The sequence below is a fragment of the Colletotrichum spaethianum genome, assembly GCF_022836535.1.
Source record: "Colletotrichum spaethianum MAFF 239500 DNA, contig06, whole genome shotgun sequence".
In the NCBI taxonomy this organism is placed as follows: Eukaryota; Fungi; Ascomycota; class Sordariomycetes; order Glomerellales; family Glomerellaceae; genus Colletotrichum; species Colletotrichum spaethianum.
Window position 1 is genome coordinate 1,064,084 of NW_026054776.1, and position 533,245 is coordinate 1,597,328.

The 533,245-nt window shown below is 55.2% G+C and overlaps 142 protein-coding genes and 3 non-coding genes across 145 annotated transcripts; 81 read left to right on the plus strand and 64 right to left on the minus strand.

Moving 5' to 3' along the window:
* Positions 1 to 621: 621 nt before the first annotated feature.
* Positions 622 to 1,771, minus strand: ColSpa_03303 (secondary metabolism regulator LAE1; the record flags this gene model as incomplete). Its single annotated transcript, XM_049269515.1, has 4 exons — positions 622 to 1,183; positions 1,239 to 1,310; positions 1,384 to 1,680; positions 1,758 to 1,771. 4 exons carry the CDS (start codon positions 1,769 to 1,771, stop codon positions 622 to 624), a joined length of 945 nt encoding a protein of 314 aa, XP_049125472.1.
* A 15,433-nt stretch (positions 1,772 to 17,204) lies between these two features.
* Positions 17,205 to 18,326, minus strand: ColSpa_03304 (transcription initiation factor IIA subunit 2; the record flags this gene model as incomplete). The annotated part of the gene is given in 3 exon segments (XM_049269516.1): positions 17,205 to 17,228; positions 17,245 to 17,273; positions 17,537 to 18,326. 3 exon segments carry the CDS (start codon positions 18,324 to 18,326, stop codon positions 17,205 to 17,207), a joined length of 843 nt encoding a protein of 280 aa, XP_049125473.1.
* A 1,034-nt stretch (positions 18,327 to 19,360) lies between these two features.
* On the minus strand, positions 19,361 to 21,234 carry ColSpa_03305 (werner syndrome ATP-dependent helicase; the record flags this gene model as incomplete). Its single annotated transcript, XM_049269517.1, has 2 exons — positions 19,361 to 19,482; positions 19,548 to 21,234. The coding sequence occupies 2 exons, from the start codon at positions 21,232 to 21,234 to the stop codon at positions 19,361 to 19,363; spliced, it is 1,809 nt and encodes a 602-aa protein (XP_049125474.1).
* A 961-nt stretch (positions 21,235 to 22,195) lies between these two features.
* Positions 22,196 to 24,598, plus strand: ColSpa_03306 (RING finger protein ETP1; the record flags this gene model as incomplete). Its single annotated transcript, XM_049269518.1, has 4 exons — positions 22,196 to 22,631; positions 22,690 to 23,208; positions 23,247 to 23,622; positions 23,680 to 24,598. The coding sequence occupies 4 exons, from the start codon at positions 22,196 to 22,198 to the stop codon at positions 24,596 to 24,598; spliced, it is 2,250 nt and encodes a 749-aa protein (XP_049125475.1).
* Positions 24,599 to 25,878: 1,280 nt separating this feature from the next.
* ColSpa_03307 (transcription factor SKN7) lies at positions 25,879 to 28,230 on the minus strand (the record flags this gene model as incomplete). The annotated part of the gene is made up of 5 exons (XM_049269519.1): positions 25,879 to 26,016; positions 26,075 to 26,255; positions 26,314 to 27,399; positions 27,537 to 27,906; positions 28,083 to 28,230. The coding sequence occupies 5 exons, from the start codon at positions 28,228 to 28,230 to the stop codon at positions 25,879 to 25,881; spliced, it is 1,923 nt and encodes a 640-aa protein (XP_049125476.1).
* A 9,551-nt stretch (positions 28,231 to 37,781) lies between these two features.
* Positions 37,782 to 38,559, plus strand: ColSpa_03308 (response regulator mcs4; the record flags this gene model as incomplete). Its single annotated transcript, XM_049269520.1, has 2 exons — positions 37,782 to 38,418; positions 38,501 to 38,559. 2 exons carry the CDS (start codon positions 37,782 to 37,784, stop codon positions 38,557 to 38,559), a joined length of 696 nt encoding a protein of 231 aa, XP_049125477.1.
* A 1,291-nt stretch (positions 38,560 to 39,850) lies between these two features.
* On the minus strand, positions 39,851 to 41,521 carry ColSpa_03309 (host cell factor 1; the record flags this gene model as incomplete). The annotated part of the gene is made up of 1 exon (XM_049269521.1): positions 39,851 to 41,521. One exon carries the CDS (start codon positions 41,519 to 41,521, stop codon positions 39,851 to 39,853), a length of 1,671 nt encoding a protein of 556 aa, XP_049125478.1.
* A 3,829-nt stretch (positions 41,522 to 45,350) lies between these two features.
* ColSpa_tRNA_089 lies at positions 45,351 to 45,436 on the plus strand. Its single transcript is given in 2 exon segments — positions 45,351 to 45,387; positions 45,402 to 45,436. It is a non-coding gene; the product is annotated as a tRNA-Glu (tRNA).
* Positions 45,437 to 47,818: 2,382 nt separating this feature from the next.
* Positions 47,819 to 48,985, minus strand: ColSpa_03310 (vegetative incompatibility protein HET-E-1; the record flags this gene model as incomplete). The annotated part of the gene is made up of 1 exon (XM_049269522.1): positions 47,819 to 48,985. One exon carries the CDS (start codon positions 48,983 to 48,985, stop codon positions 47,819 to 47,821), a length of 1,167 nt encoding a protein of 388 aa, XP_049125479.1.
* Positions 48,986 to 49,598: 613 nt separating this feature from the next.
* Positions 49,599 to 50,321, plus strand: ColSpa_03311 (heterokaryon incompatibility protein s; the record flags this gene model as incomplete). The annotated part of the gene is made up of 2 exons (XM_049269523.1): positions 49,599 to 49,715; positions 49,764 to 50,321. The coding sequence occupies 2 exons, from the start codon at positions 49,599 to 49,601 to the stop codon at positions 50,319 to 50,321; spliced, it is 675 nt and encodes a 224-aa protein (XP_049125480.1).
* Positions 50,322 to 50,966: 645 nt separating this feature from the next.
* ColSpa_03312 (uncharacterized protein) lies at positions 50,967 to 52,559 on the minus strand (the record flags this gene model as incomplete). The annotated part of the gene is made up of 1 exon (XM_049269524.1): positions 50,967 to 52,559. One exon carries the CDS (start codon positions 52,557 to 52,559, stop codon positions 50,967 to 50,969), a length of 1,593 nt encoding a protein of 530 aa, XP_049125481.1.
* Positions 52,560 to 53,118: 559 nt separating this feature from the next.
* On the minus strand, positions 53,119 to 54,152 carry ColSpa_03313 (uncharacterized protein; the record flags this gene model as incomplete). Its single annotated transcript, XM_049269525.1, has 3 exons — positions 53,119 to 53,665; positions 53,834 to 53,966; positions 54,044 to 54,152. The coding sequence occupies 3 exons, from the start codon at positions 54,150 to 54,152 to the stop codon at positions 53,119 to 53,121; spliced, it is 789 nt and encodes a 262-aa protein (XP_049125482.1).
* An 836-nt stretch (positions 54,153 to 54,988) lies between these two features.
* On the plus strand, positions 54,989 to 55,447 carry ColSpa_03314 (uncharacterized protein; the record flags this gene model as incomplete). Its single annotated transcript, XM_049269526.1, has 4 exons — positions 54,989 to 54,997; positions 55,099 to 55,170; positions 55,241 to 55,311; positions 55,375 to 55,447. The coding sequence occupies 4 exons, from the start codon at positions 54,989 to 54,991 to the stop codon at positions 55,445 to 55,447; spliced, it is 225 nt and encodes a 74-aa protein (XP_049125483.1).
* Positions 55,448 to 56,071: 624 nt separating this feature from the next.
* Positions 56,072 to 57,040, minus strand: ColSpa_03315 (putative isoaspartyl peptidase/L-asparaginase; the record flags this gene model as incomplete). The annotated part of the gene is made up of 1 exon (XM_049269527.1): positions 56,072 to 57,040. One exon carries the CDS (start codon positions 57,038 to 57,040, stop codon positions 56,072 to 56,074), a length of 969 nt encoding a protein of 322 aa, XP_049125484.1.
* Positions 57,041 to 57,103: 63 nt separating this feature from the next.
* Positions 57,104 to 57,325, minus strand: ColSpa_03316 (leucoanthocyanidin dioxygenase; the record flags this gene model as incomplete). The annotated part of the gene is made up of 1 exon (XM_049269528.1): positions 57,104 to 57,325. The coding sequence occupies one exon, from the start codon at positions 57,323 to 57,325 to the stop codon at positions 57,104 to 57,106; it is 222 nt and encodes a 73-aa protein (XP_049125485.1).
* Positions 57,326 to 57,778: 453 nt separating this feature from the next.
* Positions 57,779 to 60,766, minus strand: ColSpa_03317 (U3 small nucleolar RNA-associated protein 20; the record flags this gene model as incomplete). Its single annotated transcript, XM_049269529.1, has 3 exons — positions 57,779 to 59,541; positions 59,597 to 60,384; positions 60,435 to 60,766. The coding sequence occupies 3 exons, from the start codon at positions 60,764 to 60,766 to the stop codon at positions 57,779 to 57,781; spliced, it is 2,883 nt and encodes a 960-aa protein (XP_049125486.1).
* Positions 60,767 to 61,257: 491 nt separating this feature from the next.
* Positions 61,258 to 61,663, plus strand: ColSpa_03318 (DNA-directed RNA polymerases I, II, and III subunit RPABC5; the record flags this gene model as incomplete). Its single annotated transcript, XM_049269530.1, has 4 exons — positions 61,258 to 61,293; positions 61,348 to 61,406; positions 61,469 to 61,555; positions 61,615 to 61,663. The coding sequence occupies 4 exons, from the start codon at positions 61,258 to 61,260 to the stop codon at positions 61,661 to 61,663; spliced, it is 231 nt and encodes a 76-aa protein (XP_049125487.1).
* Positions 61,664 to 67,928: 6,265 nt separating this feature from the next.
* Positions 67,929 to 70,325, plus strand: ColSpa_03319 (uncharacterized protein; the record flags this gene model as incomplete). The annotated part of the gene is made up of 7 exons (XM_049269531.1): positions 67,929 to 67,981; positions 68,037 to 68,256; positions 68,310 to 68,408; positions 68,460 to 68,561; positions 68,717 to 68,771; positions 68,820 to 69,222; positions 69,278 to 70,325. 7 exons carry the CDS (start codon positions 67,929 to 67,931, stop codon positions 70,323 to 70,325), a joined length of 1,980 nt encoding a protein of 659 aa, XP_049125488.1.
* A 712-nt stretch (positions 70,326 to 71,037) lies between these two features.
* ColSpa_03320 (uncharacterized protein) lies at positions 71,038 to 72,714 on the minus strand (the record flags this gene model as incomplete). Its single annotated transcript, XM_049269532.1, has 3 exons — positions 71,038 to 72,145; positions 72,358 to 72,429; positions 72,539 to 72,714. The coding sequence occupies 3 exons, from the start codon at positions 72,712 to 72,714 to the stop codon at positions 71,038 to 71,040; spliced, it is 1,356 nt and encodes a 451-aa protein (XP_049125489.1).
* A 584-nt stretch (positions 72,715 to 73,298) lies between these two features.
* Positions 73,299 to 74,443, minus strand: ColSpa_03321 (protein-lysine N-methyltransferase EFM2; the record flags this gene model as incomplete). The annotated part of the gene is made up of 3 exons (XM_049269533.1): positions 73,299 to 73,586; positions 73,639 to 74,123; positions 74,155 to 74,443. 3 exons carry the CDS (start codon positions 74,441 to 74,443, stop codon positions 73,299 to 73,301), a joined length of 1,062 nt encoding a protein of 353 aa, XP_049125490.1.
* Positions 74,444 to 75,607: 1,164 nt separating this feature from the next.
* ColSpa_03322 (uncharacterized protein) lies at positions 75,608 to 76,531 on the minus strand (the record flags this gene model as incomplete). The annotated part of the gene is made up of 1 exon (XM_049269534.1): positions 75,608 to 76,531. One exon carries the CDS (start codon positions 76,529 to 76,531, stop codon positions 75,608 to 75,610), a length of 924 nt encoding a protein of 307 aa, XP_049125491.1.
* Positions 76,532 to 79,268: 2,737 nt separating this feature from the next.
* Positions 79,269 to 81,653, minus strand: ColSpa_03323 (uncharacterized protein; the record flags this gene model as incomplete). The annotated part of the gene is made up of 3 exons (XM_049269535.1): positions 79,269 to 80,916; positions 80,973 to 81,247; positions 81,480 to 81,653. 3 exons carry the CDS (start codon positions 81,651 to 81,653, stop codon positions 79,269 to 79,271), a joined length of 2,097 nt encoding a protein of 698 aa, XP_049125492.1.
* An 11,915-nt stretch (positions 81,654 to 93,568) lies between these two features.
* ColSpa_03324 (dynein light chain, cytoplasmic) lies at positions 93,569 to 94,081 on the minus strand (the record flags this gene model as incomplete). The annotated part of the gene is made up of 5 exons (XM_049269536.1): positions 93,569 to 93,633; positions 93,725 to 93,794; positions 93,862 to 93,888; positions 93,954 to 93,988; positions 94,057 to 94,081. The coding sequence occupies 5 exons, from the start codon at positions 94,079 to 94,081 to the stop codon at positions 93,569 to 93,571; spliced, it is 222 nt and encodes a 73-aa protein (XP_049125493.1).
* Positions 94,082 to 94,986: 905 nt separating this feature from the next.
* ColSpa_03325 (multiple RNA-binding domain-containing protein 1) lies at positions 94,987 to 97,835 on the plus strand (the record flags this gene model as incomplete). Its single annotated transcript, XM_049269537.1, has 2 exons — positions 94,987 to 96,120; positions 96,333 to 97,835. 2 exons carry the CDS (start codon positions 94,987 to 94,989, stop codon positions 97,833 to 97,835), a joined length of 2,637 nt encoding a protein of 878 aa, XP_049125494.1.
* Positions 97,836 to 100,524: 2,689 nt separating this feature from the next.
* On the plus strand, positions 100,525 to 103,410 carry ColSpa_03326 (conidiophore development regulator abaA; the record flags this gene model as incomplete). The annotated part of the gene is made up of 3 exons (XM_049269538.1): positions 100,525 to 100,954; positions 101,008 to 101,211; positions 101,264 to 103,410. The coding sequence occupies 3 exons, from the start codon at positions 100,525 to 100,527 to the stop codon at positions 103,408 to 103,410; spliced, it is 2,781 nt and encodes a 926-aa protein (XP_049125495.1).
* A 4,187-nt stretch (positions 103,411 to 107,597) lies between these two features.
* On the plus strand, positions 107,598 to 108,869 carry ColSpa_03327 (uncharacterized protein; the record flags this gene model as incomplete). Its single annotated transcript, XM_049269539.1, has 1 exon — positions 107,598 to 108,869. The coding sequence occupies one exon, from the start codon at positions 107,598 to 107,600 to the stop codon at positions 108,867 to 108,869; it is 1,272 nt and encodes a 423-aa protein (XP_049125496.1).
* A 2,022-nt stretch (positions 108,870 to 110,891) lies between these two features.
* Positions 110,892 to 111,627, minus strand: ColSpa_03328 (peptidyl-prolyl cis-trans isomerase H; the record flags this gene model as incomplete). Its single annotated transcript, XM_049269540.1, has 3 exons — positions 110,892 to 111,092; positions 111,197 to 111,388; positions 111,451 to 111,627. 3 exons carry the CDS (start codon positions 111,625 to 111,627, stop codon positions 110,892 to 110,894), a joined length of 570 nt encoding a protein of 189 aa, XP_049125497.1.
* Positions 111,628 to 122,269: 10,642 nt separating this feature from the next.
* ColSpa_03329 (E3 ubiquitin-protein ligase RNF13) lies at positions 122,270 to 123,728 on the plus strand (the record flags this gene model as incomplete). The annotated part of the gene is made up of 2 exons (XM_049269541.1): positions 122,270 to 122,553; positions 122,594 to 123,728. 2 exons carry the CDS (start codon positions 122,270 to 122,272, stop codon positions 123,726 to 123,728), a joined length of 1,419 nt encoding a protein of 472 aa, XP_049125498.1.
* A 422-nt stretch (positions 123,729 to 124,150) lies between these two features.
* Positions 124,151 to 125,215, minus strand: ColSpa_03330 (GPALPP motifs-containing protein 1; the record flags this gene model as incomplete). The annotated part of the gene is made up of 1 exon (XM_049269542.1): positions 124,151 to 125,215. One exon carries the CDS (start codon positions 125,213 to 125,215, stop codon positions 124,151 to 124,153), a length of 1,065 nt encoding a protein of 354 aa, XP_049125499.1.
* A 642-nt stretch (positions 125,216 to 125,857) lies between these two features.
* Positions 125,858 to 130,727, plus strand: ColSpa_03331 (vacuolar protein sorting-associated protein 9a; the record flags this gene model as incomplete). Its single annotated transcript, XM_049269543.1, has 2 exons — positions 125,858 to 126,158; positions 126,262 to 130,727. 2 exons carry the CDS (start codon positions 125,858 to 125,860, stop codon positions 130,725 to 130,727), a joined length of 4,767 nt encoding a protein of 1,588 aa, XP_049125500.1.
* Positions 130,728 to 133,359: 2,632 nt separating this feature from the next.
* ColSpa_03332 (rhamnolipids biosynthesis 3-oxoacyl-[acyl-carrier-protein] reductase) lies at positions 133,360 to 135,505 on the plus strand (the record flags this gene model as incomplete). Its single annotated transcript, XM_049269544.1, has 8 exons — positions 133,360 to 133,573; positions 133,618 to 133,694; positions 133,750 to 133,890; positions 133,946 to 134,049; positions 134,302 to 134,491; positions 134,554 to 134,866; positions 134,926 to 135,077; positions 135,152 to 135,505. 8 exons carry the CDS (start codon positions 133,360 to 133,362, stop codon positions 135,503 to 135,505), a joined length of 1,545 nt encoding a protein of 514 aa, XP_049125501.1.
* A 1,054-nt stretch (positions 135,506 to 136,559) lies between these two features.
* On the plus strand, positions 136,560 to 137,018 carry ColSpa_03333 (reducing polyketide synthase PKS1; the record flags this gene model as incomplete). Its single annotated transcript, XM_049269545.1, has 1 exon — positions 136,560 to 137,018. One exon carries the CDS (start codon positions 136,560 to 136,562, stop codon positions 137,016 to 137,018), a length of 459 nt encoding a protein of 152 aa, XP_049125502.1.
* Positions 137,019 to 138,158: 1,140 nt separating this feature from the next.
* On the plus strand, positions 138,159 to 140,314 carry ColSpa_03334 (glycerol uptake protein 1; the record flags this gene model as incomplete). The annotated part of the gene is given in 5 exon segments (XM_049269546.1): positions 138,159 to 138,554; positions 138,628 to 139,134; positions 139,152 to 139,205; positions 139,275 to 140,136; positions 140,208 to 140,314. 5 exon segments carry the CDS (start codon positions 138,159 to 138,161, stop codon positions 140,312 to 140,314), a joined length of 1,926 nt encoding a protein of 641 aa, XP_049125503.1.
* A 329-nt stretch (positions 140,315 to 140,643) lies between these two features.
* On the minus strand, positions 140,644 to 141,644 carry ColSpa_03335 (uncharacterized protein; the record flags this gene model as incomplete). The annotated part of the gene is made up of 2 exons (XM_049269547.1): positions 140,644 to 141,363; positions 141,537 to 141,644. The coding sequence occupies 2 exons, from the start codon at positions 141,642 to 141,644 to the stop codon at positions 140,644 to 140,646; spliced, it is 828 nt and encodes a 275-aa protein (XP_049125504.1).
* A 7,002-nt stretch (positions 141,645 to 148,646) lies between these two features.
* ColSpa_03336 (uncharacterized protein) lies at positions 148,647 to 149,894 on the plus strand (the record flags this gene model as incomplete). The annotated part of the gene is made up of 2 exons (XM_049269548.1): positions 148,647 to 149,642; positions 149,805 to 149,894. 2 exons carry the CDS (start codon positions 148,647 to 148,649, stop codon positions 149,892 to 149,894), a joined length of 1,086 nt encoding a protein of 361 aa, XP_049125505.1.
* Positions 149,895 to 150,729: 835 nt separating this feature from the next.
* Positions 150,730 to 150,936, plus strand: ColSpa_03337 (uncharacterized protein; the record flags this gene model as incomplete). The annotated part of the gene is made up of 1 exon (XM_049269549.1): positions 150,730 to 150,936. One exon carries the CDS (start codon positions 150,730 to 150,732, stop codon positions 150,934 to 150,936), a length of 207 nt encoding a protein of 68 aa, XP_049125506.1.
* Positions 150,937 to 152,800: 1,864 nt separating this feature from the next.
* Positions 152,801 to 154,392, minus strand: ColSpa_03338 (F-box protein HRT3; the record flags this gene model as incomplete). The annotated part of the gene is made up of 2 exons (XM_049269550.1): positions 152,801 to 153,946; positions 154,003 to 154,392. 2 exons carry the CDS (start codon positions 154,390 to 154,392, stop codon positions 152,801 to 152,803), a joined length of 1,536 nt encoding a protein of 511 aa, XP_049125507.1.
* Positions 154,393 to 155,070: 678 nt separating this feature from the next.
* ColSpa_03339 (solute carrier family 28 member 3) lies at positions 155,071 to 156,454 on the plus strand (the record flags this gene model as incomplete). Its single annotated transcript, XM_049269551.1, has 2 exons — positions 155,071 to 155,254; positions 155,310 to 156,454. The coding sequence occupies 2 exons, from the start codon at positions 155,071 to 155,073 to the stop codon at positions 156,452 to 156,454; spliced, it is 1,329 nt and encodes a 442-aa protein (XP_049125508.1).
* Positions 156,455 to 157,334: 880 nt separating this feature from the next.
* On the plus strand, positions 157,335 to 158,469 carry ColSpa_03340 (uracil-regulated protein 1; the record flags this gene model as incomplete). The annotated part of the gene is made up of 2 exons (XM_049269552.1): positions 157,335 to 157,693; positions 157,782 to 158,469. The coding sequence occupies 2 exons, from the start codon at positions 157,335 to 157,337 to the stop codon at positions 158,467 to 158,469; spliced, it is 1,047 nt and encodes a 348-aa protein (XP_049125509.1).
* Positions 158,470 to 164,577: 6,108 nt separating this feature from the next.
* Positions 164,578 to 167,996, plus strand: ColSpa_03341 (morphogenesis-related protein MSB1; the record flags this gene model as incomplete). Its single annotated transcript, XM_049269553.1, has 6 exons — positions 164,578 to 164,767; positions 164,864 to 165,009; positions 165,059 to 165,152; positions 165,217 to 165,445; positions 165,492 to 167,824; positions 167,881 to 167,996. The coding sequence occupies 6 exons, from the start codon at positions 164,578 to 164,580 to the stop codon at positions 167,994 to 167,996; spliced, it is 3,108 nt and encodes a 1,035-aa protein (XP_049125510.1).
* Positions 167,997 to 168,784: 788 nt separating this feature from the next.
* On the minus strand, positions 168,785 to 171,494 carry ColSpa_03342 (protein sel-1 2; the record flags this gene model as incomplete). The annotated part of the gene is made up of 4 exons (XM_049269554.1): positions 168,785 to 169,161; positions 169,220 to 171,187; positions 171,256 to 171,405; positions 171,467 to 171,494. 4 exons carry the CDS (start codon positions 171,492 to 171,494, stop codon positions 168,785 to 168,787), a joined length of 2,523 nt encoding a protein of 840 aa, XP_049125511.1.
* A 562-nt stretch (positions 171,495 to 172,056) lies between these two features.
* ColSpa_03343 (putative white-brown complex 30) lies at positions 172,057 to 173,231 on the plus strand (the record flags this gene model as incomplete). The annotated part of the gene is made up of 4 exons (XM_049269555.1): positions 172,057 to 172,360; positions 172,480 to 172,522; positions 172,569 to 172,973; positions 173,039 to 173,231. The coding sequence occupies 4 exons, from the start codon at positions 172,057 to 172,059 to the stop codon at positions 173,229 to 173,231; spliced, it is 945 nt and encodes a 314-aa protein (XP_049125512.1).
* Positions 173,232 to 173,373: 142 nt separating this feature from the next.
* On the minus strand, positions 173,374 to 174,248 carry ColSpa_03344 (protein frg1; the record flags this gene model as incomplete). Its single annotated transcript, XM_049269556.1, has 2 exons — positions 173,374 to 173,806; positions 173,863 to 174,248. The coding sequence occupies 2 exons, from the start codon at positions 174,246 to 174,248 to the stop codon at positions 173,374 to 173,376; spliced, it is 819 nt and encodes a 272-aa protein (XP_049125513.1).
* Positions 174,249 to 174,589: 341 nt separating this feature from the next.
* On the plus strand, positions 174,590 to 175,357 carry ColSpa_03345 (uncharacterized protein; the record flags this gene model as incomplete). The annotated part of the gene is made up of 3 exons (XM_049269557.1): positions 174,590 to 174,641; positions 174,701 to 174,853; positions 174,906 to 175,357. The coding sequence occupies 3 exons, from the start codon at positions 174,590 to 174,592 to the stop codon at positions 175,355 to 175,357; spliced, it is 657 nt and encodes a 218-aa protein (XP_049125514.1).
* Positions 175,358 to 175,461: 104 nt separating this feature from the next.
* On the plus strand, positions 175,462 to 175,860 carry ColSpa_03346 (uncharacterized protein; the record flags this gene model as incomplete). The annotated part of the gene is made up of 1 exon (XM_049269558.1): positions 175,462 to 175,860. The coding sequence occupies one exon, from the start codon at positions 175,462 to 175,464 to the stop codon at positions 175,858 to 175,860; it is 399 nt and encodes a 132-aa protein (XP_049125515.1).
* A 730-nt stretch (positions 175,861 to 176,590) lies between these two features.
* ColSpa_03347 (uncharacterized protein) lies at positions 176,591 to 177,259 on the plus strand (the record flags this gene model as incomplete). Its single annotated transcript, XM_049269559.1, has 1 exon — positions 176,591 to 177,259. One exon carries the CDS (start codon positions 176,591 to 176,593, stop codon positions 177,257 to 177,259), a length of 669 nt encoding a protein of 222 aa, XP_049125516.1.
* A 464-nt stretch (positions 177,260 to 177,723) lies between these two features.
* On the plus strand, positions 177,724 to 178,844 carry ColSpa_03348 (uncharacterized protein; the record flags this gene model as incomplete). The annotated part of the gene is made up of 3 exons (XM_049269560.1): positions 177,724 to 177,946; positions 178,059 to 178,220; positions 178,375 to 178,844. The coding sequence occupies 3 exons, from the start codon at positions 177,724 to 177,726 to the stop codon at positions 178,842 to 178,844; spliced, it is 855 nt and encodes a 284-aa protein (XP_049125517.1).
* A 459-nt stretch (positions 178,845 to 179,303) lies between these two features.
* On the minus strand, positions 179,304 to 179,844 carry ColSpa_03349 (uncharacterized protein; the record flags this gene model as incomplete). Its single annotated transcript, XM_049269561.1, is given in 3 exon segments — positions 179,304 to 179,384; positions 179,401 to 179,549; positions 179,562 to 179,844. 3 exon segments carry the CDS (start codon positions 179,842 to 179,844, stop codon positions 179,304 to 179,306), a joined length of 513 nt encoding a protein of 170 aa, XP_049125518.1.
* Positions 179,845 to 182,436: 2,592 nt separating this feature from the next.
* Positions 182,437 to 185,518, minus strand: ColSpa_03350 (cutinase transcription factor 1 alpha; the record flags this gene model as incomplete). The annotated part of the gene is made up of 7 exons (XM_049269562.1): positions 182,437 to 182,746; positions 182,798 to 183,285; positions 183,344 to 183,903; positions 183,956 to 184,237; positions 184,286 to 184,633; positions 184,691 to 185,233; positions 185,416 to 185,518. 7 exons carry the CDS (start codon positions 185,516 to 185,518, stop codon positions 182,437 to 182,439), a joined length of 2,634 nt encoding a protein of 877 aa, XP_049125519.1.
* A 3,345-nt stretch (positions 185,519 to 188,863) lies between these two features.
* ColSpa_03351 (uncharacterized protein) lies at positions 188,864 to 189,166 on the plus strand (the record flags this gene model as incomplete). The annotated part of the gene is made up of 2 exons (XM_049269563.1): positions 188,864 to 188,924; positions 188,988 to 189,166. 2 exons carry the CDS (start codon positions 188,864 to 188,866, stop codon positions 189,164 to 189,166), a joined length of 240 nt encoding a protein of 79 aa, XP_049125520.1.
* Positions 189,167 to 196,558: 7,392 nt separating this feature from the next.
* On the plus strand, positions 196,559 to 197,538 carry ColSpa_03352 (MIP18 family protein YHR122W; the record flags this gene model as incomplete). Its single annotated transcript, XM_049269564.1, has 2 exons — positions 196,559 to 196,796; positions 197,159 to 197,538. The coding sequence occupies 2 exons, from the start codon at positions 196,559 to 196,561 to the stop codon at positions 197,536 to 197,538; spliced, it is 618 nt and encodes a 205-aa protein (XP_049125521.1).
* Positions 197,539 to 204,359: 6,821 nt separating this feature from the next.
* ColSpa_tRNA_090 lies at positions 204,360 to 204,449 on the plus strand. Its single transcript is given in 2 exon segments — positions 204,360 to 204,397; positions 204,415 to 204,449. It is a non-coding gene; the product is annotated as a tRNA-His (tRNA).
* An 829-nt stretch (positions 204,450 to 205,278) lies between these two features.
* Positions 205,279 to 208,571, minus strand: ColSpa_03353 (pre-mRNA-splicing factor CWF10; the record flags this gene model as incomplete). The annotated part of the gene is made up of 3 exons (XM_049269565.1): positions 205,279 to 205,841; positions 206,236 to 206,323; positions 206,397 to 208,571. 3 exons carry the CDS (start codon positions 208,569 to 208,571, stop codon positions 205,279 to 205,281), a joined length of 2,826 nt encoding a protein of 941 aa, XP_049125522.1.
* Positions 208,572 to 209,311: 740 nt separating this feature from the next.
* On the plus strand, positions 209,312 to 210,721 carry ColSpa_03354 (acetyl-CoA acetyltransferase; the record flags this gene model as incomplete). The annotated part of the gene is made up of 3 exons (XM_049269566.1): positions 209,312 to 209,375; positions 209,571 to 209,646; positions 209,710 to 210,721. 3 exons carry the CDS (start codon positions 209,312 to 209,314, stop codon positions 210,719 to 210,721), a joined length of 1,152 nt encoding a protein of 383 aa, XP_049125523.1.
* A 1,133-nt stretch (positions 210,722 to 211,854) lies between these two features.
* On the minus strand, positions 211,855 to 216,894 carry ColSpa_03355 (paired amphipathic helix protein pst1; the record flags this gene model as incomplete). Its single annotated transcript, XM_049269567.1, has 6 exons — positions 211,855 to 212,400; positions 212,455 to 214,155; positions 214,210 to 215,058; positions 215,129 to 215,732; positions 215,779 to 215,879; positions 216,262 to 216,894. 6 exons carry the CDS (start codon positions 216,892 to 216,894, stop codon positions 211,855 to 211,857), a joined length of 4,434 nt encoding a protein of 1,477 aa, XP_049125524.1.
* An 844-nt stretch (positions 216,895 to 217,738) lies between these two features.
* Positions 217,739 to 218,521, minus strand: ColSpa_03356 (FAS1 domain-containing protein NCU02579; the record flags this gene model as incomplete). Its single annotated transcript, XM_049269568.1, has 3 exons — positions 217,739 to 217,771; positions 217,842 to 217,901; positions 217,958 to 218,521. The coding sequence occupies 3 exons, from the start codon at positions 218,519 to 218,521 to the stop codon at positions 217,739 to 217,741; spliced, it is 657 nt and encodes a 218-aa protein (XP_049125525.1).
* A 2,827-nt stretch (positions 218,522 to 221,348) lies between these two features.
* On the plus strand, positions 221,349 to 223,444 carry ColSpa_03357 (fumarate reductase; the record flags this gene model as incomplete). Its single annotated transcript, XM_049269569.1, is given in 4 exon segments — positions 221,349 to 221,382; positions 221,481 to 221,549; positions 221,561 to 221,849; positions 221,908 to 223,444. 4 exon segments carry the CDS (start codon positions 221,349 to 221,351, stop codon positions 223,442 to 223,444), a joined length of 1,929 nt encoding a protein of 642 aa, XP_049125526.1.
* A 9,191-nt stretch (positions 223,445 to 232,635) lies between these two features.
* ColSpa_03358 (putative glutamate 5-kinase) lies at positions 232,636 to 234,560 on the plus strand (the record flags this gene model as incomplete). Its single annotated transcript, XM_049269570.1, has 3 exons — positions 232,636 to 232,751; positions 232,893 to 233,162; positions 233,228 to 234,560. 3 exons carry the CDS (start codon positions 232,636 to 232,638, stop codon positions 234,558 to 234,560), a joined length of 1,719 nt encoding a protein of 572 aa, XP_049125527.1.
* Positions 234,561 to 235,649: 1,089 nt separating this feature from the next.
* Positions 235,650 to 236,477, plus strand: ColSpa_03359 (ATP-dependent RNA helicase DEAH11, chloroplastic; the record flags this gene model as incomplete). Its single annotated transcript, XM_049269571.1, has 1 exon — positions 235,650 to 236,477. One exon carries the CDS (start codon positions 235,650 to 235,652, stop codon positions 236,475 to 236,477), a length of 828 nt encoding a protein of 275 aa, XP_049125528.1.
* Positions 236,478 to 238,410: 1,933 nt separating this feature from the next.
* ColSpa_03360 (meiotically up-regulated gene 84 protein) lies at positions 238,411 to 239,148 on the plus strand (the record flags this gene model as incomplete). Its single annotated transcript, XM_049269572.1, has 1 exon — positions 238,411 to 239,148. One exon carries the CDS (start codon positions 238,411 to 238,413, stop codon positions 239,146 to 239,148), a length of 738 nt encoding a protein of 245 aa, XP_049125529.1.
* A 426-nt stretch (positions 239,149 to 239,574) lies between these two features.
* On the plus strand, positions 239,575 to 241,054 carry ColSpa_03361 (actin-related protein 4; the record flags this gene model as incomplete). Its single annotated transcript, XM_049269573.1, has 2 exons — positions 239,575 to 239,629; positions 239,688 to 241,054. The coding sequence occupies 2 exons, from the start codon at positions 239,575 to 239,577 to the stop codon at positions 241,052 to 241,054; spliced, it is 1,422 nt and encodes a 473-aa protein (XP_049125530.1).
* Positions 241,055 to 242,628: 1,574 nt separating this feature from the next.
* On the plus strand, positions 242,629 to 246,375 carry ColSpa_03362 (putative transcriptional regulatory protein; the record flags this gene model as incomplete). Its single annotated transcript, XM_049269574.1, has 1 exon — positions 242,629 to 246,375. The coding sequence occupies one exon, from the start codon at positions 242,629 to 242,631 to the stop codon at positions 246,373 to 246,375; it is 3,747 nt and encodes a 1,248-aa protein (XP_049125531.1).
* Positions 246,376 to 253,886: 7,511 nt separating this feature from the next.
* Positions 253,887 to 254,441, plus strand: ColSpa_03363 (uncharacterized protein; the record flags this gene model as incomplete). Its single annotated transcript, XM_049269575.1, has 1 exon — positions 253,887 to 254,441. One exon carries the CDS (start codon positions 253,887 to 253,889, stop codon positions 254,439 to 254,441), a length of 555 nt encoding a protein of 184 aa, XP_049125532.1.
* Positions 254,442 to 255,304: 863 nt separating this feature from the next.
* On the plus strand, positions 255,305 to 256,219 carry ColSpa_03364 (uncharacterized protein; the record flags this gene model as incomplete). The annotated part of the gene is made up of 1 exon (XM_049269576.1): positions 255,305 to 256,219. The coding sequence occupies one exon, from the start codon at positions 255,305 to 255,307 to the stop codon at positions 256,217 to 256,219; it is 915 nt and encodes a 304-aa protein (XP_049125533.1).
* A 2,182-nt stretch (positions 256,220 to 258,401) lies between these two features.
* Positions 258,402 to 259,027, plus strand: ColSpa_03365 (uncharacterized protein; the record flags this gene model as incomplete). Its single annotated transcript, XM_049269577.1, has 2 exons — positions 258,402 to 258,506; positions 258,578 to 259,027. The coding sequence occupies 2 exons, from the start codon at positions 258,402 to 258,404 to the stop codon at positions 259,025 to 259,027; spliced, it is 555 nt and encodes a 184-aa protein (XP_049125534.1).
* A 446-nt stretch (positions 259,028 to 259,473) lies between these two features.
* ColSpa_03366 (uncharacterized protein) lies at positions 259,474 to 259,947 on the minus strand (the record flags this gene model as incomplete). The annotated part of the gene is made up of 1 exon (XM_049269578.1): positions 259,474 to 259,947. One exon carries the CDS (start codon positions 259,945 to 259,947, stop codon positions 259,474 to 259,476), a length of 474 nt encoding a protein of 157 aa, XP_049125535.1.
* Positions 259,948 to 261,421: 1,474 nt separating this feature from the next.
* ColSpa_03367 (alanine--tRNA ligase) lies at positions 261,422 to 264,483 on the plus strand (the record flags this gene model as incomplete). The annotated part of the gene is made up of 3 exons (XM_049269579.1): positions 261,422 to 261,500; positions 261,643 to 264,254; positions 264,307 to 264,483. The coding sequence occupies 3 exons, from the start codon at positions 261,422 to 261,424 to the stop codon at positions 264,481 to 264,483; spliced, it is 2,868 nt and encodes a 955-aa protein (XP_049125536.1).
* A 1,817-nt stretch (positions 264,484 to 266,300) lies between these two features.
* Positions 266,301 to 266,561, plus strand: ColSpa_03368 (uncharacterized protein; the record flags this gene model as incomplete). The annotated part of the gene is made up of 1 exon (XM_049269580.1): positions 266,301 to 266,561. The coding sequence occupies one exon, from the start codon at positions 266,301 to 266,303 to the stop codon at positions 266,559 to 266,561; it is 261 nt and encodes an 86-aa protein (XP_049125537.1).
* A 2,131-nt stretch (positions 266,562 to 268,692) lies between these two features.
* Positions 268,693 to 269,740, minus strand: ColSpa_03369 (transcription elongation factor spt4; the record flags this gene model as incomplete). Its single annotated transcript, XM_049269581.1, has 2 exons — positions 268,693 to 269,484; positions 269,594 to 269,740. The coding sequence occupies 2 exons, from the start codon at positions 269,738 to 269,740 to the stop codon at positions 268,693 to 268,695; spliced, it is 939 nt and encodes a 312-aa protein (XP_049125538.1).
* An 892-nt stretch (positions 269,741 to 270,632) lies between these two features.
* Positions 270,633 to 272,402, plus strand: ColSpa_03370 (uncharacterized protein; the record flags this gene model as incomplete). Its single annotated transcript, XM_049269582.1, has 1 exon — positions 270,633 to 272,402. One exon carries the CDS (start codon positions 270,633 to 270,635, stop codon positions 272,400 to 272,402), a length of 1,770 nt encoding a protein of 589 aa, XP_049125539.1.
* Positions 272,403 to 274,302: 1,900 nt separating this feature from the next.
* On the minus strand, positions 274,303 to 275,221 carry ColSpa_03371 (uncharacterized protein; the record flags this gene model as incomplete). Its single annotated transcript, XM_049269583.1, has 3 exons — positions 274,303 to 274,344; positions 274,448 to 274,980; positions 275,155 to 275,221. 3 exons carry the CDS (start codon positions 275,219 to 275,221, stop codon positions 274,303 to 274,305), a joined length of 642 nt encoding a protein of 213 aa, XP_049125540.1.
* Positions 275,222 to 280,322: 5,101 nt separating this feature from the next.
* Positions 280,323 to 281,250, minus strand: ColSpa_03372 (putative endoglucanase type K; the record flags this gene model as incomplete). The annotated part of the gene is made up of 2 exons (XM_049269584.1): positions 280,323 to 280,574; positions 280,801 to 281,250. 2 exons carry the CDS (start codon positions 281,248 to 281,250, stop codon positions 280,323 to 280,325), a joined length of 702 nt encoding a protein of 233 aa, XP_049125541.1.
* A 1,244-nt stretch (positions 281,251 to 282,494) lies between these two features.
* Positions 282,495 to 284,669, minus strand: ColSpa_03373 (uncharacterized protein; the record flags this gene model as incomplete). Its single annotated transcript, XM_049269585.1, has 3 exons — positions 282,495 to 283,817; positions 283,870 to 284,414; positions 284,465 to 284,669. The coding sequence occupies 3 exons, from the start codon at positions 284,667 to 284,669 to the stop codon at positions 282,495 to 282,497; spliced, it is 2,073 nt and encodes a 690-aa protein (XP_049125542.1).
* A 42-nt stretch (positions 284,670 to 284,711) lies between these two features.
* Positions 284,712 to 285,474, minus strand: ColSpa_03374 (uncharacterized protein; the record flags this gene model as incomplete). The annotated part of the gene is made up of 2 exons (XM_049269586.1): positions 284,712 to 285,286; positions 285,351 to 285,474. The coding sequence occupies 2 exons, from the start codon at positions 285,472 to 285,474 to the stop codon at positions 284,712 to 284,714; spliced, it is 699 nt and encodes a 232-aa protein (XP_049125543.1).
* A 6,152-nt stretch (positions 285,475 to 291,626) lies between these two features.
* On the plus strand, positions 291,627 to 291,990 carry ColSpa_03375 (uncharacterized protein; the record flags this gene model as incomplete). The annotated part of the gene is made up of 2 exons (XM_049269587.1): positions 291,627 to 291,773; positions 291,919 to 291,990. The coding sequence occupies 2 exons, from the start codon at positions 291,627 to 291,629 to the stop codon at positions 291,988 to 291,990; spliced, it is 219 nt and encodes a 72-aa protein (XP_049125544.1).
* A 291-nt stretch (positions 291,991 to 292,281) lies between these two features.
* ColSpa_03376 (high mobility group protein 1) lies at positions 292,282 to 293,168 on the plus strand (the record flags this gene model as incomplete). The annotated part of the gene is made up of 2 exons (XM_049269588.1): positions 292,282 to 292,293; positions 292,314 to 293,168. The coding sequence occupies 2 exons, from the start codon at positions 292,282 to 292,284 to the stop codon at positions 293,166 to 293,168; spliced, it is 867 nt and encodes a 288-aa protein (XP_049125545.1).
* A 979-nt stretch (positions 293,169 to 294,147) lies between these two features.
* On the minus strand, positions 294,148 to 296,978 carry ColSpa_03377 (ureidoglycolate lyase; the record flags this gene model as incomplete). Its single annotated transcript, XM_049269589.1, has 5 exons — positions 294,148 to 294,468; positions 294,543 to 295,434; positions 295,502 to 296,688; positions 296,761 to 296,847; positions 296,958 to 296,978. 5 exons carry the CDS (start codon positions 296,976 to 296,978, stop codon positions 294,148 to 294,150), a joined length of 2,508 nt encoding a protein of 835 aa, XP_049125546.1.
* A 2,670-nt stretch (positions 296,979 to 299,648) lies between these two features.
* Positions 299,649 to 301,788, minus strand: ColSpa_03378 (chromatin-remodeling complexes subunit NGG1; the record flags this gene model as incomplete). Its single annotated transcript, XM_049269590.1, has 2 exons — positions 299,649 to 301,141; positions 301,317 to 301,788. The coding sequence occupies 2 exons, from the start codon at positions 301,786 to 301,788 to the stop codon at positions 299,649 to 299,651; spliced, it is 1,965 nt and encodes a 654-aa protein (XP_049125547.1).
* Positions 301,789 to 305,227: 3,439 nt separating this feature from the next.
* ColSpa_03379 (protein-L-isoaspartate O-methyltransferase) lies at positions 305,228 to 307,865 on the plus strand (the record flags this gene model as incomplete). Its single annotated transcript, XM_049269591.1, has 3 exons — positions 305,228 to 305,614; positions 305,668 to 305,985; positions 306,039 to 307,865. 3 exons carry the CDS (start codon positions 305,228 to 305,230, stop codon positions 307,863 to 307,865), a joined length of 2,532 nt encoding a protein of 843 aa, XP_049125548.1.
* A 721-nt stretch (positions 307,866 to 308,586) lies between these two features.
* ColSpa_03380 (succinate dehydrogenase [ubiquinone] iron-sulfur subunit, mitochondrial) lies at positions 308,587 to 309,235 on the minus strand (the record flags this gene model as incomplete). Its single annotated transcript, XM_049269592.1, has 2 exons — positions 308,587 to 308,939; positions 309,079 to 309,235. 2 exons carry the CDS (start codon positions 309,233 to 309,235, stop codon positions 308,587 to 308,589), a joined length of 510 nt encoding a protein of 169 aa, XP_049125549.1.
* A 494-nt stretch (positions 309,236 to 309,729) lies between these two features.
* On the plus strand, positions 309,730 to 311,764 carry ColSpa_03381 (tyrosine-protein phosphatase; the record flags this gene model as incomplete). Its single annotated transcript, XM_049269593.1, has 3 exons — positions 309,730 to 309,971; positions 310,036 to 310,476; positions 310,537 to 311,764. 3 exons carry the CDS (start codon positions 309,730 to 309,732, stop codon positions 311,762 to 311,764), a joined length of 1,911 nt encoding a protein of 636 aa, XP_049125550.1.
* Positions 311,765 to 311,941: 177 nt separating this feature from the next.
* ColSpa_03382 (nitrogen permease regulator 2) lies at positions 311,942 to 313,354 on the minus strand (the record flags this gene model as incomplete). Its single annotated transcript, XM_049269594.1, has 2 exons — positions 311,942 to 313,209; positions 313,312 to 313,354. The coding sequence occupies 2 exons, from the start codon at positions 313,352 to 313,354 to the stop codon at positions 311,942 to 311,944; spliced, it is 1,311 nt and encodes a 436-aa protein (XP_049125551.1).
* Positions 313,355 to 313,892: 538 nt separating this feature from the next.
* ColSpa_03383 (ubiquitin fusion degradation protein 1) lies at positions 313,893 to 315,331 on the minus strand (the record flags this gene model as incomplete). The annotated part of the gene is made up of 3 exons (XM_049269595.1): positions 313,893 to 314,056; positions 314,321 to 314,828; positions 314,897 to 315,331. The coding sequence occupies 3 exons, from the start codon at positions 315,329 to 315,331 to the stop codon at positions 313,893 to 313,895; spliced, it is 1,107 nt and encodes a 368-aa protein (XP_049125552.1).
* Positions 315,332 to 316,957: 1,626 nt separating this feature from the next.
* ColSpa_03384 (rab GDP-dissociation inhibitor) lies at positions 316,958 to 318,110 on the plus strand (the record flags this gene model as incomplete). The annotated part of the gene is made up of 3 exons (XM_049269596.1): positions 316,958 to 316,990; positions 317,026 to 317,188; positions 317,254 to 318,110. 3 exons carry the CDS (start codon positions 316,958 to 316,960, stop codon positions 318,108 to 318,110), a joined length of 1,053 nt encoding a protein of 350 aa, XP_049125553.1.
* Positions 318,111 to 318,345: 235 nt separating this feature from the next.
* Positions 318,346 to 321,532, minus strand: ColSpa_03385 (importin-11; the record flags this gene model as incomplete). Its single annotated transcript, XM_049269597.1, has 2 exons — positions 318,346 to 321,303; positions 321,365 to 321,532. 2 exons carry the CDS (start codon positions 321,530 to 321,532, stop codon positions 318,346 to 318,348), a joined length of 3,126 nt encoding a protein of 1,041 aa, XP_049125554.1.
* An 807-nt stretch (positions 321,533 to 322,339) lies between these two features.
* ColSpa_03386 (uncharacterized protein) lies at positions 322,340 to 323,868 on the minus strand (the record flags this gene model as incomplete). The annotated part of the gene is made up of 3 exons (XM_049269598.1): positions 322,340 to 322,925; positions 322,984 to 323,267; positions 323,332 to 323,868. 3 exons carry the CDS (start codon positions 323,866 to 323,868, stop codon positions 322,340 to 322,342), a joined length of 1,407 nt encoding a protein of 468 aa, XP_049125555.1.
* A 2,378-nt stretch (positions 323,869 to 326,246) lies between these two features.
* ColSpa_03387 (peroxisomal biogenesis factor 2) lies at positions 326,247 to 327,662 on the plus strand (the record flags this gene model as incomplete). The annotated part of the gene is made up of 1 exon (XM_049269599.1): positions 326,247 to 327,662. The coding sequence occupies one exon, from the start codon at positions 326,247 to 326,249 to the stop codon at positions 327,660 to 327,662; it is 1,416 nt and encodes a 471-aa protein (XP_049125556.1).
* Positions 327,663 to 328,406: 744 nt separating this feature from the next.
* Positions 328,407 to 329,134, plus strand: ColSpa_03388 (uncharacterized protein; the record flags this gene model as incomplete). The annotated part of the gene is made up of 3 exons (XM_049269600.1): positions 328,407 to 328,793; positions 328,865 to 329,088; positions 329,128 to 329,134. The coding sequence occupies 3 exons, from the start codon at positions 328,407 to 328,409 to the stop codon at positions 329,132 to 329,134; spliced, it is 618 nt and encodes a 205-aa protein (XP_049125557.1).
* A 50-nt stretch (positions 329,135 to 329,184) lies between these two features.
* Positions 329,185 to 330,440, plus strand: ColSpa_03389 (uncharacterized protein; the record flags this gene model as incomplete). The annotated part of the gene is made up of 2 exons (XM_049269601.1): positions 329,185 to 329,807; positions 329,870 to 330,440. 2 exons carry the CDS (start codon positions 329,185 to 329,187, stop codon positions 330,438 to 330,440), a joined length of 1,194 nt encoding a protein of 397 aa, XP_049125558.1.
* A 5,863-nt stretch (positions 330,441 to 336,303) lies between these two features.
* On the plus strand, positions 336,304 to 337,050 carry ColSpa_03390 (adenine phosphoribosyltransferase; the record flags this gene model as incomplete). Its single annotated transcript, XM_049269602.1, has 2 exons — positions 336,304 to 336,829; positions 336,905 to 337,050. The coding sequence occupies 2 exons, from the start codon at positions 336,304 to 336,306 to the stop codon at positions 337,048 to 337,050; spliced, it is 672 nt and encodes a 223-aa protein (XP_049125559.1).
* A 1,484-nt stretch (positions 337,051 to 338,534) lies between these two features.
* ColSpa_03391 (uncharacterized protein) lies at positions 338,535 to 339,903 on the plus strand (the record flags this gene model as incomplete). The annotated part of the gene is made up of 5 exons (XM_049269603.1): positions 338,535 to 338,554; positions 338,605 to 338,618; positions 338,692 to 338,883; positions 338,983 to 339,128; positions 339,199 to 339,903. The coding sequence occupies 5 exons, from the start codon at positions 338,535 to 338,537 to the stop codon at positions 339,901 to 339,903; spliced, it is 1,077 nt and encodes a 358-aa protein (XP_049125560.1).
* A 151-nt stretch (positions 339,904 to 340,054) lies between these two features.
* Positions 340,055 to 343,096, minus strand: ColSpa_03392 (putative galactose dehydrogenase galD; the record flags this gene model as incomplete). Its single annotated transcript, XM_049269604.1, has 6 exons — positions 340,055 to 340,287; positions 340,343 to 341,479; positions 341,524 to 341,763; positions 341,867 to 342,080; positions 342,134 to 342,332; positions 342,438 to 343,096. 6 exons carry the CDS (start codon positions 343,094 to 343,096, stop codon positions 340,055 to 340,057), a joined length of 2,682 nt encoding a protein of 893 aa, XP_049125561.1.
* A 761-nt stretch (positions 343,097 to 343,857) lies between these two features.
* On the plus strand, positions 343,858 to 345,537 carry ColSpa_03393 (mitochondrial-processing peptidase subunit beta; the record flags this gene model as incomplete). The annotated part of the gene is made up of 5 exons (XM_049269605.1): positions 343,858 to 344,010; positions 344,100 to 344,225; positions 344,283 to 344,360; positions 344,416 to 345,101; positions 345,150 to 345,537. The coding sequence occupies 5 exons, from the start codon at positions 343,858 to 343,860 to the stop codon at positions 345,535 to 345,537; spliced, it is 1,431 nt and encodes a 476-aa protein (XP_049125562.1).
* Positions 345,538 to 346,052: 515 nt separating this feature from the next.
* On the minus strand, positions 346,053 to 348,719 carry ColSpa_03394 (histidine biosynthesis trifunctional protein; the record flags this gene model as incomplete). The annotated part of the gene is made up of 1 exon (XM_049269606.1): positions 346,053 to 348,719. One exon carries the CDS (start codon positions 348,717 to 348,719, stop codon positions 346,053 to 346,055), a length of 2,667 nt encoding a protein of 888 aa, XP_049125563.1.
* Positions 348,720 to 349,552: 833 nt separating this feature from the next.
* On the plus strand, positions 349,553 to 350,458 carry ColSpa_03395 (transcription termination factor 2; the record flags this gene model as incomplete). The annotated part of the gene is made up of 1 exon (XM_049269607.1): positions 349,553 to 350,458. The coding sequence occupies one exon, from the start codon at positions 349,553 to 349,555 to the stop codon at positions 350,456 to 350,458; it is 906 nt and encodes a 301-aa protein (XP_049125564.1).
* Positions 350,459 to 351,070: 612 nt separating this feature from the next.
* ColSpa_03396 (nuclear elongation and deformation protein 1) lies at positions 351,071 to 353,442 on the minus strand (the record flags this gene model as incomplete). Its single annotated transcript, XM_049269608.1, has 2 exons — positions 351,071 to 352,926; positions 352,989 to 353,442. The coding sequence occupies 2 exons, from the start codon at positions 353,440 to 353,442 to the stop codon at positions 351,071 to 351,073; spliced, it is 2,310 nt and encodes a 769-aa protein (XP_049125565.1).
* Positions 353,443 to 356,449: 3,007 nt separating this feature from the next.
* On the minus strand, positions 356,450 to 358,019 carry ColSpa_03397 (UDP-N-acetylglucosamine transferase subunit alg14; the record flags this gene model as incomplete). Its single annotated transcript, XM_049269609.1, has 2 exons — positions 356,450 to 356,518; positions 356,574 to 358,019. The coding sequence occupies 2 exons, from the start codon at positions 358,017 to 358,019 to the stop codon at positions 356,450 to 356,452; spliced, it is 1,515 nt and encodes a 504-aa protein (XP_049125566.1).
* Positions 358,020 to 359,922: 1,903 nt separating this feature from the next.
* ColSpa_03398 (uncharacterized protein) lies at positions 359,923 to 363,550 on the plus strand (the record flags this gene model as incomplete). The annotated part of the gene is made up of 3 exons (XM_049269610.1): positions 359,923 to 360,182; positions 360,305 to 360,498; positions 360,558 to 363,550. The coding sequence occupies 3 exons, from the start codon at positions 359,923 to 359,925 to the stop codon at positions 363,548 to 363,550; spliced, it is 3,447 nt and encodes a 1,148-aa protein (XP_049125567.1).
* A 614-nt stretch (positions 363,551 to 364,164) lies between these two features.
* Positions 364,165 to 364,862, plus strand: ColSpa_03399 (uncharacterized protein; the record flags this gene model as incomplete). The annotated part of the gene is made up of 2 exons (XM_049269611.1): positions 364,165 to 364,312; positions 364,513 to 364,862. The coding sequence occupies 2 exons, from the start codon at positions 364,165 to 364,167 to the stop codon at positions 364,860 to 364,862; spliced, it is 498 nt and encodes a 165-aa protein (XP_049125568.1).
* A 509-nt stretch (positions 364,863 to 365,371) lies between these two features.
* ColSpa_03400 (saccharopine dehydrogenase [NADP(+), L-glutamate-forming]) lies at positions 365,372 to 366,892 on the minus strand (the record flags this gene model as incomplete). Its single annotated transcript, XM_049269612.1, has 5 exons — positions 365,372 to 365,640; positions 365,699 to 365,781; positions 366,032 to 366,114; positions 366,174 to 366,548; positions 366,599 to 366,892. The coding sequence occupies 5 exons, from the start codon at positions 366,890 to 366,892 to the stop codon at positions 365,372 to 365,374; spliced, it is 1,104 nt and encodes a 367-aa protein (XP_049125569.1).
* Positions 366,893 to 367,452: 560 nt separating this feature from the next.
* Positions 367,453 to 368,342, minus strand: ColSpa_03401 (D-amino-acid oxidase; the record flags this gene model as incomplete). Its single annotated transcript, XM_049269613.1, has 2 exons — positions 367,453 to 367,874; positions 367,931 to 368,342. 2 exons carry the CDS (start codon positions 368,340 to 368,342, stop codon positions 367,453 to 367,455), a joined length of 834 nt encoding a protein of 277 aa, XP_049125570.1.
* A 1,626-nt stretch (positions 368,343 to 369,968) lies between these two features.
* Positions 369,969 to 371,792, plus strand: ColSpa_03402 (uncharacterized protein; the record flags this gene model as incomplete). Its single annotated transcript, XM_049269614.1, has 1 exon — positions 369,969 to 371,792. The coding sequence occupies one exon, from the start codon at positions 369,969 to 369,971 to the stop codon at positions 371,790 to 371,792; it is 1,824 nt and encodes a 607-aa protein (XP_049125571.1).
* Positions 371,793 to 372,156: 364 nt separating this feature from the next.
* ColSpa_03403 (U3 small nucleolar RNA-associated protein 14) lies at positions 372,157 to 373,030 on the minus strand (the record flags this gene model as incomplete). Its single annotated transcript, XM_049269615.1, has 2 exons — positions 372,157 to 372,876; positions 372,935 to 373,030. 2 exons carry the CDS (start codon positions 373,028 to 373,030, stop codon positions 372,157 to 372,159), a joined length of 816 nt encoding a protein of 271 aa, XP_049125572.1.
* A 1,234-nt stretch (positions 373,031 to 374,264) lies between these two features.
* ColSpa_03404 (putative mannosyl-oligosaccharide glucosidase) lies at positions 374,265 to 375,809 on the plus strand (the record flags this gene model as incomplete). The annotated part of the gene is made up of 1 exon (XM_049269616.1): positions 374,265 to 375,809. The coding sequence occupies one exon, from the start codon at positions 374,265 to 374,267 to the stop codon at positions 375,807 to 375,809; it is 1,545 nt and encodes a 514-aa protein (XP_049125573.1).
* Positions 375,810 to 376,584: 775 nt separating this feature from the next.
* Positions 376,585 to 377,687, minus strand: ColSpa_03405 (maf-like protein; the record flags this gene model as incomplete). The annotated part of the gene is made up of 2 exons (XM_049269617.1): positions 376,585 to 377,454; positions 377,637 to 377,687. The coding sequence occupies 2 exons, from the start codon at positions 377,685 to 377,687 to the stop codon at positions 376,585 to 376,587; spliced, it is 921 nt and encodes a 306-aa protein (XP_049125574.1).
* Positions 377,688 to 378,010: 323 nt separating this feature from the next.
* Positions 378,011 to 378,445, plus strand: ColSpa_03406 (protein max; the record flags this gene model as incomplete). Its single annotated transcript, XM_049269618.1, has 2 exons — positions 378,011 to 378,122; positions 378,243 to 378,445. The coding sequence occupies 2 exons, from the start codon at positions 378,011 to 378,013 to the stop codon at positions 378,443 to 378,445; spliced, it is 315 nt and encodes a 104-aa protein (XP_049125575.1).
* Positions 378,446 to 378,805: 360 nt separating this feature from the next.
* ColSpa_03407 (putative threonine-rich GPI-anchored glycoprotein) lies at positions 378,806 to 380,392 on the minus strand (the record flags this gene model as incomplete). The annotated part of the gene is made up of 1 exon (XM_049269619.1): positions 378,806 to 380,392. The coding sequence occupies one exon, from the start codon at positions 380,390 to 380,392 to the stop codon at positions 378,806 to 378,808; it is 1,587 nt and encodes a 528-aa protein (XP_049125576.1).
* A 988-nt stretch (positions 380,393 to 381,380) lies between these two features.
* On the minus strand, positions 381,381 to 382,886 carry ColSpa_03408 (salicylate hydroxylase; the record flags this gene model as incomplete). The annotated part of the gene is made up of 2 exons (XM_049269620.1): positions 381,381 to 382,309; positions 382,382 to 382,886. The coding sequence occupies 2 exons, from the start codon at positions 382,884 to 382,886 to the stop codon at positions 381,381 to 381,383; spliced, it is 1,434 nt and encodes a 477-aa protein (XP_049125577.1).
* A 2,560-nt stretch (positions 382,887 to 385,446) lies between these two features.
* Positions 385,447 to 387,822, plus strand: ColSpa_03409 (regulatory protein LEU3; the record flags this gene model as incomplete). The annotated part of the gene is made up of 3 exons (XM_049269621.1): positions 385,447 to 385,677; positions 385,778 to 387,416; positions 387,548 to 387,822. 3 exons carry the CDS (start codon positions 385,447 to 385,449, stop codon positions 387,820 to 387,822), a joined length of 2,145 nt encoding a protein of 714 aa, XP_049125578.1.
* A 10,765-nt stretch (positions 387,823 to 398,587) lies between these two features.
* Positions 398,588 to 400,405, plus strand: ColSpa_03410 (uncharacterized protein; the record flags this gene model as incomplete). Its single annotated transcript, XM_049269622.1, has 3 exons — positions 398,588 to 398,722; positions 398,780 to 399,784; positions 399,839 to 400,405. The coding sequence occupies 3 exons, from the start codon at positions 398,588 to 398,590 to the stop codon at positions 400,403 to 400,405; spliced, it is 1,707 nt and encodes a 568-aa protein (XP_049125579.1).
* A 6,533-nt stretch (positions 400,406 to 406,938) lies between these two features.
* Positions 406,939 to 410,199, plus strand: ColSpa_03411 (ER degradation-enhancing alpha-mannosidase-like protein 1; the record flags this gene model as incomplete). The annotated part of the gene is made up of 2 exons (XM_049269623.1): positions 406,939 to 407,100; positions 407,158 to 410,199. The coding sequence occupies 2 exons, from the start codon at positions 406,939 to 406,941 to the stop codon at positions 410,197 to 410,199; spliced, it is 3,204 nt and encodes a 1,067-aa protein (XP_049125580.1).
* An 888-nt stretch (positions 410,200 to 411,087) lies between these two features.
* On the plus strand, positions 411,088 to 412,191 carry ColSpa_03412 (G/U mismatch-specific uracil DNA glycosylase; the record flags this gene model as incomplete). The annotated part of the gene is made up of 1 exon (XM_049269624.1): positions 411,088 to 412,191. One exon carries the CDS (start codon positions 411,088 to 411,090, stop codon positions 412,189 to 412,191), a length of 1,104 nt encoding a protein of 367 aa, XP_049125581.1.
* A 338-nt stretch (positions 412,192 to 412,529) lies between these two features.
* Positions 412,530 to 413,525, minus strand: ColSpa_03413 (uncharacterized protein; the record flags this gene model as incomplete). The annotated part of the gene is made up of 1 exon (XM_049269625.1): positions 412,530 to 413,525. The coding sequence occupies one exon, from the start codon at positions 413,523 to 413,525 to the stop codon at positions 412,530 to 412,532; it is 996 nt and encodes a 331-aa protein (XP_049125582.1).
* A 2,035-nt stretch (positions 413,526 to 415,560) lies between these two features.
* Positions 415,561 to 416,971, plus strand: ColSpa_03414 (uncharacterized protein; the record flags this gene model as incomplete). Its single annotated transcript, XM_049269626.1, has 3 exons — positions 415,561 to 415,649; positions 415,729 to 416,791; positions 416,819 to 416,971. 3 exons carry the CDS (start codon positions 415,561 to 415,563, stop codon positions 416,969 to 416,971), a joined length of 1,305 nt encoding a protein of 434 aa, XP_049125583.1.
* Positions 416,972 to 417,174: 203 nt separating this feature from the next.
* On the minus strand, positions 417,175 to 418,959 carry ColSpa_03415 (putative magnesium transporter NIPA4; the record flags this gene model as incomplete). Its single annotated transcript, XM_049269627.1, has 1 exon — positions 417,175 to 418,959. One exon carries the CDS (start codon positions 418,957 to 418,959, stop codon positions 417,175 to 417,177), a length of 1,785 nt encoding a protein of 594 aa, XP_049125584.1.
* A 568-nt stretch (positions 418,960 to 419,527) lies between these two features.
* On the plus strand, positions 419,528 to 424,067 carry ColSpa_03416 (protein cft1; the record flags this gene model as incomplete). The annotated part of the gene is made up of 6 exons (XM_049269628.1): positions 419,528 to 420,895; positions 421,133 to 421,622; positions 421,680 to 421,996; positions 422,044 to 422,217; positions 422,274 to 423,519; positions 423,580 to 424,067. 6 exons carry the CDS (start codon positions 419,528 to 419,530, stop codon positions 424,065 to 424,067), a joined length of 4,083 nt encoding a protein of 1,360 aa, XP_049125585.1.
* A 668-nt stretch (positions 424,068 to 424,735) lies between these two features.
* Positions 424,736 to 425,546, minus strand: ColSpa_03417 (uncharacterized protein; the record flags this gene model as incomplete). Its single annotated transcript, XM_049269629.1, has 2 exons — positions 424,736 to 425,080; positions 425,133 to 425,546. 2 exons carry the CDS (start codon positions 425,544 to 425,546, stop codon positions 424,736 to 424,738), a joined length of 759 nt encoding a protein of 252 aa, XP_049125586.1.
* Positions 425,547 to 429,462: 3,916 nt separating this feature from the next.
* Positions 429,463 to 430,454, plus strand: ColSpa_03418 (U6 snRNA-associated Sm-like protein LSm1; the record flags this gene model as incomplete). Its single annotated transcript, XM_049269630.1, has 2 exons — positions 429,463 to 429,810; positions 429,885 to 430,454. 2 exons carry the CDS (start codon positions 429,463 to 429,465, stop codon positions 430,452 to 430,454), a joined length of 918 nt encoding a protein of 305 aa, XP_049125587.1.
* Positions 430,455 to 430,820: 366 nt separating this feature from the next.
* On the minus strand, positions 430,821 to 432,715 carry ColSpa_03419 (endoplasmic reticulum oxidoreductin-1; the record flags this gene model as incomplete). The annotated part of the gene is made up of 2 exons (XM_049269631.1): positions 430,821 to 430,929; positions 430,992 to 432,715. 2 exons carry the CDS (start codon positions 432,713 to 432,715, stop codon positions 430,821 to 430,823), a joined length of 1,833 nt encoding a protein of 610 aa, XP_049125588.1.
* A 2,196-nt stretch (positions 432,716 to 434,911) lies between these two features.
* ColSpa_03420 (cyclin-dependent kinases regulatory subunit) lies at positions 434,912 to 435,396 on the minus strand (the record flags this gene model as incomplete). Its single annotated transcript, XM_049269632.1, has 3 exons — positions 434,912 to 435,013; positions 435,072 to 435,216; positions 435,293 to 435,396. 3 exons carry the CDS (start codon positions 435,394 to 435,396, stop codon positions 434,912 to 434,914), a joined length of 351 nt encoding a protein of 116 aa, XP_049125589.1.
* Positions 435,397 to 436,960: 1,564 nt separating this feature from the next.
* On the plus strand, positions 436,961 to 439,609 carry ColSpa_03421 (protein polybromo-1; the record flags this gene model as incomplete). The annotated part of the gene is made up of 7 exons (XM_049269633.1): positions 436,961 to 437,017; positions 437,288 to 437,406; positions 437,477 to 437,847; positions 438,157 to 438,220; positions 438,271 to 438,532; positions 438,590 to 439,127; positions 439,182 to 439,609. 7 exons carry the CDS (start codon positions 436,961 to 436,963, stop codon positions 439,607 to 439,609), a joined length of 1,839 nt encoding a protein of 612 aa, XP_049125590.1.
* A 3,296-nt stretch (positions 439,610 to 442,905) lies between these two features.
* Positions 442,906 to 444,771, plus strand: ColSpa_03422 (homocitrate synthase, mitochondrial; the record flags this gene model as incomplete). The annotated part of the gene is made up of 7 exons (XM_049269634.1): positions 442,906 to 443,025; positions 443,165 to 443,237; positions 443,296 to 443,504; positions 443,556 to 443,906; positions 443,960 to 444,026; positions 444,084 to 444,341; positions 444,398 to 444,771. 7 exons carry the CDS (start codon positions 442,906 to 442,908, stop codon positions 444,769 to 444,771), a joined length of 1,452 nt encoding a protein of 483 aa, XP_049125591.1.
* Positions 444,772 to 445,454: 683 nt separating this feature from the next.
* On the plus strand, positions 445,455 to 446,135 carry ColSpa_03423 (uncharacterized protein; the record flags this gene model as incomplete). The annotated part of the gene is made up of 1 exon (XM_049269635.1): positions 445,455 to 446,135. One exon carries the CDS (start codon positions 445,455 to 445,457, stop codon positions 446,133 to 446,135), a length of 681 nt encoding a protein of 226 aa, XP_049125592.1.
* Positions 446,136 to 446,665: 530 nt separating this feature from the next.
* Positions 446,666 to 447,945, minus strand: ColSpa_03424 (tRNA(Ile)-lysidine synthase; the record flags this gene model as incomplete). The annotated part of the gene is made up of 7 exons (XM_049269636.1): positions 446,666 to 446,884; positions 447,005 to 447,109; positions 447,162 to 447,250; positions 447,325 to 447,497; positions 447,557 to 447,733; positions 447,788 to 447,877; positions 447,932 to 447,945. 7 exons carry the CDS (start codon positions 447,943 to 447,945, stop codon positions 446,666 to 446,668), a joined length of 867 nt encoding a protein of 288 aa, XP_049125593.1.
* A 695-nt stretch (positions 447,946 to 448,640) lies between these two features.
* Positions 448,641 to 450,122, plus strand: ColSpa_03425 (sex-determining protein fem-1; the record flags this gene model as incomplete). The annotated part of the gene is made up of 2 exons (XM_049269637.1): positions 448,641 to 449,017; positions 449,072 to 450,122. The coding sequence occupies 2 exons, from the start codon at positions 448,641 to 448,643 to the stop codon at positions 450,120 to 450,122; spliced, it is 1,428 nt and encodes a 475-aa protein (XP_049125594.1).
* A 1,121-nt stretch (positions 450,123 to 451,243) lies between these two features.
* ColSpa_03426 (DNA-directed RNA polymerase II subunit RPB1) lies at positions 451,244 to 456,541 on the plus strand (the record flags this gene model as incomplete). Its single annotated transcript, XM_049269638.1, has 2 exons — positions 451,244 to 451,600; positions 451,664 to 456,541. 2 exons carry the CDS (start codon positions 451,244 to 451,246, stop codon positions 456,539 to 456,541), a joined length of 5,235 nt encoding a protein of 1,744 aa, XP_049125595.1.
* An 18,373-nt stretch (positions 456,542 to 474,914) lies between these two features.
* Positions 474,915 to 475,172, plus strand: ColSpa_03427 (uncharacterized protein; the record flags this gene model as incomplete). Its single annotated transcript, XM_049269639.1, has 1 exon — positions 474,915 to 475,172. The coding sequence occupies one exon, from the start codon at positions 474,915 to 474,917 to the stop codon at positions 475,170 to 475,172; it is 258 nt and encodes an 85-aa protein (XP_049125596.1).
* A 3,956-nt stretch (positions 475,173 to 479,128) lies between these two features.
* On the minus strand, positions 479,129 to 479,392 carry ColSpa_03428 (uncharacterized protein; the record flags this gene model as incomplete). The annotated part of the gene is made up of 1 exon (XM_049269640.1): positions 479,129 to 479,392. The coding sequence occupies one exon, from the start codon at positions 479,390 to 479,392 to the stop codon at positions 479,129 to 479,131; it is 264 nt and encodes an 87-aa protein (XP_049125597.1).
* Positions 479,393 to 480,436: 1,044 nt separating this feature from the next.
* Positions 480,437 to 481,186, minus strand: ColSpa_03429 (uncharacterized protein; the record flags this gene model as incomplete). The annotated part of the gene is made up of 1 exon (XM_049269641.1): positions 480,437 to 481,186. The coding sequence occupies one exon, from the start codon at positions 481,184 to 481,186 to the stop codon at positions 480,437 to 480,439; it is 750 nt and encodes a 249-aa protein (XP_049125598.1).
* A 1,795-nt stretch (positions 481,187 to 482,981) lies between these two features.
* Positions 482,982 to 485,405, minus strand: ColSpa_03430 (ribosome-binding protein 1; the record flags this gene model as incomplete). The annotated part of the gene is made up of 6 exons (XM_049269642.1): positions 482,982 to 483,250; positions 483,304 to 483,589; positions 483,655 to 484,557; positions 484,650 to 484,815; positions 484,976 to 485,153; positions 485,363 to 485,405. 6 exons carry the CDS (start codon positions 485,403 to 485,405, stop codon positions 482,982 to 482,984), a joined length of 1,845 nt encoding a protein of 614 aa, XP_049125599.1.
* Positions 485,406 to 486,906: 1,501 nt separating this feature from the next.
* On the plus strand, positions 486,907 to 486,987 carry ColSpa_tRNA_091. The gene is given in 2 exon segments: positions 486,907 to 486,942; positions 486,953 to 486,987. It is a non-coding gene; the product is annotated as a tRNA-Gly (tRNA).
* Positions 486,988 to 491,037: 4,050 nt separating this feature from the next.
* On the plus strand, positions 491,038 to 491,917 carry ColSpa_03431 (eukaryotic translation initiation factor 4E-1; the record flags this gene model as incomplete). Its single annotated transcript, XM_049269643.1, has 2 exons — positions 491,038 to 491,373; positions 491,429 to 491,917. 2 exons carry the CDS (start codon positions 491,038 to 491,040, stop codon positions 491,915 to 491,917), a joined length of 825 nt encoding a protein of 274 aa, XP_049125600.1.
* Positions 491,918 to 492,455: 538 nt separating this feature from the next.
* Positions 492,456 to 494,379, minus strand: ColSpa_03432 (acyl-CoA synthetase family member 3, mitochondrial; the record flags this gene model as incomplete). Its single annotated transcript, XM_049269644.1, has 3 exons — positions 492,456 to 493,691; positions 493,753 to 494,048; positions 494,151 to 494,379. 3 exons carry the CDS (start codon positions 494,377 to 494,379, stop codon positions 492,456 to 492,458), a joined length of 1,761 nt encoding a protein of 586 aa, XP_049125601.1.
* Positions 494,380 to 496,931: 2,552 nt separating this feature from the next.
* Positions 496,932 to 497,418, plus strand: ColSpa_03433 (BolA-like protein 1; the record flags this gene model as incomplete). Its single annotated transcript, XM_049269645.1, has 3 exons — positions 496,932 to 496,973; positions 497,038 to 497,144; positions 497,220 to 497,418. The coding sequence occupies 3 exons, from the start codon at positions 496,932 to 496,934 to the stop codon at positions 497,416 to 497,418; spliced, it is 348 nt and encodes a 115-aa protein (XP_049125602.1).
* A 746-nt stretch (positions 497,419 to 498,164) lies between these two features.
* On the minus strand, positions 498,165 to 499,772 carry ColSpa_03434 (uncharacterized protein; the record flags this gene model as incomplete). The annotated part of the gene is made up of 1 exon (XM_049269646.1): positions 498,165 to 499,772. The coding sequence occupies one exon, from the start codon at positions 499,770 to 499,772 to the stop codon at positions 498,165 to 498,167; it is 1,608 nt and encodes a 535-aa protein (XP_049125603.1).
* Positions 499,773 to 499,831: 59 nt separating this feature from the next.
* On the minus strand, positions 499,832 to 501,133 carry ColSpa_03435 (uncharacterized protein; the record flags this gene model as incomplete). The annotated part of the gene is made up of 1 exon (XM_049269647.1): positions 499,832 to 501,133. The coding sequence occupies one exon, from the start codon at positions 501,131 to 501,133 to the stop codon at positions 499,832 to 499,834; it is 1,302 nt and encodes a 433-aa protein (XP_049125604.1).
* Positions 501,134 to 502,570: 1,437 nt separating this feature from the next.
* Positions 502,571 to 510,263, plus strand: ColSpa_03436 (1-phosphatidylinositol 3-phosphate 5-kinase fab1; the record flags this gene model as incomplete). The annotated part of the gene is made up of 4 exons (XM_049269648.1): positions 502,571 to 509,359; positions 509,448 to 509,810; positions 509,862 to 510,103; positions 510,161 to 510,263. 4 exons carry the CDS (start codon positions 502,571 to 502,573, stop codon positions 510,261 to 510,263), a joined length of 7,497 nt encoding a protein of 2,498 aa, XP_049125605.1.
* A 603-nt stretch (positions 510,264 to 510,866) lies between these two features.
* Positions 510,867 to 512,108, plus strand: ColSpa_03437 (mitochondrial distribution and morphology protein 12; the record flags this gene model as incomplete). The annotated part of the gene is made up of 1 exon (XM_049269649.1): positions 510,867 to 512,108. One exon carries the CDS (start codon positions 510,867 to 510,869, stop codon positions 512,106 to 512,108), a length of 1,242 nt encoding a protein of 413 aa, XP_049125606.1.
* Positions 512,109 to 512,267: 159 nt separating this feature from the next.
* Positions 512,268 to 513,166, minus strand: ColSpa_03438 (vacuolar protein sorting-associated protein 29; the record flags this gene model as incomplete). The annotated part of the gene is made up of 3 exons (XM_049269650.1): positions 512,268 to 512,657; positions 512,727 to 512,963; positions 513,083 to 513,166. The coding sequence occupies 3 exons, from the start codon at positions 513,164 to 513,166 to the stop codon at positions 512,268 to 512,270; spliced, it is 711 nt and encodes a 236-aa protein (XP_049125607.1).
* Positions 513,167 to 513,557: 391 nt separating this feature from the next.
* On the plus strand, positions 513,558 to 515,918 carry ColSpa_03439 (nucleolar complex protein 2; the record flags this gene model as incomplete). Its single annotated transcript, XM_049269651.1, has 1 exon — positions 513,558 to 515,918. The coding sequence occupies one exon, from the start codon at positions 513,558 to 513,560 to the stop codon at positions 515,916 to 515,918; it is 2,361 nt and encodes a 786-aa protein (XP_049125608.1).
* A 636-nt stretch (positions 515,919 to 516,554) lies between these two features.
* On the plus strand, positions 516,555 to 519,158 carry ColSpa_03440 (uncharacterized protein; the record flags this gene model as incomplete). The annotated part of the gene is made up of 1 exon (XM_049269652.1): positions 516,555 to 519,158. One exon carries the CDS (start codon positions 516,555 to 516,557, stop codon positions 519,156 to 519,158), a length of 2,604 nt encoding a protein of 867 aa, XP_049125609.1.
* A 2,424-nt stretch (positions 519,159 to 521,582) lies between these two features.
* ColSpa_03441 (uncharacterized protein) lies at positions 521,583 to 524,528 on the plus strand (the record flags this gene model as incomplete). Its single annotated transcript, XM_049269653.1, has 1 exon — positions 521,583 to 524,528. The coding sequence occupies one exon, from the start codon at positions 521,583 to 521,585 to the stop codon at positions 524,526 to 524,528; it is 2,946 nt and encodes a 981-aa protein (XP_049125610.1).
* Positions 524,529 to 527,904: 3,376 nt separating this feature from the next.
* On the plus strand, positions 527,905 to 528,441 carry ColSpa_03442 (uncharacterized protein; the record flags this gene model as incomplete). Its single annotated transcript, XM_049269654.1, has 1 exon — positions 527,905 to 528,441. One exon carries the CDS (start codon positions 527,905 to 527,907, stop codon positions 528,439 to 528,441), a length of 537 nt encoding a protein of 178 aa, XP_049125611.1.
* Positions 528,442 to 528,688: 247 nt separating this feature from the next.
* On the minus strand, positions 528,689 to 529,596 carry ColSpa_03443 (uncharacterized protein; the record flags this gene model as incomplete). The annotated part of the gene is made up of 2 exons (XM_049269655.1): positions 528,689 to 529,441; positions 529,492 to 529,596. 2 exons carry the CDS (start codon positions 529,594 to 529,596, stop codon positions 528,689 to 528,691), a joined length of 858 nt encoding a protein of 285 aa, XP_049125612.1.
* Positions 529,597 to 530,159: 563 nt separating this feature from the next.
* On the plus strand, positions 530,160 to 531,980 carry ColSpa_03444 (uncharacterized protein; the record flags this gene model as incomplete). The annotated part of the gene is made up of 1 exon (XM_049269656.1): positions 530,160 to 531,980. One exon carries the CDS (start codon positions 530,160 to 530,162, stop codon positions 531,978 to 531,980), a length of 1,821 nt encoding a protein of 606 aa, XP_049125613.1.
* Positions 531,981 to 533,245: the final 1,265 nt, after the last annotated feature.

Genomic DNA, 533,245 nt, shown 5'->3' on the forward strand with positions numbered 1-533,245 from the left:
CTCGACGACATCTCAGGCAGGAAACCGCGAGGCGTAGTTCGGCATGAACGACCCAAGCTGACAGCTTGATGACGCTTGGTTGGTATACGATTGACCAAGGGTTTACCAGCCTCGGTAAGAATGAGGCTGGAGGGGGCAAACTGCATTTCTCCGGGGATGCAGGATGGAACTGATGACGTTGGGCGAAGAGGCGTCGCATGGAGGGGGGGAGGGGGGTATCGTGGGTTGGCTCGCTAGCAGCGCGGTAACCGAAGTAATTAGGCAGTTGGCAGTAAAACCCGACGTGATGGAAAGGTGGATGGTGTAAACACAGGAAACAAAATCGCTATAGTGGTCCAATTGATAGGCGTCTCTTCGCGAGATATCCGACTTCGCAGACTCGCCTCGTCCCATTCCGGGTCCGTACCGGCTTGCAACAGGAGGGTAACGGCATGAGAATCACCAGCGCCGTCAAAATCCCATCTTTGTGTAATGGGGACCCCTCGGCAGTTTGGGCTGCCCTGTTTCGAATCATTGGCCAGGTTTCTTAGCCGTCCAGATAAACCTAGGCTCGACGGTCAGCACATTGGGCCCAGAAAAGAGAGCTTGCAGCCACCTCGGCGGCAAGCCGCATGAGGAAACTCACATTCTGCAGTAAGCATGGACGTGGAGCCGACAAATGTCCCTCTTGAGGTCTTCCACCAGCCTGTCCACCTGGTGCTTCGGCCAGCCTTCTATTTGGACGAAGGGTGCGAGTGTCAGGGCCTCGAAGCCATGCGTGAGGCCAAGATTGAACCACCGGCCAATCTCCTGCTCAAAGGGGTCGGCGCTCCACGGGTTGATGGGTAGCTTGACTACGTTCTCGGTGATGTTGGTAAAACCCGCAGCGTGAAGCTCGGCTCTGGTGTCGAAAATGTCTATGGGTTGCCTGTACGTCTGCATCGCACGTCGCAACGTGTTACCCCATAGAACGAGAGGCGAGTCCGGTGGCAAGGTGTTGTCGTCGCTGCGGAACATCCATTCGATCTCCACCTGCTCAATATAGCCGCCAGGCCTTATGTGCCTGAAGGATTTCCGGTAGACGTCTGACCAGTCTCGTATGGAGCCGAGCAGCATCTGGATGTGGATCATGTCAAAGGTCTGCTCTGGTGCCGGCCACGGCGCCTCGACATCGGCGCGCACGAACGAAACACACGTGGGGATCCTATAGAAAAGTGAGCCGATGTTGCCAAGCCCGCGGGAAACGCACGATAACGTACACCTTGGGCTGGATGTAGGCGAGGTCGAGCCCTAATACGCGGCCCTGGTTGTCCTCGCCCTTATAAAGTGAGCTGTGACGAGCGTGTTAGCAAGTCAAAAGGTGCTGTAAACCTCGCGCAGGAGGAGCGGGACAGGCTTTCTTACTCGCCGACGTCGATCGCCCATATGCCAGTGCCCGTCCCGAGGTCGAGGACCTGAGCCCTGTCGGGCAGCGGCGCGTCATGTAATCTGCTTTTTCTTGCCAGAAAGATGAGCTTGTGGAAAATGTCCAGTCTGTCTTGCTCGGCCTGAAGAACTGTTAGTCGGAGGACCTTTGTCTTGTCCATGGCATGGACTCGAGAGCGACTTGCCTCATCGATCGGAAGCAAGTATCTTCCTCGTCGAAACCCTCCATAGACGCGGCCGTGGTCAGAGTAATCCGATGGGGTATCGGGAGTCCCACTAGAGATGGCACGTTAGCGATTTGCCTCTGCAAATACAACTGTAGCTTCGTCGTAGTAACGATGATAACGGCATACCCGTTTTGAGACATTGCTACCATATATAAGTAGATGTGTAGATGGTGAGATCTGTAGGCTATGGTTGAGTTCGCCGATCAAGACAAGAGAGGGACAATGTCGAAGAGAGGGTTCCACAGTCAATGTTGAAGCGGTGACATCAATGGGCAGGCCGCGGATGGGGACCGTCAGGACGAGCAGTCAGGAGCCAAGGGGCTGAAGTCGTGAGCTCGTAAAACCGCCTCGCCTCCGTGGTAGCCTTTCAGCACGGCGTGGCTGTGTTCGGTAAAACTTTGGCGAGTCAGCAATGACGGAACATTTGCTACGAGGGATCGCTAGCTCAGTGTATGATGTGATGCTGGTGGTGGCTGTGAAAACGTGAAAGGGAATTGACCTGAAGAAGTGGGATTGAAAAGGGGCAATTTAACGTGTGTGTACAGCACTAAGTCTGGGCCGGGAAACGAAACGAGATGGTCGCAGTGCAGGCGGCTGCAAGTCGATAGAAGCACTCGCTGATGGCATCCAGGGAAATGTGACCGCCGGTACGACTGTCTTTTATGGAGAAAGCGACCCGCGTGAGGGCCCTTCTTCGCGAGAGTGCCGGAAACGAGGGAATAAGCCACGGCGAGATGTAACGGATATCAGTGGGAAAGGGGGGGCGGAGGAGGCTGTGACGAAACCAAAGTCCTGTTCCTGCGTCGAGGGATCTGGGTAACTTGACAGCTTCTTGTATTCCGAGGACTGGTACACTGACACCGCCCTCTCACTCACACAGAGACACCACCAGCTCACGCAGCAACGGCAACCAACAAGAGCGCCACATCGACACACACAAGACACCCTCTGCACTTGCACTTGCACCGGCCGACACGCGCGCATACACAAACTTGAACGCATCCTTCTGCTTTCGTCCGTCCAGGGCACCGCTTCATCGCAGGACAAGGTTGCCGGCACGACACGACAACTCACGGCCCAGCCAACAAGCCGGCGAACGACGATGTGACCAGAGTGGGAGAGAGCTGCAGGACGCATTCTGCCTTCCAGGGCGGCATGAGGGTGAGAATGACATGGGTCGAGGTGCATTAACTTAGGGCAGAGAAGAGGGCCAGGTGATGGGCCTTGACAGCGTACCAGTACATGTACCTGCATGCAGGCGGTCGCAATCGAGCTTGGAGCTGGAACAACAGAAGAATTGCGCAGAACGCATGCGTGCGCATATGGGTGCGTGTGAGTGTGTGTCTGCTGAGGGGCAGGCTCATCTTTCCCACATCACCTCTGCTTGGGCCTTGCATGTCTCGGCCGTTCGTAACGCTGCACCAGATGCCAGGTAGAGCAAGAACAGGAAGGAGACGGATCGTGCATCGAGTACGGCAGAACAAGACATGAGGAAACAGGACAAGACGAGCAAGAACAGGGTAGATGCGGTAGAGACGGAACCCAGGGAGAGACAGAGAGAAACATGTAGAGAAGTGTGGGCGAGACAAGGTGAAGTGAGAGCCAACGATGCCAGGCGACAAAAGAAAAGGAGGTGCAATTGACGTACATGATCAGAGTGGGCGGACTGCTTCGTCGTTGCTCGGTTAGGTGGCCCCGGGAGAGAGGGAGAGAGAGAGAGTCGACTTGGCGTCACACAACGAGTTGGAGAGGTCGTACAGAGGAGGACCGGTGCTGCGGTAATCGGCGTCTTTTCTCGTCGTGTGCAGGTTGGCCAGAAGTGATAGGTTGCAAAACGGCGGGCGGCGTCACAAGAGGCGAGAAGCCGTTGGTCGGGTCGGGCTGGATGGGTTGGGGTTGAAGTTTCAGAGGAATGGGTTTGTTTCGATATCTTGGCGTTGGTGTAGATGGGGCTCAGGACCGACAACGAAGACAGGACTCGGGAATAAAAAGCCAGAGTGAGGGAGGCTATGCGACAAGGTGAGAGTTTGGGTTGGCTAGCCGGATTGAGGCGGGAAAACAAAAGACAAAAAGGCGGCAGGACGAGAGCCGGCCGGGATGATGGTCAAGGTTCGGGTCGAGGCCGCGTCCAAGGTCGAGGTTCCAAGTGGCCGCTGGCGCTGGGTGCTGCAAGGTGATGTGATTGACGAGGTTGAAGTCTCCGTTGGGCAGGTTGGGTCGGGTTCGTTTCGGCGACGGGCGGGAGCGGGAGGAGCAGCGATCTGATGGGATGGGACGTATGGAGTAAATGTAAGGGGAAAATATCATCCAACAGGGCACCAAGGCGGCGCAAAGGGCAGGGCCGCTGCAATGACAAGGACAGGACCTCCTGACCTTGGTACCTGGCTCGAGGGGCAGAGGCCAAGGTAAATGATTGTGTGGGATATCTCTGTGCGAGTGTGTGTGTGTGTGTACGAGTGTGGTGTGTGAGTGGGAGAGAGCAGAAAGAGAGAAGTCTTTTGCGACGTCGAAAGGGGGAGGGAACCCTGGAGACAAAGCCAGTAAAAGCCCCAGGCAAGACCCAAAACCAACCGATGCAGATGCAGGCGAACGGGCCCAGTGAGTATCCGTCCGTCTACTGCATACGGCTGCCCACGGCGGTAGTGGTAGTGCTGGTGGTGGGGGGAGCGGCTAGCGGTGGTGGTGGTGGTGGTAGTGGTTGTGGCCGTGGTGCTGTGGGTGCTACGGTGCTTTGGCTTCGAGATGTGTTGAAAGAGAGAGTATCCGTCGGGCCGGCGTAGTGTACACGCGACAGACAGAGAGGGTGGTGTGAGGAGTAATCGTAGTATCCGTATGCAAGGTCACCCAAGTATCTGCAGGCCTTGGGGAACAGCCGAGCATAGGTCGTGGGTGTAAGAGTCGAGTCGAGTCGAGTCGGGTCGAATCGAGTCGAGTTGGGCCTAGTCCCCGTCGGGTGGAGAAACGGCGTCGGCGTCAAAGACAAAGATCAAACGTACAAACAAAAGGTTATGTCGTTGGTCTAACAGGCGCAACGAAATGCAGCGAGATGGCCGAGGCGCCGAGTACAGCACGGCAGAAGGTTGACTCTCGTCCAAAGTCGACGGATCTTGTTCAAGTGGCGCTCGTCGTCTGAAGTGAATACGCTCTGGCAGCTGGCCTCGGCGTCCCGTGGTTCGAGGGGACTCTCCGCTGTTAAGTAGAGTTAGTGGGTTTCTTCCTCCTCGCTCCATGCTTCATCCTCCAGTCTGCTTCCGCCTGTCCCCCTGTCCCTTGCGCTACGGTTGCCATTTCCATCGGTGCTGTGAGATTCGGGGCAAAGATGGGCCCCTCCCCCCCTGGAGACTCGAGGGCGTGCCGATGCTGGATGGGGCTTGGAGATGACGGCCTGTAACGTGAGCGTGGGAAACGGCGCCATGTAATCAAATCTCCAAGATTCATCCATTCCTGGTGGGCTTCCAGAGCCTTGCCGTATTTGATGGTCGGCTAAATCACAAATGCATGTGTGCGCGTGTATTGTGAGTCCCCCGTTGAGTCGTCCTGTCCCCGTTCTCCCCCACCATTCACTCTACGTAGTGTAGTCTCCATTTCGTCGTGTCACTTTTCGCCTTGGTGACCCTAGGCTTCTCCGACCCCAGCCATCCCGGATCATGACACTTGGATCAAGGCGACGGGAAATGCGGATAAGGACCTGGTCTCTTACCTTGACTGCAATCTTAAAACCTGAACTGAGTCCCCGAGCATGACAGCATGGATGGCTGGTGAGAGTTATCGAGCAAAGGCAAGACGGAGACGCGAGGGACGGCCAACGAGGCAACGTCGGGCGCGCATATGCTGCGCTGTGCACCAGACATCAATATCGGCACGGGGTGGTGGACGATTGCCTCGTGATATTGACCGGGAGACCGTCGAGGTGGGAAAAGTCGATTGGCATCATTCATGGGATTGAACTGAGGTGTGATGTGAGGTGAGGTGAGGTGAGGTGAGATGCAGGACGGACAGGAGCGCGCATCCATCGCACCCGCAGCGTCAGAAATAGCGTGGGTGTTCGTATGCGCCTAAAGCACCTAGACCAAGTACGTGGACTAAGCTAAGGTGAGGTGAGGACGGAAAGGGATGGCGTGTAGGTATGGAAGGCAGGGCAAGGCACCCCAAAGACGGGAAGCTCCAATGAAAGGAGGCGGGAAGAAGGGGGGGGGTGGGCGGGCAGGATATGACGAACATGCAAAAGAGAACTGGAACCCGTCTCCCGGGGCTCAGTGGTTTTATTTTAGCAACCAAAGATTGACTCGACTGCGCTGGATGACGGGCGACGCTTCGCGTACGGGGTACTCTGTATCTGTACAGAGTACCTGCTGTCGAATTCGGGTTTCGTCAGCTTAGTTAGGTATGTAGATCCGGGTTCGTTCGAGTCCGTTGCTTTCTCTCTCTTTCTCACTCTCTGTGCCACGTCCTCGTCCCCTTTTTCTTTCCTCTCATTTCCCTCCGGCCCCCTCTCGGTCCTACGCCTTTCATGCCTCCTCCTCCTCCTCCTCCGCACCCATCCCACCTTGACGTTCCTTCGCATTCTTTCCCTTCCTGGTACATCGCGTCTAATTGCTGCCCTACCCTTAGCTCGATGACAGGCAACCCTAGTCCAACGCTAAGACTACGGATGGGATACGTACCTTCCAGCTGGCTACGGTACGTACAAGAACCATCTTGGCGTGAGCAAACAGCTTGGACTTGGGGTTTGGGATGATTTGCCTTGCCTGAATTGCTCTAGCGTACGGCATCCAGCGCCACTGAAGGAGCCGTTGTGTCGTCTTCAACCGCACCGCTACACGGAAACTGCGGTGTTGAGGACTCTGCATCATCCCAAAGACAACTATAGCCATGTACTACTTATCGAACCCAATAAGGCTCGCCGTCTACACTGCCATTGCTTGTCGGACGACATGTCCAACAATGCATAGAGCGGGAAAGGAGGTGGGAGAGAGAGAGAGAGAGAGAGAGAGAGAGAGAGAGAGAGAGAGAGACAGAGAGAGAGAGAGAGAGAATAAAATGTGCGCGCGCGTGTGTGTGCCGGTGTCTGTGTATTCATGTTGGCCTCTGCAAAGGGAGTACAGTAATTAACCCACCACCAGCTCCATGTTCCTCACTTTGGTTCAGTCATCTCTTTGCGTGTCCAGGGTCCGTCCTCTCCCACTATGTGGCCACGGCGCTACTGTAAGCACGACTACCAGTAGGGTAGATTTGGTGGAGAGTCAGGGGAGAGTACCCGCCCGCCCATTTCAGATTCCCACCTTCATGTTCGTTCCTTTACCTCGACCCTATGGATGCGCGCTGTGTGCAGCACACTACGTACATGCACTTGGAGCCAAGGTATGAACAGGGCAGTCATGGCTAGCGCGGGTTATGACCGGCACGCATGATATGAGCCGCCTACATAGTAGATGCCATATGCCAAACACCTCTGAGCCTGGCCATTTAGCAGCTTCACGTATGGATACCAAAACTCGAGCCGTCTCGCTGTGTACGATGTACGCTGCAACCCCGGTTCTCTGTGCGTAGTGTACATGCACAGGTAGTGCAGGCACTGCCTGGCCGCCCCAGCCCTTGTTCAAAGATTCCGCCGCGGCGGTTGGAGCGCAGTCACAATTGTCGACAAGAAGTGATACATGGTACCAACAAGAACTGCCTGCAGATAATGTCCCACGGTGCCGCCCTTCCAGTGGCGTCCGACAGAGTTTCTGGGCTCAATCAAGTGAACCAAACTCTGGCGCATCTGGATGCTTCCGTAGTGTCCGCCCCGGTCGGTCTTGGGTCTCCCTTGCCAGGGCCCAGGTATCGTGGCTGGGGGGGTTCAAGGTGTAGAAACAACCAGGAGACCTGGATCTGGCGAGCAGAAAGGCCCTGGTCCCGCCTCACCCCGGGCATATCCTGAGCGTCCCCTGCAAGCCATCTTTGACCAAGAGGGGGATGCTCTTTTTCGACCACACCAGTCCCTTGTATCCCTTCCCGCGGCCCCATTCCAATCGTGCGCTCCTCCGCTCTACCCTGATTCGGTGAGACAAGCTGGACTGACACTTTGAGAAGTTGAGCGTCGCGGCATGGGTCAAGTGGAGGTCAAGGAAGCACAACCTAGGACAACCCAGGACAGCCCAAGCGGGCCAGCAACGAGCATGGCATTTTGGGCTTGTAGTCTATGTATTGTAAGCGGACGCTGGGAAACCCGTAAGCCTTCGGCCCTGTTCGGTCGGCTTGCAATTTGTCATCTCACTCGAGATATTCCATCCTCGGGTAGGGCGCGGCTTCTCAGGGACCGGCCCACACGCCGCTGCTTCTCCTGCTCCTGTGCCGGCTGATGTCATTCTTGCCTGCCCGGTACTGTCGAAAGAAAAAGAAAACAAGAAGAAAAAGCAGCGACAACCTACCTGTCTCTGACTGGGGGATAGAGGCAGTTCGTTGCTCCTCGGGATTCATATGTGGGCCTTCCAGTGACGGTGGCGGCTTGTTGCTCTCCGTGGCATCTCTTGAAATTGCAACGGTCGAAGAAGAAAAAGAAGCGGCAAAATCACGCGGCGCTGGTCCTCGTCCAGTTCCCAGTCATCCTTGCCCATGTCCCATGCCTTCTCAGAAACCGAATCAGAGACATTCACAGTTCCTTCCCAATGTTGTACTATGTATTGTGTGTGTTCGGCTCCAGGCGGCGTATGCGCCAGAGTTTGGTAGGTTCGTTGGGTACGTAGCGCTCTTTAGGTAAGCCGGGACCCAACGAGGGGCAGGCCCAGTCGACAACCGTAACCCACGGTTGGGAAAGCCCTCTTGCCATCATCCAGATGCTTCAGTCCAAGACCCGCCCCGTCGACGGATGCACCTCTCAAGCACACACACAACATGACAAGCCCCAAGTTCACCTATTCCTGCTCCTAGGTCTCTTCATCGCATCAGCAAATGGCTACGCCGCCCAGCTAGCACATATGGCGCGGTTCGCCTCGCTCCCTGTCCTTGGTGCTCAATGCCCTGCCAGCTTTTGGACAACCCTGAGACATGGAGGCACGAGAAGCAGTCCATACAGACCGTTCAGACCGCCAGCCCGGGGTCGCCTCTAGTGTTTTCGAACCGTCAACGCCAACGCTGCATGCATGCCACACCACATTCACGACACTACATACCACCCGCTCTACGATGCACTGCACCTGGCATGCCTCGGCCGTCATCCCCGCGCACATCACAAACTTCATCTTTACATGAGATGGATGGTGCAATGTTGGCCGCGTGGTGGTCCTGCCCAATCGAATGCAACGTTGACAGCGAAACAAACAGACCACATCCCGTCAACTCCAACGAGCGGTACCGACTGAGCTCACCGACTCAGCATTCCACTCGATCCCACCTCAGCTCCGTCAGTCCAGCACACGCACATCACTGGCCAATCTTCATGGGTCCTTGTGCTCTGTCTCTTCTCACGGAAGCCTCCGCGAGTTCTCCGCTAGCAAAAGCAAGCTTACGGGCGAGACGACGACGATCAAGAGACGGTCCATATTGCCGTATGTCCTTAGCGCAGTAGACCGTAAGGTAACAGGTACCTACAGATACCATCACGCGTCGACCTGAACAAGACTTGACGCTCACCGCCCCCGCGCAACCTCCCCGACCTAGACACTCCAGCTCCCTCACCACACTGCAGGCGAGGAATCATCACAATCGTCTTTCAAGAGCCTTCATCGTCCCTTGACAATTACCAATTAGACAGATTCAATCCGCAGTCACTAGGGACGCTGGCTAGTGCCCGTCTGCCGCAATACCAAATCACAGCCGGCCTGGTTGGGCTAGCGTTTGCAACGCGGCGATGGCGGCTTGTCGGATGGGGTACTCTTACGCATTACGGATACCAATCCGGTCCAGTCCACCACACTAGCTCGTACTACCCTACTTTGTACCCTGTCGTAGGAGTATTTCCTTTTCTGCAGGGATGACGTCGGAACACCCAGCTTCTCGGATTCCCCACCCCTCCCTCCCCACGACTTGCAAGTCGAGTTTCCTGGAATTCTCACGGATCCTGCGAGGAGTCTGACTGCTTTGGCCGTGCATCATGATAGGCAATGGCCTCGAGGTTTGTTCAAGTCGAGAATCGAACCGGTCCCGAGTAGGGCGGCCAGCTCGCAATACTGTTTTTCTCGAGACGCACGGCCGCCAAAATTCGGAATAACACAAATCAGCTGGGTTCCAGAGGCTATATCTCAAGTATGCATGTATTGTGATTCGAACCCGGAGTCCCGGTCCCGTAACTACTGACTACGTAGTACATCACCACTGGACCCACGAGGTCCTCGAGGCGCTGCGCCCAGCATGGTGCTCCTTCGCGGGCATTTGACACTCACGTGGCACACACCGTGCTACCGCAGCTCGTCGCAAGCCCTCGGATCTCCGAGAGTGGCTGCCCGGGGGAGGGATATCCTAAGCCCAATGATTACAAGGCCTGTTCCCAAGAATCTGGTCGCACCGCGTCATGCAGCCAGCTCACTTCTGCAGCATGGGGCCTCGTCAACAGGCTCGGACGGCATTTGAGTCTCGATCCATCCTTAGCACATGTACCTCCCCCCCCCCCCCCCCCCCCCTTGAAACACAGATCTCAGAAATCATTGGCAAGGACTCAGATTGACTCTGGGTCATGCTTATCTGACCGTATGGAGTCGAACGCGATGAGCCCTAGAGACAACCTCTGCGGCCCACGTCGAATATCAGGAGCCGACATCTAGTTACGAGGGGTAATAATCATCCGAAGTCATGGTCCCAGCAAGCTGGCACCGATCGGCGCGGCGGTATTAATTCCACGGAACGGAGTCGACTGAGCGGCTATGCCTAGCGTGGCCATCGTTGTCTTTTCGCCCTTGTCTCTAGTTCCACCGTATTCTTTGTTATACATACCGCCAGCCTCGGAAGAACGTCGAGGGGAGACTTCATGCCATCTTGTACGTAACCAAGCCAAAAAGTCCTCGTTGTCACGAGGACTCGATGATGGAGATTGGATTCGAGATTCTTTCCAGCATGGCATCGAAGGCCCGAGACGGTGGATGGGTTGTGTCTGGGTCCCAGCCGGATGATTGGCCGTTGCAGGCCATAGTTTCACGGCTTTTCCGCTTCTGTTCGGCGCTGCATACAAAAACGACCCAGGGTCCGTAGTGTTGTCTGAGGCTGACGTCGGGGTTAGATGAGCTGGCAGCGGTGGTGACGGTGCTCAACCCTTGACCCCTGACACTAGAGACCCGACACTCTGGTTCTGCATTTGGCCGCTACTCACCCCGGCCTCAGCCACTGGCCAGTCGCCTGAGTCGCAACCTGGGCGGAAAGATGAGCAGAACGATGTGGGCCTCCTAGTGCAGCCTTTGAACGAACCCGAAGCTCCGCGGACGACACATCGGGGATTCCAGTCGTCTCCTATCTTGCCTTGTCCCAATTTGCCGGGACAACGAATCCTTACACTGAACCAGAACACGAAGCGGTCTCCTACACCATCTTGCAACAATCGGGACGCGACAAGGCAGAAATCGACACCTGAGCAATGGAACGAAGGAGGCATCCTTCGCCTGCTGGTCGGCAGGTCGCGACTACGGACTAGTGTCGAGACATTGGACGGCACCGACGGCGCCAAACCTTAATCGAACATGATCGGTGCAAAGAGGGACTTTTGCACTGGCTAACACCGGATCATCTGGAGAGCGATGTGCGCCCGGACGCTGGCGGTCGATGCTGATTCAAGTCGTCTTGGTTTCCCCCGCACTCTGATTCAACGTCGAGGAACCTACGAAGCACTTGTGACGAGAGGAGACGTGACGGAGCCTAGGTGTACAGATGCCTGCAATCTCGGAGCTTTGCACCGTGACATACAAACAGAAATGGTCTATTACGGTGCCAATGGGTCGAAGCTGCCATCGCGTGAGTCCACGTCGCAAAAGGGGCTTCGCTCAGTCAAGGATGCTCATTCGAAGCAACCACATACCCACGCTACTGCTTAGTGACTGGAATCGGTTACATTGTCTGACAGACCAGGCAGGCATCGATGTTGACGCGCAGCATTTCAGTGTTGAAGGGTGTGCAATACCCCTGTCACCGGCAAGGGCTTGCTCATTGGCAAATTTCCAATCTATCCGTACCTGTGGGTGGTCACTCGTTCATCACTCTGATGACTACAAACCAGACGCCTTCCAACCTTTTACGGCAGGCATTAGCAGCTTGGTGGCCCCACTGAGCAGATCAACTAGCCTGGATGCACCACAGCCTTTGGATGGGGCAGTCCGATTCACAGAACCCGTTAAACGCGCCAGCATGGTGCAGCCTTGATGCGCAACTCTAGCAAAATGTCAGCACTTACCAAACCAGTTATTAGGCGTCATTTTGAGATTCTGAACGGCTTTTGAATCTACACTACCGTGTCGGATACTAGCTCATCTCGAGGCTCCGACAGCGCTTTGTTCCGGGTTTTGCGTTGTCCCCGGTCGAGGAGGTCTCATCCGTGACCCGTGCGAAGCGTTCTGGAAGCAAAAGTGGATTTTCTCATCAATCCGGTTTGTTTTTGGAAACGAAGGCGCTACTTTATCCACCAGGTTGGTGCCTACCGGAGCATCCTGGACAGCTTCAGCGACGTTACATCAGGGCCAACATGCTCTCGTTCGGCCCCTGCTGTCACAGCAGCGGTCAAGGCTTCCGCAGCGGCTATGGCGGGCTAATACAGTCGAGCAATGCCACTTATATGCCGCCGTTGGATCTAGCTCGCCGATCACAATGGCTACAGCACGGAATGTACTGGGCTGCAGGCGCTGGCGCAATCATGGGACTACCATTGAATTCCTCTTGGAGAACTACCCCGAGCTCATTGCCTCACCCTGACACCCCGGATCCTTGCCTAGCTGGCACTATATACGGTGCATAGCCTACCACATGTCAGCGACACAATAGCCCCGGATATGGTTCTAATATGCGGCTTGATGATCAATGGTCACGTCGACGAAAAATTAGCAGCCTGCAATCATGGTATTGCGGCACAGTCAGGCAATATACTACACGACCACGGGGTGAAATAAAATGCCAGTCTCCAAGCCCACAGTTCATTACGCCAATTAGACTCTTCCATTTCAAGTAACCTACGACCGACATGAGGAGCACACAACAGCAAAATCTCCGAATGAAGCTGACCAACAGGGAGAAGAATCCTGGACGCAATCCTGCAATAACAGTTCCGAGTTCTCGGGTCAGCATCGCCTGCTCCTTGCGGATGACAAGTGAGCACGACAGCATCTCATGTCCAATAGGCCGGCTCAGTCAGACTGCTGCCACCCCTCAGCATGAACGACATGCAGGCCATCTCCGACAGTCTTGACAATCCCAGTGTCTTTATCTGTACCACCAATATTGCCGCCGGTCAGCAGGTCCAGCTGTCATCTTAAAGGCTAGGACCAAATGACCGATCAAGTTATGCCCCGAGAGTTCTATCACTTTTTCATGTTTTAGACGGATGTTCCTGGCTCTCATGTCGATATTCTGACGGTCATGGTTCATCACAGCTGGTAAGCAACGCTGCCTAGGAGCAGACTCGATATATCTCCGACTAGCTACACAATACCGGGAATAGCGCGGTGCTGATAATGAGGTGCAATCAACATTCCACGACAGTGCGAATCAAAAGCTGTATTTTGCAACATCTAGTCTGCTTCCGTCAGGCATCTTGGCGCGGCCGGAATCATCGAAAGGATTGGCAAGTTACAAAAGGACGAGTATTACATGAAGCTCCAGGGTTCGCAAAACACGCAGACCGTGTCTCTCTACCTTCGCGATCATATTTTCGGCCATAGCTCGAAAACTGGCCAATAGTGGGTCTTGGTGGTGCCACTTGATGGGCGTCTCGCTGTCATCTTGCCGCTCCGAAGTTGCATGTCCAGGCAACAAGTTCTGAGTGATGCTAAGCGCCGTCAAAATACCGGATTTCCACATCAACAAGGTGACAAACAAGCGACGGGACGGACTTGTCACAAGAATCCCAGGCGTCTCGCCCACGCCATGGCCAGTGGAAACATTGTCTGATTGTACGGGCATATACCCTGTCTTGTTATTCTGGGCTGCACGCATCGAGGCCCCGTTAGCGGGCCGTACCAGTGCAAATGTACGAGACTCGTGCGCAAGGCGCGCTCAACGAAACGGCCACCGTCATTGTCCACTGGGGTCGGTTCCAGGGTGCCAATCGATCGATGCATGCCGCACGTTTTTGTTATTGAGCAGGGTGGTTGGGGTCTTGGAGGCCAGAAGGGAAAGGAAGTAAAAAAAAAAAAAAAGGCCATTGGACCGCCACGAGAGAGACGACAATCAGATCCCCAGGAACCAAGCCCACTATAGGCATCTTCGATGAGCGTTCGATGATGAGGTGCTCCCCAAACGGACATGCAATTTAAATGAAACCCTGCTGGCGGAAAGGCGGCCCTGGAGAAGGCTACATTGTTGGCGTTTCTGCGCGAATACCCGCTGTGGGTTGTCATGAAAGACGGACAACCAGCATTGCGAGTACGCGAATGCCTAACGCACGCGGCAGGGCTGGGGTTAAAGTGGACGCCCTCGAGTGGTTCTTGTCGATGGTTCCCATCAATGTGCTGGAACCCCCTCGGCCCCGTGGACCAGTCTGGAGAGGAGCTCGCCGTCGTATGTATGGCCCTCCGGTGATTCCTCGGTGCTCATAACCGAGGAGCTCAGCCATTCATTGGGTCCCCCCGTTATACAGTCTTTGCTTCTTGCACATCAACACTACAAAGTCGCAGCTCTAGCATTCTGCTCTCTTGTGTAACCAGTAATGTAGGATGCAACGTCGGTACTTGGTCGGTACCCACCATCTCGGAATGAGGCCGAGATAGATGCGGCGGCTGTCTTATCCCTTTCTGGCGCAACGTACATGATGAGGTCGTACGCTGAAGACGTTGGCGCGTCTCTCGGGCTTTGCCAATCGGAATCCCGCAGGAACGGGGGCATTCGAATGGCAAATTGTCTGCCCACCACAATTTGGCTGCCCGTGGGGAGCAGCATTGGTTTCCTTGGTCCAGCCGGGTGAGCGAGGTTCGAAGGAACGACGAACCAAAGTCGTGAAGTCTCCGACGGGGCGCCAAGTTGAGGAAAACGGCAAACTCCAAGCAGAACAGCTCAAGGGTTTGACAACTTTGCAAGAGGGCGAGATGGGATCTGTCTCCGCCGTCAGACAAAGCGAGACGCAATCCATTCTGGTAGGGCCGGACCGAGAGGCGAACTACCGGTCTGCGAGACCAGCCCGTGTCGAGATGGACGTGTCTTCGCCGGCACTTGGTCGGAGATTGACGCTTGACAGGATGTCTTCATTCTTGAAAACTTAGACGTCCAGCACGTCATCCCCAACGGATCTATATGGCGAGCATGTAGGCAATGATCCCAGACACTGGAGAAACATAGCGACAAGGGCGACACAAAGCATCATCGCAAATACGATGGCAGTAGTGAGAAGTAGGTGGTAAACCAAGTATCCCTGTCTGTCTCGAAAAGATAACAGTGCCGTCCTCCGCTAGGTTCTTTGATGAATGGCTATCCGCCACTGAGGGAACACAGTTCACTTGCAAAGCCCTACAACGGAGACATGTTTATGTCTCCGCGTCTAGCACAGTCAGACGTGCTTGATGCAGTCTTTCCCATCCTTACTGGCAGCATGTATCGTTGAGTCTACCTGTCTGCGGGATACCCCACGCGAGTCTCCCAGAACGAGCAAACACACACGAACGGTCAGTTGCAATTGTCCCACAAACTACCAAAGGAGACGGCATGGAGTCGGATTCGGAACGAAAGGTGTATTCTGTGAATCCCAGAGTCCGGGCCAGCTTAGGGGATTGGATGTCGTCTATGACTGTCCTGATGATATGCTGATCCCCTGATCAACCAAGATTTGATCCTTAGAGACGGCATCCGGTGGACGAAGGCTCTGGCCGTCTCGTATAAGCCGGACAAGAGATGCACCGTCAACGCGAGTTGTTTGACTAACTTCCTGATGGAGCCATGGGCAGAGGAATGCATTCCTGATCCAATCTCACAAGCCTTCGGGAAGACGGCGCCGGACGCCACAGGCGGATACTTGAGAGAACCCTGAGGACGAAAGGCGGAGAGCAAAAGGACAGGATAGTCGACGGAATTCACAGCTACAATGTCAGGTTTGACGAGCGGCCGTCTCGATCCCATGTCTTATTTTCTTCTGCACCAGTCTGCTCCTGGCTGCCCGTCTCGCCTCGGCATAAGCAAGAGCCGGCGCAGGGGTTCAAACAGCAAAGACGAAGGCGGCCAGCCAGACTAGGTCTCTTGGAGACGGGGGTGTACATTTCTGGGTTGCTTTGAAATGTCGGTCGACGGGATGAAGGGGGAGGGGGGGCGAGGAGGAAATCGAGAGGGGAGGAAACAGGAAAAGCGGTGATAGGCGAGGTTTCGGGAGGAAGTGTTCCCCATGGTCCATTTCTCCCTCTCTCTGAGACTCTGGCTGAATCGAGCATCTCCGCAAGCTCCGCAGAAACCGGGAATCGACCATCGGCCCGGTGGGCGGCAGTTCACGGATCGTAGGGATAGAAGGAAGGGGGCCCAAGGGGCATGTTAGAGTTTGAAACAGAGACATCGAAATAGGCGAGCCATGGGCAGCTTTGTCTCGTCGACTCCAGAGTTGACGTGAACAAAGTCTCACACCAGGGGGCGGTTCCCATAAACTGAGAAGGGCCCGGGGCAGATTGAGCAATCAAAGGCTAGCCAGTCTCTCTGGAAGGAAGCCAGTCCCACAAAGGGAACATGGTCTCACGGAAATGTCACAGTCTCACGGACAGGTCACGTCGTCGCAAGGATGAGGAGGCAGGCAGGGGAATGTTGTGGCAGCAGGTTCTATTCTAAGAGCAAAATACCCCCCATATCCTGCTGTTGTACACTTTTGGGGTTTGATGTGTCGTGAAATGAAAATGGAGGTCAGCATTCCATCCACAGCCTCCCTGATACGCACGAAGAAAACTTTGTTCTGATCCATCCGTTCCTTTCCTCTCTGCAAAATCGTATCCCCTTCACCTGAGTTGACCTGAAGGGCTTCAATGAACCATCCTTTTACCCCCTTCCTGGCAAAAGAAAAAAAAAACCCCCTCCGACTACTTTTTGACGTATTACCTCTTCCTGATCCTTGCTTCTGATTTCTGTAGGCCTAAGTAGCCTTTTGAATCTTGCATGAAGGTAAGTCTCCTTTGGGCGTCGAGGCAGAAAGCAAAGTGCTGCGAGTGATATAGATATGAAGTCACGTCCTGGCCAAGAGATAGAAAGACCTGGTCGCGTGATCCAACTTCGTTTCTTGCGGCCAAACAAAGAAATTGCGTCAATGGAAGGGAAAGCAGCCGTTCCAAAACCATAGTGATGAGGCTCCAAGTGAGCAACTTCTCAACTTTTGCCAGTCTATAAGGTGGTAGTCTCCCAAAACACCGAGCTCGGCGTCGGTGTGCCCATTGAGTGGAAGATGCAGTATTATCCCATGTCATTTGAGGACTTGAGTTCGGCAAATGGGCAGTGCAGAGTGCTTTACCACTCGTACTCGCCAGTGGCCTTGTGGAAGACATACTCCTTGCCGTTGACGGTAAGGACGCCATCCTTCAAAATGCACTTCCACTTGTTCTTGACGCGCTGGACCTTGTCGTACATGCAGAGCATGATGTGGCCCAAACCTTCGTCGTCAACTTCATCCTCGTCCTTGTCTTCGTCAGGGTCGTCAAGATCAGAGTTGATTGCATCTTCATCAACTTCATCGTCGTCATAGCCGTCATAGGAAGCAATGCCGTGCTCCTTGCCCTTGGAGCGCGCGGTGGCGGCGGACCTGTGTCTCGTAGCCTCCTTGAGTGGCAGCATCAATCCACCACCCTCCATGCTCTTGGCGTTCGCAGCAATCTGCGCATGGATCATGCGATCAATGTCAATGCGTCCGAGCTCGCGTTCGTTGCCCTTGGCATCGCGCTGGAGTAATACACCTTCAAAGTCGAAGTCGTCACCAGCTCCGTCGGTTTGCGAAGGGTTCATGCCTGGCTGACCATTGCTAGGGGGTCGTTGCTGTTGACCTTGTTGAGGTGCGCCAGGTCGGTACTGCTGCTGTTGTTGCGCAGGCTGGCCAGGCATCTGGGGAAGGGCTGGTTGGCCGGCAGGTCTGTTGGTTGCCGAGGCTTGAATGGCGTTGATGGAGCCGGCGCCTTTCTCGCCGAATTGACCCCGAACATGTTGAGCTGCACGGTAGGCCGCAATTCCAGCGCCCTCCTGTTGCGCCGGAGGCATAGGCACGTTCTGCATGCCAGGCTCTGGCTTGATGTAGGGCTCTTCCTTGACTGGCGCATTTCTAGCCTGATCGGCAGGAGGGGCACCAGGCAGAGGTAGCCCGGGTCCTGGAATCTGAGGGCTCAATTGAGCCTGAGAGTATGAAGCGGCGGGCGGTGGGGCAGTAGTAGTCGGAGGCGGCGCAGCCGGAGCGGGCGCATCCTTCGGGGGATCCCAAGGGAAGCTGGCTACCTCGAGCTGGGAGAGCTTTTCCTGCCATCCCTTCTTAAGTTCATCGAGGACACTCTCATCAACTCCACCCTCCTCGAAATCGACGCGCGAGGAGTTGATGACCTCGGCGATGATCTGCTCGTAGACCGCACCGACGGCGTTGTTCGACATGGTGAAAATCGTTGATAGTTCTCACGTGGTACCCGTCGAGAATTTGAGCGGAAGCTGGGCCTGGGGTGGAAAAGACCAATGTATGACGCCCGTGGCCGCACCTGCTGCTCCAACGCAATGTTCCTTCAGGAAGTAAACCGATGCTTTGACCGAGTGTCGCGAGTGTTTAGTCGTCACGCGGCTGGTTGCGGTTGCCGAGTCAGAGAGGATCGCTGTTGAATTGTCGTTGAACGTTCGCCTGCCTAATCCACCACTTCTCGCTGCCCGGAATGGCACGCGCACTCAATAATCAACGACTGCTAGACTGGATTCGGTTTCTCGTGAGGGTTACTCCGTTGTTCTCGTTAATTCCGGATGGTGACAGGGTGTTTCGCTGGAGCCCTGTTTTTCGTTTGGTGGTGTGTATGGACGAGGTTGTCTTTGTTGGGTGGGTTTCGTTTTGAGGCTCGAAGCAGGCGCTGGCCTATTAGTAAGCTTAAGCGGCAGCTGCGCGGTGGGAAGGCTGAAGTCAGGCGCACCTACCTGCAACCTTTGGTGATCACCAAGGCTCCACTTAGACGATAAGACGATAAGAAAGTGGGCTTTGGTTCTGCGGAATGCGGGGTGAGGGAGGACCGCAAATTGCACGGGCGAGATGCTGAATCTCATCTCAATGACTTTGCATCTTACAAATTCTTGAAACCAGTTTTTATTTGTTTGAAGGCGGCATTCTGTCACTTAACTTCTGCCGCCTTCTCTGACCCAGAAGCACGTATCTCACGGTGCATTCCTTCAAAAGCAGTACAAAATCAATCTGTCCCGTGCTGACCAGCAATGAATGGTATCGTCTGCCGTTATCCATGACCAAGCAATTTCATATCCCGTCGTGGAGAAGCCCTTTCGTGCCACGCAGAGTCGGATGCAACAAAACCCAAACTCCTCGCTGAAGATGACCCCAACCGCCAGGAACCCATGACCGACAAATGCCAGAGGAGATATACCTACATTTGTTACGTCGTTGGACCGACATTCGCCAGGCTTGGTCGTTAAGACGTTTATCGAATCGTCATCTGCTTGACCATGTCTGCCTTGGCAGACGAAGTGCTGCTGCCGACACCGGCGCTAGCTCCTGCCTTCTTCTCAAAGACCTTCCAGAACTTCAAACTCTCATCGGCGGCTGAGGGGCAAAAGTTAGCAAATGCCGTGGTCGGAATGGAGAGGGGCTAAGTTTTCATGACTTACCTGCGGTAGCAAGCATCTGTCCATCGGGGCTGAGGCAGCTGTGCAAGACTCTGCTCTCGTGCGCAGGGATCTCGACATTGCGGACCAAGGTCGGGTAGCTCCAAATGCTGAGCGAGTTGTCGGGGAAACCGCTCGAACTGACAATCTCGCGGTAGTGAGGACTCCAGCGGAGGCTGGTGACCTGCGAGCCGGTGTCAATGCTGTTGACGCGAGCACCCGAAGTGGAGTTCCAGAAGTGGATGTGGCGGTCATACGAGCCACCACCCGTGGCCAGAAGGTTCATGTTCCAAGGGCACCAAGCGAGGGCCTTAACGGCGGCCTTGTGGTTGGTCTTGGTGAACTTGGGAACAGACAGGGAGCGGGCGTCCCAAATGGAGACGAGGTTGTCGTTGCCTCCGGTAGCAAGCTGAGCGCCATCGGATCGCCATTCAAGGCCACAGACCTCAGAAGTGTGCGAGACCAGCTCCGCCACCTTGTGCTCCGCAACGCGGACATCATGATTGAAGACAAGTCCGCTGCGGGCACCAGTGGACAGGAGGTGCTTGTTCCAGCCCATGACACCGACGCGGGTGTCGTGGCCAAACATGCTGCGAACCTTCTGGGCCTCGGCAACGTCCCAGATCTGAACCTCACCGGTGCCAAGACCGACACCGACGTACGCGCCGTCGCCAGACCACTTAACACTGCTGACGTACGTGTCAGGGCTAGTCTCGAGGAGGCAGCTGACGCTTCCCTCATCAGCGGACCAGACGTAAACATTGCGCTCAAGACCGATAGCAACCTGGTTGCCAGAGCTCCAGTCAAGGAGGTTGAGGTAGTAGTCGTCAATCAAGCCAGGAGCATCGAGGACACGCTCCGGCGCCGTAGCGACGCGACGGCGGAACTGGGCTGAGGTGGAACTGGCAGGCTTCAAGGGGCGGTTGTACTGCTGCCGAAGGTCGATGGGCTTGGAAGATTCGGGGGGTGCAGGCTTGAACTCAAGGATTCGAGTGTTGAGGCTGACGCCGCAAGCGCTCGCAAGAGAGTCTTGATAGGCAACCGTGTTCGGAGAAGGGCGGGAGTAGGTAGCAGGCTCCTCATCTTCGATGTTAAGGCCCTCAAGGGCAGCAATAGCGTCTTCGGTGGCAGACGAGAGAACGTTGGAGGCTTCGCTAGGGCTGGCCTTGGATCGCTTGTCGGGACGATCGAGCTTGCTGCTGCCGGCGTTGGAGATGGCGGAGCTGGCGCTGCGGTTAGGGATAAATCGATCACCGCCATAATTGACAGTGGTCTTGGCTGTCTTTTGCCTGAGGGAGCTCTTCTTGGACTTGGCGCTGGAGGGAGTTCTAGAGGTTCCAGAGCTGGTCAGGGTGAAATCGGAGACGCCAAGCTCCAGAGCTCGGCGAGGAGTCGAGACACCTCTGGCAATGTTGGACTTGGGCGAGTCGCGGTGAGATGACTTGGTTGTGGTAGATCTCGCCAAGTGTGCGGTGAGGTTGCCGCTGTAGGTAGACTTGCCAGAAGCGCGGTAGGTATCGTTGCCCGACTGCTTTTCAGGGGTGAACGGAGAGGAGTTCAGGTTCACTGAAGCAGAGGCGGTCGAATGCTGACGGGGGGAAGGGGTCAGAGGCATCCGTCCGCCAGCAGTCCGGGAAGAGAAGAGACCCTTGTGGGACTTGACGGGTGTTGATACTGATGCAGTGGCCATTTTGTCTAGCGGATATGTGGGGTATCGTGATAAAGCGAGTTGTGGATCTCCGACGGATGCAACTGATGCGCCGAAGGAGGAGGTATTGAGAGCTCCGAAAATCGAACGAGCTCCAAGAGACTCTAGCTAAAGGTTCCTGGATGTTGTGGTTGTTTGTTAGTATTCTGTCGTTGTTGTATTGCTCGAAAGTCGAAGTGGTGCCTTAACAAGAAGGGCTGTAAGTTGGAGGACGACCAAATGGCTGAGGACAGCGATAAGATCTAGCAGACTTGATTGTTCTTGAAGAGAGACTTTGTGTGAGATGTTTGACCCAGCTCGAAGGCGTAGGGAAAAGCGGTCCAAGAGGAGCTGAGGATGGAGAGTGGAAGTGATGAGGTTGAATATGGAGAGAAGAGAGCTTGAAGCTGGATAGGAGCTCTCACATCTTTTATTTACTTTGTGCCCCACAATCGTTGCGGCCGGGCAACGACGCTTGGGCCGGCTCTGCGAATCTGACGTGGAGCCTCTGACGCTACGGTCCGACAAGGAGACGCTGGAATTGCCGTCGGTCACGTGACTGTCTGCTTGGGCTCTGCCGCTAATCACTCAGGCCAATGAGCAGTGGAGCCCCTCTTCTCGGACACACCGTCTGCAGTTGCCACGACAGAACGCAGGCAAGATGGAGACACCCTGGAGACAGGAGGGTGGCCCGTGATTTCCTAACCAAGTCGCCTCGGGTTGTCAATGCAGGAACATTAGGACCTCCATCATCCCAGTGTGCGACATCCCGACTCGTTATCGCCATCGGTTATCAAAATTGCTTCCCGTGGAACAAAGCCGCCCTCGCCCTGATTTTCTCGCCCTTTCTGCTGCCCAAACCTCACACTCCACGCTCGAGCAGCCTGCAAGTCGGAGACATACTCTTATCAGCGACTTCGGCGATTGCGATGACTTGTTAGCACCGCTAATATTGCTGCCCATCATGGCCCAGCCCCAACCGTCACCAGCAACACCCGGAGCGCTGTCCCAGTCTCTTTTTGGCGGACCTGCCTCCCAAGCTTTGACGACAACACCGAACCAAGCCTCGACTCCGCTGTCGCAGCCAACGCCGTCACCGATGGACCAAGCACCAGGGTCGGCTACGTCGAGCAACAATACGTACATCATGCCCAACTCGCCCATCAAGAACAGAGGCACCTTGGATGGGTATCGGCCCAGAGTGACAAGGACCTTGGGGCAGCGACCGGCATGTCTGGTCAACGCCTCGGTCACGTATTGCGGCAACAATCACATTTATGCCTTTGGAGGCTTCGATCAGTACACTGATGAAGTGTACAACCACGTCCTCAAACTGGACTTGGTCAGCCATCAGTGGAGTCTAGTGGACAATTACGGCGATATTCCCGGCGTACGGATGGGTGAGTTCTCTTTGGAATGGCTTGCAGTGTCTTTCGTCGAATCTAATATGGAGTCTAGGTCACACGGCTACCCTTTATCAAGGCGATAAACTGCTCGTTTTCGGCGGCGAAAATGAGCATCGGACCTACCTATCCGACTTGATCATATTCAATCTGAAGACAGCGCACTGGACACAGCCCCAAGTCACAGGTCCTGTGCCGAAAGGCAGGGCACGACACGCGGCAGTCCTACACGAAGACAAGCTTTTCATTGTTGGCGGTATCACAGGTCACGATAACTATGTTCTGGATGACATTTGCTACCTCGACCTGAAGACCTTCACCTGGTCACGATCTTGGCGTTTTGTAGGTCGATTCGACCACTCGGCCTATATATGGGGTGATAGAGTATGGGTTTTCGGCGGGCTTTCCGAGGACATGGACAAAATCGGTGACCTTTGGTGGCTCGATCTCAAAGGCAGTCCTGCTTTTGACTCCGCGCCTCAAGTTGGGATCTATGACCGTCAAGCAGGCACTAGCCGAGCCGTTGGCTCGCCGCGACAACCCTATTCACTGGCACATCCGCCGCCAGCTGTTGGTGCGTCTGGGTATGCTGCCAACTCACGAACACAGCAGGTGAACCCGCCATCATTTCAACTCAAGACTTTTGCTCCTATGGCCCCGGAACCATCTCATCCCTGAAGTTCGTGTCCGGGCCCAATATACCTTCGCAAGGGTCTGGTATCCATTTCCATGTCTACTCTTCGGGCACGCTCCTTGATTTCGTCACTCCAGCAGCGACTATCACTTCTAAGGAGTGCTCTCTGTCAGCTTTGGACCTGGCCACTCTCCGATGGCAGAAGCTTGCAGAGGGCCGCGAGATATTCAAGTCGGGCTATCGCTGGCACTATTGCACGATGAATGAGGATGGGACCAAAGCTTGGTTGCTGGGCTGCCCAACTGATCCAGCCGCATCAGATCTGGGTCCTAATGGGTTCGAAGAGTACCTCAGGTGAGTTATTCTAACAGTCCCCGTTTGCACATGCCTTCCTAACGAAATTCTATACAGCGATATTATGGAGATTGATCTGCGCCGATATGGCTTCCTCGGCAACAACCTCTCCTCCGAGCCACGAATAGAGTCGAGGCCAACGACGCGAGTGATTGACCAGCCATCCAAGGGTCTAGGGGCCGATTTGGCCAAACTGTTTGATCAGCCGCCAGAAACTGGCAGTGGTACCGACTTTGTCGTCACAGCCTTGGAGGGCGATTATGAAGACGACGACATGATGAGTCGAGTAGCTGACGCTTCTGCTGACCAGAACTGGTTGGCACCTGACGCCCCTACGTCTCAACCAATCCACGTACACAAACTTATTCTTCAAGCACGCTGGCCGCATTTTGCCCGACTTTACAACTCTCAGATGGCAGAGTTCCATACCAAGAAGATGCATATCCCTGAACCGTACACAGTGGTTAAAGCGTTCCTCTACTATCTGTACACAGACAGTATTCATGGAACATCCGTCAACGAGAGCGGCGCTACCACAGACTTGTCGGACGTGGCCGGTCTGTTGGTCATGTCAAACATTTATGGCATTCCTCACCTCCGACTACTATGCGTAAATCGACTTTCCAAGGAGCTGGATGTCGATCATGCTTGTATCATATGGCACTGTGCTGGACTTGCAAATGAAGAATGGCTCCGCAAACGTGCAGCGCAGTTCTGCCTGACGCACTGGGGGCGCATCGTCCGGACGCAAGGGTTCCTTCGACTGCCGCGATCAGCGCTGGTCGAGTTGTCCCAGGAAATCGACATGGAAGGCCGCGTGGTGGGTGGCGACGAACTGGAGTATGTCGGCGGGCTAGCAGGGTCACGTTTTGGTGACGGTTGTTCCATCGTAAGTCGGAAGGAGAGTGTTGGTAGCAACCACACACAACTGCTCGACAGCGAGGCCGACGATGAAGATGGCATGGAGATGAGCTGAGCTCCTACTCGACACGTCCATGCCAAGTGGCAAACGATGCAAACTGCCCCTGCCCCTGCAAAGCATTCTACTTGCTTCGAAGGGGAACAAGACTGAGGCAGCAAGGAATGATGAGTGGTGTGTTCAGAACGAACCTAGCTGCCAGGCGTTCTGGCACTGGTTATCCCCTCAACTTATGACGGCGTACAAGTAACGACGATATGGCTTACGTGGAAATTCCGGTGGTGAGATGGCTTATTGCATGGTCCGGTGTTGTTTGCTTCATTCCAGGTGCGGTTCTTCTGCTTTCCGCTTTGACTTGGGTTCTGTTGGAGTTGTGGCCTTGTAGTCCTGTAGAAAGCGATATCCCAAAGAACAATAACAAAACAGAGGCTTGCTTTCTTGATCACTTTGCACAATGGTTTTCGATTCGATTCATTCGTTCAGTCTATGTTTTGGGAGATTTGTAAAACAAAGAAATTCAAAGACTTGAAACTTTTCCCATCCCGTGTCCGACTTCAACGCCTGCAGACTAATCATGCGTCTCATCAACAAACTGTCCTGCGCGCAACCCTCAAGACTAGAGGGGAGAGGATCATTCCGCAAACAATAGAAGCAAAGGGCCACTCGATGGCCACAATGCAAAACAAGCCAACCCCATATGGTTTTTGTTTCGTTCGTTGTCCAAACTCATACAAGAAGACCCTTCCTAACCAGACCCATCAATCATGTCCCCATGGTCCTTCTTATTTACTCTTTTCTTTTCATGTAATTCCATGGACAACATCCTGTGCATCCACGGGCTCTCAGGGCGTCTTTCCAACCTGTCCGTTGCCTGCTGTTCCGATAGCAGAAGAAGACACCGCGACGCGAGGCCATCAACTTATCGACAAAGGAAACTAAACCGGCGAGAAACCCAACAACGATGGCCTCATATCATGGCCTCGTAGCCGTCTATACTTTTTCGTTGTCGCAGAGGCTCGTATTAATCTAGAAAGGGATTGTATCGTGGTCGAAGAGTCGCAAAGCGTTACTGGTAAGTCTATATGAGGGTATAAAAACGGAGAAGAGCAGACTCGGTCGACCTGATAATCGACCAGAGAACCGTCCACGAAAGCAATGAAACGCCACGCCGTATGCCGCAGGCCAACTATGTGACCGAGATATCTAGTCGCGAGTCCACGACCGAGCATGACCGAGGTCACGTTGCTGGAGAGTTTCGAGTGACCGCGGCAATCTTCGCAAGTAACCACAATGAGTTGGCCAATGAGTGCGACAGGATCGCAAGACGAAATGCTCCGTTACATCATCTGATCTTCACCAATACCGGGCAGGTTAGACATCGAATTCTCCATGAGACCTGGAAGGCTAGCGAGATTATTGAGCCCCGCAGCCAGAAACTTGAAGTCGGGATTGCAAGGCGCCGAGTGTCCTTTGTGCTGTTTTACAGGTTAGCTTTGAAAACTCAATGACCCAAGTCAGAGGGATCGAACTCACGTATTTGAGGCCGTTGAGGTTCTTGTAGCGCTTGCCGCACACGTCGCATGAGAACGGTTTCTCCTTTTCCATCCCCAACGTACCGGGATACGGTGTGCTGGTTTCGGGGTTGACGATTGAGAAAGTTCCGTCCCCATTCTCGTGCAGCTGTTGTGTTTGGTGACCATGCGTCTTGTGGTACCTGTTTTGAGCCATGGTCAGCCACAGTTTACTAATACATCGAGCCGGTAGAAACTTACTTGAGGCCGTTCTGGTTCTTGTATGCCTTTTCACAGCCAATGACAGGGCACTTGAAAGGCTTGTGCTCCTCTGGAATCATCATTGCGCCAAACTTCTGGATCAGGGCCTTGTTGGCCGCGCTGTTGGGCTGGCTAGGATCGAAGCCCATTCCGATGAGGTGTGCTTGGATTGCTCGTTGCTGGTTGGTTAGGGCACCACCAGGACTGAAAAGATGCTTGCCAGGATCGTTGATGCAGAATTCGGAGTTGTTGCCGTTGGAGTTGCCAAAGCTCACGTCTCCAAAGTTGGAACCGTTGAGCTCCATATTACCGCCCATGGGCATCCCCGGCAGATCCTCGTCCATGTCGTCCATAGATGGCATCTGCGAGTTTTGGAGGAACCCGTTGTTCGGCCGCTGCTGCTGCGGCGTTGTTTGTTGGGTAGTAAGCGTGGGCGTGTTGACAGAGGATACTGTAGGGTTGTGCTGCAGACCAAAGCTTGCGGCTGCAGGAGTTGGTGGCTGAGATGTCCGCAAACCTTGAGTGAGACCCGAGGCGTTAACGTGCAACTGGGGTCTTTGCTGTTGGCCAAACATTTGTCGAGTCTGAGACATTGTTCTCTGGCTGTCATCCATCTCCATCGTGCCCAAAGCGTCATCCATTTCCATGTCACCAACTGCATCCATTTCGTCAAGATGCGACATTTGTCCATGCTGTTGACCCGTCATATTCTGCTGACCAAGCTGCATCCCAAGACCTCCCATGCCTCCGCCAAGGTTGGAGCCTGGGCGACTCTGCTGGCCGAGCTGCGACATGGAAGTGGTATTTTGTTGCTGCGTTTGGGGCCTTGCACTGCTGGCTCTAGAAGACGGCTGGGTGGGGATCGCGGCGAATTGAGAGGAGAAAGGTGCATTGCGCGCCGTGTTCGGGCTGGGCTGGGTATGCGATTCTTCGTAGTGCTGCAGAAGATCGTGCAGGTTGGGCAGATTCAGACCGCAGCAAGTGAAATCCTTCATGAAACTTGCCTCGAGTTTAGGCAAGTAAGAACCGGAATGGAAGGACGGCGAGGCTTGGTGGGCGAATGGTGAGGTTCCAGCCATGGCGATGCTAGCGAAGTCAGTCAGTACAACTTGTTGCGCGCAAAGGCAGCGATTCTGGTGAGTCGTGCAAGATGCGGCAGGTCGCCACCACATAGTGCGAGAGACGCATACGATGAATGGGGGCTAGAAACCGGGGAAACATACTCATCGCGAATGAAGCTGCCGAATGACATTCCTCCCCAGCTTGCGCCGCCCATCAGGCTGCCTGCCAGAGACTCTCGTCGTTGGCGGTTAACATGGTCGCGGTTAGGGTTGGCCATGGAGATTGGCTTGGGGCCAGCGCTGACAAAGGAGTCTTGACGACTCCGACCCATGGCGGAATCCATGGCTGGGCCAGTGGTCATATCGATACTCTTGGTCGGGAGGGGAGGAGGAAAGTCGAAGACGTCGTCGGGCAAGGCGAACGGATTTCTGTCGAAGCTGGACTTGGCGGGGGGCACTGAGGGGGAGGTGGATGAAGGGTCCCTCGTGCTTGTGGGTGTGGCGATGGTGATTGGCTTGGAGGTCCAGAGGCCTGCGCGAGAATCACGAACGTCAAAAGAATCGGTGGGCGTGAGGGGCTGAGGGGAGGGGAGTTGGGGGTGAGAGAGGTAGAGTTGGAGGAGCCGGGCGAAGGAGTCGCGAAGGCAGCGTTGTCAGAAGCAGAAGATGCAGAAGTGGTGGTGGTTGTGAAGGAGGAGGCCGACGCACGATAACTAATATTATCGGCGCTGGCGCTGTCAGGTCTGCTGGGCGTGCGCCTGTCCTCGCTGTTGTGGGCGGCGGCGGTGGACCGGGTCGACGGGTCCCTTGGGTCCTCGGTACTTGTTGGGTTGAACCAGCGGAAGGCGCTCCTCATGTCAGCTGGAAGTAGCCGTTGTATTGGGTTAGGTAGGGGACCGTGGCTCCCAGAACGTTTCTCGACCCTTTTTGTGGGTACTTATTAAATCGGGCCACTTGCTGCAGCCGGCGGATGCGCCCCGAAAAGGAGATCGAGTCCGCGTCTCAACTAGCAGTGCTGCCGCCGCAAGATGTCAAGAGGGAAAGGAAGGAAGAAAAAAAAGAGGGGTGGGAGAATGGGCGTGGGAATTATTCGTGTGGTTGCCCTTGTTTTCTTCCCTTCTTGTCTTGTGCTGATCTCCTTTTCTTCAGGAGCTGTAGTGCGTAGTATGTTTTCCCTTCCAGAGGAAAGCTCGGAGAAGGATGGGAGGGGAAGAGTTCCGTTAAAAAACGGTTCGCTGCGGAAATATATGGATGGGGGCTGCTGGAAGTGGAAGTGAACAATGGGCGGTGCCAGGTACCTATGGGCCAAGGCGCTCTGTACCTGACTGAGTGGATGGTTCACCGTGGCCGTGGTCGACCAGGGAGGCAAATAAAGGTGGGCTGGGGGCCGACCGAGGATGGGGGTTTCCGACGACGGCGCGTGGTATTGGTAATGACTTGTAGAGTCGCGTCGAAAGTCGGCGGCGACTCGAATCAGAGGGGCAAACGAAAATGACTTGAGTGTTTTTGCTAGAACACGCAAGCTCCCGTGTCTCTAGGGAATCGAGGATCGAGCCCGACCTAACTCCGGCCGACAGTGGGTGTAGTAGGTAGTGATGTGATGACGGCTGGATGATGCCTATCCCTGGACGTTGCGACCGAAACTCCGTCTGGGGTCGCCTAAGGTTCTTGGGGTGAAGTCGGAAAGGGTTGTGGCGATCTGGATTTGGACCATCGAAGGGCCGGCGTTTGGTCAGTCGGGACGACCCAAGAGAAGATATATATCGTTGAGTGGTTGCTTGGGCGGTGTCGACGTTGTTTATTATTATGTATAAGTCGTCGTCTTATAGTCTAGACAAGGTTGTTCCGGTGGATGCTGTATACCTAGCGGTGATTCCGGTACCAGCACAGCTGTGAATGCACGAGGTCTGACAAGCTGATAAGAAGTCGACTGGTCAAAGCAGCGAAGGGTTCAACGTGGTGTATGCGGTGTGATCTGTAACAACGGTTTCTGGCAAAGGTCGAGGTCTGGAGCAGACGTCGAAGAGCAAGCTGGGAGGGGGAAAGGGGTTTTGAATAAGAAGTCGGACGGTAGGTACGGATGGAGATGTGCATGCGTTGACTCGACTCAAGAACAAATCCGGGTTGTCCTGGTGTCAGAGTACAGGTACTTGACCGGTCCAGTGCGGGCTCCAGGTCGGCCGGTATAAGCGACCGTCAGAGGAGGAGAGAGAGGTGAGGAAAGAAGTGGGAGGGTACCCATAGGATAAGGCGGAACGAGTGCCAGAGCCAGAGCCAGAGCCAGAGCACGGGAGACGGTCCCTCGAAGAAAGCTCGGCCGATGTTTGGGGGTTTGGGGGCGTCGACGTCGACGGGGGTGTGGGATGAATCGAGGTCACTGGTTACTTTGGCCGCGCCTGTTCGACTGCCATTGCTATGTATCGATGGCCATTGCCTAACCATTACCAGAACCATGCACAGCAGGAGGACAACGACGGGGATGGCGATGGGGACCAACCCAACAGCCGTATCGTTCCCCCCTCCCCTTTCAACCTTGGGGCGTCAGGCACGTCGATGCAGCACATTTGACTTTTGGCGTTCCCAGATCGAGGCACAAGTTTGCTGCAACAACGGCGGCCCAGTCACAATGGGCGGCGCCTCTCCCTTTTTCTCTCCTCCAATTGGAACTGTAGATGGAAGCTTGGCCCCGACCTCAGGCAATGGCGAGGCAGGAAAGAACCAGAAGAGAGCAGGGGCTAGAGGGACACGGGCGAATGGCACCACACAGACACACACCTCGACGGCCGGCAACTGCAAGTATGACTCCTCGACGACAAACGGCGGACGACGGCTGAAGTGAGGACGCTCCGAAGTGTCTGGTCTTGTCTGATGTACACCATCCAACCCGGCCCAGCCTGAGGTAAAAGGAAGGGCTGGCAAGACCGGAAGACAATCAGAGGAGGAGTGCACCGTTTGCCATGGGATTGGATGCTTGGTCGGTGTCTCTCCCCTCCCACTTAAACAACATGGAAGTGGCCAGGAAAGAAAGGTACGTAGTACGGAACGGGCTCCAGCTCCGCATGAACGATGGAGGCGGCGACGAAGGGAAGGAAGGAAGGAAGGAAGGAAGGAGGGAGGGAGACGCTGGGCAGACAAGTCAAGTGCGTCGCGGGGCGAAGCCAACTTCGACGAATAGCATGGCAGGAGTAACCATGTCAAGCATGGCAAGGCAAGGCAAGACAAGACAAGGCGACGGCAATACCTGAAAAGGGGACCTTCGGTAAGAGCGCTCCTCCAGGCAAGCAGTACCTCAGGGGGCGTGGCACGATCCACCAAAGAAGGAACACCAGGCGAGGAAAAAGCAATGACTTCAGCGTCAATCGGTTCGCTGGCGCCCGGGGGGTCGAAGTCGGGGCCACAGACAGCACACAGGCACTCGGAGGGAAACGAGGCAGACCCAAAAGAAGCTATAATCAAAACGAGACGAGGGTCTGCCTGCACGCGAACACCTCGACGTCCTATGTCCATCATTCCAGGGCGGATGCCGTACGTTACGTATTAGCAGCGGATGGATCTCCGTTCTTACATCCACAGCCGGCAATAATAGTAACAACCACATTCATGCTCGCTCGCTCTCCTTCTCTCTGCTTGCCTTGCTTCATCCCGATCTCACTTGCTGGCTGGGCTTCCTTCTCTCCTCGACTACTGGCCTACCTCGATCATGTCCGACGCATAAGGCACTTCTTTGTGCCTCGCATTGTTGGAATGCTCCTCCGTAATATCAACGACGAACACCGGACCGCAAAAGGAGAACCATCCTCATCCTGTCTGCTTTGTTGAACCGTTTCTGGATCTGCTTTTTGCCACACGGCCACACGGCCACCGGCTTCTTCCAAAAGTACCGGTACCATCCCGGACGGCCCCCCAAAGAATGTCCCTGGGCTCCCCTTTTCGACATGACGGCCCAGGCGAGGGTCTGTCAACGTCCGCAGTCTGTCGGAGCAGCCCGTCTCAACCCAAAAGACTTATACGCTCCATGGTCGAAACACCATTTCATCCACTTATTTGCTTTGAGGCGCTCCTGACGCCCACGATAACACGTCTTAATTCTCCAGAAAAGGCACAGGAGACAGCAAAGAAGGAGTCTCGACTTTCCGTGTTAGAGAAAGCCGTCTCAAGCTCAGGGGACGGAGTGGGATCCAAACCGTTACGTGATCGACCCAGTATCTTGGAGACCTTTTTGGATTTCCGACATGGTTATGGCTGCTGTATTTTAAATGGGCCCGTCCAACTCCGTCGGCCCTACCATGCCCAACCACACCCACGCCAGGCCGTATCCCGTCACCTACCTACATACGACGGATACGTACTTGACTTGGAACCGTCGAGTTATCTCATCATTTCTCATCTCTAACATGGCCAATTCGTGGACAGGCACGATCCAGATTGCCAATCAGGGAAAAGCGAGCCTGCCTGCTTCGAGTAACCCGGGGCGCTGGGCCCTCCGAGGCAACGAGAGGCTGGCTGGCGGGTTATTCGCATGTATGGGACTAGCGTTAGCTGTGAGGTTCGTTGGTGGGTTAGCTTGACTGTCTCGAGACTGATCGTCGACATGCCTTGCCAAATAAGACGTCACCACGCGCAACCGGTCACCCATCCGATCATCGACGATGCCCCATGCGATATGTAGGTGCCTCTTGGAGAACGTTTCTCCAATTCGACTCCGACTTGCTCGCGCATCGCATTGGTGAGGGATGAGCGAAGAGGCCTAATGCCATCTTCCATGGCAGGCCTCATCCAACCCACCGGCTGGCAATAACATCACAGAGACAATCAACATCAGCGAACTACGAATAGCCCAGTATTTTCTGCAGCGGTGGACCCTACGGTACCGACGGATGGATATACCACGAGATGACTGGGCAAGGCTGCCGCACAACCGCTTGTAAACTACCATGCTTGACTCATAACCACACGTCTGGTGTCGGGAGCAGGCCTGTTTGGCCACCCCATGCTCCATGTGAAAAGTCTCTGGCACACAATGGACGCTATCCGTCGGTGATTAACCGCCATCGACAAAGACAAAATCCGAAAGAGTGTCCTGTGTCATTGGGGAACTTACCAAACGGACAAATACGTATACGATTGCATGAACAAACAGGATGCTTCAAAGCGGCCGGGGCCACAACATGACCCTAGGCAAACACTATTCGAAGGATTCTAGATTCGGAGTGGCACCAGCCACCACTTGCTCGACGCACTCGGCAGAACATGTTTGGTCTCTCGCCGTCGCCCATGCCGGACAAACGCTCCGAGCCAGACCGACCGGCTCCCTGCTCGAAGGTGCTGAGAATTGAGAGATACAAAGCGAGTTCAACATGTCAGATGGATTACATATCCCTAAGAGTCCTGTGGAAACGTCGGAAGCCAATGTGGCAGAAACCCGGTCTCTCGAGCGTCTATGCCTGCACCAAAGAAGGCGGTCTGGCTCAGACGTTTAGCTTTGGGGTCCTGGACTCGCATTTGCCTCAACTTTACACTCGACCTTACCTCAAGGGTGGAGGCAACGGAACACTGGGAACATGGTGCGTGAATACCTGCAGAAGCGGAACAGAATCAACCATCCCCCCCCCCACCGCCGATGCCGGTCCACTAGGGGCCCGACGAATGATGGTTTCGACATTGGCACCCCTAAAGACGCAGCCAAGCCAAGCGCCGGGACGCCAGGTCTATGCTTGGCTACGACATCCTTGCTAGCAGCGACAACTAAAACCAGCCTAACGCTCGCCGTGCACACCCTGCTGCCTTTCCCAGCGTTCGCTCCCGCTCCAGATGAAATCACCGTCGCATGGGTGGGCTGCGCGAGGCACTTGACACTTTGCTGCTCAGGGACATGCTCCTAGCGTTTTGGCTTGGACTGCCAGAAGCTGTGGCAACATGGGCAAGCCGCCTACGAACACCGCTTCATTAGCGCCGAAAGGCCGAATCCCAATTTTGCCAATAATTCTGACTTGTCTCAGGGAGCAGGACCGTTTGGAGCGAACCAGTGACGGCCTCTCGTCGCCCAGTCGCGCTTCAAAGGAAAGGCGGTGTGGAACACGTCCCACGGACACCTTACCTTCCACGGCAGACAACGACCTGCGATCTACACTACACAACAGCGTTTTCCGTATGGATACGCATACTCCCTGCTCCATTGCATAGAGCCTGGTCTCGTTGTTTGGAGAAGACCGGTGCATTCTCATTTCACCTGCAGACTTGACGAGTCCCAGGACGAAGAAGCTATAGACAAAGTTGGAAGAGATTTACTTTGTTCTGCAGCCGCGAGAAGCGAGAAATGTCGAACCAGCATCCCCAACCACGGTGTTGAATCACAGTCGTGCTGTTGGCAAACAACCGTGACACAGTCTCCTCGTACGGCAAGCTCCAAATTACTTTTCCGTGTCGGCATGCGTGAGCTGATGGAGAGAAGACTAGCCTCCGCCGGAACCTACCATTGACTATATTCTCAGACAAACGAAACTTGGGGCAACAGGGAGACTGAGCCATGTTCCTGTCATTATGTTCCTGTCATGATTTCATTCCGAGTCTAAGTCAACTAAAAACTCGGTGCAGGGCAATGGACCCAAAAGTGCTGTAGATCCCAGGGGATTGACTCGTTTGCCGTCGTCTCCTGCCAGATGAAGCACGTTATGAGCCTACAACGCCGTGCCCGCAAGATATCGGATCTCTGTGCGAAGTTGAGTTTGGCACCTCGATCTCGAATCCATCCAGTGCGCTTCTGTAATTCTTGCGTCCGCAGAGTCGTGCTCCACTGTTCATCACACTCTGCATGTGATAGCCATGTCCAGATAGTAGGTAGTTGGGCGAAGCTTCCTTGTTGACTTGTCCATCAAGCCCGGCTTCCCTCAATCGTCTCCCCGGCCGCTACGACAAGAACACATCGAGGGATCAAGTAGGTACCTACGTACGCGTGGCTACCGGGCCACTAACATCACCACCACCCACACATCACCCCGCAGGTACGGAGTCCCAAACCCTCCTCATGTTGCACCAGCCGGCCGAGATCGCGGAGACGGCAACGGTAACGTCAGCGTTTGTGCACCGTTCGGCCGTTCGTCAATACAAAAGTGTGCCTACGGCACGGCCAGGAATTGCAGCGGGGTTCCGCCCGAAATGCCGCAATATTGATGCTGCATGGTAGATTATCCCATCACTTCCAAAGCCCACCCACCTGTGGATACCCGTACGCGAGATGACATTTCTTCCATCAGGTAGGAGATTGTTACATTGAAGGCAGATTCCGCACGTTATTGCTGGTGAGCCTTGTGGACCAACCTTTAACTCTCTGGCTGCATTGTCCTCGGTCATCGAATCGTCGTCCACCAACGTTGTTTGGAAGCCCTAGCCAAAACACGAATGGATGATGGCATGTCACCACCGGAAACACTACGTTTTCTTATACACACAACACTCCCCTATTCACTTGGTGCCAAGACTGCATGGTCACGACTCCACGGAAGCAATGGGTCGATTCTGCTTACACATACTTTGGGATTGCCTTTGGTTTCAACATCCCTTCATCGACCATGCTCAGCTGTTGTCGGCGAATGAGCATGGCAGAACGGGTCCTTTAACCACCTCGGGATTCGTCCAGACTACCAATTGCCACCAAACCCAGAGCGAACAGGTCGGTACGTAATATTTTCAACACCGGGTTCACTCCGTACAAATGACTCGGCGCCAGCCGATCTAAGAGCTTCAGACAGGGTTGACCCAGGAACGAGCCTCAGAGTACATTGGGCAAAGGGTTTTGCACCAGTTGGCCCAATAAACGTAAGGCATTGCCCCCGAGCCGCCTGCGCACAACTACTCAATGGTGCATGAGGCATGAATCAGACACGGCGAGGTCTAGAACCGAGGGCCAGCGGTTCGGATGAATGTGCAATTGAGGAAAGGGTTGTTGTTGAGGGGAAAGTTTTTGGGGTCTGACGGGCTTGTAAGAGGTGCGCGAAACGAGTAGGCCTACAAAGGCGAATGCCAGGAGAGAACGGCCTCGGAGGACTTGCGAATTGAGAATCGTCGTATGCAAGCGCAAACGCTAGCAGTCAGTGAGGGGGGACTTGGTCTTTGATGGGCGGAGGCCAAACGTGGCAGGACGGGAGCACATAGAGGACCCTGGTCCTAGCAAGGATTGCAGAAGTCTTCTAGAAGACGGTTCGGGCTGAAGAACGAGGCACCACAGAAAGTCACCGCCCCCTCCCTTCGTCACCACCGCGTGAGGTTAGGCCTTCACTACCTAATCTCCTTCGTAAAGGACCTGGACCTAGTCCATGATATCGATTGCCATTCATATGCGCAGCCTCTGTACCACGGAACGAGCCATCACCCAACCAGCGGTGAGGATTACGGGGCATAGCTATATCGCCGTATGCAACGCATAGGTATTAGCGAGGACCCTGGATATTGGGGGGGGCGGTGGAAGCTCTGTGGATTGTGATGGCCGGTGGACTGCATGACTTGGACCCTGAGCATCTAGAAGCTCTGAAACGCAAGAGCACTCGAAACTCGACGAGAACTGACCTATGGCAGATTGCCCTCCTATTTCTGCACCAACGCACGTACAGCACACTGTCGTGGGCACGTTGAAGAGTTGGGGGTTGGATGGTTTGTGTCCTTCGGGAGGCGGTCATGAGATGGGTTTCGTTCACCGCCTTCGGACGCTGATCTAACCATCGCCAAGATGGAATGTTTGACGGCTCTGCGTTCACTTCAGGTCGGTCTTACGGAGCACAATCCAATCACAGGCATCCCCGGGCGTTTTTCTCAGTCTCTTGCCGGAGGTGACACCGAAAACGGCGGGGTAGATTTGGTCTACTTGTTGCAATCCGCCGCATGCAGCTGGTGCACGCAATGATGGTCCATGCCGACATGTCGCCAGAAATTCTCTGCATTTGCTGCAGTCTCCATCAGGCATGGCCGGACCCAAAATCGAGGATGGTCTTCAGTGCGGCTGTCCGCGGGGAAAAGAGGTTTGCAGACACTCTCCTCCCAGCACCAAGGGGCGCGTACTTCGCGGGAATCCACTGGCGCACTAACCAAGCGCAAAGGACGCAGAACGAGGGAGCCGTACCAGAAGACTAGAGACGGCCCAGACTGGAACATCAGGCCATTGCCATCCTTCCTGGTTGCACCCGACGAACAGGCTTCTAGAATGGTTATGAGGATGCGCGGATGACACGGGGCGCCGCGGAACGCAGCTTCGGGCGCGGCCGATGAAGAGGGCCGTTCGCTCTTCAACGGAGAAGCTTCTCCTCGGCCGCTCAGACCTGTTTGTCTACTTGGGCAGACAGTACGACTGTTCGTTCGTTGCCCGGGACATCAGAGCCGAAAGCGAAGCTGGGGTCTCGGTCATCAAGAACTGTGGACATAAGTCGGCGATCGAGAGGTGCGTCGCCGCGTGTCAAGGATCACCGATACGCGAGGGTTCTCTACGTTGCTTGAAGCTTCGGGGAGCACAGGTTTTCGGCGTTTGAAGCTCTCGGGACTTACATAACCCACTGGGGCTGTGAGCAAACGGCGAAAATAGGAATTGGGTGCTAAAGTGGTCAGACCGGGACGGGACACCTTGGTGGAAGCACGACGCCGCCCGTGGCCTCTCCATTTCCTGTGGCTGGAAGCGAGAGGCCGGCCAATCAGAGCCGACTGGATTTGGTCTCCTGCGCGGCTTACTCAGACACGGCGGAAATTTCTCGGTGTTTGCTTGGGGAGTCTCGCAGTTCGCTGGGTCCGCTGAAGGCCGCTGAGAGGCCGCTAGAACACCGCTACGCTGTGCCGTAAGGCGCTGAGCAAGAGGACGGCCGGACGGCAAAGACCGGGCAGCAAGGGTCCATTACATCATGCCGTAGCGACGACCTCATGGCACGATTCTGGGTCCCAATGCGACTTTTTTTCGCCCACGCCGCGTCCCGTCCACCAGGTTTTCAATCGCCGTTCAGATCTCTGTCATCAGCTCTGTCGACCCCATTTCCAATCGTTCCGTTTGAATATAAGCCTCGTTGGCACTCCGCTTCAGCACTAGAATTCCCATCAGCAATCCAGATCTCCAAAGATACCCAACATCAGATCCGCAGTTCTTCTGAGTTCTGCACACGAGCACCAACGGCAAGCTAGCAGCTATATCTAGCTTCGAACCCCGATCCGTCATCGATCCGTCACCGGGTACATCGTACGACATCATCAACCCCACGGCCACCAGCCCAAACCCCGACAACACCAAAACCACAAGGCTGCGCACCTGAGCCGACTCTTCTGCAGCTTCACACTTCCACCTTATCATCCTTCTTCCAAAAGGCAGAACCACAGCCTTGCATACTCACTGGTATCACCACCCACTTCAGCTCTACACTCACAAAACAAACCGCAATCATGAAGGTCCTCAGCAAAGAAGAGGAGGCCGATCACTACAAGGTCGTCGTCAAGGCCGGCCTCGTTGGCGGCACGGTCGGCCTCGGTGTCGGCCTCGGAGGCGTCCTCTTGGCGACCAAGCGCTACCCGGCCTTCCGCCAGCTCACCCTGCCCTTCCGCTCCTTCCTCGTCACCTCGTCCGCGACCTTTGGCGCCATCGTCCACGCCGACCGCGAGTCGATCCGCTACGGCAAGGAGAAGGACCCCATGTACGGCTACAAGGACGCGACCGCGCGCGCCGTCGCCGAGGCCAAGGCCAACGAGACATCGCTGCAGAGGTTCAAGGAGTGGGGCCGCGAGAACCGTTACTCCATCGTCTTCGCCTCATGGCTCGCCTCCATGGGCGTCGCCCTCTCCATCGTCGGCCGTAACAAGTACCTCACCGGCCCCCAGAAGCTCGTTCAGGCGCGTGTCTATGCCCAGGGACTCGCCGTCGCCATGCTTGTCGTCACCGCCGCTTTCGAGATGAACGACGCCAAGCAGGGTGCCGGCCGCTGGGAGACCGTCATGATCATCGACCCTGAGGACCCGGAGCACAAGCACCTCATTGAGAAGAAGATCCACAAGGAGGACTACGAGGGCCAGGACCTCTGGAAGGGTAAGTCGTTATCTCCCTGCGCAACACGCATCCGGCCCGCCCCCCCATCTAGGAGCTTGTAACTGATTCGGATATCAAACAGACATGGTCGCCGCCGAGGAGCGCCGTATCGCCGCCCGCAAGGCCACCGAGCAGAAGTAAACGCGTTCAAACTACGCTACCATTTTAAAACCTATTAACAAACCTCCGTCGCCCGACCACCTCAAGACCCCGCCCCCACCCACCTCACATGCGGGGGGGGCCTATTGTATGATTTCGCAAGCTATATTCCTTTCCGCATCATTTTCCTTATGTCCTTGGTAACTAGAGGCTCTCGAGAAAAAAAGCACTTGTCTTCTCCCGGGAGTTGGAGGAGAGCAGCTGGCGGTTGTTCGGTTGGGTGCATTACCGGCGTTTTTTTGTATGAGAGAGAAGCGGGCGGGCTCACAAAACCCGCCCAAAGCCATGATTGTTCAACGTTATGAGTGCAGAGGCAAGCGAAAACTGTTTTGCTTAGACAGATTGTGTTGCCCTGCCGGGCCAATTGGCCGGCGGTGGGAAGAAAGTCTGGACGAAACGTCGAATACAATTCCCATCTAATTTCAAATTCCTAGCCCTTTTTAAACATCACATCTACTATGCCTGGCAAGTGACTTATTTCCAGCGTGGAAACCAAAGTTTTCGCCGGGGATTACCCGGCCTGAGCAACTCGGCTCGGCCGGCTTACACGCAACAAGATCGCTCAGTTGGCTTCCACGCCGCCGACGGGCATCGACTTGCTTCGATCTCCGGCCATTATCTGCCGTCGTTTTCGATCACAGAGACACACACATCATGCTTGGCTCACAGGAATCGGGGGGCATGTCACCCTCCGTGGTTCTCAGCGCACGTCCCCCCTTCTACCTCGCAGCCTCCGTCTCTCTCTTTCTCACCCCACGGCCTTTCAAGCCAAACCTCGCGGGCCGTTTTTACTCCAAACTCCAACAGACCAGCAGCTGCACGTAATCGACCCCAAATGATCACCGAGATGCTGCCCCTTGCCTAGTGACGTACGTACCATCTCCATCCGTACAAGCAACGCGGGGGAATGTGTAGACGCACGAGTCAGTCGGAGTCGTCGATCCGGCTCAGTAGAGATAACGATCCTACCCTGGTTCCGCGAGATCTCAACATTACGGGGCCCGTCACGTCACACAAGACAAAGCAGTAACAGATGGCGGGTTTCAAATAGGACTTTATTCAAGAGGGAAAAATGCATGCCTGCCTGCCTGCCGCCCACCGGGGTTTTATGAAGCCGTTCCGTCATCAAGCATAAGTACTGTAGCTGAGAAGATGGGGTGTTGTTTTAACGATACAAGTTGAACAGAGGTCGAGGGAAACCCCCTCCCCCCCAAAAGGTCACGATATGGTAGACAAGATAACAAAGAAAGCAATAACAACGGAAGGATAGACCTCAAACCTCGATGGTGAAGTGGCTGATTTGGGAATAATATGCATGCACGGCCAATTCCAACATCCAAACATCGCTAAACACCTCGCTGCCGTCAAAGCCGCCAATCATAAACAGACGACTGTCGTACAGCACGGTGCCGTGATAACCGCGACCGCTGGGAGGCAGGCCGTAGACACGCCGGCGATCCCAAGTCATGGTGACAAGGTTCAGCAGAAGTACATCATTCGAGTATTCATTGCCGTCATGGCCGCCAATGACGAAAAGATAGGAGCCCACGAGGGTGGCCGTGTGGGACAGGCGGCGGAAGGTTTGCGGGATGGAGACGGCCTTCCATATGTGGGCATCGACGTCGTAGACCCACACATCGTTAAAGCACTCGCCACCATCGGAGCCGCCAAAGATGATGAGCTTGCTGCCTACCATGTTGGCGGTGTGGTACCCACGGGGTTTCGGGCGGGTTTCCCGGACCCCGGGAGGCGGGGCCCGCTCTGGTCCGGAGACGAGCTTCCACGACATCTTGTTCATGTCGCTAACGTCGAGCCTCCAGACGTCGTTGAGGGCACGCACACCATCGCCGCCTCCGAATATGTAGATGCCGTTCTTGTAGAGGCAGGCCGTGTGGGCCCGACGTTTCGAGGGGACACGTTCGCTTGTAATCTTGGGCCGATGCCACCGGAAATTCGTCGTGTCGAGAACGTATATGTCGTTGTAGTAGGCGGGCCCATCCCCACCGCCAAATATCACTAGTTTCTTGCCCACAGCGGTGCAGGTCATTGCGCGTAGTGGTACAGGGATCTCGCCCGTGACGTGTGGTACAGACCAGTAGAAGGCATCGGCGTCGAAGACATAGAGCTCGTTGAAACAGGCCCGCGAGTCGCAGCCCCCAAACACGAATATGTTGGACCCAACCAACGTCGTGGTATGGGCACGGAGTGATGTGTGAGGCGCCCCTGAGACCGGTGCGCGGGACCAGTACATGCCTGACGAAGGAGCTGGAGGGACATCTGGCGCCGTCTTGGGATCCTGGAGAGGGGGGAAGGGGATATGCTGGCCCTTTGGAGCAGACCGGGAAGAGGAGGTCATGGTGGAGAGCTGGCGTGTCGAGGTGGATGAGAGAGGGAGTGAAGGCTTGCCGGCTATCGCAGACGTGGAGCGCATAGCAATTGGGCGGCGGCCATCGCGGTCAGAGCCGGGACCACCGGTGGACTCGGAGCCATCGTTGCTGTTCAGAGTCGTGGCATCGCTGGCAGTGTTGCTGGGTCGGGAGGAAGGCGGCGGTGGCTTGGGAGGGTTCGAGGTCGTGGGAGTGGTACGGGGAGGTGGATGTGCAGCTTGTGCAGCTTGTGCAGCTTGTGCTTGCGAGGCCGATTGCGAACGCTGGCGGATGGACAGCTCGGAGGGTTTGCGGCGGCGGTCCTGACTCTTGGACGAGAGGTGACCGGGCGTATGAGAACGGGAGACGGGGCCGCCGGGGGCGGAGGGGACGCGGCGGTGGTCGAGGTCACGGTCGCTAAAGTCCTCGAGATCGTCGGGCAGGCCGGCGACGGGTGGTGGTGGTGAGGGGCGCGGCGGCTCGCCGGGCGAGGGAGCCGATATCTTTTGAGAGCGGATGACCTTGGACTTGAGGGGGGACCGGGGGTTCTTGTCCGTGGACCTGGCCGAATCAGCCATGGTTCGGCGGGGTGATGGTCATTGCCCCCCTCTCGCGAGGATATGGATGGAAGCCCGGGGGTTGGTTTTGGGACGCGGTCGCGGATGCGGTGCGGTTGCGAGGGAGAGGGATGGTGGGAAGATGGAGAGAGATGGCACGGAGGGGTTGGCGGCCAATTGCTCAGGCAAGGTCGTTTCGAGAGCCGTGATTCGGGAGGGGCGGGCGTCGGGCGTGAGTCGTGAGAGGATTTGTTTACACGACGAGGTTGCAATTAGGATGACTCGGCGTTTGGTGTTTGTGGTGGTCGTAGGTGGTTGCAGAATGCAATGCGGGAGAATTGGAGCCCAGTCCAGCCGCAAAATGGGAGCCCGCTTGCGAGGTTGCCGCTGGGTCGGTTAGGGTCCCAGCTTTCCCACGTTTGGAGGCACAAGTCACAGGTCAGGTCTGGCGGTGTTGTCGGGGTTTAGGAGGCGCTGGTACACTACTGGCTCAGGCTTGGGGCTCCAGGCTCAAGCAAGGCAAGCGGACGGGAGGGCCAGCGAAGCCCAGACCCCCGGGCAGGGTAAGGTGCGTCCGGGTAAGGCAAGTTGGCAAGGCACGACTTCGGTGACGGGGCCTTGTTAGTGCGGTCAGGCGTGGTGCCCCATGTCGGCTTTCCTTAAGATGCGGGAGGTTGGAAGGTGTTTACTGGAGCGCCTTGACGGATCCTTGCACGAGATTGGCTGGACCGTCGCCGTGACCCGGGCTGGCCTTCAATGCCTCTGGTCCCTAATTCCAGCCCGCGTATCACAAGTCTTGTTGCGGAATCCCCCTCGCCAACTCCCGAGCACGGACCACGCCGGCCCCTGCATTGGCACCGTGGGCTGCTGTCCCTCTTGAGCTTGTCACGCCTGTCTGCTGTCATTGGTGAGCCAGCAAGCGCGTGATTGGTCGCGTGCACAAACTGACATTGGCTCGTCACCGACAACCGGTTTCATCTTCTCAAGCACAACTTCACATGTCTGGTCCCGGATTGTTGATATTCGATATCACGTCGTTTGCTGTGAGGCTCACAGCTTGGTGCGACTTCATGTAATGCTCGATGCTTATACCTCCCTACTACACAAGTCGAACAATCTGTGTATGCGTATGAACTCAATGTCGTATTTGAGAAGAACAGTAAACCTCATATCATCAACAGACAAGGATTTCTGAGATAGGCCCAGGTACCTGAGGATCGTTTTGCGTCTATTGACGCTTTTTGATCATGGACCCGAGGGCAGGCGCAGTTCCATCCATCCGCCCGCACCTCCAGGACCTCGCCTGACATGGCTATCACCAGCTCTAACTTTGGCCTCACAACCTTACCACAACGCGGGAATCCAAATAACCAAGTACGTGCTTGATCGCCAAGACATCATTTGGCATGGCTGATGTGGCCGAGATCCCTCTAAAAGCGTCGTCACATCCCAAGACACACTCAGCGACTCGACTGAGAGCATCCTCTCAAACATGGCGCTTCTTGAGCCCAATCTACGACCTCTTCTGTCGAGACGTTGACAAGACACTACTGGGTGTAGGATTTTGTCGAGCAAGAAAGAGGCACGAATGCCTGACTGTGGAAAGCGATGGCTTCTGGGTGCTTTGACGAAAGGGCAAATAGAAGGCGAGAGCCTAGCGCCACACAACTTGGTTCTCTTGGATATCTGACCACATCCCACTGGTAACTTACTGGTGGGACCAATTCCTTCGTGCCTACTGTTTTTCTGGGTTTTATCTCTCTTACTTCTCATCAACGCAGAGGTTTGCGGGCATTTAAGAATACAAGCTATGAAAGCCGGGAATTGGTTTCCGAGACAATCGCTACACTACTGCGTTACTCTCGGTATCACCAAGCGCAAAACGCTAATTAGATTAGCTCTCAGCATGTTTAGGGATCCTTAGCTTTCAGTATACGACACTCTGAACTCTCCTCGCTGCACTTGAGATGAATCGCAACCTTCACGCTTGTCGGGACTAACCTACTCCTCTCGGAGAGAAGATATGCCTCGACCATGCCTAGATGTCATCACGCCGGCTCACCCCCCGCGTTTCTATTGCTCGGGCCCTGGCTAGCACCGGGAAGAATTCTTTGCCGGAACAGCACACCTCGCGCGCAACAACTGCTGCGGCAACGTTGGAAACTCACTTTGGCCGCTGAACCCGAAGTGCTTAGACAGATCTGTTCAAAAGCGGGGCACCGCAACCAACTCCTTTGCATCGGCTGGGGTCGTTGCTCTACTTTCTTGAACAACGTCATCTCAGCTCGGCGGGTTACACGAAAGCCCCCAGTTAGCCTTCCCGGCCTTTCCTTATCTGAGCAGCGGGCAACTCCTGCCGCAGTTTGGGTTTCACTGACTAGACGAAATACCACAAAAGTAAGATAAGAAGGGGAACTCTGCCCTATTGAGATTGGACGACGCAAAGGCTCGCGAGGCTACTTGGGGGATGGCCAAGGAAGTTGGCAGTGTGCGATTCAAACACAGCCTGGGGGAAAGGGATGTTGTATTTTGGCTACTTCAGCTTTCGACCACCGTTATGTGATCGTCGTCGACTCGCTTCGGAAACGGTGGCTTTTTAAGGGTACTGGTTCCGAGATGCGCCAAGAAATCTACAGGACCCCTTGCCACCGATACAACCCATATTCCCAGGGCATTGGGGAATTTAGTTCCCCAGGCGTTAAGATTCAAGTATTTGGGGAGTCGGTGGGGTCTGCGTCCGTGAAAGATGGAGAATGGAGTTCTGCCAGACTTGTAGAGGCGTAGGTAATCCGCCTGCACGGGACATGATTCAGTTCCAACCTTTTTCTGTCAAGACGGGGGGGGGCTTTTGTTGATGGACTGGGCCTGGCCATACACGTGGATGGAGCACCGTCGCGTTGCAGTGGGATAGAACCACGATATACCCATCTGTTTGATTGACATTGAGCCCCAATATGATATCTATTTTGCGTCATACTCCTACCAGTCCTGACGAGTCTGACGAACGACGACGGGGAACCAGGGTTATGCGAAAGGGCTATCAGAGGCTTCGAGAGCGATCTCGCCATCTTTCAACTGTCTACGTTGCATCGACGAGCGCATCCGCAACGCCCCGCTGAATATCGGTATCGCAAAGATTGGAGAAGGATAGTATTCCCAAGTCAGATCATGATCAGACAAGGAGCTGGACAGACAAGGGACCGAAACAGGAAATGGCCAAGACAAAGGTATTGTGTACAAAACCACATCCAGCGCCGGATGTACCATCTACATCTGGGTCTCTATACCACTCAACAAGCCGGGGGCCGCTGCCACCCATGAGAACATCCCCATCCATTCGACAAGTCCCCCTCTCCGTTTCTCGATGAACTGTATTAAAGTCGATTCTACGTCATTCTTACCCACACATCCAATGGCACCACACTTGCATCTCCGGGGGGGGTCAATTCCGGAGCGCTGGAGTGGTGGTGAGGGTCCTTCTTCGAGATCCTAGGTTTGGACTATTATCCATCCAGCGACTTAGGTGCCTTGCTCATTTGCGAGACTGGCCGGTGCATGGCCGATCCATACCGGCAGGCAAGAACACGACAGCGGCCAGTCAACGGCGGCAGGGCCAAAAGACTGGAGAATTGGGGGCTGACACGAACACGTTCGGTTTTTGGACATGGGAATGCGAAGCCGGTGCCATGACTCGCTCGGGGTGGGTCAGCTCGGAAAAGGTTCAGTCGGATGTTGCTCCGATATTCGGGGGTGCTCCGGTGCGGTGGGCTGCATCTGCGCTAACACTAGTTGGGCCACACCGACGAGGTAAGGTTCTTATTCTACTTATTTTTATCTTTAGTCATTAACATCCGATATGGTGTAGTGGCCAACATGATGCCCTCTCACTATTCGAGAGGTTAGGCATAGCCCCGAGTTCGATTCTCGGTTTCGGAACTTTTGCTTTTGGTGTTCATCTTCTTTCTCTCTTACCAATTACCGTTGCAGGTAAGTAAGTATTCTGAATGAAGTCAAGCAAGTCGTCCTAGTTGTCGGAGTCATGATTGGACGAGACCTCTAGTCTGCTTCTTTCGCAGTCATGAAAATGAATACAGATGCAGTGGACAGATAGGTAACTAAAACTAGCATCAGTCGAGTCGTAAGCGACAACCAACACATATTCACACACACACACACACCATCTATGTATCCTTCTGTTTTTACGAATAATAAGCATTTCGTCAAGCTGCCGATCCAAGCAAACAACTTCCTTGTAATACGCTACTATCAAGTCCCTATTAACAGCCTGCAATATCCGTCACTTCTACCAGTCTTTGTAGGCAGGCAAAATCTAGCACTATAATTGCCATTCAGACGAAATCTTGATTCATAAAATCTTTGGCATAAGCGTCCTTGAGCAACCCTTTTACGCTGTTGCTGCCTCGCCGTCTCTCAACTATCATACTTGGGACTTCTTCCCTATTATTCCGTACCCGCGCATCCGCACCTCTATCAAGTAGCAGCTGAAACATATCAGTAAAATCTATGGCATCGGCGAGAAGATGGAGCGGCGTGTTGCCAAGTTCGTCTTTCGCATTGGGATCTGCGGAATTGTCGAGTAGCAGTTTCATGTTCCCTCGCAGTCCCTCGCGGCAGGCATAATGAAGCGGCGTAAGTTTTTTATGGCAATCCGCATTGACGTTGGCGCCGTTGTCGAGCAGCAGTCTAGCGGTATGTGTTCCGGCTTTTCGGCTGCAGACTATGTGAAGCGGCGTGCGGCCAAATTGATCTTTCGCATTGGGGTTTGCGCCATTATCAAGGAGCATCTTAACAACACTCTCCATCCTTCTTTTGGCGACCATATGAAGTATCGGTGACCCGTTAATGCATCTCATATTGGGATCGATACCCCACTCGAGCAATATCGTCATGGCGGCTGTATTCTCAAACTCAATGGCCATGTACGTAAGACGGAGTTCCATATCTGCCATCTCACGTTGTGGAAGTGAGTCAGCGGTTTGTTTGAGCGACTCGAGCGTAACTTCCATGTTCATTACCACAGCCTTCATGAACGCCTTTTCTTTAGCGTCTAGGTGACCTGGTAGTTCGGCGCCTCGGCTGACCAACAGTCTGAATACCTCTAGGCTCCCACTCATCCAGAGAAGAGCCTTTGCTCCATCATCTGCCCGGTGATGTAGCTCGGCGCCTCGATCTATTAGCAGCTTGACTACTGCTTCACTGCCTCCTGTGACGGCCCAGTGTAGGGGTGTGAGTCCATGTTCTATTTCAGATTGACGGGTGTCGATACCTCGACCGGCTAGGACGTCGAATATGAGCAGACCCCACCACTTTTCAAAGAGCTCCTTTGCTCCCTCATAACTCGGATGATGTAGATCAGCGCCTTCATTGATTATCAGCTTGACTACAGCCTCATTGCCTGCTATGGAAGCCCAATGTAGAAGTGTAAGCCTATGTTCTGCTTCCGATTTACTTAGGGCACCTCGGTCGAGCAAAAACTTGACAATATTCTCGTTCCCCTTGTAGACGGCTAGCTGGAGAAGCGTCTTTGGATATACGTCCATCGAACTGTCGAACAGCACACGGCGGAAGGGCCCTGGGGGAGCTTGGCCGTTGTTTCTACCCGACCAGTTTCGAATACTAGCTTTACGATTCGCTCCTGGTGATTTTCGATTGCAGAACGGCACAGTTTCCTGAGCTGCTCATCAATAACTTTCTCTCGCACAGGATCTCGTTGGCCCTTTGTAAACAAGTCGATGACCTCATGATTTCCACTGCAAATAGCATAAGATATTGGGGTGCCGTGAAGCCTGTCTTGCGTATCAGGACTAGCACCTGCCTCAAGCAACAGCTTGACGACTTTAGAGTGGCCGTTCAAGGCAGCATATGCCAGAGGCGTTCGGCCATCGAGGCTTTCCATCTCGAAGTAAGGCTTCTTCCACTGAATCAGGCGACGAAAGCGGCTTCGAAAGTCTTTGAGAAAGAGGGCGACGACTTCATGGAAACCGTGCTCCGCAGCCCATGACAAGGCAGACCGTTCATACCTGCCATCAACATGCCCTACTTGATCACGGTTTTTCCTCAATAGGCTTTTCACCACAGGCAGCACTCCGCAGTAGGAGGCAATCATGAGAGGGGTGAAGTCCTTTGGGACGCCGTCATGGGAGTTCGACCAATGCGCTTCGAACCAGGGTGGGATAGCATTCGAATCGCCTGGCGGCCTGTTGCATAACTTGAACATGGACTCGACATCTGGGAATCCTGATTCCTGGGAGTGTACATGCCAATTCCGGGCTGAGTACTCGAGGAAAGTATGATTCTTCATGTACTGAGTAGAAAGTATGCCCCCTGTCCGAGACACAGGGCCTCGAAAATCGCAAAAAAGTAAGTGCCGAATGCAGATTCGTTCCATTTGAGCGATGTGTTAGGACCTTTGAGGGGCGGCTGGTGTCCCTGTATTAGGAACTCCCTCGCTGTTTGATGGAGAAGAAAGACTTTAGAGTCAATGACTGTGACGAAAAGCCCACAGAGGTTCCTCACATATCGACTGGAGGCAACATCATCCCGCTCCAAGTCTAGATCTTTGTAAGACTGGTGGTGGTCTTGGATGCTCAAAGCCACACCCATCTCTTTCAATGACAACGGTCGCGTTGCTACCACGATTATTTGTAGCAGCCGCCTAGCACGTTCTTCGTTGCTACTCTTGCTCAGTATTCTGTCATATGCCTCGTTAATGGTCTGAGGAAGCTCCGAGGTGGCTGCAAGGATTCTGTTCTTATCGATATAAAGATCTCTCCAGAGCAGGTCAAGAGTAAGATAAACCCACAGATACGTGCGGTTTGGGACGTGAAGGAGCTGTTGCCGGATGAGATCTTCCTCATTCGGCCGGAGATTCATGGCTTTCCCGAGCCTAATTGTCTCAGTCTCTACGACGAAGCGGATCTCTTGGGCAATCTTTTCCACCTCTTCCTCGCTGTCCCCACTGAGATGGACGATGGAAAAATTGGCAACGTCGATCCTTTCGAAACCCCGTCTAATTTGATCGTACGGCCGGCAGGTTAGGCATAATTTCAGCTTGCAGTCCTTGCTCTGCCTCCTGTAGAACTCGCACAGCATTCTTGTAAGCTCGGCCCGTTCTCGTTCATCACACTCGTCGAACGCGTCGAGAATGCAGACGATTTCGCCGGCCATGGAGTCTTGGGAAATATTTACGAGAAGGTCCCAAAGCTCACTGATGGAGCCAAGTAGGTGGTCTCCATTTGCCTCGAAGACTTTGAGTACGTGCTCAGAAAAGAGTTTCTCCTTCCTTAAAAGGAGCTGGTGGAGGATGCATCGAAGCGCACCCTTTGCACTGCGCTGGTCTTCGAAGTCGTCTTTGAAAAAGAAGTAGCATGTCGTCCTGTCTGCGGTGGTCGGGAGCTCGTTGTCTACGAAGTGCTTTGCCAAGACGGACTTCCCACAGCCAGGGTCTGCAGAGACCCAGAGCATGCTGGATACAGAACTGTCCCGCCACTCGGTGTATAGCTTGTGATCCAGGAACCATTGGCAAGTTCCAGAGACACGGTCCGGATTCCTGTTTTTTCGATCCTGGTACGGCGAGGTATGTAGAGCCTTTAAGGCGGCTATTCTGCGATGTTCTAGATCATCCTTTGTCCGGTAGTTGTAGACATTACCGACGTGGAGAGAACCATTGTCTTTTGCGACCGCGGATGCAACTTTATTCGATGTTTCGTGATACTGGCTACGAGTATATGCTTAGCTTTAAGGCGGGCTACGGATACCCCTTAGAATTTGGACACCTACCTAGGTCGCTTCCCGTCGTCGTCCGCCATTTCAGATAAAGTCTGACCGACTATTCTGTCTGTTTTAATAGTGTATTTAAGATTATATCTCGATGATGGCATCGCCGTTGCCACGGCAGGAAAAGACCAAGGGTGGGAAAGGCTGGCACACGCAGGCGTCGCTCGGCGCGGAAACATAGGTCAGTCTGACCAGAGCCAATGAAACCCCTGCTCACTCGATGCCAAGATTATCCAGCAGCCTCAATCACTCTTCACGTCAAAATCGTCGTCTCGATGCCAATATTCATGCAATTGTGGGAATGGCCGAGGTTTCCGGCACTTTCGCGGGCGCTCTAAGCGTCGCCGCACTCTTCAACAACTGCGTCACTTGCTTCGAGTACATTCAACTAGGCCGAAACTTCGGTCGCGATTATCAGGTCTATCAACTGAGGCTCGACGTCACACAGACGAGGTTAGGGAGATAGGGTGAGTCGGTCAACGTCAACGGGGACGCGCGGTTCGCAGCCGACACTTCTGGTGGCGACACATCGGTCGAGCTGGCACGGTCTATCATCGAGGAGATCATCCTTCTTATACAAGGTGCACAAAAGACTTCGAGACGGTATGAATTGAGTCCCGAGCCGAAGAACCTCAGCCTACTTCAAATGACGGATATGACCCCCATGGGCCAGCGTCTACATCATCGAGCCGGTGCGCTCGCTCGTCGTAGACAGAAGGGCGCCAGTGTGCTCAAAAAGACCACATGGGCACTCTACGACGGGAAGCAGTTAGGAAAGTTGATGACCCAGATCACTGCTCCTGTCGACGACCTGGAAAAGCTGTTCCCCCTCGATGCTACCCGCCGCAGGCTGGCCGAGATGGAGATTGAAGATATCGACGACGAATCGAGCCGCGCGGCGCTGCAGGAATCAGCGAAGGACACGGATGAAGTTCTGCTGGAAGCCGTTGATCGCAAGATTAACATGATTGCCGGCAGTAACTCGGTAGGGGCCATACGGACAAAAGACAGGGTGGATGTCTAGGTGGGCCACTCAATTACAGACACCGTCCTTGCCCGGGGCATCGGTTTCATTGATCGAACAACGAACTCGGCAGAAGCGGTTGATGCTACAGGAGACTCGGCGGTGTAAATTGGAAATCTATTTGGGACATACAAAGGGACTTGATCGAGTCTAAGTATCGAATAGATAGACGCCTGTGCAGTAGGAATTTACGTTCTTATCTGCACATATTACTTTAGACGATGGACTCTGAAGGGTTTGACCTACGATTGTCTGATAGTGCTAGCCCAGCCCCAGTTGATGATCTAGTTATCCAGGTCGTCGGGATTGTCTTGTCTTGACCAACTTGTCCCCCCATCCCAGATATGTCAAAGTAGCGTGCAGCTCACCCACGCTCACATACGCCATAACAGAGTCTTGTTGACAGATCAAGACTACATGATGGACTCTATTCTTCGGTTGAGGTGACCATTACGATTCAAGGCAAACGCCCAGAACGGTGTCAGTATTTGCGAGTGACCCAGCGGTCTAGCCAAGACCTTTTGTCAATTTTGCCATATCCCGCTAGTTTTTCCTTCCTTTTCCCCGTCCAAAACAGTATGCGTGCCCGGAAGTGTACAAAGGTATCAACCCAAACGCCTTGCAGCCTTCCCATTTTTGCATTTACTAAACCATATCGTAGCTCTCAGGGAACAAGATCGCATTCGCCATCCTTACCAGCGCCTTCTCTGTTGGACTCTTCCCTTCCTTATCCTCCCACGGCAACAAACCCATAGCCCTCAGTCCGTCCTCCCCGCCCGCATCGCTGACCTCTTGCACGCCTGGTCGACCCATGTGCGTCGTCTCCCCTTTACCGCCCCCAAAGTCTGGGCTCGGCTGACCGAGGAGGAACGCCTTGCGCTGGCGGGCGAGGTATAGCGCGTTGGTCTGCGTCAGGGGGCAGGCCGGGATGTACATAATTGTCGCAGGCGCCGACGACACCGGCACCCTGTCAACACCGTACACCATGTCCGGGTGCCAGACAACGTAGTCACCAGGTCGAACAGGTGGGATGCGCACGAGAGACTTGTCAAGCTGTAGGTGCGGGTGAAGTACTGAGTTGAGTTCTTGTGTGTACGACGGCACGGCGCCCTGGATGAAGCTCGTTTGGGCGAAGTCCAACGCCCAATTCTCACGTGCGAGGAAGTCTGGAGAAGTCGGCGTGGAATTGCGTGGCGAGAAGAAAGGGCGTAAGAGGAAATAGGCCGTGGCGAGCTGGAGCATTGGGCAAAGCAGAAGGGTGCCATCGGCCGGGTTGATATCGGACATGGAGAGCCAGCCTTGGAACATGCGGAACATGCTGCATGAGCCCGCGCCGTTGTAGAGGTCTGAGGTAACCTTGAGTCGGGTGCTGCTGTCCCAGGGGTCATAGTCCTCCCACCGTCCGTCCCAGATCCGCTGATATGTTCCAGCGTTCCCGTAGCCATCGCTCTCCCAACGCTCAACGCTGCCACCATCGACGTGAGCATTCAAATGCCAGGCCTCATCTCCGGGGGTACGTATCCTTAGACGGTCGGCGTATGCCACGGGGTGATCAACCGCCACGGGAGCGTTCGGATCCCGGGGCCGCCAGAGGCCCATCAAGAAGCGCTGGGCGGCGAGGACATTGGGATGAGCACGGCCCTTGATCTGTGCCGGGGACCAGTAAATTCCAAAGAGGTGAGGGTCGCGCGTTGGCCAGCCCTTGGTATGTGGGTTGTCTGAGAGGTAAGTCTCCGTCTCCTCCCGCCAAGCATGGGCTTCCGAGGCCGGTACGACGTTGCGAATGACGGCACCACCTCGGCGTCGGAGCTTGGCGGCGAACTCGGACACGCGGGAGTGATCTTGGAGCTCCGAGAAGTCAATGGTTGGAATGATATCGGACTTGGTGACGCCAATCACCGCGATCTCGGCGCGGAGGGCGACTAACAGACGTTCCCACGATTGCACTATTGCGTACTCCTTCCCCGCGACAAGACTTCGCTTGATCTGAGCGAACCTCGGTGGCAGCGGGATCGGCCCACCGTTCTCTGTGAAGATTTCGTCGGCGCGCATAAATCCTCTTGGATGGTTGTCTAGAGCAATTGGGAAGGACTGAGACCAAAGCAAACTGGGGGTGTCAAAAGGTGAGAGAAGTTGAGAGAACAGGTCGTCGGGCATAGATGAGAAATCTGGGGGTGGCGGGGGCAAGGTATCATCATCGCCCTGCCCATATTGATCTTCAAACATTTCGTCGTCCATGATGCGGAACAAACGGCTGCAGAGCACAATGTCGTACTCGCAGAACCTTGGTGTCGCGTGTTCGTGTTGCAAACCACCAGTTGGACCATGCTCCCAAAGCGACAGTACTACGTAGGTAGTATCGATGTCCGCTGCCGACTGGGTTCCGGGGTCTAGATCACGCGGGGCCGGGAAAAGGTCGGGTCGCCACGGCCCAGTAGTGGAAGGCACTCCTTCTCGCTGACGACGCTGCAGACGGGCCGCTGTGCCGCAACGATCTCCGTGCGATCCTTTCCTTCCATCCAAGACCAATGGGAAAATTTTCGGAAAGTAAAGTAATTGAATAAGAGGATGCGAGCCATCACTTTGAGAATCGTTGTCCTCGTAGCCCTGGATTCGGGACATGATGAAGCACCATCACCAGCTCTTCCGGCTGTAGATGCATGCAACACGGATACAGTCCGGTAGATCCGTCGATCCGGATTGGATCATATCGTCCCAACTGGTCTGTGACTGTTATCTACCACATTTCGGGCGGGCACATTTTCCACCATCCGAACGCCTGACCTGAATAAGCTTATTATGCCGCCTTCCCGCGTTTCGATCGTCTGACTGGAACCTTGTCCTCAACTGCTCCTTCGGGACTCTTCTTCCTCTTTGCCGAAGCTGGCTTTTTGGGCCTCGTGGGCTCAGTCTTGGTAGGCTTCGGTGTGGAGTCGTCCGGGGCAGGCTTCGGGACAGAACCATCTTGTTTGAGTAGGACATAAGCCACTTTCTCGACCTCAATTGCCGAAACGTCGAGATCTTTCATGAGCTTTCTTGCCTCAGCATTGAGAGACTCATACTCCTTCATGTTATACTTGAGTGAAGCTTTCTGGCCCTTGTTGCACAGCCAGTAGTATGCCTCATCAGAGAAGAAAAGGACTTTTTGAGGATAGTGAACTGCCAGAAGAAGCGAAGCTGTGGCGGGACCGATCCCCTTCAGCTTGGTCAGTATATTTAGCGCAGCGGAAAGGTCAGCTGTGTCTCGGTAGCTGTCGATAGCTTCTTTGACGGTCTTCTGGACAGCTGCGGAGTCATTAGACGACACGAACTTCATCAGCGTCGGACGAAATTTCCCATGACGGCTGCAAATGGAAAAGTGAGCAATTAAAGTTATACCAATCACGAGAGAAATGGATGTGTGTGACCTCAAAATCAATCGTTCAATGCAACGTTGCAACGGTAGTCTGAACCGAAGCTCCGAGTGTAATGTCGACGGTGGCAACGGGACATGAGGGGAAATAGGTACTCACAGTTTCCAGTCAACGAGAAGTTTGACATCGTCATGCTCCATAGCTCGCTTCGGATCATCCTGCGAAAAGAGGGCCGGCGCATCGACGAAACGGAACTGATCAAGTTCTTGCAGGGTCTTCTGGCCAGCCTTGGCTACATGGCAGAGTCAGATACTCTGCCGGCGGGCCTCGTGTAAATGTGGGAGAGACCGCGATCAAGGGCCGACATACCGCCTTTAGAGACTGAGATGGAGTCGATGAGAGGTTCATAATTGGCGAGCAGTCGTTGAAACTCTTTGCTGGACATCATATCCGACGACGCGGACTTAGGGCTCGCCATGCTGTTGCGTGTTGTTGACGGATGATATTCTTCGTATGGTGTCTGATTGATTGTTCCACGTAGTCTTTTTATTCAAAGCGAGAAAGGACGATATCTCAATAGAACAAGATAGTGATCGCAAAAGTTGTTGAAGAGCACTTAAAAGACAGACCAGTTCCTCAGTTGAGCTTGACGCGCCTCGGTGACGATGCTGCGACACGGTTCAGCTCATACGCGTCTCTGGGATCAAAAATCAACAGGGGCTAAAAAGGTGACTAGAGCGATGTAGCGTCGAATGATACGAAGCGAAGGCACAGTCCCCAGCCGACAACAGCTCAGGGTCGATGGAGGGGCGGAAAGCTACATGCAGAGACGAGCCCAGCATCCAATCTTCAAACAACGTGGGAAAGCTGCAACCTCTATCGGGAAATATGGGCCTGTATAATGAAACAGGCCAGAACGGACGCCAGGCATGTGAAAGGAAGAGGCGGGATGAAACGGCTTCTCAAGCGAACTTGCCCGGAACTCAACAAAATCCGGCACCCGGACTTTGGTAGCAGGGCCTGTCGGTGTCGGTGAAGAGAAACCCCAGCCCCTCAGTGGAGCAGCCATTAGAAGCCCCGGGGGCCCGTGCCCAAAACAGTCTGGAATGCAGATCCATGCAGAAGCGCTACGGGGTCGTCCGAGGGGAGGGGAGGAAAAAAAGTTGTCAGTCTGCGCCCGCTTTAAGCCGTTTCTCTTTTCTCTCTTCCTAAATCTCACGAACGCCTCCGATTCTTACGCAAGCCGACAACTCCTCAACACTTGCAACACCCGCTTTCACAAACTCTTCGATCCTCCTCAACCAGACATTCAAGATGGGCAACGTATGTCAAACACACACTGCACCTCCCTCACCCCACCGCTGATCAGGGTCCGGTGGAAACCAAATTGAGGGGCAGGCCAATGCTGACAACTCGGATTACAGGGCGCAAAGGCTCAGCAGAAGCGTGATCGCAACGCCAAGGATGCGAAGCCCAAGGGCTCCCAGCTCAAGGTGGTAAGTCATTGATCTCACGTCCAGACTGTATCGTACTCTGAATGGGCGTCTCTAACCTTTGCGCACACAGAACGCCGCAGCCAAGGATATCCAGTGCCAGATCTGCAAGGCCACCTTCCTCAAGACCACCAAGGCGCCCGCGTAAGCTACATCGCCACTTTCCGTATAGCAGAGCGCAATACTGACGGTTCAACTCTCATCTAGTTTGACCGAGCACGCCGAGAACAAGCACAGCAAGGGACTTCCTGATTGCTTCCCCTCCTTTGTCGCCGCATAATGGAGAGGAACTCCACCTTATGGGATTGTGAAATTTTCGCGAAAGGCTTGGCGAGGAGTTGTGGCAGAGTCGCGTGGTGTGCGATCGAGGGGCGAGAGAGGCGTAGTTGGTCGAGTCGAGTCGGGGCATTCAGCGAATGGCGTAATATTGGAATCTTGCTCTCTTTAATACCGGAAAACAAAATACGAGCCTACGAGTACACATCTACCATGCTTGCAACCGTGGTTAACAAGACCTGTATCTTTTGACTGAAACCGCTTGCGGCGGTTGCTAATGATACTCCAGGCGAAGGGGGGCCCTTGTGAGAGGGATTCGTTGCGGGGAGGAATGAGAGTCATGTCCTGATACTCGGTAGCTCTTATCTCCTGCCACTCTCCAGGGGAAAGACGCAGTCTACGAATCCTATTCATGATATTTGTCTTTGATCTGCAGAGCCGACGCCTCATGCTATTTCACTTTGATGGTTCGTGCCTCGGCTTCCACACTTCAAGGTCGCCTTATGCGACATAGTCACTATTCTCACGAGTGCAAGAATCTCAGATCCTGAATGCCGATCTCCTTTGACCGTATATAAAGTCTTGAAGCGACGTTGCGCTGTCTAGCTGCACTAAAGACATAGCCCTCTCAATGAGCCGGTACCGCAACCGAAGACGCCACAGGAACCCCCTTTCCATTCCCCTCCTCCTTCGCCGCAGCCGCCTTCGCCTGCTCCTCCCGGATCGCAGCCAAGATATCCGGATACCATCTCTCCCCAACGTCCGGATGACTCTTGACCCGGTTCCTCAACGTCGCCTCCCCAAGGGTCTTCGCGACCCCGCCCTTCCGGAACGTAAACTCGACATCATCCAGCCTCGTCCCGCCATTCCTCTCCAGCACTGCCCTCCTCTGCTCCTTGATATCCTCTGGCACCTGTCCGACGCCCACAGTTTCCAGGTCCTCAAAATCCGCATCCCCCCTTACTCCCTGGAAGAAGGGAATCGAGAACCGCGCGCCCTGCCCGGCAGCCGGGCTCAGCACGCGATGCGTCGTCGACACGCACACCCCCTGCGTGAGTGCCTCCAACCCCTGCCCAATGGCTACCACCAGCGTCCCCTCAATCGGCGGCGCGTCAATCCACTCGCCCCGGACGTTCTGCACCTGCAGCCCGCGGTGATGGCTCGCCTGAAGGAGGTAGCTGCTCAGCATGCTGTCCTTGTGCGGGCCGACACCCTGGCCCTGGACGGCCTGGTCGGTGATGCCGAGCTCCTGCAGGTCCGGGTACTTTACGATCTTGAGCTTGTGCTGCTGTTTGGCGTCGAAGTATTTGGAGAAGGCGGAGGGCGGAAGCTTAATGGCCTCGGCGATCAGAGAGGTGAAGGCAATGGAGATCTCGCCCATGCGGTCCATGTACTCGGTGAAGGTGGCGCGGAAGCCCGGGAGGGCGGATTCCGAGGGCCACTGGTTTGGGGCGAGGAGGTTGTAGTATAACGGGTCGTTGGGCCCCGGGATTGGATGCTCCGTAGAAAGATCAATCTGTTCACGGTGGTCTGTCTTGCCTGCCGTGATTTCGGCCGAGAGTTGAGAGTATCCCAAGAAAGACTTGGCATTCTTCATCTCGATTTTAAGCCTGAGTAGATCGTCAGCTCCATCCATCCATTATGATTTCGAGCTCATCACTCAAACAAGAAGCTCGCCGTACTTTTCCTCGGTCGGAATGTCAAAGAATGCCTTGCCCTCCCTAATCACTCTCTGGAACAATTCGTCGGGGATGCCGACGTTTTTGAGATACAGGAAGCCGACTTCCATTAGTGCATGGCGGAGGTCGTCGAGGAACTGGGGCTTCGTCTCGGGGTCCTGCGCCAAGGCGAGGTCGAGTATCGGAATCGACGTGAAAGACATGGTGTCTCACTACGATTGTCCCACTAGGATGTGTGAAGAAACCCAACGGCTGTACTAAGAATAAGACAACTTGAGTAGTCTAGAAACTCCTCCTACCCTTCACCAATATCTCGCGTAGAACGCCATATGGTATGATTTAGATGAGGACAGCAAGTGTATGGTATAAACACACTGCTGTCGAAGTAAGCCCGATGATTGAGCCCCCAATGAAGTGACAGGCGTCGGGAATGACGTGCTTCGGGGCGGCGGGGCTCTCGGCGATCAGTCTGCCCCGCATTTCGGTGCCGCGGGGAACGCGCTTTCTGAAAGCCCACCGGACCATCACGACCCGACTTGCCAGTCACTAGATCGTGGTCAGTCTTGCAAATGATATGAAATTCGAAATGCTTTTACATTCTTCTATTATCGGGTATAATGCACATAGATTGACAACTTTTGTGTGTTGTAGCCGGTTCATGACCCCAAAGGCTTCGTCGCCAACAACCCCGTAACCTTGTAGAACATGTCCTCGACAGAGGGCATGGCAAACGCCGGCGCCGCATCAAACAGCTCCGCCAGCTTCTGCCTATTGATGACAGCAGGCTGGGCGTCGTCATCGTCCAAATCCATCTCATCCCCGTTGGCAGCAATCTCTTCTTGCTCATTGTCGCTGGCCATCTCCTCGTCCTCGATGGCGTCGTCCAGAATTGCGTCCGCCGTAACGGGTTCGCCATCCAGTTGCATATCCTCCAACGGTCTCGAGAGGACCACGGAGGCGGGGTCCGTGGCCTCGGCGATGGTCCAGAGCTGCGCGGCGTCGTCGACTGCCACGAAGCCAGACGAGCTTCCGGTGGAGACGAGACTGGTGATACGGTGGGGGATGCGCCTCACGCACAGCAGCTCAGGTTCCTCCGGCTTGAACACGGCAAGCTGGGATGCTTGACCGCCGGGCACGACGACGGCAAAGGTCCGCGACTTGCGGTCGATTGCCAAGTGGCTGAACTCCTTCACTGCGGCGGCGTTTCGACCGCTTGGCAGCTGGATGCCGTATTGCAGCTCATCAGCCACTACATCGTACACTCTTAGGTCGTCTGAGAGGGTGATAATGTAAGGAGAGAGAACCTGCAAGCGGCGAATGTGGCCCTTCCATAGGTTCTCCAAAGTTAACCTAATCTCGCCAGACTTGGTGTCAATTACGTAGACAGCACCGTCGTTCGAGCTGCCAAAGGCGACAAAAAGGGTCGAACCGTCCTCAGAGAAGCACAGGCTACCGCTGCGCTCGCTCGTCGTCTCTCCAGCAATGGCAAGCGCATCAGCACCCACATTGCTACCGAGACCTACAGCCAAAGAGCATGACCATGAATGCAAAGCCTCACCAGCATTGTCCTTGGAGGTGAGTCCATCCTGCTGTCTTGTCCTCGACTGCCATATCCGCGCCATACCGTCGTCTCCGAGAGTGGCAAATCTATTCGTTGTGTGGTCTGCTGCAAGTGCAAGAACAGTCTCTGGCCGGCTGGTGACGTGGGGGCTGTTGATTCTAGATGACAGAGCAAAGTTCTCCTCGCCAGCCGTGGCAGACCAGAACTTGAGATAAATTTCGCGTCTTTCTCTCACAAACTGTTCACGCGCTTCTGGTGCGACCTTTTCGAGGTCACGCTTAGGCGGTTGCCAGTCGTCGACCGTGGCCAGCCACTGGCCGTCTTGAGAAAATGCAACGTGGGTGATGCGGGGTTCCGAAATGGGGTTTCCCTTTGATGTGATATTGACATCCGTCGGCTGGGTTCTTGCTAGAGCCTGCTTTGAGATGCTGCGGAATGACTCCATATCGAACGACTGCAACAGGGGGGCCGACTGGAGCTCACCAGCCAGCATCGCTTGCTGACCTGTACCAGTGCAAACGTAAAGTCTCGATGGCTCTGCAGGATTCAGGGCAGCAGGGACCGGGTGCCGCACTTCATCAGACACCGACCAAACACGCTTGACAAGCAAGTCCTTGGGCGTTGATGTGAATCGGGCAGCCGACTGGATGCCGGAGATGTATGTCGATGGCTTCATCTCGGAGGTGGAGAGAACCATGGCGGAGTTGTCATCCAAGTGAAGGGCGTACGATGCTCCCGTGGGTGACACGACGATGTTCTCGATACTTCCCGACAGATGAGGAAGATGGTCCATCTTTCCGGTGTCCATCTGCCAGAGCACAAGGACATTTTCTGAACCACCAGAAATCATGTAGTGACCTAAGAGGTAGATTAGCTTCTGATCGTCATGCTATCCAGAGTTGTCTCCGCTCACCATCCTTCGACCACTTCAAGCTGTGCACAGCCCTCCTGTGCCAGTGGTATTTGCGACCCTGCAGACTGTCCTTTTTCGACTTCGGCGCGTTGATGTTCTGCAGTTTTCTGAGGATGTCGTTGTAGAAGTAAATGGCACCTCGAGCACCACCTGCAATCAGGTCAAGGACTGAACCGTCCTTGTTGTTTGTGACTCGGATGTCGAGGGAGCAGACAATATCGGCCGTATCGAAGGTGAAGAACTCGCACTCGAGGCCCACGTCGGTCTTGGAGACCTCGGGGACTACGGTTCCGACAACCAGACCCTCTCTTGTGGCTCCGACAATAGTCTTGCCATCGGCGCTCGAGCGCAGCAGATGAATGCCCTGATCAACCTGCTTCGACGTGAAGAGGACCTCGGAGGTGGGCTGCGTGAAGTCGGGTCCAAAGTACGCAACGATCTCGCCTCTCGACTGCTTCCTCGCTTCGGAAACATAGATGACTTCGGTCTTGGTTTTGGCACCTTCGATTGACACCACAGACATGTCCAGCGCCGTTTGCGACTGCGTACGGAACTCATCGTAGACTGTGGTTCCCTTCTTCCAATTGACGCGCCAGACCCGGCCGTCGGAGCAGGCTACCCAGAGGAAATCGGGCTTGAGTTGTGATTGGCGCGTGGCCACGATCGTGGGAGCGGAAGCCTTTTCGGCGTATGTGTTTTGCACCACTGGCAGGGCGATTCTTCGGATCAGGAGGGACTCGGCCACAGAGTAGATTTGCAAGGAGGTGTTGTAAGTGAGGATCAGGTACCTAGTTTGATGTTAGACGCAGACGATGATACCGCCATCGGGTGAACCTACTTCTCGTTCTCCGCGAAGATGGGGTCGATGTCAGCCATACGGCCTCCCATTGGCAGTGAAACCTGCCATCCTGCTTCCTGGGCCTCGGTGTTCCCAAGCTTGACAAGCTCGCTTTCGATTTGGTCGTCCGTAAGGTTCTTCTGGAGCTGCGACAACACGTTCAAAGCATTGTCGCGAAGGTCGCCTGCGTCTGCCTGCCCATTCTTCAGTTGGTTGCCGGGGCTCTGCTTCCCCCTCTGGCGAAGGCGCTTCGCTTGCCCATCCCTCTCGTTCTGCTCTCTCTTCCTCTTCTTCGCATCCTCCCGACTTCTCGGGGTCGACGGGCCGGCCATTGTGTATTTGTGTTGAAATTGGTGAATACACGGGTTCGACCTCTTCGTAGGTTTCCGGGGCGGGTGGACAGGGAAGGGAAAGTTTGCGGCCTTCAGACGTTCGTTCGGCAGTCTGGCTTGGAATTCCTGCTCTGTTCGCACACACACGACCCTTCGTCTTTTCCTGGAAAAAAAGTTCGAGAGCCCAGAGAAATTTTGGTCCCGCTCTGTCGCTAGGCCGTGCAATTGGTGGAGCTCCCCCACAATCAACACTGATAAGATAAGGAGCGGAACATTCGCGGGCCGACGAATTTTCTTTTCGCAGGCTCGCACCTTCCCGCCTTCGAACCGCATATGGGACCAAAGTTTCTTTGGCGGCGGCGACGATTTGCAAGCGACGACGAAAGCTGGAACTGCGCAACACGCGACAATCAAGACACGGTCAACACCACCAACCTACGCCGAGATTTCTCGATTTGCAACACGTCTCTACATCGAGTAACCCCGCCAAAATGATTATTCCTGTTCGCTGTTTCTCGTGCGGAAAGGTCAGTTTGCCGAGTACTTGTCTTGGCTCAATCTGGTCTCTAACTTTTCTCTAGGTCACCGGCGATCTCTGGGAGCGCTACCTGAAGCTCATCGACGACGGTATTACTGATGGGTGAGTCACGTACAATTATTCAACTATGTGTGGTCCAAGCATACTGACATGCACTTCGACAGCGACGCGATGGATCAGTTGGGCCTCAAGCGTTATTGCTGTCGTCGCATGGTCATGACCCACGTCGACCTTATCGAGAAGCTCCTAAAGTACGCATTCTGCCGAACCCTCGCTCTTAGGCGCATCTTGAGACTTACAACCACTACAGATACACTCCTGATGGTCGCAACGAGAAGAAGATGTCCTTGAACCCGTAAACTCGTCTAGGAAAGGATAATACGAATGGAGTTTTGGAATTAAGAGCATTGCAAGGCGTTAGGGAACCACACAAGGGCATATTACCCAGTGTCCAGAACAGCCGGTTGGTCACTTGAGCCATGGAAGAGCATCGACGTTATCCCGCGCCGATGAGACGGCTATGGTCGATTTCTCGCGTTCTTTGATCCTATGCAAGATTGCGATGTCTGCAGTAGAGGCACCACAAAGTATCGCACGGAAACGGCGGCCATCCAAGTCAACGTCATGGCCGATCCCAGTGTGACGATACTCCCTAGGAAGTCGACTGAGGGCAGGGAAGGTTGCTGAGAACCTGGTTGTGAAGGTACAAAATCCAAAAGGGTTGTTCTGCTGGGCGCTGCGCATCTCATCATGTGACTAGAACGCATGTCGGGTCCCGGTCAATGACAAAAAAGCTCCAAGCCGTCTGACCAGTCTTGTTTGCTGGACCGCCAGGGCTTTACCAACCACTTGCTTTACTAGATTCCTAAAGTGAACGTGGATATATCAGGCAATCTAAGAGACAGGCATTGGAACATCCAACAATGATAAGTCCCAAACGTGGTTACCGCGAGCTAATAGGACCGTGTTCCGAGTCGACGGGGAGAGCGTCTTTGGATATGGCGGTCAAGGCAAGGAGATAACCATGATACACAACGTAGCTTCATGCTAGTCGGCCTAGCGTCCATCGCTGACCACCAATACGCCATGCTGAGCCAGCCATGCGTTAGATGGCAGGGCAGGGGAACACCGAGTGTCACATACAATGCACCTCTTAGACCAAAGAGCCTCAACCACTCAGCGTTCATCGCACCAGTTTACTTTGGGGGCCAAACATGATGACTTTCCGCGATTGGGCTGGGCTTCGGCGACAGAGCGGGAGAGCGAAAGAAGACGGCTTGGTTTTCCCTAAAAGCCTAAGATAACCCCAGCCATCGCTGCCCAACACTATTGTCGATTGAGATGTACAGTATACTCACTTCATTCCGATGACCCGCCTACTTGACAACCTATGATTCTCACGACTCATAGAGGATATGAGTCGTCGAGGGAGCGGCGCAAAACGATGTACAAAGTCTTGGTACAGTGGCTAGCTTCGGGACCCGAGCGTCTGGGAACGGTGCGGTGCTGCTTTTGCCGCAAGGTGCACCAACAAGATTTCCGAATTAGGTCGATATCCGCCGAGCTCCATTTCGTGGGCGTTGATGATTTGTCGAAGGAACGCAGGGTTCCTCCAACACGTCTTGGTTTGCTGCACGGCGTTCAGAGTCTGGAGATAAGTCCGTCGGACTGACTCAAAGACGCGAAGAAACAGCTCGATGGCAGGCAAACTTTGGTGAATCGAGGTCAACATTCCTATGCATGAGTCCATCGTGTTGCTTCAAACGCAGTAGTTTGAATCGGCGTAACCGCGAAAGGATTCAACTTGCCGCGCAAACGCTCCGGTGAATGGACCCGTGTTCCCAGTATGCAAGAAACCCTAGCTTCATATTGGTTGCAGGAGGGAAAGCGATGCCTGATCCGGAACTTTGAGCCGTAGGTTCTGCGGAACTGCTTGTTGGCGCCTATGCGCGTTGGCTTGCATGCGTGATGCGGCCGTGGCTTCTGGGATGCCTTACGGCAAGCGGAGGCGCCACTTGAGAATCGCAATCCTGTATGTCGGCGGCCAGACCGCAAAAATCGGCAGATGACAGACGAAGGTCTGTTGCTGCTTGTTTATGGCCACTTTCCTTCGTCATCGTGAGGAATTTGCAAGAATGACAAAATCTGACATCGTATTTGATCCTTCTCGGTGTAGAGTGGTGGTGGATGAACAACCCGGTCCCCGGTCGGCGATCGGCAACTGGTGCCTGGGTACGGATTTCTGAGTCTGGGTTGGCTTGGGTTTCCAGGAGTTGTGCTAGCGCTGTGATTAATGGAAGACACCGGCATGAGATCCAGGGTTATCACCGCACTAAACTGATGGCTGGGACACGATTCTTCATGAAAGGAACAGCAATGAGGACCGAGGGCAGGGTGCCGCTAAACCCAGACCAACAACATGGGGCGGTACCTTGAGCAAAGAGCTCGCTAAGCACAAGATGGTTCGCAAAACGAATTGTTATCAGGTGAGAGAAATGGCTGCGAGACATTGATGGACTTGGCATGGGGTCTGCCAGGGGACCCTCGACCGACAACAAGGCAGCCAGCTGCTGTTGGGAGGTTGGACTGGTCTTCTTTCCAACTCGTCGACACCTTCGTGACCTGCAGTCCAAGACAGTGAGCATGAGATGTAACTTTATGGCCCTATAGTATCGATGATATAATAGCCGGGATAAGTCCGGAGTGAGGGTCGCAAGGTGACGCCAAATATCGTCCCTTTTCGAAGACTGAACCCCTTGCTGCCACAAACAATGATATTAAAGGAGGAGGGACGACATGGAAGTTTCATATTGTCTTCGTAGCCATACGGCGTGGTCATCCTGGCGATATACAATGTAGAAGGCTACGAAAGAACGAGAGACTCCAGTACAGGGACATGATGGAGGTAGTGGGTAGTGCAAAAAATGAGGGGTGAAGTCGTCCGGTCCTAGTCCGAGAACTTGAGTTGAACCAACGGCCTGAGCACAACCAACGGTGAAAGGTACGTATCCGCCGTGCCAGTAGGATTCGAATCCGTTATTTAATGGGTCCAGGCTCCCCTCCATGGCAAACGGTAGGCTTGAGCGGCCTGTCAGACCTAGCGTGTCAGTAGAAGTCGATCAGAGGAAGAAGGGGGCCCACTTTCCGGTTAACAGCAGCACCAGTTGCGCCGCGTCGCACTTTCCACGTCCTTTACATTGACAACCCGCAGGCATCCTCCAGATGGAAGTTTTTGCTATTCCTGAGGAACTGCCGGCCCAGAACTTGGGAAGCCTTATCTTCATGAATATGAGGAGAAGCGGGAGACGGGGAACTTGGATGGAGTTTTAAGCCGCGTGTTGTAAGTCACCATTCTCTTCTAGTGTACAGTTGATCTCCAGTTCCTCCTTTCTCCTTGTTGGTACCCAATTTACACCCTGGTCTCTCACTTTACCAGGGCATAGGACCACAAACATCGGCTTCCATATGACTGCACGCGCGGCAATAACCTGGGGAATGGTAGACGAGCACGTTACCAGCCTCCTCGTCCTGCCTACCTTACCCAGAGGACGGGTAACACTTGGCCTGACGCCTCCCGACCCGACTAGGCATAATTCCACGGAGCTTGCAACATCAACCACACGTTGGCTCAAGAACAATGGGGAAGAATGCATGGGCTTTGTTTACTCGTCAACCGACTAGCTCGGGCCACCATCTCCGAACCCTTGTCGAGTGTCGCGGTCGAGGCCACACTCGGTTCCGTCACGCTGGAGTCGGCAAATGAGGTTACAAATCACCTACACCTTACCGCAGCCGGCGCGGGTGGGAGTGAACAAGCGTTGTGCCGTGCGTCTGTCTCTGTTTTTTACTTCTGCTCCCAACAGCTCATCCCCGCTTGGCGATGGGCGCGGCCAAGCTATTCGTCCACGGTCTCACCAAGGCGGCAAACCTGCCCCGGGACTGGCGGGAGACGTGACCACGACGACGGACGGGCAGCGCCGTTCACGAGCACACATGCGTGTTACGGTCCCCAGATCCGCATACATGTACACAACAAGACACCAAACACAAGCTCCTTTGGGCAGCGTGACTGTGTTTCTTTTGTCTTCAATGACACGGCATCATCGGATTGGCCCTGGACATGTTCTGGTCATTCTGGACATACTCTTCCTACAGAACAGACGGACAGGGACGGGGTTGGGGAAGGGCTGCGCGCGATATCCGTCCATCCATCCTTGGTACGCAAGCAGGCGCACTGCGCGCAGTCCAAAGGGGGACCAAAGTCCCATTTCAGATCATCATGGATGCAGACCGCGGTTGATAACGTTGGGCCCAGCACACCGGCTCAGCCTAGACATCTTGTCGCTGCAGGCCGCAATTTCTTCGAAATACAGGCGAGGTAGAGAGCTATCTCGGTGCAACATGAGAACTCGGCTGGAATGGGAGCCCGGCCTTGTATATTATCAGCAACAGCGTCGAGTGACGGATTGCTTATCAGAACTATATTCATGATCGTCCCATTCACCTTGCCCCTCATTTTCCTCTCATTCGACAGTTATCACAACCAAGCAAGTTATACATCATCCGAATTCAGTGCCGCAGATTTTCACTGGAACGGGGTTTCATTCAGGGCACCTCAACTCACGTTGGTTCGCTTGCTTCTCAGTGCTTTCGAGGTCCAAGGCACGCCCTGCCCTACCTAGTTCCTTCGCTCGGTGGAGAGTACGGGACAGAAGCCCTGTCACCCGCTCTCTGCCTACCCTGAGTCTTTTTCTTACCGGGCTTCCCTTGCGTCTCGCTCCCCTCCTCCAAACTTAAGGTCAACCCTTCCATGGCAAGTGGGTCCCTGGCTAGTGCAGGGGTGCTTGTGGTTCGCTGGATGAAGTGGGACCCCATCTCTGCTAAGCGCCGACGCCTGTCTGCTTTATGCAGCCCACAGCTTGACGACGCTCCTCTCGACCACCGACACCACCTTGTGCTCACCTCTGACTGGTCCAACCCGTCAGGAGGTGCGCTGCGATGACCATGGGAGAAGACGCGCAGCTGCAGCTCTGACTGGCCCACCAGTGCCCTCGACATGCTTGCCGGTGCCTGCCTTACCCGGGCCAAGTTCGCAGAGTGAGGGCAAAGGGCAAAATGGTGGTTGCGTGCCACTGAGGGAGAGCGCGCAGTCAAAGTCGAACCAGCTCGCGGATTGGATCCCACTTCGTGGAGCTCTCTCCCTCTCTCGTCTTCTTTTTCTAGCGTACGCCTCGGCCTTGGCCTCATCGACCTCGACGACTTGTGATGCTAGTGTTCTTCCGGTCGTCCTGTCGGATCGCTCGCTTTCGCAGCAGAACGGCCAGCGAACTCTTCGACGATCCTCTCAGGTGCCCCCCTTCTGATACCCTGCCATGGGAGGTGCCTGTCCATAAGGCGGAGTGGAATTCGATCAGCCATTCAGACAACACCTAAACTTTTTGGCAGCTTTGTCTTGACTCTCCTCCACAACTCGTTTCCCGATTTTGTCTTGCTCGTTGTTAACCCGAAGAGCATACAACGACGGCTGCTGCCTCCTTCTCTGCAGAAACGGCGCAGTCTCCAGGTCAATCGAACATTTGGTATTCTCCTGTTTGCCTGTACCATCAACCTGCCCGCGTTGGGCCGCCTGTGGCTGTACGGTAGAGGTTTAACACCCACACACCATCCACTGCGTTGTTTCAATCAACCGCCATCTGCCTGTCTATCCATCCTTCCTGTCAGTTGTTCTTTCTCCTACCCGGCTGCACGAGACCGAGTAGACGACGAAGCATTCGGTGGAGCCGTGCTAGTCACCCGTTTCGTCGAATCTTAGCCGCAGCTCTTCTCAACCGCCCCTCCACAGCTACATTGCAGCATAATCGCAGGACCGCGCAGCTCAGCCTGATTCCGTTCTCCGGCGTCTTCGTGCGCTCTCTCTCCCATTTCCCTCCACCTCTCCCATCGAGGCGGTACTAGTCGCGTTGTCCGCAGGTCAATCCAACGCATCTTCCCCATAAATCGACCCTTCACTCATCAGAACCGCTGTTGTTGCACCCCTGCTGCTCGACCAGCAAGCGCAGACCCGCCCCGGCGCAGCAAATCCAAGCCTGGCCCTGTCGATATTTCGCGTGAGCGAGGCACAGACACGAGAGGCCAGGATCGGCCTGGAGCCCCCAGTTACCCTACCATTCGTCGCTCTACCCAGCATTGAGGTAACAGTGACTAGGCACAGCTCCTCTTAAACTGCCCTCCCCACCCTCTCGCTCTCGAGCTCCCTCACCTTTAAGCCTGTTGCTGCTCGTCTGGAAGCTTTGGTGATCTCTAGGCCGCTATCGACGAGACCTTCTCAGCACAGCTTCGTCCCTCCGCCTCGACGGCCGCCACGATCAAGGCACCTAATTCGACCAGTGCGGCTCAGAAGTCGGCTGAGTCGACCTACAAGCGCGCTGCGTGCGGTGCTCGAGGCATTCTTCGGATTGACAAGCGCCGACTACGAGTCTGCTGGACAGCTTTGAGCACTTCTTGTGTCGTAGTCAAGACGTTGTTGCCGATATCGACAAGCCCCTTCGGCTGATCATGGCACTCGAGGCCCCCCTCCGCTCGTCTATTGGAAGTCAAATATCTAGCTACTCCCACCACAACGACATGTCAGTCTCGTCCCCTGACAACGGGTCGTTCCAGTCTCCTTTCGCCAACATGTAAGCCATCATGTAGACATCGTACAGTCGTCCACGAACTTACACATCACTCCAGGTCGTCGAACGCTTCAGACCACTCCAACCGCAACTCTCTCCGACCGTCATCCATTCAGAGAGTTCCGTCAACGAATTTGAACCTCATGAGTCCAAGCGATATCGTCGGTCCTTCGCCTGTGACATCGACTGGTACGGAAACAACCGAGATCGAGGACGAGGAAGCGGATGAAGTTCAACAAGCTCGTACTACACAGACCAACCCGGCGCCGCATCCTCAGGTACACCCACTTTCCAACTTGTAAAGGTATGCAGCGTGACTAACACAGTACAGCTCATGATGCTCTCTACCAACATTCCCGACCATGTGCGGCAGAGTAGCAGCGAGGAGGCCGTCTCAGTCATACATGCGCCAGAAAGCTTTCACAGTTGGGTAAGTGCCAATCGACCTAAGTGACAGGAACAGTGACTGATTATCGGGCAGGCTTCGACGGAACCGACTGTAAAGCCAGATCAAGCCAGCGAAAGGTCATCGCCCAAAACCGACACAATGAGCCTTCCGTCCGTAACCGAACATGCAATCAAGGTACGCCTATTGATGTCATCGCTTAGCGCGAATTGCTTACTGAAATGGAACAGTCTAGGTCACCTGGACTACCTACTCCCCCTCCGCTCTCGACCGACATCAGACCTGTTAGATACAGCTTAGACAGTGCGACGCCCCGCGCTCAAGACTTGCAGGATATGCTCAATGAGTCTTCCCGACTCAGATCCAGCAGCACAAGTAGCCTTGAGAGTACGTTTCGCGACCCTAAATCTTATTGGACTGCCTAACACAACCCAGAAATCGACGAAGGGAGAGAGGTAGACACTGATGCCGAAAACTACGATGAGGAACCTTTCGCCACCCCCGCCCTGCCCCAAGAAGATTCGGAGATCAGAGCATTGCGGACAGCCCTTCAGGAATGCTGGACTCTTTGCAACACCCTGGCCAATCTGAGCTCAATTCATCGTACACGGATGTTCAACAGTTCGGGGACCCCTGACGCACATGAGAAAGCATGGATGGCATGCTGGAAGCTGTGCCAACGTTTGTATGACAACAGGGACGAGGATGTATACGACCACCACGTGCGAGAGAACCTTGACCTCTGCCGCGATTTCTGCCAGTCACTCTTCGATGTACGGCAAAAGAAGGACGAAGTCGCCGACTCCGTTTTGCGAGTTAGTTTCGAACTCAACAACCAGTATGTTTGGCCTTGAAAAGACGATCTTTGGGGCTAGAAGCTGACCCTGTACCAGTCTATATAGCGCTCAGGATATCCAGAATCTTCCAGAGCCCTTCCGAGAGCGAACATTGGATTTCTACATCACCCTTTGTCATCGACTGATGAAGCAGCGAAGCGAGCTGGCCGATGAGACCGACTCTCTATTGAAGGCGTGCTGGTCCCTCGCGGAAATGCTGTTCAGTCTGAGGCAAAACAAGCGCGACGGTAGAGCACCCGACGAGGAGCTCCTGTGTTCAGCTGTTCAGGCCTGCTGGGAGCTTTGTGATTTGTTCCGAGACGGTTGGACCCAGGTTCGACCAGACCGAAATACCCCACGACCGAGCCAGACCAGCTTCTTCGGTCATCAGCAGCAGTACGATCAGCCTTCTCGTGGCGAGAGTAGAGCCTCGAACCGCTCTTCCTTTTCAAAGAGGGAGAGCCACAAGGGTTTGCCCGAGGAACGACCCCGAAAGCCTCCTCCAGTTCCCGAAACTCCTGTGACGGAGTTCGAAGACACACCCATCTCACCCGAGAGCTCCTCGCCTCGGGTCCCAAACATTCTCGTTCTAGGCACGACGTCAGACAGCGGGCGCGGAGGACGGTGGTCGAGCAGCGCGTCCCAGCTGTCCAGCTACTCGCAGAGCAGCAATAAAACATCGAGCACGGCGACGACCACCACGGCGGGCGATGACAGCAATAGCAGCCGAATCAAGGCCCTCATTATCAAGGCGGCCATGAACGTCGGCTTCGCCCGAGACCCGGCCCTCGACAGCAAGGGCGAGAAAGCAGCCCTGCAAGCCTTCGTCAAGCACATGCCCACGGGGTCCTTCGGGTCTTTGCCGGCGCATTCGACGCTCCTGCAGCACTACAAGAACCTGGTCCAGGCCGACTCGTCTTTCCGGGGATCATCACTGCTCCCAGCCCGCGGGAAGCGCATCTCAGCGCACGACATGGCCAAGAGTGTCCACTACATGAGCCAGAGGGCCAACCAGTACAGCTTCTTGCGTGACCTCTACAAGCTAGTGTTTGGCTTCCCGCCGGAGGAAGGCGAGTCAAGAAAGTCGACCACTATCGCCATCTGAGCATTGTTCTCCCGCACCTCTGGCCTCTGCATATTTTCTTCCCCTGTTTCTCACGACTCTGAATCGGTTATTTAACGAGTATGGTATTGCCGTCCTTATTCAACATGATTAAAGAAGGGATAAAGGGCGGGGTTTGTTTTTCAACGAAATTTGGTTTAGGAAGGATTTCTACACGACCCAAACATACGCAACGCGCATCACACGAACACATGACAACACTGGAGGCGAGTGCCCATTTCTTCGTTTCTATTGCACTAGATACCCATCGTGGACGGATTTTGGCGCCGGGAACTTGGACTTTGGGAGGCTAGAAAATCGCACATCATCATTTTATTTATCCAACTCTAGGTGAAGGGGAGGGGAGCTTGAAAGCGTCGTTCGTTCTTACCACATGTCACAATGGATATTGTGGCCATATCTGGAAAGAGAAATCATATATTATAGCCTGTGTCGCAATGACCACCAACTACCTATCAATATGCAGGCTCCTACATCCGTTTACCTTTCCTTGGCCCAAGTATCGTGATCTCGTGCATTCATGCCTGAACTTGGGTATCCTAGCTACTCTTAGTGAACGTTCTGGTACGTTTCTCCCTCCCAATCTAGCCTACCCAAGACAATGGAAGCCCACCAATGTATGAAGTTGAAGTGGAAAAGCGAAGTTGTTGCCTTGCTCAGATGGACCCGACTGACTCTGGTGGGCATCAGCTCCCTACGCCTGGTTACCAGGAGAGAAACAAGCACGCCAGTCAAAGTCTTCGAGGCTGCTGGAAAAACTGTCGTCATTGCTGAAATCGAACTGCTGCGGTACCGTCATTGCAGCAGAGGCAGACTGACCTTGATTCTCGCCGGCCCATCCATAGCCACTGATTCCCGTCTCGGCAATGGATTCTCCGGCTGGTGTCTGTGAAGTATCTTCGATGACTTGGTCGAACGCCGGGTCCAGCGTCTGGTCGTAGGCCTCGTAGAGCTGAGGAGAGTGAGAAAAACTGACTTCGTGATTGTTCTGGAGACTGAATTCTGTCTCGTCGAAGAATTGACTCCAAATTGTATCCGAGAACGTGAGACTCGCGTCTGCAGATGTTGGCGGGGAGAGAACTGCCGTAGACATTGGAGTTGTCATTGATGCTGGTTCCTGAGCTAAGGTGTCGTTCGGGCAGGCGTTGTCGTTCCAATCCCGGGGCATTTGGAGAGACGGGGGCGTCGGCATGGGATCTCCAGGTCGGTTTTCGGGGTCTGTCTCTTTAATCAATTGGCTGCACGGCGAAAGTTCGCTCTCGTCACCGTCAGTGTAGAGGGCGTTGCCCGTCACGGTTGGGTTTGTAGGAGTGATGGGTCTTTCAGGATGGGCGACGTCGAAGGAGTGTGTACTACTCTGTTCCATGGCTTGGTACATAAGGTCGTTCATGGGCATCTGGGATGGTGTAGCCGTTGGTATCGGGGTGAAAGTGTTTCCTTGCGGCTCCAGTCTTGTTCGCTTCGCCTCGCTCTCACTGGCGGTTTCATGGACAGTAGCAGGCAAGTACGAGGGATCATGCCATGCTCTTGTGAGCTTCGGGTTTGGTGTCAAAGCCGGAAGCAGCTTAACAGACTCTTCGTGCTGTCTCTTCTGCGCCGTGGAGGGATATAAGAGTTGGTTGTAGTAGTGTAGAACAGGCTGGTAACCGTAAGGGGTCTTGTATGCCGTCGGGGCATACTGGTCGAACCAGTATGTCCCAGAGAGCTCTGGGGCACTGGCTTGCGACTGGTATTGTGGGAAGGCCTCGTCTTGTGGCTGCGACTGCGCTTGTTCCTCCAATGATGGCAAGTTTTGGGACGTGCTGGGTTTGTCGGGAAGGCTGCTCGTACAGTCTGCTACACATCGCAGATTTTGATACTCTGCTGGCACAGACTCTGAGTCACCTGAGCTTGACTGGGGCAGGTGTTTGAAAATCGAGAATGGGATTCTATTCACAGGTTGAAGAGACTGAGCTGCTTCCCTTTGTAATGTCAGCTGATGTGATAAAGCAAAAAGCTGTTCGGGCCGGCTCACTCTTGCAAGGGCGGTTTTGCTGTCTTCCGGTTGCCACCGTTCTTTGGGAGCTTGCGATTGACCATCGCCGTACTGCCGAATGATTATCAGAAATTCACATATTTTCTTTATTTTTAACGATAACATAAGGAAACAACAATCGGCAAAAGAACAGACAAGAACAAGAGAGAATTATGCTTACCCAAACTCAGGGTCATGGCCGTATTTGGACTTAACGTATCGGAGCTGCGATACGGAAAGAGACTTGTGAAACTTCTTCTGGTACTCGTGGAGGATGACGTCGCGCTTCTCGTTGGCGAGAGTCTGTTCCAGGATGAAGAGGATCTGCTCCTCAGTGTAAGAGATCTGCCCAACCATTGTTTTTGGTGTTTCGTTTTGGTTTCTTGGGATTGGCTAGGTTGGTGAAGTCGTCGGATTTGAAAAGGTTATGAGTGCCGAGGCAAGCTGTGCGGCAGCAGGATGTGTGTGTGTGTGTGTGTGTGTGTGTGTGTGTGTGTGTGAGAATGAGAACAGAGAAAGTGATTAGCTTGCTGGCAAATGTTGACAGTGAATGAAGACGAGAAACGATGAGATGGGAGCAAGAGCGAGTGATTCACAACGTATCTCACGACAGGCGCTAAGATAGGTTGTCACGGTGGATATGATATAGTAAAGTAGAGCCAATACACGAGGGAAGGCAAGAGCGGCTGCTTCTTGCTATGCGCATAAGGCTTTTGAGTTCAGATGGAAGGTGAGAAGGTCGTTTGTCCATTCGGTCACCCGCCCTTTTAGTACGGTGCCGAGTCATCTTCTACTTGCATCTTTATCTCATTGAGCACGTCTAGATCTATAGCTAGGTGTGTATGCCAGCAATCTTGTCTTGTATTTTCCTTTCTTTCGTTTACCGTCTAAGGCATTCCAGATTTTCTCATCCTATAACAGTCGTTCGCGGGTTATGCTTATTAGTTGCGCGCAAAGATGCCCCACCAACATGTCACTTGGGTGCCCTCCTCGGCCTCGCCCCAATCGTCTTGGCCGTCGAGAGTTCCCTCTTCGATGCAGGCCAGAGGCAGCTCTTGGCTTCCCATGGCATCTCTGAATGCCTTCAACAGCCCTTTCGTCGTTTCGTCTCGCAAGGGGACCATCACAACAGCGCGTGCGTCGTCTTCATTCGAAAGCTGTTCCGAAAAAGCGCCGGCCAGAAGGCCTGGATGACAGTCATCATAGAGAGGATCAGCGGCAAGGACGACCTGTAAAACATATGAGTGAGTTAGACCGGTCATGCGGCGCAACCATGCAAACCTTGAACTGGTTCTTCTTGTCAAACAAGTCTTGGTCAACCTCGTCTTCCCCTGAACCACCCCAGGTAAGGGCTCCTGCGTTCAGTGAACCGCCGAGCTTCTCCACGGCCGCCCGGTTGGCCTCGACGTTGTGCCGCAGATTTGACATAATATCGGGTAAGTCACTCAAGATAACGTGGGCCTTCCACAATGCCGCCGCCGCGAGTCCGAGCAGGCCTGTGCCGGAACCCAACTCCAACACGGACGGCCGGGGCTGGCCGAGAGACTCGTCAAAGAGGCGGAAAAGTGCAGTCGATCCGATAGACGGCAGGTGCTGAGCCAAGACGTACGAAGAGCCCCATGTCTTGAGGCCGAGCGAGTCGCCTGTCAGGGGCGGCTCTCGGATGATGAGCTCGAACGTCGGCGTGAGAGCGTCTTCTCTAAAGGGCCACCGCCGTGTGATTTCGCCCATGGCTACACTTTGCGTAAGAGGCTGGGCGCCCGAGTCTGAGAAGTGGCAACTCCGTCCTTCACATACCTGTTCTTCCACAGCGCTCCGTCATCCTACGGCTGGCCTCTGACCAGATTTCCTCCTTCTCATCGTCGTCCTCGATCCAGGAGAGACCGCTCTTGATGATGGATGACAGGTACATTGATACTTCGCGCCGGAAATAGGCTGTGGCCTCTTGCTCATGAACGATGTCGGATCGCCTCTGTTTGTGACTCCATATCGGGGGGCTGAGTTCCAGTTGCTTCAGTGTGCTGAGTAAGTCATCACTTGACGGTTTCTGCCACATCTGCGGGAAGTCCTTTGGTTCGAGTAACATGGTTGCTGATTAAAAGTCTATGTGCGGTTGTCTATTTAGAAGTGGTGAATCTCTTTGAAAAATCGCAAAACGAAGGAGAAAGAAGATATCGCCGAACAAAGAAGAGGCGCGTGCTGTCCACAAGTCAGAAAAAGGAGACGTGCATTAAAGAGTCTGGGAAATTTTCTGTGGCGGTCTAGACTTACCCAAGGACCCCATCACCAAAACACGCAGCAGCGACAGCCACATCGATAAGGGATCCTTATCGCTAAGCTCCGAGTTCCACAAAACATGGGATCTAGATCGGGCAGGTGGGGTGTCGACCTTGAAGGGTCTTTTCCTCTCGAGGTACCGCGAAGCTAGCTCACTGATTGGTTAGCCTCATTTGCAAGGCTGCCACCGGCCCCTGTGACCCCACGTCACAGAAAAATCATATATAATGCTTGATTTCCAACGCAGGTTCTGACTCTTCTCCTCTTTTCCCCTTCTTCAAGCACCGTCCTCTTCAACGCTGCGTTTCTATGCTACAAACGGAGAGACTAGCGCGCAAGCGAGAGTCTCTCACCACTGGCATATGAGAAATTCGGAGTAACTTCTTCACACCACTCACCCAATGTCGCCTGCCTAGTGCGGGATTGACGGGTCTGCCCGCGAGGGCCTGGCGTGACTTCACGTCTGCAATTGGCATCAGAAAAGCAGGGCCCGGGCCGCTCCCATGCATACCCGGACTCCCCCTCGGGGATGCCGGGGAAGATGGGGGATCTTGGACTCGGTGTCCCTATGGGAGAGCCGTTGCGAAAAGATTGTGCAGAGCACTTGAGTGCGATACGCAGCGTCTGGACCCTGGCCGGCTTTGGCTGGCCAGGGACTTGACAATTCAATTCCGATCATTCTGTTGAGGACGGTGCTTCACCTTTTTTTCTCTCCATGTAAGCAACGTCTCTTGCGTGATTGCTCTTGTGGGCCAAGGATGCTGCTAACGAATAACCAAACCTCTCATTTAGAGAACCTCCCACTCAGTGATTCGCCCACAGACGCCATTTCCGCATTCGCACTCACCGACCTGTTCTAATGCTCGACCAACACACCCTCTGACGATCAAATCATCGACTGCTCTCTATTGACCAACATTTGTGTGACTGCTCTGTACGCCGCTATACTCCGCCTGGCCACTTGCGCAACCTGCTAGTCGCTGTCGTCAGGTGCTACATAAGCCTTCTCCGCTGCGGGTAGCCTGCCCAAGAGGCTTTTCCACACCACAGATTCAGTATCCGCCGAAGCCCAGGCCCTGTTCAAGTGCCAGATTAAATCCCCACAAGCAAGATGATCCACATGAGCTCTTCCAGCAAGCTCCACGATTGCTTCGACAGCCTTGATGACGTTTTTGAATTGGCGCTCGATGACGGCGTTCCTCTCGTGAAGGCCATGAACCGAGGGCAGCCTATCCTTCTCGGCGGCTTGGAGGTGTCGCAAGCAGAGGCCGATCTGTGTCATGACAGAGTCAAAGTCGGCCGGTCTATCGGCCTGGGCTTCCTCTTGCTTCAACTCCAATCGTAGCATGTCGGTCCAAATTCTGTCCAACGTGTCTGCGTTGGCAAAGCTTTTGACTGTATCACAATGGCTCTTGAACTTGTCATCGAGCGCCTTGTAGACATTATATGCCGTCTCGAGCTGCGCGTGGAGCTGGCTTAGTAAGAGTCTGATCTCGATAAGTCGCCGCTCGCGGAGGCGGATCGCAACCTGAGGGTTGGCGTTGGGGGAAGCCTGGCGCGTGACTATGAGGGTCTTGCCGGCCTGCTTGCTATGATCGGTCACGCCATGGCTTCCCTCGCCGCCTCCTCCCTTGGGTTGTGCTTGGCCACCGCACTTCTTCTCGCGACGCTTGCGATGCTCGGCCGGCAGCGGGGCTTCGAGGTCGCTCGAACTGGGATCCACGAAGGGCGGAATGTCGCGATCGATGTGAGCCGGGTACACCGTGGACCAGACGAGGTCGCCAGGCAACGCCGCGTAGAGATCGCCGAAGTGGTAGGGCGAATGCGACGAGCGCCGTGGGTTGTACGGCTTAGGTGATCGATCGTAGTATGCGTGATCATATTCGTAGTAGGGCATGTCTCTCGGTGTTGTCTGGTGGTTGCTTTTGAATAATCGTGATGTATGCTCGTCGTCAAGGTCGTCGATGAACAGCAGCACGCACAGCAGGCGGAAGGTCCCAAATGTTTATGTAAATGCTATTTGGCCTCTGCGTTTACGAACCACCGGGTCTTTATGGTGTGGTGGATGATGACGACCCGGTTTCCTTTTGTATGGTCTTCACTTCATCCTCACCTAGACGAGTATATGAATGGAGATGGCCTCGCCCTAAACCATTTGTTCATCTTGCTCATTCTCTCCCGCCTGTGAGGCCGAAGACGGGTAGGCGATGTTGCGTCGACAAAGCTGGATCATGCAGAAATACCCTGCAAATGCCGTCGTCCTATGCCAAAGCAAGCAAGCAACCCGGTGGGAGATGTCGACAATCAGTCATTGCAGAAGCTTTTACAGTCAGGCCGCCTTTGCCCCGCTCTTTGTCATGGGCGACCTACGTCGCAACGAAGTACCATCAGGGGTACTCTACAGCTATAGCAGACAACACTCCAAAGGGAAAGATTTCCCCAATAGCACAAAGCCAGATGGTGACCCCAAAAAGACAGTTTGAGTAACGCCTTCAATCCGACGTCTTTGATTTTCGAGATATTCCATCCGTGTTGTCGGTTGGCCAGTGCAAGGTCGCACCTGGCCTGGCCCCAACCCGGCCATCCGACACCGCCGCCACCACCACCACCACCTCCACATCACGACGACCCGACCCCCCGGGAAAGGCTAATAAACGGCGGCGGGCCGGGACCCGAGCGGGGCTTGGCATGACCATCCCCTCCCACCGCTCTGTCCCGCTTAGTCGCTTCCAACAAAGGAGAGAAGCAGGTGTGCTTGGTGCGGAGGGAACCACCCCCTGCTGCTTTTGCCTTGAGTTTGTGATGTTCCCAGTAACGGCAAACATCGGATTGCATCGACACCTGCGTCTGCAAATCCTTCAACAACAACAACAAACTTGGGAGAGGGAGTGGCTTCGTCACGGAGCAAACAAGTCACCCCTCCTTTCTCGCGACCGTTGGCGGAAAGATACTTGAAGCGAACGCTTCAAGTTTGGAGAGTTTGTGGCTGGCGGCGCAAACGCAACTGCAGACGCGCAACTCCTGCGCCCATCTTTGCGCAAGATGCAACCTCACATGGTATTCTCCCACCATCTCAACGAGGCCACCCCTTCATCCCTTAGCAGCGCAAGAGAGGAAAGAGGGAAGAGACCCCCTCTTTCCAAAGGAAAAGGGGGAAAGCAATCCCTGCCCACCGTCCTCCGGCTGACTGGGACCCCCGTTTATTGCTGCTGGGTACATTGGAGCGACCTTGAGAAACTCCCATGGCCGTGAGAGCCTCAGCACCACGCCGACACACACTTTCGCCCCAAACCAGACTTGCGCGCTTCCAAAGTCAAATCCTACAGGAGCACGAAAGGAGGAAACAGGCGAATGGGGGCAAGCCAAGAACACACTTGGTTATCAAGGTAAAAAAAAAACCCCCCCAAAAAAGCCCAGAACAGCCCGCCCACCTTTCGTATCCGCTATACATCGTACTGTTATTTAGATGCTTATTTTGGCCCTCCCTCGATTGAGTTCCGGAAACTGCTCCCATCGCTGACAAAGCCGTGCTGCCCAGCACCAGCTCACAAGCTCTCGGCCCGCCGATATTACGAGGCATTATTAATGACAATTATGGGGCGGGGAAGAGCTCTGGTGGGAACCGCTCCAGGAAAAAAAAAGGGCGTTGACAGTGGAAGGTCCAGTTACCTGTGGAGCGCCCGAACGACAAAACGGAACAGAATGGGCAGAGAGGGAAACATCACGACGTCAGAGTGGGCACCTTGGTCCCCTCCCCCCCAGTCGTCTGAAAGTGCAGTATGTAAACAAAAAAAGAAGAGAAAGAAGAGGAGAGTGCCCTGAGGGAAGGAAAGAAATTACGGAATGGCATCGGATTTTCCTCCCCTTCCCCTTCCATCTCTTTCGCCTGTCCTATATCAAGCCTGCATGATTGCGATGCTTATGCAATGAGCCCCCCGGCGCACGGCCATTTTTCTTATTTCCCAAGCCAACCAAGGCCTCTCTTGCAGCTTGCAAAACGTGGAACAAGGGGGAAATGACGTTGTCACTTTGCATAAACAAACGGCTTATTCACTTTACGACAGGATCCCGCAGATGTTCATTGCACAAGGCGAAGCAGGCACCTTGAGCCTCAAGCCCGGACAAGGGAGAGTTTCAATTGAGACAAATCATGTAGGCAAGTCAGTGTTTGATATGATTTTTATTTTTCTGTTTCTGTATGCGTCTGTAGTTGACTACTGCCTGGTATCAAAAAAATCAGTGAAGAGGCGGGGGAAAAAGATGACTATCTCCAGAGGCACATAATCCTGGCCCGTATCTACGGCGTCCCAGTTGTGGTTTCCCCCCTCTCCAGAGCCCATACAATCCTATATGCTGGTCGCCGATGCCCATTCCGTCCTCTTGATGCAAATGCCATCCCCGTGCAAGCATAATAAAATAAAGAGAGAGAAAATCATTTCGCTGTTGCTGATGCTTTCATATGGCCGTCCTGTCCAGGATTCCGGCGAGATGTCCCCAGAATTAATCGCTTGTGAAAGAAAACCATCCCTTCCAAATCATCAAATCTTTCTTTTCGCCGTGCCCTTCTTAGCTATCTTCATCGTCAATCCGTTGGCCTCGTCGACCAGTCTGGGGTGTCCATCCTTGGTCCCCTTCTAAGCGACCGCGATTGCAGGTGGGCACTCCCTGTAGATTTCCGTCTTCATGCTCTTGAGCCGCTCGCGCATCTCGAGGAGATCGTCCATTTTCTCCTGGGGCGGGTTGCGCATGTCGGCAATCTCCCAGTGTAGAGTCTCATACTTTTCATAGAACGCCTTGAAACGCGCGGCCTTGCTCACCAGCTCGGGGCTGAGTCCGCGTTGACGCTTGGGGGCTGGCTTGGTCCGGGCGCTTTCGTTGGAGTCGGAAGATTCCACCACCTTGCGCTTCTTGGGCGGTGCCGAGTGCTCGAGGTCTGATGCATTCGTTGGTGGGGACGAAGCCAATGGCGAGGACTTGGTTGGCGAGGTGTTCTTGCTCTTGTACGAAACGCCAGACGAGTTGCGGGACGAAGCATGCGAGGCGTCTGCCGGGCGCTGCTTCAGGCTGACGGGTGCCTTCTTGATCAGCGGCGCCTTGGGCTTCGCGCGCTTGGCCAGGGGGGCGCCAGAGCTGGAGCTGCTGTCGTCTGCCTCCTCTTCTCGCCGTCGCTTAGGCGGCTGTGCCCTGGTCGCCTTGATGGTCTCCCGAGGAGGCTGAGGTGACTTTTCCTTGGGCCGCTCAATTGATCTCTCCGCTGGTCGCTCTGCCAGCTTCTCAGCCGGTCTGGGTTTCGGCTTGGGCACAGCAATCTTCGGCTTCGGTGCAGGTGCCTCGGGCTTCTTCTTGGGGGCAGGCGCAGCAGCAGGTGCTGGTCTAGGCTTGGAGGCCACAATGCTTGCCATTGGCTTGTCCTCTGAAGACTCGGAATCCGAGTCAGAGTTGGTGACGAATTCTGCGGAAAGAACACGGCCGTTCTTGCTGGCCGCAGGTGCCTTCTCCTTGCTCTTGCTCGGCGCAGCCTTGGGCGTCGCGGCTTTCTTGTTCGTCGACAAGAGGCGCTTGACCTGGGAGTCGGCGGGCTTCTTCGGTTTCGCCGGTAGCGGGTTCGATGATGACCGTGACATTGTTTCGCCGCCCTTGGTCTTAAGGACGTCTTCGTCACCGTTGTCGCTTGTTGCGTCGCTGACCTTGATCTTCGGTGGGGGTGCGGCGGAAGAAGCCTTAGCGATATTCGCCTGCAACTTGCTGAGGATCTTGCCCTTTCCTCGTTCCTCCCTCGGTAGGAGCTTCTGCCACTCGGTCTCTGTCGTTGCCAACCGCATCTTGTCAAACTGTCGGATGGCGTTGTCGATCGCCTTCTGACGGGTATCTTGGGTATCATAGTCGTACTTCCACACATCCAACTCTCTCCAGTAATGCTTTCTCAACGCCCACATTTGCGTGTCCGGCTCGAACTGGGCTACCTTCTCCAGGGCGGGCTTGAAGTCTTCCTCTTTGCCCTCCCAGAGACTTTCCAAGTAGTCGTACGGCCGGTCCTGCACCGCCAGCTCGTGGACAATCATTGACCTTTGCTCCTTGAATTTCTCAACAACCTGTTGCGAAGATGAAAAGACTGGATTCGTCGACGGTGAGCTGACGGCTACCAGAGCCGGTGACCCCGAAGGGGAAGACTTGCCGCCGCCGTTGCCGTAGGACGCCATGCTCGACAGCAGCTTAGACTTGGCCGTCTTTCCCGTGGCCTTCTTGTTGTTCGCCGGCGCTAACCTATCCATGACCCGTGACCTGTTGCCCATGTTAGTTGTGCCATGACCAGCCTGACCCAGTCACCATCCACATACTGCTTCTTCGATGCCGTCGCCGCGGCGATGGAGTTCTGCAGATTCTCTATATCCGAGTCCATGCCGGACGACGAGGTCGAAGGGGCACCCTTCGCCTTGGCTTGCTCGGCCTTCTTGGGGGCCTCGGGGCCGGGCAGCTTTTTCCATAACGACGAGGTTTGTGGTAATCGTGTAGCTCGTTTGGTCGACTCGAAGGGTTTCGTGAGGAAGAGGTCGTGTGAGTATGGTTCGGGGATCGGGGAAAGGATGTGGGAGCTAGAGCCGTAGAGCAATGTCTTGGGGACGCAGACTCGTTAGCACAATTGCAAAGACAGCACTACCGCCGGTTGACAGGGTTCGTTTGGAAACGCCTCGAGGTTGCGGCATGTGTCCGACCGGTAGCGGTGCACCGTTTGTTATGCACGCAAGATAATCCCAAGTGCCAGCTCTTCCCGCCGGCAAGACAATAGGATTGTATCGAGCGGTTCAGGGAGTCGGCAGGGAACGGGTGTTGGGAACTCTACTTACCGGGCTAGTCCCCAGGGACAATTGGAGGTCTTCACCACTTTGCACACACTTGATCATGTCCTCGAGGACATTGTCGGATAGGTTGATGGTGAAGGCCTGGGGCGGTACAGGGTTGCCCGAGGCGGCCGAGCTCTCAAGAATGAGGCCGGAATCCGGGACCTTGAGCGAAGGCATCGTGTATCTCTCTTTCTCTCTCGGGTCACGCGAATCGGTTGTGTCGAATGCTGGTCGCAACTTGCATGCTCCAGCTCGGCTTGGAGGATGTAGCAAGACGGCGAACAGCTGGTATGAGGTCGAATTGGGTAGTTGGGAAAGGAGAGGAGACGTTGTCGGGTTGGGTGGTTGTGTTGCTGCACACTTCCAAGTTGCGTATGTTATTCTCGCAGGCGGATTATGGGGCGCAGGTAGGCAGGACGTCACATTGTCATGGCGAGTCGAATGGGGGGGGGGGCTTTTTCCGGCTTCGCGAGCAGTGAATGGGGAGGGGACGATGGCGGTGTGCTCGAGGCAGCGGGCTCCCCTTTGATTCGTCTGAAGGGGTGTACAAAATAACGAGTTCACCACGATAGCAACAACAAGTGGGAAAGTTGCCTTGAAGGCAGAGAAGGCGAGGAGGAGTGAGGGTGAGGGAAAGAAGTCGAGATCAGGAACAGGAGGAAGAGTAGCGGAAATGGAAGCACAGCCAGTCAGCCCAACCCATGTCCCCCAGCCAAAAAGAGGGTGGGCCATGGAACTTGCACAGAGCGAGCGAGAGACAGCCCAGAGGACTTGAGTGAGTGTGAGAGTGTGTGTGTGTGTGAGTGAGCCCAGAGCAGGCCGGACCGCAGCAGGGCCGCCCACCACGGCCGCCTCCAGACGCAGCAGGCAGGGCACCCACCCCTACTACTTTGTGCTGGTACCTCGTTGAATACTTCGAGACCATTGTAGGCCGGGCTGGTTGCCTGCTGGGGTGATCCCCTAAAGGCCGCTGGAGCACGCTGTAACTACTGGAGCAGTGGTCAAGGCCCCTGGGGTGCTGCAGGTAGAGAGCGTGTACCCATCCCCATGCGAGACAGGATGCCACGCCTGGCCAATAACGGGTACTTGGCGTGTACATTGCTGAGTTCATCGGCTGAGTTCTCAGAGCGAAGGAGGGAGGGGAGGGAAGACACTCTGGGTGACGGGGCAGAAGAGGAAGCAGGGGACCCACCCTAGGTGCGATCTCATGGGCAACCGGCGGCCATGACTGGCTGGAGAACCGGTCGCGGCCGGGGGGTCTGGTCACTGTGGGCCGACGCCTGGCTGTGGTGCTGGTACCTCTGGTGCCCCTAACCTTTTTGGCGGGTACGACAGGGGTGGTCGGGGTGGTGCCGGGATCCACGAGAAAGGAACGTCTAAGTAAGGCACCCAGTCCCAGTCGACCACAAGAGGAAGACAAGGGTGGCCGAGGGAGTTGAACGAGAGCAGGGACTGTGAGTGAGAAAGGCGCCCAACTCTAGACGGCTCTGCTGCCGGCTGCCTGCGTGCCGCCCGAGGAACGACAGCGCTCGATACTGGCCGGCACAGAGAGAAAGTCAAGGCGAGGAAGGCTGCCCTCTCCCACAGAGTGACTGACTGGACGAGACGTTCCTGGGTCCTTCTGGGTGGGTGAAGAGGGGCCTATCTGCGAGTTCAGTCCCGTCGCGCAGTCGTGGCGCCACATGGGTAATGGGAAAGACAACAAGGGCGAAGACATTGAACAGTGGCCGCGAGACAACACAACACCGCCAAAGAAGCACCACACGCTTGTCAATAGTGTGGGCAATAGATGGACCAGAACCACCGACCCAGGGGAATGGGGATCTTGCCATGGGCAAAAGGTACGACACCGACAATCAACCCGGCATTGCATCCGGTAGCAGGCGGTCCCTCACCTCGTGCCAAACAATCAATCCCTAAGTCCATTTTAACCTTCACCGTATCCCTCTGAGCCTCTCTCTGCTCTCCCTCCATCCTCGTTTCCCAGTCACGAGGTCCAGTTCCACTTGACAGCATGACGTTGATAGGAAAAGGCCCATGAAGAAACCGTAATAAATGAAGAAGAAACTGTAAAACACACCCTCAAGCAGCAGATTGTGAGACGAACACGCCGAAAGAGCCAGAGACAACCGGGCCATTTCCCGCCCGCATTGCATCGGAAAACCAAGTGACTGCAGCACCTCGCCGTCCCGAGGAGGGTAGGTGGTATTTGCATTTGTGTTTTTGGCCTCTCTTTTCCCCTTCAGTCGCACAAGGTTCCCTGTCATTCGTTGATTGGATCTACCATGTAGCCACCCTCTGCCTGACCTCCTCGCGCTGTTCCCACTCGTTGGGAAGTATCCTTGCCCCTTGCAATTCGTCTCCCTCGGCCTCTCCATCACTGTCATATTGTTACGAGTATTGTTATTAAAGAAAAGGGAGGAAAAGGGCACTTGCTGGCGGCTGCTCAACGGGTAACGGAAACGGTAGCGGGCAGCATGTGGCAGACTTCAATTTCCTTTTGTCTTTGTCTCGCCGTTCCCATGAGCTGCCATCCTTCTAGATCAACATCTTTGATTCATGTTTCTGTTCTGTGGGGGATAGAAACACGATGCAACCATCCGCCTTTTGTGGACAAAGGCGGAATATCTCGACAAGTAGGTAGCACGACGCCCTGCGCTCGCCATCGAAAGAGAACGCCTGGCTGCTTCACTGCCTCAAAATGTTTTGAACGACGGGCTATCCGTCCAAACTTGACACACGGCCGCGAACCTTAATGGGAACTGGATGGCGGACACTCTCGAGGGCAAAACCGCTTTGTCCGGCCCAGCCTAGTCCCAGGTCGACCTTAGTTAGCGGATCTGCCACCCGAACGTGGTCCTCGCCCGTCCGTCTCAACTGTAACATTGTTACATGTTCCCCCCTCCACTCGTCGGTCCGTCGCCGACCATGGCCTTTCCGCTGCTGCTGTCTGCAAGGCATTTCAATCCGTTTGGTTGTGACACGGATATACTTGCATCCGCGAACAGGCAATAATGAGAAGAAGAATGCGACGGACGAGGCCACTCAATCTTATCCTTTCGGCACTTCGTTGGTACCATGATAGAGATTGGGATAGCGCACATGCTTGATGCAGCCCGTTGGTTGAATTCCTCCCCCGGTCGACAATCCCGCATTTGTAATCGAAGGGACAAGACTGATCCACTTCCGTGCTACAGTACAGCGCAATGCTCAGGTGAGAGATGGTCTCCTGTCTCGTGCTGCTCTTGTATTGCGCTGGAGTTACTCCCGAGCGGGCTGAGTACCGGGCATGTACCTTGACTGCAGAATGTGCCCTCTCCATGACCTGACAGACACACAAGTTCCAAGTCAGGACGGTTTGGGGGTGGACGCACTGAGCCTGTAGCGGCTAGTGCCCAACCTCCCGGGCCTCGAACGGAGGCAAATGTCGCTCGTTTTATGATTGACAACGATTGCTGACTTTGATACCCGGGGAAGAACCTGACAGACGGGTCGAAACCAGAGGGTGGCCATCTTGTCACTGTGCGGTATGTTGCTGAGGCTTCCCATGGCTGTCGAGCTAAGCAGAAGCGAATAAAGGGAATTGACGAGTCAGTACAGGGAACGCAGCCGTGGGTATTCGGAAGGCTTCTCTGCATCTTTCTTTGCTTCGCTGGCATGGCATGGCAAGGTGAGGCGGGCTGACGACCGTAACGCCGGTGGCTGTTGGGACTCGTGCTGGCGCTGGCTGATCTCACCGGGCCTTGTGCTTCCTGGCCTGCCCTTTTGCGGCCGGAACGTGGCCGGTGATCGATTGGATTCGTTGCGCGTAACGTTGACTATGCAGCAACTAATGTGTGCCCGAGGAGGAACCCCACCTCCAGCATTCCAATACTGCCATGCCACCGCCCACGCTGTGCCCGCATTCATTCGAATTGGTGCGCCGGCAACCTATGTGTTGCAATTGTGGTGTCTCCCTGTCGTCGCAGTCGCCGACAACTGAATGGTTTTATTAGGGCCTCAAGGAGCGGGAAGATGAAGTCGAGTAAATTGGCCGGTCAGACTTTTGCTGCGCGCTTCGAGTTGGTCCCGGCCGGGCCTCGGCGCAAGGACGGAATGCGAGGACTTATGCCTGTTGTCAAAGTGCAGCGGCTGGGTGAGGGGATGGGGACAACCACGCGGAAGCAATTTATGTCGTCAAGGTCGCCTCGTCCTTCAAACGGAGTCACGGACGGACGGTGTTATCTGACCTTTCCATGCTGCAGCTGGTGCGGACCTCACACGGGTCCACATGGGGGACTGTTGCTGTCACTTGATTCCTTGGCCTGGTGCTCCATTGTCGAGCCGGTGGATGCGTTGCTTCCCGTCACGGGTGGCGGTTGCATGTTTGTTGTACCTGAGTCCCTGACATCACTCGAACGACGTCGAAGGTGAGCGAGAGGCATGTAGACGAAATGGTTGAATGATAGACGGCGTCCATGTTTCGGGGAGTCGAGGACCGGGCTGGTTGAAGGGAGGCAAGAAGCACGTCCTAGGCCAAATACCTAAACCAATGAGGGAGAGAAAAGACGGCAAAGCCAAAAGGTGCGTGGGAAAACACCCGAGGTTTGAAACGAGACAAACATGAAGCGAATGATAGATTGAAGGGTCGTTGATTCAGTGTTTCTGTCTTCATTGTCTGTGATACACTTCCGCCTGCCTGCCGGCCTGCCACCTACCTTTCACCAGCCGACTACTAACCGCCAACCGCTCTGTAACAATTGTTGCTCTTGCATCGCTGCTTGTTTCGTTCTTGCCCGCCTTCTTCATAGTCCAGCAGCGACCAAGTGGCCGGGTGACGATGTGCCGGGGGCGCGGGAGACTCGCATTTTTTTGGTTGCCGCCACGAGGTCAGGTACCGCTGCAGTATCTGTACGTATACCTGTTGGTGGAGTGGGAGAAGCGGGTCCCGTCTGGGCGTGGGTGCAAGTACGTACCCAGATACCCTATGCGCCAGCTAGCAGGTACCTGATGAACTGCAGTCGATGCTCCTGCCGCAGCCGTACCTCGAGCACCCCTACACACTTGCGTAAGTACAAGTACCTAGAGCAGCCACGCTCATCGTCTGGCAAGCGCGTGGTCCAGTCACCTCTTTCCTTGACGACGCCTCCAAAGTCTTGAGGGGCTGGTCTGTTTCCCCGGAATGACGAAAAAGAAAGTCCCCCAAATCGACGACGACATTACTACAGACAAGTCCTCGCAGAGATCGAACAAGAAAAAGAAAGAAACAGTCTCTCCGTGACGAGTCCCTCCCTGTTACGCAGGTACCTGGGCTACTCGCGATCGTCTCTTGACGTTTTCCACGGCGAGCCTCCCCCTCCCGCTGCCTCGGAGCGACTTGCAGGAAAGGATTGCGCACCGGAAATCGGATGCAGCTGCGAATCCCTCTGTGAGCCGTTCGGGTTCTCGTAGGATTCAGCAGGAAAAACTGGGCCCATTTTCGGGCCCAGTCTCTCTCCGAAATAGCGTCCCCCGAGGCCAGAAAGAGCCTTTGATACTAGCATAGTTTGTGGGATGGATGGTGCGGGATGGCGGATCATGCTTTGAACTCTCACGGACCTTCCGCTCCCTTTCAAGCCGTTCGTTGCTGAGGGCTGGCAAGGCATACTTTGCATGCTAAGTATCGCAAGCTATGCCCACTGAACGTCACGCAGGACATTTCTTGCGATCGTGAGCCAAGTCGAGGGCCCAAGGCGCCTTGGCTGGATTGCGAACCTTTCCATTAGTGTGCAATTACCTCCAACGTCGCCCTCCCTTCACAATCATTGGCCATGTCGTCGTCAGTTTCGCTATAAAGCAGGCCTAAGGTGACCCATATTTGCAATCGGTCGTGACTGTCGCTGCTTGCTGGCAGCGTCCTTGGCGACAGGTTGGCCACACTGCAGTACACATGCAGACTTACTCTGGTTCGATTGTAATTCTGGATCCAATGTCAGGGGAGACGGCAGATGGCAGCTGGAGATTCGGCTTGGATCTGGCAGCTCAGCTGCAAGCCTCGCTCGCTTGCCTGCCAGCCTGCCAAACAGAGCCGTTTCTGTTATGTTTGTCTTGGTCGGTGCATCTCAATGCCTCAACCTCGCCTGAAACACGTATTTTCTTTGCCGTTTTCCCTAGCGACTAGCGATGAAGTACTTGGCTTTGTACCTTGCCTCCTACTTTAGTGTGCCGTGCAGAGTAGGCATCTGAGTGGACTTGGAATCTGTCTGCATCCGTTCTTTTTGGACTCGACCAAGGCCGACTAGACAGGAGTGCAAGATGCAGGTTCCCGTTGGTGCAGCTTGACTGGCTCTCTGGAAGTGTTGTTGCACAGGGAAAAGCGAGGAAGCGTCTCAAGTTGTTCAGTGTAGCAAATGCCCCTGTGCAGCGGTCGATCACGCTAAGAACTTCTTCTTCTGGTCCTGGCCTAAAGGAAGAACACACGGCCAGAGCACCTGCCACGCTCATTGCGTGACGAACTCGGCGGATGGATATCTTGACTTGCCTCATGCCAGGTACCTCACGCAGTGTCTCGGCGCCATCAACAAGAAGTAACGTATGCGTACAGTGCCTAGCACCACCAGGCACTTCCCGACTTGCACAGGTACCTGGCACCTCTCGTACACCAAACCAGAATCATCCACCACCCCAGGAGCGCTCGTCCTGGTGCCGTCATCTACCGGATTCCACCAACTCTGCTCCCCTACCCACCGTCGCCCGCGGCCTGCCGTCGCTTTTGGCTTTTCTACCGGCCGCTTGCGCCTGTGAGAGGAACCCCCGAGCAAGCAGGATTCCCATCCAAGCGGCCGACGTCTGAGACGATGCAATCAATGAGGCTATTGCGAGCCGCGAGCACCCAGCGCCCTGGGCAATCATCAGCACGGACGGCATGGCTTCAACCGGACTATGCGTTAGTACCAGTCGCTTGTCTGCGCTGCAAGATCCAAGACAGAACGGCGGACAAATCGACGATCCCTGGCACCAGATGAAGAAGCGACCATCTCGACCACACAGGCCGTGCTGCAGTAGGTACGCATGCTGTGGACCACAGCTCACCTAAGCCCACCTCATCAATCAGCCTTCCCGGCTCTCCCGCCCCCTGGCTTCCCAGTTCGCCAATCAATCACTAAGCCCTCCGTTCCTGGCTGTGCGGCATGGCTTCGGTTTGATCTCTCTTTCGTTCGCCACAACGGACGCAACACAAGTCGAGAATATGAATCAGCGCTCGAAGGCATCTGGAGGCTCAAGGCGTCCATAGCTGAGAGCGTTTTTGTGGTGGGAGCCATGTCATCGTTTGCTTTGCGTTGGCTCACCAAGGAACCTTAATACGAACCGCCATCACACGAGACGTCAGCAACAACCACGGATAACCTTAATAACCCAACGAGCGTACCGGTATGGATACAACACCCATCTCGCAGTATCCGACGCCTACCATGTACCTGGTACTTCCAAGGACCACCACGGACAAGGCAGTCCCATTCCGTACCCTACTTCAATAAGCGTTGGACACTGCCAAAGTTCAGACGCCAGGTGGAACAAGCCAAAGGGAACCTCCATGAACGCAGCATGAACGTCCAATTTCAGGTCTCGACAAACGCCCTGCCGTAGGGCTCTTGACTCCGTCAGACGTCTTAATCTATCCGGCGCCCATTGTCGTTTGAAGCTGTCGGCTTGGGACCGTTCGAACCAATGTGACTGCCACGACTACCCATGTCCTGTGATGGGAACCCAGAAACACGCCTGGCCGGTTGCCCGGTGCTGGGCTCTTCTGGGCTGGGCATGGGTCAGCGACGTCCTCGCCCAAACAGGTCCGGCAGACCCACGCTGGTGCAAAAGTGCAGGAATAGAAACCCGCTACCTGCGGCACCATAACAATTCCTTGGGCGAGCGCCTGTCAATCTGATCCGACTACGCGCAGGATAACGTCGACATGGCCTGCGGAGGGCCAATGTGTTTCCTCCGCGACGAGCTCGGGATCAGACACTGCTCAGACTGGGCTTCCTGGCAACGGCCGTTTGTATGATGAATTGCATGGAATCAAACGACCTTGGTCGCCTCAGTTACTACAAGCCAGATGCAATGGCAGCAGTATGGAGGTCGTCAGCTTACTGAGTGGCTCGAGATAGGATTGGACCCCTGCAAAGAAACAGACGCCGCCAGCTTTCAATTCTAACTTTCGGCTGTGTGTTGAAAAAATATGACAAGAATCTTGCTTCCTTTTCTATCTGGTTCAAGCGAGCGACCGGTAACCGTCGAGGCTTCTAATATGTGCGTAATAATAACGACATGAGTAGTCCAGCGAACTCGAATCACCAAATGTTGCCCACCAGGATGCCATTATCCGTAACTTCAAGTCGAACCCGGTAGTACATACCGCACATTGGCATTGTATCACGCCGACCTACCTCTCTCACGTTCGAACTATTTCGTGGCCTCTACTTCCACCCAAAGCACTCGTCATGCCGGGGTGAATGCCCCCTCCCTCGACGACTGAGGACTCCAGCGGTATTTTCCCTTCAGAGGCCAGATTGACCCGGGATGTTGAAAAGAATCATGCCGGATGGGTATACGTAGGTACTCGGGAAATACGTGCCTCACTCCCCGCCTCATTGCCAACTTCGGCTCCAGATGTCGTAGTACACTCAATAGACTTGTACACTGCAGGACAATCCTAGCCCCCGACTCCTGCTGCCCCCCTAACAGCAAGATTCGGGACCTTCTTCGCAATCGGCCAGGTCGGGAGGGTTGGTCCTGCTCTAGGCCATGGAAATCTTACTGTCTACTTGGCTCGGTTATTTGACCAGATAGGCTGAGGACTACTCCAGCGCCGTGTGAGTTTGGGGTCAAGCCAACCGGAGCCCGAACTGTGAGACATATGGGTGGCACAATTTCCGCCAAATAGGTTCACTCCATCCGATGATGGCAGATCTACTGAAGGCTACATACAGGAACTAACGTTGGTAGATACGGTCTAGGAGGGAGACCAATGCAGAGGAGAACCCTTCGAGCTGGCCCAGATACACGGGGTCTAGAGTTCGTGCAAGACCGGCCACTGTCCTGTGCGTCTCGGGCCTTTTCATGGGCAGACAAGCGGATCAGCCGACTCTCAGAACGAGCCGTGCTGCTTCCGCACCGTGAAGCAAGACCACATTGAACCCCTAACCGAACCAGACCTATTGAAAAGGATCTGGTTAATGATCCGAGGATGTCCTCCCAACCTACAAGAAGGGATTCTCGATTATCGCCTCCCGAGCAATACGCATCGCGAACATGAAGGTTGCCCGAGGTAAAGAATGGAATCTCATGCTAGCTGGATCCTTTCGTTGTCGCTAGCACATCCTCCGCTCCGGCGCTCGATTCGGGCCCTGATCGTCCAGATCATCTATCCCCTGCACTGGGACCCTGAAATGGTGTCTCCTCACTATCGATGCTCCATTCCCGCCAACCAGGTGTCTCGAAGCAGCCGTAACGGTTCATGATCCGGATCAATCTGCTCAGCAGAATTCCTTTGGAAGTATATTCCAGTTGGTGGGTTGAGTCGAAACCCCGGCGGCATATCGGTTTACCCCGCCTCCTAGCATATGGGATTCGCTCTCTCGTGCTTGGTCCATGCAAGTTATTACCTCATTCTACTACAGTGCACGATTGGGCTTGTTGCGCTTTGTGGAGAGGGGGACGCATCAACGACGACGACGACCGAACCAAACCATCCACCATGGCCAGCACCTCACATCGTCTTTGCACACTCGCGTCCTCACACTTGTGGCGGGTCTGCATGTCGGGATGGTACAGTGTGGCCACCAAAAAAGAATTTGCGGAAGGTCGTCGAGAAACCCCCGACCTCGTCAATTTGGTGTGGGCGCTCCAGCCCATCCTGCACACCAGAGTCTTCCGCTGGGAACTTTTGCCAAATGGGAGCTGAGTCGGGCGTCCCGTCGACCTCATTTTACCGCGTAACAAACTTTCCATATTTGCTGAAGGAGGTTGATGTTCGTGATGCGCATGGCGGAGGAGCTCTTCAACGCATCTCCCAGATCACCTCGAAACATACCCGCCGCTCCCCACTGCCCTTCAACGACCCCGTTGCATCTGCTGCCCATCCCGTTCGTGTCGATCCGGGAGCAGCCAGCCACCGGCCACCGAGTAAAGCGGGTTGGCGGGCTGCCCCTCCTCGCCTTTAGCAAGAAGCGTGCGTGGTGCGTGGAATGCCACTTTGGGCTTTAGCGCACGTCTTCCTCTTTTTCGCCTTCCTTGGCTCGCGCGAGCCCAGCAGACGACGAGGAACCGCCAGCCGCTTCTGGCGTCAGATGGGAAGGTTCACATTGTCGGAGTACGTACCCTCATGGCAAGGTACCTGACAGGAACCTGAACGACTGGACTGCTTATACTGGGTGCCTGACAGCCTTCAAAGCCACTTCCAGTGTTACCCCAACTCCCAACTCGGACGATGTGGAGATCACGGAACCAGACGGAGATGCGGCAGGTGTTTTTTTACGGACACTGCCTCGTTCACGACAGCTCGGCTTGCAGGCGGGCTTTTTGACTCAATGGCCGATGGTGCCGGATGATTGCTGGTTCATTAGATTCTGCGTCCTTCCCCGAGAGCCACGAATGCCGGTCGCTCTTCAATTTGCCCAGAGACCGGTTCATGGTTGAAACCAAGTGGATGGGGGATGGAAGTGGGCACGGGAACGGTCGATCCCCTTTCTGCAACTTTGTGTAGTACTGCGAAAGAGAGCAGCAGCAGCAACAGCAACAGCAGCAGCAACCGCAGGTAGTCCCTCGGCTGGTTGGAGGGGGATCCCTTTTTGCTGTTACCCAAATGTCGGATCACTTAAAGTGATATGGAGACTGCCAATCCGTATATTTGCTATAAAATAAAGGGGGACGAAAACTTGAGACGAAGAAGCATGGGCCCTGTTTCGTCTGAGTTGTACGACAGGTCGGACAACTGACAATGGCAAGCTGCTCTCTCTCTCTCTCTCTCTCTCTCTCTTTCGTCTCTGCAAAGGCCGAGTCGAGTTCTGTATGCGACCTTTTTCCCAAACACCCTAGAACCCGGGCAGACGTAGAGACATGTCACAACCGCCAAACACGATGTGGAATCTCTTTCCCGTCGTCCCTATCCAGCCCAGCCTCGGCCATGGGCCAGACCGGCAGCTGATTTGGGACGAATTGTATGAGCTTGGCTGGTGCCGTTAGAGGAATTCGTCTGAAACGGCACGTTGACTGCGATTCCCTTACCAGAGAAGGGGCCGTTTGCCGCCCGCGCGCCCGCGGGCTTCAGGAGCCGAGGATGATTGAGGGACGAAGTTTCTCCTGATGATTGGTACGAGATATTGGGGATACGATGGATCTTTTGAAAGACAGGCGGTTGTTGTCATTTCTCGTAAGCCTACGAGACTCCGTGACTGGGCTTTTCTGTGAACAACCCTGTTTGCCTTTGACGGATGATACAACATGAGGACGTAAAGTCACGGCGGAAGCTGTCGTGTCATGAAAGAATGGCGCTTTGCCGTGCGCATCGCATACCAGCCACTCTGTTATGCCCTGGCGTTCGAGGTCATTGATAGATATCCTCCGAGACGGCCGTCGTTCTGCCGATGTTCCAACTGCGATACGCGTCCTCCTGCCCGGGGCTGTAGATTTACGGTTGATGGTGATGGAAAGGCTACCCAGATGCAACATAAATAATATTTTCGCAGGAGCCAAGCAGTCTAATAAGAATTGAATCGTATTGGCGAGCAACGGGGCTAAAACGCCGCCCAGTAAAAGCTCAAAGTAGGTCTAAGTGCCAAACGCAGCGCTCGTTTCGACCTCTCTTCCAGACTCGCCATTTCCCCTCCCATCTCCGTCACCCGACAGTAAGGAAATCCCACACACGCCTTTTTGCACAAGTTCGTATCTCCCATTATCCCATATCAGGCCAGCCGGTAGTTGGCCCTCCCCCCTCCGTATGTTTTATGTCCTGTACGTCATATCTGCGACTTGCGACGCGTCGTTTCGGAAATAGGGATCGCAAGTCTTTAGACAGTGGTGGTCGGTTGGTCGTTGTTCTTCCAGCTTGTTGTTTCGCTGCTTTGCTAATTGGCTGCCTATTGGGTCTTGAAAAGGAGAATCGCGCAGTGGCCGAGGTAGAAGTAGATAAAGTGCTTAGTTTCTGTGTCGATGATGTTAGTTTCTACCTAAGACCACGGATAAAGCTATGAGCCCAGAGGATGGACCAAAATGTAGACTCTAGACAAACATACCATGGGTCACAAAGCTGCCAAAGTTGCGACCGACAATGCAGTGCCATGTAGGGCCCTTGCGCTCGTCGAACTACATCCACGATGTGTCAGCAGCTGATTGCCATCAAGAAGACGGAAAAGTGGCAGGTTAGACTAACGGTTCGCTTGATGTGCTGGGCGATATCCTGTGAGTCGCCAGTGTCAGTATACAGCGTCCGGATTCAATATGAAGCATGTCGAAAAAGCGCACCTTCTCGATGGTGAACTTGGCCATGGCCTCCTGGGCTGTGGAGGGGTCGTCAGTACACGGTGGGGTCAAGCGGAGGGGCTTCCCAAGTAGCGACATTACGTACCGACTTCAATGGACTCCTGCTGCATGTCGTCGGTCTGAAACTGCCTGTCAGCATGCTGGGCTTAAAGCGCTCAGTGCCTCGGGGATCCTCACCATGTCAGCGCTCTTGACCTGAGCTAGAACCCGAATCAGGTCAGCACTTGTCGTTGTACAATCAGGACAGCAGACTGCTTTGGTGTCGCAACAGACCTTCCAACTTCTCCCGGGGGGCAGGCGAGGTGCTCTTTGCGTCGGCCATTACGATACTTGTTGATATTGGAGGTTTAGCTGTTGTTTGCGCCTTCTTGTCAGCGTCGATACGGGGTGACGAATTCGTTTGCGCAGCAGGCCTTGGGCAAGCAGCCCCTTTTTCCTCCGTCTCGTCCGCCGCTGAGCCTTCGATCGCTAAAGTAAACTCACTTTTCGTGGAATGGGGATCTAATGGAACGGTCAGCTAATTATCGCAGGGCTAGAATGCGCTCACTTACATCAAAAGGTTTCAACCAAGGAATTGGCTTGCTTCGAGAGGTTCTTCGATGTGCGTTTGTCGCGTGTTTTGAGGAAGCCTGACAAAGTGCCCGCGCCAGGAAAGGGTTCCATTCGGTCGAGTCTGGTTAGGTTGCCATAGCCGCACGGGCCATAGCTCCTTCCGGGGTGGCATGCTACGTGCGGCACTCACGCGCTAACGTTGACATAGAAGGCGGGGCTGGTCACATGGTGATAACGATAACGATGGGGCGGAAGAAAAAAAAAAACCTTCAAGGCAAAGTGCAGTTTCCTTCTTGAATGTCAACAAATCCTTCAACATCCTTCTTCTCTGTCTCTTCCACACGACAGCATGGCCCTGCGTTTATAGCCGCCACAACCCTCTCGGAGCATTTGAGCTCACAATCTTTCCTTCTTACTATTGCAAACGTCTTTTGTTTTTTTGTTCTGAGATACCCCTTTCGCAATGGCTGCTCCTACTACCGCCCCTACTACAACAATGGAGACCTCCCGTATCTTCGTCAGGGGGCTTCCACCCAAGATTACTGAGGCCGACTTCCGACATCACTTTTCGGCTGGAGGTCGTGAGGTGACGGATGTGAAGGTTATTCCCCAAAGAAGGATTGGTTATGTCGGGTACAAGACACCAGAGGTTGCTGCCAAGGCAGTCAAGTACTTCAACAGATCCTTTATCCGCATGTCGAGGATCAATGTCGAGCTCGCAAGGCCGGTATGTCGCGACTCTGCTAAGAAAAGAAACGAGTTTCATATGCTTATGCTTATACCCCTATTCCAGATCACTGATCCCACCCTCCAACACGCAAAGGGTGTTGCTGGGCAGGTGTTTGTGGCAACACCATCAGGCTCAGCCACTCAAGCGCTACCAAGTATCGAGGAGAAGGATGCAAAGAAGAAGCGCAAGCGGGAGGACTTGGATGAGTCAGATCCCAAACTGCGCGAATTTTTGCAAGTCATGGGCCCTAGCAAGAATGCTGCAAATGAGATGTCAGATGTCATGGACCCTGTTGCTGTCAAAGAGCAGAAGAAGTTGCTCCAAGACGGCGAGAGTGACGATGAGTATGAGGCTATCCCGTCTCGGCCTGAGAAACGGCAGATGAGGGAGACACCAAAGGGAGAGCAGCGTTCGGCGCCCACGCCAGAAAAGGATGAGGCGATGTCTGACGCTGCTCCTGTTCCTGGGTCCACGGAAAATGTGTTCCAGGAGCAGGCTCCCGCTGCTCCCACCGACGCGGCCACGACGGACGATGATTGGCTTCGTTCGAGGACGAACCGTTTGTTGGATCTAGTGGATGACGACGAGGTGCTCCAACCTCCAGTTCAACAGAACAGTGGAGAGACAGCCGGAAGTGTATCCATGGAACAACAAAAGCAGCCCGCAAAGGCTCCGGAGCTACCCAAGGGCGAGACCAAGGGTGGGGCTGCCGTAGAGGACGCCCCAGGTCCTTCTGAGAAGGTCGAGGAGAACGACACTTTTGCCACCATCAAGCGGAACGCTAGACTGTTTGTGCGAAACCTGCCCTTCGGTGCCAACGAAGAGGACCTGCGGACGCACTTTGGACAGTACGGAGAACTCCAAGAGGTAAGCAGAGCTTTTATTTTGTTTCACGCCACTCGATGCCACACAATCATGTGATGAATCCAGATAGGGACAGCTTACATCAAATGATGGTTGATGCGAACCTTGGATCGGTATTTTAGTAGATGCTTCGACTTTCTGAAAGATGATTACCTTCTCAGCTACACATATGGACCTTATGGCTGGACTCAGATTGCTAATCTCTCCCCCGTTAGGTACATTTGCCAGTTACTGCTGGAGGCGCAAGCAAGGGCTTCGCCATGGTACAGTTCACGAGTGGAGAGTCAGCTGTTGTTGCATTCCAGTCGACGGATGGTCAGACCTTCCAAGGGCGACTTTTGCACGTCTTGCCTGCTGAGGGAAAGCGTGATGCCGGGCTGGACGAGTTCGCAATCTCAAAGCTGCCCTTGAAAAAGCAGAACCTGATCCGCAAGAAGGCGGAGGCTGCCTCTAGCACGTTCAACTGGAATTCTCTCTACATGAACCAAGACGCAGTCAACGCCTCCGTGGCGAGCCGCTTGGGTGTGTCTAAATCGGAACTTTTGGACCCCACGTCGGCGGATGCTGGCGTCAAACAGGCCATCGCCGAGACGTCGATCATCCAGGAGACTAAGGCATACTTTGTGTCGAACGGTGTGGATCTCGATGCCTTCAAGTCACAAAAGCGGGGCGACACGACCATTCTAGTCAAGAATTTCCCGTTCGGGACCACGATGGAGGAGCTGAGAACCATGTTTGAGGAGCACGGCACCGTCCTGAGAGTATTGATGCCACCCAGTGGTACCATTGCCATTGTCGAGTTCGCTCAGCCAGCACATGCAAAGGCGGCGTTCGCCAAGCTCGCATACAGACGTATCAAGGACACTGTACTGTTTCTCGAAAAGGGCCCTAAGGATCTTTTCAAGAATGATGCCTCCGTAGACATGACGCAGGGCAAGGAGGATCGGCCCACCGGTGTCCAGAAGCTCAGTGTCACGGAGCTTTTGGGACGGGATGAGCAGGGTGAGACTGACATTGAGACTACGTCCTTGTTTGTCAGAAACCTCAACTTCTCCACGACCACGGAAAAGTTGGCAGAGACATTTACACCGTTGGACGGCTTCGTCTCCGCCAGAGTGAAGACTAAGATGGACCCCAAGAAGCCCGGACAAGTACTGAGTATGGGCTTCGGCTTCGTCATCTTCAAGACCAAGGAACAGGCACAGGCGGCTCTCAAGGCCATGGATGGGTTCGTGCTCGAAGGTCACACCCTTGCCGTTAAAGCTTCGCACAAGGGCCAGGATGCCGCAGAAGAACGTCGGCGGGAGGACAAGGCCCGCAAGACAGCGGGGCAACGGACGAAAATTGTTATCAAAAACTTGCCCTTCGAAGCGACTAAGAAGGACATCCGCACCCTTTTCGGCACTTACGGCCAGCTTAGGGCGGTGCGCCTGCCCAAGAAATTTGGCAATTCGACAAGAGGTTTCGCTTTCGCCGAGTTTGTCACCCCTCGGGAGGCGGAGAACGCGCTCAACGCGTTGCGAGACACCCATTTGCTGGGCCGCAGGCTGGTTCTCGACTACGCAGAGGCCGAGGCCGTCGACGCGGAGGAGGAGATTGCCAAGATGCAGCGCAAGATTGGTGGACAAGTTAACAAGGTCGCCATCTCGCAACTCATGGGCCAGAACAGGAAGAGAGTCAACATTGGAGGCGACAACGCCGACGAGATGGATATGTGAAAGGAGGGATCGAGGCACATCAACAAGCCGGAGAGGAGAACATAGAACCAAATCCAATACGTGCCTCTGTAATGGCACCATTGTGCGGTACCAATTCCCTATACAGCTACACTATCGTCGCGTCATTCTCGAGTACTTCCTGCAAATGACATGACAGTAATAAGGTACCAGTTGAAAAGTTTGCTCTGCCCATCCCATCTTTGCCCTCCGTTGGATGTCACTTTCTCTAGCTCTAACCAACTCTAGTGGCTATGCGTCCCATCCGTAATTCTGTATGCAAATCTGTCTCGCTCATCCCTTGCCCCGCGATTCGGGTCCCTACCCACCCCTTGTCACCCTTCCGATCAATTTTCACCCCTACCAGCGCACCTCCTGCAAAAAATAAACCGTCCTACTATTGGAGGCGCCTTTCCCCCATGGCATAGCACGCGACGGCGAGGACGGGAGCCAAGGAGGTTTTGTTAAACGGTCGGTGGGGTTGCAGAGGGCGAGTGCAACTCACTACGGTACGTGCTACTCGGCTTTGCCACGCGCACCAGACCACCTTATGGCAATAGCCTCACCTACCCGGGGATCTTCTTTATCATGGCTGGGTCATGAAAGAGATCGAGGGCGAAGACACGGGGGAAGTACAGGGACACGAGAGAGTGTCTTTCTGTCCGTCGTCCGCCCTTTTTTCACCGTCTGACTGGTCCAGCTGGCTTTCATTTACACATCCGTCGCTCATCGCCTCCTTGACCCGCAAAGCAGGAATGCGCATATTCCCTTCCTCGGTGCTTGTCTCTTTCTAATCTGAGAAACATGCCAGCGTCGCTATGGACTATTCCGTGGTGTGTCTAACCTTATCTTTTATTTATGTCTTTCTCACTCGTTGCTATTGTGGTAAAGCCTTGTTGACAAGGGAGGTCTAAAGATTACTAAGCGAGTATCCTTGAAGACGATCGAAAACTACCCATCTTCATTCTCCTCCCAGCCTCATCTCTCTCCAGAAAAATAGGATAGAAAGAGAAAGCCGTTAATTGGACATGTTTGAATGAGCGGTGGTGGTGGTGCTGATGGGTTAGAGTGGTACGTGCAGATCCAAGAAAACGCATCTTGCCCAAATTGGCACCCATGAAGGCAAACGTTCCTTGGACCAACCCCCTTGCATGCCAGCGCCCTCAAATCGTCCACCCGTCCAGCTTGTATAGTTTCCACGATTCTAGCCATGTGGAGATGGCCCTTGTCAGACTGACAGACGTTCATGCACACGCTTAGCAGTTGCAGGGCGAAAGGGAAAGCCCAACCAGCCCATCTTGGCCCATTAGTATTGGCTAACACCTGCCTCGAGGGTTCATTCCTTCGGGCTGCCAAGTCATGTCAGTCAGACTTGAGTCTCGCGACATCGTTGGATCTGCCAATACAATCACCCTCCTCCCTATCAACCCATGAACCACGCCCACCCGTCCTCCGAAGCTTCTCACCACTTCTTGCTCTCTGTCTCTCCTTCGCTGGCTCGCTGGTGCTTCCCTTGGCCCCCAAGCCAGCTCCTCTCGGATCCTCGATCCGACTTAGCTCGCCGGAGCTTCTTGTTTCTACACTTCTCTACGTGCCTTTATCGTCCTGGGGTTACTTCTCTCTCTGTCTCTGCGGGCCCCGCCATCCCTTTGCTCACCCGGGACCCCATTTCCATTTCAGCAGCTCTGGCGAAAAGTGAGGTCTACCCTCAACCCCGCTCAGAGGGTCTAGTCCGCAGGCGTCTCTAAATCTAGAGCCTCGAACGGGGCCCTACGGAAGCACATGCTCTGGTTCTAACTGTCCCAAAGAGGACAGGGCTGGGAGATGTTGACAAACGTACCCGGGGAATGAACGAGGAGGACGATGAAGCAGAGGGCTACGAAGGGGGCGTGTGTTGCTGTCGATCTGGAACCCGGGGTGCCGAACCAAACGGATAGCCTCTCCTAAGCTCACCAACAGGTCGTCTCATTGCTCTCTTCCTCTCTCGGCAAGCGACGGACGATGTGCGTGTGCCTGTCAACCGACCTCGTTCGTTCCCTCGCCCCCTCTCTTTCAGACCTTGAAGCGGGTGTACCTGACTTCAGGAACTTATATTGACGTACGTCCCATGCCAGTTCCATTCCTTTCAGCCTCTCCAAGCCTTTCTCTTCATCATCCAACATCTTTACTTTCCTTTTGCTTGATAGCACAAGTAAAGCAGAACAGAGGCACTTCCGAAGCAATTACCGGAGCTGCGGAATTCAAACCCACGCTCCTTTTCACTTTTCTCGTTCATCCCAATCAGAGAACACCATCCTGACACTCGCTTTACCATCATTACTCCCCATTCCAGTCCTTCTCGAGAGGAGATTTGCCACGAGGAATATCTAACCCCGGAGCATATCACGCGGGAGATCAAGCACTTTTGCAGTCCCTTCACTTAGCAACAAAACCCTTGCCCGCCCCGTCACGGAATTCCTGAAGAGTCATTCCTTTCACCTATCTTTTTGCCTCCCAACTTTCCTTTCATTCTTTCACTCAGGGGTTCCGTGCTTGTCAAGGAATCCGTTTACAATCCAGTCGAATCCTCTCCCGTGGGGAAAAGGAAGAAGACGAAGAACGGAACAAGTTTTACGCATCAACCAAACCCCATACCATCACATTCTGAAAGGAATCCCCAGAAACACAAGATATCAACGCTATAAACGCACAAATGGAGCACCCGCGCCCAATGCTCCCGTCTCAGCGCTACTCGCCCTCCCCCGTTTACAGCTACGATAGTAGACGATGTACGCCGACGGGGAGGCAACCCTTGAAGGAGTCGACCGGCAATGTCCAGTCTGCCGGCTCCCACCTGGGCAGCCTCGCATCATCCTGCCGCAATAGCCCCTTGGGTCTTTTCTCTCCCAGCTTGACCAGCATACCAACACCACCCATTGTGCCGTCCCAAGCTGGGACTGGCTATAGAAGCAGCAGCAGCCTGCGAAGACCAGATGCCCTCCACATGGCAAGACGGGCACGACCTGATATCAACCCTATCTACTATGCTCCCGAGTTTCGACCCTACCGGGACAAGCAGGATCAGAAAGACCCCAATGAGAAACAGATCTGGCCTCGCGTTTTGGAAGATGCCTTTCTCGACTGTAAGATCCCCCGCCCTGAGCAGCGCGACATCCCTTGCTGATGTGATCCCTAGCTCTGCTCATCATCCCTCACATGGGAAGGAAGAAGTATAGCATGCAGGGAAAGCAGTTTGGGCGTAACATGCTCATCAGCGAGTACCTCTGGATTGCATACTGTTGCAGCTTGCAACCTGGACAGAAAGCAGAGGAGAGGAAGAGGAAGCAGGTATCGAGTCACATCCAAGTAGTCAAGAAGATGTTTGAGAAGCATCGATGCTGTAAGCTGGACGTTGATTCCTACACTTACATCAGCGACTAACGTTACTCCAGACCACTTCTTCTTCGTCAAGGACCCCGACAAAAGTGAGGCCCGGCTCAAGGACAACATGGAGATCGCCTCCTTCAAGGACAACCCGGTCCTGATCGCCCTTGCTGAGGGTCGTCTTCCGGATGTTCGTCCCAATTATGAGTACTTTGCCCAGATCTTAGCCATGGACTCACTCGTCGTCATGAGACCCAAGACAGCCTGGATCTTCGTAGCCTCCAACAACGTAAGAATGGACGAGGACGGGGAGGCTTACGACCACCATGGCAAGCCCCTTGACAAGAATTACTACCCTCACTTGGAGAAGAACATGCACAAGGAAGATAGCACCTCCAGAGGCCTCAATGGCAGCGTCCTCTTGCATGAGTATAACAAGGAGATCTCTCAGAAGGAATCTGCTGCCGTCACCGAACTGGCCCAAGAATGGCAGGCCAAGTTCCCACCTCTCCATAAGTCGCTTGAACACGCCATCCACGACAACAAGTGGCTCGACATCTTGGAGATGACTGTTACACTGGAAATTCACCCTCGTAGCAACTTCCCCGCCGGTTCGGAGCTCAACGGCTTCGTCGAGCTGAGCATTTCTCTGCCCGCACTCCAGAACCACCGCTGGAAGTGCGTCACGAAGCTGGCGCGTCCGGAGGAGCTCCGCCGTGCTGAAAGTGACGCCTTCGTTGTCGAGCAGACGAGCGAGGTGGGCGTTCAGTACATCCACCGACCCGGATGCCAGGAGAGCAAGTTCGAGTGTGACTGTCGCAGCCGTCCCAGGCAGGACGTTCGAGTACCCTTCCCCGCGGCCGAGTGGGCCAGCATCCTCAGCATATGTGCTGGCTACCTCGATCCTGTTGAGAACAAGTCTAAGATAGAGGACGACGACGAGAGGGCCAAGGTCGCGGAAGACGCCGCGCTCGAAGCCGAGCGAACCACGGCCGAATTGATCCAGCAGGTCGGCATGTTCCAGGAGCTATGGTCTGCCCCGCCCGACAACTCGGACCGCCGGGTGTGGACGCGCCGCGGTATCATCCTTTGGAAGTTCCGCACGATCCACGCGTTTGACGACAAGTGGAATCCTATCTTCGAGAAGCCGGTGCCGCAAAAGGGCAGAAAGCCTACCGATGAGGATGGCGAAGAGCAGGGCACTTCGTCCCGACGCGGAGGTCGGTCGAAGCGGGTTTTCAACCCCGCCGGCACGACCTGGCGATTCCTGACGGCCCTGGATCCCGTTTCTTCAGCTCATCAGCAGGAGGTGTGCATCAACCCTGCGGCTGCTCCGGGCCGTGATATGCTCATGGCCCCAACACCTCCCTACTCTCATCACCTCGCTGCCGTTATGAACGATAATCTGAGCTCGGCCTGGGAGTCCGTCTCCATGCCTGGCCAGCTGCCTAGCCTCGCATCTACCGGAACACTTGGGATGATGGACAACTTCTCACATGGGCTGGCAACGCCTCCCCCAACGGCATCAATTCACTCATCGTATGCGAGCAGCTACGATGGTAGCCACGAGCTGGCGAGCGGGCCGCACCACCATCACCCTCAACTCGACTTCCTTGCCGGAGCCTGCACTAGCTCCATGGACAACCAGAGCACTCTGGTTACCGACATGGGCTCAGCCCCGGCCGATCCTTTTCTGTCGGCAACAGCGGGCATTCAAGTGTCAAACGGTGTCGGCGTCGGCGTGTATGATGAAGGGGAGGTCGAGGGGATCTCCGATTGGGATACTGCGACGTCGTCCTTCCATAGCCTCAACCACTGGAACGGCTGGAACGAGTCGTCGGACGCAAAGACACAGCAATGGCAAAATGAGAACCAGCGCAGCGCCGCCGCCAACGCCAACATCTGGACCGAGGGCAAGGACCATCAGACGTGGAACCAGCAGCCGTGGGCCCAAGCCGTCTCGGTAGTGGCTGCCGCCGCCGGCACGGACGGCAGATCCGGCTGGTCACCTGTCGACCAACAGCGCGGGTTACCCTCGCTGGACCAGATCAGCCCACTCAAGTCCATGGCCGGAAGGAAGCGGGCCCGATCCAACAGCCTCGACATGGAGAACCGGGAGAACTATCCCGCCACAGCAATCCAGAAGCTGGTGCACCATCGCGTGCCGGCGGCTGTGATGGACGAGGGCGGCCACGGACATCGGAATTGGGAATGAAACATTCACAAGGCGGTTGATGGACGGAAGAATATGTAACCTGCCTTGGGAGGTGTATTTATTACTCGTCTAGAACTCTGGGTGCGCACACCTGCATTCAACGGGCATGCGAGTAAGGAAAGAAGGGTGGTGCGTTGCGGAGTTTGTCTGGACTTGGTGGGATGACTGACGGCCGACTCATGTGTGAAACGCTTCAAAAAAGGGTCTCTTGGAGGAGGACTTGGGAAAGGAAAAATATTGTGATTTGATATACTACTGGAAGGAAACAGCACCCTTTGATACCATAATCCTGTCATGTTAAGTTTGTGTGGGGTGAAGTTGCGAAGCTCAAGGGAAAAAATAGAAAACAAATTTTGCTTCGGTTTCCACACCACGGTTACATTGGTCCGACAAGACGTGGTGTTTCTCCTGTCACCAATCACGCCCACAGCGTGGGTTTGGACGAGCTAGTGGTCCAGAGGGGCCTCGCTGCAGGATGAGATGAAACACTCAGAAAGGAGACTACGGAGGGTGGGAGTGCCTTTTCATGTGTTCGCACTCGGGATTTCCCCGGGTGGGAATGATATCTCATCAGCGTTTGAGGTGATGGAAGCTTAAACATGAGATGATCCTCTACATGCCAAGACTTGTGTTTTGTGATTCACACCACCACGGCTGCCAAAAGTGGTTCTCTGTTTCTTCGCTCCGCATGGTCGCGGCGGCTGTCCGACCGATGAATTCGAATGTGGACTCGTCGTCGTCGTCGTCGTCGTCGTGGCGCCCGGACGTATAACGGTGTTGGTCCATCTATTATTACTGGAACCGCTAGCGAATGGGACGTGGAGTTGCGCGTTTCATTGGAAGCAAGAGAATGAGATGCGGAGCAGCAAGTGGCTAAAGAGCAGTGGAGAGCACGTGGATACATCTTGCTCTGTGCGATGTGAGCGCTCCAAGGAAAAGAAAAACAGGACGATCCAGTGGGCAAGCGGAGGATGTTCACAGGGTTTCTTTTCTCAAATTGGGACGGACGAGGGTTGCGGGTGGTGGTCTGAACAACGTGGACGGCAGCCGCAGGTGAAACGCTGCATGTCTGAACGTTGCTGACCGAGGAGTGTGTTATCGCGAACGGTGGCGAATGTAAAGTAAGGGACTGGGCAGTTGGGCATCCGCCCAACAGCCCGATGAACCAAGCAACCATCGGTGGATGGGAGAGGGGAAGCTGCTATAACCTGTCGATTGCGTGTTGTGAAGCTCGCGGCGATGAAGCAAGCGCCGTCGATTTGGGTCTCAGCCATGGTAGGGTATGAAGCCTTTCCCAAATCGCTGGTGCCGAGGCGGACATTAGCGAGCAGGGGAGGAGGGGCAAAAACGGAACTCCAGGATACGCACAGACGATGAGACAAGGACGATTTGCGAATTCCCACGAGCGAAGGGAATCCAATTGTAGATTTGCCAGGGTATTGCTTGATAACCGATGTATTTAGGGCATTAGGCTCGGAGGCGTAGGCGACACTGAAGAGCATGCATGGTCCAAGTTAGGTGCCGTGGCCCGTGTTTCGCGTCGGGTTGCATTTCGCTCTTCTAGACGCCGTTCAGACGTCCAAGCTTACATTTCCCTGGTGGCCTGGTGGGTTACGGACATTTCACGTGCCCAGACTTCGGTCCGTCTGGGTTGACCGGTATTGACCAGGATTCTCATGTCGGTGGCCGTCGCCGTAGCTCGTTTAGATCTCTGGTGTAGTGTAGGATTCGGGGATTTGAGTAGGTCGGTGCTCCGGCAGGGGGATAGAATCTTGTATATCCGTGACTCTGTCCGCGGCAAAGGAGACTGGGATTCTTGGCTCAAGGAGTGCGTCAGCGAAGCATTTGCGGTTCCGATTTGGCATGAAGGAGGTCTGCCATGGAACACTGGTCGGTATGGGTATTTAGTCGCCTGGACGGAGGTAGCAATTTGGCATTCTCTTCCCTGTTCAGTCCACTCCGTCGACAATCTGGCGGTTGTCGTCTGCGCCAGCGGCAGCCAATCGAGTAGATTACCAGACCCTTGTTTCTAGGCGGCGCGGCAAAGCAGAACAGGACATCAATGAGGCTGAGTCGGTCAGACAGCGACGTTCGTGGACGCGCGAAACAAGCCGCGAAGAGAAGAAAGTGGACGACGGGAATGGCGTCGGCGCGTCGATGGTGGAACGAGCAGAAATGCAAGGCGTGGACGCGGTGCCAATTTTGGCAGGCGCCGCCAACGTGCAGAGCGCTCGCTGCCAGTCAAAGTGGTGGAAGACCCTTGCGTCTGGAGCTCGCCTAACCCGGGCAGGGGCCGCATAGACATGGTCGACTGGATGAGGTGCATCGACTGCCTCGCGACTCTTGGAGGGAGCGCGAGCCCCTTGTTCCAGATTTTGCTGTGAAGCATGGGGGCCAAAGTCTCTCGACCATACGTTTTAGCCTAGAGGTGTACATGTTTCGGCGCTCGCTGCCCATCCCTGGATACACAGGCCAGGACAGGACAGGAGAGGACAGGACAGGCACAGCAGGGACCATGGCGCCTACCGCACCTGCCCCAAGATCGGTGCAACGCCACGAGGGTCGGAACCTCGCAGCGGCGTGACAGCGCCGACTAGTACATACATTCGGCCCCGTTGAGCGCCCCACCCGCGCGCAGTATGCAGCGTTAGGACGGTCAGATGTCCCGTAGCGCGGACCATCTCCCGTCAAGTGCCCACTGCCCCGACGTCTGCCCGACCTTCGAGCTGCCAGTACGGCAACCCTGCCAAGGCGTCCACTTCGACATCCACCATTCCTTGTCAAACATCAACCATGGGGCATTTCGTGCATCGTGCTTGACTGGCGCCCAACACCTCGCTTCAGAAACATGTCCTCTTCTCGTCCCATACTATGCCCCGTCCGACCTTCTGGCCGGCCCCCGGCACTCGGGCGGTATCGCGCGCTCTTTGGCCAGGCTCCCAACGTACCCCTGTCCGAGTGCGCATCTCCACCACTGTCGTTTTGGATCGCAACACCCAAGATGCGTCGCATGGGTCTTTACTTGTCAGTCCGGGGACCCATCTGCGTCGATCTTGACTGGCCCCAAATGGTTGAGTTGTGAGCAAAGGAAACCCATGAGTCTAGTTGTGTAAGGATATCCAGGGCAAGGCGGCAGATGTGAGCCATACAGCCCTGGGTGACAGTCATGATATTAAACCCAACCCGGCCTCGCTTCCCAAAACGGTCTTCTGGTCCCGACCTCACCTTACTTCTCTCATCGACCAGACGCCTCTTTCTCTGGCCTCACTAATTCCACGGGATTCGACAAAAGGAAGAAACAATTGCATTGTTTCCCTTTTGCCCTGGAGGCCTGTTATCCCGACCGCCTAATTTCCGTGGTACCCATTGTACGCGCTTGAGGCAGGCAGGCACCTTCCTTTATCCTTTCATTGTTCCTTCCTCCAAACGACATCGACTTGTTCGCTCTTGCCTCGCCTTTCAATATCACAGTCACCGCCGCTCTACTCAACCCGAGATATCACCTTTGGACGTTGACGAATCCGCCCCATGTAGCAGCACAACAAGGCCTCGCTCTATTTTTCTTCTTTCTCCTTCTATTCTTGAATCAGCTGGTACCTGACTGCGCCGGTCGTATTAATCATTAAATCAACTTATTACGTGTCCGCAAACAAATAACTTGGTCCTGTCCAGCGCGCCTGCTCGATCAACCAATATTCACACATCTCAATCGAGCGCCACGTACTTAAGGTAGTCTTAGAGTGTTTTTCAGACCAGCTTCTTGTCTTCACCATCAAAACACACACAAAAGAAGAACACAACAGCAACTACGTCATTCTATTCCCTCTTCGACTCTTCTGGAAGACTCGAACGAAGAAACTACTGAGAAAATCAGCGCGCTCCTTCCTGCTCAGCAGTTAGCGATCCCCACCTGGTTTGTCCACCTCCTTCCTTCCTTCCTTCCAGCTCACAAACGTAAGCCTAACTTCTTTCCCTCTAGAAAGCTCTTACTCTTTTTGAGATATTCTCTTTTCTCTTTTCCCTTCAAACCCATCACCGCAATCTCCTAATTGTTTGGAATCACTTCGCGAACCCACCAAGTTCTTCACCTCTTTTTTGCTCTGCGAGTATCACAAGCTTCATTTCTTCAAAGAATTCCCCTTCACACAAGTCCTCACACCCTTCTCATAACTCTCACAACAATCAACATGGTTCGCCGCAACCTCCTCGCCGTTGCTGTCGCCACCATCTTGGGTGCTTCTCACCTCGCCGAGTCTCACACCTGGGTCGAGCAGCTCAACCGAGTTGCCGCCAACGGAACCCTCGTTGGTTCTGCTGGCTTCCCTGCCGGATGGCCTGGCCGCGCCAGCTCTGCCTTTAACGACGCTACGTTTACTAACCGTATGCCGGGTGATGGCTTTGCCATGTGCAAGCAGGCTGTTGGCAAGCAGGTCGATGGCTTCCCTGCCCTCACCGCTGCTCCTGGCGACTTTGTTTCCCTTCGTTACCAGGAGAACGGCCATGTCACTCTCCCGAACGTCCCGGAGAACAAGCCTCTGAACCGTGGCACTGTCTTCATCTACGGTACCACTCAGCCCAAGGCTGACGACACTCTCTTCGACGTTCATCGCCAGTGGACCACTGACGGCAAGGGAGGTGACGGCCGTGGCCGCCTCTTGGCTACTCGCAACTTCGATGATGGTCAGTGCTACCAGATCAACGGCCAGTCCATCTCTCAGGAGCGCCAGAGCAAGTTCCCTCACGAGGCCGCTCAGCCCATGGGTCGTGATGTCTGGTGCCAGTCGGCTGTTCAGCTGCCCGAGGACTTGGCCCAGAACTCCGACTACACCCTCTACTGGGTCTGGTCTTGGCCTACCCTCGCCCAGTCTGCCGTCGCTGCCTCCAAGAATGGTCAGTTCGCAGACTTCCCCGCCGGCTTCACTGGAGACAAGCGCGCTGTCACCTCGAAGGATGTCACCACCGCCGAGCTCTATACTAGCTGCTCCTCCATCAAGGTCAAGGGTGAGAAGCTAGTCAGTGGCGCCAAGGCTGCCTCGGGCTCCAACAAGGCCGCCAACGCCCTTGCGGGTTTCTCCTTCCTTGAGAAGCCTGACTACAACAACAACGCGATCAAGGACCAGATCGCCAACCAGTTCCAGGTCAGCGTCAAAGGCCAGGGCACCCCCAACAATTCGAACCCCAGCAACGGTACTCAGAGCAGCGCTCCGGTTACCACGACGACTCCCACTGCCCCAGCTAGAGTTGCTGATGGCACCGGCAAGGTTCGTGTCGTCACTGTCACCGCTCCTGCCGTCACTCTCTACGAGATTGTCACTGTCACCGTGGATCCTCAGTCGTCACCCACTCCCTCCAACAACCCCGCTGGTGATGAGGGTGCTACTCAAGCCAGTGTCACTCCCTTCCGCAAGGTCCGTCACGTTCGTGGTAGAGACTCTTGGAGCTTCGGTCAGCGCGACTAAGCTGTTGGGGTTGAGTCACGTAAGCATTGTTAGGGACACACATTCTCAGTGATGTCAATCCCTTGACTCTTCTTGAAAGAGTCAACACACCAAACAACAGCGCAGCTTACCACGACAACCTTGACACTCAACCGTTCTCGCCATGGCACAAAAAATCATTTTCCTTTCATTCATTCATTCACTTCAACAATACCCAGTATTCCCAACCGCTTTGGAGTTTGGACTTTTCGGTCCTTCAGCCATTTGGTACACATGGTTACAGGCATGACATCCTCTTCAGCTTTCCGGCATTCCGGCTACGGAATTGGACAATGGGTCATGAACAGGAGTATAACGGCTTGATTTCGGATTGCGAACATCGCCCCTAAGGGATATGTGGGCAGGGGTTTTCCCTCTTTTCTTGACGACTCGGTATATAAACGGAATGGCATCTTGGGCGGCGTTGGAGGATAAAGGATGATACCAACTTCTTTTTCTGTCACTGCCTCACTCGAGGTTTTTCTTATTTTTCTTTCGGTTTCGGACAGGTTCATCTTCGAGTTTTCAGGTCTCCCACGATGGAATGTGTATGGGAGAGGCCTTCATTTGGCATGGTTCGGGAAGCATATCCCCCATGTCCCTCACACCGCTCTGCTTGTTTCGGTATTTGGCCTTTATGTTTCCCTCCGGGCTGTGCTGCTCGATGCCGCACTTAAGAAACATGAAATGAATTGACGGAAAGGCAACGATGGATGATGAGGCAATGCATTAAATGGTTATGGAACACAGAGGCTATAACACTCGCCTAGAGGGTGGTAGTGCTATGGAAGCCAGTTCACTCACTCCGTTCGCAATCTTATCGTGAAAACGTGATACAACTTATGCAATGTGACCCATCATAACTTCAAATGGACCTTAATATGACTCTGCTTACTTGGTTCTTTGGCAGGCTTGCTTTTGACCGATTTTTCAGCTCCCGTCCAGTCTACGTATCGAGAGTCCTATAAATAGTGTAGACGGTATACCAACTGACCTAGATATGATTTTTGTAGCTCAGAGTATATTATTGTGCGAGAGACATCTCCGCTGAGGCGTCCTCATGTCACAAGACAGGACGATCTCGTCGAAGCTGAAGGTTAACAACTGCTGGGGCAAACCAATAGGGCAGGCAACAGCCCACTCGTGACAACCTGCCGTCAAAAACGAATTCGTCAAAAGGCGACATGTGCCGGAGTTCACCATGAATCCTGCAAGATGAAGGATGTGTTTTATCTTGGGGGTTAGAATACGTACGGCACTGGCCGGAAGCCCTGCCCACCGCGAGCATTCGCGATCGGTGGCCACAACGAACTCGAAAACGCCTTTATGGAATGAGAGATGCTTTTCTTCCTTTTTTTTAACCTTTTGTTCAGATCGGCCTTGACATGTCAAGTTGCGGGAATTTGTCGTGGCGACCCTCTTTCTCTCTCCCTCTCATCGACCGGGGGGCTGCAGATTTGCCTCAGGACTGTTATGCTTCAGGCATGATGAGAGTTTTCGTAAGGCCCTGCTTGAGGAGTCTTTTATGATCCGGATGCGGGATTCAAGAAACAAGGCGATGGGGTCACAGCTTGGGGATTGGTCACGGATGCTCAGCGGAAGCAGCTAGAATACTCGCAAAGTAGGATTGGTCGTAGACTCATGGTTTCTATATGATCGGAAACGAATCCATGTGATTTTGCTGGAAGAAAAATAGAACTCCAGCTTCCAGCTTTCTGCCGTCTCTGACGCAGCTAGACTACCTCGAAACTCCGCGTGAGTGAGCCGCCAAGCGAACAGGAGGTCCTCGGCGGGACGAAGGAGCGGCGCACTCTCCTGGAAGGTTTGTCTCTGCCGCGTGACTTGGACTACGGGGCGAGGTTCGAGTTCAAGGCTCAAAGGAGACATCAGGGGAGCCGGGCGCCTTCAGACTACCGCGTTGTGGCCACGATCTCCAGGCGTCGGAGTATCATCCATGCCGGTACCTCACACATCAACCATCCGTGGGTAAGCAGACGAGCAACCTCACATCTCACCGCACTGCGCAATGACGACGTCCTGGTTCGGCTGGTCCTTGCCGCGGTACCCCGTCTTGGTGGCCTCCATCATCTTGACAACGTCCATGCCGTCGACGACCTTGCCGAAGACGACGTGCTTGTTGTCCAGAAAGGGCGTCGGGACGGTGGTGATGAAGAACTGGGAGCCGTTGGTGTTCGGTCCGGCGTTCTGCAACCGCCAGAGACATATCAGTAGAGCATCTTTACCAAGCCAGCGACACGCCTGACGGGTCAAGTGGAGAGATGGAGGTGAGGGGTTCAGGGGGGACATACGGCCATGGACAGCAGGCCAGGCTGGTCGTGCTTCAAGTTGAAGTTCTCGTCCTCGAACTTGGAGGATCCGTAGATGCAGACGGAGCCGGTACCGTCGCCGTTGAGGAAGTCACCGCCCTGGCACATGAAGCCTTGGATCTGCGAAGCGTCGTGGTCAGCCTTGTCATGTCCTTGTCGGTTCCCCGTCGCAGCCTGTCACGAGATGGAGGCGCAGCTCATGGATAGAGTCACGGGGGTTAGGTAGTGAGACTCACGATACGGTGAAACTTGGAGCCCTTGTAGCCCTGCGGGCGGCCGCGAGCGTCCTTGGACTCGCCGGTGCAGAACTGGCGAAAGTTCTCGGCCGTCTTGGGCACGACATCCTTGAAGAGCTCAAAGGTAACGCGGCCCAAAGGTTCACCTGTGTTTCGGTAAGACGTTAGAAACGGCATCCCGGACGGACGGGCGAGAGCCCCAGTTGCCGGGATGCTCGGAGGGTGGGAAAGTTGGGGGCGGAGGGCGGAGGCGGAGGGCGAGCCAAGAGGTTGAGGGGCGTGCAAGGTCACAAAGTCGGATTGCAGAGCCCTGGTTTCCCCGTCGCCGATGGCAGTGTCTGTGAGGCACCATCTTCGACGATGCCCCCGTCTCGCGTGCTCCGTGACGAGCCAGCCCAGTCTGTAGGCCGGAACCTTGATGCAGAGCCGGCGCTCTCGGCGTGTGCACACGTGCACAACGCCTGCGAATGGCTTCAAAGATCCCAAGACTTGCTTTTCAGACCCATCCGTGGCCAAGACGAGGAACGCTTCCACCCTTGATTCCTTTCTCATTCATTCCCCCGCAGCACCCGGGCAAGAGAGGTGGACGGATAGAGGCGATGCCCCAATAAGGAAAGGCGTGTACATACCGCCAAGGGTGATATCAAAAAAGACCCTATTGACGCGATAGCGTTAGCCCTAGCTCATGGAGAGGTCACGGCTCGGGGTGATGGAGATCCCGTTTCCCATTTACCCCCCCGCGCAAAGAGGGTGTGGACGCGTGAGCTCAGCCACCGCCGGCGGTTCGTCAAACCCATGCCCTTGGGCGTCGATGAGAGGACAGGACGGTTCGGTGAGATAAGAGAGACCCAGGGCGGCGGAGCTCGATGCAGGCCAAGGATTGCGACCGGAGTTCAAATCCGTGCCACCGGAGTCAAAAGGGACATTTGCAGGATGGCTGTCATCAGACTTACAGCGGGTTGCCGGATTCCGGGAGCTTCGTGGGAGGCATGGCTGCGTTTGCGGTGGTATCCGTGTCGCTCGTGTGGGAACGGGAGGGGAGTTGGGAAAGTGCTTCGTTCCGTAGGCGCCGGGGGCTGCGCTGTTTTCGGGAAGCCGATGGGAAGAAAAAGGTGGTTCAGAACTCTAGAAACTTGCGGTAGGGGAAGACACTGGACGCATGCTGGGGATTCGCTGTAGAAGGAAGAAAAAAACACAAACGGACGCACGCTGGTGGGGCTGCGAATGAGGGGACGTGGACTGTGGTCGGGACCTGAGCCGAGTTGTCGGAACCGGGCAGAATGTGTGGGGACGCCGACGTCCTTCAGCTAGCCCGGGTGAGCTGAACTGTCAGCGCGATGCAGCCGTCGTGCGGAGGGACCTACCTCTTTGGGCCCCTTTGCCATTAGACGTCTTTTCAAATGCCTCAATGCAGGGCACTGCAGGCCACACCAAGCCGAGAGGGGCTTGTGTTGTTTTTTCTGCATTTACGCGTATCGGGCAGGCCGCCCGTTTACTTCCAAATACCTGTAAGACGGCCAATAGCTCTGTGGGCCGCAGCCTGAATTCCATTGAATCAACCACAGAGCCTGATCCAGGCCTCATGGTTAAACCGTTGTGGAATGTGTTTATGTACACATGCAGAGAAAACAGTACTCTCACAAACCAGGTAACGGGACCCAGCCATGTCGTTGTTCATTGCATTCCTAAGGTCACTCACGCTAGGACAGCAAACAGCAATTTTCAACCTGGTTGGTATAGATGCTCATCTCATCCAAACACTGTTATGTCATGTCTAAGTGACTGCATCAGAGCCCTGGGATCACAGTGACACTTTCTGGATGACTGTAGATCTTGCCGTCCTTCTCCATAGAGAAAGCCGGTTTAGGTGAGTCGGTGCCATTGTGACCAGTCAAGGTTCTCGACATCTCTTTCGAAGTTTCCACCGCAATCTCGATGCTTCTGCCGCAAAGGCAGAGGGCTCGTGACACCTCTCAGCTTCGTCATGTAAACGCCCCAATGCTTCATGATATAAGTTCCCAGCATCCGCCACAGACCAATCCAGCCCAACGAATTCGGATTCCCTTCCTGGTTAACCCGTCAGTATACCCAGGCATACTGGTTATTAAACCTCTTGATGGTGATGATGATGATGGAGTTGGTCGGTCCGGGCTCAGGCGCCTGAGGAAGTCCCAGCGCGTTCTGTCTGCTCAGGACTATTTTGGTATCGTGCAGAATGTATCCCCTCCTCACACTTCTGCTCGGCGACAAGAGTCTGCATCGCATCGTAGAAGACGGCGCGCTGCTAGGCCTGGGTTGCCGGAGGCGAGGAACAATATTATACCATTCTATCTAACTAGTTTGGTATCTTTGACGAAGACAAATAGTACCAGGAACAAGACGACACCGGTGAACCTCCTCGAAATGATTGTTGAGTACAGGTTTCAGGAGATCAAGTTCCATGCCATGTTTGGTTTCTATTATTATTGCAGTAAAAAAAAAGGGAATGGTGAACCTCTCTGTATGGGTTAATGCCGGAACCAAATCTCTTATGCATTTCGAAACTTGCAGAGACTGATCACCCTATGGCCGCAGCTCGAGCTAGGAGAGCCCTATTCGTTTGGACTCGTCACTTGCCTGTGTCTAAATTAGCGAGAACAAAATCTGTTCACGCAAGTACGGCATTTTGCCATCTGCTCGAGGATGATATCCTTTCAGTCCATACTCATAGGGGTCTGGACGACAAATAGAGTTATCGTGAAGGTATCCCCAGCACAACGCAGGAGGACCATCTCGTCGACAAGAGCATGAGGACCCACCAACCTCGGTACTCCCGTCCTTGCCACCTGCTGGCCCGAGGCCATGTTCCACGGTCTCCTCGGAGTCCGGTCCGTGGAAAAGTGGAGTTCGATGGTCGACTGCCGGGGATCCTAGTGTCCGGCGGGAGATGAGTGACAAGTTGTAGAACCCAGGCAGCAATCAAACGGAACTCTGGAAGTGCCGCCGAATGCATTTCATGAACTGCGAAGAGAGGCACTAACTTTAGGAACAATCAAGCTTGTCGAGCGGGCACGTGTGTTTATTTCGCTGAAGTATCGTGGAAATTCGTGGCCGACGGACTAACGAACCTTCGCACCCGAAGAGTTCGATCTCGGATCGATTTCGAAGGATGCATCAAGTCAAGCCCATGGAACGTCATTTTGTATAGACAGTCATTTTGGTCCAGTTGCGAAAGCCCGGATGGTATACGACCTGGACACCGAGCAAAAAATACTAGCTCTACAATACCGGCCTGTCCACTCGCGCGTGTAGCCATTGTTCGTTGTCGGAAGCTAACGCTTGACGTCGTCTTCATGTGTGTGGTCCATCTTTGCAACGTATCAGAATGATTCAATCACAGCCAAAAGCTAAGATGAACTTCTCGGCCCTCACCCCAGCACCTGGCATCATCCTCGCCATCGTCATTCCATCAAATTTCCTTTACTCCAACTAACACCCTTCAGTCCCCTTGCTGCCCGCCTCGCCAGGAGCACCACTCCAACTCGCCCGAGTCTTTTCCAAAGTCACTCAAAAACTCTACGTGGGCTGCATCTGCACGCAATACGCCCTCAAACACGCCGCTCTGGCCTTCGTGCCCCCCAGTAATAACTTTGTCGATCCTCCACACGGCCTTGGAAGGGGGGAGGGTCATTGGGTTCATTCACTCGAAGATTGGACCATGCAAAAGTAGAAAAAGCCAACCCGCTATCGAAGGGTCCTGCAGCCTTGACCGCTGGAGATGTGGTCGAGTCGGTCGTTCCCCAGGAAACGCGGGGTATATTATAGGCTGTGTTGCGGAAAAGGTTAGCTGTATTGCCAACACCCTAAAGCACACACTGGAATGGTCAGGATTTCGGAAGGGCCGTCTCCCGTTCGGCGGTTGTCCGTGCCGGGGCCGGGGGGTCGCCGAAGGTAGAGAGTGTGCTGTCCACCTGGGAAGGCGGCGTCCTGACCACGCCCCGACAACGCCCCCCGTCGCCGGAGGTTCCAGCCCAGGCCACTCGCACCGCTTGACTCGGGCGAGATGCCACGAGTAAGGTCATCGCAGCAAGGGGCAGTCCCGCGGACAGATAGGTACAGATGCAAAACATAAAAAATGTCGTGTTAAGCTTCTTCAGTTTAACAGCAAGAAAGCTTGGTGGCCGCAGTTGAAACGATGGATCAGCCACACACACACTAGCGTAAGCCTCTGAAGAGCGCGGCGAGCCCAAAAGAAAAGGCTAACCAAATTAACGTCGAGTTCGTCTTTCAATTCCAGGGAACCCCCTTTCCAGATATCATCTAGGCATGAGAGCGGAATATCGCGCAAGTGCCCCCCGGTGCCCCCTTCTCGCTGTCAGTTGAAGCGAGGGAGACCGAGGCGGACAATGCTCCGCACGCGGTCTCGCGTTGCTGCTGCATGTGAGCCCCCATAGCGCGGTTTCCTTACCTTACCACATTGCCCTCCTGCTTCTCCCCAGAGACCGTCCCAGGCGGAAAAGACGCAGAGGGCCCCGCGGATTCTGCTGCAAGCTGGGTACCAGGTCCGGTGTGGAAGTGAGGAGATGCCCAGGGTCCAAATGCAGAGGCCGCGTCACGATATTCGGGGTTACTTCCTTGTCGCATGCCCAGCCTCTCTTGGCCCGAGGCTGGGGGGCTTGGGGGCTTTCGTGTTTGCTCACGATCTACCCCTCCCCACTGCCAACAGTAGTATCCATCGCACACATTCCACACGGAATCCTGCCTGGTGACCTTCAAAGGCTTGGAACCCCTTCAGAGTTTGTTGCAATATTGAGAATCTAGAGGAAAGAAAAAAGGGGGTCCTATGACAGCATCGATTATGTTGACGGGCGACGCGGGGCAAAACGTCTGGCTGACCGGGTTTAGCACTTGGACCTCCGCCGGCGTTTCTCATGCTGCCGTGGCATCGTGTCGCCGTTATCGCAGTGGGCTAGGATGTTTGTACATAGTACTACCTACCTATAGTAGCCGAACAAAGTCCAGGCCGTCCCCCGGATGGCGCGGCGTTGAGGATCGACAGCACCAGGCAAGGTTGGTGAATGGTAGAGCCAAGCGCGATTGACAGAGAGCCATGTTGGTTCCATACAATGATCTCATCCACTTCTGTGAACGGACCAATGGACGCTGGCCCAGTGGAACGCGTCCACATCGCTTCGTGCTACGATTCGCGAAAAGGGCCTCGTGAACTCCAGATTCTCATACAACGGGGGGCGTCTTCGGGCCTGTATTTTGTTTCGGACGCGGTTGGATCCCCCACCTAACCCACGCACGGCTGGTGCTGACAGGTCGCTTACCTTCCGAGTCGATCTTCATGGCGTCAAAGAAGAGTGTAGGTAGCAGTGGTGGGAGGCAACTGAACACCGTATCAATTGGATGCCGGCGGTCGGCAGTTGGTAGCAGCCAAGATGTGCGATTGACGAGTGGGAGTCGTGGTTTGCAATTTGGAATTGGGGTCCTTCTCTCAACATTCGATAGTTCGTCTGCACAGCCCTGCGCCAGTTGTAAGCCGGGCAAAGACAAGCAAGAATACACATGATGCCTGTATTGCCATTCTCGTGCGATGAAATCAAGCAATTGGCCTCGACAAGACTCGTGCGCCTGACATCACGACGCCGGGTTGCAAGGCAGCTCGTGTCATTCGCTGTTAGTAATGCTAGTAGGGACCCGGGGGCAAACAATGTTTCCAAATCCCTCTGGAATACGGGATGGTGAAATGGTCAGGTGTTCGAAGGCGCAAATGTGCGGCTCCGGAGAGAAGTCGACGATGAGGTCCGCGAGTCCCGGATGGATGGTTGTGGTGTGGTTGCTGCCAGCCACATCAATCCAATCAACCTGCTCCGACGACGGCGAGGGAAATCAAATGGCCCGTCGGGGGCTTCAAGGGTCCACCGGACGCTGATCGAGAACGTTTGTCGCAGGGCAGACGATGATGGCATGATCCCAGTTGTACCCAGGGACCTTCTGAGTTATCCCAGCCATCCGAGGGTTCTCGAAGCTGGTGTGTCGGATTTTCCCCAGTGGGCCGTTCCATCCTGCTGGCTTACGGTGACAGGGCGCACACATACACTCGATGAGTGAGCGCGTATCGGATTGGCGTGTAGCTACCATGTGAATGGACGGCGAAAAGAACAAACATTGAAGACTTCCGTGGAGGCGAAGAGCTGGGTCCGCTGTTGTGAATCATGGCTTAGAGATACATAGCGAGGAACGTTATGGCCAAGCCAACGGGAGCCAAACCGTTCTCGTTGCCGTCATCAACGGCGGGGATAAGTGGTGGTGTGTCCGGAGTTGACGGCACTCACCTTAGGTCAGCGTCATCAGTCGAAGCAGCCTCCCTGGGCATTCGGCTATGGAATCCCCAGACGCACCGTAGAAAGACTATTTTCTCACACTGTCGTTCTGTTAGCCATGGATCAAGCGGCTCCTTCACACACCAAAGGTCATCGTGCCATTCGGACAGCAGCTCTGCTGCATCTTTACTATTCCTTCCATCCGTCGAGAAACAAGTATGTGGCCTACCACGGCCAGCTCATCACTCCAGCCGTTGCATATGGTGAGAGGAGAATACGCTTGTGGTTCGCAAAAGCGTTGAATGGGTACCCCCAGGCACAGCTGTGGTCCCCAAGAAGGCCAAGCTTTGCGAAGAAAGCGTCTGAGCGTTTCCAGGGGGCTTGAAAGGCTTATGAGACGGAACTCGACAAAGCGGTGTCACAAGAAGGGGGACATTTTAAAGTATTCGTGGCCTGGCATCTGATTAGACATTCGAGACATGCATGTGCAGTGTCGCCAACGCAGCGCTATTGCGCTTTTCGTGTCTGACATGTCGACCTGGGGGGCACACCGACAGCGACGCACCGCTTGGGCTGAGTGGAATGGCACTGACAACGAACCGGACAGACGCCGCTCCAAAGGGCCGCAAATTGCGCGTTTTTGGAATGTTGACGTTTGGGCCCGACAAGTCAATTCGGGTAGACAAATAATCAGTAGCACTGACGGACGCTTGGTTCAAGTCCACCCTCTGCTGAAGAAGTCACTGTGGCAAAAAAGCGTCGTCTTTGTCTGTGAGCTGAAACATCGCAAAAGATAAGGTGAAATCGATTAGTCGTCGGCCCCAGCGTTCCGAAAGTACATCTGAACTATGAGTGGCCGCAACGGCTGCCCACACGCTGGTTTTTTCGTCATCAGAGGTGTGTGGTTCATAGCTACTGATTGCTGCTGCCCAGCTTCAGACTGACCGCTTTGTCGAAGCGCAGCGCAGCAAAGCGCTGAGATGCGGGATCTATTATTGATCATGTCTGAGACGTTGAGACGCAGTCCAGACGAGGCGTGACTTGCACGTCGTATTCCGTCCAAGTCGGCCGAATACTTGCTTCTACTTCGTATTGAGCGGATATGTGCGTGCTATGCTTCGTTTTTGTTACAGCGGGAAGACGGCCGCCGTATGCTAATGGGTTGGGTGAGGAGGGTGAAAACTTAGGACAAGCCAAGATGTTCCTTTCTTCTTCTTTTTTTGTTTTTTTGTTTTGTTGTTGGCCGGGCCGGGGCAGCCTAGTGTCAAGTCGTTGGCGCGATACCGACCAGAGATAGAACCGACATGTTGATGGCTTGCTCGGGTTCCTTGGCCTGCAAGGCACAACCTGGTGCGCCTCCCAAGGTTGCACAAACTCAAGGCTTGTTTAACGTTGGCTTGACTCGGGAGTGCATCCGTCAGTTTACCAGGAGGCTATCTTACACAGAGGAAACCCACAAGGTAAAGTTGGAAATCAGCTCGTGGTGACCGGGATGCAAGAATTAAACCAAAGTGCCACCGCTGGGAAAAGCAAGAAACGCGTAATTGCACAGGGTGTAGGTTTTGCAACCCTTGCAGAACCGTGGCTGAATGGATTTCGTGGGTCGCGCTGGCTGCAGCGCACGATTTGCAAATGGCACCTGCCGTTGTTCACGGGCCCGAGTCCATTGTCATCCAAGCCCAAGGGCCGCCGTACTGTCGTATTCTAGAATGTGTGGGTTTGACAAGGTAACAAAATTCCCACACTCCGCGGTCGAGTTGGACCCGGGCCAGGAGTTGACGAAAAAGACAAGACAACGAAGCCGTCGTGCGCCACCCATGTCGGAGTACCTAGCTTCAGGCGTCAGGCCGCTCGGTGCTTGCTTCTTCGTTTCTTTCTTTGCGGGACTGCTGCTGCTGCAAGTGCATGGTGTCGCGGCCTTGCCATCTTCCCACCCGGGCGGGCGCCGCAAACCCACTTCCCCCCTGCTTTCTTTGGGGGATCACCAACGGATCGGACTGGGGCACCGGGGTTGCGGCTGGCAGTGACGATGCACCTCGAAAGTTGAGCTGACGGCGGCGGCTTTGCGTCTCGTCCCAGTGGTGCAGCCTGTGGCTGGAAGGGGAAGGATACACGGACAAACGGACAAACAAAGGAGGTTCGATCCTGATATCTTAGACCGGCATTTGTTCGGTTGCCCGTGCTGTAGTCTTTTAACACTGGGGACTTGGCCCTGGCCCCGAGGAAGCGGAAAAGTTGTCCGAATTCAAACCGTGAGCGGGAAAGCTGGCGGATCCAGAGCACTGATACCTTAAGCGTTCGTGTTATTAGCTGGGAAAAGACCCCTGAGAAGCACATGGCAGGCTCGGCCGGTGCTGGCCTCGATGTTGCTAATGCAGACTGTGTAGACATCTATTCGGAATTTCAGGCCCCTTGAGGCGAGGGCACGCGGTGTCTTCTTCCCGGCGGCCCTTGCCGGCTTGTTGCCAGTAGTATATTCTACCTGCGTATCAGATCAGCATCATCTGTGCCCCTTGATCCCATACGAGAGATTTCCTCCAAGGAAAAGGGTAACAGCAGCCAACAGGGTTGCGGTTGGTCGTATCAGTCTCCCGGGGGTGGAATGACGACGGCAAACAACAAACAGGCCAGTCGAGGGATATCAGAGAGCCGGATTGTCCAATACGGGACAGTCACGGCAGAGCTTGGATGCTATCGAGAGAAAGCTGAGATGGACTAGCACTACAACATCAAACACCACAGCGTGGGCAGATCACAGACCACACTCCAGCCCTCTGGCTCAGCCAAGCACTTGGGTGCATGTGGTCCTCGTATGGGACTGACTGTTGGACGAGCTCGAGGACACTTGCAAACTCTCGATCCAAGCCATGTAGGTATGGACCCCGTATAGAAATGCACATGTGTACTCAGTTCCGAATACTTTCTCATTACGCACCTTGAAGACAAGGGGGCTCATCTTTAGTTATCTGAACCGTTGGGTGCTCTTTCATTCTCCCCGCCTCTCTATTTTGCTGGTTCCCCAGCCAAGACTCCGTAGCACCTTTTGCGCCTCAGTGATAGGTAGCAACCAAGCAACCCACTTGCTATGTGAACACTTAAACCAGTAATGGAGTTAGTCCAAAGATGGGATGGTGGCTTGTCTGAGTGTTCGGTCCCACCACTCACACTGTCCCTAGTGTGCTGCCATTTTACCCAAAGGGGATTAGACCGTCCACCCTGGCGACTGGAAAACGAAGTGAGGTGACAGAGAGGGCTTGAGTCCATGCCCCTTGATTGCTCGCTCAGACTCCCAAGAGATGTCGATGTCAGTCAGCGACGGGATGCCTTGGACACTCAGTTGCCTAGGCCCTGTACAGATAGTTGGCATGGAACGGAAGGTGTGTTATGGCAAGGCATCTGGCCTCACATTGTCCAGCCCACTGGAACAGGCGAGAGTGCACACACACACACACACACACACCTGTGTCGCGTCTCCATGCCACACTCCCCCTTTCTTGGTGCACTCAGAGCTTGAATGAGGTGTGTGCACCGACATACCTATGTAAGGTAAAGTAGATTGGAAATCCCACACAATGTGAACTGTCTGAGGTATCGCAGCGGCACAGTGTGAGTGCAGCCAACACCTTTGGCACCCGCCCCTTCACCCCGGGGGGTGAGTCTCCACTCTTCCCTCCCTCCACCTCCTTGCATCCGGTCTCGAGTATTCGACCCTGTCCAATCCCACTGCATCTTGCAGCCCGTCGCTCCGTTCCATCGTCCTTCCCCGTCTTTCCCACATTGTAGTGCCGTCTGTCTGGTGGTGGTTGCACCCGTAGGTACTTGCGTCGTCGCTGACTCTGCGGGTTGCTGGCCGCTCCTTCCATTCTGTACTTGCTGGTTTGGGTGTCTGGGCTGGGGTCGGTGACTGGGTTCCTCCTGCTCAGTGCCCTCCTCCTTCGCACTTACCCGCCCGCTGTCTCGGTACCCACTTTTGCGTTGACCGGGCTGTGTCGCTGTCCTGTCCGTCAGAGTTCCACGTACTGTTCCATACTTATCCCACTCCACCTGCACTTTCCCTCACTCCGCACTCTCTTGCCTGCTTTTGTCAACCTTCCACCAACCCCCCATCCGACGTCTTGTCGTGATTTTCCTTCCATTTCAATCCCCCTCTACCCACGACGCCTTTCAGGCTTAGAGTAGGATTGGAACCACGACGCATACTGCACCATCGCAACCTCTTGGAGAGGGATTCTTCAGTTATCAGCGACTCTGTGTCCATCCTAGGCCGCATGCGACCGGGGGTTCAGGTCGACCATTTCCGTCCAGAAACGCTGTTTTCGGCTTCCCGGTTTCAAGTCAAGGCGAACCTTCGTCCCTTACGATACCCAACTCGTTCCTCCATGATCTCGACTTTCCACCGACCGTGAGCTAATTCTTCGGCATCACCCACCGTTGGTGTTCGACTTTTTTTTTGCTCCCTTTTGACTACTTGGATTTGGACCCGGGTTTGGACCATATAGCCAGTCGTCAAAATGGCCGTCATTGATCAGGTCCTGGTCGAGGTTTCCCGCTTCGTGGTGCGTCAGGTCTCGGAGCCCCCTTCATCAACGGCCGCACCATCGTCGACTCTCGGCGACACCCCATCTCCGACTGCGACGACTACCGACAACCCATCGCCGACCGGCAGCTCAGGTGGAGGTGGAGGAGGAGGCGGTGGTGGTAATTCGAGTTCGCCGTTGCTGTTCTTCGTTGCCTTGGGTTTCGGAGTCGTCTTTACCAACCTATGGTCAGCCTACTTCTCCAATTCTGTACTCGTGTGCGTGTGTCATGTCACGAAACATCTAACTCTCCATCAGGATCATCGTTGGTGTCAAGTACTGCTTCCGGTACAATGCCCGCAATCGCGCCATGCGTCTTAACGAAGATGGAGAGCCCATCAACCTCGAGAACATGCCGCGCCCGCATCGCCGTCGCCGCGAGAAGAAGCTGATGACGATGGACGAGGTCAACGACAAGTTCCCCATGACCAAGTACAAGACATGGGTCGGTGAACGTGCGAGAGAAGGCCTGCCCACTGCTGGAGGCGTCTCCGCTCCGCCGAGTCGTGCAAACAGCGTTCGGTCTGCCGACGGTATCGTCCCCGAGCTGCCTTCAAAGGAACGTGAGTCTACAGAAGATCGTCCTGCTACTGGTACCGGCAACAAGCCCCTTGTCTCGGAAAAGAGCATCGAAGATGCCTCCAAGAAGGATGGCAACACTTCCACTACAACTGGCAATGCCGACCCCTCGCAAACCACCCCTACTTCTGCGACTCATCTTCAACGCGTCAACAGCGATGATGACGATGAGGAAGACGACGAGCATATCAACGCCGCTGTTCCCCCTGAGTTGATGGCAACCAGCGGCGATACCTGTGCTATCTGCATCGACACCCTGGAGGACGATGACGATATCCGCGGACTGACTTGTGGTCACGCCTTCCATGCTGTCTGCGTCGACCCGTGGCTCACCAGCCGCAGAGCTTGCTGCCCTCTCTGCAAGGCAGATTACTACACCCCGAAGCCTCGCCCAACCCCTGGTGATGGTGACCCGAACGCCACCGGCGACATGGGCCGCACGGCATCCCGTGCCAACATGCCCAACGCCCCTCCGGCCGCTTGGTACAACCTGGGTGGCAATAACTTGGTTTTTGGACGCAATAGAGGCAACCGGGCGGCTAACCGTGTCGACCGCCGCCGCCGCGCCCGTCAGCAGGCCACGCCTGCTTCTTCTACCCAGAATGCCTCACAGGCCTCTCCGCCTGTTGCGGAGAACCACGAGTCTCGCGGTCTACTGGCCAACATCAGACTGCCCGCCTTCCGTAACCCTCTCCGACGTGGTGACAACCAGCAGCCTGCCAGCCCGACTGCATCTGGTACCAATGTCACGCCCTCTCAGCTTGAGGCTGGTACGCACACTGCACAGGCCACCCCCACTACAGCGGCACGGTAACTGCATTCTTGACTGCCATAATTTCGATCTTGTTTTTTACTGTTGTGCTACTCGTGTACATCATACCCCAGAGACCAATTTGCAGATTTCAACATAGATCTGCGATCTTGGCTGCATTATATATGCAACACGACGCCACTTTTCATACCCACACTTACATACACCCGTCTGGAGGATGATTAGGCCACATGGAACAAAAGGGGACGGGGGACGATTCTACTGCGATGCGGCAGAGAAGGAATTGTGTTATCGCATAAGGTAGGTGGCCTGGCTTGGTTTGGTTTGGTTTGGTTTCTCTCGAATTATAAGATGAGCGGCGGAGTTGCGGCGACATAGGCATCAATCGTCACGGAATAATGACAATTTACAGTATTCACAAAGCTTTCTATGTATTTGGACGGTGATATGACTCGTAGACTCTATCAAAGGTACGAACCTTTCTGAAAACGACCACCAAAGTCTTTTGCCCGGTTAAGCAGCTCCCTTCTCTGCGCCGTCCCAATCTTGCCTCCCAACGACATATCCTTCTCCCTATCAAAGGCCCTCTTGCTGGGGTCGTCTTCCTCCTCTTCGTCCTTGCCAGGCTTTGTGCCTCCTTTCTTATTTTGCTGATGCTCTTCGTACATGCTCCGACCACGTGCGGTCGCAATGTTCTCGCTGATGCGCCTGTCGCGCTCCTCCTCCTCCTTTGTACGGCGCGGCTGCTGCGGGCCCGCCGCCGCGGTCGAATCTCCGCGACCGAGGACGGCGTCCTCAAGACGCTTGCGCTTCTGCTCTGGGGTCTCGGTCCATATGCTGCTGATGCCCCCGCCCCCGGCCGCAGCGGCAGAAGACTTGCCGCTCGCGAACTTGCGGTTCTTGAGCTTTGTCGGGTCACGTTCGTGATAGCCTGATTGTGTCGGGGGTGCAAGCATCCAGTCGTCTCGCTGAGGCGCCACGGGACCTACGGAGGCTTGGGCTGCTGCCGCGGCCGCCGCAGCTTGGGCTCGTTGAGCGGATATTGTTGAAGACGGAAGGGCGGGGCCGTAGTCGTCATCGGAATCTGAGGAGGAGTCGTTGCCGTCGTCGTCGTCGGCACCTGGGTGGTGGTCTGGAGGGGGCATGGCGGGGCCTATGGTTTGTTTGGGTGGAGGTGTTGGGCCTATCGAGGGCTTGGTTTTGGGAGCTTCTGCTGTTGATGCGACGCGAGGTGCGGAGGATCCATAGCCATCCTCAGAGTCGGAGTTGTCGAGAGGGATCTCGCTTGTGTTTGTTGGGTTGGAGGGGGGGAGCATTGGGCCCATGGAGGGTTTCGATGATAGAGATGTCTTCGAGGCTGATGCGCCAGGGGCACTGGGACCGAAACCATCATCATCGGAGTCATCTTCTAGGTCAATCTCATCGTTGTTGCGTGTATGCTTTGGCGGTGGTGAGTCTGCGCCTTCATCATCGGGTGTGCGCTTTCTCTTTGTGAGATGTGGTGGCAGTTGAGGACCAATTGAAGACATGATGAAGGCTTGCCGTCTTTGAGAGGTTGGAAAGAAAGCACGTTACTCAGGACCACGTCGCGTTATCGTTGTAAGACCTGGGGTTGGCGTGATGCACATGTATGTGGGGTGTAGCTGTGGGTGCAAGACACTAAGGTAGAAAGCGTGAACCTGTGATATAAGTTCTCGAGGTCCACTAGTGCTTGTATGTTTGCGACGATCATGTACATTGTAGCGTTGCTGCGGCCCGCCGGAGAAACCCCGGTCCGTGCCTGAGCTCTGGGTGGCTGGAACCTGGAACCTGGAACTGCAAGGTGCCCGGTTGGCGTGGGCTGTGTGTGTCCAAGCTGCGTAATGCGCTCTTGCAGATTGCAACTGAACGACGGTTAATGTTGCAGCTAACCTCCATCTGATAGGAGCTCCAGAAGCAGGAGCGCACCACCAAGGGGAACTTCACATTTTCATGAAGCTTCTGCATTTCCAACTTGCATCCTCCGTCCAAGGAGTCCTTCCTACGAAACCTCCCTGCCGAAAGCATACATCGAAGCTTCCGAACCCAAAACGAAACTCTTTGACCTGACTGCGACCGCAAGCCATGTGCCTGATGAACCGCCATTGATGACCCCACCATTGACGGAGAGAGATGATGGACCTGGAGACACAATGGCAGATCAAGACGACAGGTCCTCCGTGGACATACCAGCTTTCAGTGATGAAGAGACCGTAAAAGCCGAGACGGAGGAAGATGGCATCGCCGGCCTCTTGGATGATGATGTCCAGACAACCAGCAGCACACCACCAGCAATCGAGAATGGCGCTGTTCCCAATCGATATCGCGAGATCTTGCGCGAGCACGCTGACGATGTCTCTGAGGAAGGCTCGGTCGATGCAGCCCCGAAGCGGGCTGGGAGTCCGATCGATTCCCTGATGTCGGGGCCTGATGATTCCCCCTCCATACAGGCGAGTAAAACCCCCAACACAAGAATGCATGAGCTAACCTAAGGCCCAGGGCTCCGTGATCTCCTCTCCGAGCAGCAGTGTCCTCCCATCAGTGGCCTCCCGACCAGGTCTCAGCAGTCCCACCCCCTCATTTCGACCCTTCGACCGCCGCTTTCAGTCCCGCATCTCCTCTTCTAGCTTCATTCATAGCCCGCGGTCCTCCTCTCCTGCCTTCCTCACTGGCCACAGCCGCTCCGCGTCCCTCAGCTCGGGCCTGCTCGACCGTGACGACACCGACACACCCTCCCCGCCATGGGAAGTCGTACGATGGACGAGGTTGAAGAAGCTCAACGGCCAGGCCTTCTCAGAGGCTGGCAAGCGCAACTTTGGAACACCTACCTGTATTGCTGTCTCCGCTTCAATTGTGCTGGGGACTAGCAAAGGTATAATATTAATGTTTGATTACAACCAGATCTTGAAGACCATTATTGGGCCTGGAACCAAGGCGGTTGAATGCGGCGCTATTACGGCGATAGCGGTTTCGGCAGATCACACCACGATCGCTGGCGGCCATGCAAACGGAAGTATCTTCACCTGGGAGACGAACCGTGCATCAAGGCCGTTCTTGCACATACCACATCTAGATCAGGCGCAACTCGTGAACCGGACCATGGACGGTCACCTTCCCGGCGTCGCAGTTACCCATCTCGGGTTTCTCGGGACAAGGCACACGGCGCTTGTGTCGGCGGATGACCGCGGCATGGCATTCTCACACCTGGCAACGAGAGGAACGGGATCTCTGGGCCGGACTGTGAAGACCACTAGGATACTTGGAAGATATCCAAATGCAGCTCCTCCAACTGGCAAGCCTCTCAAGCCCAGCACCGTCCTGGCATTCAGCCCTTTGCCTCTTGGTAACATGGAACGCGCGACTGACACCATGGGTCTTACGGCGATGCTGACCCCTTACCTATTGGTCATCGTATCTACGACACCCGTAGCTCAAACCCAGCACAAGTCGGCCAGACCGAAGGACGTTGCGCACCACAGCGCGATGACCGGCTGCTTGGCGTGGTTTCCCGCGGTCAAGCTCAAGGTCCCAGATCCTGTCACGGGAAGCGACATTTCCAAAGTCAAACTGGTGTACTGCTGGTCCAATGTCTTGACTGTTCTCGACGTCGACGAGATACCGGCCGAGAACAAGGACAAGCCTCCAACACTCAAATTCAAGTCGCGAAGTAGATGGAAGTGCGAAGAGGCCATAGTCGCGGTCCAGTGGCTCAGCCGCTCGGTGCTCACCGTGCTGACTATCACACAGCGCTTGATCGTGCTTGAAGATCGAACCATGCGCATGACAGAGGGGTTTGATCTGATGAACAAATTCATCTACCACGCCGATCTCTTCTCGAAACAGCTGCACAACCTGGTGGAGCAGCTGGACGAGGACGATACTTCTATGCACGGTGTCGTGGCCGATGCGTTTTACATGAGCTTCAAGACCTATAAGGGCAAAATCTTTCTCCTCGGGTTCAACGATGTTTCGATTGGATCATTGTCAAATTGGGCCGATCGGATCATTGCTCTTATGGAGAACGGTGATTACGTCGGAGCCATACAGCTCGGAACATCGTACTACACAGGCGACGCTGATAAGCTTACCATCGGCTTGCCTGAAGATACCGGATTACGGCATTCAATGGTGTGTGACAAGCTTATGGAAATCATGAGAGCATCACTCAAGTACGCTTTCACGCAGCGACAGAAAGACAGGTCTGCTGCCGACGACGCTCATCTGCGTGAACTGGCCGAGACTTGTTTTACTGCATCCTACAGCGTTGGCGATATTGATTTCCTTTTTGAAGAGATGTACGAGTGGTACGAAGACGCCGGTGTAGAGGGCATCTTCCTCGAAACCATGGAGCCTTACATTCTCGAGAAACAAATCACAGTCGTGCCTCCAGCCGTTGTCAAAGCCACGGTAACACACTACGTTACCAAGGGATGGGAGAGTCGTCTCGAGGAACTGATTGTCCACATGGACACCATGACCTTGGACTTGGACCAGATTACGCTTTTGTGCAAGCAGCATGGCCTTTACGATGCGCTGATCTACGTCTGGAATCAGGCACTGGACGACTATATTACGCCACTGATCGACTTGCTAACCTTGCTGGTACCTCTCATGAGCAATGGCGACTACATGTCTTCCGGGAACATGGATGACGAGATATATGGCGTGAACGCCTTGAAGATGTTCCCTTACCTTTCCTACACCTTGACTGGCAGAGTATACCCTACTGGCGAAGTCATGGATGATGCAGTTGCGTCGAAAGCTAAAGCTGAGATATACTGGTTTCTCTTTTCAGGCAATAGCATCACATGGCCCAAGGGCAGCGACCGCCGGTTCCTCACACGGCCAGACCAGCACACCGAACCGTCCTTCCCGTATCTCAGACTGATTCTAAAATTCGATGCCCCGAGCTTCCTGAGCGCCGTCAACGAGGCCTTCGAGGATTCATTCCTTAATGACTCGCCTGATAAGCAAGTCAACGGCGGAATCAGGGGGGACGTGCCCGAAGAGCAAATCTTTGGTCGCACTGTTGATCGTCAATATATAGTCTCCATCCTTCTGGAGATCATGAATCCCTCAGACTTTGCTGCGGAGGACACAATCTATCTCGACATGTTTATCGCCCGCAACCTTCCCAAGTTTCCTCAGTATTTATTGTTCCCCGGGTCAACCCTCACAAAGGTCTTGACGGGGCTATGTAACTACCCTGGAACGGATCTTGCCGAAGACGCACAACTCAGCGCCGAATACCTACTGTCGATATACCAGCCGCCCGACGTGAACACGCTGATACCCATGTTCAAGAAGGCTGGGTTCTATCGAATTCTTAAGAGGCAATACAAGGTTGACAAACAGTATGGCAAGCTTGTCCAAACTTATTTCGAAGACCCCGCTGACCGGGACGCCGTCTTTGAATGCATCGGGGATTGTCTGCGGCCACACAGTGGTCTGAACCATCGCCAGGTTCAAGAAGTCCTAGACGCAATCAAGAACAACGCCAGGGCACTCCTTGAGACAGGCCCTCTTGAGGCCGCGAAAGCTCTATCAGCCCAGCCAGTTGATATCCACCAGCACGTACTCGATTCTGCAGAAGAGTCGCCGGGGCTACAGTTCTTTTACCTAAGAACATTGCTCGAGCCCGAAAAGCGAGATGGTGAATCCCCGACGAACCCGGATCGGGTACTCATCGAACGTTACGTACAGCTCATGTGCAAGTACGACCCGTCTCATGTTTCAGACTATATCGGGTTGGTTCAGTCTGTCAATCTCAGGCTCGATATCTTGCTTCCGGCTATGGAGGAGACTGGGGTTATTGATGCCGCAGTGGTGTTAATGGCTCGTGAGGGCCAGGTCAAGGATGCTATGGACAGACTTGTGAAGCACCTCGGTACTCTTGAGTCGGCTCTGCAAGGCATTCTGACGGGCGCTCAAAAGAAAAACTCGAATGAATTGCAGTCCGGCGCGGAGGAGACTCTACGGGCACTTCAAAAGTATGTCCATGTGGGTATCTGGCTATGCCAGGGCCAGACCAAGTCATCGAGGAAAGTGAACGGTGTGCAACGAAAGTCAAAGTCCACAACGGAGACGCTGTCGCCAGATGAAGAGCTCTGGCTCAACCTGATCGATGCGGCAGTGCAGACCACACGACAACTTTCCTCCACTATCGAGACCTTGGACAGTACTCAAATTGGCACCGCAACAGACGAGAACCACGACTTACTGGAAGGTTTAGACAAGGAGAAGCTCTTGGCACTCTTGCGGTCTCTGGTACAGCACACCTTCACTGCCCTTCTGACGACGACTTCGAGTCCTGCAGGAGCTCAGGCGGGCGGCCGACTGCTTACCAATGCCGGAAGCAATCTATCTTTTCTCCGTATCCTGCGATCTTTTCTCACCCGAGCTGCGGCCTCTTCGCCAAATCTAGCAGACCTGCGTTCAGTCCTAGCTTCGATATTCTCGGCATACGCCTATGAGGAATCGATACTTCGGCTGTCCAATCGATTGCTCGAGCGAAGTTTGTTCGTCAACGTCAAGCAGGCAGTGGAACTGCGTCAACGTGGCTGGCGACCTAGAGGCTCCACATGCGAAGCTTGCGGTCGCCGTATCTGGGGCCCAGGCGTCTCGGGCAATGTTTTTGAGGCTTGGGAGGAGAAGCAAGCCCGTGACGAGGAGCAGAGGGCGGAGAGAAAATCCCCAATGATCACAGGAGACAAGAGCAAGGCTGGAAGCTCAAGCGATGTGTCTCAAAGCGCAGGGGACTCAAAAGGGAAAGGCAAAGCGGCACCGGTGGCATCAGAGCCTCCAGCCGAGGGGGACGGCACAATACCGAATGAAGGCGCGGGAGGGCCGGATGGTGGGGTTGCGAAACCGCAAGAGCAACCGCTGGGTCCATTGGTCGTGCTGGCTTGCAGGCACATTTATCATCAGAGTTGCTTGGATGCCTACCAGGCTCGACCGGACGTTGAGGGAAAGAGCCGAGCGGAGACGCACGCGAGGGAGTATAGGTGTCCGATTGATGGATAGACGAGACGTATCTTCTGTGTATTAGGCATGTACAAATTTTACGAACTCATGAGAAAGATCCGAGCCTGTCTGTCCTATGTCGGCGAGCCCTTAAATGTATAACAGGGAGGTCAGGTTGCTTTTGTTAGCTCCTCAAGATTGGCAGTTCTCGTGCCCTCTTTTCATGGCGAAGTACCAATGGAACCGAAAGTATCCAGCTGCACGACCAGAAGCATATTCATGACAAGCACTTTCGTTGCCCCGATACCATGTCTCCCATTCGACTTAGGAAAATGCAAAATGAGGCAGCTTAACATTCAACCAAGGGCCATGCTGCCCTGGGCTAAGTGTACAAGCCAGCCCTATTACTCTGCAAATAGGGTTTCAGCCTGAGGAGAGTAGCGACTGCACACATCCTACGCCGATAACTGCCGGAGCGACTGTGCCCTGATGATAACCTGCATCTGGGAGGCCCTCGATAACACCTTCCTAAAAACACACCTCGGAGCTCCAAGAACTCCTCGGCGACGTTGCTTTAGAGATTGGCCATACTGTCATAGTGCAGATGCCAAGCCGAGCGTTGCGGTGCGAGGTTCTCGGGCCGTTACATCATTTGCTGAGATGGAATATGCTTGTCTTAGCTTTCAACTATGCCAACTAACACATCATTCAAGCCGTCTAGACGACAAATGCATTCGTCGCCAACCTCTGTCGGCTGAACCTGTTGATTTGTACGTGAGAAAATGAGTCTATTGATTCCTGGCGAATCCATGATGCACGGAAGACTGTCTGCCAAAAGCCCACTGCCATCATTTGCTGCCGGAAACACGGGACCGGTCGGTGAGGTCGACGGGCCACCGGAATGATCGGGGGCGGGATGGCGTGCGCTCAAGCCACTTTTCGGCCCTGGCTTCAGTATCCTGTTCCAATCGTACTCATCTCGCAAGCCTCTCGATTCTTAACCCAGAAGACTCCATACTGCTCTCGGTTAGCGACCAGAACCAACATTTTGGAACGCGTGGGCGCAATCTCTATCTTGCTTCACTTCACATTTCCTGAGCACTATTCAATGGATAAGCCCAAATAGCGCACCAACTGAAAAGAGTGAGCGACTGACTCAATATCGCGGTTACGATGAGTTGCTTCGCCTTGACGGTTGCAGGGCGGACGCCCTACGGGGCCTACGGTGGACTGGGGTTTGGTGCCTGAAACGCCGACGTTACCGGATTAAGGAGCTTGCATGTCTTGGTGTGTTCACGAAAGGCGAAGATAAATAACAGGACGTTCGTGGCGCAACCATCTTGAGTCAGAAGTGAAAGCCAAACCTATGGAATGAATATGTCAGTGACTCCCGAGTGTGCTTCTCCCTGCCCATCGCTGCGCTCGTCGAAAAGCATCTAGGCTCAGCAAGGATTCGTTTCCTTTGTGAGGCCTGTTTAAGGGTAGGTGGGCTCATCTCGGATCAGATCCATGGTTTTGGTAACAACCCGCCCAAGCAAACCACTCAGATTTGCCGGCAGAGCCATAACTGGCCTCGATGGCACCCCATTGTAGGTTCTCATCGTACCAGGCTATGGCAATCCCCCACGGATAGAGTAAGGCCATTAGAACATTTATCCGAGAACTCCAAGAGTAGCAGTGGAGCGGCATACCTTAGATTTTCCATCAGCGGGGAAGTTGACAGTAGTGTCGGCACTCGGCGGGTTTGATCCTGGCGTGCGTGCATGCGTGGACCTTACGAACAGACTACCGAATGCGGTTCGGCAAGTAGGTTGCCAGTGACCGGCCGCTTGTCAACGAGGGTGTGCAAGCTGTCAGCTTCCATTATTAGCGCAGAACTTAACTCGAAAGACCGTGTAGATGAGCAATACGTTCGATGGTGGCTCAAGCGAATTAACCATAAGAGATCGTCACACCCGGAAACGGACTATTTCATGGACGACATAGGTTGGAGAGCCTTGCACACGAACTCACCGACCCATGGACTTCTGCCCTACCCAAGCGATTCGGACCTCATGATTCTACGATCCCCTTCTTCCCCATGGGCGAAGTTTGGTGGCCCGAACATGCAAAAGGAGGCGATGAGAAGGAGGGGGCATGAGCAGAAGAAAGTAGCGTACCGTCTTTGAGTTCGCCTGCCCTTCTTCTACTTGGTGGGAAGATCTTAGACCGGCCGGGGTTCAGCATCCAGATATTAGACCGGTGGGACCAGGATCACGGAGGAAGCTCCTGATAGGGCCACAAGCGCCGAAGGGTTCCCATGGGACGACAAGGGCGGCTCGAGTACGCACCGGCTCCGCTTACACCGCAACCCTCAATCTATTTCTCTACAGACGCTCCATTGAAGTGAACAAGCTTGAGAAGGGGAGGGGGGGTTCCCAAGAAACCCCATACACAGTATCGGCCGAGACGGCAACTGTCTTTCTCGAGATGACTTTCGGTCTCTGGTGGAGCGGAGCGGGTGAGAAAGACAGCGCCAAGTACAAGGAGGGCTGTCGCTCTGATGCCAATATAATGGAACGGCTCCCAGGTCCCCGGCTCGCGAGAAAGAGTCTACACGCCGCCGTCCCTCTGTCACTCCTTCACGACAAAGACGGTACTGCTGCTGCGGTTTCTCTACTCCTGGGACGCCAACACACGAGCATCAGCAACCATGATGATCCTTTCTCTTCTCTGGTCGCTCGTCTTCCTGCCGTCGGTCGTCTTTGCGGCCTTCGGCTGGACTGACAACGGCTCGGAGTACGTGATTGACAGCGGTGCCGACCTGGTCATCAAGGTCACCAAGTGCTGCGGTGACATTTCTTCGCTCCAATTCAAGGGCGTCGAGTACAATGGCTACGGCGGCAAGAACAGTCACGTTGAGTCCGGTATGCTGAAGTTCATTCGGACCACCCTGTCAGATGGCTAATAGGGGATGAAGGTCTCGGCACCAGCACGGTCAGCATCGCGAGCTACAGCAATGTCATCAAGGTCGCGGTCGTTCACGGCGTACGCTACCCCATTTTCCTATCCCTTAGACACCGTATATTAATGGCAGCTACAGACACTCAAGCACTGGATCTTCGTCCGCTATGGAAACAACAATGTCTACCTCTTTACGAACAAGGCAGACGACTCTGTGTCCGCCATGCGATACATTGTCCGCATCAAGGGCGGGTTGTTCTCCCATGGCTCGACCGAAAGCGTATGTAATCACAACGTCGGATTTCGGACATGTTGACAGCTAATGGACCAAAAAGGATTTCTACGACAGCAGTAGCAGCATTATCGAAGCTCAGGACATCAACGTCAACGGCGCTGGCTTGACCAAGAGCAAGCACTACCAGGGCTCCAACTACGGCCGGTATGTGTTCCATTTGCCTCGATTCGCACAGAAACTAACAGCTTGCAGAACCATTGACTGTAATACTACTCAATTCCTAGTCTTTTGGGAAGGTTTGCTGATTGTTTCCAGACGACTTCATCGGCCGTAAGAAGAGCGGTGTTGGTCTGTTCATGATCCGAAGCAACCATGAGATGAGTCCACCAACACAACCCCCGTACCTCTCGTTCACACTGACACATAATACAAGGCTTCCGGCGGCCCCTTTTTCAGATCCCTTCTGCGTCGCGCCGATCCCGGCGGCGAGGACTTGTACGACATCTACTATTACAACATGGGCCACACCGACCCAATGCGTACGGGTCTTCAGGGCCCATCCGTCCTGGCCTTCACCTCGGGCGAGGATCCGAACGCCAATCTCTTTGCTCGCAAGGCTGACTGGTCATGGTTCGACGACAAGGGCGTGCGTACCGTTCCCTCTCTTGATATCATCTGCAGTAGCCTGTTCACTGACCTCGTGTCTAGCTTGACGGCTGGGTCCCTGCCTCGGGCCGTGGCTACGCCACTGGCGTTGGTCTCGCCAACATGAAGTCCGGCAAAACTTACGTCGTTGGGCTTTCCAACTCTGTTGCGCAATACTGGGGGACCGCAGGCGCCGGTGGTGCCTGGTCCATCACCAAGGTCATCCCTGGTACCTACACTCTGACTGTGTACAAGGACGAGCTTGAGGTTGCCACTTCATCTGTCACTATTAAGGCCGGTGCTGGTACTGCTGTCAACACCATCACTTGCGTTGACCCGCAGGATGCTGCCGCCATCTGGCGCATTGGCGAGTGGGGTGTGTTGAAGTCCTAATTCCCAAACTTCGTCACTAAGCTTGTGCTGACTATGACGTAGATGGCACTCCAAAGGGCTTTTTGAATTTCGAGGATACCCCTATGAAGCCTACCTTCATGCACCCTTCGGATTCCCGTATCTCAACCTGGAACGTCGGCAACTTCATCATCGGCACGCACAGCACCAACCGCTTCCCAGGCTACATGTGGAAGGTAAGCATATTCCAACATCCGGCTTTCCCCAAGATACATACCCTGTCTATACTCGATGCTCACAAAGGTTTCAGGAGGTTAATAACGGCTACATCATCTACTTCAAGCTCACCGCCGACCAGCTCACGTCTGGCCACACGGTCCGTATCGGTCTCACCGAGGCCTACATTGGCGGCCGCCCCGCTATCAACGTCAACTCATGGGCCTCGCCCTTGCCCGCGGCCACCAACCAAGCCAGCACGCGCTCGCTGACCGTTGGTACTTACCGCGGCAACAACGTCAAGCTGACTTACGCCGTGCCCCAGTCTGCTTGGATCCAAAGCACAGGCGAGTGGCAGGTTCTCACCATCAACATCATCAGCGGCAGCTCCGGCTCCAAGTTCCTCAGCCCTGGTGTTAGCTTTGACGCCATCGAGCTGCTGCCTTGAAGGGTGTATAAGCACAGCGGTTGTGTCGCGAGACGATGCAAAGTCCAACGTTTTGTGGGAGTTCATACTCCATATCTGTGCGCATTCGATTCAGTGTCTATATTGTCCCTGAATATGTTTATCTTATCTCATTATGCACACAACAGAGCTTTGGGCCCGATTGCATAGCATGCGAGTGAATCCCGCGCTCACTTCCTCCATGAGGACGTTAAACAAAGTCATCGCGACCCCGAAACCGAGTGATTATTTCGTGATGATCTCTTAAATTTCCCCAGGCAGGACCGGCATAGCTATAGTAGACTCCGTCGGCGCCCTATTCATGGACCGAAGTCCCTTTAATCTGCGGCTTGTTACTCCTGTCTTCCTTTTATGAGTAGCACATTCAGGAATTCGCTGTTTATTTGAAATTCAGCGAATCCGCGTAATTGCTTCCCACTTGAGTTCCGAAGCTGGATTAGTTCAAAATTGCCAAAGAATTCCTTCCCTCCCTACTGTCTTCGACATATCTCCAATATCCTTCTATGGTCCGAACAGCATACGTCCGTCTCAAGCTTCTTAACGAGATCACCCCCGCATACCCTCCAAGGCAGGTCGGGCCATGTTACGGCAAACCTTGGACTACGCGATTATATGGATTCATATTTCCAGCCTGCCATCAGGCCAGCATACAGTGTCTCGGCACAGGCAACATACGTGCTGCCCGGTGGCCTTGGTGGCCTAGGTCGCGAGATCGTACATTGGATGATTGGCCGGGGGGCGAGATATATCTTGCTCCTCAATCGTAGCGGACCCATTTCATCTCCAGGGGCACAGTCGTTCAATAAAGAAGCCGAGGCCCTAGGAGCGAGGATCTTGGCTCCGCCTTGCGACTGTCGCAACGCGCTTGATCAGGTACTGAAGGATGCAGCATCACAGTTTCCTCCTATCCGAGGCTGCATCTAAGGCGCTATGAAGCTTAATGTAAGTGCCGAGTCACATGAGCAGACATGTACCAAAAGTGCATTGTGGCTAATGAACTGCGTTTTCCGCATTCTAGGACGAAGCAATACCGAAAATGTCTATGGAACAGCTTCACGATGCTATCCGTCCCAAACGCATGGATACGTGGAATCTAAATGAGCTGCTACCCAAGGATGCGGACTTCCTTGTGCTCCTTTCGTCGTTCTGTGGTATATTCGGCAACCCTGGCCAAAGCAACTACGCGGTCGGCGGTACATTCGAAGATTTGTTTGACCGCTACAGCGTCACTCAGACGTCCAACCTCCGGACGTACGGCGGCGTACACAATGAGAAGCTCATGGCGCTGCTAGACGTCGTATGCGACTCATCCTACGACTGCGCCGGCGGCAACGCTCAAGTAGTTACAACCATGGAAAAGCCCTCGCATATATACAATCCGACCGAAGAAGGCCAGATTGTATGGCCGAAGAAGCTACTGTTCAGCCGTCTTCCGTGTATTGGTGAGAATATCACAGGAGAGGACAACAACGGGGCCTCTCAAGAGGAAGGGTAATTTGACTACATCGGCCTCATCATGGCCGCCGCCACCCTGGAAGACGCCGGCTAGGCCGTGGCTCATGGCTTGATCCAGAAGCTAGCCAATTCAGTATCGGTATCGCCTGAAAGTCTCGACGTGAGAAAGCCGGCCTATGTGCTCGGGGTAGACTCGCTCATCGCCGTCAAGACCCGGTACTGGTTCACCAAGAACTTCTCAATTCGAGATCTCCGTCTTTATCATCATGAATAACCAAAGCGTGACGGACTTGTGTGAAGACGCGGCGCGCAAGGGATTGGAAGGGCAGCAAACGACAACATAAAGGAAGGATTGCTAGAGTCTTATAGAAGATGCTTGACCATTTCTCCATGTCTGACGATGGCCGGAGGATTGATCGGCCCCACGTCGGCGCCGGATACGAAGAACAAACCATTCTCCGGACAAAGACGTAAACAGTTAGAATAGACAAGATACATATTTTTCAAGCAAGGAATTCACTTATTAGCTCAAACGGAGCAATGTGCAGATTGCGATTAGTTCAGAAACTGCTTTGTGATGTTGTTGCAACCTAATTGATATGAGGTGGCTGTGATTGGCCGGAATACTTCTGTAGCAGCTCGGTACCAAGGTATTGAAGAGGTCGATACCTAGCCCACTGACTTCCGTCGACCCCAGTACCAAAAAAGGGGTTCTGTCGATCCTCCCCGCCAATTGGGTGTTGCTCAACACCGTTGGGGCCAAAGGAAGAAAAAAAGGACCCCGAAGCCCCAGCTTTGCGGGCAGTGCAGCTAACCGTCGAGCTGTTACGCGGGTGAAAGAGGTGCCCTGTCAACCCTTGTCCGAGCTTAGCTTAGCGGGTAGTTTTGCGTCACAAAAATACCCCCCCGGTCGGGACATATGGGACGGAAATGCGAGGTCTATCTGGGGGGTGAACACGAGACCACTCTGCATCCCTCATTTTCCAATCTCTCACATCGCGAACCCTATTCCCACCGATCGACTGACGGCGTTCTTCACGACCTGCTCCGCTCGAGCTGCTCTATTTTCACTGCTTCATTGACAATGATCTAGAAACATCCAGTCGTTGGCTTCTTTCCTTCTTGCAGCCCTTATTTACGTGCGCACCAGCAGCTCCCCGGAGAGCTCGCGGCCGCAGCTATGGCCGCCCTTCTCAGGTTCCTGAGGAGCATCTACGACCTCGACAACCTCGACACGCGCTTCACCAACGCCTCCTCCGTCCCCTACAAGACCGTCGTCGAGGCCCGCGCCGACCCAGCGCATAGCAAGGAGCCGCCGGCCAAGGCCCGCGTCCGCGCGCAGCCATCGAAATGGAACACCCCCGAGTACTGGTTCTACGTGATCTTCATTGGCGGCATCGTGCCGTACATGTTCTGGATCGCCTACGAGGTCTCGAGAAGTACGTTGGTCCCCGTCCAGAAGAGACCCCTGAGGAGCCATTTGCTGACGGCCCATTGCCCTTCTACAGCCTCAGACCCCCGATATCACAAGTACGAGCGCTTCCTCTCGGACGGCTGGATTCCGGGCCGCAAGATCGTAAGCCGCACCTCTTGACAGAAACCCCCCTTCCCGCGATACCAGGCACGAACTCACGCACAAGATCCTCTAGGACGTATCCGACTCGCAATACCACACCTTCCGCCAGAACCTCCCCTTCATGGCCATCCTTCTGACCTTCCACCCCCTTCTGCGCAAGCTCTGGAACGTAGTCTTCCCCGTCCCCGCCGACCTGAACAAGAAGTCCGCCGCCGAGCAGGGCGACGCCCGCCTCGAGCAGCGCGCCTCCTTCGACTACCGCTTCGCCCTTGTCTTCCTCGTCGCCCTGCACGGCTTCTCCGCCCTGAAGGTCCTCGCCATCCTGCACATCAACTACCAGATCGCCACGAGGCTGCCGCGCCGCCACGTCCCCGCCGCGACCTGGGTCTTCAACATCTGCATGCTCTTCGCCAACGAGCTGTGCGAGGGGTACAAGTTCGCCGCCATCGCGCGGCACATCACCCCGCCGCCTTCGGGGAAGAACCTTCTCGACGAGGACCCGTTCCTCGTGCGCTGGGGAAGCTGGATGGACCGCCACGGCGGGCTGATGGGCCGCTGGGAGATCCTCTTCAACATCACCGTCCTGCGGCTCATCAGCTTCAACCTGGACTACTACTTCAGCCTCGATCAGCGGAGCGGGAGCCCCTAGAGGTAAGACCAGCAGACAAACACGGCCCCTGAGCCCCCCTCCTTCTCTCCGCCAGCACTGACGTCCTCAAGAAGAAGCAACTCGACCCCGCCAATCTCTCGGAGCGCGACCGCCTCGCCATCTCGGCCGCGCCCCGAGACTACTCCTTCCGCAACTACGTCGCCTACGCAATCTACGCGCCCCTATACCTCGTCGGGCCCATCATGACCTACAACGACTTCATCTCCCAGCTCCGCCACCCGCCCGCCACCATCGAGACCCATCGCACCGTCCGCTACGCCGTCCGCTTCCTCCTCGTCCTCCTCGCCATGGAGGTCATCCTCCACTACGACTACGTCTGCGCCATCTCCCACGCGGGCCCGGACTGGTCCACCTACACGCCCGCCCAGCTCTCCCTCCTCTCCTTCTTCAACCTGCACATCATCTGGCTCAAGCTCCTCCTCCCCTGGCGCCTCTTCCGCCTTTGGGCCCTGCTCGACGGCGTCGACCCCCCGGAGAACATGCTCCGCTGCGTCTCCAACAACTGGTCGCCAAAGTCCTTCTGGAAGGCCTGGCATCGCTCCTACAACCGCTGGCTCATCCGCTATATCTACATCCCCCTCGGCGGCGCCAACTTCCGCTCCTGGGCCACCACCGTCCGCTCCATCGCCACGTACCTGCTCGTCTTCACCTTTGTCGCCCTATGGCACGACATCCGCCTGCGCCTGCTCATCTGGGGCTGGCTCATTGTGCTCTTCCTCCTGCCCGAGGTCCTCGCGCAGCTCCTGTTCCCGGCGAGGAAGTGGGAGGGCCGGCCGGACGCGTACCGCCGGCTCTGCGGCCTCGGCGCCGTCGCCAACGTGCTCATGATGATGATTGCCAACCTCGTCGGCTTCGCTGTCGGCCTGGACGGCCTGCAGAGCATCCTCTACGGCATTCTGCACGACTGGTCAGGTGAGTGCCACCGCCGCCCCCCCTCCATGGGTTTTCCGTTTCAGTACCCGATGCTAACCCCCAGTCTGCAGGCGTAATGTTCTTCATGATTGCTTGCGCGTCGCTGTACATGGGCGTCCAAATCATGTTTGAGATTAGAGAGTCGGAGATGAGGAGGGGCATCTCGTTGAAGTGCTAGCCTTCACAACGTAGCAGCCCAAAGGACTGACCCCCTCGTAGCGATTTAGATGTTTGCATTACTTGTACCATCACACTAGACATTTGTTCTGTATTACCACTACTGGATGCATTTCCCTTTCTTTGCGCCGGTTTCAAGTCGTGATGCGAATCATGGCAGGGCACACATCAAGGCCCCTCGGGTATAATAACAATGCGACGCTCGCTTCCAGTCCTTATTTCCCCCTAATCAACCAAACAGCCAGCCAACCGATCCCTATTACACAGGTCTATCGTAGCTGAACCGTCTAGATTAATGGTGTAATCCTTGCTGCTTCAGCAACCCCCACCTCAGTGCTTGGAGTTGATGGTGCCCAGCTCGGTATCGTAGTTGTGGTAGCGCTGCTGGGCAAACTTGCCATCCATGCCCAGCTTCCTCTCCGTCACCCACTCCCTCAGCCAGATGAGACCCTTGACGATGAGGTAGATTACGATGCCGGCGACGGCGATGCCCACAATGTAGGCAGCCACCTTGCCGCTGCCATTGGCCTTGATGTCGAGGAAGGTGTACGGGTAGAAGCCCTGGGTGTAATACGTCAGGTACGCAAGGGCAAGGTAGAGCGCCAAAACGATGATGAGCCAGAGCATGTGCACCCACTCGAGCTGGGCGGCGCTGGTGCGCGGGACCACGATCTCGAAGAGTGCGAAGGCCGAGTTGAGGCCGTGCTGGGAGATGTTACTCCAGGCGCTGAACTGGTCGGGGTACCATGGCCCGGCGTAGATTATGGCCCAGTACACGACGGTGACGATGAACGGGTAGGTGACGATGGTGGTGTAGTAAAAGGCGTGTAGGGCTTGCAGAGGTCGCGGGAAGCGTTCGAGCAGCGGGCTGCCGGAGCGGGCGTACGTGAGAGTGTGGATGGCCGAGATGAGGAAGTAGAAACCCAAGCCCCAGTAGGTAAGGACGGTGAAGAAGGAGAAGCTCTGGCCGACAGCCTCGCACCCGCCGTACTCGGCACGATTACACGTCCAGCCGATGACGAAGAAGCGGACGACGAAGATGTAGAGACTCTGTTGCAGGAGAGGTTAGGTTCCGCTTCGCCAAGATCTTTGGATGGATGACATTGCGCAAATGCGCAGCTGGACAGGCCCAAAAACAAATCCAAGTGATGGTGTTTTGAGGCACGCTGGAGAGGCCCTCGGGCACGCGACAAGGAAAAGGGGAAAAGGGGGGCAAAACTCACGATCAGCGCCCGACAAGCACCTAGCAGGTAGGGGGACAAGAGCCACGAGGTCTCGAAGCGGTGAGACGGATCCCAAAGATCCGTCCCAAAGCGAAAGGCAGCGAGCATCGTGGTCTGTCTAGTGGGATCCCGCTAGAAAAGGCCTTTGATGCCTTTTGCTCTTCACGATGGTGAATTTTTGGAGTTGAGCCGAGAATGCGGGCGGTTCGAGAATCTGAGAGGATTTGAATGGGGCGACTTACCTCTCCCAGCACGGAATGTTGAGTTGCAGGGGTCGGCTCCGCCGGCCGAGAAGCGCAATCACGTCGCTGCCAGGATGACCCAGTCCGGATGACACCGTGCTGGGTTCGATGTCGCGTGCAGTGGATAGTGTACAGTCAAGTCCGGTTATCGTACTACACCATCTGCCGAGATGGCCTATTAATACTGAGTATAGTCTTCGGGGATACTGCGTTCTGTTGAAGCTGCGCGGCGGACCTACTCCAAGAGGGAGCTGGTGTTGACAGCTATGTTGTGACGATGCTTAATGATACGCCCAGGTAGCTGAGCCGCGGGGTGTGACGATGCAGTGTAGTAGTGTATTTCAGCGACCCCAGGCGAAGTGACGGAAGCGATGTGGCCTTTTTCTTCTTTTTGGTTGCTCTTTCCGCTTTTTTTGGTCTAGGGACCTGGGCCTGAAAGAGGGTCTTGACCGTTGCTGCAGTTAGCCGGAGATGATGTGGGGGGAAGTATGTATGATGTTGACCCCCCGAAAAAGGGGACGCCGGCGTTCCTGGAAATTTTCTGGTCCATCCGAAAAGCCACATCGTAGATGCGGTCTGCTATTCCTGCAGGATTTCTTCTCGGCTGTGTTGAGGAGCGCGACCGTGAGACGAGATAGTTGACATGATCGCGTCCAGTCAAAAAATCCACATGTGTCTACATATGCTCTCTCGGCTATGCTGCGTGGCTGGCGCTGGGTAAGCAGAGGATAGGGGGCACGTTGTCGGTATAGTACCGTGGCTGCTCTTGACTTTGATAGAAGCCTCGTGCCTTTTGTCCAGCATCAGCGGCGAAGAGCCAACTTCGTCAAGGAGGCGCATATGGCTAGTCGCCCGTTCGCTGGCTACGCTGCGAAGTGTGCTCCGAAGCCCCAGGGCTGAGACAAACACAAGCCATCGTGGCTTGGAGATGGCTTGCCATTCTCTGTTCCTCATGCAATTCGTCGCACCTCTGTCATTCCCCGGGCAAAGACGTGCATGTTGCGGGGTGAGGCTCATGCAGAGAAGACAGCAGATTGTTCTTCGCAACCTTGGTAAGCACATTGTAGATCGATCCCCAGATGAACCGGTTGTCGATCAAGAACCGTTCCAGGGGCGAGAGTGCCACAAGGGAACCACTTGGACCGAGTAGAGGTGTGACGGGTGCGGAACCGGGTCATGCCTTGCAGCCCGCGCTTGTTGTGCAAAACGACTGAATCGTGGGTGCCTGTCATTTCCGCGCTTGCGTTGGGATGGAGAAGCGAAGCGCGACGCAAATGTGGACGCCACTCTCCGACCCAGGAGGGGAGCCACCACAAAGCAATCCACGCTGAAGGACTGGTTTGCCGCGCGAGGGTTGGAAAGGGGGTCAACGACTTATTGATCCCACAGGAGCCACCGTGTGGCCGTCTTTGCCTAAAAGTGACCCCTAGGCGACGGCAATACGGAAGCAGTGTCGTGCAAGTTCCACCCAGGCCCTGCCGAATGTGGCCCGTCGCGTTATCATGCTCGTCATCTTGGAAAAGGCCCAATCGCCTTCCCCTTGCTTTCATTCTGGCGACCATGTCGCGTTGCTGATCTCTTAAGGTGTGGACTAGCAATATTCGAAAGGGCCAATATTCCGTCAACCCAATATTGACCATTGCCAGATGCAGTCAGCACAAGTCGCCAAGCGGGAAGCGTTAATCTGACTCGCCCAGGTCATCCGACTGTAATGGAAATCAGCGGACCGGTTTGGGTCATTTATTGGTTTACCAGAGCCACAACGGGCCGCATGGAAGCGACCGCTCCTCGTGTTGGCAGGCCCAGACGTGATGGTGCAGTCGAGAGTCAAGGCTGAGATTGACAGCTCCAGTTCCTTGGGCCGAGGCTTCTATTTGTCTCATGTCATCCCGACGGGGGGCATGCTAAGTAATTCTCCGTGTTCGCAGTTGGGCCTCAAGTGATTAGCCGCACAGACGAGACATCCGTCTAGCGCCAGGGGTTGTCGAACGAACTCAATGAGGCTCAGGCGTTCATCTCGTCTTTTGTTCTCTCGTCTCTTTTCATCTCCCCTGGTCCAGCCACGTCAGGGATGTCATGGCCAATCCTAACCGGCGGTCAACGAAGCCTGGGGGAAATATGCCAAGAGCCCAAGTTGCTCATCGTGGACGGGGTCAAATATCCCATTTGATCGATACAGAAGGTCTCCCAGGGGTCGGCCAAGGGGAGTACTGCGCAAGCGGGCTCTAGTGTAGACGGTAGACGAGGCCGATCGATCGGGATAGTGAGCCTGTGTCCACAGTTGGGAATGAGGCCGGAGAAGCGAGCCGTCGATGCAACCTAATGCCAACCGGCGACGAGAGACGGTGCGCGTAGTCGACGTGGTCGGCGGTTTGAGAGTCAGGAGCAGCTTTACCGCTTCAAACACCAAAGGCCGTGCGGCTGGAGACCAGGCACGTGGGGAGCTGCCACTCCAATGTCAGACCACAGACGGAATAAAGGGTGCACCGTAAATAGTCGAGGGATCGCCAGGGCACTCGCCACTCTGCGACTCGTGCCGTCGTTGGCGAGCGATGAAGAGCGGTCTGGCGGGGCGATTTTGGTGATAGGCACGGCAAAGCCAAATACGATCTTGGTCGTACCAATGGCCCCTTGCCGCACAAGGGACAGAATCCGCGCCACCCTCTCTGGACAATGGTCCTCCTTCTGTACCTGTATCGACATGGGCGCTTGTGCTGCCTGGCGACAGTCGGGTTTTGCTTGCCAGGTGGGGCTGGGCTGGACTGGGCGAAAAGCAGGCGAGGCAAATGCAAGGCCAGGTTCCCCAGACCCTGCTTTTGTCGACCAAAGAGGCACCTCTGGAGGGCGAGGTTGCAGGAAGGAGTGACATTGTCATCCCATACGGACGTCCAATGGCACGTCGAATGGAACAAGACAGCAATTCAATCTCGAGAGAGGAAGGTGCCCGCACCTCAACGCCCAATCAAGTGCTCATCCTGCCTTTTCAACCCCGCCATATGGGTGCGAGTTATTAATTGGGCAGGCCGGATGAGTGTTTCTGGAATGGGCTGGCTGGATGGCTGGCAACGGCGACGAACTTCCCCAAAACACCCACATCCGTCTACGAAAGAAGATGAATGAGGAGGTGTGTCATGGGACGGTGTCCCAGGCTGGCTGTCATCAGCAGGGGTTCAATCCGAATCGAGCCTCGTCGCTGCACCAAGTGAATAGTCTCGTGGCCCTAAGGTAAGGTACCTTGTCTCGTCTTGGGGGACGGGGGCCGTGGATTGCACCTGCAAATGAAAAGGCAGCAGAGCGGTGCGTTCTGCCGTGCTTGGTGGCTGACGAAACATCTGCCCGCCTGCTTTAGCGTGCCAGCGTGCATATGCTGGGCCGGCGAGGCGCGATTACTGCGTCAATGGCTGGCCGGCCTTTTCCTCACAGTGGATGTGACGCTGGAATTGCAATTTGGTGACCCGGCCCAGAGCCATTCGACCGCTGCCGGTTTCCTGACGGCGTTGCGGAGAGAGCAGACGCCGGCTGGTGGGGGGAGAACGCGAGGTTCAATGTCCGTATGTTCCGTGGTTCTGGTACGGGTTTGTGCAGGTTGCCGGCCCACCGAGCAGAGTGCCTGTCGGTGAGTGTAGTGTAGTGTACCTACGTGTGTCGGTACGTCGATGCAATACCTAGACGTCGGTACAGATACATTTGCCTCCATGGCCGCAGGACCAAGCGAGACATGCTTTTCACGGGCATCTCGTCGGCGCAAGCTGGAGCAGTAGCAGCAGTGTGTCGATGGCGTAGCAGATGCAGGCCAGCAGATGCAAGGTAGGGGTGGAAAGGGAAGTGGGCGAGCTTTTTTTTTTTTCTCCCCCATGCTGAACGGGAAAGTGGCAGTCGATGCATCATGTGTGGACACCGCCGAATAGTGTTCAGCGACAGAGTCAGTAACCAGTAGTGCCGCGACTGGAGAAACAGTCAGCCAGTCCGGTGGCGTGGAGTACATGTACTCTACAGACTCGACCTTACATGCCCCAAGTAAACAAGAAACGGTCTCGGTGTGTTTATTGCTTCTTCTTTTTCTCCTTTTCTTTCCTTTCTCCCCTTGGGTGCGTCGATTATCATGGCTCTTGGTGATCACAAATAACCGGAAGCAAGTTGTCGGGTTGCGCTCTGTCTGTGCCATCGCCTTGTTCCCATCGTTGCGAGCTTACAGCCTGGTATTCGGGGGGGCTAAAAGTGATAACAGACAGGGCCCGTAGGGGGCCGGCGATGGGAATGCACCCGCCCGGACTGCGGAGTGGCAGTCGTTCCTGTGCCCTGGCATGCCGGTCTGGGCATGGTAACGGTATATGAAGCTCCAATATCGATGTCCGATGGCGGCTCCCCGCAGGATGAGGGCGTGGAAGCAGTGAAGGACCGAAGTGGTCGGTCCCTTGAGCTCAGGCGGGCCGGGCAGCGCAAGGACTATCAGAGTGCAGATACAACGCAACCGCAAGAGAGGGGCGGCGTGACATGCAGGTCCGGATTCGAAAGTCCATGTCACCGTCACCGACTGTAGTGGGTGCTAGAGACCGAAGTGGCCGCGTGGGCGACTGAGAGATGAGGTGAGACTCATCAGAGCTGGTTCTGGGTTCTGGGTCGAAGTTGAGGGGCCCCTGCGGCAAGGTTCCAGTCTGGGTGAGCCATCGGGCGGTTCTGGGCCCTTTCCGTCCTGCCATGTCTTTCCCCGTTCTGTTCAGGGGTTTGGAGGAACCAAAAGGAGGCTAACTGCGAAAAGACGACTGGCGACAGGGGTCCAAGGGGGGACTTGGTGGTGGTGCACGTTGAACTCTCTCCAAGGGGGCGGTGGGCGGGTGCTGCTGGGTTCTTCCCTCCATGGCCTCATTGGGGTACACGGAGGCGCCTCCACGCAGTAGATGAGCGATGCGATGGCCAGGAGTAGGGGGAGGGAGCGGATCGACGGAATGATCTGATTGATGAGCTGCGTGGAATGACCAAGTTGGTTTCAACTTTGAAGAAGGAGATGAAGAATCCGTACATGCTGAGTTTTCCGTCGAGATGCAGACGAGCAAAGGGGAAACCGGGGGGGGTGTGAGAAAAGGCAGGGACGAAAGTTGCAGCAACGAGACAATGCGACACAGACAGCACAGCCAACAAAGGGCGAGGGCGCAGACGCAAGGACGGGGGAGAAGGGGGAAAGGGAGCGCCGCAAAGCGATGCGACTGGAAGACTTGTCATCCCGTTCGTCTCTTTTCTTAGGTCCCCCCCCCCACTCTCCCAGCGGCGGTCGGGTTAGGGGGGAGTGTCATTTTGCAGTAGGTAAACTAGGTACTGTAAGAAAAGTACATGCATAGGTACATACGCTACAGCACTACAAACGTCCACGGCCAGGTCCATGTCACTGTCACTGCCACCGTCCACGTCAATGCCAGTCAGTGTCAGTGTCAAACTCCAGTGCCAACCAACAACACCACCACCCAGCAGCACTTGCTTTTTATTGATTGATTTATTGATTGATTTTTGATCTCGCCAAATGTTGAAGCCCTGATGACGGTCAGATGTGACAGATTGACGCCAAGAGAGAATGGGGCTCCAGATGGATAGGGTAGCCTTACAGACAGGTATGAAGTGTGGTACGCTACCTCACGGACGATTTGGCATGCACCCACCTAAACTACCTACCTTGCTTTCTTTGAGATCACGTCCATCTCGGGTAAAGGTACCTCGACACATGTATCCATACCTGGCCTGTCCTCGCTCCGTACCTTGCACCACCTTTACTCCTACCATTTTACTGCTTGGACAGTAGCGTCGAAAGATACCTTGCTCTCTTTTTTCCACCACCACCTTGCCTGCTCTTGCCTTGCCTTGCCTTGCCTTAGCGTACTCCCCGGCATTCGAGCCATTCAATCCATTCTTTTCTTTCTTTCATTCCAGTCAAGGCACGGAGTTATGGTCCAGGGCATCCATCCCATCCATCTTCCGGCCGAAAAGGACAGCTTCTTTGCCCTTTTCTTTCCTCTCGACTTTTTGGTTTTGATTTTCTGATTATTATTTTTTAAACCTCTTCAACAACTCCAAAGTCACTTTGCACCTCGCTCGCCTCACCTTTGCCTTCTCCGCCCCCTCCAGCATCGCCATTGTCGCCGTCGCCGTCGCCACTTTGCCTTGCGTCACCTGCATCGTTGGGGCCGGTCAAGCCTTGACTGGAATGCACTCTTCTGCCCTCCCCGCCATCTGCGTCCAAGACTGAGCCTCCGCGTCCCCCTCGTCATAGCTTGGCCCTTGCAATCCTCCATCTTTCCGCTTCCTAATCCCAACCTAAACCCTTTATTCGTAATCCTAATATTATCCCACTTCGCACTATAATCTACACTATACCTTACCCTGTCTGGCCTTGCCTTGCCTCCCGCCCTCCCTCCTTGCTCGCTCTCGCCCACCCTCTTCACCACCACCACGACCAGACCGCGGACCTATTCTTACTCGTTCTAACCCTTCTCAGCCCCCCTCCCCCTCCTCACCAACCAGGGGCTATCCTGCCTGTCATGTCTATGTGCGACTGCTGAACACGGTCTTTTTCTCCTTCCTCCGGCGCGGCTCTCTCTTTGTCCATCTTCGTCCTCTATTCCTCTTGTCCAACCAACAATCGCGACAACTACCACCACAATCATCTGTGAGACCGGCAGTGACAGTGGTGGTTCTCCCTAAGCGCTCGCGTCGCACAGCGTCGTACATCGAGCCCCCAGCTTGGCTCCTCGGCCTGCCACATCCTACGATACCGATTACCTGCCGATCCGCCCGCCTTGTCGAGCGGCTGTGACAATCGTCGCACACCAATGGTCACTGCCGCTCGTCTATAGCTTCCGAGACGCAGCTTTTGTACGCCATGGCTACCTCGACCGGCTTCCCGCGCATGTCCTTCGGGGCCAGCAATACCCTCGATTTGAGTCTGGATCTGCCCATCGTTCTCCTATCTCCTTCGGACGGCTATCCTTCACCCATCTTTGAGAGCGACGATGAGGACGCTCAACGGACACCCACCACGGCAACCGTGCCCCAGATCCCAGAGCGCAACGCGCGCCGAGCCAACAACGAGTCTCCAACACTGGGCAGCCCCAACGTCCCTTGCCATCCCATCCCCTCGATGCAAGCCGCCTTTGCCGAGTCATTTCTTGAGGTCGCTGATGGTAACCCCGCCGACAAGCCAAAACTCAAAACTGCCGACGCAAAAGTCCGTCGTGAAGAGCTTATTAGCCAGGAGCGCGAAGATGAGCTGCCCGACATGCTTTGGCGTTATCGGCCCGGCCAACAGCAGCACGAGCTTCAAAAGCTCATGGCCCAAATATCCTTCGGGGTGTACTTGCTGCTGCACGGTATGGCTAACAGCGCGGCTCAGGTTGTCAGCATTCTGCAGGGGCATATCGACGAAGTGGACGAGTTTCTTGAAGTGGTCATGGAGGATTTTGATCAGGCAACCAAGGATCTGAAGGAGAGGATCGACTATCTCCGTCTGCCCATGGAGAACCTAGACGCCTTTGAGAAAATGCTGGAGGATCGCAACTTTCGGCTCGAGATCGTTCAGGGAAACGAGAAGATTGAGCACATCGTGGCCCGCACCAACATCCAGCTCGAACAATACGACAAGGATGTGCAGCAGGGCTTGGCCGCGACCAAGGAATTCGCCATTTATCTGGCTCAGCAGAATACGGGCATTTGGCGTCAAGATCGTCCAGACGTCGTTGACATTTACACTGCCATGAAGGGCAACACTGAGGGCTGGTACAATGCGTTTGTGGAGCTGCAGGCTCAGGGCAAAGAGCTGAACTCCCTGGTTATCAAGCTCGGGAAAATGGTGGCAGAAATGAGTAAGAAGGCCGGTGAAGTAAGTCGGAGAACCTGGGTGAGTCGAAGCCTCATGTGCTTACTCTTGTGCGGTGCTAACAATATTGCAGGCCAGCATCCCTCCCTTCACCTTGCCTCTGCAAGGCGCCCGAATCGAAGAAGCCTCACTCAACTCTCCACCGTCTTCGCCCCCATCATCCAGGGCCGCGAGGCGTTCAACTCTACGCGCAAACAGCGTGAGCGGCTCCTTCTCAACTGGTGGCAGGTCAAGCTCGCACACCGCGTATTTTGATATGCCGCTACAGAGACCATCACCGGCCGCTTCTCCAGATGAGCAGTCAGTCAAAACACACAAGACGTCATACTCGAATAACACCACGCGCTCATATCATACCACAAACTCGCAAAACACCTCGAACTCACAAAAGTCGTCACACTCACACGGAACCACGCGCTCACACGACACCACGCGTACAGGCAACACCACGCGCACAACCAAGAGTGCACATTCGACCACACCAAAGTTGACTTTGGAAGCGCCCGATGGACCAGTGTCGGAGCCTGTGGGCGACGTGGAGGTGGAAGTAGCCCTGGACGACGCACCACTCTACATTCTCCAACCACGGACGTATACCCCCCAACCACAGGAGCCTCTCCCCTCACCTACGACAGCGGAACCAGATCGATATCAACCTCAGCCGGAAGCACCCGTACTGACAAAAAGGACCTCGCTTCGTCAACGTGTCTCGTTGAAGACGACTCCACCCGAGTCAATCCTGATTCCGCCGCCAGCGACAAACCTCCCTCACACGGGGCAGGGATCGCCTCAAGAGTACCACGCCCCGGATTCGGCTTATGGGTCAGATGTTGAACAGCGGCCGCGTTACCACACGGCCAACGAGCTTTCTCCGGCGGTGCTGCCACCTGTGCTACCCTCTCCTCGGTCAGAGCATCAATACTACCGCCCTGTGCAAGCGAGCCCGCATTCTCCGCTGCAACAGAGGCCACTCACTGCGGGTGCTCAACCTAGGTCGCCGTATGAAAGTCAGGCTGGGTACCATCCAACACACCAGAGGAACGCCCCATCTCGTCTGGGGGGTGCAAGTATGCTGAGCACAGTAACCACCATGACATACGACTCACAGATGACGGCTAGTGGAGAGAAGCGACTCAAAAAGAAGCGCAGCGCCTTTGGTTGGCTCAAGAAAGCCTTCTCTCTTGACGAGGAAGAGCGTCTGGCATACGAAGCACGACGACAACAGGAGACTCCCAATATGTACTACGACAGCAGGAGTCCCAAATTCTTGGATGGCAAGAGGGTGACGCCACGGTGAAACGGTCCCTGTGGCCAGGTCTGAATACGACCATGCTGTCGGGTCTCGTACTCCTGCTGTCACACCTCAATGGTTCCAGGACGCCCACCTTCATCAGTCTGCGCTACGCCGGTCCTTGAAGTATTTCTCGAATTCGCGCAAGCTGTGGTCTTGATCACAGCCCTCGGTATAAAGGCGCGACATTGATACCCCAGGCTACTTCATTTACAATTTGCATTTATGCGCATCTATCGTCACCACTAAGTGCTTATGATGTGTTCTTGTCTTGTCAAGACCTCGTCAATACTCGGTGCACTTTTCACATCTGTCTATTCACACTACTTGGGATAAGGGATTCGCAACTCGGGAAAGGAAGGGGGTAACAACACCAGCATCCTGCGCGGTGTTGGGGCGTTTTGCTATCAATGTAGCGATTTATCATTTTGTCTGATGCATTTACAAGCCAAAGTCGCTTTCCACGCCCGTTTATGGGCCGTAATATATGATTCGATGAGAATCGATGGCAACGACGACGAACGTCTAGCCCAAGTAAAGATGAAACGTCGGTCGGTTCCTCCGCTCTGTGCCGTCTCATTCATGTCCCAGCAAATATTATCATTGAATATTGCCCTGGGCGAGGTCTTCTTACGAGCTTTCCCCAAATGCGTGAAGAGTGTGGCAACCTTACGAACAACTGGTACGATAAGGGTTCCTCCCGAAACTAACCCCTAGGTCACGCGGCAATCGAGATCATCAGCATTTTGGTAAAGTAAGCACGATGCTATCTGCACTCAGCCGCTAGGCGCTGCAAGCAAGTGCCCTGTTCCTAGAATGCATGGTTATCGATGATGATAAGGCTCAGATGCAGTCAGACGAAGGTCGGGCTAATTGCGTTCTTACCCATAGTGCTCTTGAAGTGTACAAAGACCAGATAGTCTGTAAGCAACGTGTCAGATGTAAGCTGGCAGGAAAAGCCAACCTTTGACGGATTGGTCTATCAGCTCCGTTGTGCCACTTCAACCTTGACACACCTGGTCCCGAGTTTTCGGACCGAAACTCACCATACAACGATGGCAGCGCCCACACCGAGGACATGGTTCATCACCGGCTGCTCGAGCAGCTTCGACGAGAGGCTGGTGAGGAAGCTGACAGCCGAGGGCTTATAGCTGAGTTCGGGTATTGACGTGACGCAGGCAGGAGGAGATGGAGACTTGCTTCAGAACCAAGTTCCACGGCCCACTCAACATCACGTGTGCTTTCCTACCGTTTCTGAGCGGAAGAGGCATGGGGACGCTGGTGTATCTGAGCTCGTAGGCGGTGTGGCATGTCGTCGTCAACGTGAGGGCGTACTGCGCTAGCACGTTCGCGCTGGAAGGTGAGTCTCTCGGACCCCCCCACCCGTGAGGCAGGGACTGACGTTGACGGGACCCCAAGGCGCCATCGAGATCATCGCCCAGGAACCCGCCATCCTCGCCCCCGGTCTCAAAGTCCTCCTCGTTGAGCCGGGCTACTTCCGCACCAAGGTGTTCCACAAAATCGCGACGATCCCGCCACGCGTGTCAGACTTTGCAGAGCTCCATGCCGCGGCGAGAGCCGAGCTCGAAGCGATCTCGGGGACGGAGGGTGGAGACCCGGAGAAGGCGGTCGCGCGGCCGGGCGGGACGTGCCGCTGCGGGAGGCGCTGGGGAGCGATGGGCGGGGGCGGATCCGGGAAAAGTGCGAGACGGTTGTGAGGCTGGGCCAGGAGTGGGAGGGTGTTGCCAGGAGTACGGACTGGCGACGCGGTCCGCGCATGTGTCTGCAGGAGGGTTGGGGCTTCCAAATGGCGGGAACGAAGAGACCAGATTGGTTTCAAGCTTTATTCATCTACCGCGCGAGCGAGGATTCACTCTCCAACGCCGTAACTCTTGACCCTACTGAAGAAGAAGGGCTTGCCGTTCTTCAGCGCGAACTCGCCGAGGTCGTCAGTCAGCTTGTTGTAGCTATAGAAACCCTTCCACATGAGCTTGGTGTTCCGCGCGCCTTTCCCCTTGCCCGCGCTGCGCACCTCTAGATACATCCGGTAAGTGTACTTTGCCCCGACACCCTCCGTCTCCACAAACAGATCGTCCTCGGTCTCGCCCAGGGGCGCATCCGGGTGGTCCAGCGCAGAAGACAGCCGCCACCGCCCGCGAAGGCCGTGCTGCATGACGAGGGACGGCAGATGGGCGCCGCCGCCGCCGCGGTGCTGCTCGAGCAGCTCCCGGGTCATGTAGTGCACAACGCTGGCGGGCTCGTCGGTAGTGAGGAGGCTGATGGCGGTGCCGTCGCGGAAAAAGCGGAGGTACCGGTAGTACGTGACGATGTGCACGGGACTGTTCCAGGTGATTTGGTTCGCGTTCGCCTGGCCGGGGCGGATGTAGTTGACGGTGCTGATGTAGCAGCCGTTGAACCGGATCCGCGGCCGGTGTCTGAACATGCTCTGCCACGACGACGAGTAGACCTCAGGCAGCAGCGCAAAGGTGGTGGCCTCGCTCTCTTCCCTGCGGCGTTGCGCCAGCTCCTCCATGGTGACGTATTCCAGGTCTCCCGTGTCCTCCTCCTGCTCAAGGGGCTCCCAGGAGACACCCCTCTGCCAGTGGTGATGCATTCCGGCGAAGCCGAATTCGGGGCCCAGACAGATGCGCCGCCAAATCTGCTGCTCGGTGGCGACGATGTAGGCAAAACGCTTGCAAACCAACGAAAGACGCACAAAGTCTCCGACATCGAGGACGGCCACGTCTTTGAAGATGTGGACCAGAATCTCCTGGGGCATTTCTGCGATGGGGCAGGGCGGGGCCGGGTCTCCTTCCACCGGCGGAGGTGCTGCTGCTACAGAGAGCCCAGAGAAGCTGGCAATCAGCTCGCTCATGGTCTGTTGCTGCGTCTCTGGCGGCTTGCCCGCCATACCTGGTGCGGCAGCTTGGGCGCCTGATGGCGATGGTTGGGACGGTTTTGTGGCGGCCGCAGGAAAGTGCTTCTTCCTGTATGCCAAGTCCACTCGGTTGTCCATCTTTAAACCTGGATTAGCTACTCATCCCGTTCATGTTAGCAAAGAGGGATGCTCACCCTGAAAGCCTTGCGGTACAGCTTTAAACTGTCGCCCAAGCTTCCGATCGCCTCCTTTTCTACGGCTTCTTCAAAGTGGTCTAGGGCCGAGACCAACTCCTTGGCCTCCTGGGGTGCGGGCTCGTCTGGATTGGATCCTGAGGGCGACGGCGCCGGTTCCTCAAATACCATAGAGCGGGCATACTCCTCGTCCTCTTCTACTTGGGATCTCTTCTGAACCGCAGTCCTTGAGCTTTCTGCCGGGACGGAAGGCTTGGAAAATGACGGGGTTTTCTTTTTGGGCTGGGAGGTCCGAGATTCTGGGACTACCTTCTTCGTCTTGAGTTCTGAGCGCCATTGTTGCCGGAACGACTCCAGCTCGGAATCAAGCTGCGGCGGCTGGTCTGCCATGGTTGTGATATGGGATGCTCGGGAAAACTGAGCTGCAGAGGCCGTCGTTGCTATGAGAGCGACATCGGTGAGAATCTCGAAAATCAGCTCCGTGTTAGTCTCGAGTGGCGATTTCGGGGGTTTAGAGGGCTGTACAGTGGTTTCGCGCAATGAGATGTAGTCAAAGCCGACCACTCATCATCGACTGTGTGTTGTAAGCAGAGCACGCCGAACTGGAGTCACTCGGCGTATGAGGTCCCACCGGCGTGGTGCTTATCGGTGACATTTGTGGCGCATCGAGGGTCCCACAATAGGTCCAGCCAATTGGAACAGGCGCTCGGTCCGTGACATCACCTAAACGGTTCTGGGCTCGGCTCGGCCAGCAAGGTGCCCTGGAGCGCCACCCATTTCATTATCTCCGGCAAATTTTTGGGGGAGGACCAGGAGTCGGAGCGCGCACCCGATTTCGCAGTCATGACGAGCCGACTTTGGCGAACGGGGTAAGACCAATTTCGTCCTCTCTCTCGTCTCTCTCCCACTTGCTCGAGCGGGAAAAAAGCTCGTGAAAGCTTATACTTCCCCTCACCTACCGACCTCCATCCACAACTTCCCTCTTGTCACACTGCACCACTCTTGGACCGGATGACTGCAGCGTCTTTCCCTAGCTCCGACCTCTCCGACCATGCAAGCTGGTCCGCAATGACTGCCATCCACCAGGCCACCGCAGGCCAGGACCACGACAGATTCGATCCCGATGACTCTTTTCCGATGGCGCGCATAGTTCCGCCCAAGGACAGCAGCAATGGAGGAAGCGACGATGATATCACGGCGTCGCAGAAAATGATCTCGGCCATGTCGGGTAGTCTTTTGACGTCCCTTCTAGGTGAGCCCTTGTCCTACGCTTCGATCCGTCCGCCGATGCTAACACGCTCGCGCAGTGACGCCGCTCGATGTTGTCCGAATCCGATGGCAATCCCAAAACGTCACGCCGCCGACGGTGGATTTCTCGCGCCTTGCCATGACGACCGACACCCTGAAAACATTCAACACGTCGAACCTCGGAGTTACCGCATGCTGCCGAGAAGTGTTCTTCATGAACAACTCCTCCGAACTATGCCTCGCGATGCCGAGAGCCGCTGAGGGCGTCGCGGCTGCCGCGGCCGCCGACTGTGCCGTCCAAGAGGTCGAACGGAAGACCATCAGCTCGACAATGGACGGGCTGAGGAAGATTGCGCGGAACGAGGGGTTCACCAGTCTTTGGAGGGGTCTTTCCCCGACCTTGCTGATGACGATCCCGGGCAACATTATCTACTTTACTGGCTACGACTGGCTGCGATACAACAACAAGAGTCCCATCGCGCAAAAGCTCAACGACGATACCGCGCCATTGGTCGCCGGCGCGGGAGCTCGCATCCTGGCTGCCGCCGCCGTCAGCCCGATCGAGCTGTTCCGCACGAGAATGCAAGCATCAACTGGCAACTCGACAACCGGCCATCTTGCAAACACATTCCGAGGCATCAAGGAAATGGTCAGCGCCAGTGGCTACACTTCGTTGTGGAGAGGATTGACCTTGACCTTGTGGAGGGATGTGCCCTTTTCGGGCCTGTACTGGTGGGGATACGAGACGATCCGGGGCAAATTGACAGATGTGCGAGAGACCCGCCGCGGCCGGAGTTTGGACACTAGGGGCTCGCGGACCCAGGCACGGCGCCGGTCTCAGAGCCAGGAGAACCACACGGAAACCTTGACGGACAGCTTTATTGCCGGTGCCGTATCAGGCGGCTTCGCGTCGATAGTGACGATGCCGTTCGACGTGGGCAAGACCAGGACGCAGGTCTACCGCGATTCCCCGCGTCAGGTGGCTGGGGCCAATGCTGCCAAGGTGGCTGCAGCTGAGCAAGGCTCCATGGTGCGCTTGCTGTGGCACATCTTCACGACCGAGGGAATAGGGGGCCTGTGGAAAGGATGGATCCCCCGGACTCTGAAGGTTGCCCCAGCCTGCGCCATCATGATCAGCAGCTACGAGGTGGGGAAGCGGGTGTTCAGAGGCGTGAACGAGAAGGCAAGAAGAGACATGGACTGATATTGACGAATCACAACTCTTCCATTTCGAGCATTATTGGGCGTTGAGCGGGCTGTTATTAACGAAGGGGAAAGACCCGGGGCCTGGAGTTTGCACGCCGAAAGGCATACCGTGGTGGTTTGGTTTAGACATGGGGAAACAAAAAAACTTGTACTTCTAGTTGAACTGTAATGATACCTCCCCCCAATAAAGCCACAGAGTGGTTTTCTTGACATTTCGATTTCAGGACCCTAGACACGTTTAAGATCCAAGACAGCTGGGAAGCCGTGGAGTTGACAGGACGCAGTATCCAATAACGGACGCGGAAGCGCACCTCGAGGGTATGAAGTCACCACTTCGTCCCAAGTGGAAAAGTGGCGGAATCTCAGGGGCAATCTGCCTACGTTCCGCCAAGCAGCCGGGGCCGCTGCAGGGCTGCAGCTCCCAGGCAGCTCCCCGTCCCCTACCAACCACTAAAACTCGTTCAAGACGCGCCAGAATAGCGGGCCTACAACACGCGTTAATCGCTTTTCTTTCTCTGGTAGCGCGTCAACACGCGACGGTCCGCAGACCGGCACTTCAACTTTAAACCAGGGCTGAGAAATCTCGACTACATGCTCCTTCAGATCCGACCTCCTTTTCCTCCACATCCACATCCACATCACCTTTCTCTCTGTCTCTTTCTTCCTCACCGTTCTTCCTCGACGAACTAAACTTGTCGTTCCCATTGATGACCCATTGAAACGCTTCTTAAAAAAACTATACAATTGAGCGTTTAAGTCTCGCCAATCTCGCAACCTACTCCGTTCACCTTCGGCTAGGTCCAAGGCCGTTCTACGTCACCAACTACCTCCGGTTCTTCAGACCGATATCCTCCTCCCACCCCTCCACACACGCTACAATGTCGACGCTCAAACGCAAGGCCGGCACGCTGTCCGCCGCGGACAACAAGAAGCCCAAGCAAGATGGCAGCATCATGTCTTTTTTCGGGGCCCCAAAACCGGTGGCCAAGGCGGGTGGTGTGGCCGCTTCCGAGGTCTCGCCGGCCGCCAAGTTCGACAAGGACAAATGGGTTGCCGGCCTGACGGCCGAGCAGAAGGAGCTGCTACAGCTCGAGATCGCTACGCTGCACGAGAGCTGGCTGGCACTGCTCAAGGACGAGGTCACCAGCAAGGAGTTCCTTGATCTCAAGCGTTTCCTGAACAGGGAATCGGATGCTGGCAAGAAGTGGTTCCCTCCAAAGGAGGATGTATACTCTTGGTATGTTTTTCTTGTTTTCTTTGTTTTCTCTCAATGGTCCTTCAGCAGCCCACCACTTTGACAAGGCCGGTTCTAACCAAGAGCTCAGGTCCCGCCATTGCCCGTTCAACACTGTCAAGGTCGTCATCCTCGGCCAAGACCCCTACCACAACCACAACCAGGCCCACGGCCTCGCCTTCTCCGTCCGCCCTCCAACCCCGGCGCCGCCCTCGCTCAAGAACATGTACATCGCCCTCAAGAAAGACTACCCGACCTTCTCCCCGCCTCCCAATAAGGGCGGCCTCCTGACTCCCTGGGCGGATCGCGGTGTCCTTCTTCTCAACACATGTCTGACGGTGCGCGCTCATGAGGCCAACTCCCACGCGAACCGCGGCTGGGAGCGCTTCACCCAAAAGGTCATTGACCTCGTCGCCACCAAGAGGACCCGTGGCGTCGTCTTCATGGCCTGGGGCACCCCCGCCGGCAAGCGCGTCGTCAAGGTGGACCCCAAGAAGCACCTGGTCCTCAAGAGCGTACACCCCAGCCCGCTCAGCGCATCCAGGGGCTTCTTCGACTGCGGGCACTTCAAGAAGGCCAACGAGTGGTTGGCCACCCGGTACGGCGCTGGCGCTGAGATCGACTGGGATCTGAGTGGGGCCAAAAAGGTCGAGACGACGGTCGTGGAGACCAAGAAGGCCGAGACCGACGAGAGTGGTGAGGTCGAGAAGGTGGAGACGGAGGTCAAGACCTCGCCCCAGGAGTCTGCCGAGGATTCGCCCAAGGAAGACAAGGCTTAATGAAGATATGAGATGGAAGGGAATTGGGCCGGAGTTTGGTCTGCAATGTGCTTGGAATGACATGGGAAAACAGCCGCTCGGTCCGGGTCACCTGTTAGGAATGGCTTGGATGATATGATGACTTTTAAACATTTAGATGATGCAGCTTAGCACAGGCATATGGGAAGTCATGCCTAGATGCATGCTGGTTTGACCACGGGATGGGTTGCCCTGGCTGGTCTCATTTGGTATTGAATGAATTGCGCGTAACGAGCCCGTTTTCTTTGGCTAGGCTGTTGTTGTCCATTGGTTGTAGGAGGTAGTGGAAGCTATCCGGCCTCGTTCAGGCAGGCTAATCCTGACTTGTGTTACAGTCTGGTAGGATTAACCGCTCCATCTTTATTTGAGATCGTCGTCTATGTTTTCACCGTCGTTGGCCCTCTTTTCAGCCTCCTCACTCTCTCTATAGGTTTGGCTTTCGTCGTCCTCATTCGCACACTCCCTGGAGGAGTCTAATCATGACTTACTTCTCCAATGCCCGTCCACCCCATGCTTCTACTCTCCGGCCATGGCTCCCGTCTCCTGGTGTGCCTTATTTCTACTCTCCATATGAGACATTTATATCCGGAGCGTAGAGAATCCATAAGAGAGCTGGCTGCTTGTCGAACTGGGTGGCAGTCGATGCGCGCGGTCGCTCCCTTTAGTGTTTCTCAACACAGAAGCAATGCAGACGGGCCAATGTTAGTACCCTAACGGCCTGGTGCATGGGAAGGCGCTCCGGTTTGCTCAACTGACCTTCCTCCCACACTGTTTTGTGGGGATGCGCTGGAGGCAAGGTTGGGCATAGTGGGTAGACTATGGCCTTGAACGCCGGCTCCCGTTGTAATCAACGTCCGCCATAGTGCCGAAACAAGGGGAAATGTTGGCCGCCGAATCCCATGTTTTTTGGAATCGGCTTTCATACCTCTCTGGTCGTGTTGTCTTTGTGCCAGAGACAGCATCTGCTCGTGTTCAAGGTCCGGACCTATCGTCACGTCACCCATTATGGTCTTCCTCTTGGACTCATCTCTTGCCAGGCAGTTAAGGATACTCTGCTGAAGTATATGATTCAATTCTGAGCAAGATTATATTTCAACAACGCCTCGGTGCTTTAGAGATCGCATTCGCTACTTGTTGCTTCCCTTATGACACGCTTATGATGGTAGATATTCTTGTCGACTCGGCCCATAGACGTTCATTGAAGACGTCAGTGCCAGTACAACATAACAAGAGCCGCAGAGAACCAGTAAGAAGTAGTCTATTAATGGTAGCAGTTTGCTGCGGCCGCCAACATGGCCGTCGAACTGAAAGAGGTCAATAAAACGGCCGACACATTCACGTCGTGCATGACAGTTTCACAGAGTTCGTTTTCGTCATCTGGATAGCGCCATCTAGATATGACGACTGTAATCCATGATTGGAAGTCACATGTGCTTTTCAAGCGCACCGGACCCCAGCGTGTTCGTTCCTGTTGTGTGTCTGATCGTTTGCTCGGGCTCCGATGTAGACCCACTTTCTTATCCGCATTCCGTCCCCGGCCGCACCGACAAGGACTTTGGTGCCCGGCATCCATGGCTCAGCTCCAGGTGTAACCCGATTACGAGAACAAAGTGACCAAAAGATTTTCATAACCTTGGTCAACTCATCCTCGGCAAGGCAGGTTAACCCAGTGCACTTTAAAAGCGTTGAAGTCAACTCTACCACGTATTGGGCAGCGAGCCCGAGCCTTGTTTCCTATACACTCAATACACCGGTACGTGTCTCTCGGCTGATGTTTAAGCTGTGCCGCGTGGTGCTATGTACGCTGGACCGCACACCGCGGCCGCGGACCACATGCCATCTCGCTCCAATGTCTCATATCTGTGCCGCAGCTTATGTCATATGCTGGAATCTAGGGGTCTTGCCAGGTTGGAGCAAGATTGGGTTGGGGGTACGGCGGTATTTGGCAGATTCAGATGCGGGTAGCGCAGCGCCAGCGGCTGTCACTGCTTTCGTGAGGCCTGGTGCCATTGGAGGCTCGAAATTGTTCAATTTGGCAACTGACACATTGCGTTTGGGCGGGTGCTGTGAAATTGACAACAGTCGGCGCCCTCCCTCCCTTTAGTGCCGGGCCCAGAGACATTATCAGATGATTTGGTAATTAGGCCATCTGGTGGTCTGAACAGACGTTTCTGACGTTGATCGATCAGGGCAGCACGACCCATCTACGCCTAGACAAGACCCAGAAGAGTTTCGCATTCAGTTCTAACCACCCACACTCTGCCGACAAAGGCGAACAGGCAAGCAAGTCCTTGGGCCCTTCCAAGGTATATTCATGCGCAGGTGCCCGGACAAACGCTCACCACGCGATGGAAAGGGAAGGACCCAGCTGGGGGCTCGAGCGTCCGCCGCGCTCGCCGACGAATGGTTTGAGGCAGCCTGTGTTACCATGCCATGCCAACACGTATCCGTGCCGTCTTCTGGAAACCGCATCAGCCTGCTGTATGAAAAACGGACGTGCCAATCTGGATCATAGTCGCCAGGCACACAAAGGAATGGCCACGCGGAGAGAAACAATGGCAGCGAGACCCCCATCGTTGCAAAGCCTGCTGGGTCTCGGAATATCAGTGATGTGCACGATGCCCAATGCAAGTGATGAGAATGCTGCTGTTCGTCAGGCTTGACAGCACCACCGCTAGCCGGATGCCAACGCACGTCGATCAAGCGCGTGCGGGTTGCAACCAATGGCTTATCTGGACAGGGGCGCTCGGCTGGGTGGATGGGTGGAAGACCCATTTCTAGATGGGGTGACAACGAGGATGTGCTGGCACCGACCAACTCATGCGTAGCGAAGCGACTTCACACAGGATCATCCTCGACCTATTATTGGCAACGTTGGCAAGTTGGGGGTACTGGGCGCCTCTCGAGGCGCAGATTGGGTGGCCCGGAAGTAAATGGCTCTCAGTGATGATGGGCTCTGCTGGATGACCTTGGATCGGCGGTGGCGTCCCAGCCGGGGCAATATCAGCGGCCGGCGTTGGACTTCCGAGCACTCCTGGCGGTGCCGTGGCGGCTCTCTGTCTGTGAGTTTCTTCTCGATCATAATCTCCTTTTCTGTCTCTTCTGCGTCGGTTGGATTCCATTGACTGACGCAGAGTGGTGCCGTGTCGTGTCTAGCCGGGAATCAGGTGGGGCGGACGGGCGGGTGCCGGACAAGTGACCAAGCGACCGACAGGTTCGAGACGCGTCTCGCCGGTTGAGTGTCCGTAGTCATGCCTTATTGCTCTCCAGTCGAGGGATGCCGCGAGACATGCGCTCGGTTAAAGTGACACAGAAACGTTGGAGAGGTGAGCCGTGATACGGGCGCCATGAAGCCTGGATATGACTTGGATTCAGCCCCATGACGGCGAGATTGAGCTGGACGTCGGGTTATTGATACGAGAATGGCGGGCATCTCAGGATCTCGACCGATAGCTCCAGCACCAAGCCGGTGAACATCGCCATACTTATATCGTCGGCGCAAGGGCGGTCTCAGTGTTGGCGTCTCTGTGGCCAAGATGTGCCGAATGGCATGAAGTACAGCAACGTTTCTCGGATCCTCCAACGAGGATCGTAGACAGGAGGCGAAGGGTACCAGTGGGTGACGATATGTGTGGTACATAGCAGATGGATGACAGAGCAAACGAGAGCGATTTTGTTACTTTGTATCTCGCGACGGTGCTGGATCTGGCTGCCGCGAGACAGGCAAGCAAGGTCGAAGAAGGTCCGAAACGAGACGGGAACAGGGTTCACCCCCACCAGATTGGAGCGCCAAGCGGAGGAGGTGAGGTAACGACCCAGGAGGGGGCGGAAGCGATGACAAGAAATCAATGCTCGGTTACTCCCCCCCCCCCCTTTCCCTCGGAAAGGGCTCTGGGGCCTTACACTACGGGGAAGCACATGGGACACGGGGCCGGACCAACAAGCTGTATCGCGCCTTCTTCTCGTTGCATGCGGACTCGCACTCTAACCTAGCGTCCAGGCTTTGGGCTCCATTCGTTCCTTCAATATCACCCCAACGGCCCTACCAGCGACGAATTCACTTAGAGAGACCAGCGCAGGGCGGACGGAGCTAACGGATACCGGGCTTAATTAAGGTGCGGGCGACAAATGGGGTTCCCACGCTTGGCCACACCAAGCAAGAAGCAGCAGAGACATCATGTCTCAAGTAATTCATGGGCCGGACCAGGCATGGCCGGTTAGATTTCACCAAGCAGGATGCGCCTGAGCATGGAGACCTAGATTCTCGACGGGTATTGTGAGATCAACTCGAGAGAGAGACGAGGACGATGGGCAATCCACGACCGCATGTGTGCCATGCCCATCATGGATGGAAGGAACTTGTTCCATCTGTTCTGTTTACCCATTGACGAGGCCGAGACCGACGCCAGACCTGCTGCATCGTCTCTTTCGTCTGAGGTTTGCTTGCTCGCAGCGGCAAGCATTGCATACCTGCTCTGCATTGGCTTGGGTGCATGGAAGTTAGCAGAAGGTGTTGCGCGTCGCCGTCTCTGATCCGCTCGTCCAATGTCGGGTTGTCTTACCTCCCTCCTTCCTTCATCCCCAACGCCTCTCCTCCGGCTCGGTAGTATCGTCATCACCATCGCGCCTCTGCGCCTCTGCGAGACCGTACAACTGCGTGAGTCGTCCGGGCGCCGCAACGCTTCACATCGTTTCCTCTAAATGGCAATATTAACATCCTTGCCTGAGATCTCAGTCCTCAGCCACCAATAAGTGACACCCCACCGCAGCATCTTCGCCCCCTTCCTTAGCCAACCAACTGGCAACAGAATACACTGAATCAGGACTCAATCGACACAGTCGACAGGCTTCCGTCACATTGTGCCTGAGGCGACCCGGCAAGACTGGTCGGCGTTGACTTTCGAGTGGTCGGCGCCCCCCCCCCCCCCCAATTGGCGTCAACTCCCGACGACTTTCGAGTAAGAGTTGTGGCCCGTGGCACAGGACAAGGATCCTCGTTCCAGCGATTTAATTTCATTTCAGGGCCTGTCGTGCCCCTCCCGTCTCTTCCACTCTTCCAGGATTCGAGCTGCGGTGCGGAGGGCCTGCTGCTCAAATGCCACTAGCATCACCCGACAGCCCGCCCGTGGCTGATAAGTCGAGACTCAAACAACGGGCCAGCGAATTTACGAGCCCATCAGACGCCGCCAAAAGCCTCCGAGCACCTCACGAGCTTGCACAGCGTCCCACGGACTGAGGAACAGAGCAACAACCCCTAACGCGCTGCATTGCCGCTATTCCCTATCGGGCTGCCACATCAGGGTCGTCGTCAGGTACCAGGCCCGCGGTGATCGTCACACAAAAGGTACTTACACCCACCTCGAAAAAGAGCAGACAGGGGATAAAGATCAAAAACAGAAAGAAAGAAAAAAAAGAAAGCAGGGGGGAAAACCATAGACAAGCACCGACAGCAGCCAAGCCTCCAGGGGACCCCTCCAAATATTACCACTTCCCTCCTTCTCCAATTAATAGCCTGCCGTCGTTCATTCGCCCCTGAAAGCAAAGAAAGAGAAGGAGTAGGTCCCGACTGGAAGCAGAAGCAGCCTCTTTTTCCGGTTCTTGCCCAGGCCCAAGCACAAGCACAACCATCACCACCTCTCTCCAGCTTTTCTCCTCCTCCTCACTTTCTTTCCCTTGCTGGAGACTTTCCCTCGTTTCGTTAATCCCCCCCCCCCCCGTCTATGTTTTACGATACCCTCAACTGCTGATTCCCCGCTACCGCAATTTCCTAGTGAAATTCCTCGCGAGGTGGACCGTTCCAGCGACGTATTATTGACACTGGATTCAACAAACGCGCAGCCTCTCTAGCTCGACCATACTCTCTCCTATCGCGTCCCTCTTCGCGGCCACCCCGCCAATTCCCGACAGACTGCGAACCTTGGACTCTTCTTGTCTCGGATCCATTACACGACTTGCGATTAGCGACCTACCCCTCGTCAAGGCAGTCACAACTGCCGCTGCTCATTTATCCTCTCGGTTCCTCGAATGCCTCACGCCTCTCCCCGCTTCGACCAGCAATCGCCTCGATAAAGGCGATTCTCCACCGACGACATGCCTAGCCTCTTCTCTCGCTTGAAGAGCAAGGACGGGTCGCACAAAAAGTCCAAAAAGGGGTCCAACTTCGATGCTGACCAGCTGCCTGCGAAGCCAAAATGGGACGACGCTTACACAAGGAAGACGGTCGAACCTGAAGAGATCCAGGACCTGATCAGACGTTGCACCGAAGAGTTGAAGGCACGAGGTATGTTGTGCATACATCTGCGCCTTCCAACACCACATCTCTCTTCTCAATGCGACCTATTGCGCCCGTAGCAACTGACACCTTGCTCCAATGCAGCTCTTGATCACCCTTTCCTCCTGTTGCCATTCCGGCCTACCTCGGACCCTAGTGCTGTCCGGACCTTCATTCGACATTTCTTCGATGGCAGCCAACCGCCTCGTGGCGAGTTCTTATCGCAAGAGCTGCGCATGACTGAGCCAATGGTATGATTCCTCCAAAAACAATACCACACGCGCATGCTAACACTGTAAGGTTATCGCTGGTGTGGTCAAATGGTGTTGGAGTCGGCTCTCAGGCGGTGTCGTGGGCTGGGATGCGTACGAGCTGTTCAAAGTAGGCGAGCAAGGTATGTTGCACGAACGAATTGGTCACCGCGTCCTCCGTGCTGCCATAGCTGACACGTACTTCAGACTCGAACATGGCGAGAGACTCTTTCAAGACTTTCATCCCCCTTAGTGTCGAAAACGGCGCCCGGTCGTGTATCATCTTTGATTTCTTCGATCTGCTATCTGCAATCGCCGCCCACGGTAAGATGAACGGCTTGGGCGGGCGCAAAGTTTCCCGGATGGCTGCATGGTGGGCGTTCGAGCAGAAGGACACTGGTAGTGGCTTCGAGGGTGGTTACAAAGCTTGGGCAACGTAAGTGATATGTTCTGGCCTAGTGGACATTGCTAACCTATCGCAGTGCTGCCGACGCTACCAGCCATCTCTTCTTCGCTTACCTTCGGTCCTTGGCTCCCCAAAAGCAGACCCAAGGCGCAATCTCCATGCTGCCAATGTCTCTACAGAAGTTGCTGCAGGAAACCGAATATCCCCCTGAGAGGCCGTCTTTGATGCAATCTTCTACGTACAGGGTAGTCATGATCGTCGACGCTGTCTCGCCAACCCCCTTCGCACTCCTACGCCGAGCAAATCACTTCCAGTACCGCGAGGAAGACCGAGCCCTGCGCGAGTTTTCCGAGTACGAGGACCCTGTGAAGGCCCTGACTGAGGAATGTCGCCGTGTGCTGAAAGCGATTTCGTCCGCCAATCAATCCCAAGTTTCCAGCGCAAAGCACTCCACGAGCTTGCGGGATGCATCATGGTCACGATTTGAAGACATCGGCTTCACCAGTGCCCTCGAAGATGAGGACGAGGACGATGAAGCAGCAGCCGCTGCGCGCAAGCCCCAAGGCCTCAGAACTACACCTGCATCCGGAAATGTTGGTCTTGGACGGCCGACTACACCGTCTTGGGCTGACTTCCTCTCGTCTGGTTTCGTGGACGATAATCCTAATAGTCCCAACATGCTGTTGCCTCCCGACAAGGTTCTTCCGCCCATCGAGACCGCTGCACGCCAACGAAGCTCCCAGTCCCACAACCCGAGACTGGAATCGGACCGTCTGGAGCCTGGAGAACTGGCGAGCATTGCTCGGTTCGATCTGGATGAGAGCTTCTGGTGGGTTTGGATGAGCAGTCTCGCCCCCGAAGAGACTCCGGAGAGAAAGTCGGCCTTTGGTCGTTGTGCCGTTATCGAAACGGCTATTAAGCGTGGTCGATGGTTGGTCATGGAGGAAATGGTGGCTGGAGCAGCCCCAGAGCCCCAGGAAGGCGCCTACATTGCTGAAAAGAAGGGATTCTTTAGCTGGACCAAACGAAATAAGGGTGTCAACCGTCGCAAGTCAACAGGCAAGCACGCCCTCGAGAAGGGTAGCAAGAACGCCGATCCCAATATCAGCAAGTCGAGCATCGGTCCCGATCAGCAAGCTCGAATTCAGGCTGCCGCCGCCCAACTACAGGCGCGCCAGCAGCAGGAACAGCAACAGCAGATGCTCCAAGCACGCCGAGGAAGGAAGGATGAGTCGGCAAGAGAGAAGACGACAAGTGTGTTGACTCTTCAACCCGAAATCATGCGCCAGGCATCCCCGGCGATGAAGTGGGCAAACAAGTACGATAAGGAGGCGATCCGGGAGGCTTACTTGGCAAACAACACTACTGGCCGTGGCCTCGGCGTCTCTACGATGCAAAGGAATGGAAGCAATGGCCACAATGAGTACACAAATGGTCACGACATCGAAGCCGAGTATCGTCCCGAAGTCCCGGCGAAGTCTCCCTCTTTGCAACCACAACCGTCCCCGTTGACGTCCCCGTTGACGATGAACTCTTCGTCGGGTTTCCGCTCGCCATCCCCGCTGCCGCCTAGCCGACGGGATGACGAGCCTCGGGTACCCTCCGAGAAGGAGATGGAAGCTCCAAGTGGTCTTCATCCTGCCGACCGGTTCGAGAATGGTCGCAGTTCCCCACTGCCTCCGCCTAAGGACTCGTTCGACCATGGAAGGGAGAACATGCTCACGCCAGAACCGGAAACCAGTCCCAAGGACAAAAAGTCGAAGAAGCTCCACAAAGAGAAGGCTGGTGGAGGTGGTCTGCGCAAGCTCTTTGGCCGCAACAAGAACCGGAACTCGAAATTGCCCGAGAACGCCGCCGCGGACGTGAACGGTATGCTTCAGCGCGAGACAGCAACCCCTGAGCCGCCAAAACCTGCTCCTTCTCCCGCCCCCCAGCCCATTGCTTCCGAGTCCAACCTTCCCACACCAACACCCACAGAGGCTTACACCACGCCAATGGAGACCCCTCAGCCAGCCCCAGTTGAGACTCAAGCTCACGAGCCGCAGTACGAGCCGTCCGTTGATGAATCGATATCTCGCGTCGATACCGAGGATGCCAACGAGGCTCAGCACGAATTCTCGCGTTTCGATCAGGGCCCCTTGCAAGAGCAACCTGCCTTTGTCCCTGACGACGATTCCGAGGATGCCATTCCACCCCCCATTGCGCGACGTGCGAAGACCCCCGAACCGCTAGCGGAGGCCTCGCCTACCTCGCCAAATGATGGCCCTCGATCCCCGCCCGCAATAGATCGATGGGCGCAGATTCGCAAGAATGCTGCGGAGCGCGCGGCGCAACGCCAGAGCGAGGAGCAGAGCCGTGGCGGATACAGTAAGACCACTGATGGTGACGACGACACGAGTGGAGAGGAGAGTAAGTGCCCATGAACCTCTGACCCAACATAGTGCGAATTCTGACAAAGCGTGCAGCGATTGAATCTCGTGTCGCCCGCATCAAGGCCCGTGTCGCCGAGTTGACGGGTAACATGGAAAACTCCCAAGGACCTCCTTTGGGAGCTGCTGGAGCTCCTCCCATCCGCCGCTAAATTGGCAGGCCACACCTGAGCCGCGCATTCGGGGAATTTCGGTTTTTCAGTTTTTCAGACAATGCTAGCAACGGCGAGCATCACCAATGCGACACAGGTGCCACCTATGTTTCGGTCTCTAATTATCTTGAGGTACTAAGGCAGTACCCGGCTACCGGATCCCTGGCCGCATCTAGGCTCTTTTCAACTATTAGTCGCTAATACCTTTCTTGCTGTCTTTTTGCGGGTTGTTACACAGAAGATGATACCACTAGAATAGCAAGCCGTTTATGCACAATGTCAGTAGCAGTTTTTGATTCCCACATGAAATGGCGCGAGGCATGCCACCATTTGATGATTATTGAAGCTAGTTAGACCAGGCTGTTCTTGTCTGATAGGGCGGTTTGACAAGGACCACGGACCCAAACTTGATATGCTCCAGGAGGCATACCGAAGGCAAACATGAACGAAGCAAACAAACCCCGTGAATGCCCCAAACAAATCCCGCCGCGTTCGTCTCAAAGATTTGAATCTCTCACGTCTTGGGGCCAAAATAGGCGCACACTATCCGGGGGAAATTACGAGGGCACAACGGCAACGCATGCATCTGGTTGTGCCTGACACGCAAACCCCAAAAAGCCAGAAAATTTCATAGGTTGTAACGGGCCACTCAAGAATTACAAATGTCCTGTTCCCCAGGACGGTCCCAAACGCCGGCGCTGAATATGCTTTATCGTCCTCCTACCTCGTCCAGCTGCATACTTTCTTCTCAAAATCTGCGTGTAGTCGTACATCCAGGAATAACAATTTCAATGCCCAATACCGCCGGCGACCCAGTTGTTCCACTCCGGGTTACCGGGCTGTGGAAACACGCCTTGGTCCTGCTGCTGCCCCTGCGGCACGGGTGCCGCGGGCTGGCCCTCGCGACGGCGCCGTTCCTCTTCCTCCCGCCTGTGCTGCTGCTGTCTCTGCTGGCGGTAGTAGAGGAGGAGCACAATCGATAGAGCGAGGAAGACGATGATGAGGCTCTCGGCGATGCCATCGTCCTCGAGCGGGTTGCCGTCAGGACCGGTGCCACCGATGGTGTCATCAAAGATGTCCTCGTAGTACGCGTCGTCGTAGTACAGCTGGTCGTCCTGTAGGAAGTTGGCGATCCACTCGCTAAGGGACCAGTCCTTCTTGGGTTCTGGTTTATTCATTAATATCCGCTGCAAATATCAATGCGGTCATGCAGAGGAACTTACTAGGGTCGTCCTGAATGGAGTGAATTGGGCCGTGTGTGAAGGTATTCCAGGCGCTTCTGAGGCGGAGCTTCAGAAGACTCAGGGTGACGGGGAGGTATGCCTCCTCATTCACCTCGAGGGCCTGATCGTAGTACCTCTTGGCAAGATGGAAATCCTGGGTTAGTCCGATGCCATTCTCGTGCATCCAACCTAGGTTCCAAAGAGCTTGGGCACTCTGCGAGTAGTCCGAAGCGCCAGTGTAACACTGAACGGCCTTGTTCACATCCGGCTCGGAGCCGATACCGTGGAAGTAGTAGTCGCCCATCTTGACCTGAGAGTCCACGTTCGACTGTCTGGACGACCTAGTCCAGTACATGAGAGCAAGTCTCTGGTTGTCCAGCAGGCTCGAACGGGTGTGTCGGAGACCAAGCCACTCGGGGAGCGGCAGCCAGTCCGGCAGCGGGAGTCTCGACTGAACAGGGTCGAGGATGAACGCGACGTTGTTCTGCGCGCGCTCGTAGCCTTGTTCTGCCGCCATGACGTACTCCAGAAACGCCAGTTCCTCGTCGCCGTAGTAATAGGCCTGATTTGCCTCTGCCCACGAAGAGACGAGGGGCTCAGCCTTCTCAGCAACGTTCTTATAGTACCCCAGTGCCATGGAGCACGTCTTGTCGCGGCCCACGCCGTTGTAAACCATCTCAGCAAGGTAGTAGTGTGCCTCGATCTGGCCGTACCGGGCGGCGAGCTCGAAATAGTTATTGGCAATTCGAACATCCTCCGCCCCGCCTTGGTCTAAGTAGAGAACGCCCAACTCGATTTGGGACGGTGCGTAGTCCTGTTCCGCCGCTGCTTTGAATAGGTCGGTCGCCATGGCTATGTTCTTGGGCATTCCGTACCCATGAAGCATCATAAGACCAAGACCGTGCTGGGACTGGGGATCACCATGCGAGATGCCCCGCTCGAACCACCTCTTAGCTTGGTCGAAGCTCTGATCAACACCGTCGCCCCTGAGATACATACGCCCGATGAAGCCGGCGGCTTTGCTTGCTGTCTTCTCGATGCCCTGCTTGTGGTTTTCCATTATGCGGCCATCCTTCTTCCAGTATCTCTTGGCCACAGTGAAGAAGTACTTGCGGGCAAGATCCAAATCTCGGTCTAGTCCTCTCTGTCCCTCATAGTAGATCCGTCCTAGATTATAGGAGGCCTTGGCGTCACCTTTTTGCGACATGAGGTCTAGATATTCGATGACGTCGTCGATGGCGGCATTGGCATCCGAGTTGGGGCTCACTTTGATGGCGTTCATGCCTGCACTTGAGGCACTCGCACCCTCGCCGTAGACGCCGCCAAGCTCATCAGCAATACGGTACGACTCAACCACCCATGCCATGCCACCGGGGGGACCCGACCGGTACCATTCCATTGCCTTGTCTGCTACCCTCTTGTAGTACTTGCTCGCCACCTCGCAGTTCTTTGGTGTCGCAATGCCGCTGTGGTGTCGGTAGCCGACGGCCATCTCGGCGCGGGTATCGCCCTGGATCGCAGCGAACGAGTAGTAAAGCAGTGCCTTGGCCTGGTCAGGTGCAACAACATGGCCGATTCCAGTCGCATAGTAAAGGGCAATCATGTACTGCGCCGTGCGGTTGCCATGGAGCGTCGCGAGGGTTTGATAGTGATCGAAGGCCACCTTTAGGTCTCTGGGGTATGTGTAGTTGCCGTAGAAGTTCATGTCGGCCAAAAGGTAAAGCGCATCGGTGTTGTTTTGCAGCGCGGATTGTTCCAGCAGCTTCACGGCCTCCAGCAGCGGTCCAGTGACCTTGGTATCCTGTACTGGACTGCTGCCCGGGACCGGGGCAACCTTGAGACTAGGTACGAACTTAAGAGCATATCGAAGAACGGTCCAGACGAGGGTGTAACGACGTTCGCGTCTCGGGTAGGTTCGGGGCGGAAGCTTGACCAGCTGTTCAAGTGCGAGATCGACCAGTTCTGCCCCTGCTTGACGTCAGTCCTTAACTGTCCTGATCCCCCCACCATTGCGACCATCGCGACATTATACATACCGGGCTGCCTCGGAGGGGGTGTGTGGTGTTCCGGAAGGACATCCGTCTGTATTTTGGCGTGTCTTTCTTTGCTATCGCCATCGCTTTTTTCGTAATCGTGCAAAACCTTTTGCTCGTCGGAACACAAGATGACGGCCGCCTGCAACAGCACTTTGTGGGTATGTCAGCTTCTAGCTATGTACAAACGCCTGATTAAGTTGATGAAACTTACGGACGAGCCAGAGAAAAGAACGTCTCATCTTGGACGATTGTTATGTACCAAAATCGATCGCCAAGACCCGCGACATGTTATTTCGCGAAGACACGTTTGGGTAAGCGAACGTCGGTTGGTGGTTGCAACAGTTGCGCAGCTCGATGCTTTCAGAACAGCTGTCCTGGCTCTAAGGTCCACGTAGGTGGTAATTGAGAGCTCCGAATGGACAGGGTAATCCACTCCCTGAAACGTGATTGGATGCTCAGCTGGATACCGGATAATATCACTCTGTCGAGGCTCCGATAACAGAATCCCGTATAGTTGCATAAAGTGGGGTTTTGTACTAAAGGGCTCACCCTTCGTCCTTTCCTTGACTGGGTCTTGGTTCCGACTTTTAATTACATCCTGTGCTTGTCCGGATTTCACTTTATGACTTAATTTAGGAAGTGAGTCTAAATAATCATTAGTCCATAGTCTCTGCAAGTCCACCGAGGGTGTGAGAGCAACTTTTCAACTAGGGAATTGTCCTGTAAGTTGAAAGCACTCATGATTTTTTTGTTTGGCACAGGGTCCATGCTCACAAATGGACATAGATCCCCGCTGTCAAGATGTACAACCTCTCTTGCATAGATGGTCACCACTTCTCAAGCCAGCAAGATGTCTATGTTCTTGACATTCAACGGCTTGGTGCCGGTCTAGCTGCCATCTCTTCGGATCAAAAGCTTAGCCTCTTCAACCCTGCGAGGTTGGGCCACGGCCCTATCAAGTCATACCCGACCAGCCATGGTAACCTGACATGCCTGAAGACCTTCGACTGGCAGAACTCGATTGTCTGCACGGCAGGTGAGAACGGAGAAGTCTCGGTTTGGGATATGAGAGAGTCATCAAAGCCGCAGGTTGCCCATTTCGCAGGTAGGTTCCTTGCGTCAGGCATGAGTGAGTTGTACAACGAACACCACTAACACGCCATACAGCCAGCCAATCGCCCATTCTTTCTCTAGCTTGTGACTCGAGAACAAACACAATAGCAGTCGGCACAGAATTCCAAAACCATATGGCATCAGTGCTACTCTGGTATGTCGCTGCTACTTCACCTGACTCTCACCTAACACAACCACAGGGATATCAGAGCCGGCCCGACGCAGAGGCTCCAATACGACGAAGTTCATAGTGACGACGTGACAGAACTCCGCTTTCACCCTTCGGAACCGCACATCCTTCTCTCGGGCTCAACCGATGGCCTGGTCAACGTATACGACACGCGCATCTCCGATGAGGACGAGGTCGTCATCCAGACGCTGAACCAGGGCTCCGTCCACCACGCCTCCTTCCTCGGCAACACCGAGGTCTACGTGCTGACCCACGACGAGAAGCTCGCCGTTTACAGCGTCGCCGAGGATCACGGCTCGGGCGCTGCGCTTGTCGACTTTGGCGATGCAAGGGAGACTCTCGGTTGTCAGTACATCGCCAACGTAACGACCAAGGTTGACGGTAGTGGCGCCATTGTTGGTGCTGGCTCGCAAGAGTGAGTTGCTCCCCGCCATATGATACCATCTGCTCTTTCAGTCTGTAGCTAATCTTGTCATTTAGCCGCCAGCTCTTCGAGTTGGTGCACCTGTCGCGCACGGCAGATGGCGGTTGGGGGTTCGACAGGGCGAACAGTGTTGGTCTGCCTGGCGGCCACGGTGAAGAGATTGTCCGGTCGTTCTGCTTCTATGACGATGAACAAGTTGTCTTTACTGCAGGAGAAGACGGCAACGTCAAGGCGTGGAGACCCAACTAAACACACAAAGAGAAAGCAAACAACAGAGCCGTCAAAGTGTCAAGCAAATACTGCTTTCTTTTCTGCCCTTTGTGATTCTTCTTTGCCTGGGTATCATTTGCCTTCTTTTCCCTTACCAAACTGGCCAGATCGAGCGACGCTCTTAGCCGTACTTGTCATGCTTCCCCTTGACCTTCAGCATAAGCAGCTGCTCATGATAATCACCCTCCCTCCTTGCTCTCTTCAGCTTCCTTACTTCGTCGTCCTCGAGCCTGCGACCTACGGCCTCCTCGAGTTCCTTGCGGCTGATCTTCTCCTTGGCCTTCTCCTCCTTGCTCGCCTTGAGGCGTGGTTTGAACCTCGCCTGCATCCTGATGCGCCACGTAGTGTTGAATGTGATGGACTCCTCGTCACCCCGGACGTCAGACGTCGTAACGTTGGGCTTCGGCGGCTTGATTGTAAGGAATGTGTCGCGCAGGGTCTGGATCTGGAACGTGCCGGGAGTGTCCGCTGTCGCAATGATGTTGAATGATTCGAGCGGCGACACCGCAGCCGACGTTGCGGACAACACGCCGTTCTTGTCACATCCAAGGTATCTGCTGTGCGTTAGAGCCCCGGTCCCATTCGTAACAGGCCCGATCTTCACACTTACTGCCCGTGGTGGCCCTTGAACCTGAATTGTTCCGTACCCGTTATCCTGTTCGCGACCCACACTTGCCGCACGTCGTGGGGCTCTGCCGTCGCCGGGTTCGCGTCGACGATGTTCTCAATCCCCAGCGTAAACACCTTACCGACGGCATCGCACGCCAGCGCGGCAGGGGGGTCCGTCGGCAGCACGAACATGATGGGCCCAACAACGTCTGTCACGGCATCCGCAGAGACCCAGCTATCATCATCGTCTGGGTTCTCCTCCGCCCCCGCGACACCACTGGCGCGGGCGACCTCGCCGCTCTGTGCATCGCGCTCTTGGGCTTCAGCCTCGGTGCGCTTTCTCTTCTTGGGTTTCTTGTCGCCCTTGAACGACAGGGGCTTGACCATTGTTACGATTTACTCGTGTTTCGGGTCTCGTTCGGGAAGGGTCTCGATGAGGAAGGTGAATCGTTGAAATGGTGCGATTTTCGGCGATAACCGGCGGCTTGCGGTGCTGGAAGCTGGAGCTTCAAGATATTGACTGATGATGGGAAGCTCCAATGCTGGGGCGAATAAAGCTATAGATAGGGCGATTACGTAAGTGTAGCACAATGCCCCTCCCCCACCTCAGGAACCGTGTCCGGCAGGTGGTAGTTTAGACATCTTGTCGACGTGCCTACGATCTGATTGTTTACTTTCTAGTTTCGTTCATTACCAAGAATACAGACTCGCTCACTTAGGCAATCAAAATGGTTCAAACTGCGCAGCCAGTCGTTGTATCCCTCCACGACCTCAAGCAGGGTGAGTCACACGACTCCACGGCACTGAGCAACAACTTACATGCGACAACCATACTACAGGCAACATTCCCTCTGAGACGCTCAAGGAGGCTTTTGGGCCAGAATCTCTAGGAATACTGGTAGTTAAAGATGTGCCGACCGAGTTCAGTCACTTGAGACATCAGACACTGTCGTACGCTTCCTACTTGGGCAACCTACCTGAACATGAGCTTAGTAGGAAAATAAAATTTCACTCTGCTGTAGGATTTTACTCACATATAAATAGAAAAACTAGAGAATGAAAAGGCCAAATACCTGACGGGCTGGTCGCTGGGAAAAGAGACACTCAAGAGCGGCCAAGTTGATACGTTCAAGGGGTCATACTATGCCAACTGTGCATTCTATGTCGATGCCAAGCTTGACTGCGCCAAGCCAACCGCCGATTTCAATACAGATAACTTTCCCGAGTACCTGTCGCCCAACGTGTGGCCGGCACAGGATGTACTTCCGGGATTCAAGCCCAGCCTCGAGAGCTTGTGCCGTGTCATCATTGACACCGCAGTCCTGGTCGCCCGGGCATGCGACAGATATGCCGAAAACGAGATTCAGGCCTATCCCAAGGGTTACTTGGAGCACGTCGTTAGTACGTCTAGTACGACCAAGGCGCGCTTGTTGCACTATTACCCGCAGACCCAGGAAGCACTCTCCGAAATCGGCGCCGCCGACGATGACTGGTAACATTACCTCCAGCAACAAGCGATTTCATGGATATCTAGCTAATACACACAAAAAGGTGTAGCGTTCATGTCGATCACGGATGTCTTACTGGGTTAACGTCGGCCATGTTTATCGACGAGAAGGAGACATCAACCGCGGTACCAGAAATCACAAACGACACGTCGGCAAGCCTGCCACCGCTCGCCGAACTGGCGGCGTCGCCCGACCCGGCTGCTGGGCTGTACATCCACTCGAGAACGGGGGAGACGGTTCAGGTCAAGATCCCGCGGGACTGCATCGCTTTTCAGACAGGAGAGGCCCTTGAACGCATTACAGGCGGCAGGTTCAAGGCGGTGCCACACTTCGTGAGGGGCGTCAGGGCGTCGGTGAGCGACGGCCGGGTCGCACGCAACACGCTGGCTGTTTTTACTCAGCCGAACCTCGGCGAGGAGGTCGACATTGAGCAGCACATAACGTTTGGCGAGTTTGCGCGGGGCATCGTGGCTAAAAACACGGTTTCGTAGAGGGTTGTGAGAGAATGTTTATGAGACTAGCAGACGTCACAATGGAGAAAGACGAGAAGTCGGCTTTTGGGTTGTTCCGCCATGCGAGGATGCAGATCAAGTGAAGCCGACTCCGGGTCTGAATTTGTCAAGATTCCGGGGCCACTCGGTGGGGTTCCCGGGCACGAAGCCAGCAAGGGACGGTCCCAGTAGGCCCGGAGCATGGTAGATGCCTCGGTTCATTGACAGATGCTCCCAAACGGAAACTCGGGGCCGCAATAATTCCAAATGATCCTTTTAGTCATGACCGGAATTCACATTTCTGTAAGAGATAGCGCATGATGTTGGTAGAATTGCGCGATGTTAGTGACGCGCTCCATGTGCTCAGTCAGCAAAGTTTCGTGATCGCTTGCATCATGATTTCGCAAAGCCTCACCTATCGGCGGCTGTTGCGAGACACAGCTCTATCAATAATCGGAGCTACCCCGCCCCCGCCTGCTCCAATGGGCGCTCTTCGTCATCGCCCAGAGCTGCCGCACCACCTTCTCTGCACGACAGCAATAGAAGCTCCATGAAGCTCCCTTCGCACGCCATATTAAACCTGAGTCGGCGCCCAGTTGTTGTCACTCCTACACTAATTCCGTCCCTCACACCCTTCGCGAACTCGATACTCACCGACAGAACCACTTCCTCAACCCGTTGCCGACTCAGTACCACCCGCACGACCAGACTCCATTTCACATCGCCCACAATGGCCGTCCCCCCCAAGTTCGCTGCTCACAAGCTAACCTTCGGCCCGCCCAAGTCCATCGCGGACGGCAACCCGGCAGGCGGCGTCCCCTCGCAACCCCACACCCTCGAGCTCTACCTCGACTACGTCTGCCCCTTCTCGGCGAAGCAGTTCAACACCTTTTACAACGCCGTCGTCCCCGCCATCCGCGCAAATCCGGCCTGGGCGTCCAACGTCGAGGTCATCTTCCGCCAACAGGTCCAGCCGTGGCACCCCTCGAGCACGCTCGTCCACGAGTCGGCCGTCGCCGTGATCAAGGTCGCGCCGCACAAGTTCTGGGAGTACAGCGACGCGCTCTTCAAGGCGCAGAAGGACTACTTTGACGCAAACGTCGTCAACGAGCCGCGCAACGACACCTACCGCCGGCTGGCGAAGCTCGCGGGCTCCGTGGGCGTCGACGAGGACAAGGTGCTGCAGCTGCTGCTCGTGTCGGACAAGCCCGACAGCGAGGGCGCGCTGAACGTCGGCAACGGCGTCACCAACGACTTCAAGGTGCTCATCAAGCTCGCGCGGCTGACGGGCGTGCACGTCAGCCCGACGGTGCTGTTTGACGGGTACCCGAACAACGAGATCAGTTCTGGGTGGACGCTGGACCAGTGGAAGGAGTGGTTGCAGAAGAACATTGTCTGACTCGAAGGTCGGCCAGGCGCAGTTCGGGAGCATCGGCTTTGAGAGGGATGCATGTTAGTGCTTTGGCCAGCGAACCTGGCAAGCTGTGGAACGGCGGACTGTAACATTAGCGGTCTTTGGTCACGTCGAACCCGTACCGATCCATGATTGAAAAACTTCGAACAAATCATCTCAAGTTCTAAATGTCGATTGCCTCTCAATTAGCATCAGTAGTCCTTGTGAAACACCGACTCAAAGAGGGTGAATTAATTCGCAGGAAAACGGTTCGGGCGATGGATGGTAGCTAACCTTGTCACGTCGCGTCGACGAAAAAAGATAGGCAGGGTCAGTGCCGTGCGTGCAGTGACCTCATCCACCACAGCATTTCATCTCATCAAACCCTCACTCTCCCTACCCAATCCACTCACGACCACCGCTCTCAGTCTCACTCACCCTCTCCCCTCGTCCCATGGGCATACACCACAATGTCCCTCCTCCGCCTCCTCCTCACACGCTCCTCCCCGAAGGCAGCACAACCCCTGCCTTCCCTACGAGCATGCACGCTCCGCCCTTTCCTCCAAAAATCTCTTCAGCCCCGACAGCAATGTAGTCCGAGACGGCCTTTCGCCTCCGCCGCCCCGAGTCCCGGCCCCCGGACCGCATCAAAACCGCCCGGCGCCGGAGCCTCTGCCCGGTCCGGAAGTGCCCGTACGCATCTCTTCCCTATTTGCTATCCATTTCGAGCCCCCCCGCTGTGAGGCAGGGCCTGACGAGAGCTCCAATGTGTCGTTCGACAGGCGCTGACCATATACACTCACAGAGCTGCCCGAGAGACTGCTCATTTACCACGCCGGCACCGGCCGGACAGCTTTCCTAGCCTTCTGGAAGATCACAAGTGTCTTCTCGTGCGCCTTCTTCTGCCTCGTCGCCGCGCCCAGCTACATCCGCGCCGAGGACAAGACGCTTGCCCAAGCTGCAGGGTGTAAGTATCCCCCCATTCACTCATTTGTCCTCTCAGCCCCCTATTTCACCTTCATCGCACATCTCTCACGAATCGCACCTACACCCATATCACCTGCTTCTACCGCCCAATACCAAGGCACAGGTGCTCTAATGGCTTCGCTAACACCATCCAGTGGCCGCCTGCGGCGTCATCCCCCTCCTCTTCGTTGCCTACACCTCGGCCCCCTTCGTGACCTACATCTACCTCCGCCTGCCCCCTTACGCGCGGCAGTCGCGCGCACTCCTCGAGCGCTACGTCCGCACCCTCCCGCCGACGGCCCAGCTCGAGCTCGGCACCATGGGCCTCGCCACCCGGCCCCGGACGACCCTCGTCTCGGCCGCCGACCTGCGGCCCGTCTCCCCGGAGGCGGCGGGCGGGAGCCTCGCGACGCGCTTCGGCCTCGTCACGCACGTCCGCGACGTCTCGGCGCTCATGGCGAAGCGCAAGTGGCACCACTACCGCCCGGTGAGCCAGTTCGGCATCCGCGAGGACATTGCCTCCGGCGGTGGCGCCAAGAGCGGTGGCGGCAAGGGCGCCAGCCATGGCGTCAAGGATGGCTGGGTCTGGACCATTGTTCGCGAGTCGTTGGGTAAGCGTAAGTGAAGTGTCCTGACCAGGACCTTGTCGTGGGCCTGCCAGAGTGGTATTCTATACGCTTAGAATAAATTGAAAGAGGTGGCTGTCAGAGCCCGTGTATACTGTATGTATTCGACATGTCTAGAGGGTGTTCCGATCCAGAATGAAAGGGGGGGGGCGTGTAGACGGGAGACCGCGCGGACTGCAGGTGCCCCATCAGCGGTCCATGAGTCTCGCGCGTACGGCAAACATCCCCTGGTCGTTGTATACTATTTCAAGAGGACCCAACCAGCAAAAGGCTCGAAAGCTCGGTGTATCTTATCAGATACTCCGCCCCCCAGAAGGATACGCTTACACTAGTCATTACACTTTGCCACGGTCCAAAAGGGACTCCACAGAACAAAGCCCCTCTTTCTGGGTAACCTGCATAGTACATCTGGACTGTGCCAAAGAAATGAAAGACGTAACCCTATATTGGCTCAACCTTTACACCATGATGTCGGGAGGGCGATGACCGGGTTGGCCCATGTCTCTGGGATGTCTCCGCCACGGCGCCGCTCGCTCGCGCTGACAAGAGACTTACCTCATCTCTCCGCAACCCGGCATCTTCCTTGTGGTTGCCTCCCGTCGAGAATGACACGATTACTGTGGCGCCGCGCGCCTGGGTTTGCCGGACCGAAATTTTCAGCCCCGGGGCCCTGAAGGCCCCGTTGTAGCCGCCACCGCCACTCACTGCACGTTAACCACATGGTAAGTACCGTCCGACAACCTCTCGGCCACACTCTCGAACGCCGTCGCCACTGTCGCCGCCGCCGCCGCCGCCGCCGCCGCCGCCGTCCCCACAACGGCGTGGAATGCTCAAGCCCCGCGCCGGACAAAACCACCCGAAACTCGCTGGTATCCCGTCTTCATGCGTTAGCCTTCTCATCCACTGGGAAGGGACTCCGGACGCAGCGCCGAAACCGATTGGGACGCGAGGCCGGGAGAGAGAAGTGCGTCTTTTGTGACCTCCTTCCTTGCCGTTCATCCTTCTAAAGTTTTTAAACCCCAGCCCTAAAGCCTGCGGTGCCTGGTACTCTGCCGCTATAACTAAAAAAGGAAGAGAGAAACAACTCTGCGTGAGGCCAATGTCCCAGATGGGGGACAACGCGGCAGAGGACAAGAGGGGACACCACCACTACATGCAAGGCAGCGCAGAAGGAGGGTCGTGTCATGTTTCGCAAGCCGTGGATTTCGAGTCCGAAACGCCCATCAACTCTATATGCGCATACGCCACACACCTGCATCACAAACCTTCGGCCTCACCGAGAGTCCCCAACAAAAGAAGACACAAGATTAGGGCGGGGACGCCCGTCGGTTTCTTGTTGTCAGGGAAAATGGGACGAAAAGAGTCGGAAACTCGGGACTGTCGTTGGACTACTTGGGAACAGTGGGGGCAAGGAAGAAGAGGCACTTTCGGAAAACGGCCTAGTGCATCCCAGAATCTCTCTCTCCCCTCCTTTCTTTCCCCCTCACCCCCCTCCCTCCCCTCCGTTCATCGCACATCTCCCCCTCATTCTGCCCTGCCGCCTGCATGCCGCGCCCAGTTCCCCTCCCATGAGCATTCTCCCCCCCCCCCCCTCCATCGTAGGTACGGGGGACCCGGTCTGACGTTGCAGCGGACGAGATGCAACGTCCGTTTGGCAGCATCGGCGCGAGCCAGAGAAAACGTGCCATCTTAAACCTTAAAAGCCACCCGGGTACTCACCACCATAGTTGGCCCCAGACCTACTGAGCTGACGAAAAGGGGCACGTCAGCGTACGATTACCTTGTTACGCCAGGTGCTTTACCTCTCCCCCGCACGCTCTGTTTGAAGGTATATTGTTGTCCGGCATGCTTCTCCAACATATCCGACAACATGCCCTTAGGCTAACTACCTGGTCCTGGCTACGAAACACGAGAAAGAGATGCCATGCGACGCTTTAGTGTGTGCCCATCATCGCGTAACGTCGATCCGACTAGCCCGTTCAACCCCCCCCCCCCTTTTCCGATTGACTGAACACCGATTGCTTTCGACTTGTCCATCAACCACAGTAGCCTTTGCTGATGCAGTATTCTCTAAAAATCTTCCACCCCCTGCCCCGGTTAGTCAAAACCTCGGCATATCGCAGCGGCATTGAACCGACGTCGTCAATAGCCAGCCGATGAAGAAGCTTCGGCTACAGCACACCTGTTGCATCCTTGGGTCTTGCCTTGAGGATCTTACAGCCCCCCCTTTCCCCAATGATCCCCAATCGGATCGACCCCACATATCCACTGCCCGGATCCCTAGATCAGGTAAAAAAACGTTCTCAGCTCTCGAGTGAAGTACCCGATATCCGTAAATCGGTTTCGGCGCCGCACCCATATACATCCGCGTCCCTCACGGCGTTCCCCCTGCGGGATGCCGATAGGTCAAAGATTTCAACCCTGAGAAAAATTGGATAGTCGGTGTCAACAGATGCCCCTATTTGCTGCTCACGGCAGTCACTGGAAGCCCGTTTTCCCCGCCGTTGCAAAATAAGAAGAATAAGATAGTATAAAAATTGCCATGTGACACCCAAGGGGGACAAATTAAGCCCGTGCAGGACGTCCGGGCTGAAGTTGAGACCGTTTACTCATGCAGAGTTTCTTGGGTTCAAGCGTGCGGCTGAAAGAACCCTGGGAGTATGCTCAACATGAGATGCCGCGGCCAATCATCTCGGTGGCTGGCTTGACTTTGCGACCGCTTTGGGACTTCCCGGTTGGAGCCCTTGACACCTGTTCTTCTTGTCAAACCTCTTCTAACCCAACCCCTCCTTTGCCAAGCCAAAGATATGCCGGCTACCGTCTGGTTCGAAAGATTCCATCTTCTACTGTGTAGTCACTGCGTATTGTCATCATGTAAGGTATTATGAAGTATTGGTACGCGCACAAAGGTGGTATCATGTCCGTATTGGCTGATCCAGTCGTGGGAACAGCGAAACTTCTCTCTCTCTCTCTTTCTCCTCTTACAGGTACTCTTTTGGGTTTTCCGTGGGTGGACAGTAAGCAAGCAAGACTCCTCGTTTGAAATGCCAAGATGCGCGCTGTCCATACGCCGAGCCAGACTCTGCTGCGTCGTCGGCTCCATCGAAAGGAAACATGCCAAATATAGTAATACAATCCTCAGTACAGGGCCAGGACACCGCCTCGCCTGGTCTTTTCCATCCTCGAACCGTCCAAAAAAACGCCTCTTGACAGCCCCGTTGCTGGTTGGGGCCATGCTTCTGAAGGGCATGAGTGACGCCGGCGCCCGACATGGATCTTCAATTGTGTATCCCCTCTCCTCATTTTCATCGTAATCGTGTACATATATTCGTCGCGAGAATAAACCGTGTATGAGGCGAACAAGGACCAAGAGAACCGAAAATCCAAGATATGTACGTGTGAATCGGTGTTGTCGAGGGCACCCTTCCGATGTATCGTTCGTTTCGCAGCAGAGACACTCTGCCAAGTCGCAAAACCACGCGGTGTGGATTGGTAAACCGCCGTCGCTGTACCAAGGTCATGACACCGGAGAGCCGGTGTTTGTTGACAAGAATGTTAGGTAACTTGCAAAGATCAATCTGTGTGAGCGGCTCATCGCCGCTTCATTAATGGACCACTGCCATCGTAGTCCCAGCCCCGCTTGAGACCGCCCTCGTAGACACTGGCCACGGACTCCTGCCACATGGCTGGCGAGACGAATGTCTGCACTGGCGCAGCTGAGTACTGCTGCGCCATTTGTTGAGAGACCACTGGTAGAGTAGCATTGACAGCCTGGATGTCTTGAAGAGACGGGGCTTCGGGTGCACCTGAAGACGGAGAAACACTAAGCGAATTGGACTGGGGAGGCAGCGTCGAAGGCTGTGGTTGGACCTGAGGCGTACCGAATGACGTGTTCCATTGCCTTGAGCTTTTGTTAGATGTGTCTCTCCAACGTAGATTGCAGCCAACTTACTCAAAAATACGTGCAGGGTTCCAGGCTGGCGCGTCTGATAGTGACATTGATTGCTGCATCCCCGGCGCTTGGGAACCTTGATTGGCCATCATGACGAGCGACTGTATAGCAGGCGAGTCACTCTTGGTATCCACAGGCCCGGCAGAGATGGGAGGTGTGATGGGGTGGCTGGTATAACTGACTTGGGAGTGTTGAAGGTTCTGAGTATCCAGCTGTTGGTCCAAAGACGCAGTACGAGCCATTCCCGGCCTGTAACCCCGGGGAGGACTGGAATGGTTGGACGACTGAGGACTTCCGTACGGGAAGCTTGGCTTGAGCACGAAAGGTTTCCTGGTATCAGCAGAAAATGCTTCGCGTACCGCGTCGACTTGCTTCTGAAGATCCGCCATCGGCCAAATCCCCATGACCTTCTCAAGGACTCGCATGTGCCGTGTGAAGAACTCGCGAGCATCAGTGTTCAGATCGGGGTCAGGCGAAACAACGGCAACCTATGACACCACCACGTTAGAACGGTCACCGATAGAAAATCGCAAGAAGGGCTCTCACCAGATGTAGAACAATGCAGCAGAGTCCGCAGTAGACGGTGAAACTGAACCCACGGAGCATGCATTGTAGGCCCGGAAACCCAAAGGAATTCAGGACCGCCTCCTGGAGTCGACACAAAGCCTTGGCTGAGGAGTAGCAAATCATCATGTGCTGTTTCCATTGTCCGTCCTGTCCGTTAGGATCGAGGAAGTTGAGCTGAGGTCGATGAAGCAGAATCAAAGTCAGGTAGTAGTAGGAGTGCAGGTTCCCAATGTATGGCGACGAAAGCCACGGCGGAGAACCATCCGGAGGGAACGTAACCGATAGATCCGCGGGTAGGTCGTTCAACCAAGCGTTCAGCGCCGGGTTGAGTTGCACAAACTCGGGGTCGACGCCCCAGTCCTTCGTTTTCTTCTTCTTGAGATGGCCGTAAGCGGTGTTCATACGGCTGACGTTACGAACAATTCGTGCAAAATAGGTAAAGTTCCGGGTGGTGTGGTACTCAAAGTCGTCGCCGCCCGGGATAGGACGCGGAACACTAAAGTCGATGGAGTCCAGCTCGACCGCAAGATCGGTTCGTCCTGCAATGTTTAGCAAACAGGCAAACCAAGGCCCGAGATTGAGAAGACCAACCTTGAGGAGATCCAATCATGGTTTCGCAGACAAAGATGGTCTGCCATATTCTACTCTTCATCTGGCATTCCGTAGGAGACGAGCCGCAGGGCCGTCCAGCCTGGTGGTCCGAGTAATGCTCATCCAAGCCGAGATCCTTGCCCATTTGCACGCACTGCACGATGGTCATCCACGAACGGTAGTAGTAGCCGCGCTTCGGTGCTGCTTCCCTGGCTTTCAGGATAAGTAGCAAAGCCTGGAGGGTGCTGAGTCTCGGCACGTCCATAAAAGAGTCGGCGTGTTCTGCATGATATTAGTAACCCTCTGAGAAGATAGATGATGGGTCCATACTCGTCGCCAAGGCAAGCCATTGCTGTCCTTGGGCGGGATCGTCGGCAAGTCTTCCTCCCATGGCGAAAAGGGCTTCGAGAATGAGAGGCGACACAGACTCTCGATTGGTATTCCATTGGTGATAGAACATGGTCTTGCTGAGAACAGGTATGTACGGGTGCACGTGGCTAAAGAACAAGTCGAAATAATGCATGACAGTTTCGTCGTCCGGCATCAGTTCCGGAGGGATGCGAATCTTGAGACCTGGCCCAGAGATGATGGGCGGAAGGGCCGTCTTGAAATCTTCGGCATCTTCCACGGCCGGCTCCTCGTCATGGAGGAAAGAGGCTTTGTTTCTCAGGTATGGTGCTAAGTAGTCCCGTCAGTTACCAACTCTCAGATGGGCGGTGGTAAGGAATGGCTTACCTGTCCCTGCCTCATTGACCTTCAGTGAACCGAGGAGGTCAGCCAGGTCAGATTGCTGATAGGAGCCGTCTTGAGAATATGTGTCGGGAGGCGAATCCGGATGTGCGCTATGCTGTAGAGGCGGTGTAGGGAACACATTCGGAGCACCGTAGGGTTGTTCCATCATCGATACTGAGGGGGGCACCGTGGTGTAGTGCATGTTATGCTGGTGTGCCTGCTGCTCAGAGTAGTGAACAGGCGGGAAGACATTGGGATCCGAATATGCGCCCTGGGCGGTATACATGGACGGATTGGGCTTCTGCCCACCAGCCATCATGGACTGTTGCTGCATAGGAGCTTGCTGGCGGAAGTTGTCTTGCAGCTGAGAGGACGCAGCGGCGAATTCGTCCCTGCCAGGCTCATAGCTGTCGGTGCCATCGTACTGGCCGTTGGGGCGGACACAATGGAGCTTGAGTCTGATGCAGGCGGAGCAAGGCCAGGTGTTTGTCGTGGCCGCATCGCACTTGATTTTCCTTCTTCTACATCCTTCACAAGCTCTCATCACTGGGGGGGGTTCATTAGTTCAAGTCCAGTTGCGCGCGGCTCAACGGCGGGGGAACGTGAGCGTACCCTTCAATCGTTTGTGACGATTGTGTTCATCCACAAAGACATAGTCTAGATAGAGCTGGTTAGACAAGACTGCATGGACAAGCCCAGGCGATAGGTGGTGGAGGTAGATGGCGCACTCTTCTGGGTTTCCCTCTGAGGGAACTGCTGCGGCGCAAAGGAGAAGCTGCCCATCTGGGAGCTCTGAGGCAAGATTCGCCTCACAGACGGATCGTTGGACATGTCGAGTTCGGTCGCGGTGGTTCGGTTTGTTGATAGCGGTGAGGATTGAAGACGTAGCCTCGGACGAAGAGCGGAGACAAAGAAGCGGTTACATTCAAGCTCGCTGCTTGAAGACTGGGTATGCGTAGCTGGCGCCGACCGTCCCGACCTGGCCGCGCACTCGGCGGCTCTTTCTCACTCTCTCTTCACTCTCGGTGAGCCTTTCAGTCTCGAAAGCGCCGTCGACTAGATGGTGTTGTCTGGTTGAGATGAGTTGCAGAGAGGAGGGAGTTGAAGGAAAAGAAAGCACCAGAGGGGAGTTGTGTCTCGAAATTCTCTGGGAGCGCGAGCTGGTCTAGGAATTGTCCGGATTGGTGGATGAGGGGGGTACGCGGGAGAAGGTCAAGCCTTATTATGAATGGACGACAGGTCCCGGCGTGAGGCGTGAAGGGTTGACGTGGGTAGACCTGGACGAGGAGACGACCGGGGTAAGGAACAAGATCTGGGCTGGGTACATACACTAGGCACAGACAGGGTCATATCACTGCACTGCTGGGGCCTGGAGGAGACCGATGTTCGATGATGGGTGCAACCAGGAGTCGATGGAGAGAGGACCCAGGACAGCCCAAGGTGGACAGGGTAGGGTAGGGTGGGCTGGGACAGTGCTGTGAAGGAGAGGAGAAGAGGGGAGGCGGAGTGGCAGTGGGAGGAGAGCGAGCGCAAAAGAAAGAGAGAGAGAGAGAGAGAGAGAGAGAGAGAGAGCGAGTGTGTGTGTGTGTGTGTGTGCGTGTGTGCGTCCAGGGTCGCAGGAGATGGACAGGGTTGTGTGAAGGTAGTCGCAGTGTAGTTGTAGGGTAGTGTCGTCGTAGGGTGTTGGAGATGGAGATGGGGACTTAAGAGCGTGGAGTGGATAACGAGCGAACGAGAGAGACAGGAAGAGAGCGTACCTGTTGTGTGTGTGTGTGTGAGGGGTGGGTGGGTGTGAATGTCTAGGTGGATGCGGGTGTGGGCGAAAGGTGGGAGGGTGGGAGGTCGCGCAATGCGACGACGGCGTGAGCGGCAGCGCAGACCACCGCAGCAGGAGCAACCCCAGGAACGGTACCTAGTCTGCCCACCTTAACAAAAGCAGCATCAGTACCAGCACAGGCCAGACCAGGCCGCCCAGGGTTCGGCAGAGGAGAGAGAGAGAGAGAGAGACTCGGAGAAGAGCAGCACCAGCAGAGCATGGCATTGCAGAACAGGGTACAAGTAAGGACGACATCGAAACAGCAGCGTCAAATGCCCTTTGCCATGTCTTGCCTAGTACGCAGCATCCGAGGGATCTTTCGCCTTGCCTCTCGCGCCAGAGATGATACTCGTCTTTGCCTCGCCTTACCTCACATTAACCCTTGGGTGGGTGCTGTGCCATGCGGCATACTCGAGGAACACAGGCAGGGGAGGAAAGCGAGAGCCAGAGCCAGAGCCAGAGCCAGAGCCAGAGCCGGGCCAGCGCGCAGGGCAGCGTAGCAAGTCGAGAGGCTAAAGGCCCTGTCGCAGGCCGAATCTGGCAGAGAGATGAAGGATCGGCCAGGGGTTGCGAACTCTCGTCCTTGGAGTCTTATCCGACTGACGACGACGCACCTACCTACCATTCTTTCCTACCTTGGTGTATTTTCATTTACCGGGCCTGTGGCTTGATGGGTTCATGACACTTGCTGTGAAATTGGATCCGGCCCGAGGGAAATGGCGTGGACAAAGGGAAAGAAATTCCTTTCCTATGCAAAAGAAAGGTACCGCACACCAACTCGGTACGAACCAACCTCTGCAGCCGCGGTACACGGTTTTTTTTTTGTGGGCTACATACCTGGGAATGATGGCAACAAGCAAAAGGGGAGGCCGATAGGACGAAAAGCGAGAGGGGAGAATGGCTGACACACAGACAACACCGAATGGGCAGAACAAGAAGAGATGGACACAATGTCTCCTGTTTCTTTTCTTGGGTCGGACGGGAAGGCGGGGGCGACGAGGTTCGAGGGATGACACAGACATGGAAGCATCGACAAAACCGAGTGGTCGATTCAGCGCCACCCTTCTTTTGCAGTTGCATTCCGTGCGTTTCTTGACATCGTTTCGTCACGGGTAGGGCAGTTGAACGGAGCTCATAGTAATCGACGTGCACCACGGCCAATGCCATGTTGTGGCCATGCCAGACACCCCGATTTTCGTCACAGTAGGTACGGATACAGCTGTAAGTAAGGATGCCGGATACCAACGCTTCAAGAGGAGGGTGACGAGAGCAAACATTGTGCAATGTCTCCCTCTGTAAGGGCCTCCGACATCAGCGTCGGTTGCAGCGTGCAGCAAAACTTTGGAGGAAAGTTGCGACAGCGCTGGCCCTTGGCCCAGCCCAAAGAGATGGAACATTAATCAGAACGACGGCGTCGGCGTTGGCGATCCTAGGCCCCCCCATTGCCAGGACAGGACGAGTCAGAATACGGCACGATGATGTTGGGCGGTTGAGAGCGTCGGCAAATGGGATGCGCGAGGCATGCAAGGCACACCTCCAGCATTGTCAAAGTAAAGGTATAAGGGATTCGTAAGGCCAATAGCAGTGGAATTTGGGAGGTATCGGATGATATGTGTGACCGGTGCGCTGGGAGGAAACCCTCCTCGCCCCCCCCCCTTCTGAGTGTCAGGTCGAACGCGAAGAATGGGATTCCAAGTGCCCTGTTCGCCCCGTCCATCTCGTGCTAGCGAAGGGTTAAGAAAAGATAAGCAGTGCAGGGCGGGAAGGCGGGACCGTTGAGTAGCGTGTGCGTACGAGGCCAGGCGAGACACACTGTACTTGGTAGCGACCTGAGTCCAGAGACGCAACGAAGCAACGGAAATGCATTCGCCTCGTCGTCATGCTTTGGCAGGGCAGTGTCACGAATACAGCATTGGGCCCACACTGCGCGAATACTGCGAGCGTGTACAGAGTACCTGGTCAAAAAAGACCAAAAAAACCCCAAAAAAAAAACTCCCCAAACCCCCATGACAAGTGTCCCCGCCGGCTGAACTTCAAAGCCTGTCCGCGCTTCTTGACTCCCGTCGTCCCAAGAAGCTCACTAACACAAACAAGATGGCGCAGTCGCAAAATGGACAAGTGCGCGCCAGAGGACGGGGGATGTTGGAAAACGTGTCGAAATGGCCGTAGGGGACGGAACCGTTAGTTCGGCCAGGGGGGGATGAAGGGGAAAGGTCACACATTTGCCAATGTCCTTTGTCATCATAATAAGTGGCCATGCCCATTTGATATTGATATCAAAATCCAACTTCCAAGCAAGGTGCATAGGTGCAAACCAAATAGGGCAAGTTGCCTGAGGTATGACTTCTCGATGGCGCATCATGGACACGTTCCGTTTCCTAGGTATGGGTGCCCAGGCGGGGACTCCTCGTGCTCCTACTTGTAAGTTGTATGTATCCATAGCGCCATTACCCATATGCCGGGTACATCGATACCGTACCGCAGCCGGGCCCTCTGATGACTGGCTGCCAAGCCAGGAGGAAGGAGCCCAGCTCATGAGAGCCAGCTCACTGCCTGCCGTAGCAAGCACCCACGACGACAATGTCCAAATGATCCGCACGTCTGAGGAGTCGAGCCCAGCGATGCTCCGTAATAACCACCTTGCAAGGAGCCTCTGGTATTAAGGGAACAAACCAGGCAGACGGTTTGACACTGGCAGGGTATGCGTACCCGTACCCGTCCGTAGGCTGTAGCCGTACCTTAACCGCCCTATTGTGCCCTGCCCAGTAGGGCAAGTCCACCAATCTCCATCCACTTCGCAAGTCAACCTGGTACTTCTCGTGGGTTTTTCGGCCACGGCTGTTGCTGTCGTGGGGAGGCTCCTGTTCCTGACAGCCATAGGTGCGCGGCTGGAGTCGCGCGAGAGATTGAGGGCAGGAGGGCATAACGGATACGGAGGTGATACCTGAGGCTTGACCCCCGTCATATCCTGTCCTGATGGGGTCGGGTTCAACAACCAGTGTCGTTCTCGAAGGAGTCGACGGTGACTGTCCACAGACCAGGCCCCCCGTCGGTCCACGACGGGGAAAGTGGAAGGTGGAGGAGGACTGTGAGGGTCCTCAGGCAGAAGCTCTGCTCGGGAGTCCCTTACGTCGGCCCCAGACCGCCCTTGTCTGAGCGCAAGACGGACACCAATACCTACCTACACACAACAGTATCGGGACATGTCAGTTGTGTGAGTGCTCGTAGATGGGCGTTCTTTTTGCCGACATCAATCCATCTGGCTTCTCCTTCTTCTCCCAGCGCCAGAACAAGACATGGATCGTCATCCGCCCGACATGTTCGATGTCGACAGCAGAGAACGGAAGGGGAACCCCCAGAAGACAAGAATTTGCCGATGCTACCGAACTTTGGGGCCAGAGACTAGTACTCCGAGTTGAACTACCAAGCGTGCCTAGCCTGCGGTCATACCTTGTTTTTCTTCTTCTTTTTGGCAGACGTTGTCCCGTCTGCCGTGGTGTCAGACGGGACGAAACAGAGCCGTCGAGGACCGGCAGAGGTGAAGCGGGAGACGGCCGTCACACCTTGGGCGGAATTACCTTGACAAGTGGGCGTTAGGGCGGTTGAAGATTCCGCGTGGACTTCTAGCGTTGTACGCTTGAGCAGCGCGGGTCGATACTGGCCGGCTGGTGTCGAGATTGGTTTTTTTTTCTCTGTCTTTCTCGGCGTCATTGGTGTCGGTGCGTGACCTGCGTACATTGTGTAATAGCGCGGTGTCGAAGGTAAACCCTTGGGTGCTGTGCCGTGCCATGGGCTTGCATGGGAGCCGGATGGGATGCGTAACAACGACATGGGAGCTGGGGCAAAGCTCGAAATCCATTGGTACGGAGACACGGCATCTGCCGTACCGCGGTAAGGTACCGCAGTTGCAGTCAGTCGCAAAGATGCGGTTGCTGGCGTGGCGTGGATGCTTTGCCTGGGAGCTTGGGAGTTTGAAGTGCACCTGGTGCGATGAGAGGCTCCATGTCTCCACGGCCAGGGACTGACTGCATGCGCAGGAGTGGGTTCGATGCGCTCCACCCCCCGCTTACCTTATCATTACAGGTCGGCTCGTACCTGCCCTGGTCGCTCTTTTTTCTTTTCCCCCCCACCAACTAGTGCTTGTCCGCACCAGAAGTGGCATACACTAACACTTGCACTAAGAAGCTAAGGACGAGAGGACCCAGCCGCTGTCCCTTGCCTCCAACGCTAGACTGGGAACCTCAGCCTGCTAATGTACGTACATACATTGTCCGGCGGCAGTCTGCGTAGAGGGACGTGAGATGCTCGTGGCCATCCCCTCTCCATTTCTTTCTGCATGCATCTCATTCTGTCGACATGCCTCGGATACCGCTCATTGGCCACGTCGCCCCAGAGCGAGCTCACCCAGGCGGCGGACGCTGCTGCTGCTGCTGCGCTGCTCATCACTCCACAGCTTGGTCTGCTAGTCGGCCAGCGGCCACACATACACTACACACGGTACATTGGTACTTTCCTGTGTCCCTCCGGATTTACGGATATCCGTACGGCCGACCAACAGAGTACCTACGCAAATGACACCACCGCACAACAGAGCAGCTAGGATCATGATGCCGGCACGTATTCTTCTCTGCTCGGCAACTCTGCGTCTTAGTGTAGATGTGATAACGCACCTCCTCGCCTTGCCAACTCGTGCTAACAAGCTAAGCTAACCAAACGCACTCGCAGTGCCGCTGCCTCACCCATGAACCAACAGCACACCAAAGCCAAAGCACCTCGTTGTACCTCGACGTGCCTCATCCCTCAGTCCTGGTCCTCCCAGTCGAGCCACTGTCTCCAACCATTCGGCATCTTCCAGGATATCCGTACCCTACCCCGCCTGGCTTGGTTCCCTGCCCACCGGTCCATGCTCGCCCCTTCCCCTCCTTCACTTCCGCCCAACTTCCAACCGCTCCAGGTCTCAAGGGCCCCTCGCTCGCCAGGATTAGCCTTTCAGTGGATGCCGCTCGCACGGGAAATGGACCACACACACAGAGGCCTGCTAGGATTCGGTTCTGGAAGCTCCAGACTGGGCCTGTCGAGTAGTGGCTATCCTTGATCCGAAGTGTGCCAGTCCCTTCCACCTCACTATGTAGTCGAGGCCCAGTCGCCATCTCCCATTTCCTCTCTCCTCTCTGTCTCTCTCTCTCTCTCTTTCCCCCAAGGAAATGCCTGTGTCTAATGGCAGTCCGAGTCTGACAAAGACACCTCCCGCCAAACCAAGTGCCGCTCATTGGGGTACCTCAAAACGCTGCGTCACCCACCCCAGATACCACGTACTACTGTCGTAGGAATGCGACATTGCGCCAACCGTATCCTGGTCGATGGGCTTACGTTGGTCAATCTAGTCAGTCACTAGGCCTACTATGCATGCCTGCTGGCTGCATGGCGATGTGTTACCTTACGTACAGCTATCAAGGAATCATGTTTGTCGATGTGTGTGCGGCGAGACTTGAGCACTCCCCGTACGGTTCCCTAGCAAGAATACCAGCCATCCCGCCATGCCACCTAGTCGAAGCCTTCTTGGGCCTTCGACGAAGGTTCTGGCCTCATCATCGCCTTACCGCACAGCCGGCGCTAAATCATCTGACACTCCGCCAAGCTACGCCCACTATACGTTCTACTTTTGGGCTGGCCAGCCTTCGCCTGTACATGCTCCGCATGCCGTCCGTCTGATGTTTGTTGGCGAGCCTTCTAATGTGGAACCATGCTATTGTTCCAGCTGGCTTGATGGGCAAGAAACAACCAGGAACCCGCTGCTCTACTGTGTAACAAGCGCTTCCCCGTACAAAGCCAGCACCAAACAACCTGTCTTATCGCTCACCCGCTTGGAGGTGCTGAACGTCAGGTATTGCGCCATCTGGCCAGATGGGCCATTCGACAGCGCCAGACGGGGTCATGAGAATGGAATCCGAGCACGACGGATTGCTTGCAGAACCTAATATCCGATATACCATCCATGAAAAACCTGCTTTTTCATCTGCACCTGCAGCAACGGGCCATGTATAGGATTAGCCCGGCTTTGCGGTCCTTTTCGTTGGAACGCAAACAGCCCATGATAAGGCCAGGGGCGATATATCACACTCATTCCACTGGCTTCTAGGTTTACGAGGCTAGTATCTCGAGGTTTCCGAAACGAAGAGCCCTAAGCAGCCACCAAGGCTTGCAACATAACTGATGGCTTCTGGATAAATGCCGATGCGTACAATCAGAACGCGATGGCTAATCGTCCAGACAACTTTCAGAAAACAGATACTCGCCCTTAAACTGTGACAACCGCCATACCTCTGATTTGGGGATATTCGCGAACGAATTTGGAGGGCCACTCTAACAACCGATGTTGATCCGTGAAGAGTTACAAACGACCAGTGACGGATCGGTGTCACGTCGAGGATAGTCCGACCTCAGCCAATCTGCATAATTAATATATCCAGCTGGCGCTCCAGCTAATGAAAAGGGCATGATTGCCTGAATGCAGGAGCCTAGGCAGCTCGTACAGACCTCCTCGCTTGGCTATCACCCGAGTTTTCTGCGGCTTGTCTACTAAGGGCAAGAGGAAATGGGATGAATGATGAGGAGCCGGAATCTTCATGGGACTGGTCGACAGCTCGGTGGAGTTCGCGGGGTCCGGTCAATCTCGACCGCAGAGCTTCCTGGCGATGATTGGCAACGTTCGACTGTCTGCCCTTGCTGGCTCGCGGACTCGAGGCATGACTAGGGATCAAGGAAGCATTTCTGTTAACGAAGGTCGCTCCAATCATCACTTTTCACAACGTTCCAGAACTTGGTCAACGTCGACAGCTCAAAAACTCGCAGCTCACTCGCTCAGTGTAGCACACATGAGGGCCTTTTGATAGCATGAAGAAGCTTCATCTTCAGGCTGCTGTGGGAATCGGCATGTCCTCCACGTTATCTCAAGCGGCAGCCCTGCCTCCACCTTCCTCGTCCTTCAGGAAGGGCTGCCAACGGTTATCAATGCAGCAAATAGAATGCAAACAGCGGCGCCTTTTACCAGCCAACTGAGATGGGGAGAGTCACAAACTCGCGTTCAGCAGGGGACCTGGTGAAAATACGGGGTGCTCAACCCGGTAGTGTCATCATTCACATGCTAAACTAGCGGTGGCCACTTGGTTCAATAATATCGCAGGCCCTTGGAATGGAACCTACCGAGGAACCCGTCACCCATCACTCACGCCAAGCTCTGCCTTTACCTGTTCTGTCCGGTCGAACCTGTCCTCAGCAAGTAGCCCAGCCTTCATCCAGCACAGGGCCAGTCCACCCAACCACAACCCCCATACCTAGCTCGACCTGATAGCTCACGAACATATTGGCACCTTTCTTAGTTGAGCACTTTCGTTGAAGAACGAAGGAGACTTCTATGCGTCCAACTGGCGCAATGGTGGTTTCAGGCCGCATAGCTCGCTCTGCGTCTGGGGCTGTGTGTGCTTCGGATCCGAACTCGTACCAATAAGCCACGCGCCTAGCGCTGAGAGCTAGCATCTGTCACGCTCGGTTCTTCCCTTTCGCGCAAATGGTTCCTGGAAACGTTCGTTCATGGGCCTCCTGCTCTTCGCCCCCAAGATCTCGGGCACACTGATGAGAGTGGCTGGATGGACAGGGGGGAGACAAAGGTGGAGATGTCTCCTGACGGCACGGCGGGGGCGTGTTTGCACAGAGAACGGTCCGAATGGGCATCCAGTCGCAAAGCCGGGTGTCCACTCTAGTGTTCTTGATCCATGTCCGTCAGCATGTCTTGGTGGTGTTCGTGACTCGCATATAGGGGACATTTGCCGACGACGTGGCGATCCAACAATGCAAGAAGCTGATGAGGGTAACAACGAAAACAACGACAAGAGCGCTGGCCTGGTGCGCATTTGATATCGAGGAAGTTAATAATCACCGGGATACCAACCAATCTTACGCTCACCTGTGTGTGTGTCGTAGGCGCGTGGAGGGTACTAGTACAACGGGTGACTCGGCCGAGTGCAAGGGTTGCGGCACCTGGGTAGGCCAGTCCCGTCCGCCCACTCCAGGGAAGCTTCAAAGGATGGGCAGGCAAGCGGGTGACAAAAAAAGCCGGACACCTTCAAGGAGGATTTAGGTACGGGATACCTAGGCTGAGTAAGGAACGTTAAGGATGACGATGTATTACTGATCGTAGTTTTAGTGCGGGAGTACCTAAGTTATCCCCAACTCTTAAGGTGTACGGCTTTTATTGTCACCCGCCTGGCAGGTAACCAAAACACAATACACAGCTAGCCCTTTACAGGGTGCGGCGTCCGATCGGGCTGCGACAAGGACATCGATACCCATTCGTCCCGGGAGGAGACCGTCCGGGGGCCGGACAGGAAAACATAACGGCTCAAAGGCGAGCAGCACGGGGTCCAGCCTGTGGTTAGTCGATGGCGGACTGCGGGCTACCTTGCGGGCTGAGGCGGATGTTTCTCCACGACAGGTGCCAAAAAGGACAGAGGCGTGGTTGGAACAGTCTAGCGGACAGGGCTTCGATGAGGCCTCCGCGAGGCTTGCCGACAAGGATCGTGGCGTAGTGTAATCACGTCTCATATTGTTCCATTGCTTCCATCATGCTTCTGGCAGGCTTCGAGAAGAACGGGAGAAGGAAATGCGCCCTGCGGAACGCCAATCTCAAATCGACTAGTATCCCATCAAGTCCATCTTGTATGTCAAATTGTCAATAGATTGATCCTTCAGACGATAGAGGCCGTGGACTTGTGACCTGACGGTTAGCGCATTTTACGAATGGAGCAACGCAACGTGGCCTTCGACATCAGAGTTCATTAGAACTGTCCGAAAGAGGGTGTGGAAGGAAGGGAATGAAGTCATAATGGAATTGCGCGAGCGGCCGCGAGCAACGTCTATCGACTTGGCCTGGAGACGAAAAGGTAATTAAACTTTGAACATCCCCCCTTGTAGGCCGGTTCTCCTTTTTCTCCTGTCCAGGGTCCAATCAGCCTTACGCTGCTGCTACCACGAAAAGGCCAGGCACCTAAGACGATCTTAGCTCCCAAGTGAGCATTCGCCCGAAGGGGCGGTAACATGGGGGCGGAACGACGGTACGTGAAATGGAAGACTCACCGCCATCCATGGTTTTTCTTTTCAAACTATTGAATCCATCAACGGGATGGATGGATGCATCATAGATGGCATGCAGGGCCAGGCGCAGATGAACACACAGGCCACGTCCACAAGGCCAAGGGTTTCTACGGGGGATCTTTACACTTGAGGGGTTCCTTCGGAAGGGGTGAAAGGGCGGGATGGAAATGGGCATCGTTAAACCTCACTTTCCGCCATGTTCCAAGAGGTTATTTTAGATTTATTGGAAGATCATCGATAACCCTTTTTTGGTGGACCGCTGACGACACGGGGGCTACCGTCTCCTGGGGGCAAGGAGGACGGCTCCACATTGACGACCGATTCCGGCAAGTGAGGGGCAATATTTGAGAGCTTCCCTCACTGTAAAATTAGTGATTCATGCGCTGAATCGCTGAGAGTGCGGTCGCTTATCTAATCCTCGTCGATTGCGGGGTCGCCTGGGGCCATTTGACCAAAAATATTGATTCCCTCACGGCAGGTCATTTCTTTCCCATCCACACGCCATCCACCAACAAGTCCGTCGCCCAAGCAGGAAAAAACCCACTCCATCAGTGACAGGGAAAGTCGATAAAAGCATCATCGTATTTCGAGCCACAAACGAGAAGAGGCTATCGACCAACATCATCTCAGCGTTCCACCCGCCGTTACCAAACAGCAGGGGTTAGAGGAAAGAAGGTACCTTCGGCAAGGCTATCTCATTTTTAGTTGTTAATAATCCTGCCGCATCTTGGGGACTTTTGTGACAACCGGAAACGCACACCGAGATCGCAGCGGAGAACGTTTGGGGGTCACAATTGATTGCGCTTGCTAGGGTGGCGACAGAAACTAAGCCGACTCGGTCATCCTTTTTCTCCCAAGAGAAAGCGGACAAGGAACACCACGGGGTTCCCTCCTCATTTGACGCCATGGACAAAGATCTCGACAACGCGAACCCGACCATCTTGAGCGCGGCTCAGCTGCCGACGCGTCAGAACAAGCGCTCGCCCCCCAAGACCGGCCCCGAGCACATGTTTGACGAAATCATCTACGCCAAGCCCTGGTATCTCAGTCAGCCCTTCTGTGATGATGACTCGTTATGGCCCGACGCCGATGCCGAGCTTGATAAATGGGCTCCTGAGCCCATCGACGAGCAAGAAATCTATGGTGAGGCCTCTTTGTTTCCTAGTTACTTGCGTCCCATCGCATTGTTGCTCCTTTGAACAAATACTGGGGAGTCACAAGCTGTGGCCTTCAGACTTGTCTATCAGACGTCCATCCTTGGAGTGAGGCAAGCGCCACCTCCTGCATACCATCCACCCAGCCAGCTGTCTGCTGTGTGTCACCCATGGATCATAGCATTGACATTTGCTGTTCGATGGATGTGTGTAAGACGCAGCTCATCGTCATGGAATCACCTCTGTGCTCAGCAAACTGGAGTGTCATCCTTTCAATCCAACTCCTAGTCGCAGCGCATTCCCTGCCAATATCAATCCCCTGAGGAGGATCATGCGACTGACGTTTCATAGATTTGATCTCAACAATCTCTGATCCTGAGCACCCCCTTTCTCTGGGGCAGCTGGCTGTCGTCAACCTGCCCGACATCCACATCAACCCTCCTCCGCAGGCTGGAGCCATGGATCCAAATAGGCTGGTCCAGGTCTTGGTCGAGTTGACGCCGACCGTCTCCCACTGCTCCCTCGCCACCGTGCTCGGTCTAGGCGTTCGGGTGCGGCTGGAGAAGGCACTGCCTCCCAACTGGCGCGTGGACGTCAGAGTCAAGGAGAACGCGCACGCCCAGGATGACCAGGTCAACAAGCAGCTCAGCGACAAGGAGCGCGTCGCGGCTGCGCTGGAGAACGACACCCTGAAGGGTGTCCTCGACAAGATGCTTGAAACCTGTGTCTGATTGATAAACAAGCAATTGCCCAGATGCTGGGCCCTCAGTAATGACGTTGGATACGAAATATCAAGATCCACGGTTCCCTGAACAATGACCACATTCAACCGGATGATTTTCGGATGAATCATCCGCCCAACGGGGGTTTGCGGATCAAGGGGGGTTCATCCTTTAAAAATAAAATGATCGACGTTCTGCACCAATCTCGACCAGAGTGCATCGCCACCTTGGCAGGGGCATTATATCGATTCTTGTGCCATGGCAGACCGATATTTAAACCCAAGCCCCTTAAGGCTTTTCTAAGGGAAAAAGATCGACAGGTACCATCCACCCAACACCGAGCGCGACCTAAAAAGGCGACAAAGGGGTCTTGTTTGCCTGGTGGGCTATTGTAACCGGGAACTGCTACCGTGCCTCTCTCTCCACCCGTGGAAGTCGGAAAACGGGGGTTGGCAACGGGATCGGCTGGCGATTCATGACTCTTGCAACCCGCGCCAAAGTTCCGAGTAGGGCTGTGCGGGCGGGAAGAAACGGCCGGCTCATTCACACAACAAGGTCGGGGGATCGGGTAGAACTTGGTTTTGGCTTGGTGAGCTGTTCCGCTGGGTGGATTGCTGTTTGTTTGCTTGGACGACGGAATGACCGTCCTTTGAGTGGCATTGACGAGCCGAATCTTCCAAGCAGCCTTGATGATCCACAGAACGTATACTGGACCCAATGAATGGCTCTCGTCTCAGACGTACTCAAACCCTCTCTGCACCTTATCTTTGTGTGATGTGTCGTCATCCGAATGGTGTTCAAGGAAGCGCACAATAGTCGCCACTCGATATTGCCTGACCGTTGCAGCACATGATATTGCCGATGAAGACAGTTATGGAGCACCCATCCCCGACAGCCACTACAGCGACAGCCGACCTGCTTACCAATACGGGGATCTTGATGACAAGCCAGGACCCATCCGACACATTCGCGAAAGCGTCACCGAGGGACCGTCGGCCTCGTTTGTCGGTATGAAGATCTGCAAATTATTGAGTGTTCCGGCCAAGGCAACAGAGAGCTTGATCCTAAGGCGTACCGCGCGAATGGACGCCTGACCAACTTTTTCCCGGCCGCGAGCAACAAAACTTGCCCCGACGTTGCATTTGTGGCGCTACACCTCGCCCCAAACACACGGAGGGGAGGCGCGACGTTTCTGTGATCGAGGTGGACCGCGAATGGCGGTTGCAACGCTGAAGCCCGAAAGAGGGAAGGGCAAAACGCTTCAACGTTCATCCCGTGTACAGTGTGCAGTCCTCCCCAAACCATTATCCTCCAGGGAGCGACTCCTGCAGATTCCCTCGCGCGAAACTCTAACGCTGAGCAAAGATGAGGCAATTGTTGACCTTGGAGCTTGTTTGCTTATGAAGCATGAGGGCGCCGCGGCTTGCCTCGCCTCGTGGAGGTATCGGGTCTGCACCGCCGTGTCGAGAAAGCATCGCCTACAACCATCGCCCCGCGTCGGGGTACATGGGTTCGGGTAGGTGTGTATACTTCCTACGCGCTGCCTGCGCGAAGTCGGATCGATTGGGAAGCACCCGTCTGATCTGCAAACACTCCCGAGAGGCCTTTCGTGGCCCAAGCTCACGTACGTCTCTCTGGATGTGGGATGTTGTTGCCAACTTTCGCGACCGAATGCATCCGGAAGGTGACCCAACGGCATGCGCGAAGACTGTCGCAAGTGACAAGAGCACAAGGCAGGCAACGGAGACTCACGCAGTCGTGTGTAAGTGGCTTGACGATATGCTGTCCGAGGCGGAAGGTCACACGGGAGAGCAAAGCCGCGGCGCATCCTGCGTGGGCTACGTGCAGCCCCCCCCCCCCCCCCCCCCCCCCCCCCCTTGCGAGGCCCGTTGATTTTGACGCATCTGTGCGTGTGTTGAAGAAAAAGTCAAGTCCCAGTGACGCAGATTGAGGGTTCAGTAACAGACACAAGCCATAACGTAGCTCCCTGTTCCAGAAGGAGCTCTCAGAAACACGGCCCAATGGGGATGGCCCTTACGCCCAAGGGGGAAGCTGCCCAAATGAATCTGTTGAGGAATGGGGTTCGTGGGGTACATCGGTGCGTCGAGGGGGGGGATATGCCGAAGGTCGTCACAACGCAGCCGAACGGGAAGGTATAGATACCGTCAACCCAATCCCCCTCCAATCCCCTAAGGCGCGGCAGCTGATGTAACAATGCAAGCACCTGTTGTTGTAGTTATTTGGGGGATGCGTACGAAGGGGTTAGGTACTGCAGTGGACTGCAGCACACGGGGTTGTCGACCAGGGGCCAGCAGATCTTGGTGGAGACGGCAGGTTAGAAGAAGAGTGTGGTTATATTGATTGATTCGGGTGACTTGCAGGATGGCGAGCGTGTATTGTGTGTGTGCTCCTGCATGTTGAAGGCAGCGTCAGTTTGCGAGGTAGGTACTCTGTATTGGCACTGACGTGGAATCCATGGACGAATGGCAAGGGCAGTGGTCTTTGGTCGTGTTTATGGACCAATCATAAATCAACAAAGGGGCTCAAGGTTTGCCAACTGCCATCAGCGAGAGACATGTCCGACTCGTTAGTCTTTCCGCCCTGGGCGACACTAAGAAATCCGACGCAGCAGACGGCGAGTCGAGGGAGTACTGGATATTGCTACCTTTTTGTTGTCTCTCTCTCTCTCTCTGTCTCTCTCTCTCTCTCTCTCTCTCTCTCTCTCGCCCCGCCAACTCTCATATAACAACACTCAATCCCATACGTTGCGCAGGTAGGCAAGAAAGATACCTAAGACCCTAGATCCAGAACGTCGAGGACGGTGCGGTGGGTAATGTTCGGACGGCCGGAGCCCACCGATCCCTCTACAAACCATGACCATGTCCGAAGAACCGTCCAGCGCCTGTCTTGCCCTCTGGTCTTTCTTCCCGATTTCCTCGTTCGCGTTGCTTGTCTCGCCCAGCCATCCTCTTGGCTTCCGGAGGGCCCAGCAATGAAGCAGTAAACTACGGCGTCAGGGACTCGAGATATGCGCGGTAGGTATTCTTGGCGCGTAGCCTGTTTGGTTTCCAGCAGTCCGAGGACTGCCAAGGTTTTGGAGGCGATGAGTATCACCATCATGACGGAGAGACACTATTTTAGCCTTCAACTTTCCCCTGAAATCGGGGGCATCGGAAAAGCTTAGACGGTGGTAGAATGTTTTGCCTGCAGCACTGCGGCGCGACCTGCTGAAGCATGAGATGTGATTTTTGCCGTTCTGGCGACGGCGTGGCGGAGCACAAGCATGAAAACATGTCCTCGTGCCTGGCAGCCTTACCTAGGGAACTCTACGTCTTCCAAGGAACATTCCATGCGTTTGCCCTACCGAGGTTTGCGTTCCTCTGGGTCGCTTGGCGACGAAACTTGTCTGAAGGAAACGGAGATGGGGGCTGCGAATAAAAACAACGTCGACAGCGAGGCGATGCCGAAACAACATGCTTAGTCTGGCCTTACATTGTCGCCGCCTCTGCCTGTGTCGCGTGAGTCTCTTCGTTATCTCCTGCGTATGTGGCTGGCGTTGTTCCGATGAAGATGTACGCAATACCGCATGAGCCTGTATAGTACAACGCGCAGGAGGGAAAGGGTGGCACCCTCGGTATCGTCGCAGTTACTCCACAGTTACAACGGTGATAGAGTTCGGCCCCCATGGCTTCACCGTGGCAAAGGGTGGCGGGCCTGCCAAAAAGCGAGTCTGTTCTTGGCTCGTGTACTTTCCGCCTTCGTTCCCGCACGGCGTTGAAGAAACAAGGTTCCCCCATGTTGGCGTCGCCCAAAAACCCGTCGGCAGAAATTGGGAAGACTGGCTCCCACTATCCGTGCGTTCCTTTTCCTTCCGTCTCGCTCGCGTGGCTTAGAGTTGATTTGATCGAACTTTGGAATCCGCATCGCCGCCAACCTTGGCATGCCGACCGCCCCCTCCATCTCTTGAAGTACCAGCCGATATTTCGCCATGAGCCTAGCGTCACAGCCATGTCCACTATGTACGATGTAAGTCGAGACGACGTCTGTGGGGTCGGGTTTGTGGAAGGCTAAGTGACTTTGAAGGTTTGCCGGGGTTTATGGGTTTCTCTACATGTTTCCTAGGTACACGGGGCGACGAGATATGGTGGCAGCGAAAAGTATTGCAGGAACCAGGGTTAGGGGGACGTTGGAATCATGAGGGGCAAGGGAGAGCCGACGATGAGAAGAGGTCCAGCTTGCTGGGGGGGGGGCTGGCCCCCATCAGCCACAACCGCTCCAACTGGCGTTCCTCGGTTGCCAGGCGCGTTGATCTTTGGGCAGCGAAAAGTGTCAATCTTTCTCCCGTTCGAGGAAAACCATGCCCAGTCCATTCAAGGCCTAAAACGCTGGTGTGGCTGTTTTGCTGTCTTTCCATCTCCTTGGTATCTCTCTAGCCTGGCACGCGCACTCTCTCGAGAAAACGACCCCCCCCCCCCCGTTTGGGAAAGTGTAGAAGGGGTAAGATTCGCGGTGTTTTTATTTTATCCTTTGATGGCGCGTGCCTGTACGGTGGAGCCTGGAGTGGTGTAAAGTCGGTGTGTGCGAGGAGGAGTCCTTTCGCGTGTCCTTGGTGCCAGGGTCCGGTTTGCTGGGATGGATAAGAGGGGCGGATGGCTGGGGCAACTCAAACTGAGGGGCGAGAAGGAGATGGACCATTGTACGAACCGGTAGAAACCGGGGGGTGAGGCAATACCAAGCAGGGGCAGTGTAGCTGCAGCAGCAGCAGCCTCAAGCTTCTGTCCCATGTATTGAAGACGAGGGGGGAAAGAAACTCCGCATCCAGAGACCAACAGATACCGGTCGCTATGTAATGGCAACGGCTGGGCCGGCCTTTGAATGACGAGGTAGCTGTCTAGCTCTCGGCCGGCCTCCGGGGGTCGCAATGGGGTCTCAGTGGAGGAAATTCTCGTGTACGCCGTTGGACGATCCCCAGTCGATCGGCGTTCCGTACGGCCGGCCATGACGACGAAGTTGGGGAAAGATAGATAAAGAAAAAGAAAGGAGGGGAGAGACGGGGCGTCGTTTGTCGGGAGGGCTCAAGGCCAACGTTCAGGGCATCCATCGGCTGCGCCGACTGTTCCGGTTCGTCGATGGTGGGAAGAGGGGCTGCTGCTTGAAACTCGAATCTCGATGTGACTTGGCAGACTGTTGAGAGGATGTCACGAGCATCGACGGTACATCGGTCAGGGCAGAGATGTGCCTTTTCCCAGCATGTGGGATAGGCTATATGGGGAGGGTAGTATCTTGCCGATACTTTCCCATATCATTTCGACAATACCGTGATTGCCATCGGCCCTTTTGGTGTCGACGTCTAGTCTAGAACGAAGGGGCATGTCGATACAGGAGTAATAATGTTGTGAGCGGAGCTGCAATTGTCACAAAGGTTTCGTTTCATTTCTGGGGTTGTCGGGGCACGCTCACTCCTATTCACAGTAGGGAGTTGTTTCACGACGGCTGGGTCTACCAAGGCATACAGCTCCCCTCGACATCCGTCACGGATATGAGCGTTCCCGTAGTGACGCTCTTGTCATATCGTGCATGCCGGGCAGCTATGGTGATGATACAAATCGTGTGACTTGATCCTCAATTAGGGGCAATATCTGTTCCATACTGCACGGAAAGAATGACACTTGGCCAACTGCATGTCGTCGTCACCGGAGCCTGCAACCTTCAGCACATCGGGACTCTGCTGCCTTTGCAGAAAGTAGTAATTAACGCATTACACTTGCTGATTAGGTATGCCACCTTGAGAGTTGGTCTTTCTGGGGTAAAAAGGCAGCCATCAATGTCCTCACAGATGCTAATGCTTCTCAGGCCAGACATGCCCTTTGTATGGCATGAACACCATATCACAATGGTCTGCGGCTAGAGGAATGTAATTGAAGCTGAACCAAGTCGCTGAAACCGACTATTATATTGACCATGAGCTCGGATGTATGTTGTTCTGGGTGACAGGACTTGTGATACGAACATCCTTCACCTGCCACAATTATGCGGTCATATGTTCCGATACGTCTCGGACAGTGAGAGGCAGTAGTTGTTTGTTTTTCATTTTGCTCTCTCTGTGAAAGATGATGGTATAGATTGTGTTAAGTCCACTAACCTATTCATGTGGTCTCGCTTCTGGAACAGTAGTGAGTATCAAATATTCGAATGTAGTAATGATGTGTGCTAACTGCTAAAGCAGGAACTTGCAAATACGGGAGCTTGCCATGGCTCGAGTATTCTACCAAACGTCTTCTTATAAGATTCGCATACATCTACTGCAAACCACAGACAGGCATGAAGGTTGCAGTTATTGCATCTCTTGAGCTACTTGCAAAGCGAACATGCCATCATACACGGGCGGGAGCTGGTTCAAACCCGAGTGCACTCAGAAAGCCAGAGAACATCCCAACTTCCAAGCCGGGGCTAAGTATACCCAGGCTCCAGGCTCATCGTCATTCACGTACGGTTGAATTGGTTAGTCGTCAAGCCAGCAATTGCTTCAGCCGGCGGCAGCAACACACGAAACAATTCTGAAGCTGACGATGCATCTCCCAAGGTCAAACATGCGCACCTTCGCGCCTTTTGCACCCCGGTGCGTATACCGAGAACTGTCTCGAAAGCAAGAGAAAATACAGTAACCAGTTCGGATTCTTTTTGCATTCTTGCCAGCAATCGTAAAGAACCAAACCCAGACGCACAAGTGGGACTCTCTTTCCATGCACAGCAAGCTTTCGCTACATGAGCCCTTCCCGGTGTGGGAACGGTCAAGCAAGGACCCGGTTTCTCCGTGGCCCGTAAAATTCGCCCAGATCGTCTAGTTGGTTAGGATGATACGTTGTGGTTCTTCTATACAGCGATCCGTGTTGACGGCGGTTCGAATCCGCCTCTGGGCAATTTACCTTTTTCTTTTTCTACTTTTTTTTTCTTCGCGTGGACCGATGCGTTGAGACCGTCGTTGATGAAGCTGCGCTGTAGTTGTCAATTGTCTCTTTTTTCCAGAGTCGATATATCTGTTTGTAAGTCTGGTGGCGGAGCTCAACTCGTCAACAAAGGCTCTCAAAAATGACTCGTGCGGGTGGCCGACTTGCTCCCCTACCAGAAGCCTTTTTGGACATGCGTATCTGTTCCTGTTACTTGTCCCTCGAGCCAAGTTTGTCGGGCATGAGCGGTGAATCAAGATGAAAAGACAAAGCCACGTGCATACTCGCCCAGCGCCGGACCCTGATCGGAGCTCCTCATCGGCGTCCCAGTCCCGCTTGGTCTCCGAGGATGGTCAAGTTCAGATTGCCAGTCACCCGTGTGTAAGATAGAAACATTTCATCAGCAACCTCCAACGAACAAGACCGACACACCATCCTCCATAACACCGCACTCTCCATCAAGTCCGCATACAGATGGCATTTAGCGGAGCACTTCCCTAAATGGCCGCAACAGGAGACCATGTTTTAGAAAGAAAGCGGCAGACGCTCAGTCGCCCAATTTTAGTAGTTTTCATTGGTATACACAACAGCCCGAGCTCTGGTCGTCTCATGGCCGGTTCATCTACTCAGATGCCACAGCCTCTTTGCCCCGTCACCTGTGAGGCAAGCCCTGATCGGCGTGAGCATGGCCCCTTACTAGCACGCAAGCGCCATGCCGCGCTGTCCAAACAACTCGGCATCGCGGCCATCGACTCTTGATGTCCCCGCGTATGTCCTCACACTTCGCTAGACACTGTGACCCTTAGTCACCAAGCGCGCCACTCTCCATAAGGCTTTGATAGAACTCGGGCTCCAAGAAGGTCGCCACGCTCACATCCTCGCTAAGACCCTTTCTTCTCCTAGTCTTCAGCACAAAATCCCTGGCAGTCGCCTGAGCGCTGGCTGGCTGTAGCGGCCGGATGATGACCTCCTTGTCAAGAGGGTCGCCTGGCACAATGCTCCAGCTGTCAAACGTCAAACTGACCATGGCCATACCCTTGGTCTTGATGCGCAGATCCGTCTCGAAACCAAACGAGTCGATGACGGGAATTAAACCGTTGACACGGTAGAGAGGCGTGCCCGCTACCGGACCATCCTGGAGGACGTGACCACGGCGTCTGGCGAGCGTCGTGTAGACCTCCGTAGCAGAGTCCTCAGGGCCTGTCACCGAGACGGAATACAGCGGCTCCATCAATCGAGGAGAGGCCATCAGGAACGACGAGTAGCAGGCCCGCCTAGAGGTGGGGATGATTTGACCGCCTCCACGGAAGATGGCTTCCGATGCCAATGACACATCAGTGATCCTGAACTTTGTATTCCGAATGGCTGTTCAACACAAAAGTCGTTAGCGGTTGGTTGCTCGTCAGCCAGCAAAGGCTGGGGAATGGTCTGATGTGGGGACTGAATGCTCTCCTAAGGGCCGTGCCCCCATCCCCAGTCAACCGCAGCCCCTCCTAGAGGCCTGATTATGGGATGAGGTTTCGTGTTCAGAAGCAGGTTTTGATCTGTCAGGCTGGGGTCAGGGGAAGGAAGCAATGGTCGTGTTGCTAATGCAAGCCATGCCCCAAAACCCAACCCCAACCCCAGTTCCATGTGTAGGACCCTCCCGTGAGCTAGTCCCGCCTGGTCGGGGACCAATGGCGGCGCTGCTGGCAGGCTCCACGTACAATACAAAGACAGGAGGGGGTAGTCAACAAGGGCAAGGGAAATAAGGACTTACGCTCTTCACACAGGGGACCTTCTCTAGTCGCCCAGCTAAAACCTTGGCGAATGGTCTCCTTGACCGTTGTCAGAAGCTTCTTGTCAACCTGTAGCGTCTATTAGTTTATTGCTCATCCCAACGAGTTCAGGTGGGTTCAGGAATGGGCTGCAAAGCCTTACCTCAGAGGGCAGTGTATCGTCCTGCAGGATGTTCGGGCCCATCTCGTCGGGGCCGAACGCCCAAATGCTTCTCGCTGCCAGCTTGTCCCAGCCGTAGGTCTCTTCGAAGTAGTTGGCCGTCTTGCGAATGGGATCCCTAATCTTGACCTTGCCTGATTCGATGTCTTCTGAAATGCCCTTGTCCAGCTGCTCGGCCACCATTGTGATTTTGTTCTTCTTGTTCGGTGTGATGGCGTAGCATTTTGTCGCGGATTGCTCCACGACGGTCTCACAGAATCGCGTGACGGGATCCGACACCTTGATTTCCATGTCGGCGTACAGGCGTCTCAGATCGTGGAGAACACAGTCCATGTACAGTTCACCGGTGCCCAGCACGATATGTTCTCCTGATTCCTCGACCTTGGTGGTGATCAAGGGGTAACTCTTTTGGATCTTCCGCAGACCGTCAAGCATCTTGGGAAGTTCTGAAGGGTTGATAGGCTCAACAGCCACCTTGAGGACGGATTCCGTGAAATGTGTAACAGGCTTGAAGATGTAAGGATCCTCGTCATCCTCGAGCTTGGGCGGAACGAGGGTTGCTGTCTTGACAATGGAGTTGTCGACTCCACCAAGAAGCACGTAGTTGCCCGCCGGTACACCGTCCGTCGGGATATTGTACCTTGACTCACCGATGAACACATCGGAAATTGTTGCCATGGCCATATCTTCGTCGTCGTCTGTCGAGTATCCTTCTCCCAGGACTCGAACTTGCATGCCGGGACGAGCCGTACCGCTCAAAACACGACCAAATGAATAGAAGCTTTTGGCATCCGCCGTGCTGAAGAGCTTTGTGACGTGAACAACCAAAGGCCCATCTTGGTTACAAGACTTCATGGACTCAGCCAGCTTCGTGTCCAGAGGGCCTGTGTAGTATTTCTCCAAATACCTCTCTGCAGACTCATCGGGTGACGGGATGTGGCGTACGATCATGTCGACGAAGCCAGTCGAGGGACCAAAGAACTGTTCGCAGACGAGCTTCAACAATACTTTGGCGTCAGCCTTGTACTGAGACGGCTTCAGAGTGATGCCCAGGCCGCCCAAAACCACCTTCAGGTCTTCAGGGCTGTCGCTAATGGTATGTGTAAAGATCTTGTATATGGGCTCCAGGACGAAGTTGACGAACGACCGACTCGAGCGGGCTTCTAACGGCTTGCGCGTAAAGTTCCTCTTCTCGGGGTTGAAGTAGACGTCTCCCCACAATCTCTTTGCGAAATCCTCTGTGTTGATGCCGCCGTAGGTATCGGCGTACATCTTGGCGAACGACTGCAGAGTGAAGCACCATCCCATGTCTGTGCAAGCAAAGAGAACGTTGCCCTTTTCAGGGCTTATCCGCTTCGCTTCGCCTTTTCCTGGAATTGTGTTTTCAATGACGGTGTTGACCTCCTCAATCACATGCTTGAGCTTGAAGTACGCGTCCTTGGGCGGCAGCTTGAGCTCCAAGATGAGGCGATCCATCTTGTTGATGATGAGTGTCAAGGGAATATCCTCCAGAACCGCGTGCTTGATAATCTGCTCCGTGTTGACTTGGACGCCCTCCACGACATCGACGACTAAACAGACTCCGTCGGCTAATCTCAGACTAGTCGCGACTTCGTCAACAAAGTTGACGTGGCCAGGGGTATCCAGAATGTTGACCAGGTGGGATTTTCCCTTCGAGCTCGGCAACACCAAGCTCATTGGCGACGCCTTGATCGAAACTCCTCTTTCTCTCTCGACGATGTGGACATCGGTGTATCTGAGCTGCTCGTCTCTCTTCTTGCCGACCCGGCGCTCGAGTCTATCGGTGATGTCATGGGTCTCCAGCACAAGCATGTCCATGAACGCGGTCTTTCCGTGGTGGAGATGTCCTGCCAGCGCAACGTTCCTTATTTGGTCGGGGAAGTTCATGAGGTCCGTCATGAAGCTGCGCTCGAAGAAGACTGGCGGCAGGTCGGCCTCCTCGATGTTGAACTTCTTTTGCTCGACAGGCGCAATGATCGGTTGCGTGAGAAGCTGCTCATCTTCCTCTCGTACCAGCACTTCGACTTCATCTCCGTATACTTGTTGCGCCGTCGGGTAGTACTGCTTGTCTTCGTGCAGGATGATCGCGTTCGATGGGCCATCATCTGTTTCCCAGGTCAGCCAACTATTCGACATCAACAGCGCGAGCAGTACGAACCGTCGATTTCCATCAATTCTTGACCAGTGGCCGCGGGCGCTTCGCTGGCATCGTCACCGTAGACGTAGTCGCCCTCCGCTCCCCTTTCAGACGCCTCTTCAGAGCCGACATCCTCACCAATGAAGTTACCGAACCTGTTTCAATGCGTCAGTTCGATGATCTGGTCGTCTTCAAGGAACTTGGACTCACTCATCGTATAAATCGTCCATTTTGGCGTCTAGCGATGTAAAGGGGGAATTTTATCGCGGGTTGCCAAACGGCTGTAAGGATTCTCGATCTAGGCGCAACCGCGTTTAGCATGACGCCGCTCGCAAAGTTTCTTGCAAGGCTGGAGTGTGGCTTGAGCACGTGTGTGGCTGCGAGGCTGAGTGGCTGTAGCTCACTGATTGGCCGCGCGTCCGGCGCTACAGAAGCAGGTACATCAGATACCTAGGGTAGACAGGGGGTCAATGCTTCGACGGACCGACAGCTGCTGCGCCACAAGGTCCCGGAGCCACCAAAGCGGTGTCCGCAGGGTCGGAGCAACCCCACCAAACATCAAAAGGCGCCGAGGGGTTAGGTAGGAGGAGTACATCGTTCTGATAAGTGACCAGCACCCAACAAAAATTGGCCGTTAAATTCTCCGTCTCTGCTCGTTCAAGCACGCAACGGCTCCCGGATCGCTTTTGGACTCTTTCTCCCCAGCTTCTCTCAAGACTACACCGCAACCACCTTCAAGATGGCCAACCTTCCCCCGTCTACATCGTTTCTGCCGCCAGAACCCCCGTTGGTTCTTTCTTGGGGTACGGATGAGTCCACTGACACATGTCGTCTTGACCGCCTGAACCACGAAAGCTAATTGTTGTTTTCTCGTCTTCCAGCTCTTTGTCTAGCCTGAGCGCCACTCAATTGGGTGCTCACGCCATCAAGGGTACGCAGATGTCTCATCAACGGTCCGAGACGAGACGCGGGGCAAGCTAACATTCACCCCTCCACAGCTGCCGTCGAGCGAGTTCCCCAGATCAAGCCCGAGGACGTCGAGGAGGTCTTCTACGGCAATGTTCTGTCCGCCAAGTACGTCTGACAAACGAGACCCTGAACAAAGATACATTGCGCAGATTCTGACTCGAGAACCAGCCTGGGACAGGCCCCCGCCCGCCAATGCGCTATCGGAGCCGGCCTCTCGCACGGCGTTGCCGCCACGACCGTCAACAAGGTCTGCGCCTCGGGCATGAAGGCCATCATCCTAGGTGCCCAGACTATCATCACTGGCAACGCCGACATCGTCGTCGCCGGTGGCACCGAGTCCATGACGAACACCCCCCACTACCTCCCCGTCCTCCGCAACGGCGCCAAGTACGGCGACCAGACCCTTGTCGACGGTGTCCTCAAGGACGGTCTGACCGATGCCTACGGCAAGAAGGAGCACATGGGCATGGCCGCTGAGCTCTGCGCCAAGGACCACGACATTACCCGTGAGCAGCAGGACGAGTACGCAATCAACACCTACAAGAAGGCTCAGGCCGCCACCGAGGCCGGCGTCTTCGCCAAGGAGATCGCCCCCATCGAGGTCTCCGGTGGCCGCGGCAAGCCCAACGTCAAGGTCGACCGCGATGACGAGGTCAAGAACTTGAACGTCGAGAAGCTCAAGGCCATGCGCCCGGCTTTCATCCCCAACGGCGGCACTGTCACCGCCCCCAACGCTGCTCCCCTCAACGACGGCGCCGCCGCCGTCGTCCTCATGTCTGAGGCCAAGGTCAAGGAGCTCGGTGTCACCCCCATCGCCAAGATCCGCGGGTGGGCCGACGCCGCCCGCGAGCCGGAGCGCTTCACCATTGCCCCTGCCCTGGCCATTCCTAAGGCCATCAAGCACGCCGGTCTCACCGAGAAGGATGTTGACTTCTACGAGATCAACGAGGCTTTCTCCGTCGTCGCCCTTGCCAACATTAAGCTGTTGAACCTCGACCCCGAGACCGTCAACGTCTTTGGTGGCTCCGTCGCCATTGGACACCCCTTGGGCTGCTCCGGTGCTCGCATCGTTACCACCCTTTCGACCGTCCTCCGTGAGAAGAAGGCCAAGATCGGTGTTGCAGGTATCTGCAACGGCGGCGGTGGTGCTTCTGCTATTGTCATTGAGAGCCTGCAATAGAGCAGACAAAGCTATCATACCAACACGAAATGACACCTTCGGAGCTCCGAGCTCATGCGGCTCGAATCGATTAATAAACTCGGGAGGCCGCATGGGGCCGTGGCCCGGTAAAACGCGCACAGCCAGCGGCGTCCCACTTGGGACCTTGCGCTTTTCTCAAGTCCCTTTGCAGATATTTGACGCAATGGTGGAAAGCATGCAAGTTCGTCATAACATCGCCTGGCGCAGCGGGCTCATCCACCACCACCCCAAAAAATAGCTAGTATACCAGCGTTTTAGATATAGCGCAATGGGCGACCATTGCAGATCTTTTTACCTAATATCACGAATCAGACGACGCAACCTCTTCCGATTTTGTCCAGTTCCCACGTAGCTGCCGTGCTTTGCGTCTTTTTCTGTCTGTCCCTCGGATCGATCCCTTATTGATTAGATGATCTGATATGTACCCACCCACGTTGCATATCTTCGAACGGAGAGCTGTGGCTATGCTTTGCGCTGATTAGTATGCACGACTTTTGACGGGCGTTTGGTTTACATGGTTGCGCTCTAATAACCGCGATATCGGCCTTGTGGGGTGGATCTTCACGCGGTCAGGGATGATATGGGCTTGTCATTACTCGGTACCAATCACAGCACGTGGAAGCATGGCGCTGGTTGGGGTTGCAATGCTTTTATGTGCAAATACAGCTATTGTACACTTGCGAAAAATCAAGCTCGATGAAGGAAATAAATTGAAAAGGACACACTCCAAGAGGATTAGGAGCGAAACCAAACCACTGAACACTTCTAGGCGAGGACCCCTTGCCGGTTTCCTCTCTGATCGTCACACCGAAATAAAGTCGAAATCGAATAGGAAATAAAGCAACGCCAAACCCATTCCACGCCATCCCATGCCAACCCATCCCACGTTTTACCGAGTGTGGTCGGGGTATCAAGAGACAAACCCATGTAAGTTTTTGGGTAACATGGCAGTCATGCCGCTCTGCACCGCTATGCCGCCTGGTATCTTCGTAATGTGAATTTTCAGTCTTCGCCGTTCCCTTCCCCATCTCGCAAATGCCGCCACCGTCATCGCGTGAGCCTTGAGAACAGGAAATGCCCTTCAGTAACAACGTACACTGCAGAGCGCTATCTTACTCTGCGGTGTCCATTGCGTCTCCGGCGTCAGAAGAAGGGACTGTACCCTCCTTCAGCCATTTTGACCAGCCTTCGTTGGACTTCTGGACATCGGCCTGGCTCATACCCTTCATCCAAGGACTGTTGAAGACAAACTTCTCGCGAAGCTTGGTATCACGCTTGTTGCTCGCGTTTTTAAGCCTCTCGAGGTGTCGCTCGCGACTTTCTTTGTCTTTGGGAACGTTATCGTAGACGAAGTACTCGGATGTGCCCGCCTTCCACACCATCTTGCTGGAGTTCAGGCAAATGCTGATGGAAAGATCTTCATCGAAGGAGATGGGCTTGGGGATCTGGCTATCCTCAAATTTCTCGTCGCTAGAAGGAAGGTTGCGTGCCAAGACCGTCTTCTGAAGCTTGTGACGAGGCACACCTTCTGTTGGCTCCACTTGGATAAATGAAGAAATGTAGTATTGCCATCGGTCCTTGGCCTTCATCTCGTCCATGTAGAACGTGGTATCCTCGCGTTGCAGCCAACGGACTGAGGCCTCTGACTTTTGCGGGAACTGCAAGATTGAGTGTTAGATATGTCAGGTGAAACGGACTATACTTGAACTTACCCAGCAGATGACAAACATCTCGCCATCCTTGACACACTTCTCTGCGTACTTTCGAGCAGCAATCTCGGCCTGGTAGTTCGTCTCCTCCTTCTCGCGGCTGTGAAGATATTGCTGGATGAGATCTGGAGTCTTCTCCTTTGCGTCAGTGCTGCTGCAGGTGAGGGCGAGGCGGCACAGAGTCTTGAGAAGATCTTGAATGGTGTACAACTTCCAGCCGCTTTTGAGGTAGTAGTGACGCAGAACATCTTGATACCGGATCTCGTCGATATCGCCAGTGATGTATTCCTCAACGAGCTCAAGGGTCTTCGGCCAGAAGGTTGAAGGATCGTCGTTTGGACCAAAGTAGTTCAGTGTGTTATCGGCCAAACCGATATCCTTCGCCGGGCGGGGTCGGTTGACACGGTTGATCTCTTCGAGAACACTCTCCTTGCTCTCCTTGACGTCTCTGAGGCGCGTGTAGACCGTCTGAAACACGTTGAAGAAGACAAAGATGGTCTGGTTGCAGAAGAAGTTGTACCAGGGTCGGGAGAAGAACCCGTCGGCCTTCAGCTCGCCATCAGCAGTCAGAAGGGCGTCATCTCCCGTCGTGACAATGGGTTGCGGCACGATTGGCATCCAGCGTTCGTTCGACACATCCGGGCCATTACCATCTTCTGGGGCATCGGGCATCTCCTCTTCGTTGGCTGAGCCCACTTCAGGAGTCGTCTCTTTGCTGCCAGATGCTGCGCTTCCTTCCTTCTGCGCACGAGGCTTTGAACCATTGCGGCCGGGGTCAAGCACACCGCGGAGCAGATCGCCTCTTCTGCCGGCACGACGACTGCGGCCATTGGTAAGCTCGGTGGGAACAGTCTCTTCCGCGTCATCTTCTTCTGACACGTCCTGGAGTCTAGGCAAGCGTCCATCGATCTCTTCCTCGGGAATATCGAAGAAGGCGGGGATGAAGGTCTCGAAGAAGTCGGAAATGCGTTCCTTCTCTGGGACGCTGTGCTGGCCGCTACTAATAGTGTAGAGCATCATCAGACGAAGCAACTCAACGACAACCTTCTTGTCGGAGAAGTCCCAGACCAATTGATGGCGCGGAGCCTTGCCCTTCAGGCTGCGCTGGCGCCTCTGTTCCTCCGCCTTTGTCTTGATAACGTCGACGAGATGCTTGGCCGAGAGGTTTCTCTTGTCATTCTGCTTGACCAGAATGCCCATGTGATCAAGACTCTTGAGATGCATGTGCTCGACTTGAGCGTGCCATACCTTCTCCCACTCTCGCTGAGAGAATCGCCATTCCTCGTCCTTCTGCTTCATGCGTGTCAAAACGATTGGGACAACGTTGAGCGGGTTCGAGAACAAGTCGTTGACAACTTCGGGGCCCTTGTCACCATAAATTTTCTTGCAGACGCGCTTGAAAACTGATGTGCTGTGCCCCGCCAAAGCTTGCGGCATCTGGAAGTGCTCCCTCTCCAATGGCGACATCACGCTGATTTGCTGGGCCACAGGCTCCAAAAGCTGGATGCACTTCAGGTTCGCCTCGATATTGAAGTCGTAATCGTGGCGTTCTTCCTCGATGCGGTGCAAACCCTCCTCAAACCCGTTCTTGCGATGTGCGACGAAGCCTGAATCTTCTGAGGCCCAAGTGGGATGCGAGGCCCAGTCGTCGTTCAGGACAGAATTGCACAGTTCGTCACGGCCGCTGCAGGGCTTGAGGCGCTCCTGGAGAGATGGTTAGCCATGGTGAGTGATAATTAAAAAATTAGTCAGACGTACCCTCTTAGGCAATAAACGGTAACTAGGGCCATAGCCTCGGCAGTTACTCAAAGACACTTTTCCGCTAGGCGGAGCAGGTCGATTGTCGACGACATCCTCGTGCGGTTCGTATTTGAGGAACGCTTTCCAGAAGCCCAGGAGTTCAGGGTTCGCAGCGAAGAAAACACTGCCCTTGTGAAATACCGTGTTTCGGTCGATGATCGACTGGCTGAAAAGGTTGCAGACCTTGAGGAACTCGTTGAACGCAGTCTTGTTGCTGAGATACTTCTTGACCTTTTCGAAGAAGGCGATCTCGTCTGAATTGGTTGTAGAAGAAGCCGGAGGTCCCAGAGGCTCGGGCAGAATTGGTGTCAAAGTCGGCTCAACTGCAGGAGCATCGGACGCAAGTGCCTTGTTGTGAGCCAGTTTCGCTCGCTTGTTGTTCGCGCCGGCAGGGGGTGGAGCGCCAGGAGCAACTCTGCTGACTGGAGGCGCCGTCTCAACAACAGCCGGAACAGGAATGGGTGTTTGCTTGTCCGTCCGAGGTCGCTTCTTGTTGTTCTCTTTGGAAGCACTGGGAGGCGCAAAGCTACCAAGGGGAGGCATCTTCTGACCGCCCATACTAGGTTGAGGGGTCTGATTCGGGCCCGGGCCGGGAGGGAGCTCATCACTAGGTCGTCCGGGCGTTCCTTTTCCTTGTCCAGCGGACTCAGGCAAGAACTGCTTGAAATCTTCAAGCAAGTCAGGTGCTGTGTGGAACAGCGTTGTAACCTGGGCATAGACGTCCTGGATGGGTTTTTGTTCCCGCTGATAAGTCTGGAGAATTTCAAGGAATTGTTTGTAAATCTCAGGCTTATCCTGAAAGCGGTTCTGCGGCGTGGTTAGTGCGCGAGGTCTCAGCTTTGGGAAAGAGGTGCCGACAAGGCCTAGATAGACTGACCTTGATTTTGTTGACGTAGCTAATAGCATGGTTGAACTCGACTGGACCGCGGCGTTCCATGTTTGCCTGTTGCTGCTGGTTGATAGCACCGTTGCCATTTGCGGGTCCTGTAGCCGGAGTTGGTGTATGCGCGTTGCGAGGCGGCTGCTGCGCATTGTTCGCATGAGCGGCACCCTGCAAGGGACCACGTTGCTGAGCCGTCCCTTGAGCTTCGAAAGCCGCAGCTAGGTTCTGAGCAGCAGGTCCGAAAGATCCAGGGCCATTCTGCACAGGCGTACTGAAGTTGGCCTCGGGGCTTTCGATGCTATGTTGAGGCTGCTGAGGGGGCGGCGGCTGCTGTTGCTGCCAGTTGTTTCCGCGCTGGGGGAAGAGCGGCTGTGAGGCACCGCTGGGATGCGCGTGACCCTCGACTTGCGTGCCTCTACCGGCAATGGATTGAACAGTGGTACCCATTGGCGTTGTAACTCTGATGGTGTTCGGATCGTTACCGGCGCCGCATTCGATTCGATATCCGGGCGGCAGGAAGGTGTTGAAGCCTTGGATCAGGTTGGGGTGGCCAGCGAAAAGCTCCGAGACGCGGTTGATAACCCCGGGAGTATCAATCCTGTCATGGTCAGCCGTGCCGAAAAGATGGCGAACGGAACACCTACGCTTGGCTCTTGAAGTCTTTCATGATGTCTAGGAAGCGGTTATACACGTCGGGCTGGTCGTGGAACTGTACCTTAACCTGGTCCAGATAGGTCAAGGCATCCTGTCATCATTATTAGCCCCTGCTCTCGACCACCAGTGATCAACTCGATTCCAAGCTTGACAGAAACCAGGTCCGCCTTCTCCGCCATGGCTGCGGTCGCGTGATTCCTGGGCTACGAGCAGGTTGATAAAATAGGCATTGTTGGGAGGGGGGTCAGGTGTATATGCGATGATGAAGGAGAGGCGCGCGGGTGGACGTGGGAGGATGGGAAATGTAATATTCACGCGGGTCGGCGCGGCGCTGCATCCTGCTTGGGAGACCTGCGCCGTATCGGCGCACCAGCCCACACTGGTTTCCACTTTGAATGGTCAAGCCACAGGCAAGAGCGTCGGCAAGCATGGCCATCTCGTTACGCGAATCCATAATGAAGTTTTGAACTTACGTTCAAAATCGGTTGTTGGCCATGGGCAATGCCGCCTTGCCCTTGTTGTTGCGTCTGGCCCTGGCCGCCAGGAGCGCCGGCAGGACCACTGCCGCTGTTTCCACCACCGCCACCGTATAACCCTTGTTGCATCGGTTGTTGGCCGTCGCGCTGCTGCAACGGGCCTCCAAATACAGGGGGGCCGCCGCTGGCGGCGCCAAGAGAATTACTAGGAGGAACGGTCGTATGCGGGATCGGAGCGAACATCTGGTGCTGGGCATTCGGGTTGTTGGGTCCGCCATGCTGCGGTGGTCTGCTGTTATCGGGTTGAAGGGGGCCGCCGAAGTTCGCGCCAGGCCCTGATGGAGCACCAAGGGGCATTGGGGGGCCTGAAGACCCTGAGCCATGGTTTGCGAGAAGGCCGCCGGGGCTGTGAATCGCGCCCATCGCGCGAGATGCAACCGGTTGGTGTATGGGGATCGAGCCGGCATTGCTGTGATGAGGAGGCCCTGGAGGATAGCCTTCGCGGCGACGTCTGTCGGCCTGTTCTTGTTCGCGTCGCTCCATTTCGTCGGCTTCCTGGGCGAGGCGGCGACGATTCTCGGCTTCGCGCTCGTAAGCGTCGGCCTCGTCGGCGGGTTTACCGCTCATCATCGTGAGATCGATCGTCCTCTATCATTCGGAAGTCAGTGACGAGCACGTAAAAGAGGTATGAGAAGGGAGGGGTTGTTGTGAGAGCTTGCGCCCTGAAGATCCTGAAGGGGGGCTGGATCTTCGACCGCGCAAGCTTTGCGTCGGCCACCGGCTGGCAGGAGACAGGGATCGGAGAAATGTCGAAACTTACAGACTGATGCTACAGAAGGTATAACTTCTACATGAGGATAAAGCGACTGGTCCCAGAATGCGGTATCGAAGGCCTACAAGGTCGTCCCGTAGAGAAATTTCGTGGTGGTTTACGAGCTTGGTAGCTGCTGCTCAAACCCCTTCCCGGCTGATTGGGATGAGAGCCCGCCGAGCGCGGAAGAAGCCGCATCACGTGGTGATAAGACCGTTATCAATTGAGATCCACTTTACTCATATCGATTCGGCATAGATGATTTCATCTGATGTCTAGAGTATTTCCAGATTTGTCGCATACGGTTCTATTGAGGATTTTCCTTGTATCATGTTCTGTTGATCCAGGCTTTGTAGATTTGAGTGCATAGGTTCTTAATTACGGATTAGAAGAGAGAAACCTCTGCACTAGCTATACGTCATGCAGCAAGCCCAAAAAATGAAATGGCAGGTCGGCATGAAATTGTAAGCCATGGCTCTCTGTATAGGTCTAGATAAGCATTCCAACTCGCAACCCATGAACCAGTATCAGATATCAGCGTGCGGTGAGAAATACGACGGCTCTTTATCCAGAGGTGCTGTCCGGGTATTCATTTACCGTCTCTTCATTCATCCATTCGTGCTCAAGCCAGGTATTGCAGGCCCTCGTCGTAAATCCAGAAGTCTAAACATAGTTACGGACCTCCTTGATAATCCACTGATCACGCGAATTAGCCAACGTTCGACGGGGTATGTCTATGAGAGATCGTTATGCTTGGGTTACTCACAACTTCGCCGTTGGCGACGGTGCTGGCGACACTGACAACCTCGATATTGCCAGGCTGAATCTAAGCGTTATGTCAGTTTCCGCCTGCAAGCAACGAAGCATGGATATGAAACCCACAAACTTGGTCCCGTCCTTGTTCTCCCACCAAACGTCTCTATCATCACCTATGGTCTTGGCCTTCTCATTCTCTGGCCAAGGGCTCATGGCAACCATATGTGCCTCAACGAAACGCTGGATGTTCTTCTGCGCTCTGTCCCGACCGTCATCGCCCTCGTACACATTCTCCCCGAGTTGCTGATAGTCCTTGGGGTCTTCCCAAGGCTTTCGCGGCAGCTTCTCGACGGCCGAGTTGAGCGGCGCCAGCACGGTGGTGTTGCGTGCCTGGTCATCGAGGCGGCGGGACGCCGATTCAATGTCGCGCGTGAAGCCGGCGAAGACGTTGATGCTCCGGTCACGGCCCATGACATCGGAGAGCCTCACGCCGTCCTGGGCCGGCGGCGGCCGGGAGTCGGATGGGTCTGAGGGTGGCATGGCTGGGCCGACGGGAACCGGGTTCACGAGGGGTGTCTGGCGGAAGAAGCGCGGGGCGTAGGGACCGGAGCGTTCTACGGGGAGTGATCTCAGTTGCGCCGTTACCACGGAGCAGGCAAGAAGGAGTAAAAAGGCGGCGGGCCGCTTCATGATAGCTCCTGGATTAAAGGTTTGTGTATGCGTCAAATCAGAATTCTCGTCGGCTCCATCTCACGAGCGCAGTACACTAGGCTTGTAAACCACCAAATGGCGCGCGTCACCTCGCAAACCGTAAGACTGCCACAGGTGTGATGCGGTTCTGCGGCTCGAAAATCCCCACGAGACCGGATTTTTTGACAATGTTGGGGCGTTGATTGGTTATTCTCGTACATGACATCATCCCTGCTCCGACAATTCGCAGCGCAGCGTAGCCTCCGCCGACAGTGGTACTTGTGACTTTCCGCGCCAACACCCACTGCATCAGACGCAACACGAAACTGAGATGCGCGTCGCGTCCCGAGGCATTACAACCCTTAGATGGTAAAAACGCTCATTCCCCGAGTATGCGATCACGATGTTGCCCTGGGCAAAAGATTCACTTTTTGCATTGACGAAGGATGGGCGCACTCGCCGAGATACACCGAGGACGTCCGCAATGTCTCTGGGCCTTCTGGGCCCTCCGGAGCCTTTTGTCTCGCAGGAACGCGCGATTGCGGAGACGGCGAAATATCCACATCTGTTCGGGGTGCGGGTTTCTCTGTAGGTCTGCCAGATCGGTCAGGGCAGGGTGAAGATGCGCGAGGAAGCGCTCGGAATTTATTGCTGTATTCGAAGGGGGGCTTTTTGGGAACCCCCAACATCAGCAGCAAGAGACGGTACCGACATCGACATCAACAACCTCAGGAATCAACGAGTTCTCATGAATCATGAAAGGACCAATTGAAACGAAATCGAATGGACAGGTGGCAAGGCGGGTGCCTTACCGTCGGCGGGAGAGCATCTGACCTGACTGCCCAGACTGCCCGCACAGCCCGCGCGCTGTTTTGTTCCCCAAGATCCCCTATCACATGCAAGGGCACTGTTTGCCGCCTGGTATTCTCCAGCCCAGCCTCCGCAAACCCCAGAGATTCCCCCAGGCCGGAGGTGACCTTGGGCGGCAACGCGGGAGGAGGGGACTCTCATGAGTGCGGTGCGGAGGAAAGCTGGAATGCGACTTAGTGGTCGGCCCAGCAGCGACAAAAAGAGGGGACGGCAATGCGCGGTGGCCGGCTGGGGAAGATGCGGTGGTAGATCCTCGGTCAGGTGATAAAAGTTCCGGACCGGGCATCATCTGCTGACCTGGGAGGTATTTGCCGGGCATCTGTGTGGGGGGCGAGACAGAGTCGAGAGTGCGTGAGGCGTCGTGTGAGTGGGCGAGACTAGACTCGTCTTGCTCGTAGCGTATAAAGAGTAGACGCAGCCATTTTGCTCAAGCAGCCGCAGCCTCGATGCAAGTGCACAGACTAGAGGGGGCCTGAAGGGGCTGGAGAATGGTTTTAGAACGTGTCCCATGGATGGCGTTTATGCCCGTGAAGATTCACTTGGTCTTCCATTACCCGTTCATCTTTGACACGAGGCATCTAGTTTGCGTCTCGCCCACGACGTCTGTGGGGGGCGATAAGAGGGATCAGCCTGCGTTGCTCAGAGGTGGGCGGGATGGGGTGGCTCGACTTGGTACGGGAGACGGCCAGCGTGAGCACTACCAGTAGACGCCCGTGACCAAGTGGCCTTCACATGTCAGAAAGACGGCGACGGTGGTCCAAGGAACGGCCTGAAACTGCCCCCAAAAAATTCTTCAGAAGCTTTTCTGTGGCAGCAGGCTACTCCAATTGCCTTGTGAAAGTCCACAGTTGGAGCTAGCGAATTGCCATCTGCCATCCCTTCTCGAGCCTCAAGTGGGTGATGTTGAGGTTCGGGTCGACCGGTCTCACGACGAACAGTCCATCTCCCTGATGCGCACTCTCCCGCTGGGTAACAGCAAGCAAGCAGCACCAGCTGGAGCCACAGCTTGAGCATAGTTCGATCCTTTTAGTCACACCCCACACTTCCCCCAGTTTTTGCACGTCGCGGTCCACCACCGAAGGGAGCGAAAGCAGGTCCTCCTCGGCCAGAATTGCTGCGAGAGAGCAGAAGGGGGGGCCTGGTCGCCCCAATTGCCAAAGCATGTACTATCATCATATAAGCCCTCCGCAAACCGGACGCAATTGCCTGGCGTGCCGTCTCAACACGAACAGAAATTCATTGACTTTTACTCTTACAATTGGGAGGAAAAGAAAGACATAGGTCGGCGGACGACGAGTGACAGAAAAACATTGTTGGTGAAATCGTTTCCCCACAGTCGCCCCCAACCTAGGCAACGCAGCCCGCTCCTCCAGGCTAGTCTCGAGTGCCCATTGTTCCCGCCCTTTGTGTCCCTCGGCCACTGCCACTCTGCTGCCATCGCTTGACCAAAAGCCTCGTTCTTACTGGTACGTCCGCAATTAGTGACGCCAACTCCCCAAATCCATCCCCAGGGCCCCAGACCAGTTCCCCCCCCTTCCCCTACCCCGACCCCCCGACGCAGACCCAAACTCGGCCCAAAACCCACTAGCATGGCGGGCGGCCCAGTCGTGTCCCATGAAAGTCTCCAATGCTAATCCCCCTGCTTGCTCTCCAGCGCTTCGACCTCGGCTCACGACTCGCCGTCTCAGCGACGGGCTCTGTACTGCTGTACCTAACCAAACCCCCCCAAGAAGTACCAGAAGCAGCCTTCGGCCCCGAAGCCGATACCTCGTGCCCACGCCCTTTGTACCATCTTCCTCGGCGTAGCAACGACGAAGGAACGCTCCTCTCCTCGTTTTCTTCTTAAACCTCGCCATCCAAACTCCCTTCCTCCCCCCCACAAACTTCTCTTCCCCATCTTCTTTGTTTGTCCTCCATACCTGTCCTTTGGAGCGCATCAATACACACATCAACCAAAATGGCACCCAGAGTTATCGTCGTCGGTGGTGGTCGTAAGTTGCCCTTCCATTCTCTGACTCTCACTCCCGCTCCCTCATCGTGGCCAATGTCGCCCCGTTTTGCCCCTTCACGTGCTAATTTGCGACACCAGTGTCCGGCTTGAGTGCTGCCCACACCATCTACCTCGCTGGAGGCAACGTTGTCGTTCTCGACAAGCAGGGTAAGTCGCAGTCTGCTTCTATTCGCTTGTGCCTGTCGCGAAGCTGACGACTCGTCGCATAGGCTTCTTCGGTGGCAACTCTACCAAGGCCACCTCTGGTATCAACGGTGCCTTGACCCGGACACAGGTCGACACCGGCATTGCCGACAGTGTCAAGCAGTTCTACGATGATACCCTGAAGTCTGCGCGTGACAAGGCTCGTCCCGACCTGATCAAGGTTCTTACCTACAAGTCCGCTGCCGCTGTTGAGTGGCTTCAGGATGTCTTCAACCTGGACCTCACCCTGGTTTCGCGGTTAGGGTAAGTTGAACACAGAACCCAATGTCCCAGATGGGTCAGCCTCTAACAGCCACTGCAGAGGTCACTCCCAGCCCCGTACCCACCGTGGACACGATGCCAAGTTCCCCGGTATGGCCATCACCTACGCTCTGATGCAGAGGCTCGAGGAGCTCGCCGAGACCGAGCCCGGCCGTGTCGAGATCATCAAGAAGGCCCGCGTTACCGGCCTGAACAAGGACGGCAACACCATCACCGGTGTCACATACGAGTTCAACGGAGAGGAGCAGAAGGTTGAGGGCCCCGTCATCCTCGCCACGGGTGGTTACGCCGCCGACTTTGGCGAGACGTCTCTGCTCAAGAAGCACCGTCCCGACACCTACGGCCTCGCCACCACCAACGGCACTCACGCCACTGGTGACGGTCAAAAGATGGTCATGGCCATCGGCGGTAACGGTATCGACATGGACAAGGTTCAGGTCCACCCCACTGGTCTGGTCGACCCCAAGGACCCCGGCTCCAAGTGGAAGTTCTTGGCTGCCGAGGCCCTCCGTGGTGAAGGTGGTCTCCTGCTCAACGCCGACGGCGACCGCTTCTGCGACGAGCTTGGTCACCGTGACTACGTCTCTGGTATGATGTGGAAGGAGAAGGACAAGAACAAGTTCCCCATTAGACTCGTCCTCAACTCAAAGGCCTCCAAGGTCCTTGACTTCCACACTCGCCACTACTCCGGCCGTGGCCTGATGAAGAAGATGACCGGCGCCGAGCTGGCCAAGGAGATCGGCTGCAAGCCCGAGCACCTCCAAAAGACCTTCACCACCTACAACGCCATTGCCGACGGCAAGCAGAAGGACCCTTGGGGCAAGAAGTTCTTCCACAACCTGCCCCTTGACATCAACGACGACTTCCACGTCGCCCTGATGGAGCCCGTCCTCCACTTCACCATGGGTGGTATCGAGATCAACGACAAGGCCCAGGTCCTCAACAGTGAGAAGCAGCCCTTTGACGGTCTGTTTGCTTGCGGTGAGCTTGCCGGTGGTGTCCACGGTGCCAACCGTCTCGGCGGTTCCTCCCTGCTTGGCTGTGTCGTTTACGGCCGTGTTGCCGGTGACACTGCCAGCAACTACCTCTTCCAGCAGGCCCTCAGCGGCGCAGGAGGCGCTGCGTCTCGTCTTGGCCAGATCTCTTTGCACCTCGACCCCGCGCAGCCCGGCCGTGTCACAATTGACTGGAACAACGCCGGCAGCGCCGGTGGTCAGGGTATCCCTGCCGAGCAGACTACATCGGCCGCTGGCCCCACACCCGTGAAGGACGGCCAGAAGGCGTCGAAGCCTAACAACCCCAAGGAGTTCACGATCCCCGAGAAGGAGTACACCATGGAGGAGGTTGCCAAGCACAACACCAAGGAGGACCTGTGGGTCGTCGTCAAGGGCGTTGTGATGGACCTGTCCAACTGGCTCGAGGAGCACCCCGGTGGCCCCCAGGCCATCATGAACTTCATGGGCCGTGACGCTACTGAGGAGTTCGAAATGCTGCACGACGACGAGGTCATCCCCAAGTACGCACCACAGCAGGTGATTGGCCGTGTCAAGGGCCAGACGCCAAGCTTGGAGATTTAGGGTGTGAGATGATCTACGACGCGGGCACGATGGAACTTGGCTTTGGGTAAAACAGTGATAACCGGAGTAACGGGTGCGCATTGGCGCGCTTTTGAATTTGGGCATTTCTTCATGAGTAGTCACTATCTCGGAATTGTATTCATAGATACATGTTGTAGTCTTATGGATCCAATGGACCTCCATACATCTCTGTTCATATGCCAATGTCTTGTGCGATGTGAATCTTGCGACCGTGGCTCTATCTCGACGAATCAGTCGAGGTCACACGTGCAAAATCCGGGGTCCCCGCTGGCGATCGCGCCCACTCGTGGCTTACCGGCTTACCTAACCCCCCACCATCGAGCCGCCGCAATCACAATTCCCCCGTATGTACCTCACACTTCACCCACACCCCAGTCAAATGCTACCATCTCACTCACGAGACGCATTCTTGAGGGGCCCTACCGTCAAAGCGGAAAAAGTAGCCTCGCGCTGGTACACTATCTTGTCCCGTTTTCTTGTCTGGTAAAGTCTTGTCTTGTAAAGTATTGAGGAACGTGTTGGACTTTTCCCCACTAGGTCTATGTTGTGGCAAGAAGTGTATATGAGAAAGCCAAGTTCCTCCATATACAACCTTCTCTACGGTTTTGGAACCTCGAAACTTAGCTTTACTATGTTAACCCAACATGCGTCGCTACCAATGCTCTGGATGTTGCGGAGATAGCAAACCGGAGCCATATATGTGTTGATCAGCGTCACTCTTTGCCACGAGTCCAATGCTAAGAGCAAAACACACCTCTCAAGCACATCACACTTACACGTGCGTAACCGCACAAAGCCACCAACATCTACCAAGAATCCCAAGATACCACCGAAAATGTGTTATATCCAACAGTATTCTTGCCCTCATTGCACCTTCCTCACCCACGTCCGCCTGACGCACTGCCCCCCGGTCATGGAACGCCGCCTGGCCCCGGAAACGGCGATGTGTATTGATGTCATCCGGAACTTTTGCTGGTCCCCGATGGAAGGTTGCAAGGGACTCATATTCTATAACCTTGTCCTCGCCAGGTGCTGCGCAACCATGGAAGTAGGTGGCAGAATCCGGGAGCAATATCGTGGCGCCACCGAAGACGACGACAGCGGCTCGGATTACGATTAAGATCCCGATCATGGCTGCAAAAGACCCCTGATTCCGCAGGGTAGTTGTGGGATCAGTTGTGGTTGATCCGGAGGCTCTGAGTAAAACCGTGTTCTTGTCTGCCATAAATGGAACACCACCGGGTATCTGAGGCGACGAATTTGGTGAAAGTGTTGTGCTCTACCTTCACCAGGCCGCACTAGACGGCAGAAGCAAAGACTACATCGATGAATGACTGAATCGACATATCAGTCAACGATCTGGCAATCCTTTCACCTTCTTGATGTTCCCTACAGGTCGACAGGGAAAATATGGGTTCAATGGTCGAAAGCAAATTAATAAACGAACAATGCAAGGTGATGGGAGGGAGGATATTGGAAGGAAGCGGTAGCCAGCTACATAACAGCACTGCGAGATCCTAAGGGTATATATGTTTGGTTTCTCGGGCTGAAATCAAGATTATCGCAACAAGAAGTCGAGTGTTGCAGGTAGCCACAATTCTGTTTTTCTCTCATTCCCTATCCAAAATCTCATGGCTACCTAACTGCATATCCCACCCGTCCATAAACTGACGGATGCGGTCTTTGATATAACATTCACATCCTACCTAGTCCCGGAAAACCACGGGCGATTGTGTTTAAGAAAGTGGTGCCATAGTTGAGATAGATAGAACCTCATTCAGGGTTGTCTCGAACCTAATGTTTCCAAATCAGTACCAACCTTTCCAACATCGGAGGCTGTCCGATAGGTCGAAGAAGGAAATCCCAAATAGTAACCAGGCCGTACTCACGAACCAAATAGGCTTCTCCTTTCTTCCTGATGTCTTTGTACTTTTACAAAACTTCTTCGGGCAATTTAGGACAGCGACTGAACTCCATCCGTCTACAATAATCTAGCCACCCTGTTGACGACCCATCCGCCATATATCCAATGAGCGTACCATCTGTGACTGGATATATACTGTGCATGATTGTATCCTTTATTCACGATGGTTGAAGTGGCAGGGGGCTCTCCCGACTTGCGTTTCCGTTAACCAAGAGGCCATCCCCATCACTTGGTAGCTGGATGCGATGTGCCATCCGCAGTGGATGAAGGGTCTGGTGGTAAACTGAGATGAAGAAACATAACTCTTCATATGCCGTTTAACTACTTGGCCTCTGTAAGCTCACAAGCCTTAGAGACTCATAGGAAACCGCCCGGATGGCCCGGATGGGGTATTTGGTTTCCTTAGACCATTGGACTCGGCCGCCTGATGGGTTCCCTCGACAGCATCAAATCTCAGTCAGTCACAGGAGGTCTAAGCAAAAATTGTACTCGGTGTCACCGCAGTCTTTGAAAACTAGGCGAGTGTCTGCTTAGAGAACCCGTTCGAACCCAACCCCACCCTCCAACGGACAGGACGAGAGGAACGAAACCGAAGGACTATCAAACTTATCGTCGTAGAAGTAATAATCGATATGCCCTCCCTTACCCCCAAGAAGAACTCGGTCCATGGCCGGTCTCAAACAACACGATCTAGTCCTTTCTTTGCAATTCCGCCCGCTCACTTGACTCTGTCCGACTCCATTGACCGCTTTCTAACGAGAAGCAGAAAGAATGCCACCAACCAACATGAAGCTCAGGGCCCAGAAGCCCATCTCAATCCGTCAAATTCAATTACCAACGACACTGACTGACGACTTGCCAGCTCAAGCTGACCTTTATATGAATGGACATGTCCCGCAAATCATTCCTCCAAACAACACCATCATTGACTTATCAAAGCCAGTGCAAACTTCTGCAGTTTCTCGTACACACTCAGTCGTAAGCAATCGTGCCAAGGTATCCCAGAAGCCGCCGACTTCTGAGTGAATAATGAGTTGTTATCCTCGGACAGTATTCCTACCACGGAGCTCTTCGTCTCGAGACCGGACCAATCGTCAAAAGTCAGCGCCGCGACGTACTCAGCACAAGTCCCGGCACAAAACTATAAAACAGAACACCCGACTTCCGGATACGTCAAGTATCACGACAAAGCCATCTCGACGTGGTCCGAGGCCACACGCGGCCACGGTTCGACAACCTCGAGAGCAACACCACAAGCAGGGCCCCGCACGGAGCTCCGCATTTCCGGCACGACAACCCAAGCCGGAGCGCGGCGAATGTCACCATATCGCCCATCACGGGACGGAACGCAGCGTCGCATCCTCGCCCCGCTCCCCGGACAAGAATAGCATCCTCTTCTCCCCACCCATACTTTCTCTCAATACGCGGAGGCGGCGCTGATGCATCTATGCTCGCCGGAGTTGCCTGCTTCACGGGGTCACACAAACGCTCTCCCCGTCGAGCTTTGTCGGCTGTGGCCCTCTCCATCCCTTACCCCCTTTTCGGCTGACGTCTAATTTTGAGTGTCTGGTACGACGGTTGTGTACGACGGTTGCATGGCGCCCGATCGATCCGCCGATGCATCCAAAGAGCAGCTGGCGAGTTTCTCATGCAGGTCGATCGAAGGGCGTTCACGACGACGTGTATGCCACCCGCGTACGGGTCACTCTTGGCTGTGTCATGGCAACGGAGCCAGAGTTTGGCATAATGCGAGGCCCAGGAACGAGACCAGTCGTACAGGAGGGCACAGTCACTAGTACCCAGCCACCGTACAAGACGCTGATTCGACAGCCAGTTCACAGTCACCCACAAAGCATTTCTTCACGTCTCAGATACGTAGAAACCCAACTTCACCGTCATCGGCGTCAGTCGTGAGCACATGAGCATCCTCGGCCACGAACCCAAGATACATCGCGACGTCAGTACAAGGCTAACAATAAACCTCTCACTCCGCGGTCTGGCGCTGCGAACTGTACTCCAAGCAAAGCGCCAGGCGCGCTTCTTGCGAGAACCCCAACAGCGGGGGGACCACACCCGTGAAGCCGGCCCAGAAATACCACGGGGCGGCCGGCGACGGCTTGCTTCCATCCTGAGTCGATGCAGGGTCCGTTTCTGCAGAAGCCTGAGGTTCGCCAGGTGTTCGCTTTCCGCACGGCGGCCCACGTTGGTGCCGTCGATCTCTGCATGCCGATCGTGAGGATCAGATCATTGCCCAGAGAAAAAGAAGAAACAAAGAACCACCACCACCCAGTGCGTATAAGTGGGAACCAATGTAGCATTATGCGGACCCGCTCCGTTCTCCATCCCGGCCCGGGGAGATCCCCGTCTCGGCCTCCGACAATGAGTTGATTGACCATTGCCGGTTCTCCACAGCTTGAAGGGTTGCTCTTTGCAAGTATCCTTCCGGCCGAGAGACTCATGACGCAAAACGAGCAAAACCTGGTCTGAATGAGCTTAGAAATGCTGTCAAGCAGACAACCCATCGAGAGGTTCTCGGACAAGCAACGGTGGACTAAAGGCATGCCCACTCCTCTTTTTCTGCACGGGCTTTGCCCTGAAATGTGACAAAAATTCAGCTCAACCAACTCGAGGTCATTGGGTGCCATACTTGAAAATTGCAGCCCTGCACAAGATATGATCATTGACTGCTTGGGAGTTCGTTGGTTGCAGATAAGATTTCATGCTGAAGACCGGGAGTAAGAGGCTGGACAGGAGAATTAACGAAGTCCGTGCAAAGCAGCTAAGGCTGGCAGAGGTGCTCCAAATGGAATTGGCCAGACACTGGACGAACCAGCAAGGCATTCAGTCTCAACTTAGTAACAAGAAGAAGAAGCCTTTTGCGTATTTCAAGCCGGTGGCTGTCAACGCCAGGCTCCTTGCATACAGCCACACAAGGAGAACCCGATGGGATGGGAGATTGACTTGCCCGACACTGTGACAGCTCGAGTGATGGCAACCGCCTGAAATCCAAGTAAGCAGGATTTTGAATTGGAATGCAACTTCAACGGTTTCCGAGCCACCGCCTTGTCATTTAAGTGTCTCGCCTACAGGTTTAGATCCTGCTTCCGCGTGTGAAAGGAAGCCGCAGAACATTAAAGAAGAGATCGGATGAATATCAACCAAGGTGCATATTATAGACTGGAGTGATTCCCTACGTAGCGTAACAGGCAGTGCTCACGAAAAGTTCCAGAACATCGGCTACAACGGGTGACGGTTCGAGAAGCCGGTAAAGTGCTCAGGCCACTACTCATTGGACGATGCTTGGCCACTTGGGCACAGTGAGGGGCGGAGCCGTATGTGCCTGGATATAACATTGCTGAAAGGTGCTTGTGGCTTGCTAGCGATTGTGAGACAATATCCTTCTGTCTTGTGTCTCAGCGGTTGTTTCAATTCTGGCAACAAGTCGAATTTGATTGCTCATCAGCCAGCCAGAAGTTGAAGCTGCACCATTGGACGAGGCGTTGGCAGAGCTGAATTAACAGCTGTGACCGCACAGGATGGCTCCTTTCACCATGGCGATGTGTAACGTAAGATCACGGAGCTCCGGTCTACCAACTTGGCGGTATTGCTTTTCGGTAGTCATTTGCCATTGGCTGTCGAGACCCATGTCAGTCAAGGCGCAAAGACGCAGGAATGCCGCCGGGTTTTCTGGGCGCGCCCTTCGGCCTTGGGGTTTAAGAATGAAGTTGGGAGGGCCTGCAACCTTCATTGCCGGCGGAAAGGACACCAGACCAACGTGCACGTCTGGCCAAGAGATGGAGGCATCCATGGCGTCGAGACTGTTGGAACCAAACCAACTTGACCGAAAGAAACGGCGGTCCAGGAGGATTGAGAAGAGCGGTGCCGCACACCGACATGGTCATGAGGTGCGGTCGTGAGTAGGTGTGTTGTAGTTAGTCGTTGCAGGAGACTGAGTTCGGAGAAGACAGGCCTCTAAGTGGACGGAGGCTAAAGGCTGGAGCCGGCAGGAAGACGCACTGGCAATGGCCAACTTAGCATACTTGTCAGAGAATTTGCTGAATAGCTGGACGATTGATCCTGAACAGGTCCGTGGCTGGATCTCGAGATTGTAAGTTGCTTTCAGCATAGCTAAAAGACGAGAACGATGGTGAGGTACAGAGTGCAGCTTCATCAAAAGTAGCGTTAGTACTGCAAAGTACTCGGGCAGCACCTTGGGAAGCTACTAGCCGGTACGGGCCAAGATGGTACTTTCAAGTACTTGTCCGCTTCTGGCAGTGCGCAGGCGGAGTCTCCCCGCAATATGTCTGCCCGCGTGGAGTCCATTTGCCTGTTCCTTGTCCGAAGCCCCTGCCGCCCGGCTTTTGTCGGATGACTGCGGGGAAGTCACACTGTGCTTTATCACAAATCCCTCGAGTTAAGCTGGTGGCCTGATCGGCATTCGGTCTGTGAACACGGTGTGTCTTACCATCCACTTCCAGTGCTCACACCAAATCTTCTCCAGCTTGAACTAATACCGTGTGTCGACTTCAACGGTGCTGCCATTCCAGACAAACCTTGGAGGATGCAGACATGCGAGACCCGACGTGGACAAGGTTCGGGGTCGCGCGTCCATACCTAGACATGGCGTTTAGGTTGGGAAAGTTGCGCCCGCCTGCCGCAGACATGGAGCCTGTGAAATCGTTGCTGTCACGCCCACCTCCAGCTCGTCTCTGCTGAGGCGATGGCTTTGACATCACCATGCCATGCACCAGCACGTCTGTATGACAGACACAGGGGTGTTGTCCCTGAGCATGGTCCGTTGTGTAAGGCTCAGCGGCATCGTGGCCCCATCTCCTGCGGCTTGTCCCCAGATGTAGCAAGGCAAGCAACAGTCGCTTGTGCGCAGTGTGGTACGCGGCAGAGAACTCAGAGGCTATGACAAGTCAGAAAGATTGGGAGGAACTCGGCAAGCCAGGGTGCGCCGGTTGCCGAGTGCTCTGGTTCCCGTTGACACATTACAGCTGTTGGTCTTGTTTCGTGACACGGCGGCGATGGTAGCCAGCAAGGTTCCGGAAAAGGTCCCAAGTAAGTCACATCATTCGCAGCAGAGGGCAACCGACGGCTTAGCGTCCAACGCTGAATAAGACATGTCAGTCGAGCAAATGCTCCATCTTGCTGCTAATTTGGCCTTACCTGCGGCGGAATCAAGCCACCGAATGCCCCGCGCCCTCGTGGCTTTTGCCAAGTTGCAAGATGCAGCAGGTGCTTGAGGTTGCATAAAATAAGTTTACTGGAGGCAAGGTAACCGTGCAAAGGGTAGCCCGCAAGCAATAGTCTCACGAGTTGGGGAAGAGTTCAAGTCGGTCTGGGGAAAAGCGTCGTCAAGTTCAGACAGATCATAATGACTGCTATGGGAGGTAGGTGGTAGGTGCTGTAGGTAGGGTACGCGCGGATATTCGAGCTGGAGTTGGCTGGGGCGGATGCATCCCATGTACAGTGTCGGCAAGTGCGAGCTGTCTGCCTGGCTGGGCTGGTCCTGTCCCCCGCTTACCTTATGCACAGTCGCCTGTGTCTTCCATTAAGAGACCAGGGAACCAAGGCTAAGGACTCGATTCCGAAGACGCAAGAGTGCGTCGGTTCGAGACTAGCACGTACGCATACAGTGCTGCACTGTCCAGTTCGTTCCTTGCCTGGCATCAGCTTATGGGACATACATACTACATACATACCTACACTAGACTTTGGGATGCGTTCCTCTCGCTTGGGACACAACATTGAGCCAGTCAGATCAGGCCAGACGACCCCTAGTGTATGCTGCTGCATCTCTGAACTGTATTGAAGATGCAACCCTGGGAGGCGCCCAAGTGTCTGTGTGCCCTTTTGTCGTCCCCTCGTTGCACAGTACCGACTACGAGCCTCCGTGCCTCCGTCCTAGCCTGGGCGAGCAGGGAAAGGATGGTGATCAGACGTTCGGCCAAAGCTTCCATTCGCCATACCAGGCAAGATCGAGTCGTGTGAAAGTGCCCATCGTCGGCAATCCATCTGCTACTCGTACTGGTGTCCGTTTTGAATCCGACAAGTCATTTGCCTCAGCCAAGCTGCTAAGGATCAAGTGCTTTTTGCTGCCTCAGCCATTCTAACCTCGTAAAGGCTGTGCGCGAGACTCGACAGAACAGAGGGACGGCGCTGCCGGCAGTGACAACGCAGTACAAAAGCTCTTATCCACATTCCATATTCCTTCCCGCCTTTTTGCGCCAAGGGGGAACAAGGACTAATGCACTATGTCAGATCAGGTATGGCTCCAGAAAAGGGGGGGTGGGTGACGGGCGAATCGAGTATGGCTGGGTGCTCCTCTCAGCGCATCCCAAAGGCAGCATGAGCCAATCATAGCCGCAGCCACCTGCCTGGGGCCCGGTGGGAGCAGCATATACAGTACAGTACAGTAGTGGTGAGGGCCTGAGGAGAGGAGTCAGGAGACTGCATAACGAGTGAGGGCCAGGGGCTTCAGAGGAGAAGCAAAGGAGACAATGGAGGGGGGCCCCTTCAAAAACCGCGCTGATCCAGGGGCCCTCGCCTGGCCTAGCACCTTGTTCCGTCAGCAGCAGCAGCAGCACCACTGTCCCCCCCGTTCCTCCTTCTTTTTCTGTTACTGCTGCTGCTGGCCGCTTTTCTGTACTGCATTTGCTCCTCTCTCAGGGTGAGGAGTACAGGTAGGTAACCAGGCAGCACAGTGCTGGGTACCGTCTTTGTTGGCTGTCCTGTCTGCTGTCTTCGTCGCCCTCCATCTCCATAATTTCCACTCCGCTCTCGTCGCCCTGACTGGCTCATTTCCCCTCAAGGTCCCACACACCCCAGACTCGCGCCGGTTCACTCACTTCCTCTATGCCGTCCTTTCTGGACAGGCTTTCTCTGGCAGCCTCTCACGCTTCTTTCTGGTGCTCTGGGCTCGCCGTGACTCTGGCCCTTCTTCCGACTGACCTGCCTGAGTAACCGGGTCCCGACCGCCCGACTTTCTTCCTTCCCTCGTCCGTCCGTCTCCCTGCTTCCTTCTCCACACCCATCTGCCTGTCCTGTCCCATACCATCCTATCCATTCATCGTTACCCACACTTTGTCGATTCACCACTTCGAACTCGCCCGCCGCTCGTCAGTCAAATGGTCGCCGGCCCATTTCGACCTCGCTTCCCGACGACGACATTTGAGAGAATCGCCCTCTCATAGTACCACGATCCCGTTCTGGACTGACGTCGTCCAACGTCCTATTCACCATGGCGATAGCCATGGGCTGGCAGAAGCCCGACAATGTCGCCGGCTCGTCGGCCCCGGCCATCATGGTCGGCCTGTTCGTCGCCTCGGGCGGATTGCTCTTTGGTTACGACACCGGGTAAGCCAGCCCTCCGAACCCCGATACACGACGACTGCATGTTTGAGAAATCAGGAGAATGAGGGAGGGGCACACGATGGGCGCCGCGCCTGCGCCTGTGGGACTTTGCAGATGATGAGGCTGATCCGCGATGGGCTATAGAACAATCAACGGCATCCTCTCCATGACGGCTTTCCGACGAGACTTCACGACCGGCTACACCGAAAACGGCTTGCCCGCCATTTCTCCCGCCGAATCATCCATCATCGTTGCGATCCTGAGTGCCGGTACTATCCTTGGCGCCCTTTTGGCTGCGCCCATCGGCGATAGCTGGGGCCGTCGCATCTCGCTTATCTTGTCCGTCGGCGTCTTCAGCTTTGGCGGCATTTTCCAAGTTTGCGCGCACGATATCCCAATGCTTTTGGTTGGAAGGTATGCCGGAGGAAGCCATGCCATTGTCCGTCTCCCGTGGAGCGCGTCGCTGATGAAACATGCAGGTTTTTTGCTGGTGTCGGAGTCGGATCCATCTCAGTACTCGTGCCCGTCTACCAGTCGGAAATGGCCCCGAAATGGATTCGAGGCACTCTCGTATGCGCCTACCAACTTTCTATCACTATAGGTCTATTGTCTGCGTCCTTCGTCAACATCCTGACCGAGAAGCTGCATACGGCCGCTGCATACCGGGTACCCCTCGGCCTTCAACTGGTGTGGGCCGTCGTTCTTGCCATCGGCCTTCTCATCCTTCCCGAAACACCACGCTTTCTCGTTAAGCAGGGCAAGCCGGAGGCAGCAGGGCTTTCGCTCAGTCGCCTAAGACGTCTCGACATTACGCATCCCGCTTTACTCGACGAGCTCCAAGAAATCGTCGCTAACCACGAATATGAACTTACACTTGGCCCAGACTCCTACAAGGAAATATTTTATGGGTCTCCTCACCTTGGCCGGCGAACGCTTACTGGATGCTGCCTGCAGATGCTGCAACAACTCACGGGTATCAACTTCATCATGTACTACAGCACGTCCTTCTTCGACGGTGCCAAGGTCGAGAATCCTTATCTGAAGGCCCTCATTATCAACATCATCAACGTCGTGTCAACTGTCCCAGGTCTCCTCGTCATCGAATCTTGGGGTCGCCGCAAGCTTCTCATGGTCGGCGCCATGGGCATGGCGGTTTGCCAACTTCTCATTGCCTCCTTTACCACTGCAGCCGGGGAAAACCTGCAGCAGGCTGCCCAGACGATACTCATCGTATTCTGCGCCGTTAACATCTTTTTCTTCGCGGCATCGTGGGGACCCGTATGCTGGGTCATTACCTCGGAGATATACCCTCTCAAGGTCCGTGCCAAGGCCAACTCAATATCCACCGCCTCGAACTGGCTGCTTAACTTCGGCATTGCATACGGCACGCCGTTTATGGTTGGACAAGGTGCCGGTTCGGCTGATATTGGCCCCAAGATCTTCTTCCTCTGGGGTGCCTTTTGTATATTGGCTGTTCTATTTGTGTGGTGCATGGTCTTTGAGACCAGTAAGATCAGCCTCGAGCAGATTGACGAGATGTACGAGCGTGTCGACTATGCCTGGAACAGCACCAGGTTCGAACCAAGTTGGAGCTTCCAACAAATACTAGACGAAGGCTGGTCACCAAGCGGCCAGCCCCCTCCGGAGCACGAACTGCAGCAAACGCAGACGAACTCAACCACGCAAACCACACAATCATCACAAACAAACTCGAATTCAGCGACATCAACAAACACGGGCGCTACCGGGAACTCGACTTCAGCAGAAGCAAAGATGTTGTCCCAAATGGGCAATGTGGACTTCAGCTACTGATCATTATACCCACCATCTGCCTTATATCTGCTGTTACTATTATCACTCTTTTTCTTTCCTTGTTTTTTTTCGAATCATATCCCGGATAGTAGCGTCGGAGTTTATGATGTACGGAGTTTACGGGGGGTTCACTGGCCACAACCACCGATGGGCGGTGGTTTTTTGGGGATCATTCTGACGGAAATGGGAAATGCCACTATATTGCAGCGTTCGCTTGGACAGGGAAGAAAGGAATCACGGTCAATGTTGACGAGAATATCCCACCATGTCTTGACGATGGAGTCACCTTTATGGCGCAAGGGAGCCGATGATATACCAAACCCACCTCTTCGGGCTTAAAAACCTAATATGACAAGACGGTGGAACAAGGGCGGCTCTGGCCGACCGAGAAGATGAAGGGGCGTAGTAGCTCCGTTGCCATCTATGAATTTGACTCAAGTTAGTCCAGCTCCTCACTGGTTCGCTTCGCTATTTCCGTGACGCCGTAATTCTCCAACACCAGTCTTCATCACGTATTATGCTCTACCTAGTGCTGCTTCAAATGTGCGTTTTTTCCTTTTAGAGGAAGCATGTTCAAGAGCAGTGCTGAGAACAATGGAATGTTGCGCCTGATTCCTACAGCAACAGGACTAACCTGACAGTGACATCGTCGCCGAAGACTTTGCCCCTTTTGAGTGTGCTTGGAAGCGGTTTCACTTCGATGACCTTGATCCGAACTCGATGGACGACCGGAACATTTTGTATGACTTCTACAACGAGGAAGGCGGCCAGGGATCCGCCTTTGGTGACTAGATCCGGACCAAGAGTAACAGATTCACTGACTTGGTTCTCTCAGTACGCCAAACAATATTACTATCTGCGTCTGCTGAAACTCTTGCTCGATTCACTTCACCACTCACAGCCTGTCACTACTACTGCGCATCTTTCCACGAGCTTTGTCGGCGGTAGAAGATTTACAGCGCTCAACTCGTCGAAGCGATGACCCATGCCAAAATTGAGGCCTCGATACAGGATCCAAGTACAACAGCAAGACCTCAAACGCCAGGGTCCAATAGGCCAAGCAACTACAGAAGAACTACGTGGTAAATCATGGAACTCTTCCAACGCCTCGACGAGGACATCGCAAACCTCATCATCAGCCATGGTTTGCTAAACCTGGACACTCTGCGCTTCGCTACCAACGAGGAAGTCGAGGCCGCAGCAACTCTGGTCCTATATATGGCGGACCCCGACACGCAACTCGCCATCGCCTTGCGGCAGAGCACCATCGTAGACCGACGCTCACCCAACAACAACAACGCCCACGACACTAAGCCGGGACGTTATGTCACCTGGGAGGAGCGCAACAGCCTCCTCGCCGAAAGCAGATCCAACAGCGCCGCGGCTTCCGAGGCCGGCGACGACGACGACAACGGGCCGGATTGCGTTGTCTGCACCGGCGGTCGGCAGCCCAAGAACCGCCTTCCCTGCGGCTGCTGGATGTGTCCGCCGTGCCTGCGGGCGTGCATACGCGCGGGTCTGCGGGCAGGGGGCTGGCCTCCGCGGTGCTGCGAGCCGTTGCACCAAGATCACATCGAGCGAGCGGACCGGGAGCGGCCCGGCCTGCTGAGGCTGTACCAGCAAATCAGGGAGGAGAATGAGACAGACGGTACCGAGAGGGTGTACTGCGCCAGGCCGGCTTGTGCGGCGTTTATACCGCCTCGAGGGCCGCATGCCAGGGGCGATGAGATGGAGTGCCCTGCGTGCGGCGAGGGGACGTGTCGGCGGTGCAGGCAGGGCATACATCCTGGACGGCCGTGCCGGGAGGAAGACGAGGACGAGGTGCTGATGGACGCCATGGACGAGTACAACCTCTCGCCTTGTCCTCAGTGTCGGCGGATCATCGAGCTTGCGGCCGGCTGTCATCACATCACGTAAGTGTCAAACCCACGCGCGAGCGCATCCTCAGATGACTGACGGTAGCAATGTTTGCGATGAAAGGTGTCCTTGTGGATACGAGTTCTGCTTCCAATGCGGCGGCGCCTGGCACGGGCGATGTGCTCGGGGGTGCGGGCTCTTTCCACATGAGGGCCAAGCCCGCGTCCCGGTGCGCGAGCGAGAGGTCAAATATCGTCAGGGGCGGGACCCGGACGAGTTTCCCGCGATTGTGCGGCCAGAGGGTCGGCCTCAGCCCGTGCCTCCGCCGCAACCACTGCCGCAACCACCAGCTGAGATGTTCCGTCCACAGGCGGCTAATGGTTTGTGGGATCCTGCACTCCCAGGTGAGTAACTCCTATCCCAGTCAAAGGAGCGAAAGAGAATGTGTGTGTGTGTGTGTGTGTAAAACTTATAAAAGGAGCCTCAGCTGCGGTCTAGCCCTTCTTGCGTTTGTGTCGCTCGAAGAAATCGCAGCCGACTGATTTGAGTTTACACCTGCCATCTTCGACGGTGTCGTGATAACAGCCCGCTAACTTTAGGACTGTAGCAATGCTTCAAGCGATGCTTATTGAGGATTTCCAAGAGATGAACGGGCCGAATATGGTGGGCATGAATCGAGAAGACCGCCTTCGACAGGGTCGAGGCCGGTATGGCATCATCATGTACTACCCAGACGGGTCTAACACGGAAGTCAGCTTCGAACCCCCCCCTCAACCACTTTATGGCACTCCGTTGATTAGCAACCTCTAGCCCGAGAATCGATACTGGAGAGCCGATCGCAGAGCTCATCGCCGTAGACCCGCGGCAGGAGCGCGCGCGTGGCCCGCCTTCGAGATCCACCCCGAGGATCCCATGTGCAGCCACCACCTCGCCACGTCGTGGGACGTCGAGAACATGAACAACCGGCTGGAACCACCGCAGTGCGTCTTCTGCAGGTCGCGGAACGAGGCCGTGAGGATTCGTGGGCAGCTGCAAAACCGGGTTTGGCTTGAGAATTATCGGCACAGGAGAGGTGAGTTTTTCACTTGGACGTGGTGTGTTTTCTCATTGGAGTGGATGTGACTGATGCGGATGGATGTAGACTGGCTTCGACAAGCTCTTTGGCTCTGAGGAGGGTAGATCATAGACAGCCGGCGCTTCAGGAATACTGACATATGTGAACTTCACCTCGTATCTTGAACTGGTTTTTAACCCGCTGCCTCGTGAGTCAATTTTGAAGCGGACAGTTTCTTTTTTGTTGATGATGATGAGCAGTGTATTGTAGTGCTAGGGTCTAGTGATGGGTTGCATACCTGGGTTCGTCAAACATGCAGCTCGCGAGTTTGAGCCCTGGTGGCTATACAAAACTTCATGAGCAGCTTGCCCTCTGTTCCTTAAGCATTTAATTGTTTGGTTGAATCTTTGGTTCTGTTCTAACACCACGCTTTCAAGGCTAGCAAAATCTAATTGTGTCATAAATTGGTGGGTTTTGGATTGAACCCGCCTTTATCGTGTGATGTCAATAGCGCGCGCCGCTGAAGCAAGGTCATTGAAACCACTTAGCAACACAAAAAGATTACCTCTCGGGGTCTGTTGATGCTCCTTTTCCTTATTTCTTCTTCCCACAGTCTGCCCAGATGGTCTCTAGCACAAGAAATGTAAGACCTTTGTAGATAGTTCCTAAGAATTGTCATTTGGGATTGAGGAAGAGGAACACTGCCGTTGAGAAGAGGTAGAAGTTTAGATTGAGTTATGTAATCTGCCGCCGAGCACAAACACATTGCGGCCCCACTATGCCGTCCACATCCCGGGAAGGAGTGGAACCGACGGGGTCGATTCCAGATTGCAGCTGGAGATGGCCTGGGGAAATCGCAATTCTGCCACTTGCAACACCACTTCCATACTGCCGCATCATTGACAGCAGAGCCCCGACTGCTCGGGCCTCCCGCCCAAAATGTCACTCTCGTCAGACGAAGAAGACCTAGTCCTGTCAGACAACCAATCCTTTGCATCCGAGTCAAGCGACGGCGAGGAGCTGCCCCCACGACCCCTGCATCACAACTACTTTGCACCCCCCTTCTACGGTCGCCCGCCGACCCCTCTACCACCCTCGCCGTCACTGACGTCGCTCCTGCGCCCTTCGCGACCGACGACCCCCGATGCCTCCGACGATGACTTTGAGCCCGTCCCTCGCGCATCGCCGCAGGTACCGACCTATGAGTACTACGGCTTCGTGCTATACCTCTTCTCGACCCTGACCTTCCTCGTCTACTTGCTATGGTCCTACCTCCCTTCGCCCTTTCTGCACGCTTTGGGCATCGAATACTACCCGAACCGGTGGTGGTCGCTGGCGATCCCCGCCTTCCTGACAATGCTGGGCGTGTACATCTACATCGCGCTCGCGGCGTACAACACGGAGATCTTGACGCTACCGCTGAGCTCCATCGAGACAGTCGTCGACGACGCCTCCAAGGTCGGGGTGATTGATAGCAAAGGGCGGCTGAGGGATGGGCCGAAGAGAAGGTCGAGGGACAAAAGGGATAACCGGCTGCCAGGGGGAGGCTATAATTGGAAGAATATATGGAACGAAGGGACGGATGCTGTGATGGATATCCCGCTGGCCGGTGCTTGCGAAGTGCTATATGGAGAAGGGCGGGATTTTGAGTCAGAAGATGAGTATATTGTTACATGATGCTTGAGATTGACAGAACACCTTGATTTGAAGAGTTTTTGAAATACATAAGATACCCCTTGATGCGCCTCCACCTGTATGTTCTGCACCTATGAATGTATGTAAAATGATGTTTCCGAGATCAGATACAGTCATCTCCGTGGTAAAACAACGCTGTGGCCCAAGTGTCGGGATGCGCACTATCAATTTGCGGGCAACTTTGTCTCGGTGAGTAGCGCACACCGAGAGCTCGTACAGTGTGTCGCGCTACGACACGGTGGGGTGTGGCTGGAGTCTCAGCCTTGCACCTTCCGCCAACCACCGCGCCAAATTCTGTCAAGACGCGACCTTCAATCGGGTGCAGCATCGCAACAACCCACCACACCGCCCTCGAACCATCCCAATCATCTCGGTGGATTGTCGAATTGCATCTACAAGCCGAAAAAAATGTCGCAACAACCGCTGTCATCGTCGGTCCAGCCGACCGACATTTACGGAGGAGGTAAGAAGGCCATTTTCGCTCCACGGTGCGCGTCGCGCAATCTAATGATCGCGAACAGATGAGGTCTCCGCTCTGGTCCTCGACCCAGGCTACTGCACCACCCGTGCTGGCTTTGCAGGCGAAGACGTTCCCAAGTCCGTTTTCCCGTCCTTCTACGGCCGCGTCGGCTCTTCCGATGCCCCGACCACTGTCTTCGGCGACGAGTGCCTGATTCCTCGCGCCGACCTCGAGGTGCGCAATTACATGTCGCGCGATAGCGTCGTCGAAGACTGGGATGTCGCCAACAAGCTCTGGGAGCACATGCTCATCACGCGCCTCCAACCCGCGCGCCCTACCCCCCCGTCCAAGAACGGTCTCAATGACGACCCCAAGGAGGAAGTCGAAGGCGCGGCCAACGGCGACATCGACGTCGCTATGGAGGATGTAGAGGCACAGGAGAAGGCCCTGCAAGAGAACCCGCTTCTGATGACTGAGGCGCCGTGGAACAATGCCAAGTCCAGAGAGAAGGCTATTGAGATCATCATGGAGAACTGGGGCTGCCCTGCTTTCTGGCTTAGCCGAACGCCTGTACTGGCTGCTTTCGCCGCCGGTAAGGCTAGCGCTCTCGTCATCGACGTCGGCGGCTCCAACACATCTGTGACAGCGATTCACGACGGCATGGTCCTTAAGCGATCCATTCAGAAGTCTCCTGTCGGTGGTCTGTGGCTGTCGTCCCAGATCCGTAGTCTCTGGGAGACCTCGGAGCCCAAGATCGAGCCCATCCCTACGTTCATGGTCGAGAACAAGACCCCTGTCGACGCTGGTGCTCCTCCCCAATTCAAGCAGCGCCAATTCGGCTTCTCCATCACTGATTCGTTCCGCGCCTACGAGGACGAGCGTCTCATCACGGAGTTCAAGGAATCAGTGGTTGAGACCTGGCGCGGGCCCGGCAAGTACACCATGCCTCAGAACGAGGACTTCGCCAAGACCCAACCCGGTCGCGTCTTCGAGTTCCCCAACGGCGCCAACCAGATGTGGCGCGAGCAGCGATACAAGGTTTCGGAAGGCATGTGGGACGAGACAGCGGCGTTCCCTACCAATGAGGAATTCCGCATCAACAAGTCCCAGACAATCCCCGAGTTGATTCGCGCCGCTCTGAACGCCGTCGATGTCGACTTGCGACCCAACCTTCTCGGTAACATTGTCGTTACCGGCAGCACCAGCTTGCTCAACGGCTTCAACGACCGCCTGAACAACGAGCTCACGGCCATGTACCCTGGCCTTAAGATCAAGATTCACGCCGCCGGCCTCTCTAGCGAGCGTCGCTTCGGTGCCTGGATCGGCGGCAGTATCCTGGCCAGCTTGGGTACCTTCCACCAGATGTGGATCTCGCGCAAGGAGTACGAGGAGAACGGTGTCAGCATCGTCGAGAAGCGCTGCAAGTAAACGCAGTGACTGTCGAGAGAACATTCAGTTGGAAACGGGAAGCAGGAGTATGGCGGAAGGGTCATCGTTCGCGTTTACGCGTTACTAAAGAAGGGCGTACGGAGTTTGCAAAAAAGGCTTTTTCTGATAATCACAGAGGGAGGGCGTCAAAAGATTACGCATCAAAACCGTTGTGAAGGGATGCCACCTGTACGTGTATGCAACCGTCCCTTGGATGGGGCTAGATAACTTCTACGGAATACACAAAAGTGTCAAACAAGCTAGGTCCTGGTCAGCTACGTTTGGGTGCTGTATTTTGTCAATGTGAGGACCTCTCGCCCTTCACTTGGATTGGTGAGGGACGCTTGCACTCTGCCACTGCCTGAATAGAGGCAAATTTGCAGGGCGAGGGAATCAGGCGACTGTCGAAGTGGGCAGAAGAGGAATGCACAGGAAAGTAAGGTACTTACCATCAATTATGCATGCCATAGCCAGTTGATGCCATGACCGATACAGTAGCCGCCGCCATAGACGCTACTTAGGATTCAAGCTGTGGTCCAAATGACGAGGACGACCGCTTTGATTGGCAACATGTCGCGGTTTGAGGAGCGGAAGGTTTCATTTCAGGGTGCGAGATGCCAGACTTTGGTGTTGGTAAGCTTTTTGTTCGCCGTGGTTCAGCAAACACACTCGATATCATCAAGGACCACTCTCCGTCACCGACTGTAATATACTTTTCTCCTGAGTGTGTGGGTGATTTTCAAGTACCTTTTTCTCGTTTCACCTCTTGATCTTCTTACTATTGTCATGGTAGTAAGTTTGCAACCTCTTCACATCGTTCTTTCGACTCTTGAAGGCAGCGACTGGTTGCTTCGTCGTGTAAGTGAGCAAGGCCCACCGACTCCTCTTTCCGCGCTCAGCCACTACCTCACACCTTGCACCTCCGTCTCCCACGTCTCGACTACAAGAACAAGCCAACTTCAACTCATTTAACAACGACCAAGGGTTTCCCAAGATAGCTAGCCAACAATAACAGTCATTCTTTGGCACATGTCTGTCTTGCTATTGCAGCGTCGACCAAGTATCGATCAACATCTGATTTCACTTCCGAAAACGAACACAACATTGACATCTAATAAAGGCAACGCTCCCTTTTGCATCAATCCGCCGATTATCATCGCATCGCCCATACCTTCGGTGGAAGGCAGGCGGGACCTGCCTCAGCTCGCTGTTGATTTTAGGTATGGCAGAAACAGCCCCAGCAGTCTCGGCCGGGGTAAAACGGGGAGGCACGGACCACGAAACATGGCTGCCTTCAATAACGCAAACTGATTGGCTGACATATCACGCCTCAGGCATCCTTGCAGAAATCGCACCTGAGTCACCCAAATTTCTGCGGCTCTACGTGAACTTTCCCTCCTGCTTCCCCAGAGCCGACCGACGCGTCGCCCCATCGACTTCACGAGCTTCCCCCCAACGAACGCAGCCCTTGACGCATCGCCAACGACAATTTGAGGCATGGTATAGGTCTGGAAACGGTCGGCGCACAGTATCGGAGGTGCCAGAGGGGCGATATTCGTGCAAACATCGACAACATGGGCGCCGAAACTCCCAAGTCCCCGCCTCGTAGCGAGGCAGCTCAAAAGACCCAGGACGCGCAGGACGACGAGCAGATAGAACGAACCTTGAGCCAGCTCCAGAATGGCGGTGATTTAGGCATAACTATCGATGACACGCCCTTCGACCAGTCTGGGAAAGCGGACGACGCCCAAGACTTTGAAGATATCAGCGATGATGACCTTCCGGATGAAGAGGAAGGCAACGTCGCCACTTCCTTGTCCGTTCCAGGCCTCACCGATGACGGAGGTACGAGTAACGACACCGATGACCTGTTTGGTGATGGCCCTTCCTCCCCGATTGAGGCGCCTGGCCCTCCATCACCAGCTCCTCACGTTCACGATCTCGATGATGCCGATGCGTCGCAATACCGAGACATCAATTTCGACCCCGAGCCTGGCTACGAGGCCGCCAACCAGGATCCCGAGATTCCCGCACCCGCAGAGACTGCCGAAGATCTAGTCAAACAAGCCTGGCCGACTTGGCAAAAGGGTGTCATATTGAAATGGAACGAACTTCTGCCGCCCAAGAAGGCTCGATGGATCGAGAAGAAACCTGCCAAGAAGCCCAAGACGCTTATGTTCTCTAAACTCACGTTGGATCTGGCTGCCGACCAAGAGAAGCTCTTCCGCATCCCCGGACCCGCCACTGTGACTCGGAAGCAACGCCGGATTGACGACGACTCTAAAGGGCTTGTGACGTGCGCCTGGCAGGAATCCTCGGATGAGGCTGAGGCGGAAGAATTCAATCTCGAGCAGGAGTCAGACTCGGAGGCAGTGGCTGGATTCACACTTCAGGACATTGAGATGGTGTGCGATGACTGGTCCATTCGCATCGAGCAGGCCGAGCAAGACTTCAATAACCAGCAGGCCCAAGAAGCAGCGGCCGAGGCCGCAGCAGCAGCATCTCTCAAGCGCGCTCATGATGATGCCTTCGACTTCGACTGGGAGGCGGAGTTCCTTGAAGACGAAGAACCAAAGCCGCAGCCACGGAAGAAGACGCGTCCTCCGCCGCCAAAGGGTCTACCCGAAATCCCTCGATTCACGGCACCTTCCTTCGACTCCTTCGAGGATGTGACCAAGCGCGCATCCAAGCGTGTTATTCTTGACCTGAACGACCCTTACCTAATCTTGGAAGAAGCCGAATCACAGCGCGGCCCCAAACGCCAGCGTGTTGAGCACAAGATGACGCGTATGGCCAATGGCCACATGAGACCTGACTTGTCATCTCGCTTCAACATGTCCAACGACGATGCGTACGAGGCGCTCAAGGAGAATCATCAGCACAAGGTCAGAGCGACTCTGGGCAACCTTGCTGTTGAGCACAGCATGCCGGCTCTCAAACTCGCATGGCCCTTCTACAAGGTTAAGCTGGACATTCGCAGAGATGGTTTCCATCGTCCTCACTTCAAGTTCGGCAAACATGAGCGTCAGACGATCAGGTTCAGCAAGCTGGGCTTCCACAAGCGCAAGACGATGAAGGGCAAGGCACACGAAGTCTTCAGAACGACCAAGGATTTGGGCATCACGGACAACTCTACAGCAGTACTATTCGAGTATTGCGAGAGAACACCCCCAGTACTCTCCAACTTTGGTATGGGAAACCGTGTCATCAACTACTACCGCAAAAAGAAGGTGGACGACGAGGAGACACCACCGAAGATGGACATTGGCGAGTCACACGTTCTGCTGCCCGAGGACAGGTCACCATTCGCCATCTTCGGCGAAGTCGAAGTTGGGCAGACAATGCCCACTCTGCACAATCAAATGTATCGGGCACCCATCTTCAAACACAAGCCGCGGTCCACCGATTTCCTGTGCGTCCGGAGTTCAACGGGTGTCGATGGATCTAGCTGGTACCTGCACAAGATCGATCATCTTTACGTGGTTGGCCAGACGTTCCCTTCCGTCGAGGTTCCGGGTCCTCACTCGAGGAAGGTTACCAATGCCTCCAAAAACAGAATCAAGATGATATCATACCGCATGATGAGAAGAAATGAGTACAACTTGGTCAACCTATCAGAGGTGACGAAGCACATTGCCGATAGCACGGATGCCCAAAACAGGCAAAAGCTGAAGGAGTTCCTCGTCTACGCCAAGGTTGAGAAAGGCCTTTGGGGGTTGAGACCGAATGAACAACTGATGGATGAAAATTCCATCCGTGCCATGATCAAGCCTGAAGACGTATGCTTGATTGACGGTATGCAGCTTGGCATGCAAATGCTGGAAGATGCAGGGTTCGACCCTAATAACGTCAATCTTGAGGAGGAGAACGAAGAACCTGCCGAGGAAGACGACGAGGAACGCACTGGCGCAGGCACCGCCAAGGGCAGCAAAAAGGCTGCTGAGAAGAACGAAGAGAAATTGGCCGACAAGATGGCGCCATGGAAGACCAGTAAAGCCTTCATTGATGCGTGCGCTGGCAAGGCCATGCTCAAGCTTCACGGACAGGGAGACCCGACTGGCCACGGCCTTGGTTTCAGTTTCATTAGGACTTCAATGAAGGGCGGCTATATCGAGACCGTCCAAAAGGGTGGTTCTCACACCACTGCGGCTGACGCCATGGCAGCGCATCCGGACACCCAGCGTATGAAGAACGGACACGCTTACAACGTCAAAGAACAAGAACAAATGTACAGAAAGGGCATACGCGAAATCTGGGACAAGCAAAAGTCTAGTCTGGAGGACGGCACAGAAAAAGACGATGACCTTGTCGTCCCTCCGCCGCCAGATGAAGACGACCGATTCAATCCTCAGAGAGCTCAGACCCCCGCGCACGCTGACGAAGGAATGAGTCAAATCACTGGCCTGACAACCTCCACAAGTCGGAACCAACGAAAGAAGCTCAAGATTACCCGAGAGGTCCTCAACGAGCATGGCGCAGTGGAGCAAAAGGTCATCATTATTGAAGACCCTGTCATTATAGACCGATACATCAAGAGAAAGAAGGAGTTGGAGTTGGAGGATTTCAAGTACGAACTCCCGCCACGGTTCCCTTGTCCCCACCCCCTTTCAGGTCTATCCTTCAATATTCATGCGTTCCCCGCTCACATAATCATGTGTCTAGTATCTACGAAGGACGACCCACCGGAGTCGCTGACGACGACCGACGTCGCCTGGTTGAGTACGCAATATCCTTCAGTAGATGCTGAACACTTGATTGACCACCTGACAGAATTGATAAGGAGCTCGAACGGCTCAACAGAAACAAGCAGCGCCGTATCGGACGAGAGCAACAAAAAGGACTCCACCGATCGAAGAGCGGGACCGACGCCGGGTCTCCCGAAGCAGACCGGGCTGCCACTGGTACTACCCGAAAGTGTGCCAATTGTGGACAGGTCGGACACATCAAGACCAACAAAAAGTATTGCTCCCTTTCCTTTTCCTCTACCTCCCCGGCCAACCTCGGATCTCAAGAGCATGTTCAGACGTGGGGGAAACCTTCGGTTTGTTCTGCAACGCAAGTTCCTGCTCAAACGTCGGAGGATGCCAGTTGGCTCCAAGGCAGCACCAACCGGGTTAAGGCAAACAAGCGACGAGCTGCACAAGCCTACGAGCCGCGAATCTATAAGCTCAAGGGCCAAGCAGCCAAGTGCGAAGGTGCCAGCGGCGTCCAAGGGACAGGCAAAAGAGCCCCCAAAACCCAAGCCCAAAAAGTACAAGTACAATAGGTACACCCACAAGCCGTACTGGCACGACGGCACCGGCAAGAGCAGGGCTATATGATCATTCCGTAGTTCGGATGTTTTCCGCCCTGGCACCATTATCCGTCTCTTACTCGGGGATCGTTTCCTTCTGTTTTTTTCGTCTTCAATTCCTTTCCCACTCACTTTTTCATATTCGATCTTTCCGTACACGTTTGACTAACATTCGCAAAGGCTTTGTCCTATGCTCAACGGCACGATGAAAACCGACAACGGCATCGCGGAACACGGCGGCTTCGGTACCTACAATGCCCCAGCGACCGGCGCCGGCTCGCCCGGACAATGAATGCTTTGTGATGACGCCGAGTTCGGACGACAAACCTTGGCAGTTGTCAGAAGCCACAATGGACCAGACGTTGCAGCGTCACACACCAAATTATGGCCGAGGAACCGGACAGCCGGTAGCTGTTTCCGGCGGCTAACAATGAATGACCAGCGGCTCCTGCAGCTGGTCGCTTAACTGCCGACGAACATTCCAGAACAGGGAATGTCCCCACAGTCAACCGTCCCGGGATGCTAAGAATAGGGCCATGCCAAGAGATGTACGCAAGGGGATCAGGCACAACGACCAAGCCGAGATCGATGCCGAAGAACATTTATCCTATTGCGTGCGAGGGTTTGGGGCGAGAAGACTTCAGACGTGACGTTTGACCGGACACTCCCCATTTGGAATCATGCATTTGACAATCGAGGGAGGATATGGAACTGGGAACCAACTTCTGGGCTTGGAATTTTGGACTGGGTTGATGGACATGTATTACTGGACGGCAAAGAATGGATCGCTCTCCTAGGTCGCGCAAAAATTGAGGCCGAAGAGGGTTTGGCAAGCGGTTAAGAAAGCATGTAATGATGCATCGGCACGGCGTCTGGCGTTGTTAAGTTTAGCCACAACCGCGAAACGTGGGCAGCTAATCATACAAGGAATCGTTCAGCAAATGACTCTAATCTCGGCAACAAAAGTGTCGTAGCTCCGTAGTGAAAGGGCACAAGGCTAGCTAATCATGGCCGGATATCCTGGTTGATATGCAGCTCTTGCCCGTGAAGGTGTGTGTGTGTGTGTGTGTGTGGGATGGTGGGTAGGCGGTGGGTAGGCCGCGAGGGCAACCACACATGAATACAAGGAACCTCGCAGAGCGGCTAGCATTACCTAGACCGACACGGGGAGGGATGTCTGGTTTGCAATAGAAACAAGAGGCGGCACGGCCTGCGAAGTGACATGGATTCAGCAGACGGGAAGATGGGCAGTGGGGGGTTCGTTGTCTGTGAGAGAGACTCGAGCCTTGTGCGCCGGCGCTGCCAGATTGGCGAATCGGGCAAAAGAACAGCTACACAGACGTCTGACCGTGCCAAATGAGAGGGGAAGGATGACGGGCGGAAGCGGCCTCGATCGATGTTGGCAACCCCAGTGGCACGAGGGAGGGACAGGACAGGACCTGGACGGGGGAAAACGTCATGTACGGGGGTAAGGAGATGCCGGAACAATGCCAAGGGCCTGACGTGATGACGGGAGACAAAAGCGGCGGCCCAAGCGGCCGAAAAAGAACCCCAGGGTTTTTTTCACTTGTCCGCTTGTCAGTTTCGACGTTACTTTGAGAGGGACCGGTGGAAGGGAAGCGAGAAGAAGGTTGGGGACGCCGTTTGTGGTAGATTGAGGGAGTCGGATGAGGAGTGGGCTGGGTTGCCCGGTCAATGAATCAGGCAGTCCTGCCAGTTAGTATGGATGGATGCCTTTCGGGTTGCAGAGAGAGAGAGAGAGCAGCATGTGGTTGACGATGGCTGTGGTTGGGTGATACACAGGGAGAGCAGGGCCAAGAAACCGAGGTGTGAGAAAGAAGCAGCGTAAGACACAAGCGGTGGATACAGACTACCCACAAAAGCGCGGGATGAAGGGGGTCAATTGGTACGGACCAAGGTATGGTCGCGTGGCTGCGGAGCGCGTCTCTCCCTTCCCCTTCCCCTTCCCCTCCCTCCATGCGGGTGTTGCTGAATGCTAAAAATAGGATATTTTTAGAAACCGCTGCAGCAAGGATGCAGTGGACGACACCGAGGTGACAGGAACGGGGTAGGGATTCCAAGGGAAACAAGCATGCAACAGCCCAATCGGCTTTCGGTCTGCGCCCAGGAACGTCCGTCCTAGCCCTCTAGCGACATGCACGCCGACCTCACACCGTCACAAAAGATGATGCGTGTGTGTGGGTGCGCGCGTGTGTGCGCGTGGGCGAGAGATGACTGCGGCAATGAGGCTCCAAGAGGCTCTTTTCTCTTCGCGGCTGCGCTACGGAGTCAGACATGGCACTCGGCGCGGCGTGATGTGACGTTGAGGACAAGCATTCCAAGCATTTCTTTCGTCCTGCCACCGGCCCCGAATAGATTGGTGTCATGTCGTTGTGAGAAGCCGGCGCTTAACTCAATCATACGGTTAATTTGAGAGGTGGGATGGCGTCGGGGGATGGGACGGGTGAAGGGGCGACTGCGGCGATGTGGGCCACACTTATCTTAAACTTCTCGGATGATTTGGTCCACAGGCCAAAGGAGGCGAGTAATTTTGCCGTAAGCTATCTAGACAAAGGTGCGTCTATGCCGATATGTTGCAGAGAAACCCGCGGCAAGTGCTAATTCGGGCGTTTGGTTAATGGTTCGCGGCAGCCCGATATAGCTGCATGTGGAGAGGATAATCTCATTGGCTCCCGGCCTCTCCTGGGACTCGCCTTTTCGCGTTCGTCGTCTAACAGCTACGGTAGCAGACTTGTCTGGACGGAGAGACAGCGAACCGCGAAGCCAGAGACCGTTTCCAAAGAAGAATTGGGTCGCGGTCGAGAATTGGCAGTTTTGGGGGACATTTAGCCAAAAGCCAAGCCCTATGTCGTCTCGAAGCTTGACAGCCAACTAAGTTGGACGAGCTGCACATGTGCCACACGGGCGGGGCCGATAACGTTTTCTCGAACATCAAGACAGAGGTAGCAGCTCCGGTCCTCAGTTCTCCAGCCCTGTAATCAAAGACAGAGAGAGTGCGATAGTGGGCGTAGGGCATCATCAACGGTGGGGGAGTGATCTAATTCGAGATGATGGGCGACTGGGTTCGTTGGACAGCCGCGGGATGTGCGTAAGGGGGTTTGTGAAGCGAAGCGAAGCGAGAGATCTACGGCTCAGCACCATGGGAGCGGACGGACGTTGTCAAATGGCCGCGGCCGACATGGCAGTTGGGATGCAACCCCGACGGGAATGCTGCATCATCCTAAGAGATGGGTAGGGTTTCTATTGGGCACCCGTCCTGGCGGGGGAATAGTGCGTCGCGAGGGGCCGGTATCTAGCCCTCTTCGCACCATGACCTCAGGTGTGGGAGGAGGTCAGATAGACATCCTGGGGTACCTGGTTGAGAGGCGCTGGTTTGGGGTAGCTGCTAAGTGTCCGTTTGGTGATGGCCTCGCCTCGTCGTCGGCCAGGGGTAGGACACGGTACTTGGACGAAGGGAAGGGTTGTTGAGAGCCAGAAAGAAAGGCGGGAAGGAAGAAAAGGGGGGCGAAACACAACGGGACCGTAACGCAGGAGTCGTCGACGCCAAGATTGCCCTCGAACTCAATTGTCCGACCTGAAATGCGGTACTGAATGGCGGGACCTGATATCGAGAGGGCTGAGTTGGTTTTGCTACAATGGAGAATGGATGGCAGATTGGTTTCCGCCTTGGTAAGGCGGCCTGTGCTCTCGGCGCGCGCTCTCCCCCCTGTGTCCCCTTGGCCCAATGCCCGTGCCTGAATCCGGACTCAAGAGTCCGTTCCTGCGTTCCTGCACCGGCGGCGGCGACGGCGGCGGCGCGGCTGTGGTGGGGATAGAGGCTCGACATGCGGCCCGGGCACGTTGTTTGCTTACTGGGCGACAGCTCCCCCTTTCTCCCTCATGGCCTTACGGCGTTATGCTTTCCTGCTTGGGTGTACAGATTGGGCAGTTGGGTCATCCGACCGACGGGAGAGTTTGGGGTGGGTGGACAATGACCGCGGATGAGTGATTATGATGATGCTCCTAACGTCGTTCAGGGAGGAATGGCAAGGTCCAGGGGGGGGAGGAGCCCGGTACAAAGTTCCGGCGTCGGTCGGGGTCTACTCGACGGTCAAGGTCGAGGCTTGCGGGATGTCAATGCTCAATGCTCTCCGGTTTGATCTGGGCCTGAACGTGGGCCTGGACCTGAGCTGGGCTGGGTGGTATGACGGTGGTGGTGTTGGTCTGGTGCTGGTGCTGGTGTTGGTGCTAGTGGTGGTGGTTTCTCCAGGCTCGAAAATGGGTCGCTTATTGCGCCGGAACCATCCTCGCAGTATCCGCAGTTGTAGAGTCGCGGCGGCCCGCACGCACCTCACGCCGACTAAACGTCAGATGTCTCGACGACACCTGCCACATGTATCTTTTCTGCAGCGTCTCACTAGCGGCAGGACCGTCGCGATGGTGGCCGGTACCTTACTCGGCCTAGCCTAGTACAAGGGGCCCCCCCAGACCCTGAGACAGTGCGCGGGACGCCGGTGGAGATTGCGATCGCACACGGTGCTCACTGGGCGATATCTGGCGGGAGTCTACAGTGTACAGAGTCCGTCTCACGTCTCATCCTCATTCCCTGCCTCTTCAGTCTGTCGTTTCACGAGCGTCCGCAACGGCCACCAGGACCCCCGTCATAAAAACGCTCGCACCAAGAGTCCTCGAGACCTTGCCTTGTCGGTGGTAGCGAGAAAGAAGGTGAGGTGTGCTACGGGCGCAAGCGAGGTGAGGGCAGGACCAACTAGCTGCTACCTACCTGGAGATAGATGAGGATGACTGAGAAGGAGGTGTGGTCCACTCTGCATCTGGTGCACTTCACATGGCAGGGCCTGGAGACAAGAAGAGGGCCGCTGGCCCGCCGTTCTGCTTCTGCTTCTGGACGCGACAGGGTAATTGGAGTATTGCCCCCGGTCCCGTCTTCTTCCTCCTTTCCTTCCCCCTTCCCCTTCTTGCTCGCGTCTCGTCCCTTTCCTTCCCACCCAGTGATTCGTTCACCACCCCCATCCCCTGTCACTTTTTTTTCCCCCAAGCCGTTGGCTTTCTGCTGCTGCTGCTGATGCTGCGCTGCCCCCTCGTGCTGCTCCCGCTTTCCGACTTTCTGTTCCCGCATCCTCACTGGACCATCTCTGGCTACACACTCTCCCTCACCCTCACACTCGCTCTCGCTGCTTGCCTTGCCCTGCCTCGCGACTGGTACCACCTGCATGTACTTGCTTGCCGACTGAGGTGTGTCAACCGTACCTACTGCACCGCGCCGCCGCTGCACTGCACCTAGTGTAAACTGCTGCTCCCCTCCACCACCCACTCACTCCCATCATTATTTTTTTCCCCCTTCCCTCCTTCACTGTCCTGTCTTCCCGCACCCAGAAAACGTGAACACGATCGCGTCTATTATTAGAATCATCCACGCCAGATTCAGCCCCATCAACCTGCACCTCGCAACGCCTGTCCATCCCAGAACCTGTCGCATCTGCACTTGTAATGGGATTAATGTACGTTCTTGATGCGTCCTCTCCGTCTGCTTTCTCCCCCTGCTCCGACAACCTTTGTTTGCATCCGCTTCAAATACCGTTGATCCCGGGATGCGCTGCCCTGCACATGCCCAGTTTGACTGACGCATCACCAGTTCGCACCGACACCCCACGAGACAGGCCATCTAGATAAAAGCGATCAGCCCGCCCCGGCCGAACTTTTGTTTCCACTCGCTCCGTTGATCAGCCAAGCTTGCTCCGACAAGACATATCCAGCTCCATCCCCGAGCTTCGACGAGTCTCCCCGCTCCTCGACACCCTTCCCCTCCCAAGACCAGTCGACGCACCCTCAACCGCAACGACTGAGACCTCGCCGCCGTCGCGCCATCGCCAATCGGCACCCAGGTCGCTCGCCTCGACATCACCATCAGCCCGGTACTGCCGCGCCTCGTCGCCTTACGCGTATCCCTCGACGGCTCGCTAGAGCATCTGGATCAAGATGGGACGCAGAAAGATTGAGATCAAAGCCATCAAGGATGACAGAAACCGCTCTGTGTAAGCTCGCCGCCCCTCGATGACCCTCGCGCCCTCCGGTTCTCGCTGACTCGTCTTGCCTATAGCACCTTTTTGAAGAGAAAGGGTGGTCTGTTCAAGAAGGCGCATGAGCTTTCTGTTCTGTGCTCCGTCGACGTTGCCGTCTTCATCTTCGGCAGCAACAAGAAGCTGTACGAGTACTCTTCCACAGACATGCGGGAGATGATCACCAGATACACATACGTAAGCCCTCCACCTACTCACCAGTCGCAAACGCGGAATCCTGACCCATTGTGCAGCATGGTGGCCCCAACGAGCACAAGGGCCCCTCGGACTTCAACGGCGGCAACGATGAGGACGAAGACGAGGACCCCGAAGGCACCCCGCCGCAGGACGCTCAGATGATCCCTCCTCATTTCCAAGGACAACAGCCTTTCCCTCACATGCGTCACCACACACCGTCGGCGTCTCCTCCTATTCCGAACGGCATGTCCTTTCAACAGCACCCGGGTCATCCAGTGCAACGCGGCCACACGCCGCAGCCTGGCATGGGATCGCGTCCTGGTTCTCGACAAGACATTCGCCGCATAGGGCCGAACATGGGCCCTCAGCCTGTTGGTCCTCCTGGATCTCAGCAACCTCCCGTCAACGGCTTCGCCTACATGCCGAACCCGGCCATCTATAACCCTCAGAACCAACCCAACATGCCGCCAAACATGCCTCATGGGCTCCCACCGCAGCATGGCCCTCAATACCCTCGTACCCGTCCAACCACCACCCCCCGCACATGCAACAGTACATGGAAGACCAGCGCCGCTCCATGCCGCCCAGCTACCCGCAACAGCAGGGCCAGCAAGGGCCTGGGCCTCAAGTTTCTCGGATCTCGCCGTCTCCGCCACAGCCTCCCACTCAGCAACTGCCGCCGCAACAGCCTCAGATCACGCCCCCGCCGCCACAACCCCAGCAGCTCGAGCCTCAGCAACAGCAGCAACAGTCGCCTCAGCCTCAGCAACAGCAACAGCAACAGCCGCAACCCTCGCACTCTCAACAACAGCAGCAACAGTCCCAGGCCCCGCCGCCGCAGTCCCGAGACACAGCGATGCCCGCGCCAATGGAACCGCGATCGGAGCAACAAGAGAGACAGCCGCCACTACTGAACACGGACAGCGCGATTAAGAAGCTACCACAGCGCAAGCAGCACAGCATCTTCACGCCCATCGACGAGAACCGTTCCATCTTATCTCAGCATCTGGCCTCGTTTGCGTCCGAGCAGAGCAGTATCAAGACTGAACCCAATCGCCCCCCGTTCCCTGATCAGAACAGCATCAAGGTTGAGGGCAATCGGTCTCAGTCTGTCGATGTTGGCGCGGTGTCCCGGACCAACGGTTCTACAACATCCCCGCCCCTACCTCCACGGGCCAGCACTCAATCTCTAAACAAAACTCGCAACATCTCCGTATCGTCCATTCCAGAGACAACGTTTACTCCACCGTCTCGCACCAATAGCATGAAGCTTGGAGGCAGTGCGCGGCCACGTTTGAGGGTGGAGATCCCCGACGAACCTTCAGATGGCGGTAGCGCAACTGCCGAGTCAAACTCTCCTCGCAACTCAACCGATACCACATCCCAGACGACTCGGCGCCACGCATCCGATTCGCAGTCTTCAGGCATGGTGCTGCCGCCGCCATCTCCGTCAGCCCAAACACTGTTGTCGGCTGGCGCCACGGGCCCGCCAAACCCGTTTGCTCGTCCACCACCGCAGCAAAACAATAACATGAATATCGACACTCCGGTGTCCGCTCTACCATCCCGATTCCTGAACAACGAGTTTTTACCCAGTCCCAGCAGCTTCTACCCGGAATGGTATTCGCGCGGTGGTAGCGACAGCAACACGCTGCCTAGCCCGTTGAACTTTGCGACTCCCGTTGTCGGCTCAGGCCCCAGTTTCTTGAGAGACGATAACACGAGCACGAAGCGCAAGAGTCCCGAGATCAGCACGAATGGACCACACGAGGGTCCCGAGGTTGGCAATGAGCCCAAGAGGGTGCGGGTCGATTCTTGATACCACTTTTCTTCTTCATTTTCGCCGCTTTGTCTGTACCATTCATCTGCATTCTGGCCTTTTTGGGACCATTTATGGAGTGTAGTTGGTTCTATGATACCTCTTTCCTTTTCACTTCACGGCATTAGCGACACGTAGGATATTTAGTCTACATTCTCTTCTATATCTCCGTGCCGGCGGAGGATTACGCTGCATCGACAGGCGCAAAACGGGTCATGGACGAGAGTACTGCTTTGTTTTTTGTTTTGTTTTTCCCTCTCTTTTTGTTTCGACTTCGGGTTTGATGGAGGACTGCTCTTCAACTTCGAAATATCTCCGGGTTCGGAATGTGCATACGGACATGTGAAATGACTGGAAGCAAGGAAAACTGGCCTGCAGCTAGAGGTGGAGGACCAAAGGGGCGTTTGGTTTCAATCCTGTAGTATACTTGGGCAGTGGCTGGATAGTTTGAATAAGTCGTCGATCTGCATCTTTACGTGCCCGTCTATCGTGAGACATGACTTGCAGATAAGCCAAGGACTTGGCGCCAGTGACTTTGAGATCGCCTTGCGGCGCGGTGTGACTCGCAACTACACGCGCGATGAATTCGTGTTTTGTGATTCAAATCCTTGAACTTGGCGTTGTGGTAGGTGTTGATTTTTTAGGGTCGATGGTTCAGAAAGTTGTGCATCATCATTTTGTTCATTACTGCGGCAGCCATGACCGATCGGGAACCGTCCAACAACACCTACCGAAACCCACATCGGCCATACGGCCCTCATCCCGTTTCACCACTCTGCCGCAGCTAGAGGAAGACATTGTCAACATCACGTATTTGAATTGAAAAGGACGGGTTTCACGCACGAGGTAGCCAGCTGCACACAATGTTCACGCCTGCCGCAAAGCGAAGGCGGGTCGACACCGCCAACGAGACGCTCAGGAAACCCTTCAAGTCGCCTATGGTGCGGGACCGCGAAGAGCAAGTTGCGGGGCCTGCCGCTACCGAAGATACTACAGCGTCATCTCCGCAGCTGAAGCCGAAAGGAGCTACCCGTGCGGGCCCGGATTCGGGTGTAGGCCCGCGTGGCACTACGGCCACCACGAGACCTCGGGGAGTCGGAACCCAGATGACGACGCCGGCGAAGCAGGCGGCCACGCCTACGCGCCGGCCATTCAGCGTGCCAAGACCGCAGCTACACCCCGGGGCGTCCCCTTCACCACTGAGAACAGGTTTTCACGGGGTCGCCAGGCCGGTCACGAAAGGCGGTGTTTCAGTGCCAGGCAGTAAGAGCACGAGGGAGGCCGAGGGTAGGGAGGAGATTCTCCGGCAGGCTGGGCGGATCCGTGGCGGAGGCGAGGGCGAGACGGACGAGGAGCTTCTTGAGTTGATTGAGAAATGGAGGGCGGCGAGCCGGATCGCGGCAGAGGAGGTGTTTGAAGGGTCTCGGGAGAGGGTAGAGGGGATGGGCGGGCTGAAGGCCTGGAGGAGGGCCCGGAGGGAAGATGGGGTCAGGTTTGCGGAGAGGATGAGGGAGGAGGATGGCGAAGGGAGGGGCCGTGGGCATGGGGACGAGGGCGTTGAGGAGTCGTCGCCGGGACATGTGGAAGAGGAGGATGGTCGCGAGGCGCGTGAAGATGACGACGGCGAGGACGAGGCGAGCACTGCAACCCGGCTACGAGGGGAGCGAAGTACTGACGATCAGCAGGAGTTTACCATGGGTACGATGCTCAGAAGTATGAATATCAGCTTCGATATCATTGGGTACGACGAGGACACCGGGTGGTGGAGGGACGGGTGAGCTACGAACGGCCGCCACTTTGAGCGATCGTCAGTCATGGCTCCTGTCGGCATTACGCGCAAGAATCGTAGCCGAGTGCCCGACGCGTTGCGGAAGCACACACACGCCACTCTCGACGTCTGAACGACTCGGGTTTCGGCTCGACCAGCTCGGACTTCCATCGCAGATCAACCGAAGCTGGGAGGGCTTGGGTACGAAAAGGGCAACGACAACGTCTCGTGCGAACTCGTCCCCATGCAGCCCCCTATCATCTTGAGTTTCTTCCAAGTCGAGGGCCATTGGCGGTTCTCGGGCCTTGAACCGAGTTGGTGGCTGAGGTGTTCAAGCATACATCTTAAAGCTGCGTATGGCGGGCAGAAAGCCCAGCCCTACGCCCTAGAGAGAGAAGCAGACTAAACTATATTCTAGGCTTTCTTTTCGGCAAGCTTATATGTCTAATTGTCTGATGTGGTTAAAAGAAGATGGGTGGGTGGACAGGGAGAGGTGTGAAGGGGGAGGAGAAGAAGGAGTTCAGAATTGTGAGGAGTTGACGATGAACAAGGGTCTACCCGACTCCACGACTACAGCCCCATATATCCGTCTCTTGAGATCAAGCTTCGTCTCTACGCTCGTCCCTCACTAAGCCTTACTGTTTCCCAACCTTGCTCAACTATGGAGCCCGGGCCCTGACGTACGCGGTACCTATTGTTGGGTATGAATGGACGGTCAGCCCCTCCAGCGTTGTTCTCGTCTTAGTGAACTATGGTGAACTATGAGCCGGCTGACGAGGACGTGTGGCTGATGCAGATCAATTGATCCGATCTTGCCGTAGAAGGCCAGGGAAAGATGGGCTACTCCGTGATGCACCGTCGAGGCTTGAGTATGCCACGGGCATGGCAGATATGGTTGCTTACGGGTGCTTACCGGCATCCGCGTACGTTAACACCAGTGCTATTACGTGAGGGATTCGGAAGGATCCAGTAAGAGACGGCGAGACAGGAGGGTATTACCATGGTGACGAGGAGAAGGAGGAAGGGAAACCACGACAAGTTTTCTCTGGGCTTGTATTCTTCACTGCCACAACCCGAGCACGAAATGTTTAATGAATCTCGGCTGCCAAAGTGTTTCGGCGAGCCCATTGGATTCGTCGGGCAGGAGAAAAACAAGAGGGGGGATCGACGGGCGAATGCGATAGGGAGCCTCACATAAGTTGCTTCAAAGCGCGCGCGGGGCCAGCACCGCCCAGTCCTCTTCCCGTGCCCCTACCGCGATGAACGGGAAGAGTTGCGGCTGCTTCCAGACAGGCGTGACCAATTTCTTTTGGCGATGGTTGCGGCGTGGGCCCTCAAGCCGCCGGGCCCACGACTCACGGTGGGTGCTGGCAATGTTTGGCCGTTTGTGTTTGCGAGTGTTGTGCTCGTCACGGCCTGCAAGGCTTGTGTGGTGTGTCGTGTGGTCGCCGGTGATGTGTGTGTGTGTGTGTGTGTGTGTGTGTGTGTGTGTGTGTGTGTGTGTGTGTGTGTGTGCTTTCCAGAATGGCCTGCTGAGCCGTCACGTCGTTCGGGACCCGAGAGGGATGAAACGACTCTGATGCTTCAGTGCTGCCGCAGAATTGCACACGAACCGCCGTCGTCACACTCCCCAACGACCTCTCGCTGGACCCTTTCAGCCGATCGGGACCAATGAGGGGGCCCGCTGCCTATGCACCCCAACCTCCAAGACTCCACCCCCTGTGCGCCCGTGGAAAACAGAGTTAGCGATGCCGGCACCCATGTCCGAGCATAACCATAGAGATGATGTGGACACTAGGTGGCTGGCAGGCCTCCCGACCTCTCTGGACGATTCTTCTTAGATTTCCTCTGGTTTCCTGGTCGACTTTTCTCGTTTTGAGTGATTCAAATAAAGCATCCACCCGCTGCGTCTCAAAGTCTTGGCAAAACTAGTAACCGTACACTCTTTTCTCTTTCCACGACTACACCGCTACCCTTGCTTGTCGGTAGTTCGAACAGCAGCTGTGCTTAGTCTTATTTCGGCGTAGTTGATCTGCAGCCTCCAAATACCCTCCCGACGGAACTAAACATAGACGATACAAAGTGCGGCTCCGAACAAGCTCGACTTTCGGCGCGGGAACCGTAGGGAAACGGGGCTGGAATTTAGACACAAAGGGGGAGGAACAGAGAGGCCGAGAACCGCACACATCACGATGGACACCCACTTGATCGCTCGGCAGACTGTCGTCAACCCCAACGAACTCCCACCCGGCTGGGTCATCCAGAACGGGCGGGCGATTCCATGGTGGTACAGTCGGGTAAGTCACATCACCTCACACTCCTTCTCCCCTCACCATGAGACCGCCATGGCTCTAACAGACCTCAACAGACGGGCGTCATCGTCAAGTGGTCCGTCTTCCTGGGCTTCACGACGCTCTTTGCCGCCTTCCTCATCATCGGCTACGCCCACGGCAAGCGCCGCATGAAGAAGGGCCTCCTCCCTCTGGGCTACCACCGCTGGCTCTTCAGCCGCGCCCAGCTCGCCCGCGTCGACAGCCGCTACGCGTGGCCCGCCGCCTCCTACAACACCTACCGCCCAGAGTACTACAACACCCACCCGCAGGCCCAGGCCGGCGGCTACTACGGCATGCAGGGGATGCCGCCGCCGACCTACGACCCCAACGCCGCGAGGCCGCCCATGTACGCGCCGCCCGACGGCGGGTCCAAGGTCGACCCGTCCCAGGAGTTCGGCGTCACGCCCCCCGCAGGCCCGCCGCCGCCGCAGGCTGCCGTTGCCGCGAACCACACCGGGCAGTCTTACCCGTACAGGGCGCAGTGAGCGAGAGGCGCGGGGAGTGGGCGGTGCGTCGTTTTGTTGTTGCGTTTGCGTTTTAAAGCGGGTTTTTGAATAGGGACGTGTTGCTCATTGCCGGTTCAAGATGAGATCCAAGATGAGATGAGGTTGAGGATACATCAAGACACAGATTAGGACGGGAACCGTCAAGACTTGAAGGGGTTCACCGTATAGAGGCTGCAAGGTCTCACATGCATCGAGGCGGGACGTCACATACACCGGGGACTGGATGCCTTGGCTTAAACTCTTGTATATTGTACAACATAGCAATATTCCTTGCCAATACGATTCGAAATGATACCATTAAAACGCCTTGATGGCCCCGGCTAGGAAATGCCGTGGGTCCCTTTGCACCGATTCGTCCCTGTTCGTGGCGGCCGTGGGCATCGTGATAAATATAAGAGATTACTTGCCTTGTTTCTTTCCTCCTCCTAATCCATGTCCATGGCGTCGGGGTCGTAGTCTACAGGAGCCGACGTCTCGGTCGGGGTTGGAGGATCAGGTATGATTGCGTCCACCGGCTGCTGGGGATCGGGGACGAGGGCACCTACGGGCTGCTGAGAGAAGAACGGCGGCGGCATCTGCACCGGCGCGCCTCTGCCCTCACGTTCGAGTCGCTGCCTCTCGCGCATGCGGGCCCGGGACTCGACAATGGCCTTGCGGACGCTGTCTTGCTCGGGTGGGACGGTCAGAGACGTGGGTTCGTTGTACAACACCACCTGCATGCCAGCAAGCTCGCCGTCGTTGTTGGCTAGAATGGAGGGTGGAATGCGCGTGGCGCGCAGGTGCTTCTCAATGTTCGGCAGGAAGACGAGCTTGCCATCGTCGGGCTCGCTCTCGGAAGAGGAGATCTCGTCGTCGATGTTGTAGATGTAGACCTTGTGCTTGGTGTCGTCAAGCTGCATCGCTTCCTCATCGGACGGTGGTGGTTTGCGATCACGACGGCGGCGACGGCTAGTGGGGAGGTGGATGGCGATGAAGCTGTGGGCACAACATTTGGTGTCATGGACGATGGAGCCGGCTCCTCAACTGGGACATAAAGTTTCTGGCCATTCTTCTCTGCATGCAGTGTCAGCATCAAAAAAAAACAAGCCAAGAAAGCTTACTCGTGTTTGGGTCTTACCTAGATTCAACAGACTGAGTCTTTTGGACAAACGTTCGTTGTCTTGGGACTCAGCTTTTCTTTTGCGCCTTAGCTGCCTCGCCTGTTGATGTTGGTGCTGATCCGGCTCCAGCGCGTGGGAGGGAGATTGCGCCCCGTGCAGCAGCATATTTCGGCGACTTTCTGCTGGAACTTTCTCTTGCGCGTCTTGTCTTTCACCCAATCCTTTCCGGCTGCACCCTCCAAGCTTTACTACCAACTCCCTTTTCGCAAGGCTGCGGACCCAACGACGCCAACGACAACAGACAACGACCAAAAACTGAGACGATGGTTAATTAATCGCGACCCCGAAGCGGCCACTAAAATCGCAGTAAAGAGAGACACGACAGGAGCAGCTGAGCAGTAGCAACAGCAGCAGCAGAGTACACAAGGCGCCACCAATCGGAACTGGTAGCCGAGATTGAGAGTGAGGTGGGAAGAGTTGCGGTACGGTTTAATCTCGAGTCGCCGTTTTCGGAAGGGTAGGGAATACCCCGTCGCGGAGTGAAGAACGCAGTCTCAAAGTCAATCTGAAATACAGATGCCGCTGGCTTGGTAACAACAGTCTTTTGCTGCCAAGACACGAAAGATAGCGCGTTTGTTGCTTGCTCGCTTTTCTGCGGCGAAGCGGCGAAGGCAGAGAGGTTCGCTCGAGAACAAGAAGTGAGAAAAGAAGAGGAGAAAGAGGAGACGTTCTGCCCTCTCTGCGCAGTTCAATTCGTCTGGTCCAGGTGGTTGTATTTGAGGGGGAAAGGGAAGTCAGTGGAATGACTAGAGGTGCTTCTGTGCTCGTACGAGGGGTGCGGGCGCGTTCACTGGCGCTCAGCTGTGGCGGATGGCCCTGGTTGGGGAGCTCTGGCGCTTTTGTACTGGCTTTGACTCATTCCTGGCGGGCTTGTAGAAGTTTCTACGAAAGCGCCGGGCCAGAGGACCCCCCGACGCCTCCCCTACCACGTCTGCGTCCGCATCCGCTCCCGCTATCGCTGCCCCTCCTACCCCGAAGCAATGCGAATGCAGCTGCCGCGCTAACGAGCTGCCCACCCCGCCAGAAGAGTCACAGCTGTGCCGACCCTGATAAAACGTCCACCTCCACATCAACAACCATAACCTCTTTCTGCTGGACTCGAGCGTCGGTCGGATCCCAGACAAATACCCTTACGCCGTCTGGACTCATCGCATCGAGTGCTATCTTCCCGCAGAGGCGTTTCCACTCAACTTCGACATTGCCCACTGCAGTCATGGCTGAGCCAAAGTGGCCCGGCGCCGTCGTGCGCAAGACTTTCCTCGAATTCTTTGAGAAGAGGGGCCACACTATCGGTACGATATCACCAACTCTCCCAGCAGCACCACAACCTAGCATTGTTATAGACCTTGCATCTATGGTGCTTCGTCTTGCGGCCGTTCCGTATTCATCCACTTGCATCGTCTCAGTTGGCTGACTTGTCCTGCTTTATCACAGTGCCCTCCTCCTCCGTTGTCCCTCACAATGACCCCACCTTGCTCTTCACCAATGCGGGCATGAACCAATTCAAGCCCATTTTCCTCGGAACGATCTCCAAGGCGGACCCCATGTACCCTCTGAAGCGTGCGACCGACACCCAGAAGTGCATTCGTGCCGGTGGCAAGCACAACGATCTCGACGATGTCGGCAAGGACAGCTACCACCACACCTTCTTCGAGATGTTGGGCAACTGGTCTTTTGGAGACTATTTCAAGAAAGAGGCCATTGAGATGTCTTGGGAACTTTTGACCAAGGTTTACGGCCTGGACCCTTCCCGGCTGTATGTCACCTACTTCGAGGGCAACCCTGACATGGGTCTCGAGCCCGACCTGGAGGCCAAGGGCTTGTGGCAATCTGTTGGTGTCCCCGACGACCACATCCTGCCTGGCAACATGAAGGACAACTTTTGGGAGATGGGTGACCAAGGCCCTTGCGGACCTTGCAGTGAAGTGCACTACGACAAGATTGGCGGCCGCAACGCCTCCGACTTGGTCAACCAGGATGACCCCATGGTCGTTGAGATCTGGAACAACGTTTTCATCCAGTACGACCGCCAGCCCGATAGATCCCTGAAGTCCCTGCCCGCCAAGCACGTCGATACCGGTATGGGCTTTGAGCGTCTTGTGTCTGCTCTCCAGAACACCGTCTCCAACTACGCTACCGATATCTTCACCCCTCTGTTCAAGAGAATAGAGGAGGTCACCGGCGCCAGGCCGTACACTGATAAGTACGGCGCTGATGATGTTGACGGCATTGACACCGCTTACCGTGTCATTGCTGACCACATCCGTCTTTTGACCTTCTCCATGTCCGACGGTGCTGTTCCGAACAACGACGGTCGCGGATACGTTGTGCGCCGAGTCCTGCGTCGCGGTGTTCGTTATGCTCGCAAATACTTTAACGCCGAGATCGGCTCCTTCTTCTCCAAGATTCTTCCTGCTCTTGTGGACCAGATGGGCGAGCAATTCCCCGAAATCGTCAAGAAGCAACAGGATATCAGGGAGATCCTGGACGAGGAAGAAGAGGCCTTTGCCCGTACCCTTGACCGTGGTGAGGCCCAGTTTGAGAAGTACGCCAACGCTGCCATCAAGAAGGGCGAGAAGAAGCTCTCTGGCGCTGAGGTGTGGAGACTTTACGACACCTTTGGATTCCCTGTGGATCTGACCAAGCTGATGGCTGAGGAGCGTAAGCTTGAGATTGACGACGAGGAGGTCAAGGCTGCCCAAGACAAGGCCCGTGAGGCCAGCAAAGTCGTCAAGAACTCTGTCCAGACTTTTGCAAAGCTCAACGTCCACCAAATTGCCGAGCTCGAGCAACAGCTAAACGTTGCGAGAACCGACGATGAGGCCAAGTTCATCAAGGGTGACTCCAAGGCCAAGGTGCAGTTGATCTACGACGGCAAAGGCTTTGTCAAGTCGACCAAGGATATTGCTGAGAACACTCCTCTTGGTCTGTTGCTGGACAAGACCAACTTCTATGCCGAGTCTGGCGGTCAAGTCGCTGATACTGGACGCATTGTCATTGACGATGTTGCCGAGTTCAAGGTCCTGGACGTGCAGAACTACGGAGGTTACATTGTTCACAACGGTTATCTCGAGTACGGCACGTTGTCTTCTGGCAACGAGGTCATCTGCGAGTACGATGAGCTGAGGAGATCCCCCATTCGCAACAACCACACTGGTACTCACATTCTCAACCACTCTCTTCGGGAAGTCCTCGGTGACGACATTAACCAGAAGGGCTCTCTGGTCGACAACGAGAAGTTGCGTTTCGACTTTTCCCACAAGACGGGTGTAACCATTCCTGAGCTGAAGAAGATTGAGGACTTCTCCAACTCTTACATCCGCCAGAACGGCAAGATCTATGCCAAGGAAGTGGATCTTGACCTGGCCAAGGGAATTGAGGGCGTTCGCGCAGTGTTTGGCGAGACATACCCCAACCCCGTCCGTGTTGTGTCCGTCGGTGTTGATGTCGACACCCTGCTTGCCAACCCCAAGAACCCTGAATGGCGCAAGGTCAGCGTCGAGTTCTGCGGCGGTACGCACGTCGAGCAGACCGGTCTGATCAAGGACCTCATCATCGTTGAGGAGAGCGGTATTGCCAAGGGTATCCGCCGCATCATCGCCTACACTGGTGACGCTGCGCATCAAGTGCAGCGTGAGGCCGATGAGTTCTCCAAGCGTCTTGATGCCCTCGAGGGGCTGCCTTTTGGCCCTGAAAAGGAGCAGGAGATCAAGACGACCCAGCACGCTCTCAACCAGCTGACCATCTCCACCCTCACCAAGGAGGACATCAAGAAGCGCTTCGACAAGATTGTCAAGTCTGTTACGGATGAGCAGAAGAAGCGCCAGAAGGCCGAGGCTAAGACTGCGCTCGATACCGTGGTCGCCCACTTCGACAAGAACAAGGACTCCAAGTGGTTCGTCGGCCAGCTCCCTATTTCTGCCAACGCCAAGGCTATTGGTGAGGTTGTCAAGCACTTCCAGTCCAAGGACAAGGAGCGCTCTGTCTACCTCTTTGGTGGAAGCAAGAACGAGGGCTCCGTTGCCCACGGTGTCTATGTTGGAACTGTAAGTTGTCACTGGAAAGTTTGCTGTGAATTGAAGCTAATTCGGCCTCTAGCACCTGTCTTCCCAGGGTGTGACCGCCGAGCAATGGGCCGCTCAGGTCAGTGGAATTGTTGGAGGCAAGTCCGGAGGCAAGGAACCTACTCGTCAAGGACAGGGCACCAATGCCGAGAACTTGGAGGAGGCTGTCGCCACGGCGGAGAAGTGGCTCAAGGAGAAGCTCAACATTTGAGCATGACACGAGATTCCCGCTTGCGTGCTGTAGAAGCATGTCTTGCAAAAAACTATTTACTTTATAACGGGGACTAGATGGACACAAACATGGGCGGTACGTTTACGTTGTGATCTGGGGGGGTGATCGCACAGGAGTAGTTCACCGAGATATCAAAAGCTTGTTCCCCTCACCTTGTTGTGTGTTTTGGAGTAAGATCAATCAGGCAAGGAAAATAAAGTTCACAAAAAAATACAAGCCATTGCGGATGTATTCCGCGGCCTAAGGGGTATATCCTTTCTATGTGTGTTTATACAGTTACCAGCACGCTGGCGTTCTCGTAGTAGCTGAGCAGAGGGTTCTCCCCGCTGCGCGTCTGGGTGTCCTCGAGGAACGCCCATCGCTTCATGAAATCACCATGCGACGTGAGCCTCGTGAGCTTGCCGGTGATCGCCTGGTACATGACTTCCATGGTTTGAAAATCTGTCGGGAACATGATATCAAAGTAGCCTTGGTGGACCTGCGCAGCTGGTCAGCATTTCTCATCCGGGTTAGTAGGACATAATGGCAACTTACCAAGGGCGTAGTCACAGGCACTGTCTTGCGCTCATACCGCGTCTGGACCACGGGCGCATTGAGGCCCCGGATAGCGTCCGGTAGGGAGTGGAAGTCGCTCGTGACGAGGCGGTGGGCGGGGAAGTACTTCTCCAGGACGTCAAAGAACTGCATCAGGCGTGTGGGGATGTACTCGGGCTCCGAGAGGTTCGGCATCAGCGGCATGCGCGACTTGAGGGTGCGCAGCATGCGGTTTGCCGGGTAGGGGGTCGGGTAGCGGCCTCCCGTGGCGGCGTGGCGGACGCGGAGGAAGCGGGCGAGGACAGGGTCGAGGTCCGGGGAGTAGAACTCGTAAAAGTCGTTGTCGGCGTCAATGAGGACAGAGCCCTGGAGGGGCTCCTCGGTGGCGAGGTCGTAGCGCACGCAGTCGTGGGAGAAGTTGTCAAAGACCTCCATGGCGAGGAAGAAGCACGGCGAGGGGACGCGCTCCGACCAGGAGAAGATGGACTTGTTGATGATCTCGACTTTAGAAGCGTGGCCGCGCGAGTCGGCGGTCGAGAGGAGGTGGTGACGCTGCAGCGAGGCGAGGGCCGGGGAGATCTCGATGATGCGGTATTGCGTGCGGGCGTAGACTTGAGGGTCGAGGTCGCGGATGTAGTCGAGGATGTTGAGCATGAGGGTGCCGCGGCCGGCGCCCATCTCGTAGATGATGAGGTCGTGGTAGGGGTACGTTGTCAGGCGGTAGTTGGAGACAAGGTAGCGGCCGATGGCCTCGCCATAGTAGGGCCTGAACAGCTCGGTGGGCGTGTGCCAGAGCGGACGGGCGTCGTTGACCCCCTCCTTGTCGTCAAGCTCGTCCTCGAACTCGGTATACCGTCGGCCCAGCTCGCGGTAGAAGTGCGGCTCGTCGCGGAAGGCGGGGAAGTCGAAGGGCTGACCGGGGAGAAGATGACGGCCTGGGTGGAGAAATAGCCGTAGGCCGGGTTGTAGAGACTGTCCTCGATGAAGTCGCGGGTGAGCATCTTGACCTTGCGCGGGCGGGTCGAGCGGGCGGCCAGATCGCGAGCGCTGAGGATCGGGTAGGTGTCGAACTCGTCAGCGCGGTCACTCGGGAAGAGGGACGTCCGCTGCTGCCACTTTGACTCGTTTGTCTTTTCCTGCCTCTCTGACGACGTCTTTACGGCGTAGTGCCGCCGCTGTCGCGGCGCGGACGGGGCATTGGCACCCGTCGGCCGTGATGCCGTAGCTGCTGCGGCATGGGGGTTGTGATGAGAATGAGGACGATGTTGGCTCAGAGTTGGGAGGGCGGCCGCGGCAGTTGTGCAATGCCGGCGGGATTGGCACGCGGGCCGGCGGAAGAGCTCGCGAAAGAGGCGGGTGACAGCGGGGAGTCCATCCCAGAGGACAAGTTCGGTCAGGAGATCGCAGTACAGAACGGGGGTTTGAAAATCAACGAATGGATCAAAAGCGCAAATCGTCGGTTCCGCGGGTTGGCAAATGTTCGAGCATGGCCCGAGCTCCCTATTTGGAGGTGGACGGGGTAGCTGTTAATCCGCTGCTGGGTGCTCAGCTGGGTCCCTGCCAAGAGGCTCCCAAGGCTCGAGTCCAGAGCCGTAGAAGCACAGCGCATGCTGAGGCTAAATACAGGGGTCCAGAAGAGCTAAAGTGACATCACCCCGTTTAGCGGGCAAATCCCTTGTAAAAAAAGATGGTGGAAATTCATGCGCTCCTCGTCTGTCACTGTTTATGTTTCTTCTCTTAAATTCTCGAGAGCCCTCCGAGATCGCAACGCCTCGTCGGAAATAAACAAACAAAAGGCCACAGGGACTCACGCGGACGATGGAGCACGACACATGACACGGGTAACATGTCTCTGAGCAATCATCCAAAAGCCTATGGCTCGGCCGCCCTGGCACTCGCCTTCGCGGCCGGCATCCTCGTCACCCTGGGCTTCAAAGATTTCTATCCCGATCTCGAGCGCCGCTACCAGCGCCGCCGTACCCGTCGGGCTCCCACCGGCGGTTCATCCTCTACAGACCCTTCCCGGCGGAGCAGTCTCTTCTGGGGACCGCCTGTGCAACTCGAAGACCACGAGACCGCCTCCGAAGCCGAGGAGGCAGCGGCCCTTGCTGAAGGCGCCGCATGGAATCCACCTTTAATCGCAGACGGCGTCGCCGGCGCCATTGGTAACACCCCGCTCATCAAGATCCGCTCCCTCAGCGAAGCGACGGGGCGCGTCATCCTCGCCAAGGCCGAGTTCCTCAACGCCGCGGGCAACACGCCCAAGGACCGCGTTGCTCTGTCCATGATCGAGGCCGCTGAGGCCGCGGGCCAGCTCGTGCCTGGGCGCGGAGACACTATTTACGAAGGTACCGTCGGCAGTACGGGCATCTCGTTGGCGACACTCGCGCGCGCGAGGGCTACCGCGCGCACATCTGCATGCCCAACGACATGGCCATGGAGAAGGTAGATCTGCTCCGCCATCTCGGCGCAACGGTTGAGCGTGTGGATCCGGCGCCGATCGCGTCACCGGAGCACTTCGTCAACCTTGCGAGAAGGCGCGCTGTGGAGCACGCCACCAAGGCTGGTGACGGTAGCGTGGGCTACTTTGCGGACCAGTTCGAGAACCCGGCCAACTTCGCGGCACACTTGCACACCACGGGCCCCGAGATCGTGTACCAAACCAGCGGCAACCTAGCCGCCTTCGTGGCCGGCGCCGGGACTGGCGGTACGATTGCGGGCGTGGCCAAGTACTTGAAGGAGGAAGCCAACTTGCCGGGTCTGCAGGTGATTCTTGCGGATCCCCAGGGCAGCGGGCTGTACAACAAGATCCGACACGGCGTCATGTACTCCAACACGGAGAAGGAGGGGACGCGACGGCGGCAGCAGGTCGACACGATCGTGGAAGGAATCGGCATCAACCGGGTGACGGAGAACTTTGAGGCAGGCAGGGAGCTGATCGACGACGCAATCAAGGTTACGGATGAGCAAGCGTGCCGCATGGCGAGGTGGCTGGTGGAGAACGACGGCATATTTGCAGGCAGCAGCAGTGCCGTCAACTGTGTCGCGGCGGTCGTTGCGGCCACAAGATTGCCCGAGGGCAGCCAAGTCGTTACGATTCTTTGCGACTCGGGCACGAGGCATCTGAGCAAGTTCTGGAAGCATGTGGCGGCGATGGGTTTGGAGGAGGACGAGCACTCGGCCGACCTATTCTCGGTATTGAAAGTTGACCCGGCGAAGCAATGAGATAAAAAACAATGACTTGAAACAATCGATGCCATAAAGGCATGCTGTAATGGCTCAATTGCTCACCCGCCTCAACATCGAATAGGCGGCTACCTCTCACTGGCCAGGCATCTATCGAGACCTCCTTTCTAAAGTGCAGTTCCTTTCTGAAAGAAATCTACTGCAAAGAAGCGGCAAAGGTGCCCGATCTCTTCGTGTCCAGGGTTAAAAAAAAGAATAGTTTAAAAGGAGTAATAAAGAGGTCCCTTCCTCATCCCCAACTCCGTACCAGCCAAACCCGCACCGATTTCGAGTGCTAAATGCAAGACCATCCATCCCGTGCCTCAAGAACGGGGTATAAGCGAAAAATCACGCCATCAGTCGAAAAATGTGAGAACCTCTCCCTCCTAGAATCGCACACTCAAGAGAACTGGAGATTTGTTAGCATATTCAGAACCCCGGTAAAATGCAAACGTGGAGCAAGCTAACCTTCCAGCGATTGCCGCAGACAGTGCACTCGCAGAATGTCGTCATCGGTTCATCAGCACTGCGCGTCTGCGCCTGGCTGTAGCTGACCTTCTTCTGGCCGCACTTGCCGCACTTGAGAGCGTCGCTGATGCTCTTCTCGGCCATGGGGACCTGGGCCTTCTTCATGTTCTCGAGTTGAAGGGCATCCTCCTTCTTCCGCTGCTCCTCCGACTTGAGCTCCTCGTGAGTCATTACGACGAACCGCTCCGGAGCAATCTTGCCCTCCATAACGTTAACACCGAGCTGGCGGTTGCTCTTGACCTTGAGGTTGCTGAACAGTGAGCGCAGTTTCTCACGGTACTCCTTGGTGACACCCTTGTAGTGGCTGAATGCGGCATATTCGACGGCGACAGCCTTGGCAAGAACATCGGTAACGGAGGCGGTAGATCGATAGGCGAGACCGTTGTAAATCAACTCGATGCAGGAATCGCGCGTTTCGTCGCCGGTACGCTTGGTGTCGCAGCCGTCGGACTTGGCACGACGGAGCTCGGGGTTGCCCTTGAAGGGCTGGTTCATCGCGTTTGACGAAGAGGGCTTCGGCGCGGGGGCCTGGGTCGGGGAAGGGGCAGCAGGAGATGACTGCTTCTTGATCTTGCCCTGCTTCTCGGCCTCGACGAGCTTCTTCCATTTGTGGACAAGTTCGGTAGCGGCTCGGGCGATGTCCTTGTTCGAGTTCGATCGAAGCTTGCCGACGAAGACACCAGCTCTGCTGGACTATCCGAGAGCATACAGATCAGTTTTGGTTCGTCTTAATAGGTTTCGTTACAAAGGCAACGTCTGATGAACCAGTGCTGCTCGAACCGCAACATCAATCACGACTTACCCTGAGCATCTCTTCCGTGGGGGCGGCTTCTTTTTTCAGGCGCTCAAGGAGAGCAAGAGCAGTCGCAGGAGGCTCGTTCGCCTGGACGATCTTGTTGAGCTGCTTGATGCAGGACTCAAGCTCACGTTGATCCATGCCTGTCGACATCGCGGGCAGTCGAATTGTTCGAGATTGAGGTGATGGTGAGCAAAGTTCTGGCGCACGCAACGCAGAATCGAATTTTATGAATGCAAAATTATTGAACGGGTGTTGAAGAAAGTGAGGCTACTTAAATTCAGGTCCTTCTTCTAGACCTGACGTGGTGGAAATCGCGCCGGAACTAAGTGGGGCAAAGCCTCAATGTCGTGTGCAACGCTCCCCGGATAGCGGCTTTATGTTTTGCCGAGAGACCGAGCCGATTGTTGACAACAAGGAGCAGCGTGGGGTGTTGCACCTTCCCACCTGCCTTATCGCTCGGTCCATGTGATGACCAGGGGAAGCGAGCTTATCACTGTCGAGTCACGCTGCCACATGGTCCCTGCTGCTGCCAATTCAGCGGATTCAGCGGAGCAAGCTACCCACTAGAAGCTGTCGAGTCCCGCGACAGCTGCTGCGCATGCAAGGGACGCCTACTGGAGCCTATGACGCCAGATGGGGAACGTCGTTGGTGAACGTCTGTGAACTTCCACCATACATCTTAACGAACCTCGATCGTCCTTTGTCTCTGCCTGAACCTGCCCTCAACCGTTGTATCGGTTCCTGTTTTTAGCTCCCGCCCCATGACTCACTAGAAAACATCCGGAAATCTCAACATTGTTTTTGGATACCCTTAAGTATTGAGGCGACCGCATTCCGCGACCCTCTAGTCGACTTCGCCACTATACGCGGTCAGCGCGTCTCGAAAGCATCTCCACCCCGCGCCGCTGTCACAAAGTTGTTGACTTGCCTATGGACCATATTTTTGGCGTCAAGGCAGCTCACATAACTTACTTCTCGGGTTGAATCCAAACAATTATATTCTGAGCCACCTCAAGGCTTCGCCAACACACGTCCATGCACGATGCCTCCGCGACGTCAACAAGATCTCCCGGTTGAGAGCAGTTGGCGCCTGGTCGAGGGTGGCGAGAATGACAGCTTCGACACCTCTATCCTCCCTGACCTCGAGGAAGATGAGGGTTTCCTCTCCACGGACCCTTCGCAGATTCCTTCGCAGTCATTCAGCATCGGCGGCTCACAAGAATCTCATCACAGCGTTCAAGACTTCATGAACAAGGCAGACGATGAACGCGTCATTCTTCGCTCGCCCTTCCAACCCACCGTACGTCGGGATCTCAACCGTTCACCAGACCCGGAGTTTGTCATGCCGTCTATGCGCTTCAGCGCTGCTCCGGGTAGTAGTACTAGCCCTCGACAGGGCAGCGGCCGGTCATCGCGGACTATCCGCCCGGGTGATGAACCCTACCAGCAGCAGGATGTACGGCGCCGTGCAATACGGCAAGCGAGTACCGGAAGCCCCGTGAAGGTGCGGCGCGGCGATTCCAGCAGGGGAAGGGGTTACTACGACGAGACGGCAGAAGAGCAAAAAACGGTAACGGAACGTTTATCAGAGTCCCTGCCAGGCGCGACTTTCAACATCTTAGCCTGGGTTTTCAACGTCATTGGTATGGCCCTTGGCTACGTTCAAAAGCCACTGGCGCTTTGCTTGGCTGTTTGGCTCTTCTTCGGAGCCTCCATTATGCTCCAAAACTTGGTAACCAAGTCAATAACGACGTCTCTCTCGCCGCTTTGTCGCATTCCGGGAGCAGCATATCTGGACCTTCCATTCTGTCCTTCGTTAGCTTCGTCTACCGGCGGTAACCAGGACTCCGGGTCTTCTAATGTCGAGTTTGATGATCTCATGAACGTTCAGTCACAGTTCGAACAGGTCCTCGAACGCAGCGCTGACGGTGTCTCGCTGCCCATGGAAATGAAGCGCTCCGAGTCATCGATCCGCGACCTGCGTACTATGGTTCGCTACTCGGAGTTGCCGCAGCGGGACGAGCTTGTCTACGAGTTCAATGAGTACATCGACACTGCGCGTTTGACGGCTGCCGATCTGCAAAAGTTCAACGTTCATGTCGGATCTGCTGTTGATTCCGTCATCTCCATAAACCGTTGGACATCTCGTTACCTAGACACGCTCTCCGCCTCAGAGACCACCGACGACGGCGTCATCTCCCAGTGGTCCAGCTGGCTCTTCTATCCCTTTACTCCTACTGTAACACCCTTCTCAGAAAGGACCCTTCTCGACAAGTATATTGAACACACTGCAATGGTTTCTGACCGCATCTCATCGCTTATTGTTGAGGCACAAGGGGTCCTGCTCCTCCTTACAAAAGCCGAGGAGCATCTCAACCAAATTTATGAGCTGGTTACTCGTTCGTCAAACTCTGTCAAGTCTCGTCGTGACGAGGTTCTTTGGACGCTGTGGACTCTGGTCGGTGCGAACAACAAACGCCTGCATAACCTTAACGCCCAACTCTCCCTACTTCGACAGGTGGACCGCCAGCGCAGCACGGCAGTCGCCCAGGTCTCGGCGCTCATCGTTGATCTCGAGAAGATCCAGGCAGGTCTGGGCGATCTCCGCGACCGCGTGGCTGCGCCAGAGCTCGTCCGTGACTCTGCCGCCGCAATCCCGCTGACTGTACACATCGAGACCATTGACCGCGGTGTTGAACGGCTCGAGGATGCACGGCAGCGAATCCGCGCCAACGAGAACGATCGTATTCGCGAGGCGCTGGCCAGGGGCGGCACTAAGGAGGACGACAAGCTCATTGACGGCCGGTCGTGAGGAGAATGTTTCCCTGGGATCATTAGCTGAAAGATGGAACGCCAAGACTGAGAGCGGATGAAATTTTTCTAGAAATCGTTTGCGATGCATGAACATTACTTTTCAGACGAGCAGGCGTTTGGCTTGGCGAAACAAATTGGATGAAAGTCGGTATGTTAGATTCGGATGAAACGAAACAGCGATAATAGCGAGAAGATACCATGTATTCAGAAATTCCCATCCATAGTTGTTTTCGCAGGGGAGGCAAATAATTAAACATTGTGGTTGAAAGGCATCTCACGAGCAGAACAGGATGCGGAAATGGTTCATCGTCTTCATTGAGGATGCGCTCGGCCGCGGGGGTCAATAAAGCCCCAGGTCAGGCAGGCAGCTTGCTTCGAGCTCTGCCGTCTAACAGGCGCAAGCCAGTGAGGACAGCAGTCACCACCAAAAAAACTAAACTTTTAATAACACGCGTGGCATCCTCCCAAATCGCCATTTGATGCACGTCCTTTCCCGATAGGGTATATCCAGTCCAAAAGTTGGGACTACAGGCGAAGTCCCATGAAGAATGTTTCCGTGCCAAAATATGAAAGTCCAAGGGCAGTTCCATGCCCACCGAGTCTAACTGTCGTGACTGTGAAGTGAATCTGTCTCCTCATCATCCCGTTGGAGGGTGATAACCAGGGAGTGTCGTTGGTATATATCATCATGTCCCATCATGTTCCTCAAAAATAAAAAATAAAACTGAACCTCAGGCAGTCCTTTTGCCCAACCTCAAAACGCCTTGCCCCATGCGACTCCAAAGTTGATTAAATGCCTGCAACGTTTTCCGATCATGAGAAGCCCGGGAAGACCTTAACTACGTAGCGCTTCCCTACAGTCTCGATTAGTACATCTTCAAAATCCTCATCAAGTTTACACTTACATGCTGGCGACCGTCCATCTGGGTCATCAAAAGGCGTGCCTGCGAGCGCTCTCATCCGCGCCCGTGCTAACGCTGAGGGACTCTTACGCCCTTCTGGCCGTTGATGGCCTTGCTTGGAGTCGTCCGATAAAGGGACGTGTAGCCACAGCCCCCCTACTTTGGAGCGCTTGTTCTGATGAGAGTCCTGAGCTGCCGCAGTTGGCCGAGACGGCTGAGATTGCGACTGCGGTGGTTCTCGATCTTCCGACTGACTGTAGGGTGGGTCCGAATCCTCTTGCTCCTCTCGAGTCGGCTCAAGGGTTCGTGACGAGGGTGCTGCCTCCACGTCCGAGGGGGTTCTAGCGTCGGGTGCCTCTTGACCTGCTTTTGGAGACTTGGAGGGGATGACGGGTGTCATTGGTGTTTCTGTCGGGGACGATGCCGCTTTGTCCGTGCCGAATAGCCGCTTGCCCCAATGTTTGCTTTTCACCTCCGCTTCCTCGTCGTCTGACTCGTCCAATATCACCCTTTCCCTCAAACGTCGGATCGCCCGCTCACGGCGTACCATGCCATTAGTAATTTTTGGACAATAATTGCGTGGCAGCATGCTCCTTTTGCAAATCGGGCATAACGAGCTGTTCATGCCCAGGAATTCGTCGATGCATTCGGGGTGGAAAATGTGACCGCAAGGCAATTCCCGAATGATGGATTCCCTATCCACGTAATTCTCCAAGCAAATATGGCATTGCGGTTGGTAGTTCGTTGCGATGGCACTTGTCGCGCTGTTGATGCTGGCTCTCCTCGCTCGCGATCTGGCTGTGGCGGATTCGGAGACGGTGCGTTGGTCGGCCCGCATGCTCCGCGGTGACCTAAAGGATTTCGGGGGTCTCGTAGTAGAGGGTGTGTTGATTATTTCTGGCTGAAAACTGTACGTGAATAGCGGGAAGCCCTTAACATGGGTGACTGGCACTGTTACGCGTTTGATGCCCATCGCTTCCAAGTCGACCTCTCCGCTCAACACTCTTCTGCGCAGTGATATCCTTCGTCTCCGCTGTACTAGGTGCATTGTGAGTGATAGACAAGCGATGATGAACAACACGACGCCGACGACTGTAAGAATCCAGGTCCACATGGCAGGGACACTGTCACGGTCCCTCACCGTCAACTCGGTCCATATACGAATATAATCGTTGTCGTGGAGGTCGTATGTTTGCGCTATTTCGTCTCCATAAGGAATTTGGGATATGTTGCCGGAGTAGAGGCTAAGTTGGTGCATCATTTTGTTGCCTTCTGCGCCGGGAATGGCGAAAATAGGATATCGGTTCTTGGTGCGCCAAGAATCGCCATCGTCGAGATCCCATATCGGCGAGTCGGCACCTTGGGGTTCTCTTGTCGAATTGTTGGGTCGGTAGAAGACAAAGGCGCGGATGGGATCGAGGCGAGCGGACGCAAGGTAGGCTTTGGTGCAAGTAGCGTTGAACCATGGCGCAAGGGCAATTAAATTGTAGTTGGTAGGAGGCAGTTCCGCCTGAGTGGTAGCATTTCGGGGGATGATGTCGTACTGCTGTTCGTAACATGGGTCGGTTACACTGAGGTCTGGCACGTAGAGCAGGCCTCGAATGATTCCATCCTGTGTTTCGGAATTCGTGGTGCTCAGTGTGGTGAGGTTTGATATAATGGTGTCCTGGTAGGCTAGGGATTTCTGTTTGCTGGGTTAGCCGAGGACTTCGGAGTAAGACAAAGGCGACTAGAAGACCGACCGAGAGGGAAGTAATGTTCTTAATGAGCGTCGATGGGATGGTATTGGCACCTGACCAGACAGGGTTACTGAACAGCAGACTGCATGATGGCTAGTTAGCATCAAACATGCGAGAAACGCGCGGTGTTGAGACAGAGTGCGGGACGGCGGGGCAACGCTTCCAGATGTGCTCATGGAAGCGCTGTGAGATATCGTGACACTGGCCCACGACGGTTCCGGAACAGCGTGACAAGTGATTGAATGGCAGCGCTGGGGAGGAGGGAGATGTGCGCATGGACGATAAGCACGACTAAATGCAGCTTCAACGGCAGCGAAGGCAATGGAGAGATGTTGAGACATACACGACATTTCGAACCTGTTCGAGAGCTGTGAGACGTCAGCGAGAGGTGCCAAGACTGGGGCCTTTTGGTATGTATTGGCCACGACAAAGGGAGAGCTCGCCAAAGGCTGGCTACCTGCGTTGGAAGGAACAGCAGACTATGGCTTTTGCCGCGAATGTTCGAGGGAAAATTGAGGGGGTTCTATATGACTTACACATGCTTCCCTCACATGTTCAGCGAACGGGTTGAGGGCATCGAAACCATCAGCCTTTGGTAGACAGTTCGTGGGTTGGCTGCTCTAGTATGGAGAAAGCAGGAGCGTGGGCACGTCGAGTGAGGAAACGAACGGGCGAGGCGGATACGGCCGGGAATTTGGAGTCGGAATGGACCCAGGCGGCGGTCGGGCTGAAGGGCGGAGGAAAAAGGGAAGTTTGGCGTCTTGAAATGGACTGGATGGAGCCTCGATTTCTGGGTCTCTCACAGGCAGTGTCGAAATGCGGTCCTGGTCGAGGGGTGAAGTTGGTGAGAAAGTTGGCAGAGGTGCGACCAAGAGACAAGCTGAGAAAGAGGGTCGATGAAGGTCAGCGAGCGAGCTGGGGCAGGCGCGATTTTCAATGCCAAGCGGGGTTCAAATCAGGTCGTTCCCAGTGCGCTGCAGGTGCGCCTTTGCACTTGCACGCTGATCAGGTCAATGGGGGGTGTGTGAGAAGCAAAGTCAGGTCGGGGTCCAGGTCCAGGTCCAGGTCCAGGTCCAGGTCCAGGTCCAGGTCCAGGTCCAGGTCCAATGCAGCGCGGGTTGGGGAGCGTGGGTGTGTGGTGTTGGAACTCGGGTGTGTGGGCGGCGGTGGTAGGATGATGGATGAATTTGAACGGATAGACTGGATGAAAGCTGGCCGACGGGACGGATCATGCAACTGCGATAGAGCCGGGAAACAAAGCAATGGGCAGCAGCGCGGGAGCAGGGAGGAAAAGGGCGAGGGAGAAAAGCGTGGAAACAGGTATTCGTAGCGAAAAGGCTGGTAATAAAGTGTTGGCAGCCCGCAGCGCGTCGGGCACTAGCAGGCGTACCAGAAGGTACTTGCAGCGTTCCCCCCATACCCGACCCTGCCTGCCGAACATTATTACACACATAGGTAGTAGGAGTAGTACACGTCGGGGCGAGAGAACAGTTGCACAGCCTCCCTGCCATGGCTGTTCTCGCACTCGTCCTCGTCCTCGTCGTCGCTGTTTCTCGTTGTGCTTTGTCCGTGGCAGCGGAGGAGCAAGTGCCCGGTCAAATTCTCGTGGCCCATCCATCCTTAACACTATGATGACCGTTGCTTCGGTCGGCCATCGTAGATACAGGTCAACCATATGTCCCTCATTCTCTGTTTCCCAACTCCCAAGAGGCTGAGGGCATGAGTACTTTGCCGCGACCAAAGATGGGATTGCTCCATTGTTTGGGTTGCCAGAAAGGTGTGTGGGTCAGATACGGTTTGGGGACTTGAAATTGAGAGAACGAGAGACACAGACGCTGGGAGAATAGGAGCGAACGAGGGGTCTCAGCAAGGGTGCTAGGTGCAAGGCGTGTACAGGTAGTACTACTGTACATATGATGGGTGCAAAGATGCGCCAGCATCTGGTAGGCGGGCGAAGATGGTGGAGTGGGTCCTTCCAGATGGAGGCAGTCCAGAGGTCCCCGGTAGCCAGTGGAAGGCCTTACATCCGTTACTGAGGCAAGTGAGGTAGTCATGGACATGACCGTGACCTCGACAAAGCCAGAGGTGCGCAGCAAAAAAGGAGGGCCCGCTGGGGTGGCAAGCGTGTACCCCAAGGTAGCGGCCAAGTATCCCCGTTTCGTCCAACAGACGTAGGTTTGTTCCTGTCCTGACTTGCTCACCTCAGCCAGATACTCCACTAACAGAGATACCTACCCGCCCGCGTATTGGAGCCGGGCGGGCGACGCATCTACGATTTAATCCATCTTTGGAAGTCGAAAACCTGGCTCTTTGCCAAACCAACAGACACGGGCTGGCTCCTGTCGTCAGTAGCAGTCGATGGTGCACACTTCTGTGGTCCGGATAACGTGCCGGCAGGGAACTAACAGCATTCTCAATCACCAAAACGGCAACAGTTGGGCCCGAGGGAGTCCCCAAGACCTGCATTTCCACCCTGCACCTGCAGTCCCGCATCTGCTTGCGCGACTACAGTACACTACGACCGACAAACCAGGGCCGCTCTCGTCTGCAAGTTAGTCACGCTATTGCCGTTCGTGCCGTTGTCGTTTATTGCGGCATGTGCAGCAACGCTCAAACAAGTCAAACAGTCTCACTACATCTCCCTGTCTTGCCGTGTTATCCTGCACATCGTACGGACAAACGCAGCAGCCCCCAGCACAATCCTCTCCCGGAGACCATCGGATCGCATGTCATCACTGCTAAGCTTTTTGTTGCCTCGAAGCTTGTCTGATCTGTTCAGCGACCTCCCCCGTTCGTCTGTGCCGAGTCCCGTTTCTCGTCCTCGCGACCCGTCAGGTTGACTCGAATCCTTCTTTGCCGAACCGCTCGTACACCTCTACCTGCACCTGGGGTACTCCATTTCGAAAGCTGGGAGGCCGGGGAGGAGGAAAGGACACTCCCACCTTCCTTGTCTTTCCGTCCATCGGCTCCTCGCTCCCGCTAAAACACCCGGCTGGCATCGCCTGCTTTAGCGCGAAGGAGAGAGAGTTTTTACTTGGGCCGCCGCCTGCTCAAGACGTAATGCCGCCCTCGGGGACGGATACCATCTCCCCCTTCCGTTCGGTCACGCCAACACCGTTCTTCGGCCCATCGACTGCAGCAACAATCCAACACGGCATACTTCCAAGAGGAAAGTCTGCTTCCTAGCCTTGCCGCATGGTGTTGTTTCCGTCTGCACCCTCTCGACGGAGTTGCGGTCTCCTACTGCAAGAGGCTCGACTCTCTTCCGCGGCAACTTGTGCCGACAATTCTGGACTTCACTTGCACCGACCGATGTGCTTGACAGCTCGACCAGGTCGCCCGGTCGTTCTTGGCTAATTGTCGCCTGGGCTTCCCAGCAATATGGCACCACTCGCGTGCCTCTCCAGGCGAACAGACCCTCAACGTGCAGACCTTCGCACAAGTGACACATGCTCATCCTGCGTTGTCTCGACCCTCTCCCATATCCTTGCCACACATTGGCAAGCCTTGGGAGGCCTTGGGACATGTCATATGGCAGCGCGATGGCAACTGGCCTTCAGCCGACGATGACATCGTACGAGACGCGCCAATAGACCGTCAACTTGATAAATCGCGACACCAAGCAAACTCGTCGTCGACCTTGTAAGAGGGCGACTGCGGCCTGGGCGCTCACTAGCACGCGGCCGCCAACAGCCTGGACGCACACCCTCAGACCGCCCCTCAACACTCGACTAGTGGAAGCGTACATTGCGCGGCCTGCATATCACGCGCCAGTCGGGTAAGTCAAAGTCCAGTGCCAACACTGAGATGGATACCGGTGCACGGCACCCGGGATTCTACGATGTTTGTCCCGCGGCAACGCAGCCTACGGGCTACGGGGAGGGCTTCTAGCGACTGTACCTCGCCTTCTAGTCTCGATCACCCAGTCGCCTCCCAGGCTTGGCATCCCGTCTTCACGTCTATCAATGTCGACCTCCTCCGGACAGCAAGATGCAGCTTGAGGGACAGCCTGTTGGCGACAGGCTCCTCGTTTTAATACTGCGGTTAGGCAAATATTCGCTACTGCGATGCTACTTTGAGAGCCTTCCCTGGTGTTTAGTTTAGAGCCAACTCGACGCAGAGGCACATGGAGAGTACTGGCGCCGGGTACCCCTCACAACCACGGCGCCCAAGCAGACGTCATTGAAACAACTGGGGCTCCCCCCAGCGTGGTCCACTAGGACAGGGGCTATATCTCACGCTTGCGACGGCAATTTTCTGCTCGATCCTTGCTGACTGACAGAGTCGCAGACTGCCATGTGCTTTGGCGAAACCGATCTGGTCTCGCCGATACTGCAATATGTCTCGAGAGTTCTTAATAATCAGTTGCTCGAACATTGCGGCTTCTTTCAGGCCACCCGAAGATGCCGGACAGCCGCCCTCGTGACTCTTATACTACGCTCGGCATTTCACAGGCTCCCTGGCGCTGTCCCCTTGTCTCACTCGGCAAGTTAAGCCGATAATCATCCCTACGTCATGTGCATGCCTGGCGTCTCATTTGTCAACGCGTCACGCCCAGCTGCGACACAGATACGCCCGACGACGACGGGAACGCAAGAAGGAAAAACCCCGACGGCTTGCGATTATATTGTGTCTGGTTGTACGCCCTCCGGCCGCTGACCAGCTGCCAGCATGGTGAGGTTTGCTCTCAGGGGCTGCGCCCGACAGCAATTTCTTGGGAGGCGGTGTTACACTCAGGTGAATCTCTTGGCCTCCTGTCTTGGCTGTAAGAGCTCTGGGAATTTGCAGTGTCTTGGTCCTCCAAGCATGAGGGTCGCCTTTTACCAAGGCCTGTGGTAGCTTGCCAAGTGCTTCCGGTCAACTTTGTCGAGTAAGGACAACGACGTTTGGAGAAGCCGTCCCAAGTGTTTCGCATTCACGTGCATTGCCATGAAACCCAGGGAGACGGGACTCTACACGCGCCGCTGATTAAATATTTGACAAGCCAAGTCTCTGGGCTCTGTTTCGTGGCAGCGGCTTGTTATCAAGCCTCCTCATCATAGTCGACTCGAGCACTAGGACTTGACGCGAAGTGGCGGAAAGGTTTCTATTCGCGGTCAAGACCTAACATGTTCGAAATAGGGCTTGGCTTTTTGATTCCACAAGGTCCCAGAGAGTGGAAGGCTACGGACGTAAGATGTAGCACCCCAAAGAGCTTGCAGCACACCTTCACATGCGGACGGGAGCCAGCCTCGACAGGAAGAGTGTCGTCTGAGCAGTCTTGAAACTGATGTCTATCTACCCCTGCCGCCTGCAGCCGCTCTTGTTTGTGATCTCCGCCGGGCATGTCACTTGCTTGAAGGACACGGCCGGGTTGTCGGCGCCCTTGAACCAATCGAACCGCCAGTAACACCCGGCCTTGAGTTTCTGCGGGAACGCGTCGCACTCGGAGCGGGAGCTGACGCCGCCGTACCGCTGGCCCCACCCGTTGGCCGGCGCTCCGTACTGGTCCGTACAAGCGTTGAACAGGCCCACGCCACCGCCGGGGATCTGCGGAAGGATGTGGTCAGCTTCTGGTCCCAATACTTGATCTTGTGTGTATTGCACATTGGGTGGTTAAACGCAATGCCCCCCCGCCACGGTTGGCCGCAGTTTCCGGGCTCTTACGGCTTGGCACCAGCTCCGTGCATCAACCACCGCCGTCCGCCCCGCAACTCCGAACGGCGAACGGTGAACGGCAAATATGCAAGTGCAAGACAACAGAAAGCAAACTCACAGCAAGGTCGAAATGATTCTGTCCCAAGTCCCCGCCCGTGTTCGTAGCCTGCACGATCATCTTCTTCCCTGCCACGGGCCCGCTCGTGAACGTGAGCTCATAGCACGCGCAGCACCACTGGCTCTCAGTGCCTCCGGAGATCCTCACGGCCGCCCACCCGTACGCGAGGCTGTCGTTGATGGCCCAGGGCGAGTTGCTGCTGCACATGTACGCGCTTCCTCCAGAATCGCACCCGGAGCGCGTTGCGCCGCCGTCGGAGAGGGGGTTGTCATTGCGGTCGCAGGTCGTCACGGGCCCCGTGGCGAGCTGGCTGGATTTGCCGGGCCAGGCGCAGGAAGGCTTGCAGCAGTCCCAGTAGCGGGTTGTCGAGCCCGTGCCGGACGACTGGGCTGTCGAGAAGGGGAGGAGGGGGAGGAGGAAGAAGGAGAGAAGGGTTTGCTTGGGCTGCATCTTGTAGAAGTATCTGGTTGCCTTTCTCTAGAGGGAAGTGTGATGAGCTGGTTCCTCCGTCCTTGGATCAACGGGGAGTAGATGATGGTTATATGCACTACGCAGCCATCGAACGAAGAGACTGTATCTTCCACATGTAGTCAGTCTTTCCTGCGTGATGGATAGGACCGTGAGGGGGGATCGGTCTACCAAAACCCTGAATGATGGTTTGTTGACGACCAATTTCGTCCCGTCCCACTCGCGTCTTATACCACACCATCACCCTATTCCGGCCATTCTCTCGTCGTTCTGCGGGAGCCAAATATTAAAAAGCAATCACCTGGTTTATCCACGGCCAATTTAGCCGTGCCGAAGAGGTGGGAACCCCCCCCCCTGCTCTTGGCATAGCGCTCCGGAGGGAAGCTGGCGGTTGAGAAGCCTCATCGTTATGCTTGACTGACTGACAGGCTGACAGACAGACGCCTCCCGAGGGGCGCGGCCCAGGCACGCGGGTGCCCTGGCCCCGGGACGCCGAGCCCCTAAAAAGTCCGGCTTGGGAACAAGAAAAGGTTGGATAGAGTGCCTTCCCTCCCCCTCCCTCCGTCGTCCAATATACCAGAAACGACGACACCGCATGCGAGCCCTTCGTACCAGGGAGATGCCGCCGGCTCAAATACACTGAATGGCAAGGACCGACTCGGCGGGAACCTCCCCCGCCACCTCGCGCAACGGCCGCGCGGCCAGCCTCCTCCGAACCAGCTGCTGCAGCCCCGTCGGACCACGTTTCTCTTTTCTCTTCTTCCATCTAGGCAGAGTGAGATTCGGAGGCCGGGTCCGGTGCCCGCTTACGGCAAGTGATCAGCCAGCCCCGGCCTCCCGTCCCGCGGCCTAGACTGCGCACACGACTAGAGTTCATCCGGAAACCTGGAAGACGGCATATAGAGTTCCTCGGGCGTGCAAAAAAGGTGGGTGAGAGGCAGGCACCTTGTTGGCCCAAGCAATCAAATTGACTCGGAATGTGGTTCACCAATGTCGCTTGGAATGTTCGTCACCGAAATCAAGACTTTTCTCGTTATTGCTCTTCATGGACCCTGCCGGTAACCTGTAGCTTTAACCACCCAGCTACACCCTCTGTTCATAAACAACGGAAAAACACCCGCCAGACCGTCTTCGTCTACAAAGCACAGCCGCCAAGCAAAGCCCTGCCCTCCGCCCGGCTCCCACGTAAAAGCACAGAACCATCAAGAGAAACAGCCGAAACGCTCCTACCATCTGCGGTTGTTGTTGTTGTTGTCACCAAAGCTCTCCGCGACCTTGCCAATGAAGTCACCGAAGCCGCCGCCGCCCTCCTCGCGACGCTCGTCATCGTCGTCGTTGCGGCGTCGGCCGCCGTGGTGCTCCTCCTGGCGACCATAGCTGCTCTCGTTGTCATCACGGCGTCCACCGCCGTAGCTCTCCTCCTGACGGCCGTAGCTGCTCTCCTCCTGACGACGACCGCCGCCGCCGTATCCTCCCTCATCCTCGCGACGGCCACCGCCGTAGCTCTGCTCCTGACGGCCGTAGCCACTCTCCTCTTGGCGACCGTAGCTGCTCTGCTCTTGGCGGCCATAGCTGCTCTCGTTGTCGTCCCGGCGTCCGCCGCCGTAGCCGCCGCCATAGCTGCTTTCCTCTTGGCGACGGCCGCCGTAGCCGCCCTCGTTGTCGTCACGGCGACCACCGCTGTAACCGGACTCGGTGTTGCCCTCATATCGGTGGGTCTCAGTGCGCTGTTCGTAACCGCCGCCGTAGGAGGGTCTGGTCTCCGTGGTCTGCTCGTACTCTTGGCCGCTGGTCTGGCGTCCGCCGTGGCTGTCCTCCTGCTCGTATCTGCGGTACTCGGAGCGACCGCCGCCGCCGGGGTACTGGGTCTCGCTGTACTCGGCCTGACCGTACTTGTTGCCGTGGTGGCCGTACTCGGTCGTGGTCTCGGTGTAACCGCCGTCGTCGTCACGGCGGCTGCTGTGCTGAGTCTCCTTCTCGTCCTTCTTGAAGACACCGCCGAGGATGGATCCAATCAGGCCGCCAGCGCCACCGCTGCTCTCCTCCTGCTCCTCCTGGTGCTTGTACTTGGGAACCTTGACTCCGGTCTGCTGCTCGACGAGGCCGGCGATTCCGCCAGAAACACCCTCGAGAATGGCACCAGCAGCCTTGTCGGCAACCTTGTCCTCCCAGGTCGTGGGCTCGCCAAACTGCTTGCGCATGTGAAGCTTGCCGCTGCAGCCGTGACCGTGGCCGGTGTCGTGGACGCCCTCCTTGTGGTTCTCGCCGCGCTCGACGCCCTCGCGGCTCAGCTTGCGGCGGTAGTCGTCCTGCTGGCGCCTGTCCATGGCGTTCCACCACTCCTCGACGAACTGGAAGATCTTCTGACGTCCTTCACGGGCGCCATCCTCGCCCATGTCGCGCTGGGCGGGGTGGTGCATAACGCCAAAGATGATGCGGTTCAGGGTGCGGTTGATATCGACGTTCTCATCATCAATGGCCTCCATAAGCTGGGGGACAACCCAGTGGAGCGTCTTGGCAGCGCAACGGCCGGCGACCTCGTTCAGAATCTGTGGAAACCCTTAGCTCTTATTCTGGTGATCCCGGGGCATTGGTTCTTACGTTGGTGAAGTGGTCCTTGGACAGCATGGAGTGAGTAGGGTCAGTGCTGCGGTCATCCTCGAAGACGATGTGCTGCTCCCTCTCACTGCTCTCAATGATCTCGGCCGAGCCGGTGCGGAGCTCGTTGCGGATCTGGTTGATGACGGGGAGGATGAAGGGGGCGATGACGGAGAAGACAAACTTGGACAGCTGCTCCTCGAGCTGCTCCAGGATCTTGGGCAGGACCGGGATCTTCTCGACGGCCTCGGTGATTCCCTGCAGGATCTCGTCGTGGAACTCGATGGCAGGCATGATCTGCCTAAAGACATCCTGGATGTAGCGAGTGTACTCCTCAGGCTCTCTGGGAGAGACCTGCATGTTCTGGAGCTGCGAGGAGGTGGCGTTGCTCTGGAGCTCGTCCACACGGTTGCTCTGGTGCTTACCGCCGAAGATACCATCGGGAATCATGTCCAAGAGGTTTCGCAGAATGCTAGTGTCGTTGTTCTTGCTCTCCTGGAGGGTACCCTCGAGCTCCTCGATCTCGTTCTGGGTAAGCTTGTCGGAGACTATGATGCTATTAGTCGCCGCGTCATTCAAGCAATTTCATCTTACGCACCTTCACCAGTGACGGAGTGGAGGAAGTCAACACCGCCAAAGGTACCAGTGACAATCGGGTAGACCTCGTCTCTAGCTCCGTTGAGTCTGATCCGAGTGTCACGGCCGACGTGAGGGAACACATCACGCTCGCCCATCTCGATGAGGGAAAGCTCGCAGTAGTTGCTGTGAGCGAAGAAGTCTGCGAGCCACGGCGTTAGCAACATCTCGAAATGATTTAGCCCAAAGCCAAGGTGAGCCTTTTGTGCTCAGGTCTCCGACGTACCCTCCAAGCAGTGCAGACCGGTACCCATGAGACGCATCGCCTCGTAAAGGTCGGCCTGGTTCTTGTTTCGGGAGTATCCTCGAGCGAGCTCGATGCAGCGGGAGAATAGGCTGCGGACGTGGGCGGCGGAAGTCATGATGCCGGCCTGCTCGTTGGCGATGTAGTTCTTCATGCCGGTCTCGCGATCAATGCCGAGCTCGACGTTCTCGTCGACGGGACCTCTCAGGCGACTGTCGTACCGGCGGGCATCTTCGTTGTCGGCGTAGTTCTTGGGGTTGTCGATGTGGTCCTCGGGACGGTAGCAGCCCAGGCGGTCGGCCGTGACCTCGAACTCCTTGGAACCGTAGCCGAAGGTCAGGAAACCCAGGACGCAGAGGAGCAGGCGGATGGCCTCGGCTGAGACGGACTTGACAGTGCCGACGTCGATGGCCTGGGAATAGTCTCGCAGCCAGTTGCCGAAGTAGACACGGGAGACCATCATTTTGCTGAACTTCTTGCCGTTCATGGCGCGAGCCATGGCGAGGGTGAGGAGAGCATCTTCGATGTCACCGTGGCGCCCTGTGCAACCGATGGGTTAGCCGACTTGGTGCGGGTGACAGGTATCATTTGGGGGTAGGCTCACAGTTCTGGCCCTCAACCTTGGAGATGCTGGCAATGTTACCAGCTCCGAAGGCATAGGTTGGCTGGGCAAGGCAGACCAGCACAAGCAGACCGACCAGCAGCGGGTAGGACCTGGCGTCGAGCATGTTGACTTGTACTTCGTATCCTCTCTCTCTTGGTGGTGTGCAGGTATGTTTGTTCGTCGCCGTTCTGTAGAGACAGTTTAGTGACGGGTTGAGGTGAAGTGGGTTTTACGTAGAAGCAAAACAAAGGTATGATGGCGGGAGGGAGGGGAGGTCATAAAATAAAGGAGGAGGATATGACACAAGCAAGGGGTTGCAGAAGGGAAAGGAGGGGCTATGATCAGGGCTGGAGGCGGTGGAGGGGCAACGGGACGGCGTGTCACTGTCTTCTTCCAAGCTTAGGGAGCATGGATGGAACGAGGGGACTGGAACTGGAACGCACCCATTGGCACTTGGAGCTATCAGAAGCCAGAAACACGAGGCAGCTCGAGTGAACAGGAGGGCCGACAATCAAGCGGTTCTGTTGCTTGCTGCCCCTCCCTCCCACCTCCCACCTTGTCCCCGTTCCCAGTTCGCAATATGGTTCTGCGGTGGTCTGTGGTCCAAGCCCCCAAGCGCCATGGCATCATACTACTGCGCGATAGCTGCTGCCAAGAAGCTCCCCCCACCAATGCCAGCCAGCGATGGAGGGGCTTGCGGATGCCGATTGGGAGCTTGAATTAAGAACAGGGGAATGGGTGCCAGTGGCCCAGTAGCGCCGCTGGTTGGGAAAAGGGTCGGGGTACCTGAGAGACGGGTGGGGGACACGTACCAGAACAAAGTATTGGTGACGGGAGATGCAAGGTCGGATGGGGCAGGGGTCTGCATCAAGCTCAACGCAGCTGTGTGGATTCGATCCGGTAGCTGATCGTCGGTCCTTTCGGGGCGCTGGTGCTGCTAAGTGCCCGACGGGCGCGTCCAGGACCTTGGCCAGCTGAAGATCAAATAGAGACGAGTGTCGCCTGTGTAAGGAAGGACGCGGCGCTGTGCTCCAGCAGCGTCTTGGGATATCCGATGTTAGGTCTGACAAGATGAGGTGAAGTGGCGGATTTCAGATGTGCGAGATGAATTGTGCAATGACGCACTTCTCACCGACAATTGGTTTGCAAGCTATGGAATGAGGCGTTGCTTGGGCAGGTGCGGCGGATACGGATACATCGACTGAAGTGGGCAAGCGAAGGCGCGGGCACGTCCAGTGTCCTCCAATCCACTTGGCAACGATTCTCGAGAGGGGTCCGTCTCATAAAGATTTCGCCAAATTAATTTCATTTTTTTGCATTACGGATGATGAGGATACGATAGCATTCCCATCAAGCCTCGGATGAGCACCTCGGTCAATAGCTGACGCGTTGACCGGCGTTCAGAGGAAGCTGAGGCACACACTCGTTGAACTGAAAATAGGCATTGGAGAAACTGGCAATGCCCTCCATCCTCTTCGGATAGTCTACGTACCATGCCATTCTGTTGCGGTGGAGGGGTCGCGGGGCCGGATCCGCTGCCAATGGGCTGCCTCCAGCTGTGAGGCCCTTCCCCCCCTCGCCGAGTTTTGATGGGGGTTCTCGTTTCAAAACGGGATGAGACGGTTGGCGGTCAGGCCAGCTCCCCGGGGGCCACCTTCTCTTGTTTGACGGAAGGTGACTGGACCTCGCATGAGTGGTGAACGTGAGGAGGAGTGAGGGGCAGTGAGGGGCAAAGCAAAAGCTCAGCTTTCGCTGCGGGACAGCGCCGCAGGACAGCTTCCCATGGAGAAAGTCCCCCCATGTCAGACGGCGCCTATCTTCGCGCTCGGCGACGGCGCGTGCTTAGGTAGAGAAGCATCAAGTCGTCGGACTCCATCGCTGTTGAAGCACGAGGCTGCAGCGAACAGACTTGTAGATCCGCGTCTCCAGCCTGTTCACCTCGGCCGAACAGAACAGATCATGCCACAAGGCAGACGATGACGCGAAGTGTTTGTGCATCAGCCACACACCTTGGCTTGGCCGCAAGTGATGGTCTTTTAGCAGTTCGCTCCAAGCCTTGTACTGGGGGAGCATTCTAAGACAGCCAACCGCAGCAAAAGCTCTGAAGACGTTGAACCGTTTTCACCCGGCTTTCAATGGGCGCTTGTCAAGTCGCCCCAGGATGGAGACGACGTGAGACGTGCCCGTTATAGAGGGGCGTTGTGGCTACAGAGTCGCGTTACAATGTTGTTGTGATTAAGCGAGAAACGCGTTGGCGACGGTCGACGTAGCATCCAAACAGTTGCTCTTGTACATCACTCGTTGATACACGACACGTGCTTGGGTTAGTTGTCTACGGCCCTGAATAACGTGAAGTCGTTTCGTTCGAGCTTAGATCTAGTCGTACGGTCAGAGATCTCTGGCACCTGCCCATCCAGAACCCCGAATATGGGCTTCATCGTGTGCTACGGCCAAGGCCGGGATCCGTGTGTGACTCGACGAGTGAATTGCACTGGGACTTCCGACGGAAAGGATTCGATGAGCAGAGTTCACGCAGTTCACCGTTTTGATGTTGCCTGTTCAGTCGTCTCCCATGCTCACTGGCAGCCGGCTCGGTGAGGTAGACTTGGAAAAGAACATTTCGGTGAGCACACGGTGTCTTCGGCCAAGAAGACGCGTTACTGCAATTGCACCATCAGACGTCCATTTCGGGCGTGAATTTGTATTCCTGCTTGCTGCAGTGTGGACAGTTTCACGAGCGTCATGAGTGTGCATGGGTGTCCATTATATACGAACGCGACTTGGGCTGCCATATCGTGGCTTTGTCACGGTTGATGGAGCCAGGCATTCGGAACATTTCCCGGCGTTGACGAGATGGACAAACAACAATGGCAGACGAGGTATCGTGGAAACTCTTAGCTGTTGTCTGGGAGGCACTCGGGTACAGATACCTAAATACAACCACCGGATGTCACACAGCTGCCTCTGGATTCTGCCAAGCATGGGAAGTAGGAGGGGATGCTCGATAAGGTGGAAGGCAGCAAACAGTATCACAGTCATGTAGGTATTCGGCCAAGTCACAACCTGGTCGCCAGTGTTGGCAGCTGTGGCGAACGGGATTTCAGTGCGCAGCATCAAGCAGTCGTCGTGGCGACGGCGGCGACGACAAGTGAAGAGTGAGCGCGTTCCAAGTGCCCGTTCCATTCTGCCACTGAACCATGCCTCGCCGTGGTTAACGTCCGTAGCATGGCGCTCGTCGTTCAAGCGCCAGACTTCAACGAGCTGCTGTCATGGAACAAATCGAACGAGGGGGTCCAAGGCCGCCGCTGCGTGCTGGCTCACTTGTTCCGGAGGCGCAGCCCTGTTGTGGCAGGGTCCCGGTTTCTGGAGTGCCGTGCTATGTGTCCTGGAAGACAGTTGACGACAGCATCAATAGTGGCAGCGAATTGCCGATAGCAGGAAATGCCAGAGCTGACGGCGGATGATTGAGACGCTGGAAGGGGACAGCCCCAAGCCCAAAAGAGGAGTCGCGAACACTGGCTTGCGGATGGGTAGAAGGTAGAAGGAAAGCGCTGGACTCGGGGGCCAAAGGGAGACACCTGCTGCCGTGGGTAAGGGGAGTGGAATGCTCGCATGTGAGGAGTGTCGCCAAATGCTGCAGTTGGCCATTGAGAACGAGGGCTACAGAGAGAGCGCAAGAGCATTGCGTGAAATGGGCTCAGTGGTTTTCGGACTGGGCAGTGCTGTTGCGGATGGGAATGGCGGCACTTGGGCTGCTCGCTGCTCGGGGTTCTGCTGGGTAGAGCTAGCTGGGCACGCACAAGAGGAACAAGTTCCTCAGTTCCTGGGGCGGTCCATGGGCGAACCCCGCCCACGAGGCCACCGACTTCCATCAGCCCAGAGCCCGCCGATGAGCAACGCTGCTGCATCATCGGGGTGGACAAGACAGTCGCGGCCAAACTCTCAGTAGCCTCAGCGGTGGATGGGCCCTGATACGAATGCGCTTGGCCGAAGGTACCCGCGGTTTTCGGTGGACGGGAAGGCAGAGCGCCTCGGCTGGAGCTGGGTCCAGCTCTCAGTGTCGCGAGAGAGAGCGCGAGAGGGCCACTGCCATGGGGGAAATCGGCAACGGGCGGCCTGGACAGACCAGATCAGCCAGCGTCGTCAGAAGTCGAGCTGCGCTGGCTGCGATAACGGGGCCTGGGTGCTCTGAAGTTGGCGGGAAACTGAGGAACAACAGGTAAAGCAGTGGGGAAGGGCCTCAGAATGTGGCCGCTGTCGGCCGCTGTCGGGGGTGGTGCTCAGCAGTGTCCCGCCAGTCCCAGGTTTCAGGCAGACACAGGCGGGGATAGGCACCCAACCTCGCAGAGGTCTTGCTGCTTTAATGCCTAGGCGGTGGGCGGGCTGGGAGCTGTCGAGGACGGAGAGAGAGAAGGGGATGGGGGGAAATTGGTCGTGGTCTCTTTTGGGGGGGGGGGGGGCAGTGCAGTCTCCTCAGTCGGGTGCCCATGCCCCCCTCCCCCCGGTCATTGTTGTTTGTGCTCGGGTGTGTCGTGTTTTTTTCTTTCTGGTTCAGGTCGCGGCAGCCGGAAGCCACACAGGCGGGAGGAAAAGGTGCCCCCCGTCGCAGGGCGCTCATTGGGCGACCAGGCCACGACCGCTAATGGGACGTGTGGTGGTGCAGCACCGGAAAATGTGGGCGCCGCCATAAAAAAAAAATACAGCAAAAGATGAGGGAGAAAAAAGCATCCCGTCACCATTGTCCCCTGCCCCCACTGAAAGTCCAGTGCAGGTATCGCCAGAGCATCAGAATGGGAACCAGCGCGCTGACGGGCGCATTATGGGCATCTCAGCGTCCGCAACGGCCACGAACAAAGGATGCACGCGCTCGGAATGGCTGCCAGTTCCCAGAAATGAACAGAAAACCATACGACCTCTCCCAAGAAACACGAGGAATCGTCGGCCGAATATGGCACTTGCAATAGCAGAGTACAGCAAAAAGACAAGAGACACAAGACGAGGCTCGGGGACTTGGGTCCTAGGCGGCAATGGGCACCAAGTACGCGGAAGCCGAGGAGAACGCGAAGGTACGGGGTACCTACTCCAGGTACCTTTTTTTCGGCAAGGTAATGGAAGACGGCGTGCAGAGGTGGAAAAGCTTGCAGCACTGGGCCTTGCCTGGGTCCTCATTGTGCTATGCTCCTGGGGTGGCATTCTCCTCTCTGTGTGTGTGTGTGTGTGTGTGTGTCTGGAGAACGTGGCCTTAAAATGTCCCTGTTGTGTTCCATTTAGTGCCAATGGGCTGGGCGAGCAGAAGCTATCCGGTTATGCCCAAAAAGGTGGATGTTTGGTTATGGAGCATTGTGTCCAGTGGAAAGGCTCTGAAGGCACTGACAGCAAAGGCCGCCGTCGCGATCACCGTTCCTGCCGTTGCTCGCTGGCGGGTGGAGAGCGCTTGCTGTTTTCGCAGGGGGTGAAAAGGACGATGCTGAGGGGCACAACAATTGCTGCTGCTGGGGCGGGTTTAGTTGGACAAGACCGATCGGGCGAGGCTCGAGGCAATTTTTTTTTACTGATTAGCAGCACTGAGGTGGATGCGTCCTCTTGGGGGGTTGCAGGGGTGTCTGGCACTTTTTACGTGTCGCATGATGTGATTGACCTGGAGTGAGAGAGGATTGGGAACGAAGGTTTTGTATTGGGTGGCACCAGTAAAGACAGAAAAGACAATGGACGGGGGGGACTGAGAAGCAGCTTGGAGCTGGGGGGGGCAAGCACCGGGACGCCTGGGAGGATCAAATAGAGCGAGAGAGAGCGAGAGAGAGAGAGAGAGGGAAGGGGGAGGAGCTGGGCTAAGGTGAGGCCCGGTGGTGAGGTACTTTGTTACTGGAGCCCTGGGCGCGCAACTGAGGGAGTGACTGAGTGACTGAGCGAACAGGCCCCAAAGTCGTCCAGAATTTTTGGGGCGGGCACCTCGCACCTGCCCGAATTTTTTTTCTCCCCTCCCCTTCCCTTTCTCACTCGACCCCCCCAGAAAAGGTAGACAGGTGCCAGATCACTCCCAAACCCCTCCCGCCCGGCCTGCACTACATATTCGGCTCAGGCCCTCCCCCAACCTCCCAATCTTTTCCCTCTTTTCCCCCATTTCTTCACTTTCTCAGGCACCAAACCCCCCCAACCCAACCCAACCCAACCGCCTTTCTTCCATCGTCGCGCCTCAAAGCAGCACCTTGGTTTTACAGCGCCCACTGGCACTAAAATCCCACGCCGTCAACCACAACCTCCAAAATCACCATCACAATGCCCCGTCCCTCGAAGAAGGCCGCCGCCGAGGCCCCCAAGCCTCCCGTCGCTGCCGTTCCCGTCGCGCCCGCTCAGCCCGTGCAGCCCCTCCAGATCCCCCAGAGACACATTGATGTCGAGGGTTTCATTCGCGTCCGCGACTCGGTAAGAACACCACCACTCTCTTCCATCCTCGCTGCAACTCGACCTCGCGTCGCTTTGTTGTTCCCAACACCCTCCCCCCCGCTCTACCACCGCGACCACGCACGGGTCACATACGTCCGGAGTCGAGCCCGCACGCCAGCTCCAGCATTGGTCCTACGCGTGCCTCGGCTTCCAGCAACTCCATCGCCCCAACATCGTCAACACTGCATCAGCATAAGCTGGCTCATTGTTTTCGCGTGTGCGTGTGCTTGATAACCGTTTTGGCTGCTGGCCACCCTGATTGCCAAGCGAGCATGTTCTGATCAGCCCTGTTTGCCGCGATAACTCATTGCAAATGCAAGCACGCTGCACTTGACTGGGCTGGGCGTCTTGTTTACACCAACTCAATGTGAACGCGCGTTTGCCTCGGAGCTGTGTCCCACAAGAGCTTCAGCTCAGTTGAGTCAGGCAGCTACACACTTTCACTTCACCTGCACTTCACCCATCATTGATACAACACACTCGCGATATGAACAAGACAGTGTGCTAACAGCCTCCCAGGTCCACCAGCGTCTCATCACCATCCTGGAGTTGATCAAGAACTTCTCCGAGGACTACTACCGCCAGACTAGCCTTCTTCTCGGCGAGTCTGCTAATGACGGCATCCCGGGCATCGACCACCCCCTGGTCAACCTTGAGCACGCTGTCGCTCAGAACATTGCTCCCCTTGCCCTGGGTCTCCCCGCCGGCGCTCCCTACCACCCTGCGCCTGTTGAGGAGAAGAAGGAGCGCAAGAAGCGCACCCACGACCCCAATGCTCCCAAGCGCCCCTTGACCCCCTACTTCCTCTACATGCAGACTGCCCGCCCCATCATTGCCCTTGACCTCGGTGACGCTGCCCCCAAGGGTGCCGTTCAGGAGGAGGGTCAGCGCCGCTGGAAGGCCATGAACCCCGCCGAGAAGGCTGGCTGGAATAATGCCTACCAGTACAACCTCCGCCTTTATCAGGCCCGTGTCCACGCCTACAAGCAGGGCGGCAACATGGAGGCCAGGCTCATGGACGATGACGCCGCCCTCAAGTACGCCGAGGAGCACAACATCCAGATAAACCCTGTTGATGTTGTCCCGGACGTTGAGGATGCCATCGCCGAGCAGCTGAACCAGGCCAACACCGTCGATGCCCCCGGCGAAGACGAGGATGAAGAGGAGGTTCCCGCCCCCGTCAAGACACCCAAGAAGCCCGCCTCCACCCGCAAGCGCAAGACTGCCACTCCCGCTGCTGAGACCGAGGCCAAGACCACCGGCACTCCCGCAAGCCCTGACAAGAAGCGCCGCCGCACATCCACCAAGGTTGCCGACGCTGCTGAACCAGCTGAGCCCGCGAAGAAGAGCAGAGCCAAGAAGGCCAAGGCTTGATTGCTTCACTTCTGGCTCTCTTAATCTCTTCTTTTTCTTTCTGGGTTTCTGGGTTTTTGCAAAGATGATACCTCATTGCGCGGCTAGTTGTCGTCGGACCCCCTGGCTGGCCTGAGTATTGGCGCAGATGTACCAAGGAGGCGCTGGACTAGGGGAGGGGAAGGGAAAAGGACCACATCTACTTCAGTCCTTCCCGGTCGCTTGCGTGCGGTGTGTATGATTTCACAAGGCGTGGTTACGGAGGGGTTCAACGGACATGTGCGAAAGGAATACAAAACGCCCTGCTGGAGGCGGGCGGTATGGATCCATGGCTTCGGTTTGGGTTGGCTTATATGCTGTCTCTTTCGTCCTGTATGTATAACGATGGACATGAATCAAAAATCTTGATCATTACTCGGGCGTTCCGCTTTGGTGTGTGTGTGTGTATAATGTTTCGCGCAAGACCTTTGACTAAAAGCTGAATACTGACGGTTAAGCTTGTCAGCCAACCTTGACTTCATATTCAAAAGATGGTTGATTACAGTATTCGAACGTGCGATAATCAGGAGCGGAGCCAGTCTCAGTGGCAGCCTTTTTACGGAAAGTTGATCTGTACCGACACATCACAGTCTCAGCACCTGTAGGACGAATATCAAAAGCATGCCGACTTCGCGATTGATGGATCTGGGTCTTTTGCTGACAGGCCACAGAGAGTGTGGCAAACACGGCGGCGGCCAAGCTTTCTGCGATTTGGTAATGAAACAACGCTGTATTGCTTTTTGAGTGAATCATAGCTTTCTCATGTGTCATTAGTACCCCATCATATCCCAGCTCCCGGATGCCGCTCGCTACGCTGTGCAATGCTTCCCCTCACTGCTCGCACCTCAACCCGCCTTCTTTCCTCATCAATTACGTCTCTCTCCTTTTCGCCAAACACACCACACACACACACACACACACACACACACACAGTCTCTCTCTCTCTCTCTCTCTCCCTCACTTAATACACGTAAAACGCCTGCGTCAACGGCAGCGTCTCGGCTGGCGCCGCCTCGCACACGACGCCGTCGGCCTCGACGACGTAGCTCTCCGGGTCGACGCGCATCTTCGGCATGCTGTCGTTGAACCGCATGTCCTTCTTTCCAACGGTGCGGCAGCCCTTGACGGCTTCGACGCGTTTCCGGAGCCCGTAGGACGCGATGGCGCCGGAGCTGATGGAGCCCTCCGAGACGAACAGCACCGACGACGCGGGGACGAGGGGCGCGAACATGGGCCGCGCGATAATGGGCTGGACCGTGGGGATCGATGCGTTGGGGTCGCCCTGTGAGGGTTCGTCAGCATCGCGGCCGATGAGGGCCGAGAGGGTAAGTTGAGAGAAAGGGGGGGGGGACTAACCATTTGTGCCGAAGCGATGAGGCCGCTCTTGATGACCAACGTTGGCTTTGTGCCGAACCAGGCCGGATCCCAGACAACCAAGTCCGCGAGCTTCCCGACCTCGATGCTCCCCACGAGGTGCCCGAAGCCCTGCGCGACAGCAGGGTTGATGGTGTACTTGGACACATACCGCTTGACGCGGAAGTTGTCGGCGCCCGTTCCCTCGTCCTCAGCCAGGAACCCGCGCTGCACCTTGTTCTTGTGCGCCGTGTTCCAGGTGCGGAGGATGACCTCGCCGCAACGGCCCATGGCCTGTGAGTCGGACGACATCATGCTGATGGCGCCCAGGTCGTGGAGCACATCCTCGGCGGCGATGGTCTCGGCGCGGATGCGCGACTCGGCGAAGGCCACGTCCTCGGGGATGTTCTTGGACAAGTGGTGGCACACCATGAGCATGTCGAGGTGCTCGTCCAGCGTGTTGCGCGTGTAGGGGCGGGTGGGGTTCGTGGACGAGGGGAGCACGTTGGGGTGCTCGACGACGGAGATGATGTCCGGCGCGTGGCCGCCTCCGGCGCCCTCGGTGTGGTAGGTGTGGATGGTGCGGCCGGCGAAGGCGTTGATGGTAGACTCGACGAAGCCAGACTCGTTGAGCGTGTCAGTGTGAATCAGACATTGCACGTCGAGCTCGTCGCACACGCTGAGGCACGAGTCAATGGCCGCGGGCGTGGTGCCCCAGTCCTCGTGGAGCTTGAGGCCGCAGGCGCCGGCGAGGACCTGTTCGCGCAGGGCCTCGGGTGCCGAGTCGTTGCCCTTGCCGGTAATACCGATGTTCAAGGGCAGCGAGTCGCAGGCCTGGAGCATCTCGCGCATGTAGTTCTTGCCGGGAGTGCAGGTCGTTGCGGACGTGCCGGCGCTAAGGGGGTGTGGGGTGTTAGTCGATGTGTGCGGTGCGCTCGCCGAACAGGGGGTTGGGATCTCACCTAGGACCAGTGCCACCGCCCAGCATCGTGGTGATGCCCGACGCGACGGCCTCGTTCGCCTGCTGAGGGCAGATGAAGTGGATGTGAGAGTCGACGCCGCCGGCCGTGATGATCTTACCCTCGCCGGCCACGACGTCCGTGCAGCTGCCGACAACCATGTTAGGCGTCACGCCGTCCATGACGTCCGGGTTACCCGCCTTTCCGATCCCTACAATCATACCGTCCTTGACGCCAATGTCGGCCTTGTAGATGCCCGTCCAGTCAACGACGAGCGCGTTGGTGACGACCATGTCCAAGGACTCGGCGTCCGGCCGCCCCGTCGCCTGGCCCATACCCTCTCTCAGCGTCTTCCCGCCGCCGAACTTGCACTCGTCGCCGTACACGGTGAAGTCCTTCTCGACCTTGATCCACAGGTCGGTGCTCCCCAGGCGGACGAGGTCGTCGACGGTGGGGCCGAACATGGTCACGTACGCCGCGCGCTCCATCTGGTACGCCTCGGCGAAGTCCATGACGGCCTCGGGCTCCGGCGCGTGCGCGAAGCCGGCCAGCTGGAGCTTCTCGACAATCTCGCCCGCGCGCCACAGCTCGACGCCGCCCGAGGCGAGCCGGTTGCCGCCGCGGATGACCCTGTTACCGCCAATCTCGACGAGGGTCACCGTCTTGACGTCGCCGGGCTCGAAGCGCACCGACGTGCCGGCGGGGATGTCGAGGCGGTAGCCGTACGACTTCTCCCGGTCGAACTCGAGCTGCGGGTTCGTCTCGATGAAGTGGTAGTGCGAGCCGACCTGGACGGGGCGGTCGCCCCTGCTCTTCACCCTGAGGCGGATGCGCTTCCGCGTGCCGTTGAGCGCCACCTTGCGGACGGCGGTGACGACGGCGCCGGGGGCCCGCTTGGGCTCGTAGGCGGCGACCTCGGGCATGGCGAAGAGGTCGTTGCTCGGCACGGGGAGGAAGCTGCCGTACAGGGCGCGGGCGAGATCCCCGTCATCCGTGGCGATGGGGTTGTGGACCGTCACGAGGTAGGTCCCCGAGGGGAAAGTACCCTCGACCTGGATCTCATGGAGGGTGCTGCACACGGAAGGGAGCACATGCCGCCGGCCCAGCATGGTGGCGCCCAGGCTCATGAGGTCGGCGACGGTGTGGTTGCCATCGCGGATGAGCTCTTGCAAGTTGCTTGCGATCAATGCCTTTGGGGTGTGAGTGTTAGTGCACGCGGACGTGGACGGCGGCGGTGAGGCCGTAAAAGGGGGGTTCCGTACCGTTGCTTCGGAGTGGTTCAACTTGACGCCCCGGGCGAGCCGCCGCTGCGCTATGGAGCCCAGTTGCGAGATGACGAGCTTATCGAGCTGTAATCACGATGTCCCGCGTTAACACGGCCGTTGCGGTTCAACCAATCTTTGCCAAGGCGACAGGGATGTGTAAGAGTGTGCACCTCGGGCGCAAGGGCAGTACAGACCTCTTTTGGTACGAGATGCATCCTGGCGGGAACGTGTAAACCTCTCAAGCCAGAGTCCTCTCAGCGAGCGTTGTAAGTATGTTGGTGAGAAGAGAAATTAGAGATTAGAAGGGTTTTAGGGAGGTCCTTTGCCGGCGCCGGCACAGGAATCAGAGACACCTGGGTCCTGATAGTGAGCGGCCGTTGAGCGCGCGCCCGCGCCCACCCCCTCGGGCCTGGACCGGCGGCCAGTAAAAAAAAAAGGTGGGATGATGATAAGGTGCTGGTTCCTCGGATGGGTAAAGGCTTGATTGGCCCTGGACTACCCCGCACAGGGAAGGTCCTTGAGCCAGGCAGCTCAGGGACTGCCAAACCACCAATGCAAGCCTCTCGTCTGTCTAATAGGCATTACGTCCAATCTAGGCGATAAGCTAGAGCGATCTGTCAATTCCGTGCTGTTCCCACCGAGCCCGCGGTGAGCCCGCAGAGCCCTCTTGGGGGCTGCTTCTCCGTACTTTCCCCAACATCCGGGATACATGGTTAGCACCCGGCCCCAGTGGTCGACATTCTTCCCCTCCTCGGCTCACGCCGAACTCCATGATTCAGGAACCGCTCATTTTGTAGCTGTGCCCTTCCATCAGCCTGAACCGTGTCTGTCAGCCGACGAGGCAGTAGTAAGGATGGCAGGATGTTGGCCACATTTGACAACGTACGCCGGCGTAGCGACCCTTAACCATCGAAGGCAATTCCAGTCCAAGCTAACATCAGTATGGGGGCCGTTGTGGCTCTATAAAGTACCGAGACTGAGCAGAACGGAGAACGGCGCTGTTGAGTAGACTTCACCGGGAAACCTATCCTGTACACTAGAGGAGAACGGCGTGAAAAGGTCAAGTTCAACATGACGGGGCGTCCTCCAGGTGGTGTTTCTTCGTCGCTTACGGTAAGGGTTCGGTTGAAAATCTTTGGACGATTCCGTAACCACGAAGTGGCAGTAGCATGTAAAGCCTCCCTGTTACAGAGTCATTGGTTCCCTTGGGAGAACCCCCATTCTGTAACGGTCTTTGAACAAGCCGAGCTGCTTAGGAGGTGCTGCGAATATACATGATTGAGGCGTAGGCCGTATTTCCGTTTCGTCAAGGTCAGCCTATTGCCAGAGAGACGTCTTTCAAGGCGTGACTAGACCACTATGGGCTTTAGGCTTATGCTGGTGTTGCATTGGCAAGTCACGTAGCCCAGCACAACCCTGTTCCCGCACGCTTCGGAAAGTGATCTGCTTGATCCCAGACGTACACTGATCCCCCGTGTACAATGGCCTGTCGCCCGTCTATCGAGCCCAAAGTGCACAGGTTTAGGTACAGGTGCTGGAAAACATTACTGTTTAGCTGTGCTTCAAAGTGATAGCTCTACATACACTGCTCACGCGTAAGTAGATGCCGACATATCATCAGTCAACATCACCACTTACTCTCATAACCGCTTGTTCCTCGACAAGATTCATGGCCGTTCTCTGGTTCGAAAGACAACCAAGCGAATGAAAGTCCTGTGTATTATAAAGTGCGTTGAACTGAGACCTTACTAGGACGCACTGCCAGTTATTGGTGATTCTTTATAGACAACCCTACCTGAGCCGTCTCCGCGGAAACCTCGACTCAAGAAGGTACCGCACCTGTCACACATGCCAGCGGCATACATGCGAACCAGTCGGCAGTTCTACGTGTGAATAAACTCATGTCGCACATACTAAACCAACGCAAGCTAGAGCATGTGAAAAACAGGCACGCCGCCCTCCAAAGGACTCTGTCGTCGACCAAGAGCATCCTCATATGACGACCAGGCACGAGATTGCTGGCGGGAACCGAATCAATAACAACGAGGCATATGCTCTCAGTGTCCTGGAGATCAGAGCTTCTTGCGCTCGAGGAGGAGAAGAGGCTGAACTTGGGCGAGATACGGAGTATGTTGGTCAGTATGTAATACTTTCGCCCGCTGACAGCTCGCGCGGGCCGGTCGTTGATGTCGCCGTTCGCAACGATACGCTTTATAACGGCGATTCCAGACCATCTAAACATGTCCTTGAGGTTTCCATGGATATGCTTCTCACTGAGGGTGTTTTTGAAGAGAACGGTATGAATATGAGATGATCAAGGACGCCAACGACGGGTTGGGGGGCGACAGGGGCCGCCAGTACGGTGAAGTGAAATTAAGGAATCCCTCGGCGAGAGCCGACTGGCTCAAGTTAGCTGAAGGCTGATGCGACCACGCAGTAGAAGGTCTTTGATGAAATGGAGGCCAAGTTGCTGTGCGGCCGGAGCGCGGCGCTGTTTAGAGTTATCAGTTGCCTCGGAGCCTTATACTGTCCCAGGCCTTTGAGAAGACACACCCTAATCCAGAGTAAATCATGCATGAGCGAGCTGATATGCGGCCCTGGAGAAAAGTATTTCAAAAAAAAAATTGGTATCTCGGTTCTTCATTGACACAACCTAGCGGTGGCCTAACCACCTATCAAGTTCACGGTTAAGGCCTATTGACAACCAAGTGTCTATCATGTCCCCAACGCCGTCTGCCGAGCCGAGCCTCAATTCGAATGCCGCCCCAAAAGCCCACCTTCCAGAACCCAAAGACCAAACCAAAAAACAAAAACAAAAAGACTCGTGCCAGTGCTAGTCATAACGTACATCACAATCGCCCGTTTTCTCGGACACCATCTGCTGCTCACTCCTCCTCGACTTCCTCGTCCCATTGTGACTTTTCCCTCTTCATCAGGTCCGACATGACGTTTGCCCTAAAGATGGAAGAGTCGGGATCCGAACTGCGTGGGACCTTGCCCAAGCTCTCGTCGTCGAAAACGGATCCTATCGTGTCGATCCAGCGCTTGCGACGCTCCATTAGGGTCTTGGTCATGTCGCCAATGCCCGGTCTGGCCATACCAGCCGCGCCGCCAACAGCATGACTGCCACCTCCAGCCCCGCCAGGACGCTTGTTCTTCTTGCTCTTGCCCATTGTGCGCGTCCGCTTGAGGTATGCAGCCTGTACCTGAGTGTCGAGGTCCTCGAGAATCGTCTGGTACTCTTGATGCGCCATACGCTCCTTGACGAGTTCTGTAAGCCGAGACTTGCGTGCGCCATTGATGAGCATCTGTTCACGCAAGCGACCTTGCAGCAGACGCAACCTGGCTGCCACTTCGTCGTCGAATGCGCCGTCGTACTCGCTCTCGAAATTGCCTTCCTGAGGAAGGAAGCCGATGTGTCTCAGTTCCTGCTTGATCCGCTCGTCGACTTGTGTGTACTCCAGCTTGGGGTGTGAAGCCTTCTTCCATGCCTCCGAGTTCGACTCCGGCATGAACGCTGCAGGAGGGACTGGCTGCGCCTTATCATCGCTGAAACTCTGTTGTGCATCTCCATTCTCCCCATTCACACTTCCGCCGTTCATGGCGGTGTCTCCGTTGGTGACGCCGTTGGCGCCCTTGTCCTCGTCCGCCTGGGGCCGGTTCTCTGGCCGCATGGCTTGCATTAAGCGCGACAGTAACGGTCCGACCGATAACTTGTCTGTCTCAGCGACCTCGTCGTCCATGTTGTCAATCGCACCACGGGGTTGGTTGGGTGCCAATTGTTCGCGGGCGTTCTGGGGTTTGTCGAGAGCCATGGCGCCATCCTCTTCTGCCCAAATCTCGGTATAATGCTTCTTACCCCTCTTGGGCATGTGGAAAGGTGTGACGCGATCGCCACGCTCTCGAAGGAACGCCAGGTCTTCCTCAGCAAACGGGCGGAAGTACGGTTCCATGTATGTCGAAAAGGTCGAAAAGCTGATCTGATTTGTGGGCTTGGCACTGCTAAAGTCCTTGTCGGGAGGGTCGCCAGCGATGAGATCGGCCAGGTCGGTCCTGGGGAAGACGGCGACCGAGTAAATCTCCCTCAACTCTTCATCGGACATGCCAGGGTGCGTTTCGCGAATTTCGTAGACGGTCGGGTCAGGGAAGGTGGATGGGTCATCGCCGAAGGTGTGCGCAGCAGGTTGCGCCTTTTTGGGCGGCGCGCCCTCGTCTTCTGAGCTCTCCTCTTCATCCTCGTCGTTGTCTTCTTTTTTAGTCTTCTCGTCGACTTCCATTGCTGATGGTGTTGCAGGCGCGACGGGTGACAGGGAAGAACTGGCCGAGTCGCGCGAAAGCTTTCGTGGTTTAGTGGATTCCCTAAGCGGGGATGATCGTTCTGTGGTAGCGGGTAAGGTCAGTACTCGAAGCAAGGTGAATACAACGAACTACTCGTGGTGACGAGGCGAGCTCCCGAGGAGCTTTCCACGACCCACGAACGATCCAAGACGAAAAAAAAAAAGTGAAATAAGACTAAGCCGCACAGGGCCGAAGAAAGCTTGGTGGTGACCTACCAATTCCCCCTTCCTGGGGCGGTGCCAGGGTATCAGCCGCCTTTCTCTTCTTCTTGTTGGTCTTGCTAGTCTTCTTGCTATCCCCCTCGGCCTTTCCGGCGGCGTCGGTGCCCTCTTCGACGTCGTTGATGTATTGCTTGCGCGTACTGGCCAGTATCCGCATGCCCCTATCGCAGAAGTTGCTGCGTCTGTCGATGGTTTCCTGTAGACGCTGGAGGCGTGCGATCATGCCGTCAAGGCTCTTGGAATCGGGCATGACGGCGTTGGACGCGCTCTGGTCGACTAGGTCGTCATAATTGAGGTTTCGAAACTGCTCGACGCGCAACTCGAGATACTCGGTATCAACGGCTTCGATGGGGGGCAAGCTGGCGGACGGGACGACGGAGCTGGGAGTCGTGTTGCGACTCCGCTGTCGCATAGCACCGGGCCCGGCCTTCTTGCCGGTGCCCTTTTGGCTCGCAGCGGGCGGCATCGCGAGCTGCCTGTGGTCCGTGTTTTCAGTTGTAACCGGTATCTTGATGAGATTGAAACATGCGTGTCGTCGTTGTCGAGGGCTGCGATGGATTGGGATATGTCAGGTTGTAGGTTGGACACTTGATGTCGAGCGTCAACTGGCAGTCGGCATCGCGCCGCCCTGCACGCCAAACCTGCTTACTGGATTGGTCGCTGGTCGCGGAAGTATGGGTCGAACCGCCCCAGCTTGTCCTGTGCTGCACGCACCCTGGGGTCGCCGCGCCAGTCTGGGGGATGTACATTACGTGTGGAAGGTACTCCAGCTGCCACAGAGAGGGTAATTAGCACTTCAAAGCCCGCGCCCAGTCAGTGGACTTTTGGCTGCCCCAGATGAACAGTGCAGCTCGGCTTCTCCCGCTATCTGAACGAGGTCTTGCAAGTGCCAGCACTGGAGCTGTGAATTATGGGGGCTCTGCCGAGAAGCTCTTGCAAACTGCTTGCTGGACCGAAGAAATATCACTCTACGTCCTAGGCTGCGGAATCTTACTTGCAAGAATTCTTCCTGCATCGCCTCCAAGGAGCTGGGGCTAGTTGTTCTGCGTGATCCACTGCTCATGGGAAGCGACCCATCCCAGTGAATTATCATTCATTGCTGCTCAAGTTTTCACTGCTCAGTTATTTGTAAACGAATAGTTGATATTCTAGCGACGAGAATCCGCCGGTTTTGGAAGACCATGATTCGTAACAACAGGGTTTTTGCAACTTCTCGAGAATGCTGCTAGCAACGCGATGCCGCAAGACATTAACAAGAGAACGACGGTGGGACAGTCACCGCCTACCAGGAGCTTTTCGAGATGAGCCACGAGGAAGCCGCCGCTAAACTCAACGCCCATCAGGTAGACCTGGGGGAGCATACGGGGAAGCAAACCTATTGGCAGTACAATGTTGAACGAAAGCAAAGGTTCGGGCAAGTTTCTTGCACAGCTCGAAGGTCTATTGATACTTGGAGACGGTTACGAGTATGGTCCGCCTTGTGCCCCGCCCCGGACCGTAATCAGCACCGATGAGCAAGGCTCCACCGCCGTCTTCTGCCGAATCGACGGGCCAACCCGGAAAGCCATCCTCGTTCACTTCGAAAGCAGAACGGAGGCTCATGCCGCCCAGTCGTCATTCAAGTCACCCAGACAGAGAAGGAACTTTCCAACATTTCATTTGCATCCAGCGTTGGCATCGAATCTACTCGACCATAGTTCAGAGCCATCGACAACAGTATCACTTTTGCACCGGCTCTAAATGAGTACCCGGCCTAGTACTTTGTCTACGGTATGCCAGCAGACCTTACGGAATTAAATTTACCCTTGACATGGGCAATGAGCCACAATACCGCCCCCGTGTGAGCGATGGTAGATGCTGAAGCACAAGTAATATTATGGCAGTGGTACGAGGCAAGGCATACCGCATCGATAACAAGAAACCGGAGGACCAAGTTGGGATCAGAAGCAAGTAAAGAACAGCGAAAGATGGAGTGTAATTCAACCACGTCCATGTTTATATATAGCTTCGTTAATTGTTCAATGCCGCCCCTACGAAAGTGTGTCCACAAGGGACAGTTGCTCGAAGTCTAACATTTAGTAGTGTTCATCAGCCTGTTAGTTATTCCCTATGTGCACTACTTGCTGTACGTATCTCTGAACAGTCTTCAGCGTGATGCAGTGTCGAAAATCTGCTGGCGATTGTTGGAGTCCGCAGAAATCGGCCACATTGCTTCAGTTTCGACTCTATCCCGCACCTCATCCAACCATTTAACCGTCTTACCAGGCGACGATGAATTTATCCTTTGAACTGGATATCCGAAAACGTTCCGGCTATCCAATTACAAGGCCTAAATTATAGGTGATTACCTCGCGAAGCTCCATTACCTTCAAATCGATGCTTGGATACTCCCAATTCATGCACGGGCAGGCGCCCATCTTGGCAGTGATCCTTCGGGGAGAATGGCACACGACGATCCTTCTTGAGCGAGTGTACAAAGAAAGGCTGCCTCCTGACAGGAAAGTCAGAAATTGCCCAGGATACCCATTGTCTGTCGTCGACTATACAACTCCCGGCCAAACTTGGCTGCCGCGTCTTCTCTCCTTGTGCCCATAGACTGGGCCTCAAATGAGAAGAGGCCAGGAGGGGAAACCAGGAGGGGAGCCGCGAAACTGGCCACCTCAACGCGCTTTTGGCGATCGTCTACAACGGTATCCACCAGAGATTGCTCCCTCCAGAAGATGGCAATCTGTCTAATGCTATCGAGCTCTTGTGGTGCTGTCAATGGGGGCCATGTGCCCCAGGCCCCGTCTCTCATTGGCATCATGCCTGAGCGACCCGACCCCGGACAGCTTGCACTCTGCATTCACTGATGTGCGGCGCTACGTCTTGCATGGTAACAAGCAACGACCCAGTCTAGCTCAAACGGACGAGCTGCCACCTGTCCGCTGGGAAGCTACACTACGATACCAGTCCGGGAAGCGGGCGGCCACACTTGGAGACCTTGCTGCTTCCATCCAGTCTGGAGGTACGAGCCCCCCTTGTGGCTGACTTGGCCTTTAAAAACAGCCAACCTCCCGAGTACCGTTGGCGACATGGGATGTTCGATCCTTTGTGCAGTTGACGCGGTTTACATAGACACCGTTCACGTAGCATATCTTCTCATACACACGCTGAAGCTTCGACGTGGGGGAAGCTTGAGATCAGAACAGCGGTCACCTGCGGTGCGCGCAAGCAATGCCCAGTACCCCACGGGCTCGGAAGAAAGAAACCTGGTGTGCCTCGCAGCTTCCCGTGCCTTTAGGCTCACAGAGGATTGGCGCAAGGCACGTTGGCCCATACGCTCCCGATTTACCAGCGCAAACGGTTGACAACCAGATGGTCGCCCATGTGCTCTGGTCATTGGTCGACACGAGTTGGCCCACATGGGCTGGCATGGGCAATCCGTGTTCACCTCACCCACGCTCCCACGCTAAAGCTCGATAACGACCTGGCGGGGTTGGCCCAATTGCTCTCACAGTCTCGGTGGGGTTATTCTTCAGGGTCCTGGTCCGCCCAGGGTTGTCTCAACTGCGCGTCTACCCTCAAGCATTGCGGTTACCATCCGATGACAGCATATCTATCGTCCCCTTACTTTCTGCTCAGCCCGTCTGCGTATTCGATACATCGATACTACGCGGGCCGCTGCCATCTACACCATGTAGACGTTACAAGATCTCGGGTCGAGTGACCCCGGAAAACAACGCAGTCGTTGCAGTCGGAAAGCCTATATATCACTGGTGGTGTTGCTCACGTTGCGCTGGTTTCCTTCTGGTCTCCCCTTTCTGCGTCCTCGTACTCACCCCCTTTGTACTCAATTCAACCTGCAAAAGCACCGGAACCGCTTCAACGCACCTTCTCTGCGCCCAGAGCAATGAGAGAATACCATGGCTTCTCTTGGTGGTAACATTTTACCCCTCGAACTCGACCTCAAAACAACGTTTGCTGGACTCAGCGCAGTAGCCATCAGCGGCCTGCTCTTTTCCAAGCTCCTTTCCAAGGATGATGCGGAGAGAAACGGAAGCGAGGCCCCTGGCCTCCTGAAGTCTTTCCTGCTCTTCTTCTACTCCTGCTTCATCAAGCCGCACAGTGGCGACAAGAAGGGCAACCAACAGGATGCCCTTGAAAGCTTCTACAAGAAGCAAGCCGGCGCCTATGATGCAACCAGGAAGGTCCTCCTGCAAGGCAGAGAGGACATGCTCGCGCTTGTCGCAGCACAACTGAAGGCCAAAGAACCCAAGAAGGGTGACAAGGCCAAGCGGATCTGGGTTGATGTGAGTTGGCCTCCTTGTCCTCGTGCCCTTCGACCACAGCTAACATGATCAAGGTTGGTGGCGGAACGGGTTGGAACATCGAGGCCATGTCTAGCTTCGTCAATGTTCCCGAGTTCTTCTCCAGCGTATACCTTGTTGACTTCTCTCCGTCCCTCTGCGAAGTTGCCCGACAGCGCTTTCAACGCCTTGGCTGGAATAATGTCAAGGTTGTGTGCGAGGACGCAAGGAAGTTCCGCCTCGAGGATTATGAAAATGATCTTCCGAGCAACCGCCTTTCTCCCCGCTCGCCAGTTCTGAGCTACTTCTCTCAAAAGCGCGCCGAACACGGCCGTGCGGACCTCATCACCATGTCGTACAGTTTGTCCATGATTGTAAGTATCAGATGGCAATTCGACCTGACTGTCGCTGACCAGAGTCCTGTTAGCCTGATTACTACTCAGTCATCGAGTCGCTCACTCCACTCTTGTCTCCTGATGGTGTGATGGGAGTGGTAGACTTTTACGTTCAATCCAAGACCGACTTCTCCTTCCGCAACTTCACAGGTGGACTTGTTGGACGCCATGTCAACTGGTTCTTGAGAACTTTTTGGCGCGCATGGTTCGACCTGGACCGCGTAGGTCTCGAGGCCAGTCGTCGGGACTACCTTGAGTACAAGTTTGGTACGGTTCTCAACATCAACGCCCGCAACTATTCTCTTGGTCGCATTCCATACTACGTCTGGGTCGGCTGCCACAAGAAGCCGTTCTCCTCTACGAGTCTGCCCCACGAAATCATTGAGAAGATCGATGCGCTTGCCACCGAATCTCCTTACCTGTTTCCTGCCAACCAGGGTGATGCCCTCACTCGTGCAATCGAGAAATCAGCGCCCGAGATCCGCTCCAAGGCCTTCTTGGCAGCGATTCAGAACCTGTCTGCGAACCTGCCACTGCCCTCGTTCTTCTACCAGAACCACCACTGGCGCATCTACTACGACGATCAGCTCCAGAAGCACACCCAGTTCAACGATGAGTACATCTACGCCTTCACTTGGGAAGACTCGCAGGTGGACGAGTGCCTCCTCAGGCTCGGCTCGGACGACGTCGTGCTGGCCATCACCAGCGCCGGAGACAACATCCTCTCTTATGCCATGCAAAGCCCGGCCAGAATCCATGCGGTCGACTTGAACCCCACGCAGAACCATCTCCTCGAGCTCAAGGTTGCATCCTACACTGCCCTCCCCTACGAGGATTTCTGGAAGCTGTTTGGAGAGGGTAAGCACCCTGACTTCCGCTCGCTGCTCCTCACAAAGCTCTCTCCCCACCTCTCCAGCCGCGCATTCCAGTATTGGCTCAAGAACGTTCACGTCTTCTCCAACTCCAAGGGCTATGGCCTCTACGACACCGGTGGTTCCCGTCATGCCATCCGCGTCTTCCGCTGGATCTCTCGCATCTTTGGCTGCCGCGCCGCCGTCAAGGAGTTCCTCTCCACCAAGACCCTCAACGAGCAGCGCGAGGTCTGGCGCAACAAGATTCGCCCTGCGCTGCTCTCAAAGCTTGTTTGCAAACTCGTCGTCAGCCAGGAGAGCTTCCTCTGGGCCGCTCTCGGTGTCCCCAAGAACCAGCTTGCCATGATCGAGAACGATCACGCCGAGAGCGAGGCCGTCAAGGGGCCAGCCCCGACGGCTCGCAAGGTCCGTTCGCACGCCATCTGGCGTTACATGGTGGACACCCTCGACCCTGTCGCTGAGCAGACTCATGTTGCCGTCAACAACCCGTACTACCATGTTTGCATGACTGGCGACTTCACCAAGCGCTGCCATCCCGACTACCTCTCTGAGAAGGCTCACGCCAAGCTTTCCCGCCCCAACGCCTTTGATGGCCTGCGCATCCACACGGACGAGATCGACGAGGTCATCAACCGCATCACCCCCGGCACGTTGACCGTCGCCGTTATCATGGACAGCATGGACTGGTTCGACCCGGGCTCCCCGGCCGCCGCTGCGCAGATCACGAAGCTCAACCGCGCCCTCAAGATGGGCGGCCGAGTGCTTCTTCGCTCATCGGCGCTGAGCCCGTGGTACATCAAGGTCTTCGAGGCGCACGGCTTCTCTCCCAAGAGAGTTGGCGCTCGTATTGACGGGGCCTGCATTGATCGCGTGAACATGTATGCGTCGTGCTGGATCAACACCAAAATTGAGAACCTTCCCCCGCCGACCCCTGAGATGGACCGCATGGGCGGTTCCGAAATCACCAGCTTCTCCTTGTCGAATTAAACTAGTGCTAAAGTCTCAATGGTTGGCTGTGCAATGGGAGTCTAAGCTGGGTGTTGCTTGCTTAGAATGATTGATGGTTCCTCATTTCATATCATGTCACGAAGCTCGAAATGAATTTGCTTTTCAACGTTCAAGAATACGACTTCATAATAAATCCCCATATAAACTCAGCCCAACGGCCAATGTGGTATTCAGCCACCCTACTCGATCGTTCCGCTTGACGTACTAGTCCCATGGCAAGAAGAGGCAATAGCCAAATAAGTGAAATGTATTCTAAACGCCAAAAACCGGCTTATCGGATGGTGGATGAATTTCACATAAAATATCTCATGAGACTGGACAAAGTCTCTTGAAATCCAACGATAAGTTGCTTGGAATTGAATGAACTCTAACGAAATTGAACTCAAGCTCCTCCAGTTAAAGGCCTCTGATAAGACCAGAGTAAGCGTGCCACGCCGAGTTCGTTGACAAAGAATCCAATTTTACCTAGTCTGGTGATTGTACACTGGCCATTCCAATTCTAAACCGTGGCGCCCCTGAATCACACATACAATACGCCGATACCAGCGTCTTTATTAACTCTGGTCCTCAGCAAAGCACCCCTCCCGTTGCACCCTTTCGCCACCCCACATTGGTGGTGGGCTACGGTCCAAGGACTGCTTCGAACAGCAGCCTTTCCAGGTGCCAGCGCCCCCTGACGACGAAACAATCCCTCTCCTCCTTACGCTTTCCAGAGACGCGCGACGGCCTCCGTAACACCAACGTCGCTGGTCTCGAACTCGTACAGGCCGAGGCCGACGAGGGCGGTGGCCAGGTTCAGGCCCCACATGGTGGCCTTGCGCGACTTGGGGTAGTGCTTGGTAGGAACGTAGTCGATGATGATGTTCTGGAAGCCGGTGTGGGAGTGGATGAGGATCATGGCGCAGAGGATGGCGTCGGTGGTCGGGTTGAGGGAGCCGGCGGCGAAGGGGGCGATGGTGACGGGGACCAGGCCGGCAGCGAGGATGCGGTCGAAGGTCCAGTGGTAGGAGCCGTGAGCGGGACTCGGGGGAGGAACGGGGGCAGGCTTGTTGACTAGAGATCACGGGTTAGGTTCGTGTTCGCACTTTTTGACGTGGGCTTTCATGGTGTTGTCGTACCTCCACCGTCAATGACCTCTGTAACGGCAAAGTTAGCAATTGCTCGTTTCAACCCTTTTGTGATAGAGACGTACGAGGTCCGACGGGCAGCAGTTCCCTCTTGGCTGTGGTGTGGAAGGCCGCAGCTCTCGTCGAGTTCTTGACAAAGGCGGAGCGGATCGGGGCGGCCTGGGCCATACGGGCCGCCATGGCGGTTTGCCGAAGCAGGGAGGGTCGCACAATCGAAGCCATGGTGATCGCTGGGGTTCGCGGGGCAGGTTCAATTGGGAGGTAAGTCGCGGGAGAGGGGTCGGAGTCGTTGCTTGGAGGTTTGGGCTGGAGAAGAGGTTCCAAGTGCCGGAATCGATGATGTCCACTTAGCCGAGGGTATCAGACTAACTGGGCAAGGTACTTGGGTGTCTGACATTCGAAGTGATGTGATTGGCCGGCTGCGTTCCGACTTCTCCACGTGATTCTACGATCGAGCAGCAGCCGGTCATCGGCGCAACATAGATGCGAGCCATGTCTTATCGAGAATCCGATAAGGGAAATTTTTGGAGCTCGAGAGGGTCCATTTGCGCGACAGCTTTGGGCTGGGGGCGTTGTGTCAGTCATTCTGCGTCGAGTGCAGGGTTGATCTTCAGCATCCGAGTTCCCCAACATTGGACTTTTTCTTCTTAGTCGTTCCTTTTCAATGTGTTGATACGGCTGAGGATCTTTCATCAAAGGCACACAGATAACCCGCCATGTCGTCGACGTTGGTGTCCCGCCTCCCTGAGCTGCGGCGGAACATTTGCAGACGATGCGCCGGGCTCCCGGTGATCCAATTGCAGCAGAACCGGCCGAGATGGATATCGCAAAAGGTCGTGGAGAAGCGCCGGACGGGAGAGGAGGAATGGGCGAAGCGCGCCGAGGCTATCGAGCAGGGAGACCTTCAAAACATTTGGGACATCTTTGAGGAACGAGGCTATATCAAGGACGTCGCAGGGTGAGCCTTCGCAGTGCCATCCCCGTCGCCCCTCGAGGCAGAGTTGCTGACCCGACTACTACAGACGCACACCACAAGTAAAAGAACTCCTGCGAACCAAACGAATAGGTGCATACGTTGGAGTCGATCCAACAGCAGCGTCCCTCCACGTCGGCCACCTACTCCCCTTCATGCCCCTTTTCTGGATGTACCTCCACGGCTACACGGCCGTGTCCTTGGTCGGCGGCGCAACGGGCAGAATAGGCGACCCGACGGACCGTTTGAAGACCCGCGAGGTCATGGCGAACAGCGAGGTGTCGATGAACATCACAAAGATCCACTACCAGCTAAAGAAGATTTGGGCCAACGTCGAGGCGCTCGGGCGCAAGTACGGCACGGAGCCGGATTGGGCGGCCAAGAGGCATCTCGTCAACAACAACATGTGGTGGCAGGGCCTGCCGCTGTACGACGTCATGAAGAGGCTCGGTCGTTACATGCGGATAGGGCCTATGCTCGGCCGCGATACGTGAGTTTTCCTCGGACACCCCCCCCTATTCATCGGCTACATCGCTGACCGTACGAACAGCGTCAAGAACAAGATGGAGAAAGGCGACGGCATGTCCCTCGCGGAGTTCATCTACCCACTGATGCAAGGTTGGGACTTCTGGCACCTGTACTCCAAATTGGGCGTCCAGATGCAGATCGGAGGCTCGGACCAGTTCGGCAACATCGTGACAGGCATCGAGGCCGTCAAGACGATCCGATCCTCGGAGGAGAACCCCAACATGAGAATGCCCGAGACCTGGAAGGACGACCCCATCGGGTTCACCGTGCCCCTCCTGACGGACAACGCCGGCGTCAAGTTTGGCAAGAGTGCAGGTAACGCCGTCTGGCTCGACCCCTTCATGACCAGCGCCTTTGATCTGTACGGGTACTTCGCCAGACGGTCCGATAACGAGGTCGAGAAGCTGCTCAAGCTGTTTACTTTCCTGCCCACTGCCAACATTGAGAAGTTGATGGTCGAACATGCCCAGGACCCGCCCAAGAGGGTTGCCCAGCACACCCTCGCCTTCGAGGTCCTGTCACTGGTTCACGGCGTCGACGTTGCCATCCGGGAGCAGCAGCAGCACCAGTTCATGTACAGCAAGGGCGGCAACGCCGCGCAAATTGCTGGCGCCGTCAGCACTCCGGGGGCGGAACAGGATCCCCTGGCCCCCTACAAGGCCGTCGAGGGCCGCCCCACGACCCTGAACAACGCCCCCAAGATGGACATGCAGCTCCCCGAGAACCTCATCTACAACCAGGGCATCGCGCGCATCCTCTACGCTGCGGGCCTGGCGTCGTCCGTCAGCGAGGGCCACCGCATCGCCCGCGCCCAGGGCGCCTACGTCGCCGCGGCGCCGGGCAAGGACATGCGCGGCCTCGTCCCGGGAAACCTCGACTGGACGCCCGTCAAGCTCTGGTACCCCCAGGACGTGCCCAAGTTCCTCATTGACGGGCGCGTGCTCATCATCCGCAAGGGCAAGCACAACGTGCGCATCATCGAGGTCGTCAGCGACAAGGAGTGGCAGGAGAGCGGCAAGGCGTACCCCGGCGAGCCGTACAAGGGCAAGACGCGCGTGCTGATGCAGCAGCTCAAGGAGATGGCCGCCGCCGAAGGCCGCAAGCTGTCGCGCCGCGAGCTCGAGCAGATGGTCAAGGAGAAGCTGGCCGCCGAGGAGGAAGAGGTTACCGTCGCCAACAACCCGGACATCAAGTTCCCCAAGAAGAGCGAGCGGCAGCAGGCGTTCGAGGGGGGTCAAAAGTCGCAGTAGGTAACGCGGCAGGGACCTCCGTTCGTGAAAAGAGTAGACGTATCACGCGATACCATGTACAAACATCTGTACAATGATCTGTATACTACCTTTAAAAAACAATGTAAAACACCTTTCTCATCATGACACCGCCTGCAACTGCCACCCATGTCTGCCATCCTCCCTTCCCGCGCTTCGTCAGCGATAAAACACCGTCAGGTCACCGCTCGGCACCGGCAGGCTCTTGAGCTTGTCCATGATCTCCCCGTCCGTGAGGTTCTTCTCCGTGATGATCTGGTCGAACGAGTGGCACCCGTCCGTGTACTGCTGCAGCGGATCGCCGCCGGCCTTGGGCCTCGCCTGGCCCGTCGCCAGCGCCGCCAGGTACTGCTTCGAGACGACGTACTTGTGCACGCGGTACAGACACCCCTTGATGACGCCAAACTGCACGAGCCTCCTCACGTCGACGTACCGCAGCACGTCGAACCCGGCCTCCTGGTGCCCGCGCAGCCACTCCATGACGCTCTTGCCTACGCAGAAGCTCGTCATCAGCTTGATGAGCATGAAGTTGCTCACGCGCTGGCGGGCGTGGATGCACACGTAGGCCGCGCACTCGTCGACGATGCCGTCGCGGTCGGCGACGAAGTCGTGGATGCCCGGGCGGGGCGCGTAGCAGGAACCGAAGAAGAACATGTCCAGCAGCAGCACGGTGTCGTAGTAGAGCAGGTGGCGCAGGGCGAGCGTGGCGAGGTCGAGGGAGACGTCGGCGAGCCAGGCGATGCGGCGCACGTCGTTGACGCCGTCAATGTGTGCGACGACCTTTTGCATCGTCAGGTCCCACGTCTGGTCGACGATCTCGGCGAACTTCATCTTGGCGACGGGAACGTGCCAGCCTCGGACCTGGGGCGGGCTGGCGTGGTGCGGGAAGAGCTTCATGTTGATCGTGTTTGCTTCGTCTTCGGTCCCGTCAGGAGAGATGGCCCGAAGGCGAGGGGGAGGGGGTAACGTGGACTCACCGACGGGAATCATGCACTCGCCGTAGTTGTTCAGGTCCTCCTTTACAATCTCCAACAGGCTCTCAATCGGCCTCCTGTCCCCTCCGCCGTTCCCACCACCATCCTCCTGGCTGAGGTACTCGTTCTGCTTCTCCATCTCTTTGAAGGTGACGGCCAACCGCCTCACGACGGGCTCGTACTGCGCTAGATCCGCGTCGGCGTCTAGGACGAGTCCGAAGTTGAAAATGAACTCGTTGCGCTGGTACTTTTGGTGCGGGATCAGCACGGGGAAGCCCAGAACGGCGTACTTGCCCTCCGGGTCCTGCAACGTCATGTACCGGTTGAAGAAGGCCTTGCGAGGCACAATGTACTCCTGCATCACGTCCCAGTCGATCAGCGGCGGCTTCGTCGTCGCCGCGCCGGGAACGGCCGTGATGCAGCCCGGCGGCGACTGGGCCACAATGTGTGGGCCTGTGAATGGCGGTTAGTGATGAGGCAGGTTGGTGGGAGGGGGTGAGATGAGATGAGATGCCTTCGGTGCGAGTGCAGTGGGAAGGCCTGCTTGTTACTTACCCTCCTTGGGGAAGAACCTAGCATAGAAGATGCCTTGGATCATGACGGCTACATCTTATTCGAACAGGTAGTTGCGGTGAGTGCGCTGGCGGGATCAAATCATCGACGAGGGGGGTGTAGAAGGTCGACGGTGAATTGAGGTGGTGAGTTTTGGAGACATTTGCGGTGCACGTTTTCCGGCCTGGTCTCATCGCCCCATCCAAACCATATCACATAGGAGGTAGCATGGCATCTTAACAAACCGCGGCCAACACATTGGAGCCCTCTAAGAAGATGAAAATCTATAACACCATTCTTGTACTTCGATTCAAGTTAAATTTTGCACACCGGATAGCCAGTAGCAGTAACAAAAGCACGAGACTGCTCATTGATAATACGCCTTAAAGCAGTTGCACGCGCTGGTGTCATAAATATCGTGCCTGGTCATTTTTCCTATCACCTCGAAAACTGCCAGAACCAAGTTCAGGGCCAACTAAGTATGGTATGTGCTTCTTCCCGCAATCAGTCCATCAGCCATTAATCGTGCGCCCTCACAAGACGCAAATCATCTCCGTCTTCCGTGTCATGCCTTAAAATCATAATCAGCCGCTGAGAAGATGCTCGATGGCGCCTTGCACGCTACCACCACTACGGCGCAGGGCAGCCACGTTTCTATCAAAGTCGAAAAAGCCCATGTCGTTGAGCTGGCGCAATTGCTCAGCATAGCGCTCTTCGGGAGGGCGGTTGTCCGGGGGAGCAGGAGAGCCTCCACCAGGGGCACCGGCGCCGCCAGCACCGAGACCCCACATGTTCATCATTTGCTGCATCATCTCTGGGTTGATCTGACCGAAGGGAGAAGCAAACGGGTTAGCCGGGGCCTGACCTTGACCCTGGCCCGGGGTCTGTCCCTGAGCCGCGTAGGGGGGCGGAGCAAACAGGGCAGCGAAGGGGTTGGCCGGAGGCGGGCTTGATGCAGCGTTTGCGCCCTGCTCGCCCGTTGCCGCTCCTGTCGTCCCAGAAGCCCCCGCACCTGCCGGAGTCTGCGCGTTACCGCCGGTCGCCGCGCCCGCACCAGGAGTGGCGCCGGGTTGCTGAGGCGCAAAAGGGCTCCCCGGGCCAAACAGCGCACCAAGATCGCCCAATCCTTCCATGCCGCCGAAACCCGGCATACCTGGAAGACCCCCGGGGAAACCGAACGGGGATGCGTTATTGGCGTTGGCGCCGGCGCCGGCGGCCGCGGCTTCAGCGGGTGTGGTGTCGGTTGCGCCAGGCGCCGGGAACGCAGCGTTGCCGCCTCCTCCGGCCATGTTGCGCTGCATTCTCATGACGTTGCGGAGCATGTCCGGGTTGGTCATCATCTGGCGCATGAAAGGCGACTGAATGATCTCCCGGGCGTTGGGCACATTGCGCAAGTGAGGGTTGCTCTGGATCATGTAGTTGATAAAGTCTGGGTTGTCGAGAGCGGCGTTCATGGTCTGGAGCATGGAAGGGTCGGAAAGCATCTGGGCGAGCTGATCGTCGGACGGCGGGGCACCCATCTGCAGCACGCAAGGTTAGCTTATGCCATACGGTATACGGTGATCGCTACCGTCTCGCGGTTACTTACGCCTCCGTCAGCTCCAAAGGTCTCGCGACTGGGCAGGTTAATGTGTCCGGCGTATCTGGCTCCGGTCAGGCCAGCAAGGATGTTGTTTGCGGTGCCAGCAGCCATGTTGGAAGGTACAGCGGGGGCAGCGGGTGTCGAGGCAGCAGCGGCGGGTTGAGGTGCCGGGTTGCTGGCGGCGCTCTTGACCATGTGAATGGTGTTGTTGGGCTTGATCTTGTAGGTGCCGAGGGTGTCGTCATTCTTCATGACGCGGCCAGAGTAGATAAGACGTTGGCGCTCGACAGGAACGTTTTCGAAATCTTCGCCGGCCAGCTTGGTCTTGAGTTCCAACACGGTGGCAGACTCGGCCATGGTGATGGTGTGGTTGCTATCCTGGCCAGTCTTCACCTTGAAGGTGACCTGGGCATCGCCGGCGCCCTCTGTGTTGTCGGCCATGACCTCGTTTGGTATGTGTATGCGATCGATGGAGGCGGGGTGCTATGTATGAGGCAAACGTGGTAGGTGTCGTAATGCGACGGTGGATGCGATAACGTCAAGAGCCTGGAGACGGCTCACGGATGCAGAGGAGAAGGAAGAAGGCGAGAGATGTAGGTGAGGAAAAGAAGTTGTTGGGATTCGGGAACGGGACGACGGAATGCGAGATCAAACCAGGGTCAGGTCGAGGTCAATCAGGCAGGTAGAATAAGGTAGGTGGCCAGTCGGTAGCTGCGGTTGGAGTCGCAGGATTGGATGCCAGTCGTTGGTGACGGTGGGCTCCAATGATGGAGTCGGGGAGGGGCAACTGAGGTGTACATAGTAAACTGGCGTCGGATGAGCGAGATCCTGCTATTGTTACCCGTACCTAGTGTACTGGTGCTGGATGCTACCGCTGTGCGGTGACTTGGAGGCGACGGGAACCGCTCGAGTTAGGTACCCTTTGCCGCAGCGCGCTAACGCTGGTGGGGGCGGGAGGGGCAAGGGTTGCTCAGCTGCTGAAAGGTTGCGCAATGGAACTTCAAGGCGCTGTCCACGTTGCGCAACTGTGTGTGCACTGCACACAGACCAGAGTTCAGTTACAATGACCTTGGCCAATACGTTGTCCCAAGGGACATGCAGCATTCAGTTCGTTATCATCACTCTAAATGTGCTTCTCTCCCAACGTCTTGTCCATAGCATCGAGGCTCGGAACAGGTACACAACGGGTTCGAGGGTCCATCCCAAACAGGCAGCGAGCACCCCGGCTCCAATGTAAAGTAGCCTCAGGTCACAGTCACAGTCATGTCTTCTATCGCTGTCCATGGCCTTCGATTTCGAGATCGGGTTTCTGATGCACCCCTAGCGCCAGAACATCGCGCGAGCGACCTAGTCGTTGATTTTATGGGTAAGGCTATCTTGCCATGAGGACAGACTCATCCGCAGGAAACGCGATGACACACCAGCCACATTCACGTGAACTCCGGCGAGTCTTGCAATTATCAGACAGCAACAAAGCTGATTATGGCCAAGATGTCGTTTGGCGAACCATGAAGCTAGGCTCAACGCATGCTTCAAAAATGTGGTTTAGCAGCTACAAGTAGGCATTTCAATGGCAGAAATCAACCACCACCAGCCACTGATCAACCAGTTCGTCGGTCGGCGTCCCTTTTGCCACGCACGCCACAGCTGTCGCGGGAATGACGACAGCAGCAGCAACCCCCGAGGCAGGGACTCTGACAACTAGGGCGCTCGGGCCAGTGTCGTTCACCGGCTGGCCCCTCCACATCCCCGGAAACCACCCACCGAGAAACCCCCCAAAAAACCAGCCAACGAGGGGCCGCCAATGTGCCTCGGCTCCCCCCTCCTCGGCGCCCCCAAGACCCCCGGTCCGGGGTAGCAACGCGCAGAGAAGCTCAAGTCTAACGACATCTGTAGCTCCTAGTCTCAACTTTGGGAGCTCCTACAAACTCACTGCTGACATCTCCATACCAGCTGGGTCATTCACGTCCATCTTTCTCATTCAATACAGGCTGTTCATCTTCGTACGTTGAGGCTTAGGCTGTTTCATCTAGAAACTTGTACATTCAAGGTGGCAACATTGTCACGATGCGCGGCATCCAGATCAAGGAGTATGTCAAGGTGAGCTTAATCGAAATCGCAGTCTTTCTCACCAGTGGCCTAAAGCTGAATCCCAAAAGTCTCCCAAGGAGCTCCGCGTGACGGACCTCCCGGACCCCGTCCCCAAGAAGGACGATGAGTATCTCATCCAAGTACACGCCACGGCTGCAAACTTCTTTGACATTCTCCAAATCCAAGGCAAATATCAAACGCAGCCCCGTGAGTTCCTAGTGCCTCTCACCTCTGTCACACAATCACTGGCTATTCAGCTAACAGCCGCCCAGCATTCCCCTGGATCTCTGGTGCCGAATTCGCCGGTACAGTCCTCCAAGCGCCTTCGTCCAACCCCAAATACCCCGTTGGCGCCCGCGTCTTCGGCGCAACTCAGGGTGCCTTCGCCACGAAATGCCTTGCCCGCGAGCGGGAGCTTCTTCCTATCCCTGAAGGCTGGTCCTACCAGGCGGCCGCTGGCCTCTTTGTCACAGCGCCCACGTCCTATGGCGCCCTCGTCGTCCGCGCGGGCATAAAGCCTGGCGACATCGTCCTCGTCCACGCCGCTGCCGGCGGCGTTGGCCTCGCCGCCGTGCAGGTCGCGAAGGCATTCGGTGCTACCGTCATCGCGACGGCCTCGACACCCCGCAAGCTCGAGGTCGCAAAGGCGTTTGGCGCGGACCATGTCGTCGACTACCGCGAGGCCGACTGGCCCGCCAAGGTCAAGGCGCTGACTCCCAAGGGCAGGGGCGTGGACATCGTCTACGACCCCGTGGGCATGGTCGATGCTAGCACAAAGTGCACGGCGTGGAACGGGCGCATCCTCATCATCGGCTTCGCCGCCGGCAAGATTGAAAAGGTCGCCATGAACAAGGTCCTCCTCAAGAACATCAGCCTCGTGGGCATCTTTTGGGGCCAGTATGCCGTCAAGGAGAAGGAGACGGTCGTCGAGGTATGGAAGGGCATCATGAAGCTTGTCGCCGAGGGCAAGCTGCGCGGGACCGAGTTCACCGACGAAGAGTTCGTCGGACTTGAGCGCGTCCCCGACGCGCTGATAGCCCTGGGAAGCCGGGGCACCTGGGGCAAGGTGGTTGTCAAGATCCCCAGGACAGTCAGAGCAAGCTGTAAAGAACAAAAGAACCAGTTTTAGCGACTATAGCAATGCCATTAGAAAGCAAGTTCTTCCTCACAACTCAACGTTCAGCCTCACCGCGGTAGCACTGATTAAACTGTTCTTCAGATTCTCATTTTGATTCACATTCACCATTACCTGACGAAGGGCCACGCGCCTCTATCCCACAGCTTTGTCATGAAGTCATAATAGTTCCGCCCCTGACCTGTGAAGGTCAAATCACAATCAGCCCAATCGTCGGCAATATTGCATCTTACGCCCCCGTCACTTGCGTCAATGACCAGAACTTCTGCAACACATCCTTGTCCACGTTAATGGCCCACTCCTGCTCAAACTGCTGCTCGCCGCCAGAACGCTGGACTACCTCCTGCAGTCTCTCCTTCACGAAATGCATGGCGTTGACCGTATGAATTGGGTCCTTCTGGCCGAACTCCGTCTCCTTGATGCTTTTGGGAGTGTCGTAGTCGGTAGGCTCAAGTTCTTGCCAAATAAGCGAGTCGGTACCGTCTGTCGTCCCGTCCTGGAGCTCGGCAATGGTGCCTGTCCAGAGAGTGAAGTAGTCCTGAAGCTTGGCGAGGGCCAGGTTCTGCATCGGTTGCGGAAGCTCCAAAAGACGCGTTAGGGCAAGGAGGGACAGCTTCTGCCTAGGAAGATGGTCCAAGCCGTCAAGGTGGGCGAACCACTCGCCGCTGAGCCAGCCCCAAACACCCTCTAGAGGGCCGAAAGAGGTAAGCATTGTAACAAATAGGGCCGGGTCAGCGATGACTAGCCGGGAAAGGATTGCGAAGTAATCACGTTCTGTGATCGTATTGAGCTTGCTGACCTTTTTGTTCGGTCCGGTTGTTTGGTTAGCCTCCCAAGCATCATGGAGAGCCTCCATGATCTTCCCAAGGAACCCAATCTCCAGGAGGTCCTGGAAAATCACTTGCGTGCCGCCAAGCTCAGAGGCGGCCCGGATCAGGTACTCTATACATACTGTGCCGAGTCTGACCTGCTCTCGGCTTCTGGAGTCTAGAACGCCTGACAATGCTTGTAGAAAAGGGCGCCGTAACCTGTCCTCCATGACGGTCTGGGTTCCGAGGAGGATATACGACTCAACCACAGAGAGTGCTTGTGCTGCGGTCTCCGTCTGATATTCCAGAAGGGGAAGAGACAGCTCCGCGATGCTCGTAATCTCGGCAGATAAGGGTGGGTTGCTTTGCATGAGAACAGAGTTCCACAGCTCCAAAGCCTCATCGATGAGGTATGTGTGTAGGTCAGAGCCAGGTTTGGCGGCTTCTGACAGCAACGGAACCATCAAATGCTGATACCTCTGGGAGTCGCTGCCCATGGACATTACCAAGGCAGCAAAGATGGCGATGATGGCTTGCTTGATCATGTATTCCTCTGTTCCAGAATTTTCCCAGATACCGGGCAGACTCGACATGATGTAGTCTGCGAACTGAGAGACATAGTTCTCTAATCTTGTGACCAAGATTCGCATAGACTCCAGAACAGCGAGCTTCGTCTCGTCAACGTCAACATTCTGGATGAGCTGGAGAAGCTCATTGAGCACATCAGCTGCATACGGCAGGAAGGCCTCTGCACTGAAAGCAAGCTCGTCCACGATCCATCTCAGCTGACGTGCAGCAGTGATTCTGACAACAATATCGTTGGTTGGGTCGGCGGGATTAAGAAAGTGTCGGAACATTTCATAGATGAGTGGTCTGCTGTTGTCAGCGATCTTGACAGTGACCCATTGGCTGACCATGATTGCGATGCGTCTGCGGAGGACTTTGTATAGGGGCCCTTGCTGCTGTGCATCTTGGAGAACAGTCGAGACCAATAGACTGTCAAAGTCGAACGCGTTTGATACATTCGGAGCGGCCAAACCCATAGCCGTATACACTGCCTCCTTGGTAGCAATATCTGACTGTGCGTTGGTCGCAATCTGGAAGTACGAAAGCAGGGGGGGTATCATGAGTTGCTTGAAGTTGACAAGTAAATCCAGAAACAGCTTTTCGGCACAGGGACGGACTTCCCATTCGTAGGCATTACCCTCGCTCTGTTCTTGTTGCTCCCACTCCTCGGGATCTTCCTCCCAGGCGTCTAAATCAGCCTTTCGGAAAACGAAAAGATGTGTGATGATCGTATTAGCCATCTGCACTACAAACTCGTCGTTGAGGAGTTCTTGCTTGATGAGCGCGACAGCGTCGTTCTCGTCCTTCTTGGCTTCCGCACTCCGGTACTTGAAAGTCTGCTTGGGATAGAAGGCAATTCTTAGGCACGCTCTCATCAAGAGCAGGCCCCGTAATGCCAGCCTCTCCAGCAAAGGTCCCTCGACCTTTGACTTTGACTCTGACGGACCCGAATCACCGGAGGACTGCCGAATGCCACCCGACTTCTCAAAAACCTCCGCAAACTTTGCCACCAGATCCCAGTACGCGTGTACCAGGGGCAAAGAGTTTGGCAGAACCGCGAAGCTCGCGGGGTGCGCCTCGGACATGTCGATGTGGAGCTTCGTAAACTGCAAGAGGTGCTTTCCCACCGTATCTTGATAGGGCGCGGGTACAGGAGAGTCGTGGCTGACAAAGCCGAGAAACTGCCCGAAGTGATTCTGAGATACAGTCCAGAATTGTTCAACCGTCTTGTCGTTGTGGGGAGCCTCATAGCCTACCACGACCAGTCGCCGAATTGTCTTGAGGGCAATGAGACTGTTAAGCATAGCCGTGTCGGCGGTATCCTCATCGCCGCGGCCGTTCGTAAGAAACTCAACCCAGACTGCTGACTTCTCGGTGTAGATCTCTCCTAGTAAGTATACCATCTCGGGGGTGACGGATTGGAGGGCCGTTTGGGACCGTCGGAGGCGAGCAGTGCCAAGCTCCTTCACAACTCGAAGGAGGATCTGCAGAGCACCATGGAGGTGCTGCTGATTGCCGTTTTTGGACGATCTCACGAGCCCAATGATTTGTGATAGGGCATCCGGCCAGTGTTGCGGATAGTCAATCCTAATGACTTTGGCGGTGACTAAGGAGTTGTGCAATGAAAGACCCGTCTCCTCCTCTTCAAGCGTGCCCTGGAACAAGCGCTGCCGGACAACATTCTTCTCATCTGGGTCCAGCCCACCTTTTACATGGGGAAGTAACCGCCAGTACTTGTCGATTCCGTTCTTGAGCTGGATCACGGCGAGGAATCGAATCTCGCGGGGGAGGGACTTGTCGAGGAAGACGGTCTAGAGACAGGACATTAGTACACCACTGGGGTCATCGCATACCCAAGGGCTAACGACATACCTGGAGCGACGAAAAATAACCCTTTTCAGTCTCCCATGACGAAAGCTGCTGCCCAGCGGCCTGTCTACGCGCGTAGTCGGTCGAGGTAGTCGCGGATTCGAGAACGCGGCAGAGCTCCTGCAAGCTGAGGGGGTTGGCGTCGCCAGGTACCTCGATGGCGAAGCTCATCTTGTGGTCTTCTTGGTGAGCGACCAAGGCGTCGATACCCAAGTCGTTTGGTCCAAGGAGATTGGTCAGGGTGTGTATGGTCAAGGGTTGGACTAGGAATAAGGAGTCGCGTATTCGAGAAAGGCGGGAGGATCGAAGAAGTCGTCGGAATTTTAGACAAGCCAGGTCTTATCGCTCTGGCGGGGCACTGGCGTACTGTGTATAGGGCGGTCATCGCGGGGTAGTGGGGCGCTGAAGAAGCATGGGCACTGCAACGGGCTGTTAGCGGTTGGAAAGCTTTGGGCTCCTCGTGCCTGCTTCAGTTGCTCTGCCATAATGTCAAACTCTCCTATATTCGGAGAGAAAGCGACTAACTTAGCCTTAGTGCGTATTATATCTCTTCCGTTGTAGTTTCAATGCAATACTGCGCATAACTAACTAGGTAGGAGCGAGTTAACGGTTGATGTCGTGTTCAATTTCGACACTCGAGCAAACATGGCTGGGCAACGACTTCTGCCTCCTTGACTTCGTGTTCTGATATGTTTATACTCCTACTGGACGAGAGCTCATCGACGGTGACATTCAGAAGCACGGAAACCGTTTCTGAAATATAACTTGATTTATTCTTATTCCCAGTCTTCACCTGAAGAGTTCTTACGTTGTTTGTTCACACCTTTGGCAAGTAGCAATTGTGAACTCTGACGTCAATGCGCTTTGGCGCTTCCTTGGTGTTATGCTTGGTACCAATATCTTCAATTACACATGTACAAGGAGCTTCTTCATGATATCCCCATGTCCTGACTCTTCGACCAATTCGATGAGGCCATGTCATGTTTCTAATCCCGCGATACCGATATTCCAGTGAAACATCTCTTCCGTTGTCCTGGGGTCGGGGAAGGGAAACATGTCAGGATTGTGAATGTTCCCAGATGATGCCATATCTTGAATGAAAGCATCCAGGCTCGGGTCGTACTCAGGTATGGTGTTGCGATGATACGTGGTGTTCACATGTCTCAACACATCGCTAACCTCATGACCAATGTTTCTGGCAACAGGCCACATCTCGCTGGCTACCTTCAGCACACCTAACAGAAGATCAAGCTTCTCTCTTAAAGCTGGTGACTCAGCTCCTCCGTATATTCTTGCATTGAGCAAGGGAAGAGCCGCCCGTTGCAAGCCGATGATGCACGCTGGGCTGTACCGCGCCGGTGGAAGCGAGAATTTAAAGAGGCCAATGGTGGAAAGGCCTGCCTGGAGAGCGGTTGAACATTTAAGCCACGGATGGGATGTGTTAAAGGATCGTGGTGTCGTTGCCAAGGAGGATTCGCCAGTCTTGAAGAGCGGGCCAAGTGCAAGGAGATCTCTGATGCCGAACCCTGAGGCTCCCAATGGTACCTGCATCTTGATCCTCAGGCTATAGTGCCGTCAGCAAGACGAATCTTTGGGCGAACAATCAGCTATTAAGAACATACCTGTGCGCATATGCCATTGCGTGGAAGAGAATCATGTCGACCGTGCCTCCCGAATCCACCAACTCCTGCTTCCACTTAGGCAAAGTAATTAGCCAGCTCACGATTCCGGAGTCGGCTCTGTCAATGGTGCTGGACAGTAGTCCAGGTGGCAGTGTTGGCATCGGCAGGATCAACTCTCCGCACAGGCGGCACAGGTCGATCAGGTAGGTCCAAGACGAGTAGCTTTTGTCACTCATCAGATCTCTAGCACCGTATTCTTTCAATGAGAAAGAAGGTGGTATTTCCTAGTGATATGTCAGCTCAGAGCTCGGCGTAAGATTCGTCCAAGGTAAATGAGGATTCACATACCCCTGATTGATACTCCCACTCTTCGCAGGGAAGTTCTGTAGTTGCAACAACACCAAACAATGTAAACGTTGGCGAGTTCTCGCGCATCGCTCGCATGTTGCCGTGCCAGTAGAGTGCCCAGTACGTCCTCCTAAAACTCTCCGCCATAAATGGGTCAGACTCCGTATCTGCAAATGCCTTTTCTTGCATCCCGAGATCGAGAGCCATCTGAGTGGCAGTATCCATCCATCCGGCACTCAAGTCCATCCGGCTCTCCCCTAATGCCGCAACGCTAAGAACGAGAAGCCCTTGAATTGTCCAGCACGTCATCGGCAACCCACCGCTGGCCAAGCTAAACGCTTTCTCTCGCAGCTCTTCCGAGGAAATGGCCCGGGAGAAAAGAGATCCAACGTACGCGATACAACTTGCCAGGAAGTGGAAAGGCTCGGGATCGGAGCGAATCCGATGCAAGAGCTGGCTCTTAGGAAGTAGCCACGGATGTGCGTCGTGAAAGTTTGTAAAGTAGAGATCGAAGAGAAGGGAAGTCGGCGAAGCCATTCTTGGATCTGAGAGCTGTGGGTTCCTGATCAGAGACCACCCTCCTGGTAGTGTGTCGACCACATTGATGGGGATCTCAAGGCTCGCTAACTCGGGAGAAGGAAAGGAAACTGGCGACTCCGTAGAATTTGAGGGAGGACCAATAGGATCGTTGATGAGGCTGCGTTTCTTGGCATCTCGAATTCCACGCCGGGATTTGGCATAGTAGCAGGTCTTTTCTTCCAGACGACATCTGAGGCATGCTGGCAGCACAGAGTCGCACTTGACGTGTTTCGATCGACAGGGCACACAGGCAAGAGACGCCCGTATGGTGGCTTTTGACCTAGTGGCTCCGGCACGTTGCTGTGCGTCTCCCAGGTCACTGGCTTCTCCGGGGCTGGAAGTTGATTCGGACACCATGGCGAGTTGCATTAGTCTTGGTTCGAGGCCAACGTCGGCTGCAGTCGAAACTTTGAGGCATCTGTCGCAAGGTCTCTCCCCGGGTTCGGCCTGTGATGTTTATGTAAACCTGCACTTGAACCAAACGACGGTGATTAGTATTCAAAGAATGTCAACCCTGTCAATACCTCTCAATAAACTGGATGCCTAAATATCACGTTCACATCCCGTAAACCCAAACGGGCAAGAGATGCAGTGACGCAGAAGCATGACAGATCAAGTGGAAACGACATGACAGAAAACGGTTGCATTGGTCTCATTGTCTAAGCCCCGCCACTCTGCTAGTCTCCGCGATTCCTTGCCTCTTGGCCGGTCTTGAAGCCAACAAGCACGATATGGAGCAAGAAGGGACTTCTTAGTGGACAATCGAAAAATAGAAGCATCTTGGTAAGCACTGCTGTAAAGGCATGGGTGGGGGCCAGGTTGCGTCAAGACCATGTTGAGCAACCCCTCTTTGTCGGACCATTGGGCAAAGGATGGTTAGGGTGTATACTGTCGCCAAGGGGAGGGTTGCTATCATGTAAGTGTAGCGGTTCCTAATACGGCTGATGCAGGTCGCCTTGTCTGGGCCTCCAGCTTTTCCCATCAGCCTCAGGTTAGGGTTGTAATGCTCCGGTTCCGATGGGAGGCAATAGCAGACTCTCGTTGAGTCCAGGGTGGACTTGTAGGAGTGGCGAGCTGCTACCTAACGGTCTATTGTGCATTTGGTTCTGCCGCCGTTCGATATTGGTTGTTGCCAACAAACCAGAGGTCAAATTCTCTATACGATACGAGTGTTGTGATTGGTGCAAAGAGCGCATCAGGGCTGCTGGGCTCCTCATCCATGGCTGGCCAAAGCAGGATACAGAGTGTCGGAGTCTCACGGAGTACATTCGGAAAACATGCATAACTCACCGTTCTGTTGGTCGCCAGTGTGCTTGTTGTTGATGAGTAACGTTACCCTAATATTGGGCGAAGATGACACCGGGAGGCAGGGAGAACTACAGTATGCGTCACTGGCTTCGCTCAAGTCCGTCGGTCAGACTAACACTGTCCATATTTAAGCAATGATGTTGATGGGCGTGCGGCAGACCGCAAGAGACAACTAGAAGCAGGCCTGACAAAGCATAGCTCTGGGACGCATCTCCAGCATTTCCGACCTGTGGAACCGAGAAGATGAGGAGATGTTAGCGCTAGTGGACATAAGCTTGACTTGCTTTTGCAGCCGCATGACCGCATCTTGGCCAATCGTGTGGAAGACCGCCTTGATGCCTTCTCTCAGCACACCTGGAGATCGTGAACCGGTCGACAGATTGAGCAAGGCCCGCCCACCGTTCTGGGTCTAGTGGCGTATTCTCGGCGAATAGGAGACCGGGCATGTCCGTTGGCATTCTTTATGGGAGCCCGGAATGATGGCATGGCAGACGGATAGAAGCAGTAGCGGCAATTGCGGCTACACGCAAGCAGGGGTAGCGCTTGAGGTTGGTTCATCTTAAACTGTTAACCTTCAGCCCTGATGTTACACAAGGGTTTATTTGGGTTGGTTACACGCCGTCTGATGTAAGCCTGTTCTCTGCAGGGAGTCTACAAAGCCAGCGGCCTGACAGATGTAAGGTGGTTTGTAAGATCATATTTGACATGCCCAAAGTAGAGTTGCTTTGGTAACAAAGTCGGGTTTGTGCTGGTGTTTTAAGACAGGGAGGTGGCCCGCGCGCCCCGGTACGTCAGATGCTCCGCCAGCCGGCCTCTCGGCCCATGTGGTCAGACCACTACCGCCAATCCTCAGCCGCCGCCCGCGGCAGTAGACCTGCACCAGGTGCTGGCATGGCGGACCTCGGCTCTTCCATCACCCACTTTCTGCCCCTACCAAACCGTACCTTATCATTAACCAACTGGGGAAGAGGTGTGATGCACATCGATTTGCACCTCACCACCACATCCCACCCCTCAATGTCGCCCAGATGACATCGACCAACTTTGCGCAAGCGCAGCAGCGCCTCGCAGCCCGACGACAAGCCCGCGAAGCCGATAACGCGGCCCGCATCGCCGCGCAACGACAAACATCACGAGCCCGTGCCCAGATCGATCGTTTGCCGTTCCCCTTCAGTCGCCTTGGCTTGGCCTGGGACTCGATATCATCTCAGGATGGGACCCGTCCCGCATTCCGGGTTGGCCAGGTCGACGCGGAACTGCTGGATGACGAGCTGTTGGAACTCCTCCGCGGCCAGGTTGGTGATGCGCTCAAATACTTCGCCGGCGGCCACCTGAAAGACGACTGGTCCGCCGAAATCCTTCTGGCACTCCGCGCCATACTTTTCAAGTTGACTGTGTGGGATAACGATGCGACCTACGGCGCGGCTCTACAGAATCTGAAGTATACGGATGCGCGCAAGAACGGCTCGGTTCTGGTTGCGCCGTCCAAGTGGCAGAAGTCCTTGTACGGGTTGGTCACTGTCTTTGGGAAATACGGCTGGGAGAAGTGGGAGAACTGGCTCCTTGAACACGATGACGGATATAGCGACGAACCCGACCCTCGTCTTCAACAACTGTCAAGAATCACCTCTCGAATAACAACGCTGCATGCCGGCGCAGCCTTTGTTTCTTTCCTCGTCTTTCTTCTGCGAGGACGTTATCGCACCCTGTTGGATAGGGTCTTGCGGATGCGCCTGGCTCCCCCCACTAGCCAGGTGAGCCGAGAGGTATCCTTTGAGTACCTCAATCGGCAGCTTGTGTGGCACGCCTTTACGGAATTCTTGCTCTTCATATTGCCACTCGTCGGCATCAACCGGTGGAGAAGATGGATCTCTCGTACATGGCGCAAGACGAAAGAGATTATCACCACAAAGGGAGATGAAGACAAGACGGCAAATGGCGAGTTCGGCTTCTTGCCTGAGCGCACCTGCGCCATCTGCTACCAGGACCAGAACGCACTTGCGAGTACAGAAACCGAGATCATGGCTGCGGCAGCATCGAGCGGAGTCATTGGCTCAGCCCAGACTGATATTACCAATCCATACGAGACCATTCCTTGCGGGTGTGTGTACTGCTTTGTCTGCCTTGCAACCCGTCTCGAGAGAGAAGAGGGCGAAGGCTGGACGTGTCTAAGATGCGGTGAGCTTGTAAAAGAATGCAAGCCGTGGAGCGGTGACGTTCTAGAGCCACCCAAGAAGTCACCCACTGCAAAGGTCGTTGCCTTTTCTGAAGATGCCAAGGATGTCGAGAGTGATGTCGAGGCGAAGGGCGAGGCTGATGTTGAAGCCGACGCCGAAGTTGACAATGAGTTTGTCGACGTGCCTCAGGACAAAGACTACTCTACAGACGATACCAACACTGGCGATTCCGAGGGTTTCGAGGAAACCATGGATCAGGAGGAATGAAATCATGTTAGACCACGACGCTGTACACTATTATGGGGGTTTGGCATCAAAACGAAGGATTTCTACGCGGCATCTAGAAAGCATGGATTTCGGCTCGCCACAAGCAAGCGATCAACATTCATACAGGGGAGTTTGGGGGCTCGGTTAAAGGGATGAACGCCATCATACTAGTATTCCAATGTGAACAACTTACCACAACGGCTTGCGTATAATGAGCGACATTCTCTTTGTTCCTTTATGCTAATCTCTCGAAACTCATGCGGCATCCCGGGTCGTAAGACATCGGGGCAGAACGTGGCCGATGCCCCCGCTGCCAACACACCCCATACCCGCCCAAAGCGCGCTAGCGCCCGCTGCGTCAAGGGGTCAGATCCGCCGTGTCCGCCGAAATTTCAGGGACCGTCCCAGGCACACGGCGGCCTTAGCGTCATAAGCCACTGAAATCCCAATTTACACTGGATGACCGTCCAGGATTCCTTCACCTTACACCACGAGCTTCGACACCCAAACATTCCAACCCCAGACCCGCGCACGCCGTCACCCGTATAAGCAACAAAGCAGCTCGAGATAAGATACGACTTGGACCCGGCGCATCGCGATCAACTTGTCGAGGACACAAACGCGTCGAACGGCTTAATACACGAAAGCTTTCGAGAGTCCCCGTTCAGTACAAAAACCAAAACAACGCCATCCCCCATGTCGCGAAGATAAGCGAACCTTGCCGAACACTCGAGTTTTGAAGCAATGCCGAGCTTCTTCCAATTCACACAAGGCAACGAGTCCAGAACCCGCCTCACGAGCGACGCCTCCCCTCTGCTTGGCCGCTTCCGCGCCGTTCCTCAGCAAAATGACGTCCCCGGTCGCCGACGGCGCTCCAGCACTCTAGGCCTCTTCACGTCCAACAACCGCGGAAGCGTCTACGTCGGCTATGGGGCTCTGCTTTCTGCTTCGGGTCCCGAAAGCTATGGTAATGACGGCACAAGGAGCAATTGGGAGGACTTAAGCGCATGGCAGAGGACGTGGCGTAAGATCTCCGATGTTTGGGTAGAGCCGAAGCAGAGTGCTGTCAAGGGGGTCGTCGATGTTTGGTGGAGTCGATATGGGGTGCTGGTGTTGATGCCCGCTGCTCTGGTATGTTGACAGCTCGACACTTAGCAAACAGAAGATGGGACGAAAGTATGGCTAACATTGGAGGAACGCAGGCCATTGCGTGGTGCGCCATACCGTTTCCCAAATACTCATTTCCCGACGAAGATGACGACGACCAAGATGATCTCGGCCCAGGGTCCGGGCGTAAGATACCTGGCCACGGCGAAGCAAGAGTGCAGATTAATTTTTGGTTCTTCCTCTTCGTATACTACGCGTTCTACAACGTGACGGCCCTGATATGGATCACCAAGGTCTTCAACTTATACAGCTTGAATTGGTACGTACATCTCATCTCTCATATCCATACATGCCGCAGGCTCTAAACGACTTACACGCACGCAGGTGGCCGCAATCACTTGGGTTCCCCGTCACCATGTCGCTCATTGCGCTGGTCTCTATAGCGGTTCCGATCCCAATTTACCTTAGCCCGGAGACACGCTTCCTCACTGTGCACAACACGGCATGGATTTCCTGGACCTTTATCGTCATGGCCATGCCCGTCATGACCGCCTTCTGCATCCTCCTTACCTCGGAGCGGCACCTCAAGCTGCGTCAGTCGCTCTCCGAGACGCAGCGCATCTTCACGTCGTCCTGGTGGACAGGCGAGGCCGAAGGGAGCATTCCCAGGCGCGCTAACCGCCGCCGGCCGAACCTCAGCGTCGACTCCTTCGACCCGGACAACACCCTCCAGGTCGCTGCCGAACAGTCTCGGCATATGGGCGGCGTTAGGATGCGCCGCAGATGGTTGCCTGCCAGCTTTGTACGGTTCATCTGGTTTTGTCTGGCCCTTTTTGTTGGTCTGATGGCGTACGTAATAGGAGAGGCCTACGCTGAGATATACTTGCGGACGCTCCCTCACAACAACTTGGAGACCATTGTATATGTTTATAGCTGGATCATCACTGTCCACCTACTCGATGCCCTAACTGCTTGGCTGCTAGGTATTCGTGAGGGCGAAAGAGTCGGCAGCTACCCCCTGAGTTGGGTCTTCAAGCTGTGAGCCATCCTTTCTTGCACAAATCTGAGGCTACGAGAGCGCTGCTAACATCACGATCTAGGTATTTCATGCTCACCTACCAAACCTACGTCCGCGCCCTTTACGCCCGCCTCCGCTCCCCGGAACAATTCATCTACCTTCAGATCCTCTCCAGCAGCACCCTCATTATCCTCACTCCGCTCACAATGTCCCGCCTCTACCACCGCATTTTACTCGCCCTTAACATCACGGACCAGTCCTACGCCTCTTACCAGAAGGTTTGCACCCGAAACGTCTTCATCCGCTTCCTGGCCGAGAACGTCTCAATGGTCGCCTTTCTCGGCAGCATTCTCGTCCTGCACTTTGGCCCGAACAAGGACGTCTACCCCTACTTCGCCTTCGACATGAAAGAAAAGGGCGACGACTACGACTTCAACCTTACCTTCCGGGCCTCCTCCGTCACCTGGGCCTGTGAGCTCGTCGCGTCCGTCTGCGTTCGCGCGCTCATCCGTTGGATCTTTGGCGTCGATGTTGGCATGGAGGGCAAGCTCGACCTTGCCGTTTGGCCCGAGCTGCTGCCGACCAGCGTGGCTGTCATGTTCCACGTTCTGCAAAACATGTTCTTCTCCATCATCCGACTGCAATTCCACTAAACAGACAAACAAACGAGCCATCACCCACCTGGTCCGACACGCCCATCATTCCTCGGCACATTCAAGCCGACATTGCCTAATCTTATCACCAATCCTGCCAACTTGTTTTCCTCAAGGCGTTATCCCAAGATCGGTATTCGCTTCACTTGCGGAAGAGCACACCCCCTTCTCTTCGGTGTCGCACGACATCCTAGCCACCTCTCCGTCTCTCTTCGAGATCACCGATAAGAGAAACATCAAAAGCTCTTGTGGATGGTGCCATTCCCTTCTTGTCTCTCTCTCAGCGGATTGTGTCTTTTGTTTTGTTTTTTACGCGCACGCAACTGTTCTCTTGGCAAGTTGTCGCGGAAGACTAAAGGAAAAAAAAGAAAGATACCCCCCTTTTTTTGGCTCACGTTTCCCACGTTTATTTAGATTAGATACCAAACGCTCCCAAAGACCCCTTCTTAGCATGACGTACGAAGAAACCTGCCTCGTCATTACTGAGGCAGATGATAATTACATAGAATTAATGATAACTGAGTTGAACGCAACTTGCTGTTCCTCTTGACATATGGCGCGTTCTGATGGCGAGATTCTTGGCAAACGCATATGATCAACGGGCGCTGCCTGCTTCGTACTGTTGTAATAACAAGACGACGTCGGGGGCGGACACCAAGCCCCCCCCCCCCCAGTAATGACGGAAGTGTTCGGCATACGTTGACTTGTCACCCGAATATCAGCTCTCAGTTGTCTAGATTTGGGGCCGTTGACTGATCCGGCCGTCTGCATAATGCTGTCCTACCCCCCCATCCGTCCCGAACCATAACAGCCATGACACCCTCTGGACGCAACAGGGCTGGTCCGACGGCTCGGTCAAGCTATGGTGCGGCTCGGACTGGGAAGCAGGATATATAGGTCGCTGAGCGTTCCGGCGGATTTGCAGATCGGCATCAATCAACGACCGCGGGGCATCACTTCCAGCCCAGCCGGAGCCTTTTACCTAGCGACATGCAGGCTTTGTGTGATTCTGTATCCGTCTGTGGATGGGAACTGTTGTGATAAGCAGGCAGTAGCAGCCAAAGCTGCCGAACTCCAGACAACAAACTGGGTTGATGTGACTCGATGCAGCCAACTAAACAGCTTAGAGGCCAGGCCGCTCGTTGCCAACTGGCACGCATAGGACGCCGACCCGGTGGCCCTCTGACTGCATCCCCCCCCCCCAAAAAAAAAAGTTGAGCAACGTCAGCATATAGTTACCCACAGTTGCATGTTGCTAAGAGATTTTCCTTCTTCAGACCGCGAGCCAATGACGCCGCGCGCGAACAGTAGCGGTGAAGGATGGGGGGTTGCTCAACGTCGGTCATTGAAACTGACTCATTGCATCGACTATCTGCTTAGCGGCGTCGGAGGCACGGCATATCTGAACGTCCTGGGCCGCCCAACCAGGAAATTACCGAGCCCGTTACTTGCGTAGAGCGCCTGGCCAGAAAGTTCGCTCCCCGGACGGGTGCGTCGACGATCCCGTTCCCACCTGTGCCGGAGCGTTGTGAACGCCGCTAATGCACCCATTCTCGAAAGTCGTCGTCGCTGATCTCGGACATGTGTCTTGCTCCAATGCCGGTTGCACGGTTCCGCGGCTTGCATAGAAGGGGATATCTCGAAGGTTCAGACTCGGGCTAGCTCATACCCCATTGCGAGGAACCGTGATGACTCCGAGCTTACGGAGCAGGGCTCACTGTTTCACTGAGAATGGCAGTTGTGTGTACAATCGAGTGAGTCTGGACAGCCCCCCGAAAGGTAAGCTTGCACGTCCAGGACAGCAAGGTACCGCGGCAAGGCTCTCCGTCCGAGCCGCCCGATGGAATCGCGCATTGAAACCGACCGCATGTGGGGAGGGGTCGCGTCTCGTCCTTGGCTTCGACGGGGTCTCGGCCGTGAAATTCGATGACACCAAAAAATTCAAGACGGCTTCAGCCACTCAGCAAAGATACTAGTGAGTAATACTACCTGGGAAAGCGACGGGCGGGAAGACTTCCGGGGTCCAGCAAGCGGCCTGTGACATAACCCGGGTTCGCATATCAATGGAACAGGGCGGGTGTAGGGCCGTTACTTGCCAGTTCTCATATGGCATCCGTATCGGAATTAGGCGGCCGTGGTGATGCGGTGGAGACGAAGACGGGACTGGTTTGAAAGGGTATACCTAGGCTCTGTGGTTATAACGGAGGAGCGGCTTTCGCGATCTAGACCTGATCAGCTAGGCACACTGTTCACAAGCTTGATCCGGAATGATGGATGAGCACATGGAGAGGCTGACGGAGAACGTGGCCGTGAGAGCCTGGGTCCCAGGATGGACCGTTGGTGGCAAGCCAGAAATAGTCCATGGTTCCAGGATAACGGTTAGAGAGGATCGGATAGGATGGTGTCGAAGCATTGGGACGGAATCTGAATTATGGGGCCGCCGAGAACAAAGCCGCTGCCCATGGATGGGCACAGTACTTTGTAGCAGACACCCACTTGTATTGGCTCCAGCTATCGGTCCATGGGGGTCTCGATGTGTCGGAGATGGCATTGGCGCGACATGGGGTCTAGAATGTGGTGTGGTAGTGGGATGAGTCGATGTGACTGATGTGAGGGCTGATATGAGCCCGCGGCTGGGTGAAAGAGGAATCCCGTATGAGACGGCTTTTTCGTATCGAGGCGCGGGGGGGCGGCAGACCGTTCACAACGGGAGTCCGAGTTCTGATTCGATAAAATCCCTGGCCGTGACTCAATGCGAAATGATGGGAGGATGATGGAACAGTGGTTCGCCTGTAGCTCTGGAGTCTGCTTGCCGGCTCGAGAACGACGGCATGGTGGAAGGCGAGACGTTTCGACGGGATGAGCAGGGTGGGATTCCGATTTGATCATGGACGGAATGGAACAACAACTGTAGGACTCTTCTGCTGTTGACGGCTGATGGCTGAGGGGCGAAGGGAACGTGCAACAGTGCCAGGCAGAAAGGTCCTGGTAAGGTAGGCTTGGCTAAGAGACGGAAGCCCTCATACTGTATGTAGTATTGGACCCCCAAACACACGCATGACTGTGCACCTACCTAGCTGGAGCACTTACATATATGACGGGTAACAGGGCTTCTGCGATGCTGCTTTGGTGGATTCGATGGTTCCGGGTTGGCCCTGTTTGAGCTTTGCTGGATCTGGGCATGCTGCCCGACACGGAGGCGTCATGGCATCATGGCACGGAAACGATAGGTAGGAAGCCGTATCCGTAGACGAGAATCAATGTTTGTCTTGACAGCAGTACTGTGCTTGGCGACGTCGTTGAACGCTAACGATCCAGCAATTCACAGCCAAGACGTTGGGTCGGCTTCGCTGTCCCCGTAATTGGCCCCTGATTAAATCAGAATATGCATGGGCTGAATGCATCTAGAAGCGGAATAGGAGGAGGTGGCGTTCTAGAGATGTGAAGCGGAGGAGGGAAGATGGACGTCTCTTGTCGCATTGAACTTCCCTTCCCCTGTGGTTGAGGTGAGGACTTGACAGGCTTGAAGGGATGAGGTACCTTGCCTAGAGAAACAGCAATTATTGGCCAACTTCAGCTTTCGATTGCTGCTTCGCTGGAGACTTGAGACACAAACGCCTTGTTCTTGTCTCCAGAACGAGATGGGACACAACATCGCCCTCAATAGTAAATGGGGGGAAATAGGGAAGCAGCGAAGGCGGTACGTTCGTCTTCTGGGCCTTTTGGGCAAGAAACACTCCTCTTCTCTGTCTGCCCATCAACATGGTCCCATTATTCTCCACGATGATTTCGCCGCACCATCTGAACCTCCCCTCTCACTCCCCAACATCACTATCGTTCTGGCCATCTTATGTCGTGCATACCATACAGCACACACGGGCCACGGCAACTTCGGACGTTTGAAACAAAACTGACTTGTTTTCAGTCTCATCGGGCTATCGGAACACCAAAATGAGGACGCCATCTCAGTCTCCCCCTCCAACGTAAGGGGTCACTGAGGTGAAGACCCAGATCAACATCCGCACCACCCGCGTCGCCAGCACCAGGCCACCGCCAACGGTATTGCCATAGCGCAAGCTACCTACGACTCAGCCCATCAACAACTTTATTCAAGCAACCTGCCTGGCCTACCATGCCCCTTCCCTGCCCTATCCATACAGGGAGTCGAGTGGTGTCACGACCTAGCACGATTGTACTAATACATGTACATGCAGGATACTTGTGTGCTGCACCACATCAGCCATCGCTGCAATATCATTCATCAGCGTCGGACAGGGAAAACGGCAAGGCCCCTGGTTCGAGTCTAACCCGCCTCCAGGCCTAAGGAGCACTTTGTGCTTCGGAGCAAACCACATTCACGACAAAGGTTCTTGTCTACCTGTAGCCGAAGCTGTTTTCCCCGCGGCGCTTGGTGAAGCTGCACCCCCGAGACTGCATCATCACCTGCCTGAACTCTACATGTACCATGTGTTCCACCAACATTTTAAAAGACAGCAACGAAGAGGCCGATTGCTTCGAAGCTCATGGAGCGGTGACAAGCGAGTAACGAACCTCTGGTCATCCCATGTATAACGGTCTGGGGGGTGCCATTTCAACATTCTCCGGCTTGCTCGCATTGTGCTGGGCTGTCTGATGAGCGTGAGACAGAGGACAGCTTGTATCCCGGTCCCTCTCTCGGAGAGGGTGGCATGGTGGGGTAGTGCCTCTCTGCTCCCTGGTCCGTTTGTCCAAGGTGCCCTGCCTTCCGATATGGAGGGGTCGTTGTCGCATTGGAGGGGTACTTTGGCTCAGACCGGCCGGGAGACGTGCCACCTGCGCCGTTGCCGGCTTACCATTTGCTATTACAGGCAGATACGATATCGCGCGACATGCAAGACGCTGGGCGCGAGAAGCAGGCCGGATGACGGAGGAGAGAGCGAAAGAGAAGAAGAGGGAGAGGAAGCGCTCGAAGCCTAGCTTGAATGGCGTTGAGAAGTCTGCCGGTCCTTGCTCCGAGTCCGTTCTTGTGTCTTAACACGTAATGATAGCCCAAAGTTGGGCGGCAATCAAAGGGCATCAAGGGAGTATTCGGGAGAAGCAGAGGAAAAGCAAGCAAAGATAATGGACGAGCAGCATCCTATCTGGGCACATCCCGAAGCGCTTTCCATTCGAGCCTTTCCTATCATGCCTTGCGACCGGCTCGGCCATGTCCCCTCATCGCTGTCATTTTCGCGGCGGACCACCCATCAAATCGACCTGCCCACTTCGCACCACACGTAGTGATACCCTGCCCGTATCACAACTCTCCACTCCCTAATTGATGGCGCGCGTTCACTCTCACCACTTTTTTTTCCTTTTTTTTTTTTTTTCCCTCTCTCTCCCTCCCTGCCTCCCGCCTCTGCAACCTAGCTTCATGATCCTGGACCGCATCCTTTCTGCGCGCCATATGCCAGCCTGCTTTCGTGCTTTTGCCTTGTCTCACCCTCCACTCCGGCGAGCCGAGCTGGACTAGCCTTCCATTCTAACTCCCTCGGTCGTTCCTTGCACACCTCAATCTTAACGGGACACACACCTCCCTCCCCGAGGCCCCCCCTCGGTCAGAGTAAGGGACCGGTACCTAGTAACTCCGTAGTTGTAGCAGAACACAATACAAACCGCACGTACCTTTAGCACCTTGTCTACCGCCAACCTTAGTTAGCTAACCAGTTGTCGCGTCCCACACCCCTCCTCTCTCACTCACACACACTCACGCTCTCTCGACTCTCCCGGGATTCGACCCCAAAATTTTCTTCTGCCAACTTAGATACATACTCACATTACCATTTTTCAACCCTCCCAGAAGGCCTTCTTAACCCTCCTCTCCCTCCCCCCTTCTCTCTTCACAATGTCCACCGAACAAGTTCCCGTTTCAAACGACGCCTCTCAGGCACCAATCAACCCTCTAGCAGCCCATCCCGTCAACCCTCAAGATGCCCAGGGACGACAGCCCGCCTCCTCCGCCGCCGCCTCCTCCGAACTCGCCAGTGGGAAGATGAAGCTCAAGGGCGCTCTGCGTCACTTTGCTGACTTCCCCATCAAGGGCATCGACTTTGTCGACATCATGCCCCTCTTCCTCGACCCCACTGTCCACCAGGCTCTCGGCGAGGTCCTCGAATTGCAGGTCAAGGAGGGTTTCGCAACCCTCCCCGATGTCATTGTCGGCCTTGATGCCCGCGGTTTCCTCTTCGGTCCCGGCATGGCCCTCCGTCTCGGTACCGGCTTCGCCCCGGTGCGCAAGCAGGGCAAGCTGCCCGGCCCGTGCGTTACCGCCGAGTACATGAAGGAGTACGGCTCCGACTTCTTCCAGATGCAGGAGGACGCTATCAAGCCCGGCCAGAAGGTCCTGATTGTTGACGACATCATTGCTACCGGTAAGCTTGAGGACTAGACCAGCCTCTCGGTGCCTCCCGCACCGATATTTCCCTAGCCCCACTAACAGTAACTAGGCGGCTCCGCAAAGGCGGCGGCAGACCTCGTCAAGAAGCTCGGCGGCGACATCATCGGCTACCTCTTCATCCTCGAGATCCCCGGCTTGAACGGCCGCGAGAAGCTGGGCGACACCAAGACCGTCATCCTCCTCGAAGACGCATAAATCGAGTTCTGTTCGGAAGGCGGCTCTGTCGGCCCTACACACACGCCCGACCAACCGCACCCACCGTTGATAGACAGGGCTGGCGTCTCTGTTCAACCTGGCAACGACCTGACGGGTTCGAGAGTATATAGATACCAAACGCGGAATGACTCGGCCTCGGATTTCTAAGGGGTGGATCGCCTGAAACTTGACTCCATTTCGGCTCCTTTCCACAAGGAGGACACGCGCGAGAGTCAACACCGCGCCGGCGTTACGGAATACAAAAAAAAGTTGGATGGCATACTGATTGATAAAGACAACATATAGATGATGAGATGAGAAGAGCTCGGATTCGACAACCGAGTCGAGCCAATTTGCGTAACACGGGTTCTTAACAACTCGGGCGCACTGAATACAAAGAAGTTAAAGACCGGTGTCCCGGATTGCCGATGCGATTTCGTCTCTGTTTTCAAATGCAACCGGTCTGAAAGGCAGTGTTGTTAGGCACAAATGCTTCACATGCGTGTTTAAGACATTGCGGCAGCCTGTCCGCTGCATATGCTGTGTAAGTCTGTGGTGCTTTCGGCACCCGGGGGCTGCTGGGGTATCCGATGGATTAGTGTTGTAGTCGTGAGAGTGGTCCCAGATGGGAGGCGACGACGGCTTTAAGGGAGTTTAAGGCATCAAAGTTGATCGGATCATGGCTATCTCTGCTCAGGGTAGGCTGTGTTGGCACTCACTCGTGACAACCTCAGCAGATCTAGCAGTACCCCGCCGGGTTTACACTTATCCAGCGTAGAACCAGAGGACCACATAATGGGTTTGTACCTAGCTTCACTACGTGAGGTTTCTCTTGTGTTCGTAGGACAAAACTTCTCCCACGAGCTGCATGTTGTTTGATGCGTGGATAAAACGTTCTTAATGCCTTCTAACTCCGTAAGTGGCGATTTTGTGCATCTCGGTGTTTACCCATGTGTGATGTTCGAAACAATGGAATTAAGAGAAAAGCTGGTTGGGCGAGCACCATTCGGGATCGTCACCCCGGATCTACAAAGGATACCACCCAGCCAGGACAGCTGAAGACAACACAACCTGACCACAAAACAAACAAAGTGCTCAACAAAGATGGTCTAAATCTGGAAGGGTTCTGGAGGGGAAGCTACGAAGGCGTGATGACCCCATGATGTCATGGCTGCTTACTGTCCCTTGATTCTACTTGTGACGACCCCGCCTTCTTCTGCTGACAAAGAATGGCCTGTCGACCGTGGAGCATCACCGAATACGGGTAGCAGTGCTCTCAGGGATAGGGGGAAATGGGCTATTTGCAGTTGAATTAATAAGCTTTAGGAGCTCTTTGGAGATCTGGATGCTCATTAAGGCGGGGGGGTTCTGGCATATATAAACAACATACACTTGGACATCTCGTTCGTTGAGTAGACATGTAAAAGACCATTTCAAGCTACTTATCGAAACCCCAGCAGAGCAATACATTCACATAATTCAACATGACCCTAAAGATCTTTCTGTGAGTCTTTCAACTTTGTGGTATGAGGCCATAGCTAATAAGAATCGCAGTACGGGTGTCACCGGTATGGAATGCCAATTACTTACTACTTGTCCATCCCTCTCCATTAGCCGAAGCTCACCTTGTATGGAAAACAGGTTACATCGGCGGAGACGCCTTCTACGCTCTCTTCGATAAGCACCCAGAGTATGAGTACTCCCTGCTCGTCCGCAACGAGGAGCGCGCCGCCCCTGTGAAGAAGGCGTACCCCAAGGTTCGAATCGTGATCGGGACCTTACATGACGCCGATGTTATTGAGAAGGAAGCCGCAGCTGCTGATGTTGTTGTCCGTACGTTTACACCCTGTGCCGTCCCTGAAGCACTCTAGGAAAGCTAGGTTTGCACCAAAGACTTGGTGCTTTCAAGAGGCTCTGGAAGATCAGTGACAGCTAACGTCCAGATCCGCTTAGACACCGCCGACTCCGCGGACGATGAGCCCTCGGCGAAATCCATCGCAAAAGGCCTAGCCGCGGGCCACTCGCCCGACCAGCCGGGCTTCTGGATTCACGTCTCGGGCACCGGCATGCTGCAATGGGTGAGACCGTTACCCCTCTACATCCTCCCCCTTTTCTCAAAGGCAGCGCCTCTAACACCCACGTCTCCAGTACGACAGCAAGCACAACCGCTACGGCGAGGCCCCTCTTCCGGACCAGGACTATCACGACATCCGCGACATTGACCGCATCCTCAACTTCCCGGACGAGGCCCTCCACCGCAACGTGGACAAGGTTGTGCTCGCCGCAAACTCCCCCGCCGTGCGCGTCGCCATCGTCGCCCCGCCCACCATCTACAGCTCCGGCCGCGGCCCGGTGAACCAGCGCTCGATTCAGGTGCCCGCGCTCGCACAGGCCGCCCTCGAAAAGGGCTTCGCGCCCATCATCGCGCCGGGCAAGACGGAGTGGGACAATGTCCATGTGCACGACCTCTCGCGGCTCTTCGTGACGCTTGTCGAGGCTACCCGGGACGGGTCCAAGAATGCCGACCCGGAGGTGTTTGGACCCAAGGCGTATTACTTTGTCGAGAGCGGCACGCATGCCTGGAGCGATGTTGCCAAGTGGGTCGCCGAAGAGGCTTACAAGCAGGGATACCTGCCAGCGCCGCTCACAAAGGAGGTGACGATGAAGGAGGCGCTGCAGAGCGACGGGGTTGCGAACAACAGCTGGGGCCTGAACTCCAAGAGCAAAGCGGAGAGGGCACGGAAGTACCTGGGATGGGAGGCCAAGGAGAAGAGTCTGCGGGAGGATATTCCCGAGCTCATCTCTCTGGAGGCGAAGAGGTTGGGCTTGCAGCCGCAGGAGAAGAAGCACTAGGGCAGTCTTTTGACAATGACTCCCGAAGGAAGTTTATCTGTGAATTGTATCGTAACAAAAAAATTGTAGCCGTGGATCATATTGGTGGTCTCGCCCTTGAGGCGAGTCCCATAAATATTAGTCTAAACCAGCAGCTCCATATGCCGGGTTTCTATGCGTATACCGGCTGTTCATGGTCAATCGCAAAGATGACCGTCATCTCAACCTCGTTGCTCCACCCAGGGTGCAGACCCATTTCCTGCCACGCCCTCTCAATATCAATCTCGACAACAGAGTCGTGGTCCTTGCTGATGGATACCGTGTGGACGGGGATCACCTGGTTCTGGATGGTGACGAGGAAGTCGTCCTCTATCGTCAACTCTGGCAGCTTGGAGATGTAGATGCCTTTTTACACCATGTTAGCACATTGCCTTTACGCAAGGAATGTCAGTGTTCCTACCGAGGATGCCGAGCGCCTTGAGGCGAGTCTTGAGCTCGACCTTCCCGTCATGCCGCAACATGAAATCGCTGTTGAGGATGGCAGCCGCGCCTGTCATCTTGCCCACCAGGCCCAGATTGGCAGTCCATACCTTGCCCTTCACCTCGCTGTCAAAGCTGGAGAGCGGATAAGCGGTGAAGATGTCGTACCCGCGAACATCCAGGGACACTGTCAGAGAGGACCCAGCAGAGCCGGGGGAGACGGGCGGGCTAACTTTCCCGGTGGAGTGGGCCCGAACAATGTAGCGCATGGAGGGCAACACTCCGGAGAAGGAGGTGAAGGGGATGATCTCCGTCAGAAGCCGGGCTGAGATGTTGAACACGCCGAGAATCGGGGTGCCCGTGACGGCGGCGCCGTGGTAGCTTCCAATTTTGAGCAAACCGTCATCGTCGTATCCTGTGTAAGGGTCAATGGTCTTCCCAACCACGCTGGGCCGGAAGATGACAGTCTTCCCGCGGATCGTCGGGCCCGTCATCTGCTTGATCAGATCAAGGCTGTGCTGCCCGGGGACGTCGGTGATGTAGATCGGCCCTCCGCTGACGCAACGCGCTGCGGCGTGGAAGCCCGAGTAGTCGTGCACGGTCTGGAACATGTCCCAGTCGGGCAGGATGTTGAGGTGCTGCGTGAGCAGGCTGTTGTGCGCGTTGGTCCATACATGCCAGGGGTGCGAGGCGGGGATCTCGGGGAAGAAGTCGTCCGAGTTGCGGCAGAGGATGGCGGGCCGGTTGCGCGGCATCTGGTTGTAGAACATGATCTGCGGTGTCTGCGACATGCAGGATATAGTCTTGATGCTAAAGTGCCGCAGCGAAGATATCGTCCACGCGTCTAGGTAGGCATCTATCAGCTCGCGACGGGCACTCGCCGAGACCCATGTATCGGTCATGAACTGGGCGTCCGTCTTGACGCCGTCAATGCCACAGTCGACAAGGAATTTGTAAAAGTCGTTATAGAACCGGTCCACGTCCTCTTTGGCCACGACGGTCATTTTGCCTCCAAGGGGCAGGTTCCGCCTCTCGGCGTCTTCTCGAACAACATCTATTGTTTTGTATTGTTGTGCAATCTTGCCGTCAGGTGAGATGCCCGCCCAATAGCCTGACGCTGTCAGTCTTGCTTGCTCGATGAGTTGGGTTTTGGAAACAAACCTAAAAGAGCATGCCATACGGCAATGTGTTGAATGTGTGGGTGCTTCTGCCGGATGTGCGAAACCGTAGCTTTCAAGCCCTTGGGGAACGCCTTTGGCTCCGCCTCGAACTCGACCCAGCCATGCTGAAACTGCCCATGTCCTTTGTAGTCGATGGTTTGCCAATTGTCGTCAATAATAAGACTAGTGACTTTGATGTTGTTCTCTGCGAGCTTGTCGACAGCATCAAACACTTTTTCGTCTGTAAGACGCTGTCCGAGAGCGTTCCAAGTGCCTAGTTGTTCACATTAGCCAAGACCGGTCTGAGGTGATTGAGTGGATATGTGTAAAGGCATGCAACTTACAGTAACCCAATCCGTCATACCAGTTCTCCATCCATTCCGGCTTTACGCCTTCCTCAAGAGCCTTCAGTTCCGCCAATAGCTCGTTGCTTGCTTTCTTCTCTTGAAGAATATAGTTTCGAGCCTGGTACATGACAGCAGCATTGGCACTCTCAAAGTTGTCTCCTGTAGCGGCCAAAACAATTGCTGGTTCTGAGTTTGTGCCATCGTTGCGAGCCTGCATGGTGTAAGCGTGTGTGGCTGGCAATCATCGAGTGATCCATCACGTACATGAACAGACAGTTGCCCAGACTCGTTGTTGCGGAACACAGAGAGAACGTTATTGACGCCACTGACGGCCAGAAAGACCAAGTGCTTGCCCTCCGGGCTTAAGAACGAACAGAGTACACCGTCTTTGTCCAGCTGGAACGAATCTCTTCCATGCCGAGGAGCCAGCCAAGGTGACCAAATACGAATGAGGGCAAACCATCTATGAATGTTAGTACGAACAAGACAACGCAGGTGGAGGCACGATCGGGACAAGTGTCCGTCCAGTGCCAACGGCAAGCATAGGCGTAGGGCAATGGTGGCTTACCTTAGGAAGCCTCCCCATGGTACGCCCAAAGGGATATTGGCAAGCTTCGACTCGTCCCCTTCAACACCGTCTACGGCCGCCTTCAACGACCACAAACGAGTTCCAGGGCACTGGCTCATCAAGGACTTCACTTCCCAGGCACCGTTCAGACCCGGAATGAGATCGTCGAAGCGCTTGGAAACGGTCTCAAGAACAGGCCTCGCATTCAGAACGACTGTTGCATCGCCAACTCCAAGTTCGTCACGAGTCCACCTCCATGGTTCACTGTCGTTGTGTCGAAATTTAAGTGTGAATTGGAACAATTTGTTGAACGTAACTGAAGCGGAGAAGAAAAGCCGTTGGACATGGACCGGGACTGTCTGCAGGGTCGTCGGAGCGTTTTCGTCGGGGACACGGGAGAGAGCAGTCTCGGCCCACTCAGCTCCGTCACTTGAATGCCAGAGAGCAACCTCCCAGGGCTCACTTGCGCGCGAAGCAGGTATCTCGAGAACTGCAGTCACTGTGAGACGTCCGTTTAAGACCTGCGTATACTGGCCCAACGGAGGGTAACTTTGAATGATGGCTTTCATTGCGTCAGTAACGGGTTCTGGGGCTGGCTTCTGCTTTGAGATGAAGACAGCTTGGAAGACGTCGGCAAAGTTGTAGTTGTCTGATGGCATCTTGATGTCATACGAGTACACAATACGGCTTCCAAGTGTTAAAGGGATAAGGATGTAAAACTGTCTAAGTAGAGACCAGAGCAGTGAGGGGTTTCTGTTCAATGGCTAAAGTTGGAATACAGTAATACACTCTGGACCATGCAGAAGCTTGGAGACATCTGCAGTCGAAGTCAAAAAGGCAGTCCTGTGACCTGGTGCTGCACTAACAGCTCAACACCGTCCGCACCTATGGATGCCTCAGCTGCACGAATGGGACTTGATGCAACAGCGGCTGTCGCCTGGGCACGGGCAGGATCCGCTTAATTGGCCAATTGGCATCAGCGGCCAGGATGGAAGAAAGATGATTCATCGATGCTGGGGAGTGACGACCACCCAGCGACCCACGGGATTTGCAGGTACATTGAAGGTCAACCAAAGGCAGCAAAAAAGAGTTGGCAGCACCGCTCGTTACCATCGTCAAATTTGTCCCGGTGCATGTCACAGTTGACATTGAGGGGCGCATGGAGGAAATCAATGACTGAATAATAAATTGAACAGGTGGATGGATCTGGAGTGGTGCCAGATGCCGGGGCCGCAGATTAGTTACGTACCGACTCTGATTGGCTCCAATTGCTGGGCCGGGGCATTCCGGAAGCCGACTTAGCGCCTCGAATTCAAGGCACACACAGCCTTTCGAAAGAGCGAAAGCTTTCTGAGCCGAAACCTCATCGAAAGATTTCATCAAACACCTCATACTACTCCCTATCCTCCACAACTCCGCCATGGCGTCCCGGAGACTAGCTTTGAACCTCTCGCAGGGGCTGCGAAGCCGGGCTGCTCTTTCCAGAGCGAGCCCAATTACCCGGGGCTTCGCCACGCCTTCCAACTCCCCCTTCGGCAAGACTCAGACGACGACGTTGAAGAATGGACTGACGGTACGCAATTCCATCCGCCCACCCGCTCCCTGCGGCTCAATTGGCCTTGAAAAACGCGCCGCGAATCGGATCTGACTCTCAATCTCTAGGTCGCTACCGACTACTCGCCGTTCGCCCAGACCTCGACTGTTGGCGTGTGGATTGATGCCGGCTCAAGGGCTGAGACCGACGAGACCAATGGCACCGCCCACTTCCTCGAGCACCTTGCCTTCAAGGTAGGCCACGACGCGACGACAACGCGATGACGAACATGCCGTTGACCGGATTTTTAGGGTACCACAAACCGGACGCAGCAGCAGCTCGAGCTTGAGATTGAGAACATGGGTGGCCACCTGAACGCCTACACCTCGGTTCGTTCCCGTCGACCGAAACCATCAAAATTTCCTCCCATTGACACTTGTGCAGCGCGAAAACACCGTCTACTTCGCCAAGGCCTTCAACTCCGATGTTCCCCAGACCGTCGACATCCTTGCCGATATCCTCCAGAACTCCAAGCTCGAGGAGTCTGCCATCGAGCGTGAGCGCGATGTCATCCTCCGCGAGTCCGAGGAGGTCGAGAAGCAGATGGAGGAGGTTGTCTTCGACCACCTTCACGCCACCGCCTTCCAGCACCAGCCCCTTGGCCGCACCATCCTCGGTCCCCGCGAGAACATTCGTGACATCACCCGCACCGAGCTCACCAACTACATCAAGAACAACTACACTGCCGACCGCATGGTTCTCGTTGGCGCTGGTGGCATCCCCCACGAGAAGCTCGTCGAGCTCGCCGAGAAGAACTTCAGCGGCCTGCCCACCACCGGACCCAACACCCAGGCCTACCAGCTGTCCAAGCAGAAGGCCGACTTCATTGGCTCTGATGTCCGTGTTCGCGACGACAACATCCCCACTGCCAACATCGCCATCGCTGTTGAGGGTGTCAGCTGGAACGACGACGACTACTACACTGCCCTTGTTGCCCAGGCTATCGTCGGCAACTACGACAAGGCCATTGGTAACGCTCCCCACCAGGGCAGCAAGCTGAGCGGCTTCGTCCACAAGCACGATATCGCCAACAGCTTCATGAGCTTCTCCACCAGCTACAGCGACACCGGGTAAGCCGTGACCACCCAACATCACAGACGCGTGCTAACATGTGATAGTCTCTGGGGTATCTACCTCGTCACCGACAAGCACGACCGCATCGACGACCTCGTCTACTTCGCTCAGCGCGAGTGGATGCGCCTGTCCCGCAACGTCAGCGAGGCCGAGACCGAGCGTGCCAAGGCCCAGCTCAAGGCTTCCATCCTCCTCTCCCTTGACGGCACCACCGCCATCGCTGAGGACATTGGCCGCCAGCTCATCACCACCGGCCGCCGCGCCAGCCCCGCCGAGATCGAGCGCACCATCGACGCCATCACCGAGAAGGATGTTATGGACTTTGCCAGCAGGAAGCTTTGGGACCAGGACATTGCCATCTCCGCTGTTGGAAGCATTGAGGGTCTCTTCGACTACTCCAGACTCAGGGCCACTATGAAGCCCAAGTACTAAATGGGGTGTTGGTGATTTTCGGGGAGATTAGGGTATAGAGTGTATGAGATACCGTTACAGGCTAGTGTATCATAAAGACTTCCCTTGTTCATATGTCTGTGACAACCGCAAGCTTAGCACCTGACGACCTAATTTTACTTTGTACTTTTGGAAGCAAGCTGACCTTAACCACTTGTCCTTCGACCGTTTGCAATATGTTACTAGGTGCTGAATCTTCCGCTTCTCCTGGCTACAACTACTTTAGACGTGAGGTTCTCATTCCTTCATCACGGCCTGCCCTTTGGTTCAGCTGACTGCATTCGTCACGCGCATCCGCACCTTTCTAACTGGAGACGAGGGGAGTAAACCATGATTTCCAGACTAATCGTCTTTGTCCAATAAGACAAAGCGTTTTTCACTATATATCCAATGATACTTTTGGTATAACTACATAAAATCATGACCCCCATGCCTCACCCACAACCAGCCAACTTTTGTTCTCATTTTTGCTTGTGACATGTCTCCCCAGTCAACCTTTACTTGCGGTTCATGTGGTCGATGCGGATCTCCACGGCTCTGCGGTGGGCTTCAAGTTGCTCCGTCTTGGCGAGCTGCATGACGGCTTCGCCGACGTTGCGCAGGCCCTCGGCCGTCAGGTTGGAGCTGGTGATGTGCTTGACGAAGGAGGCGAGGTTGACGCCCGAGTACTGCTTGGCGTATCCGTACGTGGCTGTGGCTTCGGTCAGAGATTGTCCGACATTATCGATGGGGGATGTAAGAGAAGAAATAAACTTACGCAAAGAGTGGTTGACACCGGCAGAGTAGTCGCCGACACTTTCGGGCGTCCACTCGCCGATGAAGACGGAGCCGGCGTTCATGACCTTCTCCGTTACCTTCTCGGCGTCCTTGATCTGGAGGATCAAGTGCTCGGGGGCGTAGTCGTTGCTGATGCGCATGGCCTCGTCGACGGTCTTGACCTGGATGGTGACAGAGTGGGCGATGGCGCCGCGGACGATATCGACACGGGGCAGAGCCATGGCCTGGTTGTGCAGCTCGTCCTCAATTGCCTGCAGTTGCTGCTCGGTGAGGTCGATGGCGATGAGAACGACCTGGCTGTCGACACCGTGCTCGGCCTGGGACAGCAGGTCCGAGGCGACGAAGGCAGGGTTGGCGTCCTTGTCAGCGATGACGAGAACCTCGGAGGGACCGGCAGGCATGTCGATGCTGACACCAGCATTGGTGTCGTTGCTAACGAACATCTTGGCCGCAGTGACAAATTGGTTTCCAGGGCCGAGGATCTTGTCGACCTTTGTCACGCTCTCGGTGCCATAGGCCATGGCGGCGACGGCCTGAGCGCCGCCAGCGAGGACGATACTCTCAGCGCCGACCTTGTGAGCGACGTAGACGATCTCCGGGGTGAGGCTGCCATCCGCGCGAGGCGGCGAGGCAAATACGATCTTCTGGCAGCCGGCGACCATGGCGGGGACTCCGAGCATGAGGGCTGTGGAGGGGAGGACGGCAGTGCCGCCGGGGACGTAAAGGCCGACGCGCTCAATGGGACGGGAGAAACGGCTGCAGACAACTCCGGGCATGGTCTCCACCTGCAAAGGCTTGTCCTCCTTCTGGGCGGCGTGGAACTTGCGGATGTTCTCAAAGGAGATGTCAATTGCCTTGGTCGACTCAGGGGACAGTTGCATGGCCTCCTTGGGGAAGGGGGCCTTGAGAACAGGGGAGGTAAGAGACGTGGCCTTCTCGAACTTGTGGGTGTAGGACAGGACGGCCTTGTCGCCTCCGTTCCGGACCTCGTCGATGATGGGCTTGACGATGTTCAGGATAGCGTCGGGAGACTTTTGTGACGGGCGCTTTAGCACCTCGTCGATCTCGGCAGCGGAAGACTTGGTCAAGTCGTAGCGGCGCATCGTGATTCGGTCAGACTTCTCATCCTTTGACGCGGGCGCCGGTGCGGGCGCCGCTGCAGGGGCAGGTGCCGAAGAGGTCTTGATACCCTCCTTCTCAGCCCACTTACCCTTGGCATCTCCTGTTCTCCTCTTCACCTTGAATGCCTTGGCGTCCAGGTTCTTTTCGATATCAGCCAGGCTGACGCCTGCGCTAACAGCCTTGGTAAGAGCAAAGTAAATCAGGTCGGCCGCCTCAAAGGCAACCTCTTGAGGGGTCTTGGCGTCGCAGAGCTCCTCCGCCTCCTCCATGATCTTTGCCCGCAGGAGCTTCTCGTCAGAGAATAGACGGGCGGTGTAAGATCCTGCAGGCGCAGACTTCTTGCGCGACTGCAGCGTCTGTTCGAGCCTGGGAATACCGTTCAGGTCACCAAAGCAGCCGTGCTGGTCCAGGTGGCAGAAACCACCCTTCTGCCTGACGACAAACTTGAGCGTGTCGTTGTCACAGTCCAATGCGATGCGCACAAGCTCCTGGGTATCTCCGGACGTGGCACCCTTGATCCAGAGGCCGCGCTTGCGGCTCTGGTAGACGCCGGTACGGGTCCGCAGGGCCTCACCAACGCTCTCAGCGCTGCTGTACGCGAGACCCAGCGCGGTGCCGGACTCATCGCAGACAACGGTGGGGATGAGGCCGTCGGGTCTGTCCGATTTCCAAAATGAGGAAATGAGCTTGGACAGAGAGAGCTTCTTCGAGTCCTCCTTGCTGGCCGTCAGGCCGTCAGACGGCAGCACAGGGATGGCATTGCACTGCTTGGCAATATCGACAAAGTGCTCGAGGTTGCTCTCAGGGACGGGCTTGATGAACAGGTTGGGCAGCTTCTCGACCTTGCAGCGCTCGATGAAGGAGCCCAGGTTGCACGTTGTCGAGTCAAAGTCCTTGACGAGGACGGCGTGCTTGGAGGCGGCCTTGGTCGTGACGTCGGCCGTGGAGAGGATGGAGCCCACGCGAGAGCCGAACTCCTCATACTGGGCAAGGTTCTCTGGGGAGACGAAGACCATGCGGGCGCCGGCGTCGAGCAGGGAGACGACATCGTCCCGTGACGAGATGCCTGTGACGTCAAAGTAGCCGCGGAACTCTGCGTTGTGCTGCTTCAGAAAGTTGTGGAACTTTTCCAGGGTCTGGTCGTTGGCCTCAAAGCAGGGGGCCCCGAGTATCGAGACCTGCTCCCGGTCGAGGCCATCGAGCTTGGCCAGGCCTGGCGGGACGGCCACGCTGATAAGGAAGGGGAAGGGTAGTGTCGTTTCCATGGCCGCTTGTTCTTCAGTCTGTTTTGTATGTAGATGAGTGAGTTGAGGGATATCTCTCTTTTCTTTCCTTGTTCTCTCTCACATACAAGGAACAGAGGGTGCCCAATTGGTGAATATGGGAAATTTGAGACAATTGGATGATGGATGCAGGTTGTCTTTGCAGTCAATTGAAGAAAGTGGAATGTCACTTCTTTATCGAGATAAACAACCCACTTGTGACTCAAGTGTCAGGGAAAGAGAGCACCGCCACCAAAAAGTAAAAATCCTCATAGTGTGACACCACCACTCTACCATGTCCTGCATCGGCGGGTGTTGTGGTGGGGCAGACCAGACGTTGCCCCTCCATGCAGGTTTTGGGAGGTCATCCAATCCACGCCTTGCCGATTTGCCCGTCCGAGACCCATGTTCCGTGTGGGATTAAGCTATGGTCAGTGCGCCGGCTGAGTACCGGACCGGATCAACCAGTTGGCCGCTGAGAATCCCGAGCTGAGGTGCAGGCCAGGACCTCAGACTCGAAGGTGGAAGCGATTAACGCGCCTCGTGGGTTGACAGGTAGCTCTTTCCGCAACCCAACCACGACTACCCATATACCCCCGACGACGGCAGTCGCTGCCCTCCGCCTTCCTCACAGTCTTTTACCACAACTAGACCGGCAGGGGAATCCCAAGCTTTACCAATTCTCCATCTTCCACATTAGGCCGAGCTAGCACCGCCGTCCATTGACCATCTCCAACACGGTCGCGACAAGGAGATGCCAACCTCCCTTCCAATCGCAACCCGATAATCCCCATACCACATCGTCTGCTGCCCACGCAGCAACGCCCGCCGCCACGATGGCCTCACAGACCTCCGATGCGCAAACAAATGGGGTGCCTTCCTCAGCAGGCGCGTCCGCCTCCCAGACCGTCCCCAATACCCAAGCGACGGCAGCGACGTCGACAACAGGCTCGCAGCCCCCGTCCCAGTCCCAGCCGACGCAATCCTCATCCACCCAACAACCCTCACAGCAACCACAGCAGCAAAACAACACAACACAGCAGCAGCAATCGACACCCCTCAACCCCAACGCCTCGGCCCCGCGCCCCCGCGACGCCCGCATGATCGAGCTCCTCCTCACCTCCCAGGGCGTCACATCCTACGAGTCGCGCGTGCCCCTACTCCTCCTCGACTTCGCCTACCGGCACACCTCGAGCATCCTCTCCGACGCCATCTATCTCTCGGCGGACCCTTACACCTCGCAGGCCGGCTCCAAGGCGTCCGCCTCAGGCGCCGCCGCCGGCGCGATCCCGGGCGCGGGAGGCGACGCGGCCGTCAGCGCAAACGCCGTGAAGCTGGCCATCGCCGCGCGGCTGGGTTACCAGTTCCGCGGGGGCGGTGGCGCGGGCGGCGTGTCCAAGGACTGGCTGCAGGAGCTCGCGCGCGAGCGCAACAAGACGGCGCTGCCCAAGGTCGCGCAGAACGAGTGGGGTCTTAGGCTGCCCAGCGAGCGCTTCGTGTTGAGCGGTGTCAGCTGGGGGCTCAAGGATGTGTGGGAAGAGGCGGGCATCGACGAGGATGACGACGAGGACAGCGAGGACGGTGCCGGCGCGGCTGGTGGCGACGGTGCGATGGAGGGCGTGGAGGCGACGAACGCGACGGCCGATGAGGACATTGGCGGCGACGGCGTCGAGGGCGGCACGATGGAGGACGTGTTTGGCAAGGACGTCGATGAGGACGCCGAGATGGAGGGCACGGCTTAGAAGGGCGTGGCCGTGCCCGCGTATCGTTCGGGACCGATGGTCCGGCTGCAGCAGTGGTGGGGTGGACCGAGGCCGCCCGGCCAGGCTTGAGCCGGATAATGTATTATCTGCGGCGGCCGTCAGGACTTGATGGGCGCAAAAAAGGGAAAGAAAGGAGGGGGCCGTTCCGGAGTTTTTTATTCAGGGGTAAACGGAAACACGCTTTTCGGCATTCTCTAGTTTCGGTTGATAGGGAAGTCAAAGGCCTAGGATGCCATCGGTTTAGCCGGATCTCTATAAACATTGCGAATAAGCACAATCAAAAAAAGGCCTCATCGGCACGTTTCGCGGAGCACGGCGCAAGTCTTGAAGTAGATTATAGTGTTGGATGGTTCTAGTGTCCCTCTTTCAAGACGACCCAACAACATGAAGCACCAATTCCAAACGCCTGTCGCTATGCAACGCAACGTTCCCTGCCCAGAAAGAAAAGCCACCGTTGATGCTCGTATACCCCAAACCGCCCTCTATAAGCCCCCGAAACAACAAGAGAAGCGCATCAACACGGAAGATTAGTTCGCACCCGCTTTAGCATTAGGATTGTACACCGAAGCCTGTTCCTCCTTTTTTAGCACGCTAGTTCTGCACGCCTTTTGCAAGGGTGAGATGATTTACCCCAGTAATGAGTTCAGCTCCGACGTCTTCCATGAGCACCCTCTGCGCAGGTGCGGAAGACTTGGTTTCCTTGCCGCTGGGCTGAGGAGTTCGCTCGCGTTGGGTTCGCACATCGAGATCGGCACCGTCGTCCTTGTCTTCATCCTCTTCCTCTTCGGCGTCTTCGTCGTCGGCGTCCTCGTCCTCCATGATGGAGGCGGCGAGTTGGTCCTCGCCATCGATGCTGCCACTGAGAATGCTCTCACGTTCGTCACCGTAGTCATCGACCGAGTCTCGCGAAATGTAGCTCTGGCCCATCTCGTCTCCGATCTCCTCGTCGTCATCGATGTCTTCCTCGAGGTCAGCCTGCTCATCATCGTCATCTGTATCGCTTGCAGAGAATTCGTCCAAGTCCAGTGGAGTGTCTCTCCAGTACGTGAAGTCCGTGTACTCTTCTCCGCCACCCTTGACCAAAGTGCTCACGGGCGGGAAGAAATGGTCCACAACCTCGTTGATGTTGATGTAACTCAGCTTGAGCTTATTCAGGCTGAGCAGGTCAAGGGAGACTTCAGCGTTGGAGTTGATGGTGAAGATTCGGTTTCTTGGGACATCTACTGTCCTGTACGAAATCTGGTCCGTCAGACGGTTTCCGAATCCGGCGTAGAAAGGTGTCCGGTCCGGTCCGTACAAATGGCGGATGTCGCGGAGGGTGGCCATCTTGAAAACATGAGGTTTTCTGAGGTACACCTCACGACGAAGCGCGGCCATGGTTCTGTCCGGAGACAGAATTGTAGGTCCTCGCGGCAGCCGATATTGCCCTTGCTGAATGCCAGCCAAGTACGCCCGGGTGGTGTCAGACTGCCCCACTGATCGACTGGTTAGGTACATGATGTTGTACCCGTTTGCGACGATATCGCTGTAAAGTTTGGCTACACCAGCGTGCGTCCAATCACGGCCAATCATGTTGAGAACGTGGCCTAGGGCATCCGACTTGGTGATAGTGCCGTCAATGTCCGAGATAACGACGGGGGTCTCATGTTTCCACAAGTACATGTTGGCCTGGCACGTCGCCCTGTTGACGGTGAAACTCATTGTGTTCTCTCCAGCCTTCAAACACAAGGCTTTCAGTTGGTCACTGGTCAGTCGCAGCGTCTTGGCGTAGTTCAGGTTCGGGTCTCCGGCTGTCGACTGAGGAGGAGTGCTGGGAGGGGTTTGCAGGCCAGAAGCTCCAGCGTCCGACTCGGTCCGCCTGTGAATCGGCGAGGGCGCAGTGGTTGTCACATCGCTGCCGTCGCTTTGGTAGCCAGGGTCTGATGCAGCATCCGCCGCAATGACGGGATTAGGGCGGTAGCCCGCCTCCATCGTCTTCTTCTTGGCCGCCTCCTTGGCCTCCTCGCTGCTGTAGATCCAGATGTTTCCATGCTCGTCCATGCCGAAAAGTGAACCAATATCGTAGGGGCCCTCGAGCTCCTCGGACAGAATCTTTCGAGCAAGGATCTCGGCGCGGAAGACATCCTCCTCGTTGCTCTTGAAACCGGTCATGTCCAACATCAGATCGCCGCTTTCTGTAACGTGGCTGGGAATGTTGTTGGCCGAGAGCTCCTTGGAAAGCATGAGCGCCCGTTCAAGCGCTTCCTTTGGCGCAATGGGAGGGGGACTCTGCGATCTCTCGGACATGTCGAATTCGGCCAAGTCTTCACCGTAAGCCCGTTCGCTCGTGCGGGCCGACTTGCGAATCACATCGTCGCTGTAGGGGCGATGGGTGGCCGAGCCCCAGTCTTCTGATCTTAATCGTGAGTGGGAGAGGTCCGGCGAGGTTGAGAGAGGAGTGTTGAGGCCTGCGATGGTTAGCTGTTGTTGACTCAAAGTAAGGCTTCCGAGGGCCGGGAAGGAAACACACCATGGGTTGCAAAGGTCGCGCTGTGGATGACTGAGGGGGGCGGACGACGAGGTTTCGCGGACTCAGAGTCCAGGTCTAGTAGCTCTGGTTCACCGAGACCGGGTGAGGAAGGGTTCTCTGGATTCAAGGGAGGACTAGACGCCGGGGAGACGAGCGGGGAGGTTTGCAGATCCCTCGGAATGGTATCACTGGTCTCGAAGACGAAGAAGGCCTCGCCCTCCTCGCCAAGCTTCATGGAGTAGTCCTGCTTGACGCCGTTGACCTTGAACTCGACCTTCTTCTCGTAGGGCCGAAGGAGCGAGAACTTGCCAAAGCGTACGTGGAACGGCGAGCAGGCGAGGGTGCCGTCTTCCTGCTCAACGACAATGACATCGATGGCGCCACTGAGAGTGGCCGGGTTTATGGAGTTCCATGTCGAGGAGACGGACGCGCTGAGGTTTCGTACGTATTGCATGGTGACCAAGAAGCTCCGTCGTTTGTGACGGGTTAGGGCGTGGGAGTCTTCAAGAGGGGAGAGCCGGGTAGTAGGAACAGAAACGACAGCGGAGGGCTTCCCAGGGCGAGATGATGCTGCGACTCCTCGAACCTAAGAAAGGCCGGTAGTCGGGGAGCTGGAGTTGAGCTGTGCCGTGACAAGTGCGGAGGCAAAGTGTAATTGTTGGGGAACGTCGTATGTAATTATTATTGGGATGCAGGGTACGAGGGTGGGAGCGGGAGGGGTGGTGGGAATTTGCGAGGGTGAGTGAGCGAGTCGAGAGAAGCTGAGTGAGTTGGAGAGGCGCGTGCTGAGCAAGGGAGCAGGACAAGCAGTGCAGTAAGGTGTGTAGTTCGTGAGATGTGCCGAGTCGAGAGCTCAAAGCTGAGAGAGAATCACGAGCGGGAAATGGATGATGTAAAAGTCGGGAAAGAATAGATACACTGAATCACGATTAAGTTTGGGGTTCGCGGGGTCGGGGTCGGGATGGAAAAGAAGAGGGAAAAGAAACGGCCGAAAGGTTCTTTTGGGCAACCTTCTCCTTGGTACATATGTGCGCGGTGCGTGGTGCTTCGGGGAGCGGATGGGAGACGGTGGATGGTGCAAAGATGACGAAGCTGAATCCTCTCTGGGAAGACGACCAGCAAAGAGGAACGGCGGCGGCGGCGGCGGCGGCGGGCGGTGGTCATGGGCGATGGAACCAAGGAGGCACAGCATGGTGGGAGTGAGGTACGGGCGGGAAGTAGCACCTGAAGGACCTGGCGCGGACAGGACAGGGGGGTAAGCAGAGCATCACAGGCGGACACCCCTGCTTGTTGGTCGACCGCCAGCCCAACAAGCTAGGTACTTGTAGGCGGGCCAAGGCTGTCCTTTTCCGCCTTTGCCTTACCTAGCGCTGCCGCGGATCATGTGAAGGTGGACATTTGTCTCCGCCCCAGCAAAAAAAAAAAAAATCATTGCTCGGGGGGGATCGCCCTCAATGAAAACCCCCCTGGGCCGCCTTAGGAGGGGACCATGCAGACGCCCTGCCCGTTCTTACTGGACCGGCCGCCCATAACGGCAAGACGAGAAACCGCACTAGAAGGGCCAATGCCGACATTAGGGGGAGGCATGGTCCGTCCAAAGGTGCTGAGCTGGCCTGGCATCCGTGGCACGAGGAAAAGGCCCCTGGTGGACTTTGCATGGCGCTAGGCCGTCGGCCGAGGCTCTAGTAAGGAATGTTCTCCTGCAAGGCGACGCTCAATGCCCGAGGAGCGTCGGAATGCTAAAAAATTTCATACATATAATTTACTTTTTGGGCCTTTTTCTTCTCTGGCTTTGGCCTAGTTCCTTGTTTGCTCCCTCAAGCATAGTCCGTGCCTTTTGGTGCCTTTGGAATTTCCACACATCCATTGGGTTCAGCCTCGGGGGCCCAGACGGACGCCAACCAAAAGCCAAGGGCCTGTTGTCATATTGTCGTATTTCGTCCCAAAATCAGATCCCTCCTCCACTCAACTCAACTCAACTGAACCTCTCCCCAGTTCTCTCTGACCCAGCCTTCTTTAATTGTGTTGCGCGTTGCGATCAAGATCAAGGGGTGTATTCTGCACATGATGAATACGACATCCCACACTCGATCTTCACCTAAACCGGGCCAGTCGGCTGACTCGGTCCGCGTCTCTGAAGGTACTCGTGACACCTCATGACTACTGTTGCAGCCCTGCCGCCCTTTGTCGTCTCTCCTATTTTCCCCCGCGAAAAAAAGAAGAAAAAAAGGCTCCTGGCCAAACGTCTTCTTAGTGCTGATGTCATTGCCAAACCTTTACCCCTCCATCGCCCATCGTCAACTCCCGTCTATCAAGAGCCTTGCAACAGATCTAGCGACAGTCCGGACGTGAGTTATAAAATAACAATAACGAAAAACTCATGTCCCCTGCCCTTTCTGTCACGGAAACCCCGACTGGCTACTAGGTAGGCATCATTGCGTCTGCCAATTCTTGTTCTGGCGTATCGTCCGCACCGGGCACTTGTCTCCGTTCGTCGTTCGTCGCCAGCAAAACTGGATTTGCCTGCCTGCAACGGCCGAGGGGCCGAGGTCACCTGCGCAGGTGGGCGCATGAATCACAATCCATGCTGAAGAAGGGCCCAATTCTTTTTTTCCTCTCCCTTCTCCTCTTTCTTTCGTTCTTGTTCTTCGCGTCCTCTTGTGAAGGCTCCACAGGGAATAGGAGTGAGTTGCGAGAAAAGAATTAATGGAGGCGAGCAAGAGCTGCAGTTGGCCCTGGCTGCCATGTTCGTCCAATCCCAAGTTGGACCAAAACACTGACCCGGCCTGTCCAGGCACAGTGTGCAATCACGAGGTCGCCTCTTTACAGGGCCTACCCAGCCTCGGCGACGAGCCAAAATCCAGATGCCCCTGGGATCGGGTTCGCAGTGCTTGGCAACGGCTCTGATAGAAATATAGTCTTCCGGTCTGCAGGTGTCGCACCTCCGACATGCAGGTTCCTCCTGGAGAGGGGGGGACAGGGTGCATGTTTGTTATCTTATGCATCAGAGCCGGCACTTTGTGCGAAAACAATGGAATGGCCATGATACTCAACCTCGCCTTCCCTGGGGAAAGTCTTGCTTACCTGAGGCGACCCAAGCAACTCGGTAGTTTTGCGCCTGTGTCTTTGGGTTGTGAAACGACTTTCCCCCAGTCTCTTCGAGTTGTACCAAACAAGCAAACTCTCTGGGCCCAGCTCGCCAACCGATTGTTACAAGCCGTAACTCGATAAGCACCCACACCTCTAATTAAACCAAGGACCGCTTTTGGATGCTATGCCATTTCTTCACATGTGATAGAGTCGGCAATGGAATCAACACTTTTTGTGTATAGGTAGGTCTTGACGTTTCGAAGCTTCAAGGCTTGCTTTCCATCACTGTACCCATCAACCCAGATGGTAATCTCAAAATTCATTGTTCTGTATCAAACGCCCATCGTCCCATGTCATTAAGCTTTGTACAATTACTCAATCTCCAGAACGGCAGGGGCCTTGACCTCCTTGCCGCTGAACTTTTCCAATCCCTCGCCGCCCTATATCATCTGTTAGCATCTGCAATACCAAGACTGACAAGAATGGAAGACTTACGTAGCTGAAGAGGGGCGAAACCTCGACGCCAACCTCGGTGGTCTCGCCGGTGACGGTGGCACCGGCAGCCTCGAGCCAGCGCTTGCCCTGGAGCATGATGTCGCGCTTGCTGGTGTCGGGGTCATCCTCGCCCGTGCCGCGGGCGTTCTTGAGCGGCGAGAACTCGTCTTCACGCTTCACCTCCATGCAAGCAAACTTGTTGAGCTCCAACATGGGGAAGACGTCAAAGACGAACTGCTCCAGCTTGATGCCGTTGGGCTTTTCGGGCTTGACAGTCTCGCCAGACTTGAGATCGGCGAAGGGGATCTTCTTGCGCGCAATGTGATGGGGCAGCTTGTGCGCCCATTGGGGAATGCTCTCGAGGAAGCGGAAGGAGTAGTAGTGGTTGACAATGTTAGCGGCGCGGAACTTGAGGACGCCGGGCTGCTTGGAATCCTGGGCTTCGGCCGTCTCCTTGTCAATCTCGGAGTACTCGACAACGTCGGGCTTGCCGTTCTTGAGCAATATCAGACCGACAGACTCGGTAGCGTTGCGCTTGCGAACGACCTTGGTAGTAATATCGACGTTCTTGGAGGCAGAAAAGCCGATGAAAACGGGATCGGCGACCTTGACGAGGCAGTTGTCGACGCAGTAGGCGTGGATGTGCTCGATGCCCCTCTTGCGCATGTCGCCCATGACGTCCGAGACGACGAGCGCCTGGTAGATGCCTCCGTTTCCATCAGGAGCAACAGCGACCTTGCTCTTGGACTCGAGCAGAATCTTGCCGTCGTTAGAGATACAGGGCAGCACACCCTGCTCGAAGATGAAGACGTTGGCCTTGTCAAGACCGAAGTAGTTGTTCTCCTCGAAGTACTTCTCCGTGGGGCCGCGGGTGGGGCCAGATGTCATGACGTACCAAGGGACGATAGCGCTGCTGGTGCCGGCCTTCTTGGCCGCAAGCTCCTGGACCTTGCGAATACGCTCGGCCTGGATCTGGAAGAGCGACTTGTGGCTGGGAAGGCCAATATCATAGCAGCCCTTTGGTGCGGAGCTGCCCAGTCTGGTTCCCTGACCGCCTGCCATCAGCACAACGGCCACCTTGTTCTGTCCGATCAGATCGAGACCCGACTGGTACCACTTCTCAATATCTTCGGGCTTCGAGTCGAGGATACTAGCGGTGGCAGACTCGGGCAACGGCTCGAGGCCAGACTGGGTGGAGGCATCGTCGGTCTTGGGAGGGTTCAGGGCGCGGTCGGTGATCTTATTGATATGCTCGGGGTCGAAGCCCGACAGCTGCTGGAAGAGGGTGGCCTTCTCGGGGGTAGGGAGGTCATCGTAGAAGGTAAAGACATGGTCCTGTCCTGCCTTGGTGTACTTCTCCTTGAGCTGGGCGAGCTGCTCAGCAGAGGGTTCGGTCGCAGCGGGCTTGCTGGAGCCAATGTTGAGAGCAGACTTGATGGCTTCCATGATGTGCGTGTTGGGTATCTCGGCAGGTTGTACCTTCTATCAAGTCAGTCGAAGCTGGGGATGGTCAACGGGAATCTGGAGTGAAAGAACAGGAAAAGCAGAAGGCGGAGTGGAAGTAAACAGATGAGGTCGTCAGCTGGAGAGCTTACCTTACTTGTAGTCCCCGCCAAGGACCCCTCAATGGTCCAAATATAGGCCAAAGTGGGAGCTGCTCGGTGGGTGGGCTGTCAAGGCCCCCGCCGGTTGTCAGGTCAGATCAGTGATCGATTGGACAAGTCGGGCCTGGTATCGCTTTCAGGCGGTATGGAGCCCCTCATTGCAGGGCCACAAGACGCCTTCAGGGGATGATAGGTTGCTTTCAGCTGCATGCCCCTCACTCCAATTCGTTTTCAGGGGATCCTCAGCAGCCAGCCACCTCTGCACATGGCCCGGAGGCGTCTTTGGGGCCTGCATCCTACAGGAAGGGTACATGGGACTCTTCTCCGGATACGAGAAGAAGCATCGAGGACGGTCGAGCTAAATCCTGGGCTCGCGTAATGAACATTGTGGGATGTGGTGATCTTTGCCATGGTACGGCAGCCACTTCGGACGTGGTTGTTGGGGCTGTGCGGCGTAGCGTTGATTGTCCGATGCGGGAAGCGCCAGGAACTGATTTGAGTCCCGTGTTGCATGTCAGAATCCTTAAAATGAGGATGACGGGATCGAAGTGGACAGGCCAACCAGACAGCTGGAGTCGCCAAGTCAAGACAAGGCGAAGACAAGTGAGTGAAACGGGGGGAGGTCTTCAGCCTCAAAACACATAGCGCAGCGGACATGGTGGGACTTTGGTACCTACGTTTCGCAGGAAAGAGGTATCGTGCTCAGGTTTTAACCTCTGATTATGACGAGTTACTTGCCGCAATGTTTCTTCTTTTTTCAACACACTCGCTGGAAACTCCGGAACGAACGCAATGCCAACAGGAGCACTCGGTGTAGACTACCTGCCTACTTTTCGGTGGCAGTTTGGAAGCTGCAAGTCCGGCACATGTTCAGTTCAACAGTCTTGTGGGCTCTTTTCCGTGCCTTAGCTACCTAGACTAGAATACAGCATAAGCCTGGCCGTACACATGAAGCTTGCAAGGTGTCTGCTGGCGACAAGTAACCTTCGCTTCTCATGCAAATGCTACGAGCCTAAAAAGACACAACGGAACAAACATAAACAGCCAGGACCCTCTCATGCATCCCTCCCAGATCTCCAATCCCATCTTCCTTCCTCCAGTCCAAAAAATCCGACTACAGATAAGCATCCAACCAGAAAGCCGTCATCTGAGCAGCAGAGGCATCTCGTGCCCATCATCCAATGCCCCTCCCCCCCTTCCCTTCAGGAGGTGGCCGGCACTGCCTGCCTTACCGCCCCTCCCTCTCCCCCAAGGCAAGCAGGCAATCCTGCTCCAGCTCCCCCTAGCTGGCCGCTGCCATGCGGCGTGTCAGGCATTCCACGTCCCACTCCGCCCCGATCACCCGCTCCCACACTGTGCAGGGCGCTAGCCGCGATACACGGTGCAAGGACATTGGCGGACAGGGTGCAACTAATCGCATTTGGTGCACGCATTACGGATACATACGCCAGCATACGCAGTAGACTCGGGCAGTTTTACAGTCGCAGTCACAGTGGCTCTTGGTTCCAAAAAGTCCACCTCCTGGCCCTTTCCTAGTCAGTGTAATGGTTGTCGAAATCGCCGCCGCAGACAACACAACTGCCGAGATTTTCTTCCATCCTTTTTATTCCTTCCTTGACCGACTTCTGTTCTCTCCCACCAGACCGCCCTTGAGAGGACTAGCGAACGGTCTCCTCCTTCGCTTCTCCCCTACCCTTCCGCTTTCCCTACCTTCCTTTTTTCCGACTCGAGAGCTCGACGCGGCGATGTTATGGACCCTGTTCATGAAAATCCTCCTCATCAGCTCCCTCGTCGCCTGGTGGCTTAAGCGACCAAACAGCCGCTTCCAGAAATTCGTCCTCCTCGCCGCTACCCTCGCAACCTTCTGGGTTGTCGCTCCTCTCTACGCCTCGCTCTGCCTCGCCTGGTCTGTTCACTACACCCGAGAGGGTATTCGCTATTGGAGTCTGGATGAGCTGCTCGTGCGGCACGCCAGCATGCTGGTGACGCTCGCCGCAGTCGTTTGGTGAGTTTCGCCCACGCGACCTCTTCCCCGCGCCCTCCAGTTGGCTGCCGTGCCACTGCGGCCTTGCTCGGCACACGCGACCTACGTAACCTTTTTTTCCCTTTCTTTCTAACCTGCTCTAGGCTGCTTCATCGCGCCTGGCAGACCCTCTGGAAGCCGACGACCGACCTCATTAGTATCCTTGGCGTGGACGTTCCCGAGGCCCCAGATGTATCCCTGGCCGGCATTCGACCCGACGCCGCGACTCTGAACTGGACGCGCCCTTCGCACAACCGACCCGTGCAGAAGTTCCTGATCCAGGTAAATGGCGTCAATGGTCAGTCTACGCCCGCTTCGTTGGTGATCATGGGCAGCATTTCTGACAATCCTTCACAGTTGGCGAGTCGAGGCAGGAAGAGACGGCAATCACCGTTACAGGTCTGAGGCCCAACCACTGCTACAACATCCGTGTCATCGCTGTCGGACCGAACAATTTTCAAGCCGGTAGCCAGGTCATACGGCTGCGTACCTATCGATCCGACGGACGGCCGGAGCTGGGCAACTCCAGGCTCCCCGACAGTTTCCAAGATCAAGATCCGAAGTCGGGACAGTTTCCGTGTGTCGAGGACAATGGCAGCCGCAGTCAGGTCCCGACCATAGAGGCGGCTCCATCCCTTGAGGGCGGGTCCGCTGCTGCGCGGGACGGGCCCTCTGGTCAGAGACGCAACACTGTCAATCGCAGGCATTCTCCGTCCATAGCGAGCCAAGAGCAGCCGTCCATCAAGGATTTTGGGGGCGACCAGCCTGAGGCTTCGCTAAAGGACCTGGCTGATGCATTAGAGAGGACGAGGAAGGAGATCGACGAGACAGCATCCCTACACGCCTCCGAAGAAAGCGAATTCAAACAGCTCGAAGAACGGCTCAAGAAAGAGAAGGAGGAGAAGAAAAAGATGCAAAAGGAGAAGGACGACAACACAGCGCAGCTGCGCCAAAAAGTTAAGGCTACCTATGAGCAGATGCGCCAAGCCACAAAGGATAAGGCGAGGAAGGAGAATCTGCTCAAGGAAAAGCAAGACAAGCGCAAGAAGATCAGTGATAATGTGGACAAGTGGACTGCCGAAATCGAGAATATGCGCAAGACGCGTAAGGGCTTTGCCTCTGAGAAGGAAAGCTTGGAACAGGATCGCGACCTCAAGATTAAGCACTTGGACGAAGACAACTCTGCGTTGCAGGAAGAGTATTCGCAACTCGAGGTCGAATACAAAGAAAAGAAGGAACAGCTCAAGGAGCTTGAAGATGCTAGGAGAAAGCTCCCGGGCGGGGAGGAAGACGACACTTGGCGAGAGGACGACCGGAAGATGAAGAGGGACTTCGAAATGAAGCGAAGGGAACTCCAGAGCCAACTCATCATGGAGAATCGAAAAGCCCAGCAACTCGAAGGCCATATCCACGTTTTACATGCTCAGGTATACGCCCAGAACCAACAGAGTCTCCAGCTTTATAACCAAGCAAACTCCTCCGGCGTCGACTTCGAACAGAACGCTTCCATGCAGGTCAAACGCAGGAGCCGTACCGGAAATTCGCTCAACGCCGCCATCTCATCTCCAACAGGACCTTTCCCCGCTTCCGATTCCCCCTTCGAGCCTTCAATTAGTTTTGGTAACCGCTCTGGGTTCTCGCATTTCCTGGACATCTCTGGAGGCGACAGTTTCGGCGCCGATCAGTTTTCGGATGCAGAGTTTAGAGCTCTCACCGGCAATGCCCCACTCAGTCCGACAGCAGCAGCTTTGTTACCGTCCGGTATCTTGGGCGATGACGACTCTGCAAGCCCCGATTCATTCTCTCGAAGAAGTCCCTTCATACCGGATGATGAATATGACGCCCAGTCGCCACAATCATCCAAACAGTCAAACAGTGCTCACTCAAGTCCTCTCGGTTCTTCGCACAAGACCGCATTTCCACAATTAGCGCCGGACGATGCCGACCACGCATCGCTCAATGACGTTACCTCTTCTCCCGGCGGACAGCCATCACCAGCAGCACATCGATTCACGAGCTTGCTCTCGTCATTCCAGAGAGGCAAGGGCGCTAAAGCTGTCGATGACGGCGGGCCAATGTTGGGCAGTCTGAAGCACGGCCAGAGCCAGTCCTTCCCTCGACAGACCGACGATCCCGACGGAACGATTCGACGTAGAACTAGCTTCTCCTCCTTAGGGCCAGACAGGAACTCAGCAGGACCCGAGATGCTCGAGAGCAGTGCGTCACACCTTGGACGAAGCATGTTCTCCTCGGCCCGTCGTTTGATGCTATGGAATGGTTCTTTCGCAGACAGAGATCCTAGTAGCCCCAGGCCGGCTTCCATGGCTTCGGCAGACTTGCCCCGTCCTTCAACTGACAGCGGCTCTATCTGGAACCACCCTGGTGATAGGAATCGCATGTGGTCTCCTGACGGTCCGTGGCCTTCGCGGACTCCATCGAGACGGCCCTCTATTCATGGCTCTCCAGCGGCTTTAAAGACAACGCTAGCCTCGGCCGAGGACGAAATCCTGGATCACGAAGCGTTGAACGATCCGCAGGTCTCGCCTAGCCAGGTCGGAGTCATTGGCAGCAGACCGCCGGCTAGTAAGCAGAATTCCGACTCGAAATCATTGTTGAGCCAACGTCTCAATCCCGCGGCACCGACCTTTTCCATCGGTGGGATCGGTGGGTTATTCCGCAGTAAAGACAAGGAAAACGACTCGGGTAAAGAGAAGGATAAATCAAAGTCAAAGGACAAAGCCAAGGACAAAGCCAAAGACAAGGAGGCAAAGGAGAAAGGCAAGACCAGGGAGTCCGCTACGCCAAGCCTGGACCTGCCGCAAGGCTATGATGCGTCTCCGACAGACTCGAGGAAGTCCCGCGACGCTTTCTCTGTCCATACCCAGGCATCTGTCACCGAGTCCCGAGAGTCCTTGACGCTTGATAGGGCCGTGTCAAGCACGCTGTCTGACTCCAACACTAAAGACCAAGAAAACGCCTACCGCAAGCTCTTCAGGAAAGGAAGCTCCAGCAAATTCAGTCTGTCATCTCGGCTAAGCAAAGACTCTGGTCTATTTAAGAAAGGGCCAGGAAGCACCACCAACTCGGACAAGAACTTGTCAGCCGACCGATCCAGCTTCGGCGACATAGACGATTACGGCGAGGAAGGTCTGCTGGGTCGAAGCTATGAGAGCGTCACGAGCAGCCCGTCTCTCGGGCCGTCCAAGTCCAAGGAGACTAAGGAAAGCAGAATGACTAATTGGAGTAACAAGTTTTCCATGAAAAAGAAGGGCAAGGACAACAAGGAGAGCATGGAGCTGCACCGGGCTACCCCGGAGGTTGATGGTGAGGAGGATAAGAAAGACGTCTAGTCCAGCGAGGGTATCAAGGTCAATTAGCCTCAGCGATGTAGTGCTGTCTTCCAACCATAACAAAACATCAATTCACATGGGCGTTTAACATACATATGCTTCTGGCTTCAAGGGTCCGTAGGACTCCCATCCACAAAGTCTGCGGGAAACTCCAAAAGGGTGTGCCTACCATTGTTTCGAAAACTTTGCTAACTGAAGTTTGTTCGTTCCGAATATATTGTCGGGTGTTGAGACGTACAAAATGTCTTCGCAGCAGGAAGGCGGTGAAGCATGTGCTCTGGCAGAAAGTCTCAATTGGCAAGCTCCGTCCGAAAGCACGGGTCACATTTGCGAGCCAGCGAGAGTGAGAGAGAGAGAGAGAATGGGTAGCTGTAGATTTACCCACCCAGATCGAACCACCCGCGCAAACCTCCCCTTCCCCCAAGCAGCGACGACGAAAACGGCGACGAAGGACGAACCCGGTCGAGATTGGACACAGGAGGGAAGATAACATTGCGTAGTCGGTCAGCACCTCACACCGATTGCCCGTCCAAACGAGAGGCAGCACTTCCCTGGGGAACCGCAACGCCCCGAAACCTCCCCCTCCGAGTCCCCGACCCCGATTGATGGCCGCAATGGCGGCTCAGAATCCGACCGGCGGCGCCGCCGAGGGCCTGCCGATGCCCTCGCGCAACCCGCTCCCCCTCTCCGCCTCCCAGGAGGCGCAGATCAGAGACATTTACTACGCGCGCGTGCGCAATGCCTGCGCGCCCGAGATCAAGGGTGCGTGATCCCTTCCACCTTCTCCCCCTCGCGCCGCCAGCTGCCTTTCCCCGTACACACAAGTGGCCAATGCCGCCTCGGGAGGGGGTTTCTGGCCCCTCCTCCTTTTGGCGCTCGCGAGGAACCTCAACCGCGCTCTCCGTCTTACCTAGCCAACCTTGACGAGCAAGCTGACAAATCAACCCAAACAGCCTTCGCAGACTGCGCCCTCAACCGGACCTTCACCGTCTCTTTTATCTGCCGCACGCAGCTGCGCGCCATGAACGGGTGCATGAAGGCCCACGCGACGCCCCAGGAGCACGACGCCGCGCGCGAGGAGTGGTTCGCCAAGCGCCTTGAGCGGCAAAAAGAGCGCGAGCGGAAGGCCGTCAAGAAGGCGCAGCAGGAGGACTTCATCCGCGAGTGGTGGGGCCTGCCCGAGAAGGACGCCGAAACGAGGAGGAAGGAGGAGGAGAAGATGCGCATGGCCGAGCGGGTCGGCGGGTACGCCGCCAGGGACCGGAAGAGGTTGGAGGACGAGCAGGCGGCGGCTGCTGCTGCGAAGAGGTGAGAGCGACGATTGGGGATGCGGCGAGGGGATTCCCGACGCGCTCTCCAGGTACCCTCGGCCGGAGATGGAGGGGCAAAGAGAGGAACCGCGGGTCAGATGCATATGTTGGGCGTTCTGGATTTACGGTTTGGGACACCCTGCTCAATGGCGCGGACATTCGGCTTGTACAAACACAACATTTTCACACACACACACACCATGTAGACTATAGCAATCCAAAAAAACGGGGGCCGAAGCCAGGAGATGGCGGGTCATTTATCAAAGGATACGTTAACGAGGCCTCTCTACGGCCAACGACCTCTTATTCTCTGGCAGCTCAGGTCATTCTCTGAGATGCCTTTCTCGTAGTCTAAGCTTTTCTCTAATGCAGCGATTCATCCAGAGAAAATGGCTTCTTGACTTGAATGTGCTCTTTTCTCTCTTTCGTAAGACTTCCCTCCTTCCCTTCCCTAAAAACGCCAGGTTTCTCAACCTCACAGAAAACAAAGATACAGCCGGACAGGGGCCCACTAGGCCTCTCTCTTCTGGAGCTCGGCGGGGAGCGTGGTGGCAACCTTGTCCTTGAAGAGCTTCTCGGCGCGGGCCCAGACGGGGTCGTTGCGCCAGTCCTTGAGGTTCAGGAGGGTGGGCAACAGGTCGTTGCTGAAGGCCTCGCTGGACTCACGGGGCAGCAGCGAGGGCAGGTGGTCGATGGAGATGACGCTCAGAGGCGGGTTCTCGAAGCCCTCAACGGGGACAGTGGGCTTGTCGAAGGTGGTAGCCACGGTGTAGATGGGGACTGGGAGTTCCCGGGGTTAGCATGAGGCTGATAGGGAATCACAAGCGTTAATACTTACTGGGGTTGTGGGGGTTCGTGGTGTCGGCAGAAACGTCGCAGACTACGGATAGCTGTCTACCAGGAGCCTGGAGAGACTCGCGGCTGACGAAAGCTAAAAGAGTAAGGGTCAGCTGTTGTCTTCGGGACTTCACGTTTGAAGCACGTCGCCACAGTGGGCTCTGGAGAGTAAACTCAGAAGTGAGATATCCTCCTAGTTTGAGAGGAACCCTCCAACTTGTGTGGCAAGAACAAAAAATGGATTGAACATACGAGGGATGGGTTGGCTGTGGGAGGTGTTAGCACTTCGTTCTGGGAATATCTTATTTGAGGCCATCATAGGATGAATACATACCTCAGGTAGATGCAGTTGACGAAGATGTCAGACTCGGTGATCTCGCTGTACGGACCAGGCTTGGCCTGAGTCTCTTGGATATCCTGTATGTCTTAGTCAGCATACCATACCGAAGACATCGCGAGCCGAAGTTGAGACTTACCCAGCGGATGATGTCCGTGACACCGGCTCTCTTGCACATGTCCACGGCGCCAGAGCCGCAGCGGCCGAGAGCACCGATCACAATCACTCTGGGCTTCTTGCCGCCGTTCTTCGCCACACCCTCGTCCAAGGCCTTCTTGACATCCGCAATGAGGGCATCCTCGTTGGGGTACGACTCGACGGAAGGGAAGGGCTGGCCGGGGTGGGTAAGCTGCCAGGCCCAGTTCTCGAGGGCAAGAGCAGCGCCGGAGAAGCCAGCGTGGTATCCGAAGGCCGCAACGCGGCGACCGGTCTCGTTGGTCAGGAACTCAAGATCGAGGAGGGTACCACCGCCGCGGGGGAAGCGGCCGAGAGTCTTCTCGAAACCGGCTTGTCCCTAAAGATTTGTTAGCGATTTCCCAGCCAGACTGTCCTGGGCGAAATTACCTTGTAGACGTGGAGGAAGGTGACGTGAACGTGCTTGAGGGGGAACTCCTTCTCCTCGAGCTCCTTCAAGCCGACAATGATGTGATCGGCAGGAGCCTTCTCCCAGGAGCCCTCCTCGACGAGGTTTGCGCCAACGGCCTCAAACTCGGCATCGTCGAAGATGCGGACGGGGCTGCGCTCGACGTTGACGGTGTAGCCGGCCTCGATCAGGGCCTTGGTGGTGGTGGGGGTGAGCGCAGAGCGGTGCTCAAGGGGCTTGGTCTCGGACCGGAGGTGAAGGACGGTGCTGGCCATTGTTGCGATTTCAATTGACTCGAATTGGTATGAAAAATCGCAATGCTGAGAAATGTTTGTTGGAGGAAGGGAAGCTGCTAGAGTTGGAGGCAGGACGGTGCGTGGGGCAATGACTCTAAAACATCCCACCTTATGTGACTCCTCTAGGGGACTTGCTATTTCACCGCTTATCGGAGCGCGGGGAAGAATGACATGGGATGGCAGTAAACCCAAAAAATCGGTCTCACCTAGGTTTTCCTCTCCAACAGCTCTGGCTAACAATCCAAAAAATTTTGCTACCGCCAAGGCGTGATTAAGCCACTCAGGCGTCTTGTGACGCCATGCAGGTACCGAACCTGCAGCCATCAAACGGTGGCTATCAAACGGGCTCTACCTCACTATTGGGTCTCAGCACTACCGCAAGCTGTCAATCATCGACATCCGCCGATGTCGCTCTTTTTCGCATCTTGCTCTTAACGCGACCGCATCCCAACCACTGGCAAATCGGCAACCGCCTGACGGCCCAAAGCTAGCTTGTCTTGCAACGGACCTCGATAATCTACTGTGATGCTACAGAATGATTACAATCGCGCCTTAACTTGGTCTTCACCCAGCAGCTCAACGACCCCTTCTGCTACTCCCCAAGACAACTCGAAGCCCCGGCCCCCAAGGCCATAAGCGTGAATTATGGTACGGTCATCGCCAACTTCTTCTCTTTCAAGTCTCATGCCCCCTTTCCGAGTCGGTCGTCGGCCCACAATGTCTTTGAGAACACGGAACTCACTGCTGTCTCCCAAGATACGAGGATATGTGGCAGCAAAGTCCTTCAGGATCTTCTCTCGCACATCTAGCGACGGTTCTGGATCCCAGTTGTCAGGTTCCTTTGTGCCACCGACAATGGTGCCACCATCAAAGTTTCTGGGCACGCAGAAAATCCAAGAGCCATCGGCATTCTGTCGCGTCACTGTCGCAGGGCTCAAGTTGGCCACGGCACAGGTTTGTCCTGAGAGATATGTTAGCGACACAGACAACGTTGAGCTCAGCCAGTGGCTCACACACCTCGTGTGATAAACGAGTTCTTATCGCCAAACCCGAACCCGGAACAGTTGATGGCGACCCGCACATTCAACAACTCCTTGATTGTAAAAGCTTCGCGCGCGTCATTGATCTCTCTGCGGAATACTTTGCCGCCATTCCACGAGAACCTGCGAAGGAGAAACGAGCAGTAGATCATGGGATTTACACACCATGTCCAATATTCGCAACCCCACTTCACCTTGTCATCTGGAAACTCGCTCGGCCTCAAACGCCGAAACTCAACCAGCCCTAGTGTCTTCGCCTTTTCCTCAGTAAGAGCTTTGTATTGCGCCGGAGGGTCTTCCAGGTACTCAATACCAGGCAGGAAGGTGATGCCGGCTTCCGGATTGCTCATGCTCAACGATTCCATATGTTGGAATGTCCTGAGAGCCATTGCGTGATCACGCTCCTCATTTTCGTTCGCTGGTATTACCCAGCGGTTGTGAGCACCTCCCCATTGGGATGTGTAGTTGATTAGTGTTTTGGCATCTATGGCCTCAAAAGGACTAGGGAAATCTTTGGCTACAATTGCTACCGTGTGGCCATCCTGCTGGAGTCTTACAGCAGTGCTTAGTCCAATCACGCCGGCGCTGCATCTCGTTAGTAAGTTCGCGTCCACGTGACGGAGGTGGGATTGTAGCTACCCGATCACCACAATTTGTGTCATTTTTGTTCAAAGTGAAATATTCGCAACGTTGAGAGCATTAACTCGAACCCTACAAAAGAGGTGAGTTTACAAGCAGGTCTACTCTGTATATGTTCGATGTCGAAGTAATTTTGCGTCAATTCAATGACTGAAAATGAACCGATTGCTGATTTTTTCGGGCGCCCATCTCCACCAGTTAGTGTTGATTTCGCCGACCATCGGAGGGGCTCCCGGCCATGTACGGTCTCAAAGCGCGGGCAGGTTCCCGGAACTCTTGTCCAGAAGCCGACGGAGTTCTGGCCAGGAGGCCGTCCATGGCCGGTCTCATGTCCGATCGTATCCTCCGCCGGTTGTTTCTCTCACATCAACATCGACTTGTACACAAACCAGACAAGTTGCCAACCGTAGCAGTTTCCGATCTCGACATGGATTTTCAGGCGCATAGTTGTCAGTCTTCATATTTGCACGCGAAAGACGCAAAAGCGAATGCGATGTCTGCTAAGTGAGCAAGCTCAAGAATTCTTAGACTGCAAAGTTGGCCTTTATCAAGATGAAGATGGCCTGATACTCCTTCGTTATTTCAAGGCTGTTTGGAACATGCACTCTGGGCTGTTCCACGTGATGGCCGAATGCACATTGGCTGCGATCCCACCTTCCCCGAGGATAAGGGGGCACACGCATAATTCTCAAACAGCCCAGCAAGCCACCCAAAATTTCCCGCGTTACATTTCCCTTCGATGCCCGAAGAGCTGCACAGTCGGCATTCCACATACACCCATAGCGGTCAAAGTCCAAGTAAGTTACACCCAATTTGGAAGCCCTGACCAATGGCGCGAGTCTCACGTCGAACCAACCCTGCGCGCCTGTCTCTCACCACCCTGGTCTCGGCGCCTACAATGCAGTGTGATGGTCGGACTGATTGGCCCAGCCCGCATCTCAGAATCTATTTTGGTATGGCACCTCGACCGTACTCCCTTCCATCCCCTCCATCCTTTTGTCGCTTTCACCACTCACCATGGCCCGTCTAGTAAGCCAGCGCTTACCAGGCCTGCCGTGGGTGACCTGCCGTTGAACTAGAGCAGCGCTGCCGGGTTAATAGGCAGGAGAGTATATACTCTCTCTTGGTATCGTTGCCGGTTGTATGTTTACATATCTTTCTCTCTCTTTCACATGGCTGTCTTTCACTAGTACTGCAAAAATAAACAACAAGTCTGCTTATTCTTAGGTGCCAGAGTTGGGACCATGCATCCGTAGCATCTGGACTACTCCTTCTTCGTTCATTCACACAATCCCCCATATTTGTGAAAGAACTGGATATCGTTGAACAGGGGGCGAATCCAACATTCGACTCGAGCCGCAGCAAGCCCAGCAAGCATGTCAACTCAGCCACCTTCTGGAGGGTACTCACTCTTCCCGAACCCCAACGCGAAGCCTCCAGCGATGCGGAGGCCAGCATCCCGAACTCGAAGATCAGAGTCCCGCGAGCGCACCCGCGCTGTGTCTCCTGAGAGCATACATCCAGTTGACCAAGCGTCTCCACCGCGCCATGGCAGACAGACACCGCAGCAAAGAGTCCAGTCGCCGGTTGAGCGGTCCCAAACTCCACAAAGCGTCCACCAGGCCCAAACTAGTGAACAGGATACAACACCAAGTAGACGTGAGGTGCCAGCGCCGCCTACAACAGCGGCAGCACCTATCCAACGGCCCCCTCCCGTCGCCGACATACCACCTCGGTCAGACACCGCCTTCTCTCAAGCCCACACTCTGGTGCGAAGCAACAGCACTCGTTCTCGGAGCTCAATAGCAAAGATTCCAATCCCGGAGGAGTCGTCATCGTCTTCACAAGAGCAGCCTGCCCTGCGGTCCATCTTCCCTCGGTATAACCCCGAAGTGCCGCTCAACCAACAAGACTACTTCCCTACCCAAACCAGCCCGACTCATATCCCGCGAGCGGTGATCAACCGGACCACCTGGTATCCGGACCCGGAGGGTGATGGCCAGAATAACCAGCACAGAAGCCCCATGAGGAGTCCGCTGAGCGGTGGCTCAACACAACGATGGCCCAGACGAAACATTGAACCGCCTATTATTCCCAATGTCTCAACAAACGAGCGTATGAAAAGCCTATGGAAGGTATCCAACGGCTGGAAGGCGCCGCCTTCTGAGGGCAGAGTATACTGCATGAAGCTCTCCCAGGAGAAGGATGCGCCTGTCTACACCTTATCCTCGTCATCACAACCATTCTACAATCTCCGACTCGATCCTACTTCTGCCTCAGCATACGTCACTCTCAGCCGCCACGACCCCGCCAAGATTTACAAGGCCCCTAATCCCATGGCAAGCTCGTCAGCAAGTAGCATCCTCTCCGGCGTCGTCGGCCACAAAGATCATGGCAAGGGCGCCGAAAACAAGCACTGGCAGGAAGTTCTCACGACGACGCTCGAAGAGGAGTCCCGCAAGCATCCGCCCAACGACGGCCTGGTGGCCCTCCTCTACCCCCTCGCGGCTGCCAAGATGGCCCTTGACAAGCCGGACGACATGAACGCCATTATGACAGCTGAGACGGAATGCGCCCGCCTCGTCTGGGACGAGGATTCTGGCTCGCACTTCCTGGTACATCCGGCTCTTGCGACGCCCTTCTGCGTCACCATCGAGCGCTCGCCCGCCTGGAGCCGCGTGGAGTACACACTCGAGCACCACGAGTCGCCACAGCACCTTGCCAAGCTGACACGTGATGGCACCGGCAGTGGCTACCTCGAGGTTGACACGGCCATCGCCGCCAAGATTGACAGTTTCTTCCTTGTCGACGTTGCCGTTACGGCGCTGTTGCTCGTCGCGACTGCAGACGAGAAGAACACCAAGATCGAGACGTTTGAGCCGCCGCCGGCGCCGCGGGAGCCCATGGGCGGAGAGCGGCGGCTGAGCAAGAGAGAGGAGAAGAAGCGAGCCGCCGCCGCCGCACGGAGGGGCAAAATGGAGGAGTTTGAGATTGACATTGAGAGCCAGGATAGCAGCTTTGCAAAGCTGGAGCAGGCTGGCAAGGAGGCGCGCGACGGCTTGCCGTGGCCGCTGAGAGCGCTCTTTAAGGTCGTGGCGGGGCTGTTCAAGTGCCTTGTATGGTTCCTGACACTGGGCTTTAAGGCGCTTGCTATCATTGTCAAGGGGTTGGCCAAATGTGTGGGTGTCAAGTCAGAATGAAGAAAGACAAAAAGAACAATTCGGGATGAGCTTGATGGAAATGAGATACCACTTTTCTCGACGCATGAGTTTTCTGGGGTTTTCCCTCTCTGGTCGGGGGGTGTTGGAATAATGGGATTTTTTCCTTATGAGAGACCTTGTCCAGGACTAAGGACAGGAGCGATGATATTCATTTTTTGTACATCTAGATTTATACTCCGGGGTGCCTGGGTATCGCATGACGACGTTTCTGAGCCTGGGCTATCCTTTTTTCCATAACCGCTCAGATATTAGGATTGAAATGAAGACATGAAGAACACCGAAAAACGCAACCGAAAACTTTTGTTCGCCAACCGCCCAATTCTTGAGACATGACACATTCAGTTTACCGCTTGCGCGTCCGGACCATAATCTTCTTGCCCTTCTTCGTCGCGCCGCCCGAGGTCGCCGTCTTGGCCATCTTAGCACGCTGTATCTCGAGGCCCTCCTCCGCCTTGGCCAGAACCTTGAGTTTCTTTTTCGCATTTTGTAGTTGTAGCCGTAACCGCTGGAGTGTCTTTTCCTTCTGTGCCTGGGTGTCGTCGCTGGCGGCCTGCTTGTCGTCGTCATCGTCGAATCCCTCAAACTCGTCCTCATCACCCTCGTCCCCATCCAGATCCATCGCCTCCTGCTGAGCGGCCTCCGCCTTGGCCTCCGCGCCGTCCAGGAACACAATCTTCCTCGGCGCCGCAGATCGGTTGTCGATTTCCTCGTCACTGTCGTCCGCATCGTTGTTGCTGTGGCTCGCCGCCTCGATACCGCCGACTAGCACGATCTGCTCCTCGAGGCGTTTTACCTCTTTGGAAATGACGTTGCGCATGGTACGCACGTAGCCGACGTCCTGCGTCTTGAGGAGACGCACCGTCTCCATATCCATCGCCTTGTTGCCGCGGTCGCCGGCGACGGTGCCGGACCACTTCCTGCCGTCCTTCAGGCGCGAGCCCATGGAGTTGCGGCTAAGCATGCCGAAGTAGAACTCATCCTCGTTGCGTTCGGCAGCCTTTTGGCGCAGGGACTTGATCTGGGACTTCTTCTTGTTGTAATCTTTGGCACGGAGGGAGTAGTCCTGTAAAAAGAGCAGTTAGCGACTATGTCTAGATTGCAGCAGAGCGTGCTTGACGAACCTTGTGCTTCTCGAGGAGGCCAAAACGTTGGCGCTCCAAGGGCTGGGCACGCTCCCTATGGGAGCGCCGCTGAACGGCGTTGCGCATCGACGACATGATTCTGTCCTCTCGGTTTGGGCGTATGGAAAGGGTATCGGGACTGCAAATACGACGCTCCTCGAAAAGGCGACAAATTGCACTGGCGATCCTGGGTTTGGGAGGTGGGATGCGGCAGAAATTTGAAAATATTTGGCGGTCAGAGAAAGCTGCAGCCACGTGGGTGTGGCTTGTGAGCGCAACTTGCCTTAAACCCGCCTCGGTCGCTCGGTCCGGTGGGGGTACCCCCCACTGCACCGTCTCACTCTCGGGTCCGCCGTTCCATTTCCCACCTTTCTCCACTCTTGCACCGTCGGCCGACACCGACTGAGTCCAGTCAGCTTTCCCAAGTTTGCGTGCCTTGAAACATGTCAGGTGCCGTGAAACGACACCCTCTTGACGGCTCGAGCATTCAACCCAGTCTAGGTAGTTCAATTACAGAATACGGTTAATGACGGCATCTGCCATGATCCATTTGACATGGCATTTACACCTGGCCTGACATGTCAGCTCAACCACTTAAAGGCAGTCACCTACAGAAATTCCTCCTATCTTCATCGTTGCATCCGCAATCGTCTCTCATCTAACGTAACAGTGACAGCACATCACCTCCCTTCACCTGCCTGTAGTCTTGACAGCATCTAATGGTCTCAGCTTATGTTCTTAGTCTAGCGTTGGTCCAGTTATGTCCGGCACTCCGCCTTCCTAAGGGGTCCAATCGCGAGGTAGGTCCCTCGATGCCAACAGTCCGAGAGATCTAACCCCCTCCTTGCACGGACAGCCCCAGGACTAGTGACAACATAATCATGGGTCACCCCTCATGTTTCACAGAAGGGAACGCGCCAGAAGCAGCAGACCTTCGAGACGTCAAACGCCGCAAGAGGCAAAAAATTAACATGCGATTCACGGACTTTGCTGTCGAAATCCGATGACGAAAGAGTCTTTTACAAAACTGTCCGGCGCGCCTGTCCTGTACCCTCCTTTCCAGCCCCTTGTTTTCCATATGTCAATCCTGCTGCATCTTAGTCCATTCTTCGCTCAAAATGGTTGCAAAATTCCACTTGCGAAGCTACTCCCCACCGACATATCGGGTGCTCGCGCTGCTCGTTGTCTTTGTTGTGTTGTCGGTCCTGCTATTACGGGACAAGCCGGTGCTGCTTGATGATGACGGTATTGCTATTCCTATCCTCCAGGCCACCAAGAGCAGCTATGACTGGTCTACACACCCCAAAAGCATCCAGTCCCTCTGGCCGAGATGACACGACTCCCCAATGGAGAGCCCCTCGATCTTCCCAAGATACAATTCGAATTCGCTTCAGACCGCTTAGATAACCTGAAGAGGAGGGATATCGGCCTAATGAGCTCCCGCCGCCATGAGGTGCGCAACGCCTTCATGAAGAGCTGGCAGTCATATACCCGACATGCCTGGGGATACGACGAATTGCAACCTCTATCCTTGAGGGGCAGAAACCGCTACAACGGCTGGGGGGTCACCCTGGTCGACTCGCTCGACACACTCTGGTTGATGGGGTTGTACGACGATTTCAACAAGGCAGTTCAGTACGTCAGCACGATTGACTGGAACAACGCGACGGAGTCGAGGTGTAACGTCTTCGAGACGAACATTCGGTACCTGGGAGGGCTTCTGTCAGCATACGACCTAAGCAACGAACAGGTGCTTCTCGACAAAGCCATCGAGCTCGCCAACATGCTTTATGCCGCTTTCGATACACCAAACCGATTTCCTCCGTACACCTTCAGCTTCGCAGAGCTCAAGGCGGGGAGAATCTTGCCTGACCCCTACCAAAGCGCTGCCGCCATTGGCAGCATGTCTTTGGAATTCACAAGAATTTCTCAGTTGACGGGAGAATTCAAGTTTTATGACGCCATTGAGCGCATCAAACTAGCCTTTGATCGTATCCAAGATGAGACGATGCTGCCGGGCATGTGGCCGAATTTCATCAACGTTCGCGAAGACTTCCAGACGACCAACAACGTCTTCAAGCTAGGCGGAGACGGCGATTCACTCTATGAGTACCTCCCGAAAATGCACGTCTTGCTCGGCGGGCTAGACACTTCCTATGAGAAAATGTACAAGGGCGCAGCTAAAGCAGCCAAAGCCCATCTCCTATACCGGCCAATGACACCACAAAAGGATGACATCTTGCTGCTCGGCACCGCCATTGTCAACGAGAAACTCAGGAAGATTGATCAAATACCGGAAGTCGAACACTTATCCTGCTTCGCCGGCGGCATGTTCGCCATGGCCGGCAAACTCTTCGGCATCCCTGATGATGTCGAGGTCGGTGACAAGCTCGCGCGCGGGTGCGCGTGGGCGTATAAATCCTTCAAGAGCGGCCTCATGCCAGAGAAGGCCCAGGTCGTCAAGTGCGACACCGTAGAACTTTGTGAGTGGGACGAGCAGAAATGGGTTGCGCAGAGCAGCCAACATGCGCCACGTGGGTTCTGGCGCGTCGATGACGCCCACTACAACCTGCGGCCCGAAGGTATCGAGAGCCTTTTTATCCTTTATCGGATCACTGGCAGGGAGGACCTGCTCGATATGGCGTGGGATATGTTCCAGGCCATCCAGAAGGCAACGCGGACGGACGACGCCCACGCAGTGATTGTCGACGTGACGTACAGCCAGTCACGACAGGAGGATACGATGGAGAGCTTCTTCTTCGCAGAAACGCTGAAGTACTTTTACTTGATTTTCTCGGACCCCGAGTTGATCAGTCTAGACGAATGGGTCTTCAACACGGAAGCCCATCCTTTCAAACGGCCTACAGCACCCTGAAAGAATAGGGCGTTGTGTAAACTTCCACAATGGAACACAAACACATTGTAATAATAGGCGACACTCAACCCGGTAAAGACACCGAAGACACGTCGCTGGCATCATGCGAATTTCACTCCATATCTATCTATCAGAAGATAGCACAGGCACCTACGAGCCTTTGATACCCACAGTCCACACTTGGCAAGCATTGTCTATCATTTAGGAGTTCAGGGGTATCAATTCTGTGTCCTCGAAAATGTTCGTATCGGACCATCCGGTTAAGCACAACTTCGGTTACTAGGGTTATGAAGACTCTGGTACGCTTCATGGTGTTGAACTGAGTTTTCCTCAATAGAGAAACAATTTCCGAGAAACCTGTTGTAAGTGTTGCCTGATGGAAGCCAAGCCTCGATCCAAACCGAGGACCGGGTTGTGTATGCTCGATGCACTCGAGAAACCCACATCCTGTGAATCTGGAATGGGTCATCTTACGTGTTGGCGCCTCCTTAGCAGCTTATAGATTCAAAGTCTCCGGTCTGCTAGTGGAGCAGCAAACATAAAGATTGGCACTCCGTACGCCGCAATTCGCCTGATATACTGTGTCCAAAACACCTTCATGGAATAGCACGGGCAGCACAGGTCATAAAGCCGACTCATGAGAGGTGACTCGATTCGCCAACATGATTGGCGTAGAAGCAGGGGCACCTCGTGATATTTCGCGCTCCTTCTAAATGCGTTACTCCTCGTTTCGAGGAAGTCGGGTATGTAGCAAGCCGCTCAACTATGCCCCAGGTCACATCAAATCCTCCTCCTCATCATCCTCAGCCACTTCTTCCTCGCCTTGCTTGAAGACCACCTTCTCCGCCAGCGCCAGCGTCTGCCTCACGGGCAAGCCGACGACGTTGTCAAAGCTGCCCTCGATCTTTTCAACGAGCAACATCCCACCAATGCCTTGCACTGCGTATCCGCCCGCCTTGTCGGCGCCTTCTCTCGTCTTGACGTACGCATCAATCACGTCGTCCGGCAGCCCATTGGACTTCTGCGCAAAGTACACTTTGGTCTCCTCTGTATGGTTCCCAATCTCGTAGCCTGGCGACCGCGCGTCCTCTCTCGGCGCGATGACGCACACAGATGTGAGCACGCGGTGCACGCGGGTGTCCCTCAGGTGGCGCAGCATCTTGATGTGCTCAGCCTCGCTACGCGGCTTCTCCAGCACGCGGCCGTCACGGGTTACGATGACGGTGTCGGCAGCGATAACGACATCGGGGTCTGGGATCGAGGCAAGGTGCGTCTGCAGGGCCGTCTCGTATACATCGAGGCACTTTTTCCGCGCCGTCTCGGAGACGTACTCGTAAGGCCCGTAGGCTGACTTGTCGAGATCCTCGGGTTTTGTCGAGGGTGTGATTTCGAGGTTCGTAAGGCCGACCTGTCCAAGGAGTGCACGCCGCCGCGGCGAGGCGGAGGCGAGAATCACGCGCTTGGACTTGAGGTAGGAGATGATCGGAAGGTTGAGGGGTAGCGGTGCCCGCAGGCCGGGACCACCGGCCGCAGCGGATGGCGCCCGTGGTCGGTTCAGGTGCTCGGTAGCCTTGACGTATTCCGGTGGGGATCGGCTGTAGTCTTGGTGTCGACCATCTTGGCGTATGTGAAGTTGCAGGCGGTCCTGTGGTGGAATTGGAGAGACTTTGGGAGAATTGGCAGAAATAGAGTTGCGTGTGGCTTACTTCCCCGTCTTGAGAGTTCGTGCGGATAATATGGGAATACGATCGAGGACACTTATCGGAAAGAAAGGAGGTTTGGCGGATTGTGGGCCGGCATCCGTAGAATTTCTGGATAAGAAATCACAATGCCAATGAGGTCACAAAGCTTGGGCCGTGCCAACCCCGCCGGATCCATAACTCTTTATCTTATCTGTTCTTTCTTTCCCTAGAGAGCGTTGGCATTCCAGCTGCCAGCCAGCCCTGCGGACGGAAACATACGTGCTGCAGGAACCTTACCGTACAGGGGTGGTCTTGGTATTTTTGGAGTACCGCAGTGCGGAGGAGGGAGGATCTGATCTCAGAGACATCCCGCTTTGGTGCGAAACGGCATGTGATCGTGCGAAACACACCACATCCTCCTCTTCTTGACGTTGAGCCAGCCCACGACATTGCTGCTCATAAATCCATCTCACTTACAGCATTCTCATGTCTCAATAGAGAGCGAATAGCGCCTGCATCATGTCTTCTCCCAATAAGTCACACTCCCCGTCCGCTGCCGCAGATGCTGAGCAGCCAGAAGAGAAGCCGCGCCTTACCGAGGCGGAGAAGAAGCAGAATCATATTGCGTCTGGTACGTCCAGCTTTCTGCGCACGAAAAAGCTTCAGCACGCGTCGCGCTTCTGCACGCGCAATTTTAGACTCACGCATCGCCTTGGGTGCGTCACACAACAAGGCTAACACGTGCCCGCAGAACAAAAGCGACGACAGGCCATTCGTGAGGGCTTCGATCGCCTGACGGAGCTGGTGCCCGGCCTGGAGGGCCAGGGCCGCTCCGAGGGCCTCGTACTGAAGAAGACTGTGGAATTTATGAAAGAGCAGCTCAGACAGCGCCAGGAGTTGGTGGATCGCATCGAGAGCACCGGTGGTGAGGTCGACGAGAAGTACAAGCGGTGAGTACTCCAAGCCGGAGGAATCGGCCCAACCACAAGCGTCGAGCTTTTACTGATACTTGTCTCCAGGCCGCTATATCACCAGCAGGCGAACAGCACCTCCAACAGGACCAGGTGACATGACAAAGAGTCGACGAGGGTCGTTGCGTGTGATTTCCGTTGGGGTTCAATTACGGAGTTAAGGTTAACCGGTGAAGAGATACCTTGGGCATGGGTTGAGAATCAGCAGTGTTTTGTCAAGCGGGCTTCAAAGGAGGATCAATGGCGGTCTATTCACATCATAGCTTTAATACATAACGCTCAACAGGCGTTGTTGTGGAAGTAGTGTACAGTTCTACATTTTGTTATACACGGCGCGTGTTTTCTATTGGTACGTCGCCACCATTTCCTGCATCTTCTCGCGCAAATCCACGGGCGACATGTCGTCACGAGCCTTCTTCTTGCCGCCGGTCTCCTTGCTAGACGGCCGCTCGCTGACATCGACGGTCACGGTCCCGTTCTGGACATTTTGCTTCCCCACCACGGCGATGACGCCGAATCCCTTCTCTCTCGCCTCCGCCAGCTTCTTCGCCAGCGGCCGTGGGCTTGCGTCGACCTCAACCGCGAAACCCGTCGGACGGGGTTGTCTCGGGTTGTTGGAATCCCTCACGCGGTCGTGTCCCGTCAGAACATCCTTGATGTCGGACGCCCACTGGACCACGGGCTCCGTGTCGTTCAGCGTCAGAATAGCACATTGACGGGGGTTCAGCCAGAAGGGCCATTTGCCCTTGTACTCCTCAATCAGCAGCGCCATCAGACGCTCAACTGAGCCCAAGATGGCACGGTGGACCATGACGGGTGTGACTGGCCCGTAAGCCTCGAGCTCAGCTGGGTCTGCCTGCTCCAACGGCAATCCCTGAGCCTCCAACTTGGGCGCCGGCGCTTGGTACTCGAGGTTGAATCTCTGCGGAAGCTGGAAGTCAAGCTGGATTGTGCCAGCCTGGTGCGACTTCCCGTGAGAGTCGTGGAGCATAACATCGATCTTGGGACCGTAGAAAGCGCCGTCCCCTTCCTTAATGGTATACTTCAGCCCGGCCTGCTCCAGCGCATCGCGCAGCTGCCCCTCCGCCCGCTCCCACTCGCTATCTGTGCCAATGTAATGGTCCGCCGGCCGCGTCGACAGCGCGAAATCGAAGTAATCCAGTCCCAGCGCACCGTAAACCGTCTTCATGAAGTCGAGCGTCTTGAACACCTCCTCGCGGATCTGGATCGGCCGGCAAAAGATGTGACCGTCGTCTTGATGGAAGCGGCGCACGCGCGTCAAGCCGCTGAGCGCGCCCGAGATCTCGTTGCGGTGCAGTGGGCTGAAGTCGGCGTATCGGATGGGGAGGTCGCGGTAGCTCCTATTCTTGGATGCGAAGATGAGGCAGTGACCCGGGCAGTTCATGGGCTTGAGGCCGTAGTCGTCGTCCTCGCCCTCAGCCGTCCGGGCCGCCTCGCCGCTGCCCTCGCGCGGCGGGTCCCTGCCATCAGCACCGCAGCAGCTTGCTGCTTTCTCCTCGGGCGCGCGCGCGCGACTGGTGACGGTGTACATATCGTCGGCATAGTTTTGCAGGTGGCCCGACACCTCCCACAGCGACTTTTTGTAGATGTTTGGCGTGATGACCTCGTCGAAGCCGTAGTGGACATACTGCCGCCGCAGGAAGTCCACCAGGCGGTTGAAGACCCGCGTGCCGTTCGGAAGGAATATCGGCGAGCCGGGGCTGTAGACGGAGGTGGTGAAGAGCTCCTGCTGAATGCCCAGCTTCCGGTGGTCGGGCAGGTCATCTTCGACGGTGGAAGGCGTGGCCGGCGCGGCGGCCGGTTTCTTGTCGGAGTACCATTGTCTCGGAAGGTATTGCGGCCTCAAAGATGGGCCTCGGAGGCTCGGTAGCGCGCGTGAAGCTGTTCGGACAGCCCGTGCGGGAAGCATGGCGCAGATTGTTGGCAATTGGACGTCATGTCATTCGACCTGAAGGTCTCGAGAGGGAACTCGAATTTGTGATGCCAGGGTCTTGAGAGCTCACAGACGAAAGAGTCTAGCGCCATTTCTGTCTACAGGGTCTGCACGGACTTTGCGCCTCTTTTCAGTTCGCCAACCGTGAACGCTGAATTTCGACCATTCTCACCAATACAATCGACGCATTCGAGCCTAGGTTATGGACGAGAACTTCTGTGCCGTCTTGTAATCCGAATGTATAAATTCGGTTTCAATCAAATCCGTTCCCGTTATCAACTGAGCCTTCCGGGGAGATAGGGACTTAGTATCTCCTACACAATATAGGGATTGTGTCTAGAGCGGGGAGTTAGGAGCAGATGAGCGCAAATTTGGTTCCAGACCGCTGTGCTTAAGGGTTGCTCACAGGTCGAGCTCCCGCAGTTCTTTTCACTAACAGATGTCCAAAATGCATTCTGAGCTTCTCCATCGGAAGAAGGTTCCCCTCACTGTCAGTGACAACAATGGGGATGGCAATCCTAGCATTAGGTTGGTGTGTTAAGTATCTCCCTTGCAGATGCCAACTATTCAATCAGGTCATCTCGCAAGAGCCGAGCACCCACCAACTCAAGTGCTCGATCTAATTGGCGGGTTTGTGCTGAGCCAAGTCCTCACATTTATGCGCTAAGTTGACTTCCCCTGGTGTTGGCGATGAAGCGTGAAGTGCCTGAAATCGGAGTGAGCAAGTGGACCAGGCGAATTTGGGTACCAGTCTTGGGTGGAGTTTGGATTGCGATGAAGCGATTCACAAGGATCAGTACTGGTTTTCCTAACGGTCTTGAACAAACTCATGCTACGAATTGTGAGAGGTAGGAATATGAGAAACATGAGGTCGCACAGCACCAAGCCTGGGAATGTATCGAGACCAGGGACGAAACAGCCAGTTTTATTTAGCCTAGGTATCTAACCATGGTAGCAAGAAAATTCAGTTTCTGTAAGTAATCGTCTTCGTTCTCACCCATTCCTCCAAGCCCGTCGAGTTGAACCTTCCAAAGCCGCTCGATTTGACACCGCCATGGGGCAATCCACTCTCATCGTGAACAGTCATGTTATTGATGTGGACGGCTCCTGATTCGATCTCCTTGGCGAATCGCAGACCTGTACGCAGATCCTCCGTAAAGACAGCAGACGTCAGACCATACTCGGTGTCGTTGGCAATCTTCAGCGCTTCCTCCTCGGTCTCGACCTCGAAGAGCGAAACGGACGGACCGAAAGACTCGGTCTTGTAGATGTCCATGTCTGTGCTGACGTTCTTGATGACAATCGGCCGCAACCTGGTCTTGGACGTTTCCTCAGCATCGACATTGCCCGCGACGACGGCGGCGCCCTTGCCAACCGCATCCTTGATGAGTTTCTTGTTCTTTTCAACAGCGACTGCGTTGATGAGAACGGGCGCATCGGATTTTGTTGGAAAGATCTTCTCAATCGAGGCAGACAGCTTAGCCTGGAACTCCTCGCTGACCTTCTTGTGAACGATGATTCGCTCTGTGCTCATGCAAATCTGACCTCCGTGGAGGAAAGAGCCGACTGCGCATTGATCCGCGGCCAGGTCGAGGTTGGCGTCCTCCCATACAATGGCCGGAGCCTTGCCTCCCAGTTCAAGCAACACGGGTTTCAGGTGCTCGCCTGCCTGCTTGGCGATGATGCGCCCGACGACGGTGCTGCCGGTGAAGTTGATCTTCTTGACTTCAGGGTGGGCGATCAGAGATGTTGTGATTGCGGCGGCGTTGGCAGGCTCGTGAACAATCACGTTCAGCACACCTTTGGGCAGGCCAGCCTCATGGAAGCAAGATACCATCTCCACAAGCGTTCGCGGAGAAAACTCCGAGGCCTTGAGAATGGCTGTATTGCCAGCTGCGATGGGAAATGCAATTGATCTTGCTCCCAGTATGAAAGGGGCGTTCCTGCAACTAAGTTAGCTCTCACGTCGATGGCATCTGGCGTAATCTACTGACCAGGGCGCAATCGCAAGAACGACTCCATAAGGCTCCTTCAAAACGATGGCACTGAGGTTCGGGTCGTTTGTTGCCGGGACGGAACCCTCCACGGTAACAAGGCGTCCGCCAACGTCCTTGACACAGCCAATGCCCAGGCCCAGGATAAATTCGGACCACCCAGCAGCCGCGCCGGTTTCTTCAGACATGATGCGAGCCAGCTCCTCCTTGCGACTCTCCATAATGGCGGCAGCCTTCAGAAAGATGTCTCGACGCTGAATCAACGTCGTCTTCTTCCAGCTCTTAAATGCTTTGGCAGCAGAGTCGACTGCCGCAAGGGCATCCTTTTCAGTTGCGCTGCCACATTTGTGAACAGCCTTTCCGGTGGCGGGCGACACGACGTCGAATGTCTTTTCAGGAACGACCTTTTCACCGTCAATGAAGAATGGAACGGTGTAGTCCCCGCCTGACGAGGTACCGTTGATTTGAGTCGACATGGCTAGGTGTGATGCGGAGACGAGTTAAGCTTCTCAGTCAGGGGTATCACGAAGAGAAAACAAAGTTGTAGTATCGAAGGAGCGTGTTGCAGCCAGAGAAAGCTGAGAGTAGCTGAATTCAGCTGACAATTGGATTCTTATAGTCTTGCAGTAGACAATGTGGTAGCTACCGATTGACATGGGACACTTGCTAACTCCAGACCCTTGCCTTTGCGATATGCCGATGGTCAACGCCATTTTCTTAGTGCACGGAACCCCGCACGCAGAAAGTGGGCACGGGGAGAAACTCTGAGACGCCCAGGTACAAAGTAGCTGCCTACTTCCCAATGGCTCAAGGACATTGTCACCAACTGCTTTGAAATTTGGTAGAACAAGTGGATTGTTCTGCGCAACTAACCCTGGCAAGAATAAGACAGCTGTGGTTCCAGGCAGGGATACGGGATGGGTACCTCTTTTCACCTAGTAAAGTAGCATCGCCGGCCTGCTGACGCCCCATTGTGCTGACGGTCGGTTCACGAATCATACTTCGACAATTCGAGGCCGAGGTCTAACGGCTGAATGAGCAATTAGAACCTCTATTTACTTTCAGCTAGTGGTGCAGTCATCCTCGTCCGTTCTATCATTGACCGAGGATGACGTTAAGACGAATAACGTAGGGGGATCTATGCGTTCCCGAATTAGCCGGGTGTGGGCATGCTGCAACTCCGAACCCGAGGATTTAGCCCTGCGTAAACCCCGAATGCTTAGTATCCGTTGGGTATTCGTTGGATAGTGGACCTTGTCAAAGCAAGACTTGGGCCGAAGGTGCCGGGTAGGTGGCGGCCGAAGCTTTAATCTCCAAAGCGGATGGCGTTGAACCGCGGGGACGGATCCTGGGGTACCAAACTAAACGCCGATGACAGTTACCGGAGAACACTCGGACTCTGTGCTTGTTGGAGTAGAGTGCACCAAGCTTGACCACCGGGCGTGTTGCCTTGGCGGCTGTCTTATCCACGAGAAAGGGTATGAACAGGCCTTTCAACCGTCGTGAGATATCTAAAATGGCTCTATCCTCTCATTTCTGAACGGCCATAGTGTTAGGAGGCCATCTCGCATTGACTACGTGGCAATCTCCGAGATCTTCAACCAGTTTTGGCTCTCATTGTCGTCATGACTTGCCGCTCCATTTCTTGAAGACAGCCGGATCAACAAATGGCTGGGGCACAGCTGTCGAGTCTACTTGAAGTACTTCGACTACGACGACAGTCAGTTTCGAACTGCGTGCCGCGACTGAGACACAATGTCTCACCTGGCTTGGGTAGCGATCCCGGCATAGCAAATTGGACGTCACGAACTCCTTTGGGGTTTTCGGTGTAGGAACCATTGCCCCGATAGAGAGGCGGCAATGCGAGTTCGACCTTCACCGGCAGCTTCGAAGTCTCTTTTGCCTCTGTTTTCGGCATGGCCAAGATCGTAGAGTAACGTGAGTGCTGAAGATGGGTTGGCTAAATGCAATATCTGACAGGCCAGCAGGCGCAAGGGCGAAACCTGGGGCTTTCGGGATGCTACGAGTCAAGTTTCTGGGCAAGTCTTGAGAAAAAAGCGTTCGTCTAACCAGATATGCGAACAGGTCAGTCCTGAGTTGCTGTCATGGCAAAGGAAAGAGTCGCATCAATTGGACCTGCGAGTTGCGAGCTGCCGAGGACCCCCGCTTGTGATTAGTCACAGGCCCACGCCTTTCCGCCAACAACGGGCCACTTCAACTGGCGCTCACCTGCTGACTGATCCAATTTTAACCTATAATGTCCACTTTGGGATTTTGGACTTGTCATTACTGGAGCGTTCGCCCTTGGCAACATGACAGGAGCAGCGGGCGCGTGGGAACTATTGCCCAGATGCAAAGCAAGGCGTGTGGGTATGAAACGAAACAAGAACGATATCGGATCAACAACTTGTCAATCCCCAATTTAACCAACTCTTTCAATCGGGTCTGCTATCTCGATACTGAGTGCAGGGGCTCATCCCACGAGTCTGTGCTTTCTTTTGACAGTAGCTACCACTGGGCAGAGAAACCGGTGAGAGTCTGGTTAGAATGGTTGATAAGCCTTTCCCTGTTCGGCAGCTGACATGTGTGAACATCGTGCTAACCCCGCCCGCTGCAGAAGATGAAAGCGGGGAGATACAGGCCAGCTGAGCCAATGGGATGACGAAGTCCAGCCATTTCCCCCGCGGCGCCCCCCATCAAAAAAGTCCAACGGCTGGGCAAGCGCAAAGAGGTCTCTTGTCCACAGCAAATCTTGCCTCGCTCTTCAGGTCAAAATCAGAAAGCAAACTTCCCCGCCCTCCGCATTCGGCCACACCAGCTCCCACCTCACATCAACAATTCCAACACACACGTCGCGACACCGGACCGCCGCCCCAGTGAGTTTGGCTCACCGTCACAAACATCTCCGATTGCCGAGTCTTTCCTGCGAGCTCCGTTCGCGCCTCACGCCGCGCCCGGCCCGGGAGGGGGTCCCCGAACCCGCCTCTGCTGCGTATCGTCTTGTCTCACCCCGACTGACCGTCCGCCGTGCCCTGCATGGACGGTCTGGCAATCGTATCTGCCGGCGGGGCCACGCCCGTCTCGCCCGCAAGTCCCACGAACGCCCGCCATGCTCCCAACGGACCTCCCAAGAGGAAGCACAGCAGCATGGCCTTGGATAGTAGCCCGGGCAGCAATGTAGGTCACGACGACGAGAATGGCGATCAAGATTCTAAGAAACGCCAGCCCGGCGTGAAACGCGCTTGCAACGAGTGCCGACAACAGAAAGTGAGTCACACGGCGAACCACAGCCATTGCAAGAGGTACTCAACTAACAATACCTCAATTGGAACAGCTGCGATGCGATGTTGTCCAAGAGCCCTTTCAGAGTTGTTCCCGGTGCAATCGTCTCAAGCTCGAATGCAAGATTGAGTCAAACTTTAAGCGCATTGGCAAGCGCTCGAAGCACGCCGAGATGGAGAAGGAGATCGATAGGTTACGTCGCAATATTGCACGCGCCCAAAACCAGGGCTATACCGTCGAGGACGATGATCACGACCTACAATCTCCAATCGCAACGAGCGTGTATACCCATACCCGCAACCCCTCTCTCATGGGCTCTGATGAGGCTGTATCCTCGTTGCTGCATCTCAAGAGGGGCGGGTCGTACAGTCTGCCGCGCTACACACACGAGCTGGAGAATGTTCGTCTGACCGAAGAGTCAGTGAACCAGCTGTTCAACGAGTTCTTCGCATACTATCATCCTTTCCTCCCATTCCTCAACCCCCAGCAGACACCCGACCAGTACTTTCAACAACACGCTCTGCTCTTTTGGTCCATCATCTCGGTTGCTGCTCGTCGATACAGCGCAGACCCTACGCTGTTGACCTCAATATCAGGGCCTTTGACAAGGTTGTTATGGTCAACCATTGGAGATGTTCCCAGCAGCTACTTCGTTGTCAAGGCTCTGTGTCTGCTGTGCACATGGCCTCTGCCGACCAGCACGACAAGTGCTGATCCAACGCACATTCTGTGTGGTGTCATGATGAAGGTTGCGACAGGCATTGGTCTTCACAGGCCTAACCACAGCCAAGACTTTTCCAGGGTATCCGTTGATCTTAACAAAGAGCAACTGCATGATCGGGTAACAACTTGGGCTGTCTGCAACATTGTCGCTCAAACCATCGGTACTGGCTATGGTCAACCGGCCTCGACCCTCTACGATTGGACTCTGGCAGTTCGTCGGGGCGAGGACGGCCCTTTTCGTTTGACCCCTGAATTGGAGGCCAGGCTTCAAATCGAACGGTTCTGCGATAAGGTCTCCAAGGAGATGTACAGCAATGCCAGTGATCCTCGAGGAGTCGCTGGGGATGAGCATCGAGCCATGTTGATGCGGGTGTACCGGAAGGATTTCAACGAACTTCAGGCGGCCATCCTCTCACAACACTTAGGGCCAATCGTCAACCTCCATATGCGAGCCGCCGCCCTTCACTTACGCTTGGCTGGCTTCTTTGATTCGAGCACAACACCTGGCTATATTGACGATCTAATGGGGCTCTGGAGAGCCACGACGAGTTTTCTGGATAATATTCTCGAGGTCGACAAGGTCACATCACCCGGACAGAACTCACCCGGGCAGATCCTGCTATATGCGACAAACTATATCCAACAGATGTTGATTGCGGCAGGGTTTGCTCTGCTCAAACTCATGCGGTCATTTTTTGCAAAAACGATCGACTTTGATCGTGGCCGCAACCTCTTCCATCAGACGATCAATGCTATTCGCGCGACAAGCGTTGTAAACAACGACCTCCAGTGGCGCTTGGCCGAGTTGATGGTGCAAATGTGGAACGGTGCCCGGCTCGACAATAACAGCACGGCATCTTTCGATAACGACGACTCTCCACTGCACATTGACGACTCGTTGCAGCTGAAGGTGCGCTGTCGTCACAGCATGAGTCTCGTGTTCGACTCTGTCTGGCGATGGAGAGAAGAGTATCAGGCCCAAGGCAGAGGCTCGATTGATGGTAATTATACACTCCTTCTCCATTTCCCCTTCCCGTGCTCTAGCCATTGCATCCACGTCTCTCTTCGGTGTGACTGTGATGACTGACTTACGTGCCATCCCAAATAGCCATGAAACAACCTACTAATCCAGACTCAGCGAACGAGTCCTCAGCGTCGTCAACCCATTTGGACAGCACACTTATGCCGGCCACCCAAGGATTACAAGCGAACAGCTTGCTCACCACCAACGGAGCCCTTACCCCAAGCCATTCTGGCGGGATCGGCAGCCAAGCACCCAGCAACAGCATGCTGAGCGGCATCAATTATGGCGAGACCAATTACGACTTCTTCGACCCGCAGCACTGGATGTTGGATGGCCTCCTAGACTTCAACTACAACTTTGTGCAGCCTCTAGAGGGCGCATAGGACTTGCCCTGACGCGAGGCAGTCTGTTAGAGTAGCGACTCTTCCCGGAGAGGGTCAAATGAGAGAAGAACGCCTGCATATCGGGGGCGAGTTTCAGAACTGCGGAAAGGCGGCGGGCAGTCTGACTTGCATACTGTCAGAAAGGGGTGAGTGAACGCCCCTCGGCAGACGTTGCGTTGGCCCCCGTTGGGGTCCGGGGATGAGTGACTAGGTTTGCAGCTCTAGGCGATCCTCCCGTACCCCTTGGTGAACGATATTTTCTTGTTGCGGATATCGTGTCACCCGAACATACTTCTCGCGCCAGCGAGAGGACAAGATGTTTCTGTCGAGTTTACACCTGCTATTGTCATTGGTATCCCGAAATGGAAGCTCCCCACGAAGCGATTCTCGTTCGTATACTATTTTTTTCCTGCTTTGTTCCTTCACACTGGCTTCTTAGGACGGTCTATTCATGACGGTATAATCACGTGTATATTCGACAACGAACTCCACGACATGACGAATCGACATTGGGTCGTAACTTCGGTTTAGGCGGTCGTATCGTACGTTTTTATTTTTATTTCATTCTCGGGAGGCTTCTCTGTTTCTGTTTGCGGGATCATCCAAGCATTGGCAATAGCGGGTGCAGGTCCATATGGTACACAAGTATACACAGTCTCGAAGGCGCCATAGTTAGCTGGAGCGTTGTTTTAAATTCACAAAATCTAATTCGACGACACTTTGACCGTGCTATCTCTTGGCCTTGGCAAACAGTGACGATGTCCGGTGACTTGTCCATGCTTCTGCAGCGCGTGTGATGGCGTTTCTGGATGTCAACGTTCCGAGACATATCTGACGAAACAGAAGGTGGAAATGATATGCCGCTATGTAAGTCCCGACGGCCCAACGTTCCTGATAGGGAACTTTTCGGGGATCTCGACGTCGCGGCGGAGAAATATTGGATGGTCCGGAATGTCCTCGAGCCGGGCAGCCGAGTGCGACTCCGGCCGTAAGCCCCCCCCCCTCTCCCTCCGAATAACGGGCCCTGCAGCGGAGGCGTGCAGGAGAGACATCAAACGGGCACGGCTTTCGCGCACGTAGGGAATTCACCACGGAGAGGTCGAATGCAGTCTTGTCTCCTGCCTCGGAGGAGTGTCCGACTTGGGACAACGGCCGCGCAGGTGGTGATGAAACTCCCGCGACCGAGACCGCTTGACGTCCACGTAGCACGGGGGTAGCATCAACCGGCGAGCGATGGCGCGAATTGGAAAATGCGACACCTAGCCCCCTGTCCTCCCCATCTGCGACTCCCATATCCGCGACGCATCGTGGGGACAAGAGGCTGAGGTTATACAGCAACTCCCCCGGGTTCCGTTCCCATATGCTAGATAGCCGCGAGCCGCTTCTGTAGCGGCTCAGTGGGCGGGACTGCCACGGTATAGGTTCGACTTGTTTATGTGTGCCAAGATGTGTTTAACTCCTTCTTCTCCTCCGGAGACTGCAAGAGGCAGTGACAGACTGGGGTCTGGATCAACAACCCAAGCGTATGGCTAGTTTTCCTGGCGAGTTTGTATCTGTACGTGGCCAAGAAGTATCTCGACCGGGCGAATCTGGTCGTCGCTTGCTTCATCGTGGAGAAACGGCAGCGCGGTCTGGTGGCAAGTTGCTGGGTCTGGGCGAGGCGTTCTCTGCCTTTATCCCGCGGGCGAGGTAGATTTCTGTCTACCCAATGGAAGCCGTATTTGGGGATTGGGATTCAGTGTGCAGACACACCTTCGTCCACTTCCTCAGCTGCTCCCGGGGTAAGGAGCAGTGGGGACAGATGAAGAATGTCCTCGGCGGCGCAGAGGACGTCTGTTCGACTCCCATCGTCTGTTCGGTTCCATGGGTACCGTTCGAATTCGAGGACGAGATCGGGGCTTGAGTCATCGCGGGGGCCGGAGGGATGCTAGGGGCGGAGCAAGATGATAGTCATCCAACAGGTTTGACCTTGACGAACTCCGATAAGAGCTTGGTGCCCTGCACCGCCGTAGCAAGCGGGAGGTGGCGGCCGGGAGCAACCTTAGATTGTGCATTCCTTTTTTTGCTATTCTCGATCGTGGAGGAGGGGGCTGAGTGGACGCAGAAGCGACGTCGAGGGAGGAGCAGAGTTGCTCGTGTGGATTGTTGCGCTTGTTGGATGCTTGTGGGTACGGGACACTCGCTTCGGTCATCTGCTGTTGGTTGGGAGACGAAGTGTCGCTTCTTTTCTCTTCGCGTGGTGTTCGGCTGTTGGGGGCCATTCGTCAGTCGGTTGGTTGGTTGGCTATTTGGTTGTTCGTTCCTTGCAGAGCTTCACAGCCTCAAACATGGATCCGTCACTCCGCCACTCGAGCTGCTTGCATCAAGGAAACATGGAGGGCTGTAATACACAGAGAGGTTAGCAGGACGGAGCGCTGTTTGTGTGCCTCGTTCCTGCAGATGGGCTCAAAATAGGCGGCGCATCGCGGAGTTGCAATGGCGCATCCGCAGCTTCAGGTATCTTTGGAACTGCGGAAGAGTTCGCAGAACAAGAACGGACTTGCTGTGTCATGTGAAAAGTCAGCTTCGGAGCTGCGGTCGAAAGATTGGGGTGTGCAAAAGAGGGCACAGCAGCAACGAGCCGAGCTCCTCGAGGCATGACCAGTTAGCCGAGTCAATGGTTCTCCGCGATAGATACTACGGTCGTCAGCATTAAGCGCGATTTGCCGAATCACGCAGAGGAAACTTTCCGGAGTTCAGAACAGCGTACGAAGCCATTTCGTTCAACATCCGGAATCGCCGTGGAAGCGGGCGCGGGGCTTTGCAGGCACTTGGCCGCGTTTTCGGGCCTCAGTTGCGGCCTCCCACGTCGAGGGCCAGTCACAACGTGATGAGTGAGATATAATACAGGGAATGCAATCAAAAAAGAACGCCTTGCGAGGCATTATTCTCTCGAAATGTCATCATTATCCCAGGAAATCAATCTGAACAACGACTCTGGACATCTTCGTGCGGCGGAGATAGCCCCCCGACAAAGTCGCCAGTTGGGAGTGGACCAGACAAGAGATCCGGTTCGTCAACACTGCCCGTGCCCATCATATTCAATCAGCGAACGGCTTCCCCAGTAGCAATCAGCAGATCTTCTTCGTCCAGATTGAAGTGCTGATTATCTCCACAAAGGCCTAGCGAGGGCTCACGCGCACACCAACGGCGGCTTTTGAAACGCTTGGATATCGTTACGGCCGTTGGCTGCGCCTCTCCCGTCCATGGCTTGAGTGAGAACAGGAGCTCAACAAAGGACATAGCATTTGGGGGCTAGGCTCAAAGTGCCGAAGGATTTCTCTGACTTCCCCTCCTTACTATGGTGTGATGGGTAAGTCTTTTACCCACAACAGGTAGTTCTTGGCTTTGACCCCACAGCCAGCGAGGAATCACAACCCAACTGGCTGGACAGTCACCTAAGTGTGCGAAGTACCAGTGCTTAGATCTGCCTGCTTACAAGCCACAAGATACCTGACAGGGGTAAAAAACTTTGGCCTGGAACCATAGTAGAGGTACTCCATCATCCGCGGATGAGCTAGATAGTGTGGTGGTGGCGCCCTTTTTGCGGATCTCCTTAGACGGTTGTCCGATTCGACTTCAACGCGACCACAAAGCTTGGCTTCGGAAGGGGGAAGGAAGAAATCCTTTCTCTCCTGCGGGACCTGTTTTTCCCGCTATTCCAGATGAGACATGGAGGGGAAAAAACGTTCTTACGGGCGCAATCGGCGAGGGGTTTGACGCCTGCCTTTGTCCACTCAGACTAGGCCCGTCGTGGCAGCTTCTTCCACACGGAACTGCCACGGCGTTGGGTATTCTCACCCCCTCTCCTTCACGGCAAGGACTCGAAGAATGGTCATCCATGACAGTTGCAGAGACTCGTCACGGTGCAGAATGGATGTGCCGCCCATGATTCGTGGGTGTCAGGGTTGATGACAGCAGCTCAACGGGGGCCACCACCAGTGAAGATGGATGGTTTGTTTCGCTGAGTGCAGCTTTATTGGTCGGGGAGGAGCAGAGTCCAGGAAAAGGTGTTGTCTCCTGAAAGTATCTGTGTGCCTCAAAATCACTCGCCAGTTCTTGTCACAACCGATTCCAAAGGGTCAGTTGGAGGGATGGGAGGGTAAGCCCGTCTAGCCGTCCGACCGTCGGCTGTCACCGCTGTGCCTTTTCCCAAGAAAAATGTTGCCTCGATTGCCTCGATTGAGCAGTTCTTCAGCATGAGAAAGTTATCAAAGGCCAAGGATCGTGTGTAATATCTCGTCCTACATGCCTCTAGTCGGAAGGAGTACATCCCTGAAGCCGAATGGCCCCCCAAAGGCCGAGACGTGGAGCATGCGCCACCCGCATGAGGCCAGGAGAAGCCATGGTGGGTGTGAAGGCCGTCTCAAATTGTATCTTATTGTACCCCCGAACTACCCTCTCCATGCCTTAGGGGTGACCGGCCAGTCCACGTTCAGGGGCCGTTAGACTTCATTGATTGCAAAGGGTGGTGGAGTCTCAGGGTTGCACGGGGCAGCGAGGGCAAGCGTCATCGGTCCATTGCCCACTGGAAATCTCGGACAGAAAACAAACAAGGCTTGCGGCACAATCGCCGTCAGTCTGAGCGTGCTTCGCTACCTAGGACGAAGGTTGTCATTCGCTCAGGGGTTCGACTCCATGTCATTAGCTGGCAGACAGCAGAGAGCGTCGCATCTGGACGTTTACGCCCGGCTAATAGATGTGGACATGGTTGCTGATCGGCTTCTTTGACGCGACTTTGCCGCCGGAAGCTGTTGGGCTATTTCCCGGTAGTCAGAGTCTAACGACGAGCTGCACAATCAGAGTCCAACAGAAGACGCTGTGATGTGGATACTTTTGTCATGGCACCTCCAGTAAGACCTCCGCCGGGAGAGAGTTGTGTGATTGAGACCCGACAGACTGGAAGCGCCCAATGTGCATGAAAGTTTCCAATGCTACATGAGGCGGCACCTCAAGCGATTTTGAGGCAATGTTGGCTTGAGGTTGTCCAAGAGTGTAATAGTAAAGGCCAGCAACCGCGCCTGGAACTGGTGACAGACGCGACCAGCAGCGTGATGAGGTGGTGATGGCCAATGGCGGCGACAGAATATGCGACCTGGGCGCTAAGAGTGCAGAATATTAGAGATCGGGGCTGCGGCCGTTTCCTTATCAGGCTGTTTCTGGTCGGTAAAGTTTTTGAGGTCAGGTTGACGACCCTAGACGTGACCATGAATGGAGAGTCTCGGGCCTCGTGAGACGGCCGAGCCCGAGTTTTGCGGCCAGGTCGTCGTCTTTCTGATGTCGCTTCCTGATTTGCATCACCCGGTCGCCTCAACAGCCGGCCGGCAGAATTGGACGGCTGTGAGTAGTTGGCGAGAGGGGCACAGCAAGGCTAAAGCGGCACAAAACGGAGTTCATGCTGTGGCACAGACTCAAGGCTTAGAATGCGAAGGCTCAGACCACAACTCAGCCCTCTGTGCCGGTACCTATCCATAGAAAGGATGATCTGCAAGGTACAATCGGTTTGAAAGCCATGAGGAAGGGCCGGCACGCAAGGACGGGACGGTATCGACTCGTCCGCCCTCGAAGCAAGCGTAGCATCAGCTGAGACTTGGCTCGTCAAGGATGCGTCATGGCTAGGTACCCGCACCTGGGAAGATGGGATCGAGGAAGGCGGCGACCAGGAGCAACAAAGTTTGGGGGGGGGGGCATTTCTGCAGCAAGCCGGGTGGTGTGGAATGCTGCGGGAGCTCAAGCGCGGCGTGTGAGCTCTGGCAGGGTGGGTGGGCGTGAAATATCGCGGTTAAAACTCGACAAAGGCGTGTTCTGTTGGCAGTTTTCTGTTGGTGACGAAAGGTTGGCGGCTTGTTGGAAGTGAGAACGCTCTGTTCTGGAGTTGACAGGTGCACCGTGAGTGGTTGGCACCGCTTAAACTTCACGTCCGAGTGAACAGACGCGCGCTAACTCCGAATACTGGGATCGGTCTCTGACCAGTAAGGTGTGCGTCAAGAAATGGGGAGGGGTGGAGTGAGTAAGAGCAAAGCCCACGACGTGTGGGAGGGGGGTGTGGTTCAGTGGCCTCAGGCTCACCACGACCCCCATCGCCTTGACAAAAAGGCTTCGAGGCGATCCAATGATAGCCACGCATGAGCGTGTGCTCCACTGGTTTCAACGCTAATTTAGCGCGAACCAGACTGTCGGGTCGGCCCTAGCAGGGGCATCCATGACTACACGAGAGATGAGAACTGAGCGTATTGGCTCCGTGTCCGCCTCTCCCCTCACCTCTCTGCAGTAGTTGTTGCGTTCCTCTCCTCTCTTCTTTGCACCGGCTATCTTACGTGGGCATTATTCTCGTTTGCTCAATCAGAAAGCATGGTCTAGGGTCTCGGAGATGCATATGTCGCAGTTAATCAGCCCATTTCTTCCCTGTTCGTGAGCGAGCCCCAAGGGGGAAGGGGGCGTATGCGCCGGGCTGGGCTGTAGGGGTGTGCTGTCGACCGTTTCTTCAGACTCTGTATCGAGTCCCCCCCCCTCACTCCGTCTTCGCGTCCAGCTTATTATACCCCTTATACAGGTGATTCGCGTGAGACAAGACTCTGTGCGGCAACCTAGATTGTCCGGCGGGCCTCTCGCCGGCGCGGAATGGATCTCAGATCGTGACGGGCAGCGGTACCTTATGGGCCCTTCAGATCGGACGGCTCCTGCCTGTACCCATTCACTCGTACTCTACATGTCCCTCCTCCCCTCAGTGTGGACAACGCTAGTCCTGTTCCTGGGGAACCAGGTAGAATGCACTTCGCGGTCCAAGACGAGCAGCCTATTACGGCCTGTGCCGCCTGGCATACCTGCTTGTCTTGATCGACGGCAGTTTGTTCTCATGACGGGTTTTCATAGGTGAGGTATGGGGATGACATGGCGACTCGTTGTCATGGGAGGAGGCGAACCGATACGGATGCACTGTCCGACCAGTGTGTGTGGGTGTGTGGGTGTGTGTGAGGTGTGTATTCCGTCTGGATGCGGCAGCGAAAAAAAAAATGCACGGGCAAGGGAACAGTCCCCTTGCCTTGGCTTCTTGTCTTTTTGCCTCAAAGGTGGTTATGGCCTGACATGAGTGCGTTTGGTCTTCGAGCTGAGAAAAACTGGGTTGTCGAGGAGGAAGGCAACTTTGACGACAGCTACTTAGTTCTCGGGTGAATGGTTAAGGAATTCCAGTGTGTAGAGTCCAGTCCGCTTCGATTTCCACATTGACCGAACACTTCCCGGTCACGCCCACCGGCAAGATGTGTCGACCCTCCTACAAACTGCGGATTCGTTCGACTGCTCCTTGTCCGAAGACTGACAGGAGCATCACCCACACACATCAGCGCTCCGCGCAGACCCCACCGCCCCTGCCCCTCCAAGATTTACACTTGTTTCTGGGCACTGGCTGTTCTGTTCCGCGATGCTTGGCGCAAGGCCAGGGCCCAAGGTTCGCTGGGGCAATGCAGACATTGCTAAACCTGCACTTTGGCTATCACGAATGCTTAGGCCCACTGAAAGGACAGCAATCGGATCAAACGGACACCTACGAGCAGATGGGCGAGGGTCGGCAGTCATAGTTGACGTAGCCCGGGAAGTGGTGTTTCATGACTAAGGTCAAGCCAAGATGCCACTCAGGTAGAAGTCTCGTCGAGAAAGCACGTTTTCGCAGAACCGAAGCCGCAGATTACACGTTCACCTAGGTCGCAAATGTGCCTGAAGGTCGAACAGAGTACGCAACTCACCAAAACCGCGGGCTGGAGAGAGATGACGGAGCACTTTCCTGCCAGGACGGGAAAATGAGGACAGGTAACACGCAAGCGGGCCCGGTTTGTCGAGTTCATCATCCATGGCACCGACGGGAGACCACTCTCTGGCCTCTGAGGAATGGGCAAGGCAGTGAAGGTATGAGGCGAGGTACGTACCGCAAGATGAGCCTGTCCCACTTGGGTTCTAACCCCGGTTCGCCGACCCGTTGCGGCCGTCTCCAGGGCCAATCACCAAGATTCCATGCAATGACACTCGGTCGTTTCCCTCTCCTTGTGGTGGACCCCGACCTCCACGCTCTCTTGTTTCTCTTCTACCCTTTTCCCACCCCCAATTATGGCCCTGAACCTGAACTTGAACCGTTGCTATCTTCGACAAGGGCGCTGTTGTTCGCACCACCAATCGCTGCCGCCTCGGTCTCTGTGACTCTGTGCCTCATCCCCCATCTACCTTATTCCCATGGTCATTTCCATCTCCAGCTCTAAGACTGACACTCGCCAGACCGCGGGCTGTGGTTGGGTTCGACGTCTTTACATGTACATCTTACGCATGCGCGGCCGCGTACACGCACTCACACGTCCCAACTGGCACTATGCTACCATTCATAACCCACACATTACTTCCTAGCCCCCCGAATATTACTTGCCTCATGTATCCCCAAAGTTTTCAAGTCAAATCGTTCTAGAGGGCCTGGTTTCTGGTCAGTCTCCAAGCTTGAGTCTAATTCCTCTTTTCTCGCCCTCGGCCCTCTCCACCAAGGGAATCCGTGCGAGTGCCATCTCGGGACAACCCCGTTAAAGGTGATCCATGCTGATCTTGGCATCATTGGGTCCGTTACGTGCGTAAATACGTCCGTAAAGTACAAAGTCATGTGGAGTTGATAGGCCCCCCGTACCTCACTATGTCCATCTGCCCTGTTGCAGCCACCCGCTTTGAGACTGTATCTACTGCAGCACACCACCCTCTTCGGATACAGACACTCAAACAGTATTGCTTTTGACGACACGATCCCCCATACTCCAGTCCTTCCCCTTGGGTCTTGGGTCCCAATACCTGCTTGAGATCCTTGGCCGGTGGAGTCATCCCCAAATACACAGGCACACGCCTATCGACTGGGAGGGAAAGGCATTGCCCCCAGCTAAGCCTTTGCCTGTTTTCCTGTCGTCTCTTTTCCTTGGGCGCATCTACCAGCTCTTCGGGTTCCTCATGTTTGTGGTTCGGGTGACCACAAGCCAACCCAGTCTTTCTCCGAGATCACGGTCTTCCCTCTTCATGTCCTCATCCACTAAGCTTCCCTGTATACAGTACTGGCGACACGGAGAAGGCAGAGAGCATGTAGATCGCAGAGTCCGTGTGTGAATTCCCTCCGAGTGATGCCCGCCTCCAATTTCAACCCTTGCCTTATATGGCCCTATCCAAGTCAGCGTACCGTACGACACAAGCCCCAGATATCTACGCCGCACTCGCGCCGAGGCTCTACGCGCAGCTCCTCCCCTCTTCGTCTCTCTTTCTGTCTCTGCCTACGAATCAGAGCCAAGTCTCGACCAGCGTCTCCATCATCACTGGTTGCTTAATGGCCCTAGACCCTGTCTGCCTGCTCGACCGCAACGTTCCCACAGGTGCGAGCGAGGCCGTATATCTTGCGTCTGGGCTTCATGAAACATAGCCGATGAAAGGCGATGAAATGATTGTTACCGTGAAGCAGCAACTCGCGAACCAAGTGGAGGAGCAGAGAAGTGCTCCCGTCATGGATGAATCAGACCGGTATAAGCCAGCCGTAGTCGTGTGCGCTGCAATGCAACCGCTATGCCGCACCTCGCCACTCCTCAAAGCCCTACGGATACTCAAGATAGAAACGGCATTGCTAAGACTTGAACTCGGACCAAGTCTGCTGTGCTGAGCCTTGTCCATCAGTCGTTTTCTTTCCCCACCCGTCCCCCACCTGTCAATCGTTTAGGCGCTCTGAAGCGGCCGCAACGGAGGCAGCGCACGAGGTAGGCGAAGTCTCTGAGAAAAAAAGTAGTCGTGCTTCGGTAGGCTGGAACACACGCTGGGCTGGGCTGGGCTGCATCTGCTGCGAATGCGACGCTGCGTAGGTAGGTAAGTAGGTAGTTCTGCTGGCACCGGTAACCTCTCAGAATCTCTCACTTTATCCCCTGCTCCTCCTTCCCCGTCCATTGAGTTGTGGACCCACGTCCCATGCCCTCTTTCTCTCTTTCTGCTTTCACCTCACCTCACTCCGACTAGGTGGGCTCCCCCCATTCCCGCACACGCCCCCCAAGCTCTTCGGCTGCACATCGACCCGCTTCTACAGAATTGCACTAGCCGTTCATAACAGCCCCGGGCGGCTATCGCCTGCTGCGAGGAACTGCCACACCCTTGCCCCCGCATGCGAGGTCGCGTCTTTCCCTCTCTGTCTGCGTTGCTGCCTCTCGCACTCTCTCCTCCTCCTGGACTGTGTGCCGAGATACAACGGCCTCTTGTACCTCCTGTACTTTCTCCCCGGCCACCATTCGAACCCTGGCACTGGTCCCCGCTGCCTTCAACCCTCCTCGCGAGTGGCACTTGCTCAAGTCGTCTCGACTGACAGGCTCCCCTTGCAAAAAAGACAAACCTTTGATCGGCACCATGGCTGTCCACTTCGCTCGTCATTAATAGGCCGCGGCCGTCTCTTGTCCTCACGAGGCTCTTTTCTCGTTCCTTACACTTCACAAGTCTTGTCGGAAAGGCTGACTCGGTTTGCTTCTTCTGCTCTATATTACTGTGCCATTCCCCTCCCCGGATTTTCGGACGGACAAGACAAACCTTACACCACACCAGTCCACCAATTTAGATGCGCCTACAAGACTCGAAAGAGCTCCTTCTTTGCCACCAAGGTTTCTCCCAGGACACCACTACTAGACACTCAGAGCCCACTGCCTTCCTCAACTGTCAAGACCTCTCCATCGCCATTCACTTGACCATGGCAAACCAAACCTACGTTGATCAGACATCCGTTCAGCCAGACGGACTGTCAGAACACATGACTAGCAGGCGCTCTTCCATGGTCCAGCCTCATGGCACGGCCTATCCAGAGCTTGAAAGCCCCCCATACTCTGTAAGTCAACTTATATGGCCTGCGGCCACCCCATGAGTCGAGCCTAACAATCCCAAGGTTACAACTTTTGGCCAGCAGCATCAGATCAACGAAACACATCTGTTGACCCCCGTCTCCGGTACCGGCTCGCCTTGTGTCCAGCAAACTGCCAGCCTGCCCCAGTACCCCTCCGCAATGACAGCGATGCAGTCACAAGCCAGCCCTTCTGGTCCTTCGAGGGTGCCTTGGCACAACCCTGTCAACATGAGCGCGACCCAAAGCCAAGTTGGCTCTCCAATGCCTATTAACCCACCCACGTCAGATAGCCATTTCGAGATGAGCTACATTCCAGCAGAAAACGACGATGTCCCTGAGCCACCTACAGACTACTATTGGGGCAACTACACGGTTTCCGCACAATCAGAGCCAGAGCAAGGGTCTCTATCGCCTCAGATGCCCCCAGAGTACTACATGCCTCACAACGGACAGCACGTTATGCAACCGCAACCGATCATGGGCCAGATGCCCTCAGAGCTCCCCATGCCGCAGAACGCTGCTCCCGTCCACGCACCATACTACACCCAGCAAAATCCCGCTCCCTGGGTAGAACAAGCCGACATCACCCATTTCAAGACTACGGCTACCAGGAGGCGCCAGTTCGGATACTCCCTTCCAAGCACACAGATTGCTCGTCAAGAGCCCATTGCGCAAGCATCTGGACCTTCGAGGCCTAGCCGTCCCCAGTCCGTAGGGCGGGTGGCGAGGCAGCCTCGTATGAGGGGTCGGACCACCCCACCCTCAAGGGAATCAACAGAGGCCGTTAACATTGCTCAGGCACAACTTGAGGAGGTCACTCCAGATCTTCCCGACGATTTCGTCATCAAGGAGGACTGTCCCCAGGAGCAGCGATTCCTTTTCGAGAGGCAGCGGGAGTTGACAGCAGCGGGCCACAAGGGGCGCGGCATGTGGGAGCTCATATCGGCGGAGTTCAACGCCAAGTTTGACGTGGATTCCGACATTCCTCGTCTACAGATGCTGGTGGCAAGAGGAAGGTACAAGTACCTCAGGATGTCACCGAGAGATGTAAGTTTGGCCTATTTTCCCCATCATCAAAGTAGCATGCTGACCGACGGCCAGCAACACCTTGCGGCCAAGGCATATGGGTTTGTCTGCCAGCAGTTCCACAAGATGGCCGCACATAAATTCAAGGAGTTCGGCGGTGGTCAGATTACTCCCTGGGGACAGAGTGCCCTTGAATGCTTCGCAGTCGACATGGGCTTGGTGGAAGAGTGCTACGTGCCCATGCCCAACGATCCCCAGGTGAAGACGCGTAGAGCAAAGAAGGTCAGCAACCGACTCCGATCTGGTGCCTACTCCAACGCCATCCTCCAGGAGGCAGCAAACAACGGCGGCGGAGTTTTGGAGCGGAACCCGGAACTGCGCGACCAAGTCATGGACGAAATCTTCGACTACAGGGGCGACGACGCTGAAGGGGAGGAGGAAGATGAGGCCATGCTCGACAAGATCTACCAGACTCGCTCAAAGGGAAGTGGCCGTCAAGGGGGTATCAAGCTTGAAGGCGGCCAGGGTGTAGACGCCATATCAGGCAAGGTCGCCAGCACCAGGAAGACCTCCAGATCAAGGAGGGCACCGGCGAAGCCCCGGGCCAAAGGACGCCTTGCACCAAAATCCAAGGCTTCTTGAGGAGTTTTTCCACAAGAATATGCAGAGCACACGAGCTACAACAGCCTTTCAATTCGCATTTTTTCATTGGTTGCGATTTTGGGTTTTGAGGTTAGGTCAACCTTTTCGAGCCAAATCAGCTTGGAGACGGCGCATAGATTGTTTGTCGTTTCTGTTTTGCATAACTTTTTTCTTCGTTTTTCTTTTCTTCAGAGGAAGATACCACTCATTCTGTCGGGGCTCACTGGGGGGGGCGTGAAATGGACGGCGAGGGCTCTTCTGGGTCCCGCATGCCGTCTTCTGCATGCACGATTATACTTCTCTGTACATATTTCTTTGTGGAAATTTTTTACGAATCGTCCATCACACACACGAAAGCATACAAGATCTGTTTTCGCACTTACATAGACATTGCTGCTCAACCGCCCTCTCTGGTCGTCTCAATACCACATCTTATGCTACTTACACTATCAAGAGAGCTGTTTCCCAGCTCACAGGGGCCTGTCACGATGACCATGCGGTTCAGCCCAACATGTCCCAATATCGAATGATACCTTGGTTGAAGAAGAACGACGCGATCTCATCTATCTCCAGGCAGAATTCCCAAGTTCTCGGGACCAAGGCAGCATTCGCACTCGCCGACGCGCCCAATGTAACGACACTAATAGTCTCATGACGACAAGGCAGCACAAGGCCATCAAGACCAAAACGGGTATCGCTTCTGTCACTTTGCCCGCTGATTCATCGTCATCAGGGCGCGCCAAGAGACAGAGACCCGTCACCTTGCCCTTCTTCTCCTCTTCGGCTGCTACGCCGCAACCAAAGGGGACGACGACGACGACGAGGAGCAGCACGCCTTCTTCGTACACCTCGCCAATGCTACATGCTGGCAATACTGGGCTAGCCCTCTCCAACGGGGGCCCCCCGTCTGTGCTTTCCCACCCCCGGTGCCGAGGAGCGGGCGAGGCGAGTGATGGGAAGGGGAGGGATGTGATAGACCCAGAGACCAGGAAAGACGGAGAGCATGGCAAGAGACAAGAATGGGAGAGAGTGCGTCCTGCGGCTGTGGCTTTCAACGGCGGTGGATCATCCCTCACCAACCCTGCACTGCTTCGACAACCTCATACGACAAGACGATATCCACAGCCAGACCGTGTCTGCGGCCCTTCTGGCCCGGATGCGACGTGCTACTTTTCCGCAGTCCAGGGAGTCGAAACTTTTGCCCTTTTTACTCGAATTAGTGGGTACATGAAAAGGACATGCCGGGGCAGGGAAGGGGGGGGGGCTAGGGAAAGTAGTGTTAGGGGATAAGCCCATAACGGGAGGGGAAGAGAGAGAGAGAGAGAGGAGACAAGCAGCAGCCGAAAAAGGGCATTATCAGGGATCACGTCAATGGCAAAAGATAGGGACAGGCGCAGGACGGCGGCGCCAGGCAAAAAGAGGCGGGAGAAAGAGGGTTGACGAGGGCGCCAGAGATGGAAGATGGGAATAATGGGAATGATGGGAGTGGTCGGCCGTCCGTTCTCCCTCCCCCCCCGTCTCTTGTTTCCCCGGGGTATCCCCGTATGGTGCCCGCTCGTTACCTTGTGCTCTCCTCTCTTCTCCTCCCCCCCTCCCCTTGACGAGAAAAAAGAGAAGACACCTGCCCTAGGGAACCCGGACCTCGAGTGGAGCGAGGATGGTGGAATCCCAGCCGACGGCCCCACAGAACAGCTTCCGCGCACTGTGATTGTCGCTTCCCGCCAAGCCAGACTTCGGCTTTCCCAGGGTGACTCGCACACCATGCTGCTGCCGCCATCATGCTCACGTGAAGTGGGAAGACTGTGGGAAATTTCCGTGGCACCGCTGTTGCTGAGATTGAGTGTCGGCGAAGGAGAAGAAGACGAAGAAGAAGACAATGCACGTAGGCTGCGTACTCGAGGGCCTATTCTCCGGGGTGATTCGTGCCCTGGGGGTGGTGGCGCGCCGCCGCCACCACCTCTAGGCATTGCGGAAACGGCCGTCCCCCAGGAATGACAATGTCAAGAGCCGCTTTCTCTTGCTGGAGACTGATAGAAACAAGAAGGAGACTTGACTTGCGACTGGGCCTGTCCTGTCCTGTCCGTCCGAGTCCAGAGTGAAGCTCATCTCCCTGGGCCTTTGGGCGTCAACAGATCCAAAGACCCGTACCTGTCGGTTCGAAACCTCGTCTCGCTTGTGGTTTCCAGTCTCGTATGAACTGATCTCCCAAACCCCCAAACCCAGGGCGAGTGCTACGCTTTGTCACATAATTCTAATCGCAATCAATGTACATCCCATCGTCTCATCTGATCGTAACAGCCCCCCCCCCCCTTCCCTTGAGGGGGGATGTTGCTGGGGAACGGAGGACGGGGGACGGATCGGAAAGGAGACTCGACTTCCCCTCCACCCCTCTCCTCCCATCATCATATCCTTGAGGGGTGATCTTGACCGGTGTGGTGACTGGACCTGATCACGGACCAGTCACTGGTCCTTTTGCTTCCCAGGTTCCGGGAAGAAAGGACTCGGCAAGCGAGAGGGGAGAAGGAAGGAGGCACAACCATCCTGGAAATGAGAGAGAGAGAGATTGTGTGTGTGACGAAAGATGTGATGAACCCCTGCGTTGCAAACCGTCCACTGACAAAATACACTATGATCCCTGAAAGGCTTGGTGCAAATAGTCCCTGATGGTGCGTGCGTATCCCCGACACTCCTTCGACTCCTTTTTTTTTCCTTTTTTTCTTTTCCATCCGTGTTTTCCTGGGGGCCTTTTTTCGGGGTTTAGTTTTTCTTCTTTTTTTTGGGGGGGGGGTCGCCAGCGTGCTATCTCTCGCAAGGACCATATATTCCGCAATATTCTCTTGTTCGCGCGCCTTGTGTGGAGCATCCTAAGGAGCTCCTCGGAATCTCCACTCACCGTCCACGTCTGGGCTGGTCTGCAGAGACACTTCATCAACGGTCCCGGAAACTCGGTAAATGAGCTGTGGACAGCGCGCGATAAAAAGCAAACGCTCATTTTGTCAATCGTCTGCGTGAGAGAGAGGAAAAGAGAGGGACGGAGGGAGTGGAGGAAAGGCCCGCCCTTATCCTTCATCGGATCCCCGCGGAGTCGGGCTCGACGCTACAAGTTGTCAACGTGGTTTGCTATCTCGTGAGTTGCGAAACTGTTTTGGACGCTCTCCGTCGTTTCCTAGGCTACTGGCTCTTTTGACAAAGATTGCGGTTGCGTTCCCCCATCCCGAGAACCCCTAAGAGATGGGAGAGGGGTGAAACGTAGACAGAGCTTTTGAAAGTGCCCTCCCTTATCCCGGCTTGCCTAGGCCACGGACCATGAGGTACCCGAGGGTGTTGATCGACCACAATGGGGATTTTGTGACTGGGCTGAGCTACCGTTGTCGAAACGATGTAGCCCTCTGTTGCAACCTGTCTCTCACAGGCAGGCTAAACCTTGTCCAATGCACACGTCAATGCCATTGTCCACTTTTGCTCTCTCGGCGATCTTTCCAGACTACGGTTTGTTTGTCACCTCACACCATTGTCGGCGGCCGCCCTTCTGTGAGGTGGCATTCTCGTCTACTATGGTGTGTCTGCTCTGCGGGCCTGGGTTCAACTGGCGCATCCCGTTCCCGCAAGTGCTGGACCTGACCTCGTAGGTTACATTTGCGGAATGGCAAACCCCGGATTTGGCGCATCATTGACGTCCAACACTTTTTATTTGCGCCTGTTCGAACCGCCTCTCGGCTCCGTTCCAACAACGAAGCTGCGAAGCGCGAAGCGCGTGTGCCAGGCCGAAAGGGCGATCATGCCATCCATCACATCTGTCATGCACCGCACCCGGAATAAGACGCCAGATCATTGCCAGACTAGCAAAGAAGTGGCCGGTAATTCACATCTGCAGCGGCTAAGCCACTACAAATGCGAAAACCAGCCAGTAGCATTGCCATCCGTCCTCTCGGGACCAATCAATATTGCAGGATGGAACCGCCTGCCGGGTATAACCTCTACCTTGCAGGCAGAGCTGCAGCGTTCCATTCAGCGACGAGGACAGCAAGCAAGCGAGCAAGCCAGTTGGGGTGGGGTCGTCGCGCCAGCAGCGCCATGAAGGTTGTCGTCTCCCACCCCCTCTCTGCTTTTCCCACCAGTAGGCGCTCGCCTTCCTCCATGCTGGCTATGGAGCGGCGGAAAACATGCCCTCTGTCGCAGAGTTTCTGCATCATCTGTCTCATTCTTGCTTCTTTGCAGGCCCCGATCCAGAGTATCGGGTTCAAAGTCGGTGAAGACGAATTTGCTCTTGTTCCGCAAAGGTATCCAGGCCGTCCTTCTCCTGCCTCATTGGGAACACTCGAAACAGCTCTGGTGCCGAAATGACTGGTTCGTCCTCTCGCCATTGATATCGCACGATTGCCTACGCCCAGGCAAGGGTGGGGAAAAAGCATTGCGCCCGCAATCGAGCTTTCTGCCACTCGGCACTCACGGCACGCTCCGCCGTTGTGATGACCGTTGTGATCAGAACGCCCTACTAATCTTCCTAGAGCATCTAGAAGCGGAAGAAGTTCTGGTTTTTGCGCCACAGACCAGGGGACTCAGGAACTTCAGCTCGAAGGCTTGGGTTGTTGCCCAGCAGGGGTCGTGACAAACACACTTCGCAATGGGTGTGCCTCCAGAGATTCGAGTGCGGCGGAATGGGAGGTTCGTGTACGCAAAGGACGGACCACCCTGAACTGCGGGCGTTACATACAGCAAAAGTCATTACAGCTCGTGGTTGCCAGGGGTGGGGGCTTTCTCGCTGCAACTTCGGAGTTCAGAGGCTGTCGCTTCATTCGCGTATCAAAGCTGGCGCCAAGCTGTCTGCTCTTCGTTTCCTGGCAATTGAGAGCGCTCCCATCGTCCAGAGCAATCTTCCCGACCCGGTTCTACCGACTGCCTCCTGTATCCCGACGTCGCAATCCTTGGGGTTGCAGTAGAGCTGGCTGATGACAATGCATTATTCAAAAAGTCGCTGCGAGTGGCTGAGTTCCGAGTGTCAAGTACCGGGGTTTGGCTACGGATCCGAGTGTGTGAAGCTGAAGTCATGGGCCCCCAAACTGGCCTGGCAGTGTGCGGCCAGTTTGGGCGGCCACCTCTGGTTGAATCACATACGCCCCGGGGTGATACCCAATTGCGACCCAGGCGACGATGTGGACGTCACAAGTGACCCCAAGAGGACGCTGCCGAGAAAGCTCGATGCCGAAGACCGTTTCCTCTCGATGCTGCCTGAAGCTGGAGAGCAGACGCCTTTAGTTGAAATGGCTTGACAGTGTGGAGGCGACTGCCTTGGGCTTGCTGCACCTCAACCAGCATCATGGTCAGGGGCGTGAATTCAGTGTACTTTGGTTAGATGTTCTCTTGAACCATGCCCAGAAGTCATAAATCAACAAAGGGTAGCATCATCGACGGTTACTCTGCGCTTATGCGGCGCGCCTATGGTTCGTGGTCGTAAGCGCTTCGAGACATCATGGCTTTTGATGAGGTTGGTTATGAAGGATTTTGGCGCTGTGGAGTTGGAAGGGAAGCTTCAACTAGCGCCCGAGCGCACTGGCCGCACCTTGTTCTGAAGCTGAAGACGATAAGATTGGACGATAAGGAAGATAAGCCGTTGGGGTGACCAGCCTCACGTCCTTCGTAGTGTCTGGGAAAGTATCATTGATCTTTGCTTCCTTGATAGGCACAATTTTGGCGCTATTCAGAATTCCATTGCTGGTTTTTTCTGTTCCTTTTTATTGATGAGGTTAGATGTAAGGTAGTTGCTCTTCCCCAACTACCCAACAATTAACGTTGAGGTTTGCAGCCTTCACCTGGCCAACAAACTTACCTCAAGACTGTGAACGCATATCCCAAACTGACGTCAGCTTCAGCTGACGACTTGTAGCCGTTCTTGTCTTGGCCTGGTGAATATAAAGTAATTATATTCTACTACAACTCGATGCTTCTTGTCGCCATATTCATCACCCGGAATTTCGATTGATACAATGTAGCAACGGCTGTCATTGAAAGAGAGTTCGCAGTACAATAGACCTCCTGACATCAGGGAAAAATCAGGCTTGGTTGAACTACAAAGGAAGAAGCATTTAATCTACTCATATCGTTCTCGTCTTCTAGAAGCATACGAAGCATATGACGACTGGCTCAAAACACATTCGTCCAGTCTCAGAACATGGAGAACGTCAGAAGTTGAGGTGCAGCGTGCAGAGGACGATTCTTTGCTGAGTCAGCGGCTCCACCAATCAGGAGAAGATGACAGACATCGCATCCCACTTTCGAGCTTCCACGTCAGGGAGGCACGAGACCTACCAAGGGAAGCCATATCTTTCAATCAACGCTCTTTTTTTTCTAGTATTGTCATTTTCATCTGGTGGTATCCATGTCTCTATTTTGAATCACTACTTGCTGAATGGTTCATATCTCCATGACGACCATTGTCCTCAGTCGCGCATAAATCGAGAGGCATCTGCCGCTGGCAGCCCGCTGATTGATGGGAACCCTGCCCAGCGCCGAGGTTCCAAGCAGATAGCATCACCATGCTATCGCAACTACTTGCCCTGGCTCACCTTTGTCTTTTATGGCCTCTAGCCGTGTCCGCAATCAGCCCTGTCCGCCTCGCCGAACTTCGCAACGCAACTACACAGGTCTTCCACCATGGCTGGGACAACTACATGCGCATTGCCTTCCCAGAGGACGAGGTATGTCTCCTCGAGGCTTCACAAGCATATCAGTACTAGACTGACTTTGACCTATAGCTGCGCCCAATCTCCTGCACCCCACTGACGCGCGATCCCGCGAACCCCGGAAACTACGACCTCAACGATGTCCTTGGGAACTACTCCTTGACCCTCATCGATAGCCTATCGACTTTGGCGATCCTCGCAGGAACTCCCTCCGATCACAACACTGCTGTGTGGGCTTTACAGGAATTCCAGCAGAGCGTGGCGGCTTTCGTTGAGTACTACGGTGACGGCAGACAAGGCCCTTCCGGAGAAGGGCGAAGAGCACGGGGGTTCGATCTTGACAGCAAAGTCCAGGTCTTCGAGACGGTCATCAGAGGGGTCGGTGGTCTACTGAGCGCACATCTTTTTGCCGTTGGAGAGTTGCCGATACCGGGATACAACCCAGGCCATGTCTTGGATGAGGACGAGGAATCAGATCCATTGGAACTGCACCCTATATCCTGGCCGAACGGCTTCAAGTACGATGGTCAACTCCTGAGGCTAGCCTTGGATCTCGCGGAACGACTACTCCCTGCTTTTTACACAAAGACAGGTCTTCCATACCCTAGGGTCAACCTGCGACATGGTATTCCGTTTTACGTCAATTCCCCGCTACACAAGGTCTCCCGCGATGACCCAGACTCGCCTCGAACTACAAACGAGAAAACAGATACGTGCAGCGCCGGCGCAGGAAGTCTTGTTTTGGAGTTCACCGTTCTCAGTCGACTCACGGGCGATCCGAGATTTGAGCAGTTAGCCAAGCGGGCGTTTTGGGCAGTCTGGAAAGCCAAGAGCGAAATTGGTCTCATCGGGAATGCCATTGACCCTGAAAAGGGCGAATGGGTTAGCTTTGACTCGGGTATAGGTGCCGGCGTTGACAGTTTCTTCGAGTATGCTTTGAAAAGCCATATCCTGCTGTCGGGTCATGAGCTCCCCAACGTCACAATATCAGAGCCACCCACGGACCGACAATGGCTCGATCCCAACACGTTGCACGACACGCCGCTGACCCCGGAAGAGAACTCTGCGGGGGCTTTTCTGGAGGCATGGCATCATGCACATGCGGCGATCAAGCGTCATTTGTACAACGATGCTCATCATCCGTATTACATGACGGGTCACCGGACCCGTGGGTATGCTTTTACGAGCTGGATTGACAGTCTCGCGGCGTTCTATCCCGGTTTGCTTGCCATGGCTGGCGAAGTTGAAGAGGCAGAGGAAGCCAACTTGCTCTACACAGCCCTCTGGACTCGCTATGGTGCTTTGCCCGAGCGATGGTCTGTACGCGATCGACAGGTCGATTCCGGCATTGGCTGGTGGCCTGGTCGGCCCGAGTTCATCGAGTCGAACTACTACTTGTATCGTGCTACGAACGACCCTTGGTACGTGCACGTTGGGGAAATGGTCCTTAGTGATATCAAGAGGCTGTGTTACACAAAGTGCGGTTGGTCCGGGTTACAAAACGTCGACACAGGGGAGAAGGCCGACCGCATGCAAAGCTTTTTCCTGGGTGAAACCACCAAGTACCTGTACTTGCTTTTCGACCCAGACCACCCTCTGAACAAGCTTGATGCTGCTTATGTTTTTACAACCGAGGCGCATCCTCTGATAATCCCTCGACGGAAGACAAAGCCAAAGAAGAAGCAGAAGTCCCGCCAGTGGGCCAAGGGCGTCAACGTCTACTATGACGAAAACTTCACAAACACTTGCCCTGCTCCGGTAAAACAAGTACCCTTGACCGGATCGGTTCTCGCCGCGCGAGCAGACGTCTTCCACGCGGCAAGTTTCGTCAACCTTCATACCATATCCAACCCGAGGAGTGGGGTGGAGTTTGTTCCTGCCGGCAAAGGAAGCAATGGCTCAATCTCCAGATACAAGGCAAACCATACATTTTTTCCCTGGACATTGCCACGGTCTCTCATTCCCGACAACGGTACTTGCGCGGCGTTACCTTTCAAGCCTACACTCATCATCGAGTTTCCATCAAGTATTCAGCAGGGCAGTGTCGGCAGCGCTTTTAACAACCTCTTTGCTAATACTGCCGCCTTCAAAACACCGGTCGGCGTCAGAATATCTGCTCTTAGCGGGCTGAAAGTCCACTTCGTTCAGGAGGACACATTCGACTCTGCATACGATCATACCTGGCGGGTTACGCAAGTTAACCACATGCCCCTGGGGCGGGATGAACCTGTCCACATCGACGCAGACCTCCTGAATGGGATCTCCGACCCTCTCTTCAACCGTGTTCGGTACAATGGATTCATTGAACTCATAATGATGCATGGAGAGCCAGAGGAGCGTAATGCCAGCGCTCCAGTGCCCGCTGAGGGACTTGAAGTCGAAATTGGTGACCTCGACGATCAGGTTCAGCTTACCGAAGAGGCCAGGTCTGAGCTTGCGGAAGACCAGGCTGCGGGGAAGAGCATGAACACTGCGTATCGGTCCATGCTCAAGTCCATGATCCGCGCTGTCACGTCGGTCTTTGATCCTACCAATACTCCGGCGCCTCGTCCCGCAGGAACTCAGGCGAAATTCCATGTCGAGAGTTATATGGGGGCTTTGGCTGTGGGTAAGGGGGCTGTTCCACTCCCTGATATCCCCGACGCATCCATCCCCACCGACGATGTTCCTCCAAATCTCCAGTGGCAGACAGTCTACCGCGCAGGTTTTGGCTGCGACGGCCGCCTGCCGGACGAGGCGCCCCGCCATCATCAAGTCATTGTCATGCGCCGTGGGGGTTGCTCCTTTAGCGAGAAGATCGCCAACATCCCCTCCTACACGCCCTCAGCGCGCTCCCTCCAGCTCGTTATTGTTGTCGATGAGGACGAGCTCGAGAACAACTACGTCTTCAGCGCCCCAGACATGTGGGAGTATGAGATGATCAAGCCTCATCTCGACGTCGAGCAGATTACGCCGGCAGGACTGCGGCGGCCGCATCCCATTGCCATGGTGATGATTCGCGGCGGCGGACCCGAGGCGTACGAGAAGTTCGGAAATGCTCTGGGGGTGGGCGTCCGTAGGAAGTACTTCATTGAGACGCAAGGACGGAGGGTGGACAACATCATTGTCCTTTGAAAACTGTCGAAGAAGTGTCGAGTGTTAGGATGACAGTCGTATCTCACCAAAGGTTCGCGAAGATTTTTAGGAGCATAGCGTAACAGTGTATATTTGGGGTCTGAAACCAGGGTGCATGATAGATACCACTTATGGAGGAGTTTCCGAGCTACGTTTTCCCTTGGTATAGAATTGCAAAGTTTACCTTGCGGTATTTATGGTCAGTTGCGCGTTACCAGTTCATTCGGGAGACATGTGATTGTGTGGCAAAGCGACTAGCACATCCAGGGTGCGCATGAAGCGGCGATTCTCTCCTTTTGCGTAGGACCGCCTGAATGCATAAATAGCGAAGCGTTGTAAAATACATCGTGACAGGTCGATCAACAGATTGACCACGATAAAAGTCCATCAAGCAGACGTAGCTGCATCCGTGTCACCTCAGACAGCAGCACATTCAAAGTTCCAATTTGTGGGTCCCCGATGTTAATTGACAATCCTGAATTTAACAAGAACTTCCCCTGACTAAGTTCCAGCGCGGTGGCAACTCTGGCTGGTGGCGGAAAGGTATTCAGCTCAACTACCTAGCCTACTTGATTTCAGCTCGCCTGGACTCAACAATCACCAGGCTGCCCCGAGCTTCACCACTGCAAAGCCAGCCTCGCCTTCCAACGACCCCGTCCCCAATTCCAAGAGGGGTTGCTTCGCGGCCTGGAGCTGGCCACCCGCCATCGGAGCATATCCCCGCGAACGACGCGAAGGCGCTCAGCATTGTAAAGACGGGGTGCGGCGTATCGGCAGTCCAGCCCGGCCGCTTACTCCAACTCCGTCGACGACGCAGCAGCTCCTCCTCGGCGTTTCGTTGCATTAGAACCCGGCAACGCTGAGAGATCCTAGTCGAGACACAGTGCCATGGAATCCCCGTTCTTCAACGGAGAGCCCAAGTCCAAGGCCGCGACCTTTCATGGGCGGCTGCGGCTGCAAGAATACATGTTCAGCTCGGCAGCATCCACGCCACCTGGCGGAGTAGCAGCCGGAGCACCCACAACAGCCGCGACCCCAAGCCTCCAGTCCCCATCCCCGGTGCCGCTCCGCCGCAGCCCCCGGAAGGCGACCCCACTCGGTCTCGTCCCGTCCCCGAACCGCGTCACCAAGCAACGCACCGCCGGCGCCGGCAGAACCACCAAACCCGTGGCGTCGACACCAGAATCCCAGACGCCTCCGCCCCCGACCTCTAGTGTTCTCTCGCCGAAACCCGAGTGCCCAGACTCGGACTCCGCCGACCTCGCCCTCGTTCCCGCAACCACCGCCGCGCCCGTCCGGGACGCCGCCAAACCAAAACGCAAGCGCAAGGCAGCAGGCTACGCCCCGCCCTCGACCTACGCCCACCTCCCGCCTCTGACGGACATCCTCGCCCCGGGCCTCCTGATCCTCTTCGTGGGCCTGAACCCGGGCCTCCGCACCGCCGCCCTCGGCCACGCCTACGCCCACCCCTCCAACCTCTTCTGGAAACTCCTCCACTCGTCGGGCATCACCCCACGCCTGTGCGCGCCCACGGAGGACCGCGACCTGCCGCACCTCTACGGCCTGGGCAACACCAACATCGTCGCCCGCCCGAGCCGCAACGGCGCGGAGCTGTCCAAGGCGGAGATGGACGAGGGCGTAGACGTGCTGGAGGCCAAAGTCAGGGGGTGCCGGCCCGAGGTGGTGTGCATTGTCGGCAAGGGCATATGGGAGAGCATCTGGCGGGTGCGGCGCGGGAGGGGGATCCGGAAGGCGGAGTTCCGGTACGGGTGGCAGGACGAGGGGGAGAACATGGGCGTCGTTGTCAAGGGGGAAGAGGATGGTGGTGACGATGCGTCGAACAAGGCCTGGGCTGGGGCAAAGGTGTTTGTTGCGACGAGCACGAGCGGGCTGGCTGCTACGCTCCGCCCGGCGGAGAAGGAAAAGATCTGGAGGGAGCTGGGAGAGTGGTGTGAGAGGAGGCGGGCCGAGATGAAAATGGATGCCTTGTGAAAGCTGTCCGGAGTGCCTCACGGCAGGAAGAAAGCGGCAGACGCGGCTTCTCCCATTTGCCATGGCACAAGTCGAGATATCACAGCGATAGCGTGTTATAGAAGAGTTCATAGGAGCATTAACATATTTTTTCCTCCTCGTCGCAAAGCTTCATTTTTCTAACTATCATTCAAGAGACCTCCTTTAATCATCGAGGAAACCATCATGGGCTTTAGCCTGGTATCATGTTCAACTCCAGAAAGTGTAAAGTCATACAGCCAACCCCTATGTACAGTCCAATCATCACATTATACACCAAGCCCGTACTCATTAAGCGTTTTTGTACCATTTGTGTGAGATTATGCGGCAAACACCATCGCCAGAACAACCGCGGCGACGGGCCAGAAACCGAGCGTCTCCACAGCAGTGCGGAAGGCGGCGGAGCCAACCTCGTCGTCACCGCCGGCCGCAGTTGTGCCGTTGGGCAGGGTGCCGTTAATGAGGATAGTCTCAGTGCCATTCACCTCGCCAATGTTGACGACAGTCTTGTTCAGAGCGTTGTAACTTCCGTTGCCGAGGAGCGAGTTCATGTAATCGGTGGCGTTGTTCTCTTCGCAACCGCAAGGCTGGTTGTCGGCGCAACCACAGAGCACTGGTTTCGTCTGGTTCGCGCGTGCGGTCTCGTTGTAGTAGCGGTAAGGGTAACTGTACGGGTACATGTGTGCGCCGGCAAGCCAGAGGCCCGGCCAGAAGGCCAGAGCACCACCGACCAAGAAGAACGGCACCATGCTGCCACTCCTTGCGCCGGCCCTGTAAGGAACCGTTGCGCCACCGCCGTAGTACCTGCCGCCGCCGTAAGCCGGCGCAGGGCCGCTGCCCGACCTTGTCGCTCCGCCAGCGTTGTCGCGGACGCTGCCTCTCCCAGTGCTTGATGCGCTGTTAGTTTGCCTGTTGCTCGACGAACCGGACCGGGACTGTCCAGAGGACCCATACCTGGAACCACTGCCACCACCGCCGCTTCTCGAACCTCCTGTGCTGCCGCCTGTACCACCTTTGGATGAGCTTGAACCCGAGCCAGAACTGGAGCCGGAGCCGCCTGAACTGGAGCCCCCAGAGGAACCGCCAGAACGACCACCACCTCCCGAGCGGGACCCACCTGATGAACCTCCTCCGCGACCACCGCCGCCTCCACCGCCGCCCTTGCGCTTCCACAGCTTCTCGTCTTGCTGGGAGTTGTCGCGCTCTGCTTTGGGGGCGAGGAATGCGACATCTGATCCGTGAAGTCCGGTATCGACGGCTGCGGCCCACGCGGGCGCGAATAGCGCCAGCGCGACGACTGCGATGTCTGGTCTCATTTCGCTTGGCGCGCTTTGAGTGTGTCCGATTATTCGGTAACGTATATGGAAGATCGTCGGGTAGGAGGATCCTTCCAAATCAAGTGTTTGACAACGGGTACGACCGATGGGAAGTCTCGCGGAACTTCAAGTACGAATGGCCAGAAGTTGAGTTTTGGGGGAAGTAGGGATGTAAGATTTCGGGTGGTAGGGAAAGTGCAGGAAAATACCGTCCCGACGATGGAGCAGAGCGGGAACGAGGGTAATTTTGTCTCTTTGCCGTTTCAAAGAAGGTCTGGCGTGTCAGGTGCCAAGAGATGCGCTGTGTGCTTGAGTGGTTGCCCACCCACCGAAACAGGGATGCTCGGACTGATGACGGTCCCGACAGACAATGTGTAATTGACTGAGTGGTTGCCACCGACTAAGCAGACTATGACGGATGGCCGGGAGAAACGCTACGCCCAGTTGATGTGTGTGCTGCGACGGTGTTCGCTCTCGTGCTTATGTTCTCGCCCTTGGCTCAACTGCCTAATACGGCGCTGGTAGAACGGGGTTCGGGTTCGGTGGTCGCTGAGGATCGGCGCCTGGGGGATTTCTGGGTGTAAGGGTGCGATTGGATGAATGCGCAATGAAGTCACTTCTGAGCCGTCGAAAGAAGGGGCCTTTAGGCGTGGTGGTGCGACCCTTAGGTATTCGGAACGTATTGTTTTCAGGTGGAGAACAGAGAAATGCCAGTCTATGATGCAAGCAGGGTCCTTGGCCTGTTTTCTGATAGGTATGAATTTGTGAGATGATATTCTCGAAGGTGACAAGAACGATGACGAAAGAGGACCAGAACATCCCCTGGACGTCCTCTGGTTAAGTATTCACTCTGCATCTCAGCTCTCACTTCTCTCATTACATCACAAATATCAGCCCGGGTCATGAGGCGGCAGCCGCACAGCAAAGAATCGATCCTTCGTCTGGATCCGCGTTCATCGAAAAATCTGCCATTCCCAAGTATTTGTTTCGAGGGGGGCACGGTCATCGCTGCGCCTTACGTGACCGGGGCTTGAATGGAATTCTCAGCAAGCCGTTTATGTCGGTCCATTTCTAGCGGTCAACCGACAATCCACAGAGGAGCCGCAGGCAGCCCTTTTCGACCGTTTGCGGGCAGGCGTGACCAAATCTCTGGGGCGATATGGAAAGAAGCTCCGCCACTGGAATGGACAATCGTCAGTATAGGTGAAAGACCGGCGCTTCAGCCGTTGCGGTTGCCCCGTCTGAAGAGGAGCGCAACATCCAGATTGCTGGCAAGGAAGGTTTAGCAGCAGCAGCTATTCGGCATAGTCGGGCGACGCCAATTGTGATGGTTTCGGGGACTTTAGCAGACTGCACCGCAGGGTTGCATGGTACCTTTGGCACACAGCCACGGGCGCGCCGAGACGCAGGTTTCTGCCTAATAGAGGCATGGGGTGACAAAGTCTCTTCTCCTCGCTTATTCAAGCTTAATCGGTGGCTAAAGGAAGCTGTGGATAGACTTGTGAGGCTGTGCAGCGCCCATCACATCTCGCCTCCCAATGCGCCATTGGCTGGGTTAAGCGGTCAGACACTGTTACATCTCCACATCCTCAGAGTGTCAGCCCAGCATCGCTGCACTAATCAAAGCTGAGTATTCCCCAGTCCTCGCCCCAATAGGCCGCTGAACGACTCTCCAGCCTGTCATTCGAACCACGAGGGGCCCTGGTTATCTCGTGGGATTATTGAGAGATCTGTGTGACCCCTTTGCCCCAGATTCTGCACCCATCGATCGTCCGTCCCTGGATGCCTCGCAAGCCGCCTTGCGCTACTATCCAAACCGTTTCCTCAGTCACCGGGCGTCCAACTCCATACCGCCGCATGCTAAGGAGCACTTCCTCGGAGACCCATCGAACCACACATCGCCCACTCTCGCCATCGCCGACAGGTTGACGGGGTCGGTCACTCTCACCTTGCATTACCCAACGTCTGACCAAAGCCTATTATCAGCTCCGTTCCTCTCATCTCGATCTACTTGACAAGTTTTATTTCTCCGAGCATGAGCGGCCCTGACAAGAGTTTGCTCGATCGCCTGAGCGCGCTGAAGGGCGGCGGCAGTCCTGGGGTTTCGTTAGACCGATCATCAAAGTAAATCATACCAAAAGAGCCGCTTTCTCGGTGACCTCGGGAGCCATGGCTAGAATACAAATGCTAAGGTTTCTCAAAGTGCCCTGAATGTCTCCCTCACTGGCATTGAGCCAGCAAAGCCAGCTTCGAGAGAAGATGCACTGGCGGCCAGACTACGGTCCCTGAGAAACACACCAGAGCGCGAGGAACATCTTCTTCCGCAACCACAGACCGCAAAAGTTGCGGCGAACTCGCATCTCTGTCAACAAAAGACCACCGGCACCCGTGGAGAGGCCACACACTCACCATCAGGGTCTCCATCCTTCATCCGACAGTCACGCACGGTGGAACCGGTTGTGCCTGCACCGCCTCAGTCGTCCTCGAAATCGCCCGCGCCGTCAACCACGCCGGCTCCGGTAGCGACTCATGCAGAAGCGGGGGATGACGTCGATCCCCTCCTACAAACCGACGACCAGACACTCGAGGATCTGCTCAACGATGAAGATCTCCTTGACGAGTCTGTTTCCCGAGGTCGGTGGCGTTTCGACCCCAAGGCTGAGTCCGCCAAGGTGGATGCCCTTCTGGAAGAGCTCTCGAAAGCTTCGGTGGACCAGCAGGCGACGTCTCGGAATGATGCCGGCGCCAAGGGTGAGAGGGCGCGTGATGCACACAGTGACGATGAGTCCGATGGCGAGGAGATGAGCCGCGAGGTGGAGAACGTGCTCTCCCAGGCTTTCGATGAAGCAAGGTTGAATCCCCAGCCCGAAGAGGTGCCCGACCCGCCAGCTCCAGGCAGAAGTCGAGCTACTCCCGGCCACGCGAACGAAAGCGGTCCATGGGAGGACCATCAAGGCGATGGCGACGGCAATATGGGGCTTTCCCTTCCGTCTGTACCTTCAACCCTCGCGGCGCCAAAGGTAGACGACGAGAGCGAAGGTGGCCTCTCGCTGCCCTCCGTCCCATCTGGCGCACCACAACACGACGCTGAATCGGGTTTCGACAACGAAATCGCTGCGCGCATGGCCGCCCTGAGCGGTCTGGGCTCCTCATCGGATGGCATGGGCTTGCCCTCGGTCCCCACGTTCCAGCCGGCGGATCGCGCAGTGAAGCGGCTGACCTCCAAAGCGGGGTACACGGACGAAGACGCCGACACTTGGTGTACGGTATGTCTAGAGGAAGCCACTCTGCAGTGTCTGGGCTGTGAGGATGTGTACTGCGCGAGGTGCTGGCACGAGATGCACGTTGGGCCTGCCGCAGCCTTCGACGATCGGACGCACAAGGCCGTCCGGTTCGTAAAGCCCAAGAAGGATAGCCAAAGAAGGGTTATGCTAGGAGCATCATGAAGGAAACAATATAAATAGCTTGGGCATTCTGTGTCGCTAACCATAGTACCAAACCAAACCCTCCTGCCGCCGTGTGCCGTGGCCGTAACCCAATACAAATTTCACGCTACCCCGAACCTTTCCCTACATGTCATGTGCCTGTTTTACAAACCTCGCATATGCTCGGCACTCTGTTTCCGACACAACGAGTCCCTTCCACAAAATTAAGCCTCGGACGAGCCACCGCCGTTGTTGCTCTCCTGCGTGCCGTAGGTACTCTTCGATTTCGTGCGCCCCGTAATGTCCTGCCACGTCGCTCCGAATCTCCGTCCGGTGCTCGCGAGCAGACCCTCCTCCTCATCCTCCTCGGCATCCTCGTCGAGCTCGGATACGTTAAGCTTGGGTGCTCGGAACAGTCCAGTCACAAAGACAATGAGGAAAATGCCGAGGAAGACGAATTGGGCCCAGAAGTCCAAGGCGCCAAAGAAAGGCCAGGTGATGGCAATCCGGTTAAGAAACTCCGCCATGATTGAGGGTGTGCAGACCTTCAAGGCTTCGGGGTCCAAAGCCTCGGAGCATTGAACTAGATAGTCAGGTCTGTCCTTGCAGTTGGGCGTCTCGCCAGCGTGGTGAGGCGCTGTGCAAAACGTCTGCGTGCCGTAGATTGAATACTGCGGGGCCACCATGTTGGCGATAGCATAGTTGATGGCCAGAATGATGAGAGCCAGCATGACTGTTGCGACAAGTAGGGCTTGAGGTGCGGTACGTCCTTTGCGGATCTGGAAAATGCGAACCCAGAGGAACCGGATACCGACAGTGGCAATGCCCGAGATCGAACTGCTGAAGAAGAACAGAACAAGAAGAGCCATGAGTATGTAGTCGACCGGGAATGCTTTGGCCGACTGCGTGAAGATCCAATTGATGGGCTGGAAGATGTTGATGTGACCCAAAATGTAGCCGCACTTCCCTTTGCAGAACGAGTTCTTCGCCTTGTCGATTCCAGTGATCAACATGGAGACCCAGATTAAGACGGAAAGCAAAAGCAACAAGATACCACCAATAAGCTTGATGGGCCGGAAGACGGCGCAAATCTTGAGCCAAACCTTGTAGATGGTGCTGCGACCTTCCCCGGAGGCCTCGGCCGCCAATCTCTCTCGGCGCGTCAACGTCCGCTCCTCGCGCACAAGGGCCTCGAGCTCACGTCTGTCCTTGGATGACATGCCCTCGGGGCGACCGGCGTTGCGCATCTCTAGCTGACGTTGGCGTTCGCGGTTCTGCTCCAATGCCGATGCGGTGCTTTCCGAGAGTTGGGGTGCTGATATGGAAGGCGCAGACTTGATGAAGGACATGGGAAGCAGCGCCAATCCAGCCGCTGTGTAGACAACGTATAGCAAAACTCCGAGGGTGACGAGCAGACCCAATGCGAAGGAGAGGGCTTTTTGTCCTTTGTTCTGAACAAGGATGCGCTTGAAGTAGTCCAAGTCCCAGTTGGCGCCATGGTGATCTCCAGCAGCGGGTACGAAGAAGCCGACCAGGAAGAGGATCACAACCAGGACGACGAAGACCAATGTGTATTTCAGCGCGCTGATGAGGCGGCTGCCGAACGATCGACCCTCCTCGACTTCGATCTCATCGTATTCCTCATGCCAGAAGTAGGCGAATGGGATAATCAAAAGACACAGCAGAGCGTCGAAGCTGTATAGAGAGTAGTAGACGATGCGCAGAGTCTGGAGGATATCGTGGACTCGCTGTTCCGTGGCCCAGTCCTTTTTCACACCAAGAGATGCGTGCGTTGTCGAAGAAATAAGAGCGATATCGACAGGAAGTAGAAGAACCGTTGCCAAAAGGGCTGTGAGACTGACGATGGCGACAATACTGACTATGGCGGATCGCTCGCGGGGCGTTTGCCATGTGAATGTGGTGATGATGGCAGCCAGGAGACAGAGGACGACAGCTACAGCGTACGCGACCCAGATGAGACTGGTCTGGAGCAGGCCTGCGTTAGCCATGATGAGTTGCGATTTTGCAGTGCGTCTACAGTAAATCGCAATTCTCGGACCGCACTCTTTCTGTTGTTGTTTTTCGAAGAATATACTGGAAGGGGAGCTGTGGGAATCGTCATTGTTTCACTGCTAGATTCCTCAGCGCTGGGGTGAGCTCTACAAGCTTAGCGTGCCTTGGGTCTGTAGAGGTTGCACCGGGTGACGTAACTCGCGCCGAATAATTAGCTGATAGCTCCTGCTGTCGCGACAGACTAGGTAAGGGAGTCTGAGAGGCCCCAGCTGCGTGTGTGCGCCGCAGCGGCCTAGTACTCGTCACTGGGGCGTGGATCCGGCAGCTCGCTTAGGTAATAATAGGTGCAATGTACCCTCGGCCCAACCGTTGTTCCGACTCGACAGTTCCTGCCAATCAGGGAACGCGACACGCTCAATGGGCTTTCTCCCGTCTTTAGAGCTCCTTGTAGACGGAAGGAGCTCTGAGCTTTGCGACAATCCTTCACGCTCCTACAACCACTATCTTACACTCCCAAACTAATGACAGCAGACGGTTTGAGGGCAATTGCCTGAGACTGTCAAGATGCAGTGCTATACAGAGCTCACGCCGCCGACTGGCGTGCAGTACAGTCTTAGCCTGCCATTCCTCTCAGCGCAAAGCAACAATCTGGTCGTCGCAAAGGGCTCTCTGCTGCAAATCTTTACGACAAAGACTATCTCTTCCGAAGTCGACACTTCGCAGACTCGAGAGAAACAGACATCCAGGGCCGAAAACCCATACGACCGCCGATTGAACGACGATGACGGCCTTGAGTCTTCTTTCTTGGGCGGCGACGGCATGCTGGTTCGCGCCGATCGCGCCATCAACACCAAGCTTGTACTCGTCGCCGAATACCCAGTATTTGGTGTCGTGACGGGCCTCGCAAGAATCAAGCTCCAACACTCGAAATCAGGGGGCGAGGCTCTCCTCATTGCTACAAGAGTTGCTAGGCTGAGCCTGGTCCAATGGGATCCCGAGAAACACGCACTCGAGGACATCTCCATTCACTACTACGAGAAAGAAGAATTGGAAGGCTCGCCATTCGACGGCCCATTGAGCAACTACCGAACACATCTTGCCGTTGATCCTGGCTCGCGATGCGCGGCTCTCAGATTTGGCCCCAGATACATCGCCTTTCTCCCCTTCAAGCAAGCCGATGAGGACATAGATATGGATGACTGGGATGAAGATGTGGATGGGCCTCGGCCGGCAAAAGAGCCGCCAGCAACAGCGGCCACAAATGGAACTAGCAACATAGCAGATGTACCATACTCAACATCATACGTCCTCCCTCTACCGCAGCTTGATCCCAGTCTCCTTCATCCTGTGCACCTTGCCTTCTTGCATGAGTACAGAGAGCCTACCTTTGGTATCATTTCGTCGATGCAACGGCGCTCCAACACCCTACCTCGAAAGGACCACTTCTCATACAAGGTCTTCACTCTCGACCTGCAGCAGAGGGCTTCAACCGCCATTCTATCCGTCAACAACCTCCCGCAGGACCTCTTCAAGGTCATCGCTCTGCCAGGCCCCGTAGGAGGTGCACTTCTTGTCGGCACAAACGAACTGATCCACATTGACCAGTCCGGAAAGCCCAATGGCGTGGCCGTCAATACTTTCACGAAGGAGACAACGAACTTTCCCCTTGCGGACCAGTCCGATCTGGACCTGAGGCTCGAGCATTGCTACATCGAGCTCATGTCTGCCGAGAATGGAGAATTGCTCATGGTACTCAGTGACGGTCGGCTAGCCATCATTACCTTCAAAATCGATGGACGTACGGTCTCAGGGGTCAGTGTCAAACTGGTCCACGCGGATGTTGGCGGCAACATTGTGCAGTGCAGCGTTTCGACCATCTCGAAGCTCAGCAGGAACGTCTTCTTTGTTGGAACCACGGGCAGTGACTCTCTCGTTCTTGGCTGGACGCGGAAACAAGCACAAAACGCACGGAGGAAAACACGATTGGTTGACGACTCATTCGAGTATGACCTCGAGGACGAAGATATGGATGACGGCGATGACGACGATCTCTACGGCGAGACGACGACGACGATGATCCAGCCTGGAGCCACGGCCAACGGAGTTTCCAAGGGAGGGGATTTGACGTTCCGTATACACGACTCCTTGCTGAGCATCGCCCCAATCAAGGACATGGCCTCGGGCAAACAGGCCTTCATCCCAGATAGCGAGGAGGAGAAGAACTCGGTTGGTGTGGTGGCCGATCTTCAGCTCGCATGTGCGGTAGGCAAAGGCAATGCTGGTGCCGTCGCCATCCTGAACCAGAACATCCAGCCCAAGGTGATCGGAAAGTTCGAGTTTCCAGAGGCGAGGGGTTTCTGGACCATGTGCGTTCAGAAACCTATACCAAAGTCCCTGCAGGGCGACAAGGGAGCCAATGCGACAGTCGGCAGCGAGTTTGATGCCTCGTCCATTTACGACAAGTTCATGATTGTTTCAAAGGTCGATCTAGACGGCTACGAGACGTCAGACGTTTATGCTCTGACAGGAGCCGGGTTTGAAGCATTGACAGGGACGGAATTCGACCCAGCTGCGGGCTTCACCGTCGAGGCTGGCACGATGGGAAAGCACATGCGCATTATTCAAGTACTCAAGTCGGAGGTGCGCTGCTATGATGGAGGTCGGTACTCTGCCGCCTGTCTTCTTCTTTCGGACATCATTACTAACTGTTAACCAGATTTGGGACTTAGCCAGATTCTGCCAATGCTTGACGAAGAGACTGGCGCCGAGCCAAGAGTCATTAGTGCCAGCATCGCCGACCCCTATCTTTTCCTAGTTCGGGATGACTCGAGTATTATGGTGGCCCAAATAGATAATAACTGCGAGCTGGAAGAGGTTGAGAAGCAGGACGACGCCATCTTGTCAACAAAATGGCTTGCGGGGTGCCTGTACACAGACACGACAGGCCTCTTTGCCCCTGTTCAAACAGATAAGGGTATGCCAGCAGGCCAAAATATCTTTATTTTCTTGCTGAGCGCTGCGGGAGCATTATATGTGAGTCAATCGTTTGCTCGACTAACACACGTGCTTATATCTTTCAGATATACGCACTTCCGAATCTCTCCAAGCCTGTCTACGTTGCAGCTGGCTTAACCTACGTCCCCCCTTTTCTCTCCGCCGACTACGCCGTCAGACGCGGCACCGTTCAGGAGACGCTGACTGAACTTTTGGTGGCTGACCTCGGAGACACCACTGCTACTTCCCCATACCTCATCGTAAGTTTTCAGCCTCAGGGTACCTCTCGTCACCTGCTAACTTGTCACCCCAAAAGCTGCGTCACGCGAACGACGACCTCACGATATACGAGCCCATCCGTCTTGAATCACGAGACAAAACGCTGGGCCTCGCAAAGACACTCCACTTTCAAAAGATCACAAACCCTACCCTTGCAAAGAGCCCCGTCGAAGTTGCCGATGATGAAGCTAACGAGCAGCCGCGGTTCGTCCCTCTCCGACCCTGCGCCAACATCAACGGATACAGCACCGTTTTCCTCCCCGGGGCTTCGCCATCCTTCATTATCAAGTCCGCTAAGAGCAGCCCGAAGGTTGTCGGCCTGCAGGGTATCGGTGTGCGTGGTATGAGCTCGTTCCACACTGAGGGCTGTGAGCGCGGCTTCATCTATGCCGACTCGGAGGGCCAAACGCGCGTCACGCAGTTGCCCGCCGACTCCAACTTTACCGAGCTGGGCGTCTCGGTGCGCAAGATCCCGGTTGGTGATGATGTCGGTCTGATCGCCTATCACCCGCCCATGGAGACGTACGCCGTCGCATGCAGCGTCTTAGAGCGCTTCGAGCTTCCAAAGGACGACGACTACCACAAAGAATGGGCCAAGGAGGCGACCACCAGCTACCCCCAGACCGAGCGAGGCATCATCAAGCTCATGAGCCCGACAACCTGGTCCGTCATCGACACCGTCGAGCTCGAGCCCCACGAGGTCGCCATGTGCATGAAGACGCTTCACCTAGAGGTGTCCGAGGAGACCAAGGAGCGCCGCATGCTCATTACTATCGGCACGGCCATCAACCGCGGCGAAGACCTGCCCATCCGTGGTCGTATCCTAGTCTACGATGTCGTCTCGGTTGTACCGCAGCCCGGTCGGCCCGAGACGAACAAGAAGCTGAAGCTCGTTGCTAAGGAGGAGATTCCCCGCGGCGCCGTCACCGGCATCTGCGAGGTGGGCTCACAGGGTCTCATGCTTGTCGCCCAGGGCCAAAAGTGCATGGTCCGCGGTCTCAAGGAGGACGGTACCCTCCTGCCCGTCGCCTTTATGGACATGAACTGCTACGTCACCGCCGTGCGCGAGGTTCGCGGCACGGGCTACTGCCTCATGACGGACGCCTTCAAGGGCGTCTGGTTCGTGGGCTACGCCGAGGAGCCCTATAAGATGATGCTCTTCGGCAAGAGCACCGGCAAATTCGAGGTCTTGACGGCTGACTTTATCGTCGCCGGCGATGAGCTGCACATCGTCGTATGCGACAAGGACGGTGTGATCCACGTGATGCAATTCGACCCTGAGCGTAAGCTACCCCTTTGTCCCTGCTGTTAGTAAAAGTTATCGGGTTGCTAACATCTCCCAGACCCCAAATCACTCCAGGGCCATCTCCTCCTAAACCGTGCCTCCTTCTCGGCGGCACCGAACCACCCAACCACAACGCTCTCCCTCCCGCGAACCCCCGTCTCCCCATCCGCTACCTCCGCGTCCAAGAATCCGCCCACGACCCTCCTCCTCGGCTCCCCAACCGGCGCCCTCGCGTCCCTCACGCCCCTCTCGGAGCAGGCCTACCGCCGCCTGACGTCCCTCGCCAACAGCATCGCCGGCGCCCTCCCGCACGCGGCGGCCACAAACCCCAAGGCCCACCGTCTCCAGCCCCTCGACGCGCGCACCCCCGGCGTCGACACGAGCGCGGGGCGGAGCATCGTCGACGGCGCCCTACTCGCGCGCTGGAACGAGCTCGGCGCCGGCCGCAGGTCCGAGGTTGCCGGCAAGGGCGGCTACGGTGACGTCCTCGAGGTGCGGGGCGAGCTGGAGGGCGTGCTCGGATGGAGCGGCATGGCCTATTTCTAGAGCACCCTGCCGACTCCTTTTTTTGGGGGGGCTGAAAAAATAAAATGAGTGGAAGATGGATGGACACTTGATCATGGAAAAAGAGGAGCTGGTCGTTTTCATTGATTCCGCGGTATATTTTCCCAGATAGCATCGAGCCTGTTGATCTGGTGGAGACTCTCATCTGATGGAGCCGACTTAAGCTAGGTAGATAGAGCAAACCGAGGCGTTGATGAGTGCGGTTCAGTCTGCTGTCTGCCTGCCTTCACCTTCAACATCCACCTATGAAAATAGTCTCAAAATACTTTGGTCACTACTCAAAGTACGTGAAAACATGTATTGGAGCTTCTTGGGTATATTTTTAAGACTATAAAACCACCCCCCGTTTTTCGTCGAGGAAGGCTGGGTTAGTTTATTGCTCTTGGTTCCCTACGAACCAATGCCGAAGACTCATATCAAGTATCATTCCTCTTCCGAGGCCGAACTCCTTGCCACACTTGTTTAAACAATAACGGGCCCCTTGTTTGGCTGCTCAAGACCTCCTACTCGTACACTCGCTAAAAGAAATTACAGACTAGCTATCGAATATGTCGTTGCGCACATCGTGTGGCCCCCGTTGAAGCATGACGTCATCAACGCCCTCGTATTACATGAAGATGTTGCGTAGCGTGATGATATTCAAGCGTCAGCTAGGCCGCGCCTTGGTTCTTCCGTCGGATGCTGCCAAAACGACGCTTCAGGCCTTCGCTCAGACGTTTGCCGGTGCTGTTGTGGCGATGGATATCGGCGCTGTTCGATTGCCCGTTGCGGAATTCGGAAGGCCCGGGTCTGCTGTCGGCGGCATTGCTGACGCTACGCTGGCGCACCTTCGCCCCGTTCTCCTTACGTGACTGAGCGTTGACGCCGGAACGCATCTCATATTCTGCAGGGCTATTACCGATTGACGCCTTGCGCAATCGTTTCTTCTCCTTGAGATCTTTTTCGTACGTGTAGGAAGGCTCCCCCTTTCCCTTGAGATCATCAGGATGGTACGGCTGTCAGAGGTTAGTACGGATCTTGACCTATTGCGAACCATAATCGACTTACAATTCCATCCCATCTCTTATAGGCACCGCCTTGCGCATCAGGCTCGCGCATCAGGTCGGCACCCTCGTCGTAGTTCATAACATTGCCACTCATGTCGGTGCTGCCTGCCGGAATGATGCCGGTTCCTTGCAAAGGCACATGCTTAGACAGAGAATCCTCAATGTATTCGCGAGGCGTCGCTCGTAAAGCCTCCATGTTGGAATCTCTCACGGCTTCAACAGGGGCGTACATCTTGTTGCGGTTGCGGGATGCTAGGGTAGCATCATACGGGCCGCCATGATGATAGACGCCGCCAATGTTGTCGAGCGAGTCAATGGTGTCCGTCATGGGTCCATTCTTGCGCGTCCGCAGGTGAGGCGCGCGGTCTGCAGCGCGCGCCTCACGCTTGATTATGTCAAGAGGTCGATGAGACATGTCGCCGGGGTATCTTTGATTCAAGGAACCAGATCGACGGAGACCACTGGGGCCGGTTTGGGTGTTTACGCTTTTGCTGCGTTGGATAGAGGAGTTGGAAACTGATACGTTCTCCTCGCCGATGGAGCGAGTGCGGGCACTGAAGCTCCGAGTGACACTTGTGCTTGGTGGATAGCGATCTCTGGGAGATGATGGGCTTCGAAGTCCGTTATTGCGGACGCTGCTACTATGTTCCAGAAGCCCGCGTGATAGAGAGGGCGATGCTGGTGAGGCAGACTCTCTGGACGGAGGCAGAGAAGCGTGTTTGTAAGTGGGCGAGAACGGGTTGGATGAATGAAAGCTAGAGCGGGTTGGGCTTGCGGACGCAGGAGGAGTGGGGTATGATGAGGTCCGGCTGTGACTGGTATGACTTTTATTGCTGCTCTTGACTGGCTCCTTGCCCTTCGTTTTCTTCTGGGAGAATGTTCGGAGTAACGGGTTGGGGTTTATGAAGGAGCTCCCAGGACCTGTTTCCTGGCTGGGTTCGGGTGCTGTGAGAGGGTCGAGCAGATATGCTTTGGCCTAGAGTACTTGCGTCAATTGATGGATTCAACGAGACCGTGGTTCGAATCTGACAGAAGGTCGAGTAATATGAGGAGAAAGGGACTCTATGAGCAATGAGAGGACGCGCATGCTTGTGTGGAGGGACCCGTATTATTTACGTCGTCGACGGCTTAGCTGCAGTGCGAATGGTGTGAGGCTGGGCTTGGAACTGTTCTTGGAAATCCAACAGGTTGGATGGGCAGTGACGCAAGAAGGGACTCTGGTGGCTTGAACCGTGCAGTCCAGGGGTCCCGTCTGTACCTTGCCAGCCAACTCACTCGAGCTGACAGGGGTAGCTTGGACAGACTCCGGGTGGCTTTGGACAACAAGGCCGGTCGGGCGCAAGCAGCTGGGGTCGTCGGGTGCCCCTGGTGCCCTGACAGCAGAGAAAGGATGAGCGAGACAGGGTGACCGACTTGGACTCTACCTGCCTGACGACACATGGACAAAGCGGCTGGTTGGACCTCGACTTGCTTCGAGGCCCGGGAGTGACGGAATATGGGAACATTGGAGACGGGCTCGACGGGTCGCGATAAGGCGGCAGATGTGACGGTGACGGGATCGGAAATGTGGAGAAGGAAAGGAACAGAACAACGTGTGAGCGATGACGCAGGGGAAATGAGCAGGGGATAATAATAACAACTAGCGTTCGCTACATCGAACGAGAAGACACAAGATAAGCTAACGTGAAATCGGCCCAAAGACTTACCCACTGTTTGTCGGACCCGTCCATGGCTGTTGACGTCGATGCGATGCGACAAACACGTTGTGTAGTGTACGAATTGGCGGCGCAAGGCGGTTTGTCGGCGGGCAGGGGAGCGATGCTGACGTCTTAGTGGCTGACCAGATTGATTGATCAAGGCAGTGTTCTGATCCTTCCAGGGCCTTGGCTGGTATTGTGATGGTTCGAGGTTTCGCCGGAGTCCTCGGTCAAAGAAGACAACAGCCCGGTGTAAGATAGGTAGACGGAGACGCACGACACACCGACGGTGTGCTAGGTAGTCGAGGACGGCTGGATGATGTGTCGAAACAAGCTAGGGGATGCAAAGCGAAGCAATGCAATGCAGGAGGAAGACGAGAAGATCGAAAAGACGTGGAAACCGCGGAGCAGAAAAGCAGGCGGGAGTGCCCTTTTGATGGCTTTCAGGTCCGTAGTTTCGTCCGTACCTTAGTTCTGTTTGGTGGGATGAGTGAGGTGCTGGCCCCCCAAAGGACCACAGAGGGCAGCAGAGTCATGAGCATGAGGGTGGGCGAAGATGCCGACGACAGGCACAGCCAGTCCAGGCCCTTCCTAGACTCCTCTCCAGACCCCCGTCCTTGTCAGGCCAAGCGCATGCTTTGATGGGTGCAATGCGCAAAGGATAGAGAATTCTGCGCGCAATACGTGGGCGTTCTAGGGACATGCCAGGATAGGAAGTGACCATCATGAGACCTGCGGTGACTGGGCCGGCCTAGCTTTCCATTGGTGACATGCCTGGTGGTCTCAAAATTTTTCCTTCTCTTTATTTTTTGGGGCGCAACCACAAGAACCTCGAATTGGGGAAGAGGGGACCGGAGCCAAGGGAACCACGGAGCGCAGGGGCGTCAAGGAGGGGAGGGCATGGGAGGGAACGAAGGGACCGGACTGGGCGGGGGAAGCGCATGACCAGATGGTGTGGGCAAGAAGACCGGGGTCGACGATGGCAGGTACGGATACAACAGACGGTGCTTACTACCTTATTTGTCGTGCGCTCAATCGTCTAGAAAGAAAGCCGCTTTGATTACACGCTGTACTATACGTACACTAATACGGGACTGCAAGCTGCCCCGTTCGATTCCTGAGCAAGCACGTTGTCTTGCATCTTGCCTGCCTGCCTTATCAGGTTACAAGATGGAGCATTTCACCTGTTCCCGAACATGTTCCCGTCGTCCAACCTCAGCGTCCAGCCCGAGACCAGCACTTCGACAATCTTCTCCCAACCCCTTCCGTGAGCCACTACGTGCAGTATCCTTTTCTCCTCTGTGGCTCCGCTTGGACGGACGCGATCCCTGCAGGGTCCTACTATGTACAACGATATCCGAGCATCCTTGAGGGGCACAAGAAAAAACGAGAAACGAAACATTTGCCCGCTGTATTGATTTAGCTCAGCCACAGACCGCTGACAACGGGACACGCGGGCACTTGGGACCACTCAGTCAGCGTCTAGCCCGTCTTCTGCATAGGCTCTTTGGCTCTACGTCATGTGATTCAAAGCGGAAAGAAAAAAAGAAAAAGGGAAAAGGAACGACCGCTTTAGTCAGGGGATCAGCAGCCGTAACATCCCACCTCTGCATTCCACTTGTGCCGCGACTCACTCGGTTGCTGAACTGATAGCCCACCGAGCAGAAGACCACCCTGGCCAATCATAGGTGCCATCATGGTAGAGTCACACAGTATACGAGCTCTGGCAGTAATTAATGCAGGAGCAATACACCAGCGCCGGCACTTACAACAGACTTCAGTGAGCCCGTAGCCGAGACTCGACTTGTCCACGTATGTACCAGCTCCGCCTTTTCACACACTGCCAGCATGTAAGGGCTCGGGGCTTCTTGCGCCGCATTTACGGGCGCTACGGGAAGGGTCCGGTTCATGTCTTCTCGCCCCTGTTGTCAGGGCCATGCTTGTTCCGACACCTGGCCGGGAACACGTCGCCCAACCGGGTACATACACCGTACGCCCACTCACCGCCGACCAGCGGGAGTCATAGTGTAAGCACAACATTATCATCCCCATCAGTGTTTCTTTACCGGGGATGAGCAAAGATGAGCAATGCACCTCTCATTTGCCCTCTCTTATGCCTAAGCCGGTACGTTTGGTAGCGCAGAGCCAATCAGTCTTCACCAAAACGCCGGAGAAGTCTTTTGTTTTCTCGGACATGTTGTAATAGAGCAGGACGACTCTTCTCTGACTGTGTGAAGGGGGGCGCCAGGTGCCTGTCGCCAGTGGACAGATGCGTTGCGCGCACCGATGCACTTCGATCGAGATCCCGCTGAAAAGCTTCCCCAAAAGCCTCCTTTCCAACACAGGAAGATCACCACCACCCATCCTTGCGGCTGATACGCGCTCCGTCGTCCTTCTCCTCTCGTTTATTGACTAGGCTCTTCAACGTCTCACCCATTGACAGCTGGTAAACCCTTCTAGGCGATCAGGCGTGACAGGGTTTCAATACCAGTTGACTTTGATTGAGCATGTGCATTGATCAACCGCCCAAAGCTTATTGGTCTGATACCTCGTCTTGCAGACGCAGACATTACAGCGGATCTTCCCAGCCCAGGCCGTCACTTTGACCAGCCCCTCCCCCTCCAGCACCCGGCAATGGCTCTGGTGGATTACTCCTCGTCCGACTCGGCTTCAGAAGCCGGCTCACCCCGGCCAAGCGTCGCAAAGAGTCGGATCATGAGGCCCACGGCCCCGCGCTCGACGGCGACGCTACAGGCACCGGCGCCGGCAGAGGTCAAACCAGCAAAACCAATTCCGATCTTCCCAATGCTACGGGTAAAGCCAACGGCGACGCAGACTTGCCTCCTCTTCCGGACCAATTCCATGATCTTTACGCTTCCACTGTTCGAACCAGCACCGCCGATGACCCCAATCTTCACCAAGGTCGGAAGAGGACTATCCCCCATATTGCTGGCAATTGGCCGTCTCACGTCTACATTGAGTGTGAGTTTCCGAGGCCGTTTCCATCTATCATGCATCTCATCTGACTTGCCAAAGGGCATCCAACCGCATACCAGCATTCCCTCCTTGCCGCCTTTCTGGACAAGATCAAGCCGCTTCTCGGCTTGCAGAAGCTGTACCCGCTTCTCACCTCCGACCTCAACGCCCCTCTGCCCCTACACATCTCCCTCTCGCGCCCACTATCCCTAACCACGGCACAGAAGGACGCTTTCTTCTCGTCCCTGAAATCCTCTCTCCCCTCCGCAACGGGGGACTTCACCGTCTCCCCACGAGGCATTGGTTTCTTCAAGTCGCCCGACTCGGACCGGGCCTTCCTCGTCCTCCGCGTTGCGGACCCTGATGCCTCGCGGAACAATACTAGCACAAGTGGCAAGAACCCGCAGCTTCGGGCGCTACTGACAAAGTGCAACGCCATCGCCCTGCGCTTCGGCCACCCGGCCCTGTACCAGGCCCACGCGACTGAACTTGTCGACGACGCGTTCCACATGAGCATTGGTTGGACGTTCGGGCTGCCGCCAGAGGACGCGTGTCTACAGACGTATGCCCTGCTAAGGCAACCCGAGTTCCGCGGCATTCGAGAGTGGAAGATTGAGGTGTCGGGGTCAAGGTCAAGATTGGGAATGTAGTCACGCATGTGCCCTTGAAAACACCGTCAATGGGTGGGAAGAAGAGTATTATTGAGGATGGGTTATACGAGTAAAGACTTCCACCAGCACTGCATGGTTGAATCTACGTGGACGGCTGATCTCTACACAATGTCTCGCAAGGGTTACGGTCACAACCACATAATGACAGAAAGTTCGGCGGGACCAAGGAGTGTTGGGCACTGGTATCGTTGAGTATGTACAACCAATTCAAGATGCTGGTTTACAATGTGCCACGGGAAACGAAGAAACGCCATTTGCCCCTCGCGCCAGCCATGCAAAGTACTCAAAAGCGATGCTATGATGTGATGCCTAAAGCCGTCCGACGACAGTTCGTCCGACTGTAATTTACAACTCGTCCAAGTCAGGTCGCTCGAAGCTCCAGTTCCTTTCATTAACGGGCAGACCGACGAAGAACTGGTAGAACCGGACCAGCTCAATGACGATCACGTTGACACTACCACAGCGTGTTAGTCTGATGCGCTGCAAGGAGAGGCAAGGTTGACAAAAGAAACTTACAAAGTCTTGGGGAATGCAAGCCAACGGCCCATGACGAACTTGAACGCCTTGACGACGCGCCTGACCTCTACCTCAAGCTCATCCATGACCGTTTCCTCACGTCGCGGCTTCTCCTCGTCGTACTCGTCTTCTGGCTCCTCTTGCTTCTTGGTCTCCGCCACGGGCGGCGTCACCACGTGGTGCGGCTTCTTCGCCCGGTCGGGGATGCCTTCGGGGGTGAACTGGGGAAATTCAGGGGCAGCGGCAGACGCAGCGGCGAGGGCGTCCTCCGAGTCGACCATGGCGCGGAACTTGTTGATGGAATCGATGGAGCTGCTGATCCGGGCGTACGTGTTGAAGAGAGCGACAAGCTCGGTGCGCTTCAGCAAGGGAATGTCCTCGCTAGCGTTGTCGAACTCGAAGAGGACCTTGAGCGCAGTGCCGTAGCCGGCGGTCTGCAGCTTGCCCCAGAGGCGGCACTTGTCGCAGCCAACGCAGTCCATGACGCGGCTGACATTGCGGAAGCGGTTGCGGAAGTCCTCCTTGAGCGACGGGCCCTCACCGTTCTTGAACATAAGGCTCTCGTCGAAGATCTGGGGCACGCTGGCCGCAGACTCCGTCACCTCGAGGACCTTGGCCCGCGTTGCGGCGTCCTGGTCGATATCACCCGAACAGAAGGTGTAATCGCGGCCCTGGAGGTAGGGGCCCAGCTTGGCGACGGCGCGGGTGACGAGGGCGTAGTTGAAGTACAGGTTGCTGATGCGCTCCGGGTGGGTGTGCAGACGGCTCCGGTAACAGGCCACGTTGGGCTGCCACTGACCGGTGGTCTGGTTGAGGAAGTCCCAGCAGAGATGTGTGCTGATGCTCGCGTGCATGCCCGAGATGACGCGGTAGAAGACGCGCTTCTCGAGGCACTCGTCCTCGACCTCGAGACCGGACTGGGCCACGAACGGGGCGTTGGGCTGCGTCTCGCGCATCTGCTCGAGTGCCTGCTGTCGCCCGACTGCTTCGAGAACCTGCCTGAAATCCTGCGCTGCGGGACCCTTGTGCGTGGCCTGCGACTGTCCCAGGGACGCCGAGTGCGGGAAGGAGCTCTTCTGGAAGCAGTTCTCCCGGTAGATGGCGTCCCAGACCTGGGCGGCGCCGAAGCCAGCATATCCGGTGAAACGCTCGGGGTTGCGAAGGAGGCTCACGTAGTCGCCCTTGGAGCTCGCGCTTTCATCCTCGGGTACGCAATAATCTCGCTCGTCGCATTCGTCGTCGTATTCCACCACGCAGCTCTCGCCGACCTCCTCGCCCAGCTTTCCCTGCAGGGGCCGCTCGGGACGCTCGTGCTGTACCCTCTTGGGGGGGTGTTTCGCCAGCGGGCCCTCAAGTTTCCCCAGCTCGCTCGCCCTCCAGACCTCGGGGATGTCCTCCTCGTTGTCGAGCGTCTCGACGGCGCAAGCGATGTTACCGCACATGCCATTTTCGTCGTCCCAGAAGGGGCACTTCTTGTGGAAGAGGTTCAGTCGGTAGTGCGAGAAGAAGTCGGTCGATCTCGTGAGGTCGTCGATAAGAGGTTTGACCTTTATGTTCAGTTTGTCGAGTGTCGAGTAGGAGGCGCATGCGTCGGACACAATGGCCTTGGGCGAAATCTGGTATGACGAGTTAGATGGGGAGATCCGGTACTCGGGTACTGCGGCGTAGGTCCCTGAAAGGAGGAAGAGAGAGAGAAAGAAAACGGCGGCATACCGCACAATCATCTTGGGCGCTCTCGCATTGGACTGGAGAGCCCCAGAGCGCAAACACAGAGAGGAAGAATAGTCTGCTGGCAGGCTTCATGATCGAGAAAGGACTCCTTGGCGGAGGGTGGGCCGACCGGTGGGTTTAATATGCAGCAGGATAGCAAGAACAGATGGTCGCAAAGAGAGGGTTGTCAACTCAAACGGAAAGGACAGGTGAAGTTGACAAGTTTCCAAAGGTTCGACTGAAACGCTGCGAGTGTCCGGGCTCTGCAGCGCGGATCCGAGGCTGTCTATGCTGTGGGCGCCCTTAGGGAAGCTGCGTGTAATTGCTGCGTCGAATGTTCAAGCAGGGTCAGGTAAGGTTCGGCGAGGTTCGTTTCGGGGAAACGGTCAGGGACGTTAGAGGTTAATTGAAAGGTAAAATGGGGTTCCAGTCTCCTTGTCTCGGATCTTACACTGGACGTGCAAGTTGACGAGAGAGAAAGTGGCGTCGGTCGACCTGCTACCACTCGTCACAAAAAGCCCAAGGCCTTGTATCTGGAAAATTGGAAGGATAAGGCCAAAAAAGTATGGTGAGGTAAGCAGAGCAGAGGAATGACGGAGCTCGAGAATCAGAGGAAACATGGACAGCATGTTCTGGAAGAGCGGGATCGCCGGGCCTTTTTGGACGTTTCCTCGCTTGAAGGAAGCTGGCAGAGAGTCATGCGAATCTGTCCTCAACATTCAACAGCAGAACCGGCAAACGTGGAAGCAATAATGGAACCCTCCGAGCTGATTAATTTACAGCTGAGGGACTAAACCCCCCGAGTATCGTGTAACTTTATCTGGCGAGGATTGGCTGATCCTGAACTGCGGCCAGCACTTCAATGTACCCTGACACGCCAGGGCACAGCGAGATTGTACCTCCAACTCCGACTTGGCTCCCAGTCGTGCTGTCTCACGGGAGGGGCGAAGGCTAGTAAAGGGACACACAAGGCGAGCGCGTTTTGGTGAAAGGTGTCCTTCTTTTGGTGGAAAATCAGCAGATGCAGGAGCCAATTGGGACCACCCTGGCGCCAAAATAAGTCCTGGCCGTCCCAGATCGCCTCTCGGATGCCGCCGCCGCCCAACCAGCTCGTTCCGGCTTGGTGCATCCTGCCGACTTGCCAATTGCAGACCTCGGGGCCTCTGCCATACGCCTGGCCTATGTCTATTCCCTGTATTCCCTGTCACTTTGCACTACATCGGATGCCAAAACCCAAAAAGGACTAAAATCGTGTCCGTTGATCGGACCGGGACTTTGTTTGCCAGAGTGACGTCTCGCGCTGGCCCCGCCATGCGACTCGTTGCTGCTTAGTCCAGCAGCCACGATGAAGGGGTTCTGACTACTTGTACATGCCATATGGGATTCACGCAAATTTTTATGCATGTCTCATGTTAGTGCCACCATTCGACACTTGAGATTGATGTGATTTCTGCCCAGGCATATTCGCGTGCCTAAGCATCCGTCTTGTTGTGTCTCACATCAAGTTGAGGAACACGCTTCACAGCGCACATCGGTGATGCCAGGGCACTGGTTCTTCAATGGTCACCTTGGGAGCCTCTGTGACTTTTGTAGCACGAAATTAGCTTCATGTATCTATCCCCTGATTCCGAACCTCTGGCCATTATTGTCGTCCGTCGAGCTATGCAGGCACTAGCCAACAGCGACTATCTACACAACCGACACGCTGTCCCTCCTTCCCCCCCCCACAGACGTAGCGTGCGCTCGTCGATGACCTATCCCGGTCTCATCGTTGGCGAGGCTCAGCGGCAGCGGCAGCGGCAGCGTGGCATAGACGATGGCCGTGTGCGCTGGGTTATAAACCTCGTCAGGACCCCTCAACTTTCAAGACATGTAACAGACAAACAGTCCAACACTAACAGATCCCCGATGACTCAAACCGCCCAAATAAATGCAATAACCTTAGTGGTATGCGCCGTCTTTATACCATTTGCCGTGGTCTGCAAAGACGAGGTATTATCCTCTCTCAGCCTCTTCCCCTGAATTTCTAAAGAGAAAATTTCCATCATCATTGGCCGTCATTCGTGTCGTCGAGAGCATCGCCCAGGCAGCAGCCTGCTGAGCGGGGAGCGGGGATGTGTACTGCGTTTGCAGGATAACGAGGCATTTCTCCTCGCTGGGCGGATCACTGGGGAGGCTGGTAGTTGAGAGGGCGCCTATTGTGTTTGCTGTTAGCGACGGACAACCGTGGGTTCGTTGGCAAGAGAGACCGACTTGAATAGCAGGATGTGCGGCTCCGGCTCATGCACTTCGTAGTGTTCCCAGCCCAAGCTCTAGATGCAGTGTCAGCGCCGGCTTCGATGGTCAAAGGGCCACACAGCAGGACCCTACCTGAGTGATGCCGAGTGCTCGCCATTCCTCCTCCCAAAGCAGCTTCAGGGTCCCGTGGGAAGAATCGTGGTAGTCTTTGGGGATGGCTTTAAGCATGGCCTTGGGGAGCTGCACGTGGCGGTACTCGTACTCGCTGTCAGAGTATCTGGACGAGGCAAACTGGTCAGTCGATTGTTTGCTCCATTGGGCTGCATTGACACGGGAGTAGGGGGCAGACATACCGCGCCGAGTAATGAATGGAGTCAATAAACTCATCCAAGCGGGCTCTTTCCGAGTCGGACAAAGGCCGCGGGACCTTGTTGCGACGGCTCATGTCGATATCCATAGCGAAAGCGGCTGTCTGGGGTTGTCTGCCTTGGTGTCTGTGGGATGGACGGTGGCGTCGAGTCTCGGTTCCTTACCGCGAAGGCGACCGGTGGGGTGACTCGGCTAGAGCGGAGAGGTCGAGTGATGGACGAAGCTGACGGGGACTGGCGATATACTCTCGGACGCGGAGGGAGTCTGAGGGCGCGAAGGGGTCCGTTTTCTTTGGGAGGTCAGGCGACCGCACCCAAGTCGAAGGAGGTAAAATAAGAAAAGAAAAGGAAAAAAAAAAGGTAAACAACGAAGCAGGCGGGGTAGGCAGGAATTGGCGCTGAAACAACAAATTCAGCTGCACCGCTGATTCGGAGGAGAAATGGGAAATAGCGAGGGAGCTTCGATGCCAGAAATATGATGACCGAGGGAAGCTGGCGCGCAAGAGCGAGGGGTTGTTATTCAAAGAGTGGGAAAAGATATGGAGTAGTAAACAAAAGTCGGATCTAATTACTGAGATCCCGCCCCAGCGCTGCCATCATCTTCTGCCCCCCAAGAGTCCGAGGCGGTTTTGCCGGCAATTTCCGCCCTTGGTTGCAGTCGACCTGGCCTAGCCTGGCCTGCTACACACTCTCTGCACTTGTGCTGCTGCACTGCAATTTTGAAGCAGCCCCTCAGTGCATCAACCCACCACACAAAAACCACACACCGAGAGCGGTGGGACTTTTCTGCCAAATTTTATTTCCTTCCCCCCTGCCATCCCACCTCAGTCGTCCTTGGACGGTGAGAGACTCGACTCCACACGACGTACTGCCACCTGGTAACAGCTCTGCCGACCGCCATGCAACTGGTATTGAAGTGCAGCTCAGGTGCACAAATCGGTCCGTGACTTTCCCACTTAACCTTTGCCTGCCTGCACCTCTGCACAGCACTGTGAACTGAGGTGGTTGGAATTGCTGCCTCACCAAAAAGGGCGCTTCTGACCTGAGGCACTTCTCTGCCACAGTACGTACCTCGTACCTTCTTCTTTCCTATCCAACCAGCCCGAACTTTCCAAACTCCCACCACTCGCTCCGACTGGCCAGCCAGCACAACAGCCAACCTAACCCATAATCACCCCGAAATCCAGCGCATCTTCCGGCCCATCTCCATTGAGAGAATCCCCCTACTGGTAGCATCCCCAAGAAGACACCACAACCATCGCGCGACAATAAGCCGCGCCCAATTTTTCCCACCTCAATCAGCGTTTGGGCCTTTTGGCAGATTCAAAACTACCCCCATCCCAGCTCAAGAAACGTGGGGAGAGCTGCAATACTCCCAGGGGCCTACCTTAGCTCTTTCCGCGCTAGCCACTTCAGCCCGCAGCCCTGTTGCAAGCAACCTTCCGACCCCATCTCCAAACCGACGCGTCCTTCGCAAACCCGTCGCAACCGCAGCATCGCCATCCACCTCTTACTCGGAGTCGCATACTGCTACCAGCCATTGCACGCGCAATATCCCTCAGCATCCCTTTGTCACTCATTTGATCAATAGCGCATGCGCCTGCGACTATTGTCCCCAACTTTCTAATGGATAACAAACGCAGGTCGTCGGCCATGAATGGCGCGACGGATGCTCAAGAGCCCAATGCGAAGAAGCAGAAGCTCGCTGCGGTAAGCGTTTGTCGTTGCGCCCTCATATTACACTCTGCACTTCTTGCCCTGTCGACGGAAGGCTTCATGCCAATGCGTCCTTGATAGCAGCTGTGCATGCCCTTTGCCGGCTTCTCACAGCCCGAAAAAAAATCATCACATCCCTTCTGTCCTTTTGTTGATTGGGACATGATTTGCATAGCACCCTTCTCCTACCATCCAATCCACTCCTCTAGCGGTCATCCTTGACCTCCATGCCTCCGCAGAAGCTACCCTGCATTGCTGCCCCAGAGCCAGGCTGATTTTAGCACGTCACAGAAGTACAATCTCAAGGAGCAAGAGACAGTCGAGTCTACCACCGAATATGGACATTTCTTCCTCGATCAGATCCGCCGCACTGCCGACAAGAAGTGAGTAAACCCCCACAACCCCTTCTCCCAACGGAAGTCATGCAGGTTGCTAAACTTCAAATCAATCTAGTGGACGCAAGGTCTCTGGTTACTTCGAGACACTGCCTGACAAGGACAGCAACCCCGACTACTACAAGAAGACAAGAATGCCCATCTCCCTGACAATGATCGAGAAGAAGCTCAATAACGGAGACTTCGCCACCCTTACCGAACTCGAAAGCTACTGCAAGCGCATGGTGTCAAATGCTAAGGAGTTCTACCCTCGCGGGAGTCAGCTCTTCGAAGATGCAGAGAGAGTTCGGAAGGCCTTGAGTAACTTCATGACCAAATACAACCCTGCATACGCAAGAGGTGGATATACGGCCGTCCCAACCCCTCTGCCCGCCGACGGCACTACCAACGACGCAGACGAAGATGACAAGCACGCTCCTCAACATGCAAGTGGCCGTCGCAAGTCTCAGGTTGCAGTCAAATCTCCCGAACAACAGGACGACCCTAATGGAGACGAGGAAGCGAATGATGCCGAAGCGGACGAGGAAGATGATGAAGAGGAAGATGAGGATGAAGACGACGATGCCGATGGCGAAGATGATGATGACGAGGGAAGTCAGACCTCCAAGCCCGCGACTATTCTTATTCGTCGTAGAGGTCCGGGTAGGCCGTCCAAGGGTGCGACGCCACGCAAGGCAAAGGCACGAACTGTCACGCCCAGCCGCCCTGATTACGAGTATGAGGGCGTCTCGTACAAAGGTCTCACTTTCCAGGCTGCCCAAGAGAAGATTGTGGAGGAGATGTTACGCAAGAAGGACGATGGGTAAGTGATCATCGTTCCTTTGACATGGGCTTCGCTAACGTGGCATATAGTGGTCAAGAGCCCTACTTCGAGCCTTTCGTCAACCTTCCTCCTCGCGTCCTGAAAGACTACTACAGGATTGTAAAGGAGCCGATCTCTCTGAAGAAGCTTCAGAAGGCTGTCAAGGGTGTCAGGGGTCGCAATGAGGCAACAGGCACCAGCGAATTCAAGAACTGGGTCGCCTTTGAGGAGACTGCGAGCCTGCTCTGGAAGAACGCTTTCTTCTACAATGAGGAAGGAAGCGAGATTTACGAGTTGGCCCAAGAGCTCGAGGTACGTGTCGATATGACAACAGCAGGACACCGGTTCTGAGTGCTGACTGTTGTATAGGAGTTTTGCAAGAATGAGTTGAAGCAGGCCAAGGCGGCTGTTCAAGAGCCTGCACAGCCGAAGATTAAGCTCAAGGTTCAGCAGCCGGCGTCCGAGCAGCCCGCGACATCCAAGAAGATCACAATTCATGTTGGAGGCAAGAGCGACTCGGGAGAGTCTCCTGCGCCACCAATTGCCCTGTCATCCGGGTCCCAGGTCGGCGACCAGACACCGGTTTCCAACGGTGTCTCGCGTCAGGGTGGGCTTCCAGCTATTCCGGCTGCGATGGACAGATTTCGCAGCGTCTCCGTCGCTTCACCAAGCCCCTCGTTGGCCAACAACATCAAGCGGGAAGACGCTGCTCGCCCTTCCCCAGCAGGGACGCCTGGTCACGGTGGCACACCTTCTGCCTTTCCGCCGCCCGGCGCCGGCCAGGCCGCGAACTTGTCCAATGCGACCTTTCAGCCCATTGGTGTTGCGCAACTCCAGCCGCAGACGAACGGTATACAGCAGTCGCCAAGGCCTCTATGGGACCAGACGAGACGAGCCCCAGGCAAAGGTATGTCTTTAGATGAAAATCAAGAACCCGTAATGTTGCTGACATGACCCGCAGGTGCTGCAGATGCACTGATCAGCAGTCTCAAAATTCAGACACACCCGATGGTCAACGTTGAGCGTCGCTTCGAGATAACTCTGTTACCTCTGGAGAAAGAGGCACATCAGTCCGTGACGGTCCACATGCCGCTCAACCACTTGAGAATCCAGATGATTCTGGTTGTTCCATCGTCCCTGGAGAAAGAGGGCCGTCAGTGGAGACTGTTCGTGTTGGTCAACCGTCAGATTGCCCACCAGGCTCATCCTGTTCCCGGCCAGGTGCTACCCCTCGGCGCCAGAGTCTTTGAGGCTCAGCTCCAGGCTGGTGTTGTCAACAACATCGAAGTCTCTGTTGCAGCCGCTCTGCCAAAGGGCCAGAAGCTGCCCAGCGGTGCAGATTTTGAGGTGGAGCAGATGACGGTGCTTGCTCACGTGGCTAAGAACTAGGAGTCTCCCGCCATTACTAACCAAGCTGTCGCATGTCACAACTTCATGAACATCAGTGAGACTGATGAGGGTCAGCCAGACGTTCAAATCATTGACGAAGCACGCTGGAGGAACAATCAGGTCAACGGTGGTAAATCCGCCTTGGCTGTAGGTGACCCTCCAGTGACTTTGCAAGATGTCTGGGACCAAGCTGAACTCAGAAGAGCCCTGCAGTCACGTCCGATACTCCCGTTCAACCAGCCGCCCATGTATCTCGCCGACGAGAGGACCCTTACTGTGTATCCGCCTATTGAACCGCCTCCGGGCCCTCCAGTCTATATCGACCAAGAATCGTTGATCCTCGCTCCTATCCAACCAGCCGCGACGACGAACCATTTCGAGGAACATCGATCTCTATGGGCCGACGCTCATTGGGTTGAATGTCAGGAAATCTCGTCTCAGTCGAAACATCGTCTGCTTTCTCGCCCAGAACATATACAAGCTCCACAGGAGAGCCTCACGCCTCAATCCAACCAACCATTTCAGTTCATGCATTCCAATGGTACCCTGCTTCCATACTACGAACAGATGAGCCGGCATGATACGGCTATACCGTTTGTTCGAGATACTCCTATGACTCCTCAGGCTCGTTTGCGAGTGGAGGTTGCTCAGCAACAGCTCCAACTCACAGAGCAGAGCGAACTAGGAAATTGGGGACTCCAAGAACTTCTGAATCCAAAGGCAGAGAACCGCTATCCTCCACATGGCCTGGCCATTCATGTACGGAGCCAACGGAGCTTGCAATCCGATTTTCCGGCGATGTCGCAGCAACACCGATCGCAACGGTACAGCTTTGAGCTTTTGCAGCCACAGCCAGCTGGCATAAGTGACATGTCGCTTCCAGGCGAGCAGTTGTGTGCCCGCCTCCAGCGTGAGCAAATAGGCAAGCAGGACAATACCCATACCCAGCTCGGTCAACCGATGCAGCCACAAACTTTTCTTCAGCATGAACAACAACTCGATCATTCTTTTCAGCAGCAAGGTGGGGGAGCCGAGGACAACTCCTCCCTTGGAACGTATAGGGCGGCTGAGCCACAGGATTATGGTTACATGGGTGCCATGTTGCTGAACACTGAGCCTATTGCCAACGGTTTTGAGCAGTTCGTCCGAGAAATACCTGTCTTCAAGACCCAGCACGAGGAACTTGAGAATCAGGGGCCGGAGGATGACTATAAATACAGTCGCTAAAAGGGGACTCGGTGCGTTTCACAGTCCGCATAACGCAGTCACTTCTCGCAGACTTTTGGCAACATTAAATTTTTTAGGCAATACATGGGGGAGACGCGGAGTGGTTGTCGGTTAAAGTTGATTTCCGTCCATCTGGGCATTTGCGCTCCGTGCGCCTCATGGCCCTATCTGTATATACTCTCTTGATTCTGGGCATAAAACGGCGATGAGGCCAACAGGGTATAGCCACAGGATCCATATTGTAGAGTCAATCGACAAGTAGGTAAAGATAAACAAGAAGTGAATCGTCGTCAAAGCTCGAACTGTTAAAAGTGAGATTGTGACCGCTTCCTTTTAGCGAGGTAGGTAACCGAGAAGCAAACAGCATAGCACATAACGCTGTCACTCGCATTATCTTGACATTGGCGGATGAAATTGTTACCCCTGAAAAGGATCATGTCATGGATGCCTTATGGCTCATATCCAATACGTTTGTCTCCATGCGTTGATAGACGTTGGATGGCACGCGATAACTTGACCATCATTCGGCAGTCGATGTCCTTCTGGTTTCTTGGGGATTCGAAGAGAAGCGGCTTAGCGTTGGAGTCATACTTGCATGACGTCGTCTGGGGATCCGTTATTGAACTGTGGACCCTTTGGGAATGGAGCAGCGTCTACCCCAGCAACCGGCAACCAAATGTCTCGAACGACGTCGGTACTGCAGCCAGGGCCCGGGGGTTCCGACAAAGTGCTCAGTGGTCTCGCAACGGTGGTTCGAGCATAGTCTACCCCAGGCCGTCTACCCGCCCGCCTTCGCATCACGTAGTTCCGTACACTGATTGTCCGGCAACCGGCGAAGGCGAGGACGGTTCTCTCTCACCGGGTTCATTGGATGCTTGACGGAATTGTTTGGCTGGAGTTTAAATTAAAGCGCGGCGAGTTGCATCACTAGCATCAGCCAGGCCGGCAGGAGCTGGTCTGATGTTTGATGCTTGGGAAATGGCGGGCAACAAAGCAATGGGCTGCCACTCCAAAATGGCCTTCACCCCTATGGTTGCTCCAACTCCGCGGACGCCGTCTGATACACAGGTACGCACACTACCGGTAAGACAATGAGGAGAGAGGACCAGCCGAACCGGACGGCTGGATAAACTCTGTCGAACTCCTACTGTTCCTATCCGCGGGATGAGTCAATATACCAATTCTCGTTAGAGTTAGGCTTCCGGCAACAGCACACGACAGGTATACAACGCTCGCATTGCGTCTCTCTGTTCCGTTGCTGCAGGCCGACCAGCAGCGCTGCGCTAGCCGGCCTTGCAGCTCCGGGACCAGTCAAACCAGCCAACAATGGCTGAAGGGGCCGACATCATGGTGAGAAGGTGAAAGGCGGTGTCTCCAACCCAGGGCCAGCATTGCTGCAGGACCATCAGCAAGCGGCAGCAATGATGGTACAACGCCGGGCACGGGCCAAAACCTGGGCAAGCTGCAGCATGTGGAATTGCCGCATAGAGTCTAGCGTCTTTTGATGTGGGAGATCGATCTTCCGATAACGGGGGACTGATTGGCCGGCGCGACGCATGGAGAAGGGTTCTGCCAATAGGAATTGCCCAATGCAGCCCACTTCAGGTGGCATCTAGCGGGGTACAGACATGACAAGACGTAAGGACCGGCCCTGAAAATTAATCATTGAGAGTCAATGGCACACACGGTGCAAGTGCTGCAGCGTAGTCGGGGATGTGCCTTGAGCGGGGCTAAAGAGTGGGAAAAAATATTTTCTGTGCCCAGCGACTGGCTGAGTTTGGAAGCAGCGAACGCCGTCCTCGGTCATCACTGGCCATCCCGCCCAATCCACACCTTGTTGCGTACCGCCTCGCCTCGCCTCGCCCGGCCTGCTATTTTTTTTTTTTTACTTTCCGTTTTTCCTTACATATCCAGGTCGGCCATCCATCCTCCCAGTCACCTTTTCGATTTTGTGACTCAACAGACCTTCCCGAAATTCTATTATAAATCCTGCCGCTATCCAACGTTTGGAAGCGTTCTCCTCGAAAACCCCATCCAACTACACATCATACTGTGCATGATCATACAAAATGTGCCCTACTCCTGACGTCCCGGCCTCCAATGGCCACTCCAATGGCACCAATGGCCATGCAAACGGCACCAACGGCGCTGCCAACGGCGACAAGGCCGGTGTGTACTCCAATGATCGTGTGCGTTTGTGTTGTCGACATGACTGACTGACTCTCTTGTGTCCAGACCACCCCGGCTACACTGCCATTCCCGTAAGGACCAATTGCCTCCGAACACCGCTTCAACTATGACGACTTGATCTGACACTCGACGGCGTAGACCAAGCAGAAGCACAGCAACCCCTACCAGCCGGTTGGCGATTTCCTCAGCAATGTCGACCGATACAAGATCAGTGTGTTCAGCCGTTCAGCGCTTCTTTTGAGTCACACCCACTGACGTGTGACGCATAGTCGAGTCCACTCTGAGAGAGGGCGAGCAATTCGCCAACGCCTTTTTCGACACTGAGACCAAGATCAAGATCGCCAGGGCCCTTGATGACTTCGGTGTTGACTACATTGAGCTCACCTCGCCTGCTGCCTCTGAGCAGTCCCGCAAGGACTGCGAGGCTATTTGCAAGCTCGGCCTCAAGGCCAAGATCCTTACCCACGTTCGCTGCCACGTAAGAATCTTCCCGACCGTGCCAAAAGGAGCGGAACACTAACAAGGGCAGATGGACGATGCTCGCCTCGCCGTCGAGACCGGTGTCGACGGTGTCGATGTCGTCATTGGCACCTCGTCTTACCTCCGCGAGCACTCCCACGGCAAGGACATGACCTACATCATCAACACCGCCATCGAGGTTATCCAGTTCGTCAAGTCCAAGGGTCTCGAGATCCGCTTCTCGTCCGAGGATTCCTTCCGTTCCGACCTCGTCGACCTGCTCTCTGTCTACAGCGCCGTCGATAAGGTTGGCGTTCACAGAGTTGGTATTGCCGACACCGTCGGCTGCGCCAGCCCCAGACAGGTCTACGACCTTGTCCGCACCCTGAGAGGTGTTGTCAGCTGCGACATTGAGACTCACGTAAGTTGCTCCTACACTCGGGCAGCGAGAAGTCTCCCTAAAGCATGATTTAGTTCCACAACGACACTGGATGCGCCATTGCCAACGCTTACTGCGCTCTCGAGGCTGGTGCCACCCACAGTGAGTTATTTGTCGCGTAGTCTCCTGCGGACCTTGTTGCTGATAGTATATTCACAGTCGACACCTCCGTCATCGGTATCGGTGAACGCAACGGCATCACCCCCCTTGGTGGTCTCATGGCTCGCATGATCGTCGCCGCCCCCGAGTACACCAAGTCCAAGTACAAGCTGCACAAGCTCAAGGAGCTGGAGGACCTTGTTGCCGAGGCCGTCGAGATCAACATTCCTTTCAACAACTACATCACTGGCTTCTGCGCCTTCACCCACAAGGCTGGTATCCACGCCAAGGCCATCCTGAACAACCCCAGCACATATGGTACGTGACATCAATGCTACTCTTCCAGCTAGTGACAGAGCTAACTCACTTTGCAGAGATCATCAACCCTGCCGACTTCGGTATGAGCAGATACGTCCATTTCGCCTCGAGATTGACGGGATGGAACGCCATCAAGAGCCGTGTCGAGCAGCTTGGCCTTACCATGACCGACGCCCAGGTTAAGCTCGTCACTCAGAAGATCAAGGCCCTGGCAGATGTCAGGCCGATCGCCATCGACGACGCTGACTCGATTATCCGTACTTTCCACCTGAACATCACGGAGGGCGAGGAGAAGCCCCTGTTGCCGAACATGACTGCCGAGGAGCAGGCCAAGTTCGAGAAGGCGGAGAGAGAGCTTGCTGGCGAGCCGGAGAAGCGTGCTTTGGATGATGCCGCAGCGGAGCCTGCTGCCAAAAAAGTTAAGGCGTAAAATATTGTTTTTTGGGATGCAAATGGGACGCCAAAAATGGGACATCTGCTTGTACAATCATAGAGGGGAGAGCTACAAAAGTGTTTAGTTCAGATACCTCATCAACGAAGAAACGTTCAAATTTGATTTGGCATTGGTCGTTCAGATATGCTTTCATCGAGCGCATGGTGACTGAGGCCCCGTGATCTGTCGATGTCTCCAGTGCATTGGGTTATCAGGGTAGACATATTCTGCTTGGATTAACCATTGGTGGCCCTGCGGCTCACCCAGAACCTAGTCTTTTGGTAATTCGAAGTACCCATTGAGACACTATGTAAGTCAATTTACGCTTCTTGGTAGCAAACCAATGAGACAGACATATATGCTCTAGTGTGAGTTGCATTTGCGCTTCATTGTTGGTGGGGTTGGGTGGGTGTGCTAAGATAAGATAAGCGCAAAAAATTCCAGTCCACCGACCACTTTTTGCTCAGGGACCTTGTCGCAATCAATCCTCCCTCCGCTGACGGATACCTGACAATAGGAATCCAAACGCTCTTTGGCCATGACAACTCTACACACTCGCTCATGAAGTTCTAGAGTCGATCGATAAACCGTTTTTCTCTCGACTTCGTAACTTCCTACGGAGACACCGGAACAGAAAGTCGATCGAACCGAACCCCCCCTCTACGAAACAATTCCCGAAGATGGACGCACACGCCCTCCTCTCGGCGCAAGGATGGCGCGGCAAAGGTCACTCGCTCCATGCAACGGACGATTCCATCGGTCTCGCGAAGCCGCTCCTGCTGAACCGCAAGGACAACACAAAGGGCCTAGGCACCAAGGCACACTTCACAAGCGACACATGGTGGATGAACGCGTTCGACGAGCAGCTGCAGGGCCTGGACACCTCGAAGAAGGGCCAGGTAACGCAGACGGTGACGCAGGGCCGGCTGAATCAGATCGAAAAGGTCTCGGGCGGCAAGTGGATGCTCTATGCGAGTTTCGTGCGAGGCGGCTTCTTAGAGGGGACGATCCAGGAACACGAGAGAAAGGCAAAGGAGGAGGAGGCGAGCGGCGCTTCTACACCTGAAAGCGAGGAGAGTGCGACGAGTTCAGAGAGCGGGGCTGATACGGAGGTAAGGTCGAAGAAGAGCAAGGACAAGAAGGAGAGGGGGGAGACGAAGGAGGAGAGGAGGGCGAGGAGGGCTGCGAAGAAGGCGAGGAAAGCGGCGAGGGAGGCGAGGAGGCAGGCCAGAGCTGCAAAGAAGGGGCCGAAGGCTTCTTCGAAGGATCGCAAAGAGTCTAAGGAGGAGAAGAGGGCGAGAAGAGAGGCGAAGAAGGCCAAGAGGGAAGCGAGGAAAGCAAAGAAGGGGGAGTCTGGATGAGAGGCAGCCTCTTGCTCATTCGACATGACGGTCGGTTACAGATACCCCCCGAGCCTAGATTGGCCCACCATTCGCGCTAGCATTTCGCAATAAGGAGAAGCAGGCCATGCTTCCAGACCCTCGAGGGTCTTGACATCACGCGGGAGGACGACAGAGTATCTTCGGCAATGGGCTGCTTCACGGCGCAAGGACTTGAAAGGCAATGATAGAGGAGAGTGTAGTATCAGCGGCTCTTGCGAGCTCGCGATTCAGAGCTGAGGTATAGATAATGCTCAGACCATGGCGTCGGCTTCAGGCCAGCCAGCCGCAACAACAGAATCCTTCCTGCCATATGGTGGTCTCAACCTCAATGCTTTCCCCACACATCGACTTGAGTGAGCTCTCTTTCCACCTACCTAACTGGCCTCTTATGCGACTTTACGTCCCCTACAGACCCTGCGCAGACTAAGGCACGAGTCCGCAGTGATTCGGACAGATAGGGCCCTCCATCCATCTAGCAGTCATGAAGTACACAAGGGTGGCGTCTTGGTTCAGGTTTCCTTGGGCGTCTTGCCTGGCTTGTTGGAGAGGAGCCACGGCCGCCGGTCCCAGAAGTCGTCCTTGATGATGTCGAGGTGCTCAATGACAACCCTCGCCCTGCTCCTCTTCTTCTTGTCCTTCTCCGCTTGCGCCTTGCTCTGTTGCTCCGGCTCGGCTAAAGCGTCGACGATCTCGGCGGCGTTGTGTGTCCCCGGCTCAACGAGTTCATACTGCTTGGCGGTCAGGGGGGGGTATTCACTCCTACATTCACTGCGGTGTACGGAGAAAAAGGATGGAGGGAGATGAGAAAGGGGAGAGGCAAGAAATGATAGGAGGAATTGGGGGCTTACATCACGGAATACAACGCTGCCTTTCTTGTATATCTCCGGCTCGTTGTTGTAGTTGATCTTGAACTTTGAGAAGAGGATCTCGTTCTTGTCTCCCGAGACAGTGCCCTGCGCAAGCGTTAGGGGCCCGGACTGGGTTCTCAGAGCAAAGGGGCCTCACTGCCAAAAGCTTCTCTGCTTCTCTGTTATCAAGACCACCAAGCTGGATGAGAGCCCAGAAGGTTGTGTTATAGAGGTTGTTAATGTGGCCTTGGCTTGTCAGTTAATGGCCACGCATCAATCAACGCGAATATGTAGGTCAGGGTCTAAGGGGAGGGGCTTACAATCGACTTGCCGCCAGCTCATGTAGTCCCTCAGGTTCATGACCGTGGGATAGCATACCGCCCGGCCGTCAAAGCTCGGGAGAGGCGGCGAAAGTGGGGTGTCGGTGAAGTATGTCGACCACAGGTGGATGTAGTTGGCCGTAAATGTTGACACTACTGTGCTCACGATTTTACTGAGCCATGTTAGTCATGAGAGAGCTGGACCATTGTACGATGTCGAAGGAAGCCTTACCTCGCCCTTCTCTCGAACAGCGTACACGACTTGTGGAACACGAAGCTGAACTCATCGCTCACGCCATAAGCGATGGTGATGTCTGGGAGCTCCGTGACGACCACTCTTGCAGCGGCGTTCATAAGGTCGAGCGCCCTCTTATCGTTTGGCTTCTCGAATGCATATTTGGCGCAGAGTCTGTAAAGCTGTCAGTCAGGTGCGCGTCGGTATCAGACTTCGAGGCTCCCTTACTTGGTGAAACCTCTCCCATCTATGCGGACGACGATCCAAGTGTTTGGCAGCAGGAAGTCGGGTTGCTCAAAGTTCTTGACGTATTCGAATCTAGCTCCGAGTTAGAAAGTGACACTTGCTCCTGAGGGAAGACGATGGTCGTACTTGGAGTTTGCCATGGCGAAAGACTGCGGGACCGGTCTCTTTTCCGGTGTAAAGTAGGGAGGTAGGTAGTGGGAGGTGATTCTCAGTCGGAATTCCTGTGTTAGGCGGGATGGTGGGGAGGGGTAGTTTGCTACCCAGTGCCAGTGCCTTCGATAACATTAAGGGCAGGTGTTGAACCGGCACAAGGATCAAGCATAATACTGCAGTCACGGGGACGCCATCTTCTTCTGCTCCCTGCTTGTTGACTGTATGATGCGAGATCATTTTGTTTTCAAATTGCTACTGGTTGGATTTGAGGAGTAAAGCTTCCTAGCTTTTGGGACTTCGAACCTGGGTTGAGTCAACTTGACTACCTTCGGTGGAAGAAAAGATGTGTGTTTACCCTGACTTTACACTGTGCCTTATGTCAAACTAACTGCCTCCAAACCTTCCAGAAGGAAATCCACGAGGCGCTGTCAGCTGCCTCAGTGGACCCGGTCGCTAAAAGTTGCGACCTGAGCACCTAGAGCTGCGGGCCTAACCCCTGTAGCACTTCAGCCTTGCAGGCGCAAGAAAGCCTGTCCCGCGCGCACGGCTGACATTTCGCGAACCTTGAGAGCTCTTGAAGGCTTGCGTTCTGCGCAAATAAAGCCAACCCGTCCACTCGATCTCAGGGTCAGGTTTCCTCTCCTTCAGACCCGACTCGCCGGACCAGGAAGCAACAGCGACTATGAACTTCCTTCTGAGTAACGAAGAGAACGAGGCCATCGCCGCCGTCGAAGCCATCAATGCTATCAACAATACAAACACAATCCGATCCGGCCACTCAACATGTTTGCGCTTCAACCGATCCGGCGACCTCTTGGCCTCTGGCAGAGTCGACGGCACAGTGGTCATCTGGGACATTGAGACCATGGGCGTGGCGAGGAAGATGCGAGGTCACCACAGAAGCATCACGTCTCTGAGCTGGTCGAGATGTGGCCGCTACCTATTGTCGGCGTGTCAAGGATGGAAGGCCGTTTTGTGGGATCTAAAGGATGGCAGGCGGTACCGTGAGGTCCGCTTTCGAGCCCCGGCGTACATCGCGGAGCTCAACCCTTTTAATCAGTGAGCCGCCGAGCCCCCTTGCCTCAAGTGACGAGGCCTCGCTAACGCGCCAAGTCACCAGTTCGTCGCCTCCATCTTCGAGGAGCAGCCGATTCTCGTCGACGTGTCAGACGTCACCGATGTCAAGTACCCCCTCAGCTCGGCGCCGAAACGACCCGACATAGACGGAGAACCCACCGAGAAGCAGTTGAAGGACGATGCGAAACAAATGACAACCGTCACGATTTATACCTCTACCGGAGAACATATATTGGCGGGGACAAACAAGGGATGGGTAAACGTTATCGACGTCAAGACCAGAAAGACGATATACTCAGAGAAGCCCTGCAGCGGCGTCATTACGACATTGCGTCTGAACAACTCGGGAAGAGTGCTCCTGATCAATGCGCAGGATCGTATCGTTCGAACCTTTCACATCCCGAACCTCGCGGCCGAGTATCTCGATCTCGATACGATACACTTTACGGAGGAGCACAAGTTTTCAGATCAAGTCAATAGGTTGTCGTGGAATCATGTCACGTTCAGCTCGGCCTCTGAGTACGTTGCGGCGTCAACGTACAACAACCACGAGATATATGTCTGGGACAGAGGTATCGGCAGCACTGGACTGATCAGAATCCTGGACGGCCCCAAAGAAGAGCAGGGAGTAGTAGAATGGCATCCAGAACGGCCGTTCATTGCAACATGCGGCCTGGAGACTGGCAGAATATACATATGGTCGGTCATACCCGAACAGAAGTGGTCCAGGCTTGCGCCCGACTTTGCGCAGGTTGAGGAGAACCAGGAGTATGAGGAGATGGAGGACGAGTTCGATATCTATGGCCAGGAGGAGCTGCAGAAGAGACGGTTGGATGCGGAGGACGAGGATGTTGATGTTGTTACCTCGACCATCGTCAATGGGCACTCTGGTGGAGCAGGAGACTTCCGCATGCCAATCCTCTTTGATCTCGGTGAGAGCGATAGTGAGGAGGAGTTCGTTGCTGTATCCACCGGAACCATGCGGCGAAGGAGTCCAGGCGCGGATGGAGAGATACCAGACAGCGAAGTTGTGGAAGACAAAATCCCGTCGAGAAAGGGACGGTCGGGCAGAGGCAGAAGACGATAAACCAAAATAACAATACCCTCGTCATTGCGCAACGTGCTCGCAGTTGCGCTTCGTTTGAAAAAAAGTGACAAGACGCGTGACATGGCGTTGGATCGCGTAGCTATGGGACGAGCTTCGTTGGTGTGCGGACCCCTGCTAAGGGATTAGCGTGACGGGGCTTGCAGTGATGTGATGTAAAGGACTTCAGAGCTTCCAAGGCTGCTTAATAATTCCGGGTGATTTTCGTCAGACAGGCCAAAGGCCTGTGTAGTGAGTGTAGGACGGCATTGTGTACCCCGGTCAGTGTAGTCGAGGTAACTGGCCTCTTAGCTTAATTGTACAGTAGTGTTTTCCTGCTGTAAACGTGCCGGAGAAATTTTTTATTCTAATTAATGAGCTGAGATGCGGCCTGGACATTTCCTCCATACCTCGACACGGGAAGGAGTTCAGTGGGCAGCGGCGCGCCTATCAAGCCTTTCTCCTTGCCCCTACCAGGATACGGCAAAGTAAAGGTACCTGGGCTCAGCACTGATTTCTGGTGTGTTTCATGGAATAGTGGGTACCTCGACCTCGGGCACGCGTGGCCGGCCTGAGGAAGGTAAAGGAGTGCGATTGCCCAATTTGGCTAGCGTGTTTTCTCAGGCTGCGCCAGCCGCCTCCAGGCAAGATTTGTTTCTGACCTCGCTCCTCACTTTCGCCTCCACGGTCTTCACATCTACAACTTCGTCAACCCACGCATCGCCCATCACCACGCGCGTCGGAAATCGCGCCCCTGGACCGCACACTCATTTCCGGCTCGATACACGACTCGATACGACCGCGAATTTTTATCCCTTTCGATTTATCGACGCTCTGAAGGTGGCGGCGATTGGGAGGATCAGTGGAACCTTCTCCTGGGCCGCTGGCCGGGGACTGGCGTGGTAAAGAGCGCCATCGTAGGACGACCTTTGCCGACTTTTTGCATCTCGAAAAGCGTTTCGCGCGATAGATTTTCACTCTCCGATTTTACTGCGCCTTGTTTGCGACGCCTCCGCATCGCATAACGACTATCGGTAGCTTTGCCCTTTTTGTTTTTTTACCGACCTACCTTGTGATTACCCGTCGACACTTTCCTTACCAGACGACCCGAAAACACCGTCAATATGGCGAACCTTTACTTCACGCACTCGAGTGCGCCGATCAAGACGGTCGAGGAGATTCAGTTCGGCCTCATGGCTCCCGAGGAGATCAAGAACATGAGTGTCTGCCACTGTGTCTACCCCGAGACCATGGACGAGACGCGGACGAAGCCTCGTGATGGCGGTCTGAACGACCCTCTTCTCGGTTCCATCGATCGGCAATTCAAGTGCAAGACTTGCTCCCAGGCGATGGGCGAATGCCCGGGTCACTTTGGCCACATCGAGCTGGCTAAGCCCGTCTACCATCCTGGCTTCATCAAGAAAGTCAAGAAGGTTCTGGAGATCGTCTGCCATAATTGCAGCAAGGTCTTGGCCGATAGAGTTAGTCTACTCTATGATGTTTGACAGCCACCTTGACTTGATTGTGCTAACCTGGCTTTTCAGAGCGACCCTGAATTTCTCCAAGCAGTGAACACGAGAGACCCCAAGGTTCGCTTCAACCGCGTTTGGAACATTTGCAAGAAGAAGACCCGTTGCGAAAACGAGGTCAAGGAACAGAAGCCCGACGATGGAGAGTATGGCCTGAATATGAAACAGGCTCCTGTCAACCACGGCGGCTGTGGCAACATCCAGCCTAGGGTACGGCATAAAGCCTTGCAGCTGATTGCAAAGTACGAGGCCCAAGGCGAAGATGGTGTCAAGAAGAAGGAGGAGCCTCCCATTACCCCGGAGATGGCCCACAACATCCTGCGCCGCATCAGCGACGACGATTTGAGAGACATGGGCCTCAACCTTGAGTACGCCCGCCCGGAGTGGATGATCGTCACCGTTCTTCCTGTCCCGCCTCCGCCCGTGCGACCCAGTATTTCCATGGACGGTACCGGTCAAGGACTGAGAAACGAAGATGATTTGACCTACAAACTCGGCGATATCATTCGAGCCAACAGCAACGTCAAGCAAGCCATTCGCGAAGGTTCGCCTGCTCACATCGCGCAAGATTTCGAGCAGCTGCTGCAGTACCACGTCGCCACGTACATGGACAACGACATTGCCGGACAGCCTCGTGCCCTGCAGAAGAGTGGTCGCCCTGTCAAGGCTATTCGCGCACGCCTCAAGGGAAAGGAGGGTCGTCTCCGTGGTAACTTGATGGGAAAGCGTGTCGACTTTTCGGCACGTACTGTCATCACTGGTGATGCCAACCTTTCCCTCGACGAAGTCGGTGTGCCCCGAAGCATCGCTAGAACCCTGACCTATCCCGAGACAGTCACTCCGTACAACATTGGAAGACTCCACGAGCTTGTACAGAACGGCCCCAACGAACATCCAGGCGCCAAGTACGTCATCCGCACCGACGGTACGAGAATTGACCTTCGTCACCACCGCCGCGCCGGACAGATCTCGCTCGAGTATGGCTGGAAGGTTGAGCGTCACTTGATCACTGGTGACTACATTATCTTCAACCGTCAACCGTCCCTTCACAAGGAGTCTATGATGGGTCACAGAGTCCGCGTCATGCCTTACTCAACTTTCCGTCTCAACCTGTCCGTCACCTCGCCATACAACGCCGATTTCGACGGCGACGAGATGAATCTTCACGTCCCTCAAAGTGAAGAGACAAGAGCCGAGGTCAAGGAGCTCTGCCTGGTTCCCATCAACATTGTTTCTCCACAAAGAAACGGTCCTCTGATGGGTATCGTGCAAGATACTCTTGCCGGCGCCTACAAGCTTTGCCGTCGTGATGTGTTCCTCAGCAAGGAGCAGGTCATGAACATCATGCTCTGGGTTCCCAACTGGGACGGTATTATTCCCCCGCCAGCCATTGTTCGCCCTAGACCAAGGTGGACGGGTAAGCAGATCATGAGCTTGGCAGTTCCCAACATTGTCAGCTTGCACAGCGCTCCGGATTCGAAGGAGGACAACCCCCTTAGGGACGAGGGACTTCTCATTCAGTCTGGACAGATCATGTACGGTCTGCTTTCCAAGAAGAATATCGGTGCCGCCAGTGGTGGTATTGTTCACATCGTCTACAACGAGCACGGACCTGAGGCGGCTATGAAGTTCCTTAACGGGGTTCAGCAAGTCGTCAACTACTGGCTTCTGCACAACGGTTTCAGTATCGGTATCGGTGACACGATTCCTGACAAGGTCACCATCGAGAAGGTCCAGGTCCACATTGACGAGCACAAGGCCGAGGTCGAGGAGTTCACAAGACAAGCTACTGCTAACGAGCTGGAGCCTCTGCCAGGTATGAACATTCGTGAGACCTTTGAGAGCAAGGTTTCCAAGGCTCTCAACACAGCCCGTGACAAGGCTGGTACTACTACCCAGAAGAGTCTGAAGGATTTGAACAACGCTGTTACCATGGCCTCGTCCGGTTCCAAGGGTTCATCCATCAACATTTCCCAGATGACTGCTCTCGTCGGACAGCAGATCGTCGAGGGCAAGCGTATTCCCTTTGGCTTCAAGTATCGCACTCTCCCGCACTTCACCAAGGACGACTACTCGCCCGAGGCTCGCGGTTTCGTCGAGAACTCCTACCTCCGTGGTCTTACACCTAGCGAATTCTTCTTCCACGCCATGGCTGGTAGAGAGGGTTTGATCGATACTGCTGTCAAGACTGCCGAAACCGGTTACATCCAGCGTCGTCTCGTCAAGGCGCTTGAGGACGTCAGCGCCAAGTACGACGGTACCGTCAGAAACTCTCTCGGTGATATCCTGCAGTTCCTGTACGGTGAGGACGGTCTGGACGCCATCTACATCGAAAAGCAACGCATGGATCACCTCAACATGTCCGACAAGAAGTTCGCCGACCGTTTCAGGCTCGATGTCATGGACGAGAACAAACCCGAAGAGCTTGAGTGGCTCGAGTATGGCAACGAAATCGCGGGCGACCCGTCGGTTCAGCAGCTCTTGGATGAAGAATTCGATGCTCTGCTCGCCGACCGCAAGCAAGTTCGCCAGATTAACTTCAAGAGGAAGGATGATGAGTCAATGCAGCTTCCGCTGAACATTGTTCGTCTCATGGAAACCTCCAAGAAGCTCTTTGCCGTCGAAGATTTCCAGAGAAGTGACTTGCGGCCTCAGGACGTTATCCCGGCTGTTCAGGCCATGCTCAACAGAATGACCATCGTCCGTGGCAACGACGACATCTCCAAGGAGGCCGACCGCAGTGCTACCATCCTCTTCAAGGCACAGATCCGCTCACGACTTGCTTTCAAGCGCATTGCCTGCCAGCAGCGCCTCAACAAGATGGCCTTCGAGCACGTCCTGGGAGAGTTGGAGGCCCGTTGGGACCGAGCCTTTGTCAGTCCTGGTGAGATGGTCGGTGTCATCGCAGCTCAGTCCATTGGTGAGCCCGCTACGCAGATGACGCTGAACACCTTCCATTTCGCTGGTGTTTCTTCCAAGAACGTCACGCTTGGTGTTCCTCGTCTTAAGGAAATTCTCAACCTGGCCCAGAACATCAAGACTCCTTCCATGGTTGTTTACTTGAGTGGTGAGGACAACGCTAGTCAGGAAGCCGCTAAGGCTCTCCGCAGCACAGTCGAACACACAACGTTGCGCTCAGTCACCGCAGTCACGGAAATTTACTATGATCCCGAGATTACCTCAACAAACATCCCTGACGATCTGGACATGGTCGAGTCTTACTACCTCATTCCCGACGAGTCCCATGACAAGACGGAAGACCAGTCTAGATGGTTGCTGCGTCTCACTTTGGATCGCCAGAAGCTTCTCGACAAGGAGCTCACAGTTGAGGATGTTGCTAGGCGCATCAAGGAAGAGTATCCCAACGATCTGGCTGTCATTTTCAGTGATAACAACGCTGAGGAGCAAATCATTCGTATCCGCCCCATGCACGCCGGTAACGACGACAAGGACGACGATGGCGAGAAGAAGATCGAGGACGATGTCATGCTCAAGAGACTCGAGACTCATCTGCTCGACACTCTTTCCCTTCGTGGTGTCAAGGGTATTGAGAGGGCTTTCTTGAACAAGGAGACCAAGCTCATTGAGACTGAAGACGGAGCGCTGTTGGCCGCCAAGGCTGACGAGCGTTGCTCGGAGTGGTACTTGGACACTTCCGGAACTGCTCTCCGCCAGGTCCTGGCTGTAGACGGTGTCGATTCGAACCGTACCTACACCAACCACTTGTGGCAGGTTGTCGAAGTCTTTGGTATCGAGGCGGCTAGAGCGGCTCTTGTCCGTGAGTTGACCCAGGTTCTTGCCTTTGACGGTTCCTACGTCAACCACAGACATCTTGCTCTTCTTTGCGATGTCATGACCTACAGAGGTACGATCTCTGCCGTCACTCGTCACGGTATCAATCGTGCCGACACTGGTGCTCTCATGCGTTGTTCTTTCGAAGAAACTGTCGAAATTCTCCTCGAGGCTGCAGCTGTGGGTGAATTGGATGACTGCCGCGGTATCTCCGAGAACGTCATGCTTGGTCAGATGGCCCCTATGGGCACTGGTCACTTCGATGTCCTCCTCGACCCCAAGATGCTCGAGACCGTCATCAGCGACAACTCGCGCATGGGTCTCATGCCTGGCATGCCGGTCAAGGGCGGCGAGGCTGGCGGCGCTGCCACACCGTACGACTCTGGATCTCCAATGGCCGACTCTGGGTACATGTCTCTCAGCTCGCCCGCCGCCGGCAACTTCTCTCCCATTGTCGGTGCTGGCTCCGACTCTCCCACCGGTTTCGGTACCGAGTACGGCGGTGGTGGTTTCGGTGGCATCGGCTCCGTCAACCCGTACTCGAGCGCCAGCCCGGGGCGGCCGACAAGCCCTTTCAGCACATCCCCCACCTCACCTTTCAGCAGCGGATACGGCGGATACTCGCCTTCGTCGCCCAACGCCGGCTACTCTCCGACTTCGCCCCTCATCGATGGTGCCGCCGGCCGCTACGGAGCTACTTCGCCGCAGTTCAGCCCTTCGTCGCCGTCCTTCTCGCCGACATCGCCCATGCTGCGGCCTACCAGCCCTGCGAGCCCCAACTACAGCCCGACGTCGCCAAGCTACTCGCCGGCATCTCCTTCTTCGCCCAGGCACTACTCCCCGACATCGCCGGCCCAGTATGCTTCGCCCACCTCTCCGAGCTACTCTCCGGCCAGTCCCAACTACAGCCCCGCATCCCCCAACCTCCACGGGGCTGGTCCCACGTCACCGTCGTACTCTCCTGCGTCGCCGACGTGGTCTCCCACTTCGCCGGCTCAGTACTCCCCTACGAGCCCGAGCTTCCAGCAGACTCCGGGAGCGCAGCAGTCGCCGACCAGCCCCAGCTACTCGCCAACAGTAAGTCATCCTATCGTCCGTTGATTTGGTTCAAGGTCTAATCTACTACAGTCTCCCTCCTGGTCTCCCCGGACGCCCGGACCTGGCGGTTCTGGCAACTAATAGTGCGTCGATTCACGACGATGCAACCAATCGCGTCTTCGTTTCGCCACTATCTCTCACTTTCCTAATACGCCGACTAATGATTCAACGGCTTAACTGGTTCTGGTTGATTGGAATATCGCATCTCATTACAGACGCAGGCTGTCACTGAGATTTTACCCTTTCTTTTTCGTGTGGAGGCCATGGTACACGCATCATAGAAGTGCTCAGAGACAACACAGCACAGAACAAGATTGCTACACGCAACAAGATGGCTTAGATGCTTCGGCACCGGGGAAGCAGGGCGGGCAGCAACATACCCTCATACACACACACACACACACACACACACACAAAAAAAACAAACATGACAAAAAAACACACTCAAAAGAAGCAAAAAATGCTTGCGGTGGTTTCTGTAAAAAGCTGACTTTGTACAATAAGGCGATCGGGGCGAAGGGGGGAGGTCCGGGAAGGAGCGGAAACACGGGAGGAGGGGCCCATGAGTATCGTCGGGCCTCCGGACGTGGTTTGATGTGTGAAGGGAAATGGCAACGAGACAGAAGAACCCATACCCACCCGCCCCTTTGTTTGAGACGAGGACGAAGACACACAAAACACAGATTGGAATTTTCTCGCAACGAGAGAGAGGGAGAGAGGAGAAATTGGTCCCCTTATTCCCCCCCTATATCAAGATGAACCCCTTTGAAACGGACCAGACTGTTTTGCCGCAACTCTGGGCCGTGGCCGTGACCTGCTGCTTGTGAATGTCTGCCTATTTCTACCGTCCATGCCCCCCACCAGCCATGACATGTCACCAGTTGGTGCCGTTGTTTTTGCATGTTGATACCGGCGGTGATGTCGGTCCCAGGCTGCCGCTGCTGCCTTGACCCAGGTGTCCAACCCCGACCGACCTTGCATACCGACTATGTGTGTGCGTCACAAGGAGTTGCAACGACGATGCCCAGACATGCAGATGCGCAAGGGGAGAGCCACGGTTGGGGACATGGGAAGCGGCCGTACGTGGATGACGAAGCAAGTGTGCGATGCCGGGGGATGAGCGAGCCGAACCTCGGATCCGCGGCCCCGCCGTCCATCACGTTGCTTATTCACGTAGTACTGTTGTTGGTTGGCGTCTCCTGCTTCCCAGTCTTGGTTTCACGGTTCGGTTGTTTTTCGCAACCGACTCAAGGGGCATGTCACGGAGGGAAAAGGACCTGCCCCAGAACTCTCACAAGACACCACCAGGACGCAACGGGAAAAGCTCGGTCAACGATGACTCCCCAAAGGCAGCCGGCGGCGCGTGCGACAGCGGCGCCACCCGTACCTAAAGCGAACTTGAATTCGGTCTCGTCTGTTTCCCCCCGGGCCTTGTTGTTCCCTCCCTTGTGGTAAGGAAAGGCAGCCGGGCAAGGCAGCCAAGTGAGCTGTGGTCCGTGATGAGCCAAGATGGGGAGGGGAGTGGCCCGCCCAGAAGAGGAGCAGGTGAGGTAAAGGCGGAGACGGACTCTGGGCCTTTCTGGAGATGAGGAGGGTATTCGAAATCTCCAGGATGGATCATGATCCACGGGCATCATGGGTGCGCCCGAGACGCGTCTTCCTGGGCTCCTCTTCCGGACGGCCCCTCTTCTTTCACTCCCCATCTCGTGAACCCCGGTCCCATCACATCAGCTACGACTCAAAGGGTACGAGTCATCACCCATACGTGCGATTGGGTTGTGGCCTCTGCACAGTGGGCGTCGTAGTTGTATCGACAAACTGGAAAAGCAAAGGGCTCACGCGGATTCATCGGACGAGCAAAGCCTGCGGCGATAACGGCGATGACGATGGCGATAGGCGGGTGGGTGGTTGCTCGCTTGCAAGGCCGCACCAACAAGCTGTCGAGGGCACGTTGTCTGATTCGCGCGTCCCGTCGCGGTGGGCGCGTGAAGACGCCAAGGCGCGCCTCTTGGAAGTGTGCCTGGTCCCCAACATGCGCACATGCATAGACGTGCGGCACTGCCAGTCCTAGTGCATTTTTGATGAGAGAAACGAAATGAAGCAAAACTGCCTTACGGGTCGCGGCCCATTGTGTGCCGTTTCCCCCGAGGTCCGAGAAGGGGAGGGATTCCACAACCAGGTACATGGAGCGTTGGCTCGACGAGGTGCAAAGGAAAAAGTAAAGCAAAAAAGCCCTGCGGAACTGGTTGCTTGGATCGGCCGGCCAAGCCACCGGCCATGGCATGGCCGCGGTCGTGGTCGATGGACATACCCAGCCGATCCTGCGCCTTTTCCTCTTCGGGGTTTCCTCCTCAACCTTCTTCCACTGACCTTGACGATGGACACTTTAGCTGAGGCGCCTTTGCCGAACATTGCACCTAAAGCCAACTGTGGACTCCAAATTTGCAGGAAAATAGGGGCTGCCCGTTGTTGTGCGCGTTGGTCTCGGGTCGTACAAGGACCCGGTCAACGGGCTAAGGGAGCCGGAGCCGGCGAGCAGGGGGGCCCCCAACAGAAAGACTGGTCCCAGTGGGCGCAAAGAAACGGGTCTTTGTCTTTGCAAGGAGAACAATGGCTCGAAAGAGGAGTGTTGAATAGACAGAAAATAAAGAGATTGAGCGTCGAGGATCCATCACGAGGCGGTCATTGCGCGTTGTCGAACCACAACTGTTTGTCCTCAGCCTTCATCTTCTTTCGTCTGCTCTCGATAACCCATCATCAGTCAGTCACATTGGGGTGGGGACCCCGAGCTGTCGTCGCGGGACACAGACGAAGCGCTAAAACCTCGAACCGTGGGCCGCAAGATCGATCACTTACAACAAGGGCATACCCTGACACCCTGCCCCTGGCATGGGAATGGAGCATTGGGCGAGAAGTGAGGTTCGCATATGGGGGCGAAGGATTACCGCAGCCTAGGATTCCTGTCGAGCATCCGCACCCTTCTTGTGTTTCTCATCCTCCCACCACCTGGGCATGGGCCCATGAAAAAAGGAAGGGCAAGGCAGACGAGGAATGCGTGGGAAGGGAATCAACGGCAAACCGTGCCACCCTCGCTATTCGGTCAGCCGCTATCAGCCGAGTTGCGGGCTGGGTTCCGCTTCCCGTCGCTGGTTTGGGTTCGGTCTGACGAGGGGTGCTGGGGGTTAGCTTGCTTAGCCTTTTGGCACAAGGGTTAATGAACCTCTGAGAAGCAGGGACTGCAAGAGACACGGAAGGAAAAGGACGGGAGTGTCACGGCGTCGCGGGCCATCCTTCTGCAAGTCGACGGCGCGGTTCAGTCGGGTTGATGAACTGCGGAAGATGAAGACGAAAGTGCAGTGTTGCGGCACAATCAAGGAGGTTTGTGAAGTTTTTCGACGTCCATGATTGGTGTTATGCAGGATTGAAGCGATGTGCATAGCCGCCGACCAGGCAGGCGGGCGCGATGGGCCTGTCAGCAGGCTTGCTTTGCAAACCCCCCAGACGTAAGGGGGTGGGTGAGGGGGGGTTGCCGGTGGCGGCCGACGATCCGCAATGGGCGGAAAGACGCTGGACAAGTCGCTGAAGATGGACACAGCCCCTGGCTGCCTCGTCTGCGTGTAGCCGTAGTAGTGTCACTGCTCGACCATGACAGCATACGTAGAACCGGGCGGACGCGTTGATGTTTGTGCTTATGCCTCGCACTCTGGAAGGCCAGAGACGTCGGTGAGGGATGAATTCGGACGGAAAGCTGAAAGAGTACAAAGGCAACAAACGCCTCGGTTGCTGTTTTCGTGAGTTGTCTATTTTGAGGTTGTCGGACACACTTTGCGGCTGTCTTTCCCGTCCGTTAAACACCAGCATTTGATATATATGTAAGGTCTGAGAAGGAGTCTAAGCCCACTTGCCTTGTGCGCCAGCCGCGGGATGGTCAATGCGAGGCGGGTTGTGGTCCCCATTGTAGCGTCTGCTGGTTGAGGAGGGCAGACGTTGTCGGTCTGTATGTCTGGTTCCCTCCCCCCCCCTTCACTCTTCCGCTGGCTTAGCAGCCTGTGATGAGCTCCGCTTCTTGGTGCAAAAGTCTGTCGAGTTGACGAAGAAAGCAGATCGGGAAACCCGCTCGCATCACGGCCGTCCATTCTCCCCTTGCAGGCAGCCAACTCCCCTGAAGCCCATTATACCGAGCTTGCTTGGGGCCCTGGCAAAAGCTCAACTGCCAGTGGAAGATGAGCCAGGTAGGGAACATTTCCTGCTTGGCGTGGGAAAAAACCGAGAACCAACGTCAACATCGCGATGCTGTGATGGTATGACGTGGGAATGTATCCACTTGACGCACATGGGGGCTTTTCATTGGGAGAGAGTGGCTGTACGCCATAGGAAGCCTGGCCTCTGTGAACGACTAGGTCGCGTGTCCGGGCCCGGGTAGGCAGTGTGGCAGACTTACGAGACGAAGAGGAGTTATGGGAGGGGAGCAGTCGTATGCTTATGTGTGGGTGTATATGTGTGTGTGTGTGTGTGTGTGTGTGTGTGTGTGTGTGTGTGTGCGTATATCGGTGATAGAGTACGTATTGTCTCCGCATGCTTGTGTCCGGTTGACGTCCGGTCGATGTGTGCGGCGCACTGTCAGTCAGGCAGGCAAGCGGGCAGGTAGACAGGCAGACATGCAGACAGGCAGGCATGCAGGCATGCAGGCCGTGCGATCCAGTGCGGTACGATTCGGTGCCACTAGAATACAAGCATAAAGTAGAGTTCGTGCATGCGTGACCTCCCTCCCCTCAGTCTATCTGGCGCATGGGCATCCCATATCTCGTGGTTGAGGTGAGAGGCACGGCAAGGGAAAGCAAGGCACGGACGGAAGGGTGGGTGAATGAATGGATGGATGGATGGCCGACTGCCCACCACGCGTCGTTCGTCTTCTCTTCCATCCCACCTCGTCCGCCTGCCTGCCTGCCTGCCTGCCTGGTCTCCTCTCCATCCACCTCTCCGAGAAGCGACGCTCTGGGTCAGATACGAGGGTGAGGGTCGCAGGTGGATGCTTAGAGAAGGGGAAAAGTCGAGCAAGCTAGTCTCAAGATATGCCCTTCCAGAAACCTGGTCACCGTACTCTCTCAACGCCAGGTACCTGGGGCGCAGCTGGCATGGCAGGGGCCGGAGGGAGTTCAATGGGACGTGGACGCATTCGACTTCCCGGTCACCGGTGAAAAGCTGATGTGATTTCATCCGAGCTTTGGTTTGCTCCTGTCGTCTTCTCCTACCGAGACTCAAGAGAAGACCAGCCAGGTCAGGGGGAGGGTGCTCCCTGGGTCTCCCAGGTAAGGCAGGGTGAGCCAAGGTGACAAGGTTGCAGCGGACGGGGTATCCGTCGTCGAAACGAGGGAGAAAGATGAGCAAGGCAGAGAAGACCCAGGCAGAAAAGGGGGGAGGAAAAGGAAAAGGGACATGGAAAGGCGCAGTATCGTTGCTGATTTGCCGTGCTGCGTGCATTTCTGATTTACACCCACCTCGTATGCAGTTGTCGGATGCAGTGCATCACTGAAGCTGGAGAGCAGGAAGCTGGTGCCGTCGGTCTGTCAGTCAATCTCCCGGCCCACCTCACCCGACCAGGGTCGGCAGGGGTTTGCACGCACGTACCTTACCTTAGTAGAGCTGCCCTGGGATCCTGTCCTTACCTGACCTGACCTGACCTTGCTTGGCCTGGCCTGGCCTGTCCTGACCTGCTAGCTCGTTCCTGCCTCGTCTCCTCTCCTCCTCTCCATCTTCCGTCTCATCTTCCTCTTAGCGTTCCCTTCCCTGACCTTCCTTGACCTTGCCTTGTCTTGTCTTGCCTTGTCTCGGGGGGGAGGGAGTCGGGATTTTCTCCTTCACCAACAAGTACCTATCCGCGCAGTAGACCATCATCTTTGGGGGCTCTTGGACGGGGAGATGGGGGCAAAGGCGGGTTACATCCGGCGGGCGTGTTTTATCCTGTCATGACAACTGCTCTGCGATGCCCTGTCGCCTCCGGGATCATGGGCTTAACGGAAAGATTACAACAGAGCGTGCGTGGATACACTCGACTTTGCCAATAAACCAGCATCTCCAATTTGGTCAGTCTTCCTAAACTGCCCGCTGATCCCCGCTCTCCTCGCATTGTCTTGGCCGTTGTCCGGCTCAGTTGGTCTATTGGCAGCGCCCCGTTGGGCGTACACCACACAAGCACAAGCACAAGCGCGCGCGCTCACACGCACACGCACACGCACACACAAGATGCGGGACGCAATAACCCTTGACGTGACCATGGCCTGAGGTGGAAAGAGAGAGCAGGATGCAAAGACATCATCTCATCTAGTGTAGGTGTCTTGGTGCACAGGGTTGTCGTTAGTCCCCGCCGTTACGCTAACGTGCCTAGCGTACTGTACCTCTAGCGTAGCATCGGCCAAAAGAATGTTGGTGGCATGGCGTGGCTCGTCCTCTCGCCTTGTCCGCCCTACGGAGACGGAGGTGTGAAATCTGACAGCTGCGCGAGCTTGGGCTAGTCCCGGATTAGTCTTCGCCCTTGGTTGGCTTAAATTGTCGCCCCGTCGTCTCGGGCGGCTCTTGCTTGTCGACGTTGTCCCGTCGTCTTCTCCTCTTTCCCTCCGTCGCATACGTGACGAGTGGTGTTACACATTGCTATTGATTTTATTCCTCATGACCTTTTTGTTCTTCCTCGGCTCTTCGTGTTTCGAGCTGCTTTAAGCCCCCAAAAGTGGACGCGATTCATGCCTCTCCTTGACACTGTCTTGCTTTTCCGACACACACTCGAAAAAGGGGTCAATGGGAAAACAGCAGTTGCGCAAACACGCGGTTTTGCTGCCGCCGACCACGCTCCTTCTCGCTTGTCGCGCGTGCCGCCCCTCGCATTAATGATTTTGCGTCTGGGTTTCCTTAAACAGCCTGCCTCGCTTGCCATCACATGACGCAATGCCTATGCTGGGTCATGGAAATCCTACGCGCCATGCGCCATAACCACAGCTGTTTCCTTCCAGCCTCACGCCGCAGCACGGGCGGCGGCGCCCCCGTCGCGGGCTTGCTGTTCCGGGGCCACACATAGACTGCCGCTGAAGAGGAAGAATAATAGCATTAATAATAACAATAAGAGTAAGAATCAAGAAGGCGGGAGGATGCATGTGATTGACAGGCGCGGCCTTTTGGAAGGAGAGGGGTTGGATGCTCTGGTGTTTCCCACAAAGTCTTGTGCCTTTTTTTGTGAGCTCTTTGGGTCCGTGTGAACGCCTCTTCTCGGGCATCGACAGGGGTCCGACTCTGCTGAGGCCAAAAAAGTCGGCTCCACGACACATGCCGTTGACCGTTGGACGAGGCGGCGTGCGTCTGCAGGCGGACCGTTCCCGTGTCATCACTGCCGTGCGACCTTTCGAATTTACGACAGGTAGGACTGACCACCTCCTAACGGGTCTCCGTGTCGGCCGTGTTCTCGTGGCTGCCGCCCCAGCCCCATTTCGAGCCCGTCGCTCCTTGGGGCCAAAAGCTTGAGCCATGTTGACTGCGGCCCGACGGAAAATGCAGGCAGCCCGACTGGGGTTTCGCAGAGTTGACGCTGGCGGGTCACATACACTGGCCTTGTCGTACGTCTGTCTGTCTATATGCCGAGGCGAGGGTAGGTGAGGCTTGTTCAGCCACCACCGGGCACGTCTACCGAATGTCACTCGTAGAAACAACGCGAGCGATTGTTTCCTTCTTGTTTTTTGTGAAGAAATGATTGAATTAGTCCCTACGAAATGGAGAGCTATAGGCAGAGAAAACGTTGTCCGGAATGTGTGTCGACCGGCAAACTTGATGGCTGCCTTGAGAAATCTAAGAACCCCCATACTTGATATCCCTCATCGTCCGTTGTCGCAAAGCAAACAAAAAGTGCAAAGATAAAAAAACCCAGCATGCTGACGAACAAAATGATGGAAACCAGAACTTGCTCTCAAAAAGAAAAGCTGTATTTTGCTGGGGTCGTCGTCATCGTGCTGTTGTAGAGGGGAAGAGAAGCGAACTCGGAGGCGTGAGCCCAATGACCCGAAGAAGCCTGGCGAGAGGTATTCACAACCTCTGCCTTGGCTCCTCGTCTACTTTCTGTGGGTAGTCGAATCTACGACGAATGTCCCAATTAGTTGGCACATCACGGAGGCTGGATCTCGTAACTGACCTACGATTGCCCGTTCGCCTGGCATGTATAGCACGGCATAGACTTGTACTCTGGCTTGTCGACTACTCCCGGGCATGGGCTCGATGTTTTGGCGCTGGCGCAAGCCCACGACGCTCCCACCTCGACGTGGCCGCACGAGTAGGTGATGATGGGTCTGCTGCACATGTTGATTGAAAAGGGTATTCTTTGATCTTGAGGAGGAAAAGAGGGAAGGAACTGTCTTCCAAGAAGTGTGGTTGGCCACGAGCTGATGGGTTCGGTGTGCAGAGTTGCTTGTCAACGTCAGAGCGAGATATCCAAGTTGAGGGGTAGTGCGGTCCTTCCAAAGCGGTAAGCAAAGAAGAAGAGGAGCCGCGATGTGTTTTGCAATGAAGGTGCTTGTGGTTGTGGTTGTGGTTTTCGATAAAATCGCAAGATGATAAGTTTGGTGTGTGCTGTAGTTATTGTTGTTGATGTCGTTGGTGTTGTTGTTGTTGTTGTTGTTGTTGTTGTTGTCCTGACTGGATGAAGAGTGTTTCTTTCGGGGTTTGAAGGCGGGAGATGTCGTCCGTCTTATATCTCTTCGTGACACGAGCCCGAGACTCTGTCTATTGGCTTGTAATCGGCTGTCGGGAGTGGGCTGACTTGTTTGCCATCGTCAAACCTCCCAACCGAAGCAAAGAGACGAGGTCCAACAAAAAGCTATCACACCGGTGATGCCAAATGGAAATAGACGCAGCTTGGCTGTTGGTTGTTTGCCAATCTATCCGCGTTTCTGGTGTTGGGGAGGTCCAAGTCGCAAGGTGTTGGTGCGTCCAGCGTCTTGCAATGTAGAAGTTGCCGCAGGGAGGGCTGTGACTTGGTGGAGGGATATAATGTAGAAGATGCAACGGGTCATGACAATCGCTTGTACCTACCAAGTCAAAATACCTGCAAGAGATGCTGGCTGCGGGTGCGGACCGGGCAGATGGGTTGTTCGATCCGCCCCTTTGCAGGAGGGTCGACAAGCTGCCTGGGTTGTGGAGATGAATTTGGCGGCCGTGGAGAAACCAGCCTAATCAGACTCAGCCCAGGCCGTTGGCTCTCGGTCTCCCGCGCAAGGCTAACGGACACCCGTGTGCTTCCAAGTCACAACGGGAAATGGTTGGTTGCGTGGGTGGAATTTTGGCCTGCCCTTTCGACAGACTGTACGCTAGCTCAAAAAGAGACGTAATGGTCGGGTGCTGTCTTGTTGTGTTGGTGAGACCAGGGTTTCCAGGCAGGAGACCTTGGAGGACAATGGCTGTTGGACGTGATATCCACTGAGAATGAAGGGCCCCCAATATGCACCCGAGAGGCGTATATGGGTCTGTTGACGCAATGCCTCGTTCTCTGGTGTTCCGGAAAAAGTGCTGTATGGACGCCGCGTGACCCAAAGAGTTGGTTTTATCGGCACGGGAGTTGGGCAAACGTTGGGCGAGGTTTTCTTTAAGAGTCTTCAGCTGGGGGTGGCTGCCGAGGGAAGGCAAACTTTGGCAGAGAGGCTTCCGAACAATGTTGAGAGAAGGAGAAGAGGAAGAATAAAGAGGAAGAGAAGAAGGAAGAGGAGGAGGAGGAGAAGCCGGGTCGTCAAGAGCAGTAAAAGATGAAGACGAACGCCCAAAGCCGCCCCGCCCGCTTCCATGACTGGTGACGGGTAGCCAGGGCAAGGTAGGGCAGGTAGGTGCACCTCTCGTGTGTTCCCTTTGCCGCATGGCACCCGCTGGACAGACGTCCGATTGGGGAACGTGGGAACACAGAACGACAGCCATTCTGGCCGGGGATAGCTTGGCGTGGGCAGGTAGCGGACGCAGTGCAGTGCAGAGCCATGCCGCGCAGTGTGGTCAGCTCTCCCAGCGTAATCCAAGGTAGGCAGGCAGAGAGCGCACAACTGCCCGCAGAGAAGGGGTGACCCTTGCCCCGGCTTCGATGCTGGTTGTACATGGCCAGATGGCGTCGAGAGACCCCTCGTGGGCTGGTCTTAGTGCATCCCAAGCCGACTGTCAAGCGTCGAAATGGGCCGCTGTGTCGAGTGGATCGTCCAACGATGTCGCACATGGGGGATCCGCGTCAAGCCCCGTTTGTTAGTCTCTTTTGGGCAAGGCCGTTGCTTGATGCCCTTTCTATCTGTCTGCTAGTATCTCCCGTCTATGGCCGTCAATGCTTTACCGTGTTTCTACACGTCTTGGGAGCTCGGACGAGCAAACCAACCGCTAGTTTGCCTCTGTTCATCCGACACAACTTGGTCCAACCAACCGGGGACATGGCTACGGCATGAACTTGCCATTTTGAACAGTGAATCTCTCAAACATGTACACTCGACGCTACCGCCGCACGACTGAACGAAATCACCGATGTGCTCTCCCGTCTCCGAGTCGGTGGTGGATCGCGAGATTTGGGGCCATGTCGAGCAGGTCGACTGAGCAGACAGGTGGGAACGCAACAAGCACAGTTGCAATAGAACAGCGGCCACTCCCATGTAATGTGTTTGATTGTGCCCCGTCTCTCCAAGTCGTACAATGGGCCGAACAAGAGACCAAAGCAGTCAAGCAGACGGTCGATCGGCCGGTCGGACCACGTCCTCATGGACATCCACATCATTGTCCCTGGCCAGAATGCCAACCCTGGCTTAGCCTAATCCAAGTAAAGATCCAGGTCCAGGTTAACAACGTCCAGGTCCAGGGGGTGGGGTTCCTCAGGCTGGGCCAGGCCAGCGTGGAGAGAAAAAAAAAAGGTTTGGTATGCCGCGGCACTGTCCATCCCGTCAAGACACTGTCGATGGACAGCCCCAGCATGCTTTCTTACCTTCACAGGAGGTTAACAGCGTTGGGCCCTCCGCATTGTGAAAGTACTGCATGGCCCCGGAGCAGAGCGGGCGTTGGAATAGCTGGTGACAGCCGGGAAGCGACATCATCGAACAGGGGTCCGCCTCAAGAGTGGAGTCGACGGCTGAGGCGTGGCTCTGTAAAACGAAGACGCAAAGAGGAACAGTCGTCACGTCCTCCATCAGACGTCCCTTCTTGCGCATGGCGGAGAGAATGATGCGCCGCAACGATGTCTAGCCAAGACTTAGACGGCCCATTGAGCGTCAAGAATGGGCCGGCTGAATTTAGTACAGATAGAAAGGCGAGCGAAAGTCTGGCGCGGTTTGGGGTCGCCCATCCCGTGTCCGTTAGGGGGGTGGTTCTTTTTTTGTGGAAGTACAGGAGCAGAGAGATGGTGGATGCCCAAAATGAAGGATAGGAGGGGGTGGCATCGACGGAGTCCAGGGTCGAGAAGGAAACCGAGAGAGAGGGAGAGGGAGAGGGAGAGAGAGAGAGAGCAACAAACGCACTGCAAGAGCAGATGCGCCCCGTGGATGAGCTGCCTGCGCAAATGGCAAAGCCAGACCTAAGGGAGCCAAGCCATCAACGTGGTCAGCAGCAATGTGCAAAGGGGCCCGGTCGGTCGGTCGGTCTGTCGGGGAAAAGAGGTGTCCCATGTCCTGGGATGATGGGATGGTTGGTGTGGTGTATCCGTCTCCGTGGGAAATGAGAAGCAGGCGAGATGGAGCTGGGAGTGCCGTCACAATGCGTAAGTGCGTACTGTGCATTGGTGCCTGCCATACCAATTATCACACGGTATGAATATGCACAAAGTCTTAGACCGAATGAGGCAATGACAACCAACTCTGGGCAACTGCATTTTGTTGGTTTTCATATTTTCACTTTCCATTCCCTAACCCCCCTTGCTTTCTCGCCAACTCTCCCAACAGCAGTCCTCATCTTGTGCTATTCCGCTACTCACATCGCCAGCACGTTGTTTTCGCTCAAGTTCAATCTGTCCTGATGTTACGATTCAAAATGTGTCCAAGTACAAGACTTTGGCCAGAGCAGAGAAGCCGGCGAGAGATGGTATCCCCTGCTCTCACACTTGTTCCATTCCTAGTGAGGGGAATCGGATTGATGTAAGTCACCTCATGGCTGTTGTTGCCTGGATCTGGCCCTCATGCATATCTTTTTTTGTTTTTGTTTTTCTTCTTGCCTTTTTTATTTTCCAAATTTTTATTCAACAGTTCCCCCCTTCCTCCCGCATGCTGCCTGTCTTCCTTCCTAACCTGTACGTCGTCGTCAACTTAGACAAGCAGTACGTACTTCAATCTCCCTTTGTGTCTTGAGACATAGTACCTCCATCCTAAGGACTGGATGAAAGCCACCCTCAGATAAAGAAGGTGAGGAAGGCGCCTTGCCCACCTGGGCCGAAGGCTACTTTCCCACTTCGTCATGGTAGTCAAGTCTACCAAGGTCACGGGCCGGTCGACTAAGCTAGGCGCGCTACGTTAGTATACTTACTTCGATACGTCCGTATGCTAAACAAGTTACCTTGCCTTATCCTTCAATCTCCAGTTTCTCTCCAAGTCCGATTGAACATCGTGCTCGAGGGCTTCGACTAGCCACTGGGTACGGCCGTTGATGCCTCGTCGACCACTCGAGCTAACTAGGGCGAGGCCGCCATGTACTTCCCGGGCTCTTTGGCCACTCTTTGCTACGCTTCCAAAGGCCAACGGCTCCAGTTCGTCCAACACGGCTTACCCAAAACGTCCACACCACTTCGCGCACTCATCTCCTATGCGTCACGGAGGGCGCAGGCTTCTTTATCGGCGTGGCGTGCCGATGCCTCAGATCCTCATCGTCAACGGCGTCCGACCCTAAGGCACGACGCGACGACATAGTCACAACGGTAGCGCCTCACAACTTCGAGTCCGAGCTGCCAAAATGCCTCGACTCCTCAAGCCACGCCCGAAACCTCGTAAATCGAACCATTAATGCCTGCTCCTGCATTGCGGGCAGACCGAGTTGAGGGGTGTGTCTGAGCCCCTAGTACTCTTGGTGGTAAAAAAAGGGTCGAACATCTCAGCCAGCCAGCTGATGGAGAAGAGCACCAAACTCATTGATGTCACGTATCCTCGCTGGATCTGGTGACTGACGAAGGAAACCCGGTCACCACCTTGCCGTTTGGCCCCTGACCGTGGAGTTGGGTTGGTTCTGGTGCTAGATTTCAAGTGAAAGAACTTACCACCACACCGCACTGGTATCCAACACACCGCATCGCTCTCATGCGGCCTCGCGTGCGGCCTGTCCTTGCCGGCAGTCCCTCCAGGCAAGCTTCTTCGGACACCCCAACACTTCTTCTGCCCGCAGCACATCTCACATGGCCACTTGGTCAGCCAATCATCCCGAATGATGGGGTATGGCAACCCCTGAACCCTGGTCGCCTCACTCCCATCGGCATTCTTTGGATACCATTTGCCTCTCAGGCGAGAAGTACTGGTGTGTACGTCCCATGACAGTTACTTGTGAAAAGCCTGAGAGATTCTTCAGAACCGCCACCAGTCTCACGCCCGTACTTGGTCCCCTTTTCCCGCCCTCAGCCGGTGGAACGACATTTAGGGCTGGGATTCCCATTATTCAGTAAAGCTGCCGTTGCCTCGCAAACCAAGTTCAATTCTGAATAGACTGTTCGTATCATCCCTTGCTTGGGCTGGTTCTTGATGTACCTGGGCAACAGTCTCCGGGACTACTTGGCTGTGGGCCTCTTTGAGCCATAACCTGACCTCTCGACGAACCAATCTCGCAGTCATTACGAAGACTCTTGGCCTGCGTTCTTACCGGAGAGGGGTATGCATCTCTCAATGCTAGCATTGAGGCTAGACCGCCATGATAAACCGTCGACAAGGCCGATAGTTCCCAGACGCATCCCTGGCTACAATAGGAAACGGAATGGGGCCATCTCATCACTTCGCAGTCGGTCCTTCCAACTTCTTCTTTGGGACTCGAACAGAGACGACAGGGGTCGATTGCAAATTGTTGCCCGTCTGCCCGTCTGCACGTTTCCTATCCGCATCCATCCAAGACTTGTATCAAGTCAAGTGCTGGCAAGCTGCGCCAAGATCCTTGCGAAAGTGGGCGAGCGCATGGTGGGTGGCGGATGGCGGATGGCGGATGGCGGCTGGCCACGGGCCCGCCCAGGATTAAGGGTGCTATCACCAACACCCGATTAGGCGAGTATCGCGGCATGGAAACACGAGGCCGCGATCAGGCGCCCTTGTCGCCTTTCGAGCAAGGTCATCGCGGGAAAACAAGCAGAGTGTCCAACAAAGTCAAGCCTGGTGCAGCCGTTGATTGTTGGAATGTCCTCGTCAAAGTGGGCGAGGTGTGATTGAGTCGCATTGCGCGGTGCTGTCAGCCAATCAGAGTTCTGTTTTCGCTGCTATAAGCGCCTCGTTGGACCTACGATCTGACAACCACTTTACCGACGACCACTCATTCTTCCGGTAGCCGCCCACGACGGCGGCTTACATGCCGTTGAAATTTTGACAGGACTTGTACAACCTTGAATGCACAGAGAATTTGGTGCTATTTGGCATTTATACGAAAGTCCGTCAGCAAGTTTTGCAGAACGCTGCCCCTTCTCGAGGCGCGGGTGCCGTCGTCCTGTTCGCTTCGGAGGCGGCTTTTGGGCAAGGGTGCTGGAATGAATGGCAGATCGAATCTACAGGGTGGAGGATAATTAAGCAAGGTTCAGTACTTCGTCATTCTTGACCAGGCATACAGACATGGCCTAGACAACAATATCTGCAGCTGGTCGTTGAGTGTCACCAACAGGACTGCACCTCTCAGGCATCAGGGGCTAGCGTCGAAGGGCCGTATACGGACCGACCGTCCCGCGAAGGTCGGGGTGCGGGACCACTGGCGGTCAACATCTCCCTTGGGTCTCTGATTCCGTTGGAATCTCGTAGGAATTACCTGCTTTGTGATGGCTCCTATCCATACCAAGGCCATATCCGTATGGAGCCAACCTGAAAGAAGGTGACCATTACAGTCGGTGATGGAAGGACGTCTTCCCCGCCCCCCCTGACAGGATATCACACTTCTCACACCTGTGGAGTGTGGAAGAAAGCTGAGGCAGCCATCCCATCCTTGGAATGACCTCCCCAAAGTCTCTTTTCGTACAGTACTTGTGCCATCCACAAACAACTCCTGCGTCAGGCGTCCACTAATGCAAGTTGCAATCACCAAAGTTGCGTCGTACTTGTGACGAGACTTGGATCAAGCCGGCAACATGACTTCTCGTGTCAGTGATGGCACTCTTCGGTCATGTCACCGCTCCTTGCACATACAGCCATGTCGTGCTACTACCCAACATACCGCGGAAGACATTATCCGGGGCTCATGATGAGTCTGCAGACGGCCCGCTGGTCGCATGTGAGGCGGGCTTACCCCCCTCTCGAGAAACTTCTCGATGGATTCATCTCAGTATCGACAGGATCGAAGTGTCTCTGCAGTTGGTTGCTGTCATCACGCTCATCCTGGACGACAGACGATGTGGGAACCCACCCCCTCAGAGACTGCAGCTTCGTACAGCATAGTAAGCTGAACCCATGGGGAAATGATTCTCCAACTAGTTGAAGGTAGCGAGAGAATGCTTGCCAAAAGGAGGTATCGGGTTGTTCGTTGGATAGGGGTAAGAGGAGGACACTTCGAATGTTTCCGCGCCTGCAGGCAGAAGTTAGTCTTCGTTCTCCCTCAAGTTGTGTTTGCGTTCAACCCGAGAAGGCGAGATACCATCGTACACTCGTGTTTGGCACACCTTGGCTTTTCCATCCCGCGCTGGCAGAGTATGAGACATACGTTGGTGGCAGCTGCGGTGAGTTCGTTGGTGATATCCTGACACCAGGTACAGTGTAGGTGCAGAGACGGTATGTCGGTCTGTATACTTCCGTCTCGTCTAGAGTAGAAGCTTCGGGCCCACTTTCCAACAGCCTTTTCACTTCTGCTGGACCGGAGGCTCACGCAGTTGCGCTTCGAAGCTGACAATCACGCATTGGAACACTAAAGTCTAAACGCGGGGAAGAACCAAGAGTTCGCCAGCCTTTCACATTCCACCCCGCAAAGGATCTCATGCAAGCAAAGGAGATCAGGAGGGATTCCCGAATCCTACGAACAGCACTACATGGCGAAGAAACGAAGGATGAGACGTGCCGTCCCATGGCATAGCTCCCGCGCGGGCGAAGCAGGTAGCCAACCAGGCTACCAATCGACCAATCCGTGGCGTGACAGCCGGCTACGCCCAGGCATCCACTTCTGGCCGAATCGGCCGGTTCGAGCCGCGATGAACCGATGCAGAGGCAAAGTCTGTGTGGAGGTGGCCGAAGGTTCACGGGATGCGGAAGCGGAAGCGTGAGGGAAGTCACGGCGTTTGCAAGGACGGTAGTGCTTCCGCCATTTACCCCACTACGCACCCGAGGCCCCAGTTGGCTGGCTCGTTTGCCACGGCGGTGCGAGTGGTGTGTCGCAGTGCGATGTGCCATGGAGGCCCCTCCCGCGCCGATTCTCGTCCTTCCGAGAAATCCTCTTTAGCCTTCCGAAGCGTCCAATAAGACACTACCGGCGCTCCGGGGCCGGGCAACTTGGCCTTCGGCGTCTGGGTTTGTTCTGTTTGACTTTGGAAGAGCCTCAAAGCCGGCCATTTCTCCACATTTTTTTTTCTTCCTCTCTGGACGGTTGCCGTGATATCAGATCTGGTGATGGTTGCTACGCAGAACCTCATTGATTGCTTTGCTGCAAGCCTTGAGTATGCAGCGCCCATTTTTGGCCGTCCTTCATCCACTCAGTAATACCCACCCTCCACCACCCCTGTCTTTTCTTTTTGTTTTTATTTTATTTCCATCTTTGCCAGCGGGTGTCTCGTTTTCAAGCGCACCAACCCCACGTCAGCGACGAGTAAGAGAGGCAGAGACTTCAACGCTTTCCCTCTTTTCCAATGCCCTTCTCTTCTTACCCCATTCGCCAGGGTGAATTTTCGGGCTCTCTGGTCGATTTCGAACCCACCGAATCATTTTTTTTTGTTGATTTTTTATTTTCTTCTTCTGTCCTTTCGCGCTCTTTCAATGTCCTCCTTCTCAACCGTTGTCCGACACAGGCTCGACCACTTAGGGACCCACGTGCACACGTTTCTTCTTTGGAACTGGAAACTGAGCCATGGATAGAATGATCCAGGTCTTGAAGAGTCACAGCACGCCCAAATAGATCCAAGATCGGAGCGAGACCATAATACTGGCAACTTGTCAGATTGGCTGTCGATAAGGGTTTCAGAAACGCCCATGGCGGGGGCCCGTGTTCTTTTTTCTCCGTCCTCTATTTTACCCTTTCTGGACTCTCTGGCTTCTTGGCAAGTTTGGCCTCGATATCTAGCTGCACGAGCAAAGTTGCATTGCCCTGGATTGAAACGCCCGGTACCCAGATGTGCAAAACACGGGGGAAGAGAGCGACACGCAAACAGAGACAGCGAGCGGAGAGGGCAGCATATCAAAATTTAGAACCTCTTGGCTGTGGCTCGTTTTGGATCACAGTACGACAATCCCAGCTGCGATAGCTGCCCAGCACCAAGCAATGTCTAGGAGTGGCAGAGTCGAGACAAGCACTCTTCGCACGGCGGAGCAGCAGCACATCATTTGCCCGTGTGTCATCAAGAGAGGAGACCGAGACAGAGGCAGACAGCTGCAAAGCCAACACAACACAGCACATCCCGGCACAACTTTCCCTTCTGCTATGGCTTGCCTTGCCACCTCCAATCGGCTGCCGATTGGGTCGATTGGGTTACCGCAGTAGCATGTGTAAAACATGCTGTTTTGGGCAAAAATGATGGCGACTCCGGCTTGCGCGCCTCGAGGACAGCATGCACGCCCGGTGCGACGCGCACCATTCATACGTCTCTGGGGTGCAATGGGTGATACGATGCGAGTGCATCTCTTACGACCGCCCGTCTTTGACCACCACCTCAGTCCTGTGTGCCCTTTAGAGAGAGAGAGAGAATCCCGGCTTAAGACGGCACCGTGTGACCGGCAGCCTGTCACCTTACCTTACCTTGACTTGACCATGTGCCGGGGTGGGCGAAGGAGGAGGGCGGAGGAGGGGGAGGGGCATTATCAGGTCAGCCAGCCTCCTCCGCATCGTCCGGGACACACACAACATATAAAGTCGGGCAGGCATCCGCCCTTCATCGCTACCTTTTGGTCTTCACTCTCACAACACTCTCAACCTCTATTGAAACAATTTCCGCATCTTTCGTCAAATTTCCAAGCAGTTGATCTGTCCGCTCTCCAAAATACTTCCACCCCAAAACCACCACAACCAGTACTCCCTCGTACACCAAACACCACAAGCCAAAATGTCTTCTCCCGTCGACAGCTCCGTCTTCCTCTCCCTCGCCCCCACCACTTCGTCCTCGTACCCTTTCAAGGCCCAGCAGACCGCCGCCGCCGTCACCGAGCCGGCTCCCCTCAAGCGCCGCACCTCGAGCGTCAGCAGCGACGCCAGCAAGAACGGCGCCGCCAGCGGCCTGCGCTTCCTCAAGCTCGGCCCCGTCCACTACGGCGAGCACCCCGACGAGCACAAGTCGGACTGGCACCCTGCCCTCCTGGGCTGAGACTTTTTTTTCTGTCACAGTATGCTCTGGAGAGACTGTTTACTGAAAGCGTCATGATTTGTCCAAGCCAGCTCTCCTCCGAGGTGCAGGAAACCGAAGCAGATTTGTCACGAGCAAGCGATTAGACTGGGAGAAACTTATGGGAAACTTTGGCGTACAACTTTTTATTTTGTTTTTACGGCTTGTTTGTTTTGCTTTTCGCGTTTTGTCACATGGGTGCGGCATCATCGCTTCTACGAGCAAAGACCTGAGGGAAAGTCAGGCAAGATTGTCCCAAGCATAGATAGAGTCTGAGAAATGGGACCAAGCGATCCGCAGGAAATGGGAACGGGAGAAAAGTCCCATCACAGAAGGAAAAAAATACCAAATGGAGATTTGACGGCACTCTGATATGACACCCCGACCCTTTGAATTATTGAAAGTTCCCCGTGCATCAGCTGTGACTCACTTGGCCTTTCTGGTACGATGGCTTTACCAATGAACGAATTGCCAGTTGAGAAAAGAGAGAGAAAGAAGAGAAGGAAAAGGTTGACCTGCACGAGAATGGGTGGTGGGCCATGGGAAAGTCGGCTGTACCGCATTTGGGAACCTGATGGACCGCAAGATCAAATAGCCGGGCTGCGCGGATCAAGGGAAGGGCAAGGGGGACGGCGGAGACCAGATGCATGTGTCGAAAGACCGGGGGACACGGCAGAGGGGCGTTGGCAGCTTGAGGGAAGGAAGCTTCTTTCCGTCCGCCTGCTTATCAACCTGCGTTGTTATTGCCCCAACCCGCCCGCATGCTTACAGAGTCACAGTCTATAGACAAAGGGTGGAGGAGCAAAGGGGAATGAGGCCGAAGAATGGAAGACCAAGCTTCCATAGGGTGGGCCATTCATGCACTGATCTGACATCTGACCCCGCTGATCAAGCGGCATGGGGGTGATGGAGGGACGCGCAGCAGCAGCAGCAGCAGCAGCAGCAGCAGCGCGGCTCGTATCTTTGGGCTTGACTTGTCATGTCAATCCGGGCTGGCGGATTGGGATTGGGAGTTTTCTGTTTCAACGTGTACTGCAGTTGGGAGACCCGGATGGAGGTGGACGAAATACAGCTTACCACCACCTCCTCCTCCTCCTCCAGCATTCCTGCGAAACCTGGTGGTGTGGGGTGATGGGATTGATTGGAGTGCGCTGCCTTGCTTTTGTTGCGTGTTTGACGGTTGTTGTTGCCGTCACTTCTGTGACCGCTGTTGTGCCCCCTTCATGTCTTCCTCTCGGTGCATCCTGCAAAGTTGTGACATGCGGGCTGGAATGGAGGGGCACCGAAGGGTCGACTGGAACGGGGGAGGGTGCGAGGGGGATTGCAGTCCGTTGAGACACGTGGGGTAGAGACTGGACATGGCGACAAGGGGTTTTCTAATGCCGAGGCTGAGCGGGTTTCGATAGTTTCGACTAGTTTCTCTATCTCGATTGATTTTGGTTCGTCTGTTTCTTTTGTCTTCTTACTGTGACTGTTTACCTGCTCGGGGGCTGTGGTGAATGTGATGATGAGGTGCGATTGGCGTAGACGCAGTCTGTCTAGAGTCTCTTGGAAGTGTGCTCGAGTTTTATCGCAGTGGTCGGGCTTAGTTCGCAAACCATCTTTTGTGCCTGCGGGTCGCAGAGAGTTTCGGGGGGGGCTAGCTATGGACTACACTATGCAGAACGTCATATTCCGGGCCCTGCGAGTCAATCTTCTTATCTACGGGACGGCAGCTTACATAGTAGGAGTCCCTGGTTTCTGGCGTTGGTCAGGTTTGCTTCTGCAGAGTGCCTGTGCCTGTGCTTCCTTGCTGTCAGGTCTCCGACCGCTGGTCCCCCTGTCAGGCAGATGAGAGGTGAGAGACTTGGGCAAGATCTACGGGGTCGAATCTGGCATGTGACCGCTCTGCCGGCCGAGAGCCCTTGGCATCCTGGCACCCTGCACCGCAGTTGCCAAATTTGGAAGATACTCGTGCTTCATTCGTGTATTCGATATACCGCGTCTGAGTCGAAGTGAAAATCCTATGGCGAAAATGCAGACAGAGCTGACGACGAAAGGACCCCACAGGATTTCCGTCGATGATACAATCTCCGTCTCCGTTGACGTCACGGCATTGAGGAAGGGCTGAGAATGTTTGTGCTGGCAGTCTTGACGTGTCCATTGTCTTGTCTGGCCTGTCTCGATCCAAGGGACTGCCGCGAGACTTCTCGACAGCCGCAGCATCAAGGAGGGCGGACAGGAACAGGTCTTGGGAAAGCCCGGGCGCCGGCCCGGGCCCGACCTTCCGACACGCGCCAAGATTGGACGGGATGAGGATGTGCAATGCCGCCGCTTGTCGTCCCAACTTTTTCTTGAGCTCCCTAGCGGTAAGGGCTGTCACTGAAAAGTGCCGAAATAGCAACGGGCGTTTGCAACCAAACGCACAGTACCTGCGTTCGATTCGGTGAGAAAACGATAGAGTGGCAAGAGCCGGTACCATATGGGTCCGGGAGCGAAGCCGATTCGTGAGGTCTCACGCCAAGCTTGGCTATTGTTCGAGGAAGGGAGAAAAGAGGGCGGGCAAGCTTGAGCGAGGTCCCAGAAGTGGCCCAAACGGTTGAGTCGCCGCAGATGCGTGGGCGGAGCCATCTTGTGGCTACCCATGGGAACTTTGAAGCAGTCTATCATCTTGGCGGTTCTGCTGTGCTGGCCTATAGGGGCCTTTGGGCGGAGGAAGGTTTTGTTTCTATCTAAAGATCTTCCCGTGCCGGGGGAGGTTGGGAGGCGCCTAGCGACGTAGCACCCAGACTCGGCGTGAGGCTCGATAGTCGTTTCGGGCGTGCCACGCTTGGCGCCGTGTCAAAGAGGCGGTGGGAAATGGAGGAGGGCAAAAGGGGGTACGGGGGGTTTTGGTGTTTGACATTGCGGAGCGGTGGCCCGTGGTTCTCTTGACTAGCCCCCCCGGGACGATCACGGCCCCACCCGGATGCGGGAACGTGAGCGAGTTGTGGGGCCGTTGTCCGTCGCCGTTTGTTTTGCCCGGTAGATGCACTGTGGTGATACGGCTGCTAAATGTTGTTTTTTGAGCACTGTTTACGCAGTAGCCGGTGTCAGGTCTGTTTATAGAAGTCGGTTTCTCTTAGGTTCGTTGGGCCAGTCGAGACAGGTTTCGCTTTGCAACGTTTACAGTTGAGACAGTGCTCTTACAACAGCAAATTACATGGAGTTGGAAGCGTAACAAAGGCGGCGAGGAGAAATTTAGGGACGTAGATAAGTACGAGAGACCTATACTTGTCATGTGTACGGCTCTCGATATCTTGCGGTGTCTCTGCATCACTAGTCTTGTGAAATTTACCACCGTGTATTTTGTTGCAGATCGTCGCTTTGGCTGACTGTACCCCTCAAGTTCTGTGTGCAAACTGACGATACGTACTATTCTAGCAACACCAAACATAAAGTAAACGTCGAGTTATTAGGAACGATTGTGTTTCCTTTGTTATCTGGAGCTGAATAGAACAATAACCATTGTGAGTTATAGAGTTTCATCGCATCGGAAGCCCTGGTTCCAACTGCGCAAGACTCATTGTTTGGCGAGAGAAGCATTTACTGAAAGATGAGGTTCTTGTCTTTCCTTCAGATATGTTTGAGAAACACCGGATGGACCATCTGACCCATGAACTGTAACTCGTGTGCCGTATTCCCATGCCAACCCAAATTGCTCGCATTGATCAGAGGGTGGCAGGCATGTAACCGAATGATTTGACTGTCTCCTTTATGCGTTCACGAGCCGGCGGCTGATCTTAAAGGCCCATGTTCCGCATCAGCATAAGTCATGGAACACTGCACGATGCGGCAGCCAAACGCTCGTGCGCGACCTTTCATCCCTTGCTGCAGCTCTATTTTGAATCTGAGGAATCCGGCGAGCAAATGGCGCAGCGGATCGCAATAGGGCATCAATTTGCTTGAGTTGATCACCTTCATTGACAACTCTCAACGTAGGTGATGGTTTCCGTGAGGTTCTCCCAGACCGAGGTGACCTCGCGTGCATCGAAAAAGTAGGCGGTGACGGTGTAGGAGACGGCCATACTCTCCACAGTCAGGATTGTCTTGGTGAAGATACTGGCAAACTTCATGGAAGGGAGACGTTTTATACCGAACCCCAGGACTAGATCCGACGATGCCTCGTGTAGAACCGCGGTAAGGTCATTGTTGGAATCTTCGAACAGTACAGGCCACTTCATGGTATCGGGAAATCTTGGCAGAACACCATCCGCGAACCCTGTGTCGACTGTTGGCCCGTCATATTCCTCAGGTAATTGGAGCCATAACCGTGAGTCGAAGAGTTACTTTGGTTACTTTTGTCAGGTTCCTTCTAGTGATGTCGAGGCAATCCCTTCCATGGCTCGTAGTGTAGATACGCAATTCAGGGAGAAGATCCATTTGGTTCGAGCGACTCAATCGTCACATCGAGGTTGTTGACGTGTGAGAAGGCCCTTGTGACCTCAACCTTCTCTGCAAGCCTTGCGATACTTGCTCAAATTAAGCTCCTTGGACCATGCCTTTCGGAAGTCCAAAATGACCTGAACTCACTGGCAGTCGAAGCTGCCGTGCTGCATCCTTCAAGCCACCCATGGGATGGGTCATGGGTTTAGGCAGGCCGATATTCCTCGGTGTATCTTCTAGGTCCGGCTGGAGGATGTGTCTTCCTTTAGAGCAAGGTACCGCGCTCCAGAGGACGGATCTTGTTGTTTTGAATAATCATGAAGAGTTGAATCATCAATGAACGAGGTCCAGTCTACTTGAGAAAGTGGAAGGAAAGTTAATGCGCCTTAGGAAAGTGGATAAGTATTAAAATGGGCTCAACGAAGTTGGCCCTGATGGGGCTAGAAGGGACTTGAGTGTGTGACTCCAATTTTGGTCACATCCAAAGCAGACGGACAAGAACCGTCTCAGACCAGATGATCATCAAACCATAAGGTCCGCATCGTGGTCCGCCTCGAAACCTCCAACGTCCCGAAGGCGCGGACTACAGTAGATGATTCCAAGTTACCGCAATGCGCCAGAATCAGTACGGCAAGCCTCTGGCTACTCTCTCGGTCTTTTTTATATCACTAAATCCGGGAGGCCTCCTCTCCAGCTCTGCAGGAATGGGCGAAGAATCCATCGAGAGGACATGGTCAGTGACGTTCCATGGACTGCTGTTTGCGTCTGAAGTCATTGTCATCAACGACACAGGATCTCGTATGCGATGTGAGTCCAGGGCACCGGACGACACCATCATGTACTCAGCACCCCACCCGAACAATACTGAGCTCATGATCCTGACCACAACTAGCAGCCAGCCTCCTCCAGTCGATCGGGATGAGCTGCCATGGCCCCTTCTGGTGCCCCTTGCAGCACGCCACGCCCTCATGAAACTCACACCAAAAGTCGCGGTGTATAGGGTCGACATAGAGCTCAGCCGTCTCGAGGTCCGGATCAGCCAGTAGCCGCAACAGGGCCTTGAACGGCTGAGAATGGGCAAAGGCGTCGTCGCGTCGCGTGATGGCAGCCCTTCTCGACTGCGCGTCGGCGGCATTCTGGTTGAAGACGACCTTGTCGGCGCTCGTCGGGTACAACACGAGCTTGAGGTGGCGCAGGGCGCCGTTAAGGATCATGTCCGCCACAGCCGGCGAGACGTGAGTCTGAAACACGTTGCCCAGACGGCCCGGTGAGAGCTCGAGATACCGGAGGCGGCGGCGGGCCCGGTCATTGCCGAGGAGCCATGGCACGTTGACGTCGCAGATGGCGCGCTCGACAGCGGCACGGGAACCGGTCTGGAGGTTAAGGACGAAGCGATTCTGCTCGTAGAAGACGGCGGAGCCGGCAGCGTAGAGGAGTGGGTGGGAGAGCAGCAGGTCGTGCGGGAAGGGGATCTCTGAGGCCTCGGTAGGGCCTATTTGGATCGGGTTCGGGAGTAGGCAGAGGTACGAGATGATCTGGTCTCGGATCTCGACGGGGAGGTCGAAGAACTTGTCAAAGGTGCAGTTGGCCATCCCGGCGCTGTGCTGTACGGCCGAGCCCGGAAATTGCAGGGTCAGCAGACCTTACGCCTGCCGCGTTGTTGCAGAGCCACTATTATGTATCCTCAGCGTCGACTGAGAATGAAGAGAATACCGGCGAGTGGTTGGATGAATGAGAAGGAGGATAGAGAGTGACGGCTACAATGGGATGAGAAGGGTGGGGTATCCTGCTACCTAATTGGTCGAGCGTGACTTTGCCCCACTGTGGCCACCGCATGTCGACGCCGTCCTCCTGCCCGTGTTAGTTTTGTTTCGACCTCACCTCGAACGACCGAAGAGGTCGTCGACCAAATCGAAGAGATTTTGGAGCTTCGAGGAATTCTCATATCATGAAAGGATATCACAATTCATCCCAACGGCGAGAAAAGCACGCACAACGGAAAGGATGGGGACTGGGTAAACAAAATCTTCCACTAGCGCTATACCTCTTGAAATCACATCCTTGCTGCATTCATACCTTCTACCGTCGCTCTTTCTTACCAATGCCACCGTCGCATCCTTTGAGATGAAGTCTTGAATATGAGCGTTTCAATCTAAACAGCAGAGGAAACCAGATATTAGATGACAAGAGAAGAGGTCCGATACTTGGTATACTTGGTCCTGCCTATGTGCTACGAATGCGCTTCAGCCTAATAGATGAAGTGATATACATTGACCGTGATTCAATGTCTCAACCCAGAATCACAGAAATCCCGACACAGGGCATCGCCCTGCATCAAAACAACTTTGAACCCTTGTCACCTCTTTGCCGGCGGCCTCGAACGGAACTGTCCTACAGATCTCTATGAGACGTGTCCACGAAGCCAACATGCTGGGTCCAGGACCGGTAGACTACTGATACAAGGGAACAGCTGACATGAGGCCCTAACTGTTACTTTCTCGAAGGTCTCTGTCTTATTGGTTTTCATGTCATGACGCCCGTAGACAACTAAGTTGGCCAGTAGCACGTGACACCGTTCGTCTCTAAAAACCACGTACTAAATGCCACCAGTGCTATCTCTAGTACCGAGTCCCAACCCAGTCTAGCGCAGATTTAATCATATCTGTTTGTGAGAAAGTAGGATCTGTCGCCTCTCGCTGGTGTTGTCTGTGGAATTTAGTCGGTTGAGTTCAACATGACAAAGTCGTGATGGTCATCAATACAAAAACCATTAGCTTCTCTAAAGAATACAAAATCTCATACTACGTTACTACACAAACCTTTTCTTCGACTGCTACTACATTTTGTATAAGCCAAAAGGGACGGAAAGTCATTGAGCATTGTGTTCGCCATCCAAGGGAAATTTCGTCCAGCGCAGACTAGATCGCTACTCTTCAGCACCGATCATGACCTGGGCATATGAAAGACGTATCAACATTGCAGGCAATTTCCAGTATAATCACACAAGTACGGGAACAAGCTTGAAGTAGACGTAATTTCATTTCATGTCGCCCTGATCCTTTCTACAGTATCTATGAAAGCCGTAGAAGACGGCACCCGGAAGGCATTCCTACTCGCCCGAGAGTCATGCCAGAGTCGTGTCGTGTGTGAGGTTGTGGAGGTATATGATAAGGGGAAGGCGGCTGGAAGAAAGGAGGAACTTTTAAGTGCCTTTTTGATATCACCTGACCCAAATTATTCGCATCCTGCCTGGCCGTAATCTGTTCGGCCACCCAAACGCAAGAAAGTTGAACCAGATACACCGCAATAAAGCGGCCTCGTCAAAGCCGTAAACATCCTCCGCGCGTCAACAAAACACAAGAAAATTCCTTGTTGTATGTTGAGCATTTATCGGGAGGACATAGCCTTGGTCACGAGACGCTTAAGAGCGAGCTCCTGCTTCTTGAGGTCATCGGCACCGGCGTCGGTGATCTCGAGGGCAGCCATGGCCTCGGAGACCTGCTGCTCGATCTTGTCCTTCTGGCCACGCTTAAGCTTGAGGGACAGGGTAGGGTCGGAGATGATCTCCTCGACACGGCCGATGTAGGACTCAAGCTGCTGCTTGGCCTCGAAGCGCTTGCTGAAGGCCTCGTCGTTGGTCTTGAACTTCTCGGCGTCTGATTCATTGTTAGTAACCGAGTGTTATCAAGAAAAGTTGGGATAGACATACCAGAGATCATGTTCTCGATCTCGTGGGAAGAGAGCTTGCCGACGGAGTTGGAGATGGTGATGTTGGCAGAGCGGCCAGAGGTCTTCTCAGTGGCGGTGACCTTGAGGATACCGTTGACGTCGACCTCGAAGACAACCTCGAGGACGGCCTCACCAGCCCTCATGGGAGGGATAGGAGCAAGGGTGAATTCACCCAGGGAGGTGTTGTCCTCGCAGTTGACACGCTCACCCTGGAAAACGGGGAACTGAACGGTCTGCTGGTTGTCGGCAACGGTGGTGAAGGTTCTCTAAACAAATGGTTAGAAATTTGCGACAAAAAAACGTAGACGTGAAGTAAAAGAACTCGGCAAACCTTTTTAATCGTGGGAACAGTTTGCCCGCGAGCGACGACGGGAGCGAAGATGTTACCCTCCATGGCGACACCAAGGGACAGGGGAACAACGTCGAGCAGCAGAAGGTCGGCGGTCTCGGCGGAGGTGGCCTTGCCGGAGAGGATACCGGCCTGGACGGCGGCACCGTAGGCAACGGCCTCATCGGGGTTGATGCTCTTCTCGAGCTTCTTGCCGTCGAAGAACTCGGACAGAAGCTTCTGGATGCGGGGGATACGGGTAGAGCCACCGACGAGGACGATCTCGTCAACGCCAGACTTCTCAATGGAGGCATCCTTGAGGACCTGGGCGACGGGGTCGAGGGTGCCGTTGAAGGCCTTGGCGTTCAAGTCCTCGAAACGGGCACGGGTGATCTGGGTGGTGTAGTCCTCACCATCGAAGAGAGAGTCGATCTCAATGGTGGTCTGGGCACCGCTGGAGAGGGTACGCTTGGCACGCTCGCAAGCAGTACGGAGACGGCGGAGGGCACGGGGGTCGCCAGAGAGGTCCTTCTTGGTCTTGCGCTGGAAGTCCTTCTTGCAGTGGTCCAGGAGGTTGGTGTCGAAGTCCTGACCACCCAAGTGGGTGTCACCGGCGGTAGCCTTGACGGTGAAGACACCACCCTGGATGTTGAGGAGGGAAACATCGAAAGTACCACCACCCAAGTCGTAGATGAGGACGTTGCGCTCCTTGCCAGACTTGCCGGCACCAAGACCGTAGGCAATGGCGGCAGCGGTGGGCTCGTTGATGATACGGAGGACGTTGAGGCCAGCGATGGCACCGGCATCCTTGGTGGCCTGACGCTGGTTGTCGTTGAAGTAGGCGGGAACGGTGATGACAGCCTTCTCAACCTTCTTGCCGATCTTGACCTCGGCGATCTCCTTCATCTGTTGCGGGGGTCAGCATTTTGCAAACATCGCAGTAGTCTCGTGCCGTGACCGGAGGTGTGTTTCCGGGGACACTGGGAGAGCAAACGTACCTTGAGGAGGACCATGGAGGAGACCTCCTGGGGGGAGAAGGTCTTGGTCTCGCCGAGGTACTCGACCTGGACCTTGGGGTTGCCGTTCTCGTCGACAACCTTGAAGGGCCAGGACTCGATGTCCTTCTTGACGGTGGGGTCATCGAAGCGGCGACCGATAAGACGCCTGCGCAGATGGATGGTTAGCAAACCGTCGTGTCAAGTTGAAAATTTTCCTTCTGCCTCAGCGCTTGATTACCCCTCCTCGTGTGGGGAAATTTCTCGCCCACCACAAAGAGGCATAGATCGCAGGGCAGCAAAGACGGACAGGCAAGGCTGCAACTCACTTGACATCGAAGACGGTGTTGATGGGGTTCATGGCAGCCTGGTTCTTGGCGGCCTCACCGATCAGACGCTCCTTATCGGTGAAGGAAACGAAAGAAGGGGTGGTGAAAGAACCCTGCTCGTTGGCAATGATCTCGACATTGGTACCCTCGTACGTCGCAACGCAAGAGTAGGTGGTTCCTGTGAGGAGAATACACGGTTAGCTCGATGCTTCTGTCTGTGTAGAGACCAATGTCCTCGATCCAGTGTCGAAGACATATCGTGGTTGATGATAGTTTGCCGGGGGTGGTGGCCGTGGGCGATGCTCAAGCCAGCCCAAAGAGGGGGGCCTCGAGAACCACGATCACGACCCAAATACATCAACCATCAGCAAGAGGAATCAGACGTACCCAAGTCGATGCCAATGGCACCATCGTAAACCTCGTCCGCCATTTTGAAAGATTTAGATTGCACAAGACAAAAAAACGACCTGTGTGAATGGGGGAGGGGAGGATTGAAGGATGGGAGGTTTGCGCGGAGGAGAAAGATATGTGAATGAGGAGGGCGGGCGGGCGACGTGGGGTCCTTTCAAGAAGAATTTCTCTCGCTCCGGGTCTCAACACAGGATTTTTTGTGAAGGCCGAAAAAAAAAATCAATTTCGACTTTTTTTTCTGGGTCCCTTCCCTAGCCCCACCAACCCCCCTCCAGCGCTGAGACCGGGTTAGCGCCATGCCACCAATGCCACAAAAATTCGAGATTCGAGTGCGGCGAAAGCAATTTTCTTGCCCTTTCCCGCTGTAGCCCCCGCCTCGGTGCCCCTTGCTGCTGGTGGGTTTTATCTTATCGGACCCCGGCTCGCTACGTTCTCGCTTCGCCTCCTCTACAGAGCTCATACAGTATGTAAGAGAGACTGTGGTGCTGCGACTAGCCTTCAAGTTGACGTCCGTTCACCAAGGTATTGGGGATCCTCTGGCAACTGGGGAGACATGGTGGCTGGCGTTGCTGTGTTTACAGTCCCCCAAGTCCCTCACCTAAAGCATCAGGACCTTTGCAGTCAAGTAATAGTTTGCTAAAGCAGACAAAGGTCGACCGTCATCGACGCCAAAATAGGCACCGTACTGGGGAACGGGATGTACTCCCCCTCTTGCCTTTGGTTCCCTTGTCCTGCTTTTCTTGTTCCTACATTGCACGCTGCCGGCGCTTAACGCCATCCTATGTACTCCCGGCCCTGGCATTGCTTCTCTCACCGCCTGACTCGAATGGGACAAGCAACCTAGATGCCTGGCAGTGGACTCCCCAACCTGCCGTGGCAATACAACGGGAGACCCTTCCCTCCCAGCGGCAAACTGGTCTCAACTGATGTTGTCGGGGCTGTTCAGCGCAAAGGCCTTCATGCAGATATGTCGGGCACCCCGAAGTCGGTTGCTTAGGCAGAGGAGTCCCTTCACAGTCGGCCATTTCCTGGCTCTCTCCCACTCCCCCATGCACGTGGCATCAACGGTTCCCCTCTCAGGCAGTCTTGTCTATCGAAGGGGTCCTTCCCAACTGGTCATTGTCAGCCAAACGATTGGCTCGCCTGCCATGGCCTCCCCTTTCAGATGACCGGCCAACGGCTCTCCAAAATCACTCCGACATCGTCGTCGGCCGAGAGTGGGCTTCCCGAAGCATCATGTTCAAAGGCGGATCTAACTGTCCGTACGGGAATCTCAAATCCCCCTACACTAGCTGAGGCCTTTACACTAAGCGACAAGTGGAGTTGCAAGCGCTTTGACAGAGTTCCTGGTGCCGCGCCGCTTACCATAGTTGTCCTGGGAACAGAACTTGCGAGACCCTTGAGCCCTCATCCCCCACCTTCACTTGCGCACAACCGCACTGCCTCGCAATATAACCTTCTCACTTTCGCCTTTTGTCCAATCCAGTACACTGGGCTTGGATTTCGACGTTCATACATCAGCGCCGATGGTTTAGTGGTAAAATTCTCCGTTGCCATCAAGCAGCGTCGGGGAGCCGGGGGTTCGATTCCCCCTCGGCGCAATATTTTTGCTTTCCCTACTACTGTTTTTACTTCGACTTTATGTGATACGACTTATCCCCTGGATTGCATTGTGGCTGGCTGGCCCATCTTCTTTTCATTCTCAACACATAGCTCGGAAATAGAAAAGCGTTAGCTGTTCTTGATATTGCGTATTCACATCTATTGAGTTGCTACTTTCCAGCCGCAAACTGGCATACCAATACCAACGCCTCTTTCAAACCTAGCGCCTGGTGCTTCGAAACCGGACAAAGCTGGACGACCTCCATTACCTGATCTACAGCAATTCGTTGTGAGGCAACATCAACGAACGTCTAGTCCCGCAGAAACTCACTCAGTCCTAAACGAGTTGAGATATGTTTGAACAACATCTTAAAGTCTGATACATGGGGTAATCGGACTAATAGAGATATAACCAGCATCGTCAAACATACACAAAAGGAGACGTAAACCGTTCGCTTCGACAGGCCCCTTCTGGACGAGTGTCTAGGGGGGCCTTCTCCGAACTGGGCCGCGTCGTCTAGATCGTTGTCGAGGCCATGGTAGTAGACAACTCGGGAAGCTATTATAGTTGTCTTCCGGAACCCAACTGGTTCTTCGCCATCGGTGCCGGCGACGAGGGCGACTCTTTGGACAAGAGGCACCACTGATATCATGACTCTGGCAGTTCTCGTTAGTAGTTTGGGGTTGTCAGACCCCGGATGAGCCGCCCCATGAGCAAGTGCTTTGCGCAGCTCGCGCTCCATCACCTCGTGTCGATGCTTCATATGCACTTCCGGGTAGAGCTCGACCTGGTCCGGGAGGTAGCGTTCCCCCGGGAGCCGCCAGTCAAAGTTGAGGACTGTGAGCGACATTCGGACATTGACGGCAAGCCATGCTGCATACGCTGTGTCCCGGTGTATCATCTGGAAAATTGACCGGATCGAGGGGTTGTTCCCATTCTCAGGCCATGTCATCCTAATCCAAGTTAGGATGGGATGAAGAAGCCTGAAGACCTTTGAGGCAAACTGGTCCACGTGGGCCCAGAACAGTGGCGGAAGACCCTGTGTCTCAGCAAGCATCATTCTAACCGTTGTGGCTCTGAGGTTCGACCGACGAAAACCTGGAAGAAGATTAGTTTTCAACGTTCCCACTGCGTCCTTCCTGTCGAACGGATACTCGCCTTCATGCCCAACAAACTGTTCATCCTGACGCACGAGTGTTTCCCTTTGCGTGTCGTCTGCTCCGAAGAGCTGTACGGAAAACAACTGTCTCGAGTATATCGCCATAAAGACTGCCCGCATTACAGCTATGCGCTTTGTGTTGCATGTCATTAAATCATCCCAAGGGTTCGGGTCCGAGGGATTTGGCCGGGCAATGGCTCGGATGATATGTTTCAGATCACAGTCTTTACGTTCAGCCGCAAAGGTCCAGAACGAACCTCGAAGCGGAAGGTCTCCAACTCTAAAGATGTCGTCAACGTGAAGTTTCACGTTCGACACGATGGCGGCATAGTGCTCTGCAAAGAATTGATCGGTGAGCTGATGGTCAGGGAGGTTCCATTGAAGCTGAAGACGATTGGGACAGAAATCTTTCAAGGCCTTCAAGTTTTTCGCCATGACTGCTTTAGCTGTCAATGGCTTGGTTGCCAAGGTTCTCGGTAGCTGTCTGGTGTTGGCTGTGCCTTGCCCACGTTGTCTGATAGTCTGGCCGCCTTGGCCTTGCCTGGTGGACGACATGTCGAATGCTCTGACTTCCTGTGATCTAGAGGAGGAGAGAAGCACTAACGAAAGTTGAACTCTTTTCTCAAGTCTGCCGAGTGCTAAAGACGAATATTTCCCTAGCCAAGTGTGACTCAGATCGTCGCTGATATTAGTCTTGATATCTCGCTGCCAACCTTTCCCCATGACGCATGTTCAGACTTATCAATGTTAAATGATTTGGTTGACACCTACAGGAGTGAGTTATGCTGACCTTCTCATCAAAGGATCCCTTGCTGGCAAGTACGCCTTGTCATGTGTTTTCGACCAAAGGCAGCCAGCCAGGAACATTCGCATCTTTGTGCCTTACAGAGGCATGAATGCCTTTCATAAGATGCCATTGAGCATCAACTGACCCAGATTCCTTGCACTATTACGGGACGTCAAGAATGGACTTGATGCGTGCCTGGGTATGAACGGTCGCCTCCTGGGCGGTACAACGGACACGGCTTCGGTTTTCTCTCTGCGCTCCCGGTCTGCTTTGTTTAACAGAATGAGAACACTGTATTGAACGATACCATTCCATATTCTGCATGTCGTACAAGTCGACAATAACAAAGCAACCTCAATACAAAGGCGTAGGCAATGCATTCAACCAAGGTCAACAGAGCCCCGGACAACATGGGTATGCCGAGGGTGCACAGGCTGAAACAAGCAGGGTAGCCTGGTCCAAACAAGCATCTCCAAGTCGCCTTTACTCAAGGGCGACCTCAGATCACTTGACTTTGCGAGTGCAGGAGAGGGGTATTGAGTGGCGCTGGGGTTGCGCGTCGTTTGACTCGCGACTAACACAATATGCTCAGACTTGCGCAAACCGTGAGGGATAGGGGGAACGGAAGATAGTGGCATTTTGAACCGACCGGATACAACGGAGAAACCTTCTGGACGAGCCCTGTAAAGACTGAGCCCCCCAAAATGCGAACGTCGTGCCTCATGGCTGGGAAAAGGCGTGATCTCGAAACAGGGATGTAGCCTTAGGCGTAGGAAGGGGCAGGAGAAGGGGTCAGGAGGAGACGCTCGGTTCAGGCCGAGGATTCGGGGCAACGGGGGAAGGGACCAAAATAAAAAAATAAAAAATAATTTAATGGGACGAGAGGAATCAAGCAAGAAACTATCCAGATGACAGGAGTTTTGTCTTGTACGTGGCAGGCAAGCCCCAAGATACAAGAGTGTTGGGCTTTTAGGTGTAACCTCGTGTCGACAGGCAAGAAAACCTGCCTTTTCTCTTTTCCTTTTTCTTTCTTCTTGCAGCTTGGAGAACATACCATGAGTAGAGGCAGAGATGATTAGACCGCCATTCGAGGAAACAACCAAACGGAATGGATGGCATCTGAGATTGAGTCGTGTACAGATATAAGTCCTCGTTACAACAACAAACGGCAGCCCAGCCTGCAAGGTTTGCTCGTCGGTACGTGTAATCATTGGAGCACAGTAGCAACAGACCTCCACCAGGGCTGCTTAAACTTCCGCAAACCCGGTCTATCTCTCTGTCGGTGATCACATTGGTGGTGCCATCAGACTAGACTCGTATCCGCTCTCGCCTCATCTCTCTCACTCGTGCCCGGGCTTGCTATCATCGGGGGGTTTCCTTCGCCCTAACCATAACCCCGGGAGGACCTCGCTGAGTGGGCGGTACCTGCCTTACGTGCTGAGCTAAGGTCGTAATCGCGCAAAAAAAAAAAAAAAAGGCTTCACCTTCCACTAAGGTCCAACCCAGATCCCCACTTTTCCGGCGTCTTCTGTCCTTCGGTTGGCGGATCAAGCGTCGCCCGCTTGGGCATTTTTTTGCGACCGGCAGGGCCCTCTTGGTGCACGCTCTCTCTCTGACTCTGCTGCTGAGCGCAATCCTTCGCAAAAAGTGCAAACCCATCGCAACTTCTCATCCCGATTTCGCCGTCAACACTACGAAAAGAACGTTACCACTCGTTCTTGCCTAACTCTAATCCGCCCTATCCGATATCCGTTGACATTGCCTGGCGCAACGTCGGAACCTCCCCACATTCGAATCTCTGGAAGGAAGCAATCGCCGTCCTCCAGCACTTTCCCAACAGTGAAGCGAGCAACCGTCGTCACCACCACCACAACCTCCAGTGTCCAGCCACTCTCGAGCGGAACCCTCCCACTTTCAACTCTTCCACCTACATCCGCGACCAGCAACCTTTCCTTTTCGGCTGCCCGCATCCGGCCGACCCATCTCTCTCGACATTTTCTCTCCAGAGTCTGCTCCCCCCAGCGTCTCTATCAATTCTACCCCTCATCGGTCCGATCCTTAATCAGCCCTACATCTCCAACCACCACAACAAACCCGTCACGATGGCGACCTCTGTGCAAACACCCACGAACCCCGACCAGCAGGTCGACCTCTCCACCATCCCCATTTCCCCCGAGGGTGGTGAGAAGAGCGAGACCAAGGAGACCGACGCCGAGAAGCCCGTTACCGTCTTCCACGACAAGGAGAACTTCAACGTCAAGCACCCTCTGCAGAACAAATGGACTCTCTGGTTCACCAAGCCCCCAGCGGCAAGGTCAGTTGGCCCTGCTGGAGACGGCCTAGAACCGTGTACTAACTCGACGCAGGGTGACAACTGGAACGACCTTCTGAAGGAGGTCATTACCTTCAACTCTGTTGAGGAGTTCTGGGGCGTATATGTACGCGTGCCTCCCTTCCCTTCGACCCCTCTTCTATTTGCTGATTAGCTTCCAGAACAATATCGCTCCCGTCTCCGAGCTGGCTCTCAAGTCCGACTACCATCTTTTCAAGGCCGGCGTCCGCCCCGAATGGGAGGATGCTCAGAACAAGCACGGTGGCAAGTGGTCCTACCAGTTCAAGGAGAAGCGCAGCATCCCCATCGATGACCTCTGGCTCCACGTCATGTTGGCCGCTATCGGCGAGACCCTCGAGGGCGAGGACGACGGAGAGGTCATGGGCGTTGTTGTCAACGTGCGCAAGGCTTTCTTCCGTATTGGTGTCTGGACCCGTACCATCGGAAAGAGCATTCCTGGCCGCGGTGATGGTGACGTGGCCGGTGGCAAGGGCCGCTCTCAGGATAAGGGTCGTGAGATTCTCTTGAACATCGGCAAGCGCTTCAAGGACATCTTGAACCTCCCGCCCAACGAGGTCGTCGAGTTCTCCGGCCACACCGACAGCGCGCACAGCGGAAGCAGCCGCGCGAAGGCCAAGCACACCGTCTAAGAGACGTATTCAAACCTCAGAAAAACACAACATATAACACACCAATGCATTATATCGGACTTGGTAGGCCCCTCATCCCGTTGGGGAGGCCCACTGGCGTCTGCATGATATCACTCCTCGTCGCATTTCTTAGCCGACCTTGTTTTTAGCCTGATGCCAGTAGAGGACGAAAACGGGGCAATGCTAACGCATCGATGATAACGCATCTCTGGGGCGGAAAAGGTTCTCTCATGATAGTCTTTGGAGCTTTTGACGAAGGCGTTGCTGAGAAGAAAAAAGAGATCAATGGTTTTTTTTTTGGAACTTCTAGATGGCCGTGATCGATAGTACATAGGCGGATGCGAATATCCGGAATAGATACCTAGGTTTAGGCCAAATTGCCCTGGTGCGCGCATGTGCGCGCCCCCCGCCGTAGTGAAGGGTATATTTTTTCTCATCCATTGTTTTGTCCACCTCAATTCTATTCAACCTGCCCCTTTACTCAAACAAGTCGTCGCAATATCAACCTACTACGGATTCTCTTCGTGTATTACTATAATTACATTTCATCACCGCTGAACTGGTCTTCGAAAACCGCCTGGACCAGCTGCTTTTTGTTGATCTTGCCCATGGCGTTGCGAGGAATGTGGTCGACAACCTTGAGGACCTGGGGGATTTTGTAGTTGACGAGACGGTCGCGGAGGGCCCTCCGCATGGCCATGGGGGACCAGTGGGGGACGACGTCCTTGTTGAGGATGACGACGGCGCCGACCTTGGAGCCCCACTTGCCCGAGGGGACGGCGACGACGGCGGCCTCGGCGACCTCGGGCAGCGAGAGCAGCTCCCGCTCGACCTCGAGGGCGCTGACCTTTTCGCCGCCCGTCTTGATGATGTCGGCGCTCTTGCGGCCCTGGATGAAGTACATGTCGCCCTTGGCCCAGGAGGACTGGGCTGCGGTGAGGCCCGCGTTGGGGACGGGTCTGCGGACGGCGACGTCGCCCGTCTTGAACCACTTGCCCCTGCCGTCCTGGCCCTCGACGAACTCCTTGGCCGTGGCTTCGGGGTTGCGCCAGTACTCCTGGAAGATTGTGGGGCCGCGGAGCTGAATCTCGCCGGAGCGCTCGCGGCCGGTTTCCGGGTCGATGTCTTCCCCGGGCGGGATGACGGCGCCGGTGTCCATGTCGACAAGGCGGGCCTCGACGCCGGGTAGGGGCCAGCCGACGCTGCCGTCGACGCGGTCGGCGAAGTCGAGGCCGCAGGAGAGGGCCATGCCGACCTCGGTCATGCCGTAGCGCTCGAGGAGAACGTTGCCCTTGGAGAGGGTCTTCCAGGCCTCCTTGATGGGCGTAGGCAGGGCGGCGGAGCCGGAGATGGCGAGGCGCATGTGGCGCGGGGAGACGGCCTCGCGGGTCGGCTCGGCGGGGTCGAGGGGCAGGGCCTTGTGGGTCGCGAGGAGGCGCGAGTAGACCGTCGGGACGACGGTGAAGAAGGTAATCTTCTCCTTGGGGAGTGAGGGTGTGCCGTTGGTGCCGTTGGTGCCATTGGTGCCGTTGGTGACACCGTTGCTCGTGATGAACGGCGCTGCGAGGCGCTTCCAGACGGCGTCGGCGTTGAAGGGGAACATGAACTCGATCGTGGACCCGGAGAGGAGGGGTGTGAGGACGGCGTTGACGGTGCCATGAATGTGATGGAGGGGGAGCACGTGGAGGAGGTGGTCCTTGGGGGAGTAGTTCCACGCCTCGATCAGAGACTTGGATTGCGCCGTCAGGACGGACTGAGGAAGCAGGACGCCTTTCTTCGAGGGTGTTAGTATCGTCAGGGGGGAGTGAACGGAGGTCTAGCGGAGGGGTACAAACTGGTCTGTTTGTGGTGCCCGATGTGTACAGCATCATGCCGGCGCCGCCCACGTCGGCGTCCTCGAGCTCGACTTGCTCATGCGCGCTGCCGCCGGGGTGCTTCTGCAGCTCGACTTGTGTAGGGTTGGAGACGAGTTCCGTCGCAAGGACCTCTTTCGCCTTGGTGGCGAACTTTGCCGAGGACACGAGCAGCGACGCCTCGCTCTGGTTCAGGATGTATTGGAGCTCGGCCGCGGGGAACGCCGGGGAGAGGGGAACGGCGATGGAGCGCGCGGCGAATGCGGCGAGGAGGGTCACTATGAGGCGGGCATGTGTCAGGACCACCGCGCATTACATCTTGCACAACAGAGGGAGGCTCTAGAAGCCCATATTCGGGGGGCAAATGCGACTTGGCTTACCTACATAGTCGTAGCTGTTCTCCACCAAGAAGGCGATACGCTCGCCATTGAGGTCCGACTTGCCCGCCGTGTCCAACAGCTTGTTTCGCGCGCGGCGCACGTCACCCAGGAGCTCGCCGTACTTGAAGCGGCGGCCGGACAGCGAGTGAATCACGGCCGTGGACTCGGGGTCGTGCTGGGAGATGGCCTCGAAGAGGGGCAGTCTTGGTAGTGCGGTCGTGGAAGCCATTCTTGCGGATCGCGATGCGCGGGCAGCAGCGAAGAATCGGGATGCGGGACGGGAAGAGTAACTTGCGGGATCTGTAACACGGGCGGCGACGGCGGCGGCGAGGATGGCGGGAGCGGCTGAGAAAGGGGGTATTCGGCAGCAACAACAGCACCCGGGCCGTCGAGCTACATTCCGTAAACCGGAGGCCAACATGGATTGTGGGGGAGAAGGGGGAGGGGGTTGATATGCGTCGTTATCAATGGCGTTATTAGAACGGATCGGAACACGGAGTTGTTGGACGGAGTGGGTATTGGGGAGGGGACGGACCCCGGGCTTCGATTATAGGTAGCTCTCGGATCTTGGTAGCGGTAGGTGAGTGCAGTGCAGCAGCGTTAGGTGTGCGCGCGTGTGTGAGTGCGTGTGGTATTTTTTTCTCGTGTTGCTGTCAGGTCCCGGATCGGACTTCTCCTTGCAGGGCCGCCGGTATGATCTGCCGAAGACCGGACGGAAAACTTGGGTCGTGGGTGTGGCTTGCCCGGACCACCTTGGCTGAGGCTTGGTTATGGAGCTACTAGCGGGAGCTCTGAGAGTGGAAATGCGTGTGGTGTGTGCGCCTCTATGGAGATTAGGATCGTGAATGTCTGGTGCGGCTGGGATCCAGCGTCGTGGAATGGATGGCTATCTGCTGCGGCGTCGGTCCACGTCCCAATCCACACTACCCGGTCCTCAGGTAGCGGCGGGACCGGTCGAAGCGGCCGACGTTTCCCACGAGGTACCTCTGCCTATCCGCCCCTCCATTGCATAGCGCCTGGGTACCTCGGGCACGAGGGAGAGGTATCTAAACCACCTGAACACATTTGGTGGTAGCAGTGGTGCTGGTGCTGGTTCTGCTGCACCCTCTGCCGCTGCCGAACGTTGATGTTACCATGCCACACGTCACCGCGTTTGATTATTCCATGCAATGTGCCTGGGACTGGCGAGCTCCCTCCCTCCCTTCATCTTCCCCGCCCGCATGCATTGGCGACATTGTGACTGAACAGCTGGATAACCTGGAACCGGGAATCCTGTGATCAGGTGCCTAATGGTGCCTTGCGCGAGACTGGGAGCCGAAGGCAAAGCGGAGCTCTCCTGCTGTGCTGTGTTACAGCTTGCAAGGCCTCGTGTGCTCTTTTCTGCGATGCGAGGTGACGGGGGGTTGGGGGCCTTTGGGAAACACGCGGTGAGCAGAAATGGAGAACAGGCAAGGGTGGGCTGGGTGGAGGAGTCATCATCATGGAAGAGCGTGAGGTGCGTGTCGGGTTTGGCCATGTGTTGTTGTTATTATTGTTTGGTGGTGCGTGTGTTCTCCAGTTGTTCTAGGTGTTCCAGTTGGTCCACCATGGCCCCCAACGCGGCGCTAAGGCCCAATACCAATACATGGGGTGGAAAGGTTTCTGGGCTTGGGAAGAAGAAGCAAAAAGGGCGGTGGGCGTAAAACATTTCCCGTACTGCAAAAGCAAAGCTAACTTGGCCGGCCAGTGAGTGAGCGAGCGAGTGAATGAGTGACAATCTCGCTCCTGCTGACAGGAAGCGGGGTGAATTACAAACTTTGCAACCAGAAGCCAAGCAAAAATACAACCCAACGAGGACGAGAGCAGGTGCGGCGCAGATAAACCAACCGGCTAAGCAGAGTCGCAACCCGCTGCGCACCGAACAAGACCAGAACAAAAAAGAAGGGGGAAAAGGACGATTTCACCTCGTCCCGAGTGCCCACAAATCCCAGTCTGTTCACCCTGCCAGTCCTGCTACACACTACCTTACCTGCGCCGCTGGAATTGCTCCCCGGTGGGGCCCACAGGTTCCCAACCGGAAGGACAGAGGCAAGGTCGCCGGCCCGCTGATTGGCCGGGGCCCGCATGTGCCATATTGCTCGCCAAGCCAATCCCGCATGGCCGCTCTTCTCTTCCTCACCGACACACCGAACTTTCTTTGCCTTGTCCGGGGTGTCGGTTGTGCGTTGTGTGTGGGAAAATCTGCTGCTCGGCTTGCCATTTGCCTGCTTGCTTCTCCATCCTGCATCATCCCACCCCCATCCCACATCATCCATGCTCGGCTCCCAGGTCCCAAGTTCCAGGGTCACACTTTTGCACACCGTACCTTTCACGCACACGCAGGAGCAGCAGGCGCCAGCTCCAGTCATTCTACCCTCTTCCTCTCTCTACCTAAACCGAAAAAAGTTGTTGGGCTAGCAAATCCATACCGCACCACGCAACCACGCAGCAGAAGCAAGGGCAGCTTTCTTATTCTCCCCTGTCCGGGTTTTCTACACCGTCCTCCATCCAAACTCCTTTACCGCCGCACCGCATTGCAGCCCGCAACAAGCCGCCGCCGCGTACCTACTTCTACTTGCTCCTTTCCCCCTTTCGCCTTCTTTTCTCCCTCCTCCCCTTTCCTACTCCCCCATGAACACATTCCGCCCTTTCGTTGGCAGGATTGGGAGTAGCTTGACCGGAGGAACAACCCAACTACACACACCAATGTTGCGAAGATACGCCCTCGGCTTCTCAGCGGGTGCCGCCAGACCCCTCGGAACCATGTCGTCCGCCACCCCCGTTGAGGATGCCATCCGGACCAAGGTACGCTGCTCTTCGAGATATGAAGCGGCTCCCAAGGACGGCTTGCTAACACAATGACCCCCAGGTCACCGCCGCCTTCTCCCCTACCACTCTCGAGATCTACAACGACTCCCACCTTCACAGCCACCACAAGGCCATGGCCGGCAGCACTTCCAAGGAAACCCACTTTAGGTACGAGAACCCCCAAATCTACTCTTCGTCTTGCAATGGGACCCGGAACCCTCTACTAACACCACCGCTGTACAGACTTGTCATCACCTCCGAGGCCTTCAAGTCCAAGATGCAGTCCGCCCGCCACCGCATGGTCTACGCCCTCCTCCGCGAGGAGATGGCCCGCGAGGGCGGCATTCACGCACTTCAGCTTAAGACTCTCACCCCCGAGGAGGAGGAGCGACAAAAGGCCAAGAAGGCCGCTGAGGCCCAGTCCTCCGAAGACTCGGCTTGAAAACCCCAACAACAGAATACCACAACACTGATATACCCCAACAACCCCCTCGAGAGGGCATACGACCCTCCGGAGGACGTTACGACACGAGAGATACGACCTTTCCACTAGGAAAAAGACATGACGGAATACTGGGAAACCAATAGGGCAACTACGGGAGCACTTGTATGTGAGAGAGAGGAACGGTGTTTTTATCATTATAAACGGAGTCGGGTCATGCTTTTGCTGCTGCGACACGGAAAACTGAACTCTACCACCTTCGAACCCACCTTGAAACCTAAGTTACGACTCGGATATGACGGAAACCCACCTTTGGATTTGTCAACATGTTTTTCTAGGGGACATTAGATACCGTTAAGACTCTCCAGAGAGCCGGGCATGAAAAGAATCGCGCAGCTAGATCCAGTCTAGACACAAATTGATTGCTTGCGCAACTTGGACTATTTTTATATCACGGCCCTTTTCCCCTGGTCGTGTCCCATGTGGCGTTGAGGTGGTCCCGCAGGCCCCTTTGACACTTGCAGGCTAACGTCCTGGATATCTATTAATGGCACGTAAAAGGGGGTATCATACATAATTCCAAAAGCATTTCCTATCCCAAGGTGGACAGCTTTGGACAACTCGAAGAATAATTTTTATCAAGGCAGCGGAAGTTTGCCGGCCTCATCCATACTATGCGCTCCGGCGGTGCTCCGGTCGACGATTGATTAATATTGTGTCAAGCCCCCTTTCCTCCGATCCAAGGTCTACAACTTGGGAGGCATGGAGCTGGGTGGCGGCGCCAGCCGTCCCTCCTTGGCCATCTTCTCGAGCTTGGCCCTCATCTTTCGCTTCCTTCTTTCTTCCTCCGTCTCGTTCCTGGGCTTCTTGACCCGGTTCCCCTGTGTCGAGGCCGAGAGCGTGCCTCTCGGCGTACCGCCCCGCTGCGTTTCCGCGCTCGGCATGGAAGCCGAGGGCGGAGCGAAACCGAACGAGGCGGGCAGGCTTCGCCGCACCGCGGGGTGCTGTGTCGCGGTCTTGGCTGGAGCCGCCGAATTCCGGGGTGGCGTTTCCGCGATGACGTCGCCTCGTCTAGGTGTCGTGGCGGAGGCATTCTTCCGATCGGGTAGCAGCGAGTCACGGGTGGCGGTCTGGGCGGTCGGGGTAGTATTGAGAATGCGGCCATCGCGGGTGCGGTTATTATCCTCGGAGGAAGCGGCATCCTCTGGGTTTGCCGTTCGAGGTCGCGGGGTGCTGGAAACAATCGTGACGTCTTCATCCCTCGGGAGGACGTCCCTGTGGCGTTGAATGGCCGCTGGGGTGTCCCTCAAGAGTGTGTTCTCCTTGAGTGGCATTCCTTTTTTGCCGGCATCCCCTTTGGTGAAGGGCATTTGCGGTTCAATTACTAAGAAGTCGTCATCTTCGACTTTGATGCTGGCTTGCCGTCCATTTGCAGAACCCTTCTCGTTATCTTGAAGAATAGGCGATGGCTGGTTTGACAAAATGTAGAGGTCGGCGGATGTTCCTCTCGGGTTGTGAGATTCTGATCGAGCCCCTGGCTTGGGTGTGACTACCTGGCCAATTGTGGTCTGAGGAACCTTCTCGAGTAGAGACAGCTCTCCAACTCCCGGACGCGGAGATTTCCCCCCGGAAAGGGACTCCTTTGCCGACTTGTATGCACTGTGGTACACCTTGAAAACCTGATGAAGGTTCTCGCGCGTCACAATGCCACCCTGAAAGGCTGGCTGGTCTACATACTCAACGTACCACTGATAGGCCGAGAGTGGGGACTCGTCGTCATCCAAGGTTTCGATGTAAGGAACGAAGCCATCCACAAATGCTCGAATGAAGTCATCGTAGAGCCACTTAGGAAGCAGAAGCTTTCGACGAAGGTCTTTGATAGTCAGACATGCCTTGACAAAGTCGCCAACACTCCCAGAATAGGAAGGGTATGCGTTGCGGAAAGCTTCCAAGGGACCCTGCGCAAAAGTTTTGGCAGTCACCTCCCGAGGTGGCCGAGGAGACGTCTCGACCGGTCTTCGATACTTATTAGCGACTTGAGGGCTGGAGGGCGCATCCTGTGGAGCTTGAACCCTAGCGGATGACTCGTGGGATGTCGATTTCGCGATCCTCGCCTCGTTCGCCACTTCGTGCCGACTTGTTGGCCGAGAGGCCCTCTTAAGGGGTTCTTCTGCTGTCCTTGTAGGATGACTCGTCACTCCTGACATCTCCGTCCCGTAGAGATCGAGTGTCATATGAACGAGCTCTTCAGGGAAGACAAGTTTGCCGTTCGCTTGTTGCAGAGCCGCGCGGTGGAGTATACCGTCAGGTTCGGACCACAGTCGTGAAAGCCTGGTGCCGTTTTTAATGGCCATATCGGTGATTTTCTGCAAGGTTTCGAGGCTGCGAGCTGTCAAAGCCGATCGAAAATGTTTTAATGTCGGCGGAAGCCAGTCAACGCCTTCTGCCTTCCACTCATGGTCCAGATATGAAATAATGTTCTGACACTGCGCGTTTTGCGTCTGTTGTACGAGGCTACCGTCGTCTGGCCTCGCTCGGGCTCTTCGGATACGATGTTGTTTCCCGTCATAACCTGATCTTCAGAAATGCGACCAGACTTGGGTGACGGTGAGACTGAGTGTGGGGTGGTACAGGCTTGTTGGTAATTAGGAGCGGCCCTGGCAAGGCCCAGGGTATCGTTGACAACTCGAGGTGTTCCTAGAGAGGGGTGGGTGTCAGTGCTAGGAAGCGCAGACGCTATCGAGGGCGCTGAGGATATCGGCAGAGGCTCTTGTAAAGAAGCCGAAAGTGGTATCGTAGGTCGAGCAGGGGTCGTGTCGCAACGGCTACTCTCCGCTGGCTGACCGTGAGGGCTCGAATCAAACTTGATCGACTTCATGCGTCGTCTCTTGTTGGGACCTTCCGCCTGCTCTTCAGGGCTCTTAACGTCCTTGTAAGTGGATGGGACCATGCTTCCCTGGCCGCAAGGTGGACTTGTGACTGCTTGTGAAGCAGTCACCAGGCGTGCAGCCATTCGATTGATAGGGGGCGTTGCTTCAAAAAGAGCACCAGGAATGGCTGTTTCCAGCTCGTCCTCCAGACCAGCGCTGCTTGACGGGAAAGCCTCGACTGGGCGGCGTTTGACTCCGGCTGAGGGCGGGATGTGCCGCTTAGGAGCTGGCTGTATGGGCGGCGAAGACGCGATCTGAGGACTGCTCAGACGGTCCGGCGGAGGAGACTGGGACGTAATCCTTGATGCAGCAGCCTGGCGTTCCGTCACAATCTGCGACCTGATAGACGGTGCCGGAGAGGGCGTGGGGTGTTGTCTTGGGGCACGGGGAGACGGCTGAGGGGATTCTGGCCAGGAGCTAATGGGCGTTCCGGGGCTAGAGCTCAAGTTGGCTCCATCCTCTTTTTCATGGCTTGGTACTGTTGGAGCTATCGGCTCTGTTTCAGCCGGCCCGCTGGAGGCAAGCACATTTGGCTCCTGGGCGGCAGGCGGAAGTGTGCGGCAAGTGTGGAAATATTTGACGTCCTCCAAGGCTTTTGGTGGAACGTTGACAGTTCCCTGGCGAGAATTCTGTTTCAGAGCCGAGATCCAAGAATCATCTCGCTCGAGGAGGGCTTGTTGGTCTTTTGATATTGTCGTGAATTTCTCGGGGATGGAGACATTCTTGGGAAGACCAAAGGGAGTTGATGGGTTAGACGAATTTGGACTGCTTGTTGAGCTAGCCATGACGGCGATGGCAGGGATCGCAGCGGTGAGGTGGTCCTGTGAATTCCTGCATTCAAGGTTGGTGGACAGTATAACGGGAAATGTGAGGGTGCAGAGTTTGGGCTGGATGACCAGGCGCTGAATGGGTCGGAAAACAAAGGTGAGTTGTGGGAAAGGACGGCGAGACTGGGCGAGCGTTCTGGTTGGAGGTCGCAACCGAACCAAGCGATAGCGATGTTTCTTTGAATTGTGAATATCAAAATGTCGGGACGTCGATCACAGCGACGCGGTCAGGTAGACAGCTAGGGATTCTGACGCGTTTTTTGGTGTCGCCAGGGTCAACTGCTTCCCATCCGCATAAAGTGGCAGCAATTGCGGGGTTCTGCTGTCTCTCTCCAAGCCAAGAGTTGGTTTTGGAGAGTGGGGAGACACTGGCTTGACTGAGGTGGCTGACTGGGAGAGGGGCCGACCTTGGAGCTGGCTTGAGCTTCGGAGCCTGAAGTGGTGCGTGTGGATCAACAACCCACCACTGGACTGGTCTGCCGTCTGGCGTCGGGGGACGGCAACGGGTACCGGGTAGAATACATCCACATGTGCTGCAACAGATACCGCAGACGAGGGAGCCAAGGTACCACCGACCTTGCTTTGCCCAGGCTGCTGCAACGGCTTTCTGGATCGTTCCCAAGCGTCCCACAACAAGTCATTCCGAGGTATCGTAAGCGCACTAACGCAGCAGCGACCGCCTTCTGGAAAGCATTCGACACTCGGAGCAAAGGCAGCCAGCGCTTGCCAACTGCCAACTCAAACCCAACTTCGCCTGTCGCTGCGTCATCTCGCCTCGTTTGACGGCTGCACCAGCCTGAAAATCCCTGGGCCACGCGCGCCTAGACCTCTGGGGGATAGCGCTTCCCGGCTCGCAGTAGTCTGCGGATGGTCCGCCTCTAAAAAGGCATCCGGCGCCGTCTTCAAGACGTTAGCTCGTCCTGCACCAGCGCAGACAACGCGCGGGTCCCTAAGACGACATACCACACCCCTTCTCATCTTCACCCAAACACCTCACACGCGCGCGCACCCGGAGCCTGGCCTTTGCCACGTCGTTTCTCCTCTTCGTCACCTGCGCCCCTCTTGGACCCTTGGGGTTTGCCTGTGTCCCTGTCGAAAACCCACCGATATCTACGACGTCCGACCTCTCAAACCACTGCCGACGAAGAACCCCCTCCCGAAGCTCCCATACCCCTCGCTGCCACGAACTGCCGAACACTCACCTTAGACTGGATCCGACTGCTGGGCAGGACCCGACGACGAGGGAAAAGGGCTGGACTCGGATGCGCATCACGAAATCCCTACCGTTCTGTCTCGTCATGTTATCCTGACACCAGAAGATGTCAGCACCGTATACGATCTAGGAACTTCACGATCCTCTCCATTTCCTAGCCGTCGCATACGTGATTACGCAAGATGGCTAGCAACAATATTTCGAAACCAAACTCGCCAGCAGTCCTCTCGACGCCCCCGAGCTTCAGGAGTCGCCATGATTCCATCAACTCCATATCCACGGCTTCCCAAGCCGACAAGGACCAGTTAGCCCACACCCTCAACAGGATCCATACGTCAGCAAGCCAGTCCGAATCCTTGACAACCTTCAACGATTTCGCTCCCCTGCCATCATCCCTTCCGGCGACAGAAACAAAGGTCCTGACAGGAGAGTTGGTTCAGAATGGGCTCAGCGGGCTCTACAGCCGCCTGAAGGAGGCTGTTGGCGCCGTCGGCACGAGGCAGCAGGACGTGGACGACGGCGACAGCTTCGACGCTGCCTCCAAGCGCAGCACCAGTACCACAGCCACGACCCCGAAGATACCGATAGCCTCGCTCGCTCGCGCTGAGACCGCAGTCACAAGCTCGTCTTTCAATTCTGGAACGACCCACGATGGTCCTGCGACAGTCACGTCCTCGTCGGGAGTAAACACCGTCATGTCTGATAGCCAGTCACACCCACCTCAGTCCTCCAAGGCGACCTCCATTTCCGCCATGGCAGCCTCAAAGTCTAGTGTCTCTAGCCGACAAAGTCTACCTGGTGTGGCCAAGGCCTCCGCGGTCACAGCCATCAACCCTGAGGTTGCTCCGGCCACAACCCCGAGAAGTGTGGCACGATTAGAGGATGGGCCAGGCCGGTCTTCTGGGAGGAGAAGCATTAGCAAGCAGCCTGACCCCCGACCACTAGTCATCGGTTCCGAGAGTTCGCACAAGTTTGACGTGTTGGAGCCCAAACACGGTGGAGGCGGTGATCGAATCCATACAAGCGTCAGGGCGAGGCGCGAAGACGCCGCCGTGGATGGACCCTTGGATAAGCCCCTGAGTCCGATCAAGACTAATGCACCTTCGATCCCCAAGTTGCATTCGGTAGATCTACGGTCTCCGGTGTCTTCGACCGCGTCCATGATGCTTGTACCGAAGAGGCCGGCTGTCATTGATCGCATCAGTCGTTCTAGGTCGCCAGGCTACGCTCCGTCAAGGTCCTCCTCTATGGAGCATGTCACCGCTGAGCCCAGTCCGATCAGTACGACTGCCCACGACTCCGTTTACCATGATTCCTTTGCCCATGATTCTCAGCCCAAGCATGGAAGGACTGGCGCTTTGCGGATCCCCGGCACGACAACCAACGAGGGTGCGCCTGATCAGGTGAACGCCAGGCTTGATAGAATGCGGCGACAGGTATTGAGCAAAGAGTTCTGGATGGCTGATGAAACGTGCAAAGAATGTTTCATTTGCGGCCAACCATTTTCGGCCTTCAGAAGGAAGCATCATTGCCGAACCTGCGGCTGTATTTTCGATTCCAAATGCACCTCTATCATTCCAGCTTCGAAATTCGGAATGACCGGGACTCTGAGAGTCTGTAAGACTTGTTTGAAGGTCATAAATCAGCGTCTTTACGAAGGAAGCGGCTCTGACGACTCTGGAGACGACTCATTTCTACCAGCCCTCTTCCGCCAGACCAAAGCAACCCCCAAGGTCACACAGGTTGAGGCCGAACCAGAGGAACCTAGCTTTGCTGACCGAATGGAGGATTTGGGCGACTCGAGATCGGTTCAGACACCCATGATGGCGATTCCTGCGACCCGGAGGATAAACGATTCCAATCGAAACTCGGCCATTTTGGAGATTGACGCGCCGCAACTCAGTCGTCCGAGCTCCTCTCGGTCTTTGAGATCACTAACGTCCGCGAACCGGCCGCAGTCGTCGGGACATAGGCGCCATCATTCGAAGCATCACAATAACTTTATGGCGAGGTTCAAACCAATGCCAGACGACAGGGCCCCGTTCCGCAAGGGCATCACTGAGGAGATGGCCAAGAAACCAAAGTATCCTGCGTTTCACGATGACAATATCATTGACCCTGAGTTGGCTGCCTATATGTCAGACGAGTCCAGCGGTGATGAACAGATGAGCATATTCGCCACCATGTCAAACGCCGACTTGCAGCCGTCTAGCTACGACCATGAGAAGTCGAGTTTTGGACCGTTTCTCAGTACAGGAAGAAGACATCGCCTTGGCCGTGGAGAAAAGAGTATTAGTGGCTTGAGCTTCACAAGCCGTGGAATGGATGATAATGCTGGTTCCGGTAGCCTCATTGGTCACAGCCGCCCAGCAAGGAGACGCAACCTGAGCAACGTCAGCCATCAAATGCGTTCTCCGCGGCCCAAGTCCGGCATCTTCAAGGGCCCGTCAGCATCAAACGAAAACATGTTTACCATTGAGAATCCAGCGATCGAGGCTACGAAGCTGACGAGAAGCGACTCGATGCAAGCAGACAAACAGCCACAGGTGGAGCTCAACCCGTCAAGCATGCTGCATGTCAAGAGACTATTGCATCAGTTACTCGAGGATTCGGGCATACCCAACGTGCCTGCCTGGGAAAAGGCTCTGGTTCCCATCTTGCTCCAGTGCACCGATGATGTTACCCCTGACATCAGAGTGGGAGACGATATGGACATACGGCACTACGTTAAGCTCAAGAAAATTCCAGGAGGCAAGCCGGGTGATACTAGCTACGTTTCGGGTGTTATCTTCACCAAGAATCTCGCTCTCAAGAGCATGCCTCGTCGCATCCTCAACCCCCGCATAGTTATTGTTTCCTTTCCGATCGAATACCAGCGGCACCAGCAACACTTCATGAGCCTTCAGCCAGTCATCGAGCAGGAGAAAGAGTTTTTGCGAATTGTCGTCAACCGCATCATCAATCTGCGCCCCCAACTTCTTCTCTGCGAGAAGTCTGTTTCGGGTGTTGCGTTGCAATATCTATCAGAGGCCAATATTGCTGTCGCCTACAACGTCAAGCCTTCAGTCATTGAGGCGGTATCGCGATGTGCTGAGACCGACATCATATCTTCCCTCGACATGCTGGCCCTTCAAGTTCAAGTTGGTAGGTCCGGCGGCTTCGAAGTCAAGACCTATGTCAACAAGAACTATCCCGGGAAGAAGAAGACCTATATCTTCCTATCCGGCTGCTCTGAGAAACTAGGGTGCACCATTGCTCTACGTGGGGACTCGACCGAAGTTCTATCGAAGATGAAAAAGATAACAGAGTTCATGGTCTACGTCGTTTACAACTTGAAGTTGGAGACGTGTTTGATGAGAGACGAGTACATTCAATTACCCGCCGAACCTGAGGAATCCTCATCGCTGGCATCGTCCCTTCGCCAGCACCCAGAAGACGCGCCTCGCTCTCTCACAGCGTCAACCGAAATAGGGAAGAATGGGCCGCAGGTCACCAAGACCTCGCCCACCGACTCCGAGCTCCCTTCCCAAACAAGTGATGGCACATCTTTGGTCACTGCTGAAGGTACTGTGTCATCCGATCAGACCGAGGAACCGGCCACAGAGGATAGACCCGCTCTTGTATCCCTTCACGCATCTCATGTTCCGCCCACGTCTCCCGAGTCTCAAGTGCCAGAAGACGTACCAATGCCGACGTACTACAGCGATATGGTAGCAAGGTACGAGACAAAGATTCTGTCGGCGTCTCCATTCGTCAAGTTCGCTCAGCCCTACTTGCTCATGAAGGCTCGAGAGCAGGAGCGGAGACTCGTTTACTTGAAGCGCTTGCGAGACCAGGACGTGGTAGAAGAGCAAATTGACGCCGAAAAGTCCAAGTCGCAGAAGTTCCAGCTCATCAAGCCTGAAATGGTTCACGCCATCGGGCAGAAGGCACCACGGCAGGTTATGGAAATCTTACACGCCGTCCACGATGCCGAGTATGACAAGGCCTTGTACAACTACCAGACGCAAACAAGGCAGTGGGAGAACTACATTCAGGGCAATCTCGACCTCTTCGATCCCTATTCTCATCAGAACATTGTCGTACTATACTCGGTCATCTGTACCGAGACAAAGATCCCTTGCTCCGAACCAGGACTGATTGCAATCGCGTTCTACGACGAACATGTCGACGAAAGCGGCAGCATGGACCCAGACTGCACTCTCGGTCAGTACATCGAAGACCTCTGCATTAGCAAGGACTCTATCTGTACCTCCAACGGGTGCGACCGAAAGATGACGGAACACCATCGCACCTACGTACACGATGAGTCGCGAGTCACCATATTCGTAGAGCCAGCAGCTAAAAGGCGCAATTTGGACGGCATCACTATGTGGAGCTACTGCAAAACGTGCAAAAAGGACTCTCCTGAGATGGGCATGTCCGACAGTACCTGGAAGTACTCTTTCGGCAAATACCTCGAGCTGCTCTTTTGGAGCAGGGGCCTGCGACTCCATGAAATTACTGGTTGCCCCCATGACCACCACCGCGACCACATTCGCTACTTTCACTACCGCGATACCTGGGTGAGGATCCACTACGATCCTATTGACCTCCTCGAAATCATTGTTCCAAGAGCTCGGATCACGTGGAAGGTCGAGAACGACCTCAAGCTCAAGAACGAGATTTTCAACAAAATTGAGGAACGTTGGGCTCGCTTCATCAACTCTGTCAAACTCAGACTCAAGAGCATACGCATTGACAGTGTCTTGCCCGAAAAGGCCGATGCGTGTAAAGCCGAAGTTGACAGACTTGCCAAAAAGGCGCAGGACGATCAAGTTGCTTTGATACGCAGACTTCAGGAAACCTACGTTAACTCCAAGTACTATGAGGTTATCCCGTTCAATGCTATTGTTAGGGAGATGCTGGAAAAGGCTGGTGACTGGGACGCCTCGTTTACCAAATTCGAGACCGACTTCCTCCCCGATAAGGACTTGCGTCAGTTGACAATGATTCAACTCAAGAAGATTTTCACCGACAACGAGTCGAGAGAGTCTCTGCCCTCAACAGATGGCAACTCAACCGTGGATTCCGGAGAGCCTCCTTCCCAAACTTTCTCTGATGCAGACGAGAAGGTTTCCACCCAACCTACGGATCCAACTGAAGCGAATCCGGATGGCGTTGCAGGGCCACTCGAGGGTGAGCAAGAAAAGCAGGAAGAGCCCGAGCGAGAGGGGCCGAACGAAGAAGAACCTCTCCCAGCGTCAGATCCTGAAAAGGAACTAGAACAAGCCGAAACGAAGGATGAACTAGTTAGCGGAGAAGCACTAGAGTCGTCCTCCTCGGAAGCTAGCAAGATTAGCACTCCAGCCGATGCTGTGCTGGAAAGGGTAGAACCCCTAGACTTGGCCTCCTCCAGCTCACCGAAAGCTAAAGGGCTCTTTTCCTTTGCTCCTATCGATGAGACCGGAGAGACGTCAGCAACAACGGCCAATGCCGAGTCGACACCTGCCCTTGCGGCCAGGCCTCCGCTCACCACAGCATCAACCAATATTTCACTCTCCGAGAAGGTCGAGCAGCTTCGTCGTGAACATCAGGTTATGGGTGCCGAAACGTCACAAGCTGGCGAGCCATATGAGGCAACAAAAGCGAACCCGGAACGATCTTTGGCTCGTAGGGCTCCGATGATAAGAACTCTGTCGCAACCTGCCCAGACGCTACCAAGGTCCCAGTCGAGCTTTTCCAAATCAATCGTGGCGAAGGACACCATAGGAGCCACCGAGACCTTGGGTGAAACATCATTTAAGGTGGACAAGAAACCGTTCGACCGACTGGCGTTGGGAATGAAAAGCCATAGAAAAGCTGGTCCCTCTTCAATTCCTCGGCTTATCACCAAGAAGAAAGACACACACGTGTCGTCCCAGGTCTCTAGGATTGCCCGTCATTTTGAACAGTTGAGCCGCGAGTTCGAGAAGGAAAGACAACGGGAAGACCGCAGGAAGCGCCTTGCCAAGGGCCATCAACCTCGTGCAGGTTTACCACGCTCAGCCACCAAGGCTATTGTTGAGGTCTACCACAACATTGACAATGCCGTACAAGAACCTGGACCATCGAACACAGATCACAACAGTGAGATCAAAATCCTCGAATCCAAGACAGCGCCAGTCACCCCAGCGGCTCCAGGAACTGTGCAAACGGAACCCGACATGATGCCATCGAGCGAAGAGCTTCACCCTGCACCAGAAGCTCCTCCTCCAGCAGAAGAGCACCAGGTCGGCGGGGAGACAGATGATACTGCAACTGTCACTGCTAGCCACGGCGGATCCGATGACGAAGGGCAGAGCGACACTGAACAGTCCATTCTGGATGATCTGTTGCCTGACGTTAAGGAGCTGGCTGACTCTCTCGAACCCAGCACGGAGATTCCTCTAGAACTGCCGAAGCATCAGAAAACTAGCCTGATGAAGATGCTCACTAACTTCTGGGCTGAACGATCTGCCAGTGGCTGGCCTCAACTGGACTACCCAGTCAACGCAAGCGATCACATATTCCTCGATTCCGATGTGATTGTGAGGGAGGACGAACCTAGTTCTGTCATTGCGTTTGCCCTGAGTTCCGATGACTACCGCACGAAGCTGGCTGATATTCGACGCCAAGAGCGAATGGCGATGCAAAAGGATCATGAGGCCAACTTCGACGGCAAATCGTCAGGAATGTCCGATACTGGCGGCGAGTTCGTGATGGAAGAGGGCGAGCTGGAGAAGAGCCTTCTCAGAGCAACTGGCACACATTTGAAATACCAGTTCAAAGAGGGATCTGCAACCATGCTCTGCAAGATTTTCTATGCTGAACAGTTTGACGCGCTGCGTCGCAAATGCGGTGTGGCAGATCGCATAGTTGAGTCTCTTTCTCGCTGTTTGAAATGGGACTCCAAGGGCGGCAAGACAAAGTCGGTCTTCCTCAAGACTCTCGACGACCGCCTGGTTCTAAAGGTAAGAGACATTCTTTTCCTTTATCATTTGTCTAAAGGCCCTCGTTTACTCTGTCGAGAATGCATTTGATAGCTAACTATCCACATAGGGATTGTCACCCATTGAGACGTCGGCTTTCCTCCGATTTGCACCAGCTTACTTTAGCATTATGGCCGAGGCTTTGTTCCATGACCTGCCTTCCGTCATTGCGAAGATGCTGGGTTTCTTCCAGCTAATCATCAAGAACCCAGTCACGGGCGTCGAGATCAAGTTGGATTTGCTGCTCATGGAGAACCTGTTTTATGATCGTGGTCCGACTCGACTTTTTGACCTCAAGGGTTCCATGCGCAATCGCAAGATTCAATCCACTGGTGAGCAGAACGAGGTTCTTCTAGATGAGAACATGGTGGAGTTCATTTACGAATCGCCATTATTTGCGCGTGAGCACTCCAAGAAGCTCCTGAGAGCCTCCGTAAGTTGCCAGAATCAAATGTCGGAGAGTGAAGCGCTGATAGTTGTCTAGGTCTGGAACGATACTTTGTTCCTCGCAAGACAAAACGTCATGGACTACTCATTGATGATTGCAGTAGACGAGGCCAGGAAGGAGCTGGTCGTCGGCATCATTGACTGTATCCGGACGTACACATGGGACAAGAAACTCGAGAGTTGGATCAAGGATCGTGGGTTCGCTGGCGGTGGCAGAAACCGTCCCACCGTGACGAGTCCGAAAGAGTACAAATCTCGTTTCCGGGAGGCGATGGCCAGGTATGTATCCACGAGTCTCCTCCAAGTGTTGAGGGCCATCAGCTTACATGGTGCCAGATATATCCTCCAGGCGCCAAATTGCTGGCATCAGTTCGGTGTGCCTCAACTTAACAACACCATGAGGCCACGGTTCGAATCAGAAGCCAATACCGAGATATAATATTAGCACCCATTGGTAGCGAAGAGTACAAGACAGGGATAAGCCTGATGAGATCGGTTACTGGGTGTGGCAGGGAGTGAGAACTGCATAGCATTGCTGGCGTTTTTTCCATATAATAAAGACGGATGGATGGATGGATGGATGAGAACGGAGTCGGTCCAGTGTTAGCAACGGTTGGCACCTTGAGCCTCACCAAAACAAAGTATCTTAGCGTTACGGCGTTGACGAGTAACGGCCTTGAAATTCAGATACCCGGTAATGACTTGAACAACCGCTGAAAGATTTTATCGCATGTGAAGGAGATGTCCATGACAAGGCTTCCCATTTGAGCTACGCAACAATGATAATTGGCTTAGGATTTTGTCGCGTCACTGATGCTGGGGGAGAAAGCGCTGTAATTGCACTGCTTAACAAGCATTGATAGCCCACTAGAAACTGGGTATAGCGCTCCTGGTCACCGACACAGCCTTTAGCTAGGTGCTCGGCCTACTCTGTTCAATTCTCAACCAGGTTCCAGACCCAACCCTGTCCGTCTAACACGTTATTTGTATCAACGGATACGAACTCCATCTCACTTTTCTTCACTCACACAATACAGTTGTAATGTCAATAGACCTCAACTGGGAGACGCTCACAACGGGCCCCGACGGGGAGGCCCTAGCCCTCCGCATCCGCGACTTCATCCATACGAAATTCCAGGCCGTACCCTTGCCGCGCTTCATCAAGTCGGTCAAGGTACATGACTTCGAGTTCGGCGCCATCGCCCCGGAGCTGGAGCTCAAGGACATCACCGACCCCCTGCCGGACTTTTACGAGGACAACTCCGACATTGAGGATGACGAGGACGAGGAGCAGGCCCTCGATGAGCCGCCCCAGCTGCAGCACTTTCCCAAGAGCGAGCTGAGCGCGGGCGAGAGGAGGAGGCAGCGCGAGGAGGCGTCGATGCCGCCGAGGCTCAGCACGCACGCCCTCAGGGGCCAGTCCGGAGACTTTCCCAGCCCGTTCCTGGGTGTCTCGACGCCGGGGATCTTGGGCGGCACGTCCAACCTGCACTATTTCCAATCGCATCTGGGGACGGGGTGGTCGGGGACACAGACGCCCCTCGCCGCGGTGGCCGGCGCGCACATGGGCAGCAGGCTCGACTCGTCGGCCGCCGGGTCGCCCGTGGGCTCGCCGCCGATGGGCCACAGCCGGAACCCGTCGCAGAGCTCCATCTCGGTGAGCGACTTCAACCCGGCGCTGGCGCAGCTGCGCGAGAAGTCGAGCGTGTCGACGCTGGCGCCGACCTCGGTGGGGGCCTCGAGGCCACCGACGAGGGACACGCACCTGGCCGGGTCGGCGATCCAGGAAGAGAACGAGGAGGGGCCAGACCACGGGGGAGAGGAGGACGCGCCGCGGTTCAGGGAGCCGAGGCCGGAGGACCTGCAAGCCGTGTTTCGGATCCGGTATGCCGGGGACGTGAGGCTGCGGCTGACGGCGGAGATCCTGCTGGACTACCCGATGCCGAGCTTCGTGGGGATCCCGGTGCAGCTGAGCGTCACGGGGTTGACGTTCGACGGGGTCGGGGTGATGGCGCACATCCGCAAGAGGATACACTTCTGCTTCCTGAGCCCCGAGGACGCGGTCACGGCGGTGGGCGCGGACGACGCAGGCCCCAGCGAGCCGGGCAAGCGGTTCGGTGGGCTGCTGCAGGAGATTCAGGTCGAAAGCGAGATTGGGCTCAGGGACGGCGGGAAGCAGAGTCTGAAGAACGTCGGCAAGGTGGAGAGGTTCGTGTTGGAGCAGGTGAGGAGGATATTCGAAAACGAGTTTGTGTATCCCAGCTTCTGGACGTTCTTGGTCTAAGAAAGGCTCTGGGCTCACTATGGTACACTTCACAAGGGACGGGAAAAACATAGTCATTGGGGGTTTGGAGAGCAGGTAAACACAAAAGCTGTTGCGAATTCGCTCTATATTGGTATCTACCTTCAAGGATGGACAGCTCAATCTGCGTGATGGCTTGTTCTACGTCAGAGTACTCTTGAACCCCTGGTAAGCCTGCTGGATGTCCATCTCGAGCTCGCGGGCCTGCTGCTCGCTCAGCTCGTCCGTGGCCTTCATCTGGTTCAGAGTGATGAGCCACTGTACGATCTTGCCCCTGTTATCGAAGTCGCGGTCCGTCACCTTGTTGACCGACTGGATGACGTCGGACAGCAAGGGGTGCAGCTGGTCCTTGGATAGCAGGCCCAGCTTGACTGCGTCGAGGAAGGTGATGAACTCCTGCGTCGCCTCCAGAATCAGCGTTCCGCTTGTGTTACCGGCGGCCGACGATGCCGGGGCGGCGCTTGAGGAGGCGGTCACGGTTGTCGAGGGCATGCCAACGCGGATGCGCTCCGTTGCGCGGGGGACCTCGAGCTGGGTTGGGTAATAAGGTCAGCCTCAGAGCAGGACAAGGTAATGTGATTGCAAGGGGGGACGACTAACATCCCACTCCGCCTTGAATTCCTCCAGGCCCTGGAAGGCCTTTGCTACGGTCTCATCTGCCAGAATGGACTTGTACTGCTTCAAGGACCGCTCGCAGATCTCGGTGTAATCGGCTTCGGGGATCGCATCTTTGAGAAAGGCTTTTTCGAGCTCGTCAAGGGTGACAATGATGCTAAAGATCTCGGCGAGCGAGTCCTGCAGATCGCGCTCGGCGCGGGTGTCGGCTAGCTTCACCTCCTGTCGAGATGCATCGTCGTGTTAGCCGGGCTGGAGTCGTCTTTGCGGGGGCGGGGCAGCTGGATGAGGAGAGGATGTGATGCGCTGGCTGGAGGGTCGGGGGACTTTGGATGGCATACCTCATCAAGATTGATGGTAGCTGAGAGCGTTGTGTTTGGGATGTAGCTATGCGGTGTAGGCGCATAGGGTTGCCGGGGCATCATCTTCGCGACTGTGTTGGTGTCGCGGCCGGCTTCATGGTCGATCGGCAGCTTGGGAGCTGTCGAGCTTCCAGCGGGTGCAGGCGTATCGCAGAGCCAAGGACGTCAGACGGCGTGACATGGGTGTGGAGGTTCCCATTCCTCAGACTGCAGTGGTGCTGAGACGTGGGGCAGTCGCTCGAGAGCCAGTCCAAAACAGGATTAGCGGACGAACCGATAAGCTCCGATAAGCCAGAAAATTTTTGGGCGAGAGCCAGCGGTTCTCTGCCATTGAGAGAAAGTCTGAAAGTTTCCCGCGTCCACTGTCAACGGTCCCTGCAGCCAAAACTTCCTTCACCATCCACCGCAGGAGACCCCCAAACAGAACGGAACCTTGCCCTCCACACCGTTCACCATGGGTTCCCAAAAGAAGAACCTCAAGGCGACGAAGAAGTTCGAAAAGAACCACTTGAAGGGCGTTTTGGACAAGAGGAAGGAGTCCGCAAAGGTCAAGCAGCGCCTCCAGGTCAAGGCCAAGAAGCAGTCGAAGAAGACCAAGGATTCCGAATTCTTCAAGAAAGATGAGGCCGCCGCCAAGGCAAAGGCCAATGGCCACCAGAAGGACGCCAAAGTCAGCGCCATGAGCGTTGACGACTTCTTCCAGGGCGGCTTCGAGGACATCATCGACAAGAAGGACAAGAAGGACAAGAAGAAGCTCGGCAAGCGGAAGCGCGATGCGCCTGCGGGAGAAGGATCCGACTCGGACTCGGACGACTTCTCTGCCGAGGAGCAGCCCGTCGCCAGCGACAGCGAAGACGCCGGCAGCGAGGACGACGACGAGAACCTAGGCATGACCAAGGAGGCCATGGACAAGCTCGCCGAGAACGACCCCGAATTCTACAAGTTCCTCAAGGAGAACGACCCGGAAGCCCTCGACTTTGACGAGAACGCCGACCTTGCTGAGGTGGACGAGCTCAGCGCCGGTAGCGACCACTCGGACGACGACGAGCAACCAAAGAAGAAGCGCAAGAAGGACGCTAAGAAGAAGGCCGCCGCTGAGGAGGAGGAGGCCCTTGTCGACAACGAACTCACGCGTGAGATGGTTTCCAAGTGGAAGAAGTTGATCGAGGAGAAGCAGAGCTTGCGCGCTGCGAGACAGGTCGTTCTGGCCTTCCGCTGTGCGGCCCATCTCAACGAGGACGACGCCGACGACGAGAAGACGCAGAGATATACCATCTCCAGCCCCGAGGTCTTCCACGACATCTTGATCGTTGCCCTCAAGCAGATCCCGGAGATCATCTCTCACCATCTGCCCATTAAGGAGTCTGCGTCCGGCAAGATCTACGTGCCTACCGACTCGAAGAAGTTTCACACACTGTCCATCATGATCAAGACCTTCACTGCTTCCATCATCCACCTCCTCAGCACCCTGTCCGACGACGCGACCCTCAAGCTCACCATTGGCTCATTAGAGCCCCTGGTCCCCTACCTGATGTCCTTCAGAAAGCTTCTCAAGGCTCTCATCAAGACTGTTGTCAACTACTGGGCCAGACCGGCCAGCTCAGAAACCACCAAGATCACCTCCTTCCTTGTCCTGCGGAAACTCGTCGTCATTGGCGACAAGGGTATCCGCGAGACAGTTCTTAAGGCTGTGTACCAGGGACTCGTTTCCGGCTGCAGAGCAACAAACATCAACACTATCCAGGGCATCAACCTGATGAAGAACTCCGCCGCAGAGTTGTGGGGTATCGACCAAAATGTCGGCTACACGACCGCCTTCACCTTCATCCGCCAACTCGCCATCCACCTGAGAAACAGCATCGTCAAGAAAGAAAAGGATGCCCACAAGATCATTTACAACTGGCAATACACCCACTCGCTCGACTTCTGGTCATGCGTGCTTGCCGAGCACTGTAGTCCCTTGAAGGAGGCGGAGGCGGGTAAGGAAGGCCAGCTGAAGCTCCTGATTTACCCCCTTGTGCAAGTCACGTTGGGTGCGATGCGCCTCATCCCCTCGCCTACCTTCTTCCCTCTCCGATTCCATCTGATCCGCTCCATCCTCCGTCTGTCACGCGCAACCAACACCTACATCCCTCTCGCATCCGCCCTCATTGAGGTTCTCGAGTCGGCCGACATGAGACGTTTCCCCAAGGCCTCGTCCATCAAGCCCCTCGACTTCAACGTTGCGTATAAGGCGCCCAAGTCGTACCTCCGCACACGCGTCTACCAGGACGGCGTTGGTGAGCAGGTCGTTGAGCTCTTCAGCGAGTACTTCACCATCTGGGCCAAGAACATTGCGTTCCCCGAGTTCACGCTGCCGGTCCTCATCCAGCTGAAGCGCTGGGTCAAGCAGGCGCGTAAGATCAGCACGGGCAACAAGAACAACAAGGTCATCTCACAGATTGTGCTGCTGGTACAGAAGCTCGAGGCCAACGCCAAGTTTATCGAGGAGAAGCGTGCTAAGGTAGAGTTCGCGCCCAAGGACCGCGCGCAGGTGGACGCCTTCCTGCGCGACTTTGACTGGGAGAAGACGCCCCTCGGCGCCTTCGTCGTCGTGCAGCGCAAGATCAGAGAGCAGAAGGCCAAGGCGCTCGAGGACGCGAGGAAAGAGGACGAGAAGAAGCGCAAGGAGGAGGAGAAGGATGCTCTTGCCGCGAATGCGGAGGACGAGTCTGAGGAGGAATATGCCGACGAGCTAATGGATGACGAGGCGGAGGAGGTGGAGGAGGATGACGACGACGAAGAGGAAGATGATATGGAAGACGATGAAGAGTAAACTTGTGCGGCTGTCGAGAGATGAACAAGATATAAAAAAAGTGGTTTTACGGCGTCGTCCAAGTACGCTGGTGTTCTGGTATATATCATGGAGGCTGCAGGGCCCCTCAATCCAAGCGTCCTTGTTGTGGCGATTGGCGTTTTTGACAAGTGAACATCTGCTTTTCCCTTCATGGCTCACGCCAAGGCAGCTTCGTTGGCCAACTGTCCGTTGTGTGAAGACGACTGAACTTCTTCAGGCCGTTTGCAGACGAAAGTGACGTTTACCCAAGAATGATGCAAGATGGAGACAGACGTTGGCACGGACCGAGAACAACTCGGGCAGGGGGCTGTAGCTTACATCAATACGCACCTAAATCTTTGGCGGATGCGCTTATAGGGGGCTTCAATTAAAGCACAAGCAGCCGAACGTTCCTGGTGATCCTTCCAGTAAAGTAAACGCCTGCCTAGACAACCCGGAGCCAACACCTGACCAACATCCACCCCTTCCCGTGACTCAACTACACTTCATCTCACGTGTCCTCATTCCTCGAATCCTCCTTTTCCTTCGCAGCAGCACGGCATTTTGGTATCGGAGCATCTCAACAATTTGATTACTCTACTGACAAGGCCTCATTGAATGTGAGCCATCGCAGCCATGACTCCCCTTGTGGCAGATCCCCGCCAGCTCGTGGTGGTGCTCAACCCTGCCCGCCGCAAAGCGTTCTATACCCTTCTGTACGATATTACGGGCTATATGCGCTCCCAGCTCGAGCTTAAAGACGGCAACCAGAACGCCTCGTCAACTGCAAACCCGGCCTCGCCATCGCTTCAGGACCGCAACGCCCCGCTCTTCGTCCCGGACGCCGACCAGGGCGGTCGCAGCAGCAGCCCCAGCCACCCGGATCGCGGAGGCTCCGGTGTGCACAGCGCCCAGCTCCGGATCCTAAGGAGGGCGGCGCTGAAGCACTTTGACGAATGGCGCAAGGACGTTCTGGAGAAGGTCAAAGAGATTGCATCGGCTAGAGACGATGACAAGATCCTTGAGGCCCGGAAGAAGCGACTCGAGGAGATGGAGAAGCTGCAGCATGAGTCTCCGGGGGTGGGTGAGGATCTGATCAACTTTGGAGACGCGCCAAAGGCTGCATCGACCGAAGTCAACAAGGAGGTGGCCATTCTGCAGGAGCACTATCATCCGATTCCCAATCGATTCACTACCATCTCGGTAGAGGACAGGAAAGAGGTTCTCAGCTGCCTTTTGGTCCTCGTCCTGTCTACTGGAAGCTACTCTGCGCACTCTAGAGTTTTGGCTCTGTACCTCACATCTGCCTTTGGGCTCCCGTTGTCAACACTCATTTCAGAGGAGACGGAGATCGCCAAATCCCTGGTTGAGTCATCGACTTCGACTGAGAGCCAGAAGGCTAGCATGTCGGCTGAGGCCGAGGCCGCGAAACGGCGCCAGGAGAACCAGAAGAGCCGTTTCTGGAAAGTCGGTCTGGCTTCGGTGGCCGGTGCCGCTGTGATCGGAATCACGGGTGGCTTGGCAGCCCCAGTCGTCGCAGGTGCGATCGGTGGCCTCATGGGAAGCGTCGGACTTGGTGGCGTCGCCAGCTTCCTTGGTGTCTTCTGGATGAATGGTGCCCTTGTCGGCACACTCTTTGGTGCCTTTGGCGCCAAGATGACAGGCGAAATGATGGACACCTACGCCAAAGAGGTCGAGGACTTCCGCTTCATCCCGCTCAAGGACGAATGGGGCCAGGACTATAAACGAGCCGACCCCGACGGCAAGCAGGGGGCACGGCTTCGCGTGACTATTGGTATCAATGGATGGCTGAATGAGGAGGGCGACGTGACGAAACCCTGGCGCAGCTTGGGTGACGAGTCCGAAGTCTTCGCCTTGCGGTATGAGATGAAGTCACTCCTTGCTCTCGGTCGAGAATTGGACAATCTCGTGTCCTCATACGCCTGGAGCTTTGTCAAGGTGGAAATCCTCAAGCGAACCGTCCTTGCCTCCCTGTGGGCTGCGCTCTGGCCTGCCTACCTCATTAAGGCTGCTTCGCAGATCGATAACCCCTTCAACCTAGCCCGCAACCGATCCGACAAGGCTGGCCGAGTGCTTGCTGATGCTCTTATTGCCAAGGTACAGGGAGAAAGGCCCGTTACGTTAGTGGGCTACTCGCTTGGTGCACGCGTCATTTACTCATGCCTACGCTCTCTGGCTGAACGGCAGGCGTTCGGTTTAGTCGATACCGTGGTTCTCATTGGCGCCCCGGTGCCGTCCAACAGAGAGCACTGGCAGGTTCTCCGATCCGTGGTATCCGACCGCATCGTGAACGTGTACTCGGAGACAGACTACATCCTTGGATTCTTGTACCGCACAACATCCCTTCAGCTGGGAATTGCGGGCCTGCAGGAGGTCAAGGACATTGAAAGAGTCGAGAACCTGAACCTGAGCGAGGAAGTCAGCGGGCATCTCCGCTATCCTGGCTTGATCGCCAAGATCCTGACGCGGTGCGGCTTTCCCAACGTCAGGGACGGCGCTGGTGCCATAGAGAAGGACGAAGACATCAAGATCACCGACGAGGAGGCGGGGTCGCAGATGGGCGAGCTTATGCAGCTGGATGCCCAGCCTGATCCGGAAGCAGAGCCGCAGCCGATCAGGTCTAAGCAGACTGCGAGGTTCCCGAATGAGCTACGGCATCCGTTGCATCCTGATCCGCCTCAGCGGAAGAAGGTGCCGAATCGCAACAAGGTGTCCAGAGGGGGTGCGGCCTCAGTCTCGCAGGCCTCTGATCCCCTAGGATCCGAGGGCGGTGACCCGTTGAACCTGAGTTCTCTAGGTCAAGCCAAGAAGAAGCCATCTTCTCCTCACCACGAAGATCTACTTAGTCTGAGCTCTCCACCTCTAGAGAAGCAGGAGCCGAGCAGTTCCAAGACCGCCGACCCCCTTAACCTGAGCTCCCTCGGCCAAAAGAACGAGGGGCATTTCTCCTCCGAGGTTGCGGGTAAGGATGGAGTGCAACAGAAGAACCCGGAACTTCCTCCTCGACCTGTCGCAGTTCAATCGTTCCAAAGCGACGGCGCCCTGGACACACATCACCATCGTCCGGAACTCCCGATTAGACCCAAGACTTTCCCGGTGCCAGTCCAGGAAGAGGATTCCGATAGCGATAACGAGAGTTTCAAGGGGATTCAGTTGGTCGACAATGATGGCTCGGGGGATATGATGAGCTACTCGAAGCCCTTGAGGGCTGACGAATAGAGTAGAAAATAGTTTAGAAGCACACGGTGAACCCGCTGCATGGGAATACAGTACCTTATTGTTCGGTCTCGTTCAAAAAACTGGGTATCATGAAGTCAACTTATGGGCGTTGCGGGCCGTGAAGCATGATAGCGACGGTCAGCTTGCCAACGAACCACGACTAAATGCGCAACCTGCGCATATGCCTCAGGCTTCGCGAGAACGGAGCGGCCAGCTTGTATAGCTAGGGATATCGGACTCCTAAACTACGCGTGTTGAGACTCCCGGCATCGCATCCGATACAGGAGCTGCTCTCGTCTTCCATCCAGCATCGATCGCAGATATATAGCCCGTCTTCTGATGTAACCAAAAAGGCCTAGAAGTCCAAATATAGAAACAAAATCACAGATTCATAGAATCCGATGCTTCGGCCTGGTTGATATCCGCATAATCCACGAAATGCCCCAGAAAATCCTCGCTTGGAGGTTTTTTTTGGTTTTTTTTTTTGCGTGCTGCTTAGTCGGAATATCCCACAGACGGTGGGCACAGACGCGGGGTTCATGCTCCATGAGACGAGCAAGCGGACCAGAACGGCCACGCCGGTGGAATAGTGGAACAGCTTGGGGGGCGCGGCTGGGCCACCCCATGAATGATATGTCCTCCCGCATCACCTACGCCCTGCTTCGTCTCATCACCAAGACCGCCATTCGCGATGCGGCATGACTTCCGCTTCGCGCAGTTGCCGCGTTGTCAAGCGGGGAGAGCGTGCTTCCGAAGACTCCGACGTTGGCTCAATCCTGGAGATGCGCATTGCCGAACCGAGTGAACACGAAGCCAAAATTGCACATGGACAGAATTATCGAGTGCATCGAGACCAGCCCGACAAACGAATCATCGCTGTGTACGAGACAGGCGTTCCCGCGATGTGTAAAGCTGTGGTCGTGTGCTCAGGACACTGGCGTGAGTGCTCTGGGCTTACTGTAAGCCAGCCGACATCAGCATTACGCAGCGCATAGCAAGCAAATTAGAGATAGTGGAAAGGGGCAGGGTTTCGCGTTTTCATTTTTCCTTTTATCAGCCTGCAGACACAATCACAGGCCTGATCAGATGTGACTAAGCAGGACCCTTCCAAGTACAAAAGGGGGCTCTAGTCAGATACTATCACAGAGATCGGGATCTCATCACGAAGCAGACAGAGAAGCTTGACATCTTTAGACAGGCACTTAGACAGACACGGACGAATTCATCACTTTGATATCTAAACAAGACGTGTAATAAGTGACTGTTGCTTTGTTTCCTTAGGCCTGACTAGACCTCTAAGGTCTAGGAGGGTATCCTCCTCCTCCAGAGATCACGACACACACATGCGTACCACTTAGCAACAAGGGCAAATCCGAACAGACTGCAAGACGTGAAGGATACACTTTTCTGGTTTGCTCATGGCCCTGATCAGGCCAAGGAGGACCTGAAAAGAGTAGTATCTCACGGTCTAGGCGTTGGGGTAGTCACTTGGGGTAATCGGTCACTCCAGGTGCACTCGTGACGATACTGGGACCTTGGTGTTTGGTGTGGTTTGTGTGTCAACTGCCCACTTGCTGGCTTCCTTTATCCCACGCAGTTTCAATGGTGCCTCGTGGCGGAATCGAACCGCCGATCTTCTCATTGTTTTATTTCGATTACGCGACAAATCCGATATCAGTACCTCGAAAATAGCTTCAACCAACAGAACATATCATCGAAAAGATATGAAGGAAACGATATCCTCGACCTGATCAGACTCAGTCCCAGACGTGGGAGTGAGCCTGACCCTGAGAAACCGCAATGGACAAGACCCAAGAAAAGCGGGATTCTTCGAAAAAGCAAAGAAACGAACGACCAGCCATGACGACACAATACGGCCAGACAAACCTTCCGCGTGGGCGATCCTTTTGTGGGCAAGCACTGAGCAAGCCCAATCGGAGAAAGGAGCCCGCAAGACGTGAGAGGAAGAAGAAAAACGATAAGATAAGAATGATACCTTCTGCTGGGATCAGTGAGCTAAGAAGCTCTCTCAGCGTAGGTTACGGAATGATCACGACCACGAACCAAGCCCAGAACTTCTCGAGATCTTGTTATCATGCAAGCCTCGGTCTGATCAGGTTCGACATTGCGCTATTAACGGAGACTAAACGTCTCAGCGTTGATGGATCGGCAGCAATGGAAATTCAACGTTCCTTTAGGATTGGCCTGGACTTGACGAGCACCCCCTTTGGAAACTCAATCAAGGACGCAGTAAACCAATGCCTTATAAGAACATATGAAATACTGCTCCCAAGTCTGATCAGGTTGACAGACTGGGCCAGGCAGCAACTCCGAAGAGATTTTACGCGCAGCACCCCAAGATCAATTCAGAGTGATCGATACCATTTACACTTCCCACAACTGGCCTGCCAGGATATCAGCAACATGTCTGAGCCGACCCCATCAACGACCGACACGGGGCAGCTCGGAGGTCTGACTGATCAGGCAGCCTCATTCGCCGGTGAAGCTTTCCAGAGTTACCGAGGCCCTGACGACAATGTGGACACTGAGTCTGAGACCGGTCCTGGGATTCCCAACTTCGGAACCACCAAGAGAAGCGAGGGCAAGGACCCAAGCTCAGGCTATCGGCAGTACAAAGGGAGTCCTGATCAGGCCGGCGAGGACATAAGCCCTTCCCCTGATCTGGCACCAGACTCCCTTACTGCGGCAGACTTCCGGGCCCAGCAACTCTTGATGGCGAACCTATTAACAATGGTCAACGCAAGCATGACCAAGGACCAAGGGTCTGTTAAGCCTGATCAGGGCGGGACAGATTACCTGCGTCGGTCAACCATCAAGATGCCACCGCCGGACACCAAAGGGGCCCCCACCTTTGATGGCTGTAACATCACCGATTTCCTTGACAAGTATGAAGCCTTGACTGGGCTTGCTGGTTACTCTGACAAAGAGAAGACAAAAGCGTTGCCATGGTACTTACCTGATGAACACCGAGCAACGGTGAAGATCAAGGCTGAAAAGGAGACTTGGCAAGAACTAAGCAAGTTCCTTCTTGACACTTACGGACAACTCGACGAAGAAGTCATCCTTCAACCGAACCGCCGCATCAAGGACCTTATGAAGGGAGACTTGATCAGGGACGATAACCTGACAGAAACTGCAACTTTGTTTCAGAAGGTTGAGAGCGTAAGAGAAAAGGCAAAGGCTAAAGGGAAGCCTGTGATGGGCGCCCAAGAGCTGATTGAGCTTTTTGCTATGCGATTTTCCGAAAACACGATTATGGCAGTGTCCTTGCAGATGGGACTTTCCCCTGCTGATCTGTTTGAGAGAGGGAACTTCAGCGCCTTCAAGAGGGCAATGCTCGCATGGGTGGGACAGAAGTCAAGATACAAGGGTCATTACGGAGATTCTGACACTTCTGCCTCCTCCTCATCAGCTACGGTTCCCTATTCCTCAAAGCGGCCTTCCAGCCCTGATCAGGTCAAAGGTACACTCCCTAAGAAGTCTGCTTTCAAAGACATCAAAGTTACGACTGATCCTGCTATGGACGAACTTTCGAAAACAGTAGCAGCCCTTACACTCGCTGTAAAAGCCAGTCTTGAAGCCCAGACTATCTCTAACAGTCAACCCATGGTTGCACGTAGTTATAACGTCTCTGCATCCGGTCCTCCACGGCTATATACACCACCAGCTCGACAACCGTCCTCCTTCAGCAAGCCAGGTTTTGTTCCAGGCCATCCTGATCAGTGTTGGTATGATGCATGCGACCAAAGAAGGTATTGGATGTGCCCGCAACTCAAAAAGGACAAAGAGGCCAACCTGATCATGTTGGACCACGACGTCTACAAGTATGGGGTACTTCGAGGATCGAACGTTGAGGTAAACGAAGTTCCTGATGTTGTTATCTGGGAAGCCCGCAAAAACTACCAGCCTGACCGGGTTACTATCCTCACCCATGTGGCGAACAACACCTTGTTCCCAGAAGCCGCAAAAGCAGCAAAACGTATGATTGACCAGGGTGTTGGACGTCCCTTTCAACCTGAGATACAGTGCTACCCACCGCTGTACACCCAAGACGCCCGGGTGAATCTTGTCAAATGCGTCTCAGTATCCCCTAAGACACACGCCGAAGTCTTCCTAACTCAAGGAGCAAAAGTGAACGCGGTTACCAGGTCATTGGACACAATGCCGCGACCTATTCTGCGCCGCCCTGATCAGGCAAGGCCCCATTCAGTACGCCAAGGCTTTGTTTCGAAAAACATGCATCGAAGAGGGAGCACTTCCAGCACTGGCTCCCAGGCTGAGGAAATGAACATAGATGCCCGTGCCCAGACTCCTCCGCCGACACAACCTACCGGTCCAGTGCACCCTGATCAGGCCTATCAGACTCCTGAAAGTTCAAGGTCCCCTTCTGTTCAAACTGTACCAGCGGGTGAACACGCCAGCTTCGCATATGGCCCAGGATATGCTCAAGGAGCTGCCGAGGAGAGTTCTATCCCAGATCAGCTAGAGATAATGGACCGAGCTGCATCTGCTCAAGCCATTGCCAAGAAATTTGGAGGGAATATTACTATTCCCTTCGAAGTTGCGCTTCGAGTCTGGCCTCAGCTCAACCAGGATGCGATGGTAACGATACGCCAGATGCTAGACAGCAATGGGTATTCGGACATCTACCTAGAGGCTCCCTCTGACCTGATCAGGGAGGTGAAACCATACGAAAGATCAGGAGCCCGCGAGGCAATCGACAGATATAACAGAGACGTCCCGAACCTTATGAGCGGAACTGCCAAGGTCAGACTTATCAAGACGCTTGACTTGACCACCATTGAGTCTATTGTTCCGCACTTTATGATGCCTCACTTTGTGATCAACGTCCGAGTCGGTGGTCTTCGCCCTGATCAGAACGACTTGATCAAGGGTGTCATTGACAATGGTTCACAAATCAACGTTATTTCAAGATCGTACGCAGACAAGCACGCTATCAAGCTTACAACTACGCCGCTTGGGATGAACGCTTTTGATCCCAATTCAGAGCGTGTATCCTTTGACGGAGCAGCTATCGTGCCTGTCTGGGTTGAAGGCCACTGTTTCTTAACCAGCATGTTCGTTGCTGACGATAGAAGGATGAACGAACCACTTCTTCTGGGATCGCCTTTTGGGTTCCATACGCAGATCAACTACGTGTATGGCCCCGACATGATCACGCTGATACTGACAACAGGGCAAACTCGTCTCCATGTCCCGGCCGCATTTCTGAAGTTTGGCAATCCTGGGAAGTTCCTAGATTATCTGCCAGACTGGGACAACTATGTGAGGGCTCTCAAGGACCATCTCCCTGATCAGACCAAGCTGCATCAAGACCAGGAAAACTAGACTCCAGTAACGGTACCAGGACCGTTGCTGGAAAGCTCAAAATTCCTGGACATGAGCTACAAGAGGACGACGAAGAAGTGATCCGGTTATCTGAAAAAGAATCGGATTATCTGGTGAAAATAGCACTGACTACACTCCTTGCCCCAGCTGTGGAGGACGTCTGTAAGACTGCAGCAAAGGTTAGAAGGCACGACAACAAGGGATGTTCTTGCTGCGTTGGAAAGCCCAACCCGCCCCACATCGACACCGATCGTCTTGATCAGGCCTGCCGTCCCAAGGTTTACCTTAACCAGTTGTCAGCGACTATTGGGAAGGTTAAAGCAGAGAGAATCAGGAAGCGGATAGTCAAGCACTTCGACATGATCAACAAAAAGGGAACGCCTTTACCCCCAGAGCAACCGCACAACCGCGAGGTGGATCCGACAAAACATCATCCCCAGCCTGATCAGGCCAAGCGGAATGCAAAGGTATTCACCATGTATAAGGGAAAAGACAAGAAGATACATCCGGTTGACGACCAACCGTCTGACGGATCAACCCCTGACGGCGATCCCCTCTGGAAAGTCAAGAACCTGGCTGAAGCCGAAAAGACAATGCAACCCGATGAGGGACCGTTCCGAGGCCTGATCAGGCCTAAGTATTCAAGTATTGAGCCGTATTCACGCCTCAAGCCAGACAGATTGGCGGCCATCATGGATACACTGGGTCATCTCCTACCCGCGAGAAGGACCTATTCCTCCAAGTCCTTCTGAACCGCGAAAATGCTCTCGCTTGGGACTTCTCCGAAAACGGCGCGCTTGACCCGAAAGTTGCCCCCCCACAGGTGATCAGGACTGTGCCTCACAAAGCCTGGCGAGAAAAGGGGATTCCAATACCCAAAGCGCTTGAATCGCAAGCTATGGACATTATCCGGGTACGAATCGATAAGGGTATCCTAGAAGAAGGTCATGGGGCTATACGAAACCCTTGGTTTCTTGTGAAGAAGAAGGATGGTTCCCTACGCCTGATCAATTCAGCTACTCGGATGAATGGGGTCACGATTCGCGATGCCTTTGCTCCTCCAGGAGCAGAGAATTTCTCAGAAGACTTCGGCATGTGCCAGATTCTCTCACTCTTGGACTTCTTCTCTGGATACGACCAAGTCCCTCTAGCTGAGGAAAGCAGGGATTTAACAACGTTTGCTACTCCCCTTGGACTTCTACGCATGTGCACCTTACCGCAAGGTGGTACCAATTCTGTGGCACAGTTCATGAGAGTTATCACCCGGATACTCTATGACCTTATACCACATTGTTGCCGGGCTTTTCTTGATGATATCGTCATCAAAGGGCCTACAACCACGTACAACGATGAGGAGCTCCCTGATCAGGCCGGCATTCGACGCTACATCTACGAACATATTCGCTACGTCGACATGGTGCTCTTCAATGTCGAGTTGGCAGGCTGCACAATAGCTGGCAAGAAATCACAATGGCTTCAGAGAACGGCTATTATCGTCGGCTATGTCTGCGGTTCTGGAGGTCGCCGCCCTGATCAGGCGAACGTCATCAAGATCAAGGAATGGGAAGAATGCAAAGACATCAGTGAAGTCAGGTCATTTATAGGGATGACTGGGTTCTACAGATCATGGGTCGACAGATACTCGGAGATCACTTTGCCTTTCCAGAAACTCCTCAAAAAGAACGCCACGTTTACCTGGGGGCCTGATCAGGTCAACGCTATGGATACCCTCAAGTCCAAACTAACAACTTCTCCTGTAATCATTTCATTATCCTATGGCCCAGAAGCTGGGTTAGTGGTCATCAGCACAGATGCGAGCCTGCAAGGTTGGGGCGCAGTACTAAGTCAGATGATCGGTACCCAGAGGGCTGTGGCAAGGTATGAAAGTGGTATCTGGAGAGGCGCTGAGTTAAAATACGACTCTGGGAAACTGGAATTGAGAGCGGTTTTGATGACATTGAAGAAACTCCGAAACTACGTCTACGGTATCAGATTTTTGTTGGAAACTGATGCACAGGTCCTAGTTGCTCAGCTCAACGGAGGGTCTCACGATCTTCCTGGCGCCCTAATCACTAGGTGGATTGCTTGGATACGTCTTTTCGACTTTGACGTCAAGCATATACCGGGGACGAAGAATGTGGTAGCGGATGCGCTATCACGAAAAGCACCAGGGCTGTCCGATATCGAGGAATACGAGAGCCCTGATCAGGTTGAAGATTTCATCGACGCCAACCTCTACTTTGTTCGACTGCACGAATCATTCGGAGGATCCAAATCCGGCATTTCAAAGACCTCTCACCTGCATCAACTCCCTGAAGCATGGCTCCGCCCTGATCAGTACTGGACTGACCGAACGAGACAAATCATCTTCCATCTAAAGACACTATTACGCCCAGATGGAATATCACAGCATACTTTCAGGAAGTTCAAAATAGAGGCCTGGTGTTATCTTGCTCGAGATGGCTATTTATACCGCCGACCAACAAAGAGATGCCCGATCCCTAGACGCCTTATTGACGACCCAAAGATTCAGGAGAACCTGATCAGGAACGCACACGTCGAATCAGGACACCGGGGACGCGATGCAACATTCCATCGGCTTTCTGTATCCTATATCTGGAAAGATATGTACCGGAGGGTGCAGGCCCAGCTCGCGTCATGCCCATCCTGTCAGAAGGCTCGATCAACCCGGATGGACGACTGGCACATCGGTACAGTCCCAGGGGAATTACCGTTTACGAAGATATCTATTGATGTCCAGTGGATTGGTTCCTGGGCACTGATCGAGGGACGTTGTGATATGACGGGTTGGCCCGAAGCAAGGAGGGTAAGGACTGTCACCTCTGATCAGGTCGCCGACTTCATCTGGGAAGACTTTTTCTGCCGCCACGGTGTCTGTGGAGAGATGATTGTCGACGGCGGACCAGAAAACAAAGGGACTGTGGACCGCCTGAATGAAAAGTATGGTATCAGAAAAAGGGTTATATCAGCGTATAACTCAAAGGCGAACGGGGTCAATGAACAAGGCCATAAACCCATTGCGCACACCATCTTGACCTGGTCAGACGGAGGAAAAAGAGATTGGGGGAAAATTGTGCCTACTACGCTGTTTGCAGACCGAACGACAGTCCGCGCACCAACGGGCTACACACCTTTCTTCCTAACTACAGGATACGAAGCGATCACACCCATCGAAGAATCTACCTTGACTTGGAGAGTATTAGACTGGGGACGAGTTCGTGACCCTGATCAGGAACTCGCTGCCAGGATACGCTCCTTTGAACAACTTGAAATCGATAGGGAGACTGCAGCCAAGAATGTGGCTCTTGCGAGACAGAAATCTGCGGATTACTATAACGCACGCCATCAACACACAATGCGGTCAGAGAAGCTTCAGCCTGGCGATTTAGTTCTTGTCTTCGACGAGAAACGCGCAATCGACAAATCGAAAGCTAGGAAACTTACATACCGTTGGCAAGGCCCTTTACGAGTCCACTCTGTGTCTGAGAACTCGGCATCGTACCGCCTAGAGACGCTTGCTGGTGACCTTATCACGAGGGCCACATACGCTGGGAAACGTCTCAAGAGATATATCGAGAACGACGCCGGTTTCTGGGAATCGGAGGATCCTGCGTGGGCCAAAGCCAAGCTCAAAGACGAAATAACCCCCTTCTTCCCAGCCCAGGACCACCAAGACGAACTTTGGGAAGTAGACATGGCTCCTAGCCCTGATCAGGACGAAGACATCATGCAGACACGATCGAGGCTTCAACAGCTACGCCTCGAAAAAGAAAACGACACGCTCCGCAGAGAACTAGAGCATTGGAAGTCATCGTCCAGACTTGCGATTGACATCCAACCCAAGGACTCGGCAAAGGACGCGCAGTATACTGACATGACACAGCAAGCCTGATCAGGCCTGCTGTCATATCCTTTCATTTTCCTTTATTAATGTCTACATCGCACTGTCATTTCCATAACATTTCGCACGCATTTCCTTTCACGAAAAGTTCATTGATTCGGAACCCTTATTGCATTCATCAATAAACTTGGGGACGAGGTTATCTGGGAAAGGAAACGCCTGATCAGACCTAGAAACATCCCAGAATCACCCCAAATCCTAAGCCCAAACCACCAAGTCATCAGACAACCCTATATCCCTAGTCCGAATCCTCATCATCACCCTCCGTCTTCCAGTCAATACTATCCTGCACCCAGATAGAGCCATCCAAGATACCAGGCGACTTTCTCTCCTTCTTAGAAAGCCCCTTATACTGATCCTTGATAAGTTTCATAAGGTCAGACCGAAAGAACTGCGTGGAATCGATAGAAGAGATATTGTTAGGAATGCTTGAGGGGACGCCGCCGCCGCTGGCTCTTCGCTCTTTGGTGCCCTTTACCCGACCCATGTATCCAAACTCCTGGTAAAAGTCCTTGTTTCGATAGCAGCATTGGACTTGAGTCTCGTGGTAAAGGCAATTGGAGCATGCATTGCCGAATTCGTTAGGAAGGGAGACGCATTCCCAGAAGGGGACGAAACAGGCGACCTGATCAGGCCCAGCCCGGACAGCCTGCCAACCCTTTTCGCAGCATTCGCAAGGGACAGCATTGCGACCACCAAGGCCATGGACAGCCAAGGCGGCGCCAGCCTGCATGCGACTAGCAAGCTTCCAAGCCAGGGATCCAAAAGCACCCTGATAACCGGCATAGACGAAAACGCGACGCTTGAACAAGCCAGTCTTGGTATGATCTTGGAGGACTTGAAGGACATTGCCTCTTGCGATAGCCTGCCAGAAGGCCTGAGCAACTTTCTTGCGAGTCTGACCATTCTGAATTTCATCGGCAAACTGGACTTCGCAGTAGAGACTACCGATCGGAGACTCGAGTTTTCGCCACACTAAGGAAGTTGCGATCTGTCTGATCAGAGCTATGAACCTTCAACAGGGAGTAGGGGACGACTTACTGTGGCATTGACAGGAGTTATGGCCAGGTAATTGTTTCCAGCAGGAGGGTCGCAAGTAAAGAACCACGGGTTCCAGGCAGCTTCAGGCTTGCGCTTGGGAGGCATGGCGATGTCTGATCAGGGCTGTGGTGAGAAAGTTAAGTTGATTTGTTGAGTGGTTTTGAGTTGCAGAAAAGATGAAGCTTAAGAAGCAACGTGAAGTTGTGTGGAGGAAGAGAAGAAGTGATCTGAAGGAAGATTCCTGGCCTCTTTTTTTTTATCCTGCTAACTACGGCCTGCTTCTTCTAATTCACTGATCAGAGGGAAGGAACTAAGAGAAAAGAAGTGATTCACTGTTGTGAACAGGAAGAAGTTATTCACTTTTGTGAACATTGGGCAGATGAACAACTATCTTCTTTACCTTCCTGTATCCACCTTTTTACTCTTTCTCTTCAGCAACTTCGAATTGCTCCTTCCCTCACAACAAGGTCAAGATTCGTCAGAAACAAAGCTATAAAATAAGCCCAAGAAACCCGCCAACAACAACTTTCACTTTTCCTTCTTCCACCACCACCATCAACTTCAGCCACACAATTTCGAGCCAACCAACAATCAACAACACATTATTCCCTTTTTCTTTTTACTTTCTCACCCTGATCAGACCCATCTACACACATCTACAACTCATCATGTCTTCCTTCCAAGCCGTTAACGTTATCTGGAACGCTCCTGCCGGCCCAGATGGAACCAACAACATGTGGGTTTTGGAGCACTGCCAAACTCTCTTCGAGGAATGCCGCATTCAGAATCTCAGCGACAATCTCCCTGATCCGACTAAGCAAACCACGAACGCCATCAAGATGCCGCAGAAATCACAGCACGCGCATCCCGAAGACCTCAAGCCACTCGAAGGGTTCACAGACCCGGCTACTGAAGACCCTATTACTCCGCTGAGACCTCCCAACTGTCCTGGTCCGTCTGATCAGGGCGACGGACCTGCTCCCATGTGGATTCCGAGTAACAACGCGTCTGCCATAAGCATGATGTATAATCGCTGGGGCAAGGGCTTTTCGCAAGATGGTTCTTGGGGGAAGTGGACAAACAACGAGTCAAAAACCTACCTCCCTGGTATCTACAACGCGGTTGGACATTTGGTTAAGCAGTCTTGGATGGCCTCTGACGATGTCCAAAGTCTTGCGGCATTTGCTGCTCGAGATGCCAAGGTCAATTGCTTTGTTGCCGACAGCCCTCCTTGGAGCCGCGACACCCCTACTGTGACGGCCAGACCTGATCAGAAGGACCGGATTCGAAAGGCGGACTGCCTGGCGTTCGTTACCCATCACATCAATCATTTCACTGCCCTCTTCGTTAACCAAGTTACTGGACGATCTTTCTGGTATGACAGTATGTGGAGAGACGGAGATGCAACCCTTCGGTACGCTATTGATATGGACCGTCTCTGCAAGTTCTATCAGAGCGTCAATGCTGCCCCCAACCTGATCAAGGTGATCCGCATGAAAGCAGGCATTGTGATCGGCCCTCAACAGCCTGACGAGTGGACTTGCGGAATGCATGCAGCGGAATTCATCAGATGCTGCATCCGAGACAACGTTACCAACATCGCAAAGAGTCCGACTTGGACGAAGGTTTGGAACGATAGCAGAGGCAACGTCATTGACCACGTTAACCATTTCTGGCGTCAATGGGTTACTGAAGAGTTCAGTAAACCAGGAAACTACGGCAGAAAGGACCTTCGCAATAAGCCGAGGCTTGTACTGGACAGTTATGACAAGAGACTTCGACAAGAAGCATCCAGCAAGCCTGATCAGACTAAGGAGGACACACCGGAATTCTCTAACACCTTTCCTGGGACTTTTAAGCCCATCAAAAAGACGCCTTCTTCAGCACCTCAAGACGACGATCTCACCAGTCTCTTTGGTTCGATGCGCCCCCCCTCAGATACTGGTGCGCCACAGGACCAGCCAGGCTTCTCTACCACGCCAGCCCCAGAAGGTAACGTGGTGAGGCCATCTCCTAAGCCTGATCAGGCTCAGGATGTAGACGACGAAGAGGAGGTTAGCGATGCTGAGTCTGAGGCCACCGCGAAGCCCGCGCTCCCGCGCTGCCCCCTTAACCTCAAGCGATTGTCTAATGTGGCTTCTACTGCGTACATGAAGGCTGAAGGACAGCGAAATGCTTATGAGAAAGCCCTGTTCAATACACAGGAGCAGCGCCACAAGCTAAGGGAGCGCAGGGTCAAGTCTATTACCGACTACACCAGGGACGAATATGTTAGTATGTTCGAGAACCCTTATGAGACGGTGGCAGTGCGACAGCGCCCTTGGCAGCTGTTTCTACGACCTACAATTGCACCTGGATGGGAGGGTCATAAGCGGTATGATCAGGGACGGGAGTGGGATGCTAAGTTCGAGGAGGAGCGTCTCGAGGCTGAGAGGGAGGCAGCTCGTAACGAGGCGAGTGGCTCGAGATACTCTTTCCGCCGCCGCTAGGAGGACATCACAGGTCTGATCAGGGAGGATACAATAAGGAGGATTGGTTTTTGCTTTTACATGTCGTCTGCCCCTATGCTTTTACACTTTTCTCCTTTTAATATGTTGCGCGAAGAAGAAAACTGGGGGACGATTGGAAAGGGGCAGGGTTTCGCGTTTTCATTTTTCCTTTTATCAGCCTGCAGACACAATCACAGGCCTGATCAGATGTGACTAAGCAGGACCCTTCCAAGTACAAAAGGGGGCTCTAGTCAGATACTATCACAGAGATCGGGATCTCATCACGAAGCAGACAGAGAAGCTTGACATCTTTAGACAGGCACTTAGACAGACACGGACGAATTCATCACTTTGATATCTAAACAAGACGTGTAATAAGTGACTGTTGCTTTGTTTCCTTAGGCCTGACTAGACCTCTAAGGTCTAGGAGGGTATCCTCCTCCTCCAGAGATCACGACACACACATGCGTACCACTTAGCAACAAGGGCAAATCCGAACAGACTGCAAGACGTGAAGGATACACTTTTCTGGTTTGCTCATGGCCCTGATCAGGCCAAGGAGGACCTGAAAAGAGTAGTATCTCACGGTCTAGGCGTTGGGGTAGTCACTTGGGGTAATCGGTCACTCCAGGTGCACTCGTGACGATACTGGGACCTTGGTGTTTGGTGTGGTTTGTGTGTCAACTGCCCACTTGCTGGCTTCCTTTATCCCACGCAGTTTCAATAGTTCGGGAGCTGTTGTGATTGTGTATAAATGAGCCATGCTGCGATGCCGAGTCCAAGTCGAAACTTGCATTAAACGTTTACGGTTCACAGCATGCAAAGTTAAGTTGAGCAGGCCAGCACTCTGACAATCAAGAAGCTTTCACGCCACGCGATTGGATATTGACTCCCGGAGCCACCTCTTGCTTGCCCCCGAAGTTCCGATGAAGCTATGCAACCAAACACGTGCAGATCGTAATCGAAAAAACCCTTCTCAACTGAAGAGATCTGCCAAGGGGCATGGCATGCTGGTTCGTTGCCTTTCAAAGTCTATGCTTGGGTCAAGGATCAGACTGAACGACTACTCAACAACGACAACAGGGTGGAGGCTGTGGAAAGGGGGCAATTGCGCTGAACCCGAGACTCGTCTCGAGCTTGACCAGGTTGAAAGTCCCGAAAAGGTGAGCGGATGTCAAGAGGTTGAGATGAGATCGAGATTGTGCTGCGTACCGCTAGACTCGAGGATCTCCGCCGACGAGCGGGAACCCGTTCGGAGATGTAGC